Source organism: Notamacropus eugenii, chromosome 2, assembly GCF_028372415.1.
Source record: "Notamacropus eugenii isolate mMacEug1 chromosome 2, mMacEug1.pri_v2, whole genome shotgun sequence".
NCBI classification, from domain to species: Eukaryota; Metazoa; Chordata; class Mammalia; order Diprotodontia; family Macropodidae; genus Notamacropus; species Notamacropus eugenii.
In genome coordinates this window covers 279617302-280194017 of record NC_092873.1, presented here as the reverse complement: position 1 = coordinate 280194017, position 576716 = coordinate 279617302, and the positions used below count along the sequence as shown (strand labels likewise).

Sequence of the window (576716 nt, the reverse complement as noted above, 5' to 3'; positions counted from 1 at the left end):
TGAAATCAGAATATTCATTTTGGAAAGTTCTGATTCAAGATGAGAGCATATCTTGTGTTCTGGACCATTTCAACATGAACTGATTATTTTTTAAATAGCCCTTGAAGTATAACTTCTGAACTAAAGTAGAAACTGAACATAAAGTAAGATGGATCCTTCTAGACCACTATAATTTCTAATATATAACATAAGTGCCCCATATTCACTAGCCAGTCAACCAGATTAAATTAGAATATTATACATTAAAAAAGAAATTTTGGAAGTGCATCTGTGTAGGAGGTATCCAAACTGATAAAATCATGAATGTGAACAAAATGAAACATATATTAAATTATTCCTTGATTAGAAGTTTTATTTCTATTGAACCAATGATGTTATTTTAATCTGAGGTGACTATATAAAATGTCACATTGGAAAAAAGTCTTTTTTTCATATATGTACTGGTATTAGAACTTGGGGCCATTAATTCTGTTAGAACAGAATTCTTGGGGGGGCGGAGCCAAGATGGCGGAGTAGAAAGACTCACATATGCTACCTCCGAACCCACTGCCCATAAAACACCTGTTAAAAAAAGAACCACCGGTGAATTCTGGAGCAGCAGAAGCCACAGAATGGAGCGGACGAGATTTCTGCTCCAGAGAGCCTGAAAACCTCTCGCAAAAGGTCCCTCGTGCCCTGGACCCGCAGCAGAGCCCAACCCTGCCTCGGTGGTGCAGCGCCAAAAGGAGCAGATCCGAGCAGGCTTCAGGGACGGAATCTCCAGCAGCCGCGTGGGTCCCTCCACCCACAGGTGACAAGGGTTGGTGAGAGGGTCTCTTTGACGGGTCGAGAGGGGAGTGGGGTGCCCTTATAGCTCAGGCCCCCTCGGGAGGCAGCTGCGGAGGCAGGAGCAGACCTGGGCGAATCCATTGTTGAAGGTCTCTGCATAAACCCCCTGAGGGAACGGAGCCCATGAGGTGGCCCTGCCCTGACCTGAGCACCTGAACTTAATCTCACACTGAACAGCAGCCCTGCCCCCACCCAAAGCCCTGAGGCTGGGAAGCAGCATTTGAATCTCAGACCCCAAGTGCTGGCTGGGAGGATCTGGAGGTGAAGTGGGTGTGAAGAGAATATTCAGAAGTCAGGTCACTGGCTGGGAAAATGCCCAGAAAAGGGAAAAGAAATAAGACTATAGAAGGTTACATTCTTGGTGAACAGGCATTTCCTCCCTTCCTTTCTGATGAGGAAGAACAATGCTTACCATCAGGGAAAGACACAGAAGTCAAGGCTTCTGTATCCCAGCCCACCCAATGGGCTCAGGCCATGGAAGAGCTCAAAAAGGATTTTGAAAATCAAGTTAGAGAGGTGAAGGAAAAACTGGGAAGAGAATTGAGTGACATGCAAGCAAAGCATGAAAAACAAGTAAACACCCTGCTAAAGGAGACCCAAAAAAATGCTGAAGAAAATAATACCTTGAAAAATAGGCTAACTCAATTGACAAAAGAGGTTCAAAAAGCCAATAAGGAGAAGAATGCTTTCAAAAGCAGAATTAGCCAAATGGAAAAGGAGATTCAAAAGCTCACTGAAGAAAATAGTTCTTTCAAAATTAGAATGGAACAGATGGAGGCTAATGACTTTATGAGAAACCTAGAACAGAATTCTTATGCTGTCAGTTTGGAAAAATGACATGCTAAAAGATATACTAGCTGTTCAATCTCTCTTTTTCTTCCTTCTGAACTATTTTTACTTAAATTAGAAATGAACTAGGAACTGATAGAGCACACATGGAGGATGAGACCATGCATGGTGTTCTGTTATGCCTTCACTAAGGATTATTTTCTCATTCCTTTGGAGACTCTGTAGAGTTATTTATGGAAGACTCATTACAGAGGAATATATCACTCTGATTTGGGAGATGAAATGAAGCTTTATTGCCAGTTGAGGTGAAAGATATTTTCAGTTCTTATAGTAATCACCATTTGGGAGCAATATAAAGTTCAGCAGGATTGTTAGATGTTTGTTAGATTTTCTACCATTTTCTTTATTGAGATTTCTTTTACTGAGTAGGAGGGGTCTATTTCTTGTTACATATGCTAATAAATTCTCCTTAACAATGATTCATTAATCCCTTTCTTTGTCCAGCTATAGCTTGATTCTGCTGAATATCATCTATAATTAAGTCCTTGAGTTGTCAAAAGCTTTACCATTAAGGTAGGAGCTCTTCTGGGTCTTCTACTCATATTCCTTGTTCTTTGTTTTCTGGAGAGATCAGGAGAAGGTACTTCTGAGAAGAGTATTGATACATCCAGCATAGCTATGATCATCAACTACTTGAACACTTTTTTCCTTTGGATAAAATTTTGGATAGAATACATTTTGGATAGAATTCCTTGCAGGGAGTTTCATTTTTGTCTATATAATGCCAGTGCCTAGTGAAGTGAATGGCACATGGTTGGTGGTTGTTTATATACAGATATATATATATATATATATATACATATATATATATATATATATATGTGTGTGTGTGTGTGTGTGTGTGTGTGTGTGTGTGTGTCTGTGTCTGTGTCTGTGTCTGTATCTGTGTGTACATATGTATGTGTATCTATGTGTATGTATGTATGTATATGCATATATATGTATATAGACCAGTTTTTTTCTTCCTTCATGTTTATTGTCAAGTTTTCAGCTTTCATGTCTAATTGCTGTCATTTTAGGTACCATTAAGCATGCTCCAGGCTCCTGTTAGATCATAGCTTCTGATTTGCCATTGACTGGAAAGACAGATTAATAATCTTGCAAAGAATTATATCCTAAATAGTCCAACTCAATATAGCATTTTATTAAGCACCTACTTTGTGAAAGTCACTATGCTGGAGAACTTAAGGGGCAGATAGAAATATGAATAAGACATAGCCCTGCCATTTTTCAGGAACCTATGGTGTACTGTGATGGAGCATAAAGAAATATCATACCAACTGAAACATGATCAGTACAGTGAAAGGTAAAACAAAATACTGAACTCTTGCTAAGAAAGACATTATGAGTCTGACTTCAGAATCAAGGAGATTTTTTTCAAATTTTGTCTGTTCTATAAGACTATAGTTTGCCAAACAGTTGCAGATGTGAATTAGTAGGAATTTCCTTATTATGAGTGCTATACTCATTAAAATTCCAGTATTTTTGGAGGGGGAGAAAAGAAAGGGGAAAAAAGGAGAAAGAGGAGAGAGAGAGAGAGAGAGAGAGAGAGAGAGAGAGAGAGAGAGAGAGAGAGAGAGAGAGAGAGAAAGAAAGAGATTAGCCACTAATTTCTGTTGAAATATCTGCTTCACAGAGACTACAGAAAGAATGATTTTTTGGTCCAATTTCACTTATAGACTAACTATATTTTGTACTTTTCTACAGAAACCTGACAACTTTATGAATGGTAGGGAATAATCCTTGTCATATGTTTGTGTATTCCATAATTAGTTTGAAATGAGAAATACACAAGGTTATTTCAGACTCCTTAATATTATGTAATGTCAATTCCTAGTTTTCAATCATGTAATAAAAAGCATCCAAAATAATCTGTTTATAAACCTTGGTGAAATGTTTCTCTATTTAGGATGTCATCTTCTCTTACCTGGCCTCCTGCTATTCCTTCCTTCTTTCCTTCCTTCCTTCCTTCCTTCCTTCCTTCCTTCCTTCCTTCCTTCCTTCCTTCCTTCCTTCTTTCCTCTTCCTTGTCAAATGAATTTCTGAAAAGTGGCATAGTTTTTAGAGTACTATGCTTGGACACAGGAAGTCCTGGGTTTGAATCGTCCCCTTGACAATATCTATATGAACCTGGACAGGTGAGTTTACCTCAGTTTCCTCACCTGTAAAAAAGGGAAATTATATTTAATGACCTCAAAGTTCTCTTCCAGCTCTACTTCTTTGATCCTATAATTATATACAGTATTGATGAAAAGGTATTGAGAATGCAGATCTCAGGGTGCTTATTGATTTCTAACTATAAAAAAGAGCACTTTGTTCAAGAACACAAAATGCCACCTTAAGGCCTTTTTTTTAAACAAGATGCCTCTTGTCCAAATATTAAAACCATACCAAATTCCTCAAAATATATAACAAAAGAGAAAACTTTTATTGAAACTCTCATTGTTAATATAAAGTGAAACATAAAGCCAGAGCATTTACGCTTACCAAAGTTGTTTACAAGAGTCATGAAGGACATATAAGTAGAAAAGGAATCATTGAAAAAGACATCTTCTAAATATTTTATTTGGGGATAATATTTTACCAATTATAAAATACTCATAATATTGCAGATCTATCTTTCTGTCTATCCATTTCATATTTCTATGTATCATCTTAATACACGCACATATGTATGTATACTTATCTATACATGCACACATATATAAATATATATAATATATATATATATTATATATATATAATATATATATATATATTATATATATATATATATATATATACACACACATATCTTGGAAAGGCATTATGTTATTGTTGTTCAGTAATGTCTGATTTATTGTGACCCCATGGACCATAGTGTCCATATAGTATTCATGGCAAGGATACTAGAGTGGTTCACCATTTCCTTCTCCAATGGATTAAGGCAAACAGAGGTTAAGTTATTTGCCCAGATTCACACATCTAGTAAGTGTCTAAGGCTAAATTTGAACTCTGGTCTTGCTGATTACAGGCCAAGCAGTCTATCCACTAAGCCAAAATTCAAATTTGACCTCAGACACTTACTAGCTGAGAGACCCTGGGCAAATCACTTAACTTCTGTTTGCCTTAATCCGCTGGAGAAGGAAATAGTGAACCACTCCAGTATCCTTGCCAAGAAAACCCCATGTCATTGTAGATGGAGAATTTAGGAGTGGGCTGCATTGACTGTGGGAATTTGTGCACCTCTTTAAAATAAAGGCCTATTTTTTTTAACACCAGTTTATTTCAAATATTACTATATGCCTGTAAGTCATAAAATACCACAATGTCCAAAGATTTAAAGTTGAAGATAACACAAAGTGCAATGATTACATGCACAGTGGGCATAAATAGGATGCAAAAAATTACCACCCAAGAATTATGCAAAAGAAGTGGCCTAAAGGAAATCCAAGAAAGGTTTATGAGGGGGAAAGAATGAGACAAGATCAAGGAATGACTGAAGGAAAACTCACAGGTAGGCTCACAAATGTCAAGCAAACTGGAAGGTCTCCCACCTCTCTAAGGAGGACCCTTGTGGAAAATTACCAGGACAAAGACAAGAATTAGAGGATGAAAGGAGATGGCTGAATTGCCATCTACGTTGTTGGAGTGAGCACCCTTGTTAGTGAGGTCACAAATCCATCAAAACATTGGTTAAACTATACAGGGCAACAAATGTAGCCTTACAACAGCAGCTTTTAGAAAGCTAAGTCTTAAAACTGCACCTACTGAGGAAAATAATTTCAGAATCTCTCAGGTTTTTGCTATTGACTCATCCTCTTTTATAATTCTTAGAGCCAGAGTCAGTCCCTCAAATTGTCAAAAGTGCATAAACTAGTGAATTAATTATTCAGTTATTCTTCACTGTTAAGGGGACAATTTTATATAATGTTTTAATTTAAACTTTATAACATTGAAATGATTTTGAATATCCAACAGCAGTTTGCTGTCACTGCACATCTTTATAAGATAACTAGGAGGAGCATTGGATAGAGTACCGGACCTGGCGTCAGGAAGACTGGAGTTCAAAATTCAGCCTGAGGCACTTACTAGCTGTGTGAACCTTGACAAGTCACCTAACCTCTTTTTTTCTCAGTTTCCTCAACTATGAAATGGAGATAACAGTATCTACCTCATAAGGTTATTGTGAGGATCAAATGAGATAAAATTTGTAAAGTGCTCAGCACAATGCCTGGCACATAATAGATGTAAATGCTCATTCCCTTCCCTTTCCTCCCAAATGAATCTTTAAAAAACCGAATAAAATAAAACCACAGTTCAATTCACCTGGCCCAGACTTTTTCTATTACTTTAATGTTAATTGTTGCCTAACATTTCATATTTTATGATATCTGCTCTATTGTTTTTCTCTTTTCACAATATTTTCACTCTGTCTATATGATTATACTCTACATTATCTGTATGCCTATGGCCCCTCTACTGATGCTAATGGAGAGGATACCATACTATGCTAATAGAAGGTACATACCATCTCTTAAGTAATTAAATTTAAGAGAAGGTGTAGTCCTCTACACCTTCTCTTAAATATTTAAATGAATAATAAGCAGTTTCATTGATGTGGATATTTTCTCCAAAGATTCAGATATAACCAGTCCAAGCCATGTCTGCCATCTTAGATGATTCTTATTCATATCATGTAATAAGAGGACTACCTAAAGTACCAGAGGCCTTTTTGTCCTCTATGGTTCATATGCTTCTTTGTGCCACCTCCCCCATTTTGCCACATCCAACAAAGAAATTCTTCATGATGCATTGGAAGCTTTCTTCTCTTTTCTGTCTAGATCTAAATATAAAGTTATTATGACCTAGATAGCTAAATGGGTAAAATTATATAGATAGTTGATAGGTAGCCTGATATAGACTGATAGATATAAATAGAGATAGATATTTAGATAGATGATAGAAAGACAGACAGACAGATAGACAGACAGGCAGACATAGATAAATAGATAGACAGATAGATAGATAGATAGATAGATAGATAGATAGATAGATAGATAGATAGATAGATAGATGATAGATAGATATAGGAATACCATTGTATAATCCATTCAAAATTATATAAAAATTATCTCACAGTAGGAAGAAACTTTAGAGAGCGTAAAGGTTTGAATAAGAATCTTATCTGCAGTATGCATGGGTGGATAAAGAACTCAGTACTTTCAAAGCATTCCATTTTACCTTTAAATATCTGAAATTGTTAAGGCATTTTGTCATTATATGAAGCCCAAGTTTGACCCTTTGAAACTTCTACCCATGGTTTCAAATTCCAACCTCTAAAGCCAAGCAGAACAAATCTATTGTTCTTCTATGTTATGTCCTTAAAAATATTTGAAAACGATCTATATAACATTCTCTTTTAAGTTTTGCCTTTGTCAAGCTAAACATTCTCAGGTTTTTCAAATATCCTACTGCTATCTCCCAAGGTAGTTCAATTCATAGAAAAACAGCAATGGCCACCTCTGTAAGGTTTGTGAAGGCCTTTACATATCTTATTTAATCCTCAAGACAATCCTGTAAAGTAGGTGTTATTATTCTCATTTTCCAAGTGAAGAAACTAAGACTGAAGATTAAATGATTTCCTCAGCTAGTAAGTGTCTGAAACAGCATTCAAACTGATCTTCCTGACTCCACGTCCAGCACTTTATCCATTGAGCCATCTAGTGAATTTTGCATGGCTCTGTTATGCTTTTCCACATATGAAGCAAAAATATTTCTCTCCAGCTTCTACTCACGGCTCCTAATTCTTCTCTTCATAGTCATAGTGAACAAGTCAAATCCCTTTCCCACATAATAACTTTAAAATGCTAGAAAATAGCTATTATGTCACCCTGAAATCTTTTCCCTAACCCAACCATCCCTCAGATCTTATCCCTAACCCAACCACCCTTCAAATCATCTTCATTCAGTCTTAAGATTCTTTGCCATCTTGGTTGTTAGACACTCTCTGACTTATTTTGCTTCCCATTCTCTTTCTAAAAAATGTGAGGATGAAATAACCATTTTAAAACTTTCATGGAAGTCTTTTGTTTTGTTTCTTCATTTAAGCCTTTAAAAATAAATTGTACACACATAGAGAAAGAGAGCACAGAGTGAACTGAAGAGGATGGGATCATATCTTAAAAAAATGAAATCCAGCAGTGAGAGAGAAATATATTGGGAGGAGAAAGGGAGAAATGGAATGGGGCAAATTATAAAAATCATAAAAGAGGCAAGCAAAAGACTTATTAGTGGAGGAAAAAAGACTTATTAGTGGAGGGAAAAAGAGGGGAGATGAGAGAAAAACATGAAGTTTACTCTCATCACATTCCACTAAAGGAAGGAATAAAATGCACACTCATTTTGGTATGAAAACCTATCTTACAATACAGGAAAGTGGGGGATAAGGGGATAAGCAGGGTGGGGGGGAGGATGGAAGGGAGGGCATGGGGAGGAGGGAGCAATTGGAGGTCAACACTCCTGGGGAGGGACAGGATCAAAAGAGAGAAGAGAAGCAATGGGGGGCAGGATAGGGTGGAGGGAAACATAGTTAGTCTTATACAACACGACTATTATGGAAGTCATTTGCAAAACTACACAGAAATGGCCTATATTGAATTGCTTGCCTTCCAAAGGCAAGGGGTGGGGAGGGAGGGAGGAAAAGAAGTTGGAACTCAAAGTTTTAGAAACAACTGTCGAGTACTGTTCTTGCTACCAGGAAAAAAGAAATACAGGTAAAGGGGTATAGAAAGTTATCTGGCCCTACAGGACAAAAGAGAAGATGGAGACAAGGGCAGAGAAGGATGATAGAAGAGAGAGCAGATTGGTCATAGGGGCAATTAGAATGCTCCGTGTTTTGGGGTGGGGGGAGGGAACAAAAGGGGAGAAAATTTGGAACCCAAAATTTTGTGAAAATAAATTTTAAAAGTTAAATAAAAAATAAATAAATAAAAATAAATCCTATCCTCCACCTCAAGTACTAAACTCTCCTTCAAAATTTTACAAACATTTTCTCTTTGATCCTCACAATACTCCTGTGAAGTATATTTAACAGATTATTCTCTAAACATTCTATATTTGAATTTGTGATAGAGAATGAGAAGATGACTGGAGACAGGCTGGCATACATGTTACATTTCTGAAGAACATTTTTCAAAGAATCCAGAAAAAAATAAGAAGAATTCCATGAATTAAAATTCTATGGGGAAGTAAGCACAAGAGGGATGATTAGGTCTCTTAAATGAAATTTTGAAGACATTTTATGCTAATCACTAAACTAAGTGCTGAATTTTTGGAATATAAATAAAAAAGGCAAATCATCTCTGGTCCAATACTCTAATTGGATGGATGCTCAAAGAGGAGTGGTATCCACAAAAGTTCACTTTGGTTAAGACATTACAAGAAAGGTTACCAAGGCCATGGGCCAGTAGTAGACTGATAATTCAGGAATGATGGCAAGGTTGATTGAATTGTGGTTCACAGTTTCAGAGCTGTTATTTGTAGAAAAGATGTGAAGAGATGGAGGATACAGGGAGTGAAGAAGCTAATATAAAAGCATGCATATGGTTTGTAACAATTGTCAGAAGGTGCTAAAACTCCAGAGCCTCGGTATACTCTTCTAACAATTACATGTTGTGATGTGAGCATTATTTGGTAAGGCTAAATAAATTATTTAATACTTGATGGAAGATGATATATGTATATATCATATATATATATATATATATATATATATGAGATATATACTCTTTTTTTCTGTCTTTAAAAATCCTTTTAATCCCCCTTCCCCATCAGCCCTTGGCTTAGTACTAGGGTATAATTACTTGTGAGTAGCTAGGTTGTGTAGTAAATAGAGCACTGGGCCTGGAATTAGGAAGACCTGAGTTCAAATCTAGCCTCAGATACTTACTAGCTATGTGACCCTGGGCAAGTCACTTAATCCTGTTTGCCTCAGTTTCCTCATCTGTAAAAATGTATTAGAGAAGGAAATGTCAAACCTCTCTAGTATCTTTGCCAAGAAAACCCCAAATGGGGTCACAAAGAGTTGAACATGACTGAAATGACTCAACAACAATAACAACAATTATGTGTAGATAGTATAAGAAGTACAGAGTGAGTTGAAAGGCTTTAAAAAAGCTCCCCAAGCCAAAATTTCTTCTTTACTCAGGTGTTGTGTTTAAAATTCCAAAAGTCGTATTCTTTCCTTGAGGGTCCTATCCTTAGGTACTCTTACTCTGTCTTCTGTCTCTCTCTCTCTGTTTTTGTGGGTCTGTCTTTCTCTGTCTCTTTCTCTCTCTTTGGCTCTCTCTTTTGATAGAAAAGGCAAGGTTTTAAGATCCCTGATCACTTGGATGTGGGAGGGTCACTGAGAAAGGAAGTGGCAAGCTCATGAAGATGCCCAAATTTAGCCTCATGGTGGTTAGTAAAGACCTTCATATGTCCATTTCCCAGTGGCTAGTCTAAGGTCTTTGCATTTGCAAACCATTTGAGTTTTTTGTTTGTTTGTTTGTTTATTTGATTCCAGACTCTGAATAAGTCAACCTGAAATTCCCCACAACCCACTAAAATTAGAAGCCTGCAACCCATAATAATAGATATTGTACCTCTTGCTTATCCTTGTGAGTGATTTTCCAAAACACCTAAATGTTTAGTTAAGTTAAACAGAGCTTGATTCCAACCTGGTTTTCTGTTTAGTCTACAGGTCATCTTTTGGGCAAACATTTCAGGGACATATGTCAATTATTAGGGGGATAACTACTGCGTGCCAGAGGCCTTAATGAAAGAAAACACCCCTTTCTATTTACTGGGTCTAATGGAATACATAACACAAAAACAAAGGCAAATTCACTGCAACACTTCTAAAAAGAAAGTTAATGGTTACAAATTGCCAATTTTCTGCCTTCTCTGTTTATTATAGTGCCTTTCAAATAGCTCCCAAAACAATGGGCCCAATTGTGTCATCATCATTTGGGCAATTTTATAGCCTTCAATAAAACTATGGGCATGAACTCATGCCAGGACTCTTGGCTCATTTAAAATCTCTCTTGGGTTGATGCTTCTTATGGAACTGGCATCAACAACTTGCAGGATGGATGCCAAAGGTGGAATGCAAGGTAATTGTTGATGGCCAATTGAGCTTCTAGGCAAAACTGTGAAGGAGCTAAAGTTTTATTTGGCATTCTCCTACCTTTCTCTTTGCATCTTGATTCAGTCCCTGGGCTTCTTTCTATATCTACTATATCCCAGTCTTCAAGGTCTTTTTCCTTCTCTCACCAATCTACCAAAAATCTTGTTCCCTTAGTGTCAAAACATAAAATTTAAATTTAAAAATTGATAGACAATTTACACAAGGTATAAATGTATTTTGCGGAATATTTTTTAACTAAACTGTTTCACCAATTCAGCAAGTTCCCCATGAGAAACTTCTTCCACCAAAGCAAAATGGTACCAATCTATAACTTACAGTCTGAAAAGTTACCTCTTATAGTTGATATGGAGTCAGGAAGACCTGGATTCAAGTCCTGCCTTTGAGATATGCTGGCTACATGATTCTAGGTTTAAACTGTTATTTCATAGTTTATTAATTCAAATAAAGTATTTACACATATATATATATGTATATTTTCTACTAGATTATAATCTCCTCAAGGACAGACAATGCATTTTTATCACTATATCTCCCTCGCTATTCTGTTTTATAAGTGATGACAATAGTTTTTTGTTAGATATTCATAACGAAAATAGTAAAGTTTCCTCAGTATGCATATAAGAAAATTGAAGTAGTATAGAACAATGAAAAGAAAACTGGCATTAGATGGGAGTTGGGAGGCCTGCATTCAAATGAATGAGTTGTTAGTGGTGTGACCATAAGCAAGTCACTTAATCCTTAGTTCTCCTAAGCTTCAAAGTTGGGACAATTATACTTGTACTACCTATATTATATAGCTGTTGTTTAAGGGAGTTACTGTGAAGCACATTTTCACATACAGGCTCTCTGAAATGTAGACCAAGCCCCTCAACATGCCATCACTTTGAAATAATGTTAATTTTAGATCATATGCCAGGTCTTAACCCAGATTTGGAGGAAAAGAGTAGATAGACTATATTCAGACCAATAGGGTATGTAAATTGCTATTTGACACACACATAGTTAAGCTGCTGCTTTTATTTTGCTTTATCACATTTGTATACTATGGTTTACACCAATAAATTCTAGTATATCAATAGAACTATGATTGTATTGATACAACTTCTGCTTCCAACCTGGCTGCCAAAGTTAGGATAGGGCAAAGCACAAAGTATGGAAAAGAAGCCCAACCTCAATGCCATCACCAACACCATTTGCCAACCAACTGCTGGGTAGACAGGCACGCCAATCTTGTTTTAGGTACCCTAAGGGATAGACAAAAGGCCAGATGTGTCAGCAAGTCAACCACTGCAAGTACCTCAAATCTCAGCTTTTCCCCTACAGCCAGGGAAAGATCCCACAAGTCTCAGCCTACATGCCCTTGGAATCGTAGCTTTCTCAACATAACCAGTCTGGCAGTCTTACTTTTAGCCTAGTAAGAGTCAGAGATGAGATTTGATAGTGGTTTTCCTGGTTGTAAGGCTAGCACTCTATTCACAAATGGAAAGTATGATTTCTGAGCTACTCACTGTCAGTGTGCTTGAGACTTCAGAATAGTCTTGAGAAGAGGAAAAAATACAAGAAAAGTGAATTCTAAAGAAAAAGTAAAGGTTAGGGAACTTAAGCTTGATTCCTAGCAAATTTCTGGAATGTACTACTAGCATGATCATTTGTAAACATTCAGAAAAGAAAACCCTGGCCAACTGTAGGAAACAAAATACCTTCATCAAGGACAAATCGTTCCAGACTAAGATAATTTCTGTTTTTGTAAGTATAACTAGTCTGGGAGATGAGAGAATTGTGCAAGGTATACATTCCTGGAGGTCAAGTTTCTTTGTTTTTATATCTCCAATATTTACCACAGATTTCTGTACATACTATAATAGATCCTTAACATTTGTTGGATTGGATCTGATAGAAACAAATTGTGTAGATTTCAGAAAAGTATCTAATAAAAGTTCTTATACCATCTTTGGGGATTGTTCTGAGAGATCTGGGCTAGATAACGGTCCATTTAGGTAGATTTAGAACTGGTTAAATAGTCAAATAGCAGACATTAATTTCTCATTACCAATATAGATAAAAAGCCTATTTTGATATATTCCAGAGATCTGTCATTGGTCTTTTGCTGTTTAACATTTTTTATTAATGATTTAGGTTAAAATTCAGATGGTATGCTTTATCAGATTTTTAGGCAACATTAAGTGTTGGGTTAAAAATAATTAAATTCACAGTCACAGGATCAGAGCCAAAATGGTAAAATAGAAGAATCAACTGAGCCCTCCCAACATTCTCCTCCAAACAACTTTAAAAATAATGCCTCAAATTCTAGAGTGATAGAGCCAACAAAATGTCTGAGTGAGACATTTTTCCAGCCCAAGACGACTTAGGAGGTCATAAGGAGAGGTCTGTAGCACTTGTGGAGGAGGGGGTGCCTGATGGAGAGGCCAAATGGTAGCACTGCCTGTGGACCTTGGAGGCTGTAGCAGCAGCAGCAGCTCAACATCCACAGTAGCAGCAGCAGCTTTTAGAGCTCTTAATCCTAAAACAGTAAGGAGATCTGGCAACTGGTCAGAAAGATACTACAAGGGGACTCCTGTGCTAGCACTGGGCACAAGACTAGGTACTGTTTGACAACCCCATTGTCTATACAGACTTTTGGGACATAATTCCAGGGCAAAAAGGAGGGCTTTTGGTCATAAGGGATCACTGGCCCAGAGGAGCAGTATCTTTTGCAACTATAAAGGATCAGAGGTCCTTTCTGGGTAAGAACCAGAGTAAAGACCAAAAAAACAAAAAAAAACCAAAACAGTGAACACACCTTCCTTCCCCCTTCCCACTCTATCACACCACTTTGTAGGCACCAAAAACTTCAAAAGATCCCAAACTGGTTCTGAAAATAGTAGTGTAAAAAATTAAAGCTTGCAACAGTGCCAACTCCCCAACCTGGAAACAGAACCCAACTTTAACATTAATTTCAAAGTCAAAAAATAGGCTGGAACAATGAGCAAATAACCCCCTCACAAAAGAACATGATCATGAAAAGCTGTTATGATGACTTGGAAGATCAAGACATAAACTCAGAAAAAGATGATGTCAAAACAACCATGTGCAGAATCTGAAAGAAAAATGTGAATTAGATACAAGGCCAACAAGCATTCATAGAAGAGCTAAAAGAAGTGTTTTTTAAGTGAAATAACAGTAGTAGAGGAAAAACTGGGAAAAGAAATGAGAGCCAGGTAATAAAATTATGAAAAACTCATTAACAACTTAGTAAAAAGGCACAAAAATACTGAAGAAAATAATACCTTAAAAACAGAACTGGTCAAATGGAAAAAAGAAGTAAAAAAGCTCATTAAAGATAATAATTTCTGAAAAATTAGAATTAGACAAGTAGAAGTTAATAACTATATGAGACATCAAGAAACAGTAAAGAAAGGCAAAAGAATGAAAAATAAAGGAAAATCTCAGAAAAATAGCTGTTCTGGAGAATAGATCAAGGACAGATAATTTAACAATAAATGGGCTTCTGAAAAGCCATGAACAAAGAGACTAGACATCATATTTCAAGAAATTACCCTAGAAACAGAGAGTAAAATAGGAAATGAAAAAAAATCCACCAATTATCTCCTGATAGAGATCCAAATTCCAGATCTTCCAGACCCTTGATGGTCTCTCCTATTTTAGCTTCAGGGTGACAATACACTATTATTTCTCTTCTCACCTCTCTAATCAAACTATCTCCTCTGTTATGTCTTTGTGATGTTCCTGATTACTAAAGGCAGCTATTTCTCAAAGTCCTGTCTTTTGCTATTTTTTATTTCTAAAGTAATTTAATCTCCTCCCATGGCTTCATTAGCCAGTTCTATCCTGATGACTTCCATATCTGTACCTCCAGATCTGACCTCTGTCAATTAGTTGTCTCCAGATGTACTGGTGACCATAGATCTTTTCCTGTATGTATCAGCAGTACCTCAGATCCAAAATATCTAAAATCTAGGTCAAAATATATCCTTTTACCTTACTTTTCCTTCTGACCCCACTATTTCTGTCCATGGAAACACAGCCTTCTTATAGTTGCTTTCTCCAGAATATCCTTTATATTATAGCCAAGGTAAACTTTTTCTTGCATAGGTCTAGTTATATTAGACCTTTGCTGAAAAATTTCTAAGGTTTTTCTATTGCTTTTCCAGTAAATTTCAGACTCCTTTTCCTACTATACATAAGGTCTTATACCACAGGCTACTATTCTTTTCTACTCTTACCTCATGATACTCTTCTCCATGTACCTTGTGTTCTTGACAGACTTAACCCTCTTCAAGCACACATGGCACTCTCACAATTGTGTGCCTTTGCATAGGTTATTCTATTTGAATGGAACACTCTCCATCTTTTCACTTGTGGAATTTCTATTCAGAAGAAATTAAGCTTCTCAGTGACAGAAATTGTTTCAATTTTGTATTTGTATCCCTAGATCTCAGCACACAGCAGACCCTAAATACTTACTGAGCAATTGATAGATGCTCAATTGACAAATCATTTCCTCAAGGATATATTCTTTGATCCTCCAATTGGTATTGAGCTTCTTCTTGGACCTGACATACTGAGGCACTGTTAGGTATCTCTCCAATTCATTTATCATATCATATAATATATTGTAGCTCTTGGTGATGGTGTTTTCTTCAGCTATTAGACTACATGCAACTTGAAAGCATGTAATGTCTTTATATAAATGTTAAATTTCTCCCAAGTCCTAGTAGAACGTACTGTACAAGGAGATTCTTATGCATTTTTGCTGAGGTAATTTGTTATTAATTGAGAAGTATATTCTAGGATATTATCATAACTCCCCCAAACACAGAACTGTAAAAATTGCAAAAACAAAAACTGTGTTTATTAGTCAGTATTCTACAAAAGTTGTCAAAGTCCATGGTGACAAGTGATAGTAATTAAAGTTAATGAACTTTAACAAGTAACATCAACTCCACAAATCAAGTCCATTTTTACTTCCATAATTAGATTAAAGAAGTCAGATTCACAGACATCCCAAGTGCCCAAAGGAATTTAAATGTACCTTATCTTTCCGCTTTCTGAATCTCCTGCTTAATCCAAAGTAGACTAGTTCACTTCTTTGTTTACATTTGGAGGAAAAATCTTGATTAGATCCTATCAAATCATGCCATCACCCACTTATCCTAGTCAGAATTTTGTGAACAATTATAATCTCTATCACTTACACAACTTCCAGAGCTCCTGCTGAAAATGAACCTTATTACCTTATTCAACCAAAATATCCATCTGTATACATTCACAAAGCTGATGAAGTCTAAATGGGAGAAAAAAACTTTTTCTTATTCAATTGCCATTATGGATCCTGAATAATGTTGATTAATAAGCTATGAATAGGGCTATTTCACTTCAGTAAACACAACAAAAGAAAGTATTTAAATAAAAGGTAAAGACTAAAGTATCAGATCATATTCTTTCGGGGAGAGGGGATAATAAATATGTAGATATCGTATGCAGAAAATTAAAGTATGTATATGTATACATTTTAAATTAATGTTAAACTAAGAAGATAGAAACTTCTTTTTCTGGGAATATGCCTAAACAATCTGGGGTTCAGAAGAGGTCAAGAGAATTCACTGTTCACTATCTACTGGTTCATTTCCTATTTCCACTTTTACAATAGATATGAACAGAAAAAGGGATCTCATAGAAGAGACCAGAGGACCAACAAACAGGATTAAATGTGTCACAAAATCACAGAACCCTCCAAGAAAGAAAGGATCCCTAAAGTCATCTGGTAATTACATGATTGGGACTTTCCTTTACAATATTCCTGACAAGGGGTTATTCAGGTTCTACCTGAAGATGGAAGAGTTGTGGAATTCACTCATTCCTAGGACACCTCATTTGACTTTTAGGCAACTCTAATAGTTAGAAAAGTTCTCCTTACATTGAAGCTAAATTTCTTACCTAAAATTTCCATCCACTCTTCCTTGTTTTGTCTTCTGAGGTAATATTGAAATGCAAACTATTCTTTGATATGCTAGTAACTAAAAATACTTAAAGCCATGTCTTTCTAACTCATCTCTAGGATAAACATCCCCATTTCCTTTAACAGATCTCTTACCTTGCTCTGTAGCTCCCTTTCAGCTATCAGCATAAAAACTAGTCAAAAAGGAAATTAAGATCCAGGTGACATATTGGTGGAGGTAAATAACATGTACACAGATAAATAAATACAAAATATATGCCAAATAAATACACTCACTTTAGTCGGCATACTACTATTAATAAGGGAAAGGAACGGCTTCTTGTAAGAAGCAGTTCTAAGCTGAGCCTTTGATGGAAGCCAGGACTTGAGGCAAAGAAAGAGAATAGTTTAGCCAAAGGTATGCAAAGGTATGCAGGCAGAATTTAATGTTCAGGGAGCAGTAAGTAGTCTAATGTTACTGAAACATAGAGTGTGTGAGAGAGGAATGTACAGTAAACTTGGAAAGGAAGACTGGTACAAGCTTGCGAAGGGCTTTGAGCCCCAAACAGAGGAGTTTTATTTTATCCTACAGGCAATATAGAACTACTGAAACTTATTGGACAGATGAATAACACGGTCAGACCTGTGCTTCAGAGGTAAAATTTTTCATGGGTGTGTGGAGAATGGGATGGATGGGAGAGAGACTAGATTCTGGGAGATTAATTATGGTGTTGCTGTAATAATCCAGTCTCAAAGCTCTAGAAGGGTAGTGAGCTATTTTCACATATATAAAGATAAGCCTTTCCACAAATCAGAAGGAATATTATAGAACCAAGGACACAACTAGAACCCTGGAGAGACGCTAGTGGGCCAAATTCTACAGTGTAACATGGAAGAATGAAGAGTGGTGTAATAAAAACTTTTAACTTAAAGCATTGCAGAATGATTGAAATCAATTTTTTTTTTTTACTGAATGCCCTGTATTCACTTCCATCAGAATAAAGAAATGGAAATAATGATGGATTTGGAGTTAGAGGACTTGAGTTCAAATTCTGGCTTGACCACTTACTACATGTATGACTGAGCAAGGAACTTAACTTTTCTGAGCCTTAGTTTCCTCATCTGTAAAATGAAGGGGTTGGAATCAATGACTTCTAATCTCTCTTATTTTAGCTCTAAATCTATGATCCCATGGTATTAACCTCTCATGGTCTGACTTTTGTACCTACCACACTATTAAAACTATTGTCTCTCAGACCTATGAATTGATACAAAGTCAAGTGAGAACAACCAGGAGAACATTGTACACAGTAACAGTAGTACAAAAGTCAACTGTGAATGACTTAGACATTCTCAGCAATACAATGATTCATGACAATTCTGAAGGTCTTATGATGAAAAATGCCATCCTCTCCCAGAGAAAGAACAGATAGTCTGAATGCAGATTGAAGCATCTTCTTTAAATTTTTTTCTTGGGTTTTTTCCTTGTGTTTTCTTTTGCAATATGGCTAATATGGAAATATATTTTGCATGACTTCACATGTAAAATTCATATCAAATTTCTAGCCTTCTTAAAGCATAGGGAGGGGAAGGAGGAAGAGAGAATTTAGAACTCAAAATTTTAAGTAACAAATGTTAAAAATTGTTTTTACATAGAAGAAAATAAAATATAAAATTTTCACTAAGAAGGGAAAAAAATCTATTCTGTCTAATGATCTTTAATTTAATTCATCCAATCTAATGATTTTTCTCAGTTCTTATTCTTTTTTAACTATATTCAGCATTTGACATATTCTTTTCTGAGCCACCAAGACACTGCAGCATGCTGGTTTGGAAGTGGGCAAGGTTTAGGGAGAAAGATGAGTTATGTTTTGGATATGTTTAGTTTAAGCGTCTACTGGACATCTAGTTCAAAATATCTGAAAGGCAGTTGGAGATAGGAGATTAGAGGTCAGCAAATAGGTTGAGGCAGGATTGGTAGTTTTGAGATTCATAAGTAGAGAGTTGGTAAGGTAATTAAACCCATGGGAACTAATGAAACTATTGAAGTAATATAGAGAGAAAAGAGAAGATGACTCAGGACAAAACCCTGAGGGACAATTCTAATGTCAAAGTTAGAAAGTGTGATATGGATGCGAATCCAGGAGAGAAGGTAGAGGAGATAGATAGGAGAAGAACCAGGAAAGAGTATCCACATAGCTCCCTCCAGGTCCATGTCTCTTGGAAGTATCCAGGTCTGAGGTGGTAGTTCTCCAAGAAATTCTGTAAGCTTTGAACTCCTTCCAAAGTATAGCCAGCATCAAGGGAAGATCCAACATTGCCTAATCTCTTGAGTTCACAAAGTCCCCTCCACAATAGGTGAGTCATTCCATCTTGTGATAGACGTTTGGTCACCTAGGTTAAAGAGAAGACAAAATAGAAGAGATAACCAGAGACCCAGGCTCGATCATGCTTACCTGTCTGAAGCCCTGTCCTAGCCTGGGAGGAATGAAGTATGGTCCCTTTTGCTTCTCCAAGTATTGATGCGAATAGAACTGAAATCATCTACAGCCAAGAAAAGAGGCCTTAGTGTCTCTGATTCCACTGTTGCTTCAGCTCTTTCTTCTCAGCAGCCAACAAAGGGATTATTTCATCATCCCCAAAGTTCCAAAGCCTTTTAGTACTGAGTCATACATGGCTGGCTAGATGATGCAGCCAGGAACTTTGTTATCCAAAGCACCCCAGCATTTGGCATATATAGATAACTGAAAATAGTCAGGGCTGCAGTGTGAATTTTCCCATTCATAGATAATTTTAAACATCTTAATTCTATGGTTTGTAAAGGTTATCTTAGCTAAGCATTACCATTTTTGTTCTTCTTAGGTATTTTGCCATTGCTATTTTGAAGCTTGCATATTTGAATTAATTGTACTGATAATCATTAATATGAGGCTATTTTTAAAATGAATTAATTCAACCTAATTCAGTCATATCAACTTAACTTTAATATACCCATGCTGTGCTGCTAAACTGATAATAAAGAAAACGTGCTGAAGGACTGACTTTTAAATGAACAAATATTTCCATGTATTAAATTAAATTATAACTTTACCTCAATATACTTTTCAAAATAATATTGTTTTAGAGGACATGAACGCCAGTTCTAACTTTGTCTCTCCTTGGAGTTGAATGAGGAAACAGCTTGTCTTATGCAGTTATTGTATATAGCTCTGGAAGTAAATGATGACTTCTATTCCACAGTCCACCTTGCACTCCCACATTGCAAAATGACTGTTATGAATTCTTTCACCCAGAATGATAGAATTAGGACACTAGCCTAAGGTCTGGTATTGTGCAAACAAGGGTGGTATATGTATAGCTAACAGAAATTCAAGATCAACATGATTTAAAATGGTCCCTTAAAGTTTGGGCATGTAGATGATGCAGATAGAGCGCAGGTCCTGGAGTCAGGAAAAACCTGAGTTTAAATCCAGCTTCAGGTACTTACTAGTTTGTTGCCCTGGACAAGTCACTGCATTTCTGCTTGCCTCAGTTTCCTCACTTACATAATATGGATAATAAATAGCACAAACCTGACAAGGCTGTTTTGAAAAAAATGCTAACCTTACAGTTCTATCTAAGTTCTAGCTATTGTTATTCTTGATTTCCTTCTCCTCCTTTTCATTCTTTTCATCCTTTTCCTTCTTCAACTGGTTCAAGTTTTCACAAGTGTGATTTTCATGGCCTAAGAGAAGGGATATGAAAACAGGTTATCTGACTAGATCCAATGAATCATGGTTATAAGGGAATTTAGAGATTATTTAACCCAACCTAACGGGAACAATAATTCACTCTACAATATACCTAACACAGTGGTCATCAAGGACTTCTAGCAAGGAAGGATTCACTACCTTTGAGGTTAGCCCTTGTACTTTGTGGCATTTCTAACTGTAAGGACATTGTTCCTGAAATCAAGCAATTTTCACCCGCTAGCCCCCTAATCTGCCCTCACAAGTCAAACAAACAAGCCTATTCCCTTTTGCATATATTCACAAAGGAAATGTAGGATGCACAGATTTGGAGTAACCACCTCAAGTGTTCATACAGACTATCTGTGCCTAATCTGTAGTAGAGCATTCTGAGCTCATATTGGTCTGATCAGCCACAGTCAAACACACTGAAACTTCACTTTATCATGGTGATGTCATTTTGGTCCTCTTCCAGAATGGACAACAACCAACTAACCAATATTCCTTCCTCTCTTTTCTCCCCACCAACTCTTTTCCCCACAGTTTTCTTTCCACTGATTGTCAGATGGCATGACCCGCAGGCCCTTCACCATTCTGGTTGTTCTAAACATTCACCAGCTTATCATTTTCCTTCCTACTATGTGTGTGACAGTCACATGTGAACATAGCACTCTTGATCCAGTCTAACTAACAGAGAGTATCATCCTAGTCCTGGACGCTAGGCTTTTACAAATGCAATTGGATATTTTTATTCATTATTTTAGCTGTCATGTCACACATCATGGTGATAGTAGAGGTAGTACAGTAGAGGTCTAAACCTGGAGTCAGGAAGACCTGAGTTCAAATCCAACCCCAGACATTTATAAGCTGTATGATCCCAGCTAAGTCACTTAACCTTTGACTGACTCTATTTATAAAATGGTGATAATATCACCTACTTCTTCACATTGTTGTAGGGATAAATCGGATTCTATAAAGTGTTTTGCAAAGTTTAAAATACTATAAAACACAAATTATTGTTATTATCATCATTATTGTCATATTGCATTTGCAGTTCACTAAACTTTCTAGATCTTTTCTTTTTCAGTTGAATTGTCCTGCAAGATTATAGATGCCTCAAATAAATGTCTTGTCTTTGTGAAGATGATTTCTTGAACCCAATTGCAAGACTTTGTCTCTATTATGTCAAACCTTACTACTCTCCAATTCTTTGATCCAGCTATACTGGTCTTGTAAATGCTTCTCCTTCCCTAACTCCTTGTTTAGAATTTTCTTCCTCCTTACCTTCACCTCTGTGATTCTTTGGTATCCTTCTGGACTCAACTCAGATGCTATCTGGATCAGGAGGCGCTTCTCTGACCCCCAGCTGCTAATGCCTTGACCTGTAAGATTCTCTCCCACCTACTCAGCATGTATCTTATATGCACCTAGTTATTTACATGTCCCCATCAGAATGTGATCTCTTGGAGGACAGGGACAGTGTTTTTCTCTGTATCCCCATTGCTTAACACAGAGCCTGGCATGTTTTCATCAACTAATATTTGCTGATTGCATCAACTTATAAATTTTGACCCAAAGCTCCAGTCTTCCAAGATGTCTCTGGGGCTTGACTCTCTTATAATATTAGTATTATCTGTAAATCTAACAAGCATGTCTATAACTTCATTCAAGGTATTCATTAAAAAAATACACTGTACAAGGTCAAGCACAAAACCATGGTGCATTTTATCATAGCTGATTTATTTAAAAGATCACATAAAGTCAGCCTGATCATAGATAGGTTCATGACTAGGTAGGAATTTAAAAGTGGCATTTGAGTTGAATATAGTACTTTTATTAAGAATGGTCTAAGGAACAGTTTAGAAGTTGTTATTTCTTACGTTTCATTTGTTTCTTAAGCGTAAGCTGGTTTAGTTTGGAAACCTGAGCAGGATGTCCTGGAGCTTCAGGGGTACAGCCCAGAAAACAGGGCAGGCATGGTAGAAAACTTGACTTTAGAACTGTAGACAGTGTTTACCTTATGTTCAGCCAAGGTAAGCAAGAACTTGTTTTAATCCAACACTGTGCACAGCCTGACCCCACTGTACTGCTTTCTGGTTTCACTAGACTCTGGAATTTGTGGGCCATTCCTTTCCACAGCTCCATATGGGCCTGTAGCAAAGTTTGCTGAGGATAAGAAGAAAATGAATTTGAATCTAAGCCCTTTGCACTTTTGCTAAATATTTGCTGTTTTGTTATTGAGGTACGGTGGGTCAGTGGAAGTCTATGAAGAGCATTCTTTCATCCAAACACAGCCTCTCTCAAACCAGCCATAATGAGCCTGTTAAAATCAACGAACATTAAAACCATATTCTCCTGAGACTTCTGGACGAGGTCCTTTCCTTTGGCCAACAGAGAAAGCATTGATAGTTGCTGCTGAGATTTGACTGCCTTCTCAGAGCAGGGGGAACGTATTTTCTAGTTGCAAAGGCCCCTGATAAGCCTAGATCATAGGATTTAGAGCTGGAAGAGACTTCAGAGATAATGTAACCAAAGGCCTTCAGTTTAGAGCAGAGGGACCCTGCAAAATTAAATGACCGGTCTCAGTTCTTATAAATAGCCAGTAACAGAACTAGGATTTGAACCCAGGTCCTCTGATATCAATTCCAATGCTCTTTCCAAAACACTATCCTGCCTCTCTTCATGTATACAACTCCAAGTGATAAGGGAACAATTCCTTGAACTTTTCACATCTTATTTTTATGGCCATCTAGTTCTGGAAATCACTGACATTTATATAGCACTTGACAGATTTTAAAGTGCTATATAATATATATGCATATGTGTACATGTATATATATTTTTGGGTATATATACATATATACATGCTTACATACTTATATATGTATGTATGCATGTATATATATATATGTCTATGTGGGAGTCTGTGTATGTATATATATATATATATATATATATTTGACATTATTCAAATTTGCATTGTATATTTCCATTGGACTAGAACCGATTATTATACTTTATGTAATTATAACTTTAAATAGTATGAATTGGCTGTGATCCTGGGAGCAGCAACCTCACATCTATCTCAGAACTTTCGAAGCCTGACCAGCTATCCCCCTAGCTACCCTCCAAAATGGCATCAACTAACTGTCAAGGATCAGCTTATCTTGAATATCCTAAAGGAAGACCTGGTTCCCCAGAACAAGATCACTGTTGTTGAAGTTGGTGCAGTTGGCATGGCATGTGCTGTTAGTATCTTAACAAAGGAACTGACTGATGAACTTGCCCTAGTTGATGTAATACAAGACAAACTAAAGGGAGAGATGATAGATCTCCAACATGGCAGCCTTTTCCTTAAAATGCCAAAGATTGTTTCTGGTAAAGACTACAGTGTGACTGCAAACGCAAAACTGGTCATTGTTACGACTGGGGCACGTCAACAGGAGGGAGAAAGTAGTCTTAATTTGGTCCAGTGTAATATGAATATCTTTAAATTCATCATTCACACTACTGTTAAATACAGCCCTAATTGTGAAATGCTTATTTGTTTCCAATCCAATGGATATTTTGACATATGTGGCTTGGAAGTTAAGTGGCTTTCCTAAAAACCACGTTATTGGAAATGGTTGCAATCTGGATTCTGCCCTTTTCCATTACCTAATGGGGAGAGACTTGGTGTCCATTCTTCAAATTGTCATGGATGGGTCCTTGGGGAACATGGAGACTCCAGTATTCCTGTGTGGAGTGGTGTGACTCTTGCCAGTGTGTCGCTAAAGAATCTTTATCCTTCTTTGGGAACTGATATTGATGCAAAGAATTAGAAAGATGTTCATAAACGTGGCTGAAAGTGCTTATGAGGTAGGTAATCAAACTGAAGGGCTATACTTCCTGCCATTGGCTTGTCTGTGGCAGATCTGGCAAAAAGCCTTATGAAGAATCTTAGGAGACTGCATCTAATTTCCACCATGATTAAGGACCTATATGTCATTAATGAGGATGTCTTTCTTAGTGTCCCATGTATCTTGGGGCAGAATGGCATTTTTGATGTGGTGAAGGTCAACCTGAATCTGGAGGAGGAGAGCCGTTTAAAGAAGAGCACAGATACTCTTTGGGGAATTCAGAAGGAGCTGCAATTTTAAAACTTTTGAATGTGCAGCCATAAAGAGAACATGACAGGGGTTGAGGGGTTATGTATGATCCGCTTTTCAATTAGACTAAATCCTTCCTCTGATTAGTGACTAAACACCAGAAACATAAAACCTGTGAACACACACTCTAGTTTCTTCCTAAAGTCAGAAATAGGGAATAGAACCCTGTTGCAGTTAGCATATGATGCTGGATATGACTTGTATAGTCTCAGTGGTTGGTGTCAAGCAGAGACAGTGCTCCACAGGTATATAAACTACCTACTTTGTATGTGGGTGCTACAGGTTCCCTTAGGTCCAGAAGACAATGCTCCTAGATACAAAACACCATACAGCAGTAATTCTTTATTGATGCATTGATTACCTTTGTGTTCCCCTCCAGTAGGGCACTACAGCATGGCCCCCATGTATCACCTTTGTAGAGGACCTGATTTTGTCTGCCTACATACACACACACACACACACACACACACAGATATATGTATATATATATATATATATATATATATATATATATATATATATATATATACATCAATTGTTGTAAATTTCCATACTATATAAAAAGATCTGTCTATGTACAACAATGCAACCCACTCCTCAAGTGTCATATTAATCCTAAATACTGAATAAACAACAAATAACTGATAAAAAAAATAGTATGAATTGCAAACACATTTGAAACACAATTGAAACACTTCAAACAACTGATTATTTCCAAATTAATTTCCTTGGCCTTATATTAGATTGAAAGCATATAGAAAAATACAAATTTTTGCTACTACTATACATGTATAAGGCTGCAGATAATACAGGATAGTACTTTTTTCCCCATTGCGTGCCTTCAGTTAAATCTTCCAACAACCCTTTGATGTAGATAATCTACATAATATTACCACTTTTCACAAATAAGAAAACTGGTACTCAGAGAGATTCCATTAGTGACTCATTGTTACATAGCCAGTAAATATCAAAGTTGAGATTTGAACTCGTATCTTCCTGACTCCAACACCTTACTTGATCTTTATACCATCCTTGTTGTGAAGGTATTATTAACACTGCTACTTTACAGATGAGAAAACTGAGGCCCTGAGATATTAAGTAATTTACTAGAATCACATAGTTTAAATATTTGCAGTGGGATTTGACCCCAGATCTTTTGACCCCAAGTCCAGTGCTCTATCTACTAAATCATGTGTCTGTATACTTTGTTATGGTATATCTCTGAACTAGAAACAGTGGGAAACCCAGCAAGTTAATAAAATCCTAGATTTAGAGCTAAAAGTTACCTTAGAGGTAATATAATCTAACCCTCTCATTTTCAGATGATACTGGATTCGAGAGGATTAGCAATTTGCCTAGACCTCAACAGGTAGAGTTAGAACTAGGATTGAATGCAGGTTCTCTGCCTCTAAATCCAGCATTCTTTCCACTCCACCATGTTTCCTATTATAAAGCAATACTTGAATTATCTATATTATAACCATGGATGAAGCAGAAATAGCACTGGATCCCTATCTAGAAATAGTACTTTGGATCCAGTTTTTTTTCTATGCAAACTAGGTCACATTTCAACATTTCTATGCCAACTGAGTCCTCTCTTGGCAGGCATCCCATTATTTCTGCAGGCAACATTTATAGTAGTTAGTATTGTTGGAACAATAATGGTGAGGCCTACACTAATCCCTTAATTCTGAATGAAATCATATTCATAGAGCTGATTTGCATAATCCATTTTTTAGATTAAGGCTTATACAAGTCAGGAAATCTTGCAAAGTCAACAACACAAGATAAACATTTTCTAAAAGATGTGACTATTTCAAGGGTGCTTAGGTCTAATCCTTCTTATTGGGTAAAATACTGCTTAGTAATGGACATATTTTAAGATCTGATAGAAATTTCCATTCAGAAATTATCTTTACAAAATGATGAGCCTATTATGATGAGCTATTTTTTCCCAGTTTAATCTTTTTCTTGAAAATACATTTTGGTTGGAGATACAGATGATAATCAAACTAATATTTAGGCTATTCTAACATTAAAAGGCTGACTTGTATGGGGAGAATTTAATGACTAAGTCACAGTAGAAAAATTGAACTGATTTAAATATGATATGTTTCATATTCCTCTAGTTCATTTTCTAAATAAGTCCTGTAGTTAACATTTTATGGCAAAGTAACATGGAATTAATCACTTTGCTCCTTAATTCCAACTGTGTAGACTAAAAATCTGAATAATTTAGGCCTCCCTGGGATATATTTTCTTAACAGCAGGGTCCTACTTGGTATTTTTAAGTTTTTATTATCTGTATATTTGCAAATATATGCAGTAATCATAATTTTATTAGTAAAATTTTGCTGTTCTCTGATCAGTCTTGTCCAACTCTTTATGACCTCATTTTGATTTTTTGTGGCAAAGATACTGGGATGGTTTGCCATTTCCTTCTCCTGTTCATACAGATGAGGAAACTACAACAAACAAAGTTAAATGATTTGCCCAAGGTCACACAACTAATAAGCATCTGAGGCTGAATTTAAACTCAGTTTTTCCTGTCTTTAGGCCTGGTGCTCTCTCCACTGCCATGTATGTACATTCTTTGAACTTTGGTACTATACGTATTACTTTCTCCATTAGTGTACATGAAACTCCTCTATGCCTTCTCATTCTGACAACTATTTTTTGTATCTTTCCATGAGTCTCCCATTCTGCTGTGAAAAGTGTTATCAACAAGCATTTATTAAATACTTTGTCAGTTTTGGAGTTGGGAAAAGCATGACTTCTTAATGACAGCAGTAAACTATTAAAGCACCTGCTCTCTGAAAGGCAGTATGGGGATACATAGAGATATTATTCCATCTACTCCCACCAAAGCTAATGCTGGATTAACTGCCTATGTGCTTGAAGCTTGAGTTCTCACTCAATTGTGCCTGTACAAACTCACCTGCCTATGCTAACCTTAACCAGCTCACCTGCTCTGCATATCTGCACGTAGTACCAACTATCCCAACTTCCATATACTCCCTAGTTCTTTCCCAGGCTTTGTGCTTAAAGTCTAGGGGAAAAGGATATTCTAGTAATAATTCATAACCCTCTAAATACAACTGCCTCATTTGCCAGCCCAAGATATTATTGCTAATGAAAAATATCTATGATCATTTGCATACAAAAAAGAACATAAAAGAGCATTGTATATGAAACCATGAATCCGTATTACATAAAACATTTTGGGGTATATAATAAATTTAACATGGTAGTTCAAAACTGTCCTGCTTGTCTATTCTGAACTTCCTTCTATCACGTTTTTAAATTTTTTTAAAATTTTAGACAAATACTAAAATTTAAATACATGACAAGAAAAGTAAAAGAAACATTATATACTTAAATATAAAATAAGAAAAAATATCATGTGCACAGCAGAATATAGGAGAGAATTCAGAATATATAGCAATAACTTATCATTTCAAGAAAGCTTATATATTAAATACTATGCGTTATGTTGAAAGCTGTCTATCTTTTCTTTGCTTCCTTATAGGTTTTCTTTTGTTCTGTGCTGTACACTTCTTAATTTGTTCTTTTTTCCTCCCCTCTACCCAACACCCCAAGGCAATAACTGTGCATGGATATATTTATACATAGGTATTGATATATACATACACATATACATACATTCATACATACATATATAAATATATACTTTCCATAAGAGATTCTACTGCTAATCCTGTTTTTGTTTGTTCATGTCTCTTCTAACTCCTGTACCTTACTTTTACCTGCTGCTTCGCCTTCCTATTACTTAAACTGTGATGCACTTGACAATTGTTTCCTTTTCCTGCTCTTCCTCCACCCACGAGACATGTGTTCTTGCCCCTTACGTCTCATCATGTTCTGCTTTGCGATCTGATAGTCCAGTCAAATTCTTCACCTCTGTGTACACTTCGTGCAGCCTCTCACGGTAAAAGACTTGGAGTGTCATGGCAGTGTTGCTCCTCTGGACATCAAAAAGGTCGTGACGCTTGGCAGCCAGGGCTTGCTGTTTCTTTGGCAAGTCAATTGCATCTTGGATATTTTGTAGGGAAGCCTGTTTCAGCCCTTCTGCCTCAACCATCTGGTCCTCTCTGAGTGTATCAGCAAAAGCTGCTACAGAGGCACCATATTTTTTAACTTTGTAAATGAGGAGTCCCAATGTTGACATGACAGCAAATGTATCAGCAGTAATAACATTTCTTTGGAGAGAAAAAAACAGGGTAAGTCCTATGCCCAATACATAAGGATCTGTAACTCCAGTTTTAGGATATATAAACTCAAAGAATTCCTCAGGAATCAACCCATGACGAACTTTCCCTCCGAGCTCTGGAAGAGGAGGAAAAGGAGTCAGACGAGGAGAAGCTGTGTGAAAAATTCTGGTTGCGTGAAGCACACCTGGAGCCAGCGGGTCCTTGAGCGCCCGAACCACGGAGCCAGCAGTGTGCAGCCCGAGCCGGGACAGCATGTTGAGCCAGGGTCTGGGCAGCCGCCTATGTGTCCTTGTGACCCAGGCGGAGAACTGTTTCTTTTTAAATATACTCTTCCAGGATGTATCCATGTATTTTCCCCTCTTAAACCCATTCCCGATGAAAGCAGGTTTACAGAACTAACAGCCCCCTCCCCAGTCTGATTGCTCTGTATTGATTCTTCCTCTTGCACCTCATTTGTATAATTTTTTTTTAGCTGTTCTTGAAAAGTTTTACTTTTTTAAAAGTCATGTCATATTCAGATCTACCCCAATTTTTCCTATAAGCTACCTTATTACTAGTAACAATCTTAGACATAGGTTTTACATTTTCCATACCTTATATTTCTCTTGCTTCTTTCTATGTCAAATCTTCTATTGAGTTCAGGGTTTTTGTTTTTGTAAACAAGAGTCCTGAAAGTCTGACAGTTGATCAAATGTTCATTTTTTTTTCATTCAGAATTATGCTTGCCTTTTCTGGGTATGATATTTTCAGCCCACTTCTTTTGCTCTTCAATGTATGGTATTCCAATCCCTGCGATTTTTTTTAGCGTCACCGATGCTAGATCTTGTGTGATTCTAATTGTGGTACCAACACATGCAAATTGGTTTTTTCTTCTTGTTCATAATATTTTGTCCTTGATCTGGGGTTTTGGAAATTGGCTATAATATTCCTGTAGGTTTTACTTATAGGATCTCTTTCAGGTGGTGATTGGTGGGTTTTTCTATTACTGCTTTCCTCTCTTGTTCTAATGCTTCAGGACAATTTTCTTTAAATATTTATTGTATTTTTGTATCAACATTCTTTTTTTTTTTTGTCAGAACTTTCAGGTAGTTCAGCGATTCTTATGTTTTCTCTTCTAAATCTATTGTTTTTCTTAGGAGATGTTTCACATTCTCTTCTATTTTTGCATTCTTTATATATATGTATATATACATATGTTTCTTCATCTCTTATAACTTTTTTGGCTTCCCCTTGCCTAATTCTGATTTTCAAGGAGTCATTTTCTTCCTTGAGATTGTGGATCTCCTTTTCTAATTGGTTGATTTTCTTATCATAATCTTGTTTTTCTTGTATTATTCTTATTTTTCTTTTTAATTTTCCTCAATCTCATTTGATTTTTAAGGTCTTTTTAAAGTTCCTTACTGAATTCTTTCTGGGCAGGTGACCAATTTGACATTACTCTTTGGAGTAGAAGAGGGTTTCTTCACTTCAGTATCCTCCTCTGAAGATGAATGCCAGTCTTCTCTATTCCCATGGTAGCTCTCTATGGTTGGATTCTTTCTCCTTTGCCCGTGCATTTTTTTGGTAATAATTTAGTTTTTATAATCACTTCTAGCCCTGGAGTATGAGGGATGGTGCCTTTTGCCTCTGATTCTCTTTACCTCTTCCCTCTCATCTTGAACTCAAACCAAGATCTCCAGCCTCCTAAAAGTGCCTTCAGCCCTGCTCCATGGCTTCTGATTCACCAGGCATGTGCTAGCTCCTTCTGGCCTCTACCACTTCCCTGAAGCACAGCTGGGTCTAGGGTTCCTTGTCAGTAGAGTTTCCCTAGAACTTCCCAAGGTCAGATGCCCAACTCCCCTCACTGTCCTGGGGGTAAAAGTTCATGTAGTGTGGAGGCAGCCTCCCCACTCAGTTAACCCCAGGGCTTATGGCTTATTGTTTAAGGGAGCCCTAGGCTAGAGGTGTTTATTCTTCTCTGGGAGGTAACCTAGTCCCGGGATTTTTCTTCAGGTCTTCTCAGATTGTCCCAAGAGGACCCCTGTTCTGCCCCTGCTCTTATTTATTTTCACAGCTCTATGTTCACCCAGAAGTGCTATTTTATCTCTTTTGTGGAGGAAAATCTTGAGACCTTGAAATTTTCTGACCTACTCTGCCTTCTTCCCAGAATCCTGTCTATCATTTTATATGTGTTATTGAGATATTTTCATGACAAACCTTCTTTTTCTTTTGTTGGAGAGGCATTGTCACTACTTCTAATTTTTCCCCCTGAAAAGTCAAGCAAGGCAGCTAGATGATGCAGTGGATAGAGCACCAGTGCAGGAATCAGAAGGACCTGAGTTCAAATCTTGCATCAGACACTTGACAGTCACTAGCTGTGTGACCTTGGGCAAGTCACTTAAGCTCAAGTGTCTCATCCTGGGTCATCTCCAGTCATCCTGATGAATATCTGGTCACTGGATTCAGATGGCTCTGGAGGAGAAGTGAGGCTGGTGACCTGCACAGCTCTCCCTCACTCAAAACAAAGTCAAGTGCAAGTCATGTAATTATTTCTCTGATGGCATGGTCTTCTTTGGCAACGAAGGATGAACTACACATATAACCAAGCAAAACAAATCCAAACATTTATCATGTCTTATATTTTTTCTCTAAAAGCAAATTCATCTTCTCATAACTAATATGAATGGCAATTCTGATTGCCATAGAGAACAGTTTATCCTCTCAACTCTGATAGCAGATCTTATATTTCATAGGATAAGAAATTAAATTTATTGTATACAACTGAGGAATTTAATTATATTATATTTTGATAAAATCATTTTAAAGTGCTGCTTTTTATCATTTTCACTATTCCTATGACTAGGGTATGCTGGTACATGTTTAACAATTGGCTCTCAAAAAAAAGTATACACAGCACTTTCATGTTGAATCTGCATTATTAACATTTTCTCCATCACTTTCTTAAGCCTAGGCAATCAATAAAACAATAAATGAAGCCCTGATTTGTAGCATTTGTCAATTTCTGAGATGCACATGCTCACACTGAAAATTTAATAATCGACTCACAAGCTGATGTGAGTTTGAGCCAGCGTACCACTGCCCGTGACCTACATTTTCAACATTTAAAGCACCCAAAGACTTTTTGAAGACATTTTTTCCAATAAGAACTCTTTATATGATTCACAGAGGGTGAAAGAAAAATGTTGTGGTAGGACTACTTGATCTCAGTTTTCAGTGAATGATTTTAAAGGCCTATTTTTTTTAATGTTTCTCCAGTCAAATTCTCATCCCTGTGGGAATGCTTTTGCATGTCTTTCCTATCTGGAGTTACTAGAATGAAGGTTTTCATATCCCTTATGTTTGAATTTCTCCTAGTCTCCTAAATTATTTTTCCAACTCTTATTTTCTGTAATTCTCCATTTATGATAGACCTTATTACTCTGTTTCAAATTAACTGATATTTGATTTCAATCACATCTTCTGGAAAGAAAATCATTCCACAAATAGGCCATTTTCTCATTTGTAACCAGAACCTGTCATATTTTATTTTGTAATTCTTTAGCTTCCTCAGGTGTCATCTTGTTCCTCTCAAACCCTTTCATTTTGCAACCTAGACTGATTTTAGGATTTGTTATTGATCTTCCCTTGCCATTTCTTTTGAGATTTCCCTCTCATGTTTCTCCTGGATTTGTTTCTTTTGTTTCATTTTATTTCAGTAATTCCTAGTAGGCTATTTCCTTCCTAAGCCAAATGCCTATTCTTTAAACTCCCTTGGTTGTCTGCTCACACACACTCTATCCTTAGCATCTCTGAAGCATTTTCCCCCCGAATATTGCATGGTTGCAAATATGCAATAAACATACTATGTCTTTTGGCACATAAGTAGAGCTTTTTTAGTGGTTTGCTAGTGATAGTCTTGAAAAATAAACCTTTCATTTCAGCGTAAACCCTTTATTTTGAGGTGTCACAGCAGTGCAATTATTGTATCCATTCCATGGCAACATAATGGCAGGACTGCTTGCCACAATCTCATTTTTTAAAATTAGTTGTATGAAGAAAAACAACCCAAAAACCCAAATTTCACCAAATGTCCTCCACTGTCAATCATACCTTTGGTAATATTAGAAAGATAGTCCCTCTAGGAACAAAGGACATAGCTATAGCTTGCAGTGACAGGAAAAATTGCCAAGGTGGAGACAATCCAAGATAAAAGAGCTGCCCAAGGACCTCCTTCCTTAAAATAAACTATAACCTAGAAATCTTCTAGGAGAGAATCAATAGGGGTTCTTTGTTCTATCTTTTCACTTTTGAACAGCAAGCAAATTGGTTATCTGAAGGGAACACAGATGGCTCTCTCTACCACCTCTTCCTGTATAGTGAAAAGAAAAAGCTCTCCCCAATTGATAAACAATCAAAGGATATGAACAGGGAGTTTACAGAGGAAGAAATTAAAGCTCACTATAGTCTTATGAAAAAATGCTCTAAATCACTATTGATTAGAGAGATGCAAATCAAAACAACCCTGAGGGACCACATCACACCTGTCAATTGAGTAACATGACAAAACAGGAAGATGATAAATGTTGGAGAAGATGTGGGAGAGTTGGAACACTAATTCATTGTTGGTGGAGCTGTGAGCTAAACCAACCATTCTGGAGAGCAATTTGGAACTATGCCCAAAGGGCTACAAAAATGTGCATACCCTTTGACCCAGCAATATCACTTCTAGGACTGTATCCCAAAGAGATCATAAAAATGGGAAAGCGTCCCACATGTACAAAAATATTTATAGCAGCTCTCTTTGTGGTGGCCAAAAACTGGAAATCAAAGGCATGCCCATCAATTGGGGAATTGGTTGAACAAGTTGTGGTATATGAATGTACTGGAATACTATTGTGCTATAAGAAATGATGAACAGGAAAACTTCAGAGAAGTCTGGAAAGACTTATATGAACTGATGCTGAGTGAAAGGAGCAGAACCAGGAGAACTTTGTACATAGAAACAACCACAGTGTATGAGGAATTTTTTTGGTAGACTTAGTCCTTCATAGCAATTCAAGGACCTAAAAAATTCTCAATGGACTTTTGAGGCAAAACTTCTTCCACATCCAGAGAAAGAACCATGGAACTGGATTGCAGAATGGAGCAGACCATTTTCTTTTGTATTATGTTTTTTTTTTTTTTATGGTTTCTCCCATTCATTTTAATTCTTTTATTCAACATGACAGTGATTGGAGAACACTGAAAACAAATAAGATAACTTTTTTAAAAAAGTTCTGGAAAAAGCTCATTTTGATCTCCCTTTTCTCAACTTTGAAGGAGTATAGGATAAAATATCCCCTCAAAACCCCCCCACAAAAATATTCAGAAGATCTCTATCTGCTAAAAGATGGTATGTTTCAACAAGGTCAGAACAACAATGAATTTTCTATTAAGATAGAATTCTTGGGAAAAAAACACAAAAGGTAATATTGAAGAAGACAAGACAAGAAACTTAGTCTTGTTGCCCAATGTAACATATCAAAGAAAACAGCAACATTTATTTTTTTTTTTAAAAAATGGCCTGTACTCCAGACTGGTTAAAGGCATCTATTCTGTACTGATTCATGGTCCCCAAATTCCTTGAGCTGAGTGGTCAAATCAAATATTGCCAAGAACTCTTGATTTGTCTCTGTTATGATATTTAACAAATGAGCTATCAAATGAGCTAGAGTTGGTTTGTAAAAAATCCTGAACACTTCCACTCCATGTCCATTTCATGTCTCTTTCCACCTCCATATCATTCTGCTTCCCTTCTCGCTCTCTAACTCCTCTATATGTTTTGTCTTTCCCCTTTAGAATAGAAATTCTCCAAAGACAGAGATGGAATTGCTTACTTGTATTTATTGGCAGGCAATTGGGATTAAGTTATTTTCCCCTGGTCACACAGCTAGTAAGTGTCAAATGTCTGAGGTCAGATTTGAAATCAGGTCCTCCTGACTCCAGGGGCAATGCTCTATCCACTGTTGCACATTTATTTCTTTCTTAACACCTACCACATAAGAAGTGCTTAATGAATGCTTTTGCATGCTCTTTCTCTTTCTCTCTGGCACTCTGTCTCTGTCTCTCTCACTCTCTGTGCCTCTCCAAATGCATTTCCTATCTGCCACACTGCCACATGGAGAAAGGAAAGTCTCTCATTCTTTGGCTGTATTCTTATCGGTGACTTGGCCACAATCATTCCTTTGAGTACCTATCCATTAATATCACCTCAATGCATTATGGAAATGAATGGTACCACTGAGTGCCAAGGGCGCTTAAGTGGTGTGAAGCTTATTCTTTCAGATATTCTAACATGTGCCTTGAGAATAAGAATTCTGTTTTTTATCTTTCTATCCCCATTGTCTGCCACATAGGAGAGGCTTACTAAATTCTTGTTAAATGTACATAATATATACTATATCTCTTCCCCCTTCATGACATTGTATCATTAACTGTAGCATAAGCTAGCACAAAAATGGGAGATGATTCAAATTTCCAGAGTGTGGTCAACGTTCACTTGAATTAAGTAGGAAGCATTTGGTGATGAATTCATCACATATATCCTTGTTATTTCTGGTTGTTGGGAAGGAGAGGAAATTTAGCACTTGCTAAGGTATCTGCTCCCACTGCAGACTCTATTATATTTTTGCTGACTGTGGGTTCAGTCTTTTTGAAAACTGTTTTACAGATCAGAGCATCCAGAAGTTCTTTTCCTGATATACAATTTCTCATAAGTTCCATCCCGGTAACCACTAACATTAAATAGAATTTTCTCCTTCAATCCAAAGAAAATCATTTTAATTCCACAGGCAACTACTGTGTATATTTAAGAAACGTTAAAAAAAAAAACATAAATTTATATGTTGAGGCAGAATAGTGTAATAGACAGAGCACTGAACTTGAAATCTGAACAACCTGGGTTTACATCTTACGTCAGGTGTAAGCTCTGTGGCTTGGGATAATTAATCCACAACCTTTTTGAATCTTGGATTTCTCAACTATATCATGGGCATAATAACAGTAACAATAGCTCCTACCCCACAAGGATGTTATGAGGGACAGATGACAAAGCACTTTGTTCACCTTAAGGTGTTATATAAATGCTATCATTATTAGAAGAATTCCTCTGAAGGAACAATGTGGGAAAGCAGATGAAGCCCTGGATTGTGAGTCAATGCATTTCTAAACCCAACTAAGTGATCTTGAGCAAGTGATTTCACTCTTATGTCTGATTAAGTCTCTTGGTGATCATATCTTTCAGATCCCCTCTAATTTGAATATTTTATAATTTCTCAGATCCCCTTCAATTCTAATATTTTTTATTCTAAATTACTTTTGTTGTCAAAAATATTGAATTTATTGAAACTCTTCTAACTAACCAATTTTTAAGCATCTAATTGAATGGATTTTAAAAATGTAAAAAAAACAGTTTTTTTTCTCAATGGTCTTTTCTTACTAAAATACTATTACATTTTTACTTTCCTAAGTCCCAGAGGCAGTGTTGCTAAGTGAATAGAGTATTGGATTTGAATTCAAGAATAACTGGGACATAAATACTTAGTAGCTATGTGATTCTGAACATCTATTCACCCCTTGAACCACAGTTTAATAATCTGTAAAATGGGTACAATAAGACAGTGTACAAATAGATTGCTGAATCAATAGACAGATAAGAAGGAAGGAAGGAAGGAAGGAAGGAAGGAAGGAAGGAAGGAAGGAAGGAAGGAAGGAAGGAAGGAAGGAAGGAAGGAAGAAAGAGGAAGGAAGAAGAAAGAAGGAAGGGAAAAGGAAGAAAGAAAAAGAAAGGAAGGAAGAGAAAGGAAGGAAGAAAAAAGAAAGGAAAGAAAGAAGGGAGGAAGGAAGGGACTAGTGATAAGCAAGACAATCTCTGCCCTCAAGGGGCTTATATCCTATAAAGGGGCACTTGAAAGCAAGGGGTCCTGAGGAGGATAAGAAGGTGGTGTCTGGAAAGAGAATGATGAGGATGAGGTGAAGCATAGTCCTTTTGAATATGGTTGCGACAGGGAGGAAGCCACACTGGGAGAGAACTCTAACTAAGGTTTCCCAGAGCAGCAATGTAGCCAGGAAAGGAGATGGAGTCTGATTTGGACTTATTGAGTTTTAGAAGCCTCTGGAGTATCAAGGTGAAGACATATAGCAGTCAGAACACAGGTAATGATGAATAATCTTTTACTATACCCCTATTTTAGATCTGTGTGTGTGTGTGTGTGTATGCAACTGACTCTTTGAAATATTTTGATGACATTACCATAATATCAAAAAGGTATCATTTGAATTCAGTAATTTTAGTTTTCTTATGTTATCCCCTCTGTAAAACATATGTATTAAAAGTTGGTAATGAATATGGCACACCTAGATAATCTTCATCCATCTAGATCTGTTTATCATTTATCAGATAAAGAGAAAAGAGAAATTTTTCCATTCAGAATTTTAAAGTTTAAGTATCTGAAAAACATTAACATTCAAAATGAAAAGGGTTTATTCTCAATGGATTTCTCATCTCTACCACTGCAGAGCTCCTTTGTGAACCTGCACACACACATACACACATACACTGCCCCCCCTCTATATATGTATGTATGTATGTATGTATGTATGTATGTATAATATACACACATATACACGTCTTATTTCGTTCTTGGTTTTCATTATCTTAAACAATTCTGAACTCATTAAAGCAACAAAAAGCACAGTTACTGATCTTAGTGTTCTGACTCATTGTGTGTCATATTTCAATGTATTTTTTCTATTTTCTCTGAACAATAGTAACTTCCCTTCCTTCCTCATGTTTACAATGGTCAGATGTTTCTCCACTCTCTAACAGCCTTAACGCTCCCCCCCACCTCCCCAGGCTTTGCTGAGACAAGTTTGGCTTGCTAATCTATCCTCATAAATCAACCACTCTGAGCCCCATAATCATCCTTGTGATGTTTCTCTGAACTTCCTCCAGTTTTTTTCTTCCATACTTCCAATAATGATGTTCCTAGAAACAATCAGAGTATTCCAGGTGTGCACTTAGCAGACAACTGTGCCCAGGAGTGATCATTTTCTTGTTTTATGTTATGACGCTTTTACAAAACTATAGCCATGCTCCAGGTAGCTCAAAATTGGGGGGAGAATGATAGAAGCGTAGGCAAAGAAAAAAGTTTCTAAATGTAAGAAATATTGTATAATGATACCCATCTTCTCTGAATATCTTGATGAAATCTATTCTATTTGGTACACAAAGCACGTATTTATTAATCACTATATGTAGAAATAACCATGCTAGGTGTTGGAGGTCTGAAGGGGTGGAGAGGTAGGTGGAATACAGTCCTTTCCTTCAAGGGGTTCACATTCTAGAAATCACAAACTTTTGATAACTGTATACTGTTCTATACATTAATTATTCAATTAAAAAGAATTATAACATATCTAATATAGTGCCAAGCACTGTGATAATTACTGGAGTTCCAAAACAAAAATGAAATAATCTCTAATATCAAGGAATTTGTTTACATTATAACAGGACATTATATAAGTATTTATAAGGTATATGCAAAGTAGATATGTTAATCTTAAAGGTGAAGCCACTAGCATTTAGGGAGACAAAGTTCCTACAGAAGGTGCCACTTGGGTTTTAGTCTTTTTAAAATAGTTTTTAAATTTATTTTGATAAATAGGTTTCAAATATATAGGAAAAAATTTAACATTAAGCCTTTTAGAATTCTGAATTCCAAATTTTTCCCTCCCTCTTGCCCCTCTCTTCTCCTTCAGCAAGCAATTGATATTGATTGTACATGTGAAGTCATACAAAAGTATTCCCATATTAGCTATGCTGCAAAAGAAAACAGACACAAATGAAACAAGAAAAATAAAGTTTAAAAAATGCTTCAATATGCATTCAGGATTCATCAGTTTTCTCTCTGGAAGAGGATAGCATTTTTCATCCTGGAACCTTAGGAATACTCTTGAACTGTTTATTGTATTGATCAGTGTACTTAGGTCTTTCACAATTGATTATCCTTCTGTTGTTGTTAACTATATACAATATTCTCCTGGTTCTGCTCACTTTACTTTGCCCAAGTTTATATATGTCTGCTCAGAGTTTTCTGAAACTATACTACTCATCATTTCTTTTAGCACAGCAGTATTCCATTACAATCATATACCAAAACTTGTTCATCTATTCCCCAATTTATGGGCATACTCTCAATTTTCAATTCTTTGCTACCACAAAAAATCTAATGTATATGTGTGTGTGTTTTATATATATACATATACAGATACATACATATTTGTGTGTGTATATATATATATACATATATATGTATATATTTGTACATATAGGGTCTTTTCTCCTTTTTAGAATCTCTGTGGGATACAGACCTATTAGTAGTATTGCTAGTTCAAAAGGTGTACATAGTTTTATAGTTCTTTGGGCATAGTTCCAAAATGTTCTATAAAATTATTGGGCTATTCCATAACTCCACCAACAGTGCATTTGTGTCCAGATTTTTCCACATTCCCTCCAGCATTTATTTTCCCTTTCTGTCATGTTAACCAATCTAATAGGCATCAGTATTTCAGATTTTAATTTGCATTTCTCTAAACAGTAGTGATTTAGAGCATCTTTACATGATTGTTGATAGCTTCAATTTTTTCTGAAAACTTCATATCATTTGAACATTTGTCAGCTGGGGATTAGTTCTTATTTTTATAAATTTGGCTCAGTTCCATATATAATTGAAAATAAGACCTTTATCAGAGAATGTTTTGTAAAAATTTTTTTCCACTTTTCTATTCTCCTCAAATTTGGGCTGAATTACGTTGAGGTGTGTGTATGTGTGTGTGTGTGTGTGTGTGTGTGTGTGTGTGTGTGTGTGTGTGTAAAAGCTTTTTTAAATTTCATATAACCAAAATTAACTATTTTATTTCTAGTGATCCTCTCTCTTTTGTTTGGTCATAAACTCTTCCTTTATCCATTAATCTGGCAGTTGCAGTTTTCCATTCTCCCTTAAGTTACTACTGATATCATCTTTTATGTCTAAATCATGTACCCATTTTGACCTTATCTTGATATATGGTGTAAAATGTTGTTTTCTACATAGTTTCTGCCAAACTGCTTTCCAGTTTTCCTAGCAATGTCTGTTCAATGTTGCATTCTTGCCCCTAAAGCAATATCTTTGGGTTTATGAAATAATCAATTACTATGATCACTTACCCCTGTGCATTGTATATATAATCTATTCCATTAATTCACCACTCTGTTTTTTAGCCAGTACCAGATTGTTTTGATGATTACTGCTTTGTGTAATATAGTTTTATGCCCAGAAGTGCTAGACCACCTTCCTTCCCTTTTTTTCCCATTGATTCCCTTAGCATTCTTTACATTTTGTTTTTGCAAATGAATTTTATTATTTTTTGGGCACTATAAAATGATTCTTTGGTAGTTTGACTAATAAGACATTGAATAAGTAAATTAACTTAGAATTGTCATTTTGTTAAATTATATTAGCTCAGCCTTCTCATGAGCAATTACTATTTTCCCAATTGTTTAGATTTGTTTTTATTTATGTAATTGTGTTGATATGATATCTAGTTTTACTTTGCAAGTAGACCCCTAAGTATTTAATATTGTCTGAAGTTATTGTGAATGGAATTTCTTTTTTTATCTTTTTCTTCTGGACTTGATTAGTAACATATAGAAATGCTAATTTATGTGGGTTTATTTTATATTCTGAAATTTTGCTGAAGTTGTTAATAGCTTAAATTAATTTTTAGTTGATTCTCCAAGGTTATCTAAGTATACCATCATATCACCCACAAAAATTATATTTTGTTTCCTTGTTGCCTATTTTTATTCTTCATTTTTTCTTGTCTTTTTCTAAATTTTTTTGGTTGCTTGTTCAATTCATTGATCTTCTATTTCTTTACTTTATTGATTAGAGATATAAATATTCCCCCAAGTATTGGATTGGCTGCATCTCATAAATTTTGGGATTTAGGGTTAGGGTTAGGTTGTCATTCTCTTTAATGAAATTATTGATTGTTTATATGATTTGTTCTTTGACATACTCATCTTCAGGATTAGATTATTTATTCTTGTTATTGTTCTGTGACCCCATTTGGGATTTTCTTGGCAAAGATGCTGGAGTGGTTGGCTATTCCTTCTTCAACTCATTTCACAGATGAAGAAACTGAAGTAAACAGAGTTAACCTTGCCCAAGGTCATATAGTTTGTAAATATCTAAGGCCACATTTGAATTCAGGTCTTTCTGACTCTGGGCCCAGTATTTTATCCACTGAGCCATCTAGTTGTCCAGATGATTTATTTTCTAATTAATTTAAATCTGTTTTCATAGCACTTCATTAAACATATTGTTTATTGCATTATTGTCCAAAAAAAGGTTCATTTAGCATTTCTGCTTTTCTTCATTTGACTGTGAATTTTTTATGCCCTAATCAATTATCAGTTTTTGTGAAGGTGCCATGTACACCTGAGAAAAAGGTACTCTCATTCAGTTTTCTCCAGAAGGCTGTCATATCTGATTTTTTTTCTAAAATTCCATTCATCTTATTGACTTCTTTCTTATTTATTTTATGTTTAGATTTATCTAGATCTGAGAGGGGAAAGTTGAAGTGCCACACTAGTATAGTTTTACTGTCTATTTCCTCCTGTAACTTATTTAACTTTTCCTTTTAAAATTTGGATTTTATGTCATTTGCTGCACATATATTTAGTATAAATATTACTTAATTGTTTAGGGTTCCTTTTAGAAAGATGTAGTTTCCCTGCTTATCCCTTTTAATTATATACATTTTTATTTTGCTTTGTCTAAGATTATGATTTCTATTCCTTCCTCTCTGCTTCAGTCAAAGCACAATGTATTCTGCTCCAGCCCCCTATTTTAACTGTATGTGTCTCTCTGTTTTAGATGTTTCTTATAAACAGTATATTGAAATCAAATTCATTCTACTATTTTCTTCCATTTTATGGGAGAGTCCACCCCATTCTCATTTTCAAAATTATAATTAATGCGTATTTCTGTCTTGCCTGTTTTTTTCTGTTTATTCTTTTTCTGTCTCTTTTTACTTGTCCCTTGTCTAAAGTCTGTTTTGCTTTTGATTCTCATCTTTTATCTGTCCTCCCTCCCCCACCCCCAACTTTCCCTTATCTCCTTCCTCTCCTACTTCCCAGTTTGGTAAGATTGATTTCTTTTTTCAATTGAGTATGTGTATGTGTGTGCTTATTTATACATATACATACATAGCATATATAAACATGTATATGTATGTGTATATCTGTGTGTATACATGCACACACTTATATGCACACATATATACACACATATGTATATAATTTCCCTTTTAGACTCAATTTAGATGTGAGGTTCAGCATCACCCCCTCCCATTTTCCCTTCCACTGTAAAAGTTCTTCCTTTCATACCACTTTTTTGGAATAATTTTCCCAATTCTTCCTTTCCCTTCCACCTTATCCCAGGGCACCCTTCTTTTTCACCTATTCTTTTTTTATGTCATCCCAACATAATGAACTTAATCCTTTGCCCTCTTTTTTATGTAGAAGTAATATGATGAGACTTGGAGGAGTGAAGGAGTAAGGAAAGTGGGCTCCTGTTCTGTGATCATATATGTGTGAAACTGTCTTCAACAATGGAAATGAAACTCATCTGTGAGTTAAGTCTTGAATATGAATTTCCTGATGACACTGACTCAACAATTGAGTATCTTTGACAATTTCCACACCTTATGAATACTTCACTTGAACCCAGTCTCCCTGACTACAGGTTAGGCTGCTTCTTCTGTGTAAAACAGTCTGTGAAAACAACCTGAAAATACTCATTCAAATGCACCCACAACTATATGTTGCCCACCCCAGGGCCTTCTAGATCCCAATCAGGATTTCTGAATCTTATAGGAGATTGGAAAGACAGAGCAATGAACTGTTCTCTAATAAAACCTGATCTCAGCAACCAAGAGTTAAGACAGGGTATTCCTGAAGTTTACTTTATTCTAGTGAAAATTGTTTGGGATAGGTAATGGGAACTGGCCACATCATGTGTTTAAAGTCTCCCTGCAAAACTCTGTTAAACTTTAAAGACAGCTGCAAAGTATGCAAAGTAGTCAGAAGATTTTTCATTTGCCTGAATAAACTGATAACCATCTGCTGAAGCCTCTGTCAAATCCTAACATTCCATCAGTCTGAGAGTTGAAATAGAAAGATTTGCTCTCTATAATTCACTTGACTCATTTGATTTTCCTGGTTGATCTATCAAGAAGCTTATCTCAAATTCTGATTCAGAGAGAGAGGGGAAATAGAGAAAGACAATGCTATATTTTTGAATGTGATACAACTCTATAGGGGATCACTTTGATTGGCACCCCAAATTGTTCATTTAAAACAGTGGCTATACTGTGTTTTAAAAGGTTATATATTGTATTTCTTGTCTGTGGAGGTATTGTACATAGAGAAGCACATAATAGAACACGGTGGTTAGTACAATAAATATAATGCTAGGTGCCAGGAAAGCCTGAGTTCAAATACAATTTGGCTCTATGACCCTGTCTCAATTCACGTATTCTGCCTGCCTCAGTTTCCTAATCTGTAAAGTGGAGATAATAATAACACCTCCTTCCCAGAGTTTTTGTGAGGATAAGATGAAACAATATTTGCAAAGTGCCTTGAAAAACTCAAATCATTATATAAATGCTATTATCACCATCATCTTCATCACCATTGTGGTGAGAACTTCAATAAGGAAGGAAGAGCACTTTGCCTATAGGTTTCTGGAAAAAAAAGTAGATCAATCATTTATTTTTTCATGCTAATTGATATTTTAAAAATCGCTATCATTTCTGGATGATTTTCCTGTTACTTAACCCCTATACCCCAATCTTTCCTAATAATGAATAACCTTAGTCAAGAAAAACAAATCAACACTGTTCATTTCTGAAAAATGCAATACTCTTTCTGCATGTATAGTCCACCCCTTCTCTGATGAGCATGGCATGTGAAACACAGGTGCTTCACTGTTAGTATCTCTAAAATCATATTTGCTCACTTCATTGCCAAGAGTTCTGAAGCTGTGTGTCAATGATATTTTAAAAAACCTACTTTTGCACCAAAATCTGAAAACCTAAAAACTAATTAAAAAATGTGGAACTTTAGAAAGTTTTTTGAAGGTGACACTAAATTCTGAGAAGACTTTTACAGAGACAAATATAATGGGTTAGAATGTCTAGTGAGGTGAGCATATGCTATTGCAAACCACTGATCAATGCTATGACAAACTCACCTGCACAGTCATTGCTCCCTCTCATGTAAAGAAAGATCAATATCTAGGTTAACTATAAAGTTCATGGCAGAAGTTGACTGTCTATTTAAATTTATGCCATTGTCAATATTTTCATACTTCAATGGATCTGTGATCCATTTACCTCTTTGAGCTTGTTTCCTAATCTGTAAAATGAACAACTTTATTCAACAACCTTGGTGATTACACCTTCTCATCCTGAGTGATTTTTTGGAGTCATTATATCTGGGTTTAAACCTCAGTTCTGTTTCATAATAAAAATGGATATTTATGTAAGTGTCTTAAAGTTTTCCCAGCACTTAACAAACATTATCTTATTTGAGCTCCATAACAACCCTGTGAGGTAGATACTTCACGTATTCTCATGTTCAAGATAAAGAAACTGAGGCTCAAAGCATTTAAGTGAGTTGCTGTGGCGCCAACGCCATATTCACAGCGCCTAGGGCAGCCATGAATATCCCCGCGCAATTCTGAATTGTGAAATAGACTCTCCACATGGAAGATGGAACCAAAACATTTTTTCAGACAGCAGAAAGCCAAATCCATCATAGTAACAAAGAAATGTATGCACATTAACAATGCAGGGGTCAACCCCAGCCCCAAGCCTTCCCTCTGATAAGCTTCCCATAAACCAGCTCCCTTAAACAAAATGCCCTTCTCTCACTCACTGCCAGCTGTCCGCTTGCCTTCATCCTTCCCAGCTCTGACTGCTCTCTAACTTCTGCTCTGCTCTAGCTCCGCCTCTTCCTGTTCCACCCATTCAGCAAGCTCCTCCCACCACAGACTTTATGTGACTCAGACTTCCATGTGACCCAGGCAGGTCACATAGACCTATTAATGAATGGGACAGATCTTCCCATTAAGAAGCAAAATTACATGAACAATAAGCAAAAATACTTTATCAATACAATCGCTCATAGGAAGATGTGATTTGGACTGATAGCTTCCTGACTCCAGGTCTGACACACATTGCTTCAAACTGCCTCTATTTACTATCTGTGTGACCTTGGGTAATTCACTACATCCTTCTGGCTTTCAGTTTCAGTAAGAAGTTTGAACTAAAGTTAACTAAGATCCTTTTCATCTCTAAATTCTACAATCTTTCTATAAATCCTCCATGGAGTATATACCCAATGCAAGGGTGACTTCTGGTTAATATTTCAAAAATACCTGGTACAACACTGAAATTGCCCAACTATTCTCTCTCAGTTTTATTTTGTGACCTTACCATTTCCCTTTGAAGTCATATATATCCTTTAATTTATTTAACTTATATACACATCTCAATTTTTGCTTGAGATAATTTAATAGCAAACATTTCTATGCTGCTTACTATGCACCAGGCACTATGCCTTAGCACACTTTACAATTGTCTCATTTGTCACAACAACCCTGGGAGGCATGTTATGATCCCATTTTACAGATGAGGAAACTGAAGCAAACAGAGGTTGAAGTGACTTGTCAAAGGTCATATAGCTAATAATATCTGAGACTGGACTTGAACTCATGTCTTCCTGATTCTAGGTCTGTGACTTAGTATCACTGATACAGTAGGCACTATGCTACCTAAATTTCTTATGTGATTAGGGGATTTCTACATTTTAAGAAAAAATTCATAAGCTTACTTTTTGCCCACTGGGAAATTTTAGAGTTATTAGACACAGGATCCTAAATTTAGACCTGAAAGATACCTTCTATTTTATCTAGTTCAACCCCCTCATTTTATAAATGAGGAAGCAGAGACTGAGAGTGGAAATAACTTGCCCAAACTCACATAGTCAGTAAAGGGAGCAAGGGTCTGAAACCAGGTTCCCTGATTCCAAATACTTCATCACTTCTGGAAAAACATGATTTTTTAAAAAAATGTTTAATTGATGTTTCAGTATTTTTTTTTAACATTACTCTCATTTCTCCAAATCCTCCCTCTTACTCATTCCCAAACCATAAAGGCAAGACAGTAGCTCTTTCAAGATGTTACTTTGCTGTTTGGTAATTTGCTTAACCAGGCTACTGGATGAAACCTCTTATTTTTATTCTAGATAATTCTATATTTCTATCTGTCCCTCTTTTGGCCTCATATTGTCTACCTCTCTATCTCCTTCCCTTTCCCTGTATGCCAGTACATATCTGCAGCTCTTTCTGTGAGTATAAGTCCATTCCTTTGAATCCTGCCTGAAGGCTACTAAGACCACTTTTTAAAACTCAATAGACCAGTTCTGTTCAGCCAGTTTTTTTTTAAGTCAAGAACAACCCTTTACCCTGTCTTACTGACATTCCAAAAGTTGCCAACTAACCTCACTGTGGTTCTCTACCTAGATCACAGCTTCATGAATTGAACTGTGGCCCATTGTTCAGTATCCCTCACAGAAAATCAAGGCAAACAGCTTAGATCAATGTGAACTTTCTCAACTCACATTTCAGCATAGTGAGCCACCACTATGGAATGTTTGAGATTCTATTAATACAGGAGCTTTATGACTTTACAGGAAAGTATTCTTTCAGCTCAGAAAAGGTAGAATGCTTTATTTTCATGCTGCTAAAATAGAGGGAAAATGTGGCCTCAGAAATAGCTAGTAGAAGCAACATAATTTTCTCTTGAATGAGAGAAGGGTTATTTTAAACACTATAATTTGAAAATATATGTACTTAGGTCAAAAATTGTATGCTGGTGAATGCTAACTACTAAGGGATATGAAAAAGTATGTATTTGTATGCATATGTACCATGTAGAGATGAAGATATAGTATTCATTATTCGGTATTGGCTAAATCAAGAACAAAAATGTATTTTGTAATCAGCCACCAATTTTGTACATTTACAACAACCTGGAAAGATAATAGAATAACTCAATTCTTTATGTAGCACTTTTACCCCTCTGTTATCAAAAAGTTAAAAGCATTTTGGAGTGGAAACATTCAATTGTATTCATTAAAGGAGTCTAAAAGTCTTAATAGCCCTTTTTTTCAGTGGAAAGAGTGTTGTATTTTGAGTCAGAGTTCTAACCTGATTATTGATACTTACCACCTGGTTGACCTTGGCAAGTCAATTAACCTAAGTCTACGGTTTCCATATCTGTAAAATGAGGGGGTTGACTTAAATGACATTTAAGGTCCTTTCCAGCTGTAAATTTATGATCTCCTAATGTTCTTCTGATGGTTCAGCATGACCTGGAGGTGGTTCTGTATTCTCAAGGGCTATCTTTAAAGTGTAAACTCAATGTCATTGTATAAAGATGAAAAGGCTTAGAACTCTACTTTTGTCCAGCACATTTAAACAAGCTAAATTTAGAGAGACTTGGTACCAGCTTTATCAAAATCAAACACATTTTAGCCACAGAATTCTTCAAAAATTTTTATCAGGTTTTAGTAGGTTTGCTATCTGTATCACTACATCGTCTTTGAAACTACAGATGCTTGGTTCTGATTGACAACTGCCTTTCCAGGACCACTATTTCAGAAAATCCCTAACATTCATGTTTCATTTCATTCCCGAATCTCTTGACTTCTCTTCTACAACATCCTTGCTGGGGCATTTATAATCCTTTCCGCATCCTCCCCCTAATCCTGTCTACTTCTAGAATTGTGAAACATGATCAGTTCCACTCTACTTTTGTTCCTGGAAAAGAGGTAAAAGTTTATTCCCTTATGGTCCCAGTCACCACCATCTCTACCTTTCCTAACCAGAATGCCCTACCTGTATTATCTATGCCATTAGAATATAAGATCCTTGCCGTTAGGACTGTCTTAATTTTTGTATTTGTATCCTTAAGCAATTAACAGTGCTGGACACATAATAAGCATTTTACAAATGCTTTTTCATTCACTCATTCAATTACAGAGAGAACTGGAACAGGGAATACATATCCTTATAGATAGTCTAGTCTAGACTGAGAACAATACACAAAGATAACCATAATATATAAGTACAAAATAAAATATGCTGTGTTGGGGGGAAAAGGGAGAAGGTGCTGCTCAGTGGCTTCCCAGAGTCTCATCTGATACACAAAGCTTCTTCTAAAGCTAAGCCCCAAAGCCCAAAGTAAAATTGCACCTCAGAGCCTTTATATACTTTTCTGAGCCAGAGGGCATCACAACCCTTGAGAACCAGTATCTTATTAACAAAAGGTAAGGGCCTTCCTACAAATCTTCCCAGGCTTGTTAGTGGGTGGGGAAGATCTTCTTTAATCACATTATTCAATCAGAGGCATTTGATCATACTAAAACAAAAACAGCAAAAGATCCTACTTTTGCCATCACCCCCCCTCTAAGATCTAAAATATTTCCCAGCAAGGAAATATTAAGTAGAAAAAAATGCAAAGTAATTGTGATGGAAGATACTGGCAACTATGCAAGATCAAGACAAGTTTCTCTTTTTCTAATTTTTAATTTATTTTAATTAGTGGAAAAAAACAAGCATTTCCATAGCACAGTATAATAATAAAAAAAGTGGATTGCACATGAAACTGCAAATCTATTATGTACCACTTACTATTCTTTTTAAATATATAATAAAATTATCACGTAAATTTCTTTTTTTCTTCCCTTCCTCCACCCTAGCAAGTGAAAATTAGTATGCTTCAATCAGGAAGAACTATGGGTGAAAACAGTCAGCAATCTGTTTCAGGGGCTGAAAGAGATAAGTTTTTCTTTCAGGTATTGGCTATGCCTCTACTGTTCAGTGAATCTGAACAGAAGGATGTTACATAGCCCCGAAGAGGCACTTACTCAACGTCAGAGTCAGGATCCATGTTTCTTATACTGAACTCAAATATACAAATGCATCTGTGATTTCATTGATATTCATCTTTCCTCCAATTATGTCAATCACAACTCATCTACACCCATGCAGTGGAACTCTTGTCCATATCCTCCCATAAGTTTACTGTAATAGTCCTCCTTACACAAACCTTCTTTCATCTCTCCTCATATCTCCAGGATACTCATGAAACAGTTGGTACTGTCCATCTGTCATCCAGTGCCATCACGTTACCATCTTCTTTTTCTGTCATACACTTATGTGTTCACCTCCTTCACTCCTGCTTTAGAAAACATTATATTGCAGCTTTCCATGCACCTATTTTTTTCCATGTATCTCTTCATTGCTCTCTGTATAATATTAATTTTCAGTTATTCACAAACATTTAAGCCTCATGTCTCATGGATTCAAAGTATATTGGTTCCACATTCATTTAAATATAGGCTATTCTTTCCCCCAAAATCTGGTTTGTATAAAACCTGGGTAGACCCTATAATCAGCCTGTCAGTACCATAGACACATCTTAAACCCAGTCTTCAAAGCAGCAATATAAGTAGCAACAACAGCTTCCCCACAAGGCAATCCCCAGGTGCGAAGCAGCTTTGGTAGACTTTGGTATCACAGTTTGGAAAAGCAAGCACTGGAAGGAGCCAAGCATGGTGGGTGGTCCTATTGCATTTACAAGCTATGGAGCTGTGCAAAGGACTGCTTTCAATAAAGGATGGGAGCTAGAGTATGGTGTTGTAGAAAGGGCAATGGATTCAGCATCAAAAACCTCTTCTTAAATCCCAGCTCCACCATGTACTGCTTTGTGACTTTGGGTGAATCACTCTACCACTCTGGGCCTTGATTTCCTTGTCCGTAAAATGGGATAGGAGGGGTATTACACTAGATGACTTCTAAGCTAGCTTTGAGTTCTAATTCTATGATCCTGATTGGCATTTCTATATTAGTGTTGTCTTTAGAAGTGAAAAACACAATTTATTATGTTTGTTTGCCATTTGAATTTTCCCTACTTTCTTATTGGGGCAGCTAGGTGATGCAGTGGATAGAGCACCAGTGCAGGAGTCAGGAGGACCTGAGTTCAAATCTCACCTCAGACACTTGACACTCACTAGCTGTGTGACCTTGGGCAAGTCACTTAACCCCAACTGTCTCATCCTGGGTCATCTCCTGTCATCTTTATGAATATCTGGTCACTGGATTCAGATGGCTCTGGAGGAGAAGTGAGGCTGGTGACCTGCACAGCCCTCCCTCACTCAAAACAAAGACAAGTGCAAGTCATGTCATTATTTCTCTGATGCCATGGTCTTCTACAGCAGTGAAGGACAAACATACACATACACACTTTGTTATTACTTTTTTTAGCTTTCTTCAAGTCACTTGTCCCATATCTGGGTCTCTGCTTCCTCATGTGCAAAATAAGGGCATTATACTGGAAGCCCTCTTCAGTCTCTAATTACACATACATAAATGGTTCAACTAAGTGGCACAGTGAATGAAATATTGGGCCTGGAGTCAGGAAGTCTCATCCTCCTGAGTTCAAATCTGGCCTCAGATACTCACATAGGCAAGTCATTTAACCCAGTTTGTCTCACTTTCCTCATTTGTAAAATGAGCTGGAGAAGGAAAACCCTAAATAAGGTCATGAAAGTTGGACACAACTGAAACGACTGAGTAACAATGATACATATGTGGATATACACATATATACTGTATATGACATGCCCATATATAACATATATAGATATACGTACATAATATATCTAATATATTGCTATATAATACATAGATAAATTATGAACCATAATATGGGAAACAAATTTTATTATATTTATATGTGTATATTCATATTATATACATATAGATGAATTCACATACAACATATGAAAATACACAGATGCAGTATGGTGAAGGAGATAGACAACAGACCTTGGGGTCATGACCTGCATTCAAGTCTTAACTGACATATATTGATTATGTTACGTTGGCAAATCTACTAACTGCTTAGTGCTTCCAGGCAACTCTCTAAAATTATAAATTGTGGAAGAGCTAATCTGCATTTGGTAGAAAGAATCTCCTCACTGGGAGTTTCCTGTACCAATGAAATTGCAAGTCTGGTCAAGTAAGAATAATGCACATGTATAATTTGTGTGTATATACATATGAAGCACATGTATGTGCGTATTTGTGTGGACAAATTTGGTAGATGATGATGATAGATAGATAGATAGATAGATAGATAGATAGATAGATAGATAGATAAATAGACAGATATCCTTTCAATAAGAACTCATTTTAGTAATATGGTCTATCTCCAAATGGCATGGCCTTAGTTTGCTTCTTTCTCTATTAATACGGTAATAGGAAATCAAGGAGAATTCAGTAGACACAGATGTCCAGATCTTTGCAATTTGGATTGGATTGACCAATCTATAAAATGAGGTATTTCAAATTGATGGGTGATTTAAAACATCCATTTTTTTTACATTAATGCTTTCCTATGGTCTGTGTTGCTTAAACCTTATACAGTTATCCTTTCCGCATTGAAACTTTCCCCATTGCATTTTCAATATATTGTGGGTCAGCATAAAAAATTAAATGGGAATTTTGGGGGAGTTTTATGGAAGTCTTAGATGACACATGAAGGCCAGCAGATGACACACAAAAAAGAATTTTTACTTAACATTGACCTACATATAGTCTATGATCAAATACATAACCCACATTTTACAGTAAGGTACTATAAGTACCCCATAAAAGAAAAAGAAAAAATTCAGACTTCTCCTCTGGTACAAAGGGAGGGCCAAAGTTTTTCATGAAGATTTTCCAGATTACTGGGGGAGGGGTGCTGTGTTCCTAACCCCCATGATATGGACAGGATAAATATATTCTGTACCCTAATCCACTACTCTATAGTCCATCAACTTCCAGTGGTTGGATTTCCATAGTACTCTGTACTAGGTAATCAGTAGCATTTCTATTCTCCTCTGTTCCACTTCCCACAGTGGAGACTTGAATCAATTGCTTCTACTACCATCATACCCTTGAATTACATTAACATATGCTTCCTTGAGCAGGATATTCGTTTGGCTTTGTTCTGGTATACTACGAGTCAGAATTCCATTTGATGCATCAAAAGAATAGAGAATCTAAGAAATATATATAACTCCAGGTTGATCTAGAATGAGAGAGACTTGGAGGTTGGTGATGATTCATTTGAGGGTGTAAAGTGGTTGCCTTTTTCTGATTCATAAGGAGCCTAGTTTTTTGTTTTTTGTTTTTTCCTGGTAATGGCTTGATTTCCCTTCAAGCCAGTTACATAGGGATCTAGATTAAACTAAACCTACAAGACTAACTTAAAGCCCATTTAACATCCAAGATTACCATAGAAACCTTTCCATCCTGTGAGACCAAAGAGAACTAAAGACAGAATCAAATCCTTTAACTCAACCTGGTCTCCTGAGTTGAAATTGGAACCCAGCCACTCCTCTGGTGTTGGAGAAAGGAGGGGATATTTAGCTGGCCACATACCTTGACTGCTGTGTTGAGCTGTGTCTTTCCTATTAGTCACATCACTCCTTAGACTGACACACTCTAAGAAAGTCCTTTAATTGCATGAAAAAATATTGGAGGACACTTGGCTTTCAATTTACCCTAAGCCATCGTGTTTGCTGTCTTGTGTGTTCTAGTTAAGAGTCTTAAATTCCTTCATTGGGTGGGGGTCTCACATTCTAAACAGAGTCAAGTTTGTCCACATGACCATCTAAATACCCTCAGTGTTATTTATTTTTAGTCTTCCTAAAAGCTGGTACTGTACACTGTCAGTGGCAGAGGAGGAGGCAGTTAAAGACCTCTTTTCCATTCCCATCCTTTGATCATTTTAATGTTACTTTTTTTCATCTTACATTTTGACAGGACTTAAAATCTTGTCATTTTCCACCCTTCACTCCCATCTCCAGGCATTTTGCCCAGTAGAATTTCATTCTCTTTATGACAGCCCCAAGGTTTCATTACTTTAATTTCTTTTCTTAAGTTAGTTTGTCCTTATTTAAGACAAACTGTGTCTTCTGACATTTAATGTATTCATGTAACTAAAAAGACGAATCTGTGATCTGGAATTTCTACCATATTGAATGCATGCAGAGGCCAACCTTCTGTCAATGCCCACTGCTTCTGCCTTCAGGGCTCCTGATATTCTACATTCCAACTAGACCTGTACAGATAGGAATGTGAGTTAGCATGGGCAGGAATGACAAACTTAGGGCAACTTAACTGCTATGCATTTCAGCATATGCGAATCCTGCTTCTAGAATCTTAATATTTCACAAACTGCTGTGCATGTACACTCTCCCTTATTTCCCATTCCCTCCCCAACTGCCAAGCTATGCCAGCTATGAGGATTAGCCTGGGAGATGGATAATAAATAGGGGCCATATTCTCAGCTGTGCTGGTGACTTGATGGTCTTCAACCACACACTGAGCAGCTCTGTGCTTGGGCATGTTGAATTCATAATTCTAAAAGCCACCAACTCTACTCTTCTTCAAATGGCCTATTGCACAGAAATTAAAAAATAAAATTCTGAATGCAGGATGCACATACTGTGGTTATTACCGTAAAGTACTCCTAGGTTTATAATTCCTGTCCAGACAAACCCACATTCCTGTCTGCAATGGCCTCGTCGGAATGTCTAGCATTAGAATTTCACATTTTGTACAGTCATTTCTATCTCATATATTTCACCCACAAACCTATTATAGTTGAAAACAGCAGCAAGTCTGTTTCAAATTAGGTGACACACTTATGGTAATAATAAAGACCAAAGAAAATTCAGATGTATATATACATATATAAAGAGACACACACATATGTATATGTATACATATAAGGATATCTATACATTTAAATGTTATGCTTGCATGTAGCTATACATGTATGAATATGTATGTATGTGTACACACATGTGAAAAACTGTGAGGCAAAATCAGTTAAACTACAAAGTACTTTAAATTTCCACATCAATACTCTATTTTTAGCAATCACTTGGTGATTTGTGGGTGAGGATGGGGAATTCTTTAATATAAACATGATGGATTGATTCTTACAGAGTATTTTTAATTATAAGGACGAGAAAAATGTTTTTATATAGTTTATATATAGACATGTGAGATTCTTTTGGCAAAGGGGTAGGACTGTATGGCCACCAAATTCCTTTCCAGCTCTCAGATTCTGTGATTTTGTCATTTATGATCCAAGCAATGCAAGATACTTAAAGAGGTATGCTCATTTCAAAAGCCACACCCAGAGGTCTGTTAATTTTAAAATGCTGCCAATAAAAAGGTTAAAGTTGAATAGTCAAAAATAAGAAAAAGGAAGTATGAAGCAGAAGGATATAATTCTCTATGTTATACCATGCCAGTTTATTTAGCAATAAAACACACTCCCAAGTCACTAATAGGTGAAACTGACAGAAGGGAAACACCAATTGGTTTTCCCAGAGTCAGGATTTCAGAATGAGGGGAAAAGGAAATCACTCCCAATCCAGTGGCAAGAAAATAGAATCTGGTACTTTGGAATGCAGAACAAAATGCTCTTCTTATAAGTACAAAGAGTGAGTAATTGCCTACTAAGTACTCCAACTCTCCATTTTGGGTCATCTCTGGTATCCTTTAAGAAAAAAACTTCACCACATGATCTGCCCATAGAGAAAATGCTGCATTTCTTCAGTAACTAAGCCTTCTCATTTTTTTTTTTGAGAAATAGTGACTTAATACATGCTCTAAAGTGAAGAATCTGTGAATTTATAAATGTAGGGAACTCCCAGTATGAGAATTCTGTCCACTATTACAGATTAACATCTGTCTCTAACTTAGGTAATAAAGCCAATAAATGTTAAAGTGATTTTGTCGGGGTCACACAGCTACTCTCAGTTCCCCACCATTCCCTTCCTACACAAAAAAGGAACAAAAAGAAAAAGAAAGAAGAAAGAAAGAAAAGAAACTCAGCAAGGGAAGGGAACATTTTTTTCTTTGTAGTTCTATCATCTACCACAATGCCTGGCACATAGTAGGCAGTTAGGTGGCTCCGTGGCTAGAGCAATAGTCTAGAAATCAAGACTCATCTTTATAAATTGGAATCCCACCTCAGATACTTCCTAGCTATGTGGCCATGAGCAGGTCACTTTACCCTGTTTGTCTTAGTTCCTCATCTGTAAAAATGAGCTGGAGAAGAAAATGACAAACCCCTCTAGTATCTTTACCAAGAAAACCCCAAAATGGAGTCATGAAGAGTCAGATACAACTGAAAAAAAAATACAATGAGAATTGAACTTAGGTCATCCTGATACCCAGCCTTGTACTCTATCCACTATGTCTAACTACCTCTAAGAGAAATCTATTACTAGTAAAATATGTCTATCATATTATATAATAAATCTCTAGTCATATAATCTCTTTCCTGTTTAATTAAATCTGATGATGTCCTCCTGCCCTTCAGGTCTGCATACCACTTCATTCTACCCATTCCCACATTCAGTTTAGGTTACTTATTTTCTCCAAATCCCAGCTTGAAATTTACCTCTTCCAGAAATTCTATGATTGATACTATCTCATTATTATTTCTCCTTTAGAATGAATGTTATATTTGTATTGACATGGTATTTGCATCTATTATGCTTTCTTAGTTCACCATCTATATTTTAGAACATCCTCATTTATAAACTCCAACATCCACCCTCTGCCCTCTCCAGTCAGAGGGAGGGAGGAACCAGCACCAGAGGCAGGGGCTTTGGAGGAGTTGTGAGTTTCAGAGCTGATGTGATTTTGCAAGATATTTTATGGACATAGAATGAGCAATATATTGCGACTGCTTAGATAGGTGAAATGAGTGAAAACAAAGATACTAGGTGAAGAAGCTGAATGACTAGAAGGATATTATTTCCCAACAGTCTGCTCTCCTAGACATCATTATTTGTCTTCAGAAGCTCATCTTCCTGCAAGAACACATCAACAAATCAGCTGTATTGACTATTTGTAATCACTACTTCCTTCTCTAGATATTCATAAAATATCTCTTTAATAATATGATCTAGAACAGTGGTGTCAAACTCAAATAGAAATGGAGGCCACTAATCCATACGTAAAGATCTCTGCAAGTGTAATATTATATACGTTTATTATATTTTTATTTAAATGTAATATTATATATGTTTATTGTATTTTTAACTGTAATATTATATATGTTTATTATATTTTTATTTATTTTGTTAAATATTTTCCAATTATATTTTGATCTGGTGGCCCTCAGGTTGTGTGTTTGATTTCCCTGTTCTAGAATATTATCAAGAATTATAGGATCATAGATTTAGAGCTGTTCTAGAGGAGTCTAGAGACCTTTTAGTCCAACCACCTCATTTTATGTGTGATCTGCAATATCACACTAGCAGTAAGCATCAGAGGGAGATTTAAAGTATTCCTAGAATTCCACTTCTGAACTTTTTTCTGCTTGTGTTGCTCAGTTGTTTTCAGTCATGTTTGACTCTTTGAGACTTTATTTGGAGTTTTCTTAGCAGAGATATTGGAGCAGTTTACCATTTCCATCTCCAGCTCATTTTATAGGTGAGGAAACTGAGGCAAGCAGAGTCATTTACAGAGGTTATTTGCTTAGGGTCACATAGCTTATAGGTATCTGAGACTAGAATTGAACTCAGGAAAATGAGTCTTCTGCCAGGCTTTGCACTCTAGCTGCTGCCACCTAGCTGCCCCTTTCCCTTTGTACCATCTGAATACAAGTCAAAGTCATTGGTATACATAATTTGCAAACAGCAGTCTTTACTTAACTATGTGTTTTTTTTTTGTTGCTGTAATAATTTCAGAATTGTTTAAGATAATGAAAACCAAGAATGAAATAAGAAGTGTGTATGTGTGTATGTATATAATATATATGTGTATATATACATATGTGTGTGCATATATATACAGAGAGAGAAAGAGAGAGAGAGAGAGAGAGAGAGAGATTATTAAGTGTTATGTTGCTATGTTACAGGCACTATCATTTTTACCCCTTCTTTTAATACCTTAGGATACAGTTCATAGACACCTGAAAGACTGAACTCATGAATAGTAGTTATGTGCTCTCTTGATATATTTCTACTTATCCTGCTTGAATTTGATTGAATTGAATTGAACCTTGCCTGTCTGTGTCCCCATGTGAATCTCCTTTTGCTTTTTATACATTTTATAAAATTTTTCACTTTATGTATTATTCATTTTTATAAAAGCTTTCCCAAGTAGAATAAAATTACTTTTATGTATTTTTATGAAATCTGATGCTCTGGTAGGAACAGTTACCCTACCCCTTCTTCCCCAAGTTAGGTTCAATTTTCCTTAAAAGGCATTGATACAGTCTTCATGTCTTTGTTGGCTCATTGAATGAAAGTTTCAGGCTATTGATGTCACTTCCTTATAATTTGGGTACAAGGCAGTTACTAGGAGTATCATGGGCTCTCAGGTTCTTGATAGGTCTAAGGGAGATTTGCTCAACTGAATCAACTTGAAATAAACTCATTGCCTATGCTTGTGAAATTTCCATCTTTTGCAATGGCTAAATAAATCTCCTTTTATTGACTTGAATGACTTGAGTTTTTTTTTCTTTCTTCCTACAAGTGAACTTAAAACACCTGGAGATTGGTCTGAGTGAGACTCGGTCCAGAACTATGGGTGTAGTCTTTTGGGGTTATAATATAATGAGTTTGTTGGGGCATGAGCATTGCAGAAGAGGGTGCTTCCATTAACTTCTGTTGTTGTTTTGGTGATGCCTCCCTAGAGTCATGGCAACTGTTCCTTGTGAAGAGCCAATTTAAACCTTCACCAAGTTCTACTAAGGGATGTCTTTAAAATTCAGTTTACTTTCAAAGAAGCCTGAAGGGATTGAATCTTTTGGAATGGAGAAAGTGATTTCCACTTCATTTATAAAAAATAAAGTCAGAAGAACTAATGGTCTTAGCCTTGGTATTGGATGCCTTCTTTTTGCTGAAGGTTGTTATCACCCAGGTGCCTCAGGGTGCACCCAGGGTACACCTAGACCTTCAGGCCTTCTGAAAATGCATTACAAGATTCAAGGGAGTCATATACAATGCAGCTGAAAAAGCATACTCCAGTCCTATAATTGGATATTCATTTAGCCAGACATTGAGGAGTGATATGAGGGACTCCAACAGTGAGAGAATGAAAACCGTGGAAGACCCTTAGGATTTTAAGATTGTCTAACGACCAAAACAAAGTAACTGAGCCGTTTGTTTTTTAATTTGGAATTTGACCACAATTTTGAAATATAGATTTTATTGATCCTTTGGTTCAAATCAGTGGGAAAGACATTTGAAAGGACAATGATAACTTTCCCCAGAAGCCCATAGACATTTCTGGCATTGGGGATATGAACAAACTTGCCAATTGCACTCCCTTTAAAGTACCTCAGAATAGGTCAGAGTGCTGCTTCAATTTTTAAAAGTTTCTACTCTCATCTTAAAATTATGAATTATAACTTTCTCTCTGGAATTATGAGCGAGACACCCTTTAGGTGAATAAAACTCAGGTTACAGGAGCATTTCCCCAACTTTCTTAGAAGTGATTGATGCTTACACGTGGGGAATAGAGGACCTGCAATAATGTAGAGGTTTGCATTTGCTGCTTCTTGGTGTTTGGGGTTTTTTGGGGGGAGGGTTCCTCCAAAAGAGTCATAGTTTCAGCACCCACAGCATTCCAACCTAACTCAGGCAGGCACTGGCAATCCAGGCCCACAGCTACCTTTTTCATGAGGAGGCAGAGTCAGACCTGCCATAGTGATGCAGGTCTGAGTAGTTGCAGCTCAGTAATAGTTCAGGTTAACTATTACACTATCCCAGAAGAGCAGTTTGCTTAGATCCTAGGAGTGGCAACTGTCCCTGCTCCAGCACAGGGTTAACAGCTTACCTTGGCAGAAATGTAGTTCCCCATGGTGATGGTTGGGGCAGCAAGAAGAGACCTGGGGCCTCAGTGGCAGTGCATCAGAGTGGTTCTCAGTGATAGATCAGTGGCAGGAAAGCAAGCTGGTACCAGCAATACCACTTACAAGATGTACATGGATTGCTTTTGCAATGTCAAAAGACAGGCTTACTTGCTGTATCCCATTGTTTATTGTAATGTAAAATTGATTGATCCCTTCATATTGCTATCTCTAAAATAACCAGGGATCATTGTATAATTCCTTCTCAGAGAACCGTTGTTGAGATGAGGCTTACAACCTGCTGAGAAAGCTAAGGACCTAGAGAAGAAGAGCAGGCCTTCAGAGATGTCTCATGGGGCAAAGATTTTATATTTCCTCTCCATAGACTTGCATGAAGAAGGATGTTCTAGCTGGTGGACCAGGGAACAGTAAGTGGGTTGTGGTACAGGACAATTCTCCTTGTATTGTTAAGAGGATCAGTGACTATGAGAAATAGCAACTAATTTTACTTTAGTCCTGTTGTCTCTGGTGCTATGGACTGTGGTTTTTTTTCTATGGCGATACTCATTGTGAATTAATGCAAAGATTTAGGATCAAACACCTCACAGACCCAGACATTTAAATCTGAGACACAATGCTTCTTAGGAATCTCCCAGATCCTTCAGGGAGTTGTTGAATAGTTTGTTTTGGCTTGGTTTTACTCTATTCTTTTAGTTAACTTTTTTCCTTTTCTCTTTCTACCCATGTCAGGCTTATTGAATATTGGAGGTAAGGGTCGTGCAATAACAACCCTAAAATTACAGGTTGTATAAAGTCCTTTAGAATAGAGATTGTGAAGTCTTAGCTGCTGTAAACTCTCTTGTACTGCCTGAACCAGATTAAAATGTAATTGAAAAGTGTTTAATAAAATTAATAAAAATATAATGCAGTCAAGATAATGTCAATGTGTGGTTTTCTTAGTCAATATGCTGCCCCTGGTGGCTATTTGAGTTTGATACCATTGCTTGAGATGATCTTAAGAACCTTACCACCAAGAGGTAGAAAATAATAGGAAAAATATTCTAACCTATCCTCATGCAAGGTATGTTAGGTATTTTTTTTTTCAAAAAAGATATTGAGACCATCCTCAAGGTTTGGCTGGGTTGGAGATAAAGGCTCATGTTGTTGATGTGTATCATGATGGATAACTCAGGAAATGGAGCTTTCAAGCTAAATCTTCTTAAGGTGTCCTTGATACCTCTTCTTAAGGAGTATCCTTCTCCTGATGTGACTAAGTAAATCTGTTTTTGTTAACTGTTGAATGACCTACATATTTCTAATTTTGTTACAACGTCAAACCTAAATGACAGTAGTGTTGGACTGAATCAAGCCCAGCCCTAAAGCTATACTTTTCCTTTTTTTTCTTCCTATTTTAGGTAACATTATCACCACTCCGCATTTCCCCTTCCCTACAACTACCACTCTACCCTTTCCCTCATGCCTCCTGCCCTCCATTTTCACAAATATGAATAGTTAAGCAAAACAAATATCTAAATTGGCTGTATCTAAAAATGTATGTTTCATACCACAACTCTAGCTTATCACCTCTTTGCTAAGAGGTAGGAAGCATGCTACATCATCAGTCTGGAGTCATGATGGTGGGTCATTGCATGTATAAGAGTTCTTAAGTCATTCAGAGTTATTTTATGTTATTGTAGTTACTGTATACATCATTCTCTTGATTCTTCTCACTTCATTTGACATCATCAATTCATACATGTACTCCAAGGTTTCTTTATATCCATCCCTTCTCTCATTTCTTAAGGAATGATTCAATTCCATTACATTCATGTTCCAGAGTTTGTTCAGTCATTCCTAATTTGCTGGATATCCACATCATTTTCAACTCTTTTCTGCAATAACAAAAAATGTTATAAATATTTTCAAACATATGGTGATTTCCTCTCTCCCTTTTTGTATTCTGTGCCTAGTAGTACCACAGTGGCAGAGGACACGTACAGTTTAGCAACATTTTGGATAGAGTCCAAATCACATTCCAGTATGGTTATACCAATTTAGTTCTGCTAACAATGCTTTTCTGACAATTATAATTTCCTTTTATTTCATCTTTGACAATTTAGTGGCCATAAGGGAAAGCTCGTAATTGTGTCCCCTTCAAAAATTCTAATTGCATTGATTTTGGTGTGGGCAAAAACTTTTCAATGTTATGTAATCAAAATAGTTTCCCTTATTTGGTCAAGAACTCTTTCCCTAGCCATAGTTCTAAACTTGTTTCCTTTAATTCTACTCATTTTACAAGTGGCATGGTCTTTTAGATATAGATCTTATAGCGATTTGGCATTTATATGATATTTGTTGTGGGAAGATATGTTGTGAGAAGACCTAGACTGTTTTCCCATTTTATGAAGTCAAGGAATTTTTAATGACTTTGAGATCTCCCATTCCTGCTCTATCCATGCCCATTCTAGTTTGTGATCTATTTCACAGACTCCTATTCTATCTCTGCTTTTTGTCCACCTGGCTTATAATATATTTTGATGCCAATATCACTTCTCTTTTTACCTCACTCAGAAGTGCTTCCTCTTTCTGGTTCCTGAATTTCCTCACTTGAGTATGTCTTTTTAATATATAGCCTCACTCTGCCCATTCCCTTCCATAATGGAATATGGTGATTACTTGGGGAATCTAGGACTAGTTTAATTAATATTTGGTTATATTCAGTAATTGCCATGAACTTTGTTCTAAAATGTCTTCACTCAAAGTAGTTGCCAGTAAGTTGCCAAGATTACATATTTGCACACAAAGAATGAACAACTCATATTTGCAAGCTTTCTGCTAAGTGGATAAATAAAAGCCTCAGAATACAGACCACATGAATAAACAATTGATTTTTATATCCACTGCAGTTAGTTATTGTCTTTACCTTACAGTAAATGGTCACATATTTCAGAGACTCTTTTTCTTTACTGGTCTTAGGAAATAATCAGGGCATGGGAAGATAATCAGGATTTCCTTTATGATACCAAGTATCAGTGACTCATATAACACCACATTTTCAGAAGGATAAAAATTGTCAGTGACATAACTATAGTTAATGGAAAGATTTAAAGTGGATTTTTATGTTTGGAAAAATCTGTGGTTCTATTGGTTTATGTAGCTCCTTGTAAGAATGTCCTCTACCAATTCAAATCAGAAACTTCTCTGCAACCTGTAGGGTAAGTGACTTACCCAGGCATATATAACCGGTATATGTGAGAGGCAAGACCTGAACTCAGATCTTCTAACACTAAAGTCCACTCTTTAGTGATCCCTCTGTGATTCCTCTTATATACTGGGTATAACTTCATGTTTAACCCTTTTGAAAAATTAATTCTTGTATCATCTCTTGCTTATTCTAATTGGAAATTCTAATTGATCTTGCAGGCTTTACTTGTAGATGTTTTGGAATTATTCCCTTCATCTGAATTAAGTGTCATGATATCTTCTTGTTTTGGTTGGCTTATGTGTTCTTCCAGTTTAACTTCTCAGATTGGTACTTTGTATTAGGAACAAGCTCTACATGTTTTAGAGGAACCATTATGGCCTTGTATGATTCTAGACCATCTTATCTGGAGTCCTGCCACTACGTTCCATCAGTATTGAATATTGGATTCTTCAGCACTGTTTGAGCCAGTGTGCTGCATTCTATTTTTTTAGTGAGCCCTGTGCAGTTAGATCAAGGGCATAGTCTAGTTGCTGCCCTCCTGGACTGTACATGTTCCAGACCACTCTTTGTGACTGGGGAATATAGCTGGAGACTCGCCCTTAGGTAACACTTCAGGGGATATTAGTTCACCCCAGCCCTTCTCAGCTAACTGAAAGGCTCAGCAGGTTGAAAGTGGCTAGGCTGCCCCTCTATACTTGCTCTAGGTTAGAAATAAATTTCCAACCTACTCTGGGTGTGCTTCTAATCAGTTCTTGTTCTAGGCCCTGGACTAATTCCATGATCTATTCTGGGAGACCCTAGGATACTGATCCTGCCCTGCTTCTAGTTTGAGGGCTATGTCTTGAATTGGGCACCTATGGGAGATGCTGTGTTGTTGGCCTAATCCTGAGACAAGGCAACAACTTTGTCTGAGCTACTCTAGACTACAGTGCTGGTACAAGCCTAGCCCAACCGTGGTCAGAGGCTTAGAAGCTGAGTGCTCAATAAAACCCCTCTAGGAGATTCCATGCTTCTCCCTGGACTGGGCCAGCAACTTAGGGCAACCCATATTTCTTGCTTAAGTTCATTTTCTACCTAATGTAGGCTCCCAATCTACCCTGGCCCCCTAATCCTGACTATCTGCCTGTATGATATTAACTTGCTAGGACTCCTTGTCCTTTTGGTCTGGTCCTAAGCCCAAGTCTGAGATCTAGACCTGTCCCTATTTCACAATGCCTGCCCTGGTCACTTGCCTGTGGTTCCAATTTGTGATTTTGGGTTGTAAAGACGCCCCACACTATGGTTTCTCCTGAAAGATATGAGAAAGTTTGGACATGTAGTAATCTATACTACTGATGAGAGCATTGACATGATGAGTTCAAGGATATATTAAAGTATTAAAATGGAGAAATATAGGAATAAATATGATAACAAATAAGAAAGATCCTCAAACAGGGTATGGCATAGTAGGAAAAGAACTATACTTAGATGACCTATAAATGATGCTAATGATCATCCCTAAAGGAGCTTGTTCAACAATAACATGCTCATATGGATCCATGGTATCATGTATATGGGTATTCCCTCCAATGATGAGGAGTACAACCCATCTATGCCTGTCCATCCTCTGAGACTCTTGTCCATGCCCTCCTTTATGCCTATCACAAGACAATAAGCATTTTGTTCATTTAATAGTATTTGATTTCTTTTTTCAGTTACATGTAAAGACAGTTTTCAATATTCATTTTTGTGAGATTTTGAGTTCAAAATTTTCCTCCATTTCTTTCTTTCCCTCCCCCCTCCCCAAGACAGCAAGCAATCTAATATAGACATACAGGTACGATCATGTCAAACATATCTCCACATTAGTCACGTTATGAAAGAAGATCAGAACCAAAGGGAAAAAAAGACATGAAAAATAAAAAAAACACAAGTAAAAACAGTATGCTTTGATTTGTATTCAGACTCTATAGTTCTGCGGATGTGGATAACATTTTCCATGATGAGTCCTTTGTAATTGTCTTGGATCATTGCATTGCTGAGAAGAGCTAAGTCTATCATAATTAGTCATCACACAATGCATTTATTAAAGTTTTACTATCCCCTAGGGTCCTGTCCCATTTTCTCTTAACATCACAAGGATATCAGTGGAACAACTGGACTGCCCACAAGTTATACACTGATAGTGAAGTATAACTGGCTTATGTTTTTAAAATTATTAAACAATTAAAACATAGCTTTTATTTCATAAAAATAAGGGCTTATTATAACACTTGTAAATTATGCAAATGGTTAGCCTTACAAGGTAAAAATATTGATGAGATATGAAAGTACATGATATTATTTCTGTGCTCTTTAAATTCCTATTTGTATTATTGCCACATACACTCTCTTTTTATCATTACAACTATAAATCTGAAAAAGAAAAGCATTTCCTTACTTTGACTCATTGACATTCACATCTACAGCTCCAAATCATCTCAGGCTCCTTTTAGCTTCCTTTCTGAATTAATTGCATGGCACAGAAGAGTTTTCTCTTTTTCTTCCTCATCTATTATTATACTCAGCTAAAATCTTTTGTTGACTCATTATGGGTTGGAGGTAGCCCTAGGTTTTTGAAAACTATGTCAGTGGAGTATGGATTTTGACATATCCTGCTAAACTTGAAAATACTTTCAGGGTAAGGTGAAGAATGTGTTTTATTCCTGACATTCAGGGACCACCATAGCTAAATTAGGAGAGGCTTTTCATAAGAATGACCAAAAGCTGACTTTTTCAGCCCTGGCAACTTTTGGATTTTGATAGGCATTGGAAGATAGAATACCTACACTGATGAAATCCTGAATTGAAGCATCCTAACTTTTAATGCAATAATAATTGCTAACAGTTAAAAAATGTTTAAAGGTTTACAAAATATTTTACATCTCATTTGATCTTCACAATAACTCTGGAAGGTAGTTTAGTGCTATTATCTCTATTTTAGAGATGAAAAAATTAAGCTTGTTTTTCCCCCTTAGGAAGCTGTTTGTTGTTCAATTTCTTTTTCTAAGATTGAGTTATTTAAGTATTTCATTTTTTCTTCTGTTAATCTGTATAATTTAGATTTTTTGTAGATTGTCAAATTGATTGGCATATAATTGGGCAAAATAGCTTCTAACAGTATTCTTAATTTTCTCTTTGTTCATGGTGAAACCATTTTTTATACTAGTAATTTGGTTTTTTTCTTTCCTATTTTAAATTAAATTGACCAATGGTACCAACTTTAGTAAAGTTGCAGGATACATAATAAATCATCAACATTTCTATATGTTACCAATAAAATCCTGTAAAAGATAGAAAGAGAAATTTCATTTAAAATAACTGTAGACCATATAAAATACTTGGGGGTTTACCTACCAAGACAAACTCAAGAACTATATGAACACAACTACAAAACACTTTTCATGCAAATAAAGTCAGATCTAAACAACTGAAAAAAAAATTGTTCATGTGTAGGTCAAGCCAACAAAATAAAAATGACAATTCCAACAAAATAAAAATGACAATTCTACCTAAATTAATCTATTTATTCAGTGCAATACCAATCAAAGTATCAAGAAAATTTTAGAGCTAAAAAAAAAAATAACAAGAAACAAACAAACAAAACTAAGCCTGAAAGAAGTGAAGTGATTTGCTTAGGGTCACCTAGCTATTGTCTGAAGTAGTATTCAGATTCAGATCTTCCCAATTCCAAGTTCAGTACTTCATCAGCGTTGGCATGCTTCCTCTACATAGAACAAAATTCTTAACGTGAAGTCTATGAATTTATTTTAAATATCTGTGTGTGTGTATATATATTATATAGATATAGATATATACATATGCATACATACATATATATATACATATTTGATAGCTATTTGAAAGTGATTGACTTCTTTTGTAATATTGTATATTTTATGACTTAGAAACATTATTCTAAGGAGTCTATAAGTGTTACCAGATTGCCAAATAGATTCCATTAGCGTGCATGAGCATACAAACATGCATACACACACACACACACTCACTCAGAAACACAGAGAGACAAAGAGACAGAGAGAGAGAGAAATTATGAAACTGCTACAGAATTTGGAAGGGGAAATATGAGAAACAAGAAAGTCTACCACAACTACATGGAAAGAAAGTCTTGAAATAAAAGCTTGAGAAAAGATGCAAATGAATATCATTATGACAAGAAATGGATCCCTCCTGCCCAACTCCACATGCACCCCTTAATGATGTTTCGGGAAATGATTGTGTATGATTATATGATAAACGATGGAAGGAGCAGAATAGCTCCAAACCGCCAATTCAAATAAACATTTCTCAAATACTTTAGCACAAAAGGCAAATGAGGATTAGGGTTCATTTTTGTTGTTTCCTTAGGAATGCCCTTCCCCCTAAGTTAGAATGCAAAGTATAATTGGAAACTAAACGCCAAAATTAAAATGGGATATCAAGGATGACAGGACAGCCAGAGTGAGAACATACAAAATGAAGATGGTTAGTTAGAAACTTTTTTCTCCCTTATCATTGGCCTAAAATGCCTAATAGACAAAATAACTCAGAAAATGTGTTAAAGGCATTCTCAGAACATCTATTGGGAGTTGTAAAAAAAAGAGAAAAATGAAAATAATTTTTGTAGTCTCTGAATATAGATTATATTCATGGTTTTCCTGAATTTCTTCATGATAATCAAGTAATACTTTTAAAAACTATAGAGACTAAAAATCATACAGTATTCTTCATGCTCTTCTTCACACTTTGAAAAGTCTGTACTGATTTATTATTGTTATTCACCACATTATTTTTAATCACATTATCAGTCATTTATTTAAGTAGTCATTGGGGAATATTATTGTACACAGCCACCTTTCAATGCCCACATTCACTTGAGAGTCACTCAATGTGGGTTTAGGGGGAATATAAAGATAATTGATTTTTAAGAAAATTCAGAAATAATTTGACCCCATCTTCCTTCTTAAAGGGCAATAACACCTTAGGGAAAATGATTCTATTGATTTTAGAGATCTTTGATTCATTCTCTTTTACAGTTGTCATGTTCAGTAGCGTCTGACTCTCTGTAACCCCATTTAACATTTCCTTGGCAGAGATGCTGAGGTAGTTTGTCATTTCCTTCTTCAGCTCATCTTACAGATGAGAGGCAAATAGGGCTAAGTGACTTGCCTAGGGTTACATAGAAAGTGTCTGAGGCCAGATTTGAACTCACTAAAATGGGCCTTCATCCACTGCAGCACCTAACTGACCTAGATTCAATTAGTGTAAAATTATTGCTTCTCAGCCTTGAATGATTGGTACAGAATGATTATTTCACATTCTCTCAAGACAAGTCACAGAATTAAAAGAGAAATATAAAAATTGAATTAGTTGTTGTTGAGAAGTTAACTGATAAATGTATGTTCCTTGAGCATTTTTTACACATTTTGCTCTATGATAAAAAAAATTTTTAAATAAATAAATGGACACAAATTCTTAATAAATGATTTTTTTAACTTTTTGAACAACAAATAAAAATCTCTCCTAGAGATATACAAGAATGTAAGATTTCAGTCTCAGAAAGGTTAATTAACTTGCCCAAGATCACTCGGATAGGAAGTATCAGTGGAGGAAGAAAATAGGCATTTGCTAATTAGAGAGTTGAAAACTCCTAGAACTTCCATTTAAAGAGAACTCCTCAGCCAGCTATCTCTTCATTTCCCACTCAATTGCACTTCTTTGGACTTCATTTTGCCCCTTCACCAAGTACCTTCCCTCTCCCTCCTTCCCCTCTTTTTTTATATTCCTTTTGTGTACTGCCCCCATTTGAACTCCTTAAGGACAGGGATTGTCCTTTTCTCTTTTAATTTATTTGTATCTCCAGGGCTTAGCACAGTGCCTGGAACATAGTAAATGATAATTGATGATGACTTTTTTTAGTGGGACCTACACTCACCCCTTCTTTAAGCCAAGACCAGCTGTCCATCCCCTTCAAAAGCCTTTCTCCTTAAGGACTTCACAGTTTTATACTTTGGAATTCAAAGGGATACTAAAAAAGCATTTGATTTTTCTTGCAGATGAATTTCCAATTTCCTGATAAACATTAGTTTAAAAATATTTCAACATACTTGTCTTAAGTAAATTAGACAAAGCAGATATTTGCATGTAAGCAATAAAACAGGATGTGTGGTACACTGGGATAGTGCCACACAAGTAAATTGTTAGGCATGCACCCAAATGCCACAACCTCCCAAGAAGTGGTAACATCATGAGCCAAAAATCTCTCTGACATGCTTTTATTGTGTTTATAAAATAACCTTATAGGACCACTATTAAAAGACTTTTGATGGTAAAGGAATCTATTTTAAAATGAATTCCCACATTTGCTCTTTTAAGAATTCCAAAAAAGGAGTAAAATATCCACTTTTTTTTCATGTGCTGACTTAAATATAAAGGAGAAAAAAATCATTAGCAGGGTGCTGAGAAGTGGGATAGTAGTACATTTCTCAGCGGGTAATCCAGAAAAATTACCCCTCAGCCATTCAAGAATAGCAGATTAGTGCATGTGAATAGTTAATTCTCTGAATCCAGATCAGATTCAAAATTATTTTTTAGCAGTTAAGAAAAAAAGTTCTTTTTTTCTTCACCTGTATCTGACACTCCTCACCTCTTTTTTATTCTGCCTTCCCAGGACCTGTCTCCCGTAATTAAAGGAGATGTGCTTTAACTAATGAAGTGAACATTGGTTGGTTGGTTGGTGAAGTGAACATTATCTCCAAACTCAGCAGTGGGTCTAAGGGCCCAGATGTTTTAATCCTTCCTGCAGCTATATGAAAACCAGCTATAAGAGGGCTATCAGGGAGGGAACTCGGATTACAGCCCAAACATACTGTATTGTTTGACCCACATTCCTCCTCTTAAACCCTTCCTACAAATGTTGACCTTCACATAAATTATTAAAGTAAAGAATGTATATAGGGTGTGACTCATTAATAGAGACATGGACCAACCCCACAAAAACAACTAAGCAAAGAATTTCATATTACACCAGATCATTATGCACTTTCTGGAGGATAGGCCACTGTTGTTCTCCCATTCCTCAGCTGTTCCCACTTAGTATTCCAGGAAGGTACGGAAAAATGTGTGTTACCCTACAAATACTTGGTTTACTCTAGTCATGTATTGTGACAAACAAACCCAGAAACTTTTTATGTGGAAAAAGTAATTTGCCACGGCAGAAACATTTTTGTCTAGCTGAGCTAAATCCTATTCACACCCACCTCTGAATGCCTGAGTAACTCAAATGGCCACCACCCTACTTTATACTCCCATAACTATTTGCCTAGATTATTACAATAGCCTCCTAATGTGTCTTCACCACCTCACATTTCTCCCCTCTCATATCTATCCTCTAGATAACTGTCAAAATGAATTTACTAAAGTGCAAGTCTTGCCATGCCAACCTCTTATTCCTGTGGTTCCCTATTATTTCTAGAATCAGTAGTCAGTAAGTGTATTAATTAAGCTCTTACTATGTGATGACTATTGTACTGAGAACTGAGGCAATGAATAGCAAAAACATGGTCCCTACTTTCAAGAAGTTCGTTTTCCAATGGTGAGATTAAATACATTGATTATACATTCAAAATGAAAGGAAATATCAGAGGGAAGGTAGCAGTAGTAGTATAGCAAAGTCCTCCTGGTGTAGATGAGATTTGATCTGAATTTTAAAGGAAGACAAAGGAAGCAAGAGATGGATAGGAGGAGAAAGGACATCTCAGGCATGGGTGACCCAGTCACTATGAAGGCATGAAGTTGCATATGAAGAACAGGGAGTGAGCCTTTGTAGCTGGATCATAGAATGTATAAAAGAGTAAATTTAAAGAAGATTGAAAAGTAGAAAGAATGTAGCTTATGAAGACCTTTACATTGCAAATCAATGATGTGATATTTGATCCTCAATGTAATATGCAATAAGGAAAGACATGATCATGTCTAAGCCTTAGGTCACTTTGGCAGAAGAGTAAAGAATGAATTTGGGCCAGGAGAAATTTGAGTCAGGGAGATCAATTAAGAAGACACTATACTATGGGTCAAGTGATGCTTTTTGAGAATGAAAAGATAGGAAAATATTTGACAAATATTGTGAAGTTAGAAACAATATGACTTGATAATATATTACATATATGCACTGAATGCAAGTGAAGAATCAAGGACAATATTGAATTTTTTAAGTCTAGGTGACCTGGAAGATTATGATACCTTTAAGAGTAGCAAAAAAGTCCAGAAGGGAAAGGCAAGGAGTTCCATTTTTGACATGTGGAGTTTTAGATGCCAGTGAGGTATCCAATTCATTATGTTCAAAAAGCACTTGGATGAATCGTTGCTGGAGCTCAGGAGAGAAATTAGAGCTGGATATATTAATATGGTAGTCATCTGCAAGGTGATAATATTAGGAAGTAAGATATAGTATAAAGGCAAGAGGGGCCAGATAGAGCCTTGAGGAACACCCACTTTTACTGGGTAGGATTTAGAGATCCACCAAAAGAAACTGAGGAATGGTTAAACAGATAAGAGTTTTATTATGAAAATGTAGTGAAGAGAAAATATGCAGAAAGAAAGGGTAACAGCATAAAAAGCTGAAATGCATGAAAAGAAGTCAAATTGGATGAAGACCAAGAAAAGTTCATTTAATTTGGAAATTGAAAGATTATTGGTAATTGTGGAGAGGGTAGTTTCAGTGAAATGATGAGGTTGGAAACCAAATTGCAGAAGGTTTAGAAGAAACTGACAAGAGAGGAAGTGTAGACACTTCCCAATTGCCTTCCCAAGCAATTTAGCTAAGCGTGGAAAGGTGATTGACATAGCATCACAGCTAGCATCAATAAATGCCTGAAGTGTTATTTTTTTTTAAATGACAGAGAAATGAGTGTGTTTGTAGGAAGCAAGGAAGGAGCTGATGGATGGAACGAGGACAAAGTGGGATGATCATGAATCAGTCTGCTAAAGAAGATGGGAGGCATGAGATCAAAAGTACATACAGACATATTTGCCCTGGCAAAAAGAGCTATCTCCTCATTCAAGACAGGAGAGAGAAAGTAGAAAGGGAAGACAGCTAAGTGATGAGATAGAGGGAAAAGCAGATAATTTTTGACAAATGATCTAAATTTTATTTGGCAAATTATGGTCAAAAGTCCCCAATAGAGAGAGTAGGAAAAAGGAATATTATGGGAGGCTTGAGAAAATATAAAGAAATTTAGAGGAACAACTGTGGTGATTAATTAGAGAACTGATTAGGGAGGTATAAAATGTTTGACATGCAGGTCTCGATTCACAGAATCATAATTTAGAATTAGAAATGCCCTTGCAGTATATCTGGTTGAGGGCTTCTTAAACTTTTTCCACTCTCAACCTCCTCAACACTTCTTAAACTGTGGGTTGTGACTCTATATGGGGTCGTGTAACTGAATGTAGGGGCTACAAAAAATTCAGAAACAGTAAAAGGTTTTTGAACATACAACGACCAAAAATTAATTCAAAATAAAACACGTAATGAGTCCAAGGTGTTTCTGGCAGCACTTGCATCCTGCAACTTCACTGCAGCCTTGGTTCTGAACACACAACATATGCACTTTGCACTATGCGAGCCGTCACACCATGCAATGCCAAAGAACACTACCAAAAACACCTGTGCTCAGATCTGAGACTATTGTATGTTGTGAATTGCAGTGTTTTTACTGTGCATTAAATCATTATATCATAAACCACATATCATATCATAAATCTTCATATCATAAGTCATAAAATCACTAAATGAATTTTGGCTTGGGATTAGGATAACATTTCCAACAATTTCTGAAATGGCCCTATACTTACTTCTGGTGCTTGGTACTACATATTTATGTGAAGCAGTGTTCTCAGTATTGATGATTACAAAATTAAAATACCGATCCACTCTGAAATGTTGAAGATGCTCTATTTCCTGCAGTATGAAATATTCCACCAAGATTTAATTCTTTATGTAAAAAATAAATAAGTACATCCACCTCATTAATATGCAAATTTTCTTTTGTCATTAATAAATGGCAAAATTATGTATATACATATATATGCAAAAATACATATATATACCATAAAATAAATTTCTTTATGATTTATTATCAGTAAATGTTTGGTTTGTATACCTATTTTATATACCTATACACCTAGGGTTGCATAAAAATTTCTCAGATTAAAAGGGGCTGCAAGTGGGAAAAAGTTTAAGAAGCCCTGATCAAAATCATTTCTAAGCATATTAAACAACAGAAAGCAAAGGAAAAAGCCTTGGGGCAAGCTTCTTGAAACCTCTGTCTCAGTTAACATTGACCCACAGATGAAGGTGTAACAATTCCCCCTCAACCTGAAGGCCAGATGTGTGATATTTTTACCCCTTTCTCAGGGTTCTCTGGATCCTCTAAGAGGATGGGTTAGGCCTCTCTTCTCTTTCAATTGTTTCAAGCCCTTCCCAGTTGAATTCTTCCCACCCCACCTCTCCCACACACATTTTAAGGGTCCATATATCCAATTAATTATTTAACTGTCAAATAAGTTTTTACAAAGGAATGCTTATATTAGAGGAACAACAAGAACAAAATATACAAATATTTCCCCCTTTATACCACCTTAGTTCCTGGAGAAGAAAGGAGGATTAGGTTTATATTTTAGCTCAGGTCCTGCATAGAATTAGTCTTACCAAAGTTCCAAGTCCCAAAATCTCCTGTGCTTATTTTCAGGGTTTCTGTACTGAGTAGGCTACAACATCCAATCTGGAATCCTAGGCTCCTTAAGGTCCCAGATATGGAACTCCATTTCCTGTATCTAGAAAGAAAAGGATGAAATAGACCAAAGTCCTAAATTTGTTTCTTGGGGCCACAAAACAAAGAGGAAGGTAGCATTTCCCTACATAGATTACTGCATGGAGCTTACGCTGTGAACGAATGTGTCCATTATGCCTGGATGCTGCCAGAAAGAGAACATCCATGCCTCTATCAACTGAGGGTTTTATCCAGTTGAATGGCTCCAGCCAATGAAAATAAGACTGCTCCCAACTATTTGGCAGGCCAATACAGAATGTTTTCTCCCAGAACCAAGACCCTGAAATCTCCTACATAGGTATCTCCATCTTAGTTAATCTGGGAACAGACTAAAGCCACATTTCTAATGTATTTTGGTTTTAAGACTTAATTTAGACCAAAATCTGTCTATCAAGACTATTCCATTACTCCATCTTTTCTACAAGAATGAAAGTAAAATAGAAAATACTTTTAAAATACTTTTCTGACATTGAAATATTCCACTTTTATATAATTTCATTGATTTACCAGTATAATTATCCTATCATGAAATGCAATGAGGTTATTCTGGCATGCTCTATTTTTGTTGAACATATACTAGCTTTCAGCGATCACTGCTCCCATTTTAAAATGATAACAAAACATCCCTTTAATAGTGGGATAGAATTTTTCCAGGAATAGAAGTCATATTCACTGGCCTGTCATTTCCAGACTCCACCCATTTCCTTTTTTTGAAACTCAGGATAACATTTGACCTGGGTCAATCTAAGGGCAACTATGCTATTTTCCAAAATCCTTCAAAGATCACCCACAATGGCCCCAGCTATCATGTATGCCTGTTATTTTTGTATTTTTGAGTGGGGATGCTTGAACCTAAAGGCTTGAGTTCATTAAGGGCAGCTACATAGTTATCACCTTCCTAACTTCTTTTATGTTTCCATTGCCTGTTATCAGTTTTGTTTTTAGTCCAATGATCATTCTCTTTGGAAGAGAAAAAAAGAAGCAAAATGCAAATGAGAAGTTAATCTTCTCATTATCATCATCCATAAAGATCATTCCATTTGTACATCTTTGATGATCCACTTGCCTTTTTCATAGGTTAAAAAACAACAACAAAACCAAAAATCTTCATGTGGTCTTCAGTATTTATTCATTTTGCAAGAATTTGCTAAGTACCTACTATGTGCAAGGAAACGTGTTAGAAGTACTTCTGATAAAAGACAAAATAAAAAATGATATATCCTGTCAAAGAAATTACATTTTTTTGGGAAAAAAAAATATGTAAACAGGCAAGATAACTCACAATAGACACAAAACAAATTCATGGAGGAAATTGCTGGAAAATGGAGGTATCAGGATAGGCCTTATTTGATTTTTTTAAAATTTTATTACAATTTTTTTTATGTCTTTGGGGGTTTTATATTTTTATTATTTTTCTCTACTTCTATCTACACTACCCAGATTTTCCCCTATATGTCTTTTCGTATTCCCTCATAGTGAGCTAACTGTTCTGCACAACAAATTATTTTATTGCCTGTTCATTTTATTTTAAAATACATTTGTTAATGTCACATGCACTTATAATCTGACTCTCATGCAACTTCCCCCCATTTACTAAATCAAAAAACAACGATAACAGAAAAAGTTCTCTCATAATTTACGTACATAGTCCAGAAAAACAAATTTTCACATTGGTCACGCCCAGAAAGTGTGTGCTTCCTTCTGTATTTTAAGTTAATCAACTTTCTGGTAGGAGATAAGTAGTGTGATTCATCATAAATCTTCTGGACTTATGTCTGTCACTGTATTGATAAGAGATCTAAAATCTTAAAAAAATTTTTTTCTATAATGTCATTGAATAAATGAATCTAGTTCTCATTTTGCAGTGAATGGGTTTATGAGTCTTCTCAGTTTTATTCTGAAACTGTCCATTTGCAATTTCTTATAACACAATAATATTTCATTTCTTTCATATCCATAACTTGTTTAACCATTCACCAATAGGAGGATGTTCTCAATATATTTGCTCATATAAGTCCTTTTCCTCCTGCTTTGACTTCTTTGGATTACACAGGTATACCTAAGTGAAAGGGTATGTAATTTTGAGATGTAATTCCAAATTGCTTTACAGTCTGTCTGGACTAATTCATAGCTCTAAAACAATGTACTAATGTACCTGTTTTCTCATAGCCCTTCAAATATGTTATTTTTTTCTCTTGTGTTTTTTATTGCTCCAACAGATACAAGGTAGAACCTCACAGTTGCTTTAATTTGTATTTCTTTAAATAGCAGTGCTTTAGAATTTTTTTATATGGTTGTTAATCAAAGGATTTCTTCCTTTGAAAACTACCTGTTCACATCTTTTTATTTTATCTATTGGGGAATAGCTCTGTGTTTTGTAAATTTGAATCAATTCCTTACATACTGTGGATACAAGATCTTTGTGATAAAAAAAAAAAGAAAAACTTGTGAAATTTGTTCTTCCATTTATCCATTCCTCTTCTATTTGTAACTCAATTAGGTTTTTTGTGCAAAATTTAAATTTCATGTAATCACAATGGTCCATCTATCTTGTATGATCCTCTTTATTACTTGTTTAATCATGAACTCTCCCATTATCCACAGATTTGAAAGGTCATTTCTTCCTTATCCTGCTAATTGATCATGATTTGACCTTTCCTATCTAGGTCATATATCCATTTGGAGCTTATCTTATTATTTTGTGAAAAGTGTTGGTCTTAGTCTCATTTCTGCCAGACTGTTGTTCATTTTTCCCAGGAGTTCTGTCAAGTATTGGTTCATACCTGAGTAACTGAGATCTCAGGGTTTGTGAAAACATCTTTCTATGTTTGTTTTCTTTTAAATGTTATGTGCCTAATCTCTTCTGATGATCAACCTCTCATCTTTTCGTTTTAGATGACCTATATTTCTGTATGCCTCCTTCTCTAGAAATTCATCCCTTGTAACAAAGATTAAAAACAAGGGAGGAGAAAAAAGGAAGTTCAGCAAAAAATAAAACAGCGCATCAGCAGAAACTGAGAATATGTGTAATTTTGAATGTCCATAGTGCCCCACCTCTGTAAAGAAAGGAGGGAAATATATTCTCTTTTTTTTGGAGCCAAGTTTGATCTATATAATTACAGTTTGGGGTTTTTTTTTGGCTATTCTTTCCATTTGCATTGTTATAGTCACTCTGTATAATTTTTCCTCATTCTGCTTATTTGACTTTAAATAAACTTCTGTGTTTCTTTGGATTCTTCATTTTTTTTTCTTTAAGATTTGTGATATTGTATTATATTCATGTACTATTATTTGTTTAGTCATTGCTCAAACAATGGGAACATCTTTCAGCCTTCTAATTTTTTGTAACTACAAAAATACTGCTACAAATATTTAGGTATACATGGGTTTAATGGATATAATGAGCTTCATAGTGATGACAATCATAGTAATAGTAATAGTTAACATTATGTAGTGCCTACTATATGCCTGGCATTATGTTAAGTACTTTACAAATATTATCTCATTTGATCCTCAAAACAATCCTGGGAAGTAGCTACTATGATTACCCTCCTTTTATAGCAGAAGAAACTAACAAAGACACCGGTTAATGATTTGCCCAGGGTAGGGGTAGGGAACCTGAAGCCTGTAGGTCCTTGGGTTAGACCATTTGACTGAATCCAAACTTCACAGAAAATAGAAGTGGCCTTGAGGCTGTTGGTTCACCACCCCTGGAAGGGAAAAAGAAAATTAGTTCGGTGTTGAGTTTCAGATGTCTACTGAACATCCAGCTTGAGATGTCTAAAAGACATTTGGAGATGTGAAACTTGAGGTCATCAGAGTGTAGGGCTAGATAGGTAGATTTGATAATCATCTATAGCATAAAAAGGATAATGATATCCTTTACTTGGTGATGACATCACCAAGAAAGATAGTATAGTAGGAGATGAGAAAAGGGCCCAAGACAGAGCCCTGTGGGGCATCTATAGTTAATGGGCATGACCTGGATGAGGATCCAGGAAAGCTAAAGAGCACTCAGGTAGGTAGAAGAAGAACCAGAGTGTGGTATCCCAAAAGCCTAGAGAGAAGAGAGTGTCAAGGAGAAGAAAGAGAGCAAACGTCAAAGATTGCAGAGAGGTAAAGAAGAAAGAGGACTGATCTTTGGACTTGGCAATTAGGAGATCATTCGTAATTTTAGAGAGAAAAGTTTTGGTTGAATGATGGTCAGAAGCCAAGAAGAGAGCAAGTAGAGGAACCTATTGTAGAGAAGTTTCTCAAGGAATTTAACCACAAAGAACAGAAGAAAGGATGATAGTGGGGATGGAGTGATAAAGTGAGGGGTTGAGGAAATAGGGAACCTGAAAGGGGAGCAGTCAGAGGTAAGTTCCCACTTTACCTCTCCTCCACTCTCTGGAGACTGAACATCAAGCAGGAAACTGGCACAGTAGAGGATTGAAATTGATGAATCCAAGTTCCCTCCCAATTTCAAGTCATTCTTAACTTCTATCTGTACCTCACTCCATGTATCTAATTACTTGTCATGTCTGTCCACTTCCACTTCCACAACATCCCTTTCTCCCCTTCTCTCCACTTTCTACCACTTGGGTTTGATTCAGGACATTCAGTATCCTGTATTTGTTGTTTGTTCTTCATTTTTGAAGAGGATTGTGACATTAGGTGACGTAAATTTTGATCTGTTAACTTTTTTTTTTCTTAAGGACCATGCCTTAAACCCACATCACTCTAGATCTCATTGGTTGGCCAACACCCCCTTGGTCACTATTTGGGCCCTGATTGGCTTAGAGTGAATATAAATAGCAATAGTTTCTATTTTGGCCCCAAACCCTGAGGGTCTTCCCCTCCCAGATTGATTTTTTTTTAAGTAGTTAAAGAGGCCATTCCAGGCCTCTTTTCTTGGGTAGCCTTAATCACTGAATGTGTGTTGCTTCAATCAGACTGAGACCTGTTAAAGACCTTAGTTTAAAAAAGCCAAAGTGTTCCTCTGCATCCAGGGACACATCCAGTCATCTTGATCTATATCTGGCCACTGGACCCAGATGACCCTAAAGGAGAAAGTGAGGCTAGTGACTTTGCATAGTCTTCCCTCACTTAAATCCAGCTCACTTGCATGTTATCACCTCCCCGATATCATGGTCCTCTTCAAGAATGAAGAACAAACAACATCCATTCAGAATTTTTCAATACACAGGTCATGATGGAACTCTGAAGCTCAAAAGAGAGGCCTACATATCTGCACAAAGATAATAATTGAACCCATAAGGCTAGTGAGATAAGTAAAAAGAGTGTAGAGAGAGAATAGGACAGAGTTTTAGGGGATATGCATGTCTAGAGAGTGTGGCCAGACAAGTAGTAGGAGAACCAATATGGATCAATGTCTCGAAAATACAGGAAGGAGAAAGTAACCTGGAGATCAACAGTATCTAAATTTTGGAGATTAGTGAAAAGAATAGAGACTGAGAAAAGGCATTGAGAATGAGCAATTAAGATATTTCTGGTAAGCTTGTAGAGTCATTTGTGCTGAGTGATGATGAGGTTGTGGAAGCCAATTTGGCACACTTCAGAAATGAGTAAGAGGAAAAGTGGAGGAAACCAGTATAAATGGTTTATTTCCTCTTTTAGGGGAGTAGAAGGAAGGGAGCACTTATTTGTGAGCCCTTCTGTTCCAGCCTCCCAGAGGCTGAGGTGGTAGATCCCTTGAGCTCAGGGGTTCTGAGTGGCACTACAGCTAAAGCTGATCAGGTGTTCAAACTAGGTCAGGCATCAATGTGTTGAACTCCCAGGAGGAGTGAGCAGGCAGGTGGGCCAATTTGCCTAAGAAACACAAAATGGCCTAGGTTAAAAACATAGCAAGCTAAAGTTTTCATGATGATCATTTCCATCCTGGGTGGGATAGGGAGAACCAGGAGACAGGGAGAGACAGAGATAGAGAGACAGAGAGAGAGAAATAGACATAGAGAAACAGATAGAGGGGGGAAGAAATAGTTCTATTAGTAGCTTGAGGATCAAATGGACATTTTTTTGTCATATTCTGGATGACCATAGAATAACCAAATTTTAGAATTAGAAGGAATTTATTGAGACCATCTAATCCAACCTTACTGTGAAAAGGAAAAAAAGAAGATATTCTCTATAATATTCTAACAAGGGCTTATTCACTTATTACTTTTGATGGTGGTAGAATATGCATTTATTAAATACCTACTATGTACCAGGCACTGTGCTGAATGCTTTATAAATATTATTTAATTTAATTGTTAGAACAACCCTGGAAGATAGGTGCTATTATTAACCCCATTTTGTAGATGAAGAAACTGAGGCAAACAGAGGTGAAGTGACTTGCCCAGAGTAACACAGCTTTGTAGTGTCTATCTAAGGCTGAATTTGAAGTGAAATCTTCCTAACTAAGGGCTCAGCACTCTATCTGCTGTGTCAACTAGCTGCCTACCCAGCTCCCCCCCTTGGTAGGGAAATATGTCCAGTTTAATTTTTTCCATTTTGAGATAACTACTTGTTAGGAGGACTTCTCCCACTCCCTTTCCCCCCCCCCCCCTACAATTTAAGCACATCTACATTTGACTGTCATTTTTATCCATCACTTTCTGGAGCAAACAAACCAAGACTCTTTTTCATGTCAGAGCTCATGAAATGCTTAAAAACAGCTATCATTTCTTCCCCATTTTCTTTTCTCCAGGCTAAACATCCCTAACCATGCTTCAACCAATTCCCATATGACATAACTTCAAGGCCCTTCAATGTCTTAGTAATTCCTTGTCTGGACACGCTCTTTTTTAAAATACATCCAGAACTGAATATTTCATGTACAGTCTGATCAAGAAATTAAATGAAAAAGTCAACATGCATTTATTAAGTGCTTACTATGTACAGGGTTAAAGTCTTGAAATACAAACAAAACAAAAAAGATAGTTCCTGCCCTCAAGGAAGTTATGTTCTAATAGGAAAAGGCCATGCCTAAGGGGAAGCTGAAAATCAGGGGCAAAAGGAAAAGGAATTATGTGAAGGAACAGTAGAGAAAGTCCAGAGATTTTGGAGCGGAAGTTGGAGAGCCATGAAGACATAGGTGGCCAGGGCATTTCCTTAAAACAGAGGTTCTGGGAAGAACCAGTCAATCTCACAGAAAGGGACTGCAGGGTCAGTGTCCTTCCACTGTGAGAAGTCCAAAGGTGGACTGAACTTCCAGTGTCAAGAGGCTTCTTAGGCATGGTAGAGAAAGTTCAGAGAGCCAGGAGGGAAGTGTGGAGAGGAGTAGCAGATTTCCATGAGGGTATTGTAGAGGAACTCTTGTTTTTTATGTATAGATTGGACTATATTGCCTACGAGGTCATTTTTAGCTCTGAGATTATGGGAACCCTTGCTGGATCTCCATTTCCTCATTGCTCAAAAGCAGGAATGGTATTTTAGCCCCTGAGCTATATTCCAAATCTAAGATTCTAAGATCACAGATGATTTTCAACAAATGACTATAACTCTTAAATTAGCTTCCTCTAGATGCAGAAAAAAACGTATCTATTGATAACATGATTTCTCTTTTTTTGTTTTTCTTCTCAATTACGTGTTTGGGACATAATTCCTCAGAATTTGTGATTTGAAAAGACAACATGATTTAGTAAAAAAAACAAATCAAAAAACACAAGAATGGGATCCAGGAAACCAATATTTTAATCTCAGTTGTACCAGTTGACTAGATATATGACATTGAGCAAATTGAACCACCGACTCAGGTGTCAGAGGACCTGGGTTCAGATCCTACCTCTGATACCACCTGTTGACTTGGGCAAATAACTTCATTTCTCTGGACTTTAGTTTCTTCATTCATGAAATGAGAACATCAGACCAAATGGCTTCTGAAGTACCATCCAGCTCCAAATGTATGACCCCATAATCCTGGGAACTCTCTAGGCCTCAGTTTCTTCATCTGTAAAATGGGAGGTGCTAGACAAATGATCCCTAAATCTCCTTTCATCTCTATGATATTATGAACCTATGAACCTATGATTGAAAAAAGTATTATATCTCTCTGAAGGCATATTGGATTTACAACATATTTATCTGAAATTTGGATTTAATTCAGATCATCTATGTGTAGTATATTATGTCAAACACCAGAAAAAAACAATAGGGTCCTTCAAGGAAGTTTACTAGCTAATGGGGGCAGGGAAAGATGTGCATGAAACAGATAGCCATATGATTTGGATACTATCAGTTATATCAGCAGTATATGTAAAATAAGCCCAAATCTGTCAGGTTTAGACAAACATTGTATGTGATTAGAGTTATAAGGCTGATTTTTCTCAAGGAGAAAGCCACTGTTTAAGCTGATCCCTATTTGTAACGCCCTTTTAGAAGTTCATTTAACATTTTCAGGCCATCAGGATGCTATTTAAGAAGTTATTGCTTTAATTTACTTAAGCACCCAATAAAGGTTATCATTCTCTGGGAATCTCCCTCAATATATGGATTTTATGATAATTTCAAATTGCTTTCAAGCCATTAGTTTTCTAGGGCACATCTTTGTAATGTAGATCAGAATTACTTCCAAATGTCAGTGGAAAAAGAGAGCTTCAGGAAGAAAATAGCCAACTTTCATTTCTTGGTAGTTTGGACATTCACCTGCCGGAAGGCACAAGTCTGACCACATGATTCCTTCCTGCTTTTTTGTAACTGACTTGCCAAGTGTGTTGATCACAGACTGCCTCCAGCTGGAGGAAGGCTCTGAGCATCAGCCAAAATTCAGCTGCTCCTCTGGATAGCATTAGTACCATTTTATTCAACAAAAAAATTATTAAAGGCCTATTCTACCCCTGACTGACTGACCACCTATGTGACCTTGGGCAAGTCACTTCATCTTTTTTAGACATCCGGTTTTATTCCTCAGTTTAAAAATGACAAAGTTGGGCTAGATTACCTCTGAGTTGCCAGAGGGATGTCCAAAGTTCTAGGCATGTAAAGAAAAAAAATAAAGTACTCCTTGACAGCAAAAACAAGGGGTATATATCATCTTAACGGAATGGGATGGTGTAAGACAGATAAACACAGCACATAGAAAGCCCGCTAGCATAGGCATTTAATATATGGGTCATGGCTAGGAGGTCAGTTTAATGAGAGTGAGTATAAAGGAGAATGATTTCAAATAAAACTAGAAAGCTAGGTGGTAACTAGAATCTGGAGAGTTTTTAATACCAGGCTGAGGAGTTTGTTATTGTACATTACAAGCAATAAGGAGCTATCCAAGATTTTTGAGTAAGAGGATGACAAAATCAGATCTGTGCTTTGTAATAACAATTTGGCAGCTTTAAGGGGGATAAATTAAAGAGGGAGAAGACTGGAAACAGAAATACCAATTAGGAAGTTATTGTAACAATCCAAGTAAGAGAAAATAAAGTCTGAATTGGGGTAGAGGATGAATGAGTAAAGAGTTAGAAAAGATATAAGAAATATTGTGGATGTGAAACTGACAGGTTTGTTCAACTGATTGGATGTGGAGAAGGGAGTGGCAAGGTGAATGAAGGTGAAGGCAAGGAAGAACCAAAGATAATTCCAAGAGGGTGACGCTGGGATACTGGAAGAATAGTGGTAAGTAGTAGAAAAAATGGAGAAGTTTGGAGGAGGAATGGGTTTGGGGGAAAGTATGATGTTTTATTTTGAATATCTTGAGTGTGAAATGTCTAAAACACAAATGGAGATGTACAGAAGACCAGCTGGTGATATATGATTAAATGTATTATATGTGACTGAACATATACTATATGAGTATAATTCAGAAAAAAAAAACAATTAGGGATACATACATAGATATGAGAAACATTTCCATGGAAATGATTGCTGGGAAATGATGAGCTCAGTAAACCAGAGAAAGTAGAGAGACAGAAGAAAAGAGGGCTCAGAGCAAATTTTGGGGAGCCCCAAATTTTGTGGGTCTAAAGAAGTCATCATTATCCTACATAGGAGAATGAGGAGTAGTCAAGTAAATGGAAGGAGAAGCAGAAATCCATATCAGGAGATTGTGAAATGTGCAGCAAGGGAGAAGGAACTCATGATGGATAGCCTCAATTTTGTTAGTCAAGTAAGAAGTGAGGACATATGCTGAAAGACAGAGGGTTGAGGGAATTATAGGGGACATAAAATTTGGAACAATCATTAGAGGAGTGAGAGAAAGTAAATCGAAGAGCAATAAAACTTTTCCATGCAGTAGTGAGTTTTTGGTTTTTTTTTAAGATTAGATAATGTGACCTTGCACTGGACCACATCAGCAAAGTAGTCTGTCTTCAACATTTTGTTAGTATAAGAGAAGAAGATGAATGGTAAAGAAAATCCATGATCGAGGACTGGCATACACTAAATGGTGGTAGGGCAATGGGGTAAGAGAGTGAAAGATAGCATATATTGGAGAGAAAAATAAGATCAGTGTTCTAATAAGTTTTGAATTAGTTAATTGGTATTAAATTGGATGAACAGGAAGTGATGGAGGAATAGTGGGAGGGAGATACTTAAGGTATAGTAAAGATAAAGAATAAGTTTATGAAGAATGAAAGAGAGAGACAGATGGAAGATCAGAAGATTTTGACTAATGAAGGGAATATGCAATATATTGTTGGTGGCACCATTATGAGTAATGATCAGAGCTGAAGTGTAATCATAAATGTGGGTAGGTGCAGTTTGTGGAAGTTGAGGAATCATGAGGCCAATGTATTGAAGTTAATATCAACCCCCCAATTATGAGAGCCAAGATTCAGTTGAATAAAAGGCTATGATTCAGGTATTCAACTCTCTGGAAAAGGAGAAAGAATGAATTGGAGGATAATTGTAACCCTGGCAAGGATCTAGACCAGAAGTGATAGATGGATAAAGTGAACTTTAAAGGAGGGAGGTTTCTAGTGATACTGACAGAGGGAGGTCTGAAAGTGGCAGTGAGAGCACCAAACAGTTTCATATAATATAGGGATAGAGTTGGATGAGTGTCAGGGCTTCCGAATTTGGGAATCAATTCTGTCCATCATTAGCTATATGACACCTTGAGACTGGATTAATATCTCTAGGTCTTGATTTTCTTCTTTGTAAAATGAAGGTTTGAGTTTCACTTTAAAAAAAAAATCCGTATGTTTCTTTATCATTTCATTTCCTAATGTATTTCTCTCCCACTCCACCCAAATAATCCTTTATTTAAGTAATAATAATAATAAAAAAGAAATACAAATACAATACACCACTAAAGTTAGACATGTGCATTGTTCTATATCCATTGTCCCCTGTCTCTTCAAAGAATAGAAGGAATTCTCATATCTGTTCTTCAGTATCAAGTTGATTATAATGATCCATCATTATAACTTAGTTGATGCTTTTTTGTCATTGTTGTTTTATACTTTGTGCTGTTATAGTCAAAGTGGATATTGTTTTTCTATTTTTGTGTACTTTACTTTGCATCCATTCAAATTAATATTCCCATACTTTCCTATGCTTTTCGTATTAATCATTTCTAAGAATTATAGTAATGCTCTAACATTATTATAATCATGCACCACACTTTTACCTATTCCTCAGTTGATATTCATCTAATTTGTTTTAAGGAGGCATGTGTGCTATGACAAAAAGTGCTGTAATAATATTTTGTTGTATATAGGTTATTTTATTTTTTACTCTCTTGAGGAGCATGCTTAGTAGTGGACTTTCTGGATCCAAGGTTATGGATAATTTAGTCCCTTGCTTAGCATAATTCCAAATTTACTTTCACAAAAAAATGGACTAATTTGTAACTCTTTCAATGGCATATTAGTGTGTCTGTCTTTCCATAACCCCTCCAATTGGATTATCCTTATATTTTGTCATACTAGCCAATTTGTCATGTATAAAAGTTGCTTCAAATTGCATATCTCTTATTACTAGGGATATGGAATAATCTTTAATTTTTTGTTAATAGTTTGCTGTTCTTTAGAGACCTGTTTGTTTACGTGTGTATGTGTGTGCTTTTCTCACTAATCCACCAAGAAATCAATCATTCAACAAGAAATACTTAATTTTTCAAAATTAAAATCCTACCTGTGAAGTACCCTATACAAAATTAGATAAAAATAAATTGAATAAAAAACCTAGTCCAATCCTAAGAAAGCTTATATAATGCATAAAGTAAAACATGGAAGGAGAAAACTCAATATGTACATAATACTCACTGAGGATTGTACCAAAGAGATAAGATATTTCATCGAGAGAAAGTATGCCTCTTTCATGGAGGCAGCTAAGTGGTATGGTAGATGAACTGTGAGGCCTTAGAATCAGGAAGACCTGAGTTCAAATTTGGCCTCAGATACTTAATACCTAGGTGATCCTGGGCAAGTCACTTAACCTCTGCCTGCCTCAGTTTCCTCAACTGTAAAATGGGTATAAAACTACCTCCCTTGGTTGTTGTGAGGATCAAATAAAGATAGTATTTGTAAAGCATTAAGTGCAATGTCTGGAGCATAGTAAATGCTATATTGATGCCAGCCTCTGTGCCAGCATAGTTATGACATTCTTGATTCAGCAGCTACTGCTATCTTTGGAAGGGACACATATTTTTCTCCTTTATTTTTATTGTAAATCAATGGTTACAGTCGATGTAATATGGTGCTTTTGAAAGAGCAAGAATATTATTCCCTCGATAGTAAAAATATAGCAGAGATTCCTTTGAACGTACACCTTCCTGGTACTGAAAAACAGTGGTGATATTTGCAAAGATATATATTTAGGCTTGATATGGAAAAGGTATTCTGAATAATAAGAAGAGGGAAATGTATCTAATGTACCTACTCATTGGCCAACTTAGATTTTAAGATAACTTGTCCTCAAGATTGAAATAATTTCAGGAAATTCAGAATGAACCAAAGCAATGGAAAATAAGTGAATAAGACAATCACTTAGTAAACAATCAGTATGTGTCAGGTCCTATGCTAAGCACTGAGGATACAAATATCAAAGTAAAGACGGGGACTGATTGAATCAATCAGTGAATTTATACCCACCCCACTTAAAGTAACTACTCTCTTTATCAGGGGAAAACCCCTCTCAATTCAATCAATCAATCAAATATGCAAAGTAGTATTAAAAAGACGTGAACATCTCTCTTCAATTAAGATGTTTTACCTAGGTGGGACAGATGCTCTTGGTATATTTGGACTGGTTGAGGGTTTGGTCATGTCTTGAGGAACTTGTATAAAACCAAGAAACTAGTTTAGAATCACAACTTTGAGTATAAAAGAGTTTTGTGGAGAAAACTTTCAGCCAAGCGTCTGAGAAGGAATCCCTTAGAGGTGAGAGGAAAGCACATTGACTCTCCTCAGACACAATTTTCTTTTCCTATGCCTTGATTAGAATAGGAAGTTACATATTTCAGAAGACTGGAGTGAACTTCAGGAGATAGGAATATTTTGACTTTTCATCAGTGTCCCAGCTCTGTCTGCACAGCATCAGTAATTGACAGTAGGGTCTGCTTAGTGAGTTGAGAATAGACTGGATATAATGAGGAAAGGCATATTTAAGGCTTTACAAAGATTTCAGCAGAAAAGCTCCACAACAGCTAAGGGGATCATCATGATAAATCCAGAGAAATGATTCCAGGAGTTATGAGTTATCCTTTTGCCACATGTCCTTTAGGTTTCTGTGCATTTCCCCCTGGATTGTCCATGTATTTGTGCAAGAGTGTGTCACAGACTTTGGGGATCTGTTTTATGAAAACCAAGCCACCATTGCAAGTACCCAGTTCTCAAACAGAATTCAATCTTGCTGACTAATTGATATAAACTGATAATCATGGAGGAAAATGCACAGGCAGTGGACTGTATGTGGTAAAATTAGAAAACCACTCCCAAATGCTCAAACCTACTCCTAGAGCCCTGGAGGGAGATGTATTAGCTGCCATGTAGCGGCCCAGACTTCTAGTATGAGTGAATGTTGATAGAGATCCGTGGTAAAATTAGAAAACCACTCCCAAATGCTCAAACCTACTCCTAGAGCCCTGGAGGGAGATGTATTAGCTGCCATGTAGCGGCCCAGACTTCTAGTATGAGTGAATGTTGATAGAGATCCGTGAGATTTTCACCTTATTAATGATCCACTTGTATTCACACTTTGAGTTCATGATCTACTTGTAAGATCTGCTTGCCCCTTTTTCCAAGGTATATACCATAGTGAATTTAGAAAATGATGACTCAAATACTGTTGCCCATTATTTCTCAAAAGTAACTCCTAATGTTATTGAATGAGAGGGTACTAGAATCCAGGGCCCAGCAAGTATCTCAGGGCTTGACTCACCATTAGGGGCTTGTAGACTTTGTGTGTCCTTTCTTCATGTTCTCTTTAATCAAATTTCTCTTTTACATACAGGCTTATTCCCTCATCTCTAGACTCACAAACTAACCAGGGCCAGGGCTGGGGAATCTACAGTCTTGAGGCCACATGTTGCCCACTTGGTCCTCAAGTTCAGCCTTTTGATTGAATCCAAATTTCACAGAACAAATCCCCTTAATAAAAGGATTTGTTCTGTAAAACTTGAACTCAGTCAAAAGCCTGCACCCGAGGACCTAGAAGGCCACATGTGCCTCAAGACCACAGGTTCCCCACCCCTGAACTCTTAGCCCCTACCTTTCATTTTAGGTCTCACCTATTCTACATCTAAATCATGCTGCTATTTTCCACATATCCCTTGTCCTCCTTATTCACTTTTTTCTCCATCATTCTGCTTCTCAAAGTTCCACCCACCTAGGGCTGCTTTTGCCCCCAGGATTTTGATAGTGAAACTTTTAAATAAGTCCAGTGCATAGATGGTAGTTATATACAGTACAGTGCCCTCACTTCTGCCTACAGCTGTCTCTCAAAGGGAACCATTAAGCTTTCCCCCTTTTGACAATGAGGTGATGAACAGAATAAGAAATATGTTTTCAGAAATAGCCAATCTAGAAATTGTTTTTCTTGACTATGTATATGTATTACCAGGGTAGATAGGAAGAAGGAAGGAAGGAAGGAAGGAAGGAAGGAAGGAAGGAAGGAAGGAAGGAAGGAAGGAAGGAAGGAAGGAAGGAAGGAAGGAAGGAAGGAAGGAAGGAACGAAGGAAGGAAGGAAGGAAGGAAGGAAGGAAGGAAGGAAGGAAGGAAGGAAGGAAGGAAGGAAGGAAAGAAGACATAAAAAGGAAAGAAGAAAGATCAGAAAGGAAAGAAAGAAAAAAGAGAGAGAAAAGGAGACAAACCCATCATGCCTATGATGTAGAAGCTTCCCATCTTCTGAAACCACTTTGATAGGAATATGAGGGCTACTCCAAAATGATTCACAAGGACAATTAAGTGAGGTTGCAAAAATAAAAAAAATCTGATTTATTTAGCCCAAACCTGCAAGATATAACTGTACAGAAGCCCAGAATTTTGGCACTTAGAAGGTGATGTCAAGCTGCCTTGGCAAATGTTGACTTGGCATAAACCAGTCTGTATTTGTCCACTCTGGGTGGGTAGTCATTTGGGTCCCAGATGCCTTTATCTCCATCTCTGTAGCCTTAGGCAGGCTCAGGGTCATTTGGGGGCACCCAAGGGGTGTGGGTTTAGCCTAGTGCCAAGTTTAATTAAAATTCTGTCAGACTAGAAGAAAAATCATATGTAAGTATATAAGCATACAGATGTATTTCTTTTACAGTTCTGCCTTAAGATGGCAGTGGAAATTATGTCTATCAACATTTCAGGGTCCTGGGTATTACATAACTCCCAGCTGTGCACCATATGATCAAACCTCATAAACAATGGCAAACCCAGAGAAGAGGACCCTGCTATAAAATAATGTATGTCTGTGATCGTTCTGAGGCAATTTCCAAAACCATTTGTTTGGTTTCAAATATGTCTTACTCTCTGGCATAGAGAATTTAGCACAAACATTCAATCCCAACTTTTTTCTTTAAAAAAATTTGTTTTTACTAATGGGAAAATATTTTGGGGCCGTTCCCCTCCTTTTTCCATTAAAATTCAGGGCCTTTTTGTAAAAGCGGACATTCTGGGTATTTCATCAGTCAACTTAGTTTATGCATTTTCTTTGTTCATGTCTCACTGAAATCCTGCCTTTAGTAAAAGATTTTTGAGGGGAGTTTACATTCCATGGTGATCCAAAAATCATGACTTTTTTTTAACCAAAAAAAGAAATATCTTTCAAAATAATTTGAGACACAGTTAGACAGTTCTTATACGGACTACGTTCCCAGTAGAATAAAATGGCTGCCTGCGATTTATATTTCACTTATTCCCCACAGGTTACATTGAATTCTTACTTATTTCTGGCTGCAATTTTAGGTGTTGATTTTATATCCTCAAGCCAAGGCCTTGTACGAAGGGAGGCTTTGTATTATGTCCTTGGATATTGTCAAATTTTGTTTTGCTTTGATTTGTAAAGGAATAAGAGACCAGAGTTATCAATAAAGTTTTGCTCCACAGGAGAAAAATGCTTCTAAAGGTTAGTTATTCAGTAAAAATAAATAAGCATATTTTATTATGAGGACTACTTGAGCTAAATCTTACCTATTTCATCAAAATAGTTGCAGATTTAAGAAAATCTTCACCTTTAACATGCAAACTAGTGAAGGAAAAACAGATGACAAGACCTTCAAAATAATGAGGGAGGAGCAACTGGGTTTTTTTTTCCAGGGCTTTAAACTTAGAGAACTCTGTCAACTCTTAAAATCTTTCTGGAACACAGAAATAACAGAGCTTAGCACCTGACTAGCAAGAGTATTAGTAAAATTGGAAGCTCAAAACCTGTAAAGATTTATATAAACTGATGCTGAGTGAAGAGAGCAGAACCAGGAGAACCTTGTACACAGTAACAGCCACAGTGTGTGATGACAGAATTTGATAGACTTAATCCTTCTCAGGAACGTAGGGACCTGAAACTATTCAGAAGGACTCATGATGGAGGATGCTGTCCACATCAAGGGAAAGAATTGTTGAGTCTGAATGCAGAGTGATGCAGACTATTTTCTTTGTTTTGTTTTGTTTTTTCTTTCTCATGGTTCCTCCATTCATTCTAATTCTTCTATACAACATGACTAAGGTAGAAATGTATTTAATAGGAACATATATGTAGAGCCTATATCAGATTGTATGCCATCATGGGGAAGGGGAACAAATTTAAAACTTATAGAAGTGAATGTTGAAAAGTAAAAATAAACTTTAAAGTAATTGCTAAAGTAGACAGAAGAACCTGCTCTAACTCTACTCCCATAGGCCATAAAATAACTGTAAAAAATGACTCTAAACAAATTGTAGAACAGCAGAAGCCACAAAATGACAGAATGAAAGAGATTTCCAGACCAAGCCAGCCTTTGACAGGAAAGGTCTATGGCAAGTAGCAGAGCAAAGCTCAGCCCACTGAGTGCAGCCCAGCATTGGCCATGCCTTGCAGCAGGGACAGGACTGAAACAGGCTTCAGGGCATGGAATCCCAGGCAGCAGCTGCACTTTCTAGATTTCTGACCCCACAAATGCCAAAGACAGTTTTAAAGGTCAGCAAGAAAGCACTTTCACCTAGGTGAGAAGGGAATGCAGTTTGGCCCTGGCCCCAGGGCTGCAGTGGTCATGGTCATAGCTCCATTTTTGGAGACCTCAGCCTAAAGACCCTGGGGGAATCTCTGCTGCTCTGAATCTCAAGCCCTAAGTGGTAGTTCTGGGGTGAGGAGGAGCACTGGCTGGTGGAGCTGGTGGAGGCTCTGGAGAGGGAATCCTACTGCTAGATGCTGGGCAAAAAAACCTGTGGTTACTTCCAGACCAGAGCATAGACCAGGAGAGGAGTAAACTCCTCTCCTTTGATTGTGCCACCTTGGAGGAACTGAGAACTTACAGGTCCCTAGAGTATGCCCTCCACTGGACAAAGGACTCAAAAGTCAAATAATTGGCTGAGAAAATGCTCAAAACAGAGGGAAAAAATAAGACTATAGAAGATTACTTTCTCGGTGAACAGGTATTTTCTTCCATCCTTTTGGATGAGAAAGAACAATGCATACCATTAGAGGAAGATGCAAAAGTCAAGGTTTCTGCATCCAAACCCTCCAAAAACAAATATGCAATGATTTCAGTCCATGGAAGAGATCAAAAAGGAATTTTAAAATCAAGTAAGAGAAGTGGAGGAAAAATTGGGAAGAGAAATGAGATTGATTAAAGAAAATCATAAAAAGCAAATCAAAGGACACCAAAAGAGCTTGCTAACGGAGACCAAAAAATGCTGAAAAAAATAATACCTTTAAAAATAGACTAACCCAAATAGCAAAAGAGGTTCAAAAAGCCAATGAGGAGAAGAATGCTTTAAAAAGCAGAATTAGCCAAATGGAAAAGAAAGTTTAAAAGCTCACTGAAGAAAATAGTTCTTTAAATTAGAATGGAGCTGTTGGAAGCCAATGACTTTATGAGGAAAAAAGAAATTACAAAACAAAACCAAAAGAATGAAAAAAATAGACAACAATGTGAAATATCTCATTGGAAAAACAATTGACCTGGAAAACAGATCCGGGAGAGACAATTTAAAAATTATGGGACTACCAGAAACAAACTCAATTAGAATTACCATTAAAGCTGAAAAATGAGTTTAAAATGTTTTTACAAGTACAATGAATGTGCTTGAAAAAAAAATTTGAAAAAGAAAGGTGAGTTTTGGAAGAAAGAGTTAAAAAGGAAATTAACAGTTTAACATAAGAGGTACAAAACTTTGCCCAAGGAATAAACTCTTTTGATGTTAAAATGGACCAAATAGAAACCAATGACTCCAGGAGATAAGAAATATTAGAATAAGATCAAGTCTGAAAAGTGGAAAAAAGGTAAGGTATCTCTTATCAGAAACAACTGACTTAGAAAACAAACTAAGGAGAAAAAAAATTAAGAATCATTGAAGGATTTGAATGTCATGTTAAAAAAAAAAGAATCTAGACCTTATATTTCAAATAATCTTAAAAGAAAAATGCCTAGACAGAAAACTGCCTAGATATCTTAGAACCAGAGGGTAAACTGAAGATAGAAAGAATCCATAGGTCATCTCAGAATGATCCCCCAGGAACAACATATCCAAAAAACCAGAGCTTCCAAGTTAAAGAAAAATTCCTGCAAGCAGCCAAAAGGAAAGAATTCAATTAACAAGGACCCACCCACAGTCATTATCTCATACAATTTAGTAGACACCTTTATAAAGGAGTGGGGAACTTGGAATATGGTATTCCAGGATGCAAAGAATATGAGTTTATACACAAGAGTAATTTACCCAGCAAAACTGAGTATAATGCTACAGGAGTGAAAAGGATCATTGATGAAATAGAGGATTTCCAAGTGTGTTTGATGAAAAGATTGGTGCTGTAGAGAAATTTTGAAGTTCAAACACCAAAGTAAAGAGCAACATAAAAACGCAAACAGGTATGAACACTATCCAATAAAGGACTGAACAAGGATAAACTTCTTACATTCAAATATAGGGGAATGATAAATGTGTCCCCTGTGATCCCTGTCATCATTAGGGTCCATGGAGGGAGCCTAGTTAGCAAGTAGGCATCTACATAAACAAGGAAGAGGAAGTTGAGGGAGCAGTTGATGCTTGAACTTCACTCTTATCTGAATTGTTCAAAAGAAGGAAGAATACCCATACACACCCTTGGGTACAGAAATATGTTTCTCTCAACAAGGGAATAGGAGGGAAAAGGGAGAAGCAGGAAGAGGAAATTAGAGAGAGAGAGGGTAGATTAAACAAAACAAACTCTAAGGATATACACAAATTTTTATACTTTTTTTTTCAGGTGACAAATAATGGGAATCTGGGGGACCATAAATTGAGAAATGGATGAAAACGTTATGGTATGTTAATATGATGAAATGTTATTGGGCTGAACTATTATCAGCAAAATGACCACCTAGTACTCCAAAGAACTAAGGAGGACTCAAACAACCAATGTTCTGATAGATCAGTGAAGGACTCAGAATACAGAATGACAATTTTTTTTAAAATCACAGCCAATGTAAAAAATTATTTTTGGTTCCTCAAGTTCATAATGAGTTTTTCCCCTTGTGTTCTGAGTTTGGGTGGGTGACTATCTGTGCCCAACCTGTGGTAGAGCATTTCGAGCTCCTATTAGTCTGATCAGCCAGAGTCAGACACACTGAAATTTCACTTTATCATGGTGATGTCATTTTGGTCCTCTTCAAAGATGAAGGACAACAACCAACCAACCAATCAACTATGTGCCAGGCTAAGTACTATGCTAAGTACTTTACAATTACTTTTTCACACTTATTTTATTTTTAATTTATGGAATAAAACACATATTTTCATAACAATGTAATAAAAAGATGATCACATGTGAAACTGCAAATCTAGTATGTAAAACTAGCTATTCCTTTCAAATATATAAAGTTGTCATGTAAATTTCCCCACTTTTTTTTAACCCATCACCAAGGATAGGCTTATTTTTAGGTATGATATTCAGTAATTGTTTTTAAAAATCTATTTTTTAAATTTTACTTTCTACAACTATCTTGTAACAAATGTAAATCATAAATATATTTTCTTATGCCTTGTTGTTACATTATATTAGTAAACAAAAATAGTTTTAAATTTTCTCTTTATATTTTTCTGTTAGTCTGAAACCAATGACTGTATTTCACATATGGTTATAACTCCAAATAGTGAAAATTTACAAAATGCAATCACTCCAAAAGATTCATTATTCATACTAACTCGGACTAGTTATGGTAACCACTTAGTAAATGTTGAATTGAATTCATCATCGAAAATTATGTGTCCAGAAAGAACAATATTACCTTTGGTTAATTTTTTTTTTTATCATACTGCTATTGATTCAACCAATAAAAATATTTTTTATTTTGAATAGAAATTTCTTCCTTTGAATTTCTTCCTCTGGCATGGTATATTAGAAGAAGACTAGCCTAGAAATTTGAAACCATGAATTATAGCCTGAGATTTTCTACTTACTATTTCTATGACCTACTCCCTGTAGGGCTCAGTTTACTGCATTTGAAAATTGAAAGGTTAGACTTGAATCATAGAATCTTAGATCTGGAAGTATGAAACCAATCTATACACTCAGATAATCTCTAACGTTCATTTCAGAACTAAAAATAATCATATAATAATTTTATTCTTGTTCAGAATTTTCAATTTTTAATACAAGTGTTGCTTTATACAAATATGAAATACTGATATGAAATAATAGAAAAAATTATGAAATCTTAATTTGTCACATGACAAATGTGACCCCAGAGCCAGAGTGCTTTCCATTATGTCATACCATCTCTCATAAACTAACAGACATTATAAAACTACTATAATGAGGGAAGAGGTATATTGGTGAAGTGGAGGGCCTTTGCCCCCTTTACTCACAGGGATGATTACTGACATCAGGTTATAGTTAATAAGAATAAGCTAATGGATTGTCCTCAGTGAGAACAATCAAGGTCTTTAATATTTTCCCAACTAGCCTCTTAGTATTGGACAGGAAGAATGGTTCTGAACCTCACCTTACTAGTTAGTATCTTTCTTATTGTAGATGTCATGTCTTATGGATCTCAGTCTCCTCTTCTATAAAATGGATTGGGGAATAATGTAACCTTAAGCTACTTTCTGTTTCTAAATATTTTTAACCTTTTGTCATTTTTTTTTCAAGTAGACTCTCAATGTATGTCTCTTGCCCTCTGTTGCAATGCCATACAATTTTCAGTAATCTCTTGGTTCTGAGCCTTGCTTCTTGACAAATGCTTTTCTTTTCCTCTGATGTTTCCATCTGAATTCTCTTTGCCTGCTATTCTCCTAGCTCCCTCCTCTCCTAAAGTGCCATTTTGATAACTGACCCCTGTAATAGAATGTGACCAAGAGAACATTTTAAGGTGGAGGGCATCAAACGGAGCAGGGAGAGAAGGTATAATTTCAAAGCAGCACTTACTTGTTTCTTTCTTGAGTAAAATCTCATACCTGGCAGATCTCAAAATAAACTAGAAATATTATTTAAAGACACAAAAGACTCACTCTACCTTTTGGCCCCTTTTCCTTTCAACAATACAAAATCACCAAGACTTGTTTACAGGGAATAGACATAAAAGACTGGATAACAATGAACATTTTGATAATGCTTTAAGGTTTGCAAAGCATTTTACAGGTATTTCATTTCACAAAACACTGAGAAGTTGGTGCTATTATTATCACTGTCTTACAGATGAAGAAACTGAGGTTGAAACTTAGCCACCAGGGCCCCACATATGTTAATGTTTGAGACTGGATCAAACCAGATGTTACTGATACTAGATCCAGAACTCTATACATTTTACCACACAATTGCTTGTAACGGCTTAAGGTAGATTTATGTTTTTAAAAGCAAGAGCCACATTTTTGTTTGCTTTAGCCATAAAAGAAAATATTTCCAAGAACTTTATTGACTAGACAAACTCTATAGAAACCTACAAAGCTCAGGGATTGTCTTGAGGTAGCAAGGCCTTGAGTGGATTGGAATTGAAACCAGACAAACCTGGCTTCCCACCATTTACTTATTATATGACCAAGTAACTTAATTATCTTAGTCTCATTTTTGTCGTCAATAAAATAGTGATGATCATATCTATCAACCTTACCTTAAAGGATTACTATAAGTCAAATAAGGCAGTGTAGAATACTTTGTACACTTCAAATAAAATGTTCAATAAAAATCATTTTTTATTATTTCATAGTAATTTTCAGGAGAATCTTAGATTGAAAGGCAGGACATCAATCCAGGCCACCCTGGCTCTGAGGCTGCTTCTCTATCCATTACCCCATACTGTCTCTTAAGACATATACTAAAATACAATGGATTCAGTTCAGTCTTTAGATAATATGTAAAGGCTAATAAAAATTAACGTTTATATAGCTCCTACTAAGTGCTAGACATGAAGCTAAGTACTTTACAAATATTAGCTCAATTGATCCTCAACAACCCAAGCAAGTAAATATTCTTATTATCTATATTTTACAGATGAAAAGACTGAAGCAGGAAAAGGTAAAGTGACTTGCCCAGAGTCATACAGCTATTTAGTGTCTGAGGCCATATTTGAACTCAGATTTTTCCCAGCTGTACTCTGTGTACTATGGCACCACCTAGCTGTTACAGGAAAGGTTACACATGAATACAACAGTCATTCTAAATGTTTACTAATGATGTAACTGGTGTAGTAGAAAAACATGGGACTTAAAATCAGGAGATCTGAATTCTAATCCAGACTCTGGCACTTAAACCTTCCTGACCAGGGGCAAGTAAGTCACTTCATCTCATTAAGCCATAACGTTTTCATCTGTAAAATGAGTAGGAAAATAATATTTGTACTGTCTGCTTCAGTGGTTATGATGGGGGGTGTGGAGCTTTAAAACCTTAAAATGTAATATAGATGGCAGTTGTGATATCCGGCCAGTGTTTAGACTAGAAAGGGAGCAACGCATAGAATTAGAAGACTCAGTTTTGAATCTAATCACTAGATTTACTATTTGGGTGATAGCATGCCAGTCATTAACCTCTCCTTATTTGCAAAAATGAGGGTGCCAGACTTAAACGATCCCTAAAGTTCATTCCAGCTCAAAACTTTAATTATCTGTGGACCTTTGGTGAGTCAATTTTACTTCTTTAAACTTCTGTTCCTTCATTTATAAAAATCGGAATAAAATAAGTTCATAGGGCTCTTGTGAGGAATAAACATTAGAATCTTTGAAGCATTATACAAGTGACTCATTGTTATTGTCACCATTATTGCTTTTAATCCTACTATTACTATTAATTATTATTGCCAACAGTATCACTAATATTACTACTGCTACACCTTGTTCTTTATTTTGGAGGGAAGGTGGTGAAGGGCAGGGGAAGACAGAATGGTTCTTTTTTACAGAGAATACAGCCCTCCATTTCTTTAATCTTTCTAATGCCTTCTCTCAAACTTTGCCTTCTTCATTGTGTTTCTTATGATGATCCTAATTTCCCACAATGTTCCAGGTAGGCACTCTATGCTTTTGTACAATTTATATTGCCTATTTTGTTCCAGTTTCTTCATTATGATTAGAATCCTAACTATCTTTATGAATACATCAGTGACTCATTCATTGGGTTGTATCTTTTTCAAAATTTGTAGTTGGTCATAGCTGACAGTTTTTTTTTTTGTGGAAAAAAAGAATACTACCTCAGAAGGTGGCGAAGCTGGGTTCAAATCCTGCTTTCCCCACTGACCATCAATATAATCACTTAGGCAAGGTAGCAACTTCTGAAGGTCTCAGTTTCCTTAACTGTAAGTTGAAAATCTCTGAGGCTTCTTCTGCCTCTAAATCTATGACCCTATCAGTCCAATATGGATAGGCTCTTGAAAACAAGCTCTAAAAAGCCCCTTCTTTTTGCAGAAATGACAAGGCAATTAGAGGACATTACCATCCATTGGCAGCTTGAATAATAAGTGGTTGAGTACAGATCCCTGAAGAAATCGGACTTCAAGGTAAATTTGATGGAATGCTCTGAAATTATCTAGAATCACTTACTACTGGGGTCCAGGGACAGACATAGGTCTATGGTATCATTCATTAAAAAAAAAACAAAACACATTTATTAAGCACCTCCTTTGTGGGACTGGGGACACAAAGAAAGCTGAAACACTCCTTCCTTTAAGAATTTATATTCTCTTGAGAGAAAACAATATATGTAATAGCTAAGTTTAAAAAAATTGTGTAAAAAGTAAATGCAAAGTAAGCTTTTAAGGGGAGGGCATTAGTATATGCTAGGATCAGGATTAGTATATGTAGGATGGGACATTTTAGGTGATTCTTGAAGGAAGCGAGGGATTCTTAGTGACATGGATGAGGAAGGAGTCAGGGAGAGCTTATATAAAGGCATGGAAATGGGAGATGGAATGTCATCTGCAGGGAGTAAGAAAGATAGAGCATGGGAAGGAGAATAATGTACATTTGCCCCCTTTCCTTGGTACTATATTCAATTTTTCCTTTCATAAATACTAAAAACATTAATCTTTTTTAGCTATTGCAAGAAATATATTTTTAAGGTGCCAGAAGCACAGTCTAATGATATAGCTGTGAAGGCTATAATGGCTATTTTGTCCCATCTAAATTATTGTGTTGCTGTGACCATGTAAGTCATGGAGTGCTGCCTTCACACATCCTGGACCACAAATGGGAAGCTTTAAAATGCTTGTTTTGACTGGAAAAAATCAACAGTTCAAAGTGCCATGATGCCTCCATTGCTGGACTGGATACCAGCTGATGCCAGTACTCTAACAGTAGAGTTGAACGAGAGGTCAAACGTAATCAGCCACCTGAAAAATAGGGTAGAGTATATCAAATGTGAGAGAATGACTGGTGGTAAAGCCAAGTCTGGACAGACTATATCACAGACTTCGTATTGGGCCAAACAAGTGGAGTTCCTTTACAAAATGCACAGCCTGACTCTTGTGGGAGAAGCTGGATTTAGCAAAGACCTCTCTTTAAAGAAATTAACCACATTGGTCCTCAAGGCCCATAGCTAGAATTATAGACTCCAAGCACATATTGTTAGATCATTATTGAATTCAGTTCTCTACTGACTTTACTTATGATTTTTAATATTTTTATCTGAAAAAGACTTGGCCCCAAGTTTGACTTCAGAAAAGAATTGAGGAGAGACCAACAGAGCTGAGCAAGTGACAGCTGCTGAGCCCCAGATTTCAGCTGCAGCAGCTTCTGAGACTTTCAGCCCCCAGATTAAACGTGTGTAAGTCAACTACTGGGAGCCAGGATGGTGGAGTAATCAGTAAATGCTCTCTCCTCCCCCCTTAATGACCTCAAAAGAACCATAAAATATTTCCCCAGAAAAATCTTGGATCAGTGAGAACAGCAGAGGGGGCAAATAGTCTCATAACACCTGAGGCTAGGAAAATAGCTAAAGGGGATTCCTCCTACTGTGGCAGAGGTGAACGGGAGGGAGAGGGGCCCCAGGGTGGTGGAAACTTGCACTAGGACCCAGGTGAGCCTCAGCACTAGGAGAGGAGCCCCAGGAGGGGTGGAAACATGCATTAGGATGCAGGCGTGCCTCAGAACTCCAGTGGAAACAGGAAGACAATACAGCAGCAGGGATCATCACCCCCTGAGCTTGCCTTTGCCTCAGCTCAGTTGAGGTGATCTCCCTTGACCAGACCACCCATCCCTCAAGCTTAACAAACTAGCCCCAGGGATGATCTGGGAAATACAAAACAAAAAGATAGAAAAGACACTTGCCCTTAGATTTTGCACACAAGTCAACTCAGCACCAATTTCTGCAGCCTCTAACTGAAAGAACCAGAAGCCACAATACACAATCACCATGATGAGCAAGAAAAAGCAAAACAAGGGTGAAAAAAATCATAGAATCTTTCTATGGGGACAAAGACCAAAACATGAATATCAAAGAGGTCAGTAGTGAGATTGTACTTCCATCTGAAACTTCAGAAGGGACTATGAACTGCTCATATGCACAAATAGCTCTCCTGGAGCAGCTGAAGAAGGAAATAGAAGAAAAACTGGCCAATGAGTTTAAAACTATGAAAAAATAATTCACTGATGAGAGCACCTCTTCAAAAAGGAAAACTGGACAAATTGAAAAGGAAGTACAAAAATTAACTGGAGAAAATAACTCCTTAAAAGGAAAAATTGGACATATGGAAAAGGAGATGCAAAATTTAACTGAAGAAAACAATTTGATAAAAATCAGAATTGGACAAGTAGAAACTAATGACTCTATGAGACAGCAAGAATCAGTCAAACAAAATCTAAAGAATGAAATGATAGAAGAAAATGTAAAATATCTAATTGTAAAAACAACTGACCTGAAAAATAGATCCAGGAGAGAAAATTTAAGAATTATTGGCCTGCCGGAAAACTACAAAGAAAAAAGAATCTGGATGATATCTTTCAGGAAATCATCAAGCAAAATTGTCCAGAAGTGCTAGATCCAGAGGGCAAAATAGTCATCGAAAGAATCTACTATTCACCTCCTTAAAGGGATCCCAAACTCAAAACCCCAAGAAATATTGTTGCCAAATTCCAGAACTATCAAGTGAAGGAGAAAATACTACAGGTAGCCAGAAAGAAATCATTCAGATATCAAGGAGCTACAGTCAGGATCACACAGGACTTTGCAGCTTCTACATTAAAAGACTGAAGGAATTGGAATCCAATATTCTGTAAGGCAAAGGAGCTGGGACTACAACCAAGGATCAACTACCTAGCAAAGTTCAGCATAACATTCATGCAAGGAGATGATCATTCAATGAAGTAAGGGATTTCCAAACCTTCCTGACAAAAACGTCAGAACTTAATAGAAAATTTGATCTTCAAACACAGGTCTCAAGAGAGGCATAAAAAGGGTAAACAAAGGGGGGAAAAAAAACAAAAATTGGTTACTCAGTTGGGGTAAACTGTTTACCTCTCTACAAGGGAAGATTATACCTGTTAATATTGAGAATTGTACATCCATTATGAAATACAAAAGGGATATACATAGAGGGAACAGATATAAAGGAAATGATGGGATGATAAAAATATTATTTAAACATGTGAAGGAATAGTAACAGGAGATGTGAAAAGGAGGAAGCAGAAAATGGTAAATTACATCACAGGAAGAAGTATAAAATTGTAGTAGAGGGAAAGAGGGGAGGGAGATGAGCATTGTTTGAGAGGTACTCTCATTTGATTTGGTTCAAGGAGGGAATGATAAACTTAATTACATATATAATTCTAATTAGCTCTATAGGTAGTAGAAGGGGAAGGGGGAGGAAAGGGGAGGGGAAGCCAAAAGGGAGGGAAGAAGCAGTAAGGGTAAAGGGGAGTAAAGAGAGGGAGGGCTAAAAGAAGGAAAGGAAGGCTGCAGGAGGTGATGGTGAAAAGTGAAAACTATTGAGGAGGGTAAGGAAGACAGGAGATCTAAAAGCACAAATGGTGGGAAAGAGGATGGAGGGAAAGACACAGACTGTAATCATGACTGTGAATGTGAATGAAATGAACTCTCCCATAAAATGGAGATGGATAGCAGAATGGATTAAAAGCCATAATCCAACAATATGTTGTTTACAAGAAACACATTTTAAATGGGGGGATACACACAGGGTAAAGGTAAAAGGTTGGAGCAGAATATATTGTGCTTCAGCTGATGTAAGAAAAGCAGGGGTAGCAATCCTAATCTCAGACAAAGCAAAAGCAGAAATAGATCTAATCAAAAGAGATAAGGAAGGAAACTATATCCTGCTAAAAGGCACCATAGATAATGAAGCAATATCATTACAAAACATGTATGCTCCAAGTGGTATAGCATCCGAATTCTTAGAGGAGAGGTTAAGGGAGTTGAAGGAAGAAATAGACAGCAAAAGTATACTAGTGGGGGATCTCAACCTCCCCCTCTCTGAACTTGATAAATCTAACCTCAGAATAAACAAGAAAGAGTTTAAGGAGGTAAATAAAACTCTGGACAAGGTACTTATGATAGATTTCTGGAGAAAATTGAATGGGAATAGAAAGGAACATACCTTTTTCTCACAGTACATGGCACATATACAAAAATTGACCATGTAATAGGACATAAAAACCTCACAATGCAGTGCAGAAAGGCAGAGATAGTCAATGCATCCTTCTCAGATCATAATGCAATAAAAATTATATGTAATAAAAGGCCATGGAAAGATAAACCAAAAATAGATTAGAAACTAAATAATCTAATCTTAAAGAAGGAGTGGGTTAAAGAAGAAATCATAGAAACAATCAACAAACTTCATTCAAGAGAATGACAATAATGAGACAACCTACCAACTCTTATGGGATACTGCAAAAGCAGTTCTTAGGGGAAGTTTTATATCTTTGAATGCCTACATAAATAAAAGATAAGGAGGAGATCAATGACTTGGGCATGCAACTGAACAAACTAGAAAAAGAATAAATTGAAAATTCCTAAATAAATACTGAATTAGAAATACTGAAAACCAAAGGAGAGATTAATAAAATTGAAATTAAGAAAACTATTGAATTAATAAATAAAACCAATAGTTGGTTTTATGAAAAAACTAATAAAATTGATAAACTTTTGGTCAATTTGATTAAAAAAAAGAAAGAAGAAAATCAAATTACTAATATCAAAAATGATAAGGGGTGAACTCACTTCCAATGAGGAGGAAATTAAATCAATAGTTAGAAATTACTTTGCCCAACTTTATACCCATGAATCTGACAATCTAAATGAAGTGGATGAGTATTTTAAAAAATACGAGTTGCCCAGATTGACAGAAGAGGAATTTGAATACTTAAACAACCCCATCTCAGAAAAAGAAATTGAACAAGCCATCAATGAACTCCCTAGGAAAAAATCTTCAGGGCCAGATGGATTTACAAGTGAATTCTATCAAACACTTAAAGAACAGTTAATTCCAATACTATATAGACTATTTTTGAAAATTGGGTAAGAAGGAGTCCTCCCAAATTCTTTTTATGATACAAATATGGTTTTGATACCTAAACCAGGAAGAGACAAAACAGAGAAAGAATATTATAGACCAATTTCTCCAATGAATATAGATGCAAAAATTTTAAACAAGATTTTTAGCAAAACAAATACAGCATCTTATCACAAGAATAATACATTATGATCAGGTAGGATTCATACCAGGAATGCAGGGCTGGTTCAATATTAGGAAAACTATTAGCATTATTGATCATATCAACAATAAAACTAATAGAAACCACGTGATTATCTCAATAGATGCAGAAAAAGCTTTCGACAAAATACAACACCCATTCCTATTAAAAATGCTTGAGAACATAGGAATAAAGGGAACTTTCCATAAAATAATAAGCAGTATCTACCTAAAACCTTCTGCAAGCATTATGTGCAATGGAGATAAGCTAGATGCATTTCCAATAAGATCAGGGGTGAAGCAAGGATGTTCATTATCACCACTATTATTCAATATGGTACTAGAAATGTTAACTGTAGCAATTAGACAAGATAAAGAAATTGAAGGCATAAGAATAGGCAAAGAAGAAACTAAGTTATCACTCTTTGCAGATGATATGATGATATACTTAGAGAATCCCAGAGATTCAAGTAAAAAACTTCTTGAAATAATAAACAACTTTGGCAAAGTTGAAGGTTACAAAATAAACCCGCACAAATCTTCTGCATTCCTATATATTAGTAGCAAAGTTCAATGGCAAAAGATAGAAAGAGAAATACTATTTAAAGCTAGGGTAGACACTATAAAATATTTGGGAGTTTACCTGCCAAAACAAACCCAGGGACTATATGAAAACAATTATAAACACTTTTTGCACAAATAAAATCAGATCTAAATAAGGATATGAGCAGGTAATTTTCAGAGAAAGAAATTAAAGATATCTATAATCATATGAAAAAAATACTCTAAATCACTTTTGATTAGAGAGATGCAAATCAAAACAGCTCCGAGGTACCACATCACACCTATAAGATTGGCAAACATGACAGAACAGGAAAATGATAAATGTTGGAGAGGATGCGGGAGAGTTGGAACACTAATTCATTGTTGGTGGAGCTGTGAGCTCATCCAACCATTCTGGAGAGCGATTTGGAACTAAGCCCAAAGGGCTACAAAAATGTGCATACCCTTTGACCCAGCAATATTGCTTCTAGGCTTGTATCCCCAAGAGATCATAAAAATGGGAAAAGGTTCCACATGTACAAAAATATTTATTAGCAGCACTCTTTGTAGTTGCCAAAAACTGGAAATCAAGAGGATGCCCATCAATTAGGGAATGGCTGAATAAATATGGTATATGAATGTAATGGAATACTATTGAGCCATAAGAAATGATGAACAAGAAGACTTCAGAGAGGCCTCTGTGTGTGTGTGTGTGTATTATGTTTTGTTTTGTTATATGATTTCTCCCATTTATTTTAGTTCTTCTGCACAGCATGACTATAGTGAAAATGTATTCAATAGGAATGTGTGTGTAGATGCTATATAGACTTGTATGTCATCTTAGGGAGGGAGGGGGGTAGTAGGGAGTAGGTAGGGGGAAAAAAATCCAAGTTTTACGGTAGTGATTATAGAACGTTAAAAATAAATAAAATGAATATATTAATAAAAAATGAGGCAAGGAAAGGGGGCCTTAGAGGTTATGTAGTTCATATCTTTCCCTGTTTTACAGATGAGAAAACTGAGATCCAGAGACATTAAGTCACTCTCCCTAGGCCATTTTATGTTGAGTATAGCACAGCTGAAATTTAATGTCCTCTGTTTACAAGTTCCATAATTTTTCTGTTATATCACAGCACGTCTTCTTTATCCCCATTACATTGTATCACACTTCTTTGTATATGTGCCTTAACTGTACCATTTAACTGTAAGCACCTTAGGGTCAGGATTATGCTGCTTTTCACCTTTGACTGTTTAGCTTCTGGGGCAGCCCACATGGACCAAACCACAAATATTCTCCCACTTGGTTTTATGTCCCTCAGTGAAGAGACAAGACTTTCAGGACCAAGATTCTACAGGCGTCTATTTGGCCACACATCTTCTCTACATACATTACCATGACAGTTGAAGTTTGAGTCTGTTCTGCTCAATGTTCTTCCAAGTGCAAAGAGAGAATGTGTCAAGTTTGGGGAAAATGTTTCATATCAACATTACATACCATATCTTCTCAATAAACCCCTAGAATTGAGTGGGAAAAATTTCTTTAAGAAAGAAAACCAAAGAGAGAATCTATCCATACATGTAATGATTAGAATATTCATTTGTGTGGTAGTTGTGCAAATGGAGAGGAAAAGTAGAATTCAAGAGATAGTCTGGGGGGAGAGGGGGAACTGACAAAACCTAGTGTTTGGTATCAGGTGTAGAAAGGAAGGAGATAGAAGAATGTTCCAACTGAATGCTGTCTCAGGCTAAAGTGAGGATGGTGAATAGCTGGCATCTAGTTTAACCTGTGCTTGAAAGGAACCCCTGCTATAACCTTCTTGGCAAATGATCATCCAAAATCTGCTTGAGAACACGTAATGAGAGGGAACCTAACATCTTTCAAGGCAGCCTGTTATATTTTTGAATAGCTTAAATTCTTTAGAAGATTAAGAATAGCTATTCTAATAAATACTTTGTAGTTTACAAAGAACTTTACAAATATCCTCTTATTTTAGCCTCACAACAGTGAGAGGTTTTTATATTTATAAGTAAGAAAACTGAAGTAAACACAATTTATACAAGTAACTTCCTTGCCTAGTGTCACACTAGTAAAATGTCTGAAGCTAGATTGGAATTCAGGTTTTCCTGACCTTATGTTCAGTGCTCTATCCACTGTGCTACCTAGTTGCCTCAGATTTCTCTTTACATGAAATCTACATTTGTTTGTGTGAACTTTCCAACCATGGTTCTTACCAAGTTGCATACTTTGGGGCTAGAAGAACAAGTCTAGTTCCTCTTGCATATGACAGCCATTCACACACCTGAAGAAAGCTGTCCTGATGCCCTCTACCAGCCTTCTGTAGAGGAAATATCCCTAGCTCTATTAACCAATCCCCTTCTAACAGGTACCAACTCAATTCAGGTGCTTATCCCATTGAGTCTATATTATTTCAATAATTTCCTAATTGTTCTTTCTCCATCCAGTCTTCCCCTGTTGATCTCTTCTCCACACAATACTAAAACACAGGCATGCCCTTATCACTTACCTGTTCAAAAAAGCTGAGCTGTCTCTTACCTTCAAGATAATAAACTCCTCTGTTGGACCATAACTTACCTTTCCAGATACTGCACATTCTCTCCTCTGTTCACACCATATTCTAGCCAAAGAGACCCATTTTCTGTTTCCCATGGAGCCATTCTATCCCATTTGTGCATCTTTGGACAAACAGGTTGTCCCTTGTCACGGAAATACTCACTCCTCATCTTTGACTTAGAATTCCCAGCTTCCTTCAAGTACCATCTCCTACACAGAGTTTATCTTAATCCCCCTGGTTACAAGGATCCTCCCTAAAATAATTTTGTTTCTATTTTCCACATATTTTTATTTAATTAAATGTAAGCAAGTTGTTTTCCACAATGTGATGTAAATTCCTTGAAACCAGAGAATGACTGGTTTTTGTATTTGTATCCTCAATACCTAGGACAATGCCTGTGCCCCACAGAGTTGAATTTAAGATAGATACCAAGAGGGAAAAAAATAACCATTAGTGCTATCCACAAATTAAATGAAATGTCTTAAGATAGTAAGTTGCCCCTCACTGGAGGTCTTTGGGAAAAAGCTGTAAGATAACTTGTTAAGTAATTTCACTGGACATTCTTTTCAGATCTGTGTGGATTCAAACAGATAATATCTGATGTCTCTTTCAACTCTCAAATTCTGTGACTGTGAAATTTGTGAGGCTGGTGAAACAAGTTGAACCAACCTGAAAAGATTGTTGTGAGACAATACGTGGAGTGTTTTGTTAAACTTAATAATGTACTCTATAATGTTCTAGAATACTTAGCCCTGTAACTGACACATAGCAAACAAAACAAATGCTTTTTTGCTAGGTTGACTAGCTATTGGTTTCTTATTACTTTTTTTTAAATAATTCTTATTCTTCTTATTGTAATTCTTATTTCTTTTTATTGACTGCCTATTAAAATTAATTATACTTTTACAAATTAATTTTAAAAACTCGAATCAGTTAAGCATTTACAATCATTTTATGATTTTCAGCTTGCTAAAATAAGACATCAATATTTTTAAAAATTAAAAAGCAAGGACAGTTAGTTCATAAGAAACATACAAAAAGTTATTTAGTGCATCTGCCCCTCCCTACAAAAAAATAAAGTTTGTTCTGGAATATATATTAATTTATTCATCAATTTTCATTCCGTGGATAGATTCTTTTTCTTTTTAGAAAAGTTTTTGTAAAACTATTCAGCAGTTAAGAATTGTATTTGAAAAAAGAACCAATGTTATTAATGAAATTTTACCAATTGAAGGATGGAAGAGACTAAGTTCCTAAGTATGGTCTATTAGTGGTCATAATCAATTCAGGTATTTTGATTACTCTGTCACACTAGCTCCTTTACTGACAAAGGTTAAAAAATGTTCATTTTGGAATTTTAAAAAAAAGTTCATTTTGGACTTATATGATTTAAAATGTTAGTGGGCCTTTACCTGAATTATTCTGTAGGTAGTGGGTACTAGTACTGAACTAGATTAAGTTGCTTCTGTGAAAATAGAGACTGCTGATAAGATTAAAATGATTGCCATATTAAGTTTCAAGTCAAGTAATTTTACATTAATATTGACTAGTGCTTTGGTTGATACGTCTGAGATCCCATTGAATTTTGTAGTTTTCTTAGCAATTTTTAAATTCTACATTTGTAATATTTGTGGGTAAGTCATATATCCCATACTATACTGTAGCACTCAACAAAGGAATCACCATCATTTTCATTATTATCATCAGAGTTAGCATAGCACTTTACATTTTGGAAAGAACTTTAGTTATTCTGCTTCATCTGATCCTCACAACAATCCTGGAAGGTACATGCCACTACTATCATCATTTTACAGATAAGGAAGCTGATGCAGATAAATCAAGTGACTGGCCCAGGGTCATACAGGAATGTGACTGAGGCTGAATTTGAACTCAGTTCTTCCTGACTAAAAGTCTAGTGCTTTATGTACAGTAATGATGAAACTAATACCTGTACCTCTATGGTGCTCAACTTTTTTGACCAAGACTTTGTCATTTTTGGCAATGCTTTCTGGGGTCTTTCTGCCAGTTGTCATGTGCAGCCCCTGGAATAACTAGAAGTAGAAATTAGACAATTAGCATCTATTACAGACATATCATGTATTATACCAAATGCTAGAGATACAAATATGCAAGTGACTGTCTTCAAAGTTCTTACATTTTAATAGGGGATTTGACATGAACATCTTTAAGTATATAGAGAAAATATTTTAAATGAATATAAGGTAAATTTGGGAAAGAGAAAACTAGCAGCTAATTAAGTCAGGAAAGATTTCATGTAGAAAGTTACACTTAGAGTTTTAAAGGAAACCAGAGATTCCAAGAAGAAAAGGTGAAAGGGAAAATGAGATATTTGAGATAGTCAATGCAAAGACATGGAAATGGGAAACATTTCATCTCACATACAGGACAGCAAATAGTCCAGTTTTATTGGATCACAGAATGTGATAAAATGTGATAAAATGATATCTAAAGGTAAGAAGGGACTAAATTGCAGAGATTTAAATGCCATCTATTTCAATAAGTCTTAGAAGTTCTCTGTTATTACTTGAATAGATGTCCTCTTTCTATTATTTTTCATCATTGAAGCAAAATTACACATTTTGAAATTATCTCTGTCCCTGATTACCTGGAATGTGAAGATTCATTCTTCAAGTCCCTTTTATACTTTTTAAGTATTCATTTTATTTCACTACATTAATTGAGTGATACAACACTTTTAGGGACAGAATGTTAACATCATTTATAATTTCATGACCTCACTGGATAGTTTTAAGTGCAATACAGGTTGAGGTCCTACTTGTCCAAGATAAATCTCACCACTGACTTCAAAAATTCATTCCTGTGTTTTTGTTAATTTAAGGTCCATGGTAAAATAACTAAATATTAATACCACTTATGTATATTTATATATTTTTCACAGCACTTTAACATTCTCTAATTTGATATGCTTGTGATTTCTGGGATTATACATCTCATAGAATCACATAATCTTAGAACTGGAAGAAAAAAAAATCTAATCTAATTCTCAGTTAAAATATGAAACCCCTCTGTGACATCCCTCAAAATTGATCACCCAGTTTATATTTTAAGATCTTTGGAGATGACAAACTCACTTTTCCCTAAGATTATCAGTTCCATTTCAGAGCAGTTCTAACTACTATGAAGTTTCAAGTACAAGTATATCTCTCTTTAGCTTTTCTCTTTGGTCTGTCTGTACAAAACCAAACCAGTTTCTCTTATAAATGTTAAAGTCACTATGCAAAGTCAGGAACTGTAAGCTTAAAAAGAAATCACTTTTTGCAGCTCTTTTAACTCTTATCCTTATTTTATGGATGGGAAAAATAAATCACAGAGAAATTAAGTTCCTACTTATGGTCCTACATGTAGTAAATGTCATTGATAGAACTAGAACCCACATGTCCTAACTCTCATGTCTGCAGCTTTTTCTACTATGTCATGATGCAATAGATAATCAAGTTTATTTCCTATGCATTATGAATATCTCTACATTAGAAAGTATGGTCCTTGAGGGCAGGGACAGTTTTATTTTTTTCTTTCTTTCTATCCTCAGCAGCTAGCATAGTGATAGGATAGGGTTAGTAAAGGGACTGGACCTGTAATCTCATTGTTACAAGGAACTCCTGGGTGAGAAAACTCTCTCCACTATGCAGACAAGCACCTTCTCTGCAATTTATAGTTTTAAGAAGTTGTTGAGAACATTGATAAGTTAAATTATTTGCCAAAACTCATATAGTAAGTATGTATCGAGATGTGACTTGAACCTAGACACTCCTTGAGATACTAGCTCAATATGCTACATTCATTCTCTTCAACTGAATTGCAATTCAGACTACTTCATTATTTGTATAATAACTTGATTATGAAGAAAATTTGCAACATTATTGTTATGTTGGTCGGTTGGTTGGTTGATAGGTCATAGTCCTTCGTCTTCAAAGAGGACCAAATTGACATCACCATTGTAAAGTGAAATTTCAGTGTGTCCAACTGTGGCTGATCAGACCAATATGAGCTTGGAATGCTCTACCACAGGTTGGGCACAGATAGTCCATCTGAATATTTGGGGTGGATATCCAAAATTTGCACATCCTGCATTTACTTTGTGGGGTCTCAATTCTGCTTTGCTCAAAGAGCACAGCACCTTTTCTTATGTGGGCACGCCATGCTGAGTGGTCCTGTGCCAGTGTCTCCCATGTTGCACAATCAAATCCAAAGCTCTTGAGGGAGACCTTGAGAGTGTCCTTGTATCTTTCTTCTGGCCACCATGTGATCGCCTGCTCCATGTAAGTTCTCCATAAAATAGTCTTTTTGGCAAGTGTGTATTTTGCATTTGAACAACGTGGCCAGACCATCAGAGTTGCACTCTCTGAAGCATAGTTTGAATACTTAGCAGTTCAGCTTGAGCAAGGACTTCAGTGTCTGGTTCCTTATTCTGGATCATTTCTATATTGTTATTCATTATCATAACGAAGGAAAGAAGTATCACCTATACTAGAAAGTATAAAGTGAATTTCAGCTATTCTCCTATGTGAGTTTCTGGGGGCCTTTGCTATAGATCAGCAAACAGAAGATCGCTAAAATCAGAGGACAAGACCTGGAGAAAATCTTAGAAGTCTTCTATTCCAACTATTGTATTTTACAGTGAGGAAACTGAAAGCTGAAGATTTGCCTAAGGTGTTATGAGTAGTGATTATCAGAATGAGAGATTCAAACCTAGGTCTTTTGACTCCATATTCAGTGTTATTTTTGTTTTTGTTTTCCATTGAACCAGGGTGAGGAGTGAACGGAAGAGTGGAACAGCAATCCATGTGAATCAATTTGATTCTTACTTTGGATTATAATGGAATTTACTGAGGAAATGAATTCTGAACTCCTTGAGCAAATGGTTAGCTGCTTTCCCACTCTTAAATGGCAGCCACTAGATGTCTGGAAAGGAATTAATTTGGAATGTATGCATTTAGCTAATGGTGCACACACTGGATCATGGAATTAAATTAGGGACTTGCCTTTAAGGATATGCTGTTTAAAAAAAACAAACTTCTTTGACCCTTAGGAGTTACTCTACCTCCTGTTATTCAATGGAATTAAAGAAAGGCATTTCCTTACATGGTAACAAATGAGGAGCTTATTTACTTTATTCTAGTTAAAACCCAAACCAAGAAGTTCCTATAAGTGTTCTTTATGCTGGGTAAATGTAGGGCTCCTTCTAGTGGATTTTTGTGACTTAATTTTGGCATTAAATGCTCTTAAAACTACAGCATCATCAGATTCATTAATATGACAGAAGAGGAAAAAATAAGTGTTGGAGAAGATTTGGAAAATTTGAACATTAATGCATTGTTGGTGGAGTTGTGAACTGATCCAACCATTCTGGAGAGTAGTTTGGCAAGCAAACTGCATAGCCTTTGATCCAGCAATACCACTACTGTTTCTGTATCCCAAAGAGATTATAAAAAAAGAGGAAAAGATCAGCATGTATAAAAATATTTATAGTAGTTCTTTTTGTGGTAGGAAAGAATTGGAAATTGAGGGAAATGGCTGAACAAGTTGTGGCGTATGAATGTGACAGAATATTATTATTCTGTAAGAAAGAGTAGGCTGATTTCAGAAAAAAACTAGAAAGACTTATATGAACTGATGCTGAGTGAAGTAAACAGAACCAGAACATTGCACACAGTAACAGGAACATTGTATGATGATTAATTATGATAGACTTAGTTCTTCTCAGCAATATGATGGTCCAAGACAATTCCAAACGACTGTGATGGAAAATGCTAACCATACCTAGAGAAAGAACTATGTAGTCTGAGTGCTGATTGAAGCATACTATTTTTACTTTTTTTCTTTCTCTTGGTTTTTCCTTTTTTTTTCTGATTCTTCTTTCACAACATACTAATATAGAAATATGTTTAACATGATTGTACATTTATAACCTATACCAGATTACTGACAGTCTTGGGGAGGAGAGGAAGGAAGGAAGGAGAAAAGTTTGGAAGTCAAAATTTTACAAAAATGAATGTTAAAACCTATCTTTACATGTAATTGGAAAAAATAATATATGATTAAGAAAAGTTTTTGGAAAAAAACCTTTAGTATCATCAAAATGGTTCTCTTTGCACACTTGGTCTGGTCTAGTCCTCATCTTCATGGCTGTCTTCATTTTACCATGCAACGCTTCATAGACTGTAGTCAGTGTCCAAAGGTAGAGTATAAAGAGCTTGTATAAAAAAGCTGAAGATGTTACAATTATATAATAAAATAACAAAATTGGGGAAGATGCACAGATAAAGAAAAATTTTCAAAAAGATCAATGACTCAGAAAAATTAAAGGAACTCTTTTGATACTCTGTTGCTAAAGTTGAGGGGCAGCATTGTGTAAGGGACAGAAAGCCAGACGGGGACACAGTAAGACCTAGGTTTAATCATGCATGCTCACACACACACATACACACACACACACACACACACACACACGCCAACTTATTGGTTATTGCCCTTCAATAATTTTTTTTCACCTAATGGGTGATTTCTGATGATGAATCTCTCTGTACTTAACTAGGCTATGCCTTTGACAGCCTGCACAGTCTGTTACTAAGCCCACATGCAAAACCTTTCCAGTCTTGTATTATTTCCTAGAAAATATACTCTGCAAGCATAACCTTCAAGGACCTATGATCACTCCCATATCATACTGAGTCATTGGAGTAGGATTTTGTGTAGATTCTAAGGTGATTAGTGGTATTTAACAACTTCACCATTTGCAGATATGTGTTTTTTCCCCAAGTGATTTGAGGTAGACAACTAGGTGTTATAGTGGATAGAGCATGGGGCTTGGAGTCTGAAAGATCAGAGTTCAAATTCAGCCTCAGATACTTCCTAGCCATGTGACCCTGGGCAAGTCACTTAACCCTGTTTGCCTCACTTTCTTCTTTGGTCAAATGATCTGGAGAAGGAAAAGGCAAACCAATCCATCATCTTTTGCCAAGAAAATCCCAACTGCGGCCCTGAAGAGTCAGACATGACTGAAATGACTAAACAACAACATTATAGAATTCCTACCAAGTTCCGTACCAACTAGAAACTACTATGTAGAATTTCACATTGATTCATAATGCTTGACCTTGACCAGATTTGTGAGTAAGAGGAGCAGGTAGCACATGGCACCAGGTAGGATCTCCCTCCTATTACCCTGAAATTTCATTCTGTAATACATATAGGATTTCTATCCAAGTTTAGGGCCTTTTGCATGAAATTCTTTTAATTCTGGAGATGATGAGTATCAGGAAAGGTGAAGGAACCACTCGGGATACCTGGCAACCTAGTCAGAAAAGAATTCACTGGACTCAAGCAATCTTAAGTCAAGTAAGCAAAAAAGTTTATTATTATGCCTTTCAGTGGGTAAGAGTTTGTAAGGAACCTGCAATGTAAAGGAGTTATAGATAAAGTTTATGTAGATTATTCTATAGTAAAATGTACATCTTTGGGGTTGGATTAAGGAGTGGTTAAGGAGTGGTCAATTCTTAAAGGAACATGTACTTTTGGTATCTACTGTGCAAGTATTTTACTCAAAATTCATCAGGAAATAGCCCAAGGGTGGGGCTATACGGAGGTGTGGTTTTAGGCCTGAAACATCACTAAGTCAACCAACAGTCAGGGCTGACCAGGGAAAAATCAGACTTCTCTCATCAATGTCTTGTTAGATAAGATTAATGGAAAGGGAATACACCTCCATCTAAGAACAGGAACATATGATTGGTCAGTGTGTAGTAAATGTCGTTATGACATTTACTCCCAGTACACAGCCAATTCAGTCAGTATGCAGCTGGCTCTAAGTGATAAATTCTATATGTGCAGCTGGTTACTGTGACAGAAAGAAAGATAACGTTCCTGCTGGGGCAGGATGTCCTTGAGCTGGAAGGAGACTGCCTGAGATAGTGTTTTGAGGCCAGAGAGAAATATGATTTTTAAAGAGAAACATGATTTTAGAACTGGGGTCCAATCACATGCACCCAAGCATCCCATCAGAGAGAATGTTGACATGACACTGTGTGCCTGTGTAAGGGTAACTTTGGAGAAGAGAGATATTTCACTTTTTCCTCTTTCTTCTAGAGACCCTGTGATTGATATATGTTCAATATAATTCCATGAATGGAAACTTACTACAAATTAAGACCATTATTTTCAAAATCAACTTTGGTTCTACATGTCAACAAAGACTGATAAGCAATCTTTAGTTGAAGATAGCACTGTAGTGGAGAAAGCAATGGGTCCAGAGTCGGAGGACCTAGCTTCTGTTACTTGTCTGTATTTGTTTCTCAAGCAACCTTGTGAAAATCACTTAACCTTTCTGAAGTTCTGTTTCTTCATCTGTAAAATAATATGTTTAGATTGGATCCTCTCTAAGGTCCCTTTTAATTCTCAACTCTCCATTATCTAGATTTAAGAATGAAAATATAACCCTTAAGAGCCTCTTCTATGAAACTGACAGCAATTATAGGTTTGCCTCATACTTTTATTTGCATCAGGTATTTAGTTTGAAGCAGTTGTAATGGAAACATTTGATGAATGCTAAAATGCTAATGAGCTTTTTCAAGATGAATCAAGCTAAGCCATATAAATATTATATTTTTTCTTGTTCCTAATTATCTTATTGAGCCTCAAAAAATCTAAAGTTTCTACCCATTTGTTTTTCTTATTGGTTTGCACCTTATGCCTGTTTTATATCACATCTGACTTTCTGCTCCACTCATCTCTGGGTCATCCTCTGGATGACCATACCTCTGTTCTGACTCAATCTGCTCAAATTTGGAATTTCTTCCTTGAGGCCATGCTCTTCTGATTAGTGAATCAGTGGGGATGAATGCCTATCAACCAGAATATCTAATTGGCCCTAGATCCTACCATATTTCACATCCTATCCTACCACCCTCCCAAACCCCCAAGATTCCTATGAGTTCCCAAACCAAAATGCACTTGCTTCGTTACCACTCAATTAAATCCAATTCAGTGAACAGTCATTAAGTGTCTACTATGGGCCAGGCACTATGCTAAGTGCTAGAGATACAAAAGGAGACAAGAGAGTCTCTGCCCTCAAGGAGCTTCTAATCTAATAGGGAGAGACAACACACAAACAAATAGATACAAAGTAAGATATATACAGGATGAATAGCAAATAATTAACAGTGAGAAGGCCCTGGAGTGAAGAGGGGTTGGTGAGGAAAGCTTCCTGTCTAAGCTGGGATTGTATTTGGAACATAAAGGAATACAGGAAAGTTAGCAACCCACATGGAAGAGGGAGAGCATTCCAGGCATGTAGAGATAGCCAGAGAAAATACTTGGAGCCTAGAGATGGCCTGTCTTGTTTGTGTAAAAGTCAAAAGGTCAGTATTATTGGATCAAGTAATGTAAGGTATAAGAAGATTGGAAAGGTAGGACTGGGGCTCTGAATGCCAAACAGAGCATTTTGCATTTGATTCTGGAGGCAATCTGAAGTCTTTGTAATGTATTAAATAGATAGTGGGTGACAAGATCAGATTTACACTTTAGGAAAAATCAAGTTTCTGACTGAATGGAGGATGGATTGAAATAGAGAGAGACTTGAGACAGGCAGACCCACCAGCAGTCTAATCTAGGTATGAGGAAATGAAGATCTGCCCTAGAGTGGTAACGGCGTTAGAGGAGATGGGGACATATATGAAAGATGTTACAAAGGTGAAATCAGTAGGCCTTGGTAACACATTGTATATGGCGAACCCAAGATAGTAAAGAATCCAGGGTGATTCCTAAATTGTGAGCTGGAAGACCTGGGAGAGCAGTGTTATTCTGTACAGTAACAGAGAAGGTTGAGTCAGAACAGAGGTCTAGTAGCCTGGTTCAGAGAATGACCCAGAGATGGGTTGGTCAGAAAGTCAGATGTTATATAAAACAGGCATAAGGTAAGGAGTAACAGAGAAGAGTTTATGGAGAAAGATAATTAGTTCCATCTTGGACATACTAAGTTTAAGATATCTACTACAAGATGTCTAATTTGAGATATCTGAAAGACAGCAGGAGATGTGAAATTTCAAGTTAGCAGAGAGATTGGCATAGGAAAGGTAGATTTGAAAATCCATCAGCATAGAGGTGATAATTAAATCCATGGGAACTTAAAAGATCACCAAGTAAAGTAATATAGAAAGAGTAGAGAAGAGGGCCCAAGATAGAACCTGGAGAAACATCTATGTTTATAAGGTGGATCTGGAGGAAGATCCAGCAAAGGAGATAGAAAAAGAACTGTCAGAAAGGTAGTAGGAGAACCTCCTGAATATCTAGAAAGAAGAGAGTATCAAGGAGGAGAAAATCAACAGTGCCAAAGGCTGCAGATAGGTCAAGAAGAAAGAGGACTGAGAAAAGGCCATTTGGCAACTCAGAGATCATTAGTAACTTTGGAGATTGGGGTCTCAGTGGAATGATAAGGTCAGAAGTCAGATTGTAAGGGGCTAAGAAAATAAGGAGAAGAGAGAAACTGGAAGCACTTTTTATAGATGGCCTTTTTGAGGAGTTTAATTGCAAAGGGCAGAAGACATATAGATATCCCACATGTCAGCTACATCAATCAAGGTAAATCATCATAAAATGCCAGACATATAAGTTGAATGAAATTCAATGAATAAAATAAATCCAATTCTGGAGTTCTTACATAAAACTAGCAATTTGACAAGATCTTCCAAATCACCTCAATGCACATCTACACACTTAATAATTTCAGTGTAGGTACAGAGAAGGACACTGAAAAATATGTTTGAAAATACATTCAGTATTTTAAAGTGAAAAGGACCAGAGACTTGTAGTTTGCTGAGAAGCCTCAGAACAATATGCCAGAAATACTTCCTTCAGTATGGGTTTTGGAAGAGATCAGGCTTATGTGGGAGATTACCAAACACTGGCACCAAAACGATGAAATTGACTATCTCAGAATGTCACCAAATAATGACTAGTTAATGATGTGGAAATTGTTCCTAGAGCAGGTGTCAGTGTTCAGTTAGAAAGGGGGGAGGGGGGAGAATCCTAGTTGGAGGAAAAACAAAAATTAACATGAACGTAGATAAGAAAAATGTAAAAGTATAATAACATGAACTCTGAGCTGACATTTTTAAGAAAGCTGTTGACTCAGAAAAATGAGAATTTTTAAAGATAAAAGATGTTGATTCTAGTTATCTAAATTTATAAAATAGTATAATTAAAGTAAAATAGTTGCCAAAACAAGGCAGCTAATACTATCAGAAGCCATTTCAATCAGTACTCTCCTTGCAAAGCCTAAAGAGAAAAAAAGTAAACTCTAGCATATGTCTGAGTAATTGGATGTCTCTCATACACCTGTGTGCCAGGCTTGTAATTTATTTCCTGAATTCCTTTCTTTCTTGGTATATGTAGTATATTCTGATAATGAAATTGCTTCTATTTCTCCCTCTATTTTTCTTCACTCAAAGTCTCCCCTGTCATTCCTACATTTCCTCAAACAAGTATACTTCTTTTTGGAGGGGATGAGGAAGAGACAATCACAGGTAAGTGACTTGCCCAGGGTCACACAGCTAGTATGTGTCTAAGGCTAGATTTAAATTCAGGTCATCCTGTCTCCAGAGCTGGTGCTCTGTTCATTGTACCAACAAGCTTCCTCGCAAGTATACCTTTTTAACATGTAATGCTATCTAATTGTCTTATGCTTCCCTCCCTTTGCCTATCTGTTTTCTTTTGAATAAGCTACCAAACCAAAGATTAAGAACCCAGGACCTCTTGATTCAATACTTTCCATTTCTAGATGGATCTGATGATTAGATATGTTTTGCTTGTTTGTGTTTGTTTTATTTCCTCTTTGTTTTTACTATATTGAAATGTTAATATAACTCATTCCCTATACCATTAACTGCTAAGTGGCAATGATCTAGGACTTTAAGATTTAGAGGTGAGTCCTTACCGTACTTAGGAACAGCCCATTAAAAGACATGGGAAAGGGATTGAATATCTAATTGAGGGAATAACAAGTAGACCAGAATGGCTAGAATATGAAAAGGAGAATTGAATGAAATCTATAAAAAGGTATATTAAAAAAAGATTTTGAAGGACTTTAAATGATAAACTGAATTTATATTTTAGCCTAAAGGCAGTAGGGAGCCACTGAGGATTATTGAGCAGGTGATTCTGGTGAAATTAGACAGACGTTTCTGTAGGATAAATTGGAAAGCAAAAAGACTGGGAGCAAAAAGGAATTAGAGAGACCAACTAAATTATTCATAACTTATTTAAGATGAATATGTTCATTCTGTAGACATTCTGTGTATAGCTTTAAACACTTCTGCTTAGATTTTTCAGAAAAAAAATAAAACTTTATCTCGTGATTTCCTAGACTGTAGCAGATACAAACAATATGAGATGTTGGTTGCTGTTACTGTCAGTACTTACAATTTTGACTTATCCCTTTCTTGCCTGTAAAGAGCTAGGAATCAAAGGGTTGATTTTTGGTTTTGTGTGCTGGAGTTCATAGGTAATAGGAAGTTATTTTCAGGGCATCGTGTTTCCAAATATGTATAAAAGTGAAGAATGCCAAGGCAGTGTGAGTCTATATGACAGTGGTCTGTCCAACAAGGATAAATGACTTGTCAGACTGAATTGTTATTAAACACACAGTGAAACTATTTCATCCTGAAGGTGCACTTTAACAGAACTCATGGCTTTTTTTTTTGCCTGTGGTCAATTCCTGTGGTTCCCGTAGTTGGAAGGCAATCAGAAGGAGTGGCAAAGACAGATGTGTGGTCAGGACTAAACATTAGTAGGCAGCACCAGCATCACATGTTTGAAATCACTTTGTGGTCTCCTTCAGTCCCATTTTTATTGTCTGCTTGGCCTAAGCACTTGCCACTCTTGTAGGGAATCTGATGTTAATAAAGAGCACGGACCTTTACCAGCTTACTGTTGTCAGGGTTCTCAGAGCCAAAGTCCTCTCTGCCAGCTCCAATAGCCCTTGGAAAATAGCAGTGATGATGAGGAAACTGGATGGCAAGTCCCTGAACCCCTACAGCATCCAGGCTGTTCCCCAGGCTCCTTTACCCACCCAGAGCAGGTGCCCTTGCTTAGGGAGACTAGGAATAAAAGGGTCAGGTCAACAATGAATATTCTGGCCAAGGTCAGTTGGTGTAATACTGTGCTGGCAGGCTTTTGCCCCCAAGTTTAAAAGACAAAATCACCAGATCCTTGTGGGAGCAACAATCGGGGACTTTTACTAGCCCAGGGCCTGGAATGTTCTAAATTGCCAGTTCTTTGACCTGAGCTCTTTTGTGGCTACCTTATAGCTTTTGGAATAGTCTGTCTGCCTCTTCTGACTTGTAACCCTTTACTTCCAAACCATCTGACATCATCCCCTTGTTGCCTTAATTATCCTATGTGTTGTGTTTTATTGTGTTTTATTTGCTTTGGCTTGGCTTGACTTTATATCTTGGCTCTGTTCTGGGAACTCCTGGGAATCAATGCAGCCTGCTTGACTGTGAAACAACATCAACTCTTTCATAAAAGTTTATGACACAAATTTCAGTCTTAGATGAAATCTTAGAGGCCCTCTAGTCCAATTAGTAACTGAACAAGATTCCCACCCTTCAACAACCTCTCATGCTATCCTCGTGGACAAACTCAATGTCAGCTTGAATGATTTCTCTAGAGAATTGCCTCAGGGATTAGTCCATGACCCTATGATATTTGTTTTTACATTTTTATCAGTGTAGATGCTAGGCTAATCAATTTGCAGATGGCCATAGACAGAGGATGTTGTATCAAGGAATCAGATTCAGAGCTTCTTGTGAAGAATTTCAGAGGTTATCTAGCCCAACTTTCTGATTCTATAAGTGAAAAAACTGAGGTCAAATAATTAGTTCAAGGTATTAAGTGACAGAGCTTACTGGTAATCAAATTTAGAAATATCTCTGCACACTAAAACATTGGAACAAATGAAGGGAAATTTAATAGAGATAAATCTTAACTCTTGTACCTAAATTGAAAACAACAACAACAGCTAATTTCACAAATAAAATGTGAGGAATATTTGGCTATGAAAAACTAGAGGCTTCACTCAATATACCCTAATGTGGAAGTTAAAAATTCAATTTTAGCCTTGGACTATTTTGAGATAATCATAGTTGTTAGTACTAGTTAGGTGATGGATCACTGTATTTTTCCATGGTCAGATTACACTTCTAGGTTCTATATTTTTGGAAAAACAGTAATAGACTAGAAAGTATTCAGAGGAAGATAATATTGTAAAGGACCTTGTTTGTTCTGTTACAAAGAAAAGTTGAAAGAATGGAAGATATGTATCTTAAAATGGAGGAAATATGGTAGAATGATACCTGTCTTTTGAATATTTAAAGAAGCATCACATAAAAGAGAGGTTAATTAGCCTTGTTCTGGTTGGCCATGGAAGGCAGAACCAAGAATAGTGAGTAGGAATTGAAAAGAAGAAAGGAAAACTTTCCTAACAGTTAAAACGAACCCAAGGTGGATGCCTAGGGAACTCATAAGTTCTTCCTCAATGGACTTTTGCTAGCAAAGTCTAGATAACCACTTGTTGGGAATATTTTAAATAAGGTCTCTGGGTCTGATAACCTATTTAGTCCTTTCAGCTCTGTGATCCTGTGATACTATGTTTGATAATTCTAATATACATCTTGTCTCTGGCATTGAATTCTCTCTATATTTTCATTTTCTTTTCCCAAATGTATTCAGAGTAGAAATCCACTTTATATTCACGGAATAATCTTACCAGTCAAATTCTACTTTTTAAAAGCAAAAGTTTATGCAATCATACCAAATTCTGCGTGAGTAACATTTGACCATGAATGCATACCTTTTTTTGCATCACTCACATTGACTAGAATACACCTTTTCTGTAGCAGGCATAATATCTGAAAGAGTGAACTGAAAACTCCTGGCTTTTTCAAATAGTGACCAGATCATTTTATTAAGTGAACTTTAAATCTTTTTTTAAAGATTGTTAGATCAATTAAAATTATATTTTTAAGAAAGTTGGTTAGAGAAGAGTTCACATAGCACAGAGCCCCAAAAAAGCATCTTTACCAAACTGACATATCTTGAAGAGCTTTGGGTAGCATTCCTTCCCAGGTGAACTAGACTTGCTACTCTGCAGTCATCAAGGCCTGTCACTGCATATGTGTGTGTATATGTATACATGTATGTGTATATACACATATATATGCCCTAAGGCAACTCTCAAGTCAGTCATTCTCCAGCATGTGTGTCTGTCAGGAAGCTTAACTTGCCAAAATATTTCCAGTTGCTGCTCCAATGACTCATTTCTTTGACTCTTGTCAAAACTAATTTCTCATTTAAGAATTTCAGTACTCAGCAATGCATATATGTCATATTTTTATGTCTCTTGTTGAAAATTTGAAAGGAGTCAGAGGGTCAGAGTTTAGGCTTATCATCAGTATCTAGAAATACTTCTCCCGTAAATTGAAGGCAAATACTGTATTGATTAACTTTTACTGATGGAGCATATCACACCAATATAACTTCTCTTAGATGGATCTTCAAATCTTGTCAATACAGTTTTACCACCTTAGGTTCAAGTAGCATGTCACTAGTCCTCTTGAGAAGCCATATGTTCTTATTCTAATTAGGTTTATTTTTCTCCTGTTCCCCTCCAACCTAGTTCACCAATGTGCAGCCAGTTATTTCACTGTGCCCCTTGTAACTTCCACTTACTTGTCAGAAAATTCCCCTACTCCCTTAAACTTTTCAGTACATAGTGCCTGCTTTCATAGAAAGCTGATTCTAACCCTAAGATATCACACCTCTTGAAATCTTTTCTGTAGAACATCATTTCCCCCATCTTCACTGCTCCACATCCCAAACTCATAGGGACAAGAGGAAGGATGCACATATTCTCTGTTCTACATTACTTCTTCCAGATCTGTTATTGACTATCTTTCCTTAATGACCCTTCCTCTTTTGGGATCCTTGTAGATTTCTTGTTGCACCTTCCCATCATCCTTGTTGTCTTCTATTGGACTGAGAGTATTATCTTAATACATTTAGTGACTTTAATGTGTGGCTCATAGTATCCTATTCCTATTCATCAATATTCTTGTTAACTACATCTCCAACATCCTGTCTATAAAATTTCTCAGTCTCCATAATTAAATAATTTCCTAATCTGTTCCACTTCAACCACATGCTAACAATGATACTGAGTAAAATGAACTTTTGCATTTGTGTTTCGCAAAGCAAGTGGCACATAGTAGGCACTTAATAATGATTATTGATTCGTTAGTTAATTAATTCATGCCATCTCTCAGAACTGCCCCACTTATGAAATCTAGGACTTTGAAAACTTACTCTGACTACGGTCTCCTATCACTCTACTTTTGCCAACTGTCTCATTCACACTACACTTCTATTGAGACCTTGGTTCTCTGACTTATCTTTCTTCTTTCAATTCATATCTCTTAATCTGGCAAACTCAATATTGACCCCATGGTCTGATACATTAATAAATAATGAGCTATAATCATAGACTTCCTTTGCCTCCTAGACTTGCCATTACCAATTTATGAACCTCTATTCCTGAGGAATCCTCTCTTTACAATTTTTACAATTCTCTTTTAGAACTTCTGAGTATAGCTAAAGAAAGAAGTAGATTTTATCTGATTTTAGCCACTACTAATTTGGTGGAACATAATCTCATTTGGGATGTGTTTGATAATCTTTTTTCACCTATCCCTAATGACATTTCTTTTTCAAAGCAACTATGTTAAACCATTTTTTCTTTTTCTTACTCCTACCTGCTCCTCTCCTCCTACCATACACATACACAGCAGATTATCTAGTCAGTCTCTCCCTCACTGAGAAAGATGAGACCATTTCTTTTGAACTCTTTACAATCTTCATACTTTCCACACGTCGTCACCATCTCTTGATTCTGCAACCAAAAAAAGGAATATCCCTTTACTCACTAACCGTTAAGCCTACTTCACTACCCTTAATTCCATTCCACTTGGTTACTCCAGAACCTGACTCTAGAGTTTATTCTCTCTCATGCAGTTTTCATCTCCATTGTCATTGGCTCTTTCCCATTTGCCTACAAATATGGTAAAGGCTTCCTAAATACTTAAAAAAAATTCACTCCTTGATTATTCTATCCCATTCAGGTATCATTCACACATCTCTTTACTGTTGGGTTTCTTGAAACAGTAGACAGTAGTCTGCATCTGATATTTCTATTTCCTTTGAACCTATTACCTCCTTAGCTTCTTCCAAATATGACTTCTTTTCCCATCAGTGTACTCGTTCACTATTATATCCTCTTTGCCTATAGAACTCCTCTTTTGAAGCCTATAAAAAAGTCACTTCTACCAAGATTACCTTGATCAATATATCAGCTTAGTAATGACGTCAGTTATCTCATAGCTCTTTGTTTTATAACTCTCTAATTCAAGCATCATATAAACATAGTAATTTTTATATTGTCTCCACAACTAGGATATGAGATTCCTGAGGGCAGGAACTATTTTTTCCTTTTTTTGCCTTTCTTTGTATCCCCAGTTCTTAGCACATTTTCTTTTTTTTAAAATTTATTTATTTTATTTTTATTTTATTTATCTTATTATTTTATTTATTTATTAAATTTATTTATTTTATTAATTTTTAGATTTGTTTATTTTTAGCTTTCAACATACACTTCCACAAGAATTTGAATTCCAAATTTTCTGCCCATCTCTCCCCTCCTCCACCCTAGAAATTGTGCACCCCAACCACCCCTTTCCCCAATCTGCCCTCCCTTCTATCACCCTCCCCTCTCCTATCCCTCTTCCCTCTATTTTCCTGTAGGGCAAGATAGATTTCCATACCCCATTGCCTGTGCAGCTTCTTTCCCATATTACAAAAACAATTTTTAACACTCATTTTTAAAGTTTGGAGTTCCACATCATTTCCCTTCCTCCCTCCCCACCCACCTTCATTGAAAAAGCATGCAATTCAATATAGGTCATAAATGTGCACACAAAACACTTCCATAACAGTCATGTTTTGAATGACTAGCCACATTTCCCTAATATCCTGCCTTCCATTTATTCCATTCTCCCCCTTGACCTGTCCTCCCACAATAGTGTTTGCTTCTGATTACCCTTTCCCCAAATCTGCCCTCTCTTCTATTATCCTCCTTCTCCTATCCCCTTCCCCTTCTTCCTGTAGGGTAAGATAGATTTCCATACCTGATTGAATGTGTGTTATTCCCTCCTTAAACCAAATCCAATAAGAGTAAGGCTCACTTATTCTCTCACCTCCCCACTCTTCCCCTCCATTGTAAAAAGCTCTTTCTTACCTCTTTTATGTGAGATGCTTTATTACATTCTACTTCTCCCTTTCTTCTTTCTCCCAGTACATTCATCTCAACACTTAATTTTATTTTTTAGGTATCCTCTTTTATATTCAGCTCACCCTGTGCCCTCTGTCTACATAGATATATGTGTGTATATAACATATATACATACACACATATATCTATGTGTGTATATATATATATATATATATACACACATAGATATATGTGTTTGTATGTGTATATGTGTAGGTATCTACATATATATATATATACATACATATACCTACACATATATAATATACACATACATACATACACACACACACACACACACACACACACACTCACACACACAATTTTTGTACAGTAAGTCTGGAAAAGAATGATAGTAAATAACTCTACCTTTAACTTTCTTTCTACTCTTGTGCAGAGAATATAATTTCATAGTCCACACATTTCTTTAGATGGCTATAGAAACTCTTCATAATTTGTCTTGTGTGACTTAAACTCCTTCCTTTTATCTCTTGGCTCAGACTTTGCTAAGCCAAGATCTGGATCCAGGATCCAGACTCTCAAAGAGGCAATATTTCTTTAAAGATTTCACTTTCTATAAAAATTCCATAATACATTTTAAACTATTCTCATGGTTAAAAATATTATTTTATTTGGTGATATACTTTGTGACCTGTTTGAGGTCAGTTGAAGGAGGCAGTCATCCAAATACTTATCCCAAATATACATTGCCTAGTAAAAGGAAATATTTTTGAGGGGAATTCACTCTGTCTCTGTTTCTCTGTCTCTGTCTCCCTCTCTGTCTCTCTGTCTCTCTCTCTCTGACTGTTTCTCTCTCTGTGTGTGTCTCTCAGTCTCTCTTTCTATCTTTCTGTCTGTGAGTCTCTCAGAGTATTTTCTAATCCACTCATTAGGATCTTTAAAGTCCTTCATTAAAGTCTTCCTCGAAGGTTTCATTGTGGAAATGATCCATGGTTATCCATATCTATGCCAACAAAGTGGAAATTCTGGCATCATATTTGAAAGGCTTTGAATATTGGTCCAAAAAGGGACTCTGTTTTTGAGTATCAAACTTACCAGCATCAGAGAGGTTCCTTATCATGGAGTTGAACATCCCATGATGGAGTTTTTCAGTTCCATTTACTCATGAAGACTATCTTTTAAATTAGACTGGCATTATCATGACCTTCAATGAATGGAATACCTGTGCTACTACTGATTATTAACATCAATAATAAAAATAAAAATTCTAGCATTTGTATAATACTTTAGGGTCTTTAAAGAGCGTTGCAGAAATGATCTATTTGGAAAAATTATAGACCCTTCAGCTAGGTGGCAGAGTTGAGAGAGTACCAGAATTGAAGAAGACAAAATTTTAATCCTTACTCAAAGGCTTATTAATTGCAAGATTTTGGACAAACCCTTTAACAGCTTTCAGTTTCCTCATCTGTAAAAGAGATAAATGAACTCAATGACCTTCCATCTCTAAATCTGTGATCTTGGAAAGTGAGTATCTAAACATATTAATGAAACCTGTGCATGAGAAAAAAGTTAACAACATATTTTCTTACCATCCTAAGTTTATTACAAAGTCTTTCTTTGAAAGAGCATGTCAATGAATTAACATGTGACCAAAAAAACCGTACAGAAAGAAATAATTAAAAATCTCCAATTAAATGGCAAATTGGAAATCCTCCAAACCAAAGAAGAAAGTAAGAAAACCGTTGAACTAATAAGTAAAACTAAGAGATGATTTTATTTTTTAAAATGGATAAACTGTTATTCATTTGATTTTAAAATAAGAAAACCAAATGATCAGTATCAAAAATGAAGAGTGAATTCCCCATTAAAGCAATTATTAGGAGCTATTTTGCCCAGTTATATGCAAATAAATCTGACAATCTAAATTAAATGGATGAATAATTACAAAAAATGTAAATTGGTCAGATTATCAGAAGAAGAAATAGAATATTTAAATAATACTATCTTAGAAAAAGGACCTGAACAAATTATTAATGAACTCACTAAAAAATCCCCATGGCCAGATAGATTCACAAGTGAATTCTACCAAACAATCAAAGAACAATTAATCTCAATATTGTATAAACTATTTTGAAAAAATAGGTTAAATCCCACCATATTCTTTTTATGACACAAATTTAGCATTGATACCTAAACCAGGAAATGCTAAAAAGGAGAAAGAAAACTATAGACCAATTTCACGAATGGATATCGAAGCAAAAATTTTAAGTAAAATATTAACCAGGAGATTACAGCAACATATCACAATTGTCATACACTACAATCAGTTAAGATTGATACTAGGAATGTAGGGATGGATGAATATTAAAAAAGCTATCAGCACAATTGGCCATATCAATAACTCATAGAAATCGTGATTATTTCAATAAATTTTCTCAAATACAAAACCATTCCTATTAAAAACACTCGAGAGCATAGGAATAAATGCAGCTTTCCTTACAATGACAAGTAATCTCTGTTTAAAACCATCAGCAAGCATTATCTGTAATGGGGATTCTATTGAAGCCTTCCCAGTAAGATCAGGGGTAAAGCAAGGATGCCTACCACTGTTATTCAATTTTGCACTAGAAAATGCTAGCTAACAGAAGAAAAAGAAATTGAAGGAATTAGAATAGGCTATGAGGAAATAAAATTATCACTCTTTGCAAATAATATGACATTATACTTAGAGAATCCTAGATAATCAACTAAAAAAAAACGGTTGAAATCATCAACAACTTCATTAAAGTGAAGATAAAAATAAACTCACATAAATCATCAACATTTCTATTTATTACCACCAAAGACAAGCAGCAAGAGATAGAAAGGGAAACTCCATTAAAAATAATTGTATGAACTTATCCAACCATTGTGGAGAGCAACTTGGAACTATGCCCAAAGAGCAATAAAACTATTCATACCCTGTGATCCAGCAATACCACTACTAAGTCTGTTTCTCAAAGAGATATAGAAGCTCTTTTTGTGGTGGCAAAGAATTAGAAATTGAGGAGATACCCATCAATTGGAGAATGGCTGAACAAGTTGTGGTATCCAAATATAATGGAATACTATTGTGCGGTAAGAAATGATGAGCAGCTGGATTTCAGAAAAACCCAAAAAAGACTTACAAGAATTGATGCTTAGTGAAGTAAGCAGAACCAGGAAAACATTGTACACAGTAACAACAGCACTGTGTGATGATTAACTATGACAGACTTACCTCTTCTCAGCAAAACAATGATTTAAGACAAATCCAAAAGATTTGAGAATAGAAAATACTGTCCACATCTAGAGAAAGAACTATGGAGGCTGAATACAGATCAAAGCAGACTATTTTCACTTTTTTTCTTTCTCATGCTTTTTTCCTTTTGTTCTGTTTCATTTTCACAACATGACTAACATGAAAATATGTCTAATATGATTTTACATGTATAATTTATGTCTGATTGCTGGTTATCTTGGGGATGGGAGATGAGAGGGGGGAGGGAGGGAGAGAGCAAGGGTGGGGAGAAAATTTAGAATTCAAAATCTTATGAAAATTAATGTTAAAAACTACCCTTACCTGTAACTGAAAAAAAATACTATTAAGTGCTTACATTAAGAAATAAAATAAAATAACTATAGACATCATGAAAAACTTTGGTGTCTATCTGCCAGGACAAACCCAGGAACGATATGAACACAATTACAAAACACTTTCCATGCAAATAAAGTCAGAAAAATCATCATTTACTTGTGGGTTGGCTGAATCAATGTAATTAAAATGACAATTCTAGCTAAATTAGTCTACTTATTTAGTGGCATACCCATCAAACCACTAGGAAAGTATTTTATATATAGAGAAAAAAATAATAAAATTCATCTGGAAGAACAAGAGGTCAAAAATATCAAGGAAATTAATGAAAAAAAAGTGTGAAGGAAGTTGGCCTACTCATGCCATATTTCTTTTTTGTTACTCTACATTGAAAATTTTGAGATGTTAATGGTTGAGTTTATAATTCTTTATTGTAACTTATTTGTTTATAATTATATTATATAATTATGTAATTATAATAATTATATATAATTATATTTCTTTATTATAAACTCAACCATTAATATCTCAAAATTTTCAATGTAGAGTAACAAAAGATTGTATTTGAAACTATTAATCTGCACATAGTTTAAAATATATATTAAATTTAAAATGGTAGTAACAAAGTTGTCTTTTTTGTCAGACTACATTATAAAGTGGTAATTATCAAAACAATCTGGCCGCGGCTAAGAAATAGAGTGGTACATCAATGGAATAGCTTAGGCACACAATACACAGTAGAAAATGTCCATGTAAGTGTAGTTTCTGATAAATCTAAAGATTCAAAGTTTGGGGACAAGAACTCACTATTTGACCAAAACTGCTGGGAGAACTGGAAAACAGTATGGCTAAAACTGGGTATAGACCAATATCTTATATCACATACCAAGATAAGGCCAAAATAGATACATGATTTCGACATAAAGGGTGATATCATGGGTAAATTAGATTAGAGAAATGCAAACTAAAAGAATTCTAAAGTACCCCCTCTCACCTATCAGATTGACTAATATGACAGAAAAGGAAAATTATAATTATTGAAGAAGATGCGGGAAAATTGGGATATCAATTCACTGTTGGTGGAATTGTGAACTGATCCAGTCATTCTGAAGAGCAATTTGGAACTATGACAAAAGGACTTAAAACTGTGCATACCCTGGTAGATCTGTATCCCATAGAGATAAAAAAGATGGGGGAGAAGGCCTCATTTGTATAAAAATATTTGTAACAATACTTTCTGTGGTAGCAAAGAATTGGAAATTGAGCAGATATCTGTCAGTGGGAGAATGGCTAAACAAGTTGTGGTATATGATCGTAATGGAAAACTGCTGCACTATAAGAAATAAGGAGCAGGATGATTTAAGAAAAACCTGGAAAGGCTTACATGAACCGATGTAGAGTGAAGTGAGCAAAACCAGGAGAACATTGTACACAGTAACACAATATCATACAATGCTCAACTCTGAATGACAGCTATTCTCAGCAGTACAGTGATCCAAGACAATTCCAAGGGACTCATAATGAAAAGTATTATCTACCTCCAGAGAAAAACCTGCTCTAGTGTGAATGCATATCAAGGCATACTATTTTCACTTTTTTTATTTTTTCATTTTTGTCTGTGTTTTCTTTCACAATTTGACTAATATGGAAATATGTTTTGCTTCAGTGCACATGTGTAATTTATATTAAGTTACTTACTATCTCAGGAAGGAGACAGAGGAGTGGAGGAAGTGAAAAATTTGTAACTCCAAATTTAAAAAAATGAAAGTTAAAAATTGCTTTTATATGCAATTACCAAAACAATTTATTTTTTAATAAAAGCAGAACAAAACTTCTCTTGCCAAAGAGAAGACCATTCTGGGTTTGGATTTGTCTCTTGTAAAGCAGGAAAAGGTGATGCTTTAAGAGGGACCTACAGAAATGAGGTTAACTCAAAGTGTTTAATGATTTTTCCCCCAGTGGAAGAATGTTCTGATATTTATATAAAATTTAAATTTGGGGACACCTTCTGTTTTCTGCCTTGGTAAGACCACATTTGTAGTGTGGTGTCCAATTCTAGATGTTAAATTTTAGAAAGGACACCCACAGTCAGGAAAATAGGCATTCTTCATCCATTTTTATTTTTACTTGCCTATATGGATTATTATTCAAATATCATTTGAAAGATCATAGATCTCAACGAGGAGGAGGTCTCATAAAGTTATAGGACTTGATACAATCAACATAATTCCATCCACAAAACAGAACATCTGAAGAATTTCATTCTCTCCAGGGAATAACTTGATAATATGCTATAAAAGGAAATAGAAATAGTAAGTAGGCGAACTTGGACATGATGGCTGGACAAGAGCAAAGACAAAGGAAATCTCTGTGGCAGCTGGCATATTCTAGAACACATTTAAAAAGTTGTTTTATATGATTTCTTACAGAGAAAAATGTACAAAAAGAATGAACCAAATATAGATAACAAAACAGTCCTCCCCCAAGGATGATGTGTAGAATATTAATAACTACAAACCAATATGCCTACTGAATTTAGATAAAATTTTTTATGAGAATCATAAAGTCACAGGATTACAGATTTAAGGGTACTAGGAGTCTGAGAGGCCATCGAGTCTGATGCCCTTCATTTTAAAAATAGAATTATTCAGTCCCAGCAAAGTGAAGTCACTTGCCCAAGATCACAGAGGTGAGCCAGCGTTTGAAGCTATGTCCTCTGACTCTGATTTTCTGTAGCCTGCAATTTTACTGCGAAAGGAATAAAAGGTACAGAAAATATAGTACCTTGCTATGTTATTTATTACAGAAAAATAAAACACACCAAGATTTGACTCAGTAGATCAAAATCCAAATTTAAAGCCTCCCCTACAAGTAATCTCTCATACAAATAGTAAGATTCACTTCGATTCTACAATTATTAAGCACTTACTATATACAATGAGCCATTTAAGAGACTGATCATTCAAGATTTTACATGATTCTTTGATTCATGTAATCACAATCCTCTTAAGTGACCCTCTGACATTGAATTCCAAGTTCAGCTCAAAACAATGTCATTCTTATCAAAAGTGTATGCCACTGTCCTAGACAATATTCTGGAACAAGTTCAAATAAAAGTAAAAATGAAATTATTTAATGTTCACAAAATATACTCAGAGGCATGGGTAGAAAATCTCCTGTGTCAGGAATTTCCCAATGGAGAAGACAGATCCAAAAATAATAGTGCGGGCTTCATGGTTATGATGAAGCCTGCCTAAATTTATATTGGGCACAGACAGTAATTCTAATGTGCGTTTTTATATCCTCTGCATTTCATTCCACTAACATAATTTAGATTCTCCCAAATATGAAAACTGCATTCAATTCTAAATTGTTTTTACTGGATGTGCTTTGCTCCTCTAAAAACACAGATGGTTGTCAGTTGGACCCTTCTCTCCTTCCCTCATTCCACTCTGGCAGACTTAATGTTGATGCATACGTGATAGACTGAATAAAAGGTAGAATTGTTCCTCGTACTAACTTTGGCTGTATATTTACTAAAAAGAAAAAAAGAAGAAAAAAAAGAAAAGGGAGGGAAAAAAAGAAGAGAAAAATAAATTAAAGTAAGTAGAGGCAAGTGTTGACAGGGAATAGTTTTTACCAACTCTCATCAACAGTAGCTTGATTTTGTTTTTGTTTTGTTTTGATTTTTTTTGAAAAACACACAAAAGTTAAAATGTATCATGTGTGTGAATAACAGAGAGAGAGAGAGAGAGAGAGAGAGAGAGAGAGAGAGAGAGAGAAGGAGGGATGGGAAATTCTTAGAGAGAACAAGGGAGTTATCTATTCCTCAAGTCTAACAAAATGAATAATTCTGTTATAATGTAGAATTCAGATGTTCACTGAAAATAATATTATTCTTTTGAGGTTTATATGTCATAATACTTCACAGAAAGTGGATAGCTGTTCAAAACAGCACTGAAAAACATGAATGTATTCATCATTGCAGTAACCTCCATTATGAGATGAATGACTACTACCATATTACAGTAGGGGTTATATATCCTTTTTGTATCATGGATCCCTTTGGCATTATAGTGAATCTTATGGACCCCTTTCCCAAGTAATGTGCTTAAAAGTATATTACAAAATACATAGGATTACCAGTGAAGCCAATTATACTGAAAAAGTTATTAAGGTTTTGTAAAAGTGCACAGATCTCAGATTAAGAACCTCTATTTTAACATGGTGTGCCCTTTCAGAGAATGGGTTCCAATTCCCCAGTGGATAATTGATCAAATGACCTGAACAAATAGCTTCCCAAAGAAGAAGTTGAAACTATTAACAACCACATGGAAGAATACCTCAAATTACTACTAATAAGGGAAATATATATCAAAATACCTCAGAGGATCCACTTTACAATAAGCAAATTGACAAAAATGACTAAAGATGTCAACTACTAGGGACATACTATTAAGGAGGTTAAAGATAGAAAGAAATATCCCACATACAATAGCATTTTTATAGTACTGTATGTATGTGTGTGTGTGTGTGTGTGTGTGTGTGTTAGCAAAGAACCTAGAACCAAGAAATTGAAGAAAAGGAAGAATTGGAGGAAATTCCAATAAAAATTGGAATATGTAAACTTCATAAACTATCATTATGACATGGAAAGTGATGAACATGAAAAATAGAGATATATGTGAATATTCATGTGAACTGATGCAAAGTGAAATAAGCAGAAGCAAGAAAGATATTGCATAACTGCAACCACGTCAATGGAATGAACAAACAAATGAAAATCTCCTGCATTTGGGAAAGATCATTGACCTGGCTGAGAGGAGCTGATTTCAAATCCTGCTTCTGATATTATTTTCTGTGTGAACATGGACAAGCCATTTAACTCCCCTTACCCTCAGTTTGCTCATGTGTAAAATGAGGAAGCTGAACTTGATAGTCTCTGATTCTCCTTCAATCTTTAGATTAAAGATCTGCTTTGGGAGGCAGTATGGTATAGTAGAAAAATTATTGGAATTAAATGATACAAAGAAAAGCAAAATCATGTTCCCTACCCTGAGGGACCGAGGTTCAAATTCTGCCTTTGATGCTTACTCTGTCTGCTCTTGGGCAACTCACTTTATCTCTGTGGGTCTCAGTTTCCTTGTGCATAAAATGAAGTAGTTGGAATAGATGATTGTTGACTTTTCCTTCCAGTTCTAGATCTATGATCTAGTAAATGCTACATTTAATTATAACGGATTATCTCAGCTCTACAGTGGAAATATAAGAATGTACCTCCCTCTCTCTTCTTTGCATAGGTCTGATACAATCCAGTCAACATTTATTAAGTGCCTATTATGTGCCAGGCACTGTGCTAAGTGCTGGGGATACAATTAATAAAAAGAAAGTCTCTGTCCTCAAGCAGTTTACAATCTACTTGTACACACAAAAGGAAGCAGAAAAGGCAAGGAGGAAACTAGGGAATACCTGGTGCAAAGGCATCTTGTTTGATGGAGTTGAAACCAGGAAAAGCAGCAGATGCAGAGTTGAGTAAGGACAGAATGATATATTGATAATGTGGAGGTGGAGAAATATAGGTGTGGAATACTGTTAGAACTGTTTGTTGTGTTATCTTTACTGCTCTTTTTTCCCCTTCTTTCTTTCTTCATTCTTTCCTTCCCTCCGTTTGTCCTTCCCTTTTTCTTGTCTTCCTTCTTTTCTTTCTATATTCATATATATTCACATAAAATGATATCATTTCTATACATTTATAGAAATGAAGTTGATATACATCTATATATATAAATATACGGGGTAGAGAGAAATATTAAATCAAATTATGCAGAATGATCACAAATGGTCTTATAGTACATAGGCACTTACTTAAGCAGTTCAAAAGCCTCTCCACTCTTCCAAAAGCTACCCCAGAAGACATAAAATCATAATTTCTAGCTCAGAGGGCATTGACTCCAACTGTATCATTTTTTTTCGGATGAGGAGTTAAATGGCTTACACAAGGCCACATAGCTAAACAGAGGCATAGCCAGGATTTGAACCTCCATTCTCTGACTTCAAATTCAGGGCACTTTCCCAATGTGCTTCACAGCCTCCAAATATTTTTTTTTCCCATCCATGGAGCCATGTTCTTCATACAGTGCATCACACAGTTTTATCAAGTGTGGCCACAGCATATACTACAGCTTCTTGGAACCACAGGTGAGAATTGGGTGACATGTGAACACCAAGTGTGGATGAATAGCCCTGAAAAGCAAACCCTCACACCAGGGATGCTAATCCTCTTGAACACCCCATATGTGCCAGGGAGCACATTAATAGCCAGGGAAATGAGGAAAGGCTTCACAGAGGATGCAGTGACAAGGGCTTGAAGGGACCTCAATATAGTTCATGTATCTTCTTAATAGCAGAGATGTTTTTTGTGTCATCTCATGTATTTTCCACAGAGGCTCTCCCCAATACACTAGCAACCTTCTGGTTCTTTCGAGTAAATTATGAATTTCCAAAGCTACATTTCAGCTGTCCCTCTATTATCTCTTAGCTCTGCTTTCCCCATAATTCATGTCCTCAATGATAGTTTTATGTCACTTCTTGTAGGCAAGTCATCATATCATATGTTTCTACTTGCTTACACACACTACGAGACCCATGAAAGGACAAATCAGGAATATAAGGAAGACTACTATAAAAACAAAAACAAGAAATCTCATGATTCTTAATCATGAGAGGCAGAATGAGTATTTATTCAGGAGTTAGATGACCTGAGTTCAAATGCACTCTCTGAAATTTCCTACCTATATATATGGCTTTGGACAAATCACCTATCCTCTCCTAGGCCTCAATTTTCTGCTTTGTAAAATGAGGGAGTTGAAGTAGATGACTTCCAAGTTCTCTCATTTTTTGGTTGGTGATCTATTAAATCTGTATTAGAATGTACTGTCATGGATTGTAGGAATTACCTTTTTACTAGGAAAATACAAGCTATGAATCAGGGATGTTTTAGAAAATATCTCTATTGCATGAGAGATAGAACCAGATGATCTCAAAGGTACTTTTCAACTCTTAAGATTCTGTAGTTCTGAAAGACCATGAATTCAAACCCTAGCTCACAAAGGTGTGTGTACAGACAGATAGAGAACCTTTACTAAAAGGTACTTTTTCATTCATGTTATGCGCTAGCCATCTAAAGCCTTTGTCTTTGTCAGATAGAGATGTTTAGGATCTAGAAATCAAAGTAATTACTGGCTTTCTCAGGTAAGAGATTACCTTCCTGAAGTATGATAATGTCATAGAGATATATAGGCTGCTGTTTTGGGAAGGGTTAGAGGTTAGGTGTTCTAGACTGGATTTCAATGATGTAGGGAACCCCTAGTGAGGAAACAACTTTTAGTCATTCAAATTGTTAACATTGCAACTTAGTCTTGCTTGGGGTAATTGACAAGAGTTCCACAGCCAAATGAAATAGGATTTTGACCCAGCTCTTCCTTTATTCTGAGGCTGCTTTCTATCCATCATGTGACACTGCTAAAGAATGTGAATAAAAATATGATTTTTAAAAAAGAATTCCAGTTGTTCCATTCTACAACTCAAAGGGATGGGAGAGAGAAGTAAGGCTTTTATACTACCTAATATCCATGTAGTTCTAGGCAAGGCAATCTGAATGACATTTTGAAAACTAGAAGGCATGCCAAAGATTGAGCCAGGAATAGAAGTGAAGAATTTGAGCTGCCTGTTGCACTCCCACCACTAACACCACTCCCTTCCTACAGCACATCTAGTATTAAAAGGCTTTCTTTTCATGTTCTCAACCTCTGAATTAGTATGGCAAATAATTTACACTAGTAGGTCAAACCCTAAATATGCTTAACCCAGTCTCCTGCTTGCCCTATTTGGAAACCATGAATTCAAAAAAGTAACACATCTGGGATTTCATGGATTGTAGAAGTTAAAGGAGAGAGTTTTTTGCTTCTTTATTCCTATATATTTGCCAAAAGAATATTAATTCTAAAAGGTCAGTCTACATTATTGCCCAAGGCATCAGATAAAGTGTGTTTTTCCACTCAAAAACAATATTTAGAAGAGCAACTACAAAGTATGGAACCTAATTTTTATGGACTCTTTAGCTATCTAAATCTTTGTTATTGTTGTTGATGTTCAGTCATTCAGTCATATCCAACTTTTCATACTCCTATGGACCATATCATATTAGGCCCTTCCATCCTCCACTATCTTTCAGAGTCTGTGCAAGTTCATGTTCATTGTTACCATGATGCTAGCCATCTCATCCTTTACCATCACCTTTTCCTCCTGCCTTTGATCTTTCCCTATATCAGGATCTTTTCCAGTGAATCCTGTCTTCTCATTATGTTACCAAAGTATTTAAGCTTCAGCTTCAATATTTAACATTCCAATAAGTAGCTCAAATTCATTTAAGTTTCAACTGATTGGATTCTCTTATTATCCAAGGGATTCTCAAAAGTCCTCTCTCTACAACTTGAAAGTATTTGATTCTGTGGCACTCAGTTTTCCTATAGTCCAAATCTTAAAAACATACATTCTACTGGAAAAACTATAGCTTTAACTGTACAAACCTTTGTTGGCAAGGTGATGTCTCTGCTTTTCAGTATGATGTCTACATTCACTCTGGTTTTCTTTCCAAGGAGCAAGCATCTTGTAATTTCATGGCTATGAAATCACTCTCTGCAGTGATCTTTGAACCCAAGAATATAAATTCCGACACTGACATTTCTTCTCTCTCTATTTGCCAGGAAGTGATGGGATCAGTTGCCAAGATACCATTTTTTTTAAGTTTCAAGCCAACTTTTACACTCTCTTCTTTCACCCTCATTGAGAGGTTTCTTAATTCTTCTTCACTTTCTGTCCTTAGAGTGGTATCATCTACATTTCTGAGACTGTTGATATTTCTCCTGGCAACCTTAATTCTAGCTTTTGATTCATTCAACCTGGCCCTTTGCATGATATATTTTGAATATAAGTTAAACAAATAAGGTGACAATATACAGCCTTGTGGTACTTCTTTTCCAATCTTAAACTAATCAGTTGTTCCATGTTTGATTCTAACTGTTTTTTCTTGGCCTACACACGTGTTCCTCAGGAGACAAGCAAGATGATTTGGTACTAACCATCTTTTTTGAGGACTTGGCACATTTTGTTGTGTTCCACACAAAGTTTAGTCAATGAAGCAGAAATGGTTTTTGTTTTTTTTTTTCCCTGAAGCTCCCTTGCTTTCTCCCTAATCCAGCGAATATTGGCAATTTAGTCTCCAGTTCATCTGCTTCTTTGAAAATCAGTGTGACCTTCTGTTAATTCTTGATTCATATTTTGCTGAAGCCTAGCTTTCAGAATTTTAAGAATAATCTGGTTGGCATGTGAAATGAGTGCAACTGTTTGATAATTGGAACATTCATTAGTACTGCCCTTCTTTAGGATTGGAAAGTAAACTGATCTTTTCCAATTGAGTTGCCACTGTTGAGTTTTCCAAAGCCAAATCTTGTTAGGGAGTAATTAGTTAATGATTACTATAGATATTTTATAGATACCGTGTGAAGGACACCAAAAATTTAAAATCAAGAGAATCAGTCAATAAGCATTTATTCATCAGCTACTATGTGTCAGACACTATACCAAGCACTGGGGATACAAAGAAAAGCAAAATCATGTTCCCTACCCTCTGGGAGTTTATATTCAAATAAGGAAATTAACATGAAAGCAGCTAAATATGTAAAAATAATGCAAAGTATAAATGGGCTTTATTTTCAGTGAAAAGACATTGAAGTTGGGGGTGGAGTAGGAAAGAGAATACCTCAAAATGCCCCATGCAGAAGGTAGTATTTGAGGCAAGTCTAAGTCTAAAAACAAGACAGGGTAACTAAGGAAGTTAGTAGACTGAGATGTGGTAGGAGAGCATTCCACGCATGGGAGCTACCATTGAAAAAACAGTCAGGAAGTGAAGTGTCACATATAAAGAATAACAAGAAGGTCAACTCTTCACTCTGTCTCTATCCCAAATATGTGTACACTAGGTATGAGAGAGAAAGAGAGACAGATAGGGACAGACAGACAGATAGATACCTAGATAGATACACAGAGATACATACATACATACATGTACATTGATACATACTTACATTCTGCTTTATCCTTGATGGTCAAGCTATTTATTGTTTTTGTTACATGTTTTATTCAGATATTAGATCTGAAAAACCAATCCAATATCACAAAACATTTTTAAAGCACCTACTCTGTGCAAGGCTCAGGGGACACACAGGCTAAGTAAAAAACAATAATTAAAAATTTTTATAAGCAGGAAATTCGAAGGCAAAGGCAACGTGATATCCAGCGTAATAATTCATAAAAGGGCCTCTTTCTCCTCTGCTTATTTCCTATTTTCATACTACTTCCACTAGCATCACTTGAGCAAACCACTTTTTCCCTTTACTCCCTTCAGCATAAATGGCCACAAGTGAAATTGATTACTTTTTTGCTTGGGCAGGCTGCCTGTAGCAGCAGAACTTGTGTAAGTGCTATCATCTTGCAGATATGCCCACTCCAATTTTTTCCCACAATGATAACAGGCTTTTCTGATTTTCATGGAAATTCCATAGCAGACTATTTGTATGCCGTTTAATATTACCACTGACATCAAGAGCAGACCAGTTTCATATTCATAGATTCATATACGTTTAAAGTTGGAAGGAATTTTCTATTATATTACGATGTTCTTTTCATGAATGAAGGACATATTATTTCCTCAGTGTGGGGAACATTCTCAATTATGCAAGCCATATATGAGGAAGCAAATAATTAAAAGCATCATAGATTTAGAACATGAAGCAACTTCAAACTCAGGAATTTATTCCCCTCATTTTACAGATGAGGGAATTGGAGTTGAGTTTCAAGTCACAAAAAAAGAGGTAAATGACTTGCTCAGGGTTACAAAATCAGTCAGAGATAGGGTTTGAGCTAAACTTTTGTGACTCCAAGCTTAGCATTCTTATCTAATGTGCCATTAAGCTGCTGTTATTTTTTTTGCTCTTATTTTTATTTTAATAATATTTTATTTTTCCGCTATTACAAGTCAAAACAATTTTAACATTATTTTTAAATTTCGAGTTCCAAACTCTATGCCTCTCTCCCCCCTTCCTGAGAGAGTGAGCAATCCAATATAGGTTACGTATCTGAAATCATGTAAAACATTTCCATATTTTGTACAAGAAGACTAAGAAAAGGGGAAAGATAGAAATGAAAGAAGGAAGGAACAAATGAAGGAATGAAGGAACAAAGGAACAAAGGAAAGAAGGAAAGAGAAAAACAGTACACTTCAGTCTCTATTCAGTTAACATCAGTTCTTTCTCTTGAGGTGGAGAGCATGTCATCATGAGTCCTTTAGGTTCCTCTTTTATCATTGTATTGCTGGGAATAACTAAGTCATTCACAGTTCTTCATCACACAACATTGTGTTGCTGTGTGCAACATTCTCCTGGTTCTACCCCCTTCACTTTGCATCAGTTTATGTAAGTTGATGTAAGTCTTTCCAGGTTTTTCTGAAATCATCTTGCTTCTCATTTCTTATAGTTTTGCTTCTTTTAAAGTCATCTTTAAATTATCAGTGAGCTCTCTGGAATTATATTTTATGTTAATAATTATTATGAACAAAAGAGAGTGGGACATTTTGTATCTTTTGAAGAATAAGTTACTTACAGGTAAGTCAATTTTACATAAATAAAGAAAAATAGTATAATTAAAAAAGAAAATTGGATGCAAAATAATTATAGATAGAAGCATTTAGTAAAATACAAAATGGTGATCAAGTATATGAGATCAGAGTAGGACAGTTTCAGGCTCTTGCCAATGCTTTTTCAGAGTTTATGTCTAAATTAATTCATATTAGTGTTTCAAACCCCACATTCTTTTCCTCACCTCAAACCAACTGAGATTTCAAACATTTGAATTCCTCTTTCAGAATTTCAGCTCCCTGTGATGCTTTGAAATGCATATTTTCCAGAAATAGAGCATTAGTCCCAAATAAAGGAGTCACTTTGGTTTCATGATCAGATTCCCCTGCCCCATATTTAGGCTAAGTTTCAATTACTCATCCATGGGAGATTGTAGCTAGGGTCTAAGACTCACTGTACTAGAGATGGAATTTTCCTACAGTCCTCACATGCCACCATTCCTGCTAAATGTTTCTACTGTGTGACTAGATATTAACCTTTAAAGTCAGAGATTAAAATATTTGTCAGTGATCTCTTGAGTCCCGACTCAGTTCTCCAAACTTGAGAAAAGTTGAGGGAATATTTGAAAATGGATGGATTCTCAATTGCATATAATAAAATATGTATCAATGTTATTCCTATGCTTACTTTAATGAATGACTTTTAGAATATTTAGGAATCCCTTGTTAGAATGTAAAATCCTTACAAGTCGGAATTTCTTTATTCTTTGGATTTGTGAACCTAACACAGTGATTGGCATTTTGTTGCTTAGTAAATGTTTGATTGTACACATTCTACTCTAGACAAGTTTCTCCTTAAACGATTATACTGTAGAAACTATTACTATACTATACACAAAGATATACATACAAACACACACACAGAGCAAAGTCATTTTTTTAAAAAGACTATGAACAAAAATAAAAAAAAATTCTTTCTTGCCTGAATAGTAAAAGGGCTAGGAGCACTTCATTTAGGAGAACAGTTTTATTCCTAAAGTGTTTGTGCTCAGATCTGCTTCTTCATAGCGAAGAAGCCAAACTAGATTTCTTAGAAAGTATTCCTTCAATGTACAGATACAAGCTACATTAGATCATCTCTGAGGCTGTAACAGAGGTATGCCCTTAGGCAGACTTTATATTCTGATAATTTATGGAGCTGAAAGGGAGCCTTGCTCATTGGGGAAAATGATCAGGACTACATTTCCCAGAAGGCAGAACCTCAGTCTGCAACCTGGTGATATAACCATGTGTACAGGCTGCTTAAGAATACTTTCTTTTAGGGCAGTTTAAATGATGCTACAAGATTCTCACAGGGATGAAAATCTTTGGAGTTTGTAGCCAGGAGGTAGTCACAGTGGAAAGGGGATGAGGTGGGAGGGGGAGAAATGTTAATGGCCGCCATGTCTAGATGATGTTGAAAGTATATGGACACGAACTTCAAAAGCAGGGTTGGAATGGTATAAGTCGTTGGTAGGAGCTCAGGGCTGTGGATTTGAATAGATCCTGACTCTAAAGAAATATGGAACTTGGAAATTAATGAAAGTTTTTAAAGTGCATTAGTTCCTGTTGGGCAGTGGAGGAGGAGAATATTATACAACTCTGAGAGTTTGTGATTCTGTGACATATAAGGTTCCCTACAATTTTAAATTATATGACCCTGTATTGTATGTAAAAAAAAAAATGGGTTAAGCCATATTTTCCCACTGACTTTGCTAATTTTCCCAACCGTTCCAGTTCATTCTTACTTAGCAGTAAACTTGTCAAACTACTATGGACGCTATAGTTAAGTTATTTATTACTCCAGCACCATGGAGACACCAAAAATCCTATAGTTCCAACTATATCAAACTTTATAGAATTTTTGGTATCTCTGTGGTGTTGGAGTAATAAATATACACATAATATTTGTATTACATATAAATATTATATGTATATTCATATGTCATATAATACATACACATGTGTATATATATTTATATACATATCTACATATGTGTGTGTATACCAGTAATTCTCCCTCCTCCAACCATTAACACTAGTACCTATCACTAACTGCCTCCTGGACATTTCAAGCTGATAATCCATGGACATCTCAAACTCAACATGTCCATGACTGAATTTATTATCCTTCCCACTCATGCCAAATACGCTAATGAATAACCTATTTCAGTGCTGAACATTACCATCCTTCCTGTTACCCAGGTTGACAGCCTTGTTGTCATCCTCAATTCTACTCATTCATATCACATATCCACTTATTTGAAAAATCTATCTCCACAGCATCTTTTGCCATTTACACCCACTTAAAATTTCACATAGCTGCTATCTTAATTTAAGCCCTCCTCATCTCTTGCCTGCTATTCCTATAATTGCTTAATTGATGTCCTTGTCTCAAGTGTATCTATTTTCCAATCCATCACTCATATAGATGCCAGACCAATTTTCTTCAAGCACAAATATGGCCACGTCATTCAACAAACACTAATAGTCCTTTATGAGATCTTTATTAGATCTAGATCTGTTTGACATTTAAAACCCTTCACATCAGGGCTCTGATCTACCTTTCCATCCTCATTGCACATTACTCCTTTCTATGCATCTTAAAGTCTGCCCAAACTTGTTCCCCTTATATGACATGCCATTTCTTGCCACCCATCTATGCACTGATTGTCCTACATGCCTAGAATATACTTTCTCTTCACATTCATTTCTTAGAATCTTACCATTAAAGCTCCACTCAGATGCCATCCTGTCTAACTCAAAGGTGTCCCCTGCATAGCCTACAGGTCACATGAAGCTTTCAACACATCCAAGTGCTATCAAACCAGATTGAATGTCACACAGAAGAGTTTGAACTTACTTTATGAGCAATAGGGAACCATAGAAAATTTTATGAAGAAAGGAGAGATATAGTCAGAAAGATGTATAGAAAATATTATTTCAAATTCAATGAAGAATGAGTTGGAGGATGAAAAGTGTCCAGATAAAAAGAAGTATAATAAAGCTACTACAGTAGTTTTAAGTAGGTGGAAATCATAATTTTGGTGATAATTAGGGGAAGAAAGAAGAATTATATATATCTATATATGTATATATAGATATATAGATATATAGATATAGATATAGATATATATATATATATATGTAATTTGAAATTTGGAAACTGCCTTTGGAAACAGTTCCTAGGGAAAAGTTTTTTTTTAAATGTTTATTTTTAACAGTATCAGCATTGTTAGAAAATTGCATAGCCTCAGGTGACTATTTTGAAGAACAATACACATATGTATTTGTTCAGATGATCTTTGTGTTTGAAGACAATACTGACCAGTTAAAAGTAGATAAATAATTTTGCATTGTTTTCTAAATAGTGGTAATTGATTTATACTAATTTGTGTATACTCTTGAGCCTACTTCAACTAATAGAAACAGATTTGGAAAGATTCCTAGATGTCTTTTAGTGTGGTTAAAGCATGAATCACTTCTACAGAATCCCTGGCACATGTGTGTTCGTTCTTCATTGCCGAAGAAGATCATGCCATAAGAGAAATAATGACATGACTTGCACTTGACTTTGTTTTGGGTGAGGGAGGGCTGTGCAGGGCACCAGCCTCACTTCTCCTCCAGAGCCATCTGAATCCAGTGACCAGATATTCATCAGGATGCCTGGAGATGACCCAGGATGAAGCAATTGAGGTTAAGTGACTTGCCCTAGGTCACACAGCCAATGAGTGTCAAGTGTCTGAGGTGAGATTTGAACTCAGGTCTTCCTGACTTCTGCACTGGTGCTCTACCCACTGCACCACCTAGCTGCCCTGGCACATATGGCTCACTTCACTGCCCAAAGATCTTCAGTGATGAGTGATAAGAAGGAAAGAAAAATTTATTTAGCACTTACATTGTCAGATACTGTGCTAAGCACATTGCAAATACTATCTCATTTGATTCTCACAACAACCCTACAAAGGTATTATTATCCCTGTTTTGCAGTTGAAAAATATGAGTTAGACAGATTTACCCAGTATCACACTGGGTGAGCATCTGTGGCAGGATTTGAACTCAGATCTTCCTGACTCCAAACCCAGTCTTGTATCAAGTTTTCCTTATATTGAGTCCTATGACTTCAGTTCATTGGTACACAGTTCTGCTATCTGGAATCGAGAACATATCTAAGAGTTTTTTTTTTTTTCCACAAGTCAAACAAATACCTGAAGATAAAATTCTGAAGTAACCCCTAAGTATTATCTTCTCTAGGTTAAATATAATCATTTCCTTCATTTAGCACATGTCTTGATTGCAAGACTTTTCACAATAATCCTCCTTTTCCTTTGTACTCTCTCCAATTTATCAACCTTCTTGGGTAGTGTCTAATATTAATCACAATACTCCAGACTTGTTAGATCATAACAGAAAGAAAAGTAGAACTCTCACCTTCTTTATCCTGACATTATCCCTAGGTAGAGATACTCTGGACCCATTCTCTGATAGTGAGGCTAGCTACAACTTCCCCTTAGTGTTAGCTATTTCTTTTCCTGATGCTATCGGTTTGAGCTCCCATATATTCTCCCCATTATTATCCACCAGTGACTGGAAGCTTGGTTCCTTGTAATCAATTAGCTTTTATAAAGGGATATTTACTTCAAAAATACAGATGTATAAACATTTTCCACAGCACCTGAAAGGATACCTTTCCTTGCATCACCTTCTTACCTGAGATAAGGCTCAAACTTCAAACTTTCTATTTAGCACTTGCCCCATCAAGTTCACTTCCAAATACAGAAGAGTCAGTGTGTAGATGTGTCTGCATCTCTGCTACTTCTGCACTGGGGTAGGTAGATCATTTGGGAATTCATTCCTTATTGTCTGCATTCTAGCAAATCCCAAATGAATTTAGTGCTTAGGCTTCTGATGGCTTACTTTCACAACCTTCCAAAGCTTTCAGGGCCATAGCCATCCTCAGCCTCCTTCATTTAAAATATAACCAGGCCAAGTACAGAGGCTTGATTTCACCGGGTACTTGTCAGTCTTGGATGAGGTGAGCCTGAGACTCCTTTCCATCCCAGGATTTACAACATCTCTCTGTCTCTGTCTCTGTCTCTCTCTGTGTGTCTCTCTGTCTCTGTCTCTGTCTCTGTCTCTGTCTTTCTCTCTCTCTCTCTCTCTCTCTCTCTCTCTCTCTCTCTCTCTCTCTCTCTCTCTCTCTCTCTCTCTCTCTCTCTCCCTTTCTCTCCCTCTCTCTCTCTCTGTGTCTCTTTTGAATCACTTCCAGGGAGGAAAAGAACAATAGTTGATCTTTCACTTTGACTTGTTAAGTGCTTTTTGAATGCACCTCAATTCTGGCTACATTGCTGATAAATTGCCTGATTTAATTTCTGGGTTTTGGTTGTTTGGTTTTTCTCATCAGGTGGTTAGTTGACAAGAAGCAATGACAGGATGTCTACATTTACTTCCACTCTGCACCAGTCTCTTTTCACAGTGATTGTTTCCTCTGTTGCACTATTATTTTTTTTTTTAATTGGGTCTTTCTATCTCAGCAATGCTGCAAATGTAGCAGTAACATATGGACCCAACACCATTGCTGATCAGCATGGAAGCTTTGACCTGACTGATTTCTGGCCAGGGCCAATTTGCCTCTTCTTAGAGAGCTTGGTGGCCCTCTACTCCCAAGGACCACACTCAGGAAAAATATCCCATTGACTTTAGCCCAGTTGCAACTCAGAGCTTCTACTTCATCCTCCCCAGCAGGAGGAATTATAGACATGTGGTGCCATGCCTGACCACATCATACTCATATTAACAGAACTAAGCTATTTTGCCTATCATTTTGTATTGTTGACTCTAATTGAAATCTGATGGAATAGCTAACTTTTGTCACATGAGCTCTTTTCTTGACATGTATTCACTAGCTAGTACTTGCTCAGTCGGTTTTTTTAACCAAAACAAGATTTCACATTTATTTCCTTTGAATTTCATTTTGTTTGGTTGGGCCTACTCCTTTAGCCTGCTGAGATCTCTTTGAATCCTGAGTCTTGCCTGTGATGGATTGTCTGTCTCTGAGCTTTGTTTAACCTGTGCATTTGATAAGTATGCCATCATAAGAATCACTGGTTCATTGGTTGGCTTTCTGGCAGAGTCACTTTTTACTAACAGCCAAGGCTGAATATTATAAGTCCAGCTATACTTGGAGGACAGAATTTTACTCCATCTCCTAGATCATAGTACATATTACAGGCATTTATCTGTGTGTCTATCTCCCAATCCTGATTTTCAACTTCATTAATCTATTCCCATAGTTGTCTATATTCTATTATGGCATGTACATGGATATCAAATCCATTTTCGTACCATTAATAGTATGGAACTCTGATCAACTTAGCTAAAAAGTCACAGATAATCAAACTATACTAATGGGCCAAGTCACTTATTATAGGCAGATCACCAAAGTCCCATTCCTGTTATGTCCTTAAATCTCTTTTTCACTTTTTCTCCAGGAATAATCTTGTCCCTGTGGCTCAAACATCTCAGAGCATTTCACACAATATAACAAAGTGTTAGACCCAAATCATTAGTTCCAAGATTACAACAGCCCATGTGTACCAAACTAAGTTAGAAGTCTTTTCTTGTCCTACTTTTAAATGTTGCTACATGCCCAAACAACCAGTTTCCTCTTGGAAAGGGTATTTTTCTTTATCCCAAGCATGCCATTATGGCTCTTTAGGAAAGAATTGTATAATGCCCTGAGTTTTCATAATCTACTCTTACCTCAGTTTATAATTCATTATTGTAATAATGCATGTTACAAAGTTGGAGTGAAGTATAGTCAAGAGATCAAAGGTTCTTTCTATTGCTTCTAGTCTTTCACCAACAGAGAAAGGAAACAATAGAAACAAAGAATGGTTAGAATCCTCTACACTAATGTGAAATCAGAGATCTAAAGAATCTTGGGTTGAATATATGTTGGCTCAACCCATAGAAACTTTGTGCCTCCTTGTTCTATCCTACCATCTATGTAATACAGTCTGGAGTTGTTGTAGTAGCTCTTTTAGCCAAATAATCAGAACTTTTTCTCTTTCCCTCTCTTATTGAGCCTCCAAATTTTGAGTCTGATTTACATGTTCTGAGCTCCCAGTCTGGCATTTTTCTCCTGAGGATCATGAAACATCTACAGGTGGAATGACTCAACCATCATCCAGAGCCTGCTGGTTGACTAATTACCTGTTTGACATCTACTGCATCTGTGATTCTGAGGTAGGGTCCCCAGGAAGCACGACATCTAACCAGTACCTACATCTGTCATGGTATTTGTAAATGTCATTGGAGGTAATTAACAAACTTTTTAGAAGACAAAACCAGAACTCTCTTTCCCCGAGATAATTTTCCAGTATTTTGAGGAACCTCCACCACATATTTTCATTTTGAAACCACATGAGTTGAAACTCCAATGCCTGAATTCAGACATCATATATAATTATAAATGAGTTAAAGGATACAGTTTAGTTCTAAGGTTCTTATGCTTAAGTTTATATGAAAGTATATACACACATACACAAACATATGTATGTATACATATATGTATATATATACATACATGTATGTATATATATATATATACAGAGAGAGAGAGAGAGAGAGAGAGACAATTAAGATATATTACTTTCTAAGTTACATCCCTTTGGTCCAACCACACTTTCTAAAGTTATATATATGAGTCTTATGACCTATTAGCAATTTTTTAAACTTGGTGTCATTTCTGGATAGCTCAATGGATAGAATGCTGAACATGGAGTCAGAAAAACTTGAGTTCAAATCCCAGATCAGAAACTTACTAGCTATCAGACCCTGTGTAAATTATTTAAAGTCTGCATCAGTTTCCTCATAGAAGGCAGTCAGTGGTTCAGTGGATAGAGCACCAGGCCCACAGTCAGGAAAACCTGAGTTCAAATCTAGCCTCAGACACTTCCTATCTATGTGACCCTGGGCAAGTTACTTAACCTCTGATTGCTTGACAAAATGGATCCACTGGATCCATTAGAGAAGGAAATGGCAAATCACTTCATTATTTTTGCCAAGAAAACCCCAAATGGGGTCATGAAAAAATGAAACAGCTGAACAACAGTTTCCTTATATGTTCAATGGGGATAATAATACTACCTAACTCTCAGGGTTGTGAGGAAAACTAGTTATTATCATCATCATTATTACCATCCTATCCAATAGAACCATACTTTATAACAAAGAAATAGATAAACAAAACAAAGGGAAACATTGACCTTGTCTTACAGCATATGCCTAACTCAGTGTCTATAGAATGCTACCTCTCTATTGAAAAGAGAGAAGTATGTGGGCTGTATCATTAATGCTCTGCAGTTAGACCTGGGTTCTCAGTATTATTTTCCTTTGCCTTACTGTAGTTGCTTTGCATATTCTCTTAATTCTGCTTACTTCACTCTCAGTCAGCTCATACAAGTTTCTCCAAGCTTCTCTGAATTCATTATGTCAATTCATATTTTTTACAGTGTGGTAATAGCATACATATACCATCATTTATTTAGTCATGTATCAGGGTGTACTAATCATATTACAATTTTTATTTATTAGTTTATCTATCTATTTTTGCTAGCAGAGAATCCTGCTAGGAATAAGTTGTTATATAGAGGATATTTATTTCTGTCATTGACTTCCTGGGGAGATATGTCCAGTAGTGGGATTGATGAGTCAACAGTTATGTATTACTAATTGAGGAAGACATGAGCATCCTTTTTTTTTGTTCAAGTATCCCTTTGTTATGATGTGAAAAATTATCAAAACAAGATGGTGACTGGGAATACAAGCTTCCAGAGAAAGATAATCAACCTCAAGGTACAAAATGAATGGCTGTAGAGATAGCTGAAGCTCCCTGCTTTGGAACTTAGCAGATTTGTAGAAATGCCTTGGGGAAATTTGCTGATCAAGCAGCTGATTTTCCATGGCTCATTACAAAGCTAATGTTATCCATCAGCAACCACCCATGGGAGTTTTATATTATTTCTAAGGTGGCCATCCATGTCTCATGACTGGTTGTATAGATTACCATTGAATCATGTATTATCTGATGAATGGTTTGATTATTTAGGGAAATTACTCCAAGAGCACCAAACCTCTTGAATACCTTCTTCTGGCAGAGATGGTTAACTTTAGAAGTCACTGTCTCTGTTAGGAATGAAGGTTACTGATAGAGGAGGGAAATATATTTGGGATCCTGAGACTATATCTCCTCTGGAATCAACAGTCAATTCACAGAAGGGCTATCAGACCTGATCCTGTGATCTTGGCTGGTATCCTAATTAAAGGTTGACAGAATCCTTACTAAGTATCCTTAAATGGCACAACCAGAACATATCCTGGTCCCACCCTATGCAAAGTCTAATGCAGCCCTCAAGGTCCACACCACAGTGATAGATCCCATGTAGCTCAGTGCCCTGGGTTGGTTGTGAGGGGTGGGATACCCAAGATGAAACCTGCAGAATGGGTGTAGTACCTGTCTAAAAACATATAGTAATGCTGTAGATTATCAAGAGTCTCTTCAGATAGCTGCCTAGCAAAAAAATCCAGAGGACTTGTATTATGGAAGCATATCCAAGCACTCCCAACAAAGAAGGAATGGCTAGAACAAATACCGTTAGATTTCTGAGCCCACTCAACCATAGACAGAACAGTTCAGCTATTCCTCACTTTGTTCCTGATTTCAAGCTCTCTGACTGCCAGTTGTTCTCAGGATAGGCTTTTCTGAGTTTGGGGGCAATGGCCAAATTCCTATGTATAGACATGGACAATTAGTTGGTTAAAATACATGCTTGCTATATATCCCACATTTTGCTAAGTATTGGGAATGCAAAGGAAGAAAAGAAGGAAAGGAGAGAGGGAAGAAAAGAAAGGGAAGGGAAGGGAAGGGAAGGGAAGGGAAGGGAAGGGAAGGGAAGGGAAGGAAATATGGAGGGTGGAACTCTTGTATAATATAAGCAGTCAAGTAAAACAAATTATTTTATATAGTATCTGCCATCTATCAGGCACTCTGCTAACTCCTTAACAATTGTTAACTCATTTGTTCCTCACCACAACTGTGGGTGGTAGATGCTAATTCCCATTTTACAATTGAGGAAATTAGGGCAAATGGAACTTAAGTGATTTGCTTGGGGTTACATAGCTAGTAAATGTCTAAAATTGGGATTTTAGCTCAGGCTGTCCTAATTCTAGGTCAAGTGCTCTTGCCATTGTGCTGGTTGGCTGGCAAAAGAAGGGCAAAACCAAAGCTCCTGCCCTTAAGATGCTCTCATTTCAATGGGAGGGACATGCAAAAATTTTATGTACAAAATATTGATTCAGGTAGAAAAATATCTAGACTTTTTTTTAGAACTCATGGTGTTCATATTTCATCTTGTAGGGACTGAAAGCAGACTATGCCTCTTAATCTTTTCCACCAGAACCTGAAATAATCTCTTACCCTTTATTAGCAGACTTTAGGATGCTTTTTTGTTTTTAGCACCACAGAGGCAAACATTAGGCTTCTGCATAGAAATGGCACTGTGAATCTCTTTCCCAGAATGTCTCTTCCAGTCATACAAATTCATATCCCAATCTGAGAAAGAAGTGGACATCTTTATTACCCCTCCTCCCATTTTTCAGCTCCTTTTTGTGTATTGTCTTATCCCATTAGTACATAAGCTCCTTGAGGTCAGGGGTTGTCTTTCTTTATGCTTGTATATGTATCCTCAGCACTTAGCAAAATGCCAGGAACATAGTATGTGCTTAATAAGGGTATGTTTCCTTTCTTTCTTTCTAGTGGATAGAGTACTTGACTTGGAATAAAGAAGATATGGGTTTGAATCTCTGATGGCAGAAAGTGAAGAGGAATTAAGAAGCCTCTTGGTGAGGATTAAAGAGGAGAGTGTAAAAGCTGGCTTGAAGCTCAACATAAAGCAAATAAAAAACAAAACAAAACAAAAAACCCCTAAGATCTTGGCAACTGGCTCCATCATGTTCTGGCAAATAGAGGAAGAAGAAATGGAAGGAGGGTCAGATTTCGTGTTCTTAGGCTCAAAGATCACTGCAGACAGAAAATGCAGTTTAATTTAATGAAATGAAATTAAAGGGAAAGCTATGGCAAATCTGGACAGCATCCTAAAAAGCAGAGACATCACTTTGCTTACAAAGGTCCAAATAATCAAAGCTATGTTTTGTATGGTTTTTCCCCAGTAACAATGTATGACTGTGAGAATTGGACAATAAAGAAAGTGGAATGTTGCAGAACTGATTGTTTTGAATTATGGTGCTGGAGAAGACTTTTGAGAGTCCTTTGGAGAACAAGGAGATCAAATCAGTCAGTGCTTAAAGAAATTAATTCAGTCTGTTCACTAGAAGGTTAAATACTGAAGCTGGAGCTTAAATCCTTTGGCCACATAATGAGAAGATGGGATTCAATGGAAATTTCCCAAAGTTGGGAAATATTGAAGGCGAAAAGAAATGGGAATGGCAGGAGATGATGTATAGGTAATATCATGGAAATAATAAAGATGAAATTGAAGAAACTTTGAAAGATAGTAGAGCATAGAAGGGCCTGGTATGCTGTGGTCCATTGGGTGACAAAGCATCAGACAAGACTGAACTACTGACAAGATTTCAATCCCACTATGCACACTACTAGCTATGAGATCCAGAATAAGTTCTTTAAACTCTCTGGGCTTCAGTTTCTTTATCGATAAAATGAACATGAGAAGTACATGAGAAGTGGTGTTATATATCATCTGATTCATGGATGGTATCAATGGTGCTTCAAGGTAACTGACATTATACCCCAAAACACATCAACCAGCTTCATAAGAATCTTTCACCATTCTATGCTGTGAGCGTTGCCCTTTAGGTAGGTCAGACACAAAAGAATACATTACTACTAAGCTTCATATTGTCAAAGCTGATTAGTCCAAACCCCCAACATATGTTTCTTTATTATTTGGAGCTACACTAAAGAAAATGACCTTGTGTCTTCTCACAGTGATTGCTAGTAATACTATAGCTCATTACTGAGCTTTCATTTTATGGCCTTTACTTATTATAGCTTCATATCACAGCAATTTTCCAGAGCTGACTGCCTACATCTACTTGATGACCTCCTTTTTCATATCTTCCAAGGAACAAAAGCTCAAAGAGAAAAGGAAATTTTGCATCATTCCATTGCTCTGTGAAAAGTCCTGCAGGCTTTTTTTTTTCTTCTTTTCAAACCAGATGTTTTCTCAATCTCTTTACCTTCATTCCAAACTTTCTTCCTTCCCCTTAACACCTTAGCTGTGTCTCATGTAAATTGCTCTTTTAATAAGAAAGCTCCTTGGAAGGAGAGCTATGGCAAATTTTGACAGCATCTTAAAAAGCAGAGACATCACCTTGCACCCACTTATCCACAGCCAAAATCTTAGGTTATGCCAGAAACTATTTTCTTAAATGGCCAAATCATTTTCGAGAAAAAAAAAAGTTCTAAACCAGCATTGAAAAGGGAAAATTTAGCAGAGTTTTTAAGTGGAAAGTTAAGAGTACCATAATACCAAGGAAAGCAGTGATGTTTTTCCTAGAATCATATTCTTAGAAAGAATTTTGAGAGATCTTTCTGTCTACCTATTTTCACATGAAAATGCCCTTATATGACATTCTTGAAATTCTTCCTGCAATGGCAATGTGGCATAGTGGAGAGAGGACTGGTTCTGAAGTCAAAAAAACTAGATTCAAATCCTTTTTCTGACCCTTAGTATAGTGGTGATCTTGGAAGAGTTATTTAACCCCTCTGGGCCTCAGTTTCCCATCTGTAAAAACAAATGGGTTGGACTAAATGACCTCCCAAGTCCCATCTGTCTTGAAACTGATAACCTTAAAATTTCACATTTTCCTTTATAATTTACTTGATTGATTTTGAAAAACATTTATGAAGCTCTTATTATATGCTGTGATGAATAAGACAGCATTTCTAGGTAATTAATAATCAATTTGTTAATTAGGCTAGCCAACAACCAATAAATTGATAGTCCATGGTTTTTTCTCAGTAACCAAAGACAACCAATGGAGAGATTGAGTGCATTAAATATATTTGTAAAAAGGAATGCCCATGACAAGTGAAAAATCGCCCTTCATTCATGGACATTTAATGAGGAAGTGGGCTGGAAGTCTTCAAAGCCTCCTGCTGAGAACAGGGCTTGATCATGAGACTCAGCTACCTCCAGCAATCTGAACAGTGAATCCATCTCCATCTAGACCATTCTCCCTGGTTTTCCCCTTCATGAGCTGGATCACCCTAAGCTCTAATAGAGGGGTACAAAGAGAGGGGCTCCTTTCCTCAGGATAAGAACTGGTCTAGGCTGGATTCTGTTTATCCTCTAAATAGAAGTTAAGTCACCTAGCTGGGTAGGGTCCCACTCAAGACTGAAGAGCACATTTCTTTAGGACTAGAGACAATCTCATCCATCAACCATGTCCTTCAGAGATTGACTTTTTACAGGAGATTGGTGTTAAGGAGAAAATAAAGGAGAAAATCCTGGATTCTAATTTAATAATTAGTTATTAATATAATAGTAAAATAATAATTTCTCTCAATCCCAAGTGCTACAGGTAAAATGATCACTGAACTAAAGACCTTATAAATAAATGGGAGTGATAAAACTTGTGTAAAAATTAGTATGGTACAAGATAAAAAGTTCTAAATGTAAAGATAAGGTTACATATTATTGCACACGTTTATATAGGATGTCCCAAAAGTCATAGGACAATCCTAAATTAGTAAAGCTTAAAATTCTAATTTAATTTTTTAAAGCTTTTATTTCCTTACTGAATATCCTTTCCATGCAATCGATAAGTAAATCTCTTTTTATCAACTGTTAGATGGTCCATAACTTTTATTTGGTACTAGTCCCAGTCATGAATCACCAGAATCATCTGAGGCTGGCCCAGCCTACAATATAAGTCTTGTTACATACTACTCCCCTTCAGAACCTATAAATTTTCTAGCTTTTCATCCACTATTCTTTCCTACCCTGGTGCATTTGCACAGCCCAAGCCTCATTACTGGAATAAATTTCCTCTTCATTTGTGCTTGTGGAAATTCTTTTCTTCCTTCAAGGCTGAGCATGGGTATCAAATCTTCCATGGAACTTCCTTTATTACCACCACTGTCAGCCCCAAACTAAAAATATACGCTACTTTCTCAAATTATCCTAGACTATTTTGTCTCAATCTTTCCTTTGCCCCTTTCCTCCTCTTCACTGTATCATATTTATATACATGTAGAAACCCCCCTACTAGATTATAAGCACCTGGAGATCAGGTAACGTGCTGTTATTCATCTTCGTATCTCTAGCACAGTCCCTGACATGTAGTAGGTACTTGTTGTGTTTGTTCTTCCTTGCAGAAGAAGATCATGGGATCAGAGCAACAATGACATGACTTGCACTTGACTTTGTTTTGAGTGAGGGAGGGCTGTGCAGGTCACCAGCCTCACTTCTCCTCCAGAGCCATCTGAATCCAGTGACCAGATATTCATCAGGATGACTGGAGATGACCCACATGTTGAATGCAATCAACCTGGAATAAATGATGGAAAAGGCATCTATCAAGCACTTACAATGTGTCAAACATTCTAGTAATTGCAGGGTCTACAAATACAGCTTTACAAGGCAGTCCCTGCCCTCAAGGAACTTATAGTCTAAATTGGGAAGACAAATATAGGGAGGTGGTTTGTACAGGAGGCCTCAGGGCAGTCATGAGACAATTAATTGATTTGACTTTTCCTGAATTGATAATGATTTGATTTGATTAATATTCTTAAATCTATAGTTGGAAGGTGGGATGTTTTACAGTAGAGGAGGGTATGTACAGTAGCATGAAATAAAGAAGGCTGGGCAGTTCTATAATGGATGCTGATCCAGGCAGGATAAACCAAATGCTAACCAATCAGAAGTCCATGGTCACATGGTGGGAACTTCGGTTCCTGGTAGGAGGTGAAACATTGATTGCTGAGGCTAATCCTTATGTAACCTGGATTTCCAGTCAAACCTTAAGCATATTGATTGATATCCTTCTAACTGATGCAGAGAATGCTGGCATGATGCTCTGTTCCTTCATGAGTCACTGAGTTGGCACAAGAGCAGAGCGAATAGAAATGGTCTTTATTTCTCCAAAATAAAGACACACATGATTCCAGATTATCTTTAGTACTGACTCTAGGCAGTTCAGAGAGAAAGACTCTCATTCAGAAATAGAGGGAAAGATTGCTTCTCAATAATTCTTTAATTTCCAGCTTCCTTACCTAGAAACTCTGGAGAATTTCCCCTTACGTAAAACTGAGATCTCTCTATTGGTTTAGGAAGAGCTTATCCCACTCCAATTTAAGATCTCATTCATGCTGTATATTGTCTAGCATTTTAATCTTTACAACTCCAATTTCTGTTTGTTATTTGATTGGATAAATGGGTCTACTCACTTTTCACTATTTATGATAGTCTTTTGTCTACTCATAGTTTGGTGGGAAGGGGCTAAGCCTGTGGGTATAAGTTGAGCTAGCCTCCCTCCTTAAGATATATTGGCTACTAAAGCAGCATTTTGTTCTGAACCAGTTATGTCCTAAGATAAGCAATACTTAAAGGGGATGATAGATATAATTGCAGTCTAATACTCCTCTAAAAACATAGAAGCTGGCCTTGTGACCTCTTCTCTTGCTCTTCTCAAGGCAAGAATCACAGTTTCCTTTGGAGAGGAGTGGGCAAGACTCCAGAGCTATCTATCAATGTCTCCTTTGCACCATTTGTCTTATACATTTAGGGATTACCTGTGGATTTACATAACTTAAATGAGCAGACATATAACTTACACTTGGACAAAAAAACAACAAGAGCCTTCGATTCCTCTTCATGGAAAAAAGAGTAGGTCATGTTTTGCATAGTGTGAGATTTTCAGTAGTAGAAAGAAAATGTTCAAGAAACAAATTGCATGTTATTTAGTAGGTGGTACAAGCTGGGACTGTGAGTCAAATCAGGAGCTAGGGAACACAATAAAGTGATTCTCAGAAACAGCTCACTTCAAGAGCTATTTGAAATAAAAGAATGTTTCCAATTTAGATCTGCATTTGAAAAAAGCCTAGGATTTATCTGAGGATAATGATAGCAGGAGACAAAACCCTTGACTGGGCTTCCCCCTTGCTGAAAGGAACTAGATGCCTCACTAAGCTCATCTGCTTAAAATCCTAAATCATTATGACCAAATTATTTCCTTTTTCACTTTGGATTCTTTAATTCACTTCCTGGAAGGATAAAAAATAGTGAGAGAGATAAAAAAGAGGGAGGCTTGAGGTAAGCAACCCATATGATTTTCTTCCTTCTCTTCTCCTTTTCTCTCCTTTCTTTCCTCCTCCCCCTCTCACTTTCTTTCTTCCTTTTTTTCTTCCTTCCTCCATCCCTTCTTCCTTCTTTTCTTCTTTCCTTCCTTCCTTCTCCCTTTCTTCTTTCCTTCCTTCCTTTCTTCCCCACAGCTATCATTTAAACCACCTGGTTGACATTACAAACTTCAAAAACAACATGTGTGCTTTATAATTCAGAATCATGATCATAATCACGGGTTTTTAATGAGAACCTAGAGGGTAGATGGCACCAAGATACTATAAAGTTGTCATTGTTTGGGTTAGATGTAGTTCCTGCCATTAAGAAACTTTCAGTATCATGAGGAGAAAAGGACAAACATATTTATTAAGTAAATGGCTATTAGGTTGGCTACAGGTACATATGAAGTATAAAATACAATAAATTGATATCAATATGAATGTGAAATAAAAATAATTTTTTCTCCCATTCATGTTGTTTTATACATACATGTCATATATACATTGTGTTGAATGTATATATATATATATATGTAGAGGGACAGAGAGAGAGAGAAAGAGAGAGAGAGTTAAAGTTGGTTTCTCAAAAGAGTTGAAATGACATGGATAGAATGATCTAGTAATGAGTGTTTACTTTATTCTGTACAAAACTGAGGTGAAATATGATGTCTTTAGTCTTCAAATCAAGAAGAGTTGATGAGTTAGTTTTTTCTTCATACGAAGAGAAATCATCAGATGTCATTATCCTTTAAAACAGTATATGACCAAATATATAAACCAACAGTTACTTGCATAATTACTAGATTACAGATTTCTTCCAGGCTATAAGCACTTTAAGGGAACTGAATAAGAGTTAGGATCATAGATTTAGGGCTGTAAGGGACTATAGGATTTATCTAGTCCTGCCCTCTCATTTTTCACAAATGAGGAAACTGAAGCCTAGAGGAAGTTTTCCAAAATCCCACACATAGTAAGTGACAGCAAAAGGTTTGATTCTGTATAGAATATTCTTCCTTTTCTTTACCCCTTAGTATCTCAGGTTCCTTTAAAAACCTGGGAGAAATGTCACCTTGTATTTTCTCCTAATAATTTCCTCCTAAATATGAATATGTATAAGAGTAATATCTGAATTGTAAAACTGAGTAAATTAAACATTTTTTTTAATTTTTCCACAGTGAATGGTCTCTTCATTTTATTGCAGTTGGTCTTCTAAAGTCTCAGTGTCCTTTTCTTGAGATCTCATTATAGTGAAACACAACATAGATGAAATTGGGGAATAATGAATTTTAAAATCATAACATGTCTGAAACATTGAAATCAGGAGTGAAGTTTTAAAATGGAAAATGGAAGCGAGAGCCAAGAAAAGCTTCCTTATAATCACATTCTAATTTTTTTTTTATTCAAAGTCATCCTTTGACTGCTCCATTTATAGCTCTAAGCCTTCATAACTCATTTCCTAGTTCCTGTGACTTTATGCCTTTAAATTTTGCTGTCCCTTTCAAACTCTGCTGAAATGTGGTAAGGCAGTCCCCAATTTATTAATGAGGTATGCTACTAAAGACTCTATTTAAAATGGTTCTTTGGCTTTTCAGACACGTTTGCCAATAGAAACAACATAACAAAATATGGTTATGTTCGTAAGCTGGTCCACAAAAGCTTATTGAAATTATACCCAGAGTACTGATAGAACTTATAATCTCATAATGTGCAATTGTTCCTCTGGAAAATCATATATGGGTCTAACTTGGCATGTCTGATACACATATCCTTCTATTTCAGAAGAAGGTTGAGGGAACCATAAAATCTCTTTGAAAGGACCTCAGTGGTTATCTTTTAATAACCTGAACATGAGCAAGAATTTCGACTAACCAGTATCTGCTTAGATATCTCCAATGATGTGGAAACTCCTATGTCCTGAGATAGTTGATTCTACTTTTTGTTGTGGTTGTTCAGTCATTTCTGACTTTTGTGACCCCATGTTGAGGTTTTATTATAAGCAAAGATATTAGTGTGGCTTGCCATTTCCATCTTCACATCATTTTACAGATGAGGAACTGAGGCACATAGAGTTAAATGACTTGCCCAGGGTTACAGAATTAGTAAGTATCTGAGACTGGATTTGAACTCATAATGATGAGTCTTCCTGATTCCAAGCCCAGTTCTCTATCCACTATGCCACCTAGCTTATATTGGTTTAATTGTTAGGAAGCTTATTTTATATCAAACTTAAATTTTTTCCTCTGGAACATTCATTCATGATTCCTAGGTCATCTGGATGGATCCAGGAAAATATCTAATGGCTCTTCCACTAAGCCTTTCTAATAATAGAAAACAGTTTACACACACTCTCAAAGTCATTTTATTCAAGGCTAAACATCTCTGGCTGTTCTTTGAGTAGTGTCAAGCACCCTTATCAGCTTAGCTGATGATCAACCAGGACATATTCTAGGTTTTAAAATAGTTTTTACTAAAATGTAGTACCAAGACCTGGATGTAATAGTGTAGATGTGGTCTATCTACAACAATATAGAGAAGGCACATAAATTGCCTCATTCCCTATGCTTATGTTTCAATTAATGCCACTTAAATCTACATTTAATCTACACAATCTACATGACAGCTAGGTGGCACAGTAGATAGATTGCTAGTCCTGGAATCAGGAAGACTCATCATCCTGAGTTCAAATCTGGATTTAGACACTTACTAGCTGTGTGACCCTGAGCAAATCACTTCACCCTCTTTGCCTCAATTTCCTCATCTGCAAAATGAGCTGGAGAAAGAAATGTCAAACCACTCCAATATCTCTGCCAAGAAAACCCCAAATGGGATCACAGTGAGTCAGACACAACTGACAAACAACTAAACAAGAACAACAACAAAATCTACATTAGCTTTTTGTATTTTGGTTGTCATGTCACACTGTTGACTCACTGCAGGCTACAAAAACATTTTGGTCTCTTTCCCAAGGAATGTTGCAGGGTCACACTTAATCTCATTTTTGTGAAATTGATTTTTTAAACACAAGTATAGAACTTTACATTTATCAGCAGATTTGGGGCTATTATTTTAACATGTCAATAACTGTTGGGATCTGTGTTCTTCAGTTAATAGTAAAATTTATGAGACAAAACATTACTTCAATAAAATTTGTGCCTGAACTTTTATATTTGCAAATGAGAAAAATTAATGTTAATTAAAATACAGATTTTTAAAAATCCTAGCAAATCAGCAAATACATAAAACTGAAAACATGAATGAAGTTGTTATTGCTTGCAAAATGCAAAGTATTCAAATTATCAGGTTAAGAAATAGAATAATTAAAAAATGTAATTCTAGAAAAAGAAATCTAAGGAACTAAATATGAACATGGGGGGAAACTTGGGATGGTTTTGTCCCCTGCAGGACTAATGTATATTGACTTCTTGGTTACTATGATATGTTTGGCATTCTAGTGTTGGGATTTGGCTTTCTGGTGTCTGAATAAATGATTTTCTTCTGCCTTCGATATGGAGAGTCGGTTATACTTGGTTATTCAGAACTATAGCAGCATATTCATAATCACCCTCAGTGCTGTGAATATTGCCTTGGCTGTACAAGATCTTACATTATAGGATGTAAAAAAAAAAAAAAAAAAGGATGCCCATTATCTTTATTTTGCATTGAAATACTGCTAGAACTGACAAGTTTAGCGCTTGCTATGTAAGGAAAGCCTCTACAGAGAGTAAGTCAGGACAGAAAGTCAAGCAAGTAGAAACATGATGGAGAAACACACCAGCCTCAGGAACAGCTGAATCCAAAAGGAGGCAGGGATTTAGAGAGACACAGGAGCTAAAAGAAGTAAAGGTCTAAACTCTATGACCAGAAATTTATGACAGAACAATGCAGTAGACTAAATGTATTAAGTAGGACAGCAGTGCTCAAACCCAATCATGTAGTCTCCAATGGCAATACAATCATTAACAATTTCTACAATAAAACTCAAAATTAATGGCAGATACAAATTGAAGATAAACTTGTAAGAGTAAGGTAAATTTTGGGAAAATAAGCACAATTCTTTTCATAAGGAAAGTGGAAGAGCAGAAATGAGGAATTGTTGTCTTTGTGGTCAGGAGTCAAAATGTTTGGATCAATGAAGCACCCCAGACATGAAGGGGAGAAAGGGAGAGACGGAAACAGAGATATACAAAGACACATGGAGAGATTAGATGTGAGTTAAAACTGCACTATTTTGAAATAATGCTACATATATTTTTCCTGTCTGAGGGCTGAGGAACAAATATGAAGTATTGATTCATATTTATAACTTCCCAGAGCAGGGAGAAAGATTTAAACTGAGACCTTTTTCTTTGGGTGATGAATCAGTAAGCAGTTTAGCAGGTCAGAAAAGCCAAGGAAATGTCTAGAAAAAAAGTCATGCTGAAGAGGAGGAGGTCAGGGAATGTCTCAGGAGGAATGCCACAGGAGGGTGTGGGTAAACAGGAGATAGCCACAATCTCATGAAAATCTGGCTCACCATTGCATCATTCTAAACATATAAATACAATTACAAAATGATTTTCTGGAAAAAATGGAAAAGATAAATAATTTAAGAGACAATTTCTTTTTCTTATTATTCATGTTAATATAATTAAAATAACACAAATTTCTCATAAGTTTAGTAGTCTATGAATAGAAACATCAAAGGAATAACTTACCCAGATAAAGTAACAAAATTCATTTGAAGGAATAAATGTTCAAGAATATCCTGAAATATAATGGGGGAAAAGTAGAAAGGCAAAGGGCTTTGGTTTATTAGATCTCAAGGCAGATCACAAAGTAATAATTATCAAAACTATATATAATGAATTGAAAGAAAATACAAAACGTAGATCAATGAAATAGCTCAGATATGCAATGCCTTAAAAAAATACAGAGCAGCCTAGTGTTAAATCAACCTCAGATCACATATTAATGGGAAATAGTCTATCCAACAATAACTGCTATAAAAACTGGAAAGAAGTCTAGTTGAAAATATGCTTAGACATATCTTATGTCATATACATAAAAATTTCTAAAGAATAATTGTCTCAATATTAAAAATAACTCCATAAAAATCAGATGAGAAATATATCTTTTAAAACTATGGAAAGGGGAAAATTTTTAACCAGACACAAGAAAAAAGAAACTCTGAAATAAACTAAATAATTTCATTTATTCAAATTTTAAAAATGTCTCTCTCTCTCTCCTCCCTACCCTGCAAATAAAAATAATGCAGCTAGCATCAGATCAGAGAATGAAAAAAAACTTTGGTATTAAATATCTCTGTAAAAGTATGACATCCAAAAATTTATATGAAGTTGCCTATAAAATTTAGAAATATCCTCTAATAGATATTAGGAACAATTTTCAAAATAAGAATTTAAAGCAAACCGTCAAATTTTCCAAAATCATTAATAGATTATATACAATTTAAAACAAGTCTGATGGCCTGTTCACATCCATAAAGCTAGCAAATGTGAAAAGATGGGAGGACTCATTGCTGGAAGAATTTTAATTCCCTCATGACTGAGCTGTGAATTCAGTAATTATAGGGGGAAAAGTTTGTAAATTTTGTAAAAAAATGACATAATAGTTAATGCCTTTTGATTAAAAGAGCCCATTGCTGGGACCAGAAAGTTACTGACAGTGAGAGCATTAGATGTGATTGCCAAAAACTAGAAACAAAATCCAGGGGTAGGGAACCTGAGGCCTTGAGGCCACAAGTGGCTTTCTAGGTTCTTGGGTGTAGTCTTTAGACTAAGTCCAAGTTTTAGAGAACAAATCCTTTTATTAAGGGGATTTGTTCTGTGAAGTTTGGATTCAGTCACAGCTGCACTTGAGGACCTAAGGGCCACCTGTGGCCTTGAGACTGCAGGTTCCCCACCCCTGATATACACCAATGATTAGAGTTGACTGAACACACTTGTGTGTGAATGCAATGAAACTGCACTACTGAGGTTGATGAATATGAATTGTTCAGAGAAATATGGAAAAGACTTAACATGGATTGATGTAGTAAGATGAAAGTAGAAACCCAAGAATTTATATATGTGCATAAGTCCAACAATTAAAATAAAGTCAATACTTGTGTGAGGAAACACAACTTAAGTGTAATACAATGGAAAATGTTGGGACTATTCTCAAAGTTAAAGCATAAATATCCCAAGTATTGTAATGATTTCCACTAGTTCAGGTCAACAATTTAGTCTTAGAGAATATTTTACGGCCTCTGAAAGGTTAAGTAGCTTGTCAATAATCGTATTGCTAGAATATGTCATCGGTAAGATTTGAGCTCAAGTATTTCCCAACTCCAAGGCCAACTATCCATCCAGTCTACAATTCTCTGTCTCTTTCCTCATAACAGTATGTATACTATAAAAGTGGATATGACATATTCTACCCTTTGCACTCTGCTATTAGGAGGTTTTGTTTAACTATTTTTAGAGAACAGACATTATTTGGGTATTTATTGATGTGTCCATTTTGTCAAAACACAATAAATTGATAAATTTTAAAAAAAACTACTCTGATGAGGTATCAGAGTAAGATTTAATGGCAGACCAATCTAGATACCCTTTTCATGAAGGAAATGAGGTCAGTCTGACATGATCGAATCTTGTTCTGAGTGAACTCTAATTAGATTGTTATTGATGGTCATTTTCATTTATAAACATCACTTTAATAATGAATTCTTGGATTTTTTAAAAAATTTATTTATTTGGCAGCTTATTATTTTAAGACTGTACCCCCATTTCTCTCTCTTTTTTTAATTGGGATATTTGTCCCTCTCTAGTCTGAAGGTACATTTCCCATTGTCCATGACTTTTCAAAGATCCCTGATATTCACTCACTCAGCAGTTTTATTAAAAAAATTCTTTCAGCATGCTGGCCTGTGCTCTTGTAATTATATGACATATTTGGTATCTTGATTCCTAATATTTGTCTTACCTTCTGAGCCTGAAGATTATTTTTTTGTTTAAGAAAAAATAGAAACAAAATTTAAACGACTTGGTTTTACTTTATTTCTCTGCTTATTCTCTCATCCTTAATCAATAACCAGTCAACAAGCATTTACTGAACACCTGCTATATGCAAACACACTCCTAGGTACTCTGGAGAGAAAGACAAAAATAAGACAATCTCTTCTCTAGGAGCTTTTGGTTTGGAGGGAAGGAGTACAGGGAAACAATACTCACATACAGAAAATAAATGGACGGACTAAAAATACAAAATAAATATGTGCTAGTTAAACAAGGTTGGAAGGAGCAGAAAAGGCATCTTCTGTCATCACCTCTGAGAACTGTCAGCAGGGGCTGTTGAGCCAAAGTCTAAAAATTTAAGGAGTTCTTGAAGTTTATAAGGAAAATCTAAATGGGTGGTAACAAGCATAAACTGACCCCAGGGCATGTTTCTAGGTCATGTTTCTATGTCATAATTCAAATATATTTACTGTTTCATTATCACAACCAGGTCCCATCGGCTTTACTGTTTTCCAGTTCTGGATCCATCTTCCAAATTTGGCTCTACTTTGAGCATCTGTGCTTCATATTATTTTTTGCTAGACATATTAGTTTGCATTTTTCTAAGTTGTATCTCATATTGGTATTTCCTGCCTGGTTTTCAAACCTGTCTGAGCTTTATTATTATTCCATTAATTTTCTGACCTCACTGGTATCTTTACTAGTCTACAAGATTAGTAGTAGCTATGGGTTCCATAAAAATTTGACTTATTCCCTCTTCATGGAAGAATTTCAGCCCAATATTTATGGCCTTGGATAGATACTTGAATCTGACTCACCATTTTTTAGAAGCCTGTTTTTACTTCCTCCAACCCTCTTGTCATTGTTCATTCATTTAGTTGTGTCTGACTCTTCATGACCTTGTGGACCATATCATACTTGTACTGTCTATAGAATTTTCTCAGCAAAGATTCTGGAGTGGTTTGCCATTTTCTTCTCTAATGGTTTAAGACAAACAGAGGTAGAGTGATTTGCCCAAGGTCACACAACTAATAAGAGTCTAAAGCTGGATTGAAATTCAGGTCTTCCTAACTTCATTCCCAGCATTCTATTTACTGAGCCACTTAGCTGCCTCTCTAATTCTCTAAACATGCCTAAAAAGGAAAGGTTTCACTTCTAAGTCAAGTTTAATTAGCATTGCAAGTGATTTTATGAAGCAATGCAATACCTTTGAGGAGTGCTAAACACTTGCACCTTAAATCTAGCCTCTGACACTTACTAGCTTTGTGACCCTGAGCAAGGTACTTAACCTCTATTTGCCCCAGGCAACTCTGTAGGACTCATGGAACAAGCTGTACGTGGTTTGCCTACCTTCTAAGAAATGATGCATCTCTCTCTTAGTCATGAAAAACATATATACATATATGTATGAATATATTTATACATATATTTCTCCTAGATATGAGAAACATATATTATACATTTTATGTATATAAGTATGTATTTGAGTCTCTCTCTCAATGTGTGTGTGTATGGGGCAAGAGTAGATAGAGTATTGGGCCTGGATTTAGGAAGACTCGTCTTCCTAAGTTCCAATCTGGCCTCAGATGCTTGTTAGCTATGTGACCCTGGGCAAGTCACTTAACTCTCTTTGCCTCAGTTCCTCATCTGTAAAATGAGCTGGAAAATGAAATGGCAAACCACTTCAATATCTTTGCCAAGAAAACCCCAAATGGAGTCACAGTGAGTCAAACATTACTGCAATAATTGGACAAAAACAAAATGCAGGTATATGTATAAACATGTATGTATTCATGTACGTTAGGTCTCTGTATGTGCATATGTATATATGTGCACATATATTTAAGCATATGTGCATACGCACATCACATGTGTGTATTTTCTATGTGTGTTTATATGCATGTATACATATAAACATCAAATCTCATTAATATTTATATATCTATGTATCTGTATATTTTGTGGGTTTGTGTATATAGAGAGAGACACAATGTTTTGTTGGAGTCCATATGTGGATTTCCTAAAAATCAGAATGGATGATATGCAATATCTCAAATGAATGGATCATTATGACTGCAAATCCTACTGCTAAATTTGAAATGGTTAAAGGTGAGTATTGAGTTAAGTGGTCTGTAAGTATTGAACAAAAAGTTTTACTTGATCTGATGGGAAGTAAATTCCTTGTTTACTTCTTGGTTATGCATTTGTAATAGTAATTTAAATAGAAAGATCTTTCTCATTAATTAATAGGCCCATATGATCTGCTTAAATCACCTGAGTCACATGTGGTGGGAGGAGCTTGCTGAAGAGGTGGAACAGGAAAGGTGGAGCAGAACTGAGAGGAAGTAAGTGAGTGGGATCACTTCAGAGGGGAAAGAAGGCAGGCAACTGACACAGGCCAGCTGATACATTGTGACAATTGATAGTGAGAAGGCCCTGGCTGAGGGAGGGGAGGTTTGAGAATGGCTTTGCCCTCTGCTGTGATCGTGGTTATTAACTTCTTGGTCACCATGACGGATTTTGCTTTCTGGTTCTGGGATTTGGCTTTCTGGTGCTTAAATAAACATTTTTCTTCTGCTTTATATATGGAGAGTCTTTCATACTTTGCAATTGAGAATTATGCTGGCATATTCAGTCACCACTGGTGGTGGTGTTGGTATGAATATTGCCTTGGTGCTACATTTGGCATCATGAACAGGATCTCAAAGTAAAAAAATCTATTTTGTGGCAGAAATGATTTAGAGGAAGACATTAATATCACAGGATGGAAGAATTTACCATTTTCCTCACTAGCAAGGGAGTGGGCTAAAAGCCCTGGACCCTGTGAAATTGGAAAGGGAAGTTACAGGAAGTGGAACCGGGAGATTTGGAAAGATGTTTGCAAGAAATACTAATAGGACCAGGGAAAGAGTTGGCTGGGGCAAATAGGAGAGGCTGGGTTTTACTACCAGATTACCGTATTATGTGTAGAAACAGAGATGAACTGCTTAAGGAAAAAATTCAGATGAAAAAAGAGTACAAGAGCAATCTGGAGGGAGGGAGTCTCAGAAAAAAGGAAAGGCTGTTCATTTAGCTCAAAAGAAGCTGAAGGCTAACAAAAGAAATGCACATCTGACCTTTGTACAGACTCAGCCTAGTTGCCACTGTGACAAAGGAAGTGAAATAATTTTAGAGAAAGAAGTTTCTCAGTGAGAAGCAAGCCCAATAGTGAGGTGGAAACAGCAGAACCAAGGAGGTAACTCAGTGTATAGGGAAATAATTGAGGATTTTACCCAGCAGGAGGTCACAGAAATTTTGAGTAAATTCACCCAAAGGATGAGAGAATCATTAATATCCTGGATGGTGAGAATCAGTGATGATGGAGCTGGAGGAACAGCTATTGATTTCATTGATTGCCTGAAATTTATAGATATTAGTCAGAATCCTTTTGTACAGAAAACTTTTAGAGATTACAACATGCAAGGAAGTAACGATACAACTAATCTGTTAGCTTTGGCTGCAGAAGGCTGCAGCAGGCACTATCCTACTGACTCAATGTGGCCTAGAAGAGACAGACTCTGATATTCACTTAGGGACTGTATAAGAAAGTTAAAGGAGGAGGTAATGAAGACTGCCAGAATGACCAGAAATGCAGATGCATACTATGATACTCCCTTTGCAGTTTGCCATAAGAATATAATAGTGAAGATGGCTCTTCCTACTTACCAGAACTTGATTTTGACTCTAATAATTAGGGAAATAGGACACCCTCTTTCAGAGGTTCTGGACAAGATTTCACAGGTTACTTAGGAGATTGGAGGAAAGACAACATTGCTAGAGAGAGAGGAAGAAATACCCAGCGGATTCAAAATCAGAAAAAATTGACAAGGAGAGAATTGTTTACCGCTGTATTGAGATCAGGGGTAGATATTAGAAGCATAGACAGTATTCCAACTATTGAACTATACAGAATGTACCGAGAAAAGGGACTTGATACTAGACAAAATAGAGAAGTAAGAACTGCCCCTACAGATCCTGCTGAACCCTTGTATCCAAGTTTGTCACACCTTCAGTGAGAATAGGAAGTTGGCTAAGCCTCAGCTCAGATTAAAGAAATACACAGATGGGATTACAGACCCTGTATCAATTTGACCACATATTAGAAAAATGGATCAAATACTGTAACCAGGGTATTAATAGATATATTAATAGATCACAGGATTGGGAGGGGCTGAAATATCAGCCAGAGAAGTTAATCTAATGATGAAAATTAGACAATTGCCTAAGAAAGAATATAGTGTGGTAATTGTGCCCACTCCTGAATGCATCATTGGAATAGACATATTGAGAGGTATGACTTTAAATTTATCTGAGGGGAGATATCAGTTTGGAGCAAGCAAGAAAGGAATTAATAGAGTTTTAGTGGGTAAAATAAAAATGGACCCAATCACTTTACCTGAACCTTTTGAAGTGATTACTTTAAAGCAGTATCATGTGCCAGGTGGACAAAATGAGATTACTAATACTATAGGGAAGCTAGGTGGTGCAGTGGATAAAGCACCAGTGCAGGAGTCAGGAGGACCTGAATTCAAATCTCACCTCAGACACTTGACACTCACTAGTTGTGTGACCTTGGGCAAGCCACTTAACCCCAGTTATCTCATCCTGGGTCATCTCCAGTCATCCTGATGAATATCTGGTCACTGGATTCAGATGGTTCTGGAGGAGAAGTGAGGCTGGTGACCTGCACAGTCCTCCCTCACTCAAAACAAAGTTACGTGCAAATCATGTCATTAGTTCTCTGATGGCATGGTCTTCTTCAGCACCGAAGGATGAACTCACACACACACCAATACTATAAAGGAGTTTGTTGAAGCAGGAGTGTTAGTTCCTACAACCAGTCGGTGGAATAATCCTGTCTGGCCAGTACAAAAGTCAGATGGGACATGGAAGACGATAGTGGATTATAGACAATTGAGTAAAGTCACTCCTCCCTTGTATGTTGCTGTTCCAGATACCATTACTTTAATAGAAAAGATCTAGAAATATGATGGGACTTGGTATGCAGTTATTGATTTAGCCAATGCTTTCTTTACTATGCCAATAGATTTGAAACAATGGGACCAATTTGCTTTCACTTGACAGAGCTGACAATATACTTTTGCACGCTTGCCACAAAGATATCTGCATAGCCCCACTATTTGTCGTGGGATTATGGCTGAACATTTGGATGAATTAGAGCTGCCTGGTATACAGCTTACCCACTACATAGATGATATTATGATACAGGATAAAACTATAGAAGAAGTGGAGAAGAGTTGGACACCTTTAATTGAGCATATGGAAGATTAATCCTGCAAAGATTCAAGGGGCAGCTCAGACCTAAAAGTTTTTGGTTATACAATGGAATCAGGGGCTGCAAGAGATTCTCCCACAAGCCCAACAAAAGATTCAGGATTTTCCTATCCCCACCAATTAGAAAGAAGTCCAAAAGTTTATAGGATAATTTGGATATTGGTGACATCACATACCACATCTAGGACAAATTTTGAAACCTTTATATAAAATTACTGGGAAAAAATATGAATTTGATTGGGAACTTGAGCAGACCAAAGCTTTTGATGAAGCTAAGGTGGCTATTCAGTGGGCCCTAGATTTATGGCCTATGCAAAGTGGCCCAGTGGAATTGCAAATGACTGTACAGGATGAATATGCAAACTGAAGTTTATGGCAAAAATAAAGCTGAAATGTACCCTTAGGATTTTGGTCTAGGAAACTCCCTTCATCTGGAATTCAAAATACCCCTTTTGAAAAGCAATTCTTAGCTGTATATTAGGCTTTGGTAGTGACTGAACAGCTGCCTTTAGGACATGAGGTAATACTAAGGCCTAGAATCCCCATTATGACCTGGGTAATGAGTACCCCAGCTTTTCATAGTATTGGACATGCACAGGATTAGCAGCTCAAGGAATACACATATTGGCTGGAGTGATAGATTCTAATTATCAATGAAAAATTATTGTAGCATTCCAAAATTTAGATGATGATTTGTAAAAATGATAGAATAGTTCAAGTGATTATTATTCCTTGTGAAACAAGACCACTTATGAAAACTGACCCTCCTTCTGAAATAATTAACAGAGGAACTGAAGGATTGGGTTCTACTGATAGGATGAAATCAGGAGCTAAAGTATGGATAAAACGGAAGCCAGATGATGTTCCAAAGGTGTAGAAATAATAGCACATGGGAAAGATACTATTGTAACTGTTGTTTATTCAGGAGAGGATAATTACCAAATTGTACCCTTAACTCATGTATTCTACTGTGAATGAGACTGTGATAATGGATTTATATACTCCAGAACCACAGCTGACCCTATATCTATGCTGCTTCTGGTTATTCTTTCCTTGTTTTATTTTTTAGTTTGTTTTTTGACTTTTCATCTGTTAAACTTGTTTGCAAGGTTTGTTTCCTATAGGCTTAGTACCCTCCACCTGAAGATATCTGATCGTTTAAGCCAGATGTCACCTCCTATCCATGAAGGTGATGTGTCATCTCTGGACCTGAAGATGACCAAACTCCAGATGCCAGCTAAAGAACTGATCTCTGAAATGGGACATCTTGGGGCAGGGATAGCTCTATGTCCAATCTCAGAAGGAAGTAGTTGTGGAAGAAGAGACCTTTCCCCCCTTACTCCAAGATTTTGGGTCCTATTTGTTGAGGGGGAATGATGGGGTGCTTGTAATACCAGTTGCCCCACCAACCTAGGTAATGAATATGAGGGATCTTGGGGCCAAATGTAATGGTAATTTAAATAGAAAGATCTTTCTCATTAATTAATAGGCCCATATGATCTTCTTGGATCACCTGGAAACCTGGGATACATGTGGTGGGAGGAGCTTGCTGAAGAGGCAGAACAGGAAAGGTAAAGCAGAACTGGGAGGAAGTGAATGAATGGGGATCAGGTCAGAGGGGAAAGAACACAGGCAACTGACACAGGCCAGCTGATCCATTGTGACAGGTGATAGTGAGAAGGCCCTGGCTGGGAGAGGGGAGGTTTGAGAATGGCTTTGCCCTCTGCTGTGATCACGTTTATTAAATTCTTGGTCATCATGATGGATTTTGCTTTTTGGTTCTGGGCTTTGGCTTTCTGATGCTTAAATAAATGTTTTTCTTCTGCCTTCTATGTGGAGAATCTTTTATACTTTGAGACTGAGAACCATACTGGCATATTCATGGTCACCACCAGTGCTGTGAATATTGCCTCAGCAATACAGCATTGTATAGCAGATGATAAACACTTAAGCTGTTATCCTTTGAAGTTAAAGTCAAAAAAGTTTTAAAATTCATAGACAATTTATCAAAAAGATCAGTTAAATACATGATCCAACTTTAAGATAAAATTAAGCATTCTCAAACAAAATCTGTTGGTGCCCTGGACAGATTGTCACTTTGGCCCTGACCACCAATTCTAATCTTTTTGTGCCTTAGCAGAAGAATGAGCCAGTGACTGGAGCTCTAGACTTGGAGTATGAGGAATCCAGGCCCCCACTTCAGATATGTATTAGTTGTGTGACTCTGGGTTATTTATTTAACCTCTCCGAACTTCAACTTCATCCTCTATTAAAAGAGTATAATAATGCCACTTACTTCTCAAGCTTGCTGTAAGGCTTTAAGCAGACAATTTAAAGTATTTTGCAAACTTTACAGCACTGTGCAAACATCAACAATTATTCTTCCAGAAAGTCTAAGTATGATCCCTCATCCCAGAAAGTATTTTGTAGATATTTTGAATGCACATAGTTTTTCCTTAATGGGAAGAAATAGTTCTGTTTTTGTATTCTCAATGTCTAGTATGTTTTTTTGTTGTTGTTATTGTTGTTTTGGAATGGACACGTGATTTTTTTATATAGAGAACCCCCAACAGCAATGGAGGAAGAGAAGAATACAGGGAGGGGGAGGAGAAAAGCAAAAGGGAGAGGAAGAAGGAGAGGGAGAAGGAATAGAAGAAAAAAATAGGAGATGCACTTTTTAAAAAGTATTCAGTATCATCATGTATTATCAAATATTGTCATAAAATATTTCAGAACACTTAAATTACTTGTGTATAATAAGCAATACCTAAAATCCTATATACTTTTTTATAATGATAAATGTTGAAAGAGGAATCATTTATCTCTTTAATTTAAAAAAATCTATATTAAAATGCAAAACTACGTCCTTATATAACTAGAGATCAACACATATTCAGTTTCACCATTCTTCATTAGATAGAAATCTTGCAGTGATTTCTGTCTTATTTTTAATTGAATTTAATGCTTATGAATATGTCCTGAATGCCAGAGAAACCAAATGATTGGAATACGCAGCCAGGAGGCAGGAAGTCTGGATTTTATTATCAACCTTTACACTAAATTGCTCTGTCTGTCACCTTGAGGCTCCTCCAGGCATGGATTTCCTTATTTGTAGAAAGAAAATAAAAGAGCATATTGGTCAAGAATTTTGAAAGATTTGCTAGATTTAACTCTGAGAAATATTTGTGCTGCCTTTGCCCCACTCATCTACTGCTAGGAGATAAATGTTTGCTTCCTTTTCACTCAATGACCTGGAAAGTATGTCTAAGGAAACATGGGAGCTAACTCTTATACTAGTTACTAGGAGGCTGAAGGGCAGTGATGAGGACACACAGCAGCTAAGCCAGAAGTAGGCAGGCCACCATATCAACAAATTTGGACCTGGGGAACATTCCTCAATAAAGAAGATTATTGTAATGTAAACTGATGCTTCCATTTGCCTGTGCGTTTATTCTTTGGGAAGTCTCAGTTTATTGTATTTTTTGATCTAATACTTATTAATGACTTATTATTTATGCTAAAACAACATCAACATTCATATAACAGCTTTTGTCTTATGGAGAGGCAATTCGTTTAAGAAGAAAGACCTCAAATCAGAAGATATGAGTTTAAGGCTCTTTATTAATCATATATGCTGGGACAAGTTATAACCTATATAATTGTTGAAATGAGTCAATTTACTACTAATGGAACACCCTTGAACAAACATCAAATCAACAAGCATTTATTAAACATTTATTATGTGCCAGGTACTTTGTTAGGCATGAGGAACCCAAATGTTGTCATTACTGTTGTCCTTCATCCTTCATTTGTGACAAGAACAAATGGCATTTGGAGCTGATGTCTTGACTCACCCGTAAAGTGGATTTAAATGAGGCAGAGTTGCATAAAGTCATAGGACTCATTCTGCCAGAGTCACTGGAGTCCAGTGGCAGGATAAAAGTGATTAAGACTTGAGTTCCAATGGATGACCTTGGTGTCTTCAAAATCTAACCAAGCTCCAAGCACTCCATAGCACCTGTTTTTGCCTCTTCGTGGCCCATAAATTGTTTATAACCATCTATTCTTCCAGGGAAGTCTTCACATGGTTGGGGTAGACATCCTACTAGCTCCCCTATAGGTTTAAAGTCTTTTGATTCCCTTCAGCTTGGTTTAGTCTGTCTGCCAGACCAGTTTTACCAGGGTGTGATAATGCAGCTTCTTGGGCCATAGGTGAGTTGGGTGACAGATGGATAATGATAATCATTCAAAATTATTTAAACCCCAATAAGGGCCAAAGCGTGAACTAATCAACCAGACATGCTTTGCTTTGCTCTAAAAATGCCCTTTCCTTTAGTGTCAGTAACTTTAAGACAAGATAAGGTTGATAAGAAGCATTCTTCCTGCTTGTAACCACTAAAGGACAGGATGTCTGAGACCAGACATTATCTTGAATAGTGGCACTTCTCTTATCTTGGTACCCTATGGACATATGCTATATGGAGGAAACACAGATATGCTAGGACCATAATTTCCAATTGACACTACTTTGTCGAGTGTTTTGTCTTATTGTATTTACAGCTTACTCAACTAAGAAACTTCCTTTCTCATGGTGTGGTTAAACACATATGGAGACAATAAATCTGAGGGACAGAGTCATCTTGAGATTGGGATTACTCTAAAACATATTTAAGGTTGATCATTTTTTTTATCAGTCAGTGAGGTTTTCCCTGGATCTGTGCATGTGTGTATTCTGCTAACTTTAAGGAAATAAATATGAATTTATATATCATCTGTCTTATTTGCCTCTTTTAACCAGTCTTTCAGGTCAACAATACCTAAGGTGGATAAGCAGACCTGAAAAGGGCTCACAACCCCTCTTTTAACCAATCTTCAGGTCAACAATACCTAAGGTGGATGAGCAGACCTGAAAAGGGCTCACAACCCCCTATACCAGTGGTGCTAGTCCTTTCAGGACACCCCATACACAATGTTTTTGTGTTCGTCCTTCCTTGCTGAAGAAGACCATGTCATCAGAGAAATAATGACATGACTTGCACTTGACTTTGTTTTGAGTGAGGGAGGGCTGTGCAGGTCACCAGCCTCACTTCTCCTCCAGAGTCATCTGGAGGGCTGTGCAGGTCACCAGCCTCACTTCTCCTCCAGAGTCATCTGAATCCAGTGACCAGATATTCATCAGGATGACTGGAGATGACCCAGGATGAGGCAATTGGGGTTAAGTGACTTGCCCAAGGTCACACAGCTAGTGAGTGTCAAGTGTCTGAGGTGATATTTGAATTCAGGTCCTCCTGACTCCTGCACTGGTGCTCTATCCACTGCACCACCTAGCTGCCCTTCCCATATACAATACACACAAAAAGAAAGGTAATCCTTATCCTCTGGGAACTTCCATTCTAATTCGGGAAGGCAGGGTTTAAAAAGGAGCTATAATACAAGGAGAGGGTGTGGGGGCAATGGAAAGGGTAGTGGGTGTAGAAGTATAGAGGAAAGTAAATCCCGAGAATGAAAGATGGCTGACCTGGGTCCTTCCTTAAAATGGTGGTTCCAGGGAGAACTCTTCAATTCCTTCTTTTTGCATTACCATCCTATAAATGTTATCTCCCCCTAGTAGAATGGAAGCTCTTTTAGGGCAGGGCCTATCTCACTTTTCTATCTATATTCAGTTTCCCAACCTGTAAAATGGCATAATTGCCTCATGAGGGCTGTCTTGAGGATCAATTAAATTAAAAAAAAAAAAAACATTTATTAAGGGTCTATTATGTAAAAAGCAAGTGCTAAGTGCTGGGGAATAAAATGAAAACAGTCTGTATTTTCAAGTAGTTTATGTCTATTGGGGAACACTTCTGGGAGCACTCTACATTTCTATCACTGAAGCAGCAAGCAGTAACTCTCTCTTGGAGGAGATCAGGAAAGACTTCCCAGAGGAGTAGGGAACTGAAGTAATAAATGATGAATGACAAAGCTCTGACTAGTGGAGCTGAGAAGTCTAATGATTTTGCTCAAGGCCACAAAATCAGCATTTAAACATTTAAACAAGAGTCAAGGCTTGAGTCTCTCCTGGGCCAGAATTTCCTTATTTGTAGAAAGAAAAGAAAGAGCATGTTGGTCAAGAACTCTGAAAGATCTGCTCAATTTCACCATGAGAAATATTTATACATGCTTCTGTTGAGGTTTAGGATGCTAGGACCCCGAAATAGCGATGTGTGGGTCCTGCCCAAATGAATTCAACACAAGCCTTCTTTCAGCAAAAAACAAGTTTTATAAGAGCACCTATAGAACTTGAGCATGATTCTAAAAATCCACCATACTGCCCAACTCTTAGGAATCTAAGCATTGACTAGACTCTTAAGGAATCTAAGCACCTTAATGGAGGTAATATGGATGTTATATGCAAAAAACTGTGAGCAGAGAGAAGGGATTCAGACAGAATTAAAGGATTGAAGGTCTAGGGTGGGGCCTGGTGCAGACAAAGAAATGGCAATTAATTAACTGGGAAGAGCTGATTGTTCCCAAAATGCCAGGGATCTAGGCCACATGGAAAAGTTCAGGGGCTTTTCCTTTTGGGGGTTCAGATCACAAAGACATGGTCTTTAACTTTTGGGGTTTTAGATCCAATCCCCATCACTTCTCTGTTCATCCACTGCTGAATTATTTTCTACAGTAGCAAATGCATGACATATACACATAAATCAGTTAGGTTAAATTTGGGGAAAATAAAAATAATAGCCAGCATTAGTGTAGTATTTTGACATTTGCATCACACTTAAAAAATTTCTCACTGTAATAAGAATCTGAGAGGCAACTGCTATAATTATTCCCATTTTACAGATGAGGAAACTGAGGGTGACAGAAATTATATAACTTGCCAGGATCACATAGGTAAGGTATTAAGTGTTTAAGTTAGAAACTGAACTCAGATCTTACTGATTCCAAGTCTAGAACTCTATCTGCCATGCCCCCAACTATATGCACTGGAAAAGCAAAGAGTTCAAATAAAATTTGAGTCCAAAGTCATTTACTTTCAATTAAGTATAGAAAGTTGATCTTCAAAGGATCATAGATTGGGAATGAGAAGACACATAAGATATAACTGAGCATGATCAGCTATCTGTCAGAATCGTTAGCAGGTTACTCACACTTAAGAATCTGCTTGTTCCTTCCTCATCCACTATTCGCTGATTTGTGGTATATGGAAATTACTACATGAACATTGTTGTCTGTACAGTTTTCACTTCTAGAAAAGTGTTCCTGCCCCTGGGGGTAGCTTAATTGTCTTTAAAGAAAAAACCCATCTGTTTCTAAGCATTAGCCCATACAGGTGTGCATCATTCTTAAAATACCACTTTGTAAGAATACTATCAATCCAACAGGCTTTCACCAATAGAGTGATCGTTTTTCTGGCTTTTATTCATCACAATTGTTGACAGGTGAAGGTTGATTTCCTTCAGTAGCTCTAATGCTTCACCGTATTTGCTCTTACTTACAGTTGTTCAATGATTCATTCATGCAACATTTACAAGTGTTTCCTGTTGTTTCTGTGTTTGTCCTTTGTACTCTAAGAGGACCATGATATCAGGGATATGATGACATGACTTGCATTTGACTTTGATTTCAGTGAGGGAGGGCTGTGCAAGGTCACTAGCCTCACTTTCTTCTCCAGAGCCATCTGAGTCCAGTGGCCAGATATTCATCAGGACGATTGAAGATGGTCCAGGATGCAGTGGGAGAACCTGGCCCTTTTAGGCTAAGGTTTTTTCAGGTACTCACTTTGGTACTGTCCATTCAGTGAATAGGCTTCTTTAAGAAGTGAGTCAAGGGATAGCCCCTTTAATTAAAAAAGAAGGGAAAAAAATCAAACTGGGGAAGGAAGAACCTCAAGGCTGCTGGCCAAAAGAGAAAGGTACTATTTACATTCACTCTGAGCCAGGAGAGTCCAAAATATAGCCATTAAATGGTGCTTGCACAGGGACCTATTGTTGTCCAATCTATCAGCCCCAGAGGGAAATATTTCTTAAGATCCTACTCTTGGATCATCTTGATTTGGTCATATGAAGGCTAGAGGTAAGAAGAAGTTTGAGTAGAAAATAAGAGTCCTAGTTCCTAAACTTCTGCCTTTCAGGGTCCAGCTCCCCTGAGCCCCAACTCCTTTCCCAGTACCACCTGGCAGGATCTCAACTATATGTCACCTTCCATACACATCACAACTCACTATCTAGAGTCCTCTTCATTTGTCTCCATGCCCCACTGAATATACCTTTCCTCCACCTCTTCCTGCTCCATCCCCATTTCTAGTTCCCCAAATGTATTGTCTTACATTATTTGATTGTAAGTTACTTGATGGGAGGATTGTCTTGTTTACTTATATTTGCATCCCCATTGCTTAGCCCAGTATTTAGAACATACTAAAAACTTAACAAATGCTCTGTCTATCTATCATTTCCCTAGGTATCTCTCTCTATATATGTTTATCTGCCTTCTCATAAGGAATGTAGAATACATGACTGAGCTTGTGTAAACTTTAAAAAAAAGAAAAGACAAAATATAGTCTGAAGTGGTCGACAGAGAAGAAGCAGAAAACCTTTTCCAGGCAGGTTGATGCATGTAAAAAACAAAATCAGTTCAGGTAAGGTGAAGGACTGGAATAGTGATGATAATAATTTTGGAAACCTAGAGGAGAATCAGTTGATGGAAGTACCTGGAGAGTCTTGAACTTGAGACTGTTGTTCAAATTAGATCTGAAAGACCATTCAGGTCTTGATTTAAAAAATAGCATGATGGAAAAGGTATAAGATGTAGGTTTTTATAGTGGTGGTATGAAAAGTATAAATTGGAGTGAAATAATTGATGGAGGTGGACCAGTAAAGATGCTATTAATGTTATCTAGAATCAGTGCTTCTTAAACTGTGGGTTGAGTCCTCATATAGGGTCAAGAAAAATTTGGCAACAATAAAAAGTTTCTGAATATGCAACGACCAAAAATTGATTAAAAATCAAACGTGTGATGAATCTGAGGTGTTTCTGGCAGTGTTTGCCCATGCTGTTTATACAACTTCACTGTAGCCTTGGTTCTGAATACAAAGCATGTGCACTTTGCATTCTTTATCCCTCTGGCCACATGCCAACTGACTCTGCTGAAACAGGAAAGGGGGTCCCAGGCTAGGTTTGGGACTATGAAAGCAGAAATCATGATGGGGACAGTGGTATAATGGACCATAGACTTACTTTATAGTCAGGAGACCTAAGTTCTAGTTCCTTTTCAAATACTAGCTGTTTGTTGTTACCCAAATTAATTAGCCTCTCTGGAATCTCCCATTTCTCATGTGCAGAATCAAAGTATTATATGAGATGATTTCTCAGATTTCTTCCAATTCTGATATTCTGTCATTCTGAGACCAGAACCTGGAGAAGAACCAATAAGAATATTGTCAAGTAACGTGGAACTCAGATCAACTCAAGGCATAAGTGTACACAAAACAAACATACTTATTTCCAGGTTATTTAAAAAATATTTTGAAAATGCAGTTAGAACTCAGAATCTCAGAATTGGAAGGGAGCTCAGTCATGTAGCCTAGTCCACTCTAGAGTAGACCCCTCAAAAATATCTTCATCTAGCTGTCACTAGAAGAATTCCAGTGACAAGATATATAGGGGGAGAAAGAGAGGGGAAAAGTGTTCAAATTAGAGTAAGAAGATGTTGGATTGAATCTCAGTTCTTCTACTTATTACCTATGTCATCTTGGACAAGTCAAACCCTCTGTGCTTGTTTCGATATCTGTGTAGCTAAGTTTGGCAAATGTCTGATGAGGCAGACTTTAAAAGGCTCTAAATTCATAGTAATTCTACCTTTAGAGGTATGGTTATAAAGCATACAAGTAGTGCATGATTATGGGCTAGGATACTGGGATTCCAGTCCTGAGCTAAGAAAGACCACTCTCTTGGTTGGCTTCCAATGCTGTTCCCATATCCTCAGGACTTGAACAAAGGGACACCAGGAAATACAGGGACTAGGTTAAAAACCGGTATTTATGAGAACCAAGATTACATCAGTCACATGTAGTTTTAATAGAATTAAAGAGTAAAATGAGACGATAATAATAAAAACCTTTAATAAAATTAAAGATTAAAATTAGAAGTAGATGGGTACCAGTTACACCTAGCTGAAGTGAGACAGAGAGTGGAGGAGTCAGAAACATAAGTTGTGTTTTTCCTTCAGTACCACCTGATTGAATGCCTAAGACTAAACACACACACACACACACACACACACACACACACACATACACACACATACACTCACACACACACAGAATCATATACTTCTCTACTTGTTTAAGAGTCAAAGCTTGTGGTCCACAGGGGCTTGGGTTTGAAGCCAGATGCTAGGGTTGCTTTGCTCCTCCATATGTCTGAGGAGAGCTCATCGCCTCCTCTTTTCCTCCTATCCTTTTCTATTTCCTCTCTAGAGATCCTCAAAAGGATGTCATTGTAGAGAGAACTGCCTCACCCTCTAGCCCTGATCTCCCCTTAGCTTCCACTCTTCCCATGAAGGGGAAAACAACAGAACTCCCAGGTTCTTTGGCGACTTGGGCCCTCTCACAGGAGGCCAGCCCTAGTCCTACCAGAAGTGTTGTTACATCTGCAAAATGAAAGGGTTGGATTTGTAGGTTTTTGAGGTCTTTTCCAGCTGTGGAACAACTATCCTATAATGAATAATTCACCATATGCTGAGGAAGCTCATTCTATTATTACATAGTTGTGTTTCTTAGGAATTCTCTTTTTAGTTTTTAACTTCTGAAATGAGAAGCTGAAATTTGCTTTTCAATAATGTCAAACCAGCCGTATTGGCTGTAGTCTCAGTCAACCAGTCAGTCAGTGGGTAGTGTGTTAAACAAGTTAACGGATATTTATCAGGGGCCTGCTAAGTGTTTACTATGTACCAAACACCGTACCATTCACTGAGGATACAAGAAAGTCTAAAAAAAAACAAAAACAAAAACAAAACAAACAAACCAAAAAACTCAGTAAAGCAGACAAAAAGTCTAGAATGGAGCTTCTTACTTTTTTCTACTTGTGACTCCTTTAGCACTTCTTAAACTGTGGGTTGAGACCCCATAGGAGGTCTAGTCTCTAGAGAACACAAGCATCTTAAATGGAGAAGGGACCTCAAGGGTTTCCTAATCTCACCTGTACCTTACTGGGAATTCCCTGTGGAACATCCCATAAAGTTTGTATGAAAGTTTCTATTTTGATGAAAAATCTACTTTCAGCCCCATGATGGCTGAGGAATCATTAGAACACATAGGAGCATCTCAGTCAATACTCTGACCATAAGGATCAGTGGAATCAGTCACAACCAGCTTGCATTAAATGGCACCAATATAATTGGTATGTGTGGGTGAAATGAGTCAGAGAGGAAGAAAGGCGGCTGCTACTGGTAGATAAACTGACATATCTGTTGAATCATGGGGCAAATGATGTTCTCTGAGTGAAATCTTCCCAGGTAAACCTCTGGGACTCAGACATGGTTTGACTGTGTGGTTTGGGATCTTTGATTTAGTCATGTCCTATCTTTGTGAGGCAACTGATTCTACTTTTGGACAACTCTAATTGTTATGAAGGATTTTTTTCTCCTTTTATCAAGCTGAAATGTGCCTTTGCACAACTTCCACCCATTGCTCTTATTTCAGTTTTTTGGGGCCAAGAAGAATAAGTCTAGATCTTCTTGCACAGGCCAAATGACTTCTGTTCTCCAGGCTAAATATATACTGTTCTGTCAGCCCAACTTTATATACCATGGTTTCCAGTCCTCTCAGTATCTGTATTACTCTCTTCTGGACTCACTCCTACTTGTCAACACCTTTCCTGAACTGTGGCATCCTAATCTGAACACAAAACTCCACATATCGGCTCCTTTCTACTATTCCAGACATTATGACTGTCAACGCAAACAAAGATCACAATCGATCTTTTGGCTGCTATTTCACAGTGTTGGCTCATATTGAGTTTGTAGTCCATCACAATCCTCAAATGTCTTTCACACAAACTTTTCTCGCCAAAATTGAGCACAAGTGCTGTATTTTTAAAACCCAAGTATAAGACTTTTTTGTTTATCCTTACTGAAAGTCATCTTATTAGATTGAGCTCATCCTTATAACTGTCAAGATAAGTTTAGGTATAATTCTGTCATTCTACATATTATCTATTCCACTTAGCTACACCCATACATCTTATAAGGAGGCCTTTCATGATTTCAGTCCAATTCATCTTCCAGATGATACCCTTTCAAATGTTTGAAGACAACTGTCATGTCACTCCCTGAGTCTTCTCTTTCCCAAGCTAAACATCCTCAATTCTTTCAACTGTAGTTCATATAATATGAAGTTCAATGGCTTAACATCTCAGTTGTACTTTTCTGGATATAATCTATCTTGTCAGAATCCATTCATATTTATTGTTGGAATAAGTCAATTGACTTCCCCCTTCAACCAAATTTCACAGTTTGGGCAATATGCATTTTTTCATGCACTTTGTTTTTCACACATCTAGGTAGCCCAATCTCTTCTGCATTCGTTTGGTGGTCTTTTATTGTTATCTGAATGTTTCATTTGTGAATTTTTCACCTATCCCTGTCCCTAAGTTTTCTATTTCTATTAATGGCACCACAATCTTTCTAAATAACAGCTTCAAAATTTTGGATTCACTTTTTCTCCTCCTTATCTCTCCCCACATCCAACCAGTTGTTAAGTCCTCTCTGTTGCATAGCATTTCTCAATTTATTTCATTGGTATATAATTATGAAGTCTTAGACTTTTTATTACAAATTAGTCAAACATCAACAACAATGACCATTTCTATATAAGAAAAAAATTGAATAAAATACTGTGATACTCAATTACATACAACTTATTTTTAAAATATATAATAAATTTAATGCACAAATTCTAATACTAACTTACTTGTCTCTTTCTGAGTTTCCTTTTGCTCTTCCCAATTGGCTAGTTACACTTTCACTGAGCCACTCAACAATCACTATAGCTTTGCCTCAGGATGGGAATGACAAAACTGAATGGATAAATTCCCCAAAGTTGGGAGAGGTAGGTGTTTCTGATGGTCCATATTGGCTGCTCCAGGTGGTGAGAAGTGGCAAACTATCAAAGTAAAATTAAATCTCTGTCCTTAGAGGAGCACTGTGTAATTATTCTAAGGACAACTTTGCCAGTCCACCAGGTTGTTGTGGCTGCTCAGTTGTTCCTGTCATGTCTGACTCTTCCTAACTCCATTTGGGTTTTTCTAGGCAAAGATTCTGAAGCGGTTTGGTATTTCCTTCTTCAATTTATTTTACAGATGAGGAACCGAGGCAAACAGGGTTAAATTACTTGTCTAGGGTCACACAGCTAGTAAGTGTCTGAGGCCAGATTTGAACTCAGAAAGATGAGTTTTCCTGACTACAGGCCCAACACTGTCTACTGCACCATTTAGCTGCCCAAGTTCACCATGAGCAAGACCTAAAAGATCTGAGCAGTACTGGCCTCCAAAACATTTGGGGTTGTGATAGACTTAATATCAGGTGTAAAGAGAGAGTTACCCTACCTAGTTCTAGCAGGTTAGGTAATACCCTATTCCCTCTAATATAAAATACAAATAACCTGGCCTGGCATTTAAAGCCCTTTTCAGTTGGGCTTCAGTATATCTTTCTAGAATTTTTTTTTTCTAACTCCATTCCTTCACATATGTTGTGCTGCTTCCAAAATGACCTATTACTGTTCAATGAAGTGTCATATACTTTCTTGCTTCTGTTCATTTATACAGGAAATCTCTGATGCCTGGAATCTACTCCATGACCACACTGAAATTTTTATATTCCTTCTAGGATCAATTCATGTGCTGCTTTCTGTAGGAAGCCTTCCTTTATACAGTCCTGCAGAAAGTGACCTTTCTTTCCTCAAATATTCCTAGAGCATTTTATTTCAATTTTTCTTTTGTCCTGTATATTTTACAAATGTTATACTTACCTCTGGGCAGCCTCCCAGTGGTGACAGAGTGGATAGAGCACTGGGCTCAGGATCAGGAAAACTCATCTTCCTGAGTTCAAATCAGGTCTCAGACCTTTACTAGCTGCGTGATCCTGGGCAAGTCATTTAACCCTATTTGTTTCAGTTCCCAATCTGTAAAATGAGTTGGAGAAAGAAATGACAGGCCACCATAGTATCTTTGCCAGGAAAACCACAGATAGGATCATGAAGAGTCAGACAAGACTGAAAGATCTGACAATGGTGACAATATTTACCTTTATGCATAAAGAATTTTCTGTTAAATTTTTAAGCTCCTCAACCTGAAGAGTACTTTTTTTAAAATCTAATATTTCTAGTCACTAGTAAAGTTTTTTTACATAGTATGAATTTAATAAATGTTTACTTAATTAGATTAAATTATTCACATTTTAAGTTTTCAAGAACTATTTAATGAATACAAGAAAATCATCAAGAACAAAATGTCAACAAGCATTTATTAAATGTGGGGCTTGATGTTAACTGTCGGATCTAGTGTTTGTCAATCATTATGTTAAGTGATGGTTAATTGATAAATTCAAGTTTTCTCTTTAAAAAAATTAGGACATATTATCAAAAAGCTTTTAAAAATCTTTTTTGGCTTTCATACATCATGAGATAGATAAGTAATATAGCAGTTGCCATAGCATATTTATGGAGTTTGATAATTTAATCAATGGGTCATTTTAGTTAAAAAACTAAACTAGAACTAAAAATTTTAAATGACTATATTCAAAGTTATCTCATGTTATTTCCATATAATGTAACATCATTTTTATAATCTTAATAAATCTTGAAGCCTGAGGTCATAAACATCTACTTAAGAGGTAATAAAAGTTCTTTTAAAAGTAAATTATACAGATTTAATTTAAAAATATATTGTCAAAATTATTATTTATACATTGTAATGTAAACTAGGAAACATGTAAACTTTGAGAAACAATCAGCAGAAGAACAACCCTTTCCTTGATGAGCTTGTAGTTTTTTAGGGAGATACATTTCTTATAGTTATCTATAACTAATATGCAGTATTACAGGATAAGAAACTTAGAAGTTATCAAAGAGATACGTGAAGGGAAATTTAACTCCATACAAAAATGGAAACTTGTCAAAATTGAGTCCTGGAAATCAAAGCCATTGGAAAGTTGAAGACCATCTAAGGGAGGGCAGCCAAGATGATAAAGGGATTTGAGGTTAAGGTATATAATAGTGAAGGGACTAGAGATTGTAGCTGTTCCATCATTTCAGTTGTGTCCAACTCTTCATGGCTCCATTTGGAGTCTTCTTGGCAAAGATATTGGAATGGTTTGACATTTCCTTCTTCAGCTCATTTTTATTTTAGATGAGGAAACTGAGGAAAACAGGGTTAAGTGACTTGCCCAGGTTCACACAGCTACTAAGTGTCTGAGGCTGGATTTGAACTCAAGATCAGACTTCCTGACTTGTGATCTGGTACCTAGCTTCCTGTGAGATATTTGGCCTTGAGCAAACTGGAGAATTGAAGAAGAAAAGGGGGACTTGATGGCCATATCAGAAGAGCTTTCTGCCTTAAACCCAAATCACTCTGGCTCTCACTGACTGCCCAATAACAAGTCCCAGCCCAAGCCTCTGTTGGTCATTGTTTGGGTTTTGATGGCTCAGAGTGAGTATAAATAGCAATTATTTCTGTTGCCAGAAACCCTGAGGGTCTTCCCCTCCTAGATTGATTTCTCTTCTTTTTTTTGAGTAAGTAAAAGAGGCTATCTTTTGCCTCATTTCTTACTTAGCCTCAATCATTGAATGGATGTGGCCTCAGACAAATAAAGACATGGGAAAGACTAGCTTTAAAGGCCAAGGTCTCCCACTGCATTGAGGGCCATCTCTAGTCATGTTGATCTTTCTCTTCCCACTGGACCCAGATGGCTCTGGAGAGGAGAGCGAAGCTGGTGATTTTGCAAAGCTCTGCCTCACTAAAATCCAATTCACTTGCAAGTCAAGACATCACCTTCCTGATGTCGTTGGTCCTTTTCAAGAATGAAGAACAAACCACAGTAATCTGAAGAGCTTAAGCTATTGCAGAAGGTTACCGTTCCCTAAAGCTTTTTCTCTCTTTGTGGAAGGAGAGAAAAGATCTTATTTATTTATTTTTATTTTTAAAGTATTTTATTTTTCCCCAGTAACATGTAAAACATTTTTTTAACATTTGTTTTTAAAACTTTGAGTTCTCTCCCTTTCTCCCTCACCTTTCCCCCCTCCCCCTATTGAGAAGGCAAGCAGTTCAATATAGGTTATACATGTATAGTCATGGAAAACATATCTGTAATGGTCATGTTGTGAAAGAAAAGATAGACAAAAAACTCAAGAAAAATAAAGTAAAAGAAAAGATATGCCTCAATGTGTATTCAGACATCATCAGTTCTTTCTCTGGGTATGGATGGCATTTTTCATCATGTCCTTCAGAGTAGTTTTGGATGATTGTATTGTTGGAAATAGCCATGTCATTCACAGCTGACCATCTTACAATATTGTTTTGTTCACAGTACGTTTCACTTTGCATCAGCCCATGCAAATCTTTTCAGGTTTTTCTGAGAGCATTCTGCTCATCATTTCTTATAGCTGTATTGTTAATGTATTTTAATGTATTTTTGCATAATGGGAAGATCTTTCCCATTCATTAATAGACTCATGCAACGTGCTTGAGTCACATGGAGACTTGAGTCACATGAGCCTGTGATGGGAGGACTTTGCTGAACAAGTGGAACAGGAAGGGGTGAAGCAGAAAGTGAGTCAGAACAGTAGAGCTGGGAAAGAGAGAGCAGGCAGTAACTAGTATGAGTGGGAGAGCTTGTTTGTGATTTTCTTTAGGGGAGCTGGGAGCTGGTTTGTGGAAGCCCAACAGAGGGAAGACTTGGGGATGGTTATTGTTTATAGATTTCTTTGTTACTATGATGGATTTGGTTTCATGGTGTTGGGATTTGGCTTTCTGGTGTTTGAATAAATGCTTTGATTCTGTCTTCCATGTGGAGAGTTTATTATATTATGCAATTCAGAATTGTGTTTGCATATCCATAGTGGCTGTAGGTGCTGTGAATATCATATTGGCATTACAATAGCAGAATAGTATTCCATCATAATTATATATCATAACTTGTTCAGCCATTCCCCAATTGATGAGCATCCTTGCTAGAAAATGATTTCTAATTCTTTGCTCCCAGAAAGCTTCTATAAATATCTTGGTACATACAGGTCCTTTTCTTTTTTTTAAATTTCTTTTGGGATACAGACCCAAATACAGTGGTATTACTAGGTCAAAGGGTATGCATGGTTTTATAGCCCTCTGGGCAAATTGCTCTACAGAATGGTACATTAAAGTCTCATTTTTCCCATTACCACCTCCAACATTTGTTATTTACCTTTTCTGTTCTATTAACCAATCTAATAGGCATGAGGTAGTATCTCAGAATTGTTTTAATGTCTATTTCTCCACTCAACCGTGAGTTGAGTATTTTTTTCATATGACTATAGATAACTTTGATTGCTTCATCTGAAAACTGATCATATCTTTTGATCATTTATCAGTTGGAGAATGGCTCTTATTTTTTATAAATTTGACTCAGTTATCTTTATATTTGAGAAATGAGGCCATTATCAGAGAAATCTGCTTCAAATTTTTCCACAGTTACTATCACTAGCTGTATATCCCTGTATCCTATTCCCTTCCCTCATTTATTCTAGTCTCTCTTTCCTTTCATCCTGTCCCTCCTCAAAAGTGTTTTGCTTCTGACTATCCCATTCCCCAATGTGCCCTCCCTCCTATCATACCTCCCCCATCCCCCACTTCTCTTATCTCCTTTTCCTCTTACTTTCTTGTAGGGTATGATAGATTTATATACCCAATTTGTGTATGTTATTTCCTCTTTGAGTCAATTCTGATGACAGTAAGGCTCATGCCCTCCCCCTCACCTTCACCCTCTTCCCTTCCACTGTAAAAGCTTTTTCTTGCCTCTTTTATGTGAGATAATTTATCCCATCCCTAAATTTCTTCAGAAAGACTGTATGATTCGTTAATAGATATGTTATATAAATATTTATATATCGTCTATCTGAGATTTTTCTTCAGATATGAGAGGGAACAGATACAGTCTGAGGTCACTTCCTACTCTGAATTTATTATTCTTAGTTTTGTGGATTTGCAAAAGGAAGGATGTTGAGTATCAAATAGAAACTATTAGGGACAATGTCAATGCCATGGTGATAGTTAAGGCCAAAAGGTGTGGCAGACAGCCTGTGTCCCCATGTGGCTCAGTGACAGCAGTGAAGAAGAAAAACACATGGGCAGGCGAGAGTAGATAGAACAACTCTGTTTATTGATCCGAGGGTCAGGGTATTTATAGACAGAAACTACAAGGCTAGGTGACATTTTGCTAGTCTCCTGTCCTAGTGATTTGGCCAGTCTTATTGTCTTTAAAGACTGTTAGCCTAGTGGGCATCTATTTTACATATCTCTTGTATTCTGTAGTTCTCTTGTCTATCTCAGAGAGACAGCAACATCCAAGGGGCATGGAGAACCATTCAGATGATAATGAGCACAGTCTCAAAGAACAGTTTCCCCAAAGGTCTATCCTCAACTTGTCAACTGCACTCCATCCTGGCCCTCAAGAAAGAGGAATTTTGTCTAGGATGCTCCTAATTCAAACATCCCAATTTGGAGAATTCTTATCAATATTATATATTTACATCTACTCCTACTTGTCAACTGATAAAGACTGGATTATGATTTCTCTTTAATTGTCTACAATAACTTTGTAGGCATTGATTTTGATCATAAAGCAATTTTAGAAAATTAGGTGTTGCCATGTACAAAATGTTACGATTTTATTCATTCTACAGGCACACACATTATCCTTTTTTCTTTAGGCCCTTTTAAACACTTTTGGGGCCTTTAAATATCCTTTTCATTCTTTTTAGAAGTGTTTATATACAATCTGAGGGAAGAATTTAATGTTGTAAAACCATAGTGTGTTGAAAGTTCCAGAAAACTGTAAGATCTGGGCATGGGATTAAAATTAAAGGCTGCCAAATGTATTTGTTTCTTTATAAGAGCCTGTCTTAGAAAATCACAAAAGGTTTCATGTATATATGTGTGTGTGTGTGTGTGTGTGTGTGTGTGTGTGTGTGTTGGTCATTTGATGATTATTTTCTAATTTGCTAATTTTTTATTTATTCTCTTAATTTATTTTTTCCTAATTGCATGTAAAGAGAGTTTTCTATATTCATTTTGTAAAGATTTGGAGCTCCAAATTTTTTCTCCCTCTCTCCCTTCCATTCCCCCTCCCCAAGACAGCCAGCAATCTGATATAGTTTATACATGTACAATCAAGTTAAATATATTTCCACATCAGTCATGTTGTGAAAGAAGAATCAAAACAAAGGGGGAAAACCATGAAAAAGAAAACATAGAGAGAAAATACTATGCTTCAATCTGCATTCAGACTCCATAGTTCTTTTTTTGGATGTGGATTGATTTTTGATCATGAATCTTTTGGAATTCTCTTGGATCATTATATTGCTGAGAAGAGCTAAGTCTATCATAGCTAATCATCACACAACATTGCAGTTACTGTGTACAGTGCTCTGCTGGTTCTGCTCACTTCATCTGCATTGGTTCATGTAAGTCTTCCCAGGTTTTTCTGAAATCTTTCTGCTCATCATTTCTTAAAACAAAATTGTATTCTATTGCATTCATATACCACAACTTGTCCAGCTATTTCCCAATTGATGGTCATTTCCTCAATTTCCAATTCTTGACCACTCAAAAAGAACCACTATAAATATTTTGGGACATATCAGTGTCTTTCTTTACTATTCCTATTCAGTTTTCTCCAAAAGTCTATCATAGCTAGCTTTTACAAAATTCTTTCCATCTCCTTAACTTTTTCTTGTTTATTTTGTGGTTAGATTTATCTAGTTCTGAGACGGGGAGGTTGAGGTCCCCATTAGTATATTGTTGCTCTCTATTTCTTCCTGTAACCCACTTGACTTCTCCTCTAAGATTTTGGATACTATACCACTTGATACATATATATTTAGTTCTGATATTATTTCATTGTCTATGGTGCATTTTAACAAGATGCAGTTTCCTTCCTTATTCCTTTTAATTAGATATGTTTTTGCTTTATCTTTGTCTGAGATTAGGATTTATTTTTTACATTTTTTTTTTTACTTCAGCTGAAGCATACTATGTTCTGCTGCATTCTTTTACCTTTTCCGTGTGTGCATTTCTCTGCTTCAAATGTGTTTCTTGTGAACAATGTATTGTAGGATTCTGCTACCTATTTCCATTTTATGGGAGTGTTCATTCCACTCACATTCATTGTTATGATTACTTTGTGTTTCCTTCCATCCTATTCTGCCCCATTTATACTTTTCTCTCTCTTTTCATTGTTACTCCTTGCCAGTGTTTTGCTTCTGACAAGCTGCTGTTTTGCAGCTCTCAGTCTGCCTTCCCTTCTATCCATTCCTCCTTTTCTTTCCCCTTTCCCTTCTTTCTTCCCTCCCTTATATCAACCCCCCTTTCTTTTTCTTTCCTCTTTCCCCTCCTACTTCCCTATAGAGTATGTGTGTTATTCTGTCTTTGAACCAAATCCAGTGAGAATAAGGTTCAAACAATTCTGACATCCTCCCTTCTTTCTCTCTACTATAATAGATCTTTCACAACTCTTTATGTGGTATAATTTACCTTATTCTGCCTTCCTCTTTTCTCTTCTCCCAGTACAATCTTTTTTTCCCACCCCTTAATTTTTTTATATCATCACATCAAATTCAACTTATATCCATACCCTCTGTCTATGTATATTCCTTCTAACTGCCCCAATACAAATACAGTTCTCAAGAGTTACATGTATCATCTTTCTGTGTAGCTATGTAAACAGTTTAATCTTATCAAATAACACATTTTTTTCTTTTCTGTTTGCCTTTTTATGCTTCTCTTGAGTCTTACATTTGAAGACTGAATTTTCAAATCTGCTCTGGTCTTTTCATCAGGAAAGTCCCCTGTTTCCTTGAATGTCCATATTTTCCCCTGAAAGATTATGCTCAGTTTTGCTGGGTTTTGCTTTGATTCTCAGTTGTAATTCAAGGTCTTATGCCTTCTGGAATATCACATTCCAAGCCTTCTGATCCTTTAAAGTAGAATCTGCTAAATACTGTGTAATCCTGACTGTGGCTTTTTGATATTTGAATTGTTTCCTTCTAGCTGTTTGTAGCATGTTCTCCTTGACCTGACAACTCTAGAATTTGGTTATAATATTCCTTGGAGTTTCCATTTTGGGACCACTCTTAGGAGGTGATCTGTGGGTTCTCTCAATGACTATTTTGCCCTGTGGTTCTAGGATATCAGGGCAGTTTTCATTGCTAATTTCTTGAAATAGGCTGTCCAGGCTCTTTTTTCTTTTTTTATATCATAACTTCCAGATATTCCAATAATTCTTAAATTATTTCTCCTGGATCTACTATCTAGGTCAGTTGTTTTCCCAGTGAGGTATTTTGCACTTTCTTCTATTTTTTTCAATCATTTGATTTTGCTTGACTGATTCTTCATATCTCATAGAGTCATTAGCTTCCAATTGCCCAATTATAATTTTTAAGGAATTATTTTTTTCAGTTAGTTTGTGTACGTACTTTCTGCCAATTCTGCTTTTAAAGGAGCTGTTTTCTTTAGTGGATTTTTTTTCTCCATTTGGCCAATTCTATTTTTTAGGAGTTGTTCCCTTTAGTCAATTTTTGTGATTCCTTCATCACTCTTTCCAAATTTTTCTTCTACTTCTTTTAACTGATTTTTAAAATCCTTTTTTGAGCTCTTCCAAGAGAACATTTTAGGCTTAAGAACAATTCATATTCCCCTTTGAGGCTTCACATGTAGCTACTTTAACATTGTTGTCCTCTTCTGAGTTTGTGTTTTGATCTTCTCTATTACGATAGTAGCTTTTTATGATCAAGGCTATTTTAGGGTTTTTGCTCACTTTTTACAGTTGAGCTTTGCTCCTGGGCACAGGGGTCACTGTCCCAAGCTTCCTATGCTGGCAACCAAGAGTCTGCTCATTGGCTTTCCATGCCTGGGCCTTAGGTACTAGTGGTTTGCCCACTGTACTAGGGTGGCCCAGCCTAGTTTCCCTGTTGTGTTGGGGTACCCAGGTTGGCAATTTACCTTCTGAGCTGGGGCTGGAGGCCTCACAGCTGGCCTTCTCTGCCATTGGCCTGCTGAGCCAGGACTGAGGGGCTTTTGTTGCTGATCTGTGCTGAGGCTAAGAGTCTCCTTCTGTCTTGCCTGGAAACCATCTCAGATAGGCTGTGCTCTCCTTTTACACAAGTGAGACAGACCTTTCCTAGAGTCCTTCTAAGTTATCTTAAGCTGGAAAATTGTTTCACACTGTCTTTTTGTGGGTTCTTTCTCTCCGGAATCCATTTAGAGGCTTGATTTAATGTTGTCTCAGAGAGAAACTGGGGACTGCTCAGGCAACTTCTTGGCTTTTCTTTGCCATCTTGGCTCTACTCCTTTATTTGTTGATTTTTTTTAAAAGATGCATTTCTAATTTTTAAAAACCTTTTAGTCTCCAGATATTCTCCTGTTTGATGGTGTTATTTATTTTGAAAGTTAACTCAAAAATCATTGTATCAATTTCATCAAGAGAAAACATATTAAAGCTATTGTCTAATTTTAAAACTGGAGATGAGTTCAGATCAGAATAGAAATGAATTGATCAGCCACCTCATTTACTTTATGCATAAGTTAGGATGTCTGGTATAATTTCATCTCCCTAGTTTTGGGGACTCCTTAACCCAGGGGTGTTCTATGAAGTTTGGATTCAGTCAAATGATCACACTTGAGGATCTAGAAGTTCACATATGGCCTCAAGGCTACAGATTCCCCAATTGTCAAAATTCTTACTTCATGATGAGATTATGAACTAATGTTTTTAAAAGTCCATAATGTCCTTTCATAACAAGAATTCAAGTCAATTTGATCTAATTAGCATTTATGAAGCATCTACTATATATCAGGCACTAGGGATTAAACACTAAAATAAATTAAATTGAAGAAGAAGCAGAAGAGGAAGAAGCAGAAGAAGCAGAAGCAGAAGCAGAAGCAGAAGAAGAAGAAGAAGAAGAAGAAGAAGAAGAAGAAGAAGAAGAATACTGTTATATAATTTACATTTTGCTTTTTTGGGGTTCTATTCACATGTTATCCAGGGGATTTTTTTTTTTGCTTGCATTGTATCTTCAAGATACATATATTTTCTTTTAAACAAATGGCAGTTTAAAAGTTTTAAACTAGTATCTATTGTTTCTCCAGAGTTTGAATGTGCAACCAGTTGACCATTCCAGCAACTGGCAGAGCATATTAGAGTGGGAGGGTTATTAAACACTAGAACTCTGCAAAACACATCAAGGCAAACTTATTCAATGCAGATGTTTTATAAAATGACTTTGTAAATTTCAGCCATGTTCACTAGCCTAAAATTGCACACTTATCATTAGTAGTAGTGGCCTTGAAAAAATGCATTTGCATATTGCATAAAAGAAATGTAGTAGTTACTCACATCCAAATAACAACTTTATTTAATTTGTGTGTATGAGACAGAGAAACAGACAGACAGAAAAATGTAGACAGAGACAAAGACAAAGATTCCTGAGGTATCTGAATATGTATAAATTTTGTTTCACAGTGGAAAGGAGTCTATCAATGGAGAGCACACAGAATAGATAATACATGGTCATCTAGAATGATTTCGTGTTATTTGTAAAGGAGGTTCATCAGTCTATCAGGGCCTGCTCCATATGGATAAGTGCATTTCACTTTAGAAAGGATAACCAATCAAGCATCTGGATATCTTTTATTTTTTTGTGTTGAGAGACCTCAAGTTCCCTCAAAAGTGTCTTAGTGAATTCTCATTATACTTTGAAAAAACAAACAAAAACATCCACTAATTATACAAGAAAAAAAGTTTTGATAGCATATACTATATATATATATATATATATATATATATATATATATACGTTTGTGTGTGCATAGATACACATTTTTTTTATTCTCAACCTACTATTTCATCAATGTATCAAAATCCCTCCATTGATTCAGATCGTAACTCATCTGTAACTTATTATCTTAAACAATTTCCAGAAGGCATTGACAGGTTAAATGGTTGACCTGTGGTCACATGGTTATAATGTATCAGAGGCAAGACTTGAACCCCTCTTCATAACTCCAAGGCCATCCATTTGTCCTCTATGCCACTATAACTATTCCCTTTTCCAAGACTTTCATTTCAATAGTATCAACTCAACAAGCAACCTAAAATGGTAAGGCACTTATGTGTCCATTTGAGGCTCTGGGTATACGGTATTTTTAAATTCCCAAACCTGAAGAAGCTTACATTCTTCTGAAGGAGACAACATGAACATAGATGAGTAAATGACAAAAACCATAGAAAGCAGTATGGAAGAGGTGGGGATGCTAACAAGTGGTACAATAAGCAAAGGTGTCTTGCAAAAAGTGGCAGCTGAACATAGGCCTTTCAAACTCAATATGAGTTGAGGAGAGAGAGGATGCCATTACCTAAAAAAATCTCATTATCTTTTTCCCAATCCCAGCCTTCCTCTTAATTTCTCTACTGGTATCAAGGATACCCCCAAATCCTTTAAATTAGAGATTCTACTACCAGGCATATATCCCAAAGAGATCATTGCTAACAAGAAAGTCCCTGTAAACACCAAAATATTTGTAGATAGAGTTTTCAATAGGCAGAGGTGAAGATACATTTTAGGCATGGAGGACAATCTGTGAAAATGCACAGGTATGGGAGAGAAAATGTCATGGATAAAGATAGCATAAAGGCCAGTTTGGCTGGAACACAAAGTATATGAAGGTCAATAATGTGTAAGTATCCTGAGAAGATCTGAATCAGATTCAGTAGGACTTTGTATTATCTTAGAATTTATATTCTATCCTTGTATCAATAAGGAACCACTGAAAAATTCTTGAGCAGAGGAGTAACACAAGCCAACCTGTATTTTAAGAATATCAATTTGGTAGCTATTAGGAGGATAGAATAAAGAGGGGCAAGGATGGATGCAGAGAAAATAATTAGGTGGTTATCTCAATAATCCAGGCAAGAGGTGATGAGGATTAGGGATAGGGTGATAACTATGGTATTTAGAGAATAGGATAAATGCCAGAAATATCCTAGAGATAGAATTGACAAGTGTTGGCAACTGATTAGAATCGGGATTGAGGGAGTGTGAAGAATCAAGAATGACTAAAGGATTACAAACATGAGTGACTGGAAGGATGGCATGTTTAAAAAATGTTCCTGATGGAAACAGAAAAAAAAATAAGGGAAAGAGTGGGTTTGAGAGAAAACCAGGAGCTGACGAAATTAATTGAGTAGGAAAAGAAGGACTAGGTCAGAGCAGTGAAGTACACCCAAATATAAGGGGTGGGACATGCTCATTGATTCTGCAAAGAAGATTGAAGTCTAGTTAGACAGAGAAGAGGAGAAACAGGAAAGTAGTGTCTACAAAACCCAGAGAGCAGAGAAGACCAAGGAGGTGGGAATAGTCAGCAATATCAAGTATTACAGACAGGGCAAGAAAGATGAGATCTGAAAAAAAAAAAAAAGTCATTGGTTTGTGGGGAGAAAGAAGTCATTGGTGATTTTGGCAGCAGAAATTATATTCTAGGGATAGAGTGAGAAACCTGATTTTAAAACAAAATTAAGGAGTGGGAGGTACAAAAGGTGGAGGCAACTGGTCTAGGCATCCTTTTCTAAGAGTTTGACTTTGAAAGGTCTTTAATTTTACAAGCCAAAGTGAAGAAGAGTAGGGGTATTAGATACAATCTCTATAATCATATTGAAGCTTCTTTTAAAATCTGTGATTGCTATTCTCTTGAATTTATATTTGTATTCATAACAATTTTTTCAGTTTTTAAAATATATGTAATCACAACGCTCATTGCATGTTCAGTGCTACTCTGAAGCAAAGGCTCAAAAACAAACAGAAATATCAAAAAAAAAAAAAACCTTTGGCATAAATTATTTTCTGGAAACCATCCTAAGACTAATTAATATTATTAATTACGTGTAACAAACAAGAAAACCAAAGAACATAGAAAAAACTTTGACAAATGTCAGACAATTCTACGTAGTGCTTCAGAGCCCTTAAAATAATTATTCTTTGTCCTTTATGGGTAGTTCTACCTTTTCTCAGAAAATAAACCTAAAAAAGACTAGTACATGACAAAAATAAATCCTCAAACTATAGCCACCATATGAGCATTTTAGTAGACATGGGTGTGCCCAAGTTCAATTTCTTCCCTGTTTTGTGAGTTTACTTAATTCTACCTTTATTTTAAGTTCTGTGTAACAGGATGGGTCCTGGATGGCCCCAACCTACGGCAGACCAGACATTTCAGCTGCAGATTCTATCGTGTCATGGAAATTGGGCAAATTCTTAGTCCTGTGAAATTCTGTAAGCTATTTCAGAAGGAAGGGGCCAAGGAATAAGCAAACCTCACTGTGGGCTTCTTATGAGCTAGGTTAGACTTCGGAAATAAACTCTGCTCCCAAACCCTTCCCCCACTGCCTAAAATACAATGCCCCATCTGTGTGCTAAAAGAGGCAACTCAACATTTAAACAGAGACTAATCTGCAGTCACTCACGTATTAGAGGTCCTGTTAAGTGAATGTCAAACTGCTTAGTCATTCTTTTCTTCAAATGATTGAACTAAAGTTCAGAAAAGGGCAAGAAAGGCAACCCGGTAGACACAGTAACATGGGGATTACGTTCAAAAGCAATTGCTGTAAGACCTTTTTAAGGATTTCTGGTGTGTGCAAAAGCTCCTTTTTTTAACACCCCATAAGTAAATCAAGAGATTTTTTGATTTTTTGAGATCATCTCCTTAGTTCTGGCTAGTGACATTTGTGGAGAACGTTTTAGAGGAAAATAAAATAAGAATAATAAAAATATTGATGACCATGTTACCGTAGGACTGCTATCATCCACTCCTGGTAAGAGTGAGGATTTTTTTTTTGGGGGGGGTGGTATTTTTAGGAAGTGGAGTTCCACCTACCTCTATTCTCCTGTTTACTAGAGATGCTTAGTCAATTCTGTCCCCTGAGTGGTTGATTACCAGGACTTCACTGACAAATCAGAGTTGCATGAACTCTTTTAAAAAATATCTCCATGGAATGTGACTTTTCCTTCCTTTCAAATATTGACATAATTTTTTGGGTCACTTTCACAAACGGTCACTGTAATCAAAACTACTTCCACAAAATAAAACGGCTCTCCCCAATCCCAATCAAATAAATGTAGTCAGTCATTCAATAAATATTAAGCAATCAGTAGGAGCCAGGAACTGGGTTAAATTCTGGCCAAAGACTGCTTTTGGTTTTATTTCTGCATCCCAAGTGCCTAGCACAGATACTTCATAAATGCTTGTTGGATTGGGGGAAAATATTCTTTCTTTTAGTTTGGTAGCATTTGAAAGGAGATCAATTTAATTAAAACGTTCTTTGCTGTAATTATGATAGAAGGGAATGTCAGGGGATGTGTTCAGCAGGATATAAATCCTAGAACAAATGTAAAATCAAATTGACTAGACTGTAAGAAAATTTGATTCTTGAAATAGAGTCAAAAGTTCTTAGGGGTGTGGCTTCTGACTGTATGAGGGATACTTTGTTCTTTTATATCATTATTTAGCTCCCTTTGACCCTTTCACTCACTGTGGTTTCCCATCTACTGAATGCCTGTATGTTATTGGGGTACTCTATTATTAGCACTTCTTTATAGACTAATTATGGACACCTCCCCCCATCATAATTCCTTATAGTGAGTCTACTAATTTCTCTTTCAGGAGCATTGATTCAAGCCCAAGTTATGTCTACTTGTACGACAGCCAGAGGAATTCAGACCACAGAGTTAGAAAACATGAAGGAAGAATATTCCTATCCATCTAAGACTTTTTGGTTGAAAGAACCCTTTCTCAAAGTTATGAAGGCTTGATGATGTGACCAAAAGGTGTGGCTTGACAGACTAATTTAGCATCATTTTCCACCTTTTAGGACCAGCATCAAGCTCCTGAGCTTTCAGTAATTCAGAAAATTTAAATGTCATAGGAAAAGCTCCAAGAAACAATTTAGACCACCATTCTGGGCTTTTCCTTCAAATATATTACATATTCAAGTATATAATTATATTCAAATATATTCAACTTTGGTTGTGGCCAGTTGTATGTCAGCATCAAGAACTTCATAGTATCATTATATGGATTTTTATTTTCTGCATTTGAAAGACTAATAAGGGAGAAAAGAATGTCCAGAGAGTTGGACAGAGCATCAGGTTTAATATATCATAGTGATGCTGACTGGATTTACTAGAAAATTAATAGTGCTGAGGAAGGAGGGAAGGGTCACTATTTTATTGTTTGGTCATTTGCACATATATCTGAGACATGAATGTTAGTCTAACATGAAATTATTTAACTTAATTGGATGGGTGACTGTACGTAATGTATCTAATCAAATGAAATGTATAAATGAATTGTGATCTCTAATAATTTTTGGTATACATATATACATTATCTATCTATCTATCATCTATCTATCTATCTATCTATCTATATCTATCTATCATCTATCTATCATCTATCTATCTATCATCCCTGGCATCTAGCACAGTAAATTCTTCCTAATTGATTGATTAATCAGAGGAAATACACAAATCATTGTGATTACAGATCCATTAGAGTATTAGAATTTACCAACCAAAAAGACGTAGTAGGGGATACCTTCTGGGGGACAGATAAATAAAGGTACCAATGTCACATCAGAAATAAAAGTCAAATTATGTCTATGTGGTTTGAGTAGTGAAACATTGTGGGGACAGAAAGAAAGTCAAATTTCTGTTGGATATATTCCCTCCTCTAGCTCTATTTTGCTTATATCTCACTTAAAATGAATTTTATCTAAAACATGATGCCCTCTTCTCTCTTTAGATCACATTAAAGAGGACTATATTAACTGAAACACTTCCATAATCTCAGCAGTAGATCCCACGTTATAGAGCAAGGATGGATATTTCACTTGTGTATAAAGTCTGGCATTACAGAATAGACAAAAACAAAAGACCAGGTGACTTATCATGACCTTTTGAGACAACTGTTTGACAATTTAAGGCATTAAAGATGCAGATATTTATGTGTCTCAAACTATACAGCAATGTTTGGAAAGACTATGATTTTGAATCCCTGTCAACGTAAAGTTGATCCAGAATAAGAGTTGCAGGACAGAGATTTGTAACCTTTAGTTAGTGTGTATATATGTGTCATGGACCCCCTTAGCAGTCTGCTAAAGTCTATGGAAACATCAGAATTATATTTTTAAATGCATAAAATAAAATATATAGGATTACAAAGGAAACTAATTATATTGAAATTAAAATGTGATTTCCTTCCCCCTCCCTCCCCCCAACCAAGGTTGTTCATCTCCTGAAATCTATCCACTGATGCCTTGATAGTCTATTGACCATAAGTTAGGAATCCCTCCTCTGGAAGACTATTAGGGAAAGGGACCAGAACTGTGATTTCATTGTAGAAAATTTCTTGGTGATGAACAGGTTGACTCTTTGCAATGTTATATAGTCTTAGATGCCTAGAACACTGAGAAGATGTTAAGCAACTTTACCAGAATCCCAGAACAAGTATGTATCACAAACATGACTTAAATCTAGGTCCTTCTGACTCTGAGGCCTACTATCTATCCATTATTTCAAGAAACTTGAAAAAAAAAAGGATGGAGCTAATATACCCTTGACTACATGAATTTTGTTGCTGTGTTAAAGCATTTATTGTGATTTTAAGAACTTTACTTACTTTTTCTTTCATTCTATGGAAGTAGTGATCTACTTCCCATTTCCTAGACAGGGCATCCCCACTCAGGACTACAATGGTTCCCTTTGCCAAAGTTTCCAGGGTTGTGAGATAGAGACATTCTAAGTAGTATGGCTGATGAACAGTGAGACAAGAAACATACCCTTCCTCCTTATCTGCTACTTGGAGTCAGTGAAGTTACCACTCTTTTTTCTGGGGATGTGGGCTAGGATGAGAAAGGCTCCAGTCCCTCCTCTGCCCCCTTTCGCCAACCATCCTTTCATTGTTCCCAGGTGTGGGGAGAGGTGTTTGAAGAGATTTGCACTGGTACTGCCTAGCATCTTCGCCACCCACCCCTCTAATTCAGGGCTTCTTAAGCTTTTTCTACTCACGCAGCGCTTCTTAAACTGCAGATCGTGGTCTCATATGGGGTCGGGAGCCACATAATACACAGCCTTTACCCTCCAAACAAAGCAAGAGAGAAACAAAATCCCCCATCTCTTCTCTTTCAGCTCCCTAAACCTCTTTCTTCTCGACTCCTCAATGATTCCTTGACACTCCGTGAGAAGAACCTTATAGGTTCATCTAATGCTAGTTCCAAGATCTCAGGTCAGTTAGTCCAGCCAACTCCATGGCCCGGTTTCTTCTGAACAGTTCTATCTTTCTAACCTGTGAATTCTGGATAGTCCAAGCATAACCTCCTTCATCTTTTCTTCCCTGTTCCCGGTAAATTCTCAGGAGCAGCGCCGGGGAAATGGGGGTAAGAGAAAAGGGAAAGAGGGAACAGGAGCCCCCTCAAATGCCGTCCTGCCATTCATAGGTTGTGTGTGTGTGTGTGTGTGTGTGTGTGTGTGTGTGTGTGTGTGTGTGTGTGTGTGTGTGTGTGTGTCTTCTGGGCCAGTCTGATCCTGACTCTCGGCCTTCCTCTTCTCGCAGTCCCTATCCCCCTCCTCTCTTTCCCCCTTTTCCTCCCCTGTAGACGAGCCGCGAACAAGTAGACCAGTAGCAGTTCCTGAGTACAGAGGCTCCTTGCAAAACTCCTGGGGCTCCTGCCCTCTCCCGCAATTCCTTTCATTCCCAAAGTGCTTGAACCATACAGACTCCCCCCCCCCATCCCCCTCCCATTTCTTCTTGGGGGTTTGGAAAGGGGTGGGAAGTCTGGGCGGGGGTGGGGGGGATTGGTGGGCTGGGCTAGCCTGGAGTAGTAATTCTCAGTCAAAGGGATGGAGGGCGGGTTCGGGGCTGCCAGTAGACGCGTTTGATTGGATTCTGACCTGCAGTCCTCTTGTCAGTTTCGTCTTGTGGGGGTCAGGGGGTGGGGGGAGGGAGGGAGGGGAGGGGGCCGCCTGGTGCCTCTCGGCCGGCCCTCTGACGGGATGAAGCGTTTAGGGGCATGCAGTGCTCTTCGCCTTTTGATTAAAGACCCTCGTCTGCCTTCAGTCTGAAGGCTGGGCACCGAGGAGGACGGATCAGAGGGACCTGACTTAGCTTGGCCATTCATTGGAGAGGGAGAAGAAAAAGAAAAGACAGACAAGGAAAGAAACTACCACCACCAACTAAGGCCTCCCCCCCCCAAAATTTTTTTGTTTTTTTTTTTTCCTCTCCCTCCCTAATGGCTGTGTAGCAATCATCCCTGGGAATAGGTGGAAGGGACGAAGAGGGTAGAAAATTGCAGCTTCGTGGGTGCAGGTTACAGTTGTGGACCCTGACTGATCCTGGAGATGGAGCGTTGGTCCACAAGGTGGAAAACGAAAAGGTGGCTTTGGGACTCCACGATAACCACCTTCATCGTAATAACTTTCATCTTTCAAGCTGCAGAGGTCAGAGGAGGTAAGAGAGACAGAAGGGGATTTGGGGGGCGGGGTGGGTTGTGGCTCTGTATTCCTCTCCTTCTCAAATTGAACTAAAGCCCATGATGTAGCTGCTGCCCGGGTAAGCGGAGAGTTGGGGCTGGAGGGCATCAGATGGGATTAGGGGTGGGGGAGGGAAGGGGAGTAGGGGAGAAAGGAGCAGTATGGAGCAAAGAAAGAACTGTCAGACAACTAGCCAGGATGCTACTCGCTTACTTTTCAGCCCAACTGTCTCCACCTGGGATGACTATTCCACAAATCTCTAGGTGCTTTGAAAGGCAGAGCCACTGCCTCAGGGACGCAACAGAGTTGGGTGAAGCTTTTATTTCAGGGCGTGCTCCTTCGAACACTTTGACGCAGGTTCACGCTGAAGATAATTTAAAATAAAACTCTCTCTGTGTGTGTGTGTGTGTGTGTGTGTGTGTGTGTGTGTGAAAGAGAGACAGAGAAAGACTAGAGTGGACCTTGACAACTTTTCCTGTCTCGAATTAAGTAAGAAAAAATGTTGCCATTTGGTGGTGAGACAGGTGAAGACTGAAGGAGTGGGTATTCAGGCTCCTCTAGATTTAGGAAATTTGTATTTTGTCAAAACCTAAATGAAGTGATTTTACAGGATTCTTGTTAGAAAGGATTTCTTTGAACAAACAAGTAAAACTTAGGGTCCCAGACAGAGTAGTGCCCACTCAAAAACTTTACGATCCTCCTCCCTCTTCTATTAATTAGATAACCACCCTCATACTCCTAATCCCCAATACTGGAGGTGCACTTCTCCCTGGAAATGATGAAATTCAGCGGGAAATTGGGGCTGGGGGTGAGGGCAGGAAGAATGAGTGGCTGGTGAAGGGGAGGGGGTTCCCTAGGGTGATGAGGGGGAGGAGGAGAGGTAGGGGGAAAGTTCCTACGTGGCAAAACCAACAATTCAGTGACAGGACCTACTCAGAACACTTCAGCCTTGTCTCTGCAGAAGGAAGCGAGAACTATGTCCCTCCCCCTCACTCGCCCGGCCCCCTCCTCAGCTCCCCGCCTTTTCCCTGGCAGGAGTGGTCCGTTAGGTGTCCTTGGTCATGGCTAGCAGGGTTCAGTTCCTCATGTAGAGTTGTGAGAGCTGATCCCAGTAGAGAACAGATAGTAAAGAGAGCAATCCCAATCTTTTTTTTTCCCCCGGGGGTTGGGGAGGGGAGAACGGTCCGAGAAGGTGAGAAGGATGAAAGGATGAAGAGGAAAAAGGATGAGCCAGGAGGGTTGCCCTTGACCACAAACCTGGAGGAGGGAGAAGCACGTGTAGGAGCCCCAACTTTAAACTCAGATTTCAAGGCTCTAGCAGAAATCTGGGATCCTGGCAGAGGGTCTTGACTGAAATAATGTTGCGCTTCCACAAGCAATGCCCAGCTGTTGGGCTCCTAGAGATACCCCGTCTGCACTCCGTAAAACAGATGTGAAATGTATCTCTGCATATGTGTGTGCATGTATATACACGCACGTATGTATATATATGCACGTACATCATTCATACATGAACACATGATGTGGTATATTGCCTCTGACTTCATTTGGTTACTATTCAGTGTGTATCACTCCTCTGGAGTTAAAGAGATTGGGCTTTTGGCCAGCTAGAGAGAATTGGGATCTTCCAAAGGAATTTTTCAAAGACTGAAGAGACTCAGTCCATCATCGTGCCACATTTTCAGCAAAAAACGTAATGGAGAAAATTTTAGCATCTTGGACCGTCAAAGTTTCCTTTCGGGCTGTTGCTTTCTGTACCTGGTCATCAGTTGGATACTGTCAAAGCAGTTAGCAGCTCTGCCCCCTGCTGGTTTTGTTTACCAATTAGGGTTGAGGCGTCTACCCCTGTAAATGAGCTCTTACTAAATCAGTCTAAGGAAGGTGATATTGGAGAATGTGGAACTCAACTAAGGCATTCACGACAGATCTTTTCCCTCCCACTGCCCATCCCCAACATGTGGCCTAGGATACCACAAATTGCAGCCTTTGATTAAAAAGAAAGATTTCATGAAAGCAAGCTACACCCCCCCCCCCCCCCCCCAAAAAAAATAAAAAAGCAAAGCTGAAACATAACTCTGGCCACATCTTTGTGTGAATTCAGGGACAGTTAAACTGAAGACACATGGGCTTATTTATTCTGCTTAGACTTCATTTTCTTTGTCAAGTTCTAAGATTAGAATGAAAATTAGTTTTCCCAAGTCCCCTCTTATCTTTCCTCTCCCCTTTCCCTATTTACCTATATATAAAAGCACACCTTCTGCCTACAATCTCAGTAAGGAATTTATTAAAATTGGGAAAATCTTTCCTGTTTTTACAATGCAAATTAATTCAAAAAATGGAAAAGTACAGGGTTCAGATTTAGTGGGCTTTCTATCTGAAATGTCTTGAAATTAACCTAACAATTTAGTGGTTTTTCTTTTTGACTTTTCTATTGATTTTCCAGAGTTACTAGTTACTAATTGCCTAAAATAGTGTATGTACTTTATACTTACCTAGTCATAATCTTTTAGTCAGACATCTTCTTTAAAAACAAATATTCAAAGATAACAGAAAGTAGTCATTAATGTCTGAACCGCATTTACAAAATAAATAGGAATGAAAAAGTAAACCACTATTGGTTAAAGGATAGACACCCTGGTGGGCAATGCTAATGTTAGCCTTTGGGTTTTGAGCTCAAGTCAAAATGGTAGAATTGTACACCAACTTTTAGTAGAAACACTGTGACAGCATCATTGTACAGAACCTGGTAGCTAAACTTGAAGAGATTTTAGAACAGTAGATATCTTCTTATAACTTGTAAGGCCCTCTTTTTAAATTGTTACATTGTTTTCTTTTTTATATTTAAAAATAAAAACATTAGAAGAGTTCCCTGTATAAGAGCAAGAATTGGTTTTTAAAAAATGTTCCTTAGGAACCCAAGGTTCCTTGCAGTATGGTAGAAAGGTCTGAGGAAGAGAAATGGATGAGGAAGCCATGACACAAAGTTAATACTTTTAGTTGTAATTTATTTGTGACTAATTCTTTTACTGCATAATTTGTATTTCTATTATTTTTAGGGTTTTTTTAAAAACATGTCTATATTTACTTTTAGAATACTAAAGTCCCTCCTGGTATTTACTTGTATGAGTGGCAAGTTTTTTTCGTGTGTGTGTGTTTTGTTTTGTTGGTAAAGCAATGTGAGTAAAGTTATAGTAAGTATTCATAAATTATACATACATACATACATACACAATTTGTTTTTGTCACTTTTCTGTTCCCATATGTATAAGGATATATATGTGTGTCTTTTTCAGAAAATGAGAAATTTTGTTCATGGTTTTCAATTGAGTCCAGTCTATACTTTTAAAATAATGTAAGAGTGGATTTTATACTTATTATATCATTCTTTAAGTCAGGTTAGACTATTGCATCTTTCATATATCTTAGAGTTAAATTTATCATCTAGTAGTAATGGGAAATAGTGAGGCTGAGTTAGTTCCTTGTGTATTACAGTAATTATAATAATATTTAGAGGTTAGAAAACTATAAACTGTAACTCATTCAGCTAAAAAAATGAAGAGCTAAGCTTATAAAATTTATAGGAATTTTCCTACTAAGTGTATGCATAAATGTTAGTCATTCTTGTTGAAGATTTTTTTGAGTCCCAGGGATCAGCAGGTGAAATGGTCCTGTCTTCTTTAAGATAGGTATCTAGATACATCTATGGATCTATGGATCTATTATATGTATATATGCATATAGATAGATCTCTCCATTATATATATACATACATGCCCATATGCATACACATACACACATGTATGTGGGTATGTATATATATATTCATATTCTGATCTTGCTGAAAGAGCTTCGAGAGTTTGCTTAAAGGAATGCAGTTAAGATTATGATCATACTTCAAATTATCAATGCCACATATACTAGATGATGTTCATACTGTCTCTTTCCCAATATTTTTCTCCCAAACCAAAAATTGACTAGGTCTCATTATAGCAGAGAAATGAAGCCAAATTGGCCACCTATCTGAAGGATCTTTCTGAATAGTTGTATAGATTAACACAGTTAAGTTCAGTGTTGTACATATAGAGTTAACATGACATAGGCCTTTTTACCCAAAAATGTCCTATCAGGGAGCTATTAAGAAAAATATTTGTAGTCTGATATGACTCAATATTTCATACCTTAGTACTTCATTTTAGATTAAGCAAAAGCCACAAATGGACAATCTACTATGTGCAAAGCACCATGAATACTTTTTAATAAATGCTATACAAAATGAGTGTTGAGAAAAATATGAAGTCTAATAACAAAAATTATACATAAACATGTCCATACACATTGGCTAGAAATTATTTAATTAACTTTGATCCAATAGTTTGATTCCAGCAAGGCTACAGTTAAAAATAGAAAAACCACAACATTGTTGCAGCTAAGCTATCCCTAAAATACACTGAAGCAAACATGACTCCTTTTCAGATTGGGGGTTAGGATTTCTATCTGCCAAAAAAGACTAAGAAGTTGGCTTTCTTTTTTCAGAAAGCTCTCTCCTTTTCTGAGGAAAAAAATCCTCTTAACACCGGTTAATTTACTGAGGTGCTGCCTAGTGAGCTCACTCAAATTAAATCAAACTTGGGAGACATGGACTGTGTTGTAAAAAGCATAGTCTTTCAAAGAGAAAAGAGATTTGCCTTCTGGATGTTGAGATGAGAAAATGAACTACTCCCCACCCCCCACTGGCTTAGTTAAACACAGATGGGTATTTGAAATACTATTAAAACTCAGATTTTAAAAGCTGGGTTAAAACATTCAATTTAATGAAAAAGTTTGATTCATTCAGAGAATTATATATTTTTAAATGCAAAAAGGCTAAATAGCCCAATACCTATATTGTATAGATGAGAGGCAGTATGGTGGAGTATGAAACTAAGAGTCAGACTTAGATTAATTTCCACCCTCAAGCACCCATTACTTATGTGGCTTTGGCAAAGTCATTTGACTTCTGTCCAGGTGATTTAGTGGACCTGGAGTCAGGAAGACTGGTCTCAGACACTAGTTGAATAACCCTGGGAAAGTCACTTAATTTCTGTCTGCCTTAGTTTCCTCATCTATAAAATGGGAATAATAATAGCACCTATCTCCCCTGATTGTAAGGATAAAATGAAATATTTGTAAAGTGCTTTGCAAAGCCTAAAATGATATATGTGCTATTATTAGCTACTGTTATTATTATCATCACACTTATTCCTCTGTTAAATGATGAAGTTAGATTTAATGACTTGGAAGGTCCCTTCCAGTTATAAAATTATGATATTAGTATCTTATGAAATTTGGGAAAATAAGTCTATTTGCATTGTCTTTGTCATTTGGGGAAAAAATGGACTGATGTTTAAATCCCAGGTTTATCACATGAAACCTATGTTACTTTAGGATAATTACTGAATGTCTATGATCACATTTTCTTCCTCAATAAAATGAGGAGATTGGATTTGATGATAGTCAGGTAGGTGGCAGAAAAGACAGAGATCTGGGCCAGAAGTCAGGAAGACCTGAATTGGATTCTGGCCTCCACAACTTACTAGTTGTATAACCCTGGGTAGGTCACATAATCGCTGCCTGCCTCAGTTTCCCCAAATGTCAAATGGGGATAATAATAGCACCTACTCCTCAAAGTTGTTGTGAGGATCAAATGGCATAATAGGTGTAAAGCTCTTAGTATAGTGCATAGCAAATAATAGGTACTTAATAAATGCTTTCTTAAAAGACCCCTGATGTCCTTTATTGCTTTAAAGCTAGAAACTATGAGACCAATATTCAGATTTTATGAACAACATATCTGAAAGGCCCTTGTATGTGTGTGTGTGTGTGTGTGTGTGTGTGTGCGTGTGTGTGTAGATGTGTGTGATGTCTATAATTTAGTTGGACACCCAAATCTTAGCTAAATTTGTATTTAGCTTGAGAGAAGTTCCTGTTTTGAAAAGACAAATCAAAGCTTCAAATCTAGTAAAAATGTCTAACATGGGAACCATAAAAATTAAGACAAAGGATATTTTAGAATCATTCACATAGCTACTTTTTTTCTTAAGTAGAATTTCAATATATCTACCATTTTTAATGTATCTACCAATGTATTTCTAAAAGATTGTGCTTGTTATCAGTCATTTCAGTCTTGTCCAACTCTTCATGACCCTATTTGGGTTTTTTTTTTTTTTTTGGCAAAGATACTTCTCCAGCTCATTTTACAGATGAGGAAACTGAGGCAAACAGAATTAAGTGACTTGTCTAGGGTCATACAACTAGTAAGTATATTGAGGCCAGATTTGGACTTAGGTCTTTCTGACTCCAGACTGGCACTTTATCCACTGGGCCACCTAGATGCCTGTAAAAGATTGTACTACAACTATATATAAAATATTTTATTATGTTTACTCATATATTTGTTAATAATCCTAGATTCAATATATAATATACACAGTTAGTTTCAATATCGCCCTTACAATTAGACAAGATGTTTTAAGATGTTGAATGTATTCAATTCAATAGACATTTATTAACTGTAGCCCGTGTGCACTATGTGAAGCAACTTGGTGACATTCAAAGTTTAGCTCAAGACCCAATTAAGACCTTTGTCAAACTTAGTCATATAAAGGGTTAATTCACAGACATGGCTAAATACATTATATTATACTACATGTATCAGAGAGAGATCTTAAATGAATTGTTATGTGAGATCTGACATTGGTCAGATTCTTAAGGACTAAAAATGACTCAGTCAAGGATACATGGAGGGAATGGTGTGTAGGTTTACTTGTCAACATAAGAGTCTATGTATATTAATTTATTCAGTACTTTTTTAGTTACCCTCACTCAATAGAATGTCATGTTATTTGTAACACTAATGATGGCTAGCTTTTAATGAATGTTTCCTGTTATGGGATTTGGAGGAAATGATGATAGAAGGAATTAGTCTCTTGCTTTTTAGTATTACAATATTTTACAGGAAATGCATTTCCAAGAGTCAGTATTTCTACCATTGGTGACTTTTCAGCTGAAAGTAACAAACTCATTATGCTTAGAACAAAGTATAAGGTCCCAAAGAGAAGTAGCTAATGTTTATACCTGAAGACATGAGATAGTTCAGTCATATAAAGGATGCATGACAAGTACTAAAAAAATTAATTATCCATCATATGTATGTTATATTAGCATAGTAAGGCCAAAATTCCAAAAGAGAAGAAAATGATGATGATGATCATTATCAGCAAAACTCATTTTATAATTGTATCTCTAATACACTTAATCAGTACTTGTTGATTGATTGCTAGATAATAATGATAACAATAAACTGACATTTCTATAGCCCTTTAACACTTGGAAAGACCTTTGCATAATTACCTTATTTTTTTCCTCATGACACCTCCCTGAAGTAAGAATTATTTTACTTTTTTTCCCCATTTTATAGACTGGAAAACTGAGGCATAGAGAAGCTAAGTGACTTCTTTGCCCAAGGTATTGTAGTCCCATAAGTTTCAAAGCAGGATTCAAACTCAGATATCTGCTAGTTACATGTCTAGCGATCTTTCAGTTATGAAGGGTCCAGGGGGCAGTCCAGGGACTACACAGGACATAGGCAAATAGCCATTTTTCAAATTGGCTTTCACTTTTACTCTTGCCCTTCACTCATTTCCTCTTGGGGAAACATGACCTGAGGTAGGGAGTGGTGAGAGGAAATGACACTTTTCATTTTGACTATAGCATTTTGTTCCTTAGGCAAGAAAAGTGCATGCAGAAGTTCTAATGAGATGCTGTGTTCCCTCCATCCTGTCACACAGAATGGCAGAACTTTAGAACTCCCTGTTAGTAAAAGTATATCAAGTAGCAGCCCAAGGTTGAGACATTTTCTTCTAAGTATAACTTATGATTTCATCCAAACCTTAGTGTTTTTGAAAGCCTCCTGCTGTTCTGGAATGCATCTGAATTACCACTTCATGAACAATCAGTTTTAAGGATATTTATTCCACCCATGCAAAACAGGACAATTCTGGCTATCTGTAGCATAATTAGTTCTCCACACCCTCAACCCCCTGCTTTTAACAGTGACAGAACTCAATATAGTTATTAATATTTTCTCAAAGAGCCAAAAAAGAGAGAAAGAAAAACAATTAAAAGACCAATATCTGCTATTTCTCAGGTGAAGTCTTTGACCTTCTACTTCTTTTGGCTAGTGCTTCTTTTGCCATTGGCCGATTACCAGGCTTGGTGTTATCTAGTAAACTAAACTCTTTGCTTGCTGTGCATGGAATTAGAGACAGTGCCATTAATTTAAGAGAAAGAACACAGAGAAAAGAAAGGTTATCATATTTCACAGTAAGAGACTGCTTAAATGTGACTGGACAATTGAGAGCTAAAACAAACCTGTGTAAAAGTACTTTAGCACAATCATCTTTTGCAATCCTTTCAAACCCTCCTTTTTTCCTTAAAAAAAGTATTTCTTTCTTATTTTGACCAAATTTCATTGCTTTTGAATGGCTTTGTACAATACAGGCAAATGAAGGTCTCTATTCATAAAACTTGTACAGTACAGAGAGTGTCAGAGGAAGCTTCCTCTGTCTGGCTAGTAAACTGACATCCGGACTTGAATGATCCTTGAGCTCTGAGAGGTAGTTAGAATTCTTCCCATATGCAGATTTTTGTATTAGAATCATGACCAGAAAAGTACCAGTCACATCCCGTGGCAGAGCAGACAGAATGTTCTTAAATGCTTTCGGTATCCAGATGTTACAGAGATCAGAAAACTCTAAGCATTAACACAGTGTGTGGCCTTATCCTGATCCCTTTTACCCCCTTTAATGGAATTCCTCCATCCAGACAAGTTTACTGTTTCAAGACTGGCTGACACTTTTCCTTTTGTGAGATGATGCCGGTTCTACTCCATCTACTTCAAAGACATGAGAACAACTTCAGCAGTAGTTCCTGCCTATTTAAGTCACTAGGCAACTGGCCGACTGACTGACTGGCTGCCTTTTCCCATCTCCTATCAGTCAACTGTTCACCCAGGTGGCATCTACTTAATGTGAAGTAAGGAAAGATGGAAGCTAAGAACACCCTCATCATGATTCCCTTAGAAGGATCTCTATTCAGTTCTTTTTCTTCATCTATTCTTTCTTTAAAGAAGCATCAGATGACAGAATTCCTCCAGTTTTCTTCATCTAGAAAGTAGTTTTTCATACAGCATTGACTACTCTGTATTGGATGGCCTCCAAAGAGATTGTTTTGCCAAAAGGCAGTAAATGAAAAGAGAAAAAGCAACAAAACCAAACCAAAAATAACTGTGGGTAACATGATGGCTAAGATCAATAACTAATTTAAAATTTTTAAAGTAAATTAGAAAGTTATTTCAAAGAAGACTGAAAAACATATAAATATATAATAATGGGCTAAATTCATCTCATAATGCTATAACCAGATATATACACATATATATGTATGTATATACACATACATATGCATGTGTATGTATATATATATCTACATGTATATACACATGTGTGTGAGAGAGATGGTATATAATAAATTGGGATTGGAATCAGGGCCTGGAGTCAAATTCCATCTCTAACATAGCTCTGTGACCTTGATCAAGTCATTTATTTAGCCTGAGGATACCTGACAGCTCCCTAAAATTTATCTACTAAATCAGAAAATCCATGCTTGAATTCTATTTTTGACAATTACTACCTTGGGCAAGATGTTTAACTATTCTAGATCTCAGGTTCCTCATCTGTAAAGTATGATATTTTACAGAATTCTGTAAGCAGAATTCTGTAAGAAGAAGAAAGAATTCTGCTTCAACATCAAATAAGCTGGGTTTAAATTCTCCCCTTCTTAACTCATTTAACCTTTCTGTGGCTCAATTTCTTCATCCATAAAACAAATAGATTGGACCAGGAGGCTTTTGAGATCTCTTTCATCTGTTGATCTATTATCTTGTAGGGATGTTGTATTAATGACCTCCCATCAAACTCTAAAACCATAATCCTGTCATCAAAGAGGGTAGAAATCTTCACTGGTAGATGGAACTCCCAGGGCAAGGTTGTCTCAGGCTGAGGCAATCACAGATTTGTATAAATGTAACTATATTCATTTATGTTAGCATGTTATTTAATCATAGTAATACAATCAAAGAGAATTAGGTAGAGTAGTTGATAGAGCACTGGACTTAGGGTAAGAAAGAACTGAGTTAGTTCTAATCTTGTCTCAGGGACTTGCTAGCTGTGTGACCCTGGGCTCTTCTCCCAGTCGATTTCTTTGTCTACAAAATGGAGATATTAATAATATGAAACTCATAGAGTTGTTGTGAGGAATAAGTATGATAACATATTTAAAGCACTTTGTAAACCTTAAAAACATTATATAAATGCTATTTGTTATTGCTGTTATTTTTAATTACTTTAATAATATGATGCTTTAAGGTTTGCAAAGTGCTTTACTTAAATTATTTCATTGGCTAGTTATAGGTATATGTTAATCTTTGTATATACTATATATATTTATTATATAATCATTTTATATATTATACATAATATATTATATAGCATTATATATTTAATTTTAACATGTACTAGTAACATATAATATAAATCTTGAGAAGCACTGTTATTATCACAGATAGCCTTGGAGTCAGAAAGATCTGATTTTAAGACCTACCCCTAGCATATACTGATCATGTGACCATCAGGAAGCCTTTTTAGCCTCTCATTTAAGCTCTTGCATTTCCAAGAGCTAGTATTTCCCTTGGTACCCAAGGCACCCCTCTAAGAGAAGAGACAGAAAAGATGGTGACCTGCATTTTAGAACAAATCCCTCATTAGGAGCTCCCTACCTCAATAAAATCACAGTTCTGATTTTTTAAAAAACATCTAATGACTTTATGTTGCAGAGCATGTGTTAATCTATATTGGTAGTTATTTTCCTCATTGGTAGTTCCCTATAACAAATAGATCCAGTCCAAAAAATGAAATAAGAATCTTCTTGTTCTATTCAGGATTATTTTCCATGTTTTTATCTTGAAGATATTATTAATAATAAACACATATATTTCATTTCTATTTTTCTATTATGTAATTACTTTACCAAATAATAATACAAATATTTCTAGTGAGAAAAAAATAAATTGTATGGCTAATTGTCAATCATATTTGGAATGACATTAATTTTTTTAAGTTAGTATGGAGTGTCATTTTAAAGACATTGAAAATAATAAGCATGTTGGCTACTACTTTGCTATTCAACTGAATTAAACCAATGGTTTAAGTCCCTGCTACAATGGATGCTATTACTTATCTAAGGGGTCAGCTGTAAAGTACCACAGGCCAAACTGTAAAGGCCAAAAGTCTCCTGAAACATTAAAGCAAATTTTGCTTTCAGATAACTTCTAAGGAAATTATAAAAAAAAACCATAAAGCATATCTAGTGGTAGAGATTTGTCTTTTGAGTAATAATATTAATTATAATTGCTAGCATTTATATAGCACTCAAAGGTCTGCAAAATCTTTACAAGCATTATCTCATTTTATCCTTACAACAACCCTGGGAGATAGGTGCTATTAGTGTCCCCATTTTACAGATAAGGAGACTGAGGCAGACAAAGGTTAAGTGACTTGATGAGGGTTACATGGCAAAGTGTCTGATGCTGGATTTCTGCTTATCTTCCTGACTCTAGGTCTAGCCTTCTATCCACTATGTCTTCTAGCTTTTTATTATGCAATACTCAATAAGGAAATTAAAATATTGAAATTCAAAGTGATCTGCTTAGGTACAAATTATGTGATAGAGACAATATCGTTACGCCAAGATTCCTTGAAAGGATTAGTCCATGCATAATCATTAATGGTGATGACATACATATGTACTTATCTTAACTTTAATCCTACTCATTGACATTTTAAGTAAACCATAGTCAGAGTCTGTTGTTTTCAATATTATGACTGAACTCAATATTGATACTGAGATTAAAAAATTATAAATGATCCTTTTTGATGATTCCTTTTCATGTAACAATTAGGTATTATCTTAAACGCCTACAGTTGATTCCTTGAGTCACTTAAGACCAGACATCATGACCACCACCCACATACAGAATCACAAAAGGGATGTGTGTGTCCTTTTATGGCTTTGCTATGGACTGCTACCTTTATATTTCTCTAATCATTCACAGCCTTGAATATTGGAGTAATGGCATTACCTACTCTTTTGGAAAAAAATTGTAATGTACTAAAACATCAGAAAAAATTATATGAGTCTTATCTCAGATCCTTATCTTCTTAGGCAAATCACTAAATTTTACATAACTCATCTTTAAAATTGGAATAATGTGCCTATTTTAAAGAATGGAGTGAGGAGCAAATTTCACAACAAGCAGTAAGGAATGAATTTAAACCAGCTCTTCAGTTTACTCCCTGTGGTTCTTTTCCTTTCTACATGAATTGTAACTGTCATTCAGATGCATATATTATTTCCCTTGGTCATAAAAATGTGACCAACTACATTCAGCCATGGTAGTATAGTGGAAAACAATATATCTGGTGACGTGGGTTTGGATCCCAGTTCAGCTACTTGTAAAAAGATATGGGCCAAGTCATTTAACTGCTTTAGACCTGTTTCCTTATCTGTGCTATAAAAAGGGGAAAAGAAAGAAATAAGCATTTATCAGATACCCACTATGTGCCAGGCACTCTTCTAAGTGCTTTATAAATATTATCTCATTTAATCCTCACAACAACCCTAGGAAGTAGATGGCTACTGTCCCCATTTTACAAATGAAGAAACTGAGGCAGACAGATGCTAAGTAACTTTCCCAGGCTCACCGGCTGGTAAGTGTCCAAGGGTGAATTTGAACTCAGGTCTTCCTGTCACCAATCCTAGCATTCTATCATCCGCTTTACCACTACCATTCTCTCTCTCTCTCTCTCTCTCTCTCTCTCTCTCTGTCCTCTCCTCTCCTCTCCTCTCCCCTCTCCTCTCTTCTCTCTCTTTCTTAAATAGATATAGATACACACATACACAAAGGGATGGTACTTGATGACGCATGTAAAAGGTACTGTTCATAAAAAAATTAGTTTTGTAAAAGTGCTAGAGCAATGCTTGACACATAGGCTCTATAGAAATACTTATTCTCTTCCTTATAATGTCTCTTCCAGCTATAAATCAATGATCTATGATTCTGTCATCCCTTTCAGCTATAAATTCTATGAATTATAATATGCTGAGTGTGTCAATATGGCAGATTTAGTCAGTCAGTATACATATACACATATGATGTAGGAAATCTTAACTATTGCACTGTGCCTCTCAAAATCAGTTCTGTGGGGAGGTTGGGCAGCTCTAGTATGAAATATGTGTAACTATGTGGTGGAAAATAATTGCTTAACTGGGTAGGCATTATCTTTCAGTGAGGTTGAGGTTGGAATTCTTGTGAAGTCAGTACAGGCTTCTTCACTGCTAGGGGAGGAAATGCCAGGGCTGAGAGTGTGGTAGTAGCTGAGCAGAATGGAAACTGCATTGAGAGCAGTAGCCCAAGCCAGATGGTACAGATGATAAAAGAGTCAGACTTTGGAAACTAAACTGTAGAAGGCCTAAACAGTCACACTTGGAGACAGGTTGTAAATGAAGAAATTCCTGTCTTTGATGGTCTTTTGACTGAGGCATGGAGTGTGCCTCCATATTACCTAGATGGTAAGCAATATTTTTATTTTTATCTTGTATCCACAGCCCTTAACACATTTCCTGTCATGTAGTAATCAATAAATCCTTGTTTGTTGGTGGATTGATAGGAGGGAACCCCCTAATGTGAATTGTGGTCTGGATATCAATGTAATTGGAATATCTTGAATGAACTATAAAAATCTGACTTTTATGTAGTAAATCTGGTGCTTCAGCAAGGAATGCAAATTATTATATATGCCTAATATATATACCCAGTATTATACCTAGCAATCATGGTAAGTGACCCCAGATTCTCTAAAGCTATACCAACAGAGCAAAGCTCTGACACGCCAGAAAGGCATAAAGTATTGGCATGATGATGAACTGTGTATTTATTTTCTGAGGATCAGCATATCTCAGAAGAGCTTATTGCGAGGTAGATTAAAAGGTGATAAATTATTTAGCAACAGTTACTCTCAAAAACAACCACACATATATACTGAGTTGCAGAGGAACTTCAATGAATGCTTACCTATGCTGACTGAAAAAAGAAAAAGAAATGGCCAAGGTCTCCCACTGCATGCAGCGCCATCCCCCCAGTCCCAATCTATATCTTGCCACTGAACCCAGAAGAAACTCTCAGTGAGGAAGGTAGGTGTGAATTTGTTTTGAGAGAGTCTTATAGAGTTGTTTAGGGGCACTAAGAAGTTAAGTGACGTACCCAGGGTCACACAGCCAGTTTGTGTCCAATGCACTACTTGAATTCATATCTTTCTGACTCCAAGGCTAGCTCTCTATCCACTGTGCCCTACTGTCTTTGCTTCACACGCAAATATATGCATGTATTTAGACTGACAAGTTTCATGCATACATACTATTAGACTAACTCAATGGATTGCTCATCAAAATGCATGTTGTGGCCTGGACAATAGATAAAATTCATCAATTAGTGTTTGTTTTTCAATGTGTGATTGACAACACGATCTTTTATGAAGAGCCGAGGATTTAATTGAGGAGTCAGGCCCTGTTGTACTTCTGTGATTGATGCTGTTGGCATGATATCTTCCACATATTATAACATCTGGAAGATCTCTGCATCCAAATCATGGTGCTCTTCGAAAATCCCCAGTGAAAATATGTATATTAATTTCTGACAAATTATGTAATATTGAGCCCTATTCTCCATCTATATTGCTTGACAATACAGAGCTATATGTTAAAGGGATAAAACTTATTCTATCAATGCCCCAGAGTTAATGGTAAGCATTTCCTATATAGCCTTTTTTCTCTACTTTCATGGATTTTTGTTGTGAATGATTTCCCACTATAGAATTGAAAACATTTTGTCATTAATCAGTAGATTAGGTGATCTCTAAGGTTTTGTCTGGTTCTAAAACTAATTTTGTGAATAGCAGCAGTTCACATATCCAGATAAAGATCTTTTTAAAGTGTTTCTGAAAATAATGATTTGTTTTAATAACTGAAATGAAATGGAGAATTACAGAAATGATTTGGATAAAGAGGAAAACAGAAAAAAGAAATATTCCTTATCTGGAAATTTTTGTTGATAGTCTGTTTTAAGAATAAATTTTTCCATTTGCCTCAGTTTTTCACTTTACAGGTGTGGATAGGACCACTGTGTCTTTGATCCTAACTACCAGAGCTTTAGGCACATTAATTTAAAGAACACTCCCTGGGTTATTCATCTACTATCCTAAAGTGCTAGCGTTACTTGAGAATGAGAAGAGAAATGGCATAGAGTTTTGTGCTGAATTCCAAAAACAGCTTTACCACTCCCCATTCACTGTACGATGATGAGGTGGTTAGTTAGGACCGCTGGGAAGAAGATGGGGGTGTGGCGTTAGAGCTCAGGGACAGGAAGGCAACTGTAGGAGATTGGAATCTGCCCAGGAACTACATGAGGGTGTCTGCTTTCAAAGATAGTTTATTTAATGTCCCTAACTCAAAGGCTTTAGTGTAGGACATAGGATCATGTGGCCCTCTCTAGACCATGAAATAGATCAGAATAAGAATAAGTAAAAGTCAAATTTCAGGGGTCTATCATAATTGATTTTAAGACGAGTGAAAGTTTTCCTGTCATTACTTAATTAGTATATGTAGCTATAACATTGATTTATCACATAATCAAGTACACATTTGATGAGTATTGGTGATTTTATTTCTACCAATGTACAAAGACAGGCCCTTTAGTTTTAAAACTTTTTGAGCATTTGGTTTGTTTTCTGAAACTGTACATTTTAATTGTCATAATGCCAATAGGAGGAGAACTTTGTTGCTTAAAAATTAAATTCTTAAGTTTCCAAAAATCCAGGCTAATGTTTCTTCCTGCATTTTTAAGCTAAACCACAATTTAATACCAAGCATTGCTTCAATACAATGTGTGGTATAATAATCAAACACTATAATGTTCTCCAAGACATCAGTCAGAAGACTGGGTTTTGAGGAGGTTTTAAAAAATTTACTCAGTAATTTATTCTTAACTGTTGAAACAATACTATTCTTACGTAGTAAACATTAACTTCTGATTAAAGATGCAATTTATTTAACTAGCACTACTTGAAAAATGCTTTGTAAATAATACAGGCTATGAAAAAAATTCTGTGCTCTGGAATAGTCATTACCTTTTAAGTAGACTTTAAGATTGTCTTCCTAAGGCCATGTGTGAACTGTCCAGTTCTTCCATTATGTACTTTCCTTTGAATACAAAGATGACACAGGGTGCTCAGAGGTCCATCACCTATACTGAAGTAAAACAACAACAAGAACTACACATTCAGGAGATTAAATCCCAAGGAAGGAAAATGGGATGAATATAAAAGTATGACTTGAGACTAGTCTCCTAGCATTAGGAGCTCAGAATGAGCTGAAACTGGATAATAATGTTCATGTTGACATCAGGCAATCAACAAGCATTTATGAAATGCTTTTTATGTATGAGAGGAATAGTGCTAAGTGATGGGGCATACAAAGACAAAGTTAAAATAGTCCCTGTTCTCAAGGAGCTTATCTTCTAATGCGAAAGACAACATATTGATATATGTAGAGATGGAAGATGATCTTAATGGGGAAGGCACTTGTACCTAAAGGGACCAGGAAAGGCCTCCTGTAAGAAATGGTCTTATCCTTAAAGAAAGTGAGGGATTCTAGGAATCAGAGGTGAAAGGAATAAGAGCATTCTGGATAAAGCTTGGAGACAGGAGATGGAGAGTGGTATGTGACTAAAAGCAATTGGATCATTGGCTAGTCTATACAATGAATGAAAGAGAGTAAGGGAAGATGAGAATAGTTGTGAAGAGCCTGAAATGCTTGACAAAATACTTTATAGTTGAACCTATAAGTACCAGGGAGCCAGTGGTATTTGAGTATGGGGGAGTGGATGGGGATTGATGATAAAGTCACATGTAAACATTAGGAAAACCATTATTCCAGTTATATGGAGTAGGTAGATTGGAGTGGAAGGGAGGCAGATTAGAAGTCTATTCCAATAGTCCAGGCAAGGGGTTATAAGGGTCTAAACTGGGAAGCAAAAGAATCAACAATTGTGACTGCTATCATATTCAGTGATCTTTGAAAGATATTCCTACTCCTACTACTACAACTACTATTACTATGCATTTATGTAACTCTTAATATGTTCTAGGTACTGTGCTAAACATTTCCCAAATATTCTCATTTGAGAATGAAAATGATACAAATATTCTCATTTGTTCCTCACAAAAATCCTGACAAGTAGGTTCTGTTATCTTCATTTTAGAATTAAGGAAACTGAAGTGAATAGAGTTGAATTGCCTTGTCAAGAATAATAATTCTAGTAAGTATCTGAAGCTGGATTTAAAATCAGGTGTTCTTGACTCCAGGCCCAGTTCAGTATTCACTGTCTTACTTAACTGCCTATAATAACAGCTAGGATCTATGCAGCACTTTAAGTTTTGAAGACCACTTTTATATAAGTATTTTTGTAAGTATTTATAAGTATTATCTCATTTTAACTTCATAATGGCCCTGAGTGATTGGTGCTATTATTATCTTAATTTTATAGGTGAAGAAAATGAGGTACTTAGAGGTTAAGAGATTTGCTCAGGGTCACAAAGTTAGCAAGTATATGAGGCAGGATTTGATCTCTGGTCTTCCTGACTCTATGCCCATCACTTTATTCTAGCTACCAATATAGGAGAGGTATTGCCACAAAAACGAAATATAGTAAATACTGCCTCAATTTAAAAAAAAAGAACAAAATAGATTCTATGAACTATAGGTCAGTGAACTTGATTTTGATTCCTAGGGAGAATCTAGAACACAGAATTAAAGAGATTGTTGGCAAACATGTAGAAAAAGAATGGTGATTACAAGGAGCCAATTAGCTTCTTAAAGAACAGGAGATTACTCTTATTTCTGTTCTTTTTCCTTTTTTAAGAAAAGCCAGGATTACTAAACTGGTAGATGAGCAGAGTAGTGTGGCTGTAGTTTGCATGGATTTTAGCAAAGATGTTAATAAAGTATCTCATGCTATTCTTTTGGAGAAGACGACAAGCTATAGATTAGATAGTATAATCAGATCAGTTCAGAACTGACTGGATGGCCATTTTCAAAGAGTAATTGTTAATAATTTGATATCAATGTGATAGGAGGTCTTCAGAGGAGTGAATCTGTGCTTGGTACAATAAAATTGTTGATGATACACTCATGAAATTTGGTGATTACACAAAGCTGGGAGGGACATCTAAGCACATGAAAGAGTAAGGTTCCAGAAGGATCTTGACAGGTGAGCATTGGGCTAAATCTAATAATGTGAAATTCATTAGGGATAAATGTAAACTCTTTGTGCTTGTTTCATATGTATAAAATGGGTGTAACATATATAGATAATAGTTGTTTTGGACAAGATATTGAGATTTTGGTGGCCTCCAAGCTCAATATGAGTTAATTGTTTGATATGGTAGCCAAAAAAGCTAACGTGATCTCGTGCCATCTTAATAGGAGTGTAGTTGAGGACTAAGGAAGTGATGTGTCCCCCCTAATCTACCCTCGTGAGACCTCACCGGGAGTATTATGTTTATTTCTGGGTGCGACTGTTTAATAAAGACACTGATGAGCTGGACAATTACCAGAAGAGGGCAACCAGAATGATGAACATCCTAGAGTCGATGTCATATGTGGATTATTAGTTGAAGGTGCTGGGGTATGTTTAGCCTAGAGAAGAGAAAAGATGTATGTACATGAATTTCTTTGAGTTTGGAATCCTATTTGTAAGGTTCTTTTAAATTAGATAATATGATTAGTAACTACTCATGATTATTACCAAGTTGGCAATTCAGTAGCCTACATTTTCCACCATGTGCTATCAATTGAATCCATAATGCAATGTCAAATGTCTTCTAAATTGTTGCAATGAGGTCATTAAGGGAAGGGAAAAACCTAAAGGGACTTTCTGGTGTTTCAGTTAGCATGCGGTAAAGCTGCTTCAGGCAACTTCTTCTACATCCTATATTTGTGAAGCTGAACTTTTAAACATATGTATGAAACTTTACATTATTTCTAATCAACTTTAGTCTATGACCACAGCTTACAGAAATATTTTTTTGAGATTCTGATTCTCCATCCATTATATTAGCTGTCCTTCTGTTTTTTGTATCCTCTAAGTCATGAATTAAAAATGCTAAACAACAGAACCAAGGTCAGATTTCTGTGACATCCCAGTGGAGAAGTTGACTAGTCTCTCCTCCATTCCACAAGTATTTATTGTCTCTGCAATGTGCAGAGGGGATATTAGGTTTGGGGGACAGAAAGATAAAAATGCGTATCCTTGAGAAGCTTGTTTTCTATTTGGGGTGGGGGAGGGATCCATTAATTGGCACTTTTTATTTTTACATAATTAGACATGAGCTAGGGTTCTTTAATTTTTTGTAGAGTTAGATCATGGAACATCCATGTAAAAGAGAGGAGCAGAATAATGACTATGTTCGTAATATCATTGGTTTGGGGCATTCTTAAGAAAGGAAACTCCTATCAATACAACTCTGTTACTTCTCTGCAACTTATATCTTAGAGAATTACTTAGAACATTGAGAAGCTGACTAGGGTCACACAGCCAGAATGTCAGGTAGCACTTGAACCCAGGTTTTCCTGTACTGAGGGCAACTCTTTATCCACTTTATCATTTTGTGTTCTTTCTAATGTCTTAATAACAAAATTATGGATCATTAATATGATTCTTCAGAAGTCCCCTCAAGTGGCCCTTTCTGTATTTGCCCTGACATCTTAACACTCTCAGTAGTAGATTTGAAGGCGACTTTAGGGCCAACCAAGAAAGACTTGCTGATCCCTTTAATGTTCTTAGAGGTCTTCAAGGGTTTGGTTTATGCACAGATTGTTACATGTCCATTGTTGAAAGGAAATCAAAGCAGAAAATGTAAATGAAGCATACAAGGTAGAAGATACATTTTATCAAATGAGATATGTATGTAAAGCACATTGTAAACTTGAAAGTCCTATAGCTATTTTAATTATTTTTCTTTCATTTTGCATTTCTTTTTGAGTTTTTCTGAGAAACTTTATGCAATTTCCTGGAAGATACTTATATTCTGACTCTTTGAATCACCAGTCTCCCTTTCAAGGCTCAGTTTCATTGCCACCTCCTACACAGGCCTTTCCTCAAAGTTCTCAGTGTTTAATACTCTATTCTCCCAAATTTGGAGAAAGGAATAAACATTATTAACTATCTACTATGTTCTGGTCACTGTGCTAAGCGCTTTACAAGTATTATCTCATTTGATCTTCGCAACAGCCCTGGAAGATAGATGCCAATGCTATCCACAGGTTGTGACTTGCCTAGGATCATGCAGCAATTTAGTCTGAAGCTGAATTTGAACTTAGGCTTTCTGCCTTTTTACTGTGCCAACTCACTATATTTTATAGTTTTTTATATTTTATGTTTTATTTTATATTTATTTATCTGTGTACATCCTATTTTCTTATAGTAGAGTGTAATCTCCTTGAAGGCAAGTACTTTTCTGTTTTAGTCACTAGCACACAACATTGTTCATAGCAGATAGCAGATGCTCAATAAATGAGTTGAATTTGATTGCTAAATTTCCTTAGTCTTCCAAAGAGGAAAGCATAAAGATGAAGAGGAATAATATCATTAACAACATAAATATTATTATATAAAATGAATTAACACAGATAATATTTAATTAAATAGATGAAATTAATATTGGGTCACGTAATCAACATGATTATATAATATAAATTAGTACTAATGATATATATAAATGATAATAACAGCTAACATATAGGATTTTAGAGTTGTTAAAACACCTTATATATGTTATTTTATTTGATTTTCACAACTACCAACAGGTACAGATGCATGCTTTTATGCCAAATGATTAAACATGATTAAAATAACAACAATAATTATTTTACATTTACATGATGCTTTAAGGTTGAAAAAGACTTTTTGTTACAACTCTATCAAGCAGCAAATGTAAATATTACTATTTTATAAATGAAGAAACTAGTGGTCAGAGAATTTAAATGACATATCTGAGGTCACAGATAAGGATCCAATAAGTGCCAGATCATGGATAGTAAGTCTTCTGACACCAAGGCCAGTTGCTTTTTCTACACCCCATTGAGTACTCTTCTCAATATATCTCATTTTATTCTATGCAATTCCTTTCACCATGGGAAAGTTCGAATGGTAATATATGTGATTATATGATGAATGGTGAATATGTGATTATAATGGACATTACAATAAAATTCTTTCAGAAGTTCAAAAAGTTTGCATCATCATAAAAAAATTAACACCTGGGCAGTAATGGTGGCTTACGAAGTAATTTTTGCAATTTACTATCCATATTAATCTATACAATGCTTGAAGTGCTTAATGCTTAAACATACATACAATAATATATGTCCCATTTATATTTATTATAATACATGTGGCACTTGATGAAAAGTGTAGTTGGGTGTTGATGTATACTCCTGAAATCCTTGCTGTTAGGGGAAGTTGAGGTTTAAGATGGTGGATTGTTTGAGATCAGGAATTCTGAGCTACCCCAAGGCTAATGTTGATTTAGTATCTACACTAAATCCCACACCAGTACTGTGAGTTTCTGTGAGTAGAGGGCCACCAAACTACCTAAGGATGAGTGAAATGGTCAATGATGGAAAAACAGAGCAGGTCAAAACTTCAATTCTGATCCACATTGGGTTGAAACCTATGAATGACTATTACAAATTCAATCTGGTTAAGATAGGAAGGTCCCATCTCAAAATAAGTAAAATGAAATAGGAATATAATGTACAATTTAAAAATGTATTATTGGTCACTTTCTACTTTGTTGAATAGATGTGAGGGATTATGGTAATGGAATTACTCTGGACTAAAACTAGCCCTGACCCTGACCATATAGTCATTACTGATGTTGTCAAGTGGAGAAAACACAAGACATTCCAAACAAAGAGTCTTTAAGGGTTTTATGTAGTAGTGTAATTTTTTGATTTCCACATTGTTTCAATTTTAATTAACTAATGAGACTAACACTCTAAGGGGAATATTACCTCCTTTATTAAACCTTCACTGAACACTTTAATTAGAATTGATCTTTCTTTTCTCTAGACTTTATAACATCCTATAACACTCATTTGAAACTTATTTTGTTCTTATATGTCTTACATAGTGCTTATCACAGTGCCTCATGTAGTAATCCTTTTTTCAAATTTATTGTTTATTTTAAACATCCTTTTCTTTTTAACTTTTGAGTTCCTGATTCTCTCCTTCCCTCTCATCCTTCCCTCACTCACTGAGAAGGCAAGAAGAATATCAATTAATTATACGTGTGAAATCATGTACAAGATATTTCTATTTTAGCCATATCACAAAAAAAGGAAGGAAGGACTAGAGAGAGAGAGAAAGTAAAAAGAAGAAAAACTCTACTTCAGTTTGCACTTAGAGTTCCTCATTTCTCTCTCTGAAGGAGGACAGCATTTTTTCATCATGAGTCCTTTAGAATTATCTTGGATCATTTTATTGATCAAAGTGGCCAAATCTTTCACAGTTGATCATCGCAATCACATTACTGTTATTGTGCACAATGATCTTATAGTTCTCACTTCATTTTGCATCAATATTCGTATAGGTATTGCCATGTTTTTCCCTTGAAATCACTACTCTTATTTCTTATAGCACAATAGTATTCCATCACAATCATATGCCACAACTTGTTCAGCCATTCCCTAATTGACAAGCATCCCCTCAATTTCCAATTCTTTGCCACTACAAGAAGAGCTGTTGTAATATTTTTGTACACGTAAACCCCTTTGCTTTTTTAAAAATCTCTTTGGGGTACAGATCTAGTAGGGGTATTGCTGGGTCAAAGGGTATGCACAGTTTTATCATCCTTTGGGCATAGTTCCAAATTGTTCTCCAGAATGGCTGGTCCAGTTCATAACTCACTAACAGTTTATTAGTATGCCTATTTCCCTTCTCTCTTTCAGCATTTGTCATTTCTGATAGTTGTGAGGTGGTACCTCAGAGTTGTTTTAATTTGCATTTTTCTAATCAATTGTGATTTAGAATGTTTTTTTCGTGACCTTAAATAGCTTTGATTTCTTCTTCTGAAAACTTCCTGTTCATAACCTTTGACCATGTATCAATAGGAGAATGACTCTGGTTTTTATTAATTTGACTCTGGTTCCTATATTTTTGAGAAATGATGTCTTTATCAGGGAAAATTGCTCTAAAATGACAATTGTGCCAATATTTCTAGATATTCAAGGTTTGGCTGATAGACCTATGACCTCATTAATGTAAGTTTACCCTCCTACGATGCAGATAGCAGGCCATTTATACCTATATATTTGGTATAATTTCCTCTTATAAATCTCCCACAGGTTGTCAGTCACTAAATTATTCTATAGGTTTTGCTCTGTTTCACAAAATTGCATGAATGTCAATGGAAAACAGGCCATCTAGTCTATGTGACTGGCCATCTTTCTTTTCCAGTTACACATTTGTCTGATGACATGCTTGAAGTTGCCTCTCTCATGCCCTCCATGAGCCTCTCCCTTGCCTTTTGGGTGACCTTCAATTTTCCTTCGCTCATGTTATTTCATGACTTGCAGTCATACAGCATCAGGAAAAGAATATTGTTAACAAGATTTGTTTCGAGGAGAACCTTGAGATAATTAAAAACACTAGGAAATTGCCCACAAATAATCTAACTTCTCCTCCTCTTCTTGCTCAACTCTGGGCATAGCTGATTATCCCTTGCTGTCCATGCATGGTGTTGGTCCAAGGTATCTGCACTGGTGTAACAACATGATTTAGTGAACTACATATTATATTCTGAACCATAAGCATTCTTGAACCTGTTTTATTATTTTTTTTTCTTTTATGGATAGTTAGGCTATTTTTATTTTCTTTTATGTTTTTGTAGTTACTATATAGATTGGTTTTTTTTGACCTTTTTCTTCTTACCTTCCTTTGAATTGAGCAACTGTGAGATTTTACACCTAAGCTTGTGTCCTAACTGGATTTGGTGGTTGGCTGCCATAACTCTCTACTTAGTGACAAATTCAAATGTACTTTAGCTAAGGTACTTTCTAGATTCTTTTGATCTCTTTCCTATGGCAATTGATTTATGTTGATTATACTTTCTTAATCTTCTACCTAATCCTCTTTTTTGGTCAAATTTATTTAAATATGTTAATGGCAGATGTCTCCATTTTCATTCTTTCTTTGTCTTTTTTTAAAAATTCTTTTTCTTGGACATTGATTCTGATCTGCTAACTTGTTAGGAGCTGTAATTGTGCTCATATGGTATAGTCTTCAAGAAGCTCTATCTCATGGTGAAAGAGTCTGAAAGGTGAAAGGGTCACCTCCACATCTACATAATGATGAAATATTTGAACAAGGACAGCTAATATTGTGATGACTCCGCACTTCAGTACCCAGTCTTTTTTCTGTACACTTAAATGAATTAATAAAATTGGGAGAGGTGTTTATCACATCTAGTACCTCCTGACTCATTTGTCTAAGGTTGTTATAAAGACAGCCCTTTAAGTCATCTGAAATGCCTTTGGATACTTTCATTTCTTACTTTTGAACATAATTTCCCAACATGTTTTTCACAATTTCCCAAAATATTTTTCATCTTTTCCCTGTGCTCAGTTCTTCATTGAAATCTATTTTATTTTGAAGTGTCTTATTCAGATTTTTGTAGACTTTCTCTACCTCATCATCTACAACAGATGAGATCAAAAAACTCCAGTTCTTTCCATGGTAGTTTTTGTAAATGCTGCTCCTAACTCTACTGCCCAAATGTCCCATGAAATGATATTTCTTATTGTCTTTGGAAAAGCAATTCTGTCAACTCTTCCTGAATTTGCCTGTCTAAGAAGTATCTGGAAGTCATATAAATAATCAGCCATGTTTATTTTCCTCCTGTTTTCATTCATGGTGAATATGATTTGGTCCCTTCATTAATATAGCAACCAGATGGTCACTAAATAAGGACCTTTCATTTACAATACTAACAAGTGAGTTAATATTTATTAGCATCTTATAAACTGCCTTTGCCTCCTTTTATGTCCTTTTATCACCCTCATTTCAGAAACAAAAAGGGGCTTCTCAGGACTAAGGGAAATTTTGTATTTTTCTTAATTTCATGGATTGCCATGGAAAAAGAATTTATTGCCAAATGAATGGCCTACTGGTAATGAACCCTTCTCTGCTTAGCTAGGCAGGTACTAGTGAAACAGACATTTTAACTATCTCCATAGTCAGATCTTTTCAGCATTATAGCAGATGTGAAAGGTTGTGCTTAATTGGATCCAGGCTATGATAACATATTTGAATAGAAATTTATTGGAACAATATTTATTTATCAGGAAAAAAAGTTAAATATACTAATGTCAGTGTTAGTAACACCTTAAACAGTTGGATGATACATTAATTAGATGCTAACAGGAAGATGATTAATATGGGTTTACAGCATATCTACAATAATTTCATTACTCAGAATTAATAAAAATTATATGAATAATTAATAAATTCTCTTAGACTATCTCTCTTAATTGTTTGAATTCCCAATCTCCCTAAATATTTGTTTATGTATGGTTCGTGGTAAATTACAAAGGATATAGTATTAACAGCACTACATTGTTTTTCATTATTTTCCCATAGATTTTAGTTCCTTTCTGTTTTTTTGGACAGTTCATTTATGAAAAGATCTTGCCCTAAAATATCAGATAACTATGTAGCCAAATGATGGATGATTATTATTTGCCTCTTTTGATTATTATATTGAAACACTCATTATATTTAAAACCTGCATTTTCTTATGTCAGATTATCAGACCTAGTAATCTTTTTTTCTCCTTTTTTTTTCCAGCTACCCCAGTTGATGTACTAAAAGCATTAGACTTTCATAATTCACCAGAGGGAATATCAAAAACAGCAGGATTCTGCACAAACAGGAGGAATTCAAAAGATTCAGATACTGCTTATAAAGTTACAAAGCTAGCACAGATCAGTGCCCCCACAAAACAGCTATATCCAGGTGAGTTTATAATGGTTTGTATTGTACTTCATAACCTAAAAAGTTTTCTTGTAGCTTAATACTATCTTTTATTATTATCTTTTGATAATTTAAATAATTTACGCAGTCTGATATTTCAGATTCACAAATTACTTATAGTGGGAACACAAATGAATAACCAAACTATCCAATAATTTGGAAATATAAGATCCTTTTTAATGAAAACTCAGATAATATGTCCACTTGATGACTTTTATCATAAATAAATCTATTTCAAGATAGCAGAATTTGAGCCACCATCCTTCACAGCTAAAAACTGCCATGTTCTTCAGTGTTTGTTTATCATTTTTACTCCAAATGTTCCATAAACCACTTTAGAAAAGGATCCATATCCATGTGTCTCTGTGCCCGCATAGTACTTAGAATATGGCGTTTATTCAATATTTACAATTGGATAGGCTGAGAAAATTAAGTTGTGTATCTTGAGACCCCTTCATGGAGTCTCAGTGAAAATAAGTCAAATTCTTCAAAAGTTATTGTGGAACAGGCAGATGACCAAGAAGTTGAGTTGAAAGAGGTCATATCATTCAGTTACTTCTTAATATTTCTATCAACAATCTGTAAATGTTTTTTTTTGAAAGTTTCTTCTTATTGCAAAATACTTTAACGTTTCCTGCTTAAGATATTGGAATGCTATATTTTATGCAAGAATTTCTGTGACTATAGTTGCCACGCAGTGCAAATACATCTCAACAAATTATTCATACATTTTTGCTTCTTAAAAGCTTTCCAAAATGCTTGTAGATATACTCATTTTATAACTTTCATCTGCCATTTTGGTTTAAGACTAAACCATAGATGAAACTCTAGGTTTTAGCACATGATCATACATATAATTGATTTCTCAGAATCTCGGCCCAGAATTTGAAATCATATTTAAAATGGCAACATTCTGAGGGGGAGAGTTTATGACTGAAATCTTATTTGACTTATGCCACAAAATATGGCTTATGTGTATGTTCATAACCTTTAGTATTGTGACAAATTTGGTCAAATTAAGTCAGTTTCTTTAAAGTGATTCTGCAATAGTCAGAAAACACAAATTGCCCAATGATTGCACGGTAATGTAAAACTTACTTTGTTTCAATTAATTTAAGTAAATAGTATACATAATTTTACAAGATTTCTCATTCATAATGATGATCTCTTTTTTTAGTAATTACAGTTTAATTTTGCAGATAAAGAATATGATCATAAGTGACTACTTGAAACAACTCAAAGCAAATTTATCCTCTGAGTTTTCGGTTTCTAAATAATAGACTACTTCCAGACTTAATGAAGATTTGTTCCTCTTTAAGGAGAAAATTATTTGTTAGAGACATGTTTTAAGATGTGTAATGTGTCGGGAAGATTTTATGACAATGACTTTTTAAGCATTAAATATTGATCATGCCATAAAATGATAGGGAATTCTGGAATTAGGCATGGACACTGTTTGAGGCAGTGGATTGACAATTATTCTCAAATTATTATTCTCAAATACTTACCTTTGTCTGTTTGATTCATTACACTCTATTCTTCCATTACATTTTAGATAGGTTAGCTAAAAATGCACACAGGCACACACACATTTATTACTGGGGTAAAAAATAATTTTGTTTAGAAAGTGATATATTACCAAAAATAATGGGATTTGTTCTGGAAACTTGAAGAACCAAATTATGTTTGATTAATATTTTATTTTAATGTGGCATGGTTTTGGAAAGGATTCTCTTATTTTTTTAAAGATATGATATTTGAAAAAGGAAATTTATCCCACATTGCAGTACTTTTCTGGAAAGGGTCTCTAAAAGCATTTGAAAATACCTGGCATATTTACTACATGGCATAGTGGATAGAATAATAGACTTGGAGTTGGGAAGATCTCAGTTCAAATTCTGTTTTAGGTGCTTACCTGGCTGTGGTATCATGGGCCAGCATTTCATAACTTTGAGTTTCAGTCTCCTCATCTATAAAATGTGGGGGTTAAACTTGATGCCTTTTCTGGATCCTGACAGCTCTAAATCTATGATCCTGTGATCGAACTAGATTCTAGAACAGGCAGAGATTGTTAAACATTCTATACCTGGACATTCTGTTATTGGGATTTGGCATCTTAAAGAGACTGCTGATGGTATTAAGATGCTATCATCAAATTCTACATGTGCATCTAAGACTTCATTACTTTGTTTTCCAAAAATAAAGAAAGAAAACTAAGAATATAAAATTGAAAACTGCACAGTTGAGAATAGGGAACCTATAGAATCACTGAGATAGTTGTATACATTTTGTATTTTTATAAAATTATTTTTACACAATTGATGGATCAAATTCAATTTTTAATTCTCTTCTATTGTGCCATTAGGTTCATTATTTATTCTGAGAATAAATTTGAATGAATCCAAAAGATTAATAAAAATAAACATGTTTTACTTGAACATGTTGATCTTCCTATGGCGCTGAAACTATCCCAAAATCTACATTTAAATCCAACAAAAGGATACTGAAAGCAAAAAAACAAGTTTATCTGCATCCATATATACAGATATATGCACATACATACATATATCATAACAATAAATAGGTTTTTTAATTAATATATATTCTGGCTTCCTTTATCCACAGTAATTAAAAGAGGTGTTTTAACGAGATTTTATTGATGATAGGAAGCTGTAAAAGCTTGTAGACTTGTGGGTAAAATGATATAATCGGGTAAGTTAGAGTAGTTTGAAAGAAGAAACAAATGAAAATGACCACTCTTATCTCTTCCCTTCTGAGATAGGTTATTTTTATAATAAACCACCATACATTAATCCCTCAATATAGAAGAACTGGAGTAATCAATTGATAGTTAGCTTTCCTTGCCCTCATAGGTGGCAAAAGTTCATTTTAACAATGTTCTTCAGAAGACATACTTTCCTCCTGTGTTGTCTACTCTACCTTTGTGAAGTTAGTGGTAGGAGTTTTATGTAAATGAGGGAGGGAGGACAAGGAAATACTAGCCTAGAGGAAAAGATATTTTGGGAAAGGTGGAGCCTTGTTCTGCCTCTTAAAACATATTACATTAGTTATCCTCAATTGTGTCATCATGAAGGGCTGGCCCTGGTGTGAAATACAACAAATTAGCATTAGAATTACAACAAACCCACTATGCTATAACTTTTTAAAAATTGCAAGGGGCAAATATTCTTTCAAAGAGAGATCTATAAAAGCAGTAAGTTTTCAACTTCTTTTATGCAGAAACAAGTCCTGTGATAATTTGGCCTCTTTTTTAATGAGTAGAATAAGTAGAAGAGCTCACAGTGACAATGGGAACTGCTCATTTGAGTCCTAAATGTCAGAGTAAATACTGTTATTATGATGTTTTTCTAGCCTTTAAATTATGGGACTGTCCTCAGCAGTCCCAATATGGATGCTTTAATTTTAATGTCTGAAAGCTTTCTGCAGCACAGATGGAAGGGGGACAATCATTTACCTTCTGCCTTAACAACAGTTTCACAAGTTGTCTTCCACTGTAGGAGTCAGGAAAAATACTTGTCAGTGAGACAATTCCGTGAAAATCAACTTAACTCTTATTTTTTGTATCTGGTAGACAAAGCATCATTCTTTGGATTGAATCCTCATTCTTCAACTTTTTATGTAGATATTACCACAGTGAATTCTCATCAGCTGTGAACAAATATAAGCAATATTTTACAAATGAAGAAGCATAACATGGAAGCTCTTTGGAGCAGAGGTTAGAATCTCTGCCCTTGGGCCTTCCTTTCGCAGATAATAGCAGTTTACTTTTTCAATACCATATTTTATTGAACACCATTATGGTTTAGTGATAGGACCTAGATCTGTGTTTTCACTGACATAGTGAACTCTCTGATAAGGAAATTCTCTCTATTCATTCTGCAGTTTATAGTCTTAGACAAATAGATAAGACATGAAAATGTTAATTGACTTGCGGTGTCACACAGTCAGTATATGTCAGGAGCAGGCTTTGAATGCTAATCTTCCTGGCTCCAAGGTGAGCTTTCAATTCACTAGGCCTTGATGCCTTAAGGCCATCTCAGTTTCTATTAAGAGAAGCTTAGTATCTATTAAGGGAGATGATAATATGAGGGCACTTTGCCCTGGTAAAAACAGAGAATTGTGTTCCGTTCTGCATTGCACATTCAGCTTTGAGAAACTGGAATGTTTCTAAAACAGGGTGACTGGGATGCTGAGGAGACGATAATACCCTGCCCTATGAAATTCTATTGAAGAAAATGAATATTCATCATGCCTAAGAAAATATTTGAGTTGCATGTAAGTGGGGAGATATTTTGAGGTAGAAGACGGATTAAATTTATCTGGTTTATCCCTGACAGGCAGAACTAGGAACAAGGAGTGAGATGTGCGGAGAGGCAGGTTTTTGACCTCCTGGAAGGAGGTCAAATTAGACCTATCCAAAAATGGAATGAGGTCTCTTTGGAACCACTGGTTTCTCTTTTGCTATATAGATCTTCAGGTGTTGTCATTGGTCTTCTTTGAGAATGAAGGATAAGTAACAACATCGACTTGCAATTGAATTGAATTTAAGCGAGGCAGACTGCACAAACTTAAAAGCCTCACTCCTTCAGAGTCATCAGAGCCTAATGGCAAGAGAAAAGTCAAGGTGGCCTTGCAATGGCCCACGGTGCAGTGGGTGACCTTGGCCTTTCTAAATTAAGGTTTTTCCCAGGTGTCAGTTTATCTGGAGGTAGATGCTGTGGGACATACTTTCTTGGGATATTAGAAAAGTGATTCCTATTCACTTATGGGTTGAACTAGATGACTTCTGAGGTTCCTTGCAATTCTAATAGGGCTGCAAAACAGATTTGTTACTTTGAGAAAAGCACCTATCAAATGTGTCTTCCTTTCAGTCCTTTCTCCCTGCTCCTGCTCTGGTGGCTATAATATTCCATCCCACTTCACATGTATTATCTTTTATCTATAAAGAAACTTCCTCCTTTCCCAGGACTCAGTTTCTCACAGGATTGCCTTTTTGCCTGGAACACTTTAGTACTCTGAAAACACAGGCCAAAATCAACAAACCATAACTTCTCTAAGTTTGGCATATTCATTTGTAACACAAGTGTAATAATAGGGTCTCCTCGATCCTATGCTGTAAGATTATAATTAATGTTTATATTATCACCAGGTGAAAGACATGGTGAATAGAGGAAGGGATATTATTTTTAATCCTGCTACCTTGTTTTATTTTCATCATTATTTATTCATTCTGAATTTCCCTCCTGCCAAATGGTCTTTGTTTCTTTTTTGTGACCTTCAGCTCAAATTGTGGCATTTCCCCCTGCCTAAAATGATTTTTATCAATCAGTCAGTTTATGACTTTTATGAAGTTGAGTTGACCTGTGTGTTTTATCAATAGGATATTAGCACTGGTAAAGAAAAAAGCAATCATAATTGAGCATTTTTATTAATCCCTTTATTTACACATGTAATATACTTACTCTGCAATACTTATTGAGGATTTAAAATGATTGTTTAATGAACACATTTTCTAAGGAGGTCTATTGTAAATCAATAATTTAGCTTTTTTCTTTAGATCATGTTCCATTCCTACATGTAAGATATACTATTTGGAATCTAGGACATATTAACTATGGAAAAATAAAGTCATCTGGATCCTGACAACATTATCACTCATTCTCTGTGATTTCCCTGGTTTGTGTTTTCATAGTGTGTTAGAAGATTGAATGAACATTGCCCGGGCAATTTGAATTAGTGCCACCTGCCTCCAGCACTTTTAACATATCTTTCAAATTAACTTTTCAGGCAAGGCAGGTGCTCAGATTTTTTTAAAATCATTCCTATCTTTATCCCTTTCAATCCCTCCCTACTGTTTGCCTTTTTAGCTTTATCTTCCTACTCACCACATTTGCTATTCCATTTTCATTTCATTGGGCAAGTTAAAAGTATAGACCTAAATGGCTAAATACACATATACATATATGGAAAAGGGTCAGGTAATTTATTTTTCACATGTATACATGCATATATGGGTATATATACACATTTTACATATAATCTCCTTGTCATAGGCAGCTAAGCTGTGCAGTTGACAGAGCTCTGAGCTCAGCTTCAGTTAAATACATCTGACTTCAAAGCTGGCCTCAGATACTTACTAGCTGTGTGACTAGGTGCACAAGTCACTGAACTCTCTGTCTGGTTCAGGTTCCTCAGCTGTCAAATGAGAGCAATAATAGCACCTACCTTGAAGGGTTGTTGTGAGGATCAGATGAAATAAAATTTGTAAAGCACTTGATACAGTGCATCGCATGTGGTATTGTTATGTAAATGCTTAGTCCTTTCTTCCTTCCAATATATATATATATATATATATATATATGTGTGTATGTGTATCTGTGTACACACGCATATATATAACATACATAAAGATATTAAAATATGTGGTATTTTGCATTTATTAACACATTTATAAGTATATAGACCTAGGAAAATCATTGATTCCATATTTTGAAAGATGCAATGTTTATCATTCTGAGATTTCAGTGTGGAGAAGGTTTTATAAACATACACCAATCATCACTATATTTTTAAAAAAATCTACATTGCTCCGTGTATCCACGTTTTCATGTTCCACAAAATATTGGAGAACAAAGACAATTCAAAAACTTCCAATTAAATTTGCAACCATTTACTTCTGATTAATAATTAGTTATAAAGTTGTTGCTCCTAGGTCTGTCCAAATTTTTTCTGGGGTAGAGGGAGACAGATAATCATTAAGAAATGAATTACAACTCTACTCTAAAGTCTAAAACTATTGTCATTATTATTATTGTCATTATTTTTATTGAGTTAACTTTTAGACTGTCTCAACTATCAAGTTTAATATTTTTAACAGTGTCTGGCACATAAGTGATTATATAAGTGCCATATCTCTTATCCATCTATCTATCTATATCTATCTATGCAGCTAGATGGTGCAGTGGATAGAGCTCTAGTGCAGGAGTCAAGAGGACCTGAGTTCAAATCTCACCTCAGACACTTGATACTCACTAGCTGCATGACCTTGGACAAGTCACTTAATCCCAACTGCCTCATCTTGGGTCATCTCCAGTCATCCTGATGAATATCTGGTAATTGGATTCAGATGGCTCTGAAGGAGAAGAGAGGCTGTTGACCTGCACAGCTCCTCCTCACTCAAAACAAAGTCAAGTGCAAGACATGTCATCATTTCTCTGATGGCATAGTCTTCTTCGGCAATGAAGGACAAACACAATTTGTCTGTCTTCTGTCTGTCTGGCTATCTAGTCTCCATCATGACTTTATATCTTTCCTATTGCATTTTATTTTTACTTTTTCACTTTAAAAAAAATCTGTCAAAATCTTTTTGAATTTGATTCAAAAAGGCCAGGTAACTGTCCATTCCATTGTGGTACCATCCACAAGTTTTATCTTTTATGTCTTCCTTCAAGTTGTTGATAAAAATATTGAGTAGGCCAGTTACAAAATACAATCTTCAATTCCCTAGACCTCTAGAGACTTCTTTCCAAGTTAACAATGATGATTAATCATTACACGCTTGGCCATGGTTATTAGGGTTAAGGGTAGGGCATGGATCTGTGATTGATTTTAGGGATTCCTTGGGAAGACAACTCCCTCTGTAAATGGTGGTCTTCACTTTCTCTTGAAATTATACTTTGAGTTGTCTAAGTTGTTAAACACATGGCCTGCTATACTCCTGGATGCAGCCCAAACCAGATTAAAATTTAATTGGGGAATATTTAACAAAACAAATAAAAGTACAACAGAACATTGATAATGTTTGTATGTGATTTTCTCAGTCAATATGTGGCCCCCATCCTTATATATGGTTTAATGACCCCTTGGTTTGATGTGATTTTGACATCACTGGCCTAGAGGACTGAGGGGTTACGTGAGTTGCCCAGGACCATAGCCAATATCTGTCAGGAATAGGACTCGATGCCAGGTTTTCTTGTTCCAAGGTTAGCTGCCTGGCCATTGTATCACACTGACTCTCAAGGCTGTTTAACCAGAAATAATTCCACATTCAATCACTGATCTTAAACTTTCTCCCCCATTTCATCAGCAAACATTCCACAATTCTATTTTTCAAATCCCCTTTTCTAAAATCAGTGTTCTATATAAATGATTTCTTGTTCTGTAAGTCTAATAACATCATCAAAAAGGAAATGAAATTATTTTTTCAAGGCTTGATTTCAGTTACATTATTCTTTACTAGTAATCATCATTCATTATCTATAACTCCAAGAACTTATATTTCCTTCTTATTTTGTAGCTGAAAGAATATTTATTTTTATCTGAGCTTCTGGCATCTCTCATTTTTTTGAGATTTAAAAATTTGCTTCTAGAGATTTGAGTATCATATCTATAAACTTTCCTAATATGGAATTAATCTGAACCTAGCAACTTGATTCCATTTAAAATTGTCACTCAGTGAATCTTTTTTTTCTTTTACCAAATTTTTTTTAATTTCTCTCTTAATCATGAGTCTATAAGAAATTCAGAACCAATGTCTATTGCAGAAGATGGTGACATCCTGCAAACAGTTAACATTAGAGAATCTCAGTCTCACAACTGAAAGTGATCTTTGGGATTATCTAATCAAATCAAATACATTCTTATTTAGGAATTAAATCTATAACATAGCTGAGAAGTGGCATCCACTGTTTTTTCATGATGACCACCAGTGGTAAGGAGCTAACTGCCCTCCTCAGGGTAAACTCATAGCTCCTGATTTTTGAAAGTTCTTTTTTGAGTTCATGGCCATCATTTCTCATTTCTGTAAGAAGTTATTCTCCTTGCGGCTGCCTGTTGCCTCTGATAGCTATCTTTCTATTTATATGTTTGTCTTAAGTATGTCCATGTTGAATGTATTGTCCTTTACTAGTCCAATCTCTCTGACAACAGGGTCAATGGGAGGGCGTAGTATAACACTACCTTTGTGCTTACTCCCCTCACTTACGTTGCCTTCCGTTACAGGTACAAGTCTCTGTTTCCACCAATCAACTCGTGAACCTTGAATGTTCCAGATTCCATTTACCATCTTTAGGATTTGCCTTTTAGTAAGAACAAGTTGTCAGTCATTTTTCATTCCAGTCCAGTTTTTCATGACCCTATTTGAGGTTTTCTTGGCAAAGATACTAGAGTGATTTTCCATTTCCTTCTGCAGCTCATTTTCAGATGAGGACCTGAGGCAGAGAGGGTTAAGTGAGTTGTCTGGGGTCACATAGCTAGTAAATGCCTGAGGCCAGACTTGAGTTCATGAAGATGATTCTGACTGCAGGGATGGCACTCTAGGTACTGTGCCCTCTAACTGCCCCGTACAACAAGTTATTGTGCCATTTTTGACCCAGTTAAACAGTTTATACCTCACAAAGAAGATCATAAAGTATAAAGCACCTTGTTCAAATGTTTAAAATTTAATTCTTTATGATCATTTTTAAGCTTAATACATTGTAATTAATTGTGGTGGAGACAAACCTTACCCTTAGAAAATGATGGCCAAGAGAGTTGAAAATATCTTGTCAAAGATAGACTCAAGACCTTTGTTCATGTTGACATCAAGTAATTCATGATTACATTTTGGATCTAGACTTTTGATCAGTCCACCCAACTATACCAACATCAAGCAGCATCTCTTCATCTTGTCCATGGTTATAGTTGGAGACATTTTTTCATTCTAAAATAAGTTAAACTATATTTATTCCATCCCCTGGTAAGAAGCAGAACACCTAGCTCCTGGTGTTGAAGGGGCTGAAGCAGGAGGATTATGTACTAAAAAAAAAAAAAATCAGGAACTGTGTTCTCATGAGAAAGATATGGAGAAGTTCATTGTAGAGGCTTAGCAGCTTAATATGGAACTCTGTAGTCTTTCCAGAGTTTGGGGAAAAGAAATCAGAAGTTCCACTTTCTCACTTTCTATACCTAGATACCATTCCAGACATTTTTGGGCTAACTCCATGAGAGATTATCACAGTTGTGATGGCATTTTCACTGGATCATCATCTCAAGATTTTAAATGAAATTACTAACTTGGTCAAGACCTCTGGAAAATAATATTGAGATGTTGGGAGGCTTCTATACAACTTAAGAAAGGGACAAAGAGGTCATTGAAAGCTATAAACCTGTTTGGAGAAAAAAAAGCTAAAACCTGAAATGTGGGGAAATAGGTCAGAAGGATAAGTATGGGGTACCTAGAATGCTTTTTTTCTATTGAGTCATGAATTTTAGCTGTAAGAACTGTATTGCTATTATGTTTTCCTTCAGGATCATAGGAGGTGGGGGTTGAGAAGGCTCTCTGGAGGAAAGGACTTGGATAACAGGATGGCAAGAGAAGAAATTCCAAATGGGTTTAAAATTGGAGGTAGAGTAGTATCATTGGCAAGCACTGAGTAGGACCTCAGAGATGGCACTTGAGAGTGGAAAGAGTTGAAACAAAGTGGGGTAGATGGCCTCCTTATCCCATATCCTCCCCTGTCCCAACAATGCTCTGAGAACAGATATTTTTCATTTACCAGAAGCTTCAACAATGTTTCTTCACCACCATTCCAAATCCAATTTCTCTCCTTTGTGCAGGATGTCTCCATTTTGAGAATTTTAGTTCTGGGAACCATCTTTTGAAGAAAGCCATTTCGAATCCTGTTACTGCTAGATAAGTCTTCCCTCTCCAAATTACATCATAGTTAGATATCTGTGTACATATTGCCCAGAATGCCTTCAGTTTTCATTTTGTATCCCCAGTACCTAGCTCCATGCTTAGTATGTAGGAACAGTTTTAGAAATACTTGTTGCATGGAATGGGTCCAACCTAAGTGGATAATTTGTGGTTTCTGAAATGCAACATTCCACCTTCTGCCTGCTATGTAGCCTTTTTTGTTTTGTTTTTAGATCCCCATCTTCTTTTAATCCTCAAAAGTATTAATTGTCAGATTTTCAGTTTTTCGAGACTGTCATTCCTCTTGAATATCTTGCTTTTTAAAATTCCCTGACTATGAAATCATTCCTATCATTTTTTGAAATGTTTTGTACTTGAGTTGGCTTAAAATATTAATCAATTGATTGGTTAATTGGATATGACTCTGATGAGGCTATGATCATGGATTTGGGCATGCTACTAGCTAGTTAGCTTAATTGTACCTACGACACTAGCCAAATAGCTCCCAAATACAAGCTGCTAGCCACAAGAGAGATGAACAAGAACATATGTAGTTATGATACAATTAATCAATCAGCTAAGGAGTATTTGTTGCCCATTAACACACTGACAGAACACGTCCACCAATGCCATGCTTTAGTGTATCATCACAGCCTGCAGGTGATCCTGAGTTCCTGAAGGCTAATTTTAGTGCATTGCAAGCTGTGGTTGTTCCCACCAAGCTGGAAAGCTTCCAGGATGGTCCTTTGACAAGATGCATACTCACCCCAAATGTCTATCAATATTGTGTGAATTTAGCTAAGGTCATAGAAGTTGGCTGTAGGGCAATGGGCTTTTTAGCCACAGACACTCTCAAAGACCATCTCTTAAGGCACAGAGGTAATATGATTTTCACTGCTAGAAGTACCTGTGCCAACGTAAGGGCAAATAGCTGGTAAAAAGAAAATTGCGTACTACAGGAGTTGAGAGAAAAGAAAGATCAATGAGGCACGGAATGGTTATGAAAAACTTCTGTAATGTAGTGAAGCTGAGAAATCATTGATACAGTGGAGAGAGCACAGGTACCACAGACTTAGAAGTGAATCCTGTCTGTGCCATTTACAGCTGGTTATTACTTACTTTACCTCTCAAAGATTCAATTTCTCAGTCCATGATAATTATAGCAATAATTGTAGTTAAGTAGTACTGGAGAGAGTTCTGAGCCTGGAGTCAGAAGTCCTAATTTCAGATCTGGTGTGAGACACTTACTACCTGTGTGACTCTGGGCAAGTCACTTAACCTCCGCCTGCCTCAGTTTCCTCATTTGAAAAATGGGGGTCATAATAACACATGCCTCCCAGGGTTGTTCTGAGGAACAAGTGAGATGATATTTGTGAAAAGCACTCAATATGGTGCCCACCACACAGTAGGTGTTACATAAATACTTGTTCTCATAAAGTTGTTGGGAAGGAAGGAAGGAAGGAAAGAATTATTATATTCCAATCTCTGTGTTAACTTCTAGGGATACAAACAGAAAGCAAGCCAGTGCCCTTTGTCTTAGATCTTACATCATAACAGGGGGATGTAGACTGTATACTTCAGCTTCAGCACTGATAGAAAGGCACACCTTGGTAGGCAAAGTCAGGGAAGACATCAAGGGTTGGTAATCTGGAGGATATGGTGGTAGAATAGAGAGCAGTGCCTGGTGGTCCTTAGAATGTAATCAAGGCCAGTGGTCATAAAGCCTCATGTTCCAGGTGCCTCAGAGGGTAAGGCATGGTGGCTGAGATGTCAAGTAATTCACTTTGTCTGGAGTATCAAGGGGAGACAAAGTCAATGTACTAACAAATGTTTAGCGTCCTTTCAGTTGAAAAAAAATCAGTTTCTTATGTTCAACCAGTTGACAGTGACAAGGATGTTGGTGTCAAGAACTTTTGTCAGATGTTAATAGCTGTAGTTTCTGAAAAGTCATGAATTATAGCTCTGGTATCAGCAACTACAGGTCCTGTGTCTCCACTAGGATTATTCCCTTGGATAATAAAGGCAGGTCATGGCTATTGGCAGGGGCTCACTCGTACTACAACTCACATGGTTCTGGGGGAAAATAAATACAGAAATCAAATTCCTTTAGTATTTTGTGCTACATACAGAATTTCTTAGCCATGCCCATGGGTCTAATTGTAGGGAAGTTTTTCCTTACAAGTAGGTAATAATATCTATTTCTTTGCCACTTATCTCTAATGAAACAAAGTATCCCATAAGCATCATTGACTATTCTTAGATAAGACTCAAAGTGAGTCTTGAAGGATGGGAAGAATTTGTATTGCTAGAAGGGAAATTGAAATATTCAGGGAAGGGGAAATAATCTTAGTGAAAGAATGAAGCTATTAATGAATATTAAGTGACAGCTTCTGACACTGGTAGTTTGACCTTAGGCAAGTCATTTGATTTTTCTGTACCTCCGTTTCCTCTTCTGTAAGATGAGAGGATTCAGGTTGATGACTTCTAAAACCTCTTCTCATTCCAAATCTATGATCTTGTGATGCTCACAGTCCTCCTGCAAACTAGGTACTGCAGTTATTATTATCTCTGTTTTTCAAATGACAACACTAAGACTTGCAGGAGTGGTATGCTTTACGTAGTTACATGCATCAATATGTGTCAGACTCAGGATCCAGAAACATGTCTTTCCTGATTCCAAGTCTGACACCTTCCTGTCTATACTCCAGTGGTCTTTCTAAGATGTTTTTTAAAAATATAATAATTTAAAGACCCTATTAGAAATTTGCCATCTGGAGTTTAGAAAGCTATATTATAAAATTATAATTCACCAGAGCCCTAAGAAGAATGAGTCAAGAGAGGCATTTGCTTTCTACATGTAAAATTGAGAGATATAGAAAATATGTAAAATATCAATATGGAATGGCATACCAGGGGGTAGAGTTCGTATTGTCTCAGGTTTATAATCGGCAGGTTATGCCTCTGAAACTTTCTAACACAGCACAGGAACTCTTGTATGCAGGCATATTTCCCCCCAAAAAACTTATAGCAAATGACCAATGCTTAGGTGTTTGTGAATAAATTTTTAAATTTATATAATACTGAAGATTCAGAAGTTGACACTTTATCATCACAAACCTCCTTACCATTAAAAAGCAAATAAAACCTCCAACTATTTATTGTCTGTATCACCAACTTGAGCAGCAGCACTGAGACTCTTATGTTAAGGCCTTTATCCTTTCACTGGTGAGAGGTCACCATATCTAGTCCTGCTCAGATGCAAAATGATGCTCCATAGCCATTCTTATGGCTTTTTCCTGCCAGGAACATGCCTGATCTCTTCCTTCCTATTCCCTTGTTTTCCAACTCCAACTATGGAAATAGTAATCACATCAATACTACCATTCCTGTAAAAGACATACCAATCAGTTGCTTTATGACCACTCACTATCCCCTTGACTTTATGAAGGAAAAAAGAAAAGCTTCCTTCCCAGGACTTCTTCAAATGTGTTATCTTACATTCTTAGAAAAGAAGTTCCTCTGACACAGGCAACATCTTCTAAGCATATTTGTAGTCTCAGCCTGACACATAGTAAGTGCTAAGTCAGTGCTTTTTCATTCATTCAAGAAATAGAAGAGAATTTTAAAATAGAAGAGAATTTAAGCAATTTTAAAATTGCTTATTTTTCAAAGAACAACTTCACAGCACTGTCTCATTAAACTGCCACTTTGAGACAATAATTATTTGTTTTCCCAAAATAAAGGAAAACTTTCCAAAAGTGCATTGAAGTGTTCGGTCAGCCCATAATAACTGGAATTCTTACTATGTATTAAGCTTGTACTAATATTATGATCAACCCTCCCAGATAGATCTTCTGTTTAACTTGATGATTATTTTTTCAATAAATGACTTGAACTTTAATCTCTGCACAAAATGTAATTTTAGAGGATGCAGCCTAAAAAATAACCCTCCCCTCTTTGATCAATACTCTAATCTATATCACTGGCATCTTATTGAGCTTGGGAATTTGTACAGTCAATTACGGTCAAGAATTTGGCAATACTAGAGAGTGCAATTACTTTGCAATTTTCCTTAGATAAATCTAATTAGAAGTTGTAACCATTTTTTCCCTTTTCCTACAGGTGGAACATTTCCTCAAGATTTTTCAATATTATTTACAGTAAAGCCCAAAAAGGGAATCCAATCCTTCCTTTTATCCATCTATAATGAGCAGGGTATTCAGCAAATTGGTATTGAGGTCGGAAGGTCTCCCGTCTTCCTCTATGAAGATCAACATGGAAAACCTTCCCCAGAAGACTACCCTCTTTTCAGAACTGTCAACATTGCTGATGGGAAGTAAGTACCAGGAACAATGTTTTACTTTATATTTAACAGGGCTAAGCACAGTTCTTGGCACACGATAGGTGGTTAATAATTACTTGTTAACTTGACTGAAAATAATTGGTAAGCTTATTTGATTTTTGAATTTGGGAAAGAAATAAATAGGTATCTAATGAGATTCACTACCTTCTTCAAAGAAATTCTTTGAATTTGATTTTGAAGCTCATGGGTTATTTTAAAAAAAATAATTATTACCTGATTGTCACAGGAAACAAAGAATTTTGTACTCTATTGACACTGTCAATATTAATGCTTAGCATTATTATTTGTGTCTTAACTGATCCCCCCACCTTGATATATGGATATAAATAAAGTACTAAAAGGCAAAAGTATATTATCTGTATCTGGGTCCCTTATGTAAAACTGTAGGACTTGTTTAATGGGTTGAATGAATGAATGAAAAATATTAGGCACTTTCTATATACCAAGAATTATGTTGATCACTGGGGATAATTTTTTTTTAAGAAATGAAACAGGTCTAATCTTTAAAGATCTTAAATCTAAATATGGAAATATAATAAATATATGCAAGTGGTGACCAGGGAAGACTTTGTCTTTATCCTGGGAAGTCAGAGAGACCCTTGAATAGAACTATAAGACAAATGATTGACAGGCTCTTTTCAGATGCAATGTTAGTGTTGGTGCATATATGGCAGTTCTTAGAGGAAAAGTTGGGAAGGCTGCCCCTTGGAGTAATAACAGCAGGATGGAAAATGCCAGGAATTAAAGAAGCATAATCCCAAGGAACTTAGAGCTAAAGGGCTTAGTCCTTTATGTTGACATTCACATACTTTCATTTAGCCAAGGCAGTCATCAATCAACTTATCAATCAACAAGAACATATTAAGTGCTATATGTCAGGTCCTGTTTAAGGTGCTGGGTTTATCAAGGATTAAAGCTTAAAGAAACAGAAAATCTTCATTATAAGGCTAAAAACAGAAATATGTGCCATAGTTTTACTCATTATGATTTTAATATTAAGCAAAATTTAATCTCCATCCTTAACACATGCATGTATTTTTTTCCAAGATGCCACTTAGATCACTTGTGGGCTAGCTGTATCAGTGTTAATTTCTTTGACTAGTGTTCACAGAAAATAGTTATTCATTTAGATAGTACTCCAAATCAATTAATTAATAATTACTCTTTTCATAACAATCATTTCGAGCAATATAATATCAAGCTAAATAAATTCTTTATGTAAAATCATTATATGCAATAATCAGACATCACATGAAGATGCTGAAAAATGAGCTCATATTTATAAGTACAAGTGTTACTGTTAATCCTTTCTACATGCTTATGTTTATGTCATATGTTATATGTTCATTGTATTATGTTACATGTTTATTATGTGTGTGTATATATGCATGTGTATTATATTATATGTTTATATCTTATTAAATTTCCCTATTATTTGAGTTCACAGATTAACTTAAGAAAATTATTTTCACAGAATTTATCCTAAACTTCTTCTAATAATGTTAAACCTCTCCACAATGGAAAATAGTTATTATTTTCTATTCAATAAAAGTGTAGGTGTATAATATAGGAAATATGTCAATTTTTTTTTTTTCAGAAAAGACATACATTTCAGTTTTACTGTGTGGGTATTTGCCTAAATGAATCTTTGTTCAATTCAAGCTAAGCAAACTCCCACCCTAATTCAGAACAAATTGCTTCACTTGTTCACAAATACTTATAAAGTATCTCCTGTGCTCAAAAAAATTACAGTGTAGGAATACAAAGAATAAGATGATGTTCCTTCCTGCAGAAAGCATGTATTCTAATTAAATATAATTTGTACCCTTCAGTATATCAGATTTTCATTATTTCTTTCATGTGAGTATTTCTCTCCCCAATATAGAGAGCAAGATATCTTTATGACTGGCTATGGAAGAAAAAAAAAGAATATCTCTAATGTCATGGCCAGTCTTCTAGTGATAAGGAGACATGTCCATAAATCACTGTGGTACAAATTATAATGTGAAAATATATAGGGAAATAGGCTATTTCACTAGAGTGTGCCTTGAGAGAAATTAGAATGAGTGTCTATGGAAATATACTTTGCCTTTGGCAGTACTCATGCCAGGTCACATGAGGTAGGCTTTATAACAGTTTCCTAACTTTTCTGTGCTTATTTAATGGATCAAATCCTAGATACTTCTGGAATATCAATCAAGCACCTTTTGCATGGAAAAATATAAAGTCTCAACCAGAGGTCTAGTGGCATTAAAAAAAAAATCTAAGTGAGCAGCTTCACTCACATGGTTTCTATTAGTACCAGATATTCTTAATAAAAATTCATCATTATACCGTACAGTTAAGGTATGTATGTTTCCAAAAGGGTTGGACATGTCTCCCCCTGAGTCTGTCATCACCATCCCTGAATTAGCAGGAGCCAGTAGCTGTAGGGTGATTTGAAGCTCTCCCTCCACACATGGGTTGAATACGCTGCTTTTTTAGTGTTCCCACTTCTTGCCAGCTCTGGAAAGAAGGAAAGTTATTGTGTCTTAAACTTGGAACCTTCCCACAGTAGCTCAATAGTGATCTATTACTGTTTTGAAATTAAACTGGAAAAATGAAGCAAGAAGACTCAGAATAAATATGGAAGAAAGATAGGAGCACACTGTCTTTAAGGGTAATAGTGTCTGTTTGCTTCAGATGGAATAAATTATTTAACCAATAGACACACCCTTTTACAGTCACTCTCTAGGGAGCTCAGTTATAGAGTATTTTTTCCCCCTAATAAGTGGAATTCTAGTTTCTTTGCAAGTATTTAAATACATGGAACTTATTATTTACCCTGGATACCCCATCCCCTAATCTCTATCAACCACCCTCATCTAGAAAGGATGAGATTAGGCCTTTGTCTCTTCAACACAAAGTAAAATAAAAGAAGACTAGCAATTACTTAGCAACCCAGACAACTACGATTCTTGCATAACTTGCATTTCTCTCCTGTCCTTTAGAGTGCCTAGATCTAGACAGGGCAGAATAATAATATAATTGTGGTCAGGAGGGGTCATTGGACAAGTGCACAGCACCTTCTAACAGGCAGTTAGAAAATAAGCATCATTTATGGGTACTCAACAAATACCTATACTGATCCAATTGAATGATAAAACTTCCCTTTTTTAAAAAAAAATTAAAATGCATTTTAATTATGCATAATTTAGACACAGTCAAGCTCTATCATTTGTAATTTGCAAATAAATAGCTTTGGAGCTGATATCTTTAAAGCTCATTAAAAAATTGTGCTACTTTTTCAAGGTGGCATCGGATTGCTATCAGTGTGGAGAAAAAAACGGTGACTATGATTGTTGACTGCAAGAAGAAAACGACTAAACCACTCCAGAGAAGTGACAAAGCCATTGTCGACACCAATGGGATCACAGTGTTTGGAACAAGAATTTTAGATGAAGAAGTTTTTGAGGTAAAAAAGTCATGCTTAATTTGAGCTGAATATCTTTGACGATGAGCTAAAAACCTGGCGCGATTAATAACAGTAATCTTTGGATACTTGGTAAGGTGAAGTTTGGAAAGCAAAGAAAAGCTGGCCTACTTTCTGACCCTGTGGGTGTGTGTAGTGATGTTGTTTCCTGTTGCTTAGGAGGAGAATGACTAGACACTACAATTGTAATGCCTCGAAAACAGTTACGCAGATTGGGTGATTGGAACACAGAAGTGCCATTCTCTTGGGAGGGACAAATGGTTTTACTCTTAGTACTTTGTGTTATTTTCTTTGGAGAAAGAGAGATTTTCCTCATTTCCTTCTTTAGGAGATTACCTTAGAGAAACGGACAAGGCAAAGACTGCATTTCTGTGCTTTCTTTGTGGACGGCTCCGAGTTAAAGCAGAGATCATCTTGCACATGGCAAGCGTATTTGTTTTCATTCTCATAAGATCACTTTCTCTTATTTTTTTGGTAATGAAGAAATTGCTGAATAGAGTTTTAAAGGTAGCACCCATAGGATGCTATAGTAAAAGTCTTTTTTTCTTCTCATTTTTTAAAGATCATATCCAATGATTTTTAGTATTTTTTATCATAAAAAGTTAACATTTTTTTCAGTACTTACTACTAGTTCTATGCCAGGCACTGGCAGTATAAGTAAAGTGATTGACATAATCCCCACTCTCAACAAGCTTATATTCTAAGGGGGGAGATAACAAGTATTTATACCTATGCATGATATATATCATATATGCATGTATATAGAGCAAATAAAAAGAGAATAAACAAAAACCAACACAAAATACTTAAATATGAAGTCTCTTGGGAGGGAAATCACTAATGTTCTGGGGAATCAAGAAAGATTTCATATGGATGGTGATCCTTCTTTGTGTCTGGAAGGAAGAGAGGGATTGTGTAAGGCAGAGGTAAAAAGAAAATACACTCCCCAGTTGGAAAGTGGAGATGAAAGACAGAGTTTTGTGTGTGAGGAAAATAACAGAGGACAGCTTGGATTTCTTAATGTATGGTTTAATTTTTGATTAATTTAATATAAACCAAATAAGCGTAGATGCTAGAAAGTGAAGGGAATATACTTCTGAGAGATCATATAGTAAAGGGATACAGTTTGTTGTCAATAAAATCTAACATTTTTTCACTACAAAGGTGACTAGTTTCAGGATGAGCCATACAGTTATGTAGCACTTTGAGAAATCATGTCAATTCATACAATTCATACATATATGAATATGTGTGAATAAGGCCAGTGAGGCCTTAGATGATCATGAACTTCCAATTCTAGGGACCTAGTGTTTTCTAGTATAAGAGAGAGGCTCACAAACACTTTGGCATGATTATAACCCTTCTGTGACATTTTAGATAGCTCATGTTTATAAATGAAAGGTCCTATCAAACTTAGCACTTTTCTAGACTAGATATAATTTTAAAATTTTAATCCATTGCTGTCATTCAACAACATATGTATTATTGAATTTCAGATATGAATGATACTTCAGAGGTGACAATTAAGCTCAAATCTGTTTTTCTCTTAATGAAAAATGGAAGGTTGTCATGAAACTGATTCATTGGGTTCATTTTGTGGCTTAGTTTTAATGATCAAAGTAAGTACATGGGCAGTATCAAGAGCCCAAGAATACCGTATGATGCTCACTGAGGCTGTGACCTTAACAAATTTGTAATGGATACTAAAGAATGAACCCTAGATATGAAAATGAGGGACAAAGGGATGAAGTTCAGGATAAATTCAACATGCTTAGAAAAAGGTCATCTAGGTTTGTTTTTGTTTTTTGAAGACCTCTAGTGAGCATGACAATGCATTTGTTATTGACTTACCATCTCCAGTGCCTTTCAGTAGGTGCTCTGGGAGACATACAAAGACACAAGATACAGTTCCTTCCTCCTAGGAATGTATAATTTGTTCCCAATGGAATTATAGATTTCAGTCTGGAAAGAATCTTAGAAGTCATCATAACCAACCCACTCATTTTACAGGTGAGAAAATTATAGTGCAGAGAAATATAAATGACTTTTCCAGAGTTATGCAGGTTGTATGTGGCAGAACTGGCATTTGAGTTTTAGTCTTCTTCTTCTAAAATCCATACTTTTTCCATTCTACTACTATATACTGCCTTCCTAGTAATGGAACTCTATATGACATTCTATCATTTTAAAAAATTACTTTACTTTTTTCAATTAGATGGTGATTTAAAAATCACTTAAAAGTCTAATAACAGGTAAGAGACTTTTACTTGGAATTATCAAAACTAATGGAGGCTAACAGTGGTATCAGTTAAACCAAATAGTAGATCATGCAAAGATTGATGCCATATATGACAAACATCATCATTTTCCCAAACTTCTCAATTCCCTACACACACACACACACACACACACACACACACACACACAAAACCCATACACACACACATATATATGTATATGTACATATACATATATATATATATGTAAGTATATATGTCCTTTAATTATCTATGTGTAAGCAGAAAAGTTCCATCTTTTGGACTGTCCATAACTATATCCATGATAGGCTTGATTTCCTCCACCCTTTACTTTAAGAATTTCTTTTGCTCCTTTCTAAATTATGTAGAGTAGCTTGCCAAATACCGAATACATTTAAATCAGAATGTAATAGAGCGGCAGTTTTATGTCACTACAATGGCCTAAATTCTAATAATAGTAATAATGAAGATTATTATGACATCACAATGACTACACCTTCAATCTTTTAAAGTCTAGAATTACAAATTTGTGACAAAATTTGCTTTTCCTTTAGTGATCACATGATTATTCTAGTTTAATTATAGTTACTACATTTTCCAAGATACTTTTATCTCATGACTTCTTTCCCATCCCCATGTTCTTTTCAGGTAGGTGGTGTAGGTAGTGAAAAAGATAGAGGAAGTGAAATGAATTTAGCCTATATTGAACTTGATGGCAATGTACAATTTCAAGGGCCAATGTGCTTTCTAGAATGCAGAGGATTTTGGAGGCACATTATATAAATCACTTGTACTTGAAGCCTCAGAGATCAATTAGTGGTTATAAATCTATTAAGTTAAGCACTTCTCCAAATTACTTTTTATAATCAAGATAAGAAGTGGTTGCAAATAAAGTTTTATAGTGAAAAAAGATTATGTATAAACCTACATGTTTTTCCCTTAATGAAAAATGGAAGGTTGTCATGAAGCTGATTCATTGGGTTCATTTTGTGGTTTAGTTTTAACTATCAAAGTAAATACGTGGGCAGCATCAACAGCCCAAGAATACTATATGATGCTCACTGGGGCTCTGACATTAGTAAATTTGTGTTGGATACTAAAGAATGAACCCTAGACATGAAAATGAGGGACAAAGGGATGAAGTTCAGGACAAATTCCACCCACAGAAATTAAAATTTGGTAATGAGAACCTACTATGAAGGACAAAACTAGATCTTGAGGAATGAACTAAAAACTTACTTCATCCACTTCTCAGATGATTTCATACCATTATAATGTATTTAAATCTGCGTTGTAAAAGAATTACTAAAACCTAACTCTAATTAGGTTCATTTTTGTTAGTGTCTCTTTGGAGACCCCTTTGAAGTTTTTTTCTTTTGGTACTTACATTAAGGAAGATACATACTAAGATCTGAAATACATTCTTTGAAAGTGTAATATGTGCCTTAGTGTAATAAAATTGAATTGTTTTCAAAATAAATATTTGTGGTTGACAGTAAATAGTTGAACAAAATAAGATGAAAGCATCTGTATTTGTTGATTACAGTATCAACTTTCAGAATAAGGAATAAAAAAAATCTTCATCACGTCAGTTTTCCAATATATTTCATGCCAATGCTTGTCAAACTTATTCTGAGCTTTGAGGCTTCTATTAATTGGGGAAAAAACCCTTCACAATTAAGATGTGTATTTGAAAGAATAGTTCATTTCTATCTTGTAGGACATTTTCTAATGACAACAAAATGAACTGCATTTTACACTATGAAGAAATCTCAACTCTTTATTTGGACACTGTTAAAGACTAGGAAGTTTAATATTTAAAGAAATCCAGAACAATTAAGACAGTAGTAACTTTATTAAATTACTTCAGCTTTTGTCAAGGCTGGATTCAAGGAGACCTGAGTTCAAATTTGTTTCAGACACTTATTAGCTGCATGACCCTGGGCAAGTTGCTTAACCTCTTTTTGCCTCAGTTTTTCTCCTTTAAAATGGGGATAATAATAGCACCAAATGTAAGGCTGCTGTGAGGATCAAATAAGGTAAAGCATGTAAAAAGTACTTATCACGTAGCAGGCAATATATAAATACTTATTTTTTGCCCCCCTTCCCTTTTCATTCTTTTAAAAACTTGGAAAATATGAAATGAACATTTGTTTCATAGGGACAGTAGTTATTTTTAAATACATGAGTATATTCTTAGTGTAATGATTTGTGCTCTTTTCTTCCTATTTTTACTTCTATTAACTAATTAATCTTTTACAATGATTGAACAGTTATTCAAAAGTCCATTTTAATTTATATTTTATTCAATATTATTAGGATAATTATAGAATCTTGGAATATTTGTGTTGGACAAAACCTTAAAAGTCAGATAGGACACCCTCCCCCCATAAAATTCAGGAATTGTTTTTCAGAGCATTCCAAAAATCATATAAGCTTAAAGTAGAAAAAAGGTTCAGGCATCAGCTAGATAGACCATCCCCTTCCCACCTGTTGCATATATCCCTTCAACAACATCCCCAACAAAACAGAAACACATGTACAGTACCTCAGGGATAAATACAGTATCCCTTCCATAACAAAATTCCCCATGGAGAATTGCCCCCAAATTCTCCCGAATGGAGAATGATAAGGAGAACTTTTCATTGCCATACATGATGGACATTCCCAGAAATCCATTCTTCTTAGTCACCTATGAAAAGGCCATGTAGATCCTTCCTTTCCTTATGTAAAATCTACAATTTATGCAAATCATAACTAGTTTTCCAACAGCAGTATCAGTGGTGTTCCCTCTTTCTTGTTTTTTAAAATTTTGACTACTGTGGTCTTTGGAAGACATGCCATGTTAATCACCTTGCCCATGATTGTAGTAATGGACAACTAGCTCAACAGAAGTTTCTATCACCTTAATTTAGACTACTATCCCAACTCATCTAGAGTATTATAAAAGCCTCCTAGTAGGTCTCTCTGTGGCACATCTCTTCCCACTGTAATATATCCTCCACATAATCACGTAATTTCCTAAAGTGTAGATCTTACCATTTCCCAACACCCTCCATAAATTAGAGAAGCTCCCAATTTCCTCTCTGATCAAATATAAACACTTTTTTGACATTTAAAGTTCTTCAGTATGTTCCCACCTTCTTTCCAGTATTCTTAGAAAATACTCCCATTCGCACACTCTATTGTCCCCCATACTAGACTATTTTCTGGTTCTTAAACAAGACATTCCGTCTCCTTTGTCTGTGGAGCACTGGATATTTATCATTTCTGGAATGTTCTTTCAAAATCCTCCACCCCCTCTTGAAATTCCAAGTATCCTTCAAGATTCTGCTTTACATTCTGAATAAGGTTCTTCTTAATCCAACCTGCTTCTAGTACCTTCCCTGTAAGTTTATCTTTTAGCTGTTTTGTATGTATTATATATAACATGTTGTATCCTTCTTTAGAAAGTAACTCCTTGAAACCACGGATTATTTCACCTTATCGTTGTAACCCTGAGTCCTTAGCAATAACAGGTGCTTAATAAATACTTGTTAATTGATTAACTGGGATAGTCCTCTACATTTTGAACAAGTATTTCTCTTTTAAACATCTTTTAGGAGCTTATCACTTTCACTGTATTTGAGCAGATGCTTAACCACAGTGAGAATGTCAGGTACACGGAAGGTCAAGGCCTGGTATTAATTAACTATAACAAATTATTGCCTAGTGTCTTGTAAACAGAAGGAGGCATTCCCTAAATACCAGATGAAAGCTAGCCTTCACACCTCAAGAACCCTCAGTGTCATGTATACTGTGATACAGAGCCGAATAGCTTTGTGGCAGATGGTTATATTTTAGTAAGTGTTCATTTTTGAGAATTATTATTTGGGAAATAGGAGGTAATAGCAACTTGGGTGAGAAAGATTTGTCCTTTTTTCCCTCTAAACCTGAGAGAGAAGTCTATGGGGTTGAATATTTTTCCTAAGTGGATGAAAAAATTAACATTTTGGAACAGTTTTTGTCCAGAATTCCTTCACACTATTATAGCAGTTTCTCCTAGGTGTGAATTAAGAGAATTGAAAAAAAAAATATTATCCAGTGCAGATTCTACTTACATGTGAATGAAGTCCAAACCTGACCTTTTGGTTTAATAGGACTGAGATTTCTGGAGAAGGAAATGACAAATAATTCCATTATCTTTGCCAAGAAAACTTCAAATGGGGTTATGAAGTCAGTCATGACTGAAATGATTGAACGATGATGATTGCCTGTTTTCAATGATCATGTGTCTCTTCTATGTATATATATATATATATATATATATATATATGTATATATATATATACATATATATATATAGCCTCCTGGAATAGTCCTAAAAATAGGCATAGACAGGAAGTTAAAAAAAAGTTTTGCTTTTCAACAAGAACACACACATGCATATGCACATATACATGTATACATATACATGTTTATATATTATAATATTAATTTTTAAAGAAAAAAATTATTTATTTTAAGTTTTCAAGTCTTATTTCCTGATCAAAGTGTCAAATCTGTTTAATAATTATTTTGAGATATCATTTACCTACCCACTACCCTATAAATATTTAATAATATCAATATTTGAAGAAAATGACCAAATCATTTCTTTTTTTTTATGGGTCATGCAAGAAAGGCCATGGTTTTTAGTTGTATTTGTGTAGTCAGGTCCCCATGGTTTAAGAAAATAGAAAACAAAACAACAAACAACTTAGACAACTCTCTGGATAATTGAATGGGATATTGTATAATCTAGCATGCATCTTTCTGGTTCAGAAAATTGTTATATTTAGAGAATTATCTCAGTTCTGTAATTATCTCCTTTGTGTTTGAGTACTTATATATACATTTTCCCATTAAAATAACTCTTCTCCCATTCTTACAGAAAGTTATTATAAGGCCTTGATGATGGGACTCAAGCCTAATCTGAGTTGTGGCCAAAAGATCTAGTCATTCAGTTCAATATGGTTTGCTGACCAATAGAGGGAGAGGGAGTTTAAGATAGTCATGGACTAAAAACTATGTCCCATAAGGCTTCATGGAAAGAACTAGAAATGTTTGGCTGGGAGATAAGAAAAATTAAAAGACAAAAAAAGATTAGTGGCTTCAAATATCTGAAGACCTGCCATTATGGACAGAGGTGGTAGACTTAAGTCAAGGCCAACGAATGGAAGTTACAAGGAGACAGATTTCAGATTAATATTTAATTAAAAAAATAAAGCTATTCAAAAATAATTTGTCTTTTGAGGTTGAGAGTTTGAGTTCATTGTTAGAACTGCTAAATGAGAGGTGGGGTGACCATTTTTAGTGGATATTATAGCAGAGATTCATCCTTCAGATTGGAGGACCAGATTGGACGACAAGATAGATATCATATAGCTTCTAAGAACCCTTTAGCTTCTAAGTTTCTATGAACCTGTTAATGAAATGGGCCAGCGAAGGATAAGACAAAGATATCTGGGTTCCTTCTTCTTATAGAATGGTTGTCCCCAGTCTAAAACCACTGAGTGTGTGTTAAGAGAATCAGTAACTGTATAATTGAAATAAGGTAACATAGTCAGAAGGGAGTATGTGCACAGAACGTGTTTTATGTAATTTTTATCTTGCTTGGCTTTAGTTTTTCTAGGATTACAATGAAAGTGATGCCAGTAGCAACCTACATTTTCCATCGAGCTTCATACCCCCATTTTATAATAGAGTTGGCTCTATTGCTGAGAGGCTGAAGATGGTTATATGACTCATTAGAAAAGAAACATAGCTATGCACTGGCACTTAATTTAGACCATAAATGTTCAGCACTGAGAACAGCAACATTTCTATGACTTGTAGTGTAGTTTTGAAAAATTGATGTTCTCCCAGCGACCCAATTTCCCCTTAGGTGCGAGACCACAGTTTTGACTGGAGACCGTAAAGCAAGTCATTTAATTTCAACTCAGTGTTTTAGTAATATATTACTTAAGATTGATGGCTCTAATTTGGTGTTTAGTCATTAAGCTTTCTTTTCTCCAGGACTTCTAACCAGTGTCCCTCCATTTGATTGTATGTAATTAGGTAAAACTAACAATTATTGCTTCAAAACTATGGCTATTATATCAATGAGCCCCTAGTTAAAAGCCTTAGGGTTTGTGGTTTACTATCCTCAAGAGCAAAATTTTAGAAGTCCCCAAATGTGAATCTGTTGCACCAATATATGAGTGAACAAAGGACAGTTTGTACTTGGGGGGCTCTATTGATTGGTACTTTTTGTTAGACCATGTAAGACCATGTGCATTTGGGAATGTATAGCCTTGTGGCTTGCTTTCCTCTGAAAAATCTTATGGCTGTAATAAGTTCTGGTTTCCATCTCATATTCCATAGCCTATAACATTGATGGGGGGGATATACTTTATCATGAAATGAGGAAGTGTAGACAGCTCTGTGTCAGTCGATAGCACACTGGACTTAGAATCAGAAAGACCTTAATTCAAATATTGCCTTAGATTCTTATTAGCTGTGTGACCCTGGGTAAGTCACTTAAGCTGTCTTAGCCTTTTTTGCTCTATTTGCAAATTGTAGATAATAATGGCACCTGTGTCACAGAGGTATTGTGAGAACCCAGTGTGACAATACACTAAAAGTACTCTAAAAACCTTGAAGCACTGTATAAATGTGATTATTATTGTTCGTGTAACAGCCATCACTAATGTAGTGTTATAAGTGTTGGAAAACACTTGATAGACATTAGCTTATTTGAACCTAATGGAAGCCCTTGTGAGGCGAGTGCTAAAGATATTGTGTCTATTTAATAGATAAAGAAGCTGAGACCCAGAAGGGTAAGCGAATGGGCTGTGGTCACACTGTAAGTAAATTGTAAATTGTGAGTAAATTGAGAGATTTAGTCTCTCAGACAATCTCAAATGGTTCTGCTATCTCACTGATTTAGAAATTCCCTCAAAAATGCAAATCTCCCTGCTCATCCTATACCACTCTTGGTGGTATTCTCAGAAATAGCCAGGTGGGATTTGAACTTCGGTTTTTAAAGACTCTAAAACTATTCTGTCTCCCATTCAGGCATCAGGTAGTGCATCTGAGAGTAAAATAACCTTGGCTATCTGGTAGCCAGCTTGGTACCATAGGGTATTGGACTTGGAGTCAGAAAGACCTGGGTTCAAATCCTGCCTCATAAAGTGCTATGTACTTTATAGTTATTATCTTGATTCTCACAACAAGTATGGGATTGGTTGGTCTATATTATCTTCCTTTTACAACTGAGGGAACAAACAAACAGGTTAAGTGACTTGCCCAGGTTCGTATAGCTAGTAAGTGTCTGAGATTGGATTTGAATTCAGATCTCCCTGACTCCAGCCCAGCTTCCTATTGACTGCACCAACTAATTGCCACACCCTCTCTTAGCCTCAGTTTCCTCATCTATAAAATGGGGATGATAATAGCACCTACCTCATAGGGTTGTTGGGAGGATGAAATGAGATGATACATGTAAAGGGCTTTTCAAAAACTTAAAGTGTCACTGCAATAGTAGCTATTATTACTTTTTCCTTAACTCTTGGCCTGTGTGATATTATGGTTCAACTTCTCAAAATTCTCTTAACTAAAATGGTGCTAGTCTTATTTACTCCCAAATTATACATCCCATCCCTATTGAACTTAGAAGAAGAGGAGATGAATGGCTAATTATTTCCTATTGACTCCCCTTAAGATATCTCTGGCCTCTTTAGTCCCTACACCAAATGAGAAGTTTGTCAACCTCTTTTAACAACATAGCTGTAACTTCTCATCTTTAACTATTACTACTAATCCATTTTTATCTAGAATGAAAATAATTGTTCAAGAACTAAAGTAAACAGAGACAATCTTTTTGTCTGTACTTGGTCAGCATCAACTGCACATATGTGTTAAATTGTGTATGATAGATTCAGTTTCCTTTCTGCTCCTGAATATTTTTTCTAAGATCAGTGTGGGTAAGTTAGACCATTCTCTAACTCATATCATGCACACATACACATATAGTTCACCCTAAAGGCACATTAGGGTATGTATATGTCTATTTGCCAATCTATAGATTGTATGTGCACATTCATTTTAAAAAAGTGATACCTTTTGGCTCATCTTCAGAAATAGTAGAAATTTGGTTACTAGACAGCACATATTTCTAATGTTGGCCAAGTGTAGTCTTTTTTTTTATTTTTTAAGCAAAGTTTTAAATTAAAGAAGAGGGAAGTAAAAGGTAAACTTTCCTAGAATTTCTTATTGATTTAAAAAAAAATCCTGAAGTTTAAAACAAAGCAATTCTTCAATTGTTTTTATTTTCATCAGAAAGTTTTGCTCCATAAAACGACCAATTGCATCTTTAGAATAACATGATTCTATTATCTTCTGAGGTATTGTTATAAAATATATTGAAAATCATCTTTTCTTTTTATGATCCAAAGAATGAATGGTATCCCCTTTTGAGCTTTTAACAATTTCCTGGGTGAAATTAAGACAAGGTTTGGGAACAACTTAGCTAGGTTGATAGTTCCCCACTATATCGTCTGTTTATCAGGATTTGAAGATAGTAGAGATAATGTAGCATATGAAAATGATTCATTGACAGCCCATTAGGAAAAGTGTGTTTATGAATTTAACTGAGTGACTCACTGGCAGCCAATCAGGAAACTTTGGAATGGAAAAGTGCTTTTTGGAGAGCAGAAACAAACATTTTGAAACAAAACCTGGATCAAAGACTAAATAAAAGGTAAATTAGATTTCAAGAAATTCAAATGCCCTCATTCATTCCTCACAAAAATTTTTTTCTGTCAGTATAACCAGTATGAGTAACATCTTATAGGAAATTATGGATAACAGAAATTATTTAGAAATTTGGAGAAGAAATCTTTCCTAGTTAAATTGATGAGAAGTAGAGTTCTGAGCATGTACCATAGATGACTCCACAAATGCTTTTTTAACCTAACAATTTATATATTCATTTGAATATTAATTTAATTGAGTTAAAATCACATGAAATTAAGTTATTCACAAATAACTAATCTTTTCCTGTTGGTCTAGTGAGAAACTTAGTATTAATTTCATAGAATCATAGGATGTTAAATCCAGCCCTGAATAGAAAGTTTGCCTCAGAGGTCAAAAGACCTGGGTTCAAGTCCTGTTTTTGACACATATTGGCTTTGTGACCCTGTGCAAGTAAGCTAACCTCTCTGTACTCTAGGTAACTCTCTGAGGTTGTATCATCATTGAGAAGATACTGGCATGTGTTGGTGCTAGTATGTTTTGGCAGAAGCAGTTTCCTCATTTCAGAGTCCCCTGTGTCAAAGAAATAACAAGTCTAGTCCCTATCCCTATAGAATGTTCTAGTTCCAAGAAAATAGATTTCATCTAGTCTAATTTTAAAGATAAAAGTCTAGTTTTACAGATGAGAGAATTGAGGTTTAGAGAAGGTAAGTAATTTGCTACATTGATACTCAGACTTGGAGCTTCCCTTAGGACTCAGGACTCCTGACTTCCAGTCCACTTATCTTTGAACTTCACAATGATAGGAAAACGTAAGGATGAAATACCTCAATTTTGCCTTTTACTAAAACTTTATATCTTAACAACATTTTGTCTGAATTATCCATGTGAAACATTTCTTTTCAAATGCAAACTATGCATCCCACTTTATTTCTGTATATAAAGTTTGATAAATGAACATCATGTACAAAAGTATCTAACTGTTGGGGAGCAATAGGGCACAGTGGAATCGCTGCTGCCTCTAAAGACAGAGGATTGGATTCCCATCTGGACTCTGCCATTTTTGATCTGTGTGGATTGATGCAAGTCCCTGAGCCTCATTTGCCTCAACCGTAAAAATAAAGGAATTGGTGAGTCCCATCTCCCAGATAATTTCTAGTTCTACACACACACACACACACACACACACACACACATATATATGGGGGGAGAGAGAGAGAGAGAGAGAGAGTTTACCAACATCTTTAGAATTTTCCTTAGCATCTTATTGCCATTGTAAAATATTTAAATAAATATATTCTATTTCCAGCCAAACATTTGGGGGCAAAGTGATAATCTTTTTTTTTTAGTTTTTAAAATTATAAACAAACAAAAATGAAGCAGCTTAGGATACCAGAAAAGAACTAGACTACAATTCAAGAGAGGCATGCTTCGGAGCCTAATATCTGAAACTTACTAGCTGTAAGACTAGCTGGACAAGATTTCGGTTTCTTCACCTGTAAAATGAGGATAATAATACCTGCTTTAAGATTGTGAGGATCAAATGAGATAACATATGTAAAATGCTTGCAAGCCTTAAAGTGCTATATGAATGCCAAGTATTATTAGTTCAGGGCAGCTAGGTGGTAGAGCGTATAGAGTATTAGAGTGTGGTACCTAGAGTTAGAAAGACTTGATTTCAAATCTGGCCTCCGACACCAGATGTGTGACCTTGGGCAAGTCACTTAATCCTTTTTGTCTCAGTTTTCTCATTTGTAAAATGAGTTGGAGAAGAAAATGGCAAACCACTTCAGTATCTTTTGGGAAAAAAAAGCCTCAAAATGGGGTCACAAAGAATTTGACATGAATGAAACAACTGAACAACAAATTATCAGTACTCGATCCACAGGTTTATGGTGAGGAACAAATAGAGTCAGGTATCTAAAGAACTTTGTAGACCTCAGAGAGTTCCCCAAATGTCAGATTTTATTAAAGGAAGAGCTATGCCAAGTCATTTTTGTGCCCTGGGCAAACAGAACAAAGTGAGAATTAGAAAACTCAATTGGAGCCACAGAACATTCCTAAACACTCAGCTCAGTGGTGTGGGGAGACCCAGGACACTTTAAATCCAGTGTGCTAGGGAAGTTATGGGGCAGGATGTCAGGACAAATGAATCCCCCACTTAGTATACCCAAACTAATTTTAGGATTGTAGATATATACATTAATGATCATTTAGTACAGATGCCTAATTGTGCAGATGAAAAAATGGAATTCTAGAGGGTAAAGTGATTTGCCCAAAGTCAGACAAGTCATGTGTCCTGACTCCAACACACTTTCTACTACAGTTAGTTTTGTCTCCATTGTTAAATGAATGTGTGTCCTGAGGCAAAGCCCCAAACCAAACACTCTCCTTAGGATGCTCATAAAATTAGAAGAGTTTAAATAATTAGATGCCTGCAAACCCTCTGCGTCAAACCCATACTTGTGTGTAATTGTGTTAAAAAAAATTATGTATTAAGAGATCAAAGTCAACCATAAATATTTGCATAGTTGTACTTAATTTATGAATAACAATGGGAAGTAGATGATATTTTATTCAGAAAATATTTTAGATGAAAACTAAATTTAGATATAATTACATTTAAATAAAAACACAAAATCCTTGAGTATTGTGTCAACTGAGGAAATTTTCAGATGGGCTTTATTAGCAACCGTTTGATGTGGATTGATGTGATAGGCTGTGTCTGATTTGACATTGTGGACAAGAATGTCAAGATGAAAGGAGAGAAGGAATGTGCATTGCCTTCAAGTGTTTGGTTTTAGATGTTTTTATTCTTTTTAGAAAACAAAGCTGATGTCCTAGGGTGGCTTCATTTGGCAGTGAAAATTAGTTCTCTGTTGCTTTGTTTGTTAAGCATGGTTTAAATTTTAGCCTTTGAGTAGAGAAAGACCTTTATTCAATATAATCTTGCTATGTTCAATTTTGAGTAACTTAGAATTGGTCAATAGTGTACTGAACCTCTTTTCCCAGACACATGAATATGTGTGTGTTATATAAAACAAAAGAAAAATACTGTTGCAATTAACATTCCAATCGAGCTTTGAAATTGTGTAAAAAAATAATTAAATATTAAGGGATCAAAATCAAGCTTTGACCTTACAGGAATGTTGAGGGCATGAAAGCTCACAAACTTTGAAAAAACATTTTTTGGCTTTCCTTTTCTATATGCATGAGATAGCACATGAAAAGAGGCAAAAATTGTTCATAAGGAGCAAAATGACACAGATATTTTGCAAATCCTTAGTTATGTAGCTTTGGTAAATAGCCAAACTGGACAAATAAATGGTTCTACTAAATATCTTGGCCTTAATTATCTGGTCTGGCTACATTCCTGTCATATCTGTGTTGTTAATTAGTTTTCCTCATAGTTGAAATGTGATGTACTAGAAAGGGTGTCAAATTAAGAGTCAGGAAAGGTCTGTGTTCAAATCTTCGCTTTGACGTTTATAAGCTGAAAGGTTCTGGGTAAATCCCTTTTGCTTCAGATTCTTTGTCCCTAAAATAGAGATAGTAAGACCTGGTCTACCTGACTCACAGAGCTATCAATAAAATGCATTATTAATCTGAAAAGTACTTTGAAAAAATTATCATTTACCTATCAAACATTTATGAGGGGTAGGGTGGTATAGTAGGTAAGAAGACAGAGTTCAAGTGTGTCTCTGACACAAAGTGCAACCTCTTAGTTATCTGAGCAACTCTAGAAAACTATACAATCCGAAGAAAATGCTGACCTTTATTAGTAGAGGGAGTTTTTTCACTCTTTTTTCCCCTTTTACTAGTGAAATTTACAGAACCAATCCCCGTCCTTATTTATGAAACATTTACTAGCAAATTGCATCATATGAGAAATATAAAATGTTGCTGCAGAAAGTTGATAATTTAACCAATTTGAGACAAATTTTAAGGTAATAAATAAGAAATAATTTTAGGGTTCAAACTATAAAATGGACACTAGAGCACAGGTTCTGCTATATAAGACCATTCTGTGGAGGAGTTTGTTCTGGAACTCTTGGATGGAATTGAAGTAACAAAACTGGTTTGCTAGTGAAGAAGGGAAGGCATGAATGAACATGGAAGATGGAGGAAAGGAAAAATGGGGAAATTTTGGAAGAGAAGATCATCTAATTAAAGTGGAGCAAGTTGATTAAAAACTTAGAGCTAAGATGTGGATTTGAGATTTGATTTACATGCAGTCACAGGCACTTGCATGTTTCTGAGCTTGGTGTTGTAGAAGCAGTGCTTTAGGAACTTTGTTATGATCTCATTATATAGGTTAGATTGGAAAGGTCAAGAGGAGATTCACAGAGATAACTGAGAGTCTATTACAGGAATTTTTTTTTTTTTTAAATGAGGAAGAACTAAAGGATAGCTATGAAAAGAAAAAGAAAAAAGATGAATTACCAAGACACAGACAAGGAAGAATCAATAGAACTTGGTGACTGATTCTATGTGGGGAATAAAGGAGATGGATTTATCTGTTGCTTCAGATTTGCAAACCTTAGGGAATGAAATGAAATCTCACGGACAGAAATGGGAAAATGAGTGAGGGGAGTTAACTTGAAGCCAGAAAATAATGAATTTGCATTAAAGATCATATCAATACATGAACCAAAAAACACATATCTACCATATGCCTAACATTGGTCTAGGTAAGTCAGGGAGAAGGTGTTTTACAAAAGAAAAAAAGATGACAGATTCCCTGAACACCAGGGGCTCATACACTAATTGTGAAAATAAGATATAAGAATTATTAAAGAAGTATGAAAAATTGAAATTGGATATTATAAGGAAAAAATACAAAAGTAGAGAGATCTTTCTGGGATAGAAGAATCAGAGAAGCATTAAAAGAAGAAGCAGACTATTGAAACTGAATTGAATTCTGACCTCATCAAAGTCTAAGTCAAATCTTAGCTCCCCCATGAACACTTTCCTAACTATCCCCTGTACTTTCTAGCAAGCTCCTGGGCAGAAGGGCAAGAACTATTTCATTATTGTCTTTATTTCACTAGCATCTGGCACACTGTGCCTGGCACTTAAAAACTACTTCTTCCATAATTATTTTCTAGGCTCTCATTTATGGCTGAGAGTATGTATGTATTTATGTGTATTATTATTATGTTACATTCAGTGACTATTTTTTTTCCTTTGTATCACTATAACTTTGTCCAGGGCTTGGTGCATAGTAATTACTTAATAAATAATCAATGCTTGATTATCTTAACGTACAGTTAAAACTCCTGTAAATGTTTTTTTAATCGTAGAGAATGAGAGTTATCATAGGTTTGTAGAAGTGAAAATGTTGCCCTCTTTATTCCAAAAGACAGAGAATGGAATTTATGAACCATAAGTCAATGAGTGGGCTTCCATTCCTGGCAAAGATCTAGAAATTCATCATAAAATGTAAGAGAATATCTAGAAAAGGGAGTAGTATTTACAGAACTTCATTGTTGAAAAGAACCTTAGGGATCATCTGATCTGGCCATTGCATAAGCAAGAATCCAGTAAGTATTAATTCACATCAGAACTCCCTGTTTCCAGACGTTGGCCAGTCCATATTGGATAGTGATAATTATTAGGAAATCTTTCTTTTTCTAACCTAAAATTATCTCCTGACAACTTCGTCCCATTATAGTTCTGACCCACCAGGCCACCCACCAGAGCAAGTTTCATCTATCATGTGGCAGTCCAAGAAATATTTAAGATATATCATTCCCCCTCTAAGTCTTCTCTCAAGGATAAACATCCCCAATTAATTGATCCTGATATAGCATGATATAAGTTGTAGTTTCATTTTTCTGGATTCTTGATTTATGATTATATATATTCTGGGGAAGCAGGTTAGCGTATAATCCCTGCTGCCTCATCTTTGCCCTTTCACATTGTTAATACTGAGCTTCATCATGGGCCATTCTCCATCCCAAGAGTATAATGCTGTATTGATAGTTGCATACCCCTTTATCAAAAATGACTCAGTTCTTTCCCTATGCCTAATGTTCCACTATCACTGAAACAATCCATGTTTCTTAAATAAAAATTGTGGTTTCATGGTCTCCTTTTCTACTTTACCTCTGATCAAGTTCCCTAACTTTTGTTTCTTTTTTGTAGGTAACTCAATAAATCGTTATATCTATGTATCTTCCCATCCTTTCTGATATTATGCCACATTTAGTTCAATAGACAGGAAAAAATAGTAATTGAGGTCTTGAACAATATAACATTTCAGTTGTTATGTTTGTAACAGCAAGGACCCTGACGTATACAGGAGGACCTGCTGTACAGGTTCTTAGATCTGCTTTCCTAAAAGGAAAGTAACTTTTGAGGGGTCAACAATCTACTTTAATCAAACACATATATCATTCACTTAGTTCAGAGGGAAAAGTCAGCACCCTGAAAGTCAGAGAAAATGCAAACAAAGAAACAAAAATCAACCCACTGACAGAGCTTCCAACTTTCTGATCATAAGTAATACATACATCACAGATCAACAGATAGATCTGACTGTCTGACAATATATACATAATTACCAGAGAGAGAAGCACCAAAATCTGGGTTTGCAAAGCTGGTGGCTCCTTAGAAGCTTCTCAGAGTCTTGTCTGGCCAAACAAACACTTCCAATGGGTAAACCCCAAAGTAAAACCTCGCCTCAGAGTATTTAAACATTTTTTAGAGCCAGAGGGCATCACAATCCTTGAGAACCAGTGCCTCATTAGAAATTAACAAAAAGTGTGAGCCTCTCTTAATCAAACTTCCCTTAATGGGCAGGCCCATTAATGGGTGTGGAAGATCTATAATTCATTAGCATTACAATGTTCTATTTCAATAAAGTTACTTGTATACTTTGACTACATTGGAATTCTATAATAGCAACTGAGTTCATATATATATTTTTTAATGTGAACTGTGATTTCTACCCTCTATCCTTTCCTGCTTTCACCTGGCATACCTCAATTCCAGTCAGTGATGAATACTACATAGAGTTGGAGGCTGCCATTGATTCTGTCACACAATCCTTCTTTCAAACTGCACCCTTTGCCTATTTTAGTTCATTAAGTTTCTTCATGTCTCATAAAAAAAATTCTATTCTTCCTGAGATAATTCTCAGATATCTGTAAATGGAAAGAAGGAAACAAATGTACGTAAAGTGTCTAAAATATACCAGGCACTGTTATAAACACTTTACAAATCTTATCTTACTTAATCCTCATACAACCCTGGGAGGTATTGGCTATTATTGTCCCCATTTTATGGTGGAGGAAACTGAGGTAGACAGAGGTTCAGTGACTTGCCCAGGGTCACCCAGTTAGTAAGTATCTAAGGTTAGATGTGAACTCAGATATTGCAGATTCATGGTCTAGACTCCCCTTGTGTCAGTAAGCTGGCAGAAGAAATGTCTCTTCTAAACAATCTTCTCATATAATTTTAATCTTTACTTTAAATTTAGTTCAGATTATACAGAGTCATATGTGAAAGAAAGTTAATTTTTTAGCTAAGGAAATAGGTATAGCAATGGAGGGCAAAATAGTCTTTCTGTGCATTGAAAACTAATTTATCCCTTGTATAAAGTCCAGTTTAAACATCAGTTCCATCTAATATTGATTACCTAATTCTTGTGGCCAGAAGTAATCCCTTTGAATTTACCAAGCACCATTACTCATTGTTCTTCTATGGCATTTATCATAAATTGCATCTTGTGTTGAGTTCTCTCATACATATCTTTTGTGGAGGACTTATGGATGAGGTCCTTCATAACTTTTAAATTTTGCTTCATAATAAGAATGAAGCAATTAATAGCCTTTCCTTGTCAACATTTCATCCCTTCAGTGGAGCCACATTCTCATTGGTGTGTTTACTTTCTTTAGAGATAATCACAACCCATTGACACTATTTCATCCTACATATTACTGGGGGTGGGGATTGGGATGGGAGGAAGGGACCTGCAGCCTTGGGGCCACATGTGGCCCTTTCAGTCCTCAAGTGTGGCCTTTTGACAGTCCAAGTTTTATGGAACCAATCCTTTTATTAAGAGGATTTGTTCAGTGAAGTTTGGATTCCATCAAAGGACTGCACTTGAGGACCTAGAGGGTCACCTGTGGCCTCAAGGTCATAGGTTCCCCACCTCTGTAACAGATATCATTTACCCAGTGAGTGAGAGATTATCTTTGAGATTTTTTTTTTACATTCTGCAGGTACTAATAAAGTACCTGGACTGTCCATTCATTATCTCTTTTTCTTGTTATGCTACTGACTGACCTTTTCAAATCATATGTATTTCCCAGATGCTAATTTTTACCAAATAAGCCATATACAAAATCTCACTGAAAATATGTTCAGTTTGTGTCAGCCATGTTTGTTTCCATGATCCTTTTGGTCACCTTCCATTTCTTCAAGGTAAAATCCATCATTAACCTCCATATAGCATCATCAGAATCATTATCTTCTCAATCACCCTAATGGTAAAAATAATATAAAGAATATAAGCTCCTAAAGTGGTTATTATTACTTTTCTATCATTTAAAATGATTAATCTAAGTATAATTTCTCTAATTAGGTACCACACATGAAGATATTAAGGTCCTATAAGAATCTTTGGTAAATGCATCCAAGGAATTTACTTTATTCAACAATCCTCTGATTATCACATAAACAAAAAAAAATTTAAAAATTAGGAGACATTTTATTTTTCAAAAATGCTAGGTTTTAAGATGTTAATTTAATTAATGAATCATTGAGTACTAATTAAGAATTTACCACATGAAGACTTCTGGGGATGAAGCCAAGAGGATGGAGTAGAGAAGCACTCAGCCAAGCTCTCTCAACATTCTTCTTTAAACAACTTTAAATTAATGCCTCAAATTGAATTCTGGAGTGGCAGAGCCAACAACGTTAGGGCTTTCAAGCCCAAGAAAACATTGGAGGTTGGAAAGAGAGATCTGTGACACAAGGAAAGATTCTGGCCTTGCTTTGACATGAAAGAAGCCCCAGTTGTGGAGACAGAAGCAGCAGAAGTTCCAGGTGTATGCCATCCAGAGATAGTAACAGGGACCTGGAAACTGGTCAGAAAGAGATTTAGACAGTACCATATACTAGCACTAGATGCAGGATCAGACACCGGCAACTACATTACTATATCCACTTCTGGATAGCAATTCAAGTACAGAGGGGAGCACTTTCAGTCAAGAGAGTGCTGGATCGGTGTAGGATAACTGTTTAGCAGCTCAATTGCTTATATCCACTTCTGAGTCACAGTTCAAGAGGGAGTAAAAATCTTGAGGAACAGTATCACTTTTGGCCCAAAGGGATCACAGACTCTTAGGAACAGCATAATTTGTGGTCCCAAGGGAGGAGGGGACCTAAGGAATAGTGTTGATTGTAGACCCAAGGGATCAGAGAGCTTTCCTGGCTAAGAACCAGAGTACAGACCAAGAGAACGGTGACCACATTTCTTCCCATTTCTTCTTGGAATCAGCAAAAACTTCCCAAATCCCTAAACTAACTCTGAAAAGAACAGCATAAAATATCCTAAAACTTGAGGCAGAGTCTCTCCCACCTACCACGTGGGGGGAATATAGAACCCCATTTTGACATAAAGTTCCAAATCAAGAAATAGAATGGGAAAATGAGCAAAGAACAACAACAATAAGAACCTATGCATAAAATGCTACTATGGTGACAGGAAAGATTAAGAAAAACTCAGAAGACGATGAAGTCAAAATAACTATAAGTGAAACCTTAAAGAAAACAACATGAATTGGACACAAGCCCAACACAATCCCAGGCATTCTTATTCCTAGAAGAGCTAAAAATGATTTTTCAAATCAAATAAGATTATCAGAGGAAAAAATGGGTAAATAAATGAAATCAAAGGAAGAAAATGAAAAGCCAATTAATAGCTTGATAAAAGAGGCAACAAAATTTTTGAAGATTTAAAAAATAGAATTCCACATGGAAAAAAGAGACATAAATTTACTGACAAGAATAAGTTTTTAAAAAGCAGAATTGAGGACAGCTAGGTAGTGCAGTGGATAAAGTACCAGCTCTGGAGTCTGGAGGATCTGAGTTCAAATTTGGTGTCAGACACTTAATACTTGCTAGCTGTGTGACCCTGGGCAAGTCACTTAGCTCTGATTGTCTCCCCCTGCCCCAAATATTAAAAAAGCAGAATTGGCCAAATGGAAAAAGAGGTACAAAAGCTGACTGAACAAAAATAATTCCGTAAATTTAGAATTGGGTAAGTGGAAGTTAATGAGGCAAAGAAATAATCAAACAATCAAAAGAATGAAAAAAAATAAAAGAAAAATGTGAAATATCTCATTGGAAAGACAACTGACCTAGTAAATAGATCAAGAAGAAATCTTTTAAGATTATTGGATTATACAAAAGGCATATTCATATCATATTTAAAGAAATTATCAATGAAATCTAACCGGACATCCTGCAACTAGAAGGTAAAATAGAAATTGAAAGACTATAATGATCACCAACTCAAAGTAATGCTGAAATGAAAACTCCCAGTAATATTATAGACAAATTCCAGAGCTCCCAGGTCAGACTAAATACTTCAAGTAGTAAGAAAGAAGCCATTAAAATATCATGGAACCACACTCAGAATCACACAAGATTGAACAGCTGGGAATATGATATTCTGGAAGGCAAAAGAGCTGGGATTACAAACAAGAATAACCTATCCACCAAAACATAGTATAATCCTTCAGGAGAAAAAATGGATATTTAACCAAATAGAGGACTTTCAAACATTTCTGATGTAAGGACCAGAGCTGAAGAGAAAATTGGAGTTTCAAATACCAGACTTAGGAGAATAATAAGAAGGTAAACATGAAAGAGAAATCATAAGGGACACTATAGAAAAGTATATACTTTAACCTTACAAAGCACTAATCATCAAAACATTTTGGTACTGGCTAAGAAATAGAGAGGCGGATTAATGAAATATATTAGTATACAATGCACAGTAATGAATGATCATACAAATCTAGTGTTTGAAAAAAGAACCAGGAACCAAGAATCAAAGAACCAAGCTGTTGGGATAAGAACTCAGTATCTGACAAAATTGCTCTGAATACTGGAAAGAAGTTTGGCAGAAACAAGGCATAGACCAACATCTTGTACCATATGCTAAGATAAGGTCAAAGTGGATAAATGATTTAAACATAAAGGGTGACATCATATGTAACTTAGGGAAGCATGGGAAAATGTACCTATCATATCTATGGATAAAGAAAAAATTATGACAAAAGAGAGAGGGGATCACAGGCAGTAAAATAAATTATTTTGATTACATGAAATTATAAAGCTCTTGCACAAACAAAACTAATGCAGCCAAATTAGAAAGAGAAGAGGAAACTGGAAGCAGGAATGACTGTCAAAAGTTTGATACAAGTCTCATTTCTTCAGTTTATAGGGAAATTCATTAAATTTATAAAAATAAGAGCCATTTTCCAGTTTTAAAATGACCAAATATATGAACACACAGTTTTAGAAGAAATCAAAGCAATCAATAGGCACATAAAATATTTTATATTATTATTGATTAGAAAATGTGAATTAAAATAACTCTGAGATGCCACCTCACAGGTATAAGATTGGCTCAAATGACAGACAAATCAAATGACAAATGCTGGAAAGAATGCATAAAAGTTGAGACACTAATGCATTGTTGATGGAGTTGTGAACAAGTATTATCATTCTGGAGAAAAATTTGCAAATATGCGCAAAGGGCTATAAAAATGTATGTGCCCTTTTAACTAGCAATACCCTTATTAGATCTGTCTCCCAAAGAGATAAAAGAAAAGAGGAAATTACCTCTTTGTACAAAATATTTATAACAGCCCTTTTTTGTGGTGGCAAAAACTTGGAAACTGAATGGATGCCAATGCATTGGGAAATGGATGAGCAAGTTGTGGCATATGATTGTGATAGAATTCTATTTAATGCAATTATTAGAAATGATGAACAGATTGATTTCAGAAAAAGCAAAACTTGGAATGGCTTGTATGAACTCATGCAAAATGAAATGATTAGAACCAGGAGAAGATTATACATAGTAATGGAAATATTGTTTGATGATCAACTGTGGCTTAGCTCTTCTCAGCAATACAATCATCAAAGACAGTTCCAGAGGACACATTATGAAAAATCCATCTCCAGAGAGAGAACTCTGAATGCATATTGAAGCATTTTTCTACTTTTTTTCATTTTTATAATTGTGTTTGTGTTTTCTTTTACAACATAGCTAATATGGAAATATATTTGGCATGACCACATATGCATATTTAAAATTCTAGTACTTGTCTTCTTAGTCAGGGAGAGAATTGGAAAGGAGGAAGAGCATTTAGAACACAAAATTTTATAAAACTGTTAAAATTATTTTTTGCATGTAATTGGGGAAAATAAAATATTAAATAAATAATTTAAAAGTTGGTTTACAATGTGCCATACAAATATATCCCAGCACAGTTCCTGACACATAGTGTTTTGTGAATGCTTGTTGATTAATCAAATAATAATACTAAATGATATAGAGAATAAGCAAAGACTAACAAACTAAAATGGCAACAAGCCTGAATTGTACCAAATGCTTAAAATAAAATCCTTAAAAGACTTTATATGTAAATTTTCTGAAGCTGCAAAAATTTCAGTATAAAATTCCATTATTAAAATGATGATAGTGTCAATGAAAATTGTCTTTAGCTCCTAAAACATTACATATAAAAGTGTTGGATTATTTTAAATTAAAAAATAATTTCCAAGAATTTCTTTTAGATTTTACTTAAATTATTTCTGTAGGACCTGGTTTTGTGACCTAGCTTTCCTGATTATCACAAAGCCCGTATTTATTACTAAAAAAAAAAAGTCAAAAGCAAAGCAAACTTAACTTTAATAACACTGGTGCTTGCTTTTTTGTGTGATGGTGGGGTTGTGGGAGAGAAGCAGAAGTACCTTATATCCCTTTGGTAAATTGCAAAATAAATAGAGATCTTTAATCTGAAGCAAAATAAGATTTGTACGGATAGTATTTGCAGACAGAAGGAAAAAAAGGAATCGACAAGTAAGCTACTTCTCCTTTTGCAAATTTCTGATACAGAATACTGATCTATTAGTACTGAACTCTAAAAAAATTGAATACTTCATTTTCTTTTAATGTTTATCTCTTCCAGTTCTAGAGAACTGGATGTTTTGATAAATTTTTAGGGCCTTAAAACCTCTTATAATGTTCATTTTATAGTCTTTATTAGCTTAGTGGTACCTTTGAATAAGAGCCTTTGGAATTGGTTTGTTGGCATTTCTGCCATCCCTTAAACTGCCGGGATGGTAACTATATTTGCGTTCATGAGCTTTCTCTCCAAATTTCCTATGAATTGTGGCTTGTAGCCAAATTTTCAGATGCATTTACCAGTTAAACTGAAGTCTTAAACCTTCTGGCAGGTGTTCCATGGCCATCTAAGAAAAGTTGAAGAAGAATAACAGCTGTATAGAAAGTATGGGGGGAAAAGGAAAAAAAAATGTGATGAGAGTGAATGTATTGGCAGCCCAGGAGTCAGGATCAGAATTTTCCCTTGAATTTTCTGATATTTGGTGTTACTTCTGCAGCAAATCAAATATCGTTGAAGATTTAACATAGGTCTGCACCACTTCTCTCTTTCCTTTACACACCAAGTTGTAAAAACAAAAGCCTTTACTGTGATCTGTGAAACTTTTGTTGAGTAAACCTCAATTAGAGAAAAGTTTAGTTTCTAGGGTAGATACTTCCTATGGAAAACACAGGAAATACACACGTACACACACACACACACACACACACACACACACACACACACACACACACACACACCCCTTTATATATCTTTACGAAATGATTGCTTTCACAGCACTATAAATTGGCAGATTGTTAACTAAAGAACTTTCCTCTATAGCTTGATTTACCAATGCATTTAAGTTATGGAATACTATCTTTAAAGATGTACTCAAGGGCACTGAAATTCCAAACTTTCAGATTTTTTTTTTGAAGCCAAAATAAATAAAATCTTCAGTTATCCTTCCTAAGTTCTATAATGATGATATCCATACTGTCTAGACTTCTGTTTTTCAGAGTTTTGCTGTCAGTTATGCAAAATCTGCCCTGCTTTGTCTCACCACTTTTTAGTTTACCAAATGCTTTCTTGTATAGTATTTCATTTGGTCCTAGTAGCTACCCTGTGACTGGCTGGAATTATTATTTTGTTCATTTTAAAACTGAGTAAACTAAAGTCCAAAGAAATTAAGTGATTTACCAAAGGTCACAGGAAGAATAAATGAAGGACCAGGGCTTTGACCTCTACTCTCTTGACTCACAGTCCAATGTCATTGTCCATTCTATGACTATTTAGTACATTAACAACAAATTAGGAGTACTTATTACAATAAAGAGCCTTTCTTGTGAACTTTTGTGCCTAGGATAAGTAACGGAAACCTTGGCCAAGGGAAAGTGAGAGTGAAAACAACCTTAATTGGAAAGGGAGGATGGATGATCTGGGGTAGAACATGGAAAAAGTTTCTATACCAGCAATTTATTTTTCTTAACTAGGAAATCAATTTTTTTGCACTGCTGAAGTGCTGTCACTAATTTATAAATTTGACACACTGGGGGAATGTCTGGGTCACCTTTCCCTACTTGTAGCTATCCTATGTTATGGTATTTATAACATTCAGAAAAAAAAAAAAACTTTTTTGAAGCAAAAAACACATAAAGTAGGAGAACAATCTCATTAAAAGACAAGGATAATATTGTAAACCAACAACTCATCTATGGATATTTTATCTTATTATGAATAATCTCCATGAAATAAATTTAAATTTTTCCATAAATTTAGAATTTTGACCTTTTAAAATTTGAATAACAAGTTTTAAATACATTGTTCGAATTGTGATTTAATCTGTGTATATACTGCAAATGCCAATGTTCATTCTCCATCTGTGCCCATTCTGTGGACATGTTTGTTTCTTTTCATAAATCCTACACAGAGGATTTAGGCAGTGTATGGAGGGTTTTTCCTCTACTTCTTTTCGTATCTAGTACCTACCTGTATACCATTTAGACTATTGTCATATTAGCCCACTTTTTTTGTTTTGTTAAGCTAAACCATCATTGTTGAAATTGAAGCCTGCTCATGCACAACATACATGCTTCCATTTCTTTTTGTCCTGATATAACTTGAATTTCTTCTTGTATTTCATGATTTGTAGCTCTTAGAGTTACCACAAAAATATTAGTGCCAATGAGATTGACTTTTACCTCAGTGATCAATTTGGGATCATTGAAAGCCTAACATAATTTTCCAAATATTAATCCAGTTTGATCATCCTCCATTCAGTTATGAGACCAGCTCATGGATGATCAAAGTTTTCTATCTAAGAAACAATTATTAGTGGATTTATTCAACATGGAAGACATGTCATGCCAAATTCCATATTCCAAGCAATATAGGTTTTTCTTTCATCCCCCTTATTTCTCCAACATGGATGGTTATACCAATCTTTTTTTTTTCAATTCATATAGATTTTGCTGTGGAGGCTTAGTAAGATTCTGGGACTTAGATAAATACAATATCATCTATAAATAGGAGCATTTAGAAGTAATGACTATCAGTAGGAAACCTTATTCTATTTTCGTTTCATTCAAGGCCTTTCCCACAACTCTGTTGAATGTCTTTAGGGAACATATAGGTCCATATTCACAGATGACTTGATGTCAGTACTCAACAGATAATTGAACAGAGTTATTTTTGTAGTTGTATCACTTAGAGAGTTATATTTTTTTATTCAAGAATATGTCTGTTATAGTCAGGTTTTTTAAAGCCTGCCCCCCACTCAAAAAACGCCTTCTTATTGAAGTTGGTATAAATGGTATTCTGCTAAATTCTAGTGTAACAGTTATAGACTGATTTGGGGCAGTTTTGCTTTGGGCCTTGTTGCTATTAAATCTATTTAGAATTTGGTGCCAGAATGTCAGCTCCTACAATATGTCTTCAATAGTGATCAAAATACTTCAAGTTTGCATTTGACTCCAATGAGTAAAATGCTGCATTAAAAATCCTTAAGCATCTAATTGTGGGTACGGCTATATTTTGGGCCCTCTTGGCTCAGAGTGAATGTAAATAGTAATTGTTTCTGTTTTGGCCAGCAACCCTGAGGGTCTTCCCCTCCCAGTTTGATTTTTTTTTTAATCAAAGGGACCATCCCTTGATTCACATCTAAAGATGCCTATTCACTATTCACTATCTCCCTCAAAGCAAGAACCTGAAAAGACCTTAGCCTAAAAGGGCAAGGGTCTTCTATTGTATCTTGGGCCATTTCTACTCATCCTAATGAATATCTGGCCATTGGACCCAGATGATTCTGGAGGAGAAAGTGAGGCTGGTGACCTTGCACAGCTCTCCCTCACCTAATCAGAGTCAACTGCAAGTCATGTCATGATTTCCTTGATGTTATGGTCCTCTTCCAGGATGAAGGCCAAACACAATGATAGGAAAAATCTGTAGCTCTTTTAAAGGCACATTCAATATCTGTCTTATAGCTGATAGACTTAAATTCTACTAGTTGTAAGCAAAAATTCTGTGATATGGAATGAATAGACAAACTTAGCCAAATGTACCAGCCAGCCTGTTTATGTAGAACCCTGGGTATACAAAAGCAACTGGCTTAGCCCTCGTTGTAGTTTGTTGACCCTTGATCTGCAGTGAGAAGGAAGGAATACACTACTTTCTGAGTTAGTCTTTTATATATTTGGAAAGAATGTTGACCTTGTATATTTGGAGCTGGGTTCAAATTCTGGTTCTATTACTAATGTCTGAGTGACTTTGGATAACTCCTTAACCTTCATGGCCTTCATTTACTACCTCTTATTAATTGGAATAAAGAACTCTTTCTGTGCCTAAATTTCAGAAGATAAAGAAAATTTTTATATGGAATCCCTCACAAATGTATTGAAATCATGTCCCTAGGCAAGAAATGTCTCCTGCATTTAGGAATGGAATTCAGCACATTTTCTTTTAGATTTTGCAAAAATACAGTTTTCTACAGATACTAGTATGTGTTAGGGAATTCTGACCTTTGACTTTCAGAATATTTCTCTTTTGACTTTTAGAATATTTCCCTTTTCAGCAGGTCTGCTCTTGTCTGTGTGACTACAAGTTATAAACTAATCTTCTAGAGTGAGCAAAGGGACTTTTAAAAGAATTAATTAAAGTGCAAAAAATATATTTTATTTTTTATATTTCCTTATAGACAGCAAATAAACATTTGTTGATTTTTTGAAAAAAGACATACATAGAAAAATAAAATAAACCTTTGTTTAGGTATAAAAGTGTCAAATGATTAGAATTTAGCTTTTTTACCATTTGACATAAGGTAAAATGGACCAAACTTACAAATTAACACTAGCAGTGTTAATCATAAAAATGTCATACTTTTTAGCTGACGAAAACAATCCAAAAAACCACTTTTAAAAATCAGTTTTCTACTGCATGATTTTTTAAAGAGAAAATAGTCTGCTTCATTTTGCATTCTGACTCCATAGTTCTTTCTCTGGATGTGGATGCCATTTTGCATCATGAGTCCTTGGGAAATGTATAAGGTCCTAGCATTGCTGAGGTCTAAGTCTATCAAAATCAGTCCTCTCACACTGTGGCTGTTACTATGTATAATATTCTCCTGGTTCTGCTCACTTCATTCAGCATCAGTTCATATAACTCTTTCCAGGTTTTTCTAAAGTTCACCTGTTCTTCATTTTTTTAAGATTTAAATTTATTTATTTTTAGTTTCCAACATTGGTATCCTCAAGATTTTGAGTTCCAATTTTTCTCCCCATCTTTCCCCCCATCCCACTCCAAGATGGCATGCATTCTGATTACCCCTTTCCCAAGTCTGTCCTCCCTTTTATCAGTCCCACCTCTCATCCCCTTCTCCTTTCCTTTCTTAAAGGGCAAGATAGATTTCTATACCCCTTGCATGTATGTTTCATTTCCCAGTTGCATGTAAAAACAAATTTTTATCATTTGTTTTTAAACCTTTGAGTTCTAAATTCTCATCTTTCTTCCCTCTCCACCTACCCCCATTGAGAAGGCAAGCAATTCAACATATGTTATGCATGTGTAGTTATGCAAAACACCTCCATAATAGTCATGTTATGAAAGACTAACTATATTTCCCTCCATCCTATCCTGCCCCCCAATTATTCTATTTTCTCCTTTGACTCTATCCCTATTCAAAAGTGTTTCCTTCTGACTACACCCTCCCCCAGTCTGCCCTCCCTTGTATCATCCTACCCTCTTATCCCTTTGCCCCTTACTTTCCTGTAGGGTAAGATACCCAATTGAGTGTGTCTGTTATTCCCTCCTTAGGCCAAATCCAGTAAGAGTAAGGTTCACTCATTCCTTCTCATCTCCCCCCTTTCCCTCTATTGTGAAACCATTTTCTTGTCTCTTTTATGTTAGATAATTTACCTCATTCTATCTCTCCCTTTCTCCTTCTCCCAATATATTCCTCTTTCATCCATTAATTTGAATTTTTTAGATATCATCACTTCATATTCAACTTACCCTGTGCCCTCTATCTATCTATCTATCTGTCTGTCTGTCTGTCTGTCTGTCTGTCTGTCTATCTATCTATCTATCTATCTATCTATCTATCTATCTATCTATCTATCTAACTAACTATCTGGGGCAGCTAGTTTGTGCAGTGGATAGAGCACCAGTGTAGGAGTCAGGAGGACCTGAGTTCAAATCTCACCTCAGACCCTTGACACTCACTAGCGATGCAACCTTGGTCAAGTCACTTAACCCCAATTACCTCATCCTGGGTCATCTCCAGTCACCCTGATGGATATCTGATCACTGGATTCAGATGGCTCTGGAAGAGAAGTGAGGCTGGTGACCTGCACAGCCTTCCCTCTCTCAAAACAAAGTCAAGTGCAAGTCATGTCATTATTTCTCTGGTGACATGGTCTTCTTTGGCAATGAAGGACAAATACATATATCTATCTATCTATCCATCTATCTTTTCCAACTATCCTGATACTGAGAAAAGTCTCATGAATTACAAGTATCACCTTTCCATGTAGGAATGTAAATAGTTCAACTTTAATAAGTCTCATCATTTCTCTTTCTTGTTTATCTTTTTCATACTTCCCTTGATTCTTGTATTTGAAAGTCAAATTTTCTGTTCAGCTCTGGTCTTTTGATCAAGAATGCTTGAAAGTCCTCTGTTTCATTGAATTTCCATTTTTCCCTTGAACGATTATACTCAGTTTTGCTGGGTAGGTGATTCCTGGTTTTAATCCTAGCTTCTCTGAACTCCAGAATATCATAATTCAAAGCCTTTGATCCCTTAATGTAGAAGCTGCTAGATCTAGATTAGAATCTGGCCATTCTTTCATTTTGTTACCTGCAAGTGATGAACTGTGGCCCAATATAAGTGTATGATGATTACTGTATATCTATAGAGATCTAATTACATCTACCTCCAATTGTAAATTAAAGCAAATCAATAATTCATCATCTCTGAGTAAGTTATTAGGGCTATCATTTGGTGTATGTTGGATTATCTGCATGTATTCTTCCACCCTCTCCTATGTAAGTTCCTTGAGAGCAAGTTCTATTTTGTCTTTGTAAGCCCTTTGGCAGGAGTCATTAACATGTTTTCCTCAGATATGGTGGAGTCCTTCCTTTGGGCTTCTTATAAAGCATTGAATCTGCTTTTCCTGCTCATATGAAACTGAAAGAATGACCAGTTTCTAAATTAAAAAACTACCTCTCAAATTTAACTCAAAACTTCAAAGGCAACTAGTTGAAACACACTTGCCCAGGGTCCAAAGTCAAAATTAAATTTTCCTTGAACAAATATTAATTTTAAAATCTTTCAGTATAGAGGAAAAATTAGGGAGAGAAATGAGAATGATGCAAGAAAATCATGAAAATCAAATCAACTGCTTGTTAAAGGATACCCAAAACAATACTGAAGAAAATAAATTAAATTAAATAAATTAAAATACACTAACTAAGCTAAATGGCAAAGAAATCTGAAAAGCCAGTGAAGTGAAGAATGGCTTAAAAAGCAGAATTGCCAAATGGGAAAAGAACTCCAAAAGTTCACTGAAGAAAATTCTGTAAGGGCACCTAGGCCACAGTTGGAGCGCATGGTTTCAGTACATCTATGCTGAAGGGTTTCCTTTTATTTCATTCTCATTTCCAGGTCTAAGGGATGTATTACTGTACTGATAATGCATTTTTTTGTTTTAGTATGATCAAGTACCTCTGATTGAATAATGTAATTAAAGAAGATCTTCCCCACTCATTAATGGACCTAGGAAGATTTGTAGGAAGGCTCACACCATTTGTTAATGAGGCACTGGTTCTCAAGGGTTGTGATACCCTCTGACTGAAAAAATGTACAAATACTCTGAGGTGAGGCTTTACTTTGCAGCTTAGTTTTTGGGAGAAGGTTTTGTGTGTCAGATGAGACTCTGGGAAGCTGCTAAGCAGCCCCCCGGCTTTGAAAACCCAGATGTTGGTGCTTCTCTTTCTGGTAATTATGTCTGTATGGTCAGACAGTTCTATTGATTTGTGATGTATGTATTGCTTACTGTCAGACAGTTGGAAGCATTGTCTTTAGATTTTGAGTTCTCTGTATTTTCTCTGACGTTCAGGGTACTTTTTCCCCTGAACTAAGTGAATGATACATGTGTCTGATGAAAGTGATTTTTGACCCTCTCAAAAGTTGCCTTTCCTTTTAGAAAAGCAGATCAAAGAATCTGTATAGCAGTCTCTCTTCTGTATGTCTGTGTACTTGCTTTTACAATTACACAAAATCTTAGCAACTGGAGCAAGACCAAAGTCTGCTAATAGTTTTTTTGATGAACCTGAGCTTTCATTCTAATGAGGAAGATAACTTCTTCCTACATATGTATGGAATAAATATAAAGTTAATATTCACAAAATAGTTTAATATAAGGTAGTTTGGGGAGGAGGATACTAGCCTGTAGTTGATCAGTCAATAATCAATAGTCAATAAACATTATTGTGTTCACTGTGTACCAGGTACTGTGCTAAGCACTAAGGAGAGAATAAAGGCTTCCTGTTGATGTTTGAGTCCATCCTGAAGGAAGAGGGGGGATCTGTGAGATGGAGTTAAGAAGGGAGTGCCTTCTAGTCATTGAGAAAGATCAATTCAAGGACTCAGAGATCAGACAGATGGTGTGTTGTGAGTTATGTACAGAAAAGACGCCAGGTTGGCTACCTTGCAGGGTGCCAGAGTGGGAAGAATGTCCAATGAGGGAGGAATATTTGTTTGGGGCCAGGTTGTTAAAAGCTTTACAAGCTAAGCAGAAGCATTTGGGTTTTATTCTAGAGACAATAAGGAGCCACTGGAGTTGATTGAGTCAGGAAGTGAAGTGACCAGAAACAACCTTGGTTAGTTATAGGAAGAACACAATTAGAACTCTAAAATGTGATCTGTCAGATGTCCTCTAGCCATGGCTTTACAGGGAAGGCCACTGGGGGACAAGAGCTTGGATGAATTGAGACTGTTGATCTCTGGACTTTAAAGGGAATTACAGTTGCCTTTCAGATGGATTGTGTTTTATGGTCGCTCATTCCCTTTGCTTTTTTCTCATCTCATAAAAATATCTAACATATGAATACTGCTTCATATGTGCTGAGCACTGTGCTAAGCACTTTCCCTGTATTATCTCATTTGATCTGTACAATTCTAAGAAAGAGGAGTTGTGGTTGTTTAGTCGTTTCAGTTGTGTCAACTCTTTGTTACCCTGTTTGGGGTTTTCTTGGCCAAAGTGCTGGAGTGGCTTGCCATTTCCTTCTCTGGCTCATTTTATAGGTGGGGAAGCTATGGCTAACAGAGTTAAGTGATTTACTCAGGGTCACACAGCTGGTAAGTATTTGAGGACAGATTTGAACAAAGGAAGAGGAGTCTTCCTGACTCCAGCCCCAGCACTCTGTCCCCTATGCCATTTACTTGTTATTTTCTCCATTTTACAGATGAGGAAATGGAATCACTGAGAAGTTAAATGACTTGCCCAAGGATAATACACCTAATAAACGTAGGAGGATGGATTTGAACACAGGCCTTCCTGACTCCAGGCCTGATACTCTAGACTAGTATCTAAATAGTTTTCTGGCATTGACCAGGTTATAGCATCACAGACATTCTGTTTCAATGAATACTTATTTTTTTTCTGTCAGAAAACGTTGGCCCCCTGCCCCATCCTATTTGTATTCTCATTGCCAATTCTTTAATCATGTGCTATTCACTTCTTTGCTCTTTATTAAAAGGAGCACAGGCTTAAAATGTCTCCCAGCATATGAAACGAACACACAATCCTTCTTTAGATTTTTGAAACTTTTTTAAATTTTTTTCTTTTTTTTGCTCCTTACCGTAGGGAAACATATGAGGGTTTAAAATAATAAGTGGCGAAGTCAAAAAGTGACAGAAACCTTAAGCATTACCCCTGGTTCTCTATACAAACAGTATTTTAGCTTCTTCCCTAATTTCCTGCCCTGTTCCTGACTGAATCTCTTCTTTCACATCATGTTCCTTTAGATGGGTGTCCAATTCAGTTCGGATTATATGCTGATTCAGACTCTACATTTTCTATCTAGCCCAGATAGATTGTCAAGATTGTTGAGTGTTAAGGAGAAGAAGTAAATTATGCCAGGTGAAATTTGGGAATATATATAGTGCTATGAGTGGTTCCGATTGCTTGCCACAGAGACTTTATCACTAATTCAAATAACTTCTGTAAGCATTTATTAGTCATCTTGGTAACACATGCAAAGAACTATGCTGGGCCCTGGATATACAAGAATATAAGAAAGAGATTCCCCATCCTCAACTGAATTACCTTCTACAATGAAGGATATGATCGATAAACAGAATATGATGGGACAAAGAAGGCAGATTACTTTAGGGAAATTTGACCAAAATATTGTATTTTTAACTCCAGGGAGGGAAGAGGAGATAGAGAGGGGAAATCAAGGAAATCTTCATGGATGAAGTGATAACTGAGCTGAATCCTGAAAGAAGGGGAGGATTTTAAAATGTGGAAATGAAGAGGGAATATATTGTTGGCATGGGAGTCACCATTGCAAGTGTACAGAGATAGAGAGTAAGATGAGCTTAGAGCACAGTGAGTCATTCATTTTTGGTGGGAACTTAGAGCTCATAATGGGGAATAATGAGAAAGAAGTCTGAAAATCTAGGTCCAAGGCAAATTATAAAGGGATTTATTTAGATGCCAAGCTGAGCAGTTTATGTTTTATCCATTAAGCAATAGCAGGACAGAGTACTGGCCAAACTTGTCTATTATGAAGATTATTTTGGTAGCTGTGTAAAGCATGGATGACAGCAGGAATATGGGTGAGGTTGAGGAATGACAAATCCAGTGATGGACATTTTAAAACTGAATGGGACATCCAGGTAGATTTCTATTCAATGGAAATGAAGGACTGTGTAGCTCCTGGTTTGAGATTATGATACTATATGGGCAGATCTGTGTCATATTAGTAATAATGACTAGAAGGTGAAAAATTATATAAAAGATATCATAAAGGATATGTGCAAGTCATGCAAAAAATTAGCTTATTTAGTGAGAATGAGAAACAATGGATACAGTAAGTGTTGTACTGGATGATTAAATGTAATAATATTTGTAAAGCACTTAACAGTACCTGGCCCACAGTAGGTGCTTAATAAATTGTTTCCTTCCGCTACCCCTTCCACCTGAGGTATTAAAAGTTATGTTGTCTAAATTTATTTTGGAGTATTTATAGAACCATAATACATTGTTCTTTTAAAATAGGGAGGAGTTTCAGTCTTCGTAAGTTGGATACCCTCCCAGATGACATCATAGTTGCATTAAAGCATTACTGTCTTCTGCCTACATAGAGACTATGATTTTTATGCTTAATGATTGTTCCAATTGTGCCCAATAGAGATTCTTGCAATAAACATCACAAGTTCCATCCACTGCTCAATTGACTTTGTATACCTATAAATTCAGTCTTGCTACATATAATAGTATTAGGAAAGCATTTAAAGTATAACTTTGATATATTTTGTAAGAATTTTTCAGTTTCTAGTTCTTCATGGAGAAAGTTGGCAGTATTCCACAAGCTTCAACTGGCATAAGCAGGCAAAAGAGCCTGAGCAATTGCTATGGTTTCTGAAGAGCACATTTTACATATTGGTTGTAGCAACATTATTTAAAATATTATAAGTAGGTATGATATGCAAATATATTGTATTAAGGATAATATATTTATATATTAGGAATGCTTCAAAATATTTCTTTCCTTAATGTAAAAAATATTTGACTATCTGAATTAAAGTTCAAAACATCAAGAATTTAGTTGAGAATATGCTACTAACTTGCCATGGCAATGTAGCTAAATCATGTAATCCAATGTCTGCCTCAGTTTCTCTATTTATACAATGAGATTGTATCAGAATATCTTGAGGTTCCTCTGTTTATAGAGTCAATCATGAGAGTTTTAGAACCAAAAAGTAACTTTCAAAGTATTCTAGGACAGGAGTTCTTAGTCTTTTATGTGTCTTGGACCCTTTTGGCAGTCTGGTGACATCTATGGACCTCTTCTCAATCATATTTTTATATAAATAATGTTAGACATATAGGTTTACAAAGGTAACCAATTATATTGAACTGTATCATTACCTGTAATGTAAATATATGCACACTGTATGCAAATGTATTTACATATGCACACTCATGTACATATATGCAAATGTTTGTATATATGTGCGATAGTTAAGTGTATGTCTGTATTTTTGAGACACCTAGGTGGTACAGTAGATAGAGCTCTGGGCCTAGAGTCATGAAGTCATGAAGACCTGAGCTCAAATGCAGCTTCAGAAACTAGCTGTGTGACTCTGGACAAGTCACTTTCCTTCTGTCTGTCTCAGTCTGAACCTCCCTGTGGGGTTGTTGTGAGGTTCAGATGAGATGATATTTGTAAAGTGTTTAGCATGGCGCCTGGCACAAAGTAGCACCATATGAATGATGTTTGTTCCCTTCCCGTACACACTCTTATAGCTAGATATAGATACGTATAATACATACATGCACAAAAATACACACAGTAAACTATGCAGGCATTTATGCATGTGTCATACAAGTTAACAGTTCATGACCCTGGTTAAAAACTTGTTCTTGTCCAACCTCCCTTATTTTACAGATGAAGAAACTGAGGCAGAAAGTAGTTAGTTAAGTAATCTTATCCAAGGTCACAGCTAGTGGTAGCTTAACTAGAACTCAAGCCTCCTGACTCTCAATTTAGTACTCTTTCTATCACATCATGATTTCTCTTTGAAATCCTTTAACAGGCTTATATGTTTCCAAGCTTTGATATTTCAGGGGAGTTTATTAACTTCATCATTAAAACAGTTCTGGTGTAATCTCCTAGTATTTTAGTATTGTTTACTTGGCAATATGGGTTAAATGCTGTCAGCACAGTGTACCCTGAATTAAGTCTATGTAATTCAGATGAGAACCTGCAAAGTACATTTTGCATAAAATGATACTAATAAATACTTATTTTATCTTAAAATTATTTATTTATTTTCAGGGTTTTAACATTCACTTCCACAAGATTTTTCATTCCAAATTTTCTCCCCATTTTTCCCCTCCCCTGACCCCAGGGTAGCGTCTACCCCAAATACCTCTTTCTCCAGTCTGCCTTCCCTTCTGTCATCCCCTTCTCCCATCGCCCTCCCCTCTATTTTCCTGTAGGACAAGATAGATTTCTATACCCTATTGCCTATACAACTTATTTTCCAGTTGCATGGAAAAACAATTTTTTAACATTCATTTTTAAACCTTTGATTTCCACATTCTCTCCCTTCCTCCCTCCCTATTGACCCTCATGAAGAAAGCAAGTAATTCAATATAGGTCTTACATGTGTAACCATGCAAAACACTTGTATAACAGTCGTGTTGTGAACCACTAACCACATTTCCCTCTGTCCTGTTCTGCCCTCCATTTTTTTCATTCTCTTGACCTGTCCCCCCATAATACTGTTTGCTTCTGATTGCCCCTTCCCCCAATCTGCAGTCCCTTCTATTATCTTCCCTCTCCTATCTCCTTCCTCCTACTTTCTTGCAGGGTAAGATAGATTTCCATTCCCAATAAGTGTGTGTTATTCCCTTCTTACACCAAATCTGATGAGAGTAAGGCTCACTTATTCCCTCTCACCTTCCCCTTTTCCCCTCCACTGTCAAAGCTCTTTATTGCTTCTTTTGTGTGAGATGATTTACTACATTCCCTTTCTTTTTCTCCCAGCATATTCCTCTCAACACTTAATTGTATTTTTTAGGTATCCTCCCTTCATATTCAGCTCACCTTGTGCCCTCTGTCCACACACACACACACACACACACACTATATACATATATTTGCATATATGTATATATGTATACACACATATGTATGTATACATATATATGTATATATTCACTCTAACTACCCTAATACTGAGAAAGATTTCATGGGTTGCAAATAATATCTTTCCACGTAGTAATACAAGCAATTCAACTTTAATCAGTTTCTTATGGTTTCTCTTTCCTGTTTTTTCCTTTTCATATTTCTCTTGATTCCTGTATTGGAAAATCAGATTTTCTATTCGGCTCTGGTCTTTTCAATAAGAATGCTTGGAAGTCCTCTGTTTCATTGAAATTCCATTTTTTCCCCCGAAGTCTTATACTCGGTTTTGCTGAGTACGTGATGCTTGGCTTTAATCCTAGCTCCTTTGACCTCTGGCATAGCGTATTCTAAGCCCTCTGATTTCTTGCTGTACGAGCAATTCATTCACAGCTGTTTATCATGAAAACATGAATAGTTGTATATTGACATTTTCATTTGATGTTATTTTTAATCTTTATTTTTTCCTCAGAAAGGAAAGTAGTCCAGTAGATAGAAAGTTGGGCTTGGAGGCAGAAAGACACAGATCTTAATCTTGCCTCTGATACATTCTGACTGTAATGGCGGATAAGTTAATCAGTATCCTAAGGAACTCTGCGATTTTAAGTTACAGATTCAGTATTGATCTGCACTAGTAGAGTGAGTTTACTCAACAGCAGTTCCTTGAATGAATCATAGGTCCAAGCCACCTTTTTCCCCCTTAAAATTATTCATCTTGTATTTACCCCATGTAGTGTCTAATTGTAAACATAATAAAGTTATTTATGCAAATGCTAAGTGTCGCATGAATCTGGATGTACCATAGATGTGGTGAAATTTGCAAACGTGAAATTTGCAAATAGTAAAAGCCTGGTATAACTAATTAGTGTCTAATCTGGGTCCTAAACTTCTCTCTTAATTTAAGACTATACTTATTTTTAATTATAATTCAATGGCCTAGTTTATTTGTTTATGAAAGCTTATCTTTTTTTTTTGTCTTTAATAACTACTCACTTCAAGGCATCAAATGTATATTTTCATTTAAAATGAATCTCCCTTTGCCTCTCTGCAGGGTGATATCCAGCAGCTATTGATTACAGCTGACCCTAAAGCAGCTTATGACTACTGTGAGCATTATAGCCCTGACTGTGATTCCCCCAGCCCCAATGCAGCTCAGGCTCAGGAACCACAGATTGAGGAGGTGAGTATGGCCATATACATCATGCACATTCCTCATTAAGCCATATTTAATGCATTTCATAGAATTATATATTTTGTTCTTGACATGTTTAAAATCTAATCATTAACCTATGTTCTTCTCCATATTGTAGCATTCTACTCCATTCTAGGAGGTGACACTCTGGGTCTGCAAAAAGAAGAGGAGTTTCTTTTGTAGTTTCTGTTGCCAAAGTTGCCTTGTTTCTATATGAGTATATGTCCATTTTACGCATGCATTTCAGCTTTTAGTAAAAAATTTACTCAAAAGATATCAAGAATTAGCCTTCTGATTTATATTAAATCATCCATATATATCTTCCATAAATTATATTATAATTTTCAATTTCTCAATTCTTTGGTTACTTATGTGGCTGGATACATTTTGAGCCAAGCATGGTGGCACCCAGCTATAATCACCTGCTACTTTGGAGGCTGGGACTGGTGGATAGCTGGAGCTCAGGGATTCTGAGCAACAGTAGGGATTAAGTTAATTCAGTCTGCTCTCTCAGTCTCACACCAAAATGGTGAGATCTTGAGAAGTGTGGGGAGGGAGAGAAATCAATCTGCCTAAAAAAGGGTAAAATGTCTCAGGTCAGAAAGAGAGGAAATCAAAACTTCCATACCAAGTAGCAGTGGAATCAAGTCAAGAGTAGATGCTGTACTTCCAGCCTGGGTCAGCTAGTGAACCTCAGTCTCAAAAAAAAGCATTGTATTAAATTTTTTAAAATGAGGGATAAGGATTGAGGTCAAGAAGGCTATTAGTTCGTTATAAATTAACAAACTATATCGCAATATTTAGAAATATTGGTTTGCAAAATTGAATGCTCGGTTACATTTTGAGACGACAGCCTATCTTCCTCATCCCATTAGGTTCTGTCTACTTTATTACTATTTAGGAAGTCAGGAAAAAGTAACCTTCCAGTAGGGTCTACAGGTGTTAATATTTCTTGTGAAAATTTGACTCAGTAAACTAAATAATAATATGCATTTACCATAGCCAAAACTAGGCACTTAATTTCCTTCCTCTTTTTTTGAAATTTTAGGAGAAACTTTATCTTCCTGTCATATTTCCAAGAAGAAAAATGAAAATAATTGATAATTTATTCATTTTGTTTAGGAACAATGCTTTTTCAATCTGTGCACATACATAGTAACAGTAAATACTTCACCTATCATCTGTCTGTATATCTATCTGGCTATCTATTTATCTAGAATGAAACATCTGTCAGGTTGATCTATGAATTGAAAGAAATACAGATGCTGCTGACTATTGACTCATAGTTTTCATGAGTAAGAGACCTAAATAAGACAATGTAGCATACTGATAGAAAGTTGTCCTCTAAGTCAGGGTTCCACTAACCCTTGACCACCTTGGTCAAGTCAGTAATATCTCAAAATCCCAGACAACTCTTTAAGGCTATTATTACTGAAGGCACCTATGTAGATTTGAGCTCAAAGAAGGAGGGGAAGTCAGAATTGGGGGGGGGGGGCGGCGACAGAGACAGAGAAAGACAGAGGAAAAAGATATATCTTTGAAAGAAGATGGTATGATTTTAGGTTCAAAACATTTTATAGTTTCTCAGAAATGGACAACACTATTTTTTCCTCTATCTAAATATATATTGTCTGGTTTCAGCTGAATTTTTCTATTGAGAATGATATAGATTTAGATCAGAGATATTAAATGGATTTTCCCCAGAGAGTCTTCTTTTTTAACTTGAAAAATGAATTTAAATTAAGAAAATAGCCATGTAAGAAAATCCTTTTGCGCTCCAGAGAGTGCATTTTTGTGTAACAATATTTGCTTGGATGTAGTGTTAGAGTGTGCTATTAAAATTGATTCTTGACCCCAACATTTTATAGAAACTGGTAAGATGTCAGAGAGAGAACTATATGAAAATGGTCTGGTTCTTTCCCAACATTTGTTATCTAAAGTAATTTTTATCCTGAGCTTGAACTCATTTTATTCCCCTAGGAAACTATTTTCCACTGCCCCTTTCTTATAATTTACCATAGTATTTTCATGGAATGTCAAGGATACCAAGAAAGAGGAAATTAATGTAAATGGGTTTCTAGGACTGTTGATTGTAATTTCACTCAATATTTTAGTGCATTGTATAATCTTAGTAATTATGTCATGCATATATCTAGAAATCTGTGGTATCTGAGTGTCCATGACGATGACTTATGAAGTAATTTCTCTTATGTGTATGTCTCTTTCTTTTTCTCTCCACACACACACGCACACGCACACGCACACACACATATGTATACATATGTGTGTGTACGTGTGCGTGTGCGTGTGTGTGTGTGTATTTACACATTTAAGTATACATACATGAGGGGCAATCTCTTGATGAGATAAGGAAAAATAAAATAGGATAAAGAAACAATAAGTAAGAGATTGGAGGGAATGAAAATTATTTTTAGAGTAGACTAAGCAATAATTTTGAGATACAAGTTTGCTATTGCTGTGGGAGGTATATCCCAGTTTTGGTTGTATGTTCTAATGCTAATAATTGCTGGTGTTTCCCATTTTTTTCTAGTCTATGACCTTATGGTGGTAGTATAATGTTATTAATAGACAAAAATAGCTAGTATTTATCCCACACTTTAAGGGTGGCAGAGGGTTTTTATCTATAATATCTATTGATCTTCACAAGAAGAGGGAGTGTGATGTTGCTAAAAGTCATAACTAGGTAGTAGCAAGAACGGGAACTGGTTTCCAAGTCTATTATTTGGAAAGATAATGTTTCTTCTCAAAGCTTGTATCAAGCAAGCTAGAAGAAACCTCTATTATATTTTATATATATATGAATATAAATATATATAATAAATATATTACGTAATATATTTAATATATGTTATATGTTTAATAAACACTTAAAAGAATTTTAAAATGTTTATTTGTTTGTTGATATCTATATACATTCAATATGTCTTTATCTGATTATTAAGCTTACTAAAATACCTTTTCCTCCTTTGCATAATGATTTAAAGAGAAAACAAGGGGCACTTGGGGAAACCCAAGTTACTCACAGGTATGAATCAAGAAGGATTCTTCCTAAGTCAGAACCATCTAAGATCCCTTCCAGCTTAGTAGTATGGAGGTAAGGAGAGGAGAGGCTTTAACAAGCACCTTTATTTGAAGGCTGAGCTGGAAGAGGAAAACCTACAGCAATTTAGGACCTTGAAATGTGTCCATAGTTCCAACTTCTTTTGCAGCAAGACCATTATTGCCTGCTCACCACAGGAAATTCCCTGTGAAATCACATTTGGATTCAGTGGAGAGACTATTGGCAAACAGTAAAATTGGATAATCTATAACTTTTGCATGAATTTGCAGTCTCACTTTACAAACCTGTACATTTTTCTATTCAATTGGCAAAATTTTACATTCCTCAAACAACTTATTTCCATTTCATTTCAGAAGCCAATTCACATGACTTTTTAAAATGGAAGATTTTATTTTAAAAATCATTACCTTTGTTTAATTGCTAATTAATATTTTGCATACCAAATTTATTAGCAATAAATAATAATTTAATGTCAAATATAGGAACTGTATGTAATCATTTGAGATATTATCTTTTAAAGAAAATGACAAAATATTATCACAATACTTGAATTTAATGAAAAAGCAAGAATTTTGAAAGTGTTTTCTTAATATAATATAGTCACAATTTGACAGATTTTAGGTTGATATAATGAGTTTTGCATTTCATTCAGTCACTTCATGGTAAAATGGAAAAATAAATCCCACACATACGTATGAGATTCCTTTCCTAATGTGCCAGTAAAACTCTAGGCTAAGCTATCCAGCATGGCTACGTCAGAGAAGTCTACCATGTTGTTAGTTTAGGGCTATTCCTATTTTAAATCTAAGCAAGGTTCACATAAGTAGGAGATCATTGTTCTCAATTTAATGAAGTATTGTATGTATATTTATTTGTTTATAATGGTAGTGAAGTAATATTTTTATCCTCCTTAAGTTGATAGAAATTAGAAATTATGAAGTCATGATTAGTCAAAAGACTTTAGACTAGTGATCCTCAACCTTTTTGGGCCATAAATCCCTTTCTCAGAATAATGTTTTTAAAGCATTAAAGAAATTGTATAGGCTTACAAAGGAAACCAATTATATTGAAATACATTTATGAAATATTTTTTCTTAAAAATTCATGAAATTTAGCTTAAAAATTCCTGCTTTAAATAGATTTGTGGGTACTTTTCATTGGTTCTTAAATGTATGATACGGATCACAGAATCAAAGAATTGTAGTTAGAAGGCACCTCAGTGACCATCTAGACAAACTATATGGCAAAATAATACTATCTACCATAAGATACCTAATAAGTGGTTATCCAACCTCTGCTTAAAGACTTCCCAGGAGGAGGATCCACTGTCTTTCAAGTCAATATGTTCAACTTTTGGATAGCTTTTGTTATTACAAAGTTTTTCTTGACATGAAGACCAAATAAGTACTTTTTCCACTTTAATTAATTACTCCTGATTCTGATCTTTGGAACCAAATCAAATGAGCTGAATCCCTCTTCCACCTGACAGAATTTCAAATATTTGATCACAGCCCTCATGCACCCCTATTTTTCCTTCAGGCTATTTATGCAAAGTTTACTCATCTAGTCCTCCTATGTAATGAACTCAAGACTTTTTAAAAAATATCTTTGTTGCTTTCCTTTGGGTATTCTCCATCAATGCCATTCTTAAACCTTCATGCTGAGAACTTAGTACAGTTCTGGAGATGAGGTCAGATGAGTGCAGATGGTACAGTAATACTATCACCTCTTTTTCTGGAATCTATGCCCCTCTTCATATTGTCTAAGATTATATCAGGTTTTGGCTGCTGAATCAGACTGCTGGCTCAGGTTAAGATTATAATCAACTAAAATACCCAATTATTTTTCTCTAGAACACTTATGATATGTTCAGGTGTCTCCCATGTTATACTTCTGAAGTTAATTTGTTTTGCACCCTAATGTGAGACTTTAGAATTATCCCTGTTGAATTTCTTCTTATGAGATTTAGCCCAATATACTTGCTTGATCCAAATACATCCTTTTGGATGCTATCTATCATGCAGTATGTTTTCTATCCCTCTCAGACTCAAAGATCTAGAATTAGAAGAGACATTTATTAGTCCCATCCCCTTATTTTGTACATGAGGAATTTGTGACCCAGAAGAGCTGACTAACTCAAGTTCACAGAATTAATATGGCATTGGAACCCAGATTTTCTGAAATTATTACAGGGTTTTTCCTTTGTACCACATGACCTTTTAATCCTACTTAGATGCTCCAGGATTATTAATGGTATCTATATGTTGGTTCAATCATCTTTCCTCTTCACCCATTTGAAAATGAACTATTTCACTATTCACAATATCTCTTGAGTCATAAACCTTTCAGGGACCTTCATTAATTGTCACTTAATGAAGATTTTGGAAGATGTGTTATTTTTGGCAGTAAACTTTTGCCTTGGAATGATTTAGTTTACAAAATTGACTCACTTTTGGAAGACATTCTTAACATATTTCATTCAGGGATGGTGTTTGTGTAAAAGAAATGATGTGTGCCTATTAAAAATACTGTCAGATACTTGCTCATGAACATTTTCCAATATACAGTCATCTGAAATAACATGATTTTATGTTGACTGTGCACAAGGAAATGTGTTCAAATCAAATTATTTGCCAAATATTTAATTTCTTGATATCCTAACTCTTATTTTACATTCTCCTCAATCAAAAAACTTGCTTTTTCATCATTATTGTATTTTATTATGAATAAGAAAATACAATAGTTCTAATTTTTTTCCAAAAGATAGCAATATTGCTTTGTCCCTTAACCTTTACTGTGAGTAAAAGTTAAGAAGATTCTTTCCACCACCACTAACCTCATATCTTGCTGTTAACATAGTTGCTTGATTTTTTCCCTCTGCAATTTAGTATGCACCTGAAGATATTATCGAATATGACTATGAGTATGGGGAAGCAGAGTATAAAGAGGCTGAAAGTATAACAGAGGGACCCACACTAACTGAGGAAACCATAGCACAAACTGAGGTAACAATGAAAAAGCCCATTTTTCTGTGGTGTCCTGCTGTTTGTCTTCATGTGGTTTGTCATGTCGTCATTCCTTCATCAGACTCATCATATTCCTTCCATTCTGTCTTTTTTCCACCTGAACATCAGCTACTTTCTTTTATTTTTGACAGAAGGAGAATTGAAGAGTGGCCAGTCATTTTTATTTTTGTTTTCCTTTTATTCATACTCACTCTAATTCCCTTTTCATTTTATTTATGTTATCCCTTGCATTTTTCACCACATTTTGCAGAAAAAGAAATCCAATTCCCAAAAGAAGAAGAGGACAGTGGCCAGTAACTCAAAGGGAAAATCCAAAAAGGCCACGCCCCCCAAATCTGAAAAAAATGCATCCAAGAAGAAGAAAAGTTACCAAGCTGCAGCCAGAGGCAGACTAGGGGTAAAGGTAGCAATGAAAAGACGAATCAAGATCTCTCCAAAATCAAGACCGGAAGATCTCTGATAATGAGTCGTAGTCCTAACCCAACTAGATTAATAAGTCTCTGGCTAATACCATAACCCATTTAAGTAATGATTCTTGTAAAATTTTGGATTATTTAATATTCTTATTAATAGTTTCCTTTTTAAACTTTGTTTTTAGGCAAACGTTGTTGATGATTTTCAAGAATACAACTATGGAACATCTGAAAGCTACCAGACTGAAAATCCTACACGGGTATCTGGACCAAATGAGGTAACAGATAATGAAAGAACTTACTTGTGATTGTATTTTTTTAACAACATAATGTTATTTGATATATCACATATCCTTCTCTGGAAGAAATCTATAATCTCTGAAAAATCCTATCTTTTCATGCTTTTTGCCAAGGTAAGAAAAAATGCTTACAATTTTTTTTCTGTAATTTTTAATAATAGCTTATTTCAAAAGTCAGCCAATTCTGATGCTTTGCATCACGCCAGTTCAAGCACATTGACACTGGCTTCCTTTCCTTCATTGTATATTGAAGTGAATGGTGAACATTTCTCGGGCGTCTTGCAAATGCAGATGATTCAATATTTCAAGTTTGGGGGAAAATAAAAGAAGGCAATATAGTTGAAATAAAGTATAAGTAAAATATAGTTGAAGTTAGATTATTCCATCAGTTGAAGAAACAAGCACAATATGCTGGCCAACTTTTTGATGAATATGTAGTAAGACATCCTAAAGCTGACTTTTCAAAGCTAAAATATTCTTAATCAACTGTTTGGGGGGTAATAATGACTAATTATAAATGTCTTTCAGATAGTTCATTTAAAAGAATCTTAGATGTACAAAAACAAATTTGCTATAAGATAAATCAGATTATATGAATCATAATCCTTTAAACCAGAGGCTGAGGACAATTGCAATAACTCAAATATTTAAAAAAATTATAAGAATTATCTACCAGAACTTGATCATTAAATGGATGTAAGCTAAAAAGTTTTATATAGTTTTATAAAGAATCCTCTTCTTCTTCACAGTGAAAATAAAAATGGAAGTCTTACCCTAGAAACATTTTACTTGGAACCCCCAAATTTTAAAGTCAAAAGGACCCAAGGGATCATCTAGTTCATCATTCTCACTTTACAGATAAACAGATGAAGGCCTGGAGAATTCACGTGACTTCCTTAGTTTCTTATAGTCTGTAAGTGGTAGAAGTGGTATTAGAATCTAGACTTCTCCCCTCCCAGCCAATGGTCTTTTAACGTCATTCTCATCTCATTATTCCAGGCTGATTTTTTTCTCTCTTCTTCCTCCTCCTCTTTGTTATTTATATTACTCCCCCTTCCTTCCTTCTTTTCATATTTTTATTGACTCATTCAACTTTATTTCCTACTCTTAAGGAGTCCTTGTTCTGACTAAATCTGTGTTAGCTATTTTAAAAAGCCTTATTCAGAGTTTTATGACATTTGACTTTAATACATGATCTATGGAAAAGGGTTGAATTCTAAATTGCTGAGTTTCAGTTTCTGAAACTACATAAAAGAAGCACTTATTTTTAAATGTGCGTGTTTGAAAATTGGCATATATGTATGCATTTAGGTACTTCAGTGCTTAAGTACCCATAAATAATATATGTGTGTATGTACATGTATACATATACATACACACACGTATAATACATGCATATATCAGATCATGCTTCTCTTCACCTTAGTGGAATAAGTTGGCCGGCCAGAAAATTCACCACCCGCTAGCCAACCTTTTGATGAAGAACCTTTCTGCAGTGGTACTTAGGAGACAGATTTACTGTTTCTTATTTGGCCTAGCTTGGTTTTTATAATTTCACTACATTCATTTTTTAAAATTTCACAAGATTTATTAAGCAAATGTCATGTGTCAGGCACTGTGCTACAGGTTAAGATTGATGAAATCATATTTTCATACCTCTCTTCCTACAAAATTAAGAGAAAAACTTTGATTGGATGTGACATTGTATATGACATGTCAAAAATTTGAGAGATGCTGTTGTTAATGTAATAGCTCCATGCAGATTCTTGCTTATTCTCATTGAACACCAAAACATATTTATGAAATGGTAATATGAAATGTTATTTCTATTTATGAACATTTTTATGGAAGCTAGAGACCTAAGACATATTGAAGATAAATATCTTCCCAAAGGTCACAGAATTATCTGTTAATATAGTCATAAAGCTCTTAACTTTTAGTATAATACTCATTTCAATATACAATATGGCTGTCTTGTCCACAAGCACTAATTTTGCTATCCAAGGTCTTTTGCTTCAGTCCATAGTCACACAATTAACTGACATAATTTTGTGCAAAATTGAAAAAAACTTTATTCATTGTTGTCCCGTCATCTAATTCACAACATTCATAATGCATCAGGATAAAATATTTGATTTAGTAAAGTGCATTATTTCAATCAAACACTTGTCATAATAGCCTGTTTTTTCTCCTAGTGAGGGTTTCTTTTTAACTATAGGAGGAAATATATCTTTGTAGCTTGTTTCTGTACATCTCAGATAAGATACTATTGAAAGAATTAGTACTTATAAATTGCTGCTTTGTGTTTTGCTATCTCCTGAATAAGCAACTAGAAGATGCAAGGGTCATATAAAGATATAAAAATTTTCAACTTATTTTTAATGGATTTTGCAGAATTCATTTAGAATTTCATTTGCTTTCCATCACCCCAAATTAAAATCTTATTGTGAGAACTGATATTACTCAACTTACTAAATGTTCTGCAAAATCATTACAAATATATAAAATATTACAAGTGCATATATATAATATTTTATAATATTTATGAAAGTTGAAATGTTTAACCTTGCATTCAATGTTGTTCACAATAGTAAAAAATACTGAACCCCTAAATGGAACAATTGCATTCCCTAAGAGTGTTCTATGTGAATTTTTTACAAAGTATTGTGTATGTGTTTTCTTGTTTTATTTTCAATTTTATTTGTTCTGAATTTTATCTTGAACTGTGACAGTTTGCAATTGAATTGGCAAATACACATGTTCAACTTCATGTGAGATATTTGCAAAGCTTCCTAAGAAAGTAAACAAGTTGAAAGCAGTATTTCTTTTACTTTATTGAAATACCTTTCAATTTTCCTGTAAGGCTAAGCTTTCTAGGCCTTCAGGTACAAAAGAAAAAGACATGCTAGAATACTACTGACCTAGCTTCTTATGACATACTGCCATTTGGTATCAACAAATGCTTTAATTGCTTTACTAACAATAATCCTCATGTTCTCCAATCCTTTACTACTTGAATAAATAGCAAGATCCAGTTGAAGAAGTATTTACTGAAGAATACATAACTGGAGAGGATTATGATTCCCAGAGAAAAAATGTCGAGGATAATCAATATGAAAGCAGAGGAGTAGACGGCAGGGATTCTGATCTTCTGGTAGATGGAGATTTAGGAGAATATGATTTTTATGAATATAAGGAATATGAAGATAAACCCACCAATCCCACTAATGAAGAATTTGGTCCAGGTGTGCCAGCTGAAACTGATATCACAGAAACAAGCGTAAGTTGGTATCAGGCCAAACATGAATGTTCTTTGTTTGTGTTTGTTTTTAAGTCTTTTTATGTTAGTCTTTCAGTCTTGAGGTATTAACTTTTTCTTTTGTTTCCCAAGAGGATTCTGAGTACAAACCCCAAACAAAACACTTTACAAGCCCTTCTGCATAAGTATGACTGCAATGAAGTCTCCTTTGTCTTCTGAAGTTCATTTAAATAATTAAAAAGTTCAATTAATTAAAAGTTCATTTACATACCTTTAACTAGAAATGTTATCAATGTGTCTTCACATTTCTTAAGTTAAAATCATAATGTCAATTTATCAAATATTAACTCTTTATATACCACTGTTTTCTTAATGCTTTAATAAGTTTAAATATACCCACTGAAATGCCAAGTTGATTCACAAGGCTGCCGCAGTATATTTTGATGGACACAATAATTCAATATCATTTCCAGATTTAATAAAAATCTGTTCACATGCTCTATTTATTTTGTCTGTCTAAATTAGTGATATTCTCCTAAAATTACGTGTTCCTTAAAAATGTTTAAGCCAGTGCCACTAATTTTAATGGTGAACTGTTTCGTATAGTCAAAAATATTTAACTTTTATTTTACTGTTTCTTCGGACAGATACATGGCCATGGTGCCTATGGGGAAAAGGGACAGAAAGGAGAACCAGCTGTGGTAGAACCTGTGAGTGCCCATGAGGACTTTTCAAGTTTAATGTGATTGTGTTCTTTAGATGATGATTAAGTAACCTTATAATTTGAAGTTATACTTACTGGATCATGCTTAAGATAGTATTGGTCAAAGTCTTTATATTTATGATATTACCAATTTTTAAGTAGTGGTGTGAATCATGGTGACTCAGATGATAGAATTGTTGCTACACAGCAACAATTGAAAACAAAATCTAGATTTCTATAGCTGTTAACAGATATTGTGATTCACTGAGTGTTTCCTTGTGATCATATAGTTATGCAGCATGACTCTGTAACTATGTGGTTATATGCTATGGCCACAGAATCTCCTTCAGCTCCGAACTTCCTGAACTTTCTTGTTTGGTTCACGCTACAATACAGGCATGGCCAGAGGGTCCTGCTGATGGAAACAAAGGGCTGGATGCTCCCTGCCTTTGTGAAAAAGGAGAATGTTCATTCAAAATTCCTCTGGCATGAATGCAGCTTCTGTAGAGCTTAAAGAAATAGTATCAGTAAGATGACGCAGTTTACTATCATGAGAGAAAGTACTTAGGCCAACAGATCTGAGAAAAGAGTGGGGGAGGAAGTTGTAAAGATCACTTAATTGACCTTATTTTTTATAGCTCATGGGACCATAGATTGAGAGCTAGAAGGGATCTTAGAAGTCATCTAGACCAGTCTCCTTCATTCTAGACAAGGGTAACTGAGGCCTGGGCAGGTTAAATGACTTATCAAAGTTCACACTGGTAGTAGATATCAGAGGTGAGACTTAAATCAAAGTCCTCAGACTCCAGAATCAGTCATTTTGCTGTGCCACAAGGCTCAAGGAGATTAATTGAGACATATGTTCAGCAAGAGCTGAGGCTTAAACCCATATCTCCTGATAGTTTTTCAAATACTGTCTCGGGTTGCCACAGATCCTAGCAAGTTGAAAGAGAGAGAGAGAGAGAGAGAGAGAGAGAGAGAGAGAGAGAGAGAGAGAGACAGAGAGAGAGAGACAGAGAGAGAGAGACAGAGAGAGACAGAGAGAGACAGAGAGAGAGAGAGAATTGGCAGGCATTTAATAAATGAGAATCAGAGAAGTAAAATAATTCATCCAAATTAGAGGCAAAACCCACAATTGGAACCCAGGTCCTAGTACCTAGCATGCTATATAAAAATCACTATGCATGTTTAGGGGCATCAGGATTACCTTGCTCCCTTGTGAGAGTCCATCAGGTAACAAAGTATCTCCTTCTGTCTGGGCGACACCCATCTAGATCCAACAATACAAGTAATGAGCTGCTTTTCTGGAAATTGACAAGCCACATAACCTGATTGAAAATTACTGCTTTAAGTAGTATAGCAACTTTATTCATGACAGACTTTTGGTGAACACTCTCCTGTTTTTCAAACTCAGGGGCAATCAATCCTTTGGTTCTAAGGGTAGAATTATGTGTCTATGACCACAGTATGGTGTATATGGCAACCAGAAAAATGTAGGAAGCTTAAAGTTAGATATGGTCTATGCTCATGGTATATACTCCAATGACGGCATGTTAAAAAAAAAAAAAAACAAAATAAAAAAAAGTTGTTGCTGATTACATCTGGCATGGGTAGAAAGAATGTGGAGTGGTGGGCCAGAGGCTTCCCACAAATTGTTGAAAGGTTTTAGAGTGAATTTTCCCTAAGCAATAGAAAAAGATTACAATTAAAAACATACAGCTAGCTTACTAAATGGTATAATTTTATTTCCAACTAAATATAGATTTGAAAAACAATCTGTTTTTTTTCATTTTAACTTTTGTTTTATTTAATCAATTCAAGAAAGTGGATATTTTGAGGTCAATATTCCATCTGAAATTATATTTTAGGAAATCATTTAAGTTAGATTATTTCTAGACTACTTAAACTGCATACAATTTACAGTATCTTCTTGAAATAGAAATCCTTACCACTGAGCCAGGGACATATATTTTCAATTAATATTGATACCTTTCATTAAAAACCAGTATTTCCATCTCTAATGTCTAAATTATTTCTGTGTCTTACCTTGTTTATTAAATTACCCAGACTCAGATTTAAAAGTACTTTTCTTACTTCACCTCATATCACGTCGTATTGAAAAATATATGCCTCCATCTCCCAAGATCCAGGTTAGGGCCACAATAAACTAAATGAATTTTATATTCCTAGTTATTTTGGAAATTAAATTCTTGAAATCAGTGTGTTATAATTAAAGACCTAAATACTCATGGAGGAGGGCATTCAGGCAAAAAATATTATGTTTTTATTAAATATTTCTGGAATTCCTTATTGCTCATTTTTGAACATCTAAAGTCATCATAATAATGAAATGCACTGATTTAGTTGAAAGATATCCAAATTATGATGTAACCACTCACTTAATCATGGCTTTTACTTTTTTGTGTTATTAAAATATTTTTAAAAATAAGGGAAATTTCTAAATGTCTGCATTCTCTCACACAAATCTGATACACAATGAGAATCTTCACCTCTGGGCCAATGATCCATATGAGTTCCTCTGCCCATTCTTTCTGATCATTCTAAGTCTTTCATTTAATTCAAAGATCACCTTAAGTTCCATGTCCTTGACTACTGCAGTCCACAGTTATTCCCCATCCCCCTTCAGAACTCTCATATTATTTATTGCTGAAGGCCATTCATTTCACAGATGTCCTTGTATTAGTAATTACATTTACAATGTAATGGTAATGCATATATATTTCCTAGCTCCCTCAACTTTACTCTGAGAGGGTATGGACTGCATTTTTTATACATTTGTTGATCTTTTAGTAGCCCTAGTGCTGACCAGTGTCAAGAAGATTGAACAAATCCTATAGTGTAGTGCCTGATCATTTGAATTAAAGTGAGATCATTATCTAGCTCCAACTTGTTTTTCAGACTGATTTTTCAATAGTCTTTTTAACACAATTTTTGTTCTAGATGGACTGAACTTCTTTTAGCTGTAAGCATATACACAACAAAGTGAGAGTGAAAATTCACTTTCTCTTAGTTACATGTCTTTCCGCAGATTGTCCCAAGTCACTGCGGCTCCTCTTTTTAAGGCTCAGCTCAAATGTCACTTCTCATGGAAGAAGGCATCTCTTGAGACTTTCCTCTAGTTGAGAGTATTGATCCTTCAATGTAATATATACATAGTTTACTTGTGTACATATTTTTTCCACTCACAGAATGTTAGCTTCTTAATGTAAATCATGATTTTATTTGTATTCTCCATAGTAAATAGTACCCAGAACATAACAGGCATTCAATAAATGCTTATGGATTTGAAGTTAATCAATGATCTTTTGACTGCCTACTATGTGTTAAACATTGTGTTAGGTACTGTGGGAAAAAAATCTAAAACCCCTATTTTCAACGGTCAAGTCAAAGATTTGCAGGCTTTTTGGACTTTTCTCAAACATAGTTATTATGCCTTTTTTTTTTTAATATAGGGAATGCTCATTGAAGGGCCACCAGGACCAGCTGGACCTGCTGTATGTGAACATTTTATAATTTTGCATTTTTAAAACTATTTTTCTTTATAGTTTGTCTTGGTTAATTAGTTGCTTACATTTGTCTTTGAATGAATACATTTTAAAACTTTTCCTTAGTTTATTGGAATACTTATTTTCAATGACCCTTACAATAATAATCATAAAGGTGTTTGTGCTGCTTGTCCACGTTAGTGTTTTGGATTTTATTTCTGTTGATATCACCTGAATTAATATGTTATCTTGGTGATTTCTCTATCACTTAAAGAATACAGTAAAGTAAGTTTTTTTCATTGCCATTATACCATTCAGTCTAATCGTACAATAGTAATTAGACTAGGTGGCATATAACATTTTGAAGTCTGAAATGTACTTTCCACATATTATTTCATTTGATCCTTATAGCCACCCTGTGAGGTATGTGATATAAGTATTATCCTGTTTTATATATGATGGAGTGAAGAAGCATAGCCAAGAGGAAAGAGAGTCGGCCTCAGAACTGAAAAGACCTGGCTTCAAGTCCAGGCTCTTCCAGTTTTATACTGGCTCTTATTTGGAGGAAGTTACTTTAAATCTTTAGTGCCCCAGAAAACTCTTTAAAAATATGTTTCACATAAAAATGTTTGCACATCAAAAGAAGAATTTTCCAAAATAGGAGTTCCTTATGCCAATGAAATTATAATTCACCAGCTCAGTATTGGTCCAGGATAGGGAGGGAACTTGAGCCTGAGCCTTTCTGATTCTGCAGGTGTCTCTCTACTGTGCTATACTGTCTCTTTTTCACATGTAAAAGTGGGGTAATACCTCCAGTATTGTTATGGTATATATACACATTTATAAAAATAGGCAATCGTAAGGATAAAATGATTTGAACATGGTCAATCAGCTAGTCAGCAGAAATCTTACTCAGCTCTCTGCTGAAGCTCTTTCCACTGGGTCATGTGTAATAGTAAATAATTAAGTTTTGTTGAAATATCTTTTTTCTCTCTCAGAATAACTTCATGGAAGAATGAATTAATGATAATAATAATAACTCATTGATACATAGTATATGTTTATATGTATATACATATACAGTAAAGCACAGGTAGATACAAAGCTGATATTATATTTGGGGGCTTTTTAAGTCCAATTGTTGATGGCATAAGGGTATACTTATAACATAAATTTTAATGAGTATTTTTATTTAAGAGTAAATTTAATAAGAATATTCTTATGAATATTGATGATACTGGTAATAAGATATTGCACTCATAACTGACTTTTTTCGTAGGGTCTCATGGGTCCTCCTGGTCTGCAAGGCCCCACTGGACCTCCTGGTGATCCTGGTGAAAGGGTAAGTTGTTTTCTTCAGTAGTGTCCAGTAAGTGCTAGAATAATTAATATTCATTTTAAAGGTTTCCTTTATATTCTGTAGAAGAAACAAGTTTAGTTGACAACATTAGGAAATGATAATTTACCTCTCCTAAGTATAAATTAAAACATGAAAATATCCCACTTATCATACTCAGGACCATCTCCTATGTAATTTTTATTCCTGACTAATTTCAGGGCTTATATGATGAGTCAACTATTTGGGAATCCAACGCTAAATGTTTAAACATTGATATTCCTAAAAGTCATACCTCAGAGATTCATTTGCTCATAGGGCAACTGAATTAGGAAGAAACTCCAGAAACCATCTAGTTCAACCTCTACCCAAAGCATGGATTCCACTGGAAACACAGCTAATAAGTAACCATTTAGACTTCTCTTAATGGAGGAACACAACATTGAAGTGAAACCTGAGTTCTTTACTCCCCTGCCCTATAATTTATACTCATTGATATTTGAAGTCAAACAGTCTAATCCCTTTTCTGAAAATCTTTATGATTTACTTTTTTAATCAGTTAAATTTTGAAAATGACTTAAAAATCAGACTTACTGAGGGAGGAGAAAAGTGTTCATAGTCTTTGCAAAGAAAAGACTGTAAGGAAAGCACATTTGGAACACTAAGTTCATTTAGTAGAAAAGTTATTTAAAAAATAAGAAATACAGCTTTTGATAAAAGTTGTGTAAATTGCATTCAATTTGCTTATTTTAACATTTTGTATTTTTATATGCTCTCCCTGCTGTTTCACTGGGGTTAAATATAAGCACCTGTGCTAAAGGTTCAGACTCAGAATGCTTTCATTATGCTCTCCTCAGCTTAGTCCACAGGCATAGCCACTCTCTCATTTCTGAATATTCATATTGTATTAATGCATACATGAAACCCACTCATAAAACTCGTCTTGAATAATTCCGACCTATATAATTTATTTACACTTTAATATTTTTAGGAATTATTTATATGAACTAGAATACCAAATTATAAAAATAAAAAACTGATTTTACTTTGAAATCAAATTTTTATTATTTTAGGTCCATATCAAGACATGAGCTTAATTAATCTACTTTTCTCCAGTTTAACTGGTCATACATATGAAGATCATTCTCAAAAAGATGTTCATGGTCTCTCAGCTTACGTAGTTTACAGCTAAATAAATATTTAGGGCAATTTAAATATATATTGTGTATATTACATATTGGACCATTATTAAAACCATCTATAGTTATAGGAAAATATATATATATATATATATCCAGTTCTAGGTATGTTTGACAAATAAAGATGGAATTAAAATGAAAAGAATAAAGCAAAATAATTATCTTAAATAACCTTATATTGTAACATGATATTCTACATTTAATGAGTCTTGATGAATTTTTTGATGTTCTCCATTTTCACATGTAGGGCCCAGCTGGACGTCCTGGTTTACCAGGAGCTGATGGTTTACCTGGCCCTCCTGGGACCATGTTAATGTTACCAGTAAGTATTTTTTATATGGCCGTCAAGTTGTTGATACTATATATTATGACAAAACAGTTTTAAAAGTCAATATAGATGTCTGTTAGTTTACAAATACTTTAAAATTAACATTTTGGGGAGTCATAGTTGGGGAATATTGTATGTACTTTCAGATGACATCACTCACTCTGTTGTTCGCTTTGTTTGATTATTTTACTTTGCTACAAGAAAATTCTCTTGTAATATGGAAATGTTTGTAATGTTAAAACAATACATCAATATTTTTTTTAAAGATCAAGTCTTCTATTTCAGGGGAGAAAAAGTGAAACTTCAAAAGTTAGGCAAAATGTTAACAAACTCAGTGAAACTTTTTGAGATGTCTTACTTGAGCAAACATCCCAATAACCTATTTATGTGATCTAATTTCTGGATTTAAGCCTCTAAATAGATTTATTTCCTTTTACCCATCTCTCCCATCTACCTTAAGTGTTGATTCTCATAAATAACACTAATAATGTGACTCAGCACCCATTTTCTTTGGTTATTATTCGTGGCCTTGCTTTCAAAGATTCATGATCTTATTAGTGTCTTACTGAGTTTAGTTGGTAACATGATTAGATAGAATATGCTTTGAATTCAATTCCACAAAGAATAAGCACCTACTTGAAGGTTCAAAGGCTAGCAAAATGTAAAGGGCAGGTCCTCTAGTACATTTCAATTTTTCTCATCTCTTCAGAGTTAATTTAATATGCTCTAGGTCATCCCATTAAGATTACAAAAGTGTCTAACAAAATTCTATGTATGATAATCTGAGTAATAGATAAATTAAAGGGTGATTGATCTCTAAACTAATTATTTAGCTTACACAGTGTATACTAACACATTCTGATATTCCCTGATAATGGGAAAGGATGAAGCTGGTATGCCCCTTGATTTTGAGAGTTCTGAACTTTAGTAGTGCTAAAGGCATTTGGACATTCAGTCTAAGTCACAGCACCATTAGGGAGAGCACCCAGGAGGGAGGGTATGACAGTCTGCCTAAGAAAGAGTAAATCATCTCAGGTAGACAAAAGTACAGCAGGTTAAAGCTTCTATGCCAATCAATATTCGGATTTTGCACATGGGTGGTACCTGTGCTCTGAACCTAGGCAACATAGAGAGATCCAGAATTCTCCCTCCCCTCAAAAATTAAAATAGGGTTCTTCTAAATACAGAGTTTCACTGGTTTATTTGAAGTATTATTCAATTAAAAATACACATTTCCAAAAAAAATATCTATTTGTAGTACATGATATACCTGTGTAAACTAAGGAATTGATTTATGCCATCCTCAGATAGTTTAAGGATTTATATATGTATCAAAGGATCAGTAAACCAATCAACAAATATTTTTAATTATCTTCTGTGTTCTCACTGCTATTTAGGATCAAAGGACTATAAAGGTTGTATAGTCCATCCCCTTCATTTTATAAATGAGGGAACTCAGAACAGTTACTCAGATTCACATGGTAGGTAGTGTCAGAACTGGGATTTAAACATGGTCTCTTGACATCAAATCTAACAATTGTTCCACTATCTATGTTGCCTCTGAGGGAGATAAAATTCTCTGACATCCCAATATAGAAGACATTTCAAACCCTGTGTTTATGTGAATTTGAGAATCGTATCATAAGAAGTGACTACATGATTTAAAATTGAACAAATGAACCAGCTAAGTGGTGCCATGAGTAGAGTGCAGTGCCTGGAATTAGGAAGACTCATCTGCCTGAGTTCAAATTTGGCTTCAGACATATACTAACTGTATGACCCTGTGCAAGTCACTTAACCCTATTTGCCTCAGTTTCCTCATCTGTAAAATGAGCTGGAGAAGAAAATAGCAAATCCTTCCAGCAGCTCTGTCAAGAAAACCCTAGATGGGGTCATGATGAATCAGACTACTCAAAAGAACTGAAAAACAACAAACAACAGTGTACTATCTTTCCAGGGCAGGGGACAGCCTTGGTTAATGACCTGCATCAGATCAGTGGTACATTTCAAAAATATTTTATTACACTATTCTACTAGTGGTATAATTCAACACACATTTATTAAGTACCTATTTTATAGATTAGAGGTGTCAAACTTAGTCAATTCCTAACTGTAGCTGAAACGGATTAAAGTGCAATAGAAAATTTATAACAAACTAAATACAAATATGATACAAGTATAACTAGTATTTTTCTAAGTCAATATTCAATCCTTAGGGATACTTTTCTACTTGAATTTGACATCACTGGTTTAGAAGACAATGCTTGGTAGTAGGAGAAATATAAAGAGTAACTAAAACTTAGTCCCTGCCTTCATGGAGGTTATAACTTAGTAAGTAAAGAAGATAAAGACACAGATAGCTATGATATGTCATAATATATAACAAATGCATATGAAATGTGCAAAACTAAGGGTCACCTAAGGCTCTGCAAAGGAAAGATTGTGGGTCCAAGAAAAGATTCATAGAGAGGGTACAATGCCATGTTCATGGTACATGTGGAATTAAACTTAATTAAAGTGTATATAGCATATGCACATCCTTTGATTTTAACTTTTCTATGCAAAGTTTGAAGTTGAGTTAGCCAATGAATATTTATTAAGTGCTTATAGTGTGCAAGGCATTGTGCTAAGCACTTGGGATGCACACACACACACACACACACACACACACACACACACACACACACAAATTCTCTGCCCTCAAAGAACTCACATTTCAACAGGGGAAAGAGAATGCAGAACAATGATATACAAATCAGATACAGGGTAAATTGGAAGCAATCTCAGAGGAATAGAGCAAATTGTTTGGGGTGACAGAAGAGGACTGCTGTAGACTTCTGTATCACTTCTATTTGAGGTGCATAAAGGAAGCCAGGGAAGTTAGGAGGCAAGAGGGAAAACAAATAACCAGTTTCAGTCCTTGTTTAGTGATATCTGCAAATCAATTTAATGTTATTTCATTTTCATGTAATTTCTTGGAAGTTATATCCAACAGGACAAATTGAAATTAATCTTTAATCAGTTAACTAATTTTTCCCTTTTCTAATGTTTACAGTTTCGCTATGGTGGAGATGGTTCCAAAGGACCAACCATCTCTGCTCAAGAAGCTCAGGCTCAAGCTATCCTTCAGCAGGCTCGGGTAAGAATGTGGATTTTATTTTGTTTTAACTTTCTAAGAGTCAAATCAGGAGAAAAATGCAATGTAAACTTCTGAAGGGCAGCAGATGATGCAGTGGACACAGTGCTGGGTCTGGAGTCAGAAAGACTCTTCTTTCTGAGTTCAAGTCCAGTTTCAGATATTGACTAGCTATGATCCTGGACAAGTCACGTGACCCTGGTTGCCTCAGTCTCCACATCTGCAAAATGAACTGGAGAAGGAAATGGCAAACCTCTCCAATATCTTTACCAAGAAAACCCCAAGTGGGGTCATGAAGAGTTGGACATGGCTGTAACGACTCAACAACGGTACCAAATTTCTGAAAAATTCAAATTCTCTTCTGTCACAAAATACTCAAAACATTCATATATAGTGGTGGGAAAGAATGAAATTTCTAGTCAGTTAGATGCCACATTAATGAATAAAACGTTAGATAAGCTCTCAATATGTCAATACAGCAAAGACTTGTGATTTCATTGGTGAGAGAAAAGTTTCTATCAAATGACTCCTGAGTGAATGGCTAAAAATAGGGACTAGACCACTGACTTCAGTAGAATAGGTACCTTCCAACATGGAAACTTCTAAATATTATGCCAAAACTAAGATGAAAATCAGAATTAAGCGTATGTGTGTACTTTCATCCCTTCATGGCAGTTCACATGCTTTTTTCTTAAAAGAGGTAACAGTTTAATTAGTGAAAAGTCAAAATAAAATTATTCCAAGACCATGTTCTATATTAGAGGCACAAGTTGTGGAAGTAGACCTTTTCTCTTAGTAAAATCAATTGAGATCATACTCTTGTCCAAGTCCTCATTAGCTCTGTGCTCTACAGTGTTAACTAGTTCATAAAACTAAGTGACTAAGACTTAGCTACCTTTAATTAAAATGCAACATTGCCCCACAATGTGTAGCATATGAGCTGGATAAACCATTGGATACCAAATTGTAATCTTTATAGTCTGTAAGCCTACTAAATTTATCTGCACATATATTTCCAGCTAAAAGCTGCTGTCAGCCACAGATTTGTAAAGTATGTATTTCTGATGCTATTTTGTTAATTACTTGAATCTCAACAGAATGTGAAAGGACAAAATTCAAATGGCTTCTTTAAATGTTTTCCCATGTAAAAGTATGTTTGCTTTAGGTCAAAAGATGGCATTGTATATAAGGTGCTGGATTTGGAATCAAGAAGACCCGAGTTTCATTCCTGAATCAAATGTTTATTACCTATGTGACCCTGGGCAAATCATTTTAAACCCTCAGTCTCAGTTTCCTATCTGTAAAATGGGGATAATTATCTGCTTGTCAGAGTTAATGTCAGGTTTAAAAAAAAAACTATGTAAAAATTCTTTACTATATTAATACACTATATAAATGTTAGCTCTTGTTATTAGAAAAGAGAGATAATAAGAATGATATTAAAAAGATTATATGGTTCTTGGCAGCATAATATTGAATAAGTGATAGTAATGAAGATTATTAATATAATATAATATATAAGTATACAAGATATATAATTAACATAATATAATAGTATATTAGTATTAATAATATAATTATAATATATAATTGTCATATAATGACAATAAGTAACATTTGCATATTACTTTTAGTTTTGCAAAATACTTTTCTTAACAAAATCTTCATGCGGTAAATAGTACAGGTGTATTAAATCTATTCTACAGATGAAGAAACTGAGCTGCTGACAGATCAGGTGACATTATCATAGCTAAAAATAAAAAAAATAAATTTTATGCAGTAATTTAAATTAGAAAAACATCTTCACATATATTGTCTTACTTTATTCTCACAACTCCTGTAAAATAGGACTATAGGTATTACCTGTTTTCCAGATAAGGAAACTGAGGCTTAGAGAGGTGACTTATACATGGTCTTACAGGAAGTAGATGTTCTAAGTCCTATATTCTTTCTATTATGTCATATTGTCCCTTACAACTAATATGTCTAGGGAGAATTCAAACTCATCTCCTGTCTCCAAGTCTACCACTCTACTACTGTGCTACCCCTTAAATATTCACTGTGTCAAAAGATAAAATTCAATTCAATTAATCATTTATGAAATACCTATATGTGCAAACCAGAGTTCAAGAAATCAGGTTCTGCTACGCAGGTTCTTGCACATCTGAAGCAGAAGGGTAAATTACTGTCATGAGATAGTTGTGAAGAGAAGATCCAGAGGAAATAGCAGAAATTTAAGGAAGAAGAGTTCAGCTCCTGTTGTTGTGTTTGTCCTTTGTTCTTGAAGAGGACCATGACATCAAGATGCTGGCATGACTTGCACTTGACTTTGTTTTGAGTGAGGGAGGGCTGTGCAAGGTCACCAGCCTCACTTTCTCCTCCTGAGCCATCTGGGTGCAGTGGCCAGATATTCATCAGAATGACTGGAGATGACTCAGGATGCAAGGGAAGACCCTGACCCTTTCAGGCTAAGGTCTTATCAGATTCTCACTTTGAGTGAGATAGTACCCATTCAATGACTAGGCCTCTTTAAAAAGTGAGTCAAGGCAGACCCCTTTAATTAGAAAAAATCAAACTGGGAGGGGGAAACTCTCAGGGTTCCTAAGTGAAAGAGAAATAGTTACTATTTAGCATTTACATTCACTGTGTTCTAGGAGGGCAGAGACTTGTGCCCAGTCTATGAACTCCAGAGTAAATTGAACTTAAGGCTTGGTCTTTGAGCAAGAAATCTAACCAGTAAATCCAAAGGAAAAAAGGCATCTTTTGGCCATTGAAGTGTACCTTGCTGTGGGCAGAGCACCCCTGGAAAGGACAGAGAAAGAGAGAGAGGAGGGGAGAGGAGAGGAGAAAAGAGCAGCTACTCACTCACAGGTTGTATTTGTCCTTCATTCTGGGAGAGGACCAGAGCTCATAGATTAGTTCCTGTACGATGGCTGGGAAGGAAGCAAAGAGAAAGTGACACTCAGATTGATCCTGAAAGGAAGGAAATGACTTAGAGCAGAAGTATCAAATTCAAATAGATATTGGGGGGAGGGAGATTTTGACTTAGAAAACCCTATGTTAACATTATCTATATTCTATTTTTGTTTTGTTAAATATTTCCAAATTATTTTTATCCTGGTCTAGTGTAGTTTCCTGACATGTGATTGACACCCCTGGGTTTAGAGGACAGTTGGAGGTAGACTCAAGGAGATGCCACGAGAAAATGCAAAGAGGTGGAAGAGGATAGGAAAAGAACAAGGGATGGTCAGTGGGTGGTTTGAGCCAGAATATAAAATATGTGAAGGGAAGTAATATGAAATAAGTTTGGTCAGATATCTTGGAATGAGATTGTGAAGGGCCCCCACTCCCCTCCATAATTAAATATTGACTTGTTATCCTTCATTTTCTACATATTTCTGAAAAAAAAGGAGGCTATAAGTAAAAATCCTTTTCATTTTTAAATAGTCTAGAGGTGGGAAGATTTAAACATTTAAATTTGCTTCCAAACAGGTTCAATTATTTTATCCCTAAAGAAACACATTGTTTTGAACCTATTGTAATAATTAATAAAACAACAATAATAAATAAAATAGCTGGTATTTATATGATACTTTAAGACCTGTGAAACAATTTATATATATTATCTCAGTTAATCCTTTCAACAGCCCTATGAATCTGGTGCTATTCTCATCCTCATTTTATAGATGTAGACATGATGAGAGAAGTGGCTAAGTGAAGAATTAAGTGGTGAATGTAGAGTGTTTTAGTGAATTGACCAAACTCACGTAGCTAGGAAGTGTCTGAGGCAGGATTTAAAAACAGATTTTTTTGTCTCTGTGCAATGTTCTGTCCATTGCATCACCTATGTTTAAAAGGATAATGCATTTATAATTTCTTAAAGGATTTTGCATTCTTCATATCATTACTCTTAATTTTCCAGCAAAAGAGATGACATGAATTATAATTCCCATTTTGCAAATGTTTAAATTTAAGAATTAGGAGGTATCTTTTTAAAAGATCACGTGGCAAGTCAATATTAGCATTTTGAAAAATCTGGTAGTCTTTGTAATTTTCTTGAATGATTTAGTCTACTCCTTATCTTACAAGTTCTGTCTTTGTGATGCCTGAATGTGATAAGTATTTGACCACTACTAAAAATCACATTAGCACACATTATTAATTTAATCTCCAACACTATGTCACTGAAGCATAAATGTCAGTGCTTTTAAAAATGACAGCTCCACATTTCACATACTCAACATGGATGTCCATTACTCCATGAAGTCAACATATTTTGCCTAATATCATGTAGAAATCAAATTTATTTTCTTGTATAATGTTATATCCTATGAAACTGAGACATAGCACAATTAAAAACTGTACATTTTCCTGACACCTCCAGATTGACATGTGCTATTAATAATAACATATTCCTAGAAAAATAAGATAATTTTTTTTAAAAGATCAAGTTTACCCATTTGAAGTGAATTTACTCTGAAAATTACCACATGGAAAAATCTGCCTTATTATGCAAGCAGCTTCACAGCAGAAAATTATATTTGCATTAAGTTGTTTATTATTTTGAAATTGTCAGGAAATTGATTTCTCTTCCCTATTAAATAAATTACGTTTAATATGAGTCATGGCTCTGGTCTTTATCCAAATTGAAATTATAGGATGCAATATGATATATTGCAGCAATATTGCCATTTGTAATCCATGGATAAAATAGCTCTTCATTGATGATGAATTGGCAACTTTTTTTAGCATTGCGCTACTTATGTTGGGTTAATTGTGCATAGCTTCTGTATATCTTCTGTGCATCCCTTATTAAAAGTCAGAATATTCTTTTAAGAATGAATTTTTGACCTTATTCTTTCCATTTGATTTCAGATTGCTCTCAGAGGTCCACCAGGCCCAATGGGTCTAACTGGAAGACCAGGTCCTGTGGTATGTTATATCCACAAAAATGCCATAATGTTAAATACCAAGCATCGACAGATCACCTAGTAGAAAATTTATATATATACATGTATATATATATATATATATATATATATATATATATACATGTATATATGTGTACCTGTAGAGAGAGAAAGAGACAAACAGACAGATACTGCAGTTTGATTCCTCTGCCAGACTTTAGTTTGGAGTCAATAATTTTAGAGTATTCTGTTCAGTTTTGTAACAATTTTCTCTTTAATGTATATGAATTCTTTTTGTCAAGGTTAAAAAGCTAAGAAATGATCAGGCCATCATTAAAAAGTTTTTGAGGTATATTTATAAATCATCATGAAACTGAGTTAGTTAGCATTCAGAGTTATTGAAAGATCTTTTGAAATTATACATAAAAATTGAATTATTTCAAGGACTAGCATTCTCTAATACTTCCAAAAATCTGTGATGTCATTGGGTTGGTTTGTTCTTCAGCTGACAGAGGTTAAAATCTCTCTCTACCCTAGAAGATGGTTGAGTGGGTTATTGTGTCAAAAATTATCCATCATCTAGAGATGAACTTCTTGGTGATAATATTCTCAGAAGTTAGCTAGACTGGTAAGCTCAGAAGACAACAGTTAAGGTGTCTCCAGCTTGGTAATACCTATCCAAAAGTGAGCTCTTTTGGTGTAGTCTTTGAGAATCCAAGATCAGCCCCATGACATAATGAGGCATCAACATAAGACTTTTGTAGATGAGGAATCAGATTCAATATTTACTGTGATCTAAGCTCTAGGCAGTATTCCTTACCTCTTTCCCTGTTCTGAGAGAATACAGTTTCCCCTTAAAAGTAATGTAAGAAAAAGTTAATCTTTGTAGGGGGGAAAAAGTTTATTATTCCCTTCCTTTGTATGCCAACTGGCTTAAAGGCATCAAATAGTATATTAAATGTCCTTAAAATAACAGTGTTTTTGAAATATAATCTGTTATATAATTGGAGAACTAATTTTTAAATTTTGAATCAAAAAATAACAAATCTCAGGTTCTTTAAAACATTTTATTCCTTGAAAAATAAGTGTAAAACATGACAAGGAGAAGATCTATTTGTTAATGTAATTAAATAGTCATCATAGTTTAATTTGTAATCAAAGAATATTTGGGATAATATGAAGATATGTCTTAGGCCCCAAAAATGTCCACTTTAGAGAAAACTAAACAAGCTGTAGAATGATTAACCCTGGAAGAAATACTAATTTACTTTGATGTTGATAGTTGGATTCTCTTGCAGCATAAATATAGTTTATTTAATCAAGAAAGTTAGTTTATCTCCGAAAGGAGTGTCTGGTCTACATGTCTGATTTAGTTAGATTCACAAATTATCTTCCTTTATAAAAGAAAAATGAGTTCTATACAATATATTTTAAAGATTACCACATGATTCAAATGTCTATCACTTAATATCAGTCTTGCAATCACTTAAATATTTATAAAGTTAAAATTTAACATGCCATTTTCTATTTCTTCCCATTGATTTAGGAATAAGAAATTTAAACCTGAAGGATAATGTAGATAATATTTGCATTTTAAAATAATCACTCTGTTCAATAGAGTCTCACAGAACTCTACTTTTGTATCTTATAAATCAAGTAGATGAGTATTATGTGTTTATTGTGTATCTAGAAATGTGCTAGATTGTGGTAAAGCATGAAAGAAAGAAAAAATGATATAGTCACCACTATTATAGAAACAATGACCCTATATAGCAAAGTTCTAAATTTTCCATTTGTGGAAATTACTTTAATAATTATTTAGATGAGAAATTTCAGCCTTCATTTTCTAAGACAGTAGTAGATGTCTTGTAACAGAACCTTGAAACTTTGTGAAAAACATGGAGGGAAATTGCCACTGACTGGCCAAGGTGAGGAAAGTCCAATTCACATCAAAATTTCTTTATTCTTGCAATGGTGCTAGATTCAGGCAAAATGTGTTTTGTTTCCTTTTGTAGTGACTAAAGAAGATATGAAATTACCTGGACTAGGATTTCAATGTGCATGTCCTCAAGAATTTTTATATTACTTGGAGAGTATAGCCTCTCTTTTTAAATTTTAATTTTTACATTAATTCAAATTAGATAAACTAATTTTAATTTTATTATCCTTTTTAAATTCAAATTTATAATTTGCTGGCTGGGAAAACATATCAAAACTTCCAAAAGGTGCAAAAGACAAAAATCTAAAAACATGTCCCTATTCTGTACTCTGATTTATTCGGTGAACAAAGGAAGTAGGGTGAGATTTGTAGTTTGCTCTACTTTTCTTAATTACTTTTTTAAGTAGACTTGTGATTTTATTGGTATAGGAAACTGAGTAAGTAAATGACTGTTTACCTTTATTCATAAGAAAGCAATGTGTGTATTTTCTCACCACATTCCGTGTTATGTCTTTCTTTGATAAACTAAATTTCTACGACTAGAGCTCTCTGTGACAAATTAGATAGGAAGCCTAGGGAACCAGGTCTCTATCCTGAGAATGGAAAAAGAAAATAGTAACTTTCAGAATAAAGTGTTCGGCATGGTGGTTCATGTTCCTGTTAAATAGTTGGTGTTTATTTCATGTTTCATAATAAAATGGATTAATTAAAAATAGTTTCTGTAATTAACTTGAGTGCAATGATGTATAATAATTGCCATTCTGATTTAATGCTAAATCATTTTGGTTGATAATAAAAATTAATTTAAAGAGTTCCTTCCTGGAAATTTGATCATATCACTAAGGAATTTTCAAAAGAAGAATATCTGTGATGCTCCATCTGCAGTGTTTCATCATAGGCATACCAATAGCTATTTTTCTCTGAATCCACCAGGAGGCTCTAGAAATCCAGATTCTTTTATTTGAGAGAACTTTCATCTCCATTCTGCATTAAGTACATTGATTAAATACTCTGAGAGATAGTTTAGGTGTATCTTAAAGCTTACATCTTCAACATTAAACAATTATGATTATCAAATTTATTTTAACTTGGATATGGAGAATCTTACGCGTTTGTGTAATAATTTTTAAAAGCCACTTCCACAGTAAATGAACTTCTCATTTTGTAAAATAACAATTTTTAAAGAAATTATTGTATTTTTTCATTGAACTTTTGGGGAGGTAATTGTTGAATAAAATAAATATTTATATAAGATTTTCTCCACAGGGATTCATTCTCAGAGGAAAAATACAGCATCTGAAAAAAGTTTTTGAAAATAATTTAAGACACATGCACTGATGAGAATGGCATCAGGTCTTAACTTTTCATAACTATAGAATTTAGGGAGCTTAACCATTTCAGAGAATGTAAGAAACCAACTCTGATGTGTATACAGGTGCACTGTTGTATTTCATTCAATCAGGGATATCTTCATATTGCTAACTTTCAAGAGACTTCATTGAGAGTCTTATGTGATCTGGTGAAATACAGAAAAAAATAATTGGTCATGTTATTTTATGAGTGTTTTTGAGATCACAGATCCATCTGAGTGTTGTAGAGTCCTTAAAAATTTAAATGAAATTCAGATACCAATAGAGAATATAAGGCTCAATTATATTTAGAAGACTTTTTTTGCATTAAAATTTAGGTAGAGTCATCATTTTTAAAATTAGTGTAATGAGATAAGTTTTGAGATCATTAAGAATTCTTTTAAGGCTAGGAAAATGAATATGAAGAAGTCATTAGGAAACTACTGAATTTAATTAATTTCATGTTTTATATCTTTTACACAGGGTGGGCCTGGCTCATCAGGGGCCAAAGGAGAAGGGGGTGAACCAGGTCCTCAGGTAAAAATTAAACATTTTCCCTTTTTTCTTTCTATTTATTTTATCTTATATCGGAGGTAAAGTATCTTCCAGGGCAAAGTAGCATTGGTAGTAAAACTCATTATAGTTCAATACTCCCCTTTTACATAATAGGAAAATAAGTTCTAGGGAAGCTAATAGACTTCCACAAGGTCACACAGATAGTGTCAGAGAAGGGAAATTACTCACAACTCTTTATATCCTTTTTCCTTCCTCAAGCTATATTTATTTTTTGAGTATAAAAATTACTTATGGTTAGATATCTAACAGGAGAAATGAAAATTGGAGACTTTTAAACCAAATTTTACCTGTAACCATTAAATAATTATTAATATTCAATTTAGTTTTCTGTCTAGTATCTTAAAGTGGTTGATGCATTTTTTAAAAAATTGAGTAATTTCTATATTACATTCCTCCCTTCATTGTATACTCCTTAAATGAGCTAATTAACAAATTTATTATGTATGCTAAATATCGATGACATAAAGTCCTAATATAATAATAACTGATGCTTACACAGCACTTTACACATTATTTCATCTGATTTCTACAACAACCTTGAGAAGTAGGTAAACAAATATTATCCTTATTTGACTGATGAGAAAACTGAGGCTTCAAGATGTTAAATATGATTTGGAACATGTCCTGGACCTAGGGATAGATGGTAGTGGGACTAAAATCCAGTCTTCCAGCTATCAAAGGCTTGTGTTCTCTCCACCATACTCCATTACTTCTTATAACTATGCTTGATGCATGTAGATCTGCATTCAAAAAGTTATGGAATTATTTTTTCTCTCCCTTATGTTGTTTTACTATTATCCATCACGTGCTTTAAATCATAGGGAGAATTTAAAAAACTGTGTAGATAAATGCAGCATATTCTATATTGTTAACCTATTAGTTTGAAACAGAATTAAGACATCACTCTCATAACAATGGTGTCTTTCATTATTTTGGCTCTTAAAATTAGCCAGATCATAGTCTTTTGGAGGTGGATGAAACAGCGTATCATTTTTAGGACACAAACACATTTTAAAGGTGTACATCTTTTTTTAATTTGTTTCTAAATAATAGTTTATTTTCATATGCTACCATTTAGACTTTAGAAACACAAACTTCACTCTAAATTAATTTGAAGCATAAATGTATTCATTTGCTGGTTAACCAAGGAGTCAGTAGAAAAATGATATTTCCCCCCTCTTCCTTTATCACCTAATTTTTAAAATAGTAAAATGAATTTTTAACCTATTTAATTGTCTGGGAAAATATCTTAAATAAAAAGTAAGAACTAAATGACTTTTGATTCTAAGATGTTAATCTGGCCTATAATATCTACACCTTTGATCCACTATGTTGCAAAATGGAGTAACTGATGTATTTCAACATAGGGTCCTCGTGGTATTCAAGGTCCTCCTGGTCCAACTGGCAAAGCTGGAAAAAGGGTATGATTTAATAATATTGGGAAGGTTAAGAAATAAGTTCATTTTCATTTACTATGTTATAAGAAATCACATAGCTAAGAATATTCTTGTCATTTTTCAGGGTCGCCCAGGAGCTGATGGAGGAAGAGGAATGCCGGGAGAACCTGGGGCAAAGGTCAGCTGTTCTCATATTTGGGTTTTCACTTCAATATTAACCATATTTTCATATCAATTTACCATATGACATTTTTCTTTACTAAAATGGGTCAGGTGGAAAGGAAAGAACTCTAAAAATTGAAAGGAGCAGTTTCTTGTGATTTGTTCTTATGTTTTAATTACTTTTATAATTGGTGGCTTCTGTTTATATTTATTTGACAGGGTGACAGAGGATTTGATGGACTTCCTGGTCTACCTGGTGACAAAGGCCATAGAGTAAATAAAATATATGATTCTTTTACTTATTTAGTAATCACAGTAGAGTGTCCATAAGATATTAGAATTTCCATAACAAATCTGAGACTGTCAGGTATAGCATCTTGCTCACGGCAGGTATTTCGAAAATGTTTATAGAATTGAATTACATGAAATGAGTATTAGGAGAAGAAAAAATGAAGCAATCTGACAATAGGAATATAAATATGGTTTATAAAAAGTGTTATTACTGGTTTCCTTGAAGTCTCGGGAAAAAAAATTTCACCTTCTGCATGACTTTTCTGGTCTCCCTTACGGCTAGTCTATTTTCTCTGAGATTATCTCCAGATTATCCTGTATATAACTTGTTTGTACATAGTTTTTTGTATATGGTCTCCTTCATTAAATGCTGAACTTCTTGATGACAGGGACTGTTTCTGCTTTTCTTTGTGTCCACAACATTTAACATATTTCCTGGCAAGTAGTAGCTACTTAATATGTATTTTCTGACTTGACTATGGCAGAATTCTCCAAATCACTTCAGCTTTCTTCTATGATATACTTGTTTGGAGTTTTTAAGTAATTTATAGAAATCTAATAACACACTCATATGTATAAAGCGAGTGGAAGAAATATATGCAATATCCAAATAAAGTCAGGCCAAGTTAACATTTCTATGTAAAATGTCTGGATAGTTGAGGCAAATATGTTTGGAATTACATTTTCGTTTAAATTATCTGAAAAGCACCTTATTTTACCTATTTACTTTTTCTATATAAATAGAGCTAAAGAAATATATAAATATATATGTATATATACATACATATACTAAAATTAGCTAAATGAAAATAAATCTTTGATATTGCAAATACATTTATATCTACTCTCAGCTGAATCTCAGAACAATCTTTTGAGAGAGGAATTTTGAGTTTTATGATGTCCTTTTAACAGATGAGGCTAAAAGACTTTGCCCATGTTAATATAACTAGTGTTAAAAGCAGGATTTAAACCTTTCTTCCAAACTCAGAGCTCTGTACATGGTGGAATAAACTCCTTTTGTGAACATCTAAATATACATAATTGATCATTAACATTTGTTGTTCAGATTACATGCCTCACAGAGTTTTGGATAGTACAGGGTAACAAAAGAACCAAAAAAATGTCATGTAGACATTGATTCATTGACTAAAAAGAAGTCAGTGTGGTCAAAGGAATAACTCTTCATTTACCATCTATATGCACCCAGAAGCATTCACTTCTCAAAGACATGCATTCACTTCTCAAAGACATACATTCACATTTCTACTTGACATTCTAAAAGACATCTCAAGTGAACAGTTAACAATAGAGGGAATGTTAGTCCTGAAATCCTTTGTTTCCTCCATATGGTTTAGAGTTTAAGTATAGCTTCAGGAATAGCATTAGGAAAAAAAGAGGGGAAAAAAGACGAGAATCTCATTACTCTTTGAAAATATAAATCTATTTGATTTTTAGTCCTGCAGAGTCATGTTTTAATGAATGAGAATAATACAAAAAAAAGCAGCTTATGCAAATTTATTCTTCAAAAAAATAAGAAAACAATTTCATGTTTTAAGAGATGGCAAAACAATATCTTAACTATTTAATAAGTAAACTGAATCATAATAATGAAATGCCTGAAAATAATATCTATATTTATAAGAAAAATATGCTTTTAAAAAAACTGAATTTATGCTTATGGGAAACATTTGCCTAGTATTATTAGATAAAAGGCCTAACTGTCTTCTGAGAATGTAGAGGTGTGTTTATCAAGGAAGTGTTCAGAGAAAAGCAAATAAAGCATATTAATAAGTTTTCACATCCAAGATTCCTGAGTTATTTGGTTAGGAGACTAGCTAGGTTGACTTGTGAAGCTCTACTTTGTTTGCATGTTCAAATTATATTTGTATTTACTTTACAGGGAGAACGTGGCCCCCAAGGTCCTCCTGGTGCTCCTGGTGAAGATGGAATGAGAGTATGTGGGGAAAAGTTTCATCCATCAAATGAGTATTTTCAACACAACAAAACACTAATGTCATGGTATAGAGTGCCATTTCATTTGCATTTTTTTTAAATCAATGACAGGGAGAAGATGGAGAAATTGGACCAAGAGGTCTTCCAGGTGAAGCTGTAAGCACAATTTTCTTCTTGATTTTAGAATTTTGTTCTAAAAAACTAATGTGCACATATTCCTGTTTTGGACAAAAAGGATCATGGCTAAATTAATTCATAGTTTTGCCAGCTATTCTGGATATGAAGTATACCATTTATATGACTATAGCAAATATAGTTTTAAAATTTTTTATAAGAATTACACGTACTTGACAAATAAATCAGTTACATATTTACATATGTATATATGTACAAACATAATATATGCATGTTTATATACACATGTACATGATTATGTATGTATACACATTTGCTGATGAGATAAGATTTACATTTTTGTCCTTAAAATGGAGAACATAGAATAACATAAGAATATTGAGGGTTGGGAACAAAGTTAGAGATAGCAATGTGCAAAACATAAGCTAGACCTTTAATCAGATTTTTTGGTAATTGACATATTTCCATCTCCTTTTTTTTTTTTTAACCCAATTTGAGCTAGTAGGAGATTTGTTTTCAGTTAGAAACAAGTATGCAGATTTATAAACTCCTTATAAATAATTAGATGAAAATTCTGGTGTGTGTTGGGTGGGAGTGTGGGGATGGCAAAGAAAATACATGTGAAAAAAAGAGTGATAATCTTAACTCTTAAAAAAAAGCCCAAGAGATTAGAAAATTTTTCATACAGACAAAGTAGAAAGATATCAAATATCTAGTTATGTATTTATATTTTGGGAGTTTGGAGATCATCTGTTCCAGATTCTTCATTCACCAGTTTAGGAAACTGATAGTCAAGGAGGTTAAATTCAGAGTCAAGACTCCCATCCATGACTTCTTACCCTTTAATCTATTCCACCACAATGTCAACTAGGTCAAAATGAAAAAGTGCATGTTAGTTAAACTAAAGAAAATTAGCCTCTAAAGAAAGTGAGTTTGAAAAAACCCTGTTTACCTTTCTGAATAGCCCTCAGTGAGTACTCTGAAAGAAATACAGGGACATGCAGAATAAATAAGAAACTAGCTGGTTTCATTTTGTATAGTTTTCTGATGGAAAATCAAGGTCTTATGTTGCCATCTAAATAAAAAAAATGAGATGAAAGGACACTTTGAGATATAGTGATTTTTTTAATGCTTGTTAAATTACCCCAGAGATATATATGTATTTACACATAAACAAGTACATTCATTTTCCATAATAAAGAGTCATTGTTATGCATTCTGACTTGTGGATCATTATAAACAAAAATATTTATACATCTTTAACATAGGTTTTTGAAACACCTTTCTGTGTAAGATGAACAGGGACTTCCACAAATATTTGTACTCAAAACATTGCATTAAACATTTTAGTGAATAGTTGACATTCAGAAGCAAAGACTCATTTGGAGAATATTTAATGACTGATTTATTTTTCCTCCTGTAGGGTCCACGAGGTCTGTTGGGACCCAGAGGAACACCTGGCCCTCCAGGACAGCCTGTACGTATTGTTAAGAAGAAAAAAAAAAGAGAAAAAATTAATATTTCATAAAGAACTCCCACCCTTAAATTCCCTAAACCTGTAAATCCACGGTAACTTTCAATAGTCAACCCATTTCCACCATCTTGTTTCGTTTCTAATCCTTTTAATGAAATCTGTAAATCTCAGTGATTCTTTGTTCCTCTCTTCTCTTTCATTCCTTCAGTTTACTTTTTTTAGAAGCATTTTCATGCCAAATCTCCAGAAGCCAGGGGATAATAATGTTAAATTATGTACCATTCTAATATAGATATAATAGTAAAGAAAATTCTTATTTTATAGGAAAGTTTTTCTATAAAATATTTTCTTTCCTCTCCTTTTTTCTCCCTTTTCCTTTCCTTTCTTCCTTCTTTCCTTCCTAGCTTCCTTCCTTTCTTTCTTCTCCTCTCCTCTCTTCTTTCTTTTCTCCTTTCTACTTTCTCTCCTTTCTCTTTTTTGTGTGCCATACATACTTTGTAATCACTCACATTGATTTTCTGTCTTTTTCCAGGGTATTGCTGGTATAGATGGCCCACCTGGTCCAAAAGGAAATATGGTATGTTTAAAATCTTAACAAAATAACTCAAAACCAAGATTTGGGTTCTTTAAACCATTTTAATTTCTAAATCTAAAATATGAACAATACAAAGTTTCACCAAAGAAATTTATTTCTATTAGCACTTAGATTTTGTGACTTAGAATGTTTAAAATATCAACAAAGGTTGAAGAGACAGGAAACATGAAAAAAATAGTATCTAATATCTTCAGAGGAGAAACAGGCTTTCCTAGTTTTATTAGGTGCAGAAGTAAATATATAGTACATTATAGAAAACCATCATCCAAGTCTCTTTCTATTTTCATATTTTAGGGTCCTCAGGGGGAGCCTGGACCTCCCGGTCAACAAGGAATTCCAGGCCCACAAGTAAGTTTATGATAATATATGTATTATAGTGCACACTTTGACATAATTCAGTAAATGCCCATTTGTACTGTAACGTATTTTTAAATGTAAAATTGACAGACTGAGGAATTTCTAAATAAGCCTGAAAAACATAGACAGTACAAATGCAGTGCAGTAGTATGTGTATGTGTGTGTGTGTGTGTGTGTGTGTGTGTGTGTGTGTGCATGACTCTGTGTGTGTGTGTCTGTGTGTGTGTTCCAATCTGAGCTTGCAGAGGCCCCTTTCTTCCAAGAGAAAAATGAGTCATTCAGTGTTCCCGGAATGCCAGCAGGAGTAGCCACACCTGCAGAAGGGTTCTGAATAGGATCCTGTTACAGAGTGAATGCCAGAAGGGTAGCTAGTTCAAAAACACCAACAAAGTTCCAGAACTGACTGTTAAGTGGGGAGGAGGGAATATGACATTAATCATTCGTGATTCTTTAAACGATTAATGTGAGATGGATTGTTAAAAGCTGACTTTTAAAGGAAAAACAATTCCGACCTTCAGTGATTACTGCCATTGTCCTAACTGGATTTTTTTTTTTTTTTAACAGGGCCTTCCTGGTCCCCAAGGCCCAATTGGCCCTCCTGGTGAAAAAGTAAGTTACCATGTTACTCTAATCTGTCCTACTCACTGAACTGGTGTGAACAACCTCAATTCAAACCTAAAAGCTTTTCCTTATGTTATGGATATTGTCTACTTATGGCTAGTGCACAGGGATTTGTCTGAAGTAGCACTGAAAATTATGGAACAGAAGAAGAGGAATTCATCCATACAGCACTAACTGAGACTGATAAAAAGTTCAGATAGCTGTCACTTGGACGGCTGCCAAAAGTGACATTCTCAGCTATATTAATTTCACAAACCCATTAGATGAGGAAAGGTTTTCCCTAGCTTTGGATCCTCTTTTTCTCTCATTTTAAAAAAAATGTAATTAAATATGCTTGTGAAGTAGCATTTTATTTTACAAGTTATGATAAAGGGGTAAATTTGGAATTTTAACTGTCACCACTCTCTTTGTGTAGATGGGACTCTGTACTCAATAATCATTTCATGACCGAATCTGTGAGATAATAAGCCCTTTATTGTATGCAGATTTTTGCCCCATCCTTCTCTGTGGCGTTGTCAAAGCAATAACTTCTCCTAGCTAATTCATTCATATGTTATCCTGATATTGCCTATTTTTTATGAGCAGTATTGACTTTATGTGGATTTTACCAAATGATCCATATATTTTTTTCTATGCCTACCTTTGCATGAAAGTTGTTCTAGGGAAATGGCAAAATATATAGTCCATGCATTCTAAAATCTCTCCCCAAAGCATGTTTTTCAGTCATCCTTGTCTTTAGTCCCTAAAATCACTCCCTTGCCACTTTTTATCACAATTTGGCCTTTTGTAAAAATACATCATTTATCATGGATTGCGTACTTGTTCATGTGCTCGTTAACTTCTCCAGTATAATGTCCATTATGTTTGCATGAGGCTATTAAAAGAGATTCAAATACTGAAATTTTGTCTGCTTAGCCAGACATGAAAGACAATATCTAAATCTCTTCTATTCACATTCCATTAATATTCTGAGAAACAAGGAAGAAATTTTAAAGAGAGCTATCATAAGTAACATTTAAGATCCATCTCTCTGTCTTCTATGATTGTACTGTGTGTATCTCAGCATTTCAAATATCAATGGGTTCATAGATATGCCTGTCACTTACCAAAATGGATTTCAACTACATTATAACCTACAGGAAGGTTTAGTGAGGTGCTGTGACTTCTCATTCATTAGACTGTGAGCTCCTTGAGAGCAGGAACTTTTTTTTTTCTTTTCTGTCTTCCTTTTTATTGCCAGTGTTAGCTCAGTATCTGGCACACAGGAGATGCTTAGTAAATCCTTGCTGAGTAACTGCCCTCTTCTCCTCAGAAATCATCACCCATTGGCCAGTCTTCTAGTTAAGCAGCCTCTCTGAATTGCATTTTTTAATAGACAATGAATATAGGTCATCTTTGAAACTTTTACATGTTTCTCCAGTTTTCTAGCTTGGTCAGCTCTCCAAGAGCTTATGCTCCTGAAGTCTATCCCTTGGAAATACATAATTGACCCTACATGACTAAAAGGCATCAGAAGAGCATTTAATTAAGACTTACTTTATTAATCATAACCTCAAAATTTTTCTCTTTTCACGAAGGTAAAAGAGAAGTCCTGAAAAACAGGAAAAAAATATACACACACATACACACACACACACACACACACACACACACACACATATATATATCAGAAAAAGATAAATTCAGCATTTATCATTTTCTAATATGTCAGCTACAATATTTAATTTTTCTTTCCAAAATCTTTAATTTTCAAGCAGTGATATCAGTGATTCAATTTACTTTGAATGGAATGAATGTCTAATGTAATGAAATTAGATGAGGGAAAAAGTCACACAAAGATAACGTTTTCCTTGACATTTGGATTGCCTAGTCTTATTGAATATGTCCTGCATGCACAGCAATTCAAGGAGTTTTTTTCATTAATATTTAAATCTCATTTAAAAGAAAAAAAGCAATACAAATGCTATAATAGTAGGGTAGGAGCTCTGTGAGAGACAGTATGAACAAGTAAACAAATATGAAGATATGTCAATAAGAAAGTTTTTAAAATTGGAATTAAAATGTCACTTTAGTATTTAAAAATACAGTAGTCTTGAATACAAAATGCCTAGATTGATGTAACTAGATACAAGTTCATATACATATGTATACACAGATTATATACATATGTATACATTATATGCACACATATATAATATATATGTGTATATATACTCACAGAGACATATATACACACACACATACATGCATGCATATATTTACCTAAAGACAAATTATTGGCATTTATCTGTTGGAGCTGAAGGAAAGGTGACTTAAACACAGTTTCAGCTAGCCTTCTTTCCTCAGGGAGTAAGAGACCAGGCCTGCAAAGCCTATATACCTCAATTCCTCAATATCCATGTTAAGGTAGAGCAGCATTCCAGTCCCACCTTGTAAATATAACCACTGTCAAAGTGATAGAGATCACAAAGTAATGAAAAAAGAATATTTTTAAAGCACTGAGTGATCAAGGTATCAAGAAAAAAGTTCTTAAATTAATCCCAGAGCTCAAAGAGATAAATCAGCTGAGAGGTTCATTCCTGAAACCAGAAAGGATGATTACTAAATCCTCAAAGAAATTACAAAGCTCTTTCAGCTATTACAAGACAAAAGAAAATAACTCAATGCCTGATGAAATGCAGAATCCTTTCAATGTCCAAGAGAGTAAAGAATGACAAGAAAGTCCAAAATGACTGAAAAACAAAATGAAATCCATAAAACAAGAAATTAGGAATAAATGTAGATTAGTATTTAGAGCTTTAAATACATAATTGAAAACTAATAAACTGATTACATGGAAATATAAATTTAAAATGGAGAGTCTCTCTAAAAAGGGAGTAGATTAGTAGATTTCTAGGTATGGGTATGCTGATAAATATTTTACAATAGGCTCTCTAGAAAGAAAAAAATGTACACATGGAGCATTCTAAATTTTAATCTCCACAATATCATTTTCTTCATTGCTTTCTTAAGTCTAGTCAAGAAAACAATAAATCAAGCACTGCTCATTTATAAGGTATAATTGCTCCCACAATTGGTCTTAATAAGCAGGCTCCAGTACATCCCTTCTTATAACACAAACATATTGCAATGGAATACAACCCGGCAAAAGTCCACAGTGTTAAAGGAACATATGGCTACTAAGTCAAAAAGAACTTAAAGATAACACATGCAGAGATAATTCCCAGAACCTGACAAATTAAAAAGCAAATTAAAAAAACCTAAATAACAAAGTGTATGAAACAAGAAAATTTCCCAGAATTTCTGAATATAAACAAATAGCACTCATCAAGATAATTCACACATTATCCTCAAAAAAGAAAAAAAGTGCTTCAAACTTCAAGACATTTTGCCTTAACCTTTTCAATGATAGATATCATATTTTTTTAATGGCTAGGAGAAAAACCTTCTATAAAGAAAGAATGTATGGGCAACATAATGATATTCTGCAGACATAAGAAATCCCAGAAAAGACCGACTATTATATTACTGAAAATCAAAAAAATTCAAGCCACTATTTGGCAAAGCTGAGCCTAATCATCAATAAATAATTGATGGGTATTTTAAAAAAGAAAGGCATTTGAAACATTTCCGCAGAAAAAAAAAGAAAAAATCAGATATGAGAATATTCAACTCACAAACATCTCAAGTAAGAGGAAATGCACAAATAAAAATGTATAAGGGCTATTACCTGCACAGACCCAAGAGAGAGATCCCTGGTGCAAGGAGAGATTAAGTGACTTGTCTAGAAATATATAGCTGGCAAATTGTCTGATGTGAGATTTGTACCCAAGTCTCCTTAAATACAAGTACATTTTTGGACCTAAATCCAATACAAAATGCTGCCATTCCTTCCAAGAAAAAAAAAATAAGGAATGAAATAAATTATCTATTTTTTAAAAGTATTTAAAAAAAAAAGACAGAAATCAAATCGAACTTAAAATTGAAAGTCTGTCTAGAGAAGTAATAGAGAAACTAATTTGACACACAGATAAATACTGAAATGGAGTAAAGTCTGCAGAAGAGAAGCAAACAATCACACTTTTAAAAGGACGTATTAATAATTACTCAAGTCAGAACTGGGTAAAAAATTGGTGTTACCAAAGATAAAAAAATAAGAAAATAATGATGTAAGTAGATTTTAAAGTGTAAACGTGAAGACAGAAATACAGGAAAAGAATACCTTGGAATCAACTCCATAATGTCTTCCTCCTCCCCATGATTCTCCTATGTAAGAGATTCACTTTGTAGGGGAGACTAACAGAATAGGAGGAGAGAAGGGAGGTTGCAGACACAGGGGGCTGGGTAATACACCCCTACTAAGCCCACCAATGAACAGGTGAGGTATAGTGATTTCTGCACTTTTGGAAATATATGAAGTTAGATGAGATTGGGAGAGGTAAAGGAGAGAAAGGGCTGAATCTAGGGGATTATAGAGGTAGGGTGTATCATTCCAACAATGGAGAGAACACACTGAAGAATATTCCCATGAAGGAAGAGATATATGCTTGAAATGGGAAATGAGTTTCATATGGTGGATTTAATATCAGTAGTGTTGTTGCCTTTTGAAGCTACTTTTCTGAAGAATTGTTGTGCATTAGTAGGAAAGAAGGGAATATGAAGTGAGACCTCCTAGAGAGAGTTGACACCCTGGATGGTCGTGGTGGAACAAGGAATGGACTCTGGTGAATGATGAAGGAAGAGAGTAGGACTGGACTATACATTTTGGGTTAAATGGCAATTCCTACCTTACTAATTCATACCTCTAAGGGTGAGGGCCAGCTTAATAAAAAGGGTAAAGGGATGGTAGAGTAAAATCTACAAATGCAAAAATGTAATATAAAAACATTAGATTAAAAAATCTGAAACAGCTCTTCAGAAGCTTGCTCTATGTGAAACACAGAGAGATTATAGAAAGAATAAAAAGAATTGACTAGAAGGGAAGAAAACTGGAAAAGGGAGGAGATTAATAATTATTTAACTAAGCCAAGAAGAAGGGACAAGGGAAGAGAAATAAATAAAAAAAAAAACAATGAGTAGATAGAAAGGACTAGGGGAGGAAGAGAGTGCCTGTGGAAAGAGAGGCTCACCAAAGCAGTATATACAAAACCAATTTCATTAATAAAGCACAAGGTTAACTCATAACTGAACGAATTAAAAAATTCTAGAAACAAAAGAAAGTATCAGAATGGATAGCTCTAATCACAGACTATACCTTTCATTATGTAGATGTAGAGAATTTCTGGCACAGTAGATAAAATAGCAACCCCCTTAATTTATTGCACATGAGAAGTAATACCTCTAACGAGCAAAGACATACTTAGAATCAAAATGAGAAGTTGGAACAAAATTTCTATTTCTGTGATGCTTCACTTCTTTATGATCCCAGTGCCTTTTCATCCTGAATTTAAATAAGATATACTTCTTATTAATATTTGTGGAAATTATTTTAGTTCTATTTATTATCAGCTTATTTAGTTTTATATGTATATATACATATTATATAGTTTTATTTTTAATTCCTTGTTAGGAAAAAAGGGGAGGGCTGTTTATAGATAGAGACATAGTAGCCTCAACAGCAGGACCCAGAAATGCTGCAAAAGATTTAAATGATGAACTTGTGATGAAGTCAGCGGGACTGAATTCAGCAGGAGTTTGTTCGCCAGAATTCATCCATCTCAGAAAGACTATTGGGCTACCTATCCAGTAAAAAGTGCATGGTGAAAGTGACAACATATATGAACTGAAGATCAAAGCTCTCCACACATACGTACACGCACACACACACTCACACACACTCAGTGTAGACCAGGTCTAATAACAGCTACTTTTACTGAGAATTTGCGTTCCTAGAGGCGCTACTTGAAGAGAAAAAGCAACTACAAAGACTCAAAGTTACCTGTCATGGACAAAGAAGAACCAGTGTCCCAGGGCTTTACTGAGTTCACAGTTGAAGATTTCCATACTATATTCAAGGACTTGATAAAACAGGGAAATGTATACCCCGTTGACTCAGTTGCTGGCCTTCTGCAATGCCTAAACAATGTAATTTATCTTACCTGATAGTGTACCTGTAGCTACTCACCTCCAGCTATCTGAAGCAGATGAGCAAGTTTTGCAATTTTTGAAAATTTCATTGAAAGTGGACTGACAGTTAGAAAGTTTGATAAGAAGGGGTAAGAGCTCAAGTGTAAGGAAGGTGACATCTTCCCCATCATCATCCTGGCCAGGTTCCTCAACCTGTCCATCTAGGTGGATGGAGGACATTGACTAAGGGTGAGGGTGCCACCAGCAATCCCCACATCTTCCTGTTGGATCTATGACATCTAGTACAAATCTCAGCCCTGCCCCAGGAAGTTCTAGGTCTAGTCCCATTCCTTTTCGTTTCCTACTAAAAGGTATTAGACATGTCCAGAGATTTTTTTTTATTTTTGGTTTTTGCCATTATAAATTATATTTTACTTCTCTTTATTTCCCCCTACCACCTACAATGAAGGAAGGGAGGGAGGAAAAGAAAGAAAGAAGAGGGGGAAGGAAGCAGGGAAGGGAGGAAGAAAAGGAGCAAGGGAGGAAAGGAGAAAGGAAGGAGAGAGAAGGGAGGGAGAGGGGGAAAATGACATAGGTAGAATATATAAAGTAAGATACTGTTTTTCTTGCTGAATTTTGATGTTACCTTTTCATCCTCTTTTCCTTCTTCAAAACTTTTATCAAGTTCCTTCACTCAAATATCTTTTTGATTAATTTGAATATTTGCAGCAATGTTGATAACCGCTTAGTACTTGTTGACTTATCATAAAAATTTTGTCATTTTTTGATATTATCAGTATATACTATATACATGCATTTGCAGCATGCTCAGTGAGTATTATTTTCTTATAAAATTATCTTTTTTTGGTTTTTAATTAGGGTCCACAGGGAAAACCTGGTCTTGCTGGACTTGCTGGTGCTGATGGGCCTCCTGTAAGTAACACTAAATGTCTTTTTGAATTTCTCTGTATTTAGACTGCTCAAATTTATAGCTAACATATCTTGTTACAAGGTTTCATTTTCAACCTAGTAACAAGCTAAAACTAATATTCTAAAATAACACTATCATAACCCTATTCTGCTTAAATCAATGGTGTTCTGTTGGTTATTTAAGACTATCCATAATCTGTCTTCTAACTTCTTTTTTAGCTTTATGTTCTATTTGTCTTTTATAGGAATTTCCTGCTTTGGCCAAACTAGATTTTTCCCAACATCTATCCTTGAATGCACTTCCCCATGTTTTCTGCCTAGCTTAATCTTATCCATTTTAGAAACTACAATGACTGTCCTTCACTATGAAGCTTCCCACACTACTCTGTTGAATGGAGATTTTTCCCTCTGGACTTATGCTAGTTGATGACATTCACTGCCTAATTAATTATGCATCTGTAAAATTATTGTATTCTCTCTATTGTTTGACTATTGAAGGATTGAAAAGATTTTTGACTTTTTTATTATAATTTACTTTTTGATGAAATGTTTTATTTCTCAATGGAAGTGCAATTTTCTTGAAGATGAGTCCATTCATTCTACTTCTTCATATTGCCCACTGTGTCATAAAGCCTTCAAGCAGACTCCTACACACTAAAAGCACACCATCTCAATCACCATGGAAAATCAAGAATTTACTGTTTTTGCACATCACTAATTTTCAAAATTTGATCACTAACAGTAATTACTTTTATACTTGTTCCTATTTGGTTGGGCACTTTCTTCACTAGTATAGATCTCTGCCTATTGTCAATATCCTTTTATAAATTTTCCACAGAGGGGCCCCTCTAATATGTTGACTGTGAATGCATACATACCAAGAGGAATACGTGGGCTGTCCTTTGCATGTCTTTTGCTTACACTATCTGACTGTCCTGTCTTTTCACCCAACCACATAACTAACATAGTATTAATTGCTGGATAAGATAGCATGTATGATTATTGGTTATTTTATCACTTGTCAAATAATCAGTATTTAAGAATTGGTTACATTTCCAGTTTAAAAAAATGATGTGTTTTCAAGGTCCCTCACTATGTCTACACTCTACAAACTTACTGGAAAAAAAACTCAAATTTATAGAAAATATATTCAGGTTGATATCAAATTGTTTTAATTGAAATAGATCTTCCCTTTCAGTATTCCTTTAAATGCATAATCTCATTGTATATTATATTGATTAGTCTGTCATTCCTAACCCTATTATAATTACTAATATTTTCATACATTTTGTTTTCAGTTTTGCTTAAAATCATGTATACTACCTTCATGTAGAAATATGAAATTCTTCAGAATAATTTAACATTTCAATAGTTCTAAAAGTTAGTTCAATTTCTAAACAAAGACAAAAAAAACCCCTGAAAGCCTCAAACTCAAAAGAAATGATTTTTCATGGTTGTGGTTTTTAAAGTCATTGATGTCTCATCTAATGATTGTACATTTTTCTTTTATTCAGGGTCATCCTGGCAAAGAAGGCCAATCTGGAGAAAAAGGTGCTCTGGTATGTTTCAAAGCATAAACCTCGTGTTCACTTTCTTTATGTAAGAAAATGCTTCCAAGTTTGTGAACCATGTAATGTACTTGTTCTTTCAAAACTGTTAGTTATTAATATGAATACTAGAAAGTAAACCTATTCAACTCATGCGTGTCCTGACAGATGTATTTATTGATTTGCATCTGAGCAATTTTGCTAGCCTTTTAATTTTTAGACAGCATTGGCTTTATTTATGTTTATTTCAGTTACCTCAGGATATAATAAACTGGCATATGGTTTAGTTAGATAACCTGTGTGTTCCAATTTGGTAGCTTATGCTTTTTAAATCCTGACTCACTCCTGGAGGGCAGGCCTAGACAAGGATTTAAAAGCACATGTGACACATGATGAGGAACTTCAAAACGTGCCATTGAAATTACAAAATAATTTCAATGAAAAGGTTTCTAATCAAACTGTGAATGATGGAATCAGGTTCAAATTTTAATTCAAAATTTTCTTTTAGGTTTTCTTTTTTTTGTCATGTAAGAATAATCCTGTATACTTGTATTGGATTAGCGTGTCTAAGTAGAAAAAAAAAACATTCAACACTGATCTGAGTTTGGATCAAAATAACCAAGAAAAAAATCATCTTTATTGAGAACTATTGGTTCCACAACATTACTAAAAAATTATCAGTTTCTAAAATCCTAGATCTGTTATAGAATCTAGAACCCACACAATACAGATATGATTCCTTAGATCTGATATTGGCACAATTCTACATAGAAAATCAACATCTCTTTGATCATAGTTTAAATCATTTAAATGTAATTTTTGACTCTGGGTAAATCTCCTAATCTCCTTGGGTATTAGTTTCCTTAGGGATAAATGAGGGTGTTGTATTTGTTAGATCTCCAAAGTCCTATCCTACGATTCACTAGAACATGATTTCTGGACCGTTTGACAGTCTTATGAAGATGCTGGTAACCCCTTCTTAGGATAATGTTTTAAAATACTTTTTAAAAAATGCAAGATTGCAAAGTAAGTCAATTACATTGAAATACAATGAATCAAAAAATAAATTAAGTTCAAACCCCAGGTTAAAAATCCCTGAATTAGAGATATTATGGTTAGTAAGCCTTTCTCCTGAATGGAGGACTATAGTTCTGTTTTTCACTATCCACTAAAGAGTACTTTGATTAGTGAGTCTAATCACTATCCACTGTCTACCATCACTATGCACTAAGGAGTATATTGATTAATTAGCCTCTTCTCTGAAGGGAGGGAGCTTTAAACCTTCATTGTTTTACTCCTTCCAGTCTTCTGCTATGCCTCAGCTATAGTCGTTAGATGAAGAGCTATCCTCTGGGTCTGCAATTCTCTCCCCCATTCACGGGTTATGATAACTAAGCCTCTCCCATATAGGGAGGGCTCCAGTCCACTGCAAAGGCCATTCTCCATCAATAGCTATATAGTTCTCAAGCAGTTTTCTCGGCCAATGGCTCTCCAATTCATTTCTTCTTATATAGACTTCACCCTAACTTTATGTCAGATTTACTCTTTGGTTTCTTCTTAAAACTGTTCTAAGTGCTTTGCTTCTTTGTCACTTAACTTGTGGCCAAAAAACTATTTTAATTCTTAGGTCTCATATCTATCACCAGTTGAAGTGAAACAGGGCTCTACTTCCTTAAATTGAAAAGAGCCTTGTAAGATTATGGTAAGGAGATTTTTAACCTCATCTCAGTTAGTTCCACTGTTTTATGAAAATAAGAATAGTTTTGTTGACTAGACCAGACTTAATGGTTCTTGACTTTAATCTCTTTTTTTCCCAGCAATACATCACATCCTTGTCTCCCCTACATCTCCTTGATTATATCTGTGATATACAAAATCCTAAACTATTTAAGTGTGTTTACCACCCAGGAATCTGATATGGATATTGCTTTAAATTATAATTTTATCATATCTGAAAACAACTAAGTAACTGGTTTGTGTATGCAGTCAATTGTAACTGTGTCCATTTAGACCCTATATGATACCTGTCTAAATATTCTTTATAAATTGAAAATGTACTGCAGGGGATGTTTTTTGAAGTTCAGTGTAAAAAAAACCTATATCACTTTTTAAAAACTTATTTGCAAAATGAACCCTTTGGGATTTAACAAATAAATCTTATTTTCAATTTATCCACTCTTTTTCAGGGGCCTCCTGGTCCACAGGGTCCCATTGGTTATCCTGGACCCCGTGGTGTGAAGGTAAGTATTAAATACTCTTCTAACTGCCTAATTTAATTATGAAAATCCCATTTTTATTTAATCTATCTAATTTATTACATAGGGTGCTGATGGTGTAAGAGGTCTTAAGGGCTCTAAAGGTGAAAAGGTAAGTTTTGACTTTTTGTGTTTTATATTATTTCAATATGGAGTTGAGCTTATCTCTCTTGGCTAAAATATAAACACCCTAATCTCTATTTATTTATCAATTGGTTATGTCTAAGAGCTTAAATCATATGAGGGAGAAATCTGTACCTAATCCTCATCCTAACTTTTACCTGTCCCTCACAAACATATTTGGTTCCTGAGCATGATTGACATTTTTCACTGAAGGAGATTGCAGTGTCCAGAATAACTGACAAAGAGATTTTCTCAGTTCAAAAATCACATGTCATCTTTTGCATATCTTTGTTAAATTCTTCACGTTCTTTAAGACCCATCTCAAATACTCCCTTTGAATATAACCTTCATGTTCCTCCCAGTCAGTTTTTACATATCCCTCTCCTAGACCTTCCCATCACTGAGTATCTCTAGGTTATTACAACTACAATATTTTAAGGTCCCTGAGCAAGGTACTGAGTCTTTTTTGTCTTTACTTTGCTTGCAGTACCTAGCATTGCATCATGCGCTAAATATTTTTTTCAGCAAACATTTATCCATTTGCTAATATGAATATCTATATAACATTTCTATACACCAATCTTTAAGCTGAATGCTTAAGAATTCTTTGACAAATTATTTTATGAGACTATAATTACTGAGAAAAAATATTTTTGGTAGCAAAATTATGTATTTTCTATGCCTGCTTGCATGTATTTATGTGTGTGTTGTCTCTCTGTAGCATGAAAGCTTCTTGAGGTCCAGGACTGTTTCCTTTTTGGCACTGTATGCCCATTTCCTGTTACAGTGCCTGGTGGATAGTATACTCTTAATATTTTCTTGTGGATGAAAATGTATTGTGAAATTATCTTGGCATTCGGAGTCAGAAGACTGGTGTTTAAACCCTGTCACTGTCCTCACTAGTTTTATGATCTTGCGTCAGTCACATCATGTCTCAACTTCATTTCCTTCACTTATAAATGAGGGGTTTGGACTAGAAAATCTTCTAAATTTCCCCCAGACCTAGATTCTAGGAAGACCATTATCTATCTATCCATTTACTTCAGGACTCTTAGTGGTAAAATTAAAAGCAGTGTAAAAAACCCAAGATTTCCACCTATTTGCATTTTTTGAAAGGCATCAAATTTTAAAATTTGAGTTTTTATTGATTCCAGAGATGATGTTGAAGTGCCTGCAGTTAAATAACCTAAAGGATTTTCCTGAAAAAAGCTCAACCAGTAATGTATCAGAATTTTAGTAGTGAACCTAATATTATTTACTTGGGTCTACAGGTTGGTAGTTTCATGTGTATGGGTGCTTTCTGATGCATATTGCAACCCTTCTGTGTCTTAATATATGGTTTTTTTTATTGATTGTTATAATAAAAAATAGCTGCTGCTTGTATACAGTACTCTGCCAGTACTTGATGGCTAACCATATAGTGATGCCTCCCTGAATTTAACTAAGGATGTCCTCGGATTACAGTCATACCATCTGTAGGCATTTATTAAGCTTCTACTATACACCAGGCACTGTGCTAAGCACTGGGGATACAAAGAAAGGCAAAAGACAGATTTGCGCTTGAGGAGCTCTCAGTCTAGTGAGGGAGTCAACAAACAAACAAGTATGCGCAATAAAAGCTCTATGCAACATAAATTGTCATAATTAACATAGGGAAGGCATTAGAGTTAAGAGGGGGTGGATGCTTCCTGTACAAAGTGATATTTTAGCTGATGCTTGAACAAACTGAGGGAAGCCAGGGGAGTGGAGATGAGAAAAAAGAACATGAAAGACAACCCAGAGAAAGTGCCCTAGCTGAGAGATGGAGTATCTTGTCAGATGAAGGTGAATGAAGCTAGTTCTTCACTGGACCATTTTAGAAGTCATTCTCACTTGACAAAAACTGGCAGATTTTGGGCTTCACTGCAATAGCATTTGAGAATCCAGGTTTATCTGCCTGATTCACAGTAGCATATAGGCTTTAGGAAAGGACAAAACTCTGTGTGTGTGTGTGTGTGTGTGTGTGTGTGTATTTTTCAGGTCTAAGTCATTCAAATTGTTAATTTCATTCCAGTGGTTCTTTCCCACCTTTCCTGTCATATAATCTGAAAGAAAGAAAATACCTTTTTTTATTCTTATAGAGATAGTGCTCCCATGTCAGGCTTAAATGAGTAGATTGAGTAAGAGAGATTCAGTTTAATTCAGCACGAATTTTTGAACCCCCTGTTATGTGCCAGACACTGGGGATATGGAAATAAGAATGAAACATTCTCTGCTTCCAAAAGACTTATTCTATTGGGGAGAATAATATATGCACAGCAAAATAATAGAAAATAATTGCAAGAAGATTGGAGAAGACCTAACAACTTGTGAGGGCAGAGATCAGGAAGTGACACCTGTCTTAAACCTAAAATAGAGTTAGGGATTCCAAGAGATGACCATGAAAAAAGAGAACTTCCTAGAAATGAGGAAGAGAATGGATTGGAGCCTTATTCTGAGGGACTATAAAGGCCAAACAAAACTTTATAATTTATCCTAGGGGTCTTAGGGAGCCACTGAAATGTCTGGATCAGGGAACTGACATAGTCAAACCTAGGACTTAGAAATATCAATTTGATAGCCTTTGAAGAATGAATCAGATAGTTAAAGGTCTGTATAAAGGGAGACAAATTATCTGGCTAGGAGAAAGATTGATGAAACCCTGAACTAAGGTGGCTACACTGTAAGTATAGAGAAAAGGTATGATATGACAGATGTGGTAGAGGCAGAATTGACAAGAATTGGCAACTGATTGAATGCATGGTTGAGAGAGAATGGAGTTAGTCAAGAAGCATTCGTTGACTTCTTATTTTGTGCCTATTACTGTGCTAAGAGTTGTGGATGCAAAGAAAGGCAAAAACAGTCCTTGACCTCATGGAGCTCCCATTCTAATGGAGGAGACCTCTATGTATATATCTATGTATATACAAGATATGCACAGTGTAAATGGAAGATAATCTCAGGTGAAAGGCACTAGTGGTGGGGGAAGCTGGAATGCTGGAAATTATTAGGAAAAACCTAAAAGAAGGTAAGAGTTGAGCTTGGTCTTAAATACTGCTTGGGGTCCAGGAGGTAAAAATGAGGAGAGAGAACATTCCAGTAATAGGGAACAAATAAGGAAAATGCTAAGTTGGGAGATTGTGTATTGTCTATGAAGTATAGCAAGTAGGCCAGTAAAACTGGTTTGTATAATAGATGGAGGGAAATAAACTGTAAGAAGACTGGAAATGGCCTGAACTATTGAAGTTGACCCTGAGCTTGTGCACCTGGGTATCTAGAAAGACAGAAGTGCCCTTAACCAAAAGAGAGAAGCTGCCCTCCTTGGGTTTCAAATAGAATATATAAGAGCATATGTTTGGGTTTCAAATAGAATATATAAGAGCATATGTTCAGCTGTTAATTGGTGGTAGAAGCTTAGACTTTAGGACTGAGATGAAGGATGCATATGTAATTTTGGGAGTCATCTGCATGGAAATAATGTACCCATTGGACTTGATGAGGTCACCATTAGTTACAAAGTAGAATAGGGTTGGGGTCTAGACTCAGAATGTCATCTGGTTTAGATGACCTGGAGGCTAGATACCAAGAAGACAGGTATGAAGGACCTTTGAAACACTTGATGTTATACGGTGATTCATTTGCTTACCTTCTCTTGTCAACAAGGGAAATTCTGTCCCATGCCTCATGTTAGATATTGAATTAATTACCAACCTCTGTGCAAGAGATTGTGAAGCAAGTAGTTTAATTCTGCTATGGTTCTGCTTACCCTTATATACACCATCATCACTCCTAAATAGAACTGAGTCTGTCTTCCAAGGCCAACCTGTATAATGGTGAAAGCTTTTGAGAACAAGGATTATCTTTTGCCTTTCTTTATATTGCCAGTGCTTAGCACTGTAGGTCCTTAATAAATATTTATTGAATGACCAAGATCATATTATGAGGAGGTTAAAAATACATAGAAATATTTGTTGAATTAACGGTCTTCAAAATCCTGTCTGCTGAATGTTTATGGGCCAAGGATGTTTTCAATGAGTCTACAGAAGATGAACTTGAGTCCTTCTGCTCAGTTACCAATGTCATTTAATCTACCTTCAATTAGTCCAAAAATCATCAAATGAACAGCAATAATTGCAGAATAATAGCTTATCCCAGGGTTGTTTCTAGCATAGATTGAATCAGAAAAGATAAGAGTGAGATAACAGTGAAAATGTTGGAGATCACTCACATTTATATAGGACTTTCTGTCTTCAAAAGCATTATATCTCCATCATCTTCATGTCTTGTCCAGTCAGATAATGTCTTTAGCAACTTTAAAGATAATTTAGTGTAGGTTTGTTCAATGCTGTATAATTTGTTACATGCTTACAAATCAAAAGTTTTAAGGGAGATGTGTTTTCAGATTTAGAGACAGCCATTTACATTACTGTTTAGTATTGTGTTAGAAAAAAATGTGAATCAGTTGATGATTTCCTCTAACTGGCTTTTTCTGACAAGCATCTCAGTATGTGAGTCATTAGCTGATTTTTAGACTTTGCACTTGAATGCTTGTAATTATATAGATAGTCTTTGGGGGGGGGGGAAAGGATCTAGTTCAGGTGGGAAAAACTAATCTGTGTTGTTGATTCCCTTTGAGTGCCCACTTGCATAGCAAGAATAATTTAGTTATTCAAATATAAGGCTCAGGGATTTAATTAAGCATTCCATAAACAGATTTTTTTTTTCTTATATTCTACCCTCCTCAGTATCAGACATGCTAAAAGATATGCAATTTGTTGATCTAGAAACAGTATTATGGGACTAAAGTTTCTATTATACAATACGATATTGCTTATAGTAAGTAGCAGTCTTATCTCTACCCCCAACCCTACCTCAGCTTGTCTTTCCTAAGAAAATTGCATACATTTGAGAAAATAAAAAAGCAGTTAATATTTGGGGGCCAGGTAGGAAAAAATTTCATGGACGTGAATTTTTGGTCAATTTCCCTCACATATGTTTACTGTTATAAGTTGAAAGTCAGCCACATAAATATTTCTGATCATGAAGGAAAGAAATCCTAATGTGTTTGCCTTATGGGCTATGAAAAATGGTGTATAAACCCACTTATTTAAGTGAGAAATTGTTAGGCACGAAAATACTCCTAAGCCACGTTGCCTACAAAGGCATGAATAACTAAAGAATTCTGGATATGAATAACCTAGTAGTTATTCAAGATGATTTCTTTTTCACTCATCCATAATCCATTGGGACCATTTATTAACACAACTTCAGAATGGTATGAGTATTCATTTGCCAACTGTAATTATTCTTTCATTCATTTGAATAAACAGAGAAATGTACACTCTTGGCAGTGTCCCCTTCCCCTACTGCCTCCACCTTCACCCAAACACAAATAACACTTTCAAATAATAGAAATCAGGCCTAACTACCATAATGTTTTCAAAAGCATCTTGAATAAGTTTGGCATGAATCAAAGAACAGTATAAGTGAGGAGAGCTTTATCCATTTTGTTTCATTTTTATAAGGGAAAAAAAACAACAAACTTTACATTGCTTGCTAAGTTTTGAAAGTTTAGTATAGACATTTTGGTATTTACTATTCCGCAAAACAGGAATATGTTTTGAATAGATGTGGATCTTCTGATAATAATATCAAATGCATTCTGATACGTACAGTGACCCTGTCAGCATATATTGTCAATTCTGAGGCCAACTACTTAAGTGTAGCAATTAGACAAGCAGTATTCAACAACCAGTTCATTAACTGTTATTTGTCTGTGGTAGAAAATCTCAAGTGCTTAGAATTTCTATTGGCTGTGAGTATAAATAAAAGCAGCACCTGGTAAAGAATTTTTTCCTTTTTTTTTCCTGGTGAAGCAATGGTAACTGACAATTTGAAGGGGTGAGGAGGAGGTAGGGAATTTCTGGGGAATCATTTCAGAGACAAATGTTGTAAGCAACCAGCAGGAGAAAAATGCATAGAAAGAGGAACACGTGAGAAGAATCATTCTAAAAGAAAAATTTAGGGGGGGAATTACTTGACATTTTGTAGAATTGTACATATAGAGGGAATTTTATTTGTCACCTTATACAGTCCCCATTTCAAGCATGAATCTGTCAAGTATAAATGTCCCAATAAGTAATCATTCATCCTCTTGCTAAGACGTCGTAAAAGGAGATTTACTCACTCTTGGGACATTCCTAATGACGTCTTTTTTATTTCCTCCGTATCTCCTGGGAATTCCAATGGTTCAGTCCAACATAGTCCAATCCACACATATTTATAAAATGCCTCCAATATGTGGGATACTGCTAGGTGCTGAGGATACAAAACAAAACAAAAAGTACACAAACAAAAGAAGTGTCACTTAAGGAAATTCCATTCAATTGGGAGTATATAATATACAAACAGAAAAATGTATATATGATAATATTTGGGAAAGAATAGAATATTAACCACAAAGGATATCAGGAAAGGTTTCCTAGAGGAGATGCTACATCAACTGAGTCTTGAAGGAAGCTGGAATTTTTAGAGAAAGTTGTGAAGAGGGAGAATATTCCAGGTATGAGAGGCAACCTGTGCAAAAGAAAGATGTTTGAAGATAGCTTTTATAAGAGTTCCTTACCTTAAATCTTGTCCAGGGCTTTTATCATTCATAGGACTGAGAGTGAGAAGAGACTTTATGAATTATCTAGTCTGTCCTTATTTTAGAGATGAGCAAAATGTGATCCAGAGATGTTCATTGACTTTCCCCAAATCCTGGGAAATACCAAAGGATTTGAACCTTGTCCTGTGACTCAAAATCTAGTTTTCAGTTTTCAGTACATGATCATCACTTTGGGGCTTGAGATAATAATAATAATAACTAACATTTATATAATGCTTTAAATTTGCAAAGTATTTTATATGTAACATCCCATTTGAATGCCACAACTCTGTGAGCAGATGCTATTATTATCTGCATTGTCAATACGGAATGAGGAAATTGAGGCTAAGAGAGGGAAAATGACTTGCCTAGAGTCCTATGGCTACTAAGTGTCAGAGGCAGAATTTGAACTCAGCTTTCTGACTTCAAGTCTGGTATTCTGTCTCTTATACCAGAGTGAGCAGATCCTGATCACATGCCTCTGGAAAACTCTGTATTGTCAATTCCTTCCTAAACATGATAAACCTCAATTTCCTATCTATAAAATGAGAAGGTAAAATCGATTTCTGTTACTTTCCAAGTGTAACATGATTCAACTGTAATCCATGTGCTGTGGAAATAAACAGAATTAGGACTGAAATAAAGTTTCTAGTCTCATGTACAGTCTCTAGACCTCAAACAGCATTGCTTCCATCTACTTCATTTGATAAATTCGAATCTATTTGTGTGGGGGGGAGGGAGGGTCAACAGCTGCATTTATTGACAGCATTACTGTATCAAAAACTGACATTGCAGAACTCATGTACCACAACAGATCTATGATATCAATAGCTTTGTGACCAATGTGGGTATTCCTCTCAAGATGCAAATCATACTTTATCCACAGCTATGAAATCCTGTGGAACCATTGCCTTTGTCATTTGATAAGTTCTCCTTCTATCTTATTGATGGACCCTGGGAACCAAATGGGATATCCATTACCATGGATTTTTCACTAGATGTCCATCATTTATACTTCACATGTACTGCATGACTTGCTTATCTCTGCAAGAATATCCATAACTATAACCTAATTTACTTTGTCTTAATGATGAGGCATTGAAAAAACAAGTTTTATGAAGTTAAAATTCCATTGATAGGCTTCTCTTTATGGATATACCTATGTTTAAAAAGCAAAACTAAAACGGTTACTAATTGTGTCTTAAAAAATAAAATCTTCTTTCAAACATGGCAAGGATGTAATCACAGTGTTATGCTTTGGGGAAAAACAATGAAGAAATTAGCCAATAGGAAATTAAGTGATCATTTTGAGCTTTCACACATCTGTCATTACCAAATTGCACTGAGATTATTCTGTCTCTCCCAAAGCCTGCTTTCAATACTCCTGTTAGAAAGAAATTAAGTATTTATTCATTATCTGTCTTGAAAATTTAAGAATGAAGGAAGAAACCTTCAATTTATTGTCCGATATACAAAATTACTGCTCTTTGAAGTGGGATTCAAATCAAAATGTAATTTGACTGTTGGATCCCTGTGAGCGTTAATAAGCATAGAAATATTCAAAGAAAGTAGTCCTTGTATGTCTGAATTAGTTATCTTCTTATACATGGCTCCAGTACAGTGTTGTTAAATTCAAGTGGAAACAAAGGCTAATAAACCATACAAGGATCTCTATAGGCTGCATATTGACTTAGTTTCAAAATGTAATATTATATCTGGCTTATTATATTTTTATTTATTTTGTCAAATATTTCCCAATTATATTTTAATCTAGTTCAGACTACATTTAATAGTGTTGTGGGTCACATGTGGCCCACGATGCACATGTTTGACATCTCTGATCTAGTATAATAGCAATTGACTCAATAATGTGGCAGCGTCTGAACAATTCTGTTAACTGAACCATAGAGCTGGTCGATTCATTAGCACATGCAGAATTCAGTCATAAATAGAATTCAATCCTTCCAACTAGAGTACAGAATGGATTTGGAGACTATGGATTCAAAGTTGTGATCTGGATATTCTAACTATTAAAGCATCAAAAATATATGCTTGAGTCTGAAGTTACAAGTCTCATAACCAAATTCATCTTTATAGTTTTTAGGGATATCATATCTATGTTCAGTTTAGGGCATGAACTTTTGAGATGGACTTTGATAAGCTAGAGAGAGGCAAGAGGAAGGTATCAAATATGGTGAAGACTATACATGTGGAGGTCATTTGGGGTGACGAGATGTTTAGATTGGAGTAGAAAAGATGAGAGTGAGGAAGAAGGCAGCAGGAAAGGATAGCCCACTAAAAGCATTTCAAGAGTTGACAAATAAAGGAGAAATCTGATTTATTTTGTTTGGGTCCAAAGGATAGAATTAGAAATGATAAGTGAAATATTGAAAAAAGGCAAAGTTACACTTGATCTAAGGAAAAAAATCCAATAATTATAGTTAGCCAATGAAGGATCAGCTTTCTCTTTCCTGGCAACATTTGAACTAAAGCTAAATAACTACCATTTCTATATATTATAGTTAAGGGACTTGCTAATTTCCGCCCCCTCCATGTGTAAGTTAATGAATTAGACTAGATGATTTTTAAGGTCCTAAACAAATCTAAGAAACATTTTCCTTATCAGAATTTTTTGTCTTTTCAATTGTAAAAGTGACTATCTATATGAATGTTTAACATGATTGATATAAAGTAATTTAGCATATTTAACATTTAACCATTTGTAGAAAGATGTTGACATGATTAAATAGATATATATTGCTTATCTTTTGTTTAGGGTGAAGATGGTTTCCCTGGATTTAAAGGAGACATGGGTCTTAAAGGTGACAGAGTGAGTAAAAAAGAAATTTTATTATAGTACATATAAGTGAAAAATATCATCTCTCTTAAATATGCCAAGAAAACTGGAAATGGAGACATTTGAGTTATTAGTACACACACTTACACAGATTTTTTATATTTTGTGATCTTTATTTTTATTTTTTGTAGAGTAATTGGAAATCCATTTTCTTTGGGTTATTATTTTTAGCTAAAAAGTTCCATGCCATATGATAGCATTTTATACTATAAAAATATATTCAGGGATAAGTAGTTACATATGTCTACCAAGTTGAGGTATTTGGGCATATTTTTTTTAATGGGAACAAATGAGGAGTCCATTCCAAATAGTGCATTTCAGAAAAGCAATTACTGGACTCTGTGACATTTTTTGGCATGTATGTGAATCAAAGCAGCAGCATTTGGCCTTATTTTGCCTCATGTGGGCTCCAGGAATCATACACTTGACTTTCTCTAGAAGGTAGTCTTTGTAGCCTAGACCAATAGTCGACCCTTTTGGTGAAAGGGGTCCATCAAATTCAGAAATATGAGTCAACTTCTTCACCAATTTAAATTTTGTAATGAGAAAAATAGAATTTCCTAACTTATATAAGTAGTTCCTAACTAATATGATAAAGGCTAAATAGACTCTTTTTTTAAGTAGGGAGGGGAGTTGTCGCTTTTGTTTTGAAAAGCAAAGTAAAGATTTGTGCTCCAAGCAGAAGCCATTACCTTTGTCTCCATTCTGGAACTAAAACACAAGACTTTTGGCTGCTAGATATCATGGTAGATAGAGTGCTGGATTTGGAGTCAGGAATTCCTGAGCTGAAATCCTGCCTAAGATATTTGCTAGCTGCATGACCCTGGGTGAGTCATTTAACTTTTGTCTGCTTCATCAGTAAAATGAGGGAGAAGGATTCTTTGGCTTCTAAGGTCCCTTCCAGTGATATTATCTAGCGTATATCATATTACAACATTATATGCTATGAATTTCCTGTTTATGACTTTTCTATTTCACTAAGACTAGGCACTGAATAGTCACTAAACCCAATAGCTTTCTTTCCTCTTCCATATCTGCAGATTAGATTTAAAGATTCATTTAGTTTAAACTATAATGACAAGTGGTTCCCGCTACTTTAGTAGAATCCTATGTTCATTTGCATTCATCTTGTTTAATACTCTGAATTTCCAACTCATTTTTCAGTACCAAAGTATGTATACATAAATATACAAGTTTTTTAAGCAATTAATTAGCATAATACTTAATTGCATTTTCATACCTTTCATTCACTAGCTAATTGTTTTCTCATTTATTATACTTTTACCTTTTTGTTTTCAGGGAGAAGTTGGACAAGTGGGCCCTAGAGGAGAAGATGGCCCTGAAGGTCCCAAAGGGAGAGCAGGTCCAACGGGGGACCCTGGTGGTCCTGGTCAAGCTGGAGAGAAGGTTAGTATGCAAATGCAAATTTTGTGTCGCAAGAATTGTCCAGACTTCCAAATTGCTTGTTGAAGGTAACGAATTACTAAGTAGTATTTTAATTAAATTTTGATTTTATAAATATGCAAGCAACTCCCCATGTCATTAAGTTGAATTCATCAGATCTGAAGGACAACTATATATGACCAATTAGTGAATCGCATGAATTATATTTCTCTTTACTCTATATCTAAGTTGTCTCAATGTCAAGGCCTGACCTTCTTGTTTTATACTACAACCCTCTGAACCACATAAGATTTGTCAAGATTTCTCCATCATTTAAATTTATATACCAGATGTTTTAGGTCAATTCAACAAGCATTATTAAATACATAGTACATTATACCAGCTTCTAGGAATAGAAACATAGAAAAAGAACAGTCTCTGCCTTCATGGAGTTTATTATTTAATGAGAGATGTAAAGGATACATTCACAAATTGGGATAATCCAAGACAAAATATAGAGAATCTCTAGATAAAAAAGCATTATGGTAACTAAACATGAGAAAGAAGAGGGAACTTTTCATTGGAAGGGATAAATAAAAACCAGCGGATTTGGGCCTTTAAGGAGTTGAATTATTTCAAGAGATGGATATTTGGAAACAACATATTCTTGGCAAGCAAGGACAGCCTACATAATGTGCAAATAAAGAAGACAGGACCAAATCTTGGAACAATAATTCATTTTAGTGGAATGTAGAGTATGCAAATGAAGTAGAATAAGATGTGGCCAGGTATATAGGAATGAGAGCATCAGTGTCACCTAGGAGAGGAAGTGTTGAGGGAGGGGAACATGTGAGGCCTTCCTGTGCCTCTCAAATCTGCTATGAAGTGATGTCCAACTTGGCCAGCATTGGTTGTAGCCTGGACATTATGCATGTGTATTCTAAAGGGAAGAAAACCTTTTTTCGACTATGGCTTATTATTATGGATTATGGATACAAATACATTCTGATTTATTTATGAAAGACAGTGTAATATGTTGGACCTCATACAGAATTTAATAGAAAACAAGACACAATCACTACAACACAGACATAAAGAAAAAGATTGGAATTGTGATTTCATTGATATAAGAAACTAATGTGGCAACTCCCTCTCCTAATGTATGTTGACATTTTCTCTTTAACTCAGTCTTAGAGAGTTGCCTAGAGAAATGAGAGGCTAAGTGAGTTTCCTAGAATCACCCAGCCTGTATGTGTCTGACGTAGAACAACGTACTTGGGTCTTTTGGCTCTGAGGATGATTCTCTACACACTTTATAATACTACCCAGAAATTATGAATAAAAATAGATATCCAAACAAGCAGACAGAAGTTAGGAGATAGTTTCTTAGACAGTGGAAAAGCACATGAAAAGTATGAATACGTTTGTATTCCTTGCTTCATTGTTTTCTTTTGTGTTATTGTTGAAATGAGAGAAAGGCAAAAGAGGAAAGGCCAAAGAAAACATTTAAATTTAGAGGATAGGGGCTGAAGATAAATATGTATTCAATAAAATGGAAGAGAAAGGGGATTGTGACTGGCCAGTGAGGGTGAAACTTTGTGATCAAGTTAAAAGGGAATTCTTCCTGAATCCCACAATGATATGATGATATTTTTTTAAAAATATTTTTTAAATTTATTCTTAATTTATAGAACATTAATGTTCTTTTAAAATATACAGTGATGTCTGACAGTCAATTGATCAGCAAACATTTATTAAGTGCTTCTTAATACTGTGGTAAGCTCTGGGGATACTAAGAAAGATAAAAACATGGTCCTTGCCTTCCAGAATCTTGTAACCTAGTGGGGGAAAGGACATACAAACAATTCTATAGGTACTATATTCAGACTAAATGGAAACTAACCTTGGAGGGAAAGTATCTCTGCTTTCTATAGGCTCTTTCTATTCAGTCTATCCTAAGAGATAAAAGGATCCATTTTCAGACCAGAGGTCAGTAGGGGTAGAACTCAGCCTAGTAAGAGGAGAAGCAGCCTCATCCTATCCACACAGTTACCATAGATGCTCTGTTAGGTCAGCTGTTTATTTCCAGTTTCTCACTGTGGCTTGCTACTCTTGAATCTTTACAGAGCTCATAATAATCAGCTTGACGGAAGGGACAATGTCAATGGAAAAGCCATGAAGTGAAAGACCCCTTATTCATTCCTCTTTCCCCTCCTTAACCCCAATCTCTCTCCACTCTGCCAAGACATTGCCATTGTCGGCAGGCAAGTGGTATTGGATAAACTTCATCTCCACTCATCCCCACATTTCACCCTGCCAAAAGTCTAATATGGGGACTCACAGCATCAATGATTTGAATCCACCCCTGGATTCCTTCCACTTCACAATTCATCAACATTCCTCTCTTTCCTTAAGTGCCAGCACTTGAAGGGGGAAATTTTAAACCATTTTTCTTTGCAGGATTTCCCAAATTCTGTGTGATTGCTTTGACCCAAATCTGCTCTTAAGCTGTCTTGCAGCAGAGCTCTAGTGAAAACGCATAAGAGAATCCATTGCTCTAATGCAGCAATTAACATAGAACACAAATGTCTTTGTGATCGTAATTAGCGAGTTTTATTAACCTTGAAATCAATAGCATAAAACAAATGATGATAACTTAATGTATCCAAGGGGACATCATTAAAAGTGTATTTCTTGCTGCTTGTTTGCTTCCTTTCACTCCCTCCCCCTACGCTGCTTACCTATGCAGTGTTGATACTGAATCAGACAACTTTTCAGTCCTGTCTATGATAGCAAGATCGTAAAGTGGGTGTGATCCAAACTCCTTGTCTTTTTAGATAAATTAAAATATTCATCTCCTTACAAAAGGTTCTGGGCTCTCCTGATGGCATTATTCCAGGGAATAAAATGATCTGGCCTTGCTGGCTTTTTTTTTATGAAATTATTTTTGGTTAATTCTTCATTTGAGCAATAATAAGATAGATTATAAAGTGTCAATGTTTTCAAATATCAGATAAAGGGAATTTACGCAAATATGAAGTGATGGACTCTCTTTGTGAAATAAATAACTCTTTAAAGAAGATTAGACTCATTTAAAAATAAATTCTGTCTCTTAAACAGAAGGAAACTTCAGAACAAGGAACATATGCAGGCTTGTACCTTTTATAAATGTGATTTTCTCCTGCTAAAGAAATTAGCTTCATCTGATTTGTATACATTTGTGACTGTATGATCTATTTTTAGGTGGTGAGTTCTCACTTTTAGAAGCAGCATACCATAGTGGATAGAGTCCTGGGGCTTAGAGTCAAAAAGAACTGAATTCAGATCCTACTTCTGATGGTCGTTTATTTAGAAGCAGCTTGCTTATACAGTGGATAGAGTTCTGCGCTTGGAGTCAGGAAGACTTGAGTTCAAATTCACCCTCACACACTTAATAGTTACATGACCCTGGACAATTCACTTAACCTCTGTCTACCTCTGTAAAATGGACATAATCATAGCACCTACCTTCTAGGGGTTTTATGAAGATAAAATGAGATGGTATTTATAAAACACTACGTGAAAAACCTAGTTATGTGATCCACTCTCCCATCCCCCACCCTGTGGTAATCTGATAAAGTCTGTGCCCCTTCTCAGAATAAAGTTTGAAATTGATATAATAAAATATGCAGCATTAAAAAGGCAAACAGTTATATTGAAATATAATTTTCAAAATACTGAAAGAAGCCTCACAATTTATGACACTTTGTTGTAGAGAAAATGCCAACTTCTATTGGCTGAGAAGGTTGCTTGCTTGGGTGCTCCATATACTAATGAACATGGAGGTCCAATCCCTATCCTTATGTTGTTCAGTCATTTTTCAGTTGTGTTCAACTTTTCCTGCTCACATTTGGGGTTTTCTTGGCAAAGATACTAGAATGGCTTGCCATTTCCTTCTCCAGATTATTATACAGATGAGGAAACTGAGGCAAAAAGGATTAATTGACTTACCCAAGTTCACACAGCTAGTAAGTGTCTGACACTAGTTTTGAACTCAGGTCCTCCTGACTCTTGACCTGGCAGTCTACTGTTCTACCTAATCCTTTCTTCTTCCTACTTTATAAGATGATACCCATAGCTCAAATATATTGGATCATATTATGCATATATGTGTATGTATATTTATGTGTACATATATTTACGTATATATGTATATTTATGTGTATATGTATATATGCACATTATATACCTTATTGGGTAAGTGCCATTATTATCCTCATTCTTACGATGAGGAAACTGAGACAGAGAAGTTATGTAGTTTGCGTGAGATCACACAACTAATTTCTGAGATCGGATTTGATCTCTGACTTTCCTAATACCAGAATTAGTTCATAGTTCACTATGTCACATATTGTTATCATATAGTCAGATGCTTTATTGTGGGCATTCTACTGTAGAAAGATGTTAGGTTTTTTAAGTGTTTTTTTTTCTTTTTGTGTTCTTTGTTTGCCACTAAAGTTTTCCTCTTTTGCCTCATACTTGGAGATGACACTGGGTTTAAATCAGTAGAACCCAAACCTTGGAAGATTCTGCCAAGTTAGACAGGCCTCGAGCATACAGACCTAACAATGGATTCTATATCTATTAACCAAGAACCAAAGTAATTACATTTCCAGAGGTCCCAGGAAACACATCATTTAATGATTACTTTTCTTTTGGTTCAGTCACAGAAACATAGGAAAGTGGTCTCATAAGCTATAGAAGAATTGCAGTCTGCATTAGTGGAGAGAACATTTACACAAAAGAAGTACAGACTACTTGAAGGACTGAAATACACCTTGAGTAAACTTTTTACTCAATTCCATTGATGTAATTGAATAATAGGAAAAAGTTCAAAAGACAGTTCAGAATGTTGAAAAATAGCTATTTTAAGCTTTAATTGCCTTGTAGAATCTCTTCATGAATGGACATTCCAAAAACTTCAAGATCTCTTGCCAGCTATTCAAGCCAGTGAGAAATCAAAGGACATTTTATGAAAAGAAAGTTAGGACTGTTGCCTTAAAGCCATTTCTGGTAGTGAAACTAAAGGAGTTAAATGGTAACACAAGATAAATTTGCAGTTGTAAAATAATTTGTCCTAAGACTTTGAAGTAAAAAAATATCATTTACCTTGCTTTGGTCTCTTATCTATGCTTTCAGAAATTATGAAAATTCTTGTGTTGTTAAAGGTCTCCTTAAAAAAAATGACATTTGGAAATGTTGAGTGTTTTCTCTAGTTCTGAAACTTGAAACAGTTTAAAATTGGATAAACACAGGTTATTTATGCAGATGTATTTTTCAGACCTTCATATTTGTATTTACTTTGCAAATTATTAAGATCTATTTAAATCATATTCTAATTATTATGATCTGTGTGACTGTGAAAAAGTTACTCTCCCACTCTGAGACTCAGGTTACTCATTTGTTAAAATTGGAAGTTGGACTACATGATTTTTCCATTTTTAAAAATCTGTAGAACTCTTATGAAAGCAAAATATTTATGGAAACATATTCAGTTAAAGAGACATTAAAATAAACTCAAAATCATTAATAATGGTTATACAATAATTAATTTTTCCTTTAAAATCAACGTATATATGCATATATATATAAAACATTTCAAAACCTAATTCTTCATTTCATATTTTGTGAATCAATAGAATGACATTCTTTTTGATTGATTCCTTTTGCATGGAATAATCATAAATTAATAAGTATAATAGTGTCAAAATTTATAGATATTCAGAATTGATAAACACCTAAGCTTTTAAATATTAATTTAGTGTCAGCTAAAAGGTTACTTTAAAATTGTATTAACTATATAGAGTTCAATTAGTAGTATACTGTTATCCTTCCCTCCTGGATACTTGACTTTTTTTTCCTCTGCACTTAATAATAATCAAATTTCACTATGGTTGTTAGTAAACATGTCATTTCCCCTTTATTAAATTCAAACTATTCTATGGGCAAGGACTGTAAAATTTTTCATCTTTATATCCCCAGAATCAGGCCCAGTGCCTGATATTATAGGTGCTTAATAAATGTATCAAAATGAATTTATGCTATTCAATAAGATGTGGAACTCACAACTACATAGAAATAGCCTGAAATAGTTCACATATCTCTCAAGATTCCAAAATTTTTACAAAGAAATCCATTTCCATGACCATGGAAATTGAGCTACAATCTTTAAAAGCAATCTTGTTTCACAAATAGAAGAATATATTTAGTTTTCCTCTATGAGGTTAATACTATGATATGTTTATATTAATATAGCACTAAGCTTTCTGCCTCCACCACTATCACTACCAAGTACATTAAGCTAATCATCCCCAAGTAAAAATTTATACAAGATTCCTGAATCTTGATCAGTGTTGATTACATCTCTTCTCAAATGGTTGCTGAACTTTTTATGAAAAAAATTTACCTCTGTGTGTTTGTGTATATACACACATACACATATATATGTACATGTATGTGTGTATATGTGATAAATATGGTAACTACATACAAATTGCAATCACACACATAATTCTCATCATTATATCCAATTAGTTTTATTCTCTCACTATTTTATAACTCTTCTATTAGATCCTTTAGTATGTTAACATCAATAAGAATAAGTTATTAGTCTACTCAGGGGAGCATGTATTTTGAAATAATGTTACCATAAAACAATATATATCATTTAAGTTATTTATTGGTCCCCTCCATATTAAAAAAGAATGATAAATTTAGGTAAAAAAGGGCTTGTTATGCTTTGTTAAACCGTTCAAATGTATGCTGTCCCCTAATGGCCAAGAAGTCCCAAGCTGAATAATGTCTGTGACTATGTTTGTTCAGGGTAACTGAGAGAAGCTGGAGAGAATCAGGATCAAAAATCTCAGCTAGTATTTTTTCAACTTAAGTCCCTGACAAGAATCTGAGGGTTGTGGAAACAGAAACCAATATTTTTAGAGAACTGTAAGATAGCAAAATGTTTTCCTCACAACTCTGAGGTAACTGTAGCAATTACTATTACCCCCACGTTACAGAAAGGGAAACTGAGTCTCCTACTGGAGAAAGGTAAATGTCCAAACCGGAATTCAAACTCATGTATTCTGACTAGAGGCCTCTGGTATCTTTTTTTTTTTTTTTTAACTACAGAACTAACTAATCAATAGGAATTTATTAATTTTATACTAGGTGCTAGGCACTATACTGTGCACTTGGGTATGCAAAGAAAAAAGTGAAGTAATCTTTAGCCTCAATCTTTTCAGGGAGAAAGTATATGCACATATGTAGACATATAAAATAGATAAAGCGTGGTAGAGAAGAAAGGAGTGATAAACAAGGCCTCCTTTTCTAATTCTTAGATAATCAGAGCATTTTAGATCTATCAAGTACCTTATAGTCCATCTCATCTAATTCCTTAATTTTAAAATTGAGGAAACAGAGGCCTGTAAGGTAATAAATAGATGGAGGACAGGAAGGGACCTTAGAGACCCTCAAGTCCAATTCCAAGATCATGAATGGAGGCCATAAGAGGTTAAGTGACTTTCCCAAGATCATACAGGTATTAAGTGGCTGGCCCAGGATCTGATTTTTAAAGTGCATTCCTGGTTATCCTAGGTTATTGCTTATCCAATGCACATTGAGACAATTGGAGATTTCCCCATATTGGTGTCAGGCAAATTTTCTGTCTCTAATATTGATCATGAGGTGATCATTGGGTGGGTGGGTGAATGGAGCATGAACTGGAGAACTGACAGAGTGGTTGTTTCAAGACTTTTGGGAAGCAGAGATGATATATATAAATGATAGACAGACAGACAGATGGACAGATTAACAGTGCAGAGTTTTCCTTGTACTAATATATGCCCTATACTACTTTTCACAAGCAGAGAACTCTAAGCACAGCGATTCCTTCACTTACACTATGCTGATTTGTTCCTGGCTAGAACGTTGAGACCTTCCTAAAATGGTTATTTCTCTTCTCTTCCAAAGAAAATAGAGAGCTGAAAGCCAAGGGTGATAGAGCCTTAGAATAATAGACTTACACAAATAAATCTATACAAAGATGAGGAAGATAAGCAATTGTTATTAAGTAAAGTACTTAAAATCTTCAGTGCAATATTTTTTGTCAATTTAGATAATGTTCTTTTTCTCTCTTTATTTTTAAATTCAGGGGAAACTTGGAGTTCCAGGATTACCAGGATATCCAGGAAGACAAGGTCCAAAGGTAAAGAAAATATTTGTTTGGGTTTCATATTTTTGCCCATCTATATTTTCTAAACAAAAATATTTTTAAGAGAAAGATCAAAGTGATTTTCCTTACAAATTTATTTTTAGTAAAGAAGACCGAAGTTTCATAAATAATATATGCTATATATCTCAAAAGGAAATCAGACAAAATGTCGACATTTTTGATGCAAAAGAGAAAGAAAAAGAAAGATGCTAGTTTCTTTAAGGAAATATTAGTAACAACATCCAGGCTTTTTTCAAAATATGAGCCATATTTGAAATTATGCCAACTCCAGCACAGCTATGTCAAAAATGTTTTACCTTTGAAGGTATTTTTTTCTTATAGCATTAACTACTTTACTTGCTCCTTTTACTTTAAACTACCCCTTGAGAAGCATGTTGATCAAAGAAGCATGTTTCCCGTTTTTCATTTTCACCTCTGTCCAGTGCCCTATGATATAGTACTACTTACTCATGTCACTTAACAATTTATAGGGTTGTTTTGAGGGAATAGTCTCTCCCTCCTCTGTTCAGCCCCTTTTAATAACAGAAAACCTAACTGAGTAAGCTATCTTTCATGTCTCTGGTCTATTTGATATATAAAGATATTAGGTAATATTCATTTGTGTTTAAAGCAAAATATAATAATCTATACAAGTTTGACATATATGTGTGTATATACTACATAAATATATGTTTGTAAGTTTATTAGTTTTTGTAGTCCCTCCAAAGATTCAAATTAAAATCCATCCATACCAATGCACTATGACATTTCTTCCTGCATTTCTTTTCCACTTCTTGCTCTGAAAACTATCATCAAATGGACACAGTATTGTTACTGGTATGTCAATGGACTGCTCTTTTATTAAATTAACCATCTCTATGATTTCTAGATCACATACTTTTTTCAGCCTAATGTGTGTGTGTGTGTGTGCGCATGCATGTGTGTGTATTCACACATTCTTCTCTCTCCTATCTAATCCTAATATACTGTTCCAACCACTCTTTCCAGTACTGAGTTCTTCTCTCACATACCCCAATTCATTGGTTGTAGTGATGATGGAGGAGGCCATAGAGGGAATCAGAATCCTTCTTGTTCCCCATTGCTACCACAGACTCATGTTCCACCACCTTCACTAAGCAAGCTCTGTTCCTTTGAGGTTCATGCTATCCAAAGAGATCACCTAGAAGTATCTAGGAAGCATCATGAATAGGGTGCTTGGCATAGAGTCAGGGAGACCTGAGTTCAAATCTATCCTCAGACACTAGCTGTATGACATTGGGCAAGTCACTTAACCTCTGCTTCCCTCAGTTTGCTCATCTCTAAAATGAGGACAGCACCAACACTTCCCTCCTGTGGTTATTGTGAGGATCTAAGGGCATGCTTGTAAAGCTCTTAGCCAAGTGTCAGACACATTGTAGGTGCTATATAAAAACACTTATTTCAGCAGCAGCAGCAGCAGCAGCAGCAGCAGCAGCAGCAGCAGCAACAACAGCTTCTCCAAATACTAGTGACCCAGTGCCTGGCACATAGTAGCTACTTAATAAATATTGATTGATTGATTGTTATCTATCGGATCCTGGAACATTTTCCTTCCTTCTATTGATTTGGTGTCTGGCTCACTTTCTTCCCTTCCTATCTCCTTCCTTCATCTATATCTATATATTTATATTTATGTACACACACTTGCACACACATACACATACTCCCTCAAATACCCAAACCTCCCAGTTCCTCAATCTGCTCTATTCCCACAGCATTCTAAGCCTCCACTCTACCCAACTATACACAGATAATTTTTCCATTCACTCCAAGTATTCTATTTCCTTGGTCATCAACTCAGAATCTTTATCTGATCATAATCCTTTCTTATTCCATGTTTTTATCAACCTTATTGCCAGGCCTAGAGGCCTGAGGGCTACCCGAGTCTTCTTACCTCTATCCCGAGGTCTTCGGTTGGCCAAACCGGATGCTCGTATGAGAGAAAGGACGTTCCAGAGTCTAACAAGGGTTGAGCTTTATTTCAGGGTCTAGTTACAAGTGCAGGGGAATTCTTCCTTAGGAGGGAGCGAAGAATCTCCCAAGGAGGCAAAGATCTTACAATAAGAGATTGGAAGTAGAAGTATAAGTGGGGAGAGAGGGGGAGGGGAGAGAAGAGAGAGGAAAAGCAGAGCCTTGTTGTCCTCACCGCTCCGCGCCCCTCCGCCCAAGAGAACTTTCAGGCTTTCCTGATCCTACTTAAACCCTCCAGCAGCATAGTTTGCATCTGAATACCGTGCTGTTAGATAACAATAGTGTGCCCAGATCCGGGACAATCTCGAGGGCGGGGAGAGCTCTCTCCCATCACGTTTCTCACGGGAAGAGGCGGAAATACACGAGATAGCTCGGTTCACCTCGATTCCCAGTCATTTCCTGGGGGGGTCTCGTGAGAACTCTAAGATTTAGAAGTTCCCACCTTTACCCGCCCGAGACTGTCCACCTGGAATTGAGCTTCCATCCCCAACACCTTATCATCCTATGTTCTTTCTCATCACCATAGCTTTCTACTGCTCAGTTCTTTCACAGTTCCTTTACCCTTGCCCCGGCTACAATCTCCTCTCTTCATTCTCAACCCTTGGCAAACCAACTTGTATGTACTGCGCACTCTTCACCCATGCTTCCCTTTCCCCATGTCCTAGCATTGGTTGTGCCTTGCCAAACCCCAGCCTTGAATTATTTCCAATATTTTGCTCCTTTGTTGAATGGAGTTGAAGGAAACATGTAACAATGCTGAATGGGTCGACTCCTGATTTATATTATCTAATTTCACCTGGGTTCTTACATCAATCAATATGTCAGTTATTTAGCTAACATTAATTAAGCTCCTGTACTATACCAGGCTTTTGCTAAGCACTAGGGATACAAAGAAAGGGAAAAGAATCTGCATCAAGGCAAATGCTTGGTTTTCTCTAGTAGATTATTTATCCTACAACAGCTATTCAAAATTTTCTTGTCTTTTCTCAAGGATCCTTTAGTTCACACTCACACCCTCACACCCTAGCCTCTTAACTGGTGATATTTCCTCATAATTCACCAAAAAATATGAGGTCATTCACTAAGGTCTTCTTCTCCTCTCCTCCTAATCTCACATCACTCCGATATCCCCTCCTTCCACTATTTCTTCCTTCACATTGGTCTCACATGAAGAGCTGCCCTTTCTTCTTTCCAAAGCCAACCCTTCTACATGCACCTTTGATTCTTTCCCAGCAGATTGTTTCCTCCATCATCCCCACTCTTTCATCTTCAATTTCTTCATGTCTACTAGCTCTTTCTCTGCTGCATACAGTAACAGTTATCTCCGCTGTCCTTAAAAAAGCAAAAACAGAAAAAGACCACTTACCTGATCCTACCATATCTACTAGGTATCATCTTCTATATCTCTTCCCCTTCATGATTAGACTCCTTGAGACATGCATCTTCACTAACTACCTCTACTTTTCTCCTGTTTTCTTCTAAACCCTCTAGAATCTGGACCTTGATCCCATCATTAAATTGAAATTTCCCCCTCCAAAGTTATTGGTTCTCCTGACTGCCAGATTTCATGGTCATTTCTCAATCTCCATCTTTCTTTATCTGTAATAAAATAATAGTGATAATAATAATATAGCTAACATTTATATAGCACTTACTATAAACCAGGAGCTCTGCTCAGTGCTTTAGTTATTATCTCTTTTGGTCTTCATAACCACCCTGGGAGGTTAGTGCTGTTATTATCCTCATTTGACAGATGAGGAACTGAGACAGAGAGAGATTAAGTGAATTGCCTAATGTTCCACAGCTAAAGTTTATCAGGTCAGATTTGAGCTCAGGTTTTCTTTACTTCAGGTCTAACACTCTATCCACCATGTTCCCTAGCTGACTTATTTAACACTGTTGCTCACCTTCTCCTAAATAGCCTTCACTAGGTTTGTTCTACTGCTCTATCTCTTTTTATTGAATCTTCATCTGTACTATACCCACTAACTCTGAATGCTCTATTTTGTGCTGTCTTCTCTTCTTGTTGGTGGCATCAGTTTCCTTGAGTTCAGTTATGATGTCTATGTGGATTGTTTCCACGTCTGTGTATTCAGTCCTCCCTCTCCTCAACTCCAGTCATACATCACCAGCTACCTTTTAAGTTTCTCAAACTGGCTATAGTCATCTTGAACACAGTATTTCTAAAAGAGAACTCGATGTCTTTCTTCTCAAGCCCTCATTTCTTTTCAAATTTTCTATTGCTGTTTACAACACCACCATCCACCATGTTTCCATTCACCTAGGTTCACAACTTCAGTGTCATCCTCAGCTTCTCATTCTTACCCTTTATAACAAATCTCCTAATAAATTTTGTGGTTTCTGCCTTCACAGTATCTCTTGAATAGATCATCTTCCATTTCTATGTCTCCCTATCTCTCTGTCTCCCCTTCTCTCTGTCTCTGTATCTCTCTCTGCTGTCTCTGTCTCTCCCCCCCACACATACACACATATATATATATAGACACAAATGCATACACATATGTGTGTGTCTATAGACACACATACCTTTTAATAGTTACTTGCTGAGTTGAATTCATCTATCTATGATTACTTTTTCAAATGCCTCTTATGTGTCAACACCATGTTAAGCCCTGGAACAACAAATATAAAATTGAAAAGCTCCTTGCCCACAAGAGCTTGAATCCTTAATACTGCACTGAAATGTTCTATGCATGATTCTTTACCTCTAGTTTGCCCTGGATGTACATATTTCTTTGCATGTTTTCTTCACCATTAAATGTGAGCTCCATATAGTGAAAATTTAATAAATCCTTGTTAATTGAATGATTGCAAATTAATATTATATTCCATGTTAATAATTTGACAAGATATAGGAGGACAAAAATCTTTTCAGGTGAGATAAAAGGAAAAATACCAAAAGTTTTTGAAATCTTTCATTAAAGTCTTTTGCTAAGATCATAAGAAAGTAATAATAACACTAAATAATAATAATAATAACAGCTATTCATTTCTTCCCTGTCTTGTGTTTACCAAGTAATTTATATATAAAATGAGAGCAAAATCTAATCACAGAGCTTAAAGGAACAATGTGGAATTAATACCTCAAAAAAATCTTGATACATTCAAAAATTGTTTTCCTTTTTTTTAGTGGTTTCACCTTAGGGGAAAATGTATTATTTGATCAGTTCTTTACTTTTGAAGTGAAAGTTAAAATTCATTTTATCTCTTGATGTTTTAATGCATTCAGAATTTCAAGTATTACGGTAAGCTTATTTTAAAATATATGAACCATAGCTGTATGGTGTCTTGAAAAAATGATCTGATTTAAGTATAAGACCCTTTTTCATACTTATTTTGTTTTAAAGATAGACTATATAGCTGAAACTATCACCGAGCATTTACAGTTGATTTTAACATGTGTTTCTTTTATAGGGTTCCACTGGTTTTCCAGGGTTCCCAGGTGCCAATGGAGAGAAAGGTGCCAGGGTATGCTATATAAGAATCTTCTTACATACACTTAAAAAGAATTGTACTAACAATTTTGTGGATGATCTTGTGTCAGATATTTGTTTATGAAAATCTGGATGGCAGCAAGCAGGATGGGAAACTTGGGCTAATTGCACAAATAAACTAATAAGAATAAAATGCAAGAGTCTGCTTTGTCTATCAAAGGAGATGGGGAAAAATCTTAGAAATATTCTGCAGAGAGTATATCTGTAATACATAGGTTAAGAAATTCACTGCTCTGCCATCTCTGAAGTTCACTTCAAAAAGATTGATCATATTTTTAGAAATCTGATGAAATTATCAGAAGTGAAAGACTATCTTGGAAACCTTAGACGAGAGCAGTTTAGACATTAAGTCACATTGGAGTAATGTTTCTCATTGATATGTCTCCAATTCATTTCAATTAACAGTTAAAAAGTTACTGTACTTTAAACAATTTTAAATTTCAACTGACTTTATTCTTACCCCTTAGACTTGCTTTAGAAAACATGAAGTTCCATTTTGTTTTTTCCTACCAAACTAATGAAACCAAAACATTATTCAATTTCTTTTGGTCTCTAAGATAAAAGAATAATAAACAGAAATTAGAATTTAATAGAAATAAAAATGTAATATGTACCGAGTGTGGTAAAATTTGTGTAATGATAAGCAGTAAATGAAGTTGGCAGAAATTTTTTTTAAATAGACTGCAGATTGAGATTCCTCATTTAAAACTTACAATATTTAGGTGAACTATACAATAATAGTTTGGTTCTTCATTGAAGTTCCTTATTTAGATTTCCTGCCTTAAAAGAATAACATTCATATTAGATTTTTCTAGTCTGTGTTTTGTTTATTTGTACTCCATTCTTTCATTTTCATAGGAAATAGACTGTCTGTTTCTGTCTCTTACTTTTTCCCTTAACCCCCTTTAAGTCATTTGACATAAAAATACTGGGCTTGCAGTTCTGAACCTTTTTTCTATAGTGTCCTTCTCCCCCGACATGTCCTTGTATTTAGTTATTTGGTAAAAGCACACCTTGCAATAATGTAAATAGAAGGTTCCCATGAGTCAACTCTACTTCCTTAAACTGTCCAGTGAATTTAGTGAGATGGTCAGTTTTTAGAGGAAAAAAAAATGTTTACTTAAATTAAAATGCAGAAGATCTAAATAGATGCAAAATGGCATCTTAGTCTTGAGAGGGTTTTATAGTGCCTCATTCAGCCCCAGGTCTGTAATTCACTATAATATAATGTATAATGAAACCCTTTGAACTGTCTTTGGCAGGGTGTTGCTGGCAAACCAGGTCCCCGGGGACAGCGTGGTCCAACGGTAGGTACTTTCATTTAAATAATGGGTTGTACATTTGCATTTGGAATTCCATACTTTGAGAGAATTTTTAAAGGGAAAATTGACTCTACTTCTGAAAAATATTTGGCACTGGATTAGTCTCATCTGTCTCATTTTCAAATCCTCAGGGGCCACGAGGTTCAAGAGGTGCAAGGGGACCCACAGGAAAACCAGGGCCAAAGGTAAGGTGGCAGGTATTCTTTAGCTATCTGGTGTGGGCCAGAAACTGACATGAAAAAGAATGTTATTAAATTCATTTTTTTCTCCTTTTCCCTTTCCTCAGGGCACTTCAGGTAGTGATGGTCCACCTGGTCCACCTGGTGAAAGAGTACGTAACATTCAACTACATGGTATAGATAAGAACTTTTTTGTTACTTTTTTAAAAATATATATTCGTCATTTAGGGAAAGAGCAATCTGACCTTGCATGGCATATACGCATTCAACCTACACTCCAATTGGACAGGCTGAGGTGGGTAAAAGGTGAAATGACTGAGGAAACAAAGGATTTAGCTTCTGAGCATATTGATTTATTAAGCAATGCATACCAATTGCCTAACAAATTGGGACCAGATTTCCTCATCTTAGGGCTGGACACCAAATACAGAAGGAGACAGATTCTTATACATTAAAAATAATTTACAAGTAAGACCAATTAATTAAAAAGAAAACAGTTAACCAGAATACAAAATTACATGATTTCTAATTGGAGGAGAGATTGGGACTTTCCAAGTTAGGAGGGGGAGAGTAAATGAGAGCAATTTCCTGAAATCAGAAAAATAGGTGTGCCACTTCCCAAGAGTATCTATATTCAATCAAAGGACCATGAAAACATTAACTTATTGATCTGTATGGGGCCAATTTTCAGATAAGACATATGGGTTACTTGAGATGTATAATTGTGAGAAAACTCTTTGCATCAATTCTTAGTATTTAACTAGGTTTCTGGTCAGCAAAACCTAAGTTCTTTGTTAAGCACCTCTAAACAGACAGCAGAGTTAGTCTAGCTTTCCAGCCATGGATTCAAAGCCACTAGATTCAAACAATTGCAATAAGGTTTTCTCCCAACTCCCACAATGGAATGAAGTTTTTTTTTTTTTTTTTTGACAAGACGGAAATGGGACTAAATCCATTATTGAACATAAAGAAAACTGAGCTAACTCCAGAATTGAGTCACAAGATGGAGTCAGTGAGGTCCACCCAATTCCCACTACCACTTGCTTTTCTAATTTTCCCAATTCCCTCAAAACCAGGATCACACAGTTAAGTAATGCCTCATTCTTTACTGCACTGATTTGAAAGAGTAGGTAAATCAGAATAATTTGTCATTTAGTTCAAAATGAGATAAACCATGGATAGAATTGGTCTACAATTTTCTTCTCAAACTCAAGCCAAACATACTTAATGGTTTAGAAAATTCTTATAGAAACCATGATATCCCTTATCACTTTCTAGGGCATTTCATTTGTGTATGCATTCCATGCAGGATTATGCTGGCGAAATAGAGTCTACCATTAGCCATTAAGCTACAATCAATATACATTCAAATCAAGATAAAGCATCTATTCCAGTAAATAGAAAAACTATTTAGAAAAATTGATTTTCAATTGCTACACAATGGAGCTAACTACAGATGAGTGAGCATGTCCTCTGTTTGCTAGTGGGTGAAGTTTAACTTTTAGATAACTAGATTAATTTATAGTCTGCTAATTCTTACCCTAACAACAACACTTTTAAAATTAAGAAATAATTAATACAACCTACTAAGGTTGTATTAACCCATCTATTTCTGGTTCATCACAATCCAATACTTAGGTGTTTTTTTAAAATAAAATATACACTTTAATATGAAATGTATACCCAGTAAAGAGCTCAAACTAGGAAGTGACAGAAGGAAAGGACAGTATCATTTGGATAAAATTACAACTGTGAGCTAGAAAATATCAGTAGATGAAGAATTAAATGTCTCTTTAGTTTGATTTTTTTAAAAGAAGCTTTATTTTCTGACATTTTTGACTTTATGAGCCAGTGAATTTTGCACTTCCTCATGTCCTTCCAAAGCTAATTCTGTTTCCCAGTTTGCAGGTTAGAGTCAATATTTTCTTAATGGCCAAATGGAGTGTATCTTATTTGCTGAAGTTCAGGGGAAAAATGAGCATATTACTGGTTTGGATTATCAAAGATTTAATTCACTAGGAAAACCCACTGTTTTTCTCTTCAGAGAACATTTTCCCCAAAGACACATATCTATAAACTCATATGATTTTCAATTTAATATTAAAGTTTCTATTTACAAAGATTCACAAGTAACCTTACCGTTAGAAAAATCTCAGTGGTTAAAAAAAATATTGTTTGGAACATAAAAAGACTTTGTATTTGTGTGTACCAAAAAGAAATCTTATGGACTCCATTTAGCACTCTGAAAGCAGGTTAAATTGTGAGAGGAAGATATAAAAAAATGAAACTGGTTTAAAACAAAGCTTCATATTATATTTAGAATGATCAAAATAATAGTACATTAAGTACTTTTGAGAGAAGAAAATACTGGGTTTAGAGTTGAAAGCAATTCTAATCCTGTCTCTTGACTGATTTAGGTATATGATCTGGGGCAAGTCACTTATTAAGTGCTTCTGTTTTCCTCATCCTTATAATCTTCAGGCTAGCATTTAACATCCGTCCACAATCTGGCTTCACCTGCCTTTCCAGTCTTATTTCACATTATACCCTTTCAAGTACTTTCCATTTCAATTAAACTAAGTCTACTAATGCTTCCCCCTACAGTACATTTCATCTTTTAACTTTGCATTAAGTGGTCCCATGGTCTGGTATGTATTCCCTCTGCACTTCCTTGTGGTAGAATTCTTAACTCTGCAAAGCACAGCTCAAGTATCACTTTACTCATCTTCATTATTATCATTCTTTTTGTATTGAAATTATTTTAATTGCTGTGCATGTTCTGTTCACTTACCCAGAACAAGTGGTATGCACTACCAATAGCCTTCCCCCTTCCCAGAGTAATGTAAGTTTCTTGAAGGCAAGAACTATTTTTTTCTTCACTTGTATTCTTCAAATCTAGTATGGATCCTTCTGCATAGTAAGCACTTAGTAAACATTATTGGCTTTGTAAATGAATGTGATTGGACTACATGAATTTTAAAGTCCCTTCTAGCTCTTAAGATTCCAAAATTTCATAATAAAATGTAGCTGGGAAAGCAGAGAGAGAAATGTCGGCAGCACCATTGCCTTGGGTATGAAAATACTTATTTCTGGCTACAAATATAAAAAGTAGAATCCATTTAAAAAGAAATAATTTCACTGATTTGGATATACTACATGTTGAAAATAAAACTCTGTACAGTAAGAACATGAAAATAGATGGTTAGGCTATATCATAATTGTAAATCATGTTCCCAAAACCAATATAACAAAGCATTAATATAACACATATATTTATATCTCTCACCTGTGTATCAGATTTTGATTCAGCATAAATATCTTCATTCTCAATCTTTCCATTCAAGGCAAAAAATTATCTCAATTTTTCTTACTCTTCCATTAATATTTATGTACAATACACAGAAATACACGCACATACATGCAAAATATACTTACTTTGTCTTAATCTTTTTATACAAAGTCAATGTTAGTTTCATTTCTAATAGCTATTCAAACTCAGTATAAAACATTTGCTTTGTAATAAATCTGTGAGAGAAGAAATAGAAATATTTTCCCCATTTTATTGATGAGGAAAATGCAGCCATAAAACAGAAAGTGATTTGTTCAAAGTCACATGGTCAATAAGTGACAACGCTGGGACGTAAGCTGGTGGTTACTGATGCCGTCTAGTATTTTTCTCTTAAAAATATGACTTACTTGAAAGAATAAAGATTTCAAACTTATAGAACAGTATCCATTACCTAAGCCTTTCCAACCACTTCAATGTAACTCAGTGTTATGTCTAATAATAAGACAGCTTTGTAACATTCTGTATGTTATTTCATTTAATCCTTAGAGTATTCCAGTTGTTATTTAGTGGTTTTTCAGATATGTCCAACTCTTCATGACTCTATTTGGGGTTTTTTTGGCAAAGCTACTGGAAGCAAACAAGGTTAAATAATTTGTCCAGGATCACACAGCTAGTAAATGTCTAAAATTGGACTTGTATTCAGTTCTTCCTGACTCCAGGCCTACCTCTCTATCACTGCACCACCTAGCTTCATTTTATTCTTAGAATGTTACAGTTAGGTGGATATTATTTTACAAATGCGGAAACTGAATATGAGAGATCATTGAATGAGATCTATAAGAGACCTTAGAAACAATTGAACCAAACTCCCTTACAGATGAGGAAACTGGAGTACTCAAAGGTTAAGTGACTTGCCCAGGATCACTTAGGTATTAAGTATATTAAGCAGGATTTGGACTGAGGTCTTCCTGTTCAGTACTCTAACCATTATGTCACTTATCTTGCTTAATCAAATATTATAACATAATTTTAGAAAATTAGAAAAAAATAGCATTTCTTTTGATAATTGGTAAATAATTAACATAATTTTATATTGTTACTCAAAGTTCTATATTTTATTCAAAAGTTTATATAATGTTTATTTTCTGCTTTTTTTTTCAGTTTTTGTTTACCATTAATTTTATTAGGATAGTAGCAAACTATAATTATACCAATTTATATCTTCCCCAATTTACAAATACTTTTCTTAGACCTATCAAAACTCTCAAGTTGATTGAATTTTATGTATAATTCCTTAATTTTCTATGAATTTTTCAACACTGCTTTATCACTATCCTCAGTTGCTTTCCACAAATCTAGTCCTAAAACCCTCAAAAGGTTTTTTTATTGCGTTTTTCTGGATGTTTAATGTAGTCTTTAGAGATTTGCAGTGTGTCCTACAAACAATATCCCACCACCCTTCCCACTCAGTACACATATGTCCTTACAAAGTATATGATCAGTAAATTCTCAAGAGATTCTGAGCTAAGTCTGGTAATCCAGCTATTTGTACCTTTCTGGTTTAGGAAATGCTCACTTATGGTTTTGGATAAGCTTTACTATTGTTCTGGGGCAACTAGGTGGTGCAGTGGATAGAGTGCTGGGCCTAGAGTCAGGAAGACTACTTTTCCAGAGTTTAAATCTGGCCTCAGACACTTACTAGCTGTGTGACCTTGGGCAAGTCACTTAACCCCATTTGCCTCAATTTGCTCATTTGTACAATGACCTGGAGAAGGAAACGGCAAACCAATCTGGTACCTTTGCTAAGAATAGCCCATTGAGATCACAAAAAGTTGGACACAACTGAGCAATTCATATGTTTTAAAAATATGACAAGTTGTATACCAGTTGATAATTTCCATGAATTTATACTTTCCTGAGATTTAACATTTCTTTAGGAAAGCATAAAGAAAAAGGCATTTATAGTGTCTAATTGTTGTCTAACAACTTTAAAAGAAACCAAAGATTCTTTAAGGCTTGGGAAAACATGATTCAATAAAATACCAAACCAATAGTAATTCTAAAGGCATATATTGAACATCAGTATTACTCTTAGATTTTAATTAAAAAATGGCAAGTGAGGAAAGTTTGACTCACATCAGAAGGGGGAAAAAGGCAAGTATCTATAGTGATAACTTAAGATAAAGTATCTTCAAAGTGAATCTATTTAAGACTTCAGTGATCAGTTGAAAGCATTCTCTGGTGTGTTCTTTAGAGTTACTTGTTATCCTTCAACCTGAGATTCTGATATGAAACTGGTATTTATTTGCACTGTTCAGAAATGCTCCCGTGCTAATTTGGAGGCATAGAGGTAAATTTTTAAAGAACTTTGTTCCTGACAGTTGTGGAATAAAAGATCCCCATTCTACAGTTGTCTCTAGTGGATGGTAAAATGCCAATAGCAGCCAACTCAGACTAAAAATGTCTATGAGTGTTTGGCATGAATAGCAAAGGCCTGCAGTGTCCTCAGGTTAAGAATATGGAAGTAATTCGCAGCACATAACAGAAGTGAGGAGCAAGGAAAATAAATCCATGTTGCTTTTAGATTAGCTTAGAGCCTATCTCGTTATGTTTCCACAGCTCTGTTACTACGGTGCACTGGTCTCATTCCTTTTGGTATTAATGCTTTAGAAATAAACTGCAAGTGATAGCTTTCATTTTGCAAGTCATGCTTTTCATTTTCCCTATTATATTTTCTGACGTAGTAGTATGGGCTGCAGAAAATCTTGCCAATAGGTTTGCGTTGGAATTAAAGCAATTTGCTGATAGCAACATGTGCCATGCATAAATGACTTTTTCTCATTTGTGACTACCTTCTGTGGGACTCCTGCACCATAATGAGAAATAATAACAATTTGTCTTTTTTCCCCCTTTTGTTCCAATTCAGGGACCTCAAGGACCTCAGGGCCCTGTCGGATTCCCTGGACCAAAAGGCCCTCCTGTAAGTATTTTTGCTTTCTCTCTTTTTTTCTTTTGCTGTACATTAAAAAAAAAAAAGAATTTTTAATCACTTTGTATCCTCATTTTAAATAGCCTATATCTGTAAGTGCTAATAGAATTCACTTATTAAAATGTGCAAAAATGAACACAAAGCAATAATGATAATTAAAACATAAGCACAAAAGGCAAGTAATAATGCATGCATTGTAAATTTTTCCAATTTAGAGATCAATTTATGACTGTGAATTTCATTTGTAATTATTGCACAGGATTGTTTCTTAAGAAAAAAACTATTTGTGCATAAAACAGGCAAGAGAGGATATCATTCGATTCTCAGATTCCTTATATAAATAATCTCAGTCCTTTATTTAGTATACAACACTCTTTGGACTCCTTTCATAATCTGTATTCTCAGAAGTGAGCAAAAGCTCTCCTCCTACCCCACTCCCACCTTTTTTGATATTCAGAGAAAAACAGAAAGAGGTATATCCAGTTATCTTTATTGTCCTCTATTCTGCCTTGGTGACAGCTAGAATTTCCAGTTAACCTCTCGGTCGTCTAATAGTTTACAATGCTTGTGATGTTAAAAGTCCTTTGGTTGATTCTAGCTGTAAGTAAATGCACCATAGCCAGAACATGATTTATCTCTCTTCTTGGAAAACTCAGATAGTCAGCCTTGTCTTTTTCACTCAGTGCCTTTAGGGATGAATAGTATTCCAAGGCTGTAATGGGGATAAATCTATCTATCTTTAGCCAGTACAATAGTTTCCAATACTTCAAAGACTGATGTCTTTAGTCTCATCCTTGGAGTGTTGTTACCTAAGGTCAAAATGACCTAAAGGGTGTTGATTGACTTCTCCCTTCCTAGGAATATCCTTTAATAACATTAGAATGAAAACTGAAGGGTGTAAGTGGAGGAGATTATTCTAGCTCATTGGATCATAGATTTAGAGCCCAGAGTCATCCCAAAAGACCTCTCTGGTTCATTTTACCAGATGAGGAAACTGAGAGCCAATGAGGTTAAGTAGCTTGATCAATGTTGATAAACTATACAGTTAAGCCTTGACTCACTTGTTTGGCAAGAACAGATAGCATCAGAGATTTAGATCTTAAAGAAACTTAAGAAGCCATGAAGTCCAAACCCTTAATTCAATAGACAAGGAAGCCGAAATCCAGAGATGTCACTTTATTTGTTCGAGATCACATAGGTCTTAAGTGGCAGAGCAGGAAATTAAACCCAGGGACTCTGACTCCAAATGCAGTGCTGTTTCTATTACTAATACATAGGAATTGTAGATTATTCTTTAAAGAAGTTCAGTATTGCTAATTTAATATGTGCATAGTAATTCTAATTAAATATAGATTTATTTATTTGAGGGAAGCGGAAGGGCAGAGGCAAACTGATCTCTGATTCTCCTTGGTGTAGGTGATTCCAGGTGCAATTTATAGTCCTATACTTCCTCTAGGAGGGGGACAGCAGGCAGTGATGAATAATATAAACTGCTCAGGGTCACACAGACAGTATGTTTCAGAGTTACAACTAGAACTCAGGTTTTCCGGAGTCAGAGGCAAGCCCTCTGTGTACTTTGTCATTCTCCTTGTAATGACAGATGGGAGCAATCTGTAATCATTATGTGTATTGAGGCAGTACTATGTGATGCCCCATTTATATTGGATGTAAATAGATAGATCAGAAGTGCCAGCAAATTGTTTGTTTTCACAAGTGGGGAAGCATAACCCTTGCAGTTTTGTTTACTCTATTAATATGTTAATAATCCTCTCTAATTATAGACACATTTCAAAAGTAAACTGCAGCTTGGCTCCTGGGTGGCATCAGAAAATCTCCATTAGAGAGGCCTGAATTAATGAGGTTACAATACAGTCAAAATCCTTAAGTACTTGACTGCAAAAAAAAAAAAAATCCTCTGCCGTTTGTCAGGAGCAAAAATTTGGAATCTTGCCTGCCTGCCGAACAGCTTGACATTATTGTTCATATTGGCCCCTACATGCTTGGTAGGGGCCACTGCTAAAACTAGGTTTTATACCTGGTAATAGCCAGTTAGTAAGAGTACCTTAACCTTAGAGTAGGTTATCATGTCTGGAGACTCAGGATATATACTTTATCCACAAACTGTTACCCTATTTTTCTCCATTGGCTTACAACAAAGTTTCTAAAATAAAATCTAGCTAATTTTTCTCTTCCTGTCCAGTTATAGACTTAAGTCTCCGTTCAGTATCTATCCAAGGTCTGTGGACTTACAAACCAGCTCTCTGTTTTGTCCATCCAATACTATGTTCTAATCTGAACAGCATGTATTCTTTATGTACTTTTTAGACTGATAGCTTGAGCAGCAGTGACTCTGATTTAATAGTATACTTTGAAATGTCCTTGGACTTGATGCAAACAGGAGAATCTACAGGCAATACCTCTTTCAACTGAATTATGTACCAATCCTGCTCTATAACAGCTTTTTTGTTGTTGGTTGATTTTTCCATCATTATCAGTTTGTTTAAGTCTTTGTGACCCCATTTGAGGTTATCTTGGCAAAGATATTGGAGTGATTTTCCACTTCTGTCTCTAGCTCATTTTATAGAGAAACTGAGGCAAGCAGAGTTAAATGACTCATCCAGTGTCACAGAGATAGTAAGTATCTGAGACTGGATTTGAACTCAGGTCCTTCAGACTCCAGAGACAGCACTCTATCCACTTCACCACCTAGATACCCCTTTATGACAGCAGCAACATCTTTGTCGAGCATAAATCTTATTCATACCTCCATGGCATCATTGTAATAAGATCCTATGAAATTTTCAATCATTATCAGAGAATAATAAAGATCAAAGAAGAAATGATGACTTCTACAATTTCTAAATCTTTTACTGAGTCTTTCTTATATACACCACACGGTGTCTGTATACATTTGCAAAATAGTTCAGTTTGTAAGTTCCAGGCTATCCTACTGTACAATTCGTTTGCTCATACCCCAAAGCAGCTATTAGTCTAGTCAAAAACTGTCTAAATAGCCTATTCTGGTTGGTTCAACCAAAACTTGTAGCTGGAATAGTGCCAAGAATTTTGAGAACCCCTCTCCTTCCCCTAGTTAATGAGCATAGAGACTTGGTCTTACTGTACGTATAATTTGAATCCATGAAATACATGGGTTGACATGAACAAAATAGAATCCAAAAAGTCTTTACAGACTTAACTATTGCTCATACCATGCACTATAGGAAGTAATAGAAAACATTTTCTCCCTATCTATATAGTATTTATCCTGCCACTAAGTGGATGAATATTCTGCTCAGCCTTTCCTAATTTATTCATCCATTCATGAGTTCTTTCATTCACTAATGCACTCATTCAGTAAAATTCTGTTTGTTATTTGCTATGCACATAACACTGGACTAGGCACTGAGGGAATGTTATTTATACAAAAGAATGAAGAGTTTTTCCTGTGCCCTAGGAACTTATAATATATTTACGGAGACCTGACTTTCTTACTTCAAAGAGTTAAGTAGCAATATATAAATACTTGTTGACTGACTGACTAAATAACAAAGAATATGATTTTTTGCTATAAGCCCCAGAGGACAAAAATATTAGTATGAAATCAAAATTCCTGTCATTTCCCTATCATGCATATTTTGCTGTCAGTTTTCAAAGAGGGAAAAGCAAATCTTCATTTCTTAGATTGAAATACAGAAGGGAAAATAATAAAAAGCTGTTCTTAGAAGAAATAAAATAAATTCCTTCTTATCATACTAGGACCTCTTTAGAGAAAAGATAACTGAATTGAGTAAATAGAATGCTGGAATGAAGATTTTCCCCTCCTACTTCTTCTGCCATAAAAGTAGACTTTGTTGATATATTGCACCTTCAGTTGATATAATAATTCCAACAACAGAGAACCTAGACCTAAAACATTATTAAAACATAAAAATGTTTTTTTTTAAATTCTATTTATTTGGGAAAGACTAAACTTATAGGTGTCCCTGGGAAGAGAAAAATTAATCTATACAGTTCTTATTCAGTTTTTTAGCACGTATAAAATTTTTCTCAGGTCAGTTTTCTCCCACTTATGCAGAAAAAATAACCTTTTCTGGGACAGATCAAAGATGGTGACTATTTTATCAATAGAAATTTGATAATGTATTTGCAATTTTAAAAACACGTCATTCTTTAGATAAAAATTTTACCCTCTTTTTAAAAATTTATTATTTATTTATAACATTCTTTTCTTTTTATATTTTAATTTCCAAATTCTATATTCCTTCCCACCCCTCACCTATCCATTGAGAAGGCATACAATACAACTTACATATATGCAATCATGTAAAACATTTTCCTGTTATCATATTGCAAAAATAAGTAAAACAAAAATAATTTGCCCTCAGAGCTGGTAAGTTCTCTCTCTGGAGATAGATAGCATTTTTTTCATCATGCGTTCTTTGGAATTTTCTTGGATCATTGTATTGATCAAATTAGTCAAGTCTTTCAGAGTTGATAATCATTACAACATTGAAGTTACCATGCAAGATGATTTCCTGGTTCTTCATTGGTCCATATGGGTTTTTTCATGCTCTTGTGAAACCATCCTGCATGTATATGATATGCCACAACTTGTTCAGTCATTCCCTAATTGATAATACTTTGATGCCACAAGAAGAGCTGTTATATTCTTGTATATATTATATTTTCTACAGTATAAATATTTTGTACATATGTACATTTGTAATAAATATTTTTGTGCATATTTTTGTACATTTTTTTCCTTTTTCTTTGATCTCTTTGGTAGATCTAGTAGTGGTATTGCTAGATCAAAGGGAGGTATGCACAATTTTGTAGCCCTTTGGGCATAGTTCCAGTTTGTTTTTTAGAATGGACCAGTTCACTACTCTACCAGCAGTACATACCAGCATGTACATATTTTCCCTCATCCCCTCCAACATTTATTATTTCTAATAAGTGTGGGGGTGGTACCTCAGAGTTGTTTGAATCTGTACTTCTCTAATAAATAATGATTTAGAGCATTTTTTTATATAACTGTAGATATCTTTGATTTCTTCTTCTGAAAACTACCTGTTCATATCCTTTGACCATTTATCAATTGGGGAATGGTTCTTATTTTTAGAAATTTGACTCAGTTCTCTATATATTTGAGAAATGAGGCCTTTATTAGGGAAATACTATTACTTTATTGTCTGTGGCACCTTTTGGAAAAATGTAGTTTTCCTGATTATCTCTTTTAATTAGGTCTGTTTTTGTTTTTGCTTTGTCTGAGATCATGATTGCTCCCCATACCTTTTTTCCTTCATTTGAAGTATATATGATTCTATTCCAGCCCTTTATTTTAGCTCTGTGTATAGTCACCTCACTTTTTTACTTGATCTAAGCAACATAACTTAGGCTACCTTCATTTCCCCCTTACTTCCCCACAACAGAGTAGTCAAATATACCGAATTCAAAGTTCATAAGCATATTATACTCCATGTGAATAAGACACATAGCATATCAAGGCATCTATGATTTTTGCAAATTAGAGAATCCTCAGAAAGCAGTTTACCTTTACCCAGCAAACAGAATATAGAATTTAAGAGTTGGAAAGGATCTCAGTGATCATATAATCCCACCTATGAATGTAAAGAATCCTCACTATAACATATTCTATTACAACTTAGTAGAAAAGTCTTATGGAATTCAAGAACATTCCAATCGAATGATTTGCCCAGTATCATATACCTAGAATTGACAAAGATAAGACTTGAACCTAATTCTTACTAATGTCAAAACAAACACTCTATGTACTACTCCATGCTGCCATTTTAGACAATAAATACAGACAGTAAAATACATCCTGACAGATTAGTGTCATGCACTGATAGTATATGATAGTCATATTTGAAGTGGGATCATAAGTTCATAGATTCATGACTGCAAGGGACCTTAGAGGCCATTTATTCAAAGGAATAGTGAAAGATCAATATGATATATTATTAGCTTTGTTGTGTGATAGATAAACCCTTCTTCCAGGCTAAGTAGTCTAAGAACACTTTTGATCTTAGATTTTTGTTAAATACATTTCTTACCATTATCTGGCTTTTTAAATAGGAAGTCATCCCCAGGGGTGAAACTGATTAATTATATTTTTATGTAGTAGTTTGCATGAGGAGAGATGCAATGGAAAGGCATCAGAAAAAAAGAGATAGCCATCAATTCCTATCCTCTCTCCTTAATCTTTAGAATGAGTTGTTGACTCTAACAGAAGTTTGGATAGTTAAAGCTAGCACCATTGAAAAAGTAAAGAGCTTGCATCATTCCTGTTAAAGCAGTACCTAGACTGTGTCCCATACCTATTACTATAGCACAGTAGTAGGAGGCAGAATAAGAGAAAGACTTGAAAATCCTGGCTCAGATGCCTTGGTATTTTTACAAAGTGCTTTAAATCTCATGGTACAGAGAATACTTTTTTCTAGACCCAAATCCAGTCATGAGTGAACTTCTCAGACCATGATTTGTTTTCTGATCTGCCATATTGGCTTTTAAGTTGTGTGTTAGTCCTTCGTTGCCAAAGAAGACCATGCCATCAGAGAAATGATGACATGGCTTGCACTTGACTTTGTTTTGAGTGAGGGAGGGCTGTGCAGGTCACCAGCCTCACTTCTCCTCCAGAGCCATCTGAATCCAGTGACCAGATATTCATCAGGATGCCTGGAAATGACCCAGGACGAGACAATTGGGGTTAATTGACTTGCCCAAGGTCACACACAGCTAGTGTGTATCAAGTGTCTGAGGTGAGATTTGAGCTCAGGTCCTTTTGACTCCTGCACTGGTGCTCTATCCACTGTGCTACCTAGCTGCCCTGACTTTTAAGACTAAATAAAGGAATTCATGAAGTAGTAGTACCTGAAGTGCAGCTGATACTGGTCTACTCAATGATGCACAATGATGTGCCTGAAATCTCATTAACAAAGGTATTTCTCCAAAAATGCAAATTAAAACTCATTCATGCCTGTGCATCCTATGTATAATTCTTGTCCACATCTTCCCATAAATCTGCCACTGGAAGTCTACCCAGAAAGCTGGGACTTTGCTTTGTATTTATTCACACTAAGTGAAGTTTAGTATAGCATATGCTAAAATTATATTCCAGTCTATGTAGTAGCATACTAGCATACAGGCATCATTAGTTATCCTTTGCTCTTGCTGTCTGATTATCCCATTGGATAGAGAGCTGGTCGTGAATCTGGGAAACCCTGGGTTCAAGTCTCACTTCTGTGAAAATCACCTAACCTCTCAATACTGTAGGTAATTCTCTAAGGTTACAAGTTTGTAAAGATGATGCTAACCTCTATTGGTAGAAATTTCCTCAATTGGATGTTCCCAATACCCATGAAAGCTCAGATCCTATACTCCAGAGTGAACCAAGACTGTCGTAGGCAAAACTGGGACAAAATTTATTGCCACTGCTTTGAGGAAGAAAGCTCTTCTTCTAATGGAAACTTTTCTCTTCAGCTCAGACTGAATTTACATTTAGGTGTGAAATAGAACAGTAAGTAAATTATCTTTAAGTTACAAAGTTAGTTTAAATTCATAAATAAGGGATCTTTTATTATAAAAAAATGTTTTCCTTTGTTCACTAAAAAGAATGGTGTATCACTTTCCCTTCTGGGATAAAAAGGCCTAGGGATGTGTATTGGCCATACATCCACTCATGAATTCAAACAGTTCCAAATCCCTGATTACTGGATCTGTGCTTCACTCAACCAGTATTGCAGTGGAGGACAAAATGATTATGAAGTGAATTCTTGATGTGTCAGTGTGGTGTCTCAAAATAAAACTAAATCACAATTACTTTATTCCTATAGCAATCTATTTTGGCTACACTCTTCAACTGATTATTCAAATCTCTCTCTCTCTCTCTCTCTCTCTCTCCCATACACATAAAGTAATAACTTGCTGTTCAATGCTTCATTTACATTAAAACTCCAGCGGAATTTAACAAGCCCCCTGAGCAGAACTCCTGTCTCTTTAGGGCTTGTATTGTGTGGCATAACTTTTGGTTTGTGTGCAGTGAGTCTCATGAAAAAGGAAAAAGAAAAAGTCCACTGTTTTTTTGGAACATGTGTTTCACTCCTTTTCTTATTTTCAGTAGAAGTATCTCATGACCACTAGAGGACACTGTCCTTTGTTATCTCAGCCTTCATGTCACAGGCAACTGATGTTCCTAAATATGAACTGAAGTAGAAAGCAGTACTTGAATGGTGAATATTGGATGAATTATCAGAAATGTAACATGTCTACAGTGAAAAGAACCACTGTGAATACAGTATTTTCAAATACATTTTTAAAAAATCAACCTTACCAAAAAATAGCAATTTTAGCTGTTAAGAAAAATCACAAAAGGTCTCTAATACAGTTATCAATTTTTGGAATCATAAAAATGAAATATAAATTTGTAATTTTTCTAAGACCATTTTCTGTAGGAGATGGATTTCCAGGTACATGAATTATTTGGTGAACTGTAATAAAATATCATTTCAAAAGTACTGCACATGGACCCATTTATCAAATCAACTAAATATCTAAAAATATGCTATACCTGTGGCAAGAAGTCATGATGAAAAATGTTAGCCTTAACCTTGTTGCAGGTTAAGCCAAAAAGCAGATGACTCTGAAAATCCCTGACATAATTTTACTTTCATTATTTTCAATTTCAGGGCCCCCCTGGAAAGGACGGACTTCCTGGGCATCCAGGACAACGTGGAGAAACAGTAAGTGAATCTAACTTCCTAAATTAAACTTTTCTCCTTAAAAAAGCTGTAAATTTAATTTTTAAAAAAACATTCTAATAAACAAAGCAGCAAAAGAGTGATGATTTTATAAGAAACTGATAACTTCTGTTATATATAGCTTTTTTCTTTCTTTCTCTTCCCTTTCTTCTTTTTTAATGTCTTAGTTCATTGAAAGTCTATTCCCATACGGTGTTTACTCAATTAGGATGAAACAGATGAATTATTTCTACTAAAATTTTTTGAGCCATCAGTATAATACAGTGGAAAGAACTTTGGATTTAAGTCAAAAGGTCCTTAGTTTACATCCCATCTTTGCTATTTTCTACCTTTTTGACCTTGGGCATATCACTTTACCATGTAAGCCTCAGTTTCCTTATTTAAAAAATCAGGAGGGTTGGACTAGTGATCTCTAAGGTCTTCTCTAGCCCAGAATCTATGATCCTATTAAGAAAAAACAAAGACCACAGACAAAAAACTTCTAAGAGGATCTATTTCTCTGTTGAAATGAACTAAGAAATTATTATAGTGACATTGATAATAGATCACTCTGATGTTTAAGGTATTGTTATTGAAGGGAGCCATGCTTTTTGGTGGATATCACAAAATATAAAATGATCCAAAGTTATATGATCTCGTATTTTTGTATGAATTTCTATAATTATTTCTATAAGTATATATTTTATATAACTATATAATTATATTTGAAAAAACCTAATTGATGCGCCTTAAATTAATATCTAGGAAGTTGCTGTTGACATCACAAAACTACTGTTTTGTCAAACCATAGGACTATGAAAGATTTTGAGTTGCTATCATGTCTATTCCAGCACTTCTGGGGAAGTCCACAGATCTGTGAATCTTTTTTAGAGTTCAAAAAAACCTATGGTAAAAGTGCTTAATTGGCCCTTTGCTAATGAGCGTGGACCTATTTTATCTACCAATTAACCATGAAAGGACCTACTAACCAGCTACAGCATAATCTGTGATAGCTACTTTTCCCCAGACATACAATTTACATAGTAAACGGATGGGTTTTTTTGCTACTAGAAGTAAATTATTAAGCAGGAAGTCCCGTATTTCCTATCTAATGAGAAAACCAAGGGATTGATATTTTGGCCAAAATCAGTTTCCTGACAATACTACTAATGAACTTTAACTAGTTATCCTAAGTTGGTCGGAAAGCACACCCATGATTGACTTGATATGAGGGTAGGGAAATCGACTCCTGTTACTGAAATCCTGCCAGTTTGGAAATATCTTTTGTTCATAGGTTCAGATGTTTAGAGCTGACCAAGATCTTAGAGGTCACCTTGTACAAACCGCTCATTTTATATGTAAGATAGATATTCCACATGAGTTGTCAAAATGTAAAGAATTGTGGCAGAGGCCACTGTACTCCAAGAGAAACTGTGATTTCTACCTTAAAGGGAGCATGAGAAGGTCCATGTGTGGATGGATGCTTGGTCCTTCTCTTGATTATTTCCAGTATTGAGTTAAATTTCTATTAACCTCCTTCTCCCTCCATTATTTCTGTTCTTGCTGTAAGATTATTTTTTGGTAGGGTCTTAAAACAAAGCTGCTTCTCTGGTTGCTCTTAAGGAAGTAGTCTGTCATAAGATTACATCTGTTGACTTAATCACTTCCCATTAAATGGAGATTACCCAAAAGATCATCACAAATGGTAACAAATACATAAACCCATTGATCTCAGCAAACAGAAGTCATAGAAAGTATACAGACTAGAATGTAACAGAAAATATGCAATGATCACTGAGTTTTTTTGATTGAAATGGGATAAGATTTAAGCTCAATAAAAACTCTGTTATCACCCAAGGAGAAATTTTTTCTCATCAAAGTCTCTAGGAAGGCATCCTGGAAATCAGGAAGTCAAGGAAATCAGGTTTTCCCTATAAGTCTACAGTTTCCAAGCTTCCACAATCTTTCCATGTGTTTCTCCTGATGAGCCACAAATGTCTCTTCATCCAAGATCTTTGGCACCAACTCTACCCCTTACATAGTTTGGAAGTGTGCATCAACATTCTGTCCACTGATTAGGAGTCATATCTTTTTCTACATAGCAGCAGCACATAAAAGGCCCCAGATTTAGTTTGTAATTCTGGTTACATAGTGATGAAGAAACTAATGCCCAAAGAATCAGTGACTTGTTGAAGATCACACAGGTAGTGGCACAGTGGGGCAATGAACCTGGTCATCTGATTCCAAATCTAATACTCTTTCTAGTATATCATATATATATATATATATATATATCTCCTAATTAATTGTAATCTCTATTGTTGAATTGTTGAAGGATTTTGTATCTTTGGGGAGGCCTGTCAGCAGCAATCCAAGTCTTTTTTTTAACCAAATGCCAATTTATAAGCTAAATAAAATATTGGGTTTGTTTTCAATTTTGATACATTAAAGTCTGGAATTTCAAAATCATAATCAGGAATGATTTAGTGAAACAAAAGTGCAAAATTGTCTGGGCTTCCACACAGAGATGATATCTGCTTGAGGGACATAAGATCTATTTTCTGAAAGGACATAGATCATTTTCATGTTTGCAAACATAATTCCATCAAGTTTCAACAGTCTTTTTTTTTTTTTTTGAATGAGTAAATCGAGATTTTATTTCAGGACACTACCTCTAAAATATGTATAAACTGACATTTAAGGAAAATTTTAGAGTCACCTTCAAAAAATTAAAACATATCTAGAGCTTCAATGGTTTTCACACTGTGTCTAAAATGCAGAGGCTGAATTTGTGTCTGGAAAAAAAATGTGCTTCTGTTTCTATGCAACTGTAAGATGACTTCAGTGCCAAGGATACTTGATGATGACTTGCTATCCTGCTCTCTGGGTTTCAAAGGCTCAAGAATTGCTCCTCTATACTAAAAATGAGTCACTTCAGTTCACAAAGAAAATTATTTATGTGTATACATGCACATACAAACATACATATATATACATATACATATATGGAAATAATATATGCATATGTATTATATATACATACATATATGGAAATTATATATGTGTGTGTTTACACACACACACACACACACACACACACACACATACACATGCCAAATAGTATTACTTTCTAGACAATATGGCATAGTGGGATGAAAAGCTACGCTCAGTCAGAGCCCAGCACATCTGGATTCCAGTCCTGCCTCTGGCACATACCATCTGCATGACTGAACTAAACCTCTTAGTGCTTTAGGCAACTCTTAAACTTTGCATTGCAAAGAAAAGACCCACTTGTATTGGTAAAAGAAGTTTCACTGTGGGAACAATAAATAAGAGAAAGGTCTTAACAAGCTGATGAATATACCTAGTGAATATTAGAGTATTGGAGAGGCGCTTAAAATACATAACAATTCCTTTATTTTATTTTGGGGGATGTATTTAAGTTAGTGAATCGGTAAGTCAATAAGTATACATTAAACAACTACCATAAGCCAGGTATTGCTCTAAATCTTGGAGATACAAAAAGAGACAAAAGGCATGCCTGGCCTCAAGGAGCTCATAATGTAACGAGAGAGACCACTCAAAACCAATATGCACAAATAAGCTATATAGAATAAATGGATAGTTAACGGAGAGGAGGCATTAGAACTAAGAGGATTAGGAAAGGCTTCCTGCAGAAAGTAAGGTTTTGAAGGTTATTATTTGTCCTTCATTCTCGAAGAGGACTATGACATTTGAAAGGGGATGCCATGACTTGCAAGTAAATTGGGTTTAAGTGAGAGAGTCATCTCAAAGTCATCATCCTTATTCTCTCCTCCAGAGTCATCTGAGTCTAGGGGCAAGATATAAATCAGGAATTTAAGAGGGTAGCTAAGTAGCACAGGGATAAAGCGCTGGCTCTGAAGTCAAGAGGAAATGAGCTCACTTCTAGCCTCAGATACTTTCTAGCCATGTGACCCTCGGAAAGTCTCTTAATCTTGACTTCTTAAAACTAATTGACAGAAACTGAGATGATATTAATACATACTATTGACATTTACAAATTAATTCTTGTGTTATCGACAACTTGTCTTCAGCAAAATTGCCTTTGTCAATCGTATGTTAAGAAGACATATGAGGCCAATTTATTCAGCTATTTTGAGCTTTGATTATCACTAATTGATACATACCCTGTAGTTAGTAGCATTTTATTGAGTATATGTTACCAATAAATGAGAGATTTGTCAAGCCTCACGCTTTTATATTCACATTCAGATCCCAGGACAATGGTAGCTGTATTCATAAATGGGACCTAGCTACATGAATTTTTTCATCTGTGTCTAACCCTAAGAATTTCACTAAATGCTGAAATTCATTAAAGATGCATCTAAAAAATTTACATGCAAATATTGTCTCCCCCTTACAGCATTTGGGAATAGTTCTAGGGATTGGGATGGTTCTAAGACCAAGAGGACAATTTGGCCTTCCTATAGGGCAAATACAATTTTACCCTAAAAGTCTTGATCAAGATCTTTGATTGACTCCCAAATGATCTTAGTCTCCTGGAGATTCCCAAAATAGGAAATAGCTCAATATTGATTATTTCATCTTGGTGCAATTGAAGACAGCTATAAATCACTTTGAGTAGGGAAAATCCCATGTTTTCATTTTTTTTATTTTCACAGGTTTCCATTGTGCTTGCATTTTTAAAATGTTATTTTTGGGGTTTCCTTTTAAAATGTTCAAAATAAAAAGTCATTTTTTTCTCCAAATGTACAAATTTTGAAGATCTTGTGGCCATAATTTTAAAATCTGTGCAGAATCATTTCTGAATTATTTAAATATCTTATTTAAATTCCTAATAGACTGCTTGGATTACAACTGTATATGTTTTGGTAACTTTTTGAAATCCACTTTTAAACCTGTCATCTGTTTATGGTTTTCTTATCATGCTCTTTAGCCTTCAAAATATACCCAACTCTGAACTATCCAAGTTCACATGAACCTTATATGTCTATAAGTTACCTTGGGCCAAATTTCATGAATACACATGGAGCTTTTTTTGAGGGTAATAGGGAATTGTTGACTTTTAATTCTGACTCCACCTCCTTAACACTCTGGAAACCAGTCTTCTCAATTCTTTCTGAGAGGAATAAGTGAGACATCTATCTATCAATTAAAATCTTCATTTTCTCATCTGTAAATCAAAGAGTTTGGATGGGAAGATTTCTGAAGTTTGTAGCATTAGCAAATCCTATAACCTAAGTATACATTTTAGAATATTTCTCAGTATATATAAAGATTTGAGAAAAGAATGATTTGGGCTCTGATTGGCCTCCCTCTACCCTTTGCACTTGCAGCACATTCCTTGTATGTAATTAATCATAATGGGGAAACCGATTTTAAAAGCTATTCTTTTACTCTTGAGCGATCACCTCGGGATAGTGAAATTAATTAAATTCAAGACAAGAATCAACTTAAATTACACTCTTTTTTAAAACCTAAATCAACCCTTTGACCATTAAAGATGCAAGGTTCTAAAACTCAATTACTCAAATATCTTTACATGGTTTGATGTCAGATAAACTAGAAGAAAAGTGAAAATTTAGTAAATCAGTCAATATATTTGTCTCTATAATGTTAAAAAAAACTGAAACAAAAAATGAAAAGAAAAACTTCTTAGACTTACTCTTCATTTAAAAAAATAAGTTGACTTTTGTCAACATAGCAGATATAGAATAAATAGAACCATAATGGTATTAATAACTTTACAGAACAGGAGAAATCTTTTTGTCTTCAACAATACCACCAAGTCCAATTTTGGTACTAGTATTGAATCATCTATGTACATATATGTGTATACATATATCTTGATTGATTGATTAGTTGGTTGAGAGATATCATTTGTAACTCCAGTTTCCTTGACATGAGGAATTCTTAGGTAAGATTCTCTCTACAAATGTCATTTGAAAACTGCTGGGCAATATTTTTTTTTTCCTTAGGGCACTGAGTTCAGCTTCCAGACTCACAAAGCTAGCTAGATCTAGATATGAATCTAGATCTTCTTGACTTTAAGGCCACTTATAGTGTATAGTCACTACAATGTGCTGATTAACACGTGTTCAAATTTTTTATACTTCTATACACAAATATGCCACTATAAAGGCTGTATCTATAGTTTTTCATCTAACAGTTCATGATACAAAAGTATTCCCTCCATCATGGTTATATGCTATGGTTCTAATCTCATTTCTTCTATCAAGATTACATCGTTCAGTTAATAAGTCTTTTGCAAAAGCTATGCGTATTTCTTCTCATTGGTTTAAAGTGGACTCTAACAAGATTTTACAATTATTTCCTTGAAGTGCCAATCAGAAATCCATTGATCAGTCAATAAATATTTATTAAGTCCTCACTATGGTTCAAAGTAAAAGATATCATTTATAATAATCTTATAGACCAAATTAATGAACAATAAAATACAAACTATGTTAAAGCCCTATGTCAAGCTCATACATCATATGAACTGGATAATTCCTTCTCTTCTTCCTTTTCTCTTGGTATCCTATTCTCTTTCCTTGACACCTCTATTTCTTTTTTTTTCTTTGTCTCTCCTTTCTCTCCCTATTTCCCACTTTCTACTTCTCTCCCAGTGTTCATTTGGGCTTTTAAAGCTAAGTGTTTCAATTTATCCCTGAAATGGCATCTCCTCATGCTAATAACCATTCTTTTTTATAAGTGTCTTTTAATTACTTGTTCCATTATATCAGACTGTTGGGATACAGTGCTGGGTATGAAGTAGATAATAGGAAGAATTATGTTAACGTCAAGAAAATTGTTTCCTGGTGATTCAGAACAGTAACAATTCAAAAAATATCTAAATCATTTACTTCAATTACAAATCCAGCACATGGGAATTCTATATTTTGTTGCTTTGATACAAGCTTAGTTCTAAAATTACTTGTTACTATCAAACTTATCATAAACTTTCATTTTTATTACATTGTGCCTATATCCTATCTTAGTTTTTTTTCTATTCTATATCAGACATTTTCAGCTATTCATATATGTTTTCACACACGTATTCTGCATTTGTTTCTTTGTCTTTCTTGCTGGCGAATACCTCTCTTTATTCTTTGTTTCTGTTTTTTTCCCATCCATTTTTTTTACTAGTCAACTTAAGAGGACTAGACCTTTGAACAAAATAAAACCTTAGCTTACTTATGCTATTAGTATAACCTAATGAATCTTTTCAGAAAAATCAGTCTTAATTATAGTCAGCAAAAGAGCTTTGGAAAGTCCTGTGATAGATACAGTATTTCAATTTTAAGTATCCATAAAAATGATGAATATGAAAACTTTTATAGCTTGAGAGAGTATATTACTGAAAAACAACTTTCTCTTCAACTGTGAGCTATCCCATTACCTAATGTACTTTTTAATAATATGTAACTAACTAGTAAATGTCATGTTTCATTCCTTAGGGATTTCAAGGCAAAACAGGTCCTCCAGGACCCGGTGGTGTTGTTGGACCACAGGTAGGTCATTTTACATTATATCCTTTAAGATTTTAGGATTTTCTGATACTTTACACTTTTAATTTCTCTGAACATGATACTATTTCTTGAGGATATTATGTATTAATGGGATTAATTTTATTATTTCAGTTTTTACATATGTAAGGTTCAGTCTCTACTTAATAATGCGATCAACTCCTAGTAAAGGGAAGCAGTAACTTGGATTATGTGAAGTATCAGATAATCCAAAATTAAATGTATTTTAGGATTGAACTATAACATTTTTTTTTTTTTGCCATAGACCAGAATTCATTATTGCCAGACCTAGAGGCCTGAGGGCTACCCGAGTCTTACCTTACCTATATCGCAGGTCTTCGGCTGGCCAAACCCGACAAACGTATGAGAGAAGAGACTTTCCGGAGTCGAACAAGGGTTAGGCTTTATTCAGGGTCCTGGTTACATGTGCAGGGGGAACTCTTCCTTAGGAGAGAGAGAGAAATCTCCCAAGGAGGCAAAGATCTTACAGTAAGAGAATGAAAGCAGAAGTGGAAGTGGGGAGAGAGGGGAGAGGGAAGAGCGAAGAGAGGAAAAGGGGCCTTCTGTCCTCTAAGGACCCCTCAGTGCTAAGAGCACCTTCGGGCTTTCCTGACCCTACTTAAGCTCTCCTGCCGCATAGTTTGCACCTGAATACCGTGCCTGTTAGATAACAATAGGTGTGCCCAGATCCGGGCCAGTCTCGAGGGCGGGGATGCTCTCTCCCATCACGTTCTCACAGGAAGAGGCGGAAATACACGAGATAGCTCGGTCTCACTCCTTGATTCCCTGCTGTTTCCTGGGGGGCCTCATGAGAACTCTAAGATTTAGAAGTTCCCACCTTTACCCGCCCGAGACTGTCCACATGGAATTGAGCTTCCACCCCCAACACATTATATGGTGGCTTCAACCAAGAAGTTTTAATTAGTGAAGTACTCACTTATAATACTATCCTATAGCATTCACAGAAAAAAAAAATTCCTTAATGATTAGAGCTATCCAAAGGTAGAGTGAAATGCCTTAGAACTCTTCAAGCAAGTACTAAATGACCACTTGTTGGCTGGGCTATGAAGAAAAACCCTGTGCCCATATTAGCATCCTTTGGGGTTGGTTATGAAATTATGTGATGCATCTGCATACTCCTTTTTTCCCTTGATTTCATCCAGACCTATGATTTCATTTGGTTAGGAAATTTTACTGTAGAAATTCTCTCCAGTGATGCATATCAGCAACTTGTCTGAAGTTTACTGTTAGAGAGTTTCCCAAAGATCCTGGGAAACTAAATGATTGACCCATGTTCACCCTATTATACATCAAAGGCAACTTGAATCCTCTCCTTCCTGACTTGGGTTGACTCAATCACACTATCTTTTGATTTCCATTTTAAAGTGAGAATTTCCTGTTTGTAATATATTTTATTTGTCTTCCCCCCCCCCCAACAGATTTATCTTTATTGTTTTATTTTTAATATGACATTTAGTTTCAATTTCCTAAGCACTAGGATGTAAATTATTCTTGCTGTATGATAGGTAAAGTGTTCAAAATGCTCCAGGAAATATGAGTCCATAGAGTTGATAGTTATCATCTGAATATTTGGGGATTAATTCTATTTATCCCTCTGCTACACCCCACCTTACCAACATCTTTTTGCAGGCAACGTATGAACTAAAAAGCTTGCCTGGTAAAATGCATTAAGTTAAAGAAAACAGCTAAAAACAGGAAATATTTTTATCTATTTCTGAAAAGTAGCAAATACTTGGGGTTAAATTTTGATCTGTAATTGACTTGAAGTTCAAAGGATTTATATAATTATACCTGAGGGTGGAATTTCACTCCTATTAATGAAATACTGTTGGAGAATGAGTAGTTACTGAACACTCTTAAGAACAAAAGTAGATTAATGTGTGTGCAAGTGTGTGTGCAAGTGTCTGTGTTTAAAAAGCAATACTTGAACAAAATATATGCGTTGGGAATATGACATAAAATGTGACTGGAATCTAATGCAGCTTTGTCACTATTCATTAAGACGGAAAAACACAATCCAACTTACTCCCCTCTTTGATGCAACACAGTAGAAAGAAAATGCAAATTTCCTTGCTTTAGATAGGTTCTCCATTGCTTTGCCATTCATCAATTTTAATTAAGAGTAGTATTGCCTAAAGGGCATGCTACTGAGGTTACTATTAAGATAAAGATTTATTTTTAACCTATGGCAAACAACTTCAAAATCTGCTTTCCAGGAGAACATTATAAAAACATAATATAAAACCTATTGCTTTTATTTGGAATGCTTGAGGAAGAGAAAGGCAACATAGTAGAATAGGAATATAAATGTCATGGGACTTATCTGAATCTATCTAAACCTCAAACCCTTTTTTGATAACCTCTCATGCCTAGTTGGAGGCATCTGAAACTGATGAAGGCATGTGTTATCTATTCCTTCTCTTCAAGTCAGAAAAAATATCAAGTGTGCTTTATTGAATATGCATGTTTACTGAATTATTACTATTTATTGGAGCTTTATAGAGCCCAGAATTTTGCTTGTTTCAAACACAGGCAGGGTTTTGTGGAAGATCAAAGAAGTGGTTTCATGGGAGTTAAATTTATTGCAATAATTAATATTCCTTCTATTCCCCTTTTATAGCAACAAAGATTTCTTCATTTTTGTCTTGATGAGAGCACTCATTCAATTGTGAATCAATTATACTCCCAAAGGACAGTAGTGCCAAAGGGAAGCAGCATCATATAGGAGAAAGACCCTATGATTAAGAGCCCTATGATTAAGAGTCAAGACCTGGGTTTTAATGCAGGTTTTGCCACTTACCCTTATGATTATAGGCAAGTCACTTAACTTTCTAGGTTCAATTAACCTATCTCTAAAATGAAGGGATAGGACTGGATGAGTTCTAAGGTACCTTTCCCCTCTGATCCAAATTAATTAAATAAAATGGAATTTAGCAGGAATAAATTTAAATTCACACTGGTTAAAAGCAACTACTTAATGGCAAAATGGAGGATGCATGGCTAGATAGAAGTTTGAGCTGAAAAAAATATTGGAGTGCTTCAGTGGACTATAAGCTCTTCATAAATAAATACAGTGATAAAAACACCAAGAAAGAGAAATGTAATCTTGGTCTGCATTTTAAGAGGTATAGAGAATCCAGAACTAAACAAAGGCTGCTCTCCTTGATCAGGTCACATCTAGTGTGTTGTCTTCAGGTCTTAGTGACCCATTTTGGTAAAACAGCCATAAAATGGAAAGTATCCCAAATGTTCAACAAAGATATTGAAGAGCCTTAGTTTCATAATATATGAGTTGATGAACCAGGAATATTATGACTGGATTAAGGCAAAGAGGTTAAGTGACTTGCCTAGGGTCACATAGTTAATAAGTGTCTAAGGCCAGATTTGAACTCAGGTCTTCCTGACTCCAAGCCCAGCACTCTATGCATTAATTCATCTAGGTGCCTCCCTAGCACTTAGCAAGATGTTCTAAGATGTTTTTGTTTATTGAGAAGACTTGGGAGGATGAGAGAACATGATTGCTGCTAGAACTGGCATCATGGAAAAATTTATTCAGCTTTGTCCCACAGGATATAACCAAAACTAATGAGCAAAAGTTGGGAAGAGACAAATTTAAGCTTGATGTAATGAAAAAACTCAGGATAAAATAGAGCTGTTCACAGGGAGGAATTAGCTTCTTAGAGAGGTTGTTGTTCTTTCTCATTGGAGATCTTTAAGCAGAGGCTAAATGGTCATTTGGTAGGTATGCTGTGGAGGAAAATCTTGTTTTGGATTAGTATCAAGCTAGATGACCCCTGAAGTCTTTCTAAGTCTTTATTTCTGTGAAATAATGAAATCAGTTAACATGTACTTATTTAGCACTATTATGTGGTACTGGAATAGAGATCGTATCAGTTGTATGGAATTGTAGAATTCCAGAAATCATCAAATTAATGTGTCTTAAGACTGGAAAGGTCACTAGGTAAAACCACTTCCTTCAGGTAGAATTGTACTTCAAACATCCCAGCCACCAGAAAATATTTCATAGTCCTTAACAGACTTTCAGAGAATAACACTATACAAGATAACTAATGAACACATCCTATTGCTCAACAGCCTTGTCCTGGAATTCTTCTTTAGACTTCAATGAAATATTTCATGTGTTAGCTTAAATCCATTTCTTTTGTTTTATTCTAAGTGGAGCTAGAGCACAAGTGGTCAGTCTTCTTTTGCCATAACAAGTTTAAGGGAAAGCTGATTAAATGGCAGCACCACAAATTATCTACTCTCTGGAGGCACTTAAATGACCTGGCATTTTTCAATGTGGCATTTGCTGCAACTGAATGCAGCTGATTATTTATTTCCACAAACCTCAAGCAAATGGAAATCCCTTCTCCCTGGCTTCAGGATTCCTCAGGCATACATCTCAGAACTCACCTCTAGGAATAGGGATCATGGTTAGTTTGGTCAGGAGAAGTTGTTTAGGGAGCTCATTCTGGCCCCTGGAATTCCCAACAAATTTAAGAATGTGGAGAATCTAGGTCAATTTTTATATCACCCGAATAAGTGATTTATTGAATTATTCCTGATTTTGTTGTTGTTTTGCTTTGGTCTAGATCTATGATTTTATCAGGGACAGGGAACTCTCTTGTAAAGATACCCCTACTTATGTAGATCAGTAGTTTTGTTTTTTTTTTAAACAAATTAGAGATATAGACAATTGCCTCAGGGACTCAGAGATTAAATGATTTGTCAGTATGGGTTGGAAGCAGGACTGGAACACAGGTCCTCTTGACTTTTAGTCCTGTAAATTTCTTTACCTCTCCTCTCCAGAGGGATGTGATTGGACTAGGTCCATAAGAGAAGCTCAGGATCATATTGGGCTAGAAACTAAGTCCACAGCTCATATACAAGATGCATTTCTGAAGGTGGGAAGCAGGGGAACACTTGATGAAGCCAGTTTGTGCAAAGGGAAAGACTAAACAATGAACGTTTAGGTAGACATCATGCTAATTCTCAAAGAAATACTCAGTATCCTAAGCCCACTGACATGAAAGATGTTAGAAAATAGCATATCCTATTCCTTTGAGCAGTAAGACCTATCTCATCTATTTTAAGTTCTCAGCTCTTTAGTTAACATTCCCTAGCCTGGTTCTTGTAGAGATAAATTCATATTGGACTCCAAAATTGGAAACAATATTATTTAATTTGAGAATTTCAGAGTTGGTAGGAATCTTAGACATTTCTAAATCAAACTCCTATGTTTTCATTGCCACATTTGGCAATGCATTCCATTTTGGGAAATTGTTAGAAAGTCATTTCTCATATTGAATAAAACTCTGCCTGTCTTTTCCTGACAGCTATTGCTTTCAAGACTATAAGCCTATAAAGCTTCTTTGAAGAAATAACCCTTTAAAAATGTAAAGATAATTGTCATGTATTTTTCTCTACCCAGAGAAATATATTCATACTTCTTTTTTGTCATTAGCCATGACATGGTTGTTTGATGATTTCTAAACCAATCAAAATTCTGTTCACCCTCTTTTCTGCTCTCTTAGAAACATAGAATATCAGAATTGGAAGGGACCTCAAAAATCAAATAATTTAACCCATTACTGAACAGGACTCTTCTCTATGACATCCTTTCTTGAAAATCTCCATTGATACAAACCATGGGAAGCTTTGAGTGTTTCATGTTGGGTAGTTTTCACAAGACACAAAAATAATTGAGCCTTTAATTGAAGCAAAATCTGTCTCTCTGTAACTTCTATCCATTGCTTATGATGATGTGCCCTGAGGTAAAGCAAAACAAATCAAAATCTTATACACACAGCCTCATGTATTTAAAGACAGTAGTGACATCCACTTTAATAACACTTTAACTCTCCTAACTAAATATACATTTTTCCTTTAATCAGTTTTTGTATGGAGTAGTTTCAAACCTCATCCTAATCACCCTCTACCCTCCTTTGGATAGCCTTTTGCTTTTCAATATCCTTCTTAAAATGTGGGTACCGGAACTGATGGCACATAGTAACTAACCAGAGCAGAGGTCTACAACCTCCCTCCTTAGACACTACACTACCACCAATATTTTTTGCTGTTGTGCAGTCGTTTTTCAGACACGTCCAACTCTTCACGATTCTATTTAGTGTTTCCTAGACAAAGGTATTGGAGTGACTTGCCATTTCCTTCTCCAGCTCATTTTATAGATGAGGAAATTGGGGCAAACAGGATTAAGCACCTTGTCTAGCAAATGTGTAAAGCCAGATTTCAACTCAGAAAATTACAGCTTCCTGACTCCAGGTCTGATACTCTATCCATTTTGCCAACTAACTGCCCAGAGTATTCCTTTCTTCCTTCTTTTGTTACTATGTTATACTGCTGCCATTAGAATGGAAACAATGAAATCTAACCAACATTTATTAAACAACAATGCAATCCTACCTAATGAGAAATTACTAAGTGTCTACTACATGTGAAGTGTTCTACTACACACTGGAAATACAAAAACACAATGGAGAACAATCTTTTTTAAAAAGTTTATATTTAAGCAGGGCTGCACAACATGTAAACATGTAAAATAGAAGGAAGACATACTATAGGAAGTAGTTCCCAAATTGAGCCTTGAATGAAGATAGAAGGAAGGAAGGAGGGTATCCCAGGCATGGTCCTCTTTAATAACAAGGGAAAAACAACTTCAAAAACATGAATGAGTGATGAAATGTTGAGGACAGCAGGTCTGTCTGTGGTATAGAATGGGAGAATATTAAATAGTGTGAAATAGAAATGGAGAGAGGTCAATCAGTAAGCCATCAAATTGATTAGAAACAGATAGCAAAAGGCATTAAATGCAATGCTAAGGAATTTTGAGTTGTCACAAGTATTAAGTAAACACTTCTTCACTGATTGAATTTTCCTAATATACTTATAAAGGATAAATCCTTCCACATTTGTATTTGTATACTCGTTTTTATTTTTTGACACATAGTATACCCTCCTTATCCTTACTTTTCAAATTAAGTAAAATCACTTCAGATTAAATCCTGAGTTTTATCTTCACAGATCTTGATATCTTCTGTGAAAATAGATTGAAAAAATAATTAATGAAAGCAGATGGAGAAATCAGGATCATGTCAGTCTTACACAAGTTGATAATTGACTTTGTGTGTTCTTATAAACCTGAGAACCGCACGGATAGCCTTATAGGAGCTTCTAGTAGTGACCAAATGTTGATAATCATGATTTTTTAAAAATCCATTTTGAGAATCAATGATTTTCTTGAAATCCATTTTAATAGACTTCAATAAGTCAATCAATGAACATTTATCAAGTGCTGATATGTGCTAGGCACTGGGTGAAGTGCTGGGTATGCAATACAATCAGAAAGAACATCCTGGCCCTCAAGGAACTAATATTCTAATTGGGGAAGGCAACACAGAAGAAAAAACTGAAGACAGATAGGAGAATGTGGGAAGGCACCCTGATAGATGTCGTGTTCCAGAGTGCAGCCTAGAGAAGAATGAAGACATGGCTGGTCTGAGTGATCTCCTTGAGTGGAGGCTCTGGAAGGAGACTTCCATTCAGAAAGAGAGGCCAAAAGGATGGCATGTACTTCCATTGTGGGAATTATAATACTGTTATGAGCTTCCAGGATGAGATTTCTAGGGAAAGGCATACAGTATCTGTTGTATTTGTTTCTTAGTTGTATATCAGCAGTCATTGTACTGAGTTTTTCTTTAATTAATTCAGGGTCCAACTGGTGAGACTGGTCCAATAGGTGAACGAGGTCATCCTGGACCTCCAGGGCCTCCTGGCGAGCAAGGACTTCCTGGTGCAGCTGGAAAAGAGGGTGCAAAGGTAATATATGGATTTTTAAGTGAATTATTAGGCTTTCGACATCAGCCTATTGCTTTTCTATAACCATTTACACATTATCCAATGCTTCTTTAAGTAATAAAATACAAGTTACAAAAATATAAAATTATAAGGAAAATATATGATGTGAGTCTATTTTAACAGATGGTTTATATTTTTAAAAATATTCTTTATACTAAAGATAGTTCTAAAGGAAATTTGGTTCTATTGATATGTACTATTGCTTTTATACTAAATTAACTTTAAAAATTCATGATTTTAAAAATCTTCCATAAGAAAATCTCCATTGTTCATATTAATTTTATGCTTAATATAGTTATTTAGAGTTCCATCTAATTATGTCTACTTGCCATTTTATTTAATATACGTAGTTTCCATTGAATGTGTTCATCATTGTCCAAAGTCAAGATTTAATGTTTAGTTACCGTGGGCGTAATCATTGCTTAATAATGGCATCATTGTATCTCTTTTCTCAAATACTTACTGCATCTTCATAGGGTGACCCTGGTCCTCAAGGTATCTCAGGGAAAGATGGCCCACCAGGACTTCGTGGTTTCCCAGGAGAAAGAGGCCTTCCAGGAGCTCAGGTATTTACATGTAGATAAAGACTAGGAAGTAAGCTTTATACTGAGACATTTTCTTAGATCTTAACTAAATGAAGACTCATTTTCCATATATAAGATTGTAAAATAATTAAACCTTATGTTTCATTTTTCTATTATTAATTTAATTTTATCTAATAATCATATTTGCTCTTCAAAATCCTTTGGGTTAACAATTTTCTTTCCGTATAAATCATAATCTCCTTCCTTTTTATATTCTAGTTACCAATATTCAATTTTCCTTTCCTTTAGGGTGCTCCTGGACTGAAAGGTGGGGAAGGTCCCCAGGGTCCGCCTGGTCCACTTGTAAGTATTATTAATAAATCACACTGCTAGAAATTTTAATAAATGATTATTTATATTTAATTATTCTCATGCTGTGGTATTTTCATTGAAGCAGTGTATGGTAATTTATGTCATTCAAATCAATCAATGATTGGTTTCTATTAATTGTATGTGCTAATGAGTATATAAACATAAAAGATTTAGAGTGACTAAAATATTGCTTTCCATTGCAACCACTGGGAAGAAATTTCCTTTCTTGTTAGCAATTCCCAAGAAGATAAATAGATTTTAAGAATAATAGAAAGCCTCAGTCACAAAAAGTTTGGAAATATAAATGGAAAATCTTTGATTTATATGTTTTCATTCATTTCAATATCTTGTCACATAAAGGTACTTTCCATCATATATTGTGAACTAAAAGCACTCATATTGAGCCTGTATCCTTTATGAGTTTATAATTTGAGAAATGACATAAACAATTTCCACACAAGTATGAAAGATAATCATCTAAATAGATTATGAAGATTGCCTTAACTCAAGTAGCATTATAAAATCATCAGAAGATGGATAAATCAAAGATAATGTCCTCATTTATTTCTTTCTTTGAAAAACAATTCTTACTTATTCATCTGCTTTCTCTCAGTTCTTAAAGTATACTTAGTAGTAATCTTTTGAATGCTTTAAAGATTTAATGCATTTGTGATCATAGAATACTGGGACATAGAGATCAGGGCATTAAGACGTAGAGATCATGTGATCCAACCTTCTCATTTTAAAATAAGGAAACTCAGGCTATTTCCAGGGCAAAAAAACTAACATTTTCGAAAAGTCAAGTAGAGGGCAAAATTGTAGGGATAAACAAAATAAGCAAACATTTTGCCTGTTTAAATAGATATGATTTATGTATAAGTAATTAGAAACAGAATACAGAACTGAAGGTAGCTGAACATTTATGATTTCAAAATTATAGATTTAGAGATGGAAAGAACTCTGAAGCACCAAATTCAAACACCTTTTAAAGATGAGGAAATTGAGTAAGAGAGTTTGCGATGTCTTCATCATTTTGCAAGTGGAAAGTAAATGGCACAACACAATTTGAATCCAGGTACTCTGTTATACATGCACACTCAAAGAAAGCAAAAAGAATGGACCTGAAAAAAAAAGAAAAATCCCATAAAGAATCCAAGATTTGGAAAGGATCTTAGGGGTCTACTCATTCAATCTCTCAGCCAATTCATAATTCTTCCTATAGTGTCCTTAACAAGTAGTCATCTAGTCCAGAATCATTGGTTTAGAGCTGAAAGGAACCTTAGAGGTCATTAGGAACAACCTCCTCATTTTTACAGATGAAGAAACTGAGGAAAGAAAGGTTAAAGGATGATTCTAGGATCTCATAACTAGTAATTATCTGAGTCAGGTTTGGAATCCAGGTTTTTCTGATTTCAGTTACAGCACTATATCCACTACACAAGAGTGCCTCTCTTCCTAAAGAATTCAGGTGCTGGAGAACTAATTGCTTCATATGAAAATCTACTTTTACATAACTTCAGTTGTTAGAACATCCTTCATTGTTCCAAGCTGAATTTTGTGGTTTTTGTTGTTGGTCAGTCATTTCAGTGACCTCATTTGGGGATTTTTTTGGCAAAGATTCTTGAGTGGTTTGCCATTTCCCTCTCTAGCTCATTTTACAGATGAAGAAACTGATACAAACATAGTTATGTGATTTACCCACAGTCACACAGGTAGTAAGTGTTTGAGGCCAGACTTGAACTCAGGTTTTCCTATTTTCGGGTCCAGAACTCTATCCATTGTACCACCCAGCTGAAATTTACATTCTTTTCTCTATTCACTGATTCTAATTTAACTCTTGGAACTGCATTGAGCTAATTTAATCCCTCTTCTGCTTGACACCCTTCTCCTCCAGATTTAAGGCCAGCATCTTGCCTTTCTTACCTAATCATCCTCAATTTCCTAAAATTTTATTTACATATTATAGTTTTTTGATTCACTTTCAGTGTCCCTCCCCATCACTATCTTTTGGGTATTAAAAATTAAGAGTTTTTTTAATAGGCAAATCATATCAGCATGCTGATATTAATCCTTTCTCACTCATGATTGTTAAATAAGTGTCTAGTAGGTGTTAAGCAGATCATCCCATGGAGAATACACAGAGATGAAGGAAATTTCACTGTTTTAGAGTTAGGACTCACTCAATTGTAGAAGGGAATGAGGAAACCAAAGTCAGGGTTTTTAGGCTTTAATTTAACTCAGCCAATGTTCAAGCCTTCAACTAGAGCTGCCATGATTGTCCATAATGTCTTTTCTTGAATTTTAGGCTTAAATATTTCAAGTACTTGGAACCATCATGATCATTTAGAGAGTTTAGAAATTAAACATGTTAATTATATAACATTTGAAAAGGAAGAGGAAGAAAAAATTTCCAGAGGAACTTCATATACTTATGTTTTACTGGTATCTTTAATAGGATCTTTGTTTTATGATATTACATTACAATGGAATGCTGATGATATAGCTCCCTCTTTGCCTCTCTCAGACACTTTACCCTACCTCATTAGGCCATAAAATAGCCAAATTTTAGAGGACATAATTTAGATTCTTGATTTGTCTAATGAAAGCAGGAAATATAGTTGTGTCTTACTAATAAATGTTTACAGCTATTCTTTCTTTTTTTAAGTCTTGTATTATAATAAGAAAATACATACTTAAATAGTATGTCAGGTGACAAGATAGGTAATAGATATGTTTTAAAGAATTGTTTAGAGGGAAAGGAGGCTGGGGTGGAGGTGGGGGTTGCTCAAGAATGATTATTTGAAAATGGTTAGTCAAACTCTGTGGTGTGTGTGTGTGTGTGTGTGTGTGTGTGTGTGTGTCTGTGTCTGTGTCTGTGTCTGTGTGTCTGTGTACCTGTATATGTACACACACATATAAACACAGGTATGCATGAATATATTTCTCTGAAATGTGAAATCAGCATGATGTTAGGCTTAGGGAATGTAAAGATAATCGCATTTAAATGCATCCAAGCCAAAATTCAACATTAGTGGAAGCAGTCTTTGAAAGAAAGGTGGACATTGATCCGAGGAGATGATGAGGAAAACATTTCTCAACAGGAGAATATGAATTCAGACTGAGCAAACTTCTGTGTTCCAAAAGAACATCTTTTGTTTGGGGAAAAGGAGGAAACACAATATGACTGAAGCAACAGGTGTAAATAGAGGAGTAGTGGAAATTAAAATAGGAAAGGCATATTGGGATCATTGACTAAGTAATTTAGATTAGATTTTATAGACTAATCAGGGTGCATCTCAACAGGAATTAGCATGATTTTACATGTCATTAAATATTTACTACAAAAATATCAACACATATGAGCCTGATTTATTGTTTAAAAAAATTAAAAAGTTGAACACATGATGATTTTTTAGTCAAGCAACCACTCTTGCTTATTTCCCTAAAACTATATAATTTGTTTTTTGCTTAATTGTCCATTCAAAGATGCTTAAAAAATTCTACTGGACATGCTTTATTTTCTGTAGCTTGTGAGGACAGCTCAATGGTATGTGTGTGTATACACACATACATGTATGTATACATATGTGCATACATATACATTCCTGGTTAGTAATACATTATTATGATGTCATTCATGAAGTCATACATGATTTTTTAAAAATGTCTTAAGCTAGCACAATGAAATTCATAAGAACAAAACCTACTGTTTCACTTATCTGGATAACATTTTTAAAAAAATTACGTGAGAAATATGTTTTCTGAAAGACTTTTCCATTTCTATATTATCTCTTTCAAAAATATTTGGATTCCTCAGTTATTTTTTTTCCGTTCCATTGTGAAATAAGGCTCTTCAACATCTATCCTTTAAGAGCAGAGATTATGCATTTCTGAACTAACCTTGTTATAGTTTGTTCTCTAAAGAAAGCAGTGATATATATGTAAATATATATATACATACATATTATATATGGTCATTTTTTCTAAAAGTCTAATCCAACAACTGATCATGGTGTGATTACTTTGATCAAATAACAATCAATTACAAGTAAAATGACAGTTTATTTGAGGCAGGTAAAAGATTAAACCTACACTTTTCTTTTTCCTTTAGCTCCTCTTCAAAATGATATTTTTGTTGCACTAGATTAGATAGACATAAAAATCATGTTTAATTAATTGTTCACATTATTTTAACTGAGAATTTTTTTAAAGTCATATGCAGAATATATGTCTGTAACACAGAACTGGTTACAAGATAAGGAGAAATCTGTATTGCTGTCTTTTTTTCCAAGACAACGTTCAATATGACAGCTGCCTGAATTCTAAAGACCAAATTGTAGAGTCGGTACCAGACATTAGGAAACATGCTTCACCAATTCAATCTTCATTCAGTGACACAGACATCACAGTATACTGTATACAATACCTGCACCATTGCAATTAAGCTAAAGAAGAAAATATATGCAAAATATTCAAGGTGCTTAAATTTGATGAAATACCAAATTTAATAACCTGTTGAATGATCATTCTTTTTCTTTAATAACTGTGTTTGATAATACTTACTAGGTATCTTGACAATCTGAAGAATAAAAGAAAGTTTATCTTTCAAATTTTAAATAGTCTTCAGTATATTTATGGTGTTATTTCAGAGAGCTAGGAAATTAATTTTAAAGAGAATTTTTTTAAACTGGAGAGCACTAATTTCTTCATTATTAATAATATCTTTTTTCTCCATCACCAGGGCTCACCAGGAGAACGGGGTTCTGCAGGTACAGCTGGTCCAATTGGTTTACCAGGTCGCCCAGGGCCCCAAGGTCCCCCAGGTCCAGCAGGAGAAAAAGGTGCTCCTGTAAGTAATTTCATGAAGAAAATATATTAGACTGTTACCTTTCAAGCATTATTACTTTTCATTCAAGAATATTAGTTCTTCACATTTCACTGCCTTTCCTCTGCATATGTGCACAGAATAGCATCCCATCTCTCGCTCTATTTATGATCCAGAAAACTTCAAATTTAATTAAAGAAGATCAGATTTTCCCGACACTTTATGAAACTCTAATACCTGTGGGGGAGGCGATTAAATGTAGTTGGTTATTATCACTGTAAAAGAGACTGATTTTTTTCTTAAAAAAAAAAAACTCCAGAAATTGTAGTTTTGATTAAAACTTTATACCCTGCTGCTTCATATTAGAAGAAATGTGAACTTTTCCTTCTTTTGTAATCCAGTTTAATTATCAATCTTTTCCACATTCTGTAATAGTTTCCTTTAGCAGTAGATGTCATTATGGAATAATATATCCTTTGATCTCCTATGAGTGAAACTCAAATCTTCTGCTCACTTATCTTGTCATGTATTGATTATATTTTTAATTTCTTTTAAACTTATAAAAGTGACAAGCCATTTTCTTGTTTATAAACTTTGTGTGTTTTTGTTATTAGAATTTGGGTCCCTTTTTCTTGCATCTGGTTTTGATTAACATGATACTTTTGAGAAGTTCCTCCTTGTTCTACACCCCGAAAATAAATGTCAGATCCCACAGACTCCATTAAATCCACAGGTGTACATGTTGCCCAAGTTAAGCCACGTTGTTTACATTTAAGAGTTTTATTAAGAGTTAAGTTTTGAATAATGCCAACAAGTATATCAAAGTGAATGATTAACTGATGCTAATATCAATTACCTTTTTGATTCTGACAATTAAAAGCCTTTAAACACCAAAAGACTTTTTTTTGTCCCCAACTTCCTTGCTTAGACAAGGACAGGAAAGGTCTGAAGAAAGAAGCGAGAAAGAGGAACATGGCAATACATCTATGCCTACATCCAATGGTATAACAGCCGACATTTTAACAGCATTTATTATGTGCCAGGCACTCTGTTAAGTGTTTTACAATGATTATCTCATTTGGTCCTCACAACAGCCCCTGGACAGGAATGCTATTATTATCACTTTACTTTTTAATTAATTAATTTAATTTAATTAATTTAATATTGTCATATTAACTTTTACACATGAGGAAATTGAGGCAAACAGAGTTTAAATGACTTGCCTGGGATCCCACAGCCAGTAACTGCCTGAGGCAGGATTTGAATTGAAGTTCCAACTTCTTCATTCCATTCACTGTGCCACCTAGCTTATTAAATACCTACTATTGTGCTGGGCACTAGGAATAAGAAAATAAAAATGGAACACCATACCTGCCCTTGAGTAGCATAAGCTCTGGAGTTAGATTATCTAGGTTTCAATCCTACTTGATACTTACTACATTTGTGACCTTGGCCATGTTATTTAGACTCTGCTCAGTTTCTTTATCTATAAGATGAGGGGATTGGGCTGGATGAAGTTTGAACCCTCACATCCTTCTAAATCTCTGTTGTAATGCTTGTAATGCTCCATTGCACTGAGGGATACAACATTGTGGGTCATAGATTTTGAGCTGAAAGAAACCTCATAAGTTATCTCATCCAATCCTCTCATTCTACAGATGAGGAAACTGAAGCCCAGAGAGGCTAAATGACCAAGTTACCCAAAGTCTCATAGATTGTAAACAACCAAATTGAATTTCAAATCCAGGTCCTCTAGGGGCAGATTTTGCATTTTCTCACTATATCATTTTCTGTCCTGTTTGATATATAAGTGTATGTAATGCCAATGTTATAACTAGAGCAGCCGCTATAGATATGCATGAGTATTTAGAGTGCAAATTCACAAAAAAACTCTCTTCCTCAAAGATGAAACCAAGATATTTATTCAGATACCAGAAAGCCAATTCCACCATGGTAACAATGAAGTTTGTACACATTACCAATAAAGGAAGCATGGCTATCCTCAAACCCTCTCTCCATCAGGCCCCCCCACAAATAAACTCTCTTAGGCAAAATCACTCCCTTTCTCATTCACACTAGCTGCTCTGCTGTCTTCCAGCTCTGTCTCCCTCTCTCTCAGCTCCACTCTTCCTGCTCCTCCCAGATGGACCAATGATCGAAACAAGTTACATGGCCTTATTAAAGGGCAGGGAAGATCTTCAAATTCCCTTACCATTACAATGCATGGTATTGTGAATAGGGGGAAACACTAATAATGAGAGGAATCAGGAAAGGCTTATGAAAGGAGCTATCAACTGAGCCAAACCTGTAAAGACACTAAAGATTCTCAGTGGTGGCAATGAAAAATGAGTGAATTACTAGAATCCTTGACCAAAGGTAGGGACAAGAAAGATGGGAGCCTCAAGTTCAGAGAATAGAAAATATGCCAGTTTGGCTGTAGCATATGATGCATAAAGGAGAGGTATATGAAATAAATCTGGAAGATAGCTTAGAGCCAGATTCCAGGGAGCTTTAAATATCTGAATGAGGAACTTTAATTCAAGAAGTAACAAGGAACCAGCAAAAATATGTGGGGGACTCACACACTCACATGCATGCCTACTCACAAATATACATTGGTAATACATACAAATACAGATGCATTACATATAAACATTATGTACAAATATACACATTATATATAGATAAGTACCCTTATGTATGTGTCTGTGTGTATGTGTGTATAAATATACAGAGAGAGAGAGAGAGAGAGAGAGAGAGAGAGAGAGAGAGAGAGAGAGAGAGAGAGAGAGAGATTTTTTTAGATTAGTTGTTTTCAGTACATATTGGAGAGAGGAGAGTGTAGGCCACTTAGGTTATTGAATTAATCTAAGCAGTGATAAGGGTCTAAAGTATGGAAATGTTCAAAATTACTGATTATCAAATGTGAAGAAATTCTAATTAGATAAAAATAGCAAACTGGCTGATCATTTTGCATTAAGCAATGTGGGAAGAAGCAAAAATCTCAAAATAGAATAATATTTGAAGTATATATTCAAATAAAAAAAATTTAAGCAGAACAAGGCACACAGACTAAATCACTTTGTAAACACTTTCAAAATCATATACTGAGATTCTCTATATATCTCTTTTCTATAGTATCTGACATTTAAGCAACAGTAACTTACACTGCTGCCTGGGAAAGATCCACAATTTCTAAATATATGCTTTTTTCACTAATCCTAAGAAATCATATAACCTTTTGAGCTGTGATTGGCTAATGCTTGCTATTTGAAATGCTTTTTGATTAATAAATCAAACCTCTTCTTTATTTAATATGCTGAAAGGCTAAAAGGCCTATGTCTTCTGGGCTTGGATTGAAATCTGATGCCAGGTAGCTAATTAACAAAGTTCTTGTGACCAACTTAAAGGCTTCTTGTCTCTTTAACACAGGGAGAAAAAGGTCCCCAAGGTCCAGCTGGAAGAGATGGCGTACAAGGTCCTGTGGGTCTTCCAGGTCCAGCTGGCCCTGCAGGCTCCCCTGGAGAAGATGGGGATAAGGTTTGTGCTTTTGATTTTATATTGGTACACCTGGTAAGATGCTGATTTCCTTTCCTAGATTTTTGGGTATAACTTTCATTGCATTAGATGACAGATCAAAGTACATTCCTTTTTTTAAAAACTTCAAGAGCTTTCCTTGTGCTTGAAAGGTGTATGTCTCACGAAATTAATGTCTAATTCAAGTGCTAGTATACCACCCAGCATTAAGAAGAGGGGTAAAGGGGTAATGAAGGAGGTGGCAAGAAAGAAAATCCATATATTTGATGTGAAAGCTAATGATTATTTTCTAAAATGTTGTCTATGATAATGGGAAAATAAAATATGTCCTATACTCCTAAAGCCAATAGAACAGTGGATTCAGACTTATTGGAAAATTAGCTAATATTTCTTTGCTTTGAATTGAGTTTCTCTAAAAACTTTTAATAAGACTCTCAAAGTCTTGATTTCAAATAATCCTCTGCAACTTATAAAGAAAAAATATGTTTGGATCTGATGCATTTTCTTTCATTTCTGTGCTAAATTACAAAGTATTTTCTGGCATGGCTATTGGGCAGTGTGGGTCATATAAGTATTTTAAAATGTTTTGAAAAAAAGGCATAATTGTTGAACTATGTGCAATTAAATTATTTTATGAATTGAGACATTTTCAATATTAGTACCTACTAAGGGGATATGAGACAAAAGACAGTTATCTTTATTTGAAAGCCAGTTCTAGTATACTCTTAAGCTTAGTTGGGCCTTGATTTACCATGGGCTGGTCAATAGCAGGATTAATTCAGTAAAATAAGCTGTAAAATATGTAAAAAATAAGATCCCTTTGGATTTCCCAAGTGGACTTTCAGCATTTAAAAAAAAGCAGTCATATTAAATTTTCATTACAGGGTGAAATTGGTGAACCTGGACAGAAAGGAAGTAAAGGTGACAAAGGAGAAAATGTGAGTTTTTAATCTCATTCCTGTGTGATCGTTTTGTTTTTTCCCCCTCAATGCTTTTATACTCTCTTATTTGAAAATTTTATCTTGGAGCTCTTTACTGAAAACACAGCTTGCTTCCTTAAGTAGAGAAATCAACAACATATAAATTTCTAATCTGATCAATCCTGCAAATTATTAGAATGTAACTGAGTATTTCCAATTAATAACAAAATAATAACAGTCTTTCTATGCCATCTTAAGTTTTGGAAAGTCCTGTAAAGATGTTATCTCATTTGGATTTGTATGGTTGAAGAGACTGCTGTGTCACACATAACTAAGCCTCCCTCAGGGGTGGACCCTTATTCTACCTTCTCTCCCCTTACTATGTGTTTCAGCTCCACATGAAAACTGCCTGATTTTGTCTGGCTTTTTCATGGTTTTTAATAGGAATGTTATTTTCTCAAAAAGATAAGAGCTCAGATAGCAGGGACATGTCATTTATTTCATTTTCAGCTTATATAGAGCTCTACTAAGAATGTTCTCAGTAAGTACCAGTAACATGAATTAGGGCAAGCAAGTGGCACAATGGATAAAGCAACAGACCTGGAGACAGGAAGACCCGTGTTCAAATCTGGCCTCACACACTTACTTAACTGTGTGATCCTGGGCAGGTCACTTAACCTTGTTTGCCTCGGTTTCCTCATCTGTAAAATAAACTGGAGAAGGAAATGGCAAACCACTTCAGTATCTTTACCAAGGAAACTCCAAATGGGGGTCACAAAGAGTTGAACACAACTAAAATGACTGAACAACAGCCGCGACATGAAGGGGTATTTAAGGGAGAAATGTGTCTGATGTATAATATTGATCCTCTCCTTTAAATTGAACCGTGAAGTGTAAGAAGGGCCATATTATAGATTAAAATTGTGGCATGGTGTTAACTGTGCAGTGTGTGAATAAGGTTTGATAACTATTCATTGAATATGAGGCTGACCTCCTAGAGTTTTAGGAATATTGCTCACCATGAAAAGGTCCTGCAATAGAAATTAACAAAATTTAGACAAAGCTCAGAATTGCTGCACTGCATGTATACTGATTTCTTTGTCCTAAAAGATATTTCTGATCTGATAGACTGTTATGCAAGCAGCAAAATAAATGCTTGAAGATCTGTATTCTATACACTATGATTCTCTTAAAAAGTACAGATTAGCTCTCAAGCTATTTTTGTTTGATTTTCCTGCATATTTGATAAGGTTTTTGAGTTCCTCAGAAGAGAGCTATATCTGAATACAAAACATCATAGCGACGAATATTACCATAGAGTCAGGTGGAGGCATGTTATTTACAGTAGACAGCTGTAGGTATTCACAACACATAGAGTTAAACACCTTGAAATTTAAATACAGTCAAAAGATTGACAATTTTTTTCTCACAAGATTCTTCCATCTGCATCACCCTTGTCTTAATTCTCATTTAGAAGTCATGTTACAGAATTATTTTAAAGTTTTTCCTGTCTTCTCCCTATCCCCAAGTACGTCATTAATTTATAAGGACACCTGATATTTTGAAGATTTTCAAAAGATAATATTCAACATGATGTCTGTTTACATAGAAATCCATTTTAAATATCCTAAAACATTACTAGTGTAAGAACCTTCAATAAATGTCAATTTAAAATTGATTGCAGATATGCAAGTCTGAGTCTCTAAGAGCTGAACAAATAATGGTTGACTACATTAAATGTAAAAGATGTCTAGGTAACCTTTTCTTTTTTTCCTGCGGAGAAATGTGGAAATACTTGAAAGACCTCCATCATGCATATCTTTTGAAACTAATGCTGCTTTTATCTCTCCACAGGGTCCTCCTGGTCCCCCAGGCCTTCAAGGACCTGTTGGTGCCCCTGGAATTGCTGTAAGTGTTCCACTTATTACAGCAAATCTAAGTATAGTTCTTTGATCAAATTTATGAGTCAAAAAATAGGCTGGTTGTGTTCCACTTTTGTTCTTTTAAACACTGAACACAATTTATATCACTAGCCACAATTACATAATTATCTGCTCACAGATTTCCCTGCCCACAATAAATATGCTTTGTAATTGTTGTTTTCTAGATAAAACCTCACTTTAAAATATTTAATAGTTGACTATGAATATGTGCTACATTCAAAAGAATGATTCTTGGATAGATTTCTTATGTATTTATTCATTTTCCCCCTCAATGTAATGCTAACGTCTACTTTAACTTTAAACTGTTTCTAACCCGTTGAAATAGACCATACTCTGGCCAGGACAAGGGTGGTGATGGGAAGGAGTGGAAATGACTCTAATAAGCAAAAATCAAATCAAGCATATGATGCAATGTGAGATATTTCAAACAAGACCAACGACTTTATTCCTACGTGGATAGCAGATATTTGTTGTCATTCAGACATGGCTTCTTTCTATAATGCTAATGATAAAATGGTACATAAACTCTTTGGTTTGTGACTTTTTTTCTTGTAATTCCACAGGGAGGTGATGGGGAGCCTGGACCAAGAGGTCAGCAGGGAATGTTTGGCCAGAAAGGTGATGAGGGTGCCAGAGGATTCCCTGGTCCTCCTGGTCCCATTGGCCTTCAGGTAAGATACTTACCTGATGTTTTTCCTGTCAACATTAGTAGTCTTATAATAATTTGTAGTTCCCAGAGTTTGTAGCACCAAATGTGGAGTCAACCTACTCCACCCCCCACCTTCCTTATTTTACCCATTACACTTGAAGTAAATCACTTTAAAGCATTTGGGCTCTCTTCCTCTATGTTTAAAAAAAAAAAAGTGACCTTCCCTTTCCTGATCTATTTCATTGAGACATTATGAGGAGAAAAATTAAGCTATATCCATCAATTAATCAACAAGCATTTATTAAGCACCTTGTATAATCAGTGCTGGGGAATCTGCAGCCTTGAGGCCATATGTGGCCTTTTAGGTCCTCAGGTGCAACCTTTTGACTGAGTCCAAGTTGTACAGAACAAATCCTTTTATTAAGGGGATTGGTTCTGTAAAGTTCAAATTCACTCAAAGGACCTCACTTGAGGACCTAGAAGGCCACATGTGACCTCGAGGCCACAGGCTCCCCACTCTGATATCTAAATACTGTGTTAAGCCCTAGAGACTAAAAGAAAACCTGCTATCAACTTATAGAAAACTCTGGAATAACTTGCTTTTATGAAAAAGGAAGGAGATATGAAGTCCATTTTAAGTGAGACAGGAGATTTGTATGAAATTTATACATACATGAATGCATTTATAAGAAATTCACATGTATGCAAACACACATACATACAGTATATGTGAAAGATGGACAGATATATGTTTAAGCTTCAGAGTCAAAAAAAGGTGGTTCTAAGCAAATATTATAATTTTATTAGGTTATCTATAATTAAAATTTACCTTATAAGCTGAATAGGCAATGATAATGATTTCAGCATGGAGCATCAGTAGTTTCTACTTGCTTTTATGGAGATACAAGTTATCTGTGTAACAGACAAAAAAGGTTTTCTTCCCAAATCTGAGTCATGCAAACAATGGTACTGTTAAAGACTAAAGATTTTCACACAATGTCCTTGAAAATTGAAGGTAAAGAATGGTGGTTCCTGATTAAATGCAGCACTAGCTTGAGGCAGTTCAGAGAGAGAATAATTATTCATATATGCACTTTGTCATTCCTTGAAATATTAGCAGAATTAGTTCTGACTTTTCCTGCATGTTGTCTCAAAAGAGTAATTAAGTGGTGATGCAAAACAAGTAGGAATAGAAGGAAAAGATGTTACCCTACTCTATTTTATACCTATATTTTTGCTCATGAAGAATAATACCATAACTTATTCCCACTACTTACAGAGAGGCGGGGCAAGAAAATGCTACATATTAATATAATTGAAGACTATGATACTGTCAAATAATAAATATTTTCTTCTAGACTGTTGGTACATAGGGTTCTGCACCCAGCAGGCTATCAATAACTTTCTTTTGTGAATGAATGTTGAATCTTTAAAATTTTTATTAAATTTCTTTTACAGAGAAACTATAGCAGTTTTTCAAAATATTTTGATCAATCAAAATACAAATAGTACACTTGATTCTAAACTTTGCCATCTGTTTTTGCCTTTCTTTGTAATATTTGCACTTGGAAATCATAGAACATTTAAGAAAACCAAATCATTACAGGATCACATATAGCTAATATAGTAGATATGGCTCTACATAACATACACCATGAATAGTAAGTGCGGTGTGGTTCTTTGTGTTGTTCCTGAAGAGGACCAATGACATCACAAGGGTGATGACTTGCACGTGAACTGGATTTAAGTGGAGGAGAACTGCACAAAGTCCTTATGTACTTTGTGACTAAAAAATGAATAATGCTCACAGAAAAGAAGAAAAATGAGTAAATTTGTAAATTCTGCGGTAATACTTTCTTAGTTCAATTGGAAATTTGTTCCTCAAAAGTAAGTACAAAAATTTGAAAATATAGACTTTTAGAGCTAGCGAAATACAAGTTTTCAAATTCAAATGTGTAAAAACTCAACTTTGAGGACAGATCTGAATGAGTGCCATAAAGGCAGAACAATTTATTTTAAATGAAATGGTATGGGTGATGTCTTTGACTCGTGCATGAATTGGATTTAAGTGAGGCAGAGTTGCATGAAGTCATCAGCCTCACTCTGTTCTCCAGAGTCGTCATAGTACAGTGGCAGGACAGAGTCAAGATGGCTGGTGATGGTTCAGGATGCAGTGGATGACCTTAGAGTCGTTAGTGTCTAACCAAGCACTAAACGCTCCACATCTACTGCTTCATCTGCCTTCATGGCCATTGAAACAAATTGTTCTCATCTGCCCATTCCACCAGAGCAAGTCTTCACATGCTTGGAGTAGATACCCTCCTAACTCACCAATGAGTTTGAGACCCCTTGGTTATCCTCAACCTGGTTTGGCCCATATGCCGAAACAGTTTACCAGGGTGTGACTGCTGTGAGTGATGCAGCTTCTTGGAGCCACAAGGTGAGAGTTAGGTGGAACAGGTGGACACCAAAAGTGGAAAAAGCCCTGAAAAGGGCTCAGCAGCCATCACATCAAAGGTACTGGTCCTCCCTGAACACTTATGCACATTGTAATGAGTTTGCTGTGGACATTTGCTATGATACAAATATAAATCAATTGTCATCAATGTATTTTTGTTTGCTTCCTTTTTTACAACTCGATTCCAATTTTAGTTACAATTCCAACTCCAATTCGAGATCTACTCCCAAATTATTATCTTTTTAGGTCAAAATATGATTTGAACAATGTCTTACACATTGAAAATCCATAATCAAGGTTGACTGGATTGTAATATTAAAGTCTAAATATTGTTCATTCATTCATTTAAATTCTGAAATCTAGTAATTTTTTTAAAGGACATATATTTGGAAATAGAGGCATATTAATTTTTGAATCATGCCTCCATTGGAATGAACTGATCCATAAAGCAAATTCACATAGTATGGGCTAATTGTTAAGAAATTCTTCAAGAAATAATGCAGTGATCATGGTTAGCAACAAATACTCAAAGAGAAACGTTGATATTTCACTGTAATTAAATACTTCCATCTGCACTGAAATGATGTTGGTGGTTATTATCCTAAGCATGCCCCCAATAATTTTTATTTCACAGAGGTAAAAAATAGCCACAATCTTATCTCATTTGTAGTGGCATGGCAGAAACTAAATTTCCATTTTTCCTTGTGCCACAATTGCTTTGAATAACTAGATCTATTCATCTAATTTCACATTATCTAAGATGTCATATAAAAGATGATCATAACATGAAATAATAGTTGGGTTCAATTAAGTATTTCCCATTGACCTCATGACAAATCATTCCTCTGAGGCCTTATCTAAGCCAAAACAAAGGGTTGAGCAAATCTAAGAATGCATCTAGGCTGGAAGTTGCTTTTAATTATAGAAATCAACTGTTAAAAATAGCAATTACTTGCCAGTGGTGTAATAGTGTAACATTAAGATGAATATCGTATTTGTATGTTATTAAATTATCCATTTTAGTTATCTCCATATTCATTCAGCTCTCTGCTCTGTGTTGATTATAAGGATTTACTTTATATTTTACCTCTCTAGTGAGAGGTTTTAATTCTCAGTTTAATTAAATCCAATCCAATCCAATTCAGTTCATTCAGCATGTTTTCATTGCATGGATAGTTGGAGTTAAATAATTTCCGCTTCATTTAAGACAGCATATTTGGGGACAGAAGACCTTTATAGATATAGGATATTTTGCAGGAAATCAGGTTTATAAACATCAAACTAATATTTATCAAACCACTATCTCAATGTTTTTTTAATTGGTAAAATTCCAAATATTGATAGAAGTCAACTACTTAATGTAGGAAATTTCATTTAATAACTTCAGTCTTGTAAATTTTCTATTTTGTTTGAAATTGACAGGTAAATATATATTCAGACAAGAAGTGAGAGGTCTCTAAAGTATATTGTTTTTGTTTTTATACCCATGGATTGAGAAGTCAATACACAGTAGTAATACATAGTTTGATGACCCAAAATTAACAGTTTGGTTCAATTGGCCTTAATAGTTTTGAAAGAGTTATTACTGCATGCTAGATCAATAAATTGTTAATGATTCTTCAATGAGTATAATAGTAAAGATGTTTTCTATGATTTCTTATTTTGTTTTACTGTTTATCATAATGAGGGAGCTTTATTTTGAGATATTCAGCGTCTTGAGGAAGCAAAGTGGCATAGTGAATAGAGGACTAACTTGGAATCAGGAAGACCTAAGTTCAAATCCAGCCTCAGACTCTGGGCACATAGGACACACATTTAACTTATGTTTGCCTCAGTTTCCTCATCTGTACAATAAAGATAAATAATTGTGACCAACTCCAAAAATTGCTGTGAAGATAAAATGAGATAATATTTATAAAGCACATTGCAAATCTTAAAACACTACATAAATGCTAACTTGTAATTGTTATTACTTTTTTAAAAATTAGTTTGGAAAAAGAACTTTAACTTATGCTCAAGATTAATAGGTTCCCTATTAAAAAAGTGAGGTGGTGATTGTCAAAGTCTGTTGTTAGAACAGAAGCAGTGAAAGCAAGGAGTGAACTCTGTTTGGTAAGCTCAGGAGTACAGGTTCAAAACTCTATTTGTGATCAAGGACTTTGGAGGTCATGTGGGTAGGAAACCATTCCCTTGGAACTTCAAGGAATCTTTTCTAAGTTTTGATCCCCACTTATTAAGGTAACATCTCCCTCCTCACCCCTACTTCTCCCTCTTTTTCCCTCCCATACACAATGGTAGTCCTCAGGTTTAAAAATTATAAAATTAAAGGAAATTTAGGTCCATAATTGAATAAAACCATAAATAATTATTAGACCATAGAAGCCTTCTGAAAATAAATTAATATTTATTCTTAGAATATGTGTTTGTATTGATTTTTCTAAACTGGAATTTAATTAAAAAAGACTTCTGTTTGGGAGACTTTAGGTTAATTAGACTAGCAAAGGAAGATGAATTAAATTAGGAATTAACATTAAGAACAGTGTTATAGTCTACTAATTATTTAAGGAAAAATATATTGGGATGGATATCATACTTGACTATGAGAACTCTTCATGTAAATAACCAAAAAAGAACAGCCCAACATTATAACAAAAATTACATGTATATGAAAGACAGTGTGTTATAGTAAAGTGGGCAGCTGAGTCAGAAGATCTGGATTTTAAGTCCCACATCTGAATCTCTGACAGGGGAGCTAGATGACACACTGGAAAGAGTTCCTCGTCTAGAGTCAGGAAAATTCATCTTCCAGAGTTCATATCTAGCTTCTGATACCTATTATCTGTGTGACCCTGGGTAAGTCACTAAACCCCTTCTGCCTCAGTTTCCTCATCTGTGAAATGAGCTGCGGAAAGGAATGGCAAACTACTCTAGTATCTTTGCTAATAAAACCCCAAATGGGGTCATGAAGAGTCAGACATGACTAAAAATTGACTGAAAAGCAATTGAATCTCTGACACATATAAATGAGTGAAACTGGGCAATTCACCTAATCTGCCACAGGAGAGGGATTGTTCTCACTTGAAGTTCTTCTTGCAAATGAAATCAAAGTTTGATCTAAAGTATGTATATACACACCAACATATGAATGTGTGTATCAACCAAAATTTGGCTGTTGTTCTTCAGTTATTTCAGTCTCTTTGTGACCCCATTTGGAATGTTCTTGGCAACGATACTGGAGTAGTTTGCCATTTTCTTCTCCAGCTCATTTTACAGAAGAAAAAAATGAGGCATACAGGGTTAAGTGACTTGCCCAGGTCACACATCCAGTAAGTATCTGAAGCCAGATTTGAACTCTTGAAGACAAATGTTCCTGATTCTAGGCCCAACACTCTATCCACCATGTCACCTAGCTGCCTCTAACCCACTAGCCTATATTAAGTGGTTACTCTATGCCCAGTAACCCTGTACTAGGTGGTAAAAAACAAAAATGAAACTTTCTCTTCTCCTAAGAAATTTACATTTTTTTTGGAGAAACAACATTTACACATGTAAGAATATGCAAAATAAATGGAAGATAATTTTTAGAGGTGACAGCTACTGGGGGATTGAGTAAAGATTTCATGTCAAAGGTACCTCGAGTTAAGTTGTGAAGTGAATAAAGGATTTTAATAAACCAATCAATGAGCAACTTGCTCTGTGTCAGGTACTATGTGAAGTGCTGGTAATATAAATAAAAAGAAAAACTATTCCCTGCTCTCCTGGAGACTACATGCTATGTTAGAAAATATATATGTTAGAAACATATATGAATCAGTACATACAAGATCAATATAGAGTAGTTGGAAGATAACCCTAGAGGCCACCACCTCTCAGTAACTAATAACTACTTTCCATTACTAAATTCCATGTGTCTGCTCCTGATACATTTTTTTCTTTGAATAATGTTAGTCAACTAGGATAGTTAAGTGTCATCTATGTTCCAGACACTATGTTAAGTCCTAGGGATACAAAAAAGACAAAAATGTCCCTCCTCTCAAGAAGCTCACAATCTAATTAGACAATGAGGTGGAGGTGACAAGCTTGGGGTACTAAAAGTCTTACAGCATGGAGATTGAAGATGGAGTGTCATGTGTGAGAAATAGAAAACAAGCCAAGCTGGCTAAACCAGTCGTAGGGAAAGAGAAGTTATGCATAACAAAGAGAGAAATGTCAACTAGAGCTAGGTTGTGAGGGGCTTTAGAAGTGAAACAAAGGAATCTCTTTGGTACTAAAATCAGTAAGGAGTCATTGAAGTTTATTGAGCGTGGGATTGACATGGCCAGACGTAGTCTTTAGGAAAATCCCTTATACACATGGACATGCATATGTACATAAATGCATACTCACAATCAAATGTCTACATTCATATGTAAGTACATTAATGCATATATACATACATGCAAATATACCATATAGAGTCACCATGCTACATTATGATTAACCATACGCTAGTGGCCTACTCCAATGTCTCATTGTGACCTGAAAGTGACTGTATACTCTTAAAAGCTATTCAAGAATATTAACTCTTGACATGTACTGCAGAACTGGAAAGACTTTATGTATTGACCCAGTGTTCTGCTCCATATTGTTTCTGAGAACTAGTCTGACTAAATTGTAAGAGACTCATTGTTAAGTTGGCCATACGATAATGAATTTTTGTGGCCACAACAACTATAGGAAACCTTCTACTAAGTCACAGGACTTCAGTCTGGGTCAGTGGAAGGAAAAACAGAATTGGTAAAATCACATACCATCAAAATATTGATGAACATTCTATTGATGTTGATCTGCTGCAAAAGGATCCCTAACTTTAGAGTCAGAGGACCTGTCACTGCCATTCATTATCTGAGTGACCTTGGGCAAGTCACTTAAACTCTCTGTCCTCATTTGCAAAAGTGAGAATTTAGACTAGATGGCTCCTACAGTTCCTTACTGCCTATTTGAGCTTATAGATTTTGAAAATTTGATTGTTTCTATCATGTATATACAATCATTACAGTATAAAAGTTTAAAGAATGTAGCTTTTCTAGTTCATGATCTGCTCCTGATTACCTTTGTGGCTTTGGGCAAGGCATTTCCCTTTCCTATATTCTAATGTTCAATCCAGATCTAGCATTCATTATTCTAAATTAAAATGCCCCTTACTGTATGTATCTTAGCCCGGTAGTTATGTGAAACATATAAATAAGCACATACATAATATAATGAATGGATGCCTTTCAGCAAACGTTATATCATTTAGGATTTTAGGTTTGATGTCAAGCTATTAGCCTTTAGAATACTGGCAAATATAAAATAGAAAACATTATTTTTCATCATTTATATTTTCTTTTCTTATTCAAATTAGGTAATAAATAGGCAATCACAAGAACTATGATATGCAAAAGATATTGGAAAGCACACTTAAAAATTAGCAACTTTTTTTAGAAAAAGAAGTGGGGATATTATATACTTTATCATATTTCTGCTGTAAAATTAATTTTGTAAATTATTACTGGATGTATTAGATACTTCTGTCAGTTTGGTAATAAGTGATCACAATGAAAAATACTAGCATTTAGCTTACATTTGCAATAATGTTCATTGTCTTCATTTCCGCATGGCAAACAATAATTTCCACAAAAGAGTGCAGTTAATTCAAGAAACAAATTCATTTTTAAGATGATATTTTCCTTCCAGTATCACACATTAAATCATAAAATTTAAAGATTCTAATAAAATTAAGATGCTCACAATCCCATTTGCATTCTCTAATTGAGTCTTCATGGTAAAATATGTAATAGTAATTCTAATAAGTATAAATAATCATCAATATTCAACATACATGTTAAATTCGAATCCACGGTGTGATTCTTTCAATGAATGTTTGGTAGACTTGTGCATAAAAATGAAAATATATGATGAGAATTTTGAGGTTAAATTCATCTTATTTTTGATTATCAAGTTCCATGACAAATGATTTCAAATGACTAGATATTAAACCAGATTCTCTCAATGCATAAATTATCCACTAGGAGCAAGTTGAATCCCATAGAAAGCTGATTAACACAAGAGTACAATTTAGCACATTTAGTTTATTGCAACAAGATAATTTTACTCATGATGTCTCTATTAATCTTCATCATGAGGCCATTTTGTCTATTCCAACTCGAATGTAATTCAACGTTAATTTTAAAAAAAGCAGGAATGAATATCTAAGTCTTTCTGAAGGGCATTTCTGATTAGATTCATTCTAACACACGCACTCACATGCAGATGCACAGACAGACCCACACATATAGTGTGTTCAAAGTGAGAAGTGATCATAGAATAGGATTTTGTTTTAGAATACAGAAAGAATATAGTTTCATATTGGATACCCTTCAATTCAGGAATAATAACATATCAGCTTTATAATATGTGACCAAGAGAAATGAAATTTAAATGAGATTTTGACATAGAAACGCGCTTTTTGACTCATATGATGCTTGCTGTCATTTATGATGATGAAAATATTAATTTTGTGCTCCCCTCTCTGCCATTGTAGACACTAGTTGTTGCCTCCTGGGCACTCTACTTGCACTTTTAGTAGCTGTCGCTAAGTAGTGATGATTGTTTACATGGCAGTGACATTTCATTTTCCCTAGTCATGATCAGTTCGTATTTCAGAAATACAAATTTAAAAAATGCCTTAAAATTAATTTTTCTCATAATGTATCAATTTATTCACATCACTAAAGTTTCTTTTCTAAAAAAAGTTATATTCATTTATTTTAATGCTATTTTTTCTAGTTTAAATTAGAAATCATGAAGCAAGATTTTTAAAAAATAATTCCACACATTGATAAAAATGACCTTTTAAGTTATTTAGAAGCCAAATTATCCTCTTCACAAGTTAACATTTTATAGGTTCATATTTAATAGGGTGCTCAATAAAATTTACATGATAAAAAAGAATTGGAACCATTTTATAAGTTTTCTCACATAGTATTAGAATATCATTATGCAAGAGTTTGATTGTAGACATAAACAATTCCGACAGATAAGATATGAGTAGCAAATAATACCTTAATAGACCTACAAAGAAATGGAAAAACAAAATCAGCCATGTCAGTAAGGTAAGTGAAAATGAAAGATTAGATGATTCTTGAAGAATATAAAGTATGCATTTTCAAGCTTATGAATAAAATTAGACGCAAAATTAGATTGTAAATCATGATGTTTAGTGATTCTTTAACTCATCATTGACTTTACAAAAGTTCAGTTGGCTAACCAGATATTGAATTTATAAGAACTGATCTCATACATCTGAATAGTCAGTCAAAAAAAACCATTTAGTAACAATGAGATTGAAGTAGGTCTGAGAAACTGAAAATCTTATAGAAACAGAGGACTCTTCTAGCATTATGAGTCTTCAAGATAGCTATAGGAAAGTATAATCAAGAAAACTATTATCTTTGTAAGTGAATTTGTATGCTTTGTCTTGTCACAAAATACAAACAATAGAATCTAACACATTTATTTCCCTTTGGGTATAATGAATAAATCTTCACTTGTAGAATTGGATGTGAGATTTGCCTCTGCTACTTATTAGTTATGTGATACAATGTAGGGTTTAGAGTTGGAATCAGAAAGACCCAGGTACCCAGCTTTCCTTTAACCTTTACCAGTTTTATTACCAAGGACAATACTTTTAACCTGAACTAACCTCACACAACTCTCCAAGACAATAAGTCACTTTGTACAGTGGAAAGAGAACTGGTTCTACATTCAAAATAACCTTTTACTTCTATGTGTAAGATCGTCAGCAGGACACTTTACCTGCCTAACTTTACTTTCCTCAACTGAAAACCGGTGAATTTAGATTGTATAGCTTCTGATGTCCTTTCCCAGTACTCCTAGCTAACATAACTACTTGGTGTGAAGGAATTCCCAGGTCACGAAATTATAGGTTCTTGACTTACTTTCCTTAGTCAAGTCACTTAATGTCTTTGCCCATAATTTTAGTCGTCTGGAAAAAAGGCGCAACAATATCTATTCTATTTCCCTCGCAAGGTTTTTATGAAGGTTAAATGGGATAGTATATATGAAAGTCCTTTGAAATCAGAAAACTATGGAAAGTTTTCCTATAGAACAAAGCAAGTTATAAAAATTCACCAAAATGATTATTTCCAACTTCTGAAATCTCCTGTACAAATTATCATTTACAGTTGTGTTTGCCAAAAACAGATAGACTTTGTCTAAGAGAAATATGTGCTTAGTCAAGAAAAAAAAAGTGACTTTCTTTTTCTATTGTGTTTCATTAGGGCCTACCTGGTCCCCCCGGTGAAAAAGGTGAAAATGGTGACGTTGGTCCAATGGTAAGTTGTTCAGTTGTGAATTTTTAAAAAATACACAAATACCTATTCTTATAAACAATAGAAATATAATGAAGTTACAAAGTTATGAACCTTTTTCATCAGCCCAGGTCTTATTATTCTCTCCTATTCTCTCTAATCACAAAAAAAATACCCACACACATGTATGTGTATTTATACAATTGCTGTTAGTTTTCTGCATTCTTATATAGTTCTGTCATTATATCTTGCATAATAACAACAGAAACAACATGTTGTAGTGGCTAGAATTCTGACCTCCTCCACTCAAGAAGCTCTAAATGCTAGTCTTGTCCTTAACAGATCTAGACTGTTTGTCCCTTGGCAAGTCACTTCCTGGTTGCTGATATGTATTGAAACAGTGAGTTTTCACAATTATTGAAAGCTCTTTTCCACAAAGATACCTCAGATCCAAACCAAAATAACAATGGTGAGCCCAATAGCAGCTAATATTATCTTAGGCTTTTCATCTAGGGGTATAGGGAGGAAAAGAAAGCAATAAGCTAATATCCACATCAAGGGAAGGATAGTTAATATATTTATATTCCATGTGGATGTTTATTCTTCTCTTTCTCCAAGTAAGTGTTTATTTAACTAAGGGATTCTGCCTTTATTTGAGTTTTAGCACTTATAAAATGTAAGAATTATGAAATTCACATTGAATCAAGAAATACCTAACTATTTCCATTTATTATATGTTCTACTCAACTTGAAAACCCACTATTTAAGTGTATGATTAGTCATGAGAATTAAAGGTTAAACAAAAATTTAGCTAAAAAATGTGCTAATTAGTTTTCCCTTCTCATATACTTGGGTCAGTATTTAGTCCTTTGTGTTTCTCCTATGTCTCAAAAAGATCATAACCTCATCAAGAACTGGAGCTATGTCTTGAATGCCTTAATAAAACCAAAACCCCATACCCAGCCTATAATAAATCCTTAGTATTGTTGACTGAAGTTGATGGATGACTGATTCAACATAGCTTATTAGTAATAACAGAAGGGTATCAAATTACTTTTTGGGATACATTTTCTCTGCTGATTGCATTGAAGCATTCTTCTTTAACCATTGTTTTAGGGTCTAGAAAATAACTTAAAAAAACGGTGTTATTAAAGAACTAACCAAAATATATATTCCTATTTCCTACTCCTCTTTTTAAGTATTCCTTATTTTTTGTTTGACAGATCTCAGTATTTGGACTAGATCTCAAAACAAAAGTACTCCAAATCCTTTCAACAGACGAAAAGATAGTTTATAGGCCACAACCACATATAATTGAAAGAAATTACTTTTTAAAAAATATATTTTGAACCTCTTCATTCCAGAGATACAGTGTGATCAGAATAATTTTCTACCTTTACTAGTTCCAGGAGCAATGGTTGTGGTAACAGCTCATTCATTCACTCATAAAGGATTGTGGCTATATTGTTTGCAAAATCTTTGACATTTATCAGAGCAAATATAGAAATAACAGTTTCATCTAATTATAGTTTAACTCTTAAATGTTAAGTAGGGAACAAAATATTTATAGCATATAACAGAAATTAAGAAGTTAATCAACTCCTCTATATCACGTCAGGCTTTTCACGTATCTGGGCAATACAAGGAATACCATATGACATTGTTCATTGTCCTATGTTCTTTCTCATTCCCTTGTTCGAAGAAGTCGATTCACACGTAAATACCAGAAGTTGGTGATTTGGGACTAAAGATCAAAGCTTACTAGGAGAATGCTGCATTAGAGAAGAGAAGGATTTGTCTTTGTCCTTTCCCTATCACATCCCCTTTTCCTGTAGTACTGAAACTTCCTGTTTGCCATCTGAGTAGCATATTTTTTCCTCCTAGAATATAAGATTAGTCGCAAAGGGAAAAAAACAACAACCTGGTTTTATTAGCCTCCGCAGGTTAGGTTTTCATCCTTTTGCAGATGATTCCCAGAACTATATATCCATCACTAGTCTGTCTCCTGAGCTCTGTTCCACATCTCCAGTGGGGTACCCAAAAGACAACTTAAATTCAACATATTTAAAACAGAACTCATTATTTTCATTACCAAACCCTTGCTTCTTCTGAAGTTTGATATTACTATCAAGTAAACTACCAAGTTATGATTACATCTTCCTACTCACTCAGGCTCATAACTTAGATATGACGTTCAGCTTACTCTCTTAGATGCAACCTATATTCAATGAGTTGCCAAATCTTGTCATTCCTTGCTATTCTGCACTATACCTTACACACTCAACTCACATAGCCTCAATTCTAATTCCAGGTCTCATCATTTCTCAACTGTATTTTTATGATCAGCTTTAATTGGTTTCCATCTTATTCCCACCATAATTCATCATCCACAGAATTGCCAAAATGATTGTCCTAAAACATGATATCTAATCATGTTAACCCTCTGATCAATAAAATTTAGTGCCCCCCTGTTATCTGCAGGATAAAAAAAGAAGCCTTCTATCTGGCATTTAATGCTCTTCACAATCTTAACTCTTCTTATATTTTCACACTTCTTAAACTTTACTTCTGTAATATTCCATTACAATAATAAGCTTGTTTTAAACCTAAGAGAAATATAACATCCCCTAAGGTCCATTCCCTTCTCAGCTGCTTTAGGGGATTTATTTTAGAGGAACATTTATGAGTTTAATCACAATTGCTCTATGTCCCCAGGAAAGAAACTTCCTAACATTAAGACAGATGTGGGGTTCCCTGATTAAATTTATTTTTTTTCCTACTTAACCCCTGGCTTTTGTGGTTAAGCTACCATTCAGTTACTGGAAACATTTGGGTAATAAAACACCAAAATAGTAATATAACACAGATAGTGTCTATAAATAAATGGGCACCAGAAGTTGCAGAAACAGCAAGCTATTTTCAGTCTTTGAATAAATTGGTATATGGGTGATGTTAGCCTGATGCTTCTTCTCTGATGTGCCTGTAGAACCAATGGTCCCACTCTATATTTCCTTTCTTTGCAACCATTCTTAAATATATGCTTTAGCCAATAAAATATCTTGGCCATAATAGTCAATCCAGAATAGTTCAGCACCAGTGGCACCAAGGGACATTGTATGATTGTCCCAATGACATAATCTTCTAAAGGAGAGGGATATGTTATAAATATCTATAACGTTCATTCACTAATTTGTTTTGACCTGTCATCTGAACCCTCCATACATAAATGTTTTAGCTTAAAATCTTTTAGAGCAGTAAGCTCAATCCTACCATTTCTTCTTCCTGTCAGTAGTTGATTTAGACCTGCTGCTTCTTGACTTACCTCTCTCTATATGACCTCATTCTTTCCTCTCCATTTCTAGACTCTTAGACACTCTATCTAGTTCTGATACACTTTCCAATTGTAACACAAATTCCATTGTAATACAATTCCAAATTTTAAGGACCTGTATGGCCCTGTGGGTTCTGATTGATTGATGGCTCTTTACTTAACAAAGGTAATTACATTTAAGTGGGTGCAAAAATCAGTGGATGCTTACCCTTACATTTCTCACATTCTATTTCCTATCTCTGTGCATTTGAATTGTCCCTCATACCTGGAATGCTCACCCTCTTTACCTCTACTTCTTAAGTGTCTTCTTTCAAGTCAACTCAAATTCCACCTTTGCCAGGAGGCTTTATCTGATCCATAATTCACTTGAATCTTCCCCTCTATGGTTATTTTGCTTACACTCTGTATGTCTCTTTTATGTACTTCTTTATTTACTTGTGATCTCCCCACTAGATTATAAGATCCTTGAAGGCAGGGACTATTTTTGTGGGATTTTTTCCCTTTGTGTGTGTGTGTGTGTGTGTGTGTGTGTGTGTGTGTGTGTGTGTGTGTATTCTCCCAGCATTTAACAGATGTTTATTGATTGATTGATTAGTTGTTTTTGCTTTTTTAATATTGTTATCCATGAAATACAACTTTAATGTAAATGTAATGTAATCTTGTACTGTTGTCATTGTTTTAATATCTCCCTGTTATAGGGTCCACCTGGTCCTCCAGGTCCAAGAGGTCCTCAAGGTCCCAATGGTGCTGACGTAAGAAATATTTTATTTTTTCAATTTATTTTTAATTCACAAATGTTTCCATTATTAATAAGGTAGTTTCTAATTCTTTTTGGGTAACAAGTATTTAATAAGGTACTCAAGATTTGTAATTTAGAAGGGAAATTAGTCATGATCATGTAGTAAAGTTCATACATTTTATAGATGATAACGCTAAGGTCCAAAAAAGAATTACTCATGGTAATCCGGCTGGTAGCATCTCAAGTACAAATACATAAGATGAATAGTAAATATACACACACAAACACACACACACACATTGAGACACAGACAGAGAGAGAGAAAGAAAGAGAGAATTTTTTTTTTTAGCTTATAAGAACTAATCTAATAAATTTGGGCCATATTGTATCAGACTGGTTTTGACCAATAGTTTAAACTAATGATACTCCACCATTTTCAACAAGGAGCATTATGTGGTTGTCCCCTGGGATATCTGCCTCAAAAAGGAAGAAACATGTTATAAATATCCCTAATATCCTCTTAATAATGTTTATGGGTTTGGAATATATGACACTCTAACCCTTTTAAAATATTCTTTTAGCTTATTAAGGCATTTTATAGCAATGAGTAAAATTTCTGCTTTCATCTTTGAAAAACTATTTTCTTTTACTTGTCCTAAAACTGCCTCCTTGAAGCTTCAAGGTTTATCTCTCGATAGTTCTACTATTCTTGAATTTGTGGAATAATGCCAAGTTCAGCCTACCCAAATCCCCTGTGAGTTAACAAACTTTGAAATTATCAGTCTTCATGGTTCCATCATGCAGAATTCCAGTCTGTTCAACTGTTCTTAGTTGAAGCCCCTGAATAACCTTAGCAGTTGGCCTCCAGTGGACCTTCTTCAACTCTTCAGACTTTCTTCTAATATGGCAGTTCAGAACCACATGCATCATTCCAAGTACTGAAATACTCAGACAACTCTTGAGAATTTCATTGACCTAAAGCAATGTGATTAAAACATTAGTTAAGATATTCTTCAGTGAAGTCATATAAAACTTAACTAGAAAAATGATGGCAGAGTATCTAAAGTGTTTGACTTGAAATTAAAGAACTGTATCCAAGTTCTATCCCTAATAATTAACACTTGAATGGGCAAGTCAATGAACTTCTGAGTCTCAGTTTCTTAATTTATAAAATGCAAAACATAAAGACCTGCTGTCTTGCTCTTAGCACAGTGCTTATTTATTGATTGACTGACTGATAAGATTTATGTGAATAGAAAAGGAAATAATATGGGCACAATACTTTGTAAATTTCAAAGTACTATAAAGGAATCATTTCCTAAAATTCTTAATTGGAAACATGATGTTAGATAAAACTAGTTTATAGAGGATAGTTATCGTGGTGTCTTTGTTAGAAGGCTGGACTTGTAGCCAGAAATACATAGATTTGAATATCCCTTAGACACTTACTAGCTGTGTGACACTGGTCGAGTGACCAAATTTTCTGGGCCTCAAGTTCCCCATCTATAAAGAAAATGGACTTCATGACCTCTAAGATCCTTTCTCGCTTTAAATCTATACCACTGTCATAACTATTGTAAATGGAAAAGAGTCAAGCATGGTTGCAGTAGAATCTATTTGTAACTTATAATCAGTTCTCAATTTTTGCATGGATGATGTTCCTAGAGAACACTGCAAAAGTCAAAAATGTGAATGTCAGCCATTGAACTGGTGGGAAATTGGGAGTTAAGTTCCCACAACCACTAAAAGCTGTAATATTTCACTAGAGATTATTGAAAATACACTTTTCTTCATGTAGTTCTTTATAACAAAACATTCATTCTGATAATATTTTTCTTGTTAGTAACTATGAAATAACCCATAAAATGCAATACACAAATAAAATTGGTAACATGGAAAACATTTTTCTCACTAGTAATTCTCAAGAATTTTATGACCTTTTGTACTAAGATCTCAATTTTAAAAATTTTCAAACAATATTCACCTTTCCTAACACATGAAATCTACAGTACCATGAATACTATACAGCAAATACGATTCTTAAAACTAATTTTTTTTAACCTGAATCTTACCCTGTACTATGTCAGATGGCAATGTGAGGGCATTGTGCTATATGCTATGCTTCTATAAATTTTGCTATATTAGCTGCCTCTAAAAGCCAAGGGAGAGCTTGATAGTACTTTAATTATTACTTTTGGAAGGTTGCAAGACTGGTGAGGTCTGAAAATCACCTTAAAGCCTAAAGGAGTTGCATTACCCTTTGAGGTCATAATTGCAATATATAACTTGAGTGGAAAAGGCAAGCAATGAAAATATGCAACAAAGGGAAAATTCTTTACCTACAGTGGTATGGTGAAAAAACAAGTGAAGCAACTCTTGGGGTATCAGATATTACACACCCTTGTATGCATTGCACCTCTCATTTTTTTCTCTGTTGAGCATATCCATGAAGGTGCATAGATGCCAACGTAAAAGTGAAAATAAGATTTTCAAAAAAATCATATGAATACTTGAAGTCACAAAAGTTAAATGGTGAATATTGAGGATTAATTGTATATACAAGCAAAGTTACATCAGTTAGGGAGAGCTTATGCAACGTATGCCTGAATACCACCCACATTTCCACTTGCAAATCTGTTTATCTGCCAATCAACAATTAATACAAATAGCTAGATGCACATTATATAACCAAAATTTAACTTCCTTTTTCTATTTATTGATATGTCTCATTAATTTATATTTTCTGAATTGCAGGGTCCACAAGGTCCCTCAGGATCAGTTGGCTCAGTTGGTGGTGTTGGTGAAAAGGTAAGGAAATTACTAAAATCAGAACTGAGAAAGTTGACTTTGAAGAGAATAGATGATTTGAATGGAGAAAAAAATACATAGCTTTAAAAAAATATATTAACATGATGGAAAGAGTGTAGCCCTTGATATCTGTCAGCTATAATGAAACATACGTATTCATGTATATTCATATATGCGTGTATGTGTATGCGTATAATATGTATATTGTGTATATATTAAATACATGCATATTGTATACATGCAATTTGCAAATACATGCAAATGGCATATACCAAGATGCCCAAGAGAATATATAGTTCATGGGGATATTGTAATAGCTAAAAGTTGTCACATTTTGAAATACTTGGAATATAAAGAATAACTATTACTTGTCTTAAGAGTATGTAGTTATTAAACAGGTAGCTTAAGCTTTTTAAATAATGACCACTGGGAGGAAAAACAAAAACCATTCTAAAAACGGTTATCTAGACATCAAATAGTACAGCCAGAATTAGTATAATGTTCAATTAAAACACAAAAAGCAAGGAAATTATCACAAATGTGAATCCTGACACCAAATACATTTCATCAATGTGCCTCATGGTTCAAATCTATCCTATAAACCCACCAAAAAACCAAACCCACAACAGCAACACCACATTTTCTATTTTAGTGCTTTATTTAGTGTTACTTTGGGTAAATCGTTGGGAAATGTGCCGTAAGTTTAAGGGTTTTACAGATAGATAGAATGACCAGTGGTGGACTTTGTATCTTAAGAAATAGGGTTTAATCTACTGTAATGGCCTCCAATACAGACGGATAAATTTGCACACAGAATATAAGGTACTATATTCCATTAGATGATGATATTACATTGGAGTACCAAGTAATAATGTTGTTTACCAAGATTTTAAAATAGGATTCATCTACATATGTCTATGATTATCTGTTTATACCTATCAACAAAATGAATGTGTGAGAATAAACTATCTTAGTGAAAGGCAGAATGTAAAAAGTCGAGTGGTGGACTTGAAATCAAGAATATTGGGTTTCAAACCCTAATATGGATACAAGCTGTGATCCTGAACAAATCACTTAATCTTTCTGTTTCCTCCTCTCTAAAAAGATGATAATTCCTGCAATGCTTACTTTACATATCTGCATTTGGACAATAAAGACAAAGTGCTTTACTAACCTTAAAGCAATATCTAGAGGTCTATTGTTATCATAATTGTAAACAATAAAATGTGATATAATTTGAAATTAGATGGAATAGCATAAAACACCAACCAAAACATCTCTCACCATTCTCAATTTCTTCCCATTCATTTCCACTGCCACTGCTATAACATATGCTCCTTTGAATCCTCTAGTACTCTCCCCATTGCAATCCTCTGCTAATAACTGTTCACCTCCATTCTCAACAGCCTTCAATTCATCTTTCAGATCACTACCTAAGTCGTCTTCCAATTCTCTAGATCTGGTCATATCACTCCTTTGCTGGCATATCTTTACTGATGCCCCCTGATGCCTCATAAGTAAAATTCCAACTTCTTTATGTGACCATCAAGGCCCTGCTTTCCCAGCCTTTTCTCTTATTATTCTGTCCATGTTTTCTCCATTTCAACCAAAATGAATAACTCTTTAAACACAAGTACTTTGTGTTTTCATTCTTACCTGCCATTGTTCACTCATTGCTTGTGTCTGAAACATCCCGTTCCTTTCAAATATCAAATCCCTTTCCATTCTTTATAGCCTAACTCAAATACCATCTCCTTTATGAAGTCTTCACTGATTTGGGGAAGGTGAAGCTAGATGGTGCAGTAGATAGAGCATCAGTGCAGGAGTCAGGAGGACCTGAGTTCAGATCTCACCTCAGACACTTGACTCTCACTAGCTGTGTGACCTTGGGCAAGACACTTAACCCCAACTGCCTCATCCTAGATCATCTCCAGTCATCCTGATGAATATCAGGTCACTGGATTCAGATGACTCTGGAGGAGAAGTGAGGCTGGTGACCTGCACAGCCCTCCCTCACTCAAAACAAAGTCTAGTGCAAGTCATGTCATCATTTCTCTGATGGCATGGTCTTCTTCAGCAGCAAAGGACAAACACACTGATTTGGGGGGGAAGGGGAAGGATCGGTGAATTAGAAAGTTTCACTATTCCTCAAACTCCAACATAGCACTTTGTGTTATATCTCTCTAACACATTTTTTCATGTGATATTGTATATTAGGACTCTCTGTGTGGGTGTCTTGTGCCCTTCCTATACTGTAATTTCCTTGAAGATGGGAACTATCACTTAAATAAACTTTTATCTTTGTAGTACCTGGCATTCTGCACACAATAGGCACTTAATAAATATTTATCATTTCATATCATTGTATTCCAACTGGTCCTGCTTAAATGACCCCCTTTTTAAAAAAAAGAACCTCATTAAAATTTGATTTTACCAATTTTCCTGTGCAAACTTTTTAAACTCCCCAGATCCTAACTCTTAAGGTGATATAAGGAGAGAACCATCCACTTGCTGTCTAGGTACTGAGACTCAGTGTTTGCTTAGTGTTAAAGTTTGTGACCTTGGCGGAGCTGAAGTAATGTTTTTGCCTCTGACAATCAGTTCTGAGAGCATCTCATTACATGCAACTGAAAGTACATACTTACTTGCTGTCTCCCAGAGTCCTGTTGTTGGTACTAGCCTCTGTGACTGAGAAGAGCTCCAAATAATTGGACAAGTTAGATGTTAGCTCTGAGCATTTTAACTTTCTAACCCAGCATGTAGAAATATTTCTTAGGAAAATTGACTTATTTTTAAAAACACCATATAATATTTCAATTAAACCATAAAAATTTTGAAATAGGTATAAATCACTCACACAATGCAGTGTTTGCATATTTTTAAACAATTGAAAGAAAAGTTACAAATGTAATCTCTTTTTTTCTCCTTTGTACAGATAGGTTATTTTTTTATGTCAGTGATCTTATAAATGTAATTATCTAGTTTCTACATTTTTGACTAAATGTTAATAGCAACCATTTCTGTAGGAGCATTAGACACTTTTGAAATTGATGCTGCCCATAAATGGATTTTCATAGAGAGTGTTTCAAAGCAGACAAGGTGTTGGTCACCCTTATCTTGTGTTTATGTATTTAATGTTGCTTAAATATTTCTTGAGTAGAAGGTTAAACAGAATGACCACTACTCACTTAAGTAGCATTGACTTTGAGGGTATATTTTGTTAAATAAAACTTTCTCCCAAGATCTGTCCACCACCCCCAGAAATGTGAAGGAAAAGCTTTCTATGCACCCTACTTGTGAGACAATCCTCTTATGTAGGAAGTCTATTGTAATTGGCCATTATTCAATTAATACCATTCTATGTTGGTATTGTTCAATTTTAATTGTAATTTTGGAAACCACTCAGTTATTTTGATGAATGATTCAAGTAAGTCAGATGACCCAAGTCAATTGTTTTTCAAAATGAATTATTCATTTTACATATCTACCTTTTTCAAATTAACGAGGACACTTCTATTTTTTCAAATTAATGAAGACCTTTTTACAATGCTTTATAGCCATATTAACAGGCTATTTTAGATATCAGATTGCCTTATTTTATGTGGCATAGATAACCAGCTGCAAAGGTCTGTCCTTTTAATCTTCTGTATTTATCTTTAAATTCAGTTATGCACATTCACCAGGATCTCAGTGATTCTAAATGAAGCCTTTGTTTTATACTCTTTCTATGATGACAGACTTAACAACAAATATCCCAGAAATGTTACAAAAAAAAATTCACTGAAATTAAAAATGTTTTGCATAGTGTTTAAATGTGAACAACATTTTATTTTAGTTGCTTAGTAACTATAAAACATACTTTTAATAATGGATTCTACCACCACAGAGAAGCGCAATAGTATGCAGAAATATGAGCAGTGAAAGTCTTTGAAATAAATATTTATTAATCACAAGTACTTGGATATGATAAGAAACATGTGATGTTTCAGGAAAACTTTTTTTAAAAGAGATTTTACCAGTAGTAATGGTTCATATTTTTACATTTTATTGCCAGTATCCCTCAAAGTTGTCTATCAGCAACTCTGAACCCAAGTATATTTTAGATGTGATTTTTTTAAACAAATGTAAAAAAATGTTGCAGGTTTATTTTTCTTGTTTCTTTTAACCAATGGTTTACATTTGCTCCTATACAATTTCATGTTATTTTATTGGTGCCTAATGATTTAGACTGTTTTGATCTTCTAGAATCCTCACTCTCTCATTTAGCATGATAGTATTCTCTCCCAAACTTATAACATCTGCAAATCTGATGAGCATGCCATCTACACCTTTATAATTGCATTGATAATTAAGACAAGGCCAAAGTCTGATCCCTAGACTAGTATGCGGGAGATCTCTTCAAAGTTGATGGTAAAGAGTCTTTACATAAGTATGGCTGTTCAAAGTTATGGATCCATCAAATTGTCCTGATTTGTAGCTCATAGTTCTTCATCTTTTATAAAAAAATACTACAATCACAGTTCCTGGCACATATTAAGTGCTTAATACATTTTCATTTATAGATGAGAAATATTGAAGAAGAAGAAGAAGAATAGTGTACATATATGTGTAAGTACATGAGATACATACATATATATGTACATATGTTATTTGAGGAAGCAGTTTTTCCATTACATAATCCATAATCCAACTATTTCTTTAATATATACATACACACATTGTCATTAAACAAAGAGACTGGCTATATCACTTGGGTATTTTGAGGGAATTTATTATAGTCATCAAACAAAAAATCTGGGGTTTTCTTTGTTAATTTACTTTATATACTTCATTTTAAAGCAATTTTATTTATAATTTGCTCATTAAGGATTAGTTCTTATAGTATTATCTTGGCTAATTTTCAGAAACCACTTAGTAGAACCTGAATACCTAAATTTGGAATTTAATTTACCTCATTTTTTATCCCAAGTTTATACATTTTAAAGGGTTACAGTGTGTGTGGAATGTCATTTTTAGTTGATCAAAGTTTCTGTAATTGAGAATAGCAAAAACAAATTCAGATACCATCAGTCAATATCAATCAATTAATGGACATTTATTAAACACTTCTTTGTGCCAGGCACTGTGCTAAGTGATTTCATCACTTTTTTAGATAGATGACTGCAGCTCCCTACAATTATTCTTCCATTTAGATAATTCCTTTGTGACTGTACACATTAATGCTGACATTAAGGGTGTAAGAATGATTCTAGATTTACTTTTGCCCACATAAGCAAACTGCAAGCATTTAGTGCCCCTTCTAGATCATTTTGCCTTTTCCCTAATGCTCTTTTATTCATTAAAAAAAAGGTAAATTAGTTGCTCCTTTATGTTTTTGTCTTCAGTCATGCTATTGAAGATGAAGTGTATGCCAGATGTTTAGAGTTTTGGGAAACTCCCTTTCCACCTTGCTCTTATTTAGTAAAAAAATTTATCTAACAATAAGCTGCCAAATTTCAATCCACTGAGAATGTTTCTGTCAAGCAAAGTTCATGATTTGTGCATCTCTTACATTCCAACTATGTTCTATTACTCCTAAATTTATTCACCCCAGAAAACTAGATGGATCTTTTCTTTTGCCCTATTTTCATCTGGCATTATTTATGGGATAGAGAACTTGGTAGATATAAATTTCTAACCTTAAGATCTCCTTTCAGGAAGCATGAATGATAATATAATTCACTGCTGATTAGAGAATTCTGAAAATCAGTTTTGTTTCCTTGGTGAATGCATCAATGCATTTTATCACCTTCAGCACAGTTGACAAAGCTATTAAGCGAGAATATAATTCAATGACTAAAACAAATATGTCTTGATCAAGTTAGATTTTGCTTATATAAGTTTAATATTCTCTGCATTTATTGTATGTATTTGCTCAAGATTTCTGTTGGTCTTCAACTACCAATAGTTCCATATCAACTCATACTCCACAATCTATCTCTACAATCCTTTTTTTTTTTAAAGATAGCTTAAAAGCATTAGTGATGAAAGAGAAAGTGCTAATGATTATAAATTTAAGTAACCCTTCCCTCTTTCATTCCTTACCTCCCCAGAAATTTGCATAGTATTCCCGCTTCATAGTTATTCCCATAGGTGAGCACAATACAAAAAAGTGGAAAGCCACTAGAAAACACCCCTTCTAACTGCAAGGTCCAGTGTCCAACCTCTTGACCTCTCTGGAACTTTTAACTCCGAGGTCACCCATGAAGCAACTCTCAAGGCTGGCACTGCCCAGGAGATAGCTCTTGTCCATCTAGAAGACTAGCCTCTGATAACTCCACCTAGGAGGCCAAAATGTCCTCTCTTCTCTACAGTAGTTTGAGGTTTAGGGACATTATCCATGAATTTCCCTCTATCTCAGGACACATGGGCACGTACATGTATGCTTCTACAATGCAATGTATCGTTGCCCTAGTTGCTACTACATCTTGGGTTGGGTAGACCAGTTCTGAAGTCTCTGATCTCTAAACTGTGATTAGAATGCTGTGGGCGAATATATGCAAGTCATATACTGATAATCTGCTGATAGCTAGTCATAAAGAACAAATCCTTCATGTACATGTACCTTCCCCCTCACCACCTCCATCAAATCACTAGAACACAGACACACAGCTCTGACCCCTTGTGTTCTACCTCCCATCTTCTAAATTCAAATCTGATTTCAGAGAGTTATCCTAGGCAAGTCATTTAAACTCCCAGCCTCAGTTTCCTAAACTGTAAGATAGGGATAATCATAGGATCTACTTCACAGGGTTATTGTGAGGATTGATCAAGTAGGATAATATCTGTAAGGTTTTTAGCACAACACCAGACATGTTTGTTAGTCATTTTTAATTTTTTTTAATGGACAAAAATATTTTTAATCTTCCTCACACCTTATTTCCCTTATTAAAATAGAAAACTAAGAACCCTTGTAATAGTTATGTATAATCTAGCAAATTTCTGCCTTGATTGTGTTTAAATGTATGTATGTATGTATAGTTTACATATACATGTATACATACATAAATATATACATGCATACATACATATATATGTATATGCATATACATAAATTTAAATACACTTAATACATATACATTATTCTATGTACTAAGTACACTAATTCTTTGCCAGAAGGTGGGTAGCATGTTTCGCCATTGTTCCTCCAGAATTATGGATGGTCACTGTGTCAACCAGAGTCCACAATTCTTTGCTTTTTTATAATATTCTTGTTATCCTATAAATTGTTCTCCTGCTTATGCTCTTTTCAGTCTTCATTATTTCATGCATCTGCCCATTTTTCTCTGAAATTGTATTTCATCATTTCTTATTACATAGTAATATTCCATTACATTTAGCTACTATAATCTGTTCTATCATTCCCTATTTGATGGACACACTATTAGTTTCCAGCCTTTTGCTATTAAAAGAAAAAAACTACTCTAAATATTTTTGTAAATATAGTTCATTTTCCTCTTCCTTTAATCTCTTTGGCATATAGCCCTTACTTTTTGGACATAGTTCCAAATTGCTTTAGAGAATGGTTAGATCAATTCATAGTTCCACCAACAGTGCATTAATGTGCCACCTTTCCCACAGCCTCTCTAACATTGATCATTTTCTCTTTTGGTCAATTGCTCCAATCCAATAGATGTGTGGTAGAAGCTTAATAGTTGTTTTAATTTATATTTCTTTAATTATTAGTTATTTGAGGCATTGTAGGGGGGGCATGGCTATTAATTGCTCAAAAAGTCTTTCTTTAAAAATGGCCTATCCATATCATTTGATTATTTATCAAACATAGAATGACTCTTATTTTTATAAATTTGAAATAGCTCCATATATATCTTGGAAATGATACTTTTTTCAAAGAAAAAGCAAATTTCAGAGGAACTTGCTGCAAAGATTACTCCCTCCCCCTTGTTAATAGCTTTTCTTATATTTTTAGCCTTGTTGGTTTTATTTTCAAAACCAACTGTGTGTAATCATTTTATCTTCAATGATCTTTTCTATCCTTTATTTGATCAGGAACTCTCACTTTATCCACTGAGCTGAAAGGTCATTTCTTTTTTGTTCCTTTAATTTGTTTATCGTGTCACCCGTAATATCTAAGTCATGTATACATCTGGAACTTATTTATATAGTTTCAATCCCTTTAATTGAAACACCCTTTTGGTTGTTCTTAAAACAATTTCTCGAAGGATGACTCTTTCTAAATCTTAGCCAGGTAATCATCTCAGGATCATTCCCTGTCCTTGAAATCTAATTAGGAATTGTCTATGCCTGATAGACTATGTAGCCATGGCCGTGACCACTTTCTCCATGGACAGCTGCTTTTCTGACCTGGAATGGAGACTTAATCTCATAACCAAAGAGTGAGCTCATAAGCTGACCATATCCTCTTAGGGCTGTATTAACTACCTTCCTGAGTTATTGGGAGAAAGGTCCTTTTAAAGCCTTAAATTCCTGAGTAAGTGTGCATTATTTTTGTTATTGAAAGGTCTATCAGCACTGTGGGTGAAAATCTGCATAATACTTTTTTGGAAGTCTTCTCTCATCATATAAGTGAAGGAGTATACATGAAGATAATTTCTTCATGTTGAGAAAAGATATTTTCTGGATGGAAGCCAAAAGAGCAAATTATCTCCCCTGATTTTTGAAGAGATTCTACTGAGGGAGCATACATGATTTCTGGACAGACAGGAAGCCTTTTACAGTACTGCAGATAAGAACGTTATCTTCTAAAGCTTCAAGAGAAGATTTTGACATGGAATTAGTGAGCCATGCCCCTGGAAAACATTTTCAAAGTGAAGAGACACAAAATATATGTTTCTTCACTTCATAATGTCAGCAGAGCTCTATGCCAGTGAGATGTTTCTGATGGGGAAAATGTAGATTTTTATTGCACATTTAACTAGCTTGTCACTGTAAATGGTGAAATTATGTTAGGATGTTTTTTTGAAGACAGGCATTTGCTCTGCCCATTAAACTTGCTAATTTAAAAAAATAAAACCTATTTTGAGCACATTAAGAGAATTTGGTGTTTAAAGGAAATTGTAGTGAGTTACTTTGGAAAGTGGTGAATCTTTTGTAGCATAGATGATTACCTTATAATTCATTCTTTTGGGGAGAAGAGAAGTGATATTTTTTTAAATGAGAATTACCTCAAATTTATCCTCTGAATTTGAACATTTTCTCTAGTAAATTTTTTTAATGAATGAATTATGTTAACATATAAAGATAGTAGACTATAAATAGTTACGTGTATGTGATCCCATATACAAATAACAGCCTTCTTATCTTTATGTTTAGTGAATCAGAATCATAAGAAAGTATTTAAAACCTGGCTGTGTTTATTATACAGGGGTAGAAGTGGAGCATCATGATAGATCTAGGAGAAACATAAAGGATTAGCTGCTAGTTTTGAGCATTAGCAAAAGAGGGAGGTCCTCTACCCACTATTATTTATCCAATTTCATGTCATTTCTTTTTACTTCAAAAAGTAAAAACAAGACATTCTAATTCTGTCATTTGGTTCCATAGAATAACCACCCTCATGGTGAAATAATCAAAAGTATTGAAAGCTTGTCTCATCCTTTGAAGTGTGAATAGCATGACTAAGCAACTCTTATCTTTAGAAATGTTCTGTGATTAATATTCATGGTCTACCTGTGCTTCATTAAGTCAATTTATATTTTTTAAAACAATCTCCGAACATGTCAAGAACTATTTTTTAAAAGAAATAATTACAGTGTCTCTTCAGTGCCCTTCCCTATAATAATTACTTTCATTACCAGTAACCCTTGCATATGCTTGCCCTATTGATTCAACTCTGACCTTGATCCAAAACTAGAAATCTATTCTAAACAGTCATCATGAAATTCCAAGTGCAAAGTGTGACAAATAGGAAACGCTTGGATGCAATGAAATCTGTTTGCATCATATTTAGAGGGCATGTGGTGCAGTATTAAGAGGGAATATAGGTTCAGATGCTGACCCTGGCACTGCCTGTATGATTGGAGGCAAGTCATTTTACTTCTCTGTGTATTAAGCTTCCCCATCTGCAAAGTGAGGGGCCTGGCTGAAATTGCCTCTGAAATGCCTTCTGGCTTTAAATCTGATGATGATGATACACAGTCTGTTTGTATGTCAATCAGTTACTCAATAAACATTTGTTAAGAGTCTTCTATGTTCCAAGTATTCTACTAAATGCCAGGGATGTGTGCTCATCCTTTGTTGCTGAAGAAGACCATGACGTCAGAGAAATAATGACATGACTTGCACTTGACTTTGTTTGGAGTGAGAGAGGGCTATGCAGGTCAGCAGCCTCACTTCTCCTCCAGAGTCATCTGAATCCAGTGACCAGACATTCATCAGGATGACTGGAGATGACCCAGGATGAGGCAATTGGGGTTAAGGGACTTGGCCAAGGTCACACAGTTAGTGAGTGTCAAGTATCTGAGGTGAGATTTGAACTTAGGTCCTCCTAATTCCTATACTGGTGCTCTATCCACTGCACCACCTAAGTGCTAGGGATACAAAGAAAGCCAAAAACAATACTTGCCCTCAAGAAATTTACAATCTAATGGGGAAGACAATATGCAAGCAAACACATACAAATAAGATACATAAATGATAAATTGAAGATAACCAACCGAGGGAAGCACTAATATAAAGAGAGATCAGAAAAGGTTTCTCATAGAACATGAGATTGTAGATGGAAGCCACATGGCAGAGAAGAGGAGAGAGAGAATTCCAGTCAAGGGGGAAAGCCAGTCAAAATGCCTACAACTGAGAGGTGGAGTGGCTATTTCATCCTAGGGAGCCTTCAGAGTTTCCTGAGTAAGGGGGTAGCATAGGCAGACCCGTTCTTTGGGAAGATTATTTTGACAGCTACTCAACTGTCAAAACAATATGGAACAGAGGATCAACAGGAATGAGAAGAAGCTTGAGGCAGAGAGGACAACTACTGTGATAGTCTGGGCATAAGTGTCCTCTACCAGGCAGTGCCTGAATAAAGAAAGGAACATATAGAAGAAATGTGATGAAACCAAAATCAGTAGGCCTTGACAATAGATTGCACAGAGGGAATGAGGTGTAAAGGATGCTTCTTAGGTTGTCAGCCCGAGTGACTGGGAAGATTGTCATGGAGACAGCTATAAAGAAGTTTAGAATAGGGGTGGAAAGCTAATGAGTTCCATTTTGGACATGTTGAGTACAAGATGTCTATACAATATCCAGTTTGAGAAATCTAACAGGCTTTTAGAAATATGAGTCTGGTGGTTATAGACAAGTTAGAGGTGAATAAGTAGATCTGAGAATCATCAGCATAGAAATGATCCAAATTCATGGGAGCTGTTGAGATCACCATGTGAAATAGTGTTGTGAGAGAAGAGATGAGGCCCTATAGGACCCCCCAGTGTTATCAAGTGTGGCCTGGACAGCAATCCAGAAAAGGAAACTAAGAAGGATTAGTTGAACAGGTAGAAGAAGAATGAGAATATATTAGTGTCACAAAAACCTTGTTTCCTAGCAAAGTGTCAAGGAGAAGAAGGTGATTGACAGAGAGTCAAAAAAAATGATGAGGATCAAAAAGGGGCCATTAGATTTGACAATTAAGAAACTAGACTTAAGTATAGAGCCTTTAAAAAAGAATGAGGTAAAAAGTAGTAGAAAGGAAAAGAGAGATGTGACAATGGCTGGTGGGGAATGGGCACATCCAGTGAGAGTATTTTGAGAATGAGGGGGACGTAGGCATGTTTATAGACAGTGGGGAAGCAGCCAGTAGACAAGGATATGTTAAAATAAGAAAGCAAGCATTTTTATTGAATCCTGTTCCTCCCTGGAAGCATTACTTTTGAGGACCTTACTTATCTAGTTTAAGTGGGGCCTGCAAGCTTTTACAAAGGCCTAGGTGTACTATGTCAGGCATAAAATGAAGCATGAGTGAAATTGTATAGACTTGCAAAAGATTTCTATGAAATAATGGGGAAAAGTTTCAACATTTATAAATGCAAAATGTTTATTTCCATAATGAAACTGTTACAGGCAATTTTACAATTGCTTCAATTATTTTGCTAACAAATTCATTAAAATTTAATCAGTAGACATGAACAAACAGCTAGAAAACATGTGTTACATATAATTCCATTACTAGTTGACTGTCTAAATGATTTATGATGTTTCAAATAATGTAGTTATACTGGAGTGTGCAGGTCTAATTGATCCTAAATAACTAAACAGATAAACAGTTCATCTTGAAAGAGAAAACAGTAATATTCAAGTAAACAGTTTAATATTAATCCAATATAACACTATCGTCTTGTCAAAGTCCTTGCACAGTATATATTTTTAATTATAGAAGGGAAAAACTTACAGTATGTGGTCACTAAAGATATTCTACTTGTTCCTAATAACATCCTAAGAGAATGTTTTAGTGTGTCTCCTTGTGCTTAGGGGTGGGCATGATGCAGAATAAATACTGTCTTGAGTTACTAAGACACACCTGTCCCTTTACCTTATTGTAGAAATAGCCACATTTACAATCTGTGCTTAGTCCTTACTGGGAATAATTTAAAAAGTTTTATCATTGGTCAGCATACACACCAAGTAATTGAGAAAGCTGTATCCTCAAAGTCTTCCAAAAATAATTATCTAATAGATGACCAAAAAAATGTACAAGATAATTTGGCATATTAAAACTAAGTTGAATGATTGGAGAACTGTTTTAAAAAATTATATCATTTGGAGATAATAATGCAATACAACAAATATTTATAAAGAACCTATTATATGCAAGGCACTGGAAATACAAAGACCCCCCAAAAAATCCTTTGCCCTAGAGGAACTTACAGTCTACTGGGCAGCCAAAGGAGTTGAAGGAGTTTTTAGTTTCCATGTTTTGCAGCTCAGAAAAATTTCTTCTCAAAAGTTGGAAATAGAATAAAGGCACTGTGTAAGAATGAAAGATTTAGTTTTCACTTGAATGCTTCCTAAAAGAGAACAGATTGTTATGTTTTCACAGATTTGTAAATGGAGCATTATAGTAACAAGAATGTTCCAGAAGATGTTTATCAGTCCACTGAGCTAGGGGTAAAAAGTCAACCACAAATAACTGTAGGAAGAATGAGTCCAAAGAAAGGATTTGAAATGTATTATAGAGATGTTCATGGATTGGATACATTCCATTAATAGTATATGACTTTTCATCTGGTTCAAGTTATTCACCTGAAGTCTTTTCTAATTTTGAAATCATTAACCATTTTCAATAAGAATGCTTCCTTCCCCAGAATTCTAGAGAATCAAATTCTACAGTATTTTCTTAATAATTACTTATTTTTATTACAGAAAATAAAGCATGCAAGTTATTTAACAACATGTCTCTAGCATCTATCTGTTGCTTACCTTAATATGCATTGCTTCCTTTTCTGTATTCTTCAATATACATGAAATGGTCTTGCTATTTTTCATACACAAAATATCTCTCATTTTCAAGCTTCTGTATGAGATGTTCCCTCAGACGGAATGCATTACCTCTTTGTTTCCATCTCTTAAAAGTTCAGTTCATATGCCACATCCTACAAAAAGCTTTTTCTGATTCTTCCATCTGCCAGTGTTTCCTCCCTCAAATTCCTTGTGTTTAACATATATGTATGTGTATATATATATGCTGACATACACATATATATTACAGAAATTTACATGTGTACATGCTATCTCATCCAACAGAATATAATATTCTTTAAGGTAGAAACTATTCCATTTATATATTCATTATTGCCTAGCAAGACAAGTTAACAAGTCAACAAGCATTTTACGTAGGTATTAAATACGTCTCTTGATTAATTAAAATGATTTGCCAGTGAATAATAAAATTAACATGTAGCTATCGGTTATGGAAAGAAGACTGAGTAGTCAGGAGACTGGTTCTAGTTTGTGCTTCATTATTAACTAGCTATGTCATTTTAATCAATTTATGTATCCTGAACCTGGACCCTATTTCATAATGTCCCAAATCAGAATTGGCATTTCTAAAATTCTAAGACCAGACAGACAGACCAACCATTTATTATCACTTAGAAAGACTGCTGCATCTAAATTGTCTTGTTTACTAAACCAGTCTCCAATTGGAGAAAAAAAGATTATATTAATTCAGAAAGGGTGAAAATGACTAGACTAGTTTTTGTCACAGTTGATGTTTGGCTTCATATTTCATATATACATATTTTTAAATGATAGGGTGAACCTGGAGAAGCAGGGAATCCTGGCCCCCCTGGTGAATCTGGTCCTGGTGTAAGTATTCCATTTATTTTTATTATAAAGAACAACAAATTCAAAAATGTTCTTTAACACAACAATATTGGACTAATTTCTTACCATTTTCCTATTATTAAGTACAGACTCTCTATATTTTTCGATTGTGAATATCTTGACTTTTAATCATTTAAAGATGAAAAAAACATGATTTCAATAAAAAAAATTTTCAATCTACAACCTGACTTTTATATAAGGCACTTAAAGCATTTCTTGTATGTGTACTCTCCCTAAAATTTGGTACTGCAGCAATCAAATAAAAATTCAAAACATAACTGTAAAATAGGAAAGTGAATTTCTCCAGGTAAATAGGAACGTTTAAATTGGATTGCATCATTTTCTCTCTAACACATTTTGGTATAAAGCCTTTAAATGATTCTTTTTTATTATATTATGTAGGGTCCAAAAGGTGAACGAGGAGAAAAAGGTGAAGCAGGTCCTCCTGGTGCTGCAGGACCTCCAGGAATCAAGGGACCCCCAGGTGATGATGGACCTAAAGGCAATCCAGTAAGTGAACCAAGGTTCTGACATGCAAGTCTCTATGGGAGTTTCCAGAGTTGTTCGTAATGGAACTGTAGTTTCTGAGTCACTAATCAGGAAAATGTACATCCATTTGTACAAAAATGAAGGGGAGGGCAAGTTGTTAAGGGGAGGAGAAACATTGGTTTTTTTCCAACTGTTTTATTCTGTTTTGAATTCACTAGTTGATTTTTGTTTTTAATTTTCAATTTTTCCAGGGGCCCGTTGGTTTCCCTGGAGATCCTGGTCCTCCTGGTGAGCCAGGCCCTGCTGTAAGTATCCTCGAAAGCAAAGAACCTATAGAAGAATGTGTTCTTGTTGCCACTTTTTCCCCTTAAGTAAAATAGATCTACCTTTGGACACAATATGGGTCCAAAACTTAGGACTCTTTAGAAATGGGTAAAATATATCTTCATTACAGTTAAGGGAAGATAGATGATAGACAAATAGATAGTTGAATGAACAGATAGACTGAATATTTATTAATCATTTACTGTGTTCCAAATATGATGCTTCAGGCTGACTTACATTAAGAAAACAAAATAGTTACTGCAGGAGTTTAGATTCTAATGAGGGGGATATAACACATAGAGAGAAGCTGCAAAGTATGTTTGAGGGAATATGGTAACCACTGGCATGACACAGTTCTGCAAGGAAAGTGGTCTGGAAGCATGAGTTCAGGCAAAATAAGAACCAAGGAACCTAGGGGTGAAATCCAGGTTACAAGTGGGAAGGAGGTGGAGGCCATGAGCTGAGTAGAAAAGCATAACATTGGAGCTTGTTTTATTGTCTGATTTCTTCATCCTCATCCTGAAAGGTCTTTTTGCCATGGGAAAAGGTATTTCTCCATAATGTCATTTTCCCTGAAGGGGGAATGTGCAGGTCTATAATGTGCTGGTCTATAATTCTTTTGGATATCCAATTAAACTAAATCCCAACAATTTCACTGATGATTGCAGAACTGCCACTCCTTCTTCTGGACTACAAGGCAGTGCCAGGCCTTGGGTTGTCCAACCTGTCATGACATTAATAAATCTCAGCATTATGTTAAATGGAATGGCTTATTCTATTTTCATATCTGGAAAAAAAAGTACTGACCAAAGGTAAGCTGCTACAAAAGATTTCTTGCTCTTTTAGGGTCAAGATGGTGTTGGTGGTGACAAGGGTGAAGATGGAGATGCTGGTCAACCTGTAAGTAAGCTTTTGTATATTCTTTGTATCACCTAATTGAAGCTCATAAGCATCTTAGGAAGATAAAAACATGATGTTGCATTTTTTAAGAGAAATTTTATTGTTCTTTTAATCTCAAACTGATTTTTAGAAATATCTATCTAAATTTTCTTTTTTTTCCACAAGATTCCACTATCTAGTGGCTTTAAAAATCTGAAACAGGTTTATTATGTGGAAAGATGGATTGGGCTTTTTGGTATATGCTTTATGGTATAATATTTAGAGAAATGAAGGGAAGATTTGGTGTCAATTTTTTAAGCTATAACAACTAGAGCTGTCCAAGAGTGGAATGGGCTATATTAGGATGTAGCCCTTCCCCATTGCTTCATTTTTAAAGGAGGGTCTGCCATACCTTTTGAAAATAGCACAGCGATATTCCTGCTGAAGCATGGGCTAGACTATACGATATCAGTTAACAAACAATTTTTTAATGTTTTCCAAGTGTCAGGCATTGGTGCTAATCTCAAAATACAAAGAAAAACAAAAGGCAATCCCTGCTCTCAAAGAGATTATAATCTACTGCAGGAGAACATTCAAATAACTGTGTACATGCAGACTACATACAGAGTAAATAAAAATGACGAAGAAAGGGCATGCACTAACATTAAAGGTAACAAGAAAGGCTTCATGTAGAAGGTAGGACTTTACCTGGGACCTCAGAAAAGCCAAGAGACAGAGTTGAGAAGGGAGAGTACTTGATACATGGAGAACAGCCAGTGATAATATCCAGAGTACAGAGACAGTGCCTTGTATGAGAAACATTAATGAGACCAGTGTCTCTGAATTGTAGAATATGTGGAGGTGGGTGGAGGATATGAGAAATATCAGGACATGGAGGTGGGGAGCAGGTTATAAGTCTTTGAATGCCAAACAGAGAATTTTTATATTTGATCCTGGAGGTGAAAGGGAGGCAATGGAGTTTATTGAGTATGGGAAACACATGATCAGACCTATACTTTAAGAAGTTCATTTTGACAGTTGCATGGAGGATGAACTAGAATGGGGAGAGACTTGTAGGGAGGCCAGACAAGTTATTTCAATAGTCTACGCATCAGTGATGAAGACCTGTGACAAAATGGTGATAGTGTCATAGGAGAGAAAGGCAAATATAAGGAAGATGATAGGGTGAAAAGAATATTGACTCTGGCATCAGAGGGTCTGGGTTGAATTCCTAACTTGGACACTTATTACTCATATGTATACAACCATGGACAAGTGATTTAATATCTTTGACTCTCAGTTTCTTCATCTGTAAAATGTAGAGACTGGACTACATGACACCTTGAAGGGCCCTTTAAAACTCCAAATTAATGATACGATGAATCCATGTCTGCATCTCAACTCTGAGACTTTTCACTTCTGTGATCCTCCCTTTACGTAGATTATTTGTTGTGATTTAAGGGTTACCAGGAAAGTCCTCTTTCCTCATCCTCAGATATAGTCCCCCTATTAGCCCAGATACTTCATTTTACCTCATAGAACTGGTTAAAATCCCACAAATTAAAGATTCGGTTAGATTACTGAGCATCCTCTTTTAGAATCAAATTATAAATAGGGAAAACTATGATGGCTAAGCCACAACCTCTATATGAATTTCTTTAACTGGAATATTTTCCTATTCACGTCTAAGAGAACTCATTAAGGAAAAGATCATTTTGATGTAGGCACCATTTTAGTGATATTTTAGTGATGAAAGCAATAGAACTCCTAGTCATGCCCAGATCTATAGGAGATTAATCCTTTGACAGAACAGATGAAGGGTTAGAAATCTGGGAGGGGGAGAAACTGGTGCTTTGGAGTGCTAGTATAGTTGCATTCAATAAAGATAGCTAACTTTAAAGATTCTGGGGCATTAAATTAATATACAGTTCTTTAATATGTTATACTTCACATTTTACAGGGTCCTCCTGGTCCTTCCGGTGAAGCTGGCCCTCCTGGACCTCCTGGGAAAAGAGTAAGTTTCTTGATTGTTAATTTGGAATGTTTTTCAAGTGTTTTCTACTGTGCCCACACTTTTAGGTTTGTGTGAACAATAATTTGAAGGAAAAATAAAAAGGAAATGGGAAAATAATGCAAATTGTTTAAATGTTTATTAATAAGGAATTTAATTGAAATTATATTTTCACCATTATGATTAAAAAATTCAACAATTGTCACTCATTTTATATCCTTTGGGCATCCTAAGAATTAGATTTTTTTTTTAATTTGGACCTAATTATCATGCATCTGCCAAGACTATTGATAATATGTAGATGATGTAAAGCTATCAGGATTGCTTCCTGGGATCAATACATGATTTGGCATTAGGAGGAGAACTGGGTTCCTCCTCTCCAAAACTCAGTTCCCTCTGGACAATTACATGAAGTCTGGTAGGGCAGCAATTTGGCAAGAGCACATGGGTCAAAGTACAAGTACCTCCACTAATTGTTGTGAGCATCACTTTTGGCATTAATAATTATTTATGCCATCCATGAAGAGTGAGGGATTTCTTATTTCATTGAACATTAGCATAAACTCAGCCCCTTCCCTGAAAATGTGTTAACCAAAAAGATCTAATAATTAACACATAAAGATTTTGGCAAATAATTTGTAGAGAAGATTTTTTTATCCTTTACACTGAATAGAATATGTGACTTTTATGACAAAAAGGTCAGTTTTAATTCATTAGTATATTTTTTCTTTCTGAATAATGTAGTGTGACTGAATAGCCTTCCTTAGGTTTCACAATTTATATAAAGTTTTTATTTGTTTGTTGCTTATTAATTTAAATCCAAAAGTTCAAGACAAAAAAAATTATCTCTAGATAACCTTTAAAATTTTACTAGATAATAATTCAAGAATTTAATCCTTTTAAATAATTTGCAACCTTTAGATTTGCCATTCTAATTTCCAGAAAGCCCAAAATGCAGCTTTATTTTCCTTAATATAAGAATTTCATGGGGTCAGAGTTCCAGAAGAACAAATACATCTGAACAGATCTCTACAATATGAGAGGCCCAAGGAGTTTCCTTCCTGCCATTTGTATCACCTTCTTCTACTAACCATTGAGGCTTATTTTTAGAATAAACATATTCGTTATTCTGGGATATAAGTAGTCCATTTCAACATGATGCAGTTGTTAGAATACTGAAAGTGGCATCAGGAAGAACAGAGTTTGGATCCTGCCTCAGTCACTTACTAGCTGCGACTTAAGCATGTCACTTAATTTCCTTTGATCTCAATGCTTTCATCTCTAAAGCGGTGATAAAAAGAGCATCTATATCATGGGATATTGTATCAAATGATGTGATTTCATATATATATATCTATATATATACATATATAGATATATATATATATATAAAGGTCTTTGTAAACATTAAATACTATGTAAAATTTAGTTGTTATTGTTATTCTACTTTCATATTGGGTTCCTGCATGTCTTGCCCAGTTTCCTAATGTTGCCAAGAGCAAAAAATTGCTGTTCAACACAGAGTCCTTTTTTCCTTTGGATCTATTTTCCATTCAGTGGTTTTGGGTCCTAACTGGTGCTGTTATTGCCTTCCAAAGGCAGCAATTCTATTTTAGGGGAAAATCCTGCTGGACTTTCTCATCTTGGAAGGAAGGGTCAAAATGTTGAATAGCATTCTCACCAACTTACTATGGGGCTTTCCCATTAGTTATAAATCTCATCACCAATAAATAGTTTCAATGTCCCTCGCCTTCATTCTACTCAACAAATATTCACATTGCTCAGCCTTCCATTAAATGGTGCATTGCTTTGTTTTCTTTTTCTTTGGTAAAGTAAATTCAATGTTGTTTAAATGTGTTCAATTATAGTCTTTGCCTGTCTTCTGTGGAACTCATTGCAAATGAAAATAATGTACAAAAAGTCTTTTATTCTCATGCAAAGGCATTTAAATCATTCAAACGGACAAATATCTTTCCTAAATATACAAAACGCTTAAGATAATTTCACCATCTTTGGTAGTGTGATATCATTTGTCCTAAAGGTTAAAATCAACTGATTGTTGTTGTCATTCATTCTGAATCTTTGTGACTCCTTATATGGAGTTTTCTTGGCAAAGATATTGTAGTGAGTTAACATTTCTCCTCTAGTGGGTTAAGGCAAATAGACATTAAGTGATTTGCCCAGCTATTGAGTGTCTGGGGTCAAATTTGAACTCAAGTCTTTACGAGGTCTAGTGTTCTGTCTACTGAGCAACCTAGCTGCCCAACTAATTTTAACATGTGACTATAACTCTCTCCTTAAAGAAAAAAAATGTAAGCCACTTTCCCTTGCTGTGTTTTCAGAAGGCAGAAACTAGAGCTAAATAATACTTTGTAGTGTATGAGTGTGAAATCAACCCATACATTCCTACACACATTCGTGAAACCCTCATTCATTGGCTATTATTTGCAACGGGAGTGATATAGAAATGAAATATATGAGAGATATAACCTCTCTACCTTTATGAATTTTTATAGTTTACTAAGGAAAATTTTACACACACACACACACACACACACACACACACACACACATACACACACACACACCAAAATGGAAAATAACTAAAAAGCGTATATAAAAACTGCAAACAGGGTTGTAAGCCAAATTCAAAGAAGGAGTAGGGAATCACTAACAGTCTGAAGTAGCATAGGAATTGAGCAGCTATTTGAATTTGCAAGGCCCTACTCAAATATCACTTCTTCTATGAAGCGCTTTCCATCCATTCCATTCTACTCATTTCATAAGGCTCCCTCTTCTTCTGTAAATTTCATAATATTTACTATGGAACCAACATTTAGCACTTCTGTACTTTCTTATGTCTTAGTTGTCTCTTTATGTTTACGTCTTGTCTTCTCAACTAGAGTATAAATGCCTTAAGGTGAAAGGTTGTACTCTTTGTATCCACCATGGTGGCTAACACTTTGTTCTCTGCATAGTTAGTGCTCAGTACAAGTTGTTTACCTGATTGATTGACAAAGGTTAGAGGTTCAACATAATACTGTTTGTTGGTCTGTCTCTGAAGCCAGATGCTTTGAATACTTATATGATTGATTGTGGATGTTTAGTGTTAGAAATTACTTGGAGACTTCAATATTCTCACCAGATGTCATCTCTCACTGGAAGTAATAAATTATATAACCCTATTGGTCCTGTGATTTACATAGGATACTGTGGCTGAACATACATTTAATGTCAGCAAATTATTAGAAAAAGAAAGAAAAATCAAGAACAAATTTTATGTTTCTGCATATGAGTAAATATGCACTTTAAGTTTAACTGTTCAGTGTAGACAGGACCCCATTGACTCACTTTCATCCCATTTGTATGCATTTAACCCTCATACACTCAAATATGTGATAAAGTGCACTGTAAAAGCCATTACTGGGGTGGGACATAAGTGTATAAAATCAACTGTGTCTACTCAAGTGTTTCCCAAAACATGTACAGAATGAAAATTGTGCCAAAGCAGACACATAAATCCTCTTTGGCATGTACATTGCCTTCTTAAATTATGAAGTACCATGCACTGTAAGTGTAGCATAAGCCATATACATAATTTATTTTCAATAAATGAAGCAGGCTATAAAACAAAATTATATCTTGGGTTGCAAAAACATGATTTGTTTAAAAAATTACTTCTGAAGTCTGGAGAAATTATTTGTGAAAAGATTGAGTGTTTGATGGCATTCAAATACAATTCACACTGATATTTTAAGTTCAGCTCTGAGCAACACAAAATGAAGGAAGTACTTGCAGCTGAATGCCAAGTATCCTTTAGGTTTCCATAGACAAATAGTGATTATTCAGGCACCCATACCTGTTTATTTTTTTGTCTTAAAATATCCAGTCGTCTCTTATGATCGTTCAGTTATTGTCCAGTTGTGTTTGACTCTTCCTTCCTGACTCTGGGGTTTTCTTAACAAAGATTTCCTTCTTCAGCTCATTTTACAGGCAAGGAAACTGAAGTAAACAGAATTAAAGTGACTTTCCCAGGGTCACATAGCTAGTAAGTGTCTGAGGTTAGATTTGAACTCAGGAAGATGAGCCTGACTCCAGGCCCGACACTCTATCCACCGTGCTACTTGACTGTCCATTTTCAGCTTTTACCTTAAATTGACTATATAATCACATGTTTATAACTCCAGTAGCCTCAATAGTATATTTTTCTTTGAGTGCCTTGACACCCACAGTGTTATGCTAGATCAGAGTTCTTTGGTCAATTTGAGAGGATCTTTGGTCAATTTGAGAGGATAATAGTGCTTCAACCTAATGATGAAGACAGATGATATAATATAGGAAAGATCTCCTGATTGAGTGAAAAAATGAGAAACACTGCTGAGCCTATGTATAAAAAAGAAGAGTCAGCCAGCAGTGGTATAGCAGTCTAACAGTGGGAGAATTCCATTTTTAAGACTCTTTCAGGTGTGGGGAACCTGTGCCCTTGAGTCCACATGTGGTCCTCAGGTACAGCCTTTTGACTGAATCCAAGTTTTACAGAACAAATCCTTTTATTAAGGGATTTTGTGCTGTGAAATTTGGATTCAATCAAAGGGCCTCACTTGAGAACCTAGAGGGCCACATGTGGCCTTGAGGCCTCAGGTTCCCCATCCCTGCACTAGGCACTTTTGACTAATTAGAGTGGACAGACCATCAGCCTTTGAGATGCTTGCAACTCTAGCCAAGTCAGCACAAAAAGATATTGAGACTACAGCTGCCTTAGCCAGGGAGGGTAGAAAATGGAAAGAAATGTTACGTCGAGATTTGGATGTTCTGAAAAATTTTGGTTCTAAATTTCATTTTCATGGTGTTATTAAAAATTAAAAACATTTTGAAACTCTTTTCTCTTCCCTTCTGACCTTAAATAAGTACTGAAGAAGGGGGATTTTTCAGGGAAGAAGGGAGAAAAGGAGAAAGAAAAGAAGAACAGAAAGGGACGAAAATCAATGGATTGATGATTGCTGGCAATGACTGCCTGACCTAAATCATGACCAGAATGCTCTGAACTATAACTAACACGAATGATGGCATTCTAGCTTCCATTCAAACATAGTGCATAGCCAAAGACATAGTCACCCCTTTTTGGCAATTGGAGGGCTAGCAGTTCTTCATAATAAAGTCGTAAAGCAGCAACGTGGCTCAGTGGATAGTGAACTGGATCTGGAGTCAGGAAGATCTATGTTCAAATCCAGCCTCAGAAACTTACCGGTGATCCTGGGCAAGTCTCTTAGGCTCTGTTTGCTTCGGTTACTTCAACTATGAAGTGGGGATAATAACACCTAGCTCCCAGAGTTGATATGAGATGACATAATGTTTATAAAGTATTTTGAAAACTTTAAAGAACTATATAAGTATTTGGCATAAGGAATTATGCCAAATGCCTTGAATCCAGAAAGCATAAATATTGCTAGCATCTTATACTATCCATTTTGCTAAGGGTATTTTCTTACAGAGCTCCTCTACTAAATCTTTGGTGTCAAATATCACATATTAGTCAGTCAATCAACAAACAAAAACTGTTTGCATATCTGACAAATGAGTCAGTCAGATTTTAACATGTGATCGGTTGTCACTTTTCAGAGACACACTGTTGAAAAGGAGAATCATTTTTTGTTGTCTTCCACTTGAGAACCATATACAATGCTCTCATGATACACCACTGTAAAAGTTTAAAAAGACAATAACAAATGATAGGGAAATCAATTGATGCATGCAGGAGAAAAGTATGCATAGGCATATGTAGGTATATAGATATGTACATGCACATGTAGTTCCAATGCATAAGTATGTATTGTACATGTACTACATCTGTACATGTGTATACAAAATATACATGTATGTACTATGTGTGTTCTATGAGGAAAAAAAGCATCTTAAATATACATTTTATACCTAAAACCCTACTGGTATTAAATATAGTAATGACAGGAAAAATAATAGATCATTTTATCAATTAGTGCAATGGTTTATAGAATGTTAAATATAAAATAGTAGTATAATTGCAAGTTTTGTTCCAGGATTGTTTCTATCTGAACTCCTTTCTCTCCCCCCTTTCTCTCTCTCTCTGTCTCTCTGTATTTGTCTCTCTCTCTCTCTCTGTCTCTGTCTCTCTCTCTGTCTCTCTCTCTCTCTCTTTCTCTCTTATTTTGATGAAGGGCATTTATATAGCACTTAGAATTTGTGGAACATTTTATACAAATTTTCTAATACCAAATATTCATTGTAAACATGTTTTAGGGAAATTTATAACCACAACATGCTTTTTACTTTGAAAATAAATATATTGTCCATATAACATTTTGTTGTTATTGTATTGTAAAACCAATGCTAATTCAAAGTCACTTTTTATGCACTTTATCTTTTTAGAAATTGCTTATTTTGACATAATATAGATTGAATGTGAATAATCCTATGACATGCTTTTCAAAACTCCTTCATTCTCTTATGCAGAGTAGAAATTAATTTGGGGGCAAGATCTTAAAATGATTCTAGAATATATTAGAAAGTGATAGGAGTATGGACAAGGACAAAATTTTGGGTATTTATATCTGATATTTTCATAATTATATGACTACCTCAGTATTTGTCATTTGCACATTTTAAGTTAAACAATTTAAACTCAGATAGTTAATTGGTTTAGTGGATAGATTCCAGACATAAAATCAGAAATTTGGTTTCAAATTTTCACTATGTGACCCTGGGCAAGCCACAACCTCCCACCCTTAGTTTCCTCACCTATAAAATGAGGATGACAATGGCAACTCCCAAATTTATTGTATCTGATAAGATAATATATTTAAAACTCATTACAAATATAAATGTTAGCTGTTGCTATTACTGGTAGTGGTGGTGCTGGTGGTAGTGATGGTCATGGTGATGGTGGTGGTGATGGGGGTGGTGATGGTGATGGGGGTGGTGATGGTCATGGTGATGGTGGTGGTGGTGGTGGTGGTGGTGGTGGTGGTGGTGATGGTAATATTGGTGGTGGTGGTGGTGGTGGTGGTGGTGGTGATGGTGATATTGGTGGTGGTGGTGGTGGTGATGGTGATATTGGTGGTGGTGGTGGTGGTGGTGATGATGGTGATTGTGGTGGTGTTGCTGGTGGTGGTGGTGGCGGTGATACTGATGGTGGTGGTGGTGGTTGAGAAGGAGAAAGAGGAAGAAGAAGAGAAGAGTAGCAGCAATAGCAGTAGTAAGAGTAATAATTGAAAATATCCTTTGCCTGATCAGCCTAATGTCTACCAGTCAGAAGGAAACAGAAAAGTCATGTTGTTTGAGTATACAGTAATCAATAAGATTGAAAGACTGAAGTATTTTGAGTCTATTTATGTAGACTGATTTTTTGTTGCTATGTTAAAAAGAATTCTTTAGTAGTTTAATTTAGAAATGTTTATCCTCTGCTGAAAAATACCAGCTTAAAATATTTCATTAATTGTTCTGTAATCCACTTTAGTCACTTACAAACAAAATTAGTAGGGCTTTCAGGGCTATGAATTATGAAGCTATCTCATTATTATCTGACATCTGAGGACTATTATGACTTTCATTATAAATATTTCTAATCAAAACTGATCGAGTATGTTCTTCTTATGGAATAGCTACAGATTTTTCAACCTTTAGGTAGTCTTTAGTGAGCAATTATTTGTATTGTTTACTCTTAAAGTATGACAATATCATTAAAAATAAGCTGAACACTATTTAATAAAATGTGTTAAATTGGTCCTTGGAAGTGACATATTTAATTGGCTTTATCTATTTTATGCAAAAATCTATTTGCTCCACTAGTTTAAAACAAATTTATAATATCATTAAAATAACCAATAAAATCGTAACCAGGTCTTTTCTTAATATGTACAATTAATATATTTGTTCTTCTTCAAGTGTCAACCAGTTTAATGTAGTTCAAAGTACTATATAACTCAGGGAAACAAGGTAACAGAAAAAAACTAAATGTGAACAGTCTCATTGCTTGTTACTTTTGCTTTAGTCTATCTGGGACTCAGATCTCTATATAATGAGCTCATATAAGTTTGAAAAGCAATTATTCTATAGCTTTAAGATCATAGGATTCTAGATTGAGAACTGAAGAGGATTTCAGAGGGAATTTAGCTAACCTCCTTCATTTTACACCTGAGCAAACTGAGCTTAGAGAGAATGGATTTGCCCTGGTCCAAACTTTGTAAATGAGAGAATCCAGATTTTTGAACCCAGAAACTCTGAATAAGACACATTGAAAATGGATTCAAAGAGAGAGTCATACAAAGGCATTGAGACCTTCCTGGTCTCAAAGCCTGGGAGACCTGGGTTCCGAGATTTTCTCTGAAATTTCTACTCTGTTACTCTGGGCAAATTGCTTGATCTTTCAGTGCTCTTCTCTTGAAGACTGTAAATTGCAGGAAAGATGATGACCTGCACTGGGAAAGAGAGTTTCTTCACCCATGAATTCCCTATAATGGGAAATCATGGGTCCAGTTCCCATTCCAGTTTCTTTAAAGGATTCATTGCTGAACTGGATAGCTACTGAAAATTCTGTCATAACTAGTACACTGCTATTTTTTATTTAGTCCTTTGCTCCTACAAAAAGTGAATAGAGGATGTTCAGATAATGCTTTAAGGTTTGTAAAATTCTTCTCATACACACATATAATATACATATATATATTACATATATATATTTACAGTTGATCCAAATTATCCTTTACATATCTATAATAATCCAATTTATCCTATTTATAGATCTCATTGAATATACTTAGTTATAATCTTTCTTTTTCCATCCTGAAGACCTCCACTAACCTCTAATTATGAATCATTAACCCAAGGTCTTTTAGAGTGCTAATTAATTGCTTCTGTTTGGACACATTCCTACTTGTATTCCTCCTAGCATATGGTCAGAAGTAAACTTGGTATTGGTAATGTAGTCTGAGTGTGGCAGGGTACAGCTAAACTACCACCTTCTTATTCCTGGGATCTCTGTGTCTTTTAATGTAGCCTTAAACTGAATTATCTTTTTTTTTTTTTTGTCCTCCACATTATATTAATGATTCATAATGAGCTTTCAATTAATTGAAATTATAGTTTTTTGTTAAACCAAATATGAACTAGCCCTGTCTTGTACTTGTGATGTTGATTTGGTTTGATCCAAGTATAAGATTTTCCAATTATTCCTATTCAATTACATCTTATTTTGTTCCACCTACAATTCTAGCCTATCAAAATCTTCATTGAATCCTGACTCTGTCATACATTGTTAATTATCCCTCCAAGGTTTGTGTCATCTGTAATTTGATAAGGCTGCCATCTATACTCATATTCAAGTCAATGATTAAAAAAAAAATGTTAGACTGTATAAGGTCAAGCAAAAATCCCTTCATTACCCTACTGGAGATGAAGCTGATATTAAAATAGGTTTGACTATTCATATTCCATCTTAATAGATTTTATTAGATTGTTGTCTAGTAAATCTTTTCTACAAGAATAATATTTGAGACTTTGTCAGAGTCATGGTCATTAGCAGCTTGTATGACCCTAAGCAAATGGCTTTGTCACTCCTTGCCTCAGTTTCTTCATTTATGAAATGAGTGGATTAGGTGAACACTAATATTTGCTGATATTTATATAGTTCTTTGAAGTCTGAAAAGCATTGTGCATACTCATTTTTCACACATAGTTGAGGCTCATGTTAACTTGTGAATTTCTTGCTACAGTTATAATTCTTCTCTTTTTCAAATTAGGAAAATGATGTTAGGATATGTTAAATGACTTACCCATGATTACATAGCTAATCAGTTTCAGAGACTTGAACCCATATATTATTACCTCTAAGGCCAGGATATTATCTGCTATACTCTGCTGCTTCTAGTGTTCCTTCCAGCTATAAATTCATGATCCTATTATCTTATTTCCCCTTCCCTTGCATGAGTATTATTTTCCCTTCAAAGCCAACTGAGATATAGACCTCTCACTTCTTTAAAACAAGAGGTCAAAAATACCCGTGATTAGAAAAAATTATTTTAAAATATATTCTCTTTGGCATATGTGAGTCTTATCCATTAACAGTAATAATATTTTTCTAATAAAATATTGATTGACATGATATGATAGTGGCATAGAGAAGCAATAAGCTCATGTGAATATTGAAAAAAGGTGACAATGAAACGGTCATTGGCACTATGTATACATCCTTTCATGACTATCTGTACTTTGGAATAAGTATGTACTTCCCTAAGGCACCAAAAAAATATATTAACTTGTATCAACAAGTCATGGAATTTGAATATTTGAATTACTATCCCAGCTGTCTGAAGCCTAGAGTTAGCTTCATGTTGTCTTATTAGAGAAAAAACTGTCAGATGCTGAATAAAATATTTTTATGCCTTTTATGTTTCAAGTTACCGATAATTTGAAAAATGCAAATATTAAGAGACTTTTAAATCAAGCAACACACATTGCCAAAGGAAAGATATGATATGTAGTTGAAGCAATAGTTATGTTATTAATTGATTTCAGTGAAGGATGCATTTTTAAGTTACTATGAATATGTTAGCTATTAAAATATCAAGGTGTGAGGCATTTACTTCATTTAGAAGTAAGCAGTGGTTTCATCTGTAAAGTGAAGCACTGAGAAAATTATCAGTTCAATTGCTATAAAATAATTTTAGTTGAAAATATAGTTTAAAAAATCTCTTTACGTTTCTAGAATGTGCTTGGCCAAAATGATTTTTTATCATCCTTTGTGAATAGAGAAGACACTATTTCTACTACTACCACCACCATCAACAACAAATTTTAACTACTACTACTAACATGCATATAGGACTTTTATGTGCATTTGTACATTGATACTATGGAAAAAGCATTGCATGTATAATCAGAGAGGGAGGGTTAAAGTCCTATTTTTGCTTCTTGCCGCTTATGTCGAACCACTTTATCCAAATTCATTAAGCCTCTCTAACCCTTATTATTCTGTCTGTGAATTAAAAGGGGACGCCCTTCCATAGAAAAAAAAAATTGTCATTCTATGTTCTCATTTGTGTCTCATAGCAACCATATATACTATAGGTAATAGTATAAGCATTTTACAAAAGAGGAAACAGAAGAGATGAAACAGTTTTCCTATGTTTTCACAGCTCCTAAGTTTCAGAAGTGGGATTTGAACCCAGATTGTTGTGACTCAAGGAGATACGTTTTGTTCATTTTTTCATAGAGAAAAAAAATGTGATTTCCAACTTGAGTGATTGTTAAAAGAAGCCACTGTGGCAGTTGTTTTTGTCTGGCCTGAAAATAGAAAAAGAGTTCTGGATGATACCTTGAGTACATATCTTTGCTGTTAGGTATTAGGAGTTGGCAAAATACAGTTGGCAGACCACGTGGAGCCCACCAACTTTTTGTATTGTCTGCAAACTAACAATTAAGCCATTCTTTGTTCAGATCAAATTTTGCCTGTGTATGATAATTTGTCAACATTTAGCCTGTAATATAGATCATTTCTTTTCTATATCAGTCTGTTTCTATACTCAATACTAGCAAGTTCCTTCCAGACCTGCAGGAACCTGTCAGTGTGACTCTGAAGTTAGAGTAATGGAAACACAATGACATCTACTGAATTCCTTGTAACAATAGCTGGCAATTTCTCTAGTGCATTAGGTTTACAAAGTGTTAAGAAAAAAACACGTTTTTATCATTGTTTTATTAAATGAGGAAAAATTGAAATTCAGAGTTGAAGTGACTTGTGAGGAGATCATGGTTCAGGTATTGAGAAGGAACACAAGTGCTCAGGTCAGGCACTGCAAGAATGAGACAACGGAGAACTCAGAGCTCTGAATTCTCCATCTTTTGGCTGTTGTTGCCAGACAGATTCACAAGGACTAAATGTTAGGGAGACCTTCAGGAAAGTCAATCATCAGATGGCTCAAAGTGTGGCACTTCTTGTCCCTTATCAATCTAACCCTGTATTCCTGGATTAGATGAAGTTTGCTAAACTGATTGTGATTGGAGAATCTTGCATTCATTGCCTAAATGAAGCTGACTAAACCATTAACCTGTAGAGTTTATAAGAACTTGCTCTGTAAGGAGATCATCAGAAATTAAGCAGATGGAGTCACTTCTGTCAAGTAGTGCCTAGCAATAAACTAATCCTAACACTTACTCATTATCACGATTTTAAAAATGGGTTTAGAACCTAGATCATCCTGATTCAATTTATCACCATGACATGATTAAATTAATTTGAAAAATTAATTAAATTAAAATTTTAATTTAATTTAAAATTTATATTAAATTAAAATTAATTTCTAAATTAAAAAAATACGTCATGGTTGCACTGACTTACCTAAGAAAATAATCATATCTGATGAGCATTTTCTAAGCATAACTAATAGTTATGGGTGTTAATTATATGTTAAGGTGTAGATTTAAATATTACAGATTAGGGGAGTGTGTGTGTGTGTGTGTGTGTGTGTTTCTTTAAAACCAAAGTAAAACCTTATAAGGTTTTACTTTGGTTTTAAAGTACAGTTTGCATGCAATGTTACCTGCAGTTTTTCTGAGACTGAGATGACTAAAATGTTAAATTATGGTAATAAATGTGTGAATATGTATATTAAAAATCTGTTTTAATTGACCAGAAAAGATGAAAAATATATTAGATATGTAAAGATCAATTATACCATGAATAAATAGAAATTAATTAAAACCAAATAAAGAAAATTATTATAGTAAATTTTGTCTTTAAAAAATAACAGAATCTGCTCTTCTGACTTTGTGTAGCAATCAGATCGAGGAGTATATCTGAGAATAAAGAGTATATTTTAGAAAAGAAGTATTCAGTTTGTTAGAACCCAGAGAGAACTAGGAGTGATGTGTAGAAGTTTGCCAAGAAATATATGTAAACTTGATGTCATGAAAATACTAACAATTAGAAATATTCAAATATGCAATTTGCTAACTCAGGTGGGTTCTGCCATATTGGAGTTCTTCAGGCAAATATTTGATGAACACTTATATGTTGTAGAGTCAGTTCATTTCATAATACCTGGCACGTAGTAGGGACTTAATAAATGCTTGGTGATGGTTTTAGCTATTGGCTGGACTAGATTGTCACCAAAGTCCCATCAAACAATACAATGCAGATCAATTCTTTGAAATTTGTGTGTTGGAAGAGCCAGGTTTTAAAACTGGATCAGAATCAGAATCTTCCCACCTTTTCCATCCCCTGTGTATTAAAGAAAAAGAGAGATCAACTCTCTGCCATATCTTTTAGCATAAATATATAAATATATAGATATATATGAGTATGTATGTATGTATATGTATATATTCATGTAGATATATGTACATACACACACATATATACATATATGTATATATGTGTGTGTATATCTTTCTTTCTATATATGTTTTGATAATTTATTGATAGACCTCCTGGGCTTCAGAATGTTTGGGGAACTTATTTTATAACAAAATCATTTTCAAAAGTTGCAAACTTTATAATGTAAAGAAAGAAAGAGGAAGAAGATCATAAATTTGTGTATAGTAAGACACAATCTAATCTATGACACTTAGGACTTAGAGCATTTTATTGTCATAAGTTAATGGGAGAAATAAAATAATCGAGTGTGTGGGTTGTTTCAAGAAATATCCGATACCCTTTGAAATACACCTGAGTGGCCTTGATCATGAGAATAGACTATAGTTATAGAACTACATTTATATGGTTTTAATATCCTTTTTTCTTGTATTTCTGTTAATATTTCATTCCCAATGAAGTTCTACATTGTTCTTGTTGGTATTCAATTTAGTTTATATTTAATTTATTTTAATACTCTACCAACCAGTTTATCTATACTGTAAAATGTTTTTTCCCCCATTTGGAGTTAAAATAAAATAGTACTTATGTTTATAAGTACATTAGAGTCCATTTAATACAATTTAAATGGCTAAGATTGTGATTATATTTTGTATGGATATAGAACTCATATCAAATGCAAATGTTAACATTTCTTTTGTAATGGTTCCCTCTAGGGCCCTCCTGGAGCTGCTGGGTCAGAAGGAAGACAAGGAGAAAAAGGTGCCAAGGTAAAAACAAAGCCTAAAGATCTATACTTGAGTAGCCTACGAACCAGCTGAAGCTTACTTGGCTTACAAAATCCTTTTTTTGTGATTCAGTGCTAAATATATTCATAGGTTGTATTTTCTGACAGGGAGAAGCAGGATCAGAAGGTGCCCCTGGCAAAACTGGCCCTGTTGGCCCTCAAGGACCAGCAGGAAAACCTGGCCCAGAAGGTCTTCGAGGTATTCCTGGTCCTGTGGTAAGTATTCTGAATGACAGATGACACTTTAACCATTAACTTTCACAATATTTTTCCAGTTTAAAGTCATATCTATTTCTCATAGGGAGAACAAGGGCTTCCTGGAGCTGCAGGCCAAGATGGTCCACCTGGTCCTTTAGTAAGTACCATCTTCTCATCTCTTAAAAGAAGTAATTCTTCAAAAGACGCCTGTAATTTTAATAATTACCTGCAAGTTTAATTTAACCATACAATTGATGCTTAGCATTATGTTCTGGAATGTTCATATCTGTTCTGATACTAGAAAAGACTTGTCTTTTCATTGTCATGGATATTTCTGACACCAAAGCAGTTATCAAAACAAGACTAACATTTGTGCAAAGAATGTACCAATCATTTGTTCTAGATCTCCACTCATTATTCCCGTAACTGCTCTGATCAAAAACAAAGCTCCTTGTTCATCATTCCCCTAAATGAGTAATTAAGCAAAACAGATTCCTGCTTCAGCCATTGCCCTTCCACCCCACCCCCCAAGAAAATATGTTACAATTTGTACTGTAAATTAATTACCTCTCATCAAAAGGTAGTTATTTTAAAAACAAAACAAAATTTGCATCCCTGATATTTAGCACAATGATTGGTACATAGTAAAGATTTAATCATTGCTTTTGGATTCATTCATTTATTCAAGAAAAATCTTTGTTGCCGTAATGGACAGTCTCATGAGGACAAAAGCCTTCATTGTTTGGTAATCAACTTTCTGATGAATCATCTCTTAATTTAGCTATATTGTTTTTCATATGAGAGATGCATTGTCTGTCACTACTCAAAGTCTTTCTATCTTTCTAGAGTCATCCAGAGTCAATGGTCTGTAGGTAGGGATATGAAGACCTCACAAGCCATCTCCATGTGATGATGTGGCAGTAACAGTACTTCAGTGGCAATGCAGCCCCAATAAGAAGGAAATTTATGCTAAGTGATGGAACAAAGTCTTTGGAATATAGAATACTTGATTAGAAGAACGTTTGGTTCCTACATTCCTTGGATGAAAAGAATTTCTATTTGATATAGTGATGCAATTGATCTAGCTAAAGGCTATTATTCCTCTGAAACTCACCAAGTTCCATGGCACTTCTTTAAAAAAAATCACACTGACCTATGCTTATGGTCATTCCATGATTAAATACTTCTCTCCATGAGTAATGCATGTCAACAGAAAGATTAAACATCAAACTCTATTACTGAAGAAAGGAAACATTTTCATAGCACTGAATATCACTGTGAATTAACGAACCCAGTTTTAACAGTACTCTGACCTCCCCAAATCCACATTAAATATTTAAATAGAGTATCTTATTTGATCAGCTGTGCTGTTTGTAAATGGATGGTTATTTTATGATTGGGAGCAAGGATTTACTTTGTGTCAAATTAGGGGAAAAGGGAAGAAACTCTGCTCTCTAAACAGATCTCTGAGCTTCAGAAATGCAGTTGTTGGTCATGTAAGTATATTACAATGTCTGAATATAGATCAGAGTTAACGTGTTCCAGCACTCATTTTATAGATCAGGAAACTTTGACTAAGAGAAGTAAAATACCCAAGGTCTCACAAGTAGTAAAATAATAGGACTTGAGATTTTACCCAAGTTTTTCTGGTTCCAAATCCAATACTCTTTTTTTACCTTAACACCTTCCAGCCCTCATATATGTTAAATTTCATCTTCTTATCATAATGCCATTAGGGTTTTTCTCTTCATACTAGTAAATTTGAGTTTGGCCTAAAAGAATTAATAGTCATCTGTGGTATGACTAAGATCACACCAATTAAGTTAAATAGGCAGGTTCCGGTTCCCTAAAAAACTCATGCAGATATGCAGATCTATTCCAGACTTAGACAATGGTGTAAATTGGGTTACGGAGGCAGGAAAGCATAAGATATATTGGGAAAAAGGTGAGTGGTCTAGATAGGTCCCTTGAAGGAAACTAGTATGAGATAAGACTAGAAAAACAGAGTCAAACGAGGTTGAAGAGTCCTTTTAATATAGAAGGATAAACTGTACTACACTTAGTGAGCAATGGGAAACTGCTGAAACATTTTGACATGATTTTTTCTATACTTCCTATCAGAATACTTAATTTGACAGTGATGTAGAGGAATGGCATGGGTGAAGATACATATTAGATATCAATATGAATCAGACATGATAAAATGTGAGTCTGCATTTGGATTCTTTCAGTTTGAATGGAAAGGAGAGGATTTGATGCAAGAGATAACTACATAGAGATTAAGGATTCACTTGCATAGATGTTAAAATCATAAGAATGGATGAGGTTGTCAAAAAAAAGCATATAGAAAAGAAGAGGGACAAGGGGAGACCCTTGGAGAAGCACCAACATTTCTGGACAGATAGAAGAAAAGGAAACAATAAATGAGCCAATGAAGAAACCAGAAAAGAAACAAAGAGGATGTGGGAAAACCCATGGGGGACATATTGTAGAAGTGAGAAGAGAACAGTTAGACTGAGGAAAGTGTTAGATTCATGAATCAAGTAAGTATTGGTGACTTACAAAAATTACAATTGTACTATAATTTTGTTAAGTAAAGCCATATCATAAGGAATTGCAGAGGAGGGGATTTCTGTTAAAGAAGAGGAAATAATGATTTATAGAGCAATTTTTTCTAAGAAATTTCAGAATGAAAAAATATAGTAACAGGAATAAATGAAGAAATTTTCCCCCCTTTTTTTGATGGGGGAAACCTAATTGTGTTTATAATAGAAAGAATAAAAAGTTGAAGAAAAGAGATAGAGACAGGGGAAGTGATAGAGACAGAGAGAATAATTGATGATGCAAGATCTCAGAAAAGTAGTAAGTAGAGGTTTAAGGATTCATCATTGGGGGGTAGGGGGATCTCTTCCTGTGAGATAAAAGAGAATGCTGAAAGAATAGGTAAATATCTAAACAATTTTTAAGGTCTTACAGAGGGATGTTGAAGGACTCCAGGTTTGATTATTCTAAGGCTACTTATATAAGTTTAGCTTCTGAATGTTAGACAAAATGAGTTTGGGATTAGGATCTTCAAAAGAGTAGAGCTCTTTTGGAAAAAGTTGCTATAGAAAATCTGATAGTGATTGGCAGAGATAGATAAAAGAAACAGTAAATGTCCAAACAAGATTCAAAAGTATAAACCTGAAGTGAACCCAGTTAAGCATGGTTTCCTAACTTTCTCCAGAAATGCCCAGCAGTTTGGATTGACATAATGAGAAATCAGATTGTGGGAATTACCTAAGCATGAGAACAGAATTTCAAGAGGTGAGGAACTGATAATAGGATGCTAGTGAGAACATCTGTAAAATAGTTCATACTATGTTCCAGATTGAGTGGAGAGAGAAATAAAGGCAGTAAAAGAATGATGAACTGGAAGAATAAGTGGGTGGGAAATTAATGTACTGGATGTCCCAATGAGATTATTGAATAGGTTCACTAGGAATAAAGTGAGTGATGGAAAGGAGTTTCTAGTCAAAGAGAAGTTCAGAATATTGAAGGTGGAATAGATGTCAGTGATGAAGCAGTCCAGACCATAACTTCATTGTTGGCTGACTGAAACTGAATGAGAGTGAAGATCATTAGAGTTGACCAGGTTGAAGAACTATGACACCAAAATATTAAACTCACTTCATTAATTCAGCTCATACTTTGTCCAAGGCGCAATACAATTGAATAGGTTTTTAGTATGGATGTTCAAGTATGAGTCATTTTTAATTATCCATGCATTAATCATCTTGTATTTTGTCTCTACATTCAGATTCACCAGAAAGTGGTTTCCCGTTATTTTTAAAAGTATGTTACAAGGGAAGCCACTTATTGAAATTACATGAACATAGAAGGTTCATTTGTGAATTCCTTATTTTTGGAGGGATGGTGACAGATGCTAATTTTTCTAGGCCACATGGGTCAATTAAAAATATTTTAAAACATTCATGCAGTCAGTTAATGGCCACATTTTTCAGTATAATTTTAAAAGATGTCAAATTTGAGAGGCTTTGGTCAGCAGGATGACTAACATGAGAGAGCTGCCAGTCTGGGTACAAGATCCAATTAGAATAACTCTGTCTGTATATTCTCTGATATTTACAAGAGAAGCCCTGTTAAGTTTTGGTGGTCTATTGGCTTTGGCAGAAAAAAATAAGTCTGCCTAATGTCTATCAAAGTTTGCCAGAGCTTTTTTCTTAATATACAGGATTTTCCAATAAGTGTTCTGACCTTTCTCAAGATGAAGAAACCAGTCTGGTGACTTCCTTCAGCTAATACTAAAAATAAAACCTATCAGGCACATCCACTAAACCTCTTCTGACAGTTACTTCTTGTTTCTGTCTCCTGGTTAAATGTATGTAAATAGTGTAGCCAACAGTACAATTAAAAACTAGTGTGTGCCAAGTGAAATCATAAGAATAAGAGTCTACATGGTCTAAATATCTCTATTGATTCAGGGGCATTTGGGTGGCATTTATAGAGTGATTAAATGTTAGACTTAACATGACTGCCATTAGTTTCAATCTTGTTGCTTTTATTGCTTTCTCAGTCTTACTGAAAGGCTTCTCCAAGAGATCAAGAGACTATCCAATAGATCTCTACACAAAGTGACTTTATTAATGTTAGACTTTTTTTTTCAACCAAAATAGATTTCTATTCTAATAGTTAACTTTTACCAAATTGAAGGAAATGAGACTACAAAGTAGCCAATAAGAGTCAACCTTGACTTTTTCTCTCCCCTCTCACCCTCATATTTAATGTTGCCAGATGTTGATTCTATCTCTATCACATATTTCTCATTCATCTCTATCTTTTCCCTTGATTATGTGTGAACTACCTAAGTTCAACCCTTCATTATTTTTCACATAGACTGTTGGAATATCCTAATCATTGAACCCTCAGCTCTATAATCTTCCTTCAACAATCCATTGACTATAAAGATACGTTCCTAAAGTGAAGGTGCTACCGTGTCTCACACTAGCTCAAGAAGCTTCGGTGGTGGCCTATAATCTCCAAAAGCAAATAAAAATTCTTCAGTTTGTTCCTTAAGATCTTTCACAGTTTGTTTCAGACTGTCTTTTCAGGTCTCTTATACATTATTCATTTCCATATGCTGTACATTCCAACCAACTGCCCTACTTCTTATTCCCCAAGTTGCATTCCATGAGTCCCCTCCATGACTTTGGCATATAATCAATTTCCTTCTAACTTCTAATCTTAGAATTCCTAGTTTGTTCAAGCTTCAGTTCCTGGTATCTCTAATAAAAGGTCCTTACAAATGCTCTTCTTCTTTGGTTCTTTCTCCCTCTGAAATTTTGAGGATGTATTTTTATATCAATGTCAATATCAGTTCTTACATTTTTACATATTAAATTCCCTCCATAGAAAGTAAGCTCTTTGAAAGTAAAGACGTACTGATTTTTTTTTTGGACCCCGCACTTGGCAGTTTGCCTTAGGCAAGAAGGCATTTAATAGTGACATTTTTAATGAAGGCAACTTTCAGGTGATATATTCTCCCTTCAGATTTAATCTTGTAATTTAGGAAATATATGTTTTTCAAATTATGTGATTTTGAAGCTTAGGTAGAAAATATTCCCTTGCTTATTTTATTTTTCCTTCATAAAATATTAATTGTAATAGCTTCCACATCCAATCCATCTTTAACAAAATTAAGTAAGTAAAACTATTCTTTGGTGTCCATTACCTTTCATGTGATCAGCCACCCTAATCACAATTAAAGAGTCATATAAAGAAAGATTTGTGTTTTTCCTTAACTGAATAGTTTGCCATATTCGTTTCCAGGCAAACTCATTTTCGTATTACTCTTCCTCCCTCCATTCTTACCTTCCTCTTTCCCTTCCCTCCCTTTCTTTCTCTCTTTTTCCTTCCCTCTTTCCTTCCCTCTTTCCTTCCCTCCTTCCTTCCTTCCTTCCTTCCTTCCTTCCTTCCTTCCTTCCTTCCTTCCTGCCTGCCTGCCTGCCTGCCTTCCTGCCTTTCTTCCTCTTTCCTTCTGTTCTTCCTCTACCATTCTCTTCCTTCTTTTCTCTTTAATCCCCTCTGTCTCTGTCTCTGTAAATCTTTGTCTCTGTCTCTCTGTTTAGACGCATCTGTAAGATATCCAAAGCCATTTTTAATAGAAAAGTCCTGTATATATAGGTTCAGATTGAAATGATGAGTTTCAATTTGAATTTTTATCATAGTTATTATCATTTTTGCTGAGTTGTAACAAGTTGTAAATGGTATCAGTGTGTGTAGCATTGCATATTAATTGGTCAAACTGGCATATCAATGTATTTACTTTCCACTAGGTTAAAATGTATTCCAACCTTTAGATATGGTTCAGGGGCCATAGCTGTTTTGGGCTTCAATGAAACTAATACCAGAGCAAATATTCTATAACACACCACACTGCAGGTGAAAATGTTGGATTTTGTAATGCTGAAGCTTAAGCATATACCATCCCTGTTTTCCTTTTCATTTATATTCATGAATTATGTATTTGCCAGAGGTTTTGCATCTTACTGCATTTGAAGTGGAAATAGAAAACACATCCCCTTTCAATAACATTTTCAAAATAAAGATTTGAGGTTTCTGAATTTGTATCAGTTTCATAGGGTCACCCATTACTGTAACTAGGACCCTAATTTCAGAACTGTTTACTCCCAGGAGGAAATTGGTAATAATGAGATACAGGGTCAGCTTAACAGCCCAATCCTAAAACATGAATCTTATATGAGATGACTCTCTTAAGGAAGCTAATAGATTTCTTTTAATCTTTTTAAAGAGTATACTGGAAGAGAGGGTTGTTGAAAGATATAAATACTTGTCTAGAGTCCAATAACTTTCCCAAATTATTTCAAAGATCAAATTTAAGTTTAAGTTAGACTAAGTGTGGACACCTATTCTCTATCTTTCTTACACAATTTTTATGTTAAAAACAGAAAGGGTTTAGAATCTGTGTACTTATTAATGAGCAAATTAATACAGATCTCTGTATCTTGTAAGATCAGTATTTCCTCTCATAAATACACCACAGTAAAATCACTATTATCTCTCCGCAGGTTCTTGATCATATATAGTCACTTGTGTTTGAGGCATTGAGGAGTAATGGAAAGAAAGTTGACCCTAAAGACAGGAATATCCAAGTTCAAATCACTCCTGTGACATTCTTGGATGTTTGGGTCGGCCTTTTAAGCTCTCAGTGCTCTAGGGAAATCTGTAAGATTATAAATTACGAAGAAAACGGCAATCTATATTGGTAAAAAAAAAAAAGTTTTCTCATGTGGCAGTTAACATATAAATGAAATCATATGTCCAGTCACTGTCTCTATCTCTATAGTCAATTTTAGGAGTGGAAGAACATAAGATGAGAAAGGGGAAAAAAAAGCTAATGTGTTTGAATCAGTTTCATGTTTTTCTTTCTTTGTGAGGGGAGTATATTTTAACTGGCAAAAGTTAATTATCCATATATATATCTACCTACACAGAATCTCTATGTAGTTTATTTCAGACAATGATTTTATAATTGGTTTGACTTTATCTAACTTTAATAGGAATATGGAGTCACTTTTACATGAATGGACCATATGTAAAGAATTCCTTGCAGATTTTAGGAGACCTAAATATATGTCTCTCCTATTCTAAGAAATCGTGCCTTAAAAAATCATCAGTGGGTTTGGTCTGAAAAAGACTTGGCTTGGAGGACTCAGTTCTATCTTAAATTTTATATAATTCATTACGTTCCATTTGACTGAGTTATTCAATACATGGCATTGGTTATCATTTTTTCTTAATTAATGGAGCTCCGTAAGACCTCCAGATCCACAGAAAGGGGAAGGAGATTATATTCCTGATTATGTGATTAGCAAGAATGAAATATATTATTTTTAGCACAAATGATATTCTGTTCCTTTCTGTTATGTGTATTCATATAGCCAGAGTAAGTGAGCTGGGACCATGGTGCTTTAACAAATTAGATAGTATTTCATCTTTAGAGTCCAGTGTTAAAATCCTGCCTCAGGATGTATTTAAAAATGAATTTTTACAGTTTCCTTGTAGTCTCATTTGTACCTATCTCAGGCACAAGAATGTGGTATGATTGCTGATCTCTTCACAGGAGACCCTGGCCTAGAATAAGAGAAACTTGGGGCTAGGGATTAATCAGTCACCTTCACCTCCATTCAGAAGAGTATTGTCAGGCTTAATCCATTTCTTGGATGAAAGGGCTTCATGTGTAAATTAGTACGTTATGTCCATTATTGTTATTATTAGAATGTATAAGGAAGCTGATAGATAACTGTACTTACTAAGTCTAACTAAAGCCAAGTACTTTCAGATGTCTGTATATTAAATTAACTCATGAGTACAAAGAAAGGGAATGTTTCTAACATAGAATATTATAAAGTTTTCTTTTTTCATAGGGACTAAGCCATTCAATCTCATCAGCTCCTTTCCTTGAAATTTCAGGACCTTAGGCCCTTTTGATTTAGCTAATTTTAGGCACTAAACTGAGTATCCAGTCTGGATTCCAAGAATTCTATTTTTGTAAGACTGTTAAGATTGACTGTTAAGATTTTAAAAAAAAAAATTATCCTGGAACCAAGTTCACCATGCAGTGGTGGAGGCTGTTGCTTCATAGACTGAGACCTACCTAACAAATATGGAGAAATTTATATAGGGTATTATAATTCAAATACAATATCCTTTCAGGAGTCTTATGCATTTTATTTGTAATCAGTCTTTGTTTGTGGAGAGGAGACATCTGTACAGTTAGACAAATGCTTAAACCTGATTACTTATTCCAAAACTTCTACACCCCACGATTTCATTGATTTGGGTAGTCCCTCCAATTATGTACTGCCCTAGTTGACAATCTTTATGAGTGTGTAATAGAGACAATTCATCTCATTGTAACATCTTTCAGAGGCAAGCATTTTCTTCTCTTGCAAATGATATATACTCTCCATCTCCAAACTCATACTCAAAGCCTTTCTGAATCAGTAAGACCTATCAGGTAGCAACTAGCCAGCAGTCTTCAAAATATTGAGGTTGGTTTTTAATGGAGGATTAATAATTTGAAAATGATCAAAATTCTACTTAATATTTTTGTAGTTTTAACATCATAGGGATAGGGATTGTCCCTGGTATTTCATTCATATAAGGAACTCTGGGATGAGGAAACTCACTATCAGTGGAGGTATTCTATGACATTTTGTCTCAGAGTGTTGCCTAGAACAGTGAGAGGTCAACTGGTTTGTATATGCCAGGCAGGACTTGAACCTAGGACTTCCTGACTTGGAAACAAGCTCTGTCTGTTATACCATAGCAGTCTCTTTTCAAAGAATAAAATATTTATGAGTATTTATTTTCGTTAAGTCTTTGCTTCATTGGAGAAAAGTCTTTTATGAATACAAGGTATGTTATCATGTGCATTCTTTGTGGGGGGAAAACCTAGTCCCTTTATAAACAGATAAAATTTATTTGACTGACATCTAAATTGCCTTTGTTCATTAAAATAAATCATTTGTGTGGCATAGATGATTTTGGGATACTCTCCACTAAAATTAACATGCATAGTCAGATATTGTAAACTGTCTGTTTAATTGTGAATTTCACAATTATATGGTGACTTAAAGTTTTACAAAGTGCTTTGCACACAGAAACCCTATAGTGAAGATTGTACAAGTTAGTTTTTTAGCATTATTGTACATTAGTTTCCTCACGTGTGCAAGGAGAAAGTTGGAATTCATAATTTTTTAAAGTATTTTGCTAGCTTTTAAAATTTTGTCTCTTGTGGCTTCATAATTGTGCCAAGTTAGCTAAATGGAGAACTGTTCTGAAAAGAAAAGAGCTGGAGCAATGAGCATGAGAAAACATTTCATTTTACCTTTTGTTTCCAAAATATGGAGGAAATTTTCAATACAATAAATCATACAGAAATAGTTCAGCATCAAAAGCACTTTGGAGATTATTTTTTCAAGACATCCTCTTAATCTTTTGAAAGATAAATAATTGGAAAAGAGAAAAATGGCAAGAAAGAATCCATTGACTAAAACATTATGATAGAGTTTGGAAATCTTTTTTTGTCTGGAAAGCTCCTTATAGACGTCTTCACTTTTCTTTTTCTCTTAATTGTCCATTCATTTCGATAGCTACCTATTGCTTCTTCAGAATCAGAAATATTACTGTTATTAAAGAGTAAGACATGCTGATTTATTTAACAATACATATAGATATTTAAGGTCCCAAGATTCATATTTCTTTCTACTGTAATTATGTTGAATTATCCTTCTCTAAGATCTGACAAACTCCATGGCCATCTACCAAAACTGTATATGAAACACTAATGTTGGATTTTTGTCTTGTTTGTTTCATTGTTTGACCTAGGGCCCCCCTGGCTTACCTGGACTGAAAGGTGACCCTGGTTCTAAAGGGGAGAAGGTAAGCTAAGCATGCAACCTGCAAAGTACATATGCATGCATGTATGTATATATAATGCACATGCATGTGTGCATATAATGTATATGTATACACATGTGTAGTATATAATATGTATGCATGTATATCTATTTATCTACCTATCTACTATGTATTCTTCATAATAGAATTAGCTTATAAGTGTAAAAACAACTGAAAGAATAAGTGTATGGCCTTTATGAATAAATGAGTTAACTATTTTAAGGAAAAATTATGTGTTGAAATTCCATCACTTTTTAAAAATATTTTCATTTTCTTCTAACCAATCTTCTAATTGTCTAATCAATTAGATAATTGGTATAATAGATAATATAAATAGATTGGTACAATAGATAATAATAATTAGATAATTCTAATTGGTTAATCAATTAACTAATCAATTTTTTTCTCTAACCAGTCTGATTGCCATGAAATCTCACCCTTCCAGCTATATTCAGGGAAGATATATTCTGTCAAATGTGGAACAGTGGGAGAATTATAGAATGCTCCATTTGTTCTCCACCATCTCCATCACCATCCCCTTCCAGGTCCCCATCAAAGAACCATATGGAGAAGGCATATGGTTATACTAAAATAACTGTCCATAAAACAAACAGATAGAATAATGAGATTCCAATGTTGACAGTTTTAAACAAGAAAAGACAAAAGTTGGATGGATAAATATTAAGAGATTTGACAGGATCTTGTGCAACATGCAAAATAATTGTGAAGAATGAAAAATCAGATAATGTTTCAAGATTAAGAAATTTTGTTGAAAGAACATGAGAGCTCTGAGGGAACATAATACTTTAATGAAAGATGCTCATTAAAATATTTTTTAAATTTTCTTTTTGTTTCTAATGTAACATAATATGGTTATTACTAGTTAGTTAGTGATAGAGACTCCTTCTTGAGACTGAACTCTCATGGTAGACTTTTTTGGGAAAGCCTATGATCTCTATTCTCTTTGAAATAACGTGTTAGGTAAACAAGGACCTAAAAACAGAAGAATTAAATGTAGATTGGGTAGACTGAGAAACGTTTAAGGACTAGCTCAAAAATTTGTAGGTCCAATACACTTTTAAATTTAATCTCCATATTAATATTTTCTCCACTGCTTTCTTATGACAATTAAAAAAACAATAATAAGAATAAATCAAACCCTGATTGTGGTGTTTGCTGATTTCCAAAGTGTGAATGCTCACATTGAAAATTTAATAATCAACTCTCTGGATTTGATAAAAGCTGTTTCTAAAACATCTCTGCTTGTATGTCATCTAGCCCCTACCTTCTTGTTCTGCCATCCCATTCAAATCTGTTATGTTGGTTATTTCAAGTATTAACTTAGGGTTACTTAAAAAGAGTATGGAGGTTTTTGCTTTTGGAGTATGAGTAAAATGACAAAAATATCAAATTGAATTTGATACCACAAATATAGTTTTATTAGTGGTAAATTTGTTTTTATCTCTGTTTTTTTTTTTTTTCTAAAGGGACATCCTGGCTTGATTGGTCTGATTGGTCCTCCAGGAGAACAAGGTGAAAAAGGAGACAGGGGACTTCCAGGAACACAAGGAACTCCAGGAGCCAAGGGTGATGGTGTTAGTAAAAAGAAAAGTCCCAAATTATCCCTTTCTTTTTCTATCCATCAGTGTTTCTTAATAAAGAAATACTCCTCTATATATGTGAAGAAACAAAATTCAAAGGATCTATATTTCAAGCATTATATCAGGATTTTATTTTTCAGAAATGATTTTTGTTTCATTTTGTATAAGTTATGAGATAGAGAGTTTTCAAGTAGAAAATATAAATAAGTGCACTGGCATAAAGAAAAAAAAAGATATACAGTTATCCCTTCCATATCATGACTTTCCCCATTGCAGTTTCGGTATATCATGGGTCAGCATAAGAAATTAAATGGGAATTTGAGGGGAATTTTGCAGAAGCTACAGATAATATGCAAAAGCCAGCAGACAAGACAGAAAAAAAGTTTAGAAATTCAGAAATGCATAAAATATATGTATTGTATTGTATAATATCAACATATTTTATCATTAATACCATAATACTTCAGACTTTTTCACAGGTATAAAGCGAGGGCCAAACTATTTTACTTGAATTTTCCAGATATGAGGAGTGCCATGCCTTTAGCCTCCCATCCCCCAGAAGTAGAGGTGATAACTGTAATTCTAATCAATGCAGATTATAGATTGAGAGAAGCTGCTCAGGACATTCTTCTAGAGTTGGCCTTAGAGAAAGGAAGATCAGCATTCTAATCCCACCTTTGATAGACTCGTTTTGTGACCTCGGGCAAATTGTTTAACTTGGTGCCTCTGGCCATTAGTGGAGGATGTTTTCTCCAAGAGAATTCCAGTACCAATAAAACTTTAGGTGTAGGTGTTTTAATTTTTTTTTTAAAGAACAAAAATACATACTTTGCATCTAGAGACCTGTGTCTTGGGGGAGTTCTGCAGCATACATCATTTCTCAGGGAAAACTAAAAATGTCTCCTGGAAAGCTCTAATTCCATGGTTCTTTCTTTAGGGGATTCCTGGTCCAGCTGGTCCTGTTGGCCCCCCTGGTCCTCCAGGTTTGCCGGTAAGTTCATGCTCTGCATATTTGACAGTATCTTACTCCCCTCAAATGGATCAACATAGTGCTTTCCTGTCACAAATTCTCATGCCTATTTGTCATTTTCCTTTTCCTAGGGTCCTCAAGGTCCAAAAGGCAACAAAGGTTCCTCTGTAAGTATATGTACCTTTTTTTTTTAAGTTTTGCATTTTTCATTTATGAACCTTTCTTTGTTTTTTTCCTCAGAATTCATAACATTAATTCCTCTCTCTGTTCAACAGGGTCCTACTGGTCAGAAGGGTGACAGTGGTCTTCCTGGGCCTCCTGGGCCTCCAGTGAGTACATTTTCTTACTAAGGTTATATTAACACTTTACATCTTGAGACTTAAAATAATCTCTCTGAGAGCAAAAGAAGTGAAAAACTTTAAATCCAATGTTGCTCCCATTTATGTTGATTATATGGAAAACAACAAAAGCATCCCTTGCATTAAAGTAGGTCTCCATGCCCTGAGCTAAACTACATTCTGGGAATAAAGATATCCGAGGTATACCTTGCAATGAAAGATTCATGCTGTCGTTATCAGAATTACGGTAGGATTGTGGCATATATCTACTCCCCGTACATGTCATTAGCACAATGAAAGCAAATGTGTACATGCCTCATGGACCCATCTATTGGTCTCCTGTGTCTGATGAGAGAAGTGCAGACTTTTCACATTTACTCTAGTGGTGCATATAGCTTCCCAAAGTGTGCCTTACCTCCTGCATTAGCAGAACATTTGTATAGAGGAGCCAGGCACAAAGACGAAATCCAAAGCTGTCCTTTGAGTCCATTTTTATGTCTGGACCATGAGCATGAAGCATGATGATGCTTTCCCCTTATCACATTTGATGATGTAGAAATTGGTGTTTTTCCTGGGAGGAGTAAAATTTGATTGCATGAAGATTAAATAAACCAAAACCTCCATAGTAAAACACAAATTCTAAGCATTTCGAAATTTACGAATGTGGCATCAAAATTCCAAATGCAAACAATCATTTACATACTCAGGAAAATAGGAAGACTCCATTCAGACTCCATTACTTTCAATTGCAATTGCCTTCTCTCAATTATTTTACTAAGTGCTGGGGGAGAGTTAGTATTAATGGTACCCATATTCTGTGCTTTGCCTTGTATAAGAGAAGCACACACACACACACACACACACACACACACACACTCAGAAAATCTTTGCCCATAGGAGCTTGCAGACTATTGGAGAATATGAAACCAAACTGATAATACACATGGCAAAATTTGTAAATGAGCCAATTCTATAGATATTGTATACTGAAAAATACTAACGGGCTAAAAATCAGATCATTGTAGATCTACTTCTGAACAGAAATAGGTTTCTATTTACAAAGTAATTAGGCAGTTATGGATATACCTGAACACTATGAGTTTTAGATAATGCATGGAAATACCTTCTGATTCTAAATTTATAGGGCCCTCCTGGAGAAGTCATCCAGCCTTTACCAATTCTGTCACCCAAAAAGACGAGACGGCATGCTGAGGGCATGCAAGCTGATGCAGGAGATAATATCCTTGATTACTCTGATGGCATGGAGGAAATCTTTGGTTCTCTCAACTCTCTGAAACAAGACATTGAGCGAATGAAATATCCCATGGGCACCCAGAACAACCCATCCCGAACTTGCAAAGATCTGCAGCTCTCCCATCCAGACTTCCCAGATGGTATGTTAATAATACATGACAAAAGCTAATGCACTGAACCTCTGATTTACTAAGGTATATTGTCAGCTCATTAATCCTTGTTATATGGTTAATATAGTCTCTGAACAAAACTAAAGAAAATGATCATTAAGTTCAGACTTTTAGACAGACAAAAAAAAAACAACTTACAATGAGGGTGATTCAAGTTCTGCTAAGTCTTGTCTGTAAAACAAGACTTTATTAAGTTACAATGTTTACTTCAGATGATTAAAGATAACATGATGTTTTATTTTATTCTGTGTATAAAGAATTGAGATAGAAGAAATAGAAGTCAACTGATTACATAGGCTAACTGAATACATGTGGATTTCAAAGTTCAAAATTAACGCAATTACTGTTCTAATGAGGCATTTTAGACCAAATGAGAAACTGCATTGTCCCTCAAATGGAAGTGGATCTAGGTTACTTCTGAGTTAGAATCATTTTGTTCCATTATAAGTAGAAAAAAAGTTATAAAGCAGACTTCAAAATATAAAGGGCTGATCCGGTCTATTTCTTAGTTTCACTGAGTATAAATATTGACTTAGTAAATAAATAAAATTAAAGTTGTATTTTTAAAAGCAATGGGTATATTTCCATTTTAATCAAGCACACAATTTATCTAAGAAATAAGTTTAGGTACTATCAGTTCCATATAATCTATAATTAAATTCAGCAAATTCAATTCAATATACTTGCAGCACACCAAAACTTTCTTATCTAAGAAAAATAAAAGCTACTTAGTCTTGCTTCCCCCATATTTGACTTGTGAAAACTCCAACATAGGACTTCACATATGACCCTAGGATCTATAATCTAATGTATTCTTATTAAAATTCATCCTGTTATTTTCAATTCAGTGTTTTAGACTGTCATAATCTTTTGGTATTCTGATTTTATCATTCAACACTTTACTTTTCTCTCCTGTAACATCTGGGATGGATTCTACAGATGGATTATGACTTGAGCCCATAACTGAGCAATAAGAGGATGGCCTAGATTATGTTTGCAAAATCACACTGTGCTTTTAAGGAATCTAAGTGGCTTCCCAGTGCAAAACTCTGTCTTTTAAACAAAATATTCTTTTTCCCAAGTGATACTCAGTGGTTGTACATCTTGGGATACCACAATGCCCAAACAAATAAAACTTACATAGGACCAAAGTCTGTAGGAAGATGCATGGTATACACACAAGTAGGGTCTAGCATATGTCTAGTGGGGATCTCTATATAACAAGGAGTGTAGGTGGTATCATCAAGCTTCAGGAAAGGAATTGGTATGTTCATGTATAAAGAGTAAAAGTAAAAGATGCAATTCAATTCAACAAATTTGATTAAGCACTTACTATATGCCAGATATTGTGCTATGTTCTGGGAATATATTGTAGAGTTTCACATCACTGTACCAATTCCTTCCTTGATCATCTGTTTCCTCAGTGATATCACCTACACTCGATCTTGTAAAGAGATCATCACTAGAAATATACTAAACTCTAGAAAACAAATGCTTTTATTAAGGGAATTTGTTCTGGGAAGTTTGGATTCAGTTAAAGGGTCACACTTGAGGATCTAGATGGCTACATATGACCTTGAGGGCTGCAGGTTCTCCACCTCTGTACTAGAGTCTGCTCAAATGGATCTGAAATTTAGTAATGAGATTTGATACATACACAAATATTGAGGAGAAGTATCAATACATATTCTTTTCTCAAAGATGCTTTTATTTTTTTGAATTTCTTCTATTTTTTACTTTAGCTAGGACATTTGTGATTGGTAGTTCAGATGTTCAGGATTCTGGTATTTTTCAGTTTTGTCTATGCCAAATAAAAAAGTATAAACCATAAGTCTTTATTTCAGATAGCAGTGACCAAGTTCAGTATAAGTTCAGAGCCCATTGTAGTGGCTAGAGAGGGATTAGAAAGAGAAATGGGGCTTGGTCTAGGCTTTGAAAGGAGTGTCAGGTATGGATAGACAAAGAAGAGGGAATTTGTGGGAAGAGTATAACTTCATGCTTAGGGAGTGTGATAAATGATTATTAATAACCAACATGTTGGGGAGATTCGGAGGCTTTCCCCTTTTCCTAAATTCCTCATTTTAATAAGTTCAAATTTTTTGAAAGACATTACTGATGAGATTGCATTAACTTTCCTGATCTTGGTCAGACCCCACCCAATCTTTCAAAAAACTTATTCTAGGTTGGGGAAGCCCACTGTGTTCTTCTCAAGCTTAGGTGGAGGTAGATCCTTTTGTCTAAATAGCCTGAAGTTGCGGGGGGTAGAGATAATTTCTCTGTCCAAGGGTTACTCTCAGCCCCTCAACTGTGAGCCTTGCTGCCAGGATTGTCTTTGGTCTAAGAGAGATAGCCAAATAACCATCTTTTTAATAATTTGCTGGCCTTATTAATAAAATTATTAAATTACACAAAAACTATGTCTCTGGAACCTTTTTGAACATCACAGGAGAAAATTGGCCTTACTCTCAGTGTGGTCCATTTTTATGAACACAATCCTGTAGGGTGATAGGGAACACTGGAGACATCTGAGCAGAGGAGTAACAGACTTTGTCTCTACTTCAGAAGATGCATGAATCATCATTGAGGGTACTTCTTCAGGGCACACTGTGGCACCTCCACCATTGCTTGAGTTGTTTTATCCAAAGAAATATTATTTGTCTATCAAGCTCTTGGAGAAGAGCCTCTTCCAATCCAATGTCATTTTGGTACTTAAAGTTTCCCTCACTAGTTAATAGCTAACGGAGCCACTGAGATCTCAGTATCAACAATTCAAAGGCAAATCTGTCTCTAACTCTGTCAATCTTTCCTTGACACTAATTCCTGCTCCATTTGGCAATAATGACTATGACTCCTGAGAGCTTGAGTCATTCTGAAGCTATGCCTATATGGAAGTTTCATATTTGTAAAGCATAGATTTTTTGGTTGATTATGGTTAGGATAAACTAAAGCTCTCTGTCATTCTAGGTTGTTACTCTTAATATATTTCTCTTTTAAAAGAGATAGTGGAAAGGTAATGTTAGTACCTTTCCTCTGAGATGATCTTTGCTTTCTCCTATAGATAGCTTGTTTGGACATAACCATTTTCATGTTGTTTCCCCCATTAGATTGGGAGCTCACTGAGGGCAGGGATTATTTTTTGTCTTTCTTTGTTTTCCCAAACTTAACACAGTGCCTGGCATTTAATGATTGACCTGACATTGGTGAAAACCTTCCTGAACTCCTGTAGGAGCAAGAAAATAGAGATTATTACCTAGTGTCCAAACTTCTGGGCATGAACCTCTCCAAGTGTAGCTAAGCTGGATCTTAAAAACAATCAGTCACCAGGTCATTCATGAAACATTTCTGCTGTCATTGAACAACCAGTCAGCTCTATCACACAGTGAGGTACTGAGAAAAGATCCTGGTATAACTATACAGTAGAACGTAACTCCTTGAGGTTTAAGTTGTGTCTTTGTAGTCTCCAGTGCCCAAGTTCAACGAGCTGAATTGAATTGAATTATGTTGAAACTACAGCTGGAACCAACTTATCTTGCCAGTGAGGAAACTGAGGTCAACTGACTTGACCAAGGTTGTACAGCTATTTAGTGACAGAACAGAATTAGAACTCAAATCCTTTGATTCCAGATGCAGTGTTCATTCATATTAGTGGATGTTAATTCTTTAAGAAAACAATTTATAAAGGTATTAATATATTTGATATGGTGTTTTAAATGGTTTCAAAACACTTTACAAATATCTCATTTTATCCTCACAACAACTCTAGGAGGGAGAGGGTATTATTATTTCCATATCTTATTATTTCCATTTTGCAGATGAGGAAACTGAGGCAGATGACAGTTAAGTGAATTGCCCAGGGTCACACAGCTAGTAAGTGTCTGAGGCTGGATTTGTATTCAGGTCTTTCTGCGTTCAGGCCCATCTAGCTGTCTCTGGGTATAACAACCTTTTATATAAATGATCCCCCATGTTGCTAATGTCACATACCTTTTAGGTGAATATTGGATTGATCCAAACCAAGGTTGTTCTGGAGATTCCTTCAAAGTTTACTGTAACTTCACAGCTGGAGGAGAAACTTGCATTTCCCCTGACAAGAAATCTGAAGGAGTAAGTACCAATCTGTTTTGATGGTGACTGCTGACAGTTCTTGCCATGTTTTTGCAATATTGAACTAAACAGGAGAATTATACTGTCACATTTTCATATATCTGCTTTTCTTACAGAGTAATTAGTATATTCCATTTGCATAAACGTGAGTAAGGCAATGAAATGATATACAGAGTTAACAAATGCCCCTCCCTCTTTTTTTTTGGTCCAGATGTATTTTCTGTGCACCTGCTTGCTTGCTACCATTCCCCCATATCCCATGACACAGCACAGCTGTGCACCAGTTTTTTTTCTGTTGAAGCCAAAACATTTCATGACATAGTTCAAAAATGCATATTATGTTCAAATAACAGTCATATCCGAAGAATAATGCCTATATGGATTAAAATAAAAACCATTCTTCTGCAGCATGGTCCATCGAGACTAAACTAGTAGTTGAAATTGTGGATATCCTTATGCCCACTTTGTTCTATAAATGGTTTCACTTTCCATTTCTAATTAAACTTGATGTAAATCATTGTGATATAGGGCAAATTCTTCCCTAGTCTAAGTATAAGAAGAATACTTATTGCACTTCTTAGAGGAGAATTTCGTTTTCATTTGTATTCTTGTACTGAAGCTCATTTTTCTAGTAAATGGTATGCAGTGTTCAGAGGTACAGAAACCCCTAAAGGCATCATGAATTGTTATATGTGGGGCTGATCTTTTCAGTGGAAAAGTTGGCTTTGTGTTTATGAGAAATAAAAAAAAATATACACCCACCTGATCTGCAGTGGAGAATAGCCAAGCTTCATGGCAAAAGAGAAATTTATGGAAATGGAAATAAGCTCCCCTCCCCAGGATCAGCATTATTCCCTATTGTGAAATCTCCCTCTCCTTCCCTCCCACCCCACCCCAATCCCTTCTGAATCTCAGTAGTAACTGTATTCCCCAGGTTACATAAAACTTCTTCAATTACTTAGGGGATATAATGAGAAAACCAGTTCCATGGCCATGATTTTTGCCTCCTGAGCCTGCTATTTCCTAGCAAGAGATCTTCAGAGTGGCTCCTTAACACAAGCTATACTGACTATTTCTCCACACCGACAGATGACCATTGGAAAAAGCAGTACTTTTTTGAACTACCAACCACATGAAGATTTCAAACAAAATCCTAGAGCTATTAGTGTGTTTCCACCTCCAGACATTTTTTGAGACACATAAAGGAAGGAGGAATGTCTTTTCAATTTCATAAAATGAAGCCCCATCATGTTTCTCTCCCTCCCTGTTCTTCCCATGACCTTGGAGTTCAACAAAGTAATAGTGTAGGAGATGCATTTTGTTTTCTTTTTTCTTAATAGAAATGTCTAGAGATGCACAATTCTTTCTCTTGATAACATTCTCAAACATTCTCTTTTTTTTTATAATAGGTAAGAATTTCATCCTGGCCAAAGGAGAAGCCAGGAAGCTGGTTTAGTGAATTCAAGAGAGGAAAACTGGTAGGCTATTGTTTCATGTTCCATGAAATCATTGATTGCTAACATCACAAGTTAAGCTCCAGTTACAAATCCAGACAATCCCTGTAACAGGTTGAATTACATAGTATAAGTATCCCTTTCCATATTCTGGAAACTGCTCAATTCAGATGTAGAGAACCACTCTCAGATTTTAATGACAGACTAAAATGTCTCTGACAGAATAAATGGAAGCACCCTGTGTTTTTACTGAAATATATAATCAATTAAATGATACAGTTTTTTGACTGCTTGATATTAATATTCTAATATGATTATGTTATGAATGTCCACTGTAGAAAAAGACAGTATTTCTATAGGGCTACTGCCATTTCATGCTATCTAAAAGAGTTTAATTTCTTGCCATTTTCGAGGCCCCGTCAGTATATTGTCCTCTCCATTGGGGAGGACAAAGGAATTACCTAAGCTTTGTCATCATTTGAAAACTTTAAATAACACATAGTTAAACTCTCCTAGAGAGTTGCAGATGGTATATAGAAGTTAAGTCACTTGCTTATGATCACTTAGCTTGTCAGTAACAGAGACAGGAATGAAACAGATTTTAGGCTCAATGTTATATCTACTGTCAAGCTTTCTCTATTATTTATAATAAAATATATTTCTGTTCTATTAATTTTTTTATGAATATTTTAAGATTATAGAATTATAAATGAAAGAAACCTTAGAGATGATTTAATTCAATCCTTTCATTTTACAGATGAAGGAACTGAGGCATAGGGAGAGAAAATGACTTACCCCAGGTCACACAAATAATAAATGGAGAAGCTGGGATTTGAACTCAGTTATTCTGATCTCAAATTCAGTTTTCTCTTCTTTGGTTTAAGCTAAGTGTTCCATCCAATTAACAGTTTTACATTGACAGTTTTCCTAAGAGGAAATTAAATTGAGGAAATTTTGAGTTTTGTCATTAACAGTTGAGGAAATTAAAATGAGGAAAATAACATTTTTAAAATGCTCATGAGACACTTAAAGATCATCATGTATTTGAAGTTGTTAAATTTGAAACAATCACATAGTACACACTTTTTCATTTGATTATTGAATGTCATAGGGTGGTTGAAAATAGATCCTTTCAAATTCTTGACCCTTAAGGCCTCAGTACATTTCTGCCAATATCATTCTACTCAATCAGTAGCCCCAACAATACATTTGCAAACACCAGAGTTCAAATCTTGAGCTTCATATTTTTATGTTTGTATCTGATATTTGTCTCTGCCAAAGCTCCATTCCAATACCTCAATGTGGTATTTTATACTGGGTTGTAGGTGGCTGTACCAGGGGCCAAGAAGTTCTGACAAATCTGCCAAAAAAGTCACAGAATCATAAATAGAGCAAGAAGAAGCCCCCCCCACCCCCCCAGGCCTTCTGGTTCAAAGGCCAATCTGTTCATTTACAGATGAGGAAAACTATGGGCTAGGCTGAATTACCCAAGGTCACTCAGGTAGTAGGCATCTTCAGACACTAAATCTAGCCTCTTTTTATAGTGTTCTACCATCTAATAACTCATGATTCCCCTCCCCCTATGAAGCCTAATTCATATATACTCATTTCTATGTATATCTCCACTTTAAAAGCATTCCTCTGGATGTAGTAGAGTCAGTTACTTGGAAGTAATATCTTAACTGATTGAGAAACTGTGACAAGGAGCTTAAGTGATTTATTTAGTGGCATACAATGAGTTGGTAACTAGAACTGAATCCTGAACCTCAGATTCTTGTTTTGTGCATTCTAGTCCCTTAAAGATGTGTTGATAGATCTATCTAAATGTGTCTGAGCACCATTTAGTGTCATCAGAGGTTTCCTTCTTTGATATCTCGGGGTATGTGGAAGAGGGAGAGATATTCATGTACTGCATTTTTTTCTCCCACAGCTCTCTTACTTGGATGTGGAAGGAAATTCCATTAATATGGTTCAAATGACATTCCTTAAACTTCTGAGTGCCTCTGCCAGGCAAAATTTCACCTACAATTGTCATCAGTCAGTGGCTTGGTATGATGCAACATCTGACAGTCATGACAAAGCACTCCGATTTTTGGGATCAAATGATGAGGAGATGTCTTATGACAACAACCCTTACATCAAAGCTCTCTACGATGGCTGTGCTGTAAGTAGAAGCTCAGACTCTTCTATTTAATTTTGCTTTTCCTTTTCCTTTAGCAGAATGACAAGGTTACTTAGCCATTTTCTCCATTCAGTTCTGTGTCATATTTCTTTGGTGAATGGATGCCGAATTTATTTGGGATTTGATGTTTTAAAGTAACGTGTCCTTAGCAGAGTTAATAAAGAACACCTAGGAGTGGTCCCTTAAGTAAACAAAGAAAGATATTAATTTTTAAAACCATATAAGAAGCAATAGTATAGTTTATTTTGTATTGGTAATATGGGAAATTTGTTTCCTGCAACAATCATTGATAAACAGTATGAGCAAAGAACCATTCCTATGACAATTTTAGATACTTTTTATGGATATGAAAATTTAATTTTATAAATTATGTTAACTCTAAAATTTTATAAATTGCAAAGAAAGTAGTAATGAAATGTCACATAAATATAATTTCATTGCTACCTTCATACATATATGTATGTATATATGTGTATGTACATTTATACATACATATGTGTATATATATACACACATGCACAAGTCTATGAACATGTGAATATATATGTATAAACATCTAATCTATAGATCTAAATTTATGTGAGTGTGTGTATGTATGTCTGTATGTGTGTGTATGTGCATGTATATGTCACATACCTATTTTCCTAGGGCAAAAATATTGAAATTACAAGAAGTGTGCTTCTAAGAGGAGTGATTGTATATTGTGACTACCACCCTATGGCAGAATCATCTTGAAATACTGTATTAATATGTCAGTTTCTTAGCCCTTCAAGTCCATGATTCCAAGTTGGCAGATGAAAACTCTCCAGGATAACATTTTTTTCCAACAGGATTGCTTTCCCCCAACCCCCTCCCCTGAATTTTGTTAGGTGCTGGGAATGCATGATGCATATTGGTGAAGTAAACATTTAGTGCCAACCTCCAGGATATATAGGAGACCCTCCTGCTATTTGGGACCTTATTTACTTCAAACTAATTCCCCTATGAAAACAATAACATTCAATTGAAAATCTGCCACACTGCACTCCACTGAGGAGAGCAGTAGTAGGATTTAATGTACATAAACCCTCCAAAGTCATAGCAGTGAAAAAACAGTGGTACGTGTCATTGAGTTCAAAAACAAAGATTAGGGAAATGGCTAAGAGAGTGATACCTGGCTCTAGCAAGAATACATAAAGGCATTGACGTAAGTCAAAAAGCATGAGGTAAAAATAATTTTTTTTCAAATATTGTTTTATATGCTGCTAAACTATTTATTGTAGAAATATTTGTGGCATTTAAAGCCGTTGATTGACTGCTTTGCAAATGTTAAACTGTAGTAGTTAACGTCACAATAATTAATTATGATTATTTACTGAGTTGGATCATGAGTATAATAACAAAAACATGAAAACGTAATCTACTTATGAAATATGGTCCCAAAAGGAGGATCAATTTTCATATCGTGCTTTCTATATCATTTCTTAATAGCATATTATTCCCTTGTTGTGCATAGTACCATGGTTCCATCTTTCCTATTGCCATACTAATTTTGTAATATATTCACCAATGGTTCAGTTGGAAAGATTTCCATAATACCAAAGAAATGTGGCAGTATTAACAACAAATAACAAATCAGAAACAAAGTAGTAGTATTCCCTTCTCTATCTCTCTACTTTCCCCTTGGTCTTGGGAAAACACAGAGTGTATTCAGGAAAGGCTTGTCAGAAATGTGTTTGTACATCATCATTGTTTCTTTTTTTCATTTTACAGTCAAGAAAAGGCTTTGGAAAGAGTGTGATTGAAATCAACACCCCTAAAATAGACCAAGTACCTATTGTTGATGTGATGATTAATGACTTTGGAGATCAGAATCAGAAGTTTGGATTCGAAGTTGGCCCAGTTTGTTTCCTCGGTTAAGATTAGGGCAATGAACATATAAACCGACAAACCTTTTACCTTGGTACCAGCAGCCCACTTCATGCCACATGCAAGTTTTGAATATGGATGGTGTAGAAAATGTCTTGCTGTGTATGTATGTATTATTTAGAAAATATGTGTTGCCCTTGTAGGGCCAGAATCACATGACTTAAAATTATTCAAAAATCAAGAAAGATGTGTATACTGTGGCAGAGATGGAAAACTTAGGGTTGATTTTTCATTCCCTATTCTCTTCTCTCCTTCCCCTATTTGGATTCCTTCGGTGCTATTCTTTTAAAAAGCAACAAACAAACAAAAATCCATCAATGACATATATATATAGGAAAGACATGGTGCTCCTTTCCATCCATCATAGGAGGTGCTAAGAAGATGTGTTTAATAAATTGTAATTATTTTATGTACAGTACTATACTGTGGTTTTCTTTGTCCATTTCCAAAACTTGCATGTGTCTTCGAATTGCATCTGGCTCTAATTTCAAAAAAATTACAAAATTCTGTTGATGGCAATAAATACTGTGTATGTATTATGAGAAATAAAGTTGCAATTTCCAGTGACTTCAATTCCATTTTCTGGTTAATAATAATAATAATAATTAATAATAATAATAAAATCCCTTTGTATATATTGATGTTGAAGAGCTCTGTTATTTGAAGTCGCCAAAAAATCTCAGGTGGCAAAAAACTGGAAGACCGTTGGCAACACTCTCAAATCAACTCTTCTCTGCTGTTTTTACCTTTTGATGAATTGCAAACAGAAGCAGCATCCTCCAGGGTGCTAAGTTCTATGGTGCTATACCTCAGACTTTTTTTTCTTTTAAGAATCCAGGATTTCATTATAAACCTGTATATACCTAAAGGAAACAAGTTTATATTTTGGGGTGGGAAAATTATGTGTATGAAAAGTACTTGTATTTAAAGAGAGCTGTTTAATTCTTTGTGCAGTCAAAAGTTAGATCTGTCATCGCCCCTCTCTTGTATGTCATTTGATCATTTTTTTCAGTGTGCTTCTCTGATGCACATTAATATTAAAACTGGAACCTAAGCAATTATTTATGAATTTGCGCAGTTTGTTGTGGTTTTTTTTAATGATCAATGCTGAATATTTCATTCCTGAATTGGATACCAGATTTCAATAAGTAATTGTCCCAAATAACATATGCCCACCCCACCAATATGAAAATTTTTAACTTTTTTTTCAAATAAAGGCCATAGGTCATATGATTCTGCCTAGTTGCTAAGCAACATATGAGTGGACTATTCATTAAAAGAGCCTATTTTTAAACTCAATTTATACAAATCACAATCCAAATTCCATGGTTGGTTTCTTTTCCCTTTGAACTTTTTTTTTTCAGATAGATGCAATTAGAATTAAGATTTAAACCTCACAAACACAATCCTTTTGTAACTATTTTTTCATAATATATGTAAGACTTGAAAATAAATGTTTGTTATTATTTCTTATTTTAATTGTTAAATTAATTGATACCAGATTCCACTGACTCGTTTTCACCTGGTTTTTTATCATGAAAGAGTATACTTGTAAAAACCGAGACTACAAACTGAACATTTGTCATGCAGAATATCTTTTATTTTTGAACCCAAGTTTGTTGTAACTGTCACCTTCAGAAGGAAGATATGAATTTTATCAATAAACTCAAGTCTTGTCTACCTGGATTGATCATTCTGTTTCTTAAATAGGCTACAGTTCTATTTTCAATCCTCAGTAAAACCATTCTAGTCTACTATGACCATCTAGACAGACAGTTTGCCAGTAAAGAATAGCACAGTAATGGTCAGAAAATCAAATAGTGAGAAACTCTGTGTATGAAGAAATAAATACTGCACCTTACTATCATCTGTTCAAAATGAGAATATTTGAGATTTCAAATCTTTACAGAAGAGAATTCATCTTACAAAGGATTTCTTAAAAAAGGCTCAAGTATATGACACATTTAAGAAAGTATAAATAATAAATATAATAATGCTGAAATCTGAAACTGAAGGTCATCAGCCTCTGAATTTCAGAAGCGTGTTTTTCCTTCAACCAACTAACTAACCAATCAATTAATCAAGACACATTTATTAAGCACCTACTTCCTACCTAGCAAGGTATTCAAGCTAGGGGCTACAAAGGCAAACATAGACCCTGCCATCAAATACGTTACTTTGACATTTGTGGTACCATTCTCTTTGAGGATGTCCACACTAGGAAAGAAGATCATTTTGGTTAAAACAATATCTCTCTTGCTTTAAACAAACAAGGACCCAACTAGCATATTCTAATGCAGGAGTGTGAAACCTGCAGTTTCTAGGCCACATGTGACCATCTACAGCTCTTGGGAGAAGCCTTTTGACTGAGTCTAAGTTTTATAGAACAAAACCTTTTATTAAGAGCATTTGTTCTGTGAAGTTAGGATTCAGTCGAAAGGCCTCACTTGAGGACCTAGAAGGTCACATGTGGCCTCAAGGCCACACATTCCCCACCCCTTTAAAAATCTCTCAAAATTCAGGTCACTTAACATAAAAACACAGATTGATCTCCAGGACCAGTTCAGTTATTTCTATATGAGAAATTATCTTAAATTGGAGAAATAAATAGAAAAATGTAAAAGAAAAGCATTCAAACGATTTATGAAATTAATGTTCTTGTTGTAGAGCAGTTTGTTGACATTGGACATTAATCTTTAGGACTCTTTCCTCCTCTCTGACAGGATAAAGACATCTGTCCTCCTTATCTCACAGAATTATTTAGAGACATTAAATGTATGTGATAGTCTTTTGGCTACTCGAACACAGTATAGAAATGCAAAGTATTTCATAAATTTGGAATTGTTAAGCAGTTATGCCAATTGACCTTTTAAAAACAAATAAACAACAGACCATAAATAAGTGTTCTTTAAGTCATATCTAATTCTCTGTGACATCATTTGGGTTTTTCTTGGCAAAGATACTGGAGCAGTTTGCTATTTCCTTTTCCAGTTGAAGAAACAAGGTTAAATAACTTGTCCAGGGTCATGCAGCTAGAAAAATGTCTGAGGCTGGATTTAAACTCAGGAAGATGAGTCTTCCTGACTCCAGGCCCAACACTGTATCCACTGTGCCACCAAGCTTTCTGTTAAATAAGTTTTCTACTTATTAATGTTAACTAATCCCATCGTACTCTCCAATTTCTTTCCCATTTGCATGCCATGACTCATGATATTCCTTATTACTATCACATACTCTCTTCCCCCTCTTTATCCATTGGATTTTTATCCTTTCTTTTAAAACCCAATTCATATGTTATGAGGCAGTGAGGTAATACAGTGGATAGTGGCCTGGAAGTCAAGGACACTTGAATATCAAATCTGGCCTTACATCTTTGCTAGACATAAAAACTATTTAGCAAAGTGCCTGGCACACTTTGCAGGTGCTGTATAAAAGCTCATCTTCTCCTCTGCTCCTAATTTCCACCCTGAAACCTTTCCTTTTCCCACAGTTAGTAATGTCTGTTTATATCTTCCAACTTCGCAGAGAATTTTGTTTTATAATTCTCTGGTGCACTCAGTCATGTCTCTGACAGGTCTTCCCTAGGCTAAGGACAGTGTCATAACAGAACTTAGAACATCTTGCATCGTATGCATGGAAAAATGTGTACAAAAACAGTTTATATTTAAAGAGATCTGTTTAATTCTTTGTGTAAAGGTGAGATCTGTCAATACCCCTCTTTAACACAGTGCTCAGTATCCAGTAGGTGTTTAATAAATACTATAATCAATGTTTAAAAGAATATTAAATATGTTGTTCCCTATTGCAAAATTTAAACATTTAGACCAGGGTGAGATTCAGAGACTGAGATAAAGAACACAGAAGATATAGTGTTGCCCTGAAACCTGTTTGAGCTAAATAGAATTGAAGAGTCTTAAATTGTAACCTGACTAGAAGAGAAGCAGTAATCAATCAATAAGCATTTACTGAATACCTTTTAGGTGATAAGTATTGGGACATTGTGCTAGGTACTGGAAATAAGAAGAGAAAAATGAAACAGTCCCTGCCTTGAGGAATTTACATTCTATGCAAAGAGACAATATGCCCAACATATAACATGTTAGTCTATATTTTTTTCAATACCATCACCACTTGGGGCAACTATGTGGTGCAGTGGATAGTGCACCAATGCAAGCGTCAGGACCTGAGTTCAAATCTCACCTCAGACACTTGGCACTCACTAGCTGTGTGACCTTGGGCAAGTCACTTAACCCCAATTGCCTCATCCTGGGTCTTCTCCAGTCATCCTGATGAATATCTGGTCACTGGATTCAGATGGCTCTGGAGGAGAAGTGAGGCTAGTGACCTGCACAGCCCTCCCTCACTCAAAACAAAGTCAAGTGCAAGTCATGTCATCATTTCTCTGATGGTATGGTCTTCTTCGGCAAAGAAGGACAAAACACAAACTTCACTTCTTCTACGCCATGTTTGATTTCTTTAACTTTTTTTTTTTTTTTTTTTGTGCCATAGATACCTTTTACAATCTGGTAAAACTCACCCACTTTTTCTCAGAGTACATGACACAACAGATAGCCTGATGAATTTAGAGTCAGGAAGACCTGAATTCAATCTTAGCCCAGACATGTGCTAGCTTTGTGACCTTGGGCAAGTTACTTCACTTGTCTGCTTCAGTTTTCTCATCTTTAAAATGGAGGTAGTAATAGCACCTACTTCCCAGGGCTGTTGTGAGGATAAAATGAGATAATAGTTTTAAAGTGTTTTTCAAACCTTAAAAGACTATATAAAAGCTAATGTTAATGTCATTATGAAATGCATATGTACATATGCATAATGTTTACAGTTATAAAGGAGTTCAAAAGTTAGTTAAAATAAAGATGATGCTTTTTTCCCCTTTTGGATTTCGTGGACCCCTTGAAATTTATTCATGGACTCCTAAGTGATTAAGAATTCCTAGGCAAAAGCACTTGTGGGACTTTTTTGTGAGAGAGTTCAAGTAGAGGGACTCCACTATCACTGAGCATAAAAATAATTGGTAATAGGAAATTTTGCTGATTGTGATGTAGATCTAGGATGGTTTTATGCAGCCTACAAATCTTTGGTCTTTATCATTCCTTATTCTTGATCCATATTTTCTATTGCGTTTTTGTTTCTTTGGTAAGTTCCTTTATACCCATCTTTGCACTGAAGCAGAATATCAGTATATATTGATTTAATTCAAATTATATCCTTTAGTTCATATAATTTTTCTGCAGTTCTTTTGCTCATTCATATTATGAACCTTGCAATTCAATTTGAATAAGCATCGCATGAAATGGTATTGTTATCTTTTTAGACTGAGAGACATTGTGAAGGTAGAAGTAATAAGACTTGGCTACAGGTTGTGTATATGGAGTGAGCGCCAGTGAACAATCTAAGATGAAGCCTGGATTGTAATTGTATGTACTGTAAGGATGAAGGTTCCCTCTACAGTGATAGGGAAAGTAGAAAGAGACAAGGATTTTGGAGGAAAGACAATGTATTCAGCTTTTGATATGTTGAGTTTGAGATGTCTTATGAGTAGTCAGTTTGAGATTTCCAGTAGGCAGTTGCTGATGCAAGATTGGAAGTAAGGAGAGGGGTTAGGTCTACACAAGCATCTGGGAGTCAACTTCATAGAGATGATAATTGAACTAAGGACAGTTGAGGACATTCCCAAACGAGATAATTTAGGAAAAGAGAAGGGGCCCAAGGACAGACCGATGGTTAATAGTAGTAGTGGTAGTGAATAGACTAATCACTTCCCTACCTCAACAGACCTCTCTTCAGCCACTGATTGTCTGCCTGAACTCATTCTTCTGTTATTAGCATATTCTCATTCTGTCATAGTTTCCCCATCCCAATCATTCTAAATCCCTAGCTTTTATCGTACAAACCCTGTTTTCCATCTTCTTTTGCCTTCTCCCTTTTCCCTTTTTTTCTTAAACCTATACTCCAAATGTTCCACTCAGCTCTTCTATAATAGTCTTTGGAATGTCTGCTTCATCACTAATACACTTGATTTCATCATGAAACTTTTGCTTTCTCACTCCATTTATTTTGTGGCTTTCATTGAGACCTGGCTTCCTGTGGATAACGTTGATGACATTGCATTCCTGGTCAACCTTTCAAGTACTGGATGTTTTTTTTTCTTTCCCCATATGCCCTGATTATGGTCATGATGGTGAACTGAAGTCTTCCTTGTTCTTTAATGCCATGTCCAGACTTTCCTACTACCATTATCACTTTACCTTTTATCTTTTAAAGAATATTTCTTTTAAATTTATCACCAAGATTCTGGTACCTGTTTTCTTCTCCCAAGACACTCTGCTTCTTGTCTCAATGAGTTTAGTACCTCGTTCAGTCTTTGTCTCCTCCTCAACCTCTGCCTTCATACTGGGAGATATGTGTGTGTATGTATACATACATCTACACACACTCATAGTTATATGTATGTGTAGAGACAGAGACAGAGAGATATATCTACATACATCTATATATACAATATGTACATATAAATATAGATATATAGATACTAATATTGATATTCCCTCAATCACCCTAAGATTCCCAGTTCCTTCATCTGTTCACTTTTCATGACCTACTCCTCTATTTCATATCAGCTATACATAGAGATGGTGATATCCTTAATCTTACTATCACCTCTTTTAATTTATTTTTTATTTTCTATTAAATAAACTATAAATTGTTATATAATATATATTACATATAATATGCATTATATATAAATTATAAATAAACTATGACAGAATGAGAATATGCTATTATTTATTTATTTTAATTTTGTTTATTAACTCTGACATTACTTTATCATTCTCTTTCCCTCTGTCTTAGGACTCATTACTCAGTCTTTCATTTTCACCATGACCTAAAACCCCTTCACTCTTCAGTTCTTTCCCAAATCACCACCCTATGCTCTGCTTTTACACTGCTTTTCCTCCACTATCTTTATATCTTGGTGAACCAGTTCAACTTTATATTCTATGACATACTCTACGTCATTTCTTCTCAAGTCCTTTGCCCTGTTACCATGTCACATATCTTCCCTCACCAAGCCCCAGTTCTGTGTTTCTTCCACCATCCTCTGCCTTTGCTTCTATTTACATGCTGCTCTATAAAATTAGAGAAAATCGTGAAACTGTCTTGGGTCCATGACAAATTTTCATGCCATGACCTAAACTGCATCCTCACTGTAGCAAGACAGTCTTTTCACACCTAATTACTTCACTATCCCTCTCATCACAGCAGCTTTTTCTGAACCTTTTTATCCTACTCAAGCCCCCCATATAACTCCCTCCTTCTCCCCTTTCAGCTGAGGAGATTGCCTCTTATTTCATAAAAAATTGAGTTTGGTAATAGCTGTCAGAGCTTGATTTCCTTTGGAATAACCTTTGAAACTCCAGTTTCTTTGAAACTAGAGAAATGTTTCAAAGAAACATTGGCATAGGACTTGTAGAAAAAGTGTTCTCACATAAGTTTCACATAGCATTTAGTAAATGCTTGTTGAATTCATTAAATAGAACTTTATTTCGATTTCTCCTTTTGTTATTGCAGTCTAATTTACATTACAGTTATTTGGGCACCAACTTTACCTACTAGATATATTTGTGTACCTACCTTAACTACTGTAAGTTCTTTGAATCAGGGAATGTCCTTCACCTCTGTAACTTTAGCATGTAGTACAATGTTCCACACATAATAACGTGACAAATATCTGTGGACTTGAATTAGTATTGACTTGAAGGATTTGTTGTATTTCAATAGACCTAGGAAGGAGGAAATCAAATTCAAAGGAAAGCATCAAGAAATGATCCAACACTCAAATGTGTCCTTGAATGAGGCTTCTTTAGGGCATAGTTCATAGATCAGCCTGGCTGAAGTGGTTTGTGTTTGTCAGAGTATTGGGAAATGAATTTTGAAATGAAGGTTGGCTCCTCTGTATGGAGGGCTTTGAATGCCCTTGACTAATATTAGAAGATAAGTATCTAGTTCCTTTCATCATCAAAGCTCTGGTTTTCATATACAACTATTTTATACAGTAAAGATCTATTAACGTTTGAGAACTGTCATTTCCAGAAAATGATCTCATATAACCCAATTTTGTGTCAGGAAAAAAATAGCTTAGAAAGGAAAATGCTTTCCCAGGCATCATCTAGTTTTGTCATAAGCTCTTTGACATACTGGAAAATAACTATTTTAAAATTTCACAGAACACATATCCTATTTTTCTTTGAACTCATTTCTGAGACAATATGATCAAAAAAAGCTTTCACATTTCAGATTTCATCATTCCAACCTTTCTCACTCAATGGTATTTGAGCACCATTGGCTAGCCTGAAAAAGACAATTGAAGAGTTTTATTATAACATAACAAAGTTATACATCAAAGGCTAGGGAAAAAAGGTAATCAACAAATAAATTTAAGTATCCTACTGACTTTTAGTCTAAAACAGTAATTTCTAGAAACATAGGTTTGTAATTATATTTTGGAATTTTCTCAGTTATCACGAATTCTTATCACATGTATTTTATAAAAATATTTATATCCTCTTTTCACTCCCTGTTTATAAACTGTTGGCATATTTTATTATACTCAAGCCACTTTTGAGTTAATTGCCTTGTAGCCCACATCAAACACTATGCACTAGAGGAACTTCTGCCTGGGGCTCTTTTCTCATGATTAGTGACTGCCTCTTTTGGATCACTATTTCAAGAAGGTGTAAGACATTTCATTTTTCTACCTCCTCTCTAGCCTCCTCCTACATAGCCTATTCATCAACTTTTTAGGCCCGCCCCCCCCCCCCCCCCCCCCCCCAAAATGTATGCTTGCAGCATGAACCATGATCAGATTAACTCTTCCATTTTTTCCTGGTTGAGTATGTCAATCTAATCCCCTATGGCCCCAGTTATTATCCCTGTAACTTTCTGAGCCAAAATTGACCTTCCTGGCTACCAGTGCTCTGTATGGTTAGTCTCTCTTATTAGAATGTGATCTCCTTGAGGTTAGGAATTATTATTTTTTTTAATTTGTAGCCCTGTGGAATAGATGTGGAAAAAATGGGACATGGTGGAATTGTAAACTGATTCAACCCTTTTGGAGAGCAATCTGGCATTATGCCCAAAGAATTACAAAATTGTGCATACCCCTTGACCCAGCAATACCGCTACCATTAGATCTGTTTCCCAAGGTGATCAGGATAAAATGAAAAGGACCTATATGTTCTAAAACATTTATAACAGTTCTCTTTGTGGTAGCAAACAACTAGAATTTGAGGGGATGTCAATTAATTGAGGAAAGACTAAACAAGTTGTGGCATATGATTGTGATGGAATACTACTGTGCTGCAAGGAATGATGAACTGGTTGATTTGAGAAAAAAAAAACATTGAAAAGACTTGCATGAAATAATAAAGAGTGAAATAAGCAGAACCCAAAGAATGTTTTATACAGTAACAGCATTATTTTTTACAGAATAACTGTGAATCATTAAATTATTCTGAGTGTTAAATTCAAAGCAACTACAAAGGACCTATGAAAAATGCTATTCACTTTTAGAAAAAGAATTAAGTAGAAATATGCATAGTATGCTTAGTGTGTGTGTGTGTGTGTGTGTGTGTGTGTATCTATATCCGTATATCAAATGATGACCTTCTTTAGTGCAGGATGGGGAGGGAGGGAAGAAGACAGCTTGGAACTTAAAATGTAACAAAAAAATTAATTTTTAAATCCCTGATAGTTAATAAGTGTTTCCATTCATTTATTCATTTAATTCTTTCATAAATAGCTGAAATAATGAGACTTCACAAGCATATGGCTTTAAAATTACTATCTATGATTGAATTAGAATGGGATAGATCCGTGTGTTTTTATGTTTTTGTTTATATGGTGGGGTTGTTTCCTAAAGCTAAAAAGCCTATCCTCCCTTTCTTCACCTGAATTCCAATGAGTATTTTAATGCCCAACTCTAATAGAGTGTTATTCAGAAAGACATCCCTCATTCCCTCTCTTATTAATGACTGCCCCACCCCTACTCCATCAGATCTCACAAAATACTTTGTATTGTAAATCTTTGATAATGGGTGCAGCTGATTACCGCTTCCATCATCCCCACTCTTTCACTAATCTTCAGTCTCTTTGTTTCTACTGGCTGCTTCCCTGCTGCCTACCATCACACCAGTGTCTTCTCTTAGCTACCTCTCTTCACCACTTCCCCCATCAGTTATAGTCCTGAAGGGGCAGTATCTCATTAGTTGAGAAGTGGATATTCCCAAGAGATCTGAGCAGGAAGCTACCTCAAGCATAGTGAAAGGAAGGACTCCTGTCTGACTCCTGCAATCTAAACTCATTGAATGGAGTTGGGATACTAGGGGAAGGGCTGGAAAAAGCTTAATTGTCTCTGCCAGCCAGCACTGGGTCATGAAGATATGTGGGTACAAGGAAAGTTCCTACCTCAGTTTGGGCAGAGAAAAACTCTCACCCCATATCCCATCAGCTGATGCAGTTTGGGGTTGTTGGAAACCTCAAATTATCAGGGTACAAGGAGTCCACCTGGAAAGAATTCAAGCACTAAAGCTTTCTTTCAGTCAAAGTGGCAAGTTTATTGTAACCCCAATAGAGTATGCTAGATTCTTAATGCGGTTGTGGCTGTGATTTGTCCTTTGTTCTAGAAGAGGACCATGACATCAGGGAGATGAGGAAATGACTTGCAATTGAATTTGATTTGAACGAGGGGAGGCCAGGCAAAGGTGCCAGTCTCACTATCTCCTCCAGGGCCATCTGGGTCCAGGAGCCAGATAAGGATCAGGACAACTGGAAATGGACCAGGATGCAGTGGGAGACATTGGCCTTTTTAAGCCTAGGTCTTTCCAAGTCCTCACATGGAGGGAAGCAACGCCCACTCAGTGAATAGGCCTCTTTAAGAAGTGAGTCATGGGATGGCTCCTTTAATTAAAACAACAACAACAACAAACTGGGAGGGGAAGACCTCGGGGTTGCTGGCCAAAAGGGAAACAGTTACTGTTTACATTCACTCTGGGCTAGGAGGGCTCAAAAAAAAAAACCCCAAAAACCATTAAGTGGTGATTGAGCAGGGCTTGGGACCTATGGTTGTCAAATCAACGACATCCAGAGTGAATTGGGTTTAAGGCTTGGTTTTTGAGAAAGAAATCTGGTCTGTAAACCCCAAGTTAAGGAGGCAGCTTTCAGCCATCAAAATTTACCTTCCTTTGGGCAGAACACCCTCAGGTAAGGGAGACAAGGGAAGGGGAGGGGAGAGAAGGGGAAGAGGAACTGAATTGCCCAACTGAAATTGGCCGTCTGGGTCCCCAGTAGGGCAGCTTGGACTACTTACAAGTTGTGGTTTGTCCATGGTTCTCAAAGAGAACCATGATGTTGGGGAGATGATGACATGACTTGCAACTGAATTTGATGTGAGTGAGGCAGGGCTCTGTAAAGTCACCAGCCTCACTTTCTCCTCCAGAGCCATCTGGGACTGGTGGCCAGATATTAAGCAAGAGGACTGGAGATGGTCCAATAGATTCCTAATGAATCTGCAACTTGAAGGGGGTTAGTCTAATCCTTATATACAAAAGAAGAAGAATAAATGGATACTTAAATATATAAAAAGAGCAGTGAGATGATCTGAATGAAATTAAAGAGTGGTAAATAGCCTGGGATGGGCCAGGTGGAATATGGTCAAAATTCCATTGTGAAAGGACTCTCTGGTGTCTAGGTGGGCTGGGCTGAGCCAGATGCCTTAGGCAAGACCCAGTGTTCTGGGCTGCTGAAAAGTATGGAAAAATTCAGAAACTGGGTTGCTTTCAAAGATGTGACCTTTTCCTTTTAAGGGTGCCGGTCCCATTACCCCATTACAATTAGGTTGCTTTTCAACTTCTCTGAACTTTTCCAATATGTCTTCTTTCCCCAGGAACCACATTATTGAGAAATCACCTAATGACAGATTAAATCAGACTTGGTATTCACATCTCGACGGTACCCTCTGCCACTTTAATTGGAACGTCTTGCTTGGAGGATAGAGCCATGAGCTCTATAATCTCCATTTTAGGAGCCAGCCCAAGCACAGTCTTATCCCCTTTCCCACCAGCCCTGTTTTGGGACTTCTTTGGACTCTATCCTGATCCTGTGATGGGTCACTCTTCCCCCAGTCTCCATTTCAACTTCCTAGCATAGGCAGCAGTAATAATATCATGTACTAACATGATGGAACTTTATTCAGAACTTGCTATTTACAATGACAATTGTAAAGCAATTGTCATTGTCAGGCAAAACTGAATCTATTGAACAAAGTACTAAGAATTTCCCAAAATGCTTCATTTCCTTTTTTGCAAGCATTGTTCAATCATTTTTCAGTCATATCCAGCTCTGTAACTCCATTTCAAGTCTTCTTGGCAAAGATGTGGCAGTAGTTTGCTATTTCATTCTGTACCTCATTTTATAGATGAGGAAACTGAGGCAAATTGTATTAAGTAACCACCCAAGGTCATACATCTAGAAAATGTCTGAGATCAGATTTGAATTCAGGAAGATGAGTCTTCCTGACTTGAGGCATGGTATTCTATCCAACTGAGTCACCTAGCTGTCCCATAAGGAATTAATGTCCCTCTAATTATTATTCTTTATTTATTTTTAAGAGTACTTCATAATTTTATTGATGTGAGTTGTATGTGTGTCTTGGTAGATTGAAAAAATTATTTTTATACATTTTTCAGATTTTCTTTTTAAATGTACATCCAATTCCTTCCTGGATTGAAATGGACAGACTGAGACAGGCACAGGCAAGAGTTAATTGAGAATTTGGGAGCTTCTTTATCAGCCGGTGGCTGTCCTCCGAAGAGGCAGCCCTGAACAAAGGTGCGTGTGCCTTTTAAGCATCTTAGCACCTCCCGGTACAGCCTTGTGGTTTCAATAGCACACATTTTTCACAGAACAGTTTTGACAGGGGTTCCTAGGTACTGCTAGGCAAGGGGGCACAACAGAGAGGGGGGCCCAGGCAGCTGCTAGGCAAAGGGGTACAACAGAGATGGGGGCCCAGGCAGCTGCTAGGCAAAGGGGTACAACAGAAAGTGTAGCCACTAACAGTAAGTGGCTACTAGGCCCAACCCTGCCTAGAAACTCAACAGACATTTCTCAACCCAGGGGTTCTGGGGGGGAGAGGAAATAATGTCCACTTCACTCCCCCCTTTTCATGTAACTAATTTAACCGAGGGACTCATCAGAGTCCAAAAGGGTATATCCACACCTTGCGTCCTGCGACCTTGACCGTTGATGAATTTGACAGGATCACTTGAAAAGGCCCGGAACACCAAGGTTCAAGCGAGGATCCCCGGGGTAGTTGTTGCTTGATATAAAGATTTGAGAGCACTCTGGACCTCACGCAGAACCTGTAAGGACTTAAGGAGGGCAGCATTAGAAAAGTTGGGAAGCCAACACCCAGAATTAACAGCTCAAGGAACAACCGGGGCGGGGGGGGGGGGGGGGAAGGGGGGGTACTCCGAACATGGTTTCAAAGGGGGGCCGGAGAGAGAGCCGTGGGATTGGGGGTAGGGGGATACACCTATCCTGAAGCAGAGCAAAAGGAAGGAGACTCACCCAGGTCTCGCCAGTGTCAACCGTTAGCTTGGCAATATGCTCCTTCAGGGTCCTATTCATCCTTTGGGGGGAGGGGAAATAATGTCCACTTCAGGATTTTTTATTGCTATGCAGAGATATTTTCAAAAATTTATTTTATATCCTGCTATGTTATTAAAGCTATTCATTGTCTCAAAGATTAAAGATGACAAAGCAGAAGTTAAAGAAAATTCTTAGAATTCTTTCTCCAGGAAGCAATACAGAGATTCAATACCTGTCTGTCATCAATTTACAAGAACCTCCTACTCTTTGTGTTAGGTATAAGAGTGAATAGAGCACTGGGTCTATAATAAGGAACACCTGAGTTCAGATCTAGCCTCAGACAATAACTAGATGTATGACCCTGGACAAGTCACTTAGCCTCTGTTTGCCTCAGTTTCTTTATCTGTAAAATTAAAGTAATAGTACTCACCTCCCAGAACTGTTGCTAGAATCAACTGAGATAATATTTGTTAAGCATTTAGCACAGTTCCTTGCACATAATAAGTGCTACATAAATGTTAGTTATTATTGTTATTTTTTCCTCCAATAGATCCATGTTTTCCCAGTAAACAGAACTGAGCATTATTCTCTGGCAAGGCTAGCCCCTTTGTTATCTTTCTGTGTTATTGGATATGTTGCTTGCCGCTGTCGTCCTCTTTTCACTGAGTCTATTTACTTTTCCTTGGCAGGTAGGTAGATAGAGCCCTGGGAGACTCATCTTCATGAGTTCTAACCCAATCTCAGACATTTACTATCTGTGTGATCCTGGGTTAAGTCACTTAACCTTGTTTGCCTTAGTTCCTCATTTGTAAGGTGAGTTGGAGAAGTCAATGGCAAACCACTCTAGTATCTTGGCCAAGAAAACTCCAAATGGCATCATGAACAGTCAAATGTGACTCAAATAATTCAACAACAAAATTTACTTTTCCTAATATTCCTCTTAACTTCTATATAAAAGTATGCCCAAAGCTCATTGTTTTCCCTTTCAAAGAAAAGAAAGGATCCCAGTGAAGAAATCTCTGTATTAGATCAATTGATTAGTGACTACAAATTGTTATAACTTTTCTTATTTCAACACCTGGGAGGGGTTTCCTTGTCCTTCCTACTCAAAGGAGCACTCCCTTCTTTATAAACTAGCAAAATCACTTCAATTTCTACTTAATTATCTTGCTTCAGTCTCAGCTAATTAGAAACAAATGGGTAGAATTATGCAAATTTCCCTGGGCTGTTAATAGCTACCCCTAAGATGGAAAGGTTTGAAAGGAGAAGTTTTATACTTTCAGGTATTCCAAAATGTTCATCATTAAAGGAACACCAGTCATTTGGAGAAGAGAAAGGAAAGATCCTCATGCTAGCTCTATGTGATTTACCAAAAAAAAACCCAAAACAATTAAACACAAAATTTCAGCAGCATTTTAAAATCAAATGCAAGGCTCACTGGTTATGATCTCTTGAAAAATCTTAAAGTTGATAAAGAAAATCAGGCCAATAAAGAAATGTGCTAATGAAATCCTTCCCTTCTCCTTAACCCCCTCATCCCCTCTTTTGGTGGTTTATATTTACCTAGGAAAGGAAATATGGTAGAAAAGAAAGGGAATGAAAAAAAGGAATTAGGAACTGAAGGAATGATAAATTTGTCCTGTTTGTTTCCAAAACGAGGAATGATCGGTGGAGTTTAAAGAGTCAAATTTAGACTTGATGTAAGGAAATGTTTCCTAACAATTAGAACTATCCAGAAGGAAATGCAATGCACTCATCAAAAGGTAACAAGTTTCCTGCCTCTGGAGATTTTGGAAGGCTGATTGATCACTTATTGGGTATGATGAGGAGAAGGTATGAGTTGTGCCTGATGGCCTCTGAGATCCCTTTACTTTCTGAGATTTGAGGTTTCTGTCATGTGCCAGTGGTCACATAGCGAACTATTAAGGATGGGAGCCAAATTTTGAATTAAGGTCACATAACTCTTTCTCAGGGGATAGAACACTTGGCCTACAGTCAAAAAGACCTTAGTTCAAATCTGACCTCAGACGCTATGTTTTCTCTGTGTGATCCTGGGTAAATTACTTAACCTGTTTGCCTTAATCTGACAGAGAAGGAAATGACAAACCAGTTCAGTATCTTTGTCAAGAAATCCACATGGATTTAGGAACCATTCCTGACCCTGACATAGGGTCAGGAAGGATCAGACACAACTCAACAACTCAACAAAACAACAACAAAATCAATAACTTTCTCATAGATCCATGAGGTCCAGGAATGTAACATGAGGCACCTTTTCAAAGTTAACGTAGCCAGTTAGTGATGAAGTTAGTTACTTCAATCCAAGCCCTCCTAACTCCAGGTCCAGTGTCCTTTCTATGTAATCAAGGTAACTTTTATGGTCATATTCCTGACACTGACCAAAAACATTTTTATTCAGAAAACTTATCAGAATATCATATATGAAAGGAATTTGTAATGATTTGATAATATTCCAAACACATTATTCTCACACAATACCTACAAAGCTGAAACCAATTAACTGAAGATAATAGATCAATTGGTTCATTTGATGCAAACAAAATAGTTTCGCAACATCTGTCCTGTGTCATATTTTATCTTTATGCCTAATGACTTCCTAACCACCAATTCTAAAATCTTGTGTCTTAAGCTTTTCATGGTTGTTGTTTCCTAGGGTTTTTAAAAATCCTTTTTGACCTCTCTGTAGCTTTCTAAATTTGTTCTTTTTGTATCATTGTTGTTAAACTATTTCCCATATCCAAAACTCTGGTATTATCTTTGATGTTGTATCTCCATCATTTCTAATAGTCAAACTATCTTTTCTTCCTCTACGGGAAAGGCAAGCGGTATAAAAGTATTTACATGATATAAGTCAGGAACTATGCTTTACAAACATTATTTTTCTATTTCCCATCTTTCCTTGTCTCTCTATTCTGTCTGCCACTACCATAATTGTTGCGCACCTATTTTTTAGTGGCAGGTTTCTAACAGATCTCCCTACCTCTACCCTCTCTCTCCTCATTTCCATCCTTCACATCTTCCTTATCCTTCTATTTTTATATTCCTTATAGCTCTTTCAATCCTTTTTCAATGTTTCCCTGTTCTCCACAAACTGAAGTCAAATTCCCATACCTGGTATTCAAAAGCCTTCTGCAATCTAGCACCTTCCTAATTTTCCATGCCTTCTTCATACTGTTTGTCATGCTCATACTAATCTTTTCTCCAGCAAGATCTATGCTTTCCTGGCTTTCCTTTGATCATGCAATTCCCTATGTGGTTCAGTCCTCCTGCTGCCTGTTGAGTTCCTGTGCATCCTTTGAAGCCCAACTTTACTGCCACCTCTCACTCAAGAAGTTTTCTTTATTCTGTCAGTCAGTAAAGACTTTTCCACCCTCAGAATTCACATAGTACTTTCTTTGCCCTTTCTTCATATATTTATCATGTATTATTTTGTCCTGTAGTTATTATGAAAATAGTGTTTTTATTGTGTGTCTGTGTATAAGTGAATATATGAATATATATATATGCATAGAAACTAGATATGTATATACAATATCGATATGCATAAATGTATATGTCTATGTCTATCTGGCTATATATGTATGTGTGGCTATACATAATGATGTTTCAGAAAAAACATACACATATACATGTTCATATTTATACATATATGTGTATACATATATGTGACATATATGTAATTTATATATGTGTGTATCCTTCTGCCACTATTTCCTCCTTTACTTCATCTTATACAAAGAGGTTGCCTTTCCCTTACCAAGGCAAAACCCTCCACCTACAGAAGCAATTAAGTTCCATCCTACATTCTCTCTGTCATCTCCCCTTTATTGTTTATCTTCCATCTCTCCCTCACTATTGGCTCATTCTCTACTGTCTACAAACATTCACATATCTCCTCTAACATCAAAAAAAAAACCAAAACAAAACCCTCACTTGATCTTTCTATCCCCACTATTCTCCTCTATCTATGTTGCCCTTTATAACTAAACTTCTTGAGGCTATCTATAATAGATATTTATGTTTTCTCTTCCCTCACTTTCTTATTCTCCCCTTTACAATACAGCTTCTGCCCTCATCATTCCTCCAAAATTGGTCTCTCCAAAGTTATAATTGATCTCTTATATGCCAAATCCAATGGCCCTTTTTCCATCCTTATTCACTTCAACACTGACCAACACCACTTGGCCCTGTTGATCACCCTTTTCTCCTTGATACTTTCATCTTTCAAGATTTAGGGGACACTACTCACTCCTAGTTCTCTTCCTACCAGACAGACCAGATCTTCTCAGTCTCTTTTATTGGATTCTCATCCAGGTCATGACCCCAAACCATAGGTATCCCAAGGTGTTTTATCCTGGGACTTCTTAATTTTTTCTGCTATACTACTTGCTTTGGTGACCTTGTCAGTTTCCATGGATTTAATCATCAACTCTGTGCTGATAATTCTCAAAGGTATCTATCCCGCCTTCTTTGTTGACATCAAGTTTTGCGTCTCTAACTGCTTTTCTGACACCTTGACCTGGATGTCCAGGAGATATTGTAACTCAACATGTCTGAAACAGAATTCGTTATCTTTCTCTTTAACCTCCCCCCTCATACAAAATTCCCTCTGACTGTTGAGAGCACTCCATCCTCCCAGTTCCCAGGTTTGCATTCGAGATGTCATTTGCAGTTCCTTACTATTTCTCATCCACCATTTCTAACCTGTTGACAAAACGTTTTGATTTCATTTTTGCAACATCTCTCAAAAATGGCCCTGTTGTAGGTATGGCACTTTCTTCTTAGTTCAGGTCAAATGATGAGGCACTTGTGAGGCAATGGACAGTTATCAACAGAGGAGGCAGCTCACACACAGCAAGGGTACACATAAGAATGAACAGCAAGGATACAGAGGCCTTTAGTTTTTCTGGATATAGTCCCCCTTGTCACCATATGGTAAACGGATATATGTGTATGTGTATGTGTATATATACATATATATTTATATGTTGTTATTTTCAATTCTGACTTCTCCCTTTCTTGTCTCCCCTCCCCCAACCATCATGCAAAACAAATTCCTGAATTAGCCAAATTCCAAAAATGAGAGAGACAGAGACAGAGGTAGGGAGAGAGAAAGGGAGTGAGGGAGGGATGGAGAGAGGGGGGGTGGGGCAGGGTATGAGAGAGAGCTGCCATGGTCAGGGTATGGCAACCCACATATTCTCAGGCACCCACCGAGTCAGAGAGTCCCAGGGCTCACACAGCTTGAGTTTTTTATTGGCCTTAGGTAAGGAAGATATTTCAGAGATGTTGGGACCAGTTAAGTTTCATGAGGGGAAAAGTCTCACCAAGGAAGTCACTTAGGGAAGTTGAGGCTAAAAGAAGCTATTTCAGGGTTGGGAGGCTGTCAGAAAACTATTGTCTTACAATGACCCCCTTCTCTCCTCTAATACTGCCAACACCCTGATTATGGCCCTGATTAATTCATACTTAGAATATTGCAAAAGTCTTCTGGTAGATCTACCTTCCTTGTCTCTTTCCACCCCAATCTCCCCGCCATTCAGTGGTCAAAGTTATTTTCCTGACAATGTAGCCTCTCTCCCAACCTCCCACTCAGTAAACTCCAGTGGTTCTCTATCACCTCTAGCATCAAAAGCAAAATCTGTTTGTGTTCAAAGCCATTCATAACCTCTTTCCCTTCTCCAGCCTTCTTACACCTTACTCCCCATCATTCACTCTTAAATTCAGTGACATTGGATCTTTTCATGTTCTACCAACAAGACCCTCTTTCTCTTAGTTCTGGTCTCCATGCCTAGAATGTTCTCCCTCCTCATCTCTACCTCTTAGTTTCCCTGGATTCCTTCAAGTCCCAGCTGAAATTTCCCCTTCTATAGGAAACCTTTTCCAATCCCTTTTAATTTCAGTGACTCCCCTCTTTTAATTATTTCCTATTTATCCTGTATATGATTTGTTGTACATATTTGTTTGATTGCTGTTTCCCCCATTAGCTCCTTGCTGCAAAGATTGCATTTTGATTCTTTTGGTATTCCTAATGCTTATCATTGTGCCTGGTATGTTGTAGGCACTCAGTAAGTAAATACTTATTGAATAACTAACTGGTTGACTGACAGTGGTAAAAGAATGACATGATATTGCATTTGGGAAATTGTACATTGCTTTGAATGTTCCCCAACCTCTCCTTGAAACAAAAATCCATATTTTTGACATGAACTTCCTTCCAGTGACAGTACCTAACAATAAATCGTGGAACACTAATCTCCAAAGTATGAAAATTATGGTCACCCCATGGCCAATAGAGGGATCAAGATGTATCTGTCAGTTGTAAATAAGTCTATAACAAAAAAAACAAACAAACAAAAAAAAACGGCTTGTATCCACTAAGTGGCATAAAAAGGTATCAATATTTTTGAAAAGAAATGGTGGGCAAAGTAAGGGATAACAAATGAGAGCCTGAGTGCAACAAATCTTAGTAACTATGCTGATTACAATGACCAACCACAATTCTAAAGGACTCACAATGAAACATGTTATCTACCTCCAGATAGAAGCTTAATGTTCTCAGAGTGCAAAATGATGTATATTTTCTTCTTGTTCTTCTCTCTCTCTCTCTCTCTCTGTCTCTGTTTCTCTCTCTCTTTTCTTTTTGGAACTTGGCTAATTCAGGAATTTTTTTGCATGATAGGTGGGGAAGAGGAGAAGTCAGAACTGAAAAATTACAAAATTGATGTATTTTTTAGAAGGTCTCCCAGCACACTGGTGGAGCCCTCATGGAGAATTTGTAAGAGGGCATAGATGAGCACCTTCAGAATGGGCAGACATGGTCAGGGTAATATTTCACACCACTGCCAGGAACAACCACATTATTAAAATCACAAATGACTAATTAAAAGAAAAGGTATATATATATATATATATATATATATATATATATATATATATATATGTATATACATATATATATATATATATATGTACACACACATATGTATGTATGTATATACATATGACAAGTTCACTAATTTGACAGTACGCACTTAATAAATGTAGAATTTTAACCTGGAAAGGATTTTTGTTGTTGTTTGGTCATTTTTCAGTTGGGTCTGATGCTTTGTGACCCCATTTGGGGTTTTCTTTAAATTTATTTTTTAGTTTTTTATTTTTCTCTAATTACATGTAAAAACAATTTTTAACATTTGTTTTTAAACCTCTGAGCTCCATATTCTCTCCCTTCCTACCTCCCCCTCACCATGCCATTGAGAAAGCAAGCAATATATGTGTAGCCATGCAAAACATTTTCATATTATTCATGTTGTGAAAAAAACAAAAAACAAAAACAAAACATAGACAAAAAAAAAAACCAAAAAAAAAACCCCAAAGAAAAATAAAGTAAAAAAAGAATGCTTCAATCAGTATTCAGATACCAGTTCTTTCTTTGGGGATGGATAGCATTTTTCATCATAAGTATTTCAGAGTTATCTTAGGTCTTTGTATTGCTGAGAATAGTTTCAGGGGTGGGAAAACTGTGGCCTCGAGGCCCCATGGGGCCTTCTAGGTCCTTGGGAGAGGCTTTTTGACTGAGTCTAAGTTTTACAGAACAAATCCTTTTGTTAAGATGATTTGTTCTGAGAAGTTTGGATTTAGCCAAAGGGCAGCTCTTGAGGACCTATAGCACCACATGTGCACTTGAGGCCACAGATCCTCCACCCCTGAATCATTCATAGCTAATCATATTATAATATTGCTGTTACTTTGTATGCAGCACATTTCATTTTGCATCAATTTATGTAAGTCCAGGTTTTTTTTTTTTCTGAGACCATCCTACTCATCATTTCTTACAGAACAACAGTGTTTCATCATGATCATATACCAGTTTGTTCAGCCATTCCCCAATTGATGGGCCTCCCCTCAGTTTCTAATTCTTCAATACAAGAGAAGAGCTGCTATAAATATTTTTTGTTCATATAGGTCTTTTTCCTTTTTATTTTTTACCTCTTTTGGGATACAGACCTAGTAGTAGTATTGCTAGGTCAAAAGGTGTGCATGGTTTTATAGCCTTGGGTATAGTACCAAATTGCTTTACAGAATCGTTGAATAAGTTCCCAACTCCACCAACAATGCATTAATGTCTTGTTTTTTTCCCACATCCCTTCTAACCTCTGTCTTTTTCCTTTTCTATCCTATTAGCCAATCTAATAGGTATGAGGTAGTACCTCAGAATTGTCTTAATTTCCATTTCTTCAATCAATAGTGAATTATAAATTTTTTTTCCATATGGTTATATATAGCTTTGATTACTTCATCTGAGAACAGTTAATATTCTTTTTATCATTTATCAGTTGGGAAATGGCTCTTACTTTTATAAATTTGACAGTTCTCTTTAAGCTTGAGAAATGAGGCCTTTATCAGAGATACTTGCTTCAAAAATTTTTCACCGTTACTATTGCTAACTGTATTTCCCTCCATCCTATCCCCCTTCACATTTATACTATTCTCTCTCTCCTTTCACCCTGCCCCTCTTTGAAAGTGTTTTTCTTCAGACTGCCCCCTTCCCCAATCTACCCTCTCTTCTATCACCACCTCCTTTTATTCCCTTCTCCTCCTACTTTCCTGTAGGTTAAGATAGATTTCTATACCCAATTGAGTGTGTACGGTATTCTTCTTTGAGTCAGTTTTGATGAGAGTAAGGTTCCTTCACTTTTCCCCACTTCCCCCATTTTCCTCTCTGTGGTCAAAACTTTTTCTTGCCCCTTTTACATGAGATAATTTAGCTGAATCTACCTCCCCCTTTCCCTTTTTCCCAATACATTCCTCTCACCGCTTAATTTTATATTTTTGATATCATCCCTTCACATTCAACATACACCTGTTGTCTCTGTCTGTATATTAGTCTTGCATCTGCCCTAATAATGAGAAAGTTCTTATGAATTAATATCATCTTCCCATGTAGGAATGTAAATAGTTAAACCTTACGTCCCTTATGATTTCCCTTTCCTGTTTACCTTTTTATGTTTCTCTTGTGTCTTGTATTTGAAAGTCAAATTTTCTATTCAGCTTTGGTCTATTCATCAAGAATGCCTGAAAGTCCTCTATTTCATTGAATGCCAATTTTTTTCCCCTGAAGGATAATACTCAGTTTTGCTGGGTAAGTGATTCTTGGTTGAAATCCTAGCTCCTTTGCCCTCTGAAATATCATATTCTATACCCTCTAATTGGCTCCAGTACACTTGAATTGTTTCTTTCTGGCTGTTTGCAATATTTTCTTCTTGACCTGATGGCTCTGGAATTTTACTATAATAGTCCTGGCAGTTTCCATTTTGGGATCTCTTTCAGGAGGTGATTGGTGGATTCTTTCAATTTCTATTTTACTTTCTGGTTCCAGAATACCAGGGCAGTTTTCCTTGACAAATTCTTGAAAGATGATGTCTAGGCTCTTTTTTTAATCATGGTTTTCAGGTAGTCCAATAATTTTAAAGTCCTCTTTCCTGGATCTATTTTCTAGGTCAATTGTTTCTCCAGTGAGATATTTTACAATGTCTTCTATTTTTTCTTTCTTTGGTTTTCTTGATTTCTCTTAAAATCATTAGCTTCTCTGTTCTAATTTTTAAGGAATTATTTTCTCCAGTGAATTTTTGGATCTCCTTTTCCATTTGGCAAATTTTACTTTTTAAAGAGTAATTTTTTTCCTTCAGTGAATTTTTGTGGCTTTTTAAAAATTCATTTATTTATTTATTTATCTATCTATCTATCTATCTATCTATCTATCTATCTATTTATTTATTACCATTTGTCCAGTTCTGCTTTTTAAGGCATTCTTCTCCTCATTGACTTTTTGGACCTCTTTTACCATTTGGTCTAATCTGGTTTTTAAGGTGTTATTTTCTTCCGTATTGTGTGTGGTGTGTGTGTGTGTGTGTGTCTTCTTTACCAAGCTGTTGACTCATTCTTCATAATTTTCTTGCATCACTATCGTTTCTTTTCCCAATTTTTCCTCCACCTCTCTTACTTGATTTTCACAATCCTTTTTGAGCTCTTTCATGGCCTCAGACCAATTCATATTTTTCTTGGAAGCTTTGGATCTAGAAGCTTTGTTTTCTGAACGTGTGTTTTGATCTTTCTTGTCACCATAGTAACTTTCTATGGTCAGAATTTTTTCTGTTATTTGCTCATTTTCCAAGCCTCTTTCTTGACTTTTAGTGCTTTGTTAGAGTAGAGCTCTGCTTCCAGGTTGGAAGATGCACTATTCCAAACTTCAGGGATTTTGTGCAACTGTTTTCAAAGATACTTTGAGGGACCTATAAATTTTCTGTTCTTCCAAGGTGATATGATCTAAGGAGAGGTATTTACTACTCTTCTGGCCTGTGCTCTGGTCTGTAAGTGACCACAAGCACTCTTTTTTCCCTTGTGACAAGTGTCTCTGCTCCACTGCAGCTGCAAGCTGTGGTGTGCCAGTGTTTCTCCTTGCCCTGGGACTGCCACCCAGGACTGGGACATAGATCTGAGTATGGGTAAAGCAACAGAGTCCTTCCTTAGTGCTAGCAAAGAGACCCTGTAATGTCCTTCTGACTACTTGTTCAACCCCTTTTACAGTTTGTGGACTGAGAGCTCTAGAAGCAGCTGGTACCACTGCTGATTCAGTAGCTTCCAAGCCTTACTGCTTGCTTACTGGTCCAAGTATGCAGTGACATGGTCTGAGCTGGACTGGCCTGGGCTCTATGCTCACCCTGGTGCAACAGACCTTTCCTGTCTTCCAAGTTGAGTTTGGATAGAAAATTATTTCACCCCTTCCTTTTGTAGGTTCTACTGCTCCAGGAATTGTTTTATGGCATTATTTCGAGATGTTTGGGGGACTTGGGGGAGAGCTCAGGCAAGTTGCTGCCTTTTCTTCACCATCTTGGCCCTGTCCCCTGCGTTTGGGATTTTCTTGGTAAATATACTGGAATGATTTGCCTTTTCCTTCTCCATTTCATTTAATAGATGGGAAGACTGAGGTAAACAGAATTAAGTGACTTGCCCAGGGTCACATAACTAGTAAGTGTCTGAAGCCAGATTTGAACTCAGAAAGATGCATCTTTCTGACTCCAGGTCTAGCACTCTATCTGTTGTGCCACCTAGTTGCCCTCAGATGGATTTTAGTGACTTTCAAATCTAATCCCCAGTTCCCACATTACATCTAAGAAAACTAACGTCAAGGGATCATAGATTAGCCTTTGGAAGGACCTGAGAGGTCATTTATTCTGACTCCCTTATTTTGCACATGAGAAGATTGAGGCTCAGACAGGTTAAATATTTTGAACAAGATCACCCATTTGATAAGAGACAGGGGTATGATTTGAATATAGTTTCTGTCTTCAAAGTCAGGGATCTTTCCCAGATCATACTGCTTCTGGAGGTCTTGAGAGGTCAAGTGGATTGTCCTTTCACACACAGAATAAAAAATGATAAGAGCTGGGCTTCAAATCCAGGACTTTTGAAGTCTAAATAAAATCTCTCAATTTTTCATAGCTTTTGTAGAATAGCGTAGAATACAGTGGTATAGAATTTTGTTATTATTATTTAGTCATTTTCAGTCACGTCCAACTCTTTGCGACCCTGTTTGGTGTTTTCTTGGCAAAGATACTAGAGTGATTTGTCATTTCTTTCTCCAATAATATAGAATGGGATCGGAATTTTACTGTACTGTGGGTGACTCTCCTGTCAAGTACTTTCCTCATATTGTTTCAATTGACTACACTAAGCCAGGTGGGGCAGTGGTTCAAGTGGGCCCTGGAATCAGAAGAACCTGAGTTCAAATATGGCCTCAAACACTTACTGACTATGTGACCTTGGGCAAGTCACTTAACTCTGTTTGCCTCAGTTCTTCAGCTGTAAAATGAGCTGGAGAAGGAAATGGCAGACCACTCCAATATCTGTGCCAGGAAAACCCCAAATGGAGTCACAGAGAATCAGACACTGAATTGACTCAAATGAAACCACAAAATATCCACATTAAACTCTTCAAGCCTATAGTCATCAGAAATCCATGAGAACTGATAGCTTCTGTGCAAAAGGCCCATCTGTAAGCAAACTGAACTGAGAAATAAAAATGAATCATCAGCAAAAAGTGTATTAAAATGGAAGATTTTGAAGCCATTCTAGAAACTTCATTCAATGAAAGCAGCTGGAGCCAGTCCTAGTGATAGGTTATCATTGTGTACTATTGTAAGCTACTGTATAAGACATCAGGAAGGCCCCTTCAGAGTTATGCAAATGAGGTTAGAAATCATCAGCTCTGTCGCCCAGAAATATTAAAACTACTGAAGTCTATATGTAGTCATCAAGTAATCCTATGATTAACAAAAGACCAGATGAAGTGTAGGAGTTGAAGGAAGTGATGGGAGAGTCAAAGGCAAGGAGTAGAACAGGGAAAATAAACAAAACGGTTTTTAATTCCTTTGCAAGTTCTAATATTCATTCCTAGAAATTTCCCTTTAAGATGAAACCCCCATTTACTAGGCTCTGCCTTGTAAACTCATTTAAAAGTTTTGAAAATGTATATTGTAAAATAATGTAACATATTAAATTTGTTTCAGAAAAAAATGTGTTTTAAAAGAAAATCCTAGATAACTGAAATTAAATTTTTACAGCATCAGCAATAATAATGTATCTATTCATTAACTCATATCCAAGTAAGAATACTAAAATCCAAAACTAAATAAGCAAGCAAAATTTTCCTCTAGTTTCTTGTTTACATTTGCCATTAAAGAAAACAAGTCTCCACCAGACATTTTAATGGTCTGAACATCTGGTATATTTGATAATGGTATCTAGTAAGTCTGATATGAGTTTTGTTATTACTTCTCTTTTTTAAGGGGCTTGAAATTCCCTTTGAAGACAACTGGAGCATCTAGGATGCATGGAGGGAAATATTAAGAAGAATTCAGTTCAGAGAAACAGTCATAAGGAAGCAGAATGATTAAGCAGGTTTAGAAACAGGTTACAGAATGAGGACAGAAGGGTCAAGCTCTCTGTTGGCTCTTATACACACCTGGAAAAAGACACTGTTTCCATCCTTTAAGCATTCTCATTTCCAAAATTTTGGAATTAAACTCTTTAGCGAAAAATACCATGTAACAGAATATATGTACATGTGGAATTATCTGAAATCCATTATATCATCTATACATGTGCATCGCTTCTGTTGTTCACATAGATTTCTGTACTTTTAAAGGACGTCACTTTTATTTTTCCATTCATTTCCAGGCCTATTATTGTAATCTAGCCTCTTATCACCACATGCTTGGATTGCTGTACTTAGTCTCAAGCTTGGCTTTTCTGTGTGTTTTCTTCCCCATTTCAGTCCAATCTGTGAACCAATGTAAGATTTGCATTTCAGAGCACAAAGTCTCAGTGGGAAGGTTGGTCCAAAAGCCATCTAGACCCGATCTGCACTTCACAAAGTGCCTCCTATAAACATATATAATAATGAATCATCCAGCCTCTGCTTAGAGACCTAGTAAAAAGGTATCCATTGGTTTCTGAAGCAGTCTATTTCATAATACATAGCTCTAATTGTTCAGAAGTTTGTAAATCAAGCCTAAATCCTGTAATCCTATATGATTTGCAACATATAATTTCTACTATCTTCTGAGTGTGCCCTTTTTTTCTTATAGGTTAGTATGGTCTTCTTGATTGGATTGAAAACTCTGAGGTCAAGGGTGAGTTAGTTTTCACCTCTGCAACCAAGTAGAACAAATATAATCCTTTTTCCACATGACATACTTTCAAATATTTCCAGATGTCAACAGGAAATCACAACTTCATGAAACTTACATGAAAAACTAAGTTTACTGCAAGAGAAATGAACATTCATGGGGAGTCCTAAGCAGGAACAAATATTCACAAACCAAATAGATGCTTGCATATTTATGGAATTGTAACAAAGAGAGGAGGAGAAACAAATCTCCACCTAAAGGGAAGTGTCAGGGGAGAAGGAATCAGGAATAATTAAGATGGCAAAAGCAGCATTCTTTTCCCTTCAGACTATGAAGGTATGATGGTCCACTTATCTACAAGGATCCCAACTGCACAAACAATTTCTCAATCTACTGCAGACTGACTGGTGCCTTTGTTGACTCCTAAGGACACACAAGAAGTCCAACTTGGAAGGCAAACAACAAATTGTGTCAGCTCAGGATGGGGCTTCATCCTTGACATGCTTAGGGCCTCCTGCATACTTCTGGTTCAGTGGTTCTGGAAAATATGGCAACTCAAAAAGACATGGTAAGACCTGTACTTTAATGAAGTCATTTTGAGAGTTGTGTGGAGCTTGGAGTGCAATCAGAAAGTTGTTGTTATAGTCTAGGTTAAGGGTAGTGAGGGCCTGAACTAATATAGTGACTGAATGAGTGGACCAAAGGGTATATATAGGAGTGATGTTGTCAAAGTAGGCACCACAAGACTTGACAACAGATTGGATATGTGTGGTCAACGAGAGTGAAGATTCGAGGATAAGCCCAGGTCTTTTTCTGTCCAGGACTAGATGCTATAATGGTAATTTAAAGGGGAAGATCTTTCCCATTTATAAATAGACCCACATGACCTGCTTAAATCACATGAAAGCCAAAGTCACATGTGGTGAGAGGAGCTTGCTGACCAGGTGGAACAGAAAGGCTTGAGAAGAACTGGGAGGAAGTTGGTGAGAGTGGTTGAGGGTGGAGGAAAGAGGATGCAGGTAGGCAGGCTCAGCTAGTCTTGTGAATGTTTACTTGTGGGAAAGCCCAGGCTGCAAGGAAAAGACTTGAGAATGGTTTTTTCCCCTGCTGTGCTAATGTGTATTGACTTCTTGGTTACTATGATGGATTTGGTTTTCTGGTGTTGGGATTTAGCTTTCTGGTGTCTGAATAAATGTTTTTCTTCTGCTTTCTGTATGGAGAGTCTGTTATACTTTGCGATTCAGAACTATGTCGGCATATTCATAGTTGACCTAGGTGCTTGGATGATACAAATACCTACTTATTCTACCACAGTAGTTCTCCATAAAATCATAGTTGTACAAAAAAAGGAAAAAAAAGTTTAAATCTTGAGGAAAGAGAAAGCTATGAGACATCCCCTTCCTTTTTCCTTCTGATGCTAAAAGAGCATTATTTACCAATATTCTCAAACCAGTGTCAAAATAATCCCTGATCCTAGTTTGAAACTTGTCTTAAAAAACATTCTATAACTTGTAGACTATAAAGAAGCCTAGCCTGATACATTAGAAACAAAGAGTAGAACAGAATGAAATGCCTGAAAGACTAGAACTTCTCAATTTCAGAGAGACATAACTCTTACTGGCAAAAATAAAAAAAAGAAAGAAAACGCACATATAACTGAAGCAATGTCTCAGAACTAAAATGGTACCAGGTAATCATGGAGAGGACAATTTAAAGCTCTTGTTGGAGGTTTAGCCTCATGACTCAGTTCAGGCAGAAAAAAAAATCAATATCGTTCAATGAAGCAAATAAAATATTGTTGAAAATAAAGTCAGACACTAAGCTAAGAACAGGTGATAATGGTGAAGGCCTTGTTCAATATACCTGGTTAAATAGATGGATTTAGCTATGGTTTACTTAGTCATTATCGCCTATACAGAGATGGACTCAGCAAGCTCAAGGATGGAAGAGAAGAGACCTCTGAGTCCTAGAATTAAAACAAACACACAAACTGGAGATTTGAATAAATATGGATATAATCTATCTTTAGGCCCTGCCAACAGGGGCATTGTATTCACCAGCCTTAGAGGTAAGATTATGAAGAGAGGAACCCAAAGTGGGAATATACAAAAAAATGTGCCCTTAAGTGCCTCCCCACCCTTGTTCAATTATCCCTAAAAGCTGGGAAGAGAATGCTTCCCTTTACTTTCATAGTCTTGGGGAAAGAATGAGTCTTGAGCAGACCTTGTTACCTAGTGGATAGAATGCTGGACTTGGAATCAAGACAACCTAGACTTCAATTCCATTTTAAACATATACTAGCTATGCAACCCTAGACAAGTCATTAAGCTCTCTGAGCCTCAGTTTCCTGATCTATAAGTTAAGAGGATACGACTCTCTAACATTCTTTCTAGTTCAATAATCTTTGATCCTTTGAACCTAGGTGGCCACCTAATCCACCTGTAATTATGGTAGAGCCTCAGCATTATTGACAAGTGGCCGTTTCTTCTTTGTTTGAAGACCTTTACTGCCAGAAGAGTTGATTAGGGGAATAGCCCTTACTGTACACAAATAACTACACCAACATACGATAAATACCTAAGAAAGATATGAGCAATGTATTTTGTAAAAGGAAAAAAGGTTCATTATTGATTAAGGGATGGGGAAGCCTACTTAAAAGAAGTTACATTGAACTTAAACTTCAAAGGAAAGGTAGAAACTCAAAAGGTAGGTTATTTGGTAGTTAACATAGTTGAAAACATGCATAGAGGATAGGTTGACTTAGGATTAGGGGAGCAGTATGAGATTAGGCTAGAAAGTTAATGGGTTTGCAGTTTATAGAGGGTCTTCACAGAAGTAGAGAAGTTCAGATTTGGAAAGGACCTCAGATGACTTTTAGTCCAGTTTGTACCTGAACCAGAATCCCTTCTACAATAATCCTGAGAAGTGGTCATCTAACCTTTGATTGGAAATTGGAGGTAGGGGATGAGGCATTATCTCTGCTTTTTTTTTTTTTTTTTACACATAGGAATGAATTGATTCTAAACAGAAGTACATATTAAATTAGAAATTAGAGGTAGTTGAATGGAAACAAACTTTCTAACATTTACACAGACAGATCACACTGGTCAAAAGTGGTTTCCAGTAGCAACCAATTGTGTATATCCTTAAATTGGTAAAGATATGGCAATAAATAAATATTAAAATAGTTTTCAGATAAGATTTAGGAAAAAAATCTTGTATATTCAATTTCATAACTTTATCATATTCTTGAATTCTTAGTTTCCTATGGAAAAGCTTATTCTTCAGGTATTCATAATGTTCCTCTCCCCTACTCCCCAAAAAATGTAAGATCAAAATGTAAGATTCTTAAACTCTTGAAGAATTTTTGAAATTCTTTCAAGTTCCTGTCTGATTTTTTTGAATGATGTGGCAATCTGCTCATCACTGCATACAACTCCTCATATTTTCTGAGGACTGCTTCAGTAGACAGCTCTTTATATTTTGAAAATAGGTCCTTGAAGACAACTTTGTAACAGCTTCAATCATCATCTGATTAAATCATAAGATACTTTGCTATGTAATCTGGCATCACTATCGCATCAGTTCCAACATCAGTTAAAAGCCACCAACTAGAGTCCCAAAGAATGGTCTAATGATGCATGGACATGTCAAGAACTAGAACATTAATGGTTATATTCCAAGCTAGTCCAGCAACAATAAATATAAAATAGGTTTTAGGGCCATTGTAGCAGTAGTCTCCATACATGCTGCCCAGGCTACGTTATCCAAAGAGGTTGTACCATTCCTTGTTTTTATGTATATAGGCTATGACACAAGAAAAGACACCTATTTATATAAGCAACTCCACAATGCCAAGAATTCTCAGCAGTCTTGATCATGACTTCATGTAGAAGTATCTCTTGTTGCACTCTCCTTTACCCTTCTAACCATAAGTTAGAATGAGTTATTCCTTTGTGTCCTCCTAATGATCCATATGTATCTTGAGGGAGAAATGCCTGCTTCTTTCTGTGAGCTGTTTCATCCTATTCTCTGTATGGATCTTTATGGATACTAGAATAGTTTGATCTTCATCCTGGTTAGGGAACACTCAACACCATTAAAAATATACCCAATGTCAGACAGAGGCTTGTCCCATTCTGGATCATTTTCCCTTTGAAGAATTTCTTCCAAGTATCTGAGCTAGAACTGGTTCTTCTGTGTCCAGAATTTAAGTCAGAACCAAATGGTTTCTGTAAGGGGAAAGGTGAAGGTGGCAAAGGATCTGCACTCTTAGTTAATTAATTAACTGTCTTGAAGACTGCAGTGTCCTCATTGTATGATCTTGATTGGAGGCATTTACTGGAAAATCATCTCTAAAAATGGGTTCCTAGATCTTCTCTTGATGATACATGGGCAGCTCCGTGGTGACTTCTGACTTGGCCTGGATGGTGGTGAAGGGGGAGATTCATAGTTAAATCCAAGGCTAAAAGCACACCAGGGCATTACCAATACCTATAGAATGGCCATAGCCCATTCTATATTTTTAAGTAGTTCTAACTGCTAGGTAGTTTTTATCTAACATCAAAACAACTCGGTGACACAGTATGGACCTGGAATTAAGACTTAAGCTCAACTCTGGCCTCAGACACAAGCTGTGTGACCATGGATAAATCTCTTAACATTCTATTTCAATTACCTCCCTTGTAAAATGGGGATAATAAAAACACCTATCTTCCAAGTTTATTGTGAGAATAAAATAAGCTAATATTTATAAAATTATTTGCAAACCTTAAAGATCTATATAAATGCTGGTTAGTATTATTAAAACCTAAATCTTGTTTTTGCATTCCACCCATTGTTCCTAATCCTTTACTCTGGGGTCAATGAAGAAAAATCTATTCCCTTTCCAATGTGAGATCCCCTCAAATAACTTCATACCTCCTCCCCCTAAACTTACTTCAAGTCCAGGAACTCTTCTTTAAGCCAGATATGACCAATTCCATGAAGTGCCTTTTTAGGACAAAGAAGGGTGACCAGGAAGGTAGTCCTGGTCACACTTTTTTGTCCTAACCCAGCTTAGCAATATCTATCTTAAAATGTAGTTCCCAGAACAGAATACAATACTCTAGATTTGGGGTGACCAGGGCAGAATACAGAATTTTTTTTCCCATATATTAAACCTCTTGTAATGAAGACTAAAATCACTTTAGCCTTGTTGATCATTATAGTGTTGACTATTCTGTGAGCTTACATTCTTCTAATGCCTTCAGATCTTTTCAGATAAACATCTTTCTTAATCATATCTTTCCAGTCTTGTACTTGCACAGTTGAATTTTGAACCCAAGGGTCAGAGTTTACATTTTACCCAGATTAAGTTTCATTTTATTAGGTGAAATTAGAATGTTTACAATTTCAATGCTCTTGTGGTGCTCATTATTCTTCCCAGGTTTGTATGTAAATCTGACAGACCTGCCATTTATGTATTCCTTCAAATAATGCGCCTTCATCTAGTAATAGAAATGCTAAATAGCACAAAGTCAAAGACAAAGATCTCCATTCTCCCTAATGGAAGTACTTTCACATTGATATCAACCCATTTTAGCCTGAAAGGTTGGCCCAGGAGTGAGGAATCTAGGCCACATGTGACCCTTTAGGTCCTCAAGTGCAGCCCTTTGACTGAAACCAGACTTCACAGAACAAATCCCCTTAATAAAAGGATTTGTTTTATAAAGCTTTTATACAATCAAAAAGCTGCACCCAAGGACCCAAAAGGCCACATATGACCTTGAGGCTGCAGGTTCCCTACCCTTGGGTTAGCCTATCTCGGCTCAGGATTAATTGAGTTGTAGAAAGTAACTATACTTGATACCTATGGTAACAGAACAAAGCAATGTTTACTTCAAGGATTTACAGAGGCAGATATTAACCAGTAGCTCCTTCTCTAAGGGAGTGTATACACTTGAGATCCTGGACCAGAAGCCTCAATAGCCATGGGTCACCCAGATCTCAGATTCCCTGTCACTGGGGTGACTTGGGGGCCCTATTAATGTATAACCAAGAATGTATGATAACATTTAGAATTGCTATCCCAAGTGCTGAATGACTTACAACATACATTCAAGGATAGGTTTTTGGATCCTTCATGAAGAAGTAAAAAAATACTACATTGTTGGCATTTTTCCAATGAATTCTGTTTCTACAAGATAGAAGTATGGATAACTATGACCCCGGGAGGGTAAGGGTAAGGGTAAGGTAAAAGAGGGAATTTTTTCCATTATTTTGAGATTAAGTCCTCTATAGCTTGGCTTTGGACAGAGTTATCTTTAAGGAAGAGGAAGGAGATTCAAGAATGTAACTTTTGGAAAATAAAAATATAAGAAAAAATATAAAATTTGAAAAATAAAGAACTGAATACCACAAGGTAATGGAGTGAAGTGACTTTAGGAGACTAGAAAGGAGTGATACATGTCTATAAATAGGTAGAGTGAATAAGAGACTTAACCCACTCAATATCTCTTGTTCAGCTCTACAATTGGCCATTCATCAAATCTGGAATCCATTTAATTATAAACTGTATCGGTCACCCCTCTTCATCCTGTCCATGAAGTTATTATGATAGACTTTGTCTGTTTCTTTTCCAAAATCTGGGAAAACAGTAACTATAGCATTTGCATGATTTGCCAGAATACTTTAATAAAAGAGCAAAAGACAACTTTTTGATGAAACCAATTTGTGATCAGCCCTTTCATTTCTGGTTGTCATTAACTTTCTCTTAATAACACTGTACAACAACCAGAGATTCTTTTCCTTGTCATACCTACGAAAAGACCAACAACCTGGAGAACTTTATAGAATATTTTTGTGCTGGTATCAAATGTTATTTTGGATTTTGTCTATTTCCTATTATTTTCTTGGATATCCCAATTTAATGTTTTGAGTCATTTTTGTTAACCAAAATTATGCCCATTTACTTCCCTAAAATGTAGCTACTGATGATTTCCTATTACATTTTGCCTATGGAACATTCATCCTTGTCATCTAACAATAATCAGTCAATATGCTTGGACTCCATTTATCCTGGGATTGCTTTTCCATTGCGGAGATTTGTTGATGAAAATATTCCTTCTGTTTGTCAATGATTTCCATTAGACTTTCTAGGAACAAATCAGAATGTGATCACATGAAATAGGTCTTGAATGATGTATCATTTTATAGGCTTTGACAATTTTTTGGTAGTTTTCACCTTTTTTAATTTCCTCAAAAGTTTTTGATCACTTTTAAAAAATTGCCATTTGACTTTTTCAACTTCATTCAATTATTCTTCAAAATGCTTGTCTTCAATCATTTTCTTTGTCCAAGGATCCACAAATATCACTATTCTGATCTTGATTTCCCCAATGCTTAGGAATTTATTTTTTAGATATTCAAAATATGGACCATTGTGAATTATGGCCTTGATGAAATTTTTCATTAAATCAAGTTTAAGGTGCCAAGGTAGAAATAAAATGGTTTTAAACACATAAGTGGTTGACAATACATTTTTTCTTTCTTGCAATCAGTCCTTTTCTTTGAGTTCAATATTTTTTTAGTGTAGCTTTTTTATTTTTATTTTGTCTCTGCTTTCCCATTGAGAAGTATAGTATGACCAAGGTATAATCCTAATAAAAGATAATTACTTTCAGATTTTCAAAGATAAGTTAAGAATTTTTTAATCCTTGCTTTTTAGCATGCTGTCCAGTTTTGCTCTAGCTTTCCTTCCAAAGAGGAAGTGTCTTTTAATTTCATGGTTTCAGTCACCATTTATAGTGATCTTTGAAGGCAAGAATATAAAATCTGGCACTGTTTTCATTTCTTCTCCCTCTTTTTGCCAGGATCTTAGTTAGTTTGTTTGCTTTTTTTGATGTTAATCTTCATACCAGCTTTTATACATTGTTTTCTTTTACCCTCATCAAGAGGCTTCTTAAATCTTCTTCACTTTCTGCCATGAGTTTAGTATCATCTGCATATCTGACATGGTTGATGTTTTTCCCAGCAACCTTAACCTTTTGATTCAGCCACCCCGGCATTTTACATATAAGTTAAATAAATAAGGTGATAACATACAGCCTTGTTGTACTCCTTTTCCAAATCTTAAACCAATCACTTCTTCCATGTTCAGTTCTAATTATTGCTGCTTCTTTTCCTGGATACAGGTTCCTTAGAATATAAGTAAAATGATACAGTACTCCATGTCTTCCAGGACTTGCCACACAGCCAAAGGCTCCTGTGTAGTCAGTGAAGCTAAAGTAGATTTTTTTCCCCCCAGAACTCCCTTACTTCCTCCTTGATCTTGTGAATGTTGGCAATTTGGTCTCTATCTCCTCTACCTCTTCAAAAACCAGCCTGCACTTCTGGTAATTCTCAGTTCACATATTACTGAAACCTAGCTTACAGAATCTTAAGCATAACCTTGCTGGCCTGTGAAATGAGTTCAATTGCTCAGTAATTTGAACATTCCTCAACATTACCCTTTAGAATTGGGATATAAATTGATCTTTTCAATCCAGTGGCTACTGTTGTGTTTTCCAAATTTGATGTCACATCAAGTGCAGCACTCTGACAGCATTATCTTTTAGGGTTTTAAATAACTCAGCTGGAATTAAATTGCCTCCACTAGTTTATTGTTAGCAATGCTTCTGTCAAGTGTGTATGGGTTATAAGACCCTTACTCAAAATTTTAAATAAAATAAGAGGCTTCTTGAGGCAAGAACAGAAAGTGATTTATTCAGTTCTCAGGAAAAGGGATGTCCCTCCACCAGGACGGGGCTAATGGGAGGAGGCAACTTACAAAGGATAAAACATCATTATATATCCTAATGCAGAGAATCCCACCTCCCCACTATCCCACTTCTCCATTGGCTGGGAGGTGGGCTTACAGTCAAAGTTGAAAAACTAGACAAGCCCCAGGAAGGATCCACTTATCCAAACACAGTTCCTTATTTAATACCTAACTAGCTACTGATGTGGCTATTCTATAACTAAAATAAAAAGGAGAGGACAGAGAGAAGAGGGAGCTTGTAGTGTCGATGTGGCAGCAGTATAACAAAGAGGAGATTTGAATAACTTCCAAGTTTAGGCTATACCACAGCACTATCACAGAGAGAAGGGAGGGGAGGGGCCTCAACTGCCCACAGGCCCTGGATTCCTGGAAATCAGATATCCAGAAAGAGAAGTCTTATGGAAAAGAAATTTTATTTAGAAAATACAATATTTCCCATATTTTATTATGAAAAGTCTTCACAATTTCCTTGTTTCACTCAAGTACAAGTTATATCATCATTTCTCCGATGTGATCTTCTTCCAAAACAAAGGACAAACACAGACCTGTGAGTAGACTGAGCTGCCTGAATGGGGACCCAGCTAGCTGGGTAACTCAGCTCATCCACTCCCTTCTGGTCCCCCACCCCCTCTCCAAAGGAAGGTAAATTAGGATGGAAAGAGGATGCCCAGTTAACTTGAGTTTACTGGCTAGATTTCTTTCTGTCTCTTTCTCTCTCTCTTTCTTTCTTTTTTTCTTTCTTTCTTTCTTTCTTTCTTTCTTTCTTTCTTTCTTTCTTTCTTTCTTTCTTTCTTTCTTTCTCTCTCTCTCTCTCTCTCTTTCCTTCCTTCCTTCCTTCCTCCCTTCCTTCCTTCCTTCCTTCCTTCCTTCCTTCCTTCCTTCCTTCCTTCCTTCCTTCCTTCCTTCCTTCCTTCTTCATTCTCCATTCTCCAGCATGTGTAGCTCTAGATCAGTAATCACACCATCATGCATATCAATGATGTTAAGATATTTTCTGTGTGCTTCTTTTGTATATTCTTGCCAACTCTTTTTAATTTCTTCTTCTTCTGATACATCCCTGCCAGTTTTGTCTTTTATTTTTGTGTGAAACTTTCCTTTGATATTTCTAATTTTCTTGAAGAAATCTATCTTTCCTATTATATTGATTTTTTTCTATTTCTTTGCATTGTTCATTAAAAAAAAAAAAACAACCTTCTTATCTCTCCTTGCTTTTCTCTGGAATTCTGCATTCAGTTGCTTGTATTTTTCCCTTTCTTCTTTACCTTTCACTTTCCTTCTTTTTTCAGCAATTTGTAAGGTCTCATCAGACAGCCAATTTGCTTTCTTATTCTTTTTCTTTGGAATCTTTTTTGGTGTTGTCTCTTGTACAATATTGCAAACCTCTGTCCCTAGTTTTTCAGTCATTCTATCTATCAGATCTAATCCGTTAAATCTGTTCATCACCTCTACTTTGTATTCATAAGGGATGTTATTTAGATCATACCCATGTAGACTGACAGTTTTCCCTGTGTTCTTCAACTTAAGTCTGAATTTTACAATAAGAAGCTTATGTTCTGCTCTGTGGTCAGCTTCAGGTCTCGGGTTAACTAACTGTATAGAACTTCTCCTCCTTTGTCTGCAAAGTATATAATCAATTTGATTTCAACTTGATTTGTCAAGTTATTAAATAAGGATCTAGGAAAGAAAAAGTTACTGTAAATGGAGAATTGTCACTTTCCAAAATTTAACTTTGTTATATTGGACCTCATAGTTACAATATGAATCATTTGGTTCTTCATCCAAATTCCAGGGTCCTAGTGGTTTTATTACACACAAAATGACTCCTAAAACTGAGGATAAATCTGGATATTTCATAGTATGTTTAGACTTGAAAATAAATCTTGCTATATTTGTTAAGCAAAAAAAAAATCCGTTGGATGGTCTCATTTTTGTATCTTAAGTCTTAAAAAGTGTAAATGCCATACATATACACCTCCACACCCCCCACACAGTATTTTCCAACCAGTTATTAGTATAACATAAGTGATAGAGATCAAAGTAGAGTCCTGTTTTACCCTGATTACCTATTTTACAAGCAAAATAGAGTTCACATGCTTTTTAAATCAGAGAAGTAAAGCTTTCTCTCTGAGATTTAAAAGTGAGATCATCATATCCATCACAAAAATATTAGAATTTTAGCAAGTAAACTCCTGACCCCCACTAACCTCTACAAAGTTGTAAACCTTTGGGAAAATAGGATTAGAAACAATAATGTTTACCAAATGACACCTGTCATATAAGTGACTGAAGAGTGTGCTACGTATTGAGAGTTAGATATGTTTTTATCATTTTTAATTTTATCTGGAAGTCAATACTCATTAGCCTTACCTGAATGATCTGTTCTCTTGTTTGACTACTTTGCCTCCCACCATCAATTTTTACTGTAATATTTCACCTCACATCATGCTTAGGTTGTTTGTAAATATTTCCATTTCATGAAGAGCAGGGCTATCACTTAATTCCTTGGGTTCCCAGCACCTAGGACACCTGGCCCAGGGCTTTGACTAAGTTTTAGAATGCAGACTTAGTAAGCACTTGGATGAACAAATGTGATGATGCATGGGAAAATACTTGGTAACTGGGAAAGTGCTACAGAAATTCCAATTATGACTTTTATTATGAACCAAACAACTGACTTGGCAAAAAAGGAGAAAAGGAGCAATAATGATCATACTAATAAAATCTGTAGTAAATGATGGGCACTAAGTTTTACAATTAAGAATTGTAAATTTGCTATCATAAAAGACAAATGCATTCTAACCTCCTTTCCTTTCATTGAGTCATCAAAAGGAAGATATAAAAGGCCGGTGGTATAATTTATAGAATCTATTTATGGATTCACTTCATGTTTTCTTCCAACTATGTTTTATATGCCTATAATTCTTGATGGAAGGCTAATAGATGTGATTATCAATTTTCCACACACCCATTACCAATTTAAATTGTCCCAGTCTCAATAGTTCATTTATTTCCCTTTTAAATATATCTTCATTGCTTTTAAAAAACCTAAATCCAACTTGAAAACCTCAAGAAATACTACAGATATTTGTCTTAATTGAACTATAATCTGCATAGATCATTATGTAAGGATTTAATTTCATTTGTGAGAAATTTTAGAACTTTTTAAAGTAAAACTGAAAGATGGTTTATTGAAATGTAGAATAAGAAATAAATTTCTGGATGTGACCAACAGGGGATTTTAGATGACTATTAAGCAGGTACACTATTAAGATCATCATTATTATCATGTTTTGAATGTAGTTTCTTGTTACTTTACTTGTAATTTATCGTTTTGGTCTAGTCTCAACTTTGCTATATTGACCATGTTGCTCGACTCATAATTATCAAACTAGGATTCTTTTCAGTAGATTAGGGAGTTGAGGGAAAAAAAAAAAGTTTAATAATTGAAAAAAAAAGTAGAGTGAAGCAGAGTAGGTAGATAAGAGTGCAGTGGATAGAGTCCTAGTGCTGAAGTCAGGAAGACTCCTCCTCCTGAGGTTAAATGTAGCTTCAGACACTTATCAGCTGTGTGACCCTGGGTAAGTTACTTAACCTGTTTGCTTCAGTTTCTCAAATGCAAAATAAGCTGAAAAGGAAATGACATAGAGTCTGACGTGACTGAATAACAACAAAAGATAAAGTGACCCATATTTGAAAATGTCTTGGAATTAAGAAAGGAAAGAGGTAGAACACTCAAAAGTTTTACATGCACTAACACACATACAGAGTATTTTACTTTAGGCATCAAAGTGGTTCAAGGAAGGGAAGGCGGAACAAGAATTTATTATGTGCCTAGAAAGTGCCAGCCACTGTGCTACACACTTTAGAAGTGTTATCATATTTGATCTATTATTATCCTTGTTTTAAAGTTGAGGAAACTGAAGCAGACAGAATGTACTCTTTTTTTTTGGACGGAGGAAGACAAGACAATTGGGATTAAGTGACTTGTCCAATCAAGGTCACACAGCTAGTTAGTGTCAAGTGTCTGAGGCTGGATTTGAACTCAGGTCCTCCTGACTCCAGGGCTGGTGCTCTATTCGCTGCACTGCCTAGTTGCCCCCAGACAGAATTTAATTGCCCAGGATCACAAAGTCAGTAAGTATTGGAGACTGGATAGTACAGCACTGTAAGATTTGCAAAACTCTTTACATGATCTTATTAGATCTTTATAACAACCCTGTGAAGTAGGTGCTATTATGACACTCATTTTACAGATAAAGAGGCTGAGAGGAGAGAAAAAGTTACTTCTCCAAGTTCACACAGCTAGTAAGTGTCTGAGGCAAGACATGAATTTGAGTCTTCCTGATTCTAAATCTAAGCTGTTAAAGAAATGATGTGGATTTGGATATGGATTACTGATCTCTTCCATCAGAGGGAGTCTGATTGACTTACAAGAGTATGAATCCACTGAAACATTACTATGTGTAAAGGAAAAATAGTTATTTCATGTGTTATAAAAATAATATTTAGTATCTTTTTTTCCTCAGGCATCATTCTAGAAAAATAAATGGACAAAATAATTTAAGTTTGGATAAGGTCTGAAGAATTTTTGATGAAATAACAAGAAAGGACTGATAGAGAGAAGCAAACTTTTTCTTGATATCATGGGTCACATAGTAAAGAGTAAAGGGCACTGGACCTGGAGTCAGAAGATTTAAATATGAATCTTGATTCTCTTTCTCCATGACATTGGGCAAGTCAATAACTTCTTTAGATTTCATTTTCCTTATCTATAAAATGAGAGTCATAGTTAATGATCTCTAAAAACACTTTCCAGTTCTAAGTATGTGATCTTAGGATCCTATAAAATAAAACTCCATAAGCTGTAGCAATCCAGCAATGGAATGGAAGAAAAAGCTAGTGAATTCATCATAAGAGCAAAATCATGGGAACAAGAATTTATTAAGCACCTATTGTTTGCCAGGTGCTGTGCTAAATGCTTTACAAATATTATGTCATGTGATCCTTACAACAAACCCGTGATGAAATTGCTATTATTATTGCATCTTTTTCTATTGAGGGTACCGAGGCAGGCAAAAGTTGAATGACTTGCTCAGGGTTATACAGTTACTGAGTGCCTGAAGACAGATTTGAGTTCAGGTCTCCCTGACTCCAGGCCCAGCACTCTAACCACAACACCATCTAATTGTTAATAACTGAAGGTATTGATGTGGCAAATAGGAAGCTGTTAGTTGGGAGGTTGTACAGGGAAACCATACTTCAGGCAAGGGATGGACTAGATGACTTTAAAAGTTCCTTCCAACTCTGAGGTTCTATGATCTTTAAAAGAAATGGGGTTATACTTTTACATGTGTCCATTTGGTCTGTTTTACATATCCATAATGATGACTGTGTTCCCATGTGCCCTGTACACATCTCTATTCATAGAGAGCTGATGTAGCTAGCCATTAAATTTAGTGATGAAGTTAAATTAGTTTCCGTAAAAAAGATGAAAGTAGAACTACAAATTGGAAAACCCAGCCCTGTAAAACCTTCTGATTGTTGAGTATTTTGAATTAGATGTCCTGTAAAAATTTCATATCCCAAACAACCAAAATAAAACCACCATTGTTTTTCCTCCTACTTTCCATCCCTCTTCCAAACTTTCCCATTTTTCAAGGGCACCTCCATTCTTCTAGTCTTCCATGTTTATATATTTAGTGTCATTCTTAATTTGACATTCTCACTCATTCCACCTATCCAATTGATTGCCATGTCTTAAAAATTCTGAGAGGATTCTGGGAAGATGGCAGAATAGGTCAGAAAATCCCAAACTCTTAAGATTTTCCCTCACAAAAGAGATAAAATAGTGCCTCAAGGTGAACACAGTGTGAGTAAAAATAAATAAGAATGGGGTACAACCAGGGTCCTCCTGAGGCAATTCTAGAAAATCCAAAGAAAAATCTCAGTTCAAAGTTTGGTTGGTGGAGAGTAAAGACCTCCAGGCTAGGGTCCTCTTTAACAACAAGTGGTGAGGCCCTTGTTTAACTCCTTGCTCAATTTCAGGCCCACTGCTTTTGCCTCAATAAAGCTCCCAGAAGCTACAGAGAACGTCAGAGTGAATTCATTCACATTTTGAACCAGCTCTCGCACCTCTCTCTCTTCAACATAATGGTGCTGAAACCTGGGAGTCCAAGTATTATTGGGACTCCTATGACCTTCTCCTAGCCACTGGGATAAGAAGTAAATGTCTTTTTCTTTGTTCTCTTTACCAGACCTTTCTGCTCCTATTTCTCCCTAGCAGGGAGACCTCTGGAGTGCCCAGACACTGCCAGTGGCATCTGTAGCTCCACTGACTTCTGGGTGGTCAGTCGGACTGTTGGGGACCCCAAAATACCAACAGTCTGGGTCCTGCTTGGATGAATTCGACACAAACCTTCTTAAAGCCAAAGAAAAACAAAGTTTATGAAAGATTCACCACCTTGAGTTGACTCTTAAAGAGCCTAAGCATTTGTAACACTTGTATTCACAAGCGGGCCAGATAGAATCTCAGTTAGACAGAATCTGAGCTGGATTGAATCTGAGCAACTTCATGGAGGCGAGATGGAACTTAAATACAGAAAGGACTATAGGAGGGATCTGGGGGTGGTCTGGTAGTCTAGGGTGATGAGAGGAGGGATTTCAGACAATGGAGGGTTTGGGTGGGAAGCAAGTGAGGCAATCCAGAGGTAACAAACAATGGAAGACCAGGCTAGGCCAAGGGTAACAGATTTGAATATGAAAGATTCAAGAGGACCTGGCTACAAAATTGAGTATGAAAGGCCAGGTGGGAGAATCAAGGGGAGTTCAGGGAGGTTCCCAGTTTGAACCCCATCAGGACTGTGGACCCTCGTATAAGGGGATGCCCTTGCACTGGGCTGTTCACACTTTTTTCTCCTCTCTTCCTGGGATGCTGGGAAAAGCAGCTGCCTGGAGACTTCTGGGAGGGGAATTCAGGGAGGAGATCTTAAGGAAAAGTATCTAGTCTGACCTCAATATAATCCAGAAAAGTTATTTGTGAAGGGGGTTTCTAAACAAAACAAGCTTAGTAGGAAATTTGATCTCCCAAACTAAGAGAAAAGTCACCTTGCTCTACTTGAGCAGAATTTTTACCCTGTGTTCTCCCTGCACCTTGGTTTAGCCTATATTGTTCCTTCCCCTCCACTGTGGGATGCTGGGGGAGGTGAGTAGGTAGGCATCTGCACCTGGTTTTCTTTGGGGGTCCCTGTACCCCAGTTTCAGGGTCTCTGTGCCCTAGGGATTTCTGTGCCTGGTTTACTGCCTAGATGCAAGCCTTATCTCTGTCCCTACCCTTTTCTTTCCCTCCCTAAGGGATATGCATGAATATGCATTTTCTAGTCTAAGTCTCAAAGGTAAAAGTGACAAGGAGCTATAGCTCCTCTCCAGCCAAGACTGGAAGGCCCTGGGTCCAGCAGTTGGAAGCTTTGGACCTGGACACACCTTCCAAAGACCTATCTGGAAGGATAAGTCCAGTTCCCTCATGTCTTTCATCACTAGGGAACTGGGAAAATTGTGGGTGCCCCATTCCCTCTGCACTCCAATACTCCCCGCCCCCATGCCCATGCCTACAGGATCACCCTTTTCTCCTGGCCTATTGGCCACCAGATCCTTGCAACTGGACTCAGCAAGCTTCCCAGCAAATTGCCCCTAGGTTAGCAAAAACATGAATTTATGGATAATAATCTTTTCTTTTAAAGTGCTGAGTACTGAACCTTAGAATTAAGATGTTACCACTAGTGATTATGAATCCAGATTTGATTTGCTCATTCAACTAAGTTACGATCACTTGATTGGTAATTAATTGATTTTGTTTCAAGTTTTAAATACATGATATTTGCTTATAGTATGATTATATTTCTGAATTTTTTCATTGTGTAATTTGGTTAGCAATTGTATTACCTATGTTGTTAGAAAAACAATTTCTCTTATAATCTAGATGTTATTAGATCAAGAATTGTACTCCCAGATTATAAAGTTGTTAACTATAACAAGGATTTTTATAACCATCTAGTCATAAATTCTTATCAAACCTGTGTATTCTTCCATGTAGCAGAATTCCTACTGATTAGTCATGGAGTTCCTAAAGAAACTTGTTTTGGTGAGAATTTGGAAATGTATAGAAATGATCTCTAGTAATTGACTTTTGTACTAGGACAAATTTAAAATTTGATATGTGAGTCCTGGTAAATTTTTGATCAGTGAAACTTATCATCTGAGGTAAAAGCTCTTGGGACTATAATGAACTATGTTTTGAGTTATCTGATGGATCATAAAAATCCATCAATAGTCAACCAATAATCCACCATCTGAGAGATTCCACAAGCTCCTCAGAGAAAATGTGACCATACAGATAGAGATCTTCCCCTGGAACAGCTGAGTGGACAGACAATCCTAGCCTCTCCCTAGGATGGGATCCTCCAGGCTCAGTTTCCCTACTGCGTTCCTTTGAGAAGAAATGTTTCCCACCTGAGTATTCCTGAGTTTTGCTATGAGGTGAAATTGATACTACACGTTTGCAGAACTGTGATGTTCTATCTAGTCATGCCCTTGCTTTTTCTTTTTATGGCAAATTTGTGTAATCAAGGCAAATGGTCAATCTTAATGGCTTCTATATCCCAGTTGGGTAAATTAGTACTTCTACACAGTCATGTGAAAGATTAAATCCCTGCAATAGAACATTCTTTCTGAATGACATGGAAATAATTAGACAAAGGAAAAAGAAATTTGTGAAACAAAAGTACAAATACAATGTTGAATCATTATCCCATAGATGCTACTACATTAAAGTATGTGTTTTAAGATGTGAGCTATTCAGCCTAAGATTATATTCCTTTTACTCATTAAACAACTTAGTAAATGGGTATTTGGTCTAGTCATCTGCCTGCTATTAGATCTCTCTCTGTATGGAAAAAGGTCCTTATATGTTTTAAAATGATGTTAGAATAACTGGGCATTGGTACAACTGATCGAGGGACCTACCTGCTATTCTGTTAATTACCCAAACTAGATCAGAAACATCTTCAGTTTGAGGAAAAGAATTTCAGTGCAATTTTCTTAAAGGGAGGTAAAGTGGAATATTTTTGTATTAATGGAAAAGTCAACTTCAAAGTTTGTTACTGTTGTGGAATTAATACCTGTTTATACTGTGTGCTCTATGTTCTGTGGTACAAACATGTTCTATTATAAGCAACTTATTGCTATGCACATTGGAATTAATAACTTATGGATCCTCCCAAGTCTTTTTTGGTAACCAAGGAGTAAAAGTCAGTCTCTTATAAGTAAATTCATCTGTATAGCTATTAAGTTCAAGGGTAGGAAGCTTCTACCTGCAAAGTTATATTTACATGTATAGGGTTGGATCCTCAATAGAATCTGATCCTCCAAAAGGAACTGGAATCAGAGTGAAATTTTTGAGAAAATAACAAGATTAGAAAATCCTGTATGTCAAAAGTAAATAATAATGTGGGGCTCTTGGTTTCTTTCTTTTTTTTCTTCTTTTCTGACATCACTTTCAATGCTCCTTCTATTTGGGGCCTGCCTATCGAACTTGTTTGTCAGATTTGCATCTCCTAGACTATGCTGTCTACCTGCAGATGGTCATGCAACAAGGATTCCTGTTCTATACTCTCCTCATCCCCTGGACTCTGCTTCAGCCTCATTTTACTCTCCCCACCTCCACTCAGACAGGGACAGTGTCTTCGTCCCTCTCCCAAAAGCATTTGGGTTGAATGGAGAAGCAGACAGCAGTGCTAGGGCAGAGAAGCAAGCAGGAAGTGGGATGTAACTAGCCAGAAAAGTGATCAAAGAAGACTATGCATTGAAGCTCCTCACCTTGGGGACTTGTGTTCTGGATCCCACCTTGAACCACTTCTGTTCCTAACCCACCTGATTCCTGATTCCCATCCTATGCCAAGAATTAGGTCTACTTCCTCAACACTGGAAGTCTAATGCCTTAATTCAAATAGGGGACTCTGTGGGGCAAGGCAGAGTACATGATTACTGGGTGTGTCACCATCATGCCCAGGATACTCGCTTACTCCCCACAACTCTCCCCCTATATTTCCTGAAGATCCTGCATGGAATTTTTCATTTGAGCACTCAAAGGATATTACTGACAGCTTCTTGAATGTAAGACATCCAACTCTAGCCTGATATCTCTCTCTACCTCCTCCTGGGGATTGTGCTTTCTCTCCCTTCTTTTCCTCATTGTGACCCCATTTGTGGTCATTTTACTCACTGCATACTTGGTCTGTGCTTGTTTAAACTCCTGTTCACTTTGTGTCTTCTCACACACATCAACTTTTAGCATTCCAACCCCTGCCCTTGATGTCACCAAGTGGCTTGCTTCTCTCCACCCTGGACTCAGTTGGCACTGCATTCTGCACCCTACATGGATCACCCTCCCCCAACCTATTCTGGCCCCTGAAGTGGACCCCCATTCAGCAGCAAGCAGCTACTGAAGACAATGACCTTTGCCCCTTTTCCCTGAAAGAATTCTCCTACCTAGTAGTTTAGTGGGGAAATGATGTGGATAGAAACAGTGCCATAAGAGTTAAAATAATGTTGATTAACTTTCTGAAGCCCATGGTCTCCTAAAGTTTCCCCTTACCACAAAACTTCCCCTCATCCTGGGCCTTATAATTCCTGGTCTCCACCCCTCATTCAGGGAGGAACATAAAATTCCCTGTCCCCATCCCTCATCCTGGGGAATGGGATTTCCTTATCTTGTGTCATTCATAGTCCTTAACCAGGGCCTTTATCCTGCAAGACTTCTTTAGCTTGCAAGACTTACCCTAGATCTCCAGCAGCCATAAGGAAACCCTAAAATCATCCTATATAAGTCTGGTCCTTCTCCTATAACACTGCCTTTGTTTAGCTCCTTGCTAAATCTAGGCCTACTGCTTTTGTGTCAATAAAACTCCCAATGGCTATTAAAAAAAAAAAAGTGGCAAGCCCTGGGGGTTAGCTGGTTTGGGAAGCTTCCTTAACTCCAGCCCCCAAACTTTTACGCCTGGGACAGTGAGGGGAGTTGGGTATCTGAGGCCTGGAAAGATCCAGGGAACCTCTGCTGATAAGGAATGCCAGACCAAACTGTGCTGCAGAGAGTGATGGGGTAAGAAGGAGGGAGCACATGTCTGGTGACTTCAGAAGCCAAGGGATGGGATGCCCCTGGCTGGGGGCACTTACAGGAGGTTGGAAATTTGGCTTTGGTTCTAGGATAGAAGGGAGAACTGAAGGTCTGGGGCAAAAAGCACCTTCTCCCATACCCCAGGGCTAGAGGTGATTACAGAAATTAAGCCATTATTATAAGAAAATGTGCAGGCAAAGGAGAAAGAACCCAACCCTAGAAAGTTATTATGGGAATAGAAAAGAGCAGGGTGCATCTTCAGAGGAGGATACTGAAGCAAAGAAACTCTTATTTACCCCAAAGACTAATGTCAAATGGTCACCTGTCCAAAAAGAATTTATAGAAGAAGTTTAAAAAGACTTTTTAAAAATCAAAGAGATTGAAAAATAATTCTAACTCAAAAACACCTCTCGATTTCTTCCCCTTTTCTCCACTCATATAGTGACCATGGAAGAACAGTTCCATTCACTTCTCACTTGTCCGATTGCTATCCTTCCCTAAGTTATCTTTTATATAGTAGCCAATTTATAATTTTTTTTTTTTGTTGAAGAAATGATAATTGAAATACTGTGAAAGGATAGATTGGATGCCTTCTAATAATTGTGCCTAGGTCCAGTTGTACATGTTGCTGCTTCACTTCTGAAAAGGGGAAATATATTTTGTCTGCTCTGTATAACCAGAAGAGGTTTTGCTTCCAACGGATCTGAAATGAACTAGATTCTCCACAGTATTCAATAACATACATAAGCCCAAGTGTCCCACTTAGAGCCTACATAAGAAAAGAATACACTGAAGTTCATGAAATCATAGTTCCTTTGTATATACATGTTACAGTCTAAATACTGAGTAAAGATATCAGGTAAATAGCAAGCCACGGTTCCAGGTATGGGCTCAGTCAGTAGCTGCGAAAGACACACATCGCAATAGTGGGAATTTATAGGGAACAGGAGCAAAGCCCAGAAGTGGAACTAAAAAGTGACAAGAAGACTGAAAGTACATTTCAAAGCTTCACTGTGATGAGACAAAGAGAAATGTGAAAGACACAGCACATCCACAGACATAGTGGAAGGTTAAGGGTATTCTGGTATTCAGTGGAAATCAGCAAAATGTTTAATATTGTACATGAAAATTGTCATGGATATCTATGAATAACTAGCAAAGTCTTAAAAATGCTGAAATATTACCAATTACAAGCCAAAGTTAGGGAATGTTCACATATGCGATAAATCATATCCAATCATCATTTAGTATATTTCAGTCACACAATTTTTGAGTTGGAAGGTACCTCAGTAGCCATCATGTTTGACCCATATCCAACGAAGAATCCTCACTACCACATATTAGATGAGTAGATAGGAAGCTTCCACTCCAAGCATCTACTTGGCCAACCTTTAATGAAGTAGATAGGATTCACTGAGTCTCAGCCTAGTCCTTTTTTTTTTTTTGATAGCTGTAATTCTTAAGATTTTCAAGCCTAAAGTTTAATCATTGTCCCCTTCGTTAATTGTTCCTTATTCTTGCCTCTGGTGCCATATAGAGCAAATAAGTTTTTTTTACACTTCTGCCCTTTGATTACTTGAAATTCTCTACCATCCCCCACAGTTCTTTTTTCTCTATGCTAAAGATTAATGATTACTTCAGCCAATCTAAATATAGTATGCATTCACAGTTTTTCATCAAGGTGCTCATTTTATAATGGGGTCAGAGTCATGAAAATAACTAAGAAATACAAGATATATACCTAGGAAATGGATTGCAATCTCAGAGGGGAGGGCATTAGCAGCTGGGGAAGGAGGCAATAAAGGTTACTGCATAAGGTAGGACTTGAGCTGAACCTTGAAGGAAGTCAGGGAAAATGAGAGATGAAATAAAGTGAGCAAAGCATTCCAATAATAGAGGACAGCATGCAAAGGCTTAGGGGATGGGACAGGGAGTGTTACAAAATGGGGTGTCTTATGAAGAGAGTAGGAAGTAGGGCAATGATGGTTGGATCACTGATTGTATGGAGGGGAATAAAGTACAAGAAACCTGCATAGGTAGGAAGGAGCCAGGGTGTGAAAAATCATAAATATCAGACAGAGGACTTTATATTTAATCCTGGAAGTGATAGGCAAAAGACTCACTTGGGTTCATATGAAAAATCTACCAAACTTTTAGGGAAAAAGTTAAAACCTATATAGGCAGTTCTGTTGTAACTCACATTTGTAAAACAAGTTGGAAAAGGAAATGGCAAACCACTCCAGTGTCTTTGGCAAGAAAATCCCAGATGGGGTCACAAAGAGTAGGACACGAGTAAAATGACTAAATACAGGCTACCCAAACCCTTCTATCACACAGATATGGTTTTGATCTCTAAAGCTTAGAATGAAAATTGTAAACAGATATCAGTCATGAATATCAATGGAAAAATAAATAAAATGTTCACATTAAAATATAATAGTGTATAAAAATGCCCATCATGATCAGCCAAGATTTATAAATGAAATGTAAGATAATTTAATGCCAAGTAAATATTACTGCAACAAATCTTGAAGAAAAATAAAGTAATGTCATTAGATAGAGGAAATCTTAAATAAAATTAAGGGTTGAATTGCATTTTAAAGTACATAGATACAAAGAACTTTTTATAAAACTGTGAAACATAAATGTGAAACCATGAGTTAATATTGACTATGATGAAAACATTTCCACTAAATATAAAACACATCAAAAAAGGTGTTCATTCAGTGGTTCCGAGAACTTATGGTGAAAAATATCTCTTCACTGCAGGGAGGAGAGAAACTACCAGGGTGGAATATTATTAAAACTGTCATACTCAGCCACTGAATCTGATGTTTTTGCTTGATTGTTTTTGTTTCAAGAGAGGGTTCAATTTGGCCCAAGGCTGGCAGGTGGCAGAATGTATTTCCAGAAATGACTATGATGCAAATGACAGAACGTATTAAAAAAACCGCAACCATATGTTGATCAGGGATGAATAGAATTTAGAATCATATCTCAACAGGGTCCCTAGATTCCATCTATCCTAACATCTACCTACATAAGAATGTCCTCTACAACATACTTGACAAATGGTTATCCAACTTTGCTCAGACACCTGTAGTGAAGGCAGTCTATTCAATTTTTAGATAGATCTAATTATTAAGATATTTTCCCTTACATCAGGACTAAATTAATTTCTTTGCAGCTTCCACCCTGACATCTACTTCTGCTCTTTGAACTCAATCAAAACAATGCTGAACTGTTCTTTGGTATATTCTTTTTATGAAATTTTAAGAATACTAGTGCTTCATAGATAACACATAGGAGGCACTAGAGTTTTTGGACTCTAGTCTCTAACAAGTTCTTTCATGATCTGGTCAGACAGTAAGGATAGGAAGACAGCTTCAGAGGGGTTAATAATCTTAAGTTATTCTAGTGTAGTTTTCTCAAAAGGGAGTTGCTGATAATGGGAGCATCAGCTTCTATAGCATTCCCCAACAACTCATCTTACAGGAGCGTGCAAAAAGGAGGGGGGAACAGCTACCCCTAATTCTCAATGGGGTCAATTAGGATGAGTATAGCTTATGCACTTCCCTAAATCCCCTCAAGCTTCAGTGGGGGCTGGTTGAGGCAGGTCATGCATTTCTCTACATATTACCCATATCCCAAATGGGTTCCCCTATGAATTCCCCATGGTTTCCCCTATTTGATTTCCCACTCACTGACCAGTGTCAACTTGCTTTATAGGGCAACAGAAAAGAAGTCATCTTGCCAACATTAAGCTCACAGGCTAACTTTAGCAATATCATCATTCTGTACAGGTGTAGTGAGTATCATGTTATGTCACCCCATATCTCGCAGTATCAGTAGAACTGCATATCACTATGATTCTAGGAGTTACTATTTAGGATCTTGGGGACTATTTTGGGAATTATTATCTAACACCTGAAAACTAGACATTGACATGGCCATGGATCCTGAGAAACTAAACTCTAAAAAAGATAACAAAAAATTAAACTGTAAAAATGATAACAGAGGGGTGGAGCCAAAATGGTGGAGTAGAAAGACACACATATGCTAGCTCTGAAAACCCACAGCCCATAAAATATCTGTAAAGAAGAACTCCCAACAAATTCTGGAGCAGCAGAAGTCACAGAAAAACAGAGTGGAGGAGATTTCTGTTCCAGAGATCTCTGAAAACCTCTCACAAAAGGTCTCTCACGCCCTGGACCTGGAGCCGAGCCCAGCCCTGCCTTGGCCGCGTGGCACCGAGAGGAGTGGTTCCAAGCAGGCTCCAGGGACAGAATCTCCAGTGGCCGTGTGGGTCCCTCTACCCACAGGCCCCAAAGGTTGGTGAGAGGGTCTTCTCGGCTTGCTGAAATTGGGGGTGGGGTCCCCCCATAACTCAGGCCCCCTTGGGAGGCAGCAGCAGAGGTGGCAGCAGACCTGGACTCCCCAAGCAGGCAGGAGCCCAGATTCATTGTTGAAGGTCTCCACATAACCCCCCTGAGGGAACTGAGCCCATGAGGTGGCCCTGCCCTGACCTGAGCACCTGAACTTAATCTCACACTGAATAGGAACCCTGCCCCCGCCAAAAGCACTGAAGCTGGGAAGCAGCATTTGAATCTCAGACCCCAAGCACTGGCTGGGTGGATCTGGAGGCAAAGTGGGTGTGAAGAGCATACTCGGAAGTAAAGTCACTGGCTGGGAAAATGCCCAGAAAAGGGAAAAAGATAAGACTATAGAAGGCTACTTTCTTGGTGAACAGGTATTTCCTCCCTTCCTTTCTGATGAGGAAGAACAATGCTTACCATCAGGGAAAGATGCAGCAGTCAAGGCTTCTGTATCCCAGCGACCCAATGGGATCAGGCCATGGAAGAGCTCGAAAAGGATATTGCAAATCAAGTTAGAGAGATGGAGGAAAAACTGGGAATAGAAATGAGAGAGATGAAAGAAAACCATGAAAAACAGGTCCACATCCTGCTAAAGGAGACCCAAAAAAATGCTGAAGAAAATAACACCTTGAAAAATAGGCTAACTCAATTGGCAAAAGAGGTTCAAAAAGCCAATGAGGAGAAGAATGCTTTCAAAAGCAGAATTAGCCAAATGGAAAAGGAGGTTCAAAAGCTCACTGAAGAAAATAGTTCTTTCAAAATTAGAATGGAACAGATGGAGGCCAATGACTTTATGAGAAACCAAGAAATCACAAAACAAAACCAAAAGAATGAAAAAATGGGAGATAATATGAAATCTCTCATTGGAAAAACAACTGACCTGAAAAATAGATCCAGGAGAAACAATTTAAAAATTATGGGCCTACCTGAAAGCCATGATCAAAAAAAGAGCCTAGACATCATCTTTCATGAAATTATCAAGGAAAACTGCCCTGAGATTCTAGAACCAGAGGGCAAAATAAGTATTCAAGGAATCCACAGATCACCGCCTGAAAGAGATCCAAAAAGAGAAACTCCTAGGAACATTGTGACCAAATTCCAGAGTTCCCAGGTCAAGGAGAAAATATTTCAAGCAGCTAGAAAGAAACAATTCAAGTATTGCGGAAATACAATCAGGATAACACAAGATCTAGAAGCTTCTACATTAAGGGATCAAAGGGCATGGAATAGGATATTCCAGAAGTCAAAGGAACTAGGACTAAAACCAAGAATCACCTACCCAGCAAAACTGAGTATAATACTTCAGGGGAAAAAATGGTCTTTCAATGAAATAGAGGACTTTCAAGCATTCTTGATGAAAAGACCAGAGCTGAAAAGAAAATTTGACTTTCAAACAAAAGAATGAAGAGAAGCATGAAAAGGTAAACAGCAAAGAGAAGTCATAAGGGACTTACTAAAGTTGAACTGTTTACATTCCTACATGGAAAGAGAATATTTGTAACTCTTGAAACTTTTCAGTATCTGGGTACTGGGTGGGATTACACACACACACACACGCACACGCACACGCATACGCACACACACATAGAGACAGAGTGCACAGAGTGAATTGAAGAGGATGGGATCATATCTTAAAAAAATGAAATCAAGCAGTGAGAGAGAAATATATTGGGAGGAGAAAGGGAGAAATGGAATGGGGCAAATTATCTCTCATAAAAGAGGCAAGCAAAAGACTTTTTAGTGAAGGAAAAAAGAGGGGAGGTGAGAAAAAAACATGAAGTTTACTCTCATCACATTCCACTAAAGGAAGGAATAAAATGCACACTCATTTTGGTATGAAAACCTATCTTACAATACAGGAAAGTGGGGGATAAGGGGATAAGCAGGGTGGGGGGAATGATGGAAGTGAGGGCATGGGGAGGAGGGAACAATTTGAGGTCAACACTCATGGGGAGGGACAGGATCAAAAGAGAGAATAGATGTAATGGTGGACAGGATAGGATGGAGGGAAATATAGTTAGTCTTATACAACATGACTATTATGGAAGTCATTTGCAAAACTACACAGATTTGGCCTATATTGAATTGCTTGCCTTCCAAAAGGAGGGGGTGGGGAGGGAGGGAGGAAAAGAAGTTGGAACTCAAAGTTTTAGGAACAACTGTCAAGTACTGTTCTTGCTACTAGGAAACAAGAAATACAGGTAAAGGGGTATAGAAAGTTATTTGGCCCTACAGGACAAAAGAGAAGATACAGACAACGACAGAGAGGGATGATAGAAGAGAGAGCAGATTGGTCATAGGGGCAATTAGAATGCTCGGTGTTTTGGGGTGGGGGGAGGGGACAAAAGGGGAGAAAATTTGGAACCCAAAATTTTGTGAAAATGAATGTTAAAAGTTAAATTAAAAATAAATAAATAAATAAATAATGATAACAAAATCCTCCTTATGTATGACTAGCCTTAGAAATAAAACATGAAATTAGAAATTAAATAAATAAGCATTGGCAATGAGGAACTTAAATTATCTATATTTTACCAAAGGACTGATACAGATATGCTTATGTGTGTGTATATATGTATATATATGTATGCATATGCACATATGTATATATATATTTATAATGTTCACACACATATACATATACACACATATTTATGTATATGTAGCAAAATTCATTTAGAGAAAGTATAGCCTCTCTTGGGAAATACTGAAGACAAAAAGGAGGGGGCAGCCTTATCAGATTTTAAACAGTATTATAAAGCAGTTCTCACCTAAAAATTTTTTTCATTAATAATTGAGCCATCAAACACTTATTAAGTACTTAGTTTGTGTCAGACACAATGTTCTGGACTGAGGATAGAAAAATGAACACAAAATAATCTCTGCCTTCAAAAACCTTACAGTTTCTTAGAGGAAACAACAATGTACACATGAGTAAGGATAAGATTGGGGCACTAGTAGCTGGAGATGGGTTGGGCTGGAAATTAGGAATGTCTGTACATAGAGGTAATGCTTGAGCTGAGCTTTGAAGGTATCTGTGTGAGTGTTTGTCCTTCATTGCTGAAGAAGACCATGCCATCAGAGAAATGATGACATGACTTGCACTTGACTTTGTTTTGAGTGAGGGAGGGCTGTGCAGGTCACCAGCCTCACTTCTTCTCCAGAGCCATCTGAATCCAGTGAGCAGATAGTCATCAAAATGAATGGAGATGACCCAGGATGAGGCAAGTGGGGTTAAGTGACTTGCCCAAGGTTACGCAGCTAGTGAGTGTCAAGTATCTGAGGTGAGATTTGAACTCAGGTCCTCCTGACTCCTGCACTGGTGCTCTATCCACTGTATCACCTAGCTGCCCCCATGAAGGTATCTAGGGATAATACAGGCAATATAGTGGGGAATGAGGGGTAACCTGCACAAAGTGAAGAGAAATAGAAGATAAAATATTTCTTTTTTTTGTGAGAAACAGCAAAATAGAGCTTGATTAGAATGTAGAGCCATATTAGTTTGATGTAATATACTTGGAAAGATAATGAGGAATCAGATTGTGAATTTTAAATGACAAGAAAAATTAAAGTAATACAGCAATTCACTGTTTAACAGACTCCAAAACACAGGGAAATCGATGTAGGACTTCATATTTGTCAAGACCTTTTGGCAGGCTATACGTTTAGAGTAGGATCTTCATTGTTTGATTTTATGATGTTATTTCATCTTCCAAAATAAGCTCCAACCAATAAGAGATCTACATATTAAAGGTTACGTTTCTAATAGAGGAAGAATATGAAATACCATTCAGAACTGTGGCTAAAAGGGAGATTTCATAAATAAACATGTACAGTTGATATCATGGGACAAAAAAGACACCTTCAGTTATATTAAACAGAAATACTTTTACATAACCAAAATTTATTACACCAAAAAAGAAGAGATACTGTACTATATATATGGGGGGTTTTTTGCATCAAATATCTTGGTTAAAAGCTTTATATTGAAGACTTGAAAGAAATTGGAAAAAAAATGAAACTAAGGAAGATTCATTCCCTCATAGATATCTAGTCCCAGGATATGAACAACTTTCAAAAGAGAATTGTCGACGTCAATAATAATATGAAAAATTATCTAAATAACTAATAATGACAGTGCAAATATAAAAAAAATCCTGAGTTTTCACCTTATACTCTCAAATAGGGCAAGATGAGGAAAGATAAGAGCTTTTGTTGCAGGAGATATTGTGGGAAAATTGAAAATTGGTAGACTTTTGAATTGAAAAGCATTTTGAAATTAAAGAAGTCATAGAACCACAGAATTTGAGTTGGAAGGGACCTCAGCAAGTCTGAGTCTAATAAATGATATAAGTTAAAACGAAAAGAGATATTTGAAGTATTTCTACACCTTTCCCTTCCTTCATATTTGTTTTTTTTTTTAATTGTTTTACCTTGGATATTTGTAGAATTTTTTGTCATTGAAATTGTTCAATTTAACTAGCATTTGTCTTAGATTCTGCAGTAAAGTTTTGATTACTTATTTTATTTTTCCTAGAGGCTATTTGTGGATTCTTTCAAGTGCCACTTTGCTTTCTGTATTCAGAAGTTCTGAGAATTTTCTTGTATTTTAGTGATCAGATTTTTGACTTTTGGTATTCTTGTAGAAGACATGATCTTTATCTTCTCTTTACCCACCCTGTCTTTGATATCAATGTGCTTTGCTTGTATAGAGGTCATGTCTTCTTTCAAAATTTTTGTGTTTTGCTTCCTTTCAGTTTATTTTTATTCCCAAGCAGTTTTTTCTTTTCCTTCTCCAGAGAAATTTGTCATTGTGAATTCATTTTCCCCCTTAGTCTGACAATTATTTCTGCTGTGTTGTCTATAAATTCTGTTCTCATGCTTTTTAAAAAAATTACCCTCATGAACCATTTAGAAACACTTTGTTGTGGTTCCATGCTTTCCTAGAAATCCACAAAGTCCTCTCTCTCACTAAGTATTGCTTTAATTTCCTTTACCTTACAATATTTATACAGAGATATTTGAATTCATTTTAATATCTTGTAGGTTATCTTTCCTTCTGTTTTCATATCTTCCATATTGATTTAATTGTTTTTAATCATGGTTTTTAAGTAGTTTTTTTCTGAGATCTTTACTAATTCTAGTCTTTTCCCTTTGTATGCTCTTATGGTTTATTTCTGACTCCTTCCCCTTTGGAGATCAATCCCCTGAGGCTAGACCTCAAAGTTTTCTCAATATCCTGCTGTATTGGGTAATTTATTTTTTTCCCAGTATCAGTCTCTGCCCCAGGTGAAATCTGAAGGGACAGAAGTGATCCTACCTGGACATCATTCTCTTTCCTTCAGGTATGGTGAAGCTTTCCACACATACCAATGCTTTCCACCAGTTCCTTCTCTTATTGGTGATTTCCTCCCAGGCTTTCCATTTTGATCAGAGGGACAAACTGGTGAACTTTTCTTTCTTTCTCAGCTCAGCTTCTGGCTTTTTAGCTTTTGCCACTATTCATCATTCCCACTTTTCAGTTTCCTTTTGTATATTCTTGTGGGTAGAAACTTTTTTTTTTCAACTTGAATTTATGTACCAGATACTTACCATAGTGTTTGGCACATACATACTTAATAAATTCTTGCCGCCTCTCTTCTGTTTGTTAGTTCTCCAGTTGAGTGTATCTACAAAAGGCTGCCACCCCAGCAGAGCATGCTTCTGTTTTTCCAATACCTTAGCCCTTCTTTAAAAGGAGATGCTGTGGGCATAGTTGAGTTCTACTGTTTGTTCCTCAAGAATGGTCTGTTGAGTTCTGTGGCAGAGTTTATTGATAGAGATAACAACAGTAGAAAGGAAATTACTGAGTGGATTCCAGAACACCAACTCATTGGCTGAGTTGTGCTACTCTACCAGAATGTCAGAGCTGGTGGGGAAAGGGGTACTAGGAATTAGGAATTACACTTCTCTGCTATTAGTTCATCTGGCTATTACCTTGTTAGTCTTCTTAGTGTTTTAGCCTAGGAAGAGAGCTACAATTACTACATAAGCACAATTCTTATTTTGGGAAGTTTTGAGATTGCCTGAGAAAAATATCTAGTCCACAGTCTTGTTAATCTTGTGGCCAATGTTATTTCAATAGAACATATGATAAAATAAAACTATTTCTTCTCAGCCAAGTTAAAGAACTGAGGAAAAACTATGATAGGGAATATTATATATACTGATAGCTGCAGTTGATATTTTGGTTGACTTTAATGCATTATCTTTTATCAATTTTTAAGGGATTTTTCTAAGGGGATATTGTATAATGGTAAATGACTGTGATGTAAAAAACAAAACAAAAACATCAATAAAACTTTAAAAAACAAATTAAATTAAATATATTTATAGGCAACAAAGTCATATATAACCTAAAACACGAAACAGCAAAAACAAACAAGAAACAAATTCTATTCAATTAATTGGAGTCATCAATAACTTTAGTAAAGAATCAGCATATATAATAAATCAAGAAAAAATACGCATTTTAATATGAAAACTACCACAAAGAATCACTAGAGAATGGTAGAAAAATAAAATAGCAAAACAATCTATAAAATGTTTGGATAGTAACTTATCAAAAGAGTGATGCATCTGGAGTCAGGGAGATCTGAGTTCAAATCCAGTCTCATTGACTTACTAGCTATGTGCTTCTGGGCAAGTCACTTCACCTCTTTTTCCTCATCTGTAAAATGTGAATAATAAAAATAAATAAACAAACAAATAAATAAACAAATAAAATTACTTCCCAGGATTACCATGAGGACCCAATGAGATAATATTTTGTAAAGCACTTACCACAGTGCCTGGCACATATAAGTAAGTTCTATATAAATGCTATTATTGTTATAATAATAATAATAATTACTGTAGGCCTATTGAAAGATAATTTTCTAATGATGAGTGTTCCAGGGGGAAAAGTGGTATGCTTGGATTGCAGTTAGAAGATCTGAGTTCAGATTCTAGAATTTTAACTTATGACCATGGGCAAGTAATATAAGTTCTCTGCATTTCAATTTTCTCTATCAGTAAACTAGGGTGCCAAGATACCTTCTAATTTTAAGTCTGTTAGCCAGAGATTTTGACAGAAATCAAGAAGGCAATCAATGAACAAATGAATGAATACTCCTGCTCATAATTAAGAAAATATTAAAAATTTCAATACATCCCAAACTCACTTAGGTACTTAATGTAACACCAATAAAAATATTAAGTTGGTTTCAAGAATGAGATTAAAGGAGTACTATTGTGCCATAAGAAATGATGAACAAGAAGACTTCAGAGAGGCCTGGAAGGACTTATATGACCTGATGCTGAGTGAAAGGAGCAGAACCAGGAGAACTTTATGCACAGCAACAACCACAGTGTGTGAGAGTTTTTTCTGGTAGACTTAGATTTTTGTAATAACACAAGAACTTCTGAAAAAAAAAAAAATCCCAATGGTGGACCTCAAGGCAAAATGCCTTCCACACTCAGAGAGAGAAATATGGAAGTCACTCACATAATGTAGCAGATCATGTTTGTGTATGTGTATCTGTTTGTGTATCATGTTCTGATTTGTTATACGGATTCTTTCATTTATCTTAGTCTGACTATATAGCATGACTATAGTGAAAATATACTCAATAGGAAAGTATATGTAGAATCTATACAGAATTGTATGCAGTCGTGCGGAGGGAGGGAGGTAGTGGGGGGTGGGTGGGGAGGGATAAAATCGCAATTGTATGGCAGTGATTGTTAAACATTAAAAAAATAAAAAAATAAAAAAAAAAGAATGAGATTAAAAATTATATCAAAGCCCATATTTAAAATAGGTAAAAATAAAAATAAATTTTTAATAGTGGAGCCCTATCAGACCTTATAAGGTCTTTTAAAACAATAGTCATCAAACATCAAAACAATGGAAAAAGAATAGACAAATAGAGTAAAGGAATACAATACAGAACTGATATGGTACCAGATGTATTAAAAAATATTAGTGTTAGATGAAACCCAATCATTTAACTAATTTAACCTTTCAGTGTCATCAGATAATTCTCTAAGACTGTATGTAAATTTCTGAAGAGTTTCTGACTTGTATTGGTAGAAGTAGTTTCCTTACTGGGAGTTCACTGTGGCAACCAAATTATAAAAAGAAATGTAAAACGCTGAGTAGGATATGCTGCAAGTCCTTTCACATCCCCTATGATGTAATAACTACCTTGATGCAAAGCACCATATGATGACAGAATAACTCTAGAAGAAAAGAAGACAATAATTGACATTTATAAAGTTTTGTTTTGCAGTGCCCTTCACATATGTTATCTCATTTGGTCTTTACAAAAACCCTCCACCTTGAGAAAATGAAACCTGAGAGAGGTTTTGTGACTGTTTCAGCTTCATATTGCCAGTAAGTGTCTGAATCAGGATATGAACTCAGATTTTCCTAACAAGTTCAGGACTTTAGATTCACTGTGCCACCTAGGAACTCAATACTAAATTGACTAAACTTCTTGGTAAAAGAAGTTGGCTCTATGTCATTCACGTATGTGAAAAATGAGTTAGAAGTCAGCCAACTTAGATTGTATTTCCATTTCTGCTATAGGCTAACTTTAGAACCTTGGACAATCACTCATTTCATCATTTGTCAAATGAGGGTGTTGAAATAGATCTCTAAGTTTCTGGCTAGCTCTATGATTTTTGTGTCAGTTTATTCAGCAGGGACATCACAATTCCCAAATTATTTTTTACCTTTCAAAGTCACTTGTATAGTATAAAGATCATGGGCTTAGAAGTTAAAAAAAAACCTGTTTTTTAATTTCAACTCTCCCATGTATTTCCTGTGTGGCTTTGGGCAAGTCAGTTAACTTCTCTGGTTGTGTTCAATTTCCTCTTCTATAAAATGAAGGGGTTGATCCCATTGATCTCTAAAGTTCCTTCCCAGTACTATGTCTTAGGACCCTATGATCCTGTAACTTAGGGGGGATTTTTGCAACATAACTCAAATTGAAGAACTGCAAAGAGCTAGATAGCTGAGCCACTGATTTTAAATTGAACTGAATAAAAATCGATTCTCTGACATTTCATTCACTCAGTCCTTTTTTGTGATGTGTCCTTTTTTGCTCAAGTTATCCACCTTGCAAAATGCAGGCATTTAGGAAAAAAAAAACTGGAAGAAAATGGTGCTTTTGTAATCCCACGACTGCTAAATCCTCACCATGGCAGAGACATTCCAACATGTCTGTTGTAAACAATAGGGATCAGTATTCATAGCTGTGTTTTCAGTTCCTTGGTAGATAGCAATCTGCTTATTTTGACAGTCATATCTATAATGCAATTGGTGCCTTGACAGACACTAACAAAAGTAAATCAGGAAAATGATTCTTTTTCTTTTTCTTGCAACCTAAGGCTCTAGGCAATCAAAGAAACCTCGAACATCTGGCTTGGATTCTGATTGCCGTGTTCACTGATTTAGTGAACACCAAATAAGCAACAATTAGTCTGTACAACATGTGTCAAAAGACCCATCAAGTTAATTCAAATTAAGTCAGGATAAATTGAATCCAGTTGGTTCCATGCATATTTGTATGCAAAGTTTAAATAAGCATCGACTATGCTATATTATCTCTCATTTACAAGCAAAACAAGTGTATATTGCTTTTTAATTTTAGAAATAAATATTTCTCATGGTTATGATGTATTTTGGATGAATTTTATTTCTTTGGAATTAGGAGAAGGTAAATCTTTGCAAAAACAATATTAGTTTTTTTTTTTTAATTAGGTACTTGACCTTGGATGAGAAACTTAACTTTCAGTTTTATTGTCTGTAAAACAGGGCTCTACTGACATTTCTTAAACTACTTGCCTTACAAAGTTTTGGGGAAGAGAAGAAGGCAGATTAAGTAAGTCTGAAAAGTATTTTTATACAGGCAAAACGATATAGAAGGGAATATTGCAGAGAAGAAAATTTCATGGAATGATGGCCCTGTGATATGCCCTTTATTTAAAAGAAATACAATTTCCCTGTGTTCATTGATTTTCATTATTTAACTTCTGATTTCCACAAATGTTCTTCATAGCCTTGTGAAGGGTAATTTTTGATGAATTGTGACTCTAAGCATGAGAACTCTTCATATCTGAATCTGAAATTTCCTTCTTGAATTAACATCAGAGCATTGAAGTCTCTAAGAGATTGGGCAATAGATTTTACATCTCATCTCAAAGAGAGTACTCCTATATATCAATTGACTCCATTTCTTGAAGGGAAATCAGCAATACCTCTCTGTGTCTGAGATGTCAGGGAATTAGTGACACTGTTTGGAAACCTTGACAGGCTCTCTGTAGCAAGTACAATGGCTGCAGTGATGTTAATTATCTCTTGTCCTACTTTTAAACTGTCACAACAAGACAATGTTTCACCTTCTCAGCTCTCTTGATGCCAAGTCTAAGCTATGCAGGTCAGGGAACAGTCTTTAAATGGAAAGAGGTTCAAAGGAGGAATTCCATGGGATTGTCAAAGCCGTGCCACTGCCTCCAGAATGTGCATACATAAGGATCTAGTTTTTCTATAATTTTAGTATTTTTATTCATTTTTTTCTTAATGAGGAAACAGTGGGAAAGGAGGTAGAGGACAAACAAAATGAAGATCAATGACTGACATTTTCAGGAAATGACTGAATGTTAGAATCATGACATATGACATTCATCAAGCAAATGAAATACTGTCCTCATGTGCATAAAACTGACTAGGCAGCTGATGGTGCATTAAATAGAGTGTTAGAACTTGAGTTAGAAACACTTGAGTTCAAATCTGGCTATAGACACTTAGTAGCTATGTTATCCTGGGCAAGTCACTTAAACTCTACGTATCTTGATTTCATCATCTTTAAAAGAAGGATAATAACTGCACCAACCTTAAAGGATTGTTATGAGAATAAAATGAGATGATATTTGTAAAGTTCTACATGAACTTTAGCTCTTACTATCATTATTATCATGCATTATTTTTATGCATTCATAATCACAAACATGTCATGTTCGTAAGATAAGAGGACACAATTCTGTATCCTTGACTCTGGAATAAGTTTTAACTTTTGTCCAGGGTTGAGAAGGATAAACGATAACTGAACAGGGCTGCAAATGTAACTAGCAATAGTCTACGACTTTGGGCAGGTCATTGTACCTTTTTGTAACTCAGATTCTTCTTTGCTTGGGAGGGAGTAGGTGATCTCTTAAACCCTCACTGACCCATAGATTCTACAAAATCTTACCTATGTGATTTTTTCAGTTATATCCATGGAGGAATAGAAAGGAAAATAAAGGGAGAAAAGAGAAAGAAAGAAAAAGGAAGGAAAGATGGCAGGGAATTAGGATGAAAAAGAAGGGAAGACGAATGAGCATTTATTAAGCACCTACTATTTGCTAAGAGCTTTACAAATATGTAATTTGATCTCCCTTCCCTTCCCTTCCCTTTCCTTCCCTTCCCCCTGTCCTGTCCTTTTCCCCTCCATTGAAAAAGCTTTCTCTTGCCTCTTTTATGAGATAATTTGCCCCATTCCATTTCTCCTTTTCTTCTCCCAATATATTTCTCTCTCAACCCTTAATTTTGTTTTTTTTAGATGTCTTCCCTTCCTAATAAACCCACCCTGTGCTCTCTGTCTATGTGTGTGTGTGTGTGTGTGTGTGTGTGTGTGTGTGTATAATCACTCCAAGTACCCAAGTACTGAGAAAAGTCTCAAGAGTTACAAATATTATCTTTCCATGTCGGAATGTAAACAGTTCAACTTTAGTAAGTCCCTTACGATTTCTCTTTCCTGTTTACCTTTTCATGCTTCTCTTGATTCTTGTGATTGAAAGTCAAATTTTCTATTCAGCTCTGGTCTTTTCATCAAGAATGCATGAAAGTCCTCTATTTCATTGAATGATAACTTTTTCCCTTGAAGTATTATACTCAGTTTTGCTGGGTAGGTGATTCTTGGTTTTAATCCTAGCTCCTTTGACTTCTGGAATATCATATTTCAAGCTCTTGGATCTTTTAACGTAGAAGCTGCTAGATATTGTGTGTGTCCTGATTGCATTTCCACAATACTTGAATTGTTTCTTTCTAGCTTCCTGCAATATTTTCTCCTTGACCTGGGAACTCTGGAATTTGGCTAAAATATTCCTAGGAGTTGTTCTTTTCAGATATCTTTCAGGAGGTGATTGGTGGATTCTTTCAATATTTATTTTATCCTCTCATTCTAGAAAATCAGAGCAATTATACTTGATAATTTCATGAAAGATGATGTCAAGGCTCTTTTTTGATCATGGCTTTCAGGTAGTCTCATAATTTTTAAGTTGTCTCTCTTGGATCTATTTTCTAGGTAAGTTATTTTTCCAATGAGATATTTCACATTGTCTTCTATTTTTTCATTCTTTTGGTTTTGTTTTGTAATTTCTTGATTTCTCATAAAGTCATTAGCTTCCATCTGCTCCATTCTAATTTTTAAAGAACTATTTTGAACCTCCTTTTCCATTTGGGGCTAATTCTACTTTTTAAAGCATTCTTCTCCTCATTGACTTTTTGGGCTTCTTTTGTCATTTAAGTTAGTATACTTTTAAAGGTGTTATTTTCTTCAGCATTTTTTGGGGGTCTCCTTTAGCAAGCTGTTGACTCACTTTTCATGATTTTCTTGCATTGCTCTCATTTCTCTTCCCAGTTTTTCCTCCATATCTCTTACTTGATTTTCAAAATCCTTTTTTGAGGTCTTCCATGGCCTGAGACCATTGCATATTTACTTTGGAGGTTTTGGATTAGGAAGTCTTGACTTTTACGTCTTTTCCTGATGGTAAGCATTGTTCTTCCTCATCCAAAAGGATGGAAGAAAATACTTGTTCACCAAGAAAGTAACCTTCTATAATCTTATTTTTTTTCCCCATTTTGGGGCATTTTCCCAGTGAGTTACTTGACTTTTGAGTCCTTTGTCAAGAGGAGGGTATACTCTGGAAACCTGTAAATTCTTAGTTCCTCCAAGGTGGCACAATCAAGGGAGAGTAGTTTACTCCTCTCCTGGCCTGTGCTCTGGTCTGGGAACTGCAGCAAGCTTTTCTGCCCAGGATCTGCAAGTATGATTCCCTCTCCACAACAACTGCCTCCAGTTCCAGCATGCCAGGGCTCCTCCTCACCCCAGAGCAGCTACTCAAGGTTGAGACCCAGATCAGCTGCTCGATTCCCCCAGGTCTTTAGTCAGAGGGCTCCAAAAATGAGTGCAGCTGCCTTCTGCTACCAGGGCTAGGCTTCATTCCCTTCTTACCCGGGTGAAAGAACTTTCTCACTGACCTTTGAAGCTGTCTTTGGCATTTTTGAGTTGAGTAATCTGGGAACTGCAACTGCTGCTGGAAATTCTGTACCCTGAGGCCTACTCCCATCCTATCTCAAACCTCACATTTCTTTAAACTGGTTTGAACAAATTATTTTTAAGATAAATTTTTATCTCCTCTACATGCTTTGGCATAATGTACCTATACTCACCAAGTAATGCACAAAAAGAAGTAACATTTATGGGTAAGCTAAGGTGTATTTCATCTGTTTTACAGAGTAGAGACAATAATAATATGAGTTGTCTGATACTTTAGAAGAAAGGTATAATTTAGTATCTTTGACTGTCAATATATTGGATAAGCATTCATTTGAGTACAGATTGATTTTCTAAAGTTTTTTGGACCCTCACATCCCACTTCTCCAAACTTTGACTTGCTCAAGTCTATGAATATACATGTAGATAAAAATAAACATTGAATTAATTTGAAATTTCCAAAAAGAAAAAAGAGGAGAGATAAGCATCATATATACGAAGCCAGAATACCCTAAATAGTAGTTTGCTATTTTATATCCATTGCTATAGAAAATGTCATGGGATCTTGGAAATTTGGAGGGATTTTAGATATTTTATTGTCTATATTTCAAATGCAAGAATCATCATTAAAACATTTCTTATTTCTGGTCATCCAGCCCCTATTTTAATATTGTCTGTAATAAATGTGATATCTTCAGCAGTCAGCTAATAATAATTTATTAAACACCTTCTATGTGCTAGACATTGTGCTAAATGTTGGGGTTACATGTTTAGTCATTTTTTCAATCATATCTGACTCTGTGACATCATTTGAGGTTTTCTTGGCAAAGATACTAGAGTGGTTTGACATTTTTTTCTTCAGCTCATTTTACAAATGAGAAAACTGAGGCAAACAGGGTTAAGTCATTTGCCCACAGCTAGTAAGTGCCTGAGGCCAGATTTGAATCCAGGTCTTCCTGACTCTAGACCCAGTGCTCCACTCACTGAACCACCTAACTCACAAAGAGCTCTAAACTTATTCCATTAAAAAAGCAAATTTAATTGTTTGGAAAGTTTCAAATGTTTTTTTTTTTTTTAAATATAATCCTTAAATATACTCCTCTGGAATCTGCATACCCTAATTCTTCCTATTGGTTCAAAACAGAAATACTACTTCTTTATCATGATAACCTTTCTAATATTAAAAGATAACTATAATCTCTTCTCATGGATAAACACAAGAGATTTATTTTAATATTTCTCATAAAATATGGGATCTAGACCTATTCTTGTCATCCTTCCCCATATATATTTGAATTTATTGGTGTTCTTTCTAAAATGTGATTAACTAAATACATTATTATGGGTATGGTTTATCTTTTGGTGTGATCATTTGCTTCCATAAATGTAGTACAATATTGCATTAGTTTTTGGTGGTAGTAGCCATGTTATGCCATAGCCTCATACGAGGCTTATAGTTAATTAAAATGCTCATGGTCTTTGTCAAACTAATAGTTTTCACACCAAGATATCCCATCCTGCACTTAGGTATTTTGTTGTTTTAACCTAAGTTCACAATTTTAAATATTTTGTCCATCAAATCAAGATATTTGAATTTTTATTCTTTCAATGTATGTTATTATTCCTTACTTTGTGCCATTTGCCTCCTCCATGAATGTAAATTTGATAGGGAATTTGACAAAGAATTTTATAGGAAAGCATGGTTAGTCCTTGAGTCAGTGACTAATCCTCTCCACTTTATTTTCCTTATGTGAAAGATGAGGAAAAGGAGTAAAAGATTTGTAAGGTTCCTTCTCTCACTATCCCCAGTGGTTTATGGACACATATTTAAGATATTTTGTTTGAGTTGACTGACTACACTTTAGGTAAAGACCTTTAATTAGCTATAGACATACCTAACCCCAGCCCACATTCTTTCTACTTCTCCTAGATCATGTCATTACAATTTTTCTTAAATTCCTGTCTGATGTTAAAATATACAATGTCTACATAGCTGCCCCAATCTTACCTAGTAGCTTCATTGAAAAAGCTAATGTAGTAATGTACTTAGCTTGTCATAACCTGTTCTTAGGTGTGGACCATAAAAGGTCTAATTTCAGGAATTATAGTTGAATACAATGGCAATGAAAGTCACAATATTGTAACAAAAAGTGATACAGAAGACAAGCTGAGGAGGAAGCTTAATGTTTCTAGTTTCTAGTAGCAGGGGACTGTTGTGACAACATATCTATGTAGTGGGTTTGCTTAGCTTATATGAGTAACTCTGAGAATCATGATTTGAGCTGGGTAGAAGCGTCACTCATCTAGCCCAAAGCTAGATTTTTCATATGAAATTGAGTTGTTTGCCTAGCAACCCACTCACCAATTGTGTTTTGCACAGTTGCTATGTGGTAGTTTAGAGCATAGGTATTAACACAGGACCAATAAAAGAATTCTGGTGGCTACATTCATTCAGAAGTCACAGCATATCTGAAACCGAAACATCTTTTGGTCAATCTTAGTTTATATGAATAAATTTTTCCATAAAATTTCCTTTCTTTTATGTTTGGGAACAGATTCTAGTTCTTTGGGATTAGTATTTTTCTTTTAATACTTAAGCTCTGTGATGGCAAGCAAAATAGGATCTTTTGCTGTTTTTGTTTTAGTATAGTCAAGTACCTCTGATTAAATCTTGCCTTTATCAATCAAGAGTTTTACTAGGAGTAAAATACAGAAACAAGAGTTTCTTTAACTAGAAACTATGTATGTATGTATGTATATATATATATATATATATATATATATATATATATATATATATACATACATGCATATGTCTATATACATATATATATAAATTGTATTGTTAATTATTTTTGATGTGATTAATGATCATCCCCTGCCCATTAAGGGGAGTTTAATTAAGGAAGATTTGTGGGAAGGCCCAAGCCTTAATGAGGCACTGGTTCTCAAAGGTTTTGATGTCCCCTGACCCTAAAAAAGGTATGAATACTCTGAGTTGAGATTTTACTTTGGGACTTACAGGAAGTGTTTGTTGACCAGATGAGGACTCTGGGAAACCTCTAAGGAGCCCTCCCGCTTTGAAAACCCAGATGTATGTGCTTCCCTCTCTGGTAACTATGATCAGACAATTGGACCTGTCTATTGCATTATGGTCAGGCAGAGGAACCCATGTCTGTTGATCTTTGATTTCTCTGTATTTTGTTTGAAATTCATGGTGCTGACTCCCCTGAACTAGGTGAATGCTATATGTACTTGATTAAAGGGATGATACATGTGCTTGATTAAAGTGATTGTTGACCCCTTGAAAGCTGCTTTCCTTTTATGAATGCAGATCTAAGAACCTGTGATAGCAGGCCCCCCTGTGTATGTTGGAGTGTTTACTGTTATAAGCTCTCATAGATATTTTAGGGAAAGATAAACATAACTATTGAATCAAGTTATCTTTAGAATGATGTGAAAAACTTAGTCAAAATAATACTTAGTAATTTCCCAGGATATGAAAAGAAAGTCACTTAGATAAATTGAGATATTAAAAACAAACAAACAAACAAACCAACCAACCTATTGGGACTCTTGTATATTATAACTAATTTTTAAAAATTGTTTTTAATCACTTTCTCTCGCAAGTTGAATTTAAAGTACTTGTTAGCAGAAAGGAATATACCCTGATTAAAACCAAAACAAAATAAAACCACCCCCCTCAAAAACCATTACTAGAGTCTAAGGATATATGTCAACATTATGAATATTTCTCTTTCCTTAACAGTCACTTCTTGACAGTACTATTGGCTAAAAGTGTTATTTTTTTCTCTTGACCTCAATTTTCCACATCTGTAAAAATTAGAGGTTTGAATTCATTTTTCAAGGTTTCTTTCAAAGTGAATACTATCAGTTTAATAAGTTTCATTATTCAAATCTGCCACAAAATTGGGAGAAGCACAACATGGACTACACTTGTATACTGAAAACAATTATATCACTGCTCCCTTCCATTTATATAAATAATAGAATGTTAATCATTGTATAATGGACACTCTCATAAAACATATAATCTGTAAGGGTAAACCTTGTATTCCAACACCTTAGTCTAACACCTCTATTTTGCATATATAGGAAATGATACTTAGAGACATGAAGTAACTTCTTGAAAACAATGCCTTGAATCAGTCACAGTGCAAGGCCCAGAGTCCAGATCTCCTGAATAAATAAAATAATCCATCATTCTTTCCACTATACCCTACTGTCTCTGGGTAAAAGCTTTTATTCTCTTCTGCCACCCCTAATTTCAATGGTAAAATGCATACTTATTTATTGAACTAAAATATCTTTGTGATGTGATAGCTATGTGTCATTGAAAATAATTACACAAACTATTCTCTTAGCATAACTTGTTAAATAAAAGATTTTGATGACTTCAATTTGTTTCAAAACAATAAATGAAGAAAATGTTTCACATACATATATAATTTCTTACCAGGTGTACGTTCCTGAAATAAATTAAACTGAGTTCTTACCCAAGAGTAAAATTAGGTTCTACAGGCATGAGTGCCATGCAGACATATTGGATGCAGTGAACCTGTCAGCACATGACACTAACTGAAATGATAATAAAACAATATCTTAAACAAACTGGAAAATGAATGAATCAGGGTCACCTATGCCAGATGTCAGTGGAATGATTGTAGTCTCCACAGCTGAATTTGAAACATTAGGATAGTCCTTTGCTTTGCAGAAACCATATGCCCTGCATTTCCCCCATGTGATCTGTCTTCATATAAAGCTACATTCAGCCTCCTTTAGTACTTATTGTTGTTAACTGAAATGTGGGCTACCTTAATACCCTGTCAAATGAAATCAGGGTCTGCTGGATAAGGGAAAATGCAAGAATGTGGAAGAGGTTAGAGTGTAGATGAGAAATGTAAATAAAGGATGAAATTCTATTTAAATGAAATTTCAGATAGAAAATGGACATAACATTTCAAACCAATCACTTTGACAGCAAACCATACTAGAATGACTACAGAAAGATATGGATTTTAATAGCCAACCAACTATGCAGTCAAAGGGCCTGAGTTCAAATCCTTCTGAGATTCAATATCTTGTAATCTTTGGCAAAGCTACTGAATTTCTCTTGGCCTCAGTTTCCTCATTTATTAAATTTATGTTTATCTAATTTGTAAAAAGATGCCTTTTGAGTCAATGAGTCAGTAAACAAGCATTTATTAAGCTCTGTTGTAAGCAGCATACTATGCAGTGGAGATGGGAAGAAAGGCAAAAGCATAGTGTCTGTTTTAAAGAAGCTCACATTGAATTGAAGAAGACAACTTGCAAATACCTAAGAACATACAAGATCTATACAGCATAATCTATGGTCTTTTTATCTCATTTATAATTTGTATCATGGACTGAGAAATCTGGGTTATTAAAAATTTAAAAGGCTTAGGAGTTCTCCCTAATAGGGTTTGGTGGTAATGTGCTGGAATTGTCTTCTGCTCCTGGGTACATATTTATGAAAGCCATTACATGACACACTGAGTTTACTGTCTAAGCCATCTCAGAGCCTGGGTAGTAAAGTTGTTAAATTGGCAGACACAGTAGGCCTGGTGGCCTCACAACTCCTTTAACCACCTTCTGTCTTATTCATTAATTATGGGATTGACCTGCAGTCTCCTAGTATTATAATGAAAGAACTGTCCATGTCCATTAACAAAACTGACCTTGCTATCTCATCTTGCATGAAACATTTTTATTGTGGTGGAACTTTCTATTTCCTACTGTGTGTGTGTGTGTGTGTGTGTGTGTGTGTGTGTGTGAGAGAGAGAGAGAGAGAAAGAGAGAGAGAGAGAGAGACAGAGAGAGAGAGAGAGAGAATATCCAGTGGAGTTAACACTATCAGCTAAAGTATAATCATGAAACTACCTGAACCACATCAAAACCATAGCATGTTGTTGTGGCCTAGGGGTGGTGGGAACCCTAAAATTCAAGGGCAAAAGATATGGGTCCTGCCTTGAAAGAATTCAGCTTAAACCTTCTTTCAGTCAGAGATAAGATTCAGTAAAACACCTGTTGAGTTGGGCAAGATTTTTAGAATCTGTGCTATTGGCCAGATTATGAGAATGAGCATTTGTATCACTAATGCAAGTAGACCAGATTCTTAAGGAATCTGAGCAATTTGGTAGATGAGAATGACATTTTTTACCATGTGGCCAGTAGCTTGGGGTGACAGGGAGGTAATTAATGAGTGGTGGTGGTCCAGAGGTAACAGATAATAAAGGACTGGGCTAGGTTAGAGGTAACAGAATTGGATATTGGGGGCAGAGTCAAAGCCACAAAGCAAGAATGGTGGAAAGAATTATACAGGAATGGGCAGAGTGTTCCAGAGGAACACCTAGGACCTGGGCCACATAGGAAAAGCCCTGGACATTTTAGGGGTCCATCATTAGTGCTCCACCAGTGCCATGATAAAATCACGTCAGTGATCACTTATAATTATAGACCTCATAATTGCTATTTGTCAGGAACAGTGAGAGTACTGAAGTGACAGAAAAAGACAAAAAGATAGTTCTTGCCTTCAAGGAGTTTTCATTCTAATGAGCAAGACAATAGGTAAGCTGTTAGATACAAGATAAATGCCAAAATAGATGGAAGGCATTCTGGCCTTAGCAGAGTGAGGATGACAGGAAAAGTACTTGTGATGTGAAATAAATCTAGAAGGAAGACAGAGAAAGAGGCAGAGATGAGGGTAGAGGTATGTAGGGGAGATAGAGTTGGTATTTGTACCCTGGATGCTGTAACAGATTTGGAATTGGAACTCCTAACTGACTTCATTGCTTCTCTCAAGTGCCAGGCCTTCCTTGTCCAACCTTCCCACACCCACCTAGTTGCTAGTCTCAACTTTTCAAGTTACTTATTTAAGTTGTGCGTGTGTATACACACACACACACACACACACATATGTATGTATATACATACCAATGTGTATACATACACATGTGTATTTATCCATACATATCTGTAATACATATGAAACAATAGAAAGCAACATGCATACAATCAGCTGAATATGAACACCAGTGTATATGTGTGTTTATTCAGCTGTTTGCAAGCATATTTTTTCATCACAGTAAAACGTATACTCATTGAGGATAAGAATTGTTCATTTTTATCTTTGTACCCTAGAGCTGGCCGTAGTATCTGGCACATAATAGGTATTAGTGAATCCTTGTTGATTTGACATGAAAAGGACTTCATTCAAATACTGGTTGAGTTCGTACTGTGTGATCTTGTGCAGCCCTCATAATTACCATTTTTATGGTGCAATGAAATTATATTATACCCCTGTACCATAACTCACTCAACCATTTCGAAGTAGATGGGCACTTTGTTTTTGTTTTCATTTTTTTTTACCTTACAATTTGAGTTACTAGGAATATCTTAATGTTTGTCATTGATTGATAAAGCCTAGTAGGCTGTTGCTCTTCTACTAAGTATTGGTAATACTTAAAGATTATCCAGTACTAAGGTTTCAGTGAGAGATAATAACAATCTCTCTCTCTCTCTCTCTCTCTCTCTCTCTCTCTCTCTCTCTCACCCTCTCATACCTCACCCTTCACACACTTACTTGTAATTTATCATTCATAGGTTTTCATGGTCATTAATTCTGAAGCCATTTATGTTACTGTGGGTTGGGGAACTGCATTGCAGCAATATAATTATAAATATGTAAAGTGTGATTGAAGGAATTACCATGAGGCAGTGGAGGGTTGGACAGCCTTGTAATCAGGAAAGCTTGGGTTCTGCTCTGATCAATATTAAGGCTGTGATCTTGGGCAAAATATTTAACCTCTCAGTGTCTTGGGAAACTCCTCAATACTAAGTTAGAGAATCAGTGAAACAATTATATTATATGTCAAGACAAAAAAAAGGGATCATATTTTGTATTTGTTTATATGAAACTCTACGTAGCAAGTGAATTGTATTCCTCCTAAGAAACCTATGGTGATTACACCAAATTATTCTTTAACTTTTTATTATGACAAACACATCAGAATATCTTATTCAAACTATTTCTTCCATGGTTGCTAAACTCATGAATTCAGTGAGAGAGAAATTTTTCAGGGCCTACTGTGTTTTAGGAATGGTAGAGATTAAAAGATAAGATCCATAAGGGCCCACTCTTACCTTTAAGAATGTTTTAATCAATTTTAGTGGGGATATTAGACTGACAAACTGATCAGGAAGACAATTGTTTCAAGGAAAAGAATGCTGGATTTGGTTTCAGAGACCTTGGATCTAAGCCTATCCCATTAACTCCAAATTCTTGGTAAAAAAACATGGCAAGTCACTTTTTTTTGGGTCTCCTTATTCTCATTTATAAAATGAAGGATTATATGATCCTTGAGTGCAGGGACTGTCTTTTGCTTCTCTTTTTTTAATCACCAGTTTATCTCCATGTACACAGTCCCTAGCACATAGAAGGTGTTTAATAAATATTTATTGATTGATAGGATTCTTTAATATTCTTCCAACTCTGAATCTCAAGATCTATTTTTCATTTGTTAAAATATTCATTTTTCTGCCACTTACTTTACTTTTCTACTTTTGCAGTTTGATTTTTAAGAAAAATGCCCTTTAAAAGATAAATTACTAGATTTGGAGCCACCAATATCTAAGTATACATTTGCTTCAGATGTTTACTAACTGTGTGACTGTGGACAGGCAAATGACTGTCTGCCACAGTTTCCTCATCTGTAAAATGAGTATAATAATAGTACCTACTGTGGAGGAAATGGACAAAACTTACAAACTATAGACTTGGGGTAAATTTCTCCCCCAAAATTGAAGCCTTAGAAGTCAAAGAAATGTAGCCTGTTAAATTGCAAATAAAGAATGTCTCTCAGTTTGATCCCATCTCGAAGGCAACCGAAGTTAAGACAAAGATCTCTATTTTCTGTATTTATGCAACCAACGTTGGCATTGATGGGGTTCAGACTCTGGGAGCCTCCTTGAGCTCCCCTTGAATCTTCCCACTCAAATCTAATCTTCCCATTTGTTCTGGCAGTCTCAGGAAGCCCATGGGCTTTTCATTATCATCTCAGGTCTCTGTTGTACCCCCAATCCTTGATCCCATCAAAACCCCATTCCCCAGGCTGCTGACCACTCCCATCAAGATCTGTATCCATCAACATACTGCCCCTATCAAGATCTCTCTATTGCCCCACCTGCTTCCCACCTAGGTGCCCCCTTGTCTGCCCCCTAGTCTGTCTTGTGATAGCCTCCAGCTGTTTCCAGCCTTTGACCCTCCTTGGTTTCCCTCCTTGGACTTTTCCTCAAGACCCTTCCTAAACCCCCTCCTCCCATCACCCTGGACTACCAACCCCCCCCCCCCCGCCCACCCCATACCTCATACGCTTTTCTGTATTTAAGTTCCATCTTGCCTCCATGAAGGTGCTCAGATTCAATCCAGCTCAGACTCTGTTTAGCTGGGATTCTATCTGGCCCGCTTGTGAATACAAGCATTACAAATACTTAGGCTCCTTAAGAGGCAACCCAATTTGGCAAATCTTTAATAAACTTTGTTTTCTTTGGCTTTAAGAAGGCTTGAGTCGAATTCATCCGAACACGACCCAGACTGTCGACCGGGACTGTCAGTATCTTGGTGCCCCCCATCACCGCTGAACCTCTTCAGCATGAAAATGATACTTTCTGGGAGTATACTTTAGTGATACAAATCTGTAGCATGTGAAGGGCATAATGTGATTTTGAATTTGGAGTTAGATGAACTGAGTTTGAACCTCAGCTTTTCTACTCATTAGCTGTGTGACCTTGGAATATTATTTAGAATCTCTAGGCAGTTTTGCCATCTTTAAAATGAAGAGTATGAACCAGATAACTCCTGGGGTCCTTTATAACTTGAAATCTATGCTCCCATATTTGTGCCTCATATCTGTTTCTGCTTCTTCAAGAAATCATAAGGACAATGTTTAAGCTTAGGTCAGTTTCTCATTTTTATCAAATTTTCTCAGTACTGAAGTAGTTGAAATGTTGAGGTTAAGGGGACACCCCAAAATACTGGGATACAAGATCATCTTGAAACAATTCACTCAGGCTGTCTCCAAATCAAGTAAAGGCATTTATTCTGGATAACACAACACACTAAGCAGGCTCCTCTGCCCCTTAAGGGAGGTGAAGCTTAAGGGAGATCCTGGCTTAAGAGGGTATGTGGCAAACCCCTGAGAGAGGCAGTCTCCCAAAGGAGAGGGAGGGTCCTAAGGGAGATGGCCATTTCAGGGAGCCACCTCCCACCAAAGGAAGATGCCCACTAACCAGGAGAGGCTAGGGATTCTTATAGAAGAAAATCTGCCCTGGGTGGGGTGATAAGGTAACCAGGGACTGCAGTTCAGAGTTTGGAGTATGTTATCTTGTCACATCATTATTCCATAGTTCAGTTCAAGGGGTAGATTTGGAGGAGAAGAGTGGGGGAAGTTAGGTTTGTATTTCATCAACCAGCCTACTTGAATCTTCTTGTCTCCTTAAATGGCTTTGAGTGGTACTTGAAATAATGGGCTTCTCATTGGCTAGTCTGAATCTCATCAAAAAGACCACAGATTTAAAAATGGAAGGCACTTCAGGAGTTATCTTGTCTAATCCCTTCATTTTATGGATTAATAGGAATTAATAGGAAATTAAGACCCAGGGAGTTAAATGACTTATCCAAGCTCACACAGGTTGTAAGTAATTAAGATGGATAGCAACTGAAAATCTAGCATTTTCCCCTGTGCACCATGGATTTAAAAAGGAAAAAAAAAAAGACTTAAAATGCTTCATCATCTCCAAATCTAAAGTATCAAGTTTTTGACTTTAGAATGACTTTTTTTCACCCAAATGCTAACCTTTGATGAACTTTTCACAATTGTTCAACTGTGCCCCACCTCCCAAACCTGAGTCCCTCAGTGGTTATTGCTGAAGTATGTGAGCATGCCTGCAGGCTAGAGCGAAGAAACAAGGCAGAGCTACTGAGACTTCTTCTAATGGTTCTCCTGCTAGCAACTGAGAAATTCTCACAGATGGGTTTATCAAAATACTTTGTTAGCATTTCTGTATGACTACTGCCTTTTCATCCTAAGGAAACCCTGGAGGAAAATACAGGATTGAGTAATAGGGCTAGAATGTTAATAATGGATGCTTGAAGAGAGAGGTTTTTCTAGTACTCTTTTAATATGCTTTATTTACACAGTGAAATGTGCTTATAGGATGAACTTGTAGTTTGTGTGTGATACTAATCAACAATTTATTCCTTCTAGATTCAGAATGATGGGGTGCTTGGGTACATGTGCTTGGTCCCCAATTCTAAAATCACATTTCTCTTTAAAAATCACATTTCTGCCTAGCCTCAAAACACTATCCTAGGCAGTTTCTCCCCCAGCTCAATGACACAGCCTGCCCTAGCAACAACCATTATCTCCCTTCCTGCTATAGTAGCTAGCTACACATATAGAACTCATTAGTCTGAACCACCTGTGTACTGGCTGAACAAGATGTGCACTGGGACATAATGACATTTACTACTCACTGACCTATCATATGTATCCTAGACTTAGACATATGTATAGTCCCTTACATTTATCTTGTCTAACAAGATATTGATGAGAGTAACCTGGTGTTTCTGAGTCAGCCCTGACTGTTGGTTGACTTAGTGACATTTCAGGCCTAAAACCACATCTCCAGGTAGCCAGCCCCTTTCTCCCCCCGGGCTATTTCCTGATGAACTTTGGGTAAAACACCTACACAGTAGATACCAAAAGTGCATCTTCCTTTAAGAAATGACCACTCCTTAATCACTCCCTAATCTCACTCTAAAACACCTAGTTAGCATATTTAGCATGTTTCACTATAGAATATCCTGTATAAACTTTACCTGTACCCCCTTTAAGGTTGCAGGTTCTCTAAGAACTTTTGCCTGCTGAAAAGCACAATAAATCTTTACCTTTACCTCAATGATGCTTGAGTCCATGAATTCTTCTCCAGGAGACTTGCCCCCAGTACCCTGGCCTTTGTGGGGGTCACTTCCAGCCCTCATCAAGGATAAGTTAATTTCTTGACTTTAATCTCTTAACTTTAAAAAGGTTTGCATAAAATCTGCCAGTATGTAAATGGAAATCAATTCTGGATCTTTTGTTATGCATTACTGCTGTTGTCACTAATATTTCTAATAAGTATCCATTGGGTATTTTTTGAGAGATGGCCAACTGTCTTCTCAGAGACTAATAGGAAAATTATTTCTCTCTTCAGGATAAACAGAGAGACTATTTTTGACAGTCTTCCTAGAAAAGATTACCAATTAGCCAAGTCGAATGAATTATTAAAATGAACTGGCTTTTAAGGGGTTCTTTAAAAGATAGGATGAAAAACAGACCCACCAATGGTGAATGACCAACAGTTCTATGGCTATGATGTGAACAGTTTCACTTCTAGGCAATAGTGGCATGATATATATCAACCAATCAATCAATAAGCATTTATTAAGCACTAACTGTGAGAAACAAAAGAAGGAATTCTATCTCTACAGGATTAAGACTATTCTTAGCTTTGTAGAAATGATGACAGGGCATAAGTCAGAGGTGACTGGGTCTAACTGGAGTGGTGACCTAGCAGAACCAGGCTTCTGATCAAGTGAAAGGTCAGAAACTTGTATTCATACTTAATGAGCTGTTTAATATCATCCAACACACCCCCAGGGTGGAGCAAGCTAATGTAAATGCACATATGATATATGACAAGAAAGGGGGAACACATCGGAAAAGAACATGGAGGAGGGAGTTCAGGAAGTTGCATCCAACCAATAGGAAACAAAGGGAAAAATTTGAATTAGGAACAGGAAATAAATAGCCTTGTATTGGCCTTAGCAAGTGTGCTTCTTTAGGGAGGTACCCATTCAGAAGAACGTAAAATAAGAGCTTTCCTGACTTCAGCAATGAGTATTGTTCTTTCTAGAGAGAGCACACTTCTCACTTAATTATATGGCAATCTACAAATTCAAAGAATGAAGTAATCCGTGATCTAAAGGAGCTGACATTCTAGGGGACAGGATGTGGAGTGGAAAGAGACAAGAAATACATATATACATTTATAGAGAATGAATACGATTAAATACGAGACATTCAAATACAAGATAGTTATGGAGGGAAAGCACTGGTAGTGGGGGGAATCAAGCAAACCTTCACAGAGAGCTTAGGAGGTGGTACATTCTAGGAAGGGGAATTCAATCAAAGCAAAGGATCAGAGATGAGAGATGAAGTGCATGTATAAGGAGCAGAGACAGAAAAGGTAAGATCTGATAACTGAAAGGATTTATGAGATATGAGGAGAGTGAGGAATAAAGAATAATGCTGAGATTACAAACCTGGGAGACTGGAAGAATGGTAATGCCTTTGACAGAAATAGGGGAGTTTGGAAGAGAGATGTGTCTTGGGGGAACAATAATCACTCCTGTAAAGATTTCTTTGTTGAAGATGCACTGTCAAAAGTCTCTTAATTTTTTTTTCTTGTGGGCTGCCCTTTGGAGTTCTATTAGTGAAGGAATGAAAGATATAAATAAAAATACAGACAGGTTGGACTCAGTTTCCTTTTCACTTTCAAATCAAATAGATCCACAAATATGCTCTTCCCACATGCTACTGAAGTAGATTCCATAATGGAAGAGCTTCTAAAACACTGAGTTGAAGTTGTCTCTTAACTTGTTGTTTGTTTAGTCATGTCATTTTTGTCTGATTTTTCATAACCATGTTTATGGTTTTCTTGGCAAAGATATGGGGTGGTTTGCCATTTTCTTCTCCACCTCATGTCACAGATGAGGTATTGAGGCAAAGAGGGTTAAATGATTCCCCCAGGGTCACATGGATAGTAAGTAAAGGGAATAGGATTTGAGCCTAGCAAAACATACTATCACTAATAATAATGACATTGCTAATGATGTAATAATCTCTACATATACACATGTACTTTATATACATGATTCCATTTCATCCTCACAGCATCTCATTGTGATAAGAACCATTGGGATTATATTTAAGGACCTTACTTGTGTTCATATGACTAACATTTGTCAGAGAGTGGAATTCAAACCCAAGCCTTACTGACTCCAAGATAACTGAGCTATATACCCTGCACTGAAGAAGTTAACAATCTAGTTTTGGTAGTAAAATACATTACATTTTTGTATTCCAATGAAAATAAAGTCTCTGGGAGAGGAGCCAAGATGGCAGAGTAGAAAGAAACACATATACTAGCTCCAAACTCACAGCCCATAAATTACCTGTAAAGAAGAACTCCCAACAAATTCTGGAGCAGCAGAAACCACAGAACAATGGAGCAGAGGAGATTTCTGTTCCAGAGAACCCTGAAAAACTGACCCAAAAGGTCCGTTGCGCCCTGGACCTGGAGCAGAGCCCATCCCTGCCTTGGCTGCGCTGCATGGAGAGGAGCAGATCCCTCCACCCACAGGTGACAAAGGTCAGTGAGAGAGTCACTTTGGCTGGCCGAGAGGGGTGTGGGGTGTCCCCATAACTCAGGCCCCCTTGGGAGGCAGCAGTGCAGGCAGCAGCAGACAAGGGCTCCCAAAGCAGGCAGGAGCTTGGATCCATTGTTGAAGGTCTCTGCATAAACCCCCTGAGGGAACTGAGCCCCATGCAGTGGCACACTGAATAGCAGCCCCACCCCCACGGAAAGCCCTGAGGCTGGGGAGCAGCATTTGAATCTCAGACCCCAAGCCCTGACTGGGCAGATCTAGAGGCGAGGTGGGTGTGAAGAGGAAGTTCAGAAGTCAAGTCACTGGCTGGGAAAATGCCCAGAAAAGGGCAAAAAAATAAAACCATAGAAGGTTACTTTCTTGGTGAACAGATATCTCCTCCCTTCCTTTCGGATGAGGAAGAACAAGGCTTACCATCAGGGAAAGACACAGAAGTCAAGGCTTCTATATCCCACATATCCAGAATAAATATTCCATCGGCTCAGGCCATGGAAGAGCTCAAAAAGGATTTTGAAAATCAAGTTAGAGAGGTGGAGGAAAATAAATTCTCTGGTCCTTGAGCTAAGGAGATGAGAGTGCACAGAGAAGACCCATACATAAATAGGTTTAATAAAAATGAGTGAGAGGGCAGACAGAGGTATAAATGAATGATTCCTTTCTTCTGTTTTATCTCTTCAACTTAGTCATAATTTTCATATTTCTCTTTTCTTCTACATTTTGCGATTATTTGTAAATAATAAGGCACCCAAAGGAGCATAATGCACAGGAATAGAGCTTTGGATTTGTACTCTGAAAGACCTGAATTCAAATGCTGCTAGCATTTGATATTTTCTGGTTGTGTGACCCTGGACAAGTCACTACTGCTGTCTAAACCTCAGCTTCTTCATCTGTAAAATGTACTTGCCTTACAGAGTAGTTATGAGCATCACATCGGGTATATGTAAAGCACTTTGCAAATGTTAAGTGTTATATAAGTGCTTTCTATTATTATTGAGGTGAGAGAAAATATTTTTTCTGTATTTTATAATTAAAAGTGAACATAGCAGTCTCTCATATTCTTGAGTTCCCTTAAAAAGATTTTCCTTTAAATAAGTGTTAAAGAACTAAGCAAGGCCATAGAACATTCACTCATCCACAAAATGTGCCCGAGGGTATTTTTCTAGGCTCAGAATACAAAGACAAAAAAATGAAACAGATTATTATCAAGGAGTTTACATTCTATTGGAAGGATGTGTCTATTGTTCCTGCACAGAGATATATTTAAGTAAATTCAAGTTTATTTGAAGAGGGAGTGCTTAATTGTTCAAGCTATCCTATATCTCTCCATAATCACACTCCTAGAAAAAGCTGTCTTCTCTCCTATTCTCATTAGTTATTTTCATTTCACCCTTTCAAATTTGTCTTCTCACCTCATCATTCAACTGAACCTGTTGTTGCCCAAATTACCAGTAGTCTCTTCTTTGCTGTATTTGATGACCCAATTATGATCCTGATCCTTTATGATCTTTCTTCAGCACTTGGTGCTATTGAACACATCTTCCTCCTAGAGTTTTCTCTTTGCATTTGTTTTAAACACTAATCTATTGGTTATCCTTCTGCTTGTCTGACCACTCATTCTCAGTTGCTTTTGTTGTATTATCATTGGTACCCCATTACCTACTATGAGGTTCTGTCTTGGTATCTCTTCTTTTGTCAATCTACATACACTCTATGAGAGCTCCTCTAGGTTCAATTTTCATCTTTATACAAATGATATTTAGGTTTATCTATCCATCCATCCATCTGTCTATCTATCATCTATCTATCTATCTATCTATCTATCTATCTATCTATCTATCTATCTATCTATCTATCTATCATTTCTCTCCTGGACTACAGTCCTGAGTCACCACCTTCCCATTGGAAATTTCAAACTGTCTGTATCACAACCCCCGATACATCAACTTAGGTATGTCTATAACAGAAACCATTACTTTTGTTTTAAACCTCTACCTTTTAGAAAATTTTTCCATCCTTATTGAGGTGACCACCATCTTTTTTCCAGTCACTCAGGTTCACAACCTATTCAGCTTTCTACTCTCACTTACCCCATATATCCCTTCTCTTGCTACTGTCAGCTTATTTCTACCTCCATATCTCACGCCTTTTCTCTCATCTCTAACTTGAATTATTGCCATAGCCTCCTAAATGATCTCCCTGTCTCAAGTCTTTCTATTATTCGTTTTCCATATAGCTGCAAAATAAATTCTTTCCCCAAGGTATAGGTCTAATTATATTATTTTTTCTAAATGATAAATTCCAGGACTCACTATTACCTCTAGGATCATATATACACTTTTCTTTCATTTAAAAAACTTTTCATCTGATTCCAACTTTCCTTTGCAGTGTTATTGTACATTTTTCTCTTTCATATGTCCTATAGGGCAAACTGGCCTTCTTGCTCTTCCTCTTACAAATGATAGGAAGTGATTACACTGTGATTTTTCCCCAGCTGATCCTTTCACATAGAATACACCTCCTCTACATCTTTACTTCTTAGAATCCTTAGCTGGCTTTAAAGCTCAGCTCATGGACTTTCTCCCATATGAATCTTTTCCTGATTCTACCAGATGCTACTGCTTCTCCCCTACCAAAAATATATTACTTTATATTTCTTTTGTGTCTATATATTATTATTTTTGTATAATGCACAAATATTTTGTTCTGATAAAATGTAAGCTTCTCAACAGAAGATTGGTTTTCTTTATGTCACAGTACCTGGCAAACAGAAAATGCTCAATAGATACTTGTTAAATTGATTGATTGGACATAGAGTATACGAAGGGAATAACATGAGACAAGTTTTCAGACTGTGGAGAATTTTGAACAACAAACTGAAAAGGTCTTATTTTATACTAGAGGAGATAGAGAGCCAATAAAGATTCCAGAATATTAATAATACAGAGCTAAATATTTAAAATTGTATTTTTTTCACTTTTCCAAAAAATATTTATTTAAACATTTTTTCCTTTTTAAATTTTGAGGTCCAAATTCTCTCCTTTCTATACCTTCCCCCATACACTTAAAAGGCAAGCAATATAATATAAATTATACATATGACACCATGCCAAACATATTTCCATATTAGCCATATCAGATTTTAATATATAATTTAACATTAAAATGCTAGAGTGAAATATTTCATTACTATGTCTACTCTTTAGTGGCTAAGTAATTATTGTTTATTGAGTCTTGTGCCAAGTTTTATTACAAAGATAGCAATACAAATTTTTCCAATAATATTAAAATAAACTAGTTGAAAATTATATTTATATCAGTCATTGATTTGGAATGGCAAGGATCCTTAGAAGCCATACAGTTCAAATCCTCCTCATTTTACAAAGGGAGAAACTGAACCATGTAGAAGATGTGACTGGCCTAGGGTCACATGGTTGGTAAATGTCTGAAGCAGGACTTGAACTTCAGTCTTCTTTACTTCAGCTCTGTGTCTTATCCAATGTTCCAAGGTATCTCTCAAATGTCTCACTATTACATATATGTCATATAATCATATGATTATTGATTTAGAGCTATAAAGGAGCTTAGAGATCATCATATACAACTTCTTCATTTTGCAGATAAAAAGCTGAACAAAAAGAGGTGAAGTGACTTGTCCAATGTCACACATATGGTAATACAGTTTGGGTTGAATCTGATCACTTACGATGCCCACAAATATTTAGATTGCATCACAAAAGATAAAGTCACGTATGTGAGGAAATGTAGATGACTTTCCTATTTCTGATCAAGTTGCAAACAATGGCCCAGACCTTATTTAGAAGGTTGTATCACCTTTTACAGTGACACAAAGTAGCTTGAGAATTTCACCCACTGACTTCTAAATAGAAAATTTGACTTTCAAGTACAAAACTCAACAGAAGTATAAAAAGGTAAACAGGAAAGAGAAATCATAAGCGATTCAGTGAGGTTAAACTGTTTACATTCCTAGAGGGGAAGATGATACTAGCAACTCTTAAGAATTTTGTCATTATTAAGACAGTAAGATTAAGTGTATATAGACAGAGGGCATGGGTATGATGGGGTGATATTTTTTAAAAAATGAGAAAGAATAATGCAATGGAAAAAAGGGGAAAGGGAGAGACAGAATGGGGTAAATTACCTCACATAAAAGAGCTGCAAAATTGCTTTTACTATGGAGGGGATGATGGAGATGTAGGTGTAGGGAGTACTTAAATCTTACTCTTGTTGAAATTGGCTCAGAGAGGGAATAACATACATACTCAGTTGGCTTTAGAAATCTATGTTACCCTACAGGAAAGTAGGAGGGGAAGGGGATAAGGAAAAAGAGTAGTTGATTAAAGGGAGGGCAGATTAGGAGAGGTAGTAGTCTGAAGCAAAATACTTTTGAGGATAGACAGGATGAAATGAGAGAGAGTAGACTAACCAGGGGGAAAAGAGAATGGAGGAAAATATACAATTAATAATCATAACTGTGGGGAAAAAAATTTTTGCAAATTTTTCTGATAAAGACTTCATTTCAAATATATAGAAAATTTAGTCAAATTTATGAAAATAATTGTCATTCCACAATTGATAAATAGTCAGATGATATGAGCAGGTACTTTCCAGATTAAGCAATGAAAGCTATTTAATAGCCATATAAAATGTTATAAATCATTATTGATTCAAACATTGTAAATTAAAACAATTCTAAGGTACCACGTCACACTTATGAGACTGACTGATATAACAGAAAAGGAAAATGACAAATATTGGAGGAGGATGTAGGAAAATTGAAGCTCTAATACATTATCAGTGGAGTTGTGAATTGACTCATCTATTCTGGAGAACAATTAGGGACTATGTCCAAAGAGCTATAAAAAGCATTCCTTTGGCCCAGCAATATCACTACTAGATTTGTATCCCAAAGAGATTTTTTAAAAAAAGGACATATATGTATACAAATATTTTTAACAGTTCTTTTTGTGAGTGGAGATGAAGAGTTGAAAATTGAGGGGATATCCATCAATTGGGGAAGGCTGAACAAATTGTGGTATGTCATTGTGATGGAATACTGTTGTACTACAAGAAATGATGTGTAGCGTTCTCTCAGAAAAATCTGAAAAGACTTGCATGAACTGATGGAAAGTGAAATGAGAAGAACCAGGAGAACAATGTACACAGAAACAGAAATATTGTACAAAGAACAACTGTGAATGACTTCACTTTTCTCAGCAATACAATGATCTAAAAAAATTTCAAAGGACTTGATGAAAATGTTATCCATTCCAAGAGAAAGAACTAATTAAATATGAATGCAGACTGAAGAATATTTTTTTTTGCTTTCCTTTTCCTGTATTTTTTGTGTTTTCTTTCACAACATGACTAATATGAAAATGTGTTTTGCATGACTGCACATATATATTACCTATACTAAATTGCTTGCTTTTCTCAATGAGGGGTGAGGAGAGGAGGGAATTTAGAACTCATTATTGTTTTTTAAATGAATGTTAAAATTGTTTTTGCATTTAATTAAGTAAAATAAAATATTAAATGAACAAAAGATGGATAAATTAGATAGTTTTTATCATTAAAGCATAGCTAGAATAATTTGAAAATTTTAAATAATATTTAAATAAAAATTTATAGTTTGAAAATCACTTTACATATTTATCCTCACAACCATATTTGTTATAGATGCTTTATAGACAAGTTGTCTAAGCGTGATACAGATTTCTTCCCCAAGACAAATCTTTCAGACCATATTTGAATATGTGTTTTCCTAACTTCAGTTTATGCATTAAAATATTGCTTACAGACAGAAAAGTTTCTCTGTCATTGAAATATATGAAAGAACATTCAAGCAAAAAATAAAGTCAAAACCATGTTGATTTTTCATGTGTAAATATTTCCCAGTTTCTTTTTTTAAAGGCTTTTTATCCTCATTGCCTAACACAAAGACAATATAATAAAAAGTATTTTTTAAAGCTAAAATCAAAAAACAAAAGGTAGTAGGAAATTTAATAAAGATTGAGCTTTCTGAATTTGAGAATAATTTATAACTAGGCAAAAGGGAGCATAGCGTACCTTAGCAGAGTTTGTGATGATGGTCCAAGAAGTTTTGCCTAAAACCTTTTTACTGGTGCTATAAGCAATAAATATTTTTCAATTATATTACAAATATATATTTTTCCTCCATAACAAGTATATGCATATATGAAACATCATGTTTATTTCTTGTAGAAATTTCAAACTGTTATGATTATAAACTCTATTTTAGTGTTCAACATTGATTATATCAAATTCTGACAGCTTCCAACCAAGTGCAACTTATTTTTACAATTTTTCAAGCAGGCATCAAATTGTTTCCAAAATAATTCAAAGCTTCACCATCTGAGTGAGTGTAAACTTTCTAACAGATGGTTAGATGCATGATCATACTCCCATTTATGTTCTGTACACTACACCAGAATTGTTTCTTCGTTCTCTCTGTTATCTTATAATCATGCCTCAACAGTCATGTGATCAGATGATTGAGATATTACAAACATTTGTCTTCTTATAACATGTCAGGCTATTTAAAAACTATGAGCACCATGCATACTTATGATAAACCATCTAAAAGCCTGCAAGGATAATTCTAAAGGTCTTGAAGAAACAAACCTAGCACTGGTTCTCATTGCAGTGTTAAGGATGTTTTCCAACTTAAACTTATCCTTTACTTTAGTTACTATTCTTTTATCTGACAGCTCTTCAAATGAACTGATTGTCAGTACTAGTGAATCATACAACAGAGTTTCCTTGAGAGTGACTTGTGAGCCAATGGTAGAAGGAAATTCTTTCCTTCAAAAGATTAGCTTATACATAATTGTTTGAAAAAGAATAAATATCTGCAATTGAATTTTAAGTGTATTTGTCCTTCAAAAAACCATTTGCCATCAGCCAATAGTAAAATGAATATCTAACATTCTAACAAGCTCTTTATTTTCATTTATTGGTTAGGTGGCTAAAAATTTTAAAAGGAATTTTTATCTCTGTCAGACAATTTGTCAAATTTGCCTCTCATTTTAAAAAATACATTTGTATGAGTGAGCATTTTTACTTTATCATTGTTTTAAATCAAATCAAAATAGATCAAAAGTTCAAGTAATGAACTTGATGTGAAACCAGTGTAAGATTATATTAATCTGGTCTTGAGCCAAATACAACAAAACTTTGATCAAATAAAAAAAAGTCATCATGACCAAGTTTATATTTGCTTATCATATTTTGTTAAACATTTTCTAAGTTCCGACTTCATTAAAATGTTATTTTATTCAACAAAATTTTAAATGAAAGAAATTTAATATAAAGTCTTGCAGATAATAGTAACCATGGAAGTTCTTACTAGTGTGCTTCTCTTAATTTTCACAAAATGTTCCACATAATTTTTCTATAATTTGAGTTTTTATAATTTTAGGTAGAATACAACTTTATATTTTATTCTCATAATAGCATAATTTTCATTTGGCTTTATGGGAGAGCAAGAGACCATTATAGTTATTGTAATTAATTAACTTAAAATGATATTGTGAGTAACATATTAAATATCTCAGTAATTCACAAAACATTTTTCTTGTCATTGTTGAAAAATGTCTGTGGAGCAAAAAAGAAACCATTATATTAGTGGATAAAAAGCTAGGAAGACAGTGAGGAAGACAGGTTCAAGTCTAAACTAAATTATACCGACTTTGTGACCTAAAGCAAATCACTTAATTCATAATATCCCAGGCAACTTTCTAAGATTGTGAATTTCAAAAAATTGACTGATCTGTTTCATAGAGCAGGTTTCTTTATTGGGAGTTCCTTTATCAATGTAATCTCAGACCTAATCCAAAAGAATAAATAAAATAAGAAGACAAAGTAATACTATATTACCTGAAAATATTTATGATTTCTTTGGTATGAACCATTATGAACTGCTGGGAATAACAATAAATAGCTAGGTAGGTAAATAAAAACAATGAATAAAAAATAAAAAAGTATGAATGAATGAATAAATAAATAAACAAATTATTATTGTGCCAACATTTTGAGATGGAGAGTCTGAAGATAGGATGATTTGTGAATCAATAACTGAATTCTTTATTGTGTGGCTTCTGTTTAGGAGTTGATAGACCCAGCACTCTGTGGCTCAGTCTTTAAGATCTCCCCTCTTTTATAGTAAGTTGACTAAGAAAAAAGACTTTAATGAAAGAACTAAAGGAAAACTTCAGAAAAAATTTAGTTCATATGCACAGAAAATATTTAACTAAAAAACTTTTTCCACCTACCTATTATATATTATCTCCACATATATCTATCAATCTATTATCTTTTTTTCATCTATCCATCTATCTTTCAATCATTTTTGTGTTTTTCCATCTACTATCTATCATCTATATATCTATGTCTCTATCTACTACCTGCTCCACTTATCATCAGTGAAAGTATTTTAGCCTTGACTTATATGGAATGAAATCCATTAGAAAATATGTGGGAGGTATCTTTTGTATCACCTTCTGAATTTCACTGCTATGGGAATTCATGAGGTCATTTACACTTATAATGTCTATGACCTTGACCAGATTGCTTTGCCTTTCATGGCATTAATTCCCTCATCTATAAAATTAAGTAATTAGTTTAAATTGGTGGTATCAAACATAAATAGAAATGGGAGCATCTAATAAAAAAAAGACAAGGATCTTTGTGGGTCACATACTTAGCTTTAAAATGTGATATTATCTGTGTTTTATTACATTTTTATTTATTTTGTTAACTATTTCACAATTTAATTTTAAATACATTTTAATTCAAATACATTTTAATGTATCTTATTTTTCTTATATCATCCTAGTTATTCCTACTATTCTTCCTCTATCCTTTCCAAAAGAGCAGTCTCATACAACAAATAGCATTTTAAAAAAAAAATTTAGAGAGGAAGAACATCAGTACAATTGAAGAATATAAAAAGTCTGAAAACATATGAAATGTAGAACTCTGGTCTCCATGAAGCAATGGTTTGGTGATGTCTTCTCATGTGTTTTCATTCAACTTGTTCTTGATCTTTATAATTTTGTTACATTAATTTTTTAAAAAATGTGCGTCATTATTCTTTCCAGTTGCACTGTTGTACATATATATATATACATAAAATTTTTGGCTCTGTTTCCTTCACTCTGCATCAAATTATTACTGCATAGTAATATTCTCTTATATTCCTATAGAACAATTTGTTTATCCATTCATTCCCTTATTAATGGATACCTACTTCATTTCCAATTATTTACTGTCATAAATAATGCTGTTATAAGAATTTTGATGTATATGGGATATTTCTTCCTATCAATAGCTTCTTTGGGGTGTAAGTTCCTTAATGGACTTACTGGTTCATAGACTATGGATATATTAGCCATTTTCTTGTATAATTCCAAATTGCTTCCCAAAATGGTTATACTTTTTTGCAGCACCACCAAAAATATATTAGTATGCCTAGCTTTCCACCATCCCTCTGACATTGACTGTTGTCATTCTTTCCAATTTATAAGGTATCAGATGAAACCTCAGGTTTGTTGTAATTTGTTTTTCTTTTATCATTAGTGATTTAAAACATTCCTTTGTGTGTTTGTGAATACTTTGTAATTTCTATTTTGAGAATTGCTCATTCATATTCTTTGACCACTTATTTGTTTTGGTTCCATATACATACACACGTATATATTTATTTACACATACATACATACATGTATATATACAGACAGACAGACACACAATTTATTTATATATCTTGGATACCAAACTCTTATCAGAGAAATTTAATACAAAGATTTTTATTTTTCCAATTTGACCACTTCCCTTCTTATCCTAGGGGCATTAATTTTATCTGTGCAGAAGCTTTTAAGTTTCGTGTAATTAGAATTATCAATATTATCTTTTATAATTTCCTTTGTCTCTTTTTTGGTTAAGAATACATCTTCTGCCCATTGCTATGGCAGAAGTCTTCTGTGAATCCATCAGAACTATAACCTTTTTTCCCCTTTGGTAGTTCCTTTACAGCTAGATTTATCTCTTTTTATGATATCAGGCTATTTATGATCTCTCTCTGGCCATTGGATAATTTTGTTTATATTTTTAAAGTATTCCTCTGTTTCTTTTGTGTTTTGGGAAGAACTCACCGTGGGAGAGGGGGTTCAACAGATTTTCTTTTCTGTGTGAAGAGGTAGTTGAATTGGACAATTTCTATAGTCCTTCTATGGTCCCTCTCTATAGTCCCCTCTATAGAACCTCAAATTTCCAAATATATGGTCTTATCATTAGAGTGCCAATAGGTGGTAAGGATTCCAGAAGTGGAAAATTGTGACGGGTGGCCTGCGACCCCATGTGGCTCAGTGACAGTGGTGAAGAAGAAAGGCACAGGCAGGTGAAAGAAGATAGAGAAACTCCGTTTATTGATCTGAGGGTTAGGGTATATATAGACAGAAACTGCAAGTGCACATGACATTCTGGTCATCTCCTGTCCTAGTGATTTGGGCCAGTCTTGTTGTCTTCAAAGACTGTTAGCCTAGAGGACATTTATTTTACATATCCCTTGTATTCTGTAGTTCTCTTGTTTGTCTCACGGAGACAGCAATATCCTGAGAGCATGGAGAGCCATTCCAGATGATAATAAGCACAGTCTCAAAGAACAGTTTCCCCAAAGGTCTATCCTGAACTTGTCAACTGCACTCCATCCTGGCCCTCAACAGAAAATGAGAAGGAATGGAAATAAGAAAAGAAAGGTTAAGGTATGGTCAGAAGCAAATCCTAAAATGCGAATGATGTAGATGATGTAACATAACCAAAATGAATACTGGATAAAGCAGGATGGAAGTCAGTTATCAGGAATACCAAGAATTAGTCACAAAGCTAAGTGATGGTGTTGAGGAAGAAGGCAAATTCCTTGGCAACAGTTCTTTTTGAGCTAGGGGGATGGAAGCATGTGCCTCCCTCTTCAATGCTTGTTTGAAAAGAGTATACTTTGTTTGTTTTAGGGAACTATAGAGTTAAAATCTGGAAATAAGTAAATATCATAAAATTACTGTAATTTGACTAGGTAGGTATCTCACATTACGCCTGACCCTTCTATGGCCTTCTGCTCATAATGACTTCCATGGAATGAAATCATTACTTGTTATTTGGGAGGTTCCATGTATGTGTGCTGCTATGCAAAGGGAGACAAAGGGCTATTAAATACAGAGCGCTTAGCTCTTTGAGCCCTTTGTTCTATTTTGCAGATGTCAATTATCTTTCAATTTATCTGTGTTATTTTCTTCCCCATTAGTATGTAATCTCCTTGAGGGCAATGACTCTTTCTTTGTTTCTCCAGTAAGTGGCTAATAAATTCATATTGCTTAATCAATTGATTGATAATAGCTTGCAAACATTCATTAATAAATTTTGTTCCATAGAAGTGAAGCCACACCAACATTTGGAATTAATCCCTTAACAATGTCCCAGTCTCTACTCTCTCTGGTCTTCCCAGGTTGAGGTCAAATTATTCTTGGATTTTCATTCCTATATCTACCCCCTTTCTCAAAAATCATAATCTCATCAGACTTCTATATTCTTCGTGAATGTTGCACTGCTATAACTAACCTCGTCGTAGTATTCCAGAAGGGATCACATTATTACAGCATGTTGAGACTAATTAAAGAAATCAGCCCAAGGCCAAAAAAGAGAATGAAACAGTGTAGCTGTGGAATGGTATGGAGCTCAAGGTGCAAGATTTTGAAATAGGAAAAAAGACCAGAAGTATGGCACTGGTTACAGTTGTCTGACACAGTGCAAGAAGAAGTAGGTCATCCCAAAAGTAAAAGATAGAAAAGAGACTTAACTGCATTGGATTGTAAAAATACCATTAAAAGCAATTTCCTAGGTTACCCTTCTTAATGACCAAATCTCAGGAGTGCCTTTAGGTACTGAAGAAAATCAGTGTGACAGGAGGGTGGAGCCCAGAAGAACAGAATTGTGAAAGGTGAGAATAGGCCCCACTACACTGGCTTCTCAAAGGCTCCTTGACATGCTAGCATAACTGGTCACCCTTACTCCTTGAAAGCTATACACCACATGACTATGGCTGCCTGAAAGAATAGAGAGATCAAAGATTAGATATGGGAGAACCAGCACTGGGTTATCACAAGAGAAGGGATTGACAACAGGAAATATATATATGTAGCAATTCCAAGAACCTTCATGAACTATCAGAAATAATTGAAAATATGAAAGAAATAATGAATTAGAGCTCTTTAAAAAATCAGCAATTCTAACAGGACAATAAAAATTTAAATAACAGGCAGAGAAACTCTCTTATTAAGTAGATTTCCTGACCAAAAATAATATATGTATATACATATATACATAATATACATACATATACTGTAGAGGCAGAAAAAAAGTAACAGAACAAAAATTTTTGAAAAGTCCATATTTGAACAATGTAGAAATACCCTACAAAAAAAGAAAACAAAGTTAGAATATGGAGATGATCAAAGAATTCTAGATCTTCCACTAAAACATTATGAGAAAGAAAACTAGATTGCCATTTGTCTAAAAATAATAGAGAAAATTGTTCAGAAATATCAGAAGCAGAAAGTTAGTTTTAGGCTAATGGGCTATATGGAAAGAAATCTGACTTTAATTTACCAAGAAACAATGTAGTCAAACTTCCAAAATGCAAAATTAAAGAAAACTTCTGTAGAGAAAAAGGAAAATAAGCCTTCCAATTTCAAGCAGCTTAGATTTGAAAAATTATTTTATATGTACAAATCATAGGAAAATGCAATATGATATTTCAAAGAGAAAAAAGTGTTCAATAGCCTCAAATAACATATCCTGCAATTTAGCTTCCTCATAAAAAACAAAACAAAACAAAACATTGATCATTCAGTTTAAGGGAATAATTTGAATAATTGCTTTAAAAGAACCCAGAGCAGAGAAGAATATTTAATATGCAAACTGACTAAATAGAAGAAAATTAAATACTTGTAGATAGCAATTAAGGATTAAGAAATTAAATGTTTGTTTTTAGCTGTTCGATTTAGGAAACAACTTACACATTGTCTGAAAGACATTGAGAATGGAAACAAAGGATCAGCAGAATATAGGAGCAAAGGTACAATGAGAATCATCAGGAGATGTACAAATGGAAGAAGTGAATTAATGTTTTAGGGGAAAAAAATCTCATATCATTAGCATATTAAAATTACTCAGTATCTTGGCAGGGAAAGATGGTGGAACAGGGAGATCTTTACCAAAAAAAATGGTCATAACTCAAAAAGATAAATGAATTGGAGCCTTTCAATTCTGCATCCCCTCCATTACCACCTTCACTCAACTTTTGGTTGGTGGCAGAGTAAGGGTAGAACACTGCAGGATGTATCACGGAGGGAGGGGTACAAGTTGGGTATTATCAACAATAAATGAATGGACTGGCAGCATCACAAACCAATCCCATAGGTAGGCAAGATGATTTTTTCTATAACTATCTTTTCTTGGAGATTACCTATAAGATTATATATAAGAAATTATCTATAAGATAGGAGCAAGTGTAGAGAAGTGGTACATACCTGTGAAGGTAGGACTCAGAGAGAATCTTGGGTTCAACAGGGAAGATGACATTATATATAAAGCTATTTGAGGAGTGAAAGTGAAAGATCAAGGTCAGGACTCTTGGACTAACTTGTTGCTTTCACACTGCTGCTTCCACCTAAAATGATTATTCCTGAGAAAGTTGTAACATATTCAAAAAGGGTAAAAGGAGGAAGGAAGAGGATAGAATGAAAAGAGCACTTCTTAGAATGAGAATCTCAGTGACACAGTAGAATGGATGGAGGGGAAGAGACATCAGGACAGCTTAGGTATGTCACTCTGATTTGATATTGTTTTGAGAAGGTTAAATAAATAAAGAAAAATATCTCAAGGAATTTGGAGTTGAGTAGGGTCACAGTAGGGAGAGAAATTGGAACATTAAACTGAAGGTGAAGCATTTATATACAAGTGTAAATGTATTTAATGGAGGAAAATGTAAATTTAAGATGAATAACCTTAAATGAATGGATTAAATGCTCCCCCTCCAATGAAGTCAAGCCCTTAATTTTGCATTGATACAATTCAATTAGATTTGATTTAACTCACTTCAATTCCACACTTTTTATGTTGCCACCAACTTGCTACCAAGCTACCATTGGAAATAAATAAAGAGAAAACAAATAAACAAAGTCTCTGACATCATTGAGCTTCCTTATATTTTGCTGGATGTGGAGTGGAGTGGTGAAGGAAGAGGTCTAATACTTATAGAAATAACTATATAGACCATAATTTCAGGAAAAAGTGAGCACTAAACTTAAGAGGGCAGGATAATTAGTATATTTTCATAGCCATCCTACTATTGTCCCAAGAAGACCACTGGTAGCAATGTCTTCATCTAGAGCTGTTGACAAAATGGATACTCTGAAAAAAGGTCATTCAGTGCCTCTACAAGGAGCCCAATGGAAAAATCTACAAGACGTCTAGGGGAATTTCATGAACACTCCAGGGAAGAGAGAAGATTGTCAGCATCCAGAAGCTGTAAGCTACCTCTTTGCTATATGTGTTCTCCAAGGTTGAGCTCACTTTCCTCTTGATTCTCTATCTGTTGATAGGTTTATGGCTGCATGTTTTATATCAACTGTTTCTACTATGCCACCTTCGTAAATCTTCTTTACTAAAACCTAATTAAATCTAACTCACTAATTTCTAGTGTTGAAATAAAGCACATTATGAGGTTTATGAGCGATAGCATTAGACACTACCCCCCGGCCCTTCTGGGTCCTCTAGATCTAAAGATGTGATAGACATTCATAATTAAAGTTACATAGCCAACATGACTAACAGGAATTGATACAAATCTTCCTGATTCTAGGGCCACTGATTGAAGTTCACGTCTTCTGCCTTCAAATACATCACTCTTTCTGCTTAGAGTTAACCAATTATTTTAATTTCCAGACGCTCTTGGTTACTTAACATTTATAAAGTCAGCCATGGTTTCTTGCAGTAACTGTCTTACTGGGTTATTGTCAGGATCAAAAGAGATAATGTATGTAAAGTGTTTTGAAAACTTAAAAAAAATATGTAAATACCAACTTTTACTAATATTTCTATCACTAGAGGACAGTGCAAAAATCTCTTAGAAAGAATTGGTTTGCTTTAAGAGCAGTCAGCATGGAAGGTTGACTTGCCCCCAAAGTACCCTCCTTTCAAGAAGTTATCATTAATTTTGCCAAGCTATTCCCTGAAGAGTTGGGAAATTTCAAGGACAACTCTGAATCATTCCATTTAAAGTCAGCAATTGCACCAATTCCCTTGAAAACTAGGAATATAGCTTTTTATCTAAAGGAAAAAAATGAAGAAGAAAGAGTTTGAGCACTTAATCAAACAAGATGTCCTTGAATCACTGACACAAACTTTGTGTGCAACACTCTAGGTGAAGCTTTTAAAATCATTTTGTAGTTTTAGAGCTAGAAGGAATCTAAAAAGTTGTCTAGTCCAACCCCCTCATTTTAGACTTGAGAAAGCTAAAGATTAGAGAGGTAAAAGTCTAAGGTAATACAAATAATGAGTGTCTGAGGTTGGCTTGACCTCAGGTCTTTCTGACTCCAGGATCTATTCACTATGATGAAAGTGGACAACAGGTCCATTCATAGAAGCAATACACATAACCCAATAACTTCCAGCATTGTCTTTTTAAGCTATTACATCCATGAGGTGGTGTCTACTTCACCCAGTATAAGATGTAACCAGTCTACAAAGTAGTGGTTATAAAATATAGTCTCAATTAGGTGAACCTGTAGATTGGTATCCCCTAAAAGGTGAATACTACTCTCAGTTTTATTGGCAACTGCAACTATAGTTCAAAAGTATCTATCCATCAGTGAGTTTGCCCTTAATATTTAGCCAGGAGTCACATTAACTGAAAGCAATAGTATTTACTAAAATTACATAGTAAGAATAGAAGTTATAAAAAAACTCCCCCAAACTCTATGATATACTCTCTAAAAATAAGCATAACAGCTATGGGAAGATTGGATATACATTTAGAGTATGATGGTAATGAAGTGCACATAAAAGGAGTATATGTGACCAAAGTAATTTACACATCTGTAAATATCAAGTCTTGATGTCCTTCCTTTTCTTGGAGAGCCTCCACACTGCTCTTCCCTAGGAATAGCATTTCTCAGTTGTGCTTCCAAGGTCTGCTTCTCTATGCCTCCTGAGTCTCATTTCTCCATTCTTTGTTGCCAAATGTCCTCCTTGAAACTGCTTCCTGCCTTCAGTAATTCAATTGCACTCCTCTGTGTCTATGCGTCTGGAGAAAGCTTTTCTGAAAGCTCCTTGCTAGATGGACTTTCTCCAACTGACTCTCATGCTAGGGCTAATGGAATAGGGAGAGGGTAGGATATGAAGAAATACACTCCTTGCCTCTGCTCTTCTAGATTTGTCACAGGGGTTGCACAGCATCCAATGATCAAGTTCCTCTTCTAAATTCTATGAGGAAGAACTCCTTTACACTTTATGAGGGATATTTGTTGTTGGTGGTGTTCATTCATTTCAGTTATGTCTGACTTTTTGTGATCCCATTTGAGGTTTTCTTGGCTAAGATACTAGAACAATTTTCCATTTCCTTCTCTAGCTCATTTTATAGATGAAAAACTGAGGCAAACAAGGTTAAGTGACTTCCCTCAAGTCACACAGCTTAGTAAGTGTCTGAGGCTGTATTTAAACTCAGGAAGACGAGTCTTCCTGATTTCCAGTTCAGTGCCATAGCCACTGAGCAACCTAGCTGCCCCACAGAGTAATACATTGTCAAAAGATCCTTGAACCCCTTTAACATATTTATAGTCCATTGTCTCTTGTTTGCCTTTTGCTTTTTGTGACTATATCAGCTTGTTAGAGGTGATCACCATCACCACAATCAAAGCAAAAGCTTGTAGTTGTTCGTGGAGCTATGCCATTTTTAACCTTTTTTTCTTTTCATTTACCTTTAATCTGAGGGGCTGGTAGGTGGTGCAGTAGCTAGAGCACTGAACTGGGAATCGGGAAGACTAATTTTCATGAATTCAGATCCCATCTCAGATATGTACTAACTATGTGACCCTGGGCAAGTCACTTAACACTGTTTACCTCAGTTTCTCAATTGTAAAATGAACTGAAAAAGGAAAGGGCAAACCATTCCAGTATCTGTTTCAAGAAAACCCGAAATAGAATCACAGAGTTGGACATGACTGAACAACAGATTTTTGTCTATAAAAGGTGACCATTTTGCCTACGAAAGGTATTTAATCTCCTACTAGAGAGTTATCTGCTGATGTTTAATTTGTTAACATGAGGATATTTTCTGGAATTTCAAGCAGTTATTGACAATCCATGCCTGTATATCATGCTTGTCACAAGCTACTGCTCTTAAAAGATCTTGCATAAGATGTAGAAGTTGTGCTTAGCTAGAAAATGCAAGATGGCATTGCTACTTACAGTTTATTTGCTATTAAGGTTTAATGTATCATTGAAATAAGCAATTGTGGAATAAGAGACAATCACTTGTTGTTACAATTACCTTGACAATAGCTACCTTGACAATTTGAATTGAATATCAACCTTCTGTGATATTCTGTTCCCAGGCTTACACATATATAATTATTTTATGATGTACAGAGCACTGTAACATGAGCCTCAGTGCTCAAGATGATAATCTTGCTTATCAGTCTGGAAAAGTACTATTGAGTTCTGATATTCTGACATTTTCTACCATAGCTCCTAAGTTACATTGTGCTGCTTCCACAGGAAATTCTGATGTTATAAAACCTCCTTAACATACTATTTCTTGAATTAGCATATGGGGTCATGGATTGACCCATGTTTTGAACTACTGATGAAGGAAGGAATAACTCATGAAGAAACTTATATGATTAATTCAAGTCATTTACAAACCATCAATCTGAGTTACTCTCCAAACAAATTATCTTGGCCACATTATACAGCATATTAAGGAATTATTTACATAAAAATATTGGTCAGAAACTACTTTTGTTCACTTAGCATGGATTGTCATGTTGAGAAGAAATAGAACATGCCAAGCTTTTTAAAACAACTTGCTGAAGGCACCAACTCTTCCAGGGGAATTTGTCAAGGAGGCATAGTCAAGAATTTGTTAATTTTGCAAAAAACATTCTAGAAAATAATTTTATTTTCATAGATATCTTAGAATAGCTCAACATACTCGTAATCTTGTCCTTAAACTTTACTGAACCAATAACAATTCTGTGAAATATATTTCTAGATGCTACTGTCCTTGACAATGAATCTATATTTATATTAATTCCATTGAAGAAGTCTATGAATAGAATCTTATTTGAACAATCACCATTTTGCCTTAGCTCACAAATAAATTGTCAGGTTAAAAGAATATTGTAAACTACTTAAATTTCCCTGGAATATAGATTTGGAGAAGTCTGGTCAGCAAAAATTGGCCAGTTTTATTGCTTATTTTTTCTCTATAGTAGAAGTTAGTTCTACTATATTACTAATGCAGAATGGGGAGAAGTTTGAACAGTTACCCCTACTCTCTCCATCCAGATTATTTCCACATAGATATTATATCAGTAAAACTTAAAACATGACAAACCAAAACAATAACAAGGAAACACATTATTGTAGCTGGAAAACATTGGATCACAGCTTGAAGAATTAACTTGGATCTATGCTAAAATAAGATTAAGGTGGGTCAATGAATTAAACAAAGCCTTTTAGAAACACTAGGAGAAAACAGAATGGTGTCTTATCAGCTGTGAAGGGGAGATACAAAATGTAGGCTTGAAAGGTGCCAAAGTATATCCCTCATCTATGGGGAGACAAATGTAAACCATAGGTGTTGTCCTGTGTCATACTGGATAAAGTCTAAATAAGAGAAGAATTCTTTGTTGGTGGAGAATATCTATAGATGTTTCTTTTTTGTAGATCTCCTTTTATACACTGAATCAAGTCTCAAAAATGGAAAAAAATTTAATATTCGAAGAAAAAACACAAACCATATCAAGTATATGACTTAGGTGGCTTAGAAAAGCATTACTATAGGTTCAATCTGTAGGCTCAATACAAGGTCAGCAGAGTCAAATATAAGAATAACAGGTATTTTATAAAGCATTCAAGGTTTGTAAATTGTTTTACAAATATTATCTCATTTTATCTCCACAACCTGGGAATTAGGCGCTGTAGTAATCTTAACCATTTTACAGATGAGGAAACTGAGGCAAACAGAACTTAAGTCATTTGCCCAAGGTCACAGATTTAACAAGTACCTGAGGGAGAATTTGAACTCAGATCTTCCTGTATCATTATTGAAATAATGGAGTCTCTGTCATACACTGTCCAGAGTATCGATAATATGTCATATTGATCAATTCAATAATAAAACTTCCTCAACTCTTGCTTGTTACTAAAACTTCATGTAAGGGATTCCAAAGGTTAACTATTTAAGAAAGGTTTATGACTTGGTCAATGCCTTTGGTATATGACAATATTTATATTCCTCAAGTTTTGTATTTTACACTAGGAAATAATAGTTAATAATTGCTCTATTTGATAATAGTTCTCTTCTTGACAGGAGTCCTTGAGTGTAATCGGAAGAATGTTCAGTTCCTGAGTTTGTTACTTATTGCCCATGTAATTCTGGATAGAGTCCTTAATCTCTGTTAGTTTCAGTTTACTCATTTGTAAAAATAGGGGATTTGGATAGGGTGGCTTATACAATGCCTTCCTGGTCTAAATTTATGATACTAGGATTCCACTTCAAAAAATAGCCTTGGGAATAAAAAATTCAGGTAAAGCAAGATGAATGGCTTTTCTAATTACTTTGCCCTGACTTCAGACAGCAGCAGACAAGTCACAAGCAGGGTAACAATTAAATACTTTAAGTGGTCTTTGAAATCATCCATCACTCCACCAAAATAGATTTAAATACTTTGAACTTTGGAGGTAGGTTTCATGAGTTTCTGTAAAATCCCTTAAAAAAATCTTATCCAACAGCCAATCTTTCTGTGATGAAGCTCTTTTAAATTAGAATTTAGCCAACCTATGTTTGGAAGAAAAATGTAGAGGTTGTTCTCTGAAACCTACTAAATTTTCAAGCAGAAATGAGCCAAATGCATTGAGATATTTTAAAAAAGAATACAACCATCTAAATATGATTTTACATTATTGACAAAAATTTACATACTATATAATATTTGCGATTTTAACTAATTTCCAATTCTTCCTTATTTAAATTAGTCTTTATTGACAATTCTATCACTTTCTTTAAGATGTAAAGAGTGGGTTTGTTCCAGTGAAAACGTCTCTGCCCTCTCTTTTGTTGGCCGTAGCAAGACTTGGTAGAGTCTGCCACTTTTTGAAAGTCAATGGATTTATTTTAATCCATTAAATCTATTAGTCCCTGAAATATACCTTTGATCTTGAGTCCCTGAGGTATTTCTTGGTCCAGTTACATTTATGACTGCACTTGTCTGAGTTGATTCTCAGTCAATTTGAAAAAAAAACAAATTCTGATAGAAGATATCTTGGGTATCTTTTAGGTTTGGTGCCTTTCAAGTATATATTAAATTCTCTTGAATGATAATTTTCAATTTGGTTATAGTTGGTTAGAGAGACTGAGGGAGAAAATGAAGAGAAAGATTACATAAATCTCATTGATCCCTTACCTATCAGTTAGAAGATTTCAAAGAAATTTCCCTGAGCCTCTGAGCCTCCACTCCCTTTTGATGCCATGTTTTTGGTATCACAAACCCACAGTATCTCATAAGTCATCATTTCTGCTTGAACAAGAATATCTCCTACCAAATGTGTAAAACCAGACCCTGAATCAATGCCACTTGGCTTCAAGCTGAAGTCTTTTCCTAATATATTGTTCTTTAACATCTGTTGGCATACTTCAGATTTTGAACAACATTCTGACACCCCTCCCAGTAAAGAAAACCTGCTTCTCAGCAGGATACATGGCATAATGTATCAGACACAATGACTGGGCTGAGAGGGTATATCAGTAAGCACCCCAACAAACACAAGGGTGTCAGCTATCATGGGTTCTTAGATATGAATTCATAAATGGAAAGGCAACTTTTGAGGGGTTAACAATCAACTGTAGTCAAGAACATATGTCATTCCTTTAATCAAACACATATATCATTCACCTAGTTCAGGGGAGTCAGGACCCTGAACTTCAAAGAAAATACAGAGAAATCAAAAAGTCAACAGACATGGCTTCCTCTGCTTGACCATAATTCAACAGACAGGTCTAACTGTCTGCCCATACTTACCAGAGAGGGAAGCACTACCATCTGGGTTTTCAAAGCTAGGGGGAGCTCCCAGAGTCCTCATCTGGCCAAACAAACACTTTCAGGCAGGAAGCCCCCCAAAATAAAACTCACACATCAGAGTCTTTATATTTTTTAGAGCCAGAGATCATCACATCCCTTGAGAACCAGTGACTCATTAACAAAAGACATGGACGTTCCTACAAATCTTTCCAGGCCCAACAATGGGTGGGGAAGATCCTTCTTAATCACATTCAAATAGAGAAATTATACTTCTTGATTATACTAAAACAAAAATAGCCGAAGATCCTATTCTGCTTGACCTTACAGAGTGGATCCCTTCTACCTTTCTATCACCAATACAGTAGATTTGCCCTCAATCTCTCTTTTCCCTTATACTTGTGACACATGTAACCACTTAGCTCTATGATAAACAGAGTCCTGTTCATGAAAGGGTTTAGGAGATGAAAGGTTGTGTAGTAGATTAGCTAATACTACCCTCAGAAAGATGAACAGGGAGGTCACATTATTATGAGAAAATGCTCTACACAAAGACGAAAGAGAGTCAGTATTTTAAAATGCTGTGTATCCCAGGATACTCCATTAGTTTTGGCTCAGAATAATGAAATTCTCTTGAAAGTAGCAACAAGTCTTTTGAATTTACTGAAGAAAAAAGGGGAAAGCAGAAAATTATCCTTAGCAAGCAAATAATCACCAAATAGTTACCAAATGTCAACTAATTACCAAATGCACATGGAACACACAGTGTGTTAAGGAAACAAATGAATAGATTTCCACAAGAATAGCAATGATGAAAATCATTTGCTTATGTACTCAAAGAAATCTGACAGTATGGTTAACAGGGAGAAGTACTAGATTTAGAACTCTAGAGCCTTTGCTCAAGTTCAGACTCTGTTATTGACCACTTGGTTGACCACGGAAAAGTCATTTCATCCCATCTGGGCTTTAGTTTTGTCTTGAATAAAAAGAAGTTTGGCCAAGATGTTCTCTGAGGTACCTTCCAAATTTCAGCCCATGATGTGATGATCTTATGAGCTGCTAGGTGGGATGATAAATTTTAACTTTACAAGTGAAATTTCATAGATGAAGAGAAGAGTTGGGAATTTGAAATAGGAAACTAGGATGAATGGGAGGGCCTTTGGGACAGTTCAGGTTTAATTCTCTGAAGTATACCCCAAC

At 35.6% G+C, this 576716-nt stretch overlaps 1 protein-coding gene and 3 pseudogenes across 2 annotated transcripts; 2 read left to right on the top strand and 2 right to left on the bottom strand.

Moving 5' to 3' along the window:
- The first annotated feature begins 18876 nt into the window (after nt 1-18876).
- On the top strand, nt 18877-24672 carry LOC140522979 (L-lactate dehydrogenase A chain pseudogene; annotated as a pseudogene).
- Nucleotides 24673-28471: 3799 nt separating this feature from the next.
- LOC140522978 (ATP synthase F(0) complex subunit B1, mitochondrial pseudogene) lies at nt 28472-29167 on the bottom strand (annotated as a pseudogene).
- A 170358-nt stretch (nt 29168-199525) lies between these two features.
- COL11A1 (collagen type XI alpha 1 chain) lies at nt 199526-476220 on the top strand. 2 transcript variants are annotated; one of them, XM_072644156.1, is made up of 67 exons: nt 199526-200031; nt 226171-226338; nt 241175-241388; nt 244707-244869; nt 283494-283622; nt 289993-290145; nt 290341-290433; nt 293480-293734; nt 294361-294423; nt 297890-297931; nt 299202-299264; nt 300705-300779; nt 303841-303924; nt 308797-308853; nt 312603-312656; nt 314063-314116; nt 314217-314270; nt 314474-314527; nt 316446-316499; nt 316610-316654; nt 318057-318110; nt 318640-318684; nt 318997-319050; nt 319624-319668; nt 326626-326679; nt 328191-328235; nt 330410-330463; nt 330546-330590; nt 340042-340095; nt 341422-341529; nt 349691-349744; nt 355196-355249; nt 356538-356582; nt 356729-356782; nt 356884-356928; nt 362992-363045; nt 371763-371816; nt 379277-379330; nt 387098-387205; nt 387721-387810; nt 388078-388131; nt 392882-392989; nt 396398-396505; nt 397387-397440; nt 399277-399330; nt 399929-400036; nt 410797-410850; nt 414856-414909; nt 417651-417704; nt 431964-432017; nt 432438-432545; nt 432776-432829; nt 433695-433748; nt 435688-435741; nt 449800-449853; nt 449979-450086; nt 450172-450225; nt 460482-460535; nt 462041-462148; nt 463092-463145; nt 463256-463291; nt 463400-463453; nt 464607-464856; nt 468878-468990; nt 470400-470468; nt 472375-472608; nt 474379-476220. In XM_072644156.1, the coding sequence occupies exons 1-67, from the start codon at nt 199923-199925 to the stop codon at nt 474523-474525; spliced, it is 5460 nt and encodes a 1819-aa protein (XP_072500257.1). In that variant the 5' UTR covers nt 199526-199922; the 3' UTR covers nt 474526-476220. The 2 variants fall into 2 exon arrangements, with proteins under 2 accessions (XP_072500257.1, XP_072500256.1); XM_072644155.1 differs by lacking the exon at nt 289993-290145 and adding an exon at nt 289605-289721.
- Nucleotides 476221-505446: 29226 nt separating this feature from the next.
- On the bottom strand, nt 505447-512115 carry LOC140522975 (MARVEL domain-containing protein 2-like; annotated as a pseudogene).
- Between the last annotated feature and the right edge of the window lie 64601 nt (nt 512116-576716).

Excerpts from the sequence above, each read along its gene's own strand:
- COL11A1 (XM_072644156.1), top strand. The coding sequence starts at position 199,923 with ATGGAGCGTTGGTCCACAAGGTGGAAAACGAAAAGGTGGCTTTGGGAC. Across the intron at positions 297,932-299,201 it reads CAGGACCAGCTGGACCTGCT|GGTCTCATGGGTCCTCCTGG; the intron begins GTATGTGAACAT and ends CTTTTTTCGTAG. Across the intron at positions 363,046-371,762 it reads CTGGACCAAAAGGCCCTCCT|GGCCCCCCTGGAAAGGACGG; the intron begins GTAAGTATTTTT and ends TTTCAATTTCAG.